Below are 576716 nucleotides of genomic sequence, written 5' to 3'. Positions count from 1 at the left end.
TGTTTTTGTTAGGAACACAAGATGTGAAGCTCTTATTCTTGTGTTACTGTTTTGTGGTGCTCTGCTCTGCCACTGGAGTACGATAACTAACTTACTCCAGACTTGTTAGCTGTCCACCTCTCACGTTTAATGACAGCTTAGCTTTCTGCTCATATTGCTGGTATTTTGAACACAGGATACTTTTTGGACACTTGAGTTGAGGTTTTCCATTTTTCATTGGACGTGATCAGAATTTGAGCAGCATTATGGAAAAACAACATTGTAACAACTTCTCCTGGAAATCACTTCCAGTTCTAAACCATCATATAACAGATACACTTGTAAAATGAAACTTGTTCATAAATTGGGAATTGTTAGTATTCCTTAGTGCTGCCTTGCCTTTCTTTAATTAGTTTATTAACCATATTTTCCAAAACATATTATCAGGAGGCTCACTTTGTCGTGTTATTTAGGTAAATACCTGTGTAGGGGACGTAAGACTTTAATATCCAAGAAAAAGAGTATTTATCAAAGTTCTTGTGAACTAAAATGTTTTAAGTAATTTTCTTTTCTTTTTGTATTTTCAAACAAAGGAGCCACGTGGTTCCTTAAACATTAGAATGCCAGGATGAAAAACGTTTGAGGGGAGTTTATTGAGGAAAAGTAGTATGATTGACCGGTGTTGGGAAGAGCAGCTAAGGAGGCTGTCGGCGTTGCCCAGTGGTGATAGATAGGGACCTGGTGTGGTGATAGCTTTAGGAATGAAAGGAATCTATAAAACCAAAAGATTTTGCAGGATAGAAAGGTGGTAAGCCTTGAAGAGTAAGGAAAGGTGGGAAAAAAATACGAGGGTTAACTAGTTTTGTCTCTTTGTGGGTAGGGGGCATTTTTCTTGTTCAAGAATGATCCCCTAGGTTCTTACTGATCTCTTGAGATCATTTCCTGGATTTGCTGGGTATAGTGGTGCGCGCCTGTAGTCCCAGCTACTCAGGAGGCTGAGGCATGCGAATCGCTTGAACCCAGGAGGCAGAGGTTGTAATAAGCTGAGACTGCGCCACTGCACTCTAGCCTGGGTGACAGTGAGACCCATGTCAAAAAAACAAAAATAAATTAAAAATAAATACGTTTTTTGTAGAGAAGGGGTTTCACTATGTTGCCCAGGCTGGTCTCGAACTATTGGCCTCAAGCTATCCTCCCACTTGGCCTCCCAAAGTGCTGGGATTACAGGCGTGAGCCACCAGGCCCAACCTAAATTTCTATGTTAATTGCCATATGTGGCTAGTGGCTACTGTATCAGACCTCACAGTTCTGTGCAGATAGCACACAGCACACAGTGCATACTATACATGCCCTACTACATCTTGCTTTGCCCCCTTAACAGCGCCTATGTATCTTGGAGATAGATTGTCCCAGTCTGCCTCATTTTTAAAAAACTGCTGCATAATATCCTCTTGTAATCCACAAAGGCAATCCCAGACCCAGCCTGGAGAGCCATGGGTCATCACTTTTTATAACAAGCTCTAAAATCTTCCACATATACCATAACCAAGGCACATCAAAACAACCCTAGGTTACTGACGCCTCCACTGAAGTCCCCAGGTCACCTCTGCTCCCTCCCTGCCCTCTCTGCAGTACCGCAGAGTGAACATAAAAGGGTTTAATATAGGCTTCGCTGGGCGCAGGGACTCCCGCCTGTAATCCCAGTGCTTTGGGAGACCAAAGTGGGAGGATCACTTAAGGCCAGGAATTCAAACCCAGCCTGGGCAACAAAGTAATCCCGTCTCTACAAAACAAAAAAATGAATAATAAAGGTTCCTTTTTCTGCGAGATTGGTGTAGGGGAGCGGGCCTGTGAGTTAGAAGGGAAGCATTGAGGATCAGCCATTTAAAGCAGCATCCAAGGATGTTCAAGGCTAGAGACCCACAGGTATATTTTCAGAAACTGAATTTCCTGTCGGTGCTCAGTGGCTCATGCCTGTAATCCCAGCACTTTGGGAGGCCAAGGTGAGCGTGGAACACTTGAGGTCAGGAGTTCAAGAGCAGCCTGGCCAACAAGGTGAAACTCTGTTTTTACAAAAAAAAAAAAATACAAAAATTAGCCAGGCATGGTGGTGCATGCCTTATAATCGCAGCTACTAGGGAAACTGAGGCAGGAGAATTGCTTGAACCCAGGAGGCAGAGGATGCAGTGAGCTGAGATCATGCCATTGCATGATCTCATGCAATGAGACTGGGCAACACGAGCGAAATTCCATCTCAAAACAAAAAGAAAAAAAAAAAACTCAAACCACCAAAACCCCTGAATTTCCCTGTGGACACCTTTTCTCTGGCAGCCTTTTTCAATGAGGGCTATGTTTCCTCCAATACTATATGGCCTGCAGACTGCTCAGCTTTCATTCCAGTGAAAACATTCCAGAACAAGCTCTGGGTCAATCCCAGGTCTTTCTCCAATCAACTCAGGGCATGATTGTATGTCACCTGCTGCCCAGCTAGAGTGACAGGACTCCACCATGTGACTCCACTGTAGACTCCCCACCTTCTTCTTTTGCAAAGCCTCAGACACCCAAATGCCTACCAAAAGTGGGTAGGGCGCCAGGACACCTCCAAGCATAAGTGGGCCTCCCCGGCATGCCTGGATGTGGAGGTGTGATGCAGACTGGTGGCTGCTCGTGACAATCTCACCCCTTTGTGTGCAGCTGCTGGAAGCCCAGGAAGCACACATCAAGGCTCCCTTGCCAGCGGGGTGCTGCCAATAAAATGGAGTCACGTGGGATTTGGAATGTGGAAAGGAGGTAGAAGTCATCATTTCCTCCCTCATAGCAGCAGGCGTGCAGGCTCTGGTCAGCTGGACTCCATATTCCCCCACTAGTCACCAGCCTGGGGACCGTGGGGCTGCAAGGACTCAGCAGCGGTTTCCCGAGTTTCCTGACATTTTCCACCCTCTGGAAATCAGCTGTGATCAAGCAGCCTGAAAGCCAGGGGTGCAACCTCCTCCTCCCCAACCTTCACCACCTCTAGCCCCTCCAGTGATAAGCACTAATTGCCTATATACAACCCTTTTTTGTTTGAAATAGCTAGGGTAATTTCTGTTTTCCTATCTGGGGTAGTGTAACATAAGAAGAAATATATATATGGTCTCTGCCCCCAGTTCCTAACACAAAGCTCCTAAGACCCTTGGAAATTCCTGAATGATGGGGGTGCTAGGAGCATTGTCTTCTTTTTTTAAAAAAATGTATCATTTTTCTTTTCTCCCAGGGTTTTTTTTCTTTAAAAAAAAAAAAAACTTTTAGGTTATGGGGACACATGTGCACGTTCGTTATATAGGTAAAATTGTGTCACAGCAGTTTATTGTACACGTTATTTCGTCACCCAGCTACTAAGCCTAGTCCCCAATAGTTTTTTCTGCTCCTCTCCCTCCTCCCACCCTCCACCCTCAGGTACAGCCTAGTGTGTGTTGGTCCCTTCTTTGTATTTGAGTTCTCATCATTTTGCTCCTACTTGTAAGAACATGCAGTGTTTGGTTTTCTGTTCCTGTCTTAATTTGCTGAGGATAATGGCCTCCAGCTCCATCCGTGTTCCTGCGAAAGACATGATCTCGCTGTTTTTTATGGTTGCACATCCTTTATTCTAACATTTGGTCCTTGAACCTGGTTCCTGACACAGAGCTCCTAAATCCCTTGGAATTTTCTGAGTGATGGGAGAGTCCTTTGTTCTCATGAGGTGACTCTTGGTGGGCTCTTTATTTGGGTCTGGTCACCAGAAAGACCTAACTATGGGTGGAAGCTTTGTGCTTTCAGCCCCATTTCCCAGCCTCTGAGGTAGGGAATGGAGCTGGAGCTCAATCACACCTGCGTGACAAAGCCTCCAGAATAATCCTTAAAAGACAGGCCTTGGAGAGCTTCCGGGTTGGCGAACGCATCCATGTGCCGGGAGGGTGGTGCACCCCAACTCCACAAGGACCTTTCCAGACCTCACCCTGTGTATCTCTTCATCTGGCTGTTCATTTGTGTCCTTTAAAATATCCTTTGTAATAAATCAGCAATAGTAAGTAAACTGTTTTCCTGGGTTCCATGAGCTGTTCTAGCAAATGTTCAAACCTGAGGAGGGAGCTGTTGGGACCTCCAGTTTATAGCCAGCTGGTCAGATGCATAGGTGATGCTTGGCTTTGCACCTGGTGTCTGATGTGGGGGTGGTCCTGTGTGACTGAGCCCTTAACCTGTGGAGTCTGGTGTTCACTCTGCTTAGGGCTTCTCTGCCTTGGTAGCGTCCTGTCTAGAAGGCCTTTCCTTCCTCTTGTCAGCTCAGAAAACTTTTCTTCCACTTCCCTTCTTCTAAGCCATCCCTTACATCTACTCCTTTCCAGCCGACCAAGAACAGAACCAGGGCTGGCTCCACTGCCACCGTGCCGTCCCACACTGTCTCCTCAGGATGTATTCAGATGTCCGGCCCTCCCCCGAGTCTAGGAGCCCTTTGAGGAAAGGGATGCTGTCCTAGTCAACTCTTTCCCAGCACCAGGCACAGCGTCTGGCACGTTCCATCTTTTTCATGGACTCTCCCCAGGTGGCCTGACCTTCCCTCCTCTGAACCGCTGCATTTCCTGTCTGCATCATGTTTGCTCTAATCAGATATCGCCTTATTTCATCCTCTTTTAAAAATGCTTTATTTCTCTGGCAGGTTTCATTGGAATCAGAATTTTAGTTCATTTAGTAGCTGCTGGCCTTGTGTCTACCTCTCTCTTGCACTCAGGTCTCACTTAAGACCTGGCTGACTGAGCTGTGATTTGCCATCAGTGAGATGGAGACAGAGGTAGCCCAGGCAGTCATGTTTTGTTCCACGAGACCCTGGGCGCCCCTCCCCCTCCCAGGCTACAGGCAGGGATGGGCACCAGCCTGGGAGAGACAGTTTATGCACAGGCTGGCCCAGCAGAAACTCTAGACTTACACAAAACTGCTCAATTGAGGACAAACTGGGGGCAAGGTAGAATCTTATTTTGGGAGTCTTTAGAAATATGGTGGGGTAGCATTTGGGAATAATAAGAATTGTAGCTGGCATGGTGGTACACGCCTGTAGACCCCCAGCTACTCTGGAGGCTGAGGTAGGATCTTTTGAGCCCAAGAGCTTGAGGCTGCAGTGAGCTATGAATGCACCACTACAGTCCAGCCTGGGTGACAGATCAAGACCCTCTCTGGAAAAAAAAAAAAATACATTTGAGATTCATAAATTTTTTTGATTATATAAAAAAATTATAAGCATCAAAGTGTGAAATTATGTAAATATGCCAAAATAGGAACCTGGAAGTGCTTGGAATCTAGACTTTGGGAGCCCAGCACTTCAAGGATCTCTAGTCTTGGCTTTTTTTTTTTTTTTTTTTTTTGAGATGGACTCTCGCTCTGTTACCCAGGCTGGTGTGCAGTGGCCCAATCTGAGCTCACTGCAACCTCTGCCTCCCAGATTCAAGCAATTCTCCCTCCCTCAGCTTCCTGAGTAACTGGGATTACAGGCGTGCATCACCACCTCCAGCTAATTTTTGTATTTTTTTAGTAGAGACAGGGTTTTTCCATGTTGTCCAGGGTGGTGTTGAACCCCTGACCTCAGGTGGTTCACCTGCCTCAGCCTCCCAAAGTGCTGGGATTACAGGCATGAGCCACTGCACCCGGCCTGTCAGATAATGAATTTTTTTTTTTTTTTTTGAGACAGTCTCGTTGTGTTGCCCAGGCTGGAAGTGCAGTGGCATGATCTTGGCTCACTGCAAGCTCTACCTCCCGGGTTCACGCCATTCTCCTGCCTCAGCCTCCCGAGTAGCTGGGACTACAGGCTCCCGCCACCATGCCCGGCTAAGTTTTTTTTGTATTTTTAGTAGAGACGGGGTTTCACCGTGTTAGCCAGGATGGTCTCCATCTCCTGACCTTGTGATCCGACCGACCACCTCGGCCTCCCCAAGTGTCAAGTGATTTAAAAACTATTCTTCCATGAATTGCTGGGCTAATTGATATGACTGTAAAATGCCTAACCCAGGGTTTAGCATCAAGTAAGCAAATTGTAACTGTTAGCTGCTGCTCTGCCTATGACTATTTAGTCTTGTGCTTTAAACTCAAATATTTGTTGGCCCACTGAAGTCACCACACAGAGAAAGATGCTTTTCATTCTCAGTAACGAACTTTGGGAGATAACTGGGGCAGGCAGCTAGACAACAGGTGTCTTTTGTCCAGCATCAGCAAACTCATTGGAACTGATGGGTGGCTCACTTTGCTTAGAACCCCTACCAGCACGCACATGGGGCTGCTTCCGTCACACTGCTCCTGGGAAGGTGGGGGGCAGCTGTTCTGCAGTTAGCGCCGTTCTTTACCTCCTGTTACCAACTGCCTGAGTTCATCTGTGTTCAGTTAGGTAGATTACCAATTCCTGTTCATTCAGATTTTCTTCTGCTCACTAATGTGTTTAATGTTCCCTAACCTACCAAATGTGATTAGTGACTTTTTCTTTGAAGGTGGACTGGAGGAATCCTTGCGCCTTCTGCAGCATTCTACTGCCATTATGGAACAGTTCGGCTATGGATGTGCATCAGCGGGGGATGGGGAGAGGCTGGGGCAGTACATGTGAATGGAGAGGTAGCCCCACCCAGTGTGTTTTCTGAAATACAGTCCCGCGGAGGGCAGTCTTGGGAAATTACTGCTCTCACATACTCTTCCTGACCCTACCCCTCCAGCATCTCCCTGCTATCCAAGGGTTGGGATTTTTAAAAAGAAAAACAAATTTTTAAAAAACCAAGTGAAACTTTTGCCATCTTGTAAGGGTGAAAAGCTCCCACCAAGTCTGGATGAACATTCATGCGTGGGCTTGAGGGCTTGGGAAAAAGATGGGGCTTGGCCCCACAGTGCAGGCAGGCCCAGTGATCCTATGAGAGAGGCCAGGAGGTGGGAGGTCGCCTGTGGGCAGGAGGTCAAGTATGTGGTATTTTATGACTGGTGCTTGATGAACCAAGGGAGAGGGCACCGAGAACAAGAGAACAACAGTATTTAATTGTAAAATCTCCACCCCTGAGGATATGTTTTCAGGTCTGGGTGACTAATAAGAGTGGGAAACAAGGGAGGGAACGACGGCGCTGTGCTTCCTCTGCCCGCTGCCTCTGTGGATGCGTGGACCGCTGGCTTCAGTCCTGCTTTTCTTTCTGATGGCCCTTGCTGTTTATGCTACGTACTTTTGCAGGAGGCCTGAGGCGGGCTGGGGTCACTCTTTCTCCTCCTATGACTGGGCTTCACTCTCCTCCCCCATCTCTGTTGGGGCTTCGCTGTCCCTGGGGTAAGAATAACAATGCCAAGGTTTTGATTCTTGAAAGGAGCAATTAAGCTTCTCACCCCCTCCTCATTTTAGTTGGGAACTGTGAGGGCCCCTCATTTACCCAGGTTCCCTGCTGAGGATCTCCTCCTCATTAGATGACTTCTTGTGCAGCTTCTCTGCCTGGTTATTTACTCTTGTGGCACTGAGAGGTTTGTACATATCTTTAAGCCACAGCGGCTGTCTGAATGAGAAAGCTCCATCCTAGAAGATGGAAAGGGAAGTATTAATTTTGCATGTCCTGTGCTTTCCCTGGCCACAGCAATGAATCCTCCAAAGTACCTGAGTCTCACTTGGCGAACAGCATCTCCTACATGGCAGAAATCTGAAAATGCCCCTGGGGAGACACATGCACAAGATAGTGAGTGATGCTGCCATTTCCCACGTCTCTCACAATGTACTTCTCTGGTCTTATTAGGACTAAATGAGTACCTCAGTCCATAATCACAGTGAGAAGAACCACCACAGACCACATACCTGGGGTCCTGAAAATAATCCCATACATGTGGGACTTTCAGAAACTCTCCATGTCTGTTCAGAAGGGCCCCACAATATACCGGGGGGACTTTGTATGCGGCTCAGCATGGAGCATTGGCAGGATGTTCAGTCCCAGTCACCCCCTTGGCCAAGTGCCCTTGTGCAGTGAATAAACTGCACAGCCATGCTGGGCAGAAGCATTTTATATCAGTCCCCTTCAGACTTAGTCTCACAGGCATCGTTTGATGGGGGGTGGGAGATGAAGTGGTTCTTTTCTTTCTAGATACTTTATTCTATAAGTTGATCACCTCAAGCAAATGCCTGAGTGCAGGTAGCCAAGTTATCTATCTCACAGTCCTCATATGGCTGGCTGTCGCTGGTGAGTGAGTGAGCTGTGAAATCAGTTTAAAGGACAACATATTCTTTTTGAATTTGAATAAAATAGAAAAAGCCAGAGTGCATTGTGTGACCATGGGGCAATTCTCCCTTTCTCTTTCTCAGTTTTCCTGTCATAAAACGATGAAATACTGTCTAAGGTCTCTCGTAGTTAAAATTCTTTGGTTTGTTGTTTTTTTATTTGAGACAGTTTTGCTCTTGTTCCCCAGGCTGGGTGCAATGGTGCGATCTTGGCTCACTGCAACCTCTACCACCTGGGTTCAAGCAATTCTCCTGCCTCAGCCTCCTGAGTAGCTGGGATTACAGGTCTGCGCCACCACGCCCAGCTAATTTTGTATTTTCAGTGGAGATTAGTAGAGATGGGGTTTCACCATGTTGATGAGGCTGGTCTCGAACTCCTAACCTCAAGTGATCCACCTCGGCCTCCCAAAGTGCTGGGATTACAGGTGTGAGCCATCCTGCCTGGCCTTTCTAGTTAAAATTCTGTGAGGTTTGCATAAAAGGAATAGAGTGGGGCCCAAAAATCAGTAAGATGAGAAAACAGTGTTTCCTCACTTCTAGGATCCAGGCAAAAAAAAAAAAAGAAATAAATAAAAAAGAGAAAGTAGTGTTTCCTGCCACTTTCGAGGAAGGACTCACATATTCTACCTTCCATCAGCTTTGAAGGAGACGAGTGCCCTCACTCCCACACCCGGTGGCCTTCCTTACCCCTTCCCCAGAGCCTCCAAGAAGACCCTGGCCTGGCCTGATGCCCACCGTCAGCAGGAACAGGCACCAAAACCTTTCCCCTTCCTGTCCCTCCCCACAGGGCTGGGGACAACAGATGTGTCCTTGTTAGTTCCATCCAGCTCAGCTTTTGGCTGGGGAGCTAATTTCACTGGAGCCAGGCTAAGCATGAGGATAACTAAGTATTTGTCCTGTCTTGGGCAGTTTCCTCACTGAAAAATGAGGGCAGAGTTCTAAGCTCTCCTCTAATTCTAAAATTCTAATTAAAATCACAAGACTAGTGACGGCGCATGCCTGTAATCCCAGCTACTCGGGAGGCTGAGGCAGGAGAATCGCTTGAACCTGGGAAGTGGAGGTTGTGGTGAGCTGAGATCGCGCCACTGCACTCCAGCCTGGCAACAAGAGGGAAACTCCGTCTCAAAAGAAAAAAAAAAAAATTACCAGACTAATATTTACCTTGAGACTCCTTCTTCATCTTCCTGTGATGACCTTCGGTGAGAATAAATCTGTTTTGGAAGAAAATGCAATTAAGATTATCCATCACAACAACCATCTCCAAATCTGTATTCATTCCTTTTATTCATTATAAGTCTCATCTACCTGAGGAGATAACTTGTTTGAAGACAGGAATTGTATGCTGTTCAACAGAGCTTTGATTCTTCCACAGTTCAGTCATCCTTGCTATCTTGCGGGGGACTGGTTCTAGGATACCGCCCCCACACCATACCAGAATCTGTGGATGCTCAATCCCTTACATATAATGGTGCAGTATTTGCATATAACCAACACACATGCCCCCATATTTACTTAGCGACAGGATTGCCCTCTGTTGCTCAGGCTGGAGTGCAGTGTCACAATCACAGCTCGCTGCAGCCTCAACCTCCTGGACTCCAGTGATCCGCACACCTCAGCCTCTTGAGTGGCTGGGACTACAGATGTATATCACCAAACCTATTTTTTTTTTTTTTTTTTAGTAAAGACAAGGTCTCACTATGCTGCCCAGGTTGGCCTCCCAATGTGCTGGGATTATAAGTGTGATCCACCATGCCTTGCCCCATGTACTTTAAGTCATCACTAATAAAATGTGTAGATATTGGACAGCGGTGACAGCTGTTATATTGTAGTTTCTATTTGTATTTTTTTTTTTCCTTCAGATATTCAGCCTCATCTAGTTGAATCTGAAGATGTAGACATGCTGATGAAGAGGCTGACTGTATCTAACTTAGGGTCTTGCAGGCAGCTAGCACTTAATACATTTTATTGACTGTTTTAGATAACATTCAACAGATAATTCCTAATAAAAACTCTTAAAAGTAGGAGAAAAAGAAAACTTCAGTCCTTCCTCTGAAGTGGCAGGAAAACCAGCCCGGGCAACATAGCAAGACCTTCTCTCTACAAACAAATTGTTTAAATTAGCTGCCTGCCTGTAGTCCTAGCCACTCAGGAAGCTGAGGCAGGAGGATCCCTTAAGCACAGGAGATTGAGGTTACAGTGAGATAGAGCACACCATTGCTGTCCAGCCAGGGTGACAACAAGGCCCTAAGAAGGGGGAAAAAAAAAAAAAAGGAAAAGAAAGGAAAAAGGAAAGGGGAAAGGAAGGAAAGAGTAGAAGTATTGGAAAGGAACAGACAAAACTATCATTATTTGCATATTAGATGATAAATGTTATTAGCTAAAGAAGCCTAAGAGAATCAACTAAGATTTTACTGGAAGTAATAAGAATTCAATAGGAAAGATCCCATTTACAATGGCAATACAAATGTATGAAGTATTTAGAAACAAAAATGCAAAGATCTTTTATCTAACAAAAGATGTGTAAGATCTATATATGGAAACACTAAAGTTCTTCTGAAAGACATTAACAAGAAATGAATACAGGACGTGAGATAGCACGTTCCTAGAATGTCGTACAGATGTCAATTCTCAAATTAATCTACAAATTTAATGTAATCCTGTTCAAATCCCAAGATAGTTTTTGGTGGCAGCTGTTTGTGAGACAGGGTCTCGCTGTTGCCCAGGCTAGAGTGCAGTGGTATGACCACAGTTCACTGCATCCTCAACCTCCCAGGCTCAAGCAATCCTCCCACTTCAGCCTCTGAAGTCTCTCATGTGGTGTCCAAGAAATGGTGACAAATCTCACAAAGGGACTAGGCTCAGGAGGGCTGGAATATTCAGGGAAGGTGTCAAGAAGAAAGATGAACCTGAGTTGGCTTTTGAGGGATTCATAGGATTCCCACAGGCAGAGTGAAATAAGGGCATTTTAGATGGACAAATGCACAAAAGCAGAAATGCGGATGGTGTGACTGGGGTATGGTGAGGGGCTGCTCTGGCTGGAATGGAGGGCTGCCACAATAATGGAAATGGTAAATGAGGCAAGTAAGGTTGGATTGGTAGCATAGTGTCAAGGTTGCCAGTTTATTAAATCACTCTTCCAATATGCTAGCAGTGGCCTCTTGGGGATCATGTAATCGAACAAAAGGCAAACAGAGGCAAGCTCCAGGAATGGGCACTGTGAACAGGACTCGCCCCAGAGTAGCCAGATGTAGGCTTTAGACATTTTAATGCAGGTTGAGCATCTCTGATCCAAGGGGGAATGTCTCACATGGTCTCCAAGAAATGGTGACACATCTCACAGAGGGCCTAGGCTCAGGAGGCCTGGAGTATGAAATGCTCCCCGTCCCCTGTGAACTTAAAAATGTGGCCATCAACTTTTTTAAAAGATGGCTACTCTGTAGTGCTTTAACTGGACCTATTTAGACAATGCCTTACACACTGGAAAAGGATGATACTGTGTGAACCTAATAAGTCTACAAGACAATACTTCTCTCTTTTGGCTGTCTCCTTCCTCTCCAGGGTGATGACAACTCCGTGAGGTGGAGATTATACGTCTCTCATCCTTTCAGCAACAAGGAAATAAATTAGTGGCAGAGTAAGGGGTGACTTGGTGAGTACATCTAATTGTTGACATCGTTTTACGTGGGAGAAATTTTGCTATTATATCAACTTCTTAAAATAGTCTAGTGGGATTAACTTGGTTTCAATTCACAGAGACCTCCTGGAAGCGAGGATCCTTTAAAATCCTGGAATATACACTGCAGTAAAAGAACAAAGCGTACGTCAGCCTTAACCGACTGAAGAATGTCAAGTAGCAGCAGGTGGGAAAGCAGCTTTGGTTTTGAGTTTGTGGGCTCTGAATCCACAAAAAGACAGGACTGCATTCTGAAAACCTGAATTAATTGTTGTCCTTACCTGAATGAGGCAGAAAATTATAATCAAAGTCGTTAGTATTTCGGTCACAAATAATGCCAAGATGAGTTTGTTGTTATAGCCATATCCTGGAACTTCTTTTGTGAGCTAAAAAAAAAAAAAAAAGAAAAGAAAAGAACAATTAAAAAAAAAAAAGAGAGAGCTAACTATTCAAAACCCCAGTATTTCAGGTGAGTAGCTTACAGGTTCTTTTTTTATTTTTTTGAGACAGAGTCTCACTCTGTCACCTAGTCTGGAGTACAGTGGTGTGAACACAGTTCACTAGACTCGACCTCCCTGGGCTCAGGTGATCCTCCCACCTCAACCTCCCGAGTAGCTGGGACTACAGGCACTTGTCATCACCCCAGCTAATTTTTTAATTTTTGTGGAGACAGGGTTTCACTGTGTTGGCCAAGCTGCTCTCAAACTGCTGACCTCAAGTGATCCACCCACCCTGGCTTCCAAAGTGCTGGGATTACAGGTGTGAGCCACCCCACCTTACCTACAATTCATCTTGTGCACTAATCTATTTCACCCTCTACATGAGCAAAGTGGGAGATCACCGTCATGGCCGAAGTTACATGACCAGGACAAGCTATGGCCTGGGAGTCCCAGGTTCTCCTGTGTGGGCACTTTCCTGGCATACACTAAATGATGACAAATCTGGGTCTCATGTTTCTGTGTGGTCCTCACCTCACTCAACCTCTGCTCTTTCTGTTCACTCTGGGCTTCCGTGCTCTCATTGATATAGTTCTCAGTTTTCCATTGTTCCGTATCCCATTCAGCCTTGGACGCCTTTACTTCCTGCTGCTCACTGAGAAGCTTCATCAGGAGGCCTGTCCTGGAGATGAGCTTGGCACAGGTCACTTGCACACGGGTGTCAGAGCAGTCTGTCTTCAAGGTCCGGATAACATGAGAAATGAGCTTTCTCACATTGTTGTTGGGGATGAGGGAACGTAGCTGCTCGGTTAGCTGATTTTCAAACTGATCACCTGCAGACGAGAGCAACGGGTAATTGAAGCTTTTGGGCTCGGAGGACAGGTCAGTGCCCATGTTGTTGTATTCCCATTGTGTCTGATTAGTTCGTTTAACAGCTGGCCCTAAGTTGAACGCAGTCCCAGCGGAATCTGCCTCAGGAGGAGGATTGTAGGTTGTGTTTTCAGAGATGGTGCCTTCCGGCATAGTAGTGTTTTCCATAGAAACGTTTTCTTCAAAGGCATTTCTTGCAGTTGTGTCTTTTACATTAGTGTTTTCTGTAAAACGTTCTGAAGGAGCAAATCCTTCCAGAAAAGGATTTTCCTGAGGACTTGGGTCTCCTAATGATGAAAAAGCCCCTTGTGAAGGGGAATTTATGAGGCTGTTCACTGCAGAGAATGGCGGCCTGTTTGCGAGCATCAGTCTATCGAGGTAACTTTTCTTTCTGAACTTTTGACTCTTTTTGGCCTTGAGTGTTCTGTGGGCCACGCGGGAGCGAGTTTTATGATAGCGGTATTTTTTTCGGGAATGTACGATTGGTTTGGCAGCCTTCATACTTTTAACTCTAGCCTTTGCGTTTTCTAAAATGAAAATGGCGTGGGTTAAGTCTTTCGATCTGTCTCTGACCTCAGGTAGGGCTTTTGCAGGGGTGGAGGCAGAAGGCTCGCCCATGGAGAAGGGTTTCAGCACAGAAGACACTGCTGCGTTAAGCTCTTGGGTGAATGAAGGCTTGGTGTAGACGGTGTTTCCCACTAACTTCTCACGCCCCTGCTCTGTGTGAGGCTGTTCCAGCTCCCTTGAGACCGGGCTCCCGAGCCTTTTTTCTTGGGCAGCGCTCTCCACAAATGCCTGCGCACCCTCTTCCCTCCTGGTGCTCTGCTTTCCCACCTCTTTGAAGTGCCTTTTCTGGATGCTCCTTGGGCCCGTGAGGACTCTGTTCACTCTCTGCAGGTTGTTGCCTACACTTTGAATCTTTGCCAGGCTGTTTTCCTGTGGTTGGACAGTTTCTAATTTCTTTTCAAATATTTGGCGTTTAAATTTGTTACCTAGAAGGCTGGTCTGCATAAGCATGGCAGTTTTTTCTTCCCTTTTAACTTCATCGATTTTTTCCTGTATTTCTGCATCTAACATATTTTCCAGCAAGTACAGCTTTCTCAATTTATTTTCATAAATTTTGTAAGTTGAGTTGTCCGATGCAGGTTGAAGAGAGGGGCTCTTTATATTGTTTTTCAAAATACCCAGGGGCCTATCTCCATCTTGCACATTTGAAGAAAGCTGTTTAATGAACGGTAACAACATTGATTTCACATCTAGATTTACCACTGAGAAATAAGGCAAGATGTAACTTAGTGCACTGATAACTTCACTCTCGTCATTGGTGTCTAGCTGCTCACTCCCAAAGCCTGACAAGTTGATGTCACTGCTGTCTGAGGGCACCTCCGGCTCAATAGTCAGCTCAGTGCTCGTGTGCTTCTTCCGGGCCTGTAACACCTTCATGAACGCTCCTTCTGGATTCCCTACGGATGCTTCTTCAGCTGTGAAAAAAGAAGAGACTGCTTTGATCATGAAAGATGACGGGACGGCATGCATCAGTCCACAGCTGTATGTACCCAGTCACACAGAGTAGGAGTCAGCAAACATTCGAGTGCCATTCAGAGAGGAGAAACACACACCCAATCCTAAACCTACGAAATGGCAACAACAAAAGGAGAAAAGACATCTTTTGAAAACATGGCCACTGGCCGGGCGCGGTGGCTCAAGCCTGTAATCCCAGCACTTTGGGAGGCCGAGACGGGTGGATCACGAGGTCAGGAGATCGAGACCATCCTGGCTAACACGGTGAAACCCCGTCTCTACTAAAAAAATACAAAAAAATAGCCGGGCGAGGTGGTGGGCGCCTGTAGTCCCAGCTACTCGGGAGGCTGAGGCAGGAGAATGGCGTGAACCCGGGAGGCGGAGCTTGCAGTGAGCTGAGATCCGGCCACTGCACTCCAGCCTGGGCTACAGAGCGAGACTCCGTCTCAAAAAAAAAAAAAAAAAAAAAAAAAAAAAAAAAAAGAAAACATGGCCACCTACTTGGAACATTCCATAGTGTGACGTAGAGTAAGTCTGCTTAGGATTATTCCATTGATCCACAAGGGCCAGTTAAAAATGCTCAGTCTAAGCCCAAGATGGAAGACAACTGCTTCCCTGATGAGCTGGCCTCTCTGCAGACTGCTCCATACCCTGTGCTGTCCTGCCTCACATGCAGAGAGAGTACAAGGCTCCCTCTCTCCTTGTCCTCGGTGTGCCTGTGTTCTTGCTACCATCACAGCTGAATGCAGTGAAAGGCGGTCCTCTGAGAGGAGCAGGGTGGAGATGCTAACGTGGAGAGCCCCTCCCACTGCTGATAGATCCTCATCTGGCATGTGCTCCACCCACCCACCCCATTCTTTGCTCCCACATACTGTAGCCCCATCACAGAAAATGTGACATGGGAAAAAAAACTGTGTCCACCCTAGTTCTTAAATTTGGGCAGTGATTCAGGGGGTAGGTTAAGGGATTTTTAATTTGCCAGATTATATGCCTATGTTGTTGAATGTACAATGAATCTATGGTATGACAGCAGTTTCTGGATAAACATTACTTGAGATCCTATAATGCAGAAGGGAAAAAGCAACTTTTATCAGTTGCCTACTTTGCTTTCATTTTATCTCTAATATTCTGGATTGGGAACCATCCAAAGCTTCTGACTGCATGAAGGTCAAGTGTGCCCGTGTGCAGCTGGCTTTCTTTTCCAGAATTAAAAGTATTTTGGGTGGTGCTGAGGGTCAGAGGAAGAAGTAAAGATTGTAAGAAAGGAGAAACATGGGTTTGGGGAGAACCCAGAATTGGGGACAGAAGACCTGGCACTAGGCTACAGCACTTAGCACCTCTGATCTTGTTTTTCCTCATCTGTAAAAGGAGATTACCAATGCTTTTCTGCCCACCTCTTCAGGAGAAGGGAATAATTGGTTTAAAAAAAAAAAGTTTTTAAAAATAAGCACCACTGACTTTGTGTAGCCAAGCATTATTAATTATCCACCCCGTATCACTGGTAGATACCTGTATTCAAGCTATCTGGACATGAAAGCAGTCACATTTTAGAAGTCATGAATTTGGTGCTAATAAACCTAATCTACAGAAAAACTCCTGAAAGCACTTGAGCATTTGTTCTGTGAAGAGAAAGGTTTGAATTCAGAGCAAGTTCAGCGTTGGATGGTCTAAGCATGGAAAAGCCCTCCATTCCATTAGAAGAGCCAGGCAGCAATTTCTGGTTATGGAACCAGAAGCTCTCAGGCTTCAAATAAAACAGCATCACTTGTATTCTTATAAAACTATAAAAACAAAAACCAAAACCAGACCTACATCTGTCCTACAAGGCCGAGAGTACTCGAGACCTCATGGATATAAAACCACCTTACAGGGCCGGGCGCGGTGGCTCAAGCCTGTAATCCCAGCACTTTGAGAGGCCAAGACGGGTGGATCACGAGGTTGGGAGATCGAGACCATTCTGGCTAACCGGGTGAAACCCCGTTTCTACTAAAGGATACAAAAAACTAGCCGGGCGTGGTGGCGGGCGCCTGTAGTCCCAGCTACTCGGGAGGCTGAGGCAGGAGAATGGCATGGACCTGGGAGGTGGAGCTTGCAGCGAGCTGAGATCCGGCCACTGCACTCCAGCCTGGGTGACAAAGCGAGACTCCGTCTCAAAAAAAAAAAAAAACCAGCTTACAAACTACATTGCACTGTATGAAGAAATTATCACTGGGGGCAAAGCACCAAGCAGACAGCACAGTACCCAGTGTGTGGATGTTAATGTTACTCCCTAGCCTTCCCATTCCTTTGTTTTGGTCCTTTGTGCATATGGAACAGTTCTGTTATTAAATTTTGTAATCATAACTGAGAACCTGACTCTCAGCAAGGGAATAGTTCAGAAATTGAGGGAGTTTAACTCTGAATGAGTAAATAAAAATAAAGCAATTATATCATTAGCTTAAAATTTTATCATTATAAATAAAAAGTTTAAAAACAAATACTTAAAATAATGTAATAATTGATCTCCAGGCAATTTGGACTCACGACAATGTATGGTGTTTGTCAGACATGCACTGTTGCAATGCAGCTTGACTGTCTTGCAGACAGCCTCAATGCTGTTTTTAAATTGGCAGAGGCAGCAGGCCATATGGCTAGGTAAGATCCTATAGATGAAAACAAAGAACAATAAATTAGTGGTAAAGAGGTTACTTGAGTAGGTAAAGGAGGCAGGCCAACACTACCACAGGGGTGGGCAAAAAGGTGTTATTGAAGCTTATGGATGGACAGTTGGGTAGGAACCAGAAGGCCAATAGGAAGGAGGACAAAGGTGCCCAACCGAAGGGTAAGCATGGCAGTGAGTATGGTATGCCTAGAATAAAGGTGGTTGGGATTAGAATTGGGTGACTAGTTTAATTCAGAAGTATCTCTTCCCAACTCAAAAGTCTCACTTTGGGCTGAAAGTACGCAGGAAGAAGGTAGACTTCTAAGAAGAGTCTGAGTAAGTCCCCAACTTCTGGAGGCCCTTTCTCAATTCCTGTTGGGAGTGGGAAATATAAATTACTCTGGGCATTAAAAATAGTTTAACCTGGATTGTGGGGTTAAAAAATAACAGATAGCATTGGTCAAATCTGGATAATTCCATCATTCAAAAGAATAATAACAATAAGTTACAACATAGTTAATATAAAGAAGAATCCATGAAGAGTGATATTCAAAAAGAAAGAGAGGGAGTTTTTCTTTAACAAAATAGTGCCAGCTAGTAAATGTAGAAGGAATGACAGAATTTTTAAAAGTGTCACTTTGCAACCACCAATGTAATAAAAATTCGTTCAGACAAGGATTATCATTGATGCACATTTGGGTGAAAAGACATTTGAGAACAGGATCTTCACTGAACTCAAAGTACCAACCCACAGATTATTTATTACCAAGGAGAAAATTAGTATTTTTTATGAGACAAGGTCTCACTCTGTCACCCAGGCTGAAATACAGTGGCAAAATTATAGCTCATTGAAACCTCACCCCCACTGGGTTCAAGTGATCCTCCAAATTCAGCCCCCTGAGTAGTTGGGAGTATAGGCTTGCACCAGCATGACCAGCTAATTTTTTTTTTTTTTCATTTTTGTATTTTTAGTAGTGACAGGGTTTCACCATGTTGCTCAGGCTGGTGTAGAACTCCTGGACTCAAGCAATCCTCCCATCTAGGCCTTCCGAAGTGCTGGGATTACAAGTGTGAGCCACTGCACCCAGCAAAATAATTACAATGGAGAGATCTGGAAGATCACCTTAATCAAGTGATCAAACGTAGTATTACAGGCCACCTGCGGTTACGAGGCAGGAAGGATACATCACCTATGCAGTATTTTTCCAAAAAACCTGAACTTGAATCTCATCATGAGGAAACCGACAAATATACATTGTGGGACAATTTACAAGACAACTATCTTTGACTCTTAAAAAATCCCAATGTCATGAAAGATCAAAGAAAGTAGAGGAATGTTTTAGATGAAAGGAAACGAAGACATGACATGCAGTGCCTGATCTTCGATTAGTTTCTGTACTATTCTTTCATCTTTCTGGCATGTTTGAATTTTTATTCAAAATGTAAATTTGGGAAGAAGAGATAACCAAGACAATTGATTAGTTTATTGTTATGGCTTATTGGGGGCAGTTTCAGAGAGATAAAGACAATCCCTGTAACTGGAGTAAAAGGTTAATCTCAGGGAGTATAGCATGGTCATTAAGAATACAGATTCCACAGCCAGACCAGGCTTAAATCCCAGCTCTGCTAATAATGTAAATTTGAGCAAATTGCTTAATCTCTGTTTCTCGGCCTTGTCATTATAACAGTACCTACCTCTAATGAATTTTGAGGATTAAATAAATCAATACCTGAAAAATGCCTGGCACACAGTGAGTGCTCAGTAGCAGTTAACTACTATAATTTTTTTTTTTTTTTTTTTTTTGAGACGGAGTCTCGCTGTGTCTCCCAGACTGGAGTGCAGTGGCGCAATCTCGGCTCACTGCAAGCTCCACCTCCCAGGTTCACGCCATTCTCCTGCCTCAGCCTCCCGAGTAGCTGGGACTACAGGCGCCCGCCACCACGCCCGGCTAATTTTTTTTTGTATTTTTAGTAGAGACAGGGTTTCACTGTGTTAGCCAGGATGGTCTCGACCTCGTGACCCACCCGCCTTGGCCTCCCAAAGTGCTGGGATTACAGGCATGAGCCACTATGCCTGGCCAACTACTATAATTATTATGTTGCAGAGGTTGTGGGGGGCCTTTTCTGAGTCCTCCAAAAGGATGGCTTTATTAGGGCCACATTAAGACTGTGGAGACAGAAGAGTGTTTCATGGATACATGAAGTCTATGAGTTGGGGGTACAATGTATATAGAGTTTTAGATTAAAACTGCATCCAATAAGTTGGCCTGACACATCTTTCAAACCTACAGAGGAATAATCACAAGGGACTAGTATTATTCCTTTGGGTCCAGTGGAAGCCTCTGATCTTCATGTGGAATGGACCCAGAACCGTACCCCAGCATTTTATTATACAGCAACCTTAACTCTGACACAAAGGTGTTTCTTTTGTTTGTTTTGAGGCCGGGTCTCGCTCTGTTACACAGGCTGAGTGCAGCGGTGCAATCTCGGCTCACTGCAGCCCCTGCCTCCTGTGCTCAAGTGATCCTCCCACCTCAGCCTCCTGAGTAGCTAGAACTACAGGTGTGTGCCACCACGCCTGGCTAATGTTTGTATATTTTGTAGAGATGGGGTTTCACCATGTAGTCCAGGCTGGTCTTGAACTCCTGAGCTCAAGCAACCCTCTCTCCTTGGCCTCCCAAAGTGCTGGGATTACAGGCACGAGCCCAGAGGTTTTGTGTTATTTTCCTGCCCCCAACTTTTTATTTTAAACATTTTGTTTTTTTTCCTTTAAGCCTTAGGATGGCTGGAAAGCATTTTTGAATGGTATAATGAACACCTGTATAACTTTCATCTAGAATCAACAGTTGCTAATACTTTACCACATTTGCTTTCCACGTGTTCTGGACAAGCCATTTGAGAGTCAGTTGCAGACATAATGACCCTTCATTAAATACTTCAGTGTGCAGCCCCTAAGAACCAAGGCATTCTCCTACATAACCAGAATACTATCATCACCCAATGGAACTTAATATTATCATTGTTTACTATGTAGTCCATATACACATTTTTACAATGTCCCAGTCATAACATGGCTTAAACAAATTCAGAATCCAATCAAACATCAGACATTGCACTTAGTGCATGATTCTTTAGTCTCCTTCAATCTAGAACTGTTCCCAGGATTGTTTTAAAGTATACTGACAAACCTTTGAGACTGTAAATGACCTGAGGTGTATGTTATCCTTACTTGAGAATAATTTTTCAACACGCATTAAAGATCATTACACATGAGCCAAGACTCAAATGCACTGGCCTACTTACTTTGTATATCAATGTGTAAACTGAAGACTTCCAATAACGAACTCCCATAAGGCAGTTAGTTCAATGTCTTTATGGCCTTGGTGACAAATGGTTACAGAGAATGAGAGCTTTTTTCCTATCCACTAATGGTCAAGAAAAAAGCAGACAGATCCTCACTGTCTTAGAGAACCAAGTGAGAAAGCTGGTCGATGAAGAGGACTTCATCCAGAGAGGAAGGGATCTAGCTGACAGGGAAGATGCTGCAGGAGGCTGAGGGAAGTGAGGCTAGAGCAGTAAAACAGATCTGACAATGTGGTGAAGATAAGAAAGTGACCTGACAAAAATGAATGGAGCAGAGTGCGAAATGAAGGGCCCTTTCCATGCTAATCTTCTATAATGCCCTCAACCAGCCTTAGCATAAATGAGTTTCTATTTAGCTTGCCATATGGTGGGGTGGTGGCACTATTTAAGTTGCAGTAATTGTGTAACAAATTCACAATAGGGCCCTGCAGGCATACACACACACACACACACACACACACACACACACACTTTTTTTAAAAAAAACAGGGTCTCGCTTTGTCACCCAGGCTGGAGTGCAGTGGTGCCATCTTGGCTCACTGCAACCTCCATCTCCTGGTTCAAGTGATCCTCCTGACTCAGGTTCCCTAGTAGCTGGGACTACAGGCGTGTGCCACCACACCTGGCTGACATATATATATATATATATATATATATATATATATATATATATAAAACCTGCAGAGAAGGCCAGGCACAGTGCCTCATGCCTGTAATCTCAGCACTCTGGGAGGGTGAGGCAGGAGGATCACTTGATACCAGGAGTTCGAGACCAGCCTGGGCAACATTAGTGAGACCTCGTTTCTACAAAAAAAATAAAAAATAAAAATAAAATTGCAAGAAAAAAGATACCTCACATCATATATGCAAATTAACTCAAAATGGATCATAGACTTAAATGTATATAATTTCTGGGAGAAGACATAGGAGAAAATCATTTCGTTGTTGGATTAAACAACAGGTTCTTAAAGATTTCTTAGGTAAAAACCAAAAAATTACAAGCCATTTAAGAAAAAATTGGTAACTTCAAGCTGATCAAAATTAAAAACTTCTCTTCAGAAAACATTTTTATTTTTTACTTTTTTTTTTGAGACAGAGTCCCACTCTGTTGCCCAGGCTGGAGTGCAGTGGTGCAATCTCGGCTCATTGCAACCTCCACCTCCCAGGTTCAAGCACTTCTCGTGCCTCAGCCTCCAGAGTAGCTGGGATTACAGGCGTGGGCCACCACACCTGGCTAATTTGTGTATTTTTAGTAGAGATGGGGTTTCCACACAACTGGAACACTACTCAGCAATAAAAAGGAGTGAACAGCTGTCCCTTGGTGTCTGTAGGGGATTGGCTCCAGGACCCCCTGCAGATACCAAAGTCCACAGATGCTGAAGTCTTTTATATGAAATGACGTAATGTTTGTATATAGCCTCAAGTATACTTTAAATACCTAATACAGGGTAAATGGTATGTAAATAATTATACTGTATTTTAACTTTTCTACTGTTTTTATTGTTGTATTGTTGTTTTATATATTTTATTTTTTCCAAATATTCTCCATCCATGGTTAGTAGAATCCATGGATGAGCAACCTGCAGATATGGAGGGCCAGCTGTAGTGATGAGTGCAACAACGTGGATGGTAGCAGAATCTCAAAAAAACTTATGATGAGTGAGACCAGGCGAGGTGGATCACATCTGTAATCCTACCACTTTGGGAGGCTGAGGCGGGCGGATCACTTGAGGTCAAGAGCTCGAAACCAACCTGGCCAACATGGTGAAACCTTGTCTCTACTAAAAATACAAAAATTAGCCGGGCGTGGTGGCATGCGCCTGTAATCCCAGCTACTTAGGAGGCTGAGGCAGGAGAATCACTTGAACCTGGGAGGCGGAGGTTGCAGTGAGTCTAGGTCGTGCCGCTGCACTGCAGCCTGGGTGACAGAGTGAGACTCTATGTCTCAAAAAAAAAAAAAAAAAATGCTATGTGAAAGAAGCCAAACACAAGAGGCGACATGCTGTATGATTTCATTTATAAGACATTCTGGAAAAGGCAAAAGTATAGGAACAGAAATCAGATTAGTAGCTAACAGGGGCTAATGGTGGGAGGAGGGGCCTTTTTGAGGCATCAGAAATGCTTTATATTGGGAATGTGGTGGTGGTTATATAACTATACATTTGTCAAAACTCATCAAACTGTACCCTTAAAAAGGGTGAATGTTAGTATATGAAAATTACAACTCAATAAACCTGACTTAAGAAAATAATAAAACAAACCTAAAGAACCAACTAAGTGAAAATAAATCTAAGAAGAGAATAACTTACAGTTTTTCCAGTTCAACAGTCATCGTGAGAATGTTCTTAAGTGTTGTAAGTGGAACTTGCGTTTTTCCCATGTCTCTGAAGAAGAAAGTCGAAACATTCATGATATGAACCCCAATAAAAAATTCTGTACTTAAAAAGGCATTTCAAGGACATGTGATTACTTCAATTTTAGTTTCTCTATAAAACAAGCCAGCTCAAGAGTTTATTTGCTGTAGAATTCCGGGGAGCTCTTATTAGAGAAATTTAAGTTGATTTGCATCATCAAATTCATGATATTCAAGAGCAGAACTTACACCTTTTTCTTTTTTAACCATTATCTTCTCATTTTCAAATTGCATTCACCATTTTATTTACTCTTTTTTTCATTTTTAGAATAATGAACACCTTTTCCCCTTTGCTTTCTTGGTAAATTAATATTCTTCCATGTGTCTACATGTTCCAAATCTATATGGGTTCTTCAACACTGTTCTTTTCCCTTGCTGGCTTAACAATTATACATCCTCTTTAATTTTTTTCTTTGCCAATAATTATGACCTTTTAGCCTAAATGCAAAATACTTAAGCTTTGATAAAAATTTAAAAAGCATAAATCATCTCATGACTCGTGAGAGTACTATAGTACTTACAGATATTTTAATGCTGGCAATTTAAAGAGATACGGATCTTCAACAGTTGTCAGAGGATTGCGATTGAGAATTCTGAAAAATGGAATGGAATTAAAATAACCTGAATTTTCAATGTGAAAGAAACTGCATGAAAAGTTTATATTCATTTTTTGCTATAGAACTTGTAGGTAAAAAAGAAAAAAATGTTTTCTGTTTATACCTAATAAATCACCATTAGACTCTGTAAAGCACTATTCCTCAGGGAACTACCCAGGTCTCTAGAAGTAGAGGAGAGAACGAGGGGAAGAACTACAAGGGAAAAAAAAGTGGATAGCAAAGAAAAACTATGCCACAGAACTTTTCAGGTCAAAAAACCTACAAGTGACTATGTTAGTAGGAAGCCCTGACTGTGTAGGAAACAGTATTTCTAGTGTCCTCCATAATTCAAGTTGTTCATCTTTTTTTTTTTTTTTTTTTTGGGGGGGATGGAGTCAAGCTCTTGTTGCCCAGGCTGGAGTGCAATGGTTCCATCTCAGCTCGCTGCAACCTCCGCCTCCGAGGTTCAAGCGATTCTCCTGTCCTGCCTCAGCCTTCCGAGTAGCTGGGATTACAGGCGCCCGCCACCACGCCCAGCTAATTTTTGTATTTTTAATAGAGACGGGGTTTCACCATATTGGACAGGCTGGTTTTGAACTCCTGACCTCAGGTGATCTACCTGCCTCAGCCTCCCAAACTGTTAGGATTACAGGCGTGAGTCACTGCAGCTGGCTGCTTGTCTTTTATCTTTATAAAGTTTTTAAAATTTATGGTTTAATTTGCACAGTTAAAAAAACATAGGACCAATTCTTTTGCTTTATAGCCAAAGAAAAAGGAACAAATCCAACAGGAGGAACTGGTCAAAACCCTACTCCCACTTTCTTCTTTTATGACATCACAGCCTTTCTTACATTGCGTGTAATCACCTGTCCACTTGTCGGTCTCCCGGACTATGAGCTCCTTGAGGACAGAGACCACTTTTTTTTTTTTTTTTTTTTTTTTTTTTTTTTTTGATACGGAGTCTCACTATGTCGCTCAGGCTGGAGTGCAGTGGCGCAATCTCGGCTTACTGCAATCTCCACCTCCCGGGTTCAAGCAATTCTCCTGCCTCAGCCTCCCGAGTAGCTGGGATTACAGGTGCCCGCCACCATGCCCTCTCATCCCTGTGCCTGGCATGATGTCTGAAATGTATTAGGCATTTAACAAATGTTTATTGAATAAACAAATGACATTTTGTTTATATGTCAATAAAATGAATAAATTGATTTTGATGCAAATTATTATTCCAAAATGCTGGAATCGATTTTCTGTTTAATTCTTTAAAGTGAACAAGAAAAAGAAAAGAAACAGGAATAAAAGAAAATCTGCCTTTAAGAATCATCATTGTACTTCTGCAGAAATTATACAGATAATAATTATTACAGTGAGTATCTACTGGGTTGCCAGGTATTTGGGATCAGCATTTCACATTTAATCCTCACGATAACCTTATGTGGTAGACATTATTATTGCCCTATTTTTAAATGAGGAAACTGAGGCACAGAGAGGTTATATAACTTGTCCTAGGTCACCCAGCTATTAAGCAGCAAAGCTGTAATTTGAACTCATGTGTTTAATCTGTATGAGAAAAGGGTTTACTTTAACCTTACTTTTTTTCTAATTTTTATTTTCGTTCTTCATTCTTTCTTTTTCATTCTCTCTCTTTTTCCTTCCCTCCTCCTTAATTATTTCTATTTTCTTTCCTTCCTTTCTCCTCTCCCCTCCCCTCCTCACCCAAACAGGGTCTCGCTCCATTGACCAGGCTGGAGTGCAGCGGCATGATCTTGGCTCACTGCAACCTCCACTTCCCAAGCTCAGGTAATCCTCCTTCCTCAGTCTCCCAAACAGCTGGGACTATAGGCACGCACCACCATGCCTGACTAATTTTTGTGTTTTTAGTAGAGATGGGAGTTTCATCATGTTGGCCAGGCTGGTCTTGAACTCCTGATCTCAAGTGATCCGCCTGCCTTGGCCTCCCAAAGTGCTGGTGTGAGCCACTGGCCCAGCCTTAATGTTGAGAAGACTAAATACAGAAATGCCTTTCAACCTTCTTCTACTCCTCTGGGAGGACCTCTATGAGAATTACAATTTCTCATTAGCAGTTCACCGCCACGCTTGCCTGTAGTTCCAGCTGTTCGGGAGGCTGAGGCAGGAGAATTGCTTGAACCCGGGAGGCGGAAGTTGCAGTGAGCCGAGATCAAGCCACTGCACTCCAGCCTGCGTGATAGAGCAAAAAAAAGAGAATTACAGTTTCTCTTTTTATGTCTTTCCCCTAATCATTTCCCATGATTAAATAGTTAATTAGTCTATGGTCAATTAGACTTTTTTTTAAGGGACACATTCTCACTCACTGTGTTACCCAGGCTGGAGAGCAGTGGTTATTCACAGGCACGATCCCACTAGTGATCAGCATGGGAGTTCCAACCTGCTCCATTCCCGAACGGGGCTGGTACACCCCTTTTTAGGCAACCCGGTGGTCTCCTGTTCCCGGGAGGTCACCATACTGATGCTGAACTTAGTGAGGACACTCAATCAGCATAGCATGCTACAGCCCAGAATTCCTGGACTCAAAGGATCCTTCTTCCTTTGCCTCCTGAGATCTGGGAATACAGGCACGTGCCCTGTGAGCCTTTAGAGATTTAAAACCATGCTGTAAGTGACAGGTCGGGGAAGACCTACTAAGTTCATAAACTCTCACCCCTGGCTGATCTTGAGGTTCTGCAAAAGCAAGAAGTGAAAGCTAAGGCATGGCTGTAAACTATCTGGCTGAGTGCTGAAGGTATGCCCCAACATGTACACAGAGCCCCTTGGCAAAAACTAGGAGACTTATCAGTTCCAAGAATTTAAGTAAACCTCCATTTAATCATTAGCTGATCGGTAAGCTAACCAAGAAGAGACTTCAGTGGCCACACATGATATATAACGCAAGACTTTACCGAAGAAGTTCAGAAAAGTCACTAAATAAATAGCAACTACTAGCACAAGCAGCAGTAACACCAAACCCTGGGAGCATGGATCTGATTTTCAGAATTGCTACATTATATTATTTAAAATACTCAATTTTCAACAAAAATTTATGAAAGATGCAAGAAAACAAAGTATGGTCCATACACATGGTGGGGGCGAGAAATAAGCAGAAATTGTTCCTGAGAAAGACCAGATGTTAGACTTACTAGACAGAAAAAAATTTTTTTTTGTAGAGGTGGGGACTTGCTAAGTTGCCCAGGCTGGTCTTGCACTCCTGGCCTCAACCTCAGCCTCCCAAAGTGCTGGGATTATAGGCACAAGCCACCATGCCTGGCCTAGAGAAAGATTTAATTCAGCTATTTAAAATATGTTCAAAGAGATAAGAGAAACCTTTCAGTTCTGTAGACTAGAGAACTAAAGGAAAGTATGAAAGCAAGGTCTCATCAAATACAGAATATCAATAAAGAGATAGAAACCATAAAAAGAAGCCAAATAGAAATTCTAGAGTTGGAAAGTATGGTAACTGAGATGGAAAAATTACCAGAGGTTCTCAATGGCACGTTACATCAGGCAGAAGAAAGAATTGGGAACTTGAAGGTCAATTTAGATATTTACTCTGAGGAACAGAAACAAAAATGAATGAAAGTGAATGGAATCTCAGAGACCTGTTTGTGGAACACAGCATCAAGCTAACTAACATACACATAATGAGAATCCCACAAGGAGAAGAAAAACAGAAAAAAGGAGAAAGAACATTTGAAGAAATAATGGCCCCAAACTTCCCAAACGGTATGAAAGACAATCTGCGTATTCAAGAAGCTCAAGAAAGTACAAGTAGGAAGAACTCAGGGATCCACATCTTAACATACTATAATCAAACTGACAGAAGCCAAAGACAGAATATCTTGAAAGCAGCAAGAGAAAAGCAACTCATCACATACAAGGGATCCTCAGTAAGATTAACAGATGATTTCTCTTCAAAAACAATGGAGGTGCTGGGCATGGTTGCTCACACCTGTAATCCCAGTACTTTGGGAGGCTGAAGGCTCAAGAATTGCTTGAAGTCAGGAGTTGGATACCAGCACAGGCAATATAGTAAAACCCTGTCTCTACAAAAAATTTTTAAAAAGCTGGCTGTGGTGGCGCATGCCTGTAGTCCCAGCTACCCAGGAGGCTGAGGTGACAGGATTGCTTGAGCCTGGGAGGTGGAAGCTGGGAGGTGGAAGCGGTGAGTGGCTGCACCACTGCACTCCAGCCTGGGTAACAGAGGAAGACCCTGTCTGAAAACAAAACAAAACAACCACACACAACAGTGGAGGACAAAAGGCAATGAAATGGCATATTCAAAGTGCTGAAGAAACTGTCAACCAATAATTCTATACCCGGCAAAACTACCTTTGAAATAAAAGAGAAATTAAGATATTCTAGATAAATAAAAAGTGAGAAAGACTTTGTTGCCAAAAGACCTGCCCTATAAGAAGTACTAACGTGAAAAAGAAATAAAAAGCACTGGCCGGGCGCAGTGGCTCAGCCTGTAATCCCAGCACTTTGGGAGGCTGAGGCTGGAGGATCACTTGAGGTCAAGAGTTTGAGACCAGCCTGGGAAACATGGTGAAACCCTGTCTCTACTGAAAATACAAAAATTAGCCAGGCATGGTGTTACGTGCCTGCAGTCCCAGCTACTCAGGAGGCTGAGGCACTAGAATCGCTTGAACCTGGGAGGCAGAGGTTGCAGTGGGTCAAAACTGTGCCACTGCACTCCAGCCTGGGCAACAGAGCAAGACTCTGTCCCAAAATAAAGAAAAAAAATAAGAAAAAGATACTTACATAATGCAATAATTATAAATCTAGTTGATGAACATAAAGTGTATAAAGATGTAATGTGTGACAATAACAGGATAAAGCAGGGGGTGAGAGTGGAGCCTTAGAGAAGCAAAGTTTTTATATACTATTGAAACAAAGTTGGTATTAATCTGAACTACAATGTTATAAAATTAAGATGTAGCTGAGACCACAGGTGCGCACCACCACACTCGGCTAATTGTAAAAAAAATTTTAGAGATAGGGTCTCACTATGTTGCCCAGGCTGGTCTCAAACTCCTGGTCTCAAGCAATCCTCCTTCCTTGGCCTTCCAAAGTACTGGGATTATAGGTATGCACCACTGCATCTGGCCACAAACATTTTGTTTTTTTATTTTGCATTTTTCAAGACAGGGTTTCACTCTGTTTCCCAGGCTGGAGTGCAGTGGCACAATCATGGCTCACTGCAGCCCCGACCTCACGGCCTCAAGTGATCCTCCTGCCTTAGCCACCTGAGTAGTTGTGACTACAGGCGTGTGCCACCACGCTCAGCTAATTTTTAAATTTTTTTGTAGAGATGAGGTCTCAGTATGTTGCCCCGGCTGGCCTTCAACCTAGGCTGAAGCAATCCTCCCACCACAGCCTCCCAAAGTGCTAGGATGACAGGCGTGAGCCACTGTACTGCACAAATACAGAAGACCAAATTATTAAAATTAGGAATGAAAGAGGGAACATTACTATTGTTCTTAGAGACATAACAAGGATTATAATATGAATAAAAAGGATTATATATATAAATAATATATGCTAATAATTAGATAATCTGGATGAAATAGACACATTACCATAAAGATATAAACTACTGAAACTGACTTTAGAAAAAACAGAAAATCTGAATAGACAGACCTACGTCAAGTAAAGAGATTGAGGTAGTAATCAAAAAACCTTCCACAAAGAAAAGCTGAAGACCAGCAGGCAGCTTCACTGGTGAATCTACCAAATACTTAAAGAAGAATTAACACGGATCCTTCATAAAGTCTTTCAAAATATAGATGAGAAGAGAACATTTCCTAACTTATTCTATGAGGGTGATAGTACCCTGGTATCTAAACTAAAGACATCACACACAAAAAATTACAGACCAGTATTTCTTATGAATATAGATGGAAAAATGCTTGACAAAATCTGGCAAACCAAATTCAACAGAGTATTCTGTATTCATGGATCAGATAATAATACCGCAATTCTCCAAATTAACCTATGGTTTCACTACAATTTTTTTTTTACTTAAAGTTTTCATTTATTGGCCAGGCATGCTGACTCACACCCGTAATCCCAGCACTTTGGGAGGCTGAAGCAAGCAGATCATCTGAGGTCAAGAGTTTGAGACCAGCCTGATCAACATGCTGAAACCCGTCTCCATTGGAGTCTCGCTCTATCGCCCAGGCTTGAGTGCAGTGGCGTGACCTTGGCTTACTGCAACCTCCACCTCCCGGGTTCAAGCGATTCTCCTGCCTCAGCCTCCCGAGTAGCTGGGATTATGGGCACCCACCACCAGACCCGTTAATTTTTGTACTTTTAGTAGACACAGCGTTTCACCATGTTGGCCAGGCTGGTCTCTAACTCCTGACCTCAGGCCATCCGCCTGCCTCGGCCTCCCAAAGTGCTGGTATTACAGGCGTGAACCACTGCGCCCTGCTAACACATCCTCTTTCTAAAAAGCTGCATATATTGCAAAGTATTGGAATAGGAATAACATAGCATTTAGGTTGGACATTTAGGTTGATTACATGTCTTTGCTATTGACAGCACAATTCTTATCAAAATCCTAGCTGGCTTCTTTCCAGAAAGTGACAAGCTAGTTCTAAAATTCTATGGCAATTTAAGGCACCCAAAATAGCAAAATAATCTTGCAAAATAACAAAGTGGGAAGACTCAAATGTCCCAATTTCAAAACCCAAATCAAATCTACAGCAATCACAGTGTGATACTGGAATGTGGACAGACAAATAAATCAACAGAATAGAATTGACAACCCAGAAATAAACCCTCGCATTTATGGCAAATTGATTTTTGACAAGGGTGCTAAAACAATTCAATGTGGATAATTTTTTTTTTAAATGGTGGTGGAACAACTGAACATCTATGTGGCAAAATAATGAAGGTAGACCCCCTACACCTCACACGATTATAAAAATTAATGCAAAATATGTCAAATACCTAAATGTAAGAGCCAAAATGATAAGACTCTTAGACGAAAACATGGGAGTAAATCTCATGACCCTAAATTAGACAACAGTTTTTTCTTCTCCAAACTGATTTTTTTTTCTTTTAAAACAATTTTGTCTTTTGAATTTAATGAACTATTACTAGCTGAAGGCAGCCTGACATGGTGAAAGGAATGTCAGACTCATGAAAGGTACACAGCCTGATTTAAAACCAAACCCTGAACCTTCTTAAAGAAGAATAAGACATTTCATACACAAACATGACACCAAAAGTACAAACAACCAAAAGAAAAATAAATTAGATTTTATGAAAATTAAAAACTTTTGTGCATCAAAGGACACTGTCAAGAAAGTCACAGAACTCACAGGATGAGAGAAAATACAGGCAAATTATCTGTTAAGGTCTAATATCCAGAGTGTCCCGAAGATATACCGAATTCCTGTAATTCAATAAAAAGACAAACAGGGAGAGGATTTGAATATTTCTTCAAAGAAGATATATAAATGGCCCATATGCACATAAAAAATGTTCAATGTCTTAAATCATTAGGGAAATATCCATCAAAAACCACAGCGAGATACTAGATACTACTTTACACTCACTGGGATGGCTATAATTTGAAGAGATAGAAAATGACAGTGTTGACAAAGACATGGAGAAACTGAAACCCTCAAACATTGCAGGTGGAAGTGTAAAACTGAGCAGCCACTGTGGAAAACAGTTTGACAGGTCCTCAAAAAGTTAAACGTAAGAGTTGCCCTGTGATCTAGCAATTCTGCTAGGGATGCACCCTAGAATTAAAAACATGTCCACACAAAAACGAGTACATGCATGTCCACAGCAGCATTATTCATAAATGCCAGAATAAAGTAGAAACAACCCAAATGTCCACTAAGTGATGAATGGATGAACTGATACAGTGATGGCTCCATACAATGGAATATCACTCAGCCTTGCAAAGGAATGATACATGCTGCAGCATGGGAGGACCTTAGAAACAACATGCTTTGTGAAAAGAAACCAGACACAGAAGGCCACATACTGTATGATTCATTTATATGAAAGATCTAGAAGAGGCAAATCCACAGGGACTCAAAGTAGATTAGTACTTACCTGGACCTGAGGGAAGACAGCAATGGGGAGTGATGGCTAATGGGTACCATGTTTCTTTTCAGAATGATGAAAATGCTCTGGGGTTAGATAATGGTGGTTGTTTGCCATACAACCTTGTGAATATACTAACCACCACTGAATTGTCCACTTTATAATACTGCGTTGATGGTATGTGGATCATGTCTCAATTTAACACAAAGAAGCATGTTGTATCGTATAGAACACCAGGTGCCAGGAGAACAAACATGCTGGCAGATGAAAAAAGAGGAGTGAAGACTCACTCTCCCTTGACCACGGTCAGAGTGAGTCAGTGGCGAGGCCGGGAGCCACACAGTCGTCCTGCCTTGTGATCCCCCTCCTCTTCCTATTTCAGATGGTTTTTCAGTGCCATTAACTTGTTCTGTAACACTAATATTCAATAAGATGATGTTACAAAGAGAAAGAAAGAATGTGAGTGCCACATGACTGGTTAAGTATGGATTCTCAAACTAGGGCTTTAAATACCCTTCGTACTTTTTTTTGGCATGAAAACCTGTAAGACCACTGGTGGGCTTTGTTCAAGTCGGCTGCCCCCTCTTTCTCTATCTTCCCCTGCCCACTTTCCTCCCAGCTATTAAAAATGAATGTAGGCTGGGCACAGCAACTCAAGCCTGTAATCTCAGCACTTTGGGAGGCCGAAGTAGAAGGAGAGCTTGAGCCCAGGAGTTTGAGACTAGCCTGAATAACATAGTGAGACCCTGTTTCTATTAAAAAATAATAATAATAATGACTACAAAGCAATATGTAGCCAAAACAACTTAGCCAAGTTTGTTATCTTTCCACCAAAATTATCTCACTCTCCAACCTTCCATCTTTCTTGACAGCTCATCCATAGCCTTAAGCTCAGCATTACCTCTGAAGTAGGAAGCTCTTCTCCAACTGACATTAGGATGTTTGCATTTGTCCCTAATGAAATTAAAATATAGGGCCACTCGATATTCTCCTATATTTCTCCTGTTCTAAGGCATTCTTTTCTTGACTAAGGTGGTGCCTGGGCCATGGAGAGACTGAGTGGGAACTTGCTCAACGGCTGAAGTTTGAGGACTCTACAGCAACTCTTTTCCACAAACCAAACGATATGAATGTTTTTATTTATTTATATTTATGTTTCCACTTTTAAAAAGTCTTTAGTAGAGATCGGGGTCTCACTTTGTTACCCAGGCTGATCTTGAACTCCTGGGGCTCAAGCAATCTGCCCATCTTGGCCTCCTAAAATGCTGGGATTACCGGCGTGAGCCACAGCGCCTTAACTGTTTTTAGATTCACAGTAGATGATCATTTCCATTTCCGGTTCAAGTCTTTCATTTTACACATTAAACTAAGGTGCACTGACTCCCAGTCCATCGCCTTTTTGGTATCTTTATGGGAGTAAAATGTGGCAAGCTTTTTTTGGTCTCAAAGACAGTCTGAGAGTCAAAGTTTAAGAAGTATTGCTCTAAATAATTTTTTTAAATATGCCTTATTAGATTAGGAAAACTGAAATATTTTTGTACAAGCCTTTTACTGTAGAACAATGGGACAGAATAAAGGTAGCTCACAAAATAAGGGAACATTTCTTGCCTGTTTTTTATTTTTATTTTTTTCTCCAACTTCTGTTCAGGTCCAGATAGATGGGCTATGTTTCCTTTCTATTAACTGAGGAGACAGAGATGAAAGGACTGGTGCATGTCATCACTGTCTTAAATGTACTGAAACCCTAACAGCGTTAGCTGAAAAAATGTCCAAAGCGGCCATGAAACCAAATTTAAATGACAAACTCCAAAATGATCTATGCTAGAATCCCAAGGCAGTCAGGGAAAACTGGTTCCATGGAGGAAGGTAGTCAAAGAAATAAGCAGATGACCTAGACCCTCATCCAATATGTGTGATGTACTTGGGGAGAAAGTAACCTCTTTACTCATCTATATAGGTTCATGGGTCATGAAAACACATGTCCCCACACCAGGCTGGTCAATACAAGACCTCGAACTGCATCACGTAAACCCTTTCTCAGGAGCAAAGTCTAGAGAATCTGAAATGGTGAGCTTTTTTTTTTTTTTTTTTTTTTTTGAGACGAAGTCTCACTCTGTTGCCCAGGCTGGAGTGCAATGGTGTGATCTTGGCTCACTGCCACCTCCACCTCCTGGATTCAAGTGATTCTCCTGCCTCAGCCTTCAGAGTAGCTGGGATTATAGTTGCCCGTCCCCATGCCCAGTTAGTTTTTGTATTTTTAGTAGAGACGGGCTTTTACCATGTTGGCCAGGCTGGTCTTGAACTCCTGAGCTCAAGTGATCCACCCACCTCGGCCTCCCAAAGTGCTGGGATTACAGGCATGAGCCACCATGCCGAGCTGTGAGCCTATATCTTAATCAAAGTCCTGAGAATAACCTTGAAGAAGACTCCCTGAAAATGAGGAACAACAGGAGAAGCAAGGGACCTGGAATCTGCAGACCTGGGTTGGAATTCTGGCTCTGTCACTTTCTGGTGAAGTGACTTGAGTAATGAACATGAGCCTTTCTGGGTAGCATTTACAGCACAAGGCAGTTTGAGGAAGCAATGAAAGAGCATGTGTATAGTGCCTAGCAATGCGCTGGACACAGTGCTGGTGCTCAGCCGTCATGTCACACCAGCACTGACTAGTGAGCATGAACCCTGGGGATGCCCAGAGCTGGTACGGCCAGGAGCTCCAGAAGCATGGGATTCTCAGAGGGAAACGGAGCTCACTGCTCTAAAAGTCCTATTCAAGTTCGAAAGTAAGATACAATGCACACAAAGCCAAATTGTCATAATTCAGCTCCTATTACAGGGGAACTAAGAGCTGCATCGAAAATTACTTGCAAAGTTTGTAAGTGGTTCTGCCATTTATTAGCCATGTGAACCTCAGCAAATTACCTAGCGTCTCTGAGTTTCAACTTCCTCATCTGCAAAATAGAAATGATGATAATAACCGCATTGCAAGAGTTGTTGGAAAAATGAAAGTGAGATATCATAGGAGGTAACACGTATGGAACATTTACCATATGCCAAGCACTGTTCTAAGAACTTCGGACATGTTATCTCACTTGTATAAGTACTTAGGTGCCTACAACCTAAACAGGACCTAGTAAATGTAAGTACTGAAAAAATGCTATGGGGCAGAGGAAGAAATGCTGAGCTTCTGTGAGAAGAGAAGACAGCTTGTTACACAGGTGAGAAGAATAAGCTGCAGCTGAGAAGAAAAGTATAAGAGTTGCTACGTGTGACAATCTCAAGACTTTTCAACCATTACAAATTTAAACAGCCACCCTAAATCACCCCAAAGGACAGACGCCAGTTGTTCTTTTCATCTGTAATGTTTACGCCTCTCTGAATCCGAGAAGCAGCTGCCAGGGTTCCAATACATACCAAAGCATGATGACAACATCCTCGACTGCGCACACTTCTGTGCATCTACCGCCGTGTAAAGGAAGCTGATGTCAGTAGACTGGGGGGCACAACAAGGCATGTTTGTGAACGAAGCTCAATTTGCCATCACAGGGTGGCCACACCTACCTCACTAATATTCTAATAGTGGGATAAATAATTCAATAGGGATAAAGCCTGGATTTTGCTCTGATTCTCTCTTAGTGCTTACATTCTTGGCATGATATTGATGCGCCACAGACAAGCCAATATGTGAGTGTGCTCTATCGGAATAAAGTATAGCCTTTCTACACTGCAAAGTCATCCAGTTTCTAAAATTATTGTTAGAACCAATGAAGTGACTAAGAGAATTTTAAAAAATAAGCCATCAGTCTGGACCTGTGTATGGGAATGAAGAAGCACTTTAAACTCAAGGAAAAAATATAAACTTACTTAACATTTAGAATTATCAACCATTGCTGCTTTTCCATAAACCATTTCATTCATGATTTCATCTGTAAGAGATAAGATTACTGCCCCCATTCAGAGGGGGACTTTGATAGCTGCCTGGTCCTTCTTGCTTGGATGCCCTGCAAATAAATGTCCTCCTTTCCCCAATGCAGAACCTCGATATGGGTGTTTGGCTTTACTGCGCTTGGGCCAGCAGAACCCAGTTAAGTCCACTAATAAGCTCTTGGTATGTCTTTGAGATGGATTTCAGATTCAAAATGGACTGACCCTATCACACTGCTAACCTGGCCAGTCAGTATCAATAACATAGAGGCTTTATTCAAGAGATTTACTATGCTGTAACTATTGGAACCCAGGGATGATTTCAGGATTTTGTGGGGCCTGAACCTTATCTAGTAAAAACATAAATTATGAATACAAAAATTTCCAGGGGCCCTCCCAGGACCTTGGAAGGGCCTGTGCAAGTGAGAAGCTCTGAAGCTTAGGCTCTATTCAATTCATCATCCAGCAACCACAGCTGGGGCCTCTTTTTGTTGTTTGTTTTTTACAAACTTATGTAATGCCGGGAAATATATTGTTTCAACTTACAAACACCACAAAATGGTGTCATACTGGTCATAAAATTACTGGCACCTTCCCTTGGCAACTTGCCTTTGGAAAGAAATGCAATGGGCCTATAGGTCACATGTGCCAAATATGACTCTGCAGTGTAGCTTTGTTTACCAGAAAGATTTGACCCAAACAAAGGAGCCCAGCCCCTAACACACTTGGTGTGTTGAGACCCTTGTGCCAATCTCTGAAAGTAACTGTGACTTAGTTTGAAGGGTTCAGCTCTATTCTGTTTATATGAAATGAGTATTAATTTCCAGTATCAGCTGGCTCTGATTTTTTCATCACCATGAAGCAAATGCCCTTTTCTGTTAAGACGAACACAGAAACTCGAGATAAGCAAGTTAGTGTCTCCTCAAGTCTTTCTTACCCACCACCCATTCCTGCCTTGTCCTCTCCTGGTCACCCTGCTGTACAGATCCCCACATGACTCTCGTATGTTTCCCATCAGCAGCCGCTTCCTCCTTGAGGAATGAAAGTCCCTTGGGGACAAAGTCCTCATCTTGGTGTGTCTTTGAGATGGATTTTCTACCCCTGGCGCTTAGTAGAGTACCTGGCACAAACGGACATGGCAGTCAGTGAATGTTTTTGAGTGAATTCATTAATTTTTATCAACTGTGATTCCAGTGTTTTCCTGGTGTTTCCTACATAATTGTAGTGAAGCTGGCTAGATGATGACGATGATGATGATGATGATGATGATGATTTGAGACAGAGTCTCACTCTGTCGCCCCAGCTGCAGTGCAATAGTGCGATCTCGGCTACTGCAACCTCTGCCTCCTGGGTTCAAGTGATTCTCCTGCCTCAGCCTCCTGAGTAGCTGGGATTACAGGTGCCCAACAACATGCACAGCTAATTTTTGTATTTTTAGTAGAGACAGGGTTTCACCATGTTGGTCAGGCTGGTCTTGAACCCCTGACCTCAGGTGATCCACCCACCTCAGCCTTCCAAAGTGCTGGAATTACAGGCATGAGCCACCGCTCCTGGCCACCAGATTCTTATGAGGGACTCCCAGTGTTATAAAGTGCTTAGTAAAGGCGGTGAGTTTAAGCCATTTGTATTGATGCTCCCTAAACCTGTTGGTGGAGGGACCTAATGAGCCTGTTCTCTGGTGTGAGGGCAAAAGAGAAACAGACCCTCAGTGTCCTTTCCCTAAGTCAGGCATCAGCAAATTAATGAGGACAGAGAGGAGCATCTGCAGAAACTGCTGCTCTAGTTTAGATACATCCTGAATGCCTCCCTCTACCTCAAAATGAACTGTGTGAAACTAGATTTCTGAACCACAAGAGAGGTGGAAAGTCTTTTCTAAAGTCAGATGTCGAGGAGAATCTTCACCTTGAGTCTAAAGTCCCCTTCAGGCCATTGAATATACCCACTCTGATTTGCTGGGTATGTTCTACAGAGAAATCATAGAATTTTTGCACTTATGGTAGAAGAGTAGTCAAGAACGTATATGGGATTAAGATAAAGTGATGTATTTTCTTTACAAAAAAATTTTTTTTGCACGATAGCTTAACATAAAAAGCATCTTGGCCAGACATGGTGGCTCACACCTATAACCCCAGTACTTTGGGAGGCTGAGGTGGGCGGATCACCTGAGATCACCGGAGTTCAAGACCAGCCTGGTGGGCAGGTTGGAGTGCAGTGGCACAATCTCGGCTCACTGCAACTTTCACCTCCCAGGTTCAAGTCATTCTTGTGCCTTGGACTCCCGATAGCTGGGATCACAGGCGCCTGCCACCAAGACCTGCTAATTTTTGTATTTTCAGTAGAGACGGGGTTTTGCCATGTTGGCCAGGCTGGTCTCAAACTCCTGACCTCAAGTGATCCTCCCACCTTGGCCTCCGAAGGTACTGGGATTACAGGTGTGAGCTGCCACGCCCGGCCCTACACTTTGGATTTAACTTTGATTCCTGCTCATATGCAGAGTTTCTAACTGCTTAAATGTCTGCAACATTTAGCTGCAAGGAAGGAAGCTTACACAAAGTCCTCCAGGGAGCAAAAAACTGCACCACCACACCCGGCTAATTTTCTTGTATTTTTAGTAGTTACAGGGTTTCACTATGTTGGCCAGGCTGGTGTTGAATTCCTGACCTCAGGTGATCTGCCTGCCTTGGCTCCTGAAGTTCTAGGATTACAGGCCTGAGCCCAGCAACAAGACTAAGTTGAAGGTCACTTCTTTGAAGCCTTTTCTTGCCCATGCATAGGTCAGAACTAGGACAAACAGAGCAGGTCATAAATAAGCTATGTACGTCTCTTGGCCTCTTTGTACCTTAGTTTCCCCATTTGAGAAAAATGAATGGATCTTAAGACATACTTTTCAGAGTTCATAATGTGCTTATACAGAGCTAACCAATAATTGTATGAGTTTTTATACATAAATAGTTCTTTACATGTATTCATCTTCTATTTCACTTACAACTTGTATAAAAACTGCATTCCATGCCAGGCCTGAAATGTTCCAAAGCTCAGTTCTGTGAGTAAATTGCAACCAAGATTTCTAAAACAAACAAACAAACAAACAAACAAACAAAAACACACACAAGCCAAAGGAAAAAAAAAATTATTTCAGAACATTTATCATTTGCCATGATTCTAATTTATATAGGATGGAGCATAACCTCAATACTTCCTGTACGCACTAAGGAAATCTCACTGTGGAAGATTCTGGCTTATGATTTATACTTTAATATTGCACATGTGGTGCATTAGCTACAAAACAGTGAATGCTCAGTAAATACCTGTGTGAAGTGATCTTTATTTCTCTAGAACAGGATTTCACAACTTCAGTACCATCGACATTTTTGGACTCTATAACTTTGCCATGGGGGTTTGTTTTATACCTTGGAGGATGTTGAGCAGCATCTCTGGCTTTTGCCCACCAGATGCCAGGAGCACACCCACAGTTTTGTCAACCAAAACTGTCTCTGGACATTACCAAATGTCACCTGAGTAGAGACAGTTGAGAACCACTGCTCTCTGATGATTCACTATGATCTGTGTAACAATTCTCACAAGAATCCTTGCTAGAGACAAAAAGGATTTGCTCTATAATTTTAGTACCTTTCTACTTGTAAAACTTTAATCATATTTCAAAATGAATAGCAAAGAGGTTTATAATTAAGTTTTATAAAAATTCCAAATGTAATAAAGTTATATTTGTAACTTACATAAACTGCAAAAATGGTAGTGGTTCAAATGTACGTCTTTCAATAGACTGTATTTTATTGCAGGATAAATCTCTAGGAAAAGCAAAAGGAAAATATTGCCTTGATTAGTTATTAAATGTCGACTAGTATGAATAATAGCAATAGTGTAGAATAACATTGAATACACATTTTTCATCTCAACTCTAAACGTTTGGACTTGTATTTGAACTTTCCAGAGCCCCTAACCCTGCCCATACCTCTCCTAGAGTCTCACATTCATGGTTTTAATAAATATACAACTTAATAGATTTTGGAACTAATTTTTCCTGAGAGCAGTAGACTTGATTAGATGCCCTTTAGTAGTCTCATCAAATCCTAGATTATGAGCTCAAAGTTTTTATCTCTATATATAATTTCTAATATTAAAAAAAATAGTCGGGCCGGGCATGGTGGCTCACGTCTGTAATCCCAGCACTTTGGGAGGCCAAGGCTGGCGGATCCTGAGGTCAGGAGATTGAAACCATCCTGGCTAACATGGTGAAACCCCGTCCCTACTAAAAAATACAAAAAATTAGCTGGGTCTGATGGCAGGCACCTGTAGTACCAGCTGCTCGGGAGGCTGAGGCAGGAAAAAGGCATAAACCCGGGAGCTGGAGCTTGCAGTGAGCCGAGACTGCACCACTGCACTCCAGCCTGGGCAGCAGAGCGAGACTCCATATCAAAAAAAAAATAGCCTCACATTTATACACCTTCCTAGTTTAGGTCTGTTTTCCTAAGCCAGTTCAATATCAGAAGAAATAAAAGACATCCTTTCACATCATTTGAAAGGAAATTACCCCTTTACCTAATACATAACTTTGAACTAATTCAAATCATATTAATAGAATTTCTATCATAATAGAAATTCATTTTTGGTTTTATATTGCTTTAATATTTCATGAAAGCAATTTCTGCAGTTACACAGTGATGGGACTGGTCCCTCCCTCTTTACCTGGATGGTGTAACGCTGTCTGGCTGATGTCTCCATCTCTAGTCTCTCCCTTCCTAAACTATCCTGCACACAGTCATCAGATAAACTCTCCACAAGTGGTTTGCAAAGACCAGCATTTCCTGGGAAATTATTGAAGATGCAAATTCTTGGTTCCACTCTAGACCAACTGAATCAGTAACCATGAGGGCGGAGTCCGGAACTGAGTTCTAACGCACCCTCTCAGGGATCGTGATGCAGATCTATCTACAGCACTGCTAAGGTAACACGGTTCCCCATGATGGCTCCTCAGCAGGGCATTCAAAGCCCTAGAAGATCTGGCTCCAATTTCCTACTCTCCCTCCTTGTACTCTACAGGTACTCATGGTATTCCTGGAATACTTTCCTGTGTTTTGCCCTTCTCCCATTTTCCTTTTGCAAGTTGAGATTATTTTCCCCAAGATGTCTGTCTGATATTACACAATGGCCCTTCAAAGTCCTATTCAAATGGCATTGTTCTAGTAACATCCTCCTGGGTCCAGATTGAAGGCATTTTCCCCTCTTCTGTGCTCCAGAAATAATTTATCCCTCCTATGCTGCAGAAACAATATATCCCTCCTAGTGCCCACATCCATTTGTTCTTTTTAATGTAGTTATTTTTTTATCCCATTTCTTCTGAGCATAAACTCCTTGCAAGCATGGACTAGGTCTTGCTCATCTGCATCACCCACCATGTTTAAAACTGACACTTGGAAATAAAGCAAATTCAAATATTTGTAAAATAAATGAATAGCTGGGGGAGTGAGTAGAAGGAAAATGACTATTTTAAAGGAAATGTAGTTTTATCATTTCATGGCCTCTGTAGCACTGTGGCATCCACTTGAGGGTCTTTACACTCACTTTCCTTAATCCTTCTACGTTGAAAGAATCTGTTTGCACAAAGCGCATCACTAATGAGCTTAACAAAGATTAATGACATACACACTTCTCTGACTGTGTGCAGGATAGTTTAGGAAGGGAGACAAAGGATAGGAATCAAGCTTTCATAGCAATGAACATAGTATCTTCTTGTCTCTAAACAGACAGAAATACTATGCGGGTATCCCTTTCTTGGTAACACGGCTGGGGAGATAGTTATTTTGTAATTAGTGAAGAGTTAGGGGCATTTCTGGTATACTTCTGAGTGTAAACATTTCTAGCTCTACCACTTAACCACCATTTTAAACATCTGTTTTCATATAACAATTCCTGAAATGAAATCCTTAATACCAGTCTATTCTCTTGGGGGCTTAATATTCTTGATAATATTATCTATATAATTCAGCTGATTTTTAATATTTAAATATTAATTTAATTCCCCTTAAATTACCAAAAAATTCTGGATTAATGATGTACAAATGAATGTAGATGGTCTGTATCTTCTCCTTTAGGCAACAATCTGAAGTTAACTTTAATTCCTTTCATCCTACTAAACCAACTTTTTCAAATCTCTTTTTTGTGAAGGTCAGACAGTAAATATTTTAGGCTTTCTGGGCCACATGTGATCTCTCTCACATATTTCTCTTTGGTTCTTTTCTTTTTCTTTCACAGTCCTTTAAAAATGCAAAAATCTTAACTTAATGGGCTATTTAAAAATAGACCATACATTAGATTTTATCTATTGGTTGTAGACTGAATAGAAGAAGATGGTGTGTGAACCCTTATAAAACAAGGTTCATACGGGTGTCAGTCACTGCTCAGATCTTCTTACCATGTGAAATTTTTTTCTGTCTGTATTTTGTCTATGGAATTAAAAAACTAAAAATGCATAGGAGGTAACTAATGCTAGAGATGGGCTGAGACTCTATACAAACTTACAGAATTGCAGAATTTTGTTGCTGGAAGAAATCTTAGAGATTATCTAATTTGAACCCCTTATTCGTTTTACAGATTATATGACTAAAAACTCATAAATGTGATTAACTAACTTACAAATACTGGAGGGATAGCAGGCCTTCAAATGAATCCTTATGTAATTCAGTCAAATAATTTTCATTGAGAATTCTGGAAAATGAACAAGTTATTTCTAGATTAAAATGCAAAGTACAACTATTTGCCGCACAGGACTATGTCCTGCATGTGGGGGAAAGCTGGGTCATGATCATTTTAAGACGGTGGTATCTGCTCTGCTTTCATTTCATTTCATTTCATTTTCATTTCAAAACTAAATAAAGCAATTCTCCTGCCTCAGCTTCCCAAGTAGATGGGATTACAGGCACCCACCACCAAGCTTGGCTAATTTTTGTATTTTTAGTAGAGACGGGGTTTTGCCCCATAGGCCAGGCTGGTCTCAAACTCCTGACCTAAGGTGATCCGCCGACCTCGGCCTCCCAAGGTGCTGGGATTACAGGCATGACCCACCGCGCCTAGTATGTGTTTTATTTTTAATTTAGAACTCATGCATGACTTGTCTATATACGTTGAACTAATGATGTGACACACAAACTGTTGTGAAAAATGCCAGTTACTTCGAATGTAAGCATTTTTTCCAAAATCATTTGTGTCTAAACCAGTTCTTTCTACAAATCAGTAAGAAAATTATAAAACGATTCAAAAGGAGAATGAACAAAGGCCAGAAAACTCAGAGAAGAAACACAAATGCTCTATAAACATATAAAGACATTTAATTAAATTCATGAGTAATCAGAAAAATTCAAATTTAGATGGAATCCCTTTTATTCATGCATAACTTCAACAAAAAGTTGGAGAATACCCAGTGGTGAAAGGTGTGGGGATATGAATGCTGTCATCTTCTCCTGACAATAGAGTAAGTTGGGACATTTTTGAGGGCAATTAAAATTTTATATCTACATAGTCTTCACCCCAACAATTCCATTTCTAGATATCTATTCTACAGGAATACTTGCCCATGTTGACAAAGAAGCATGTACAGGGATTTCATTTCAGCAATGTATGTAACAATAAAACTAAACTAAACATTCATCAATGGGGGAATTATTAAATAAACTAGGATGCATCCAGACTATGGATGATGCAGGAGTTTAAATGAATGGGGTGACCCTCTGAGTACTGGGAAGGAAACAAATCTAAGGCATATTATGAAGTGAAAGAATCAAGTTGCAAGATGTTACCATTTATGTAAATAAAAAAAAATTTTAAAACCACACAACAAATCTATTTTGCTTTCTGTAAATATGTATGTAGGCAAATGGGAAAAAGTCTGGAAGGATGTACACTAAATGCAGAGTAGCATTGCCTCAGGGATGAGGGAGTAGGGCACAAGGAGGGTTTTTGTTATACCTGTTACTACATTTTTATACATTAAAAATAGAATCATGGACCAGGGGTGGTGGCTCACGCCTGTAATATGAGCACTTTAAGAGGTCAAGTGGGAGGATCACTTGAGCCAAGGAGTTCAAGATCAGACTAAGCAACATAGGAAGACCCTGTCTCTACAAAAAAAATACAAAATTAGGTGGGCGTGGTGGCATGCACCTGTGGTCCCAGCTACTTGGGAGGCTGAGGTGGGAGGATCACTTGAGCCTGGGAGGTGAAGGCTGCAGTGAGATGTGATTGTGCCACTGCACTCCAGCCCGGGGACAAATTAAAACCCTGTCTCTGAAAAAAAAAAAAAAAAAAAAGAGGACAAAAAGGAATATAACCATGTATTATTTGTGTGATAGAAAATAAATTTAAATTGCCTCTTATTTTAAAGAGAGCCTACCAAATTTAATTTTTAAATAATCATAGGATTGCCATCAACAGTGGCTGATTTCGGGTATGAAGGAGAAATTTCTCAGACCTCAAAATTCTGGACCAAGAAGGATCTTACAATGCAGTTAGTTTTTTGTCAAATTTGGAGAGAATATACTCACAGTTTCTCGGTCCAAATGTATGCTTTCCATACATTTCCATCAATGTACGAAATATAGTTTCCTTGGAAATTTCTGTGAAGAAACACAGTTTATATCCTTGAATAGGTAGGACAAAAATGAACAGGATAAATAAAAGAATCATGGCAACCTTGTTGGGGATATTCAGTTACAGAAAATAACACCTGCTTTCTTATTTCCAGAGCTATCAGCTTCCCAGTTTGCACAATTCATCAAGAAACAATGCGGGGCCACTGGCACAAATGATGAGGCATCTCCTGGAAGCTTAACTTCCTATCCGTCCCATCTCTTGGACAAACAGTGCCAGTTAATTACTTTGAATGTAAGTATTTTATCCAAAAGCACTTATGTGTTTAAACAAACTCCTACAAATCAACACAAAAATGGTAAATAATTCAACAGAAAAATGGGCAAAAGCTTATCACTATCAATAAATAAGCAGAAAGAAACCCTATGCCAGGTAGCACCAAAGCTTTGCCCTCTGCTGAAACATCCTAGGCTTTTTCTTTCCACTCTTATTACAACCGACCTCATTTGGCCCCTTCACACTTTACTCCTACATTTTGTGAGACCTTTCTATTCTGTCTCCCTGAAATAAGCTTTTCCTTTTGGGCACTCTACATATGGATTCTAAAATAATCCTTTGCATGTCTACACTTGAACGTAAAGCAAAAAAAAATAATAAAATAAAATAATCCTCCTATTTTAATCATTTAATCTCTCTTGCTTGGAAACTTTCAATGGCTTTCCATACCTCACTGTGTAACTTTCAAACTCCTATAGCTGATAGTCAAGGTTTTACATAATCATATCTTCACTGTTCCCTCATCTAATTCTTTGCAGCCAGAATGGTCTACTAAATTCCAACCATACCTGTAGCCATGCCTTTGCCTAGACTGTACTCCTATTTTTTTTCTATTTAACAAATTATAGTTACTCTTTAAGACCCAAGTAAAATTTTAGCTTATCCATGTAGCTTTCCCTGATCTCCACACCTCAAGGATCACAGATTCTGGCAAATTCTAGCACCCATGGTCTGCATTATCTTTTAGTACTTAATTATATATACCTCCCTTTTTATGCCTATTCTCTTTCTTCCCTCCTATCATTTTCATGTTCTGGAGACAGTAGCATACTTGACCCTGGGTTTGACACACAACGAGTGCTACATATAGAAACCTAGGGACAACGATGAGTTCTGCACAAAACTAAAGGACTCTCAAGTAATCATGTTAACAGCCAACACTCCTACATATGCTAGGCACTGATGAAGTGTTTCATATATTCACTCACCTACATTTCACAACAATCCTATGAAATGGGAACTGGCATAACCCCCAGTTGAAAGGTGAGGAAATTGAGTCACAGAGCAGAATAACTTGCTCTGGGTCTCCAACCTAATAAACAGACCTGGGTTCAACCCCAGGCAGCCTGGCTCCGGAATCAACTCTTAACCACTTAGAGCCTCATCACTGAGATCGGGAGAGGGACAGGCTGCTGTAAAGAGGGTGAAGCAAAAATGGGAGGAGCGCGGCGGTTAAGCAATGATGTGATGGAGCTAAATAAAAATGGATGAGAAAACGAGTAAAAGGCTAGAGTAAAAGTTAAAGACTGGAGAAGGGGCCTAACATTAAAGGAGAATGAGGAGAAAGGAGAATTGACAAGCATAGGTGAAAGCAGAAAGTCAGTTGTCAGGATGGCTTGGGGAGATAAAGAAAGCCAGGAAGGCCTCCAGGAAAAGGCTGCCACGTCAGGCAGGACACAGAGGACAATTGGGGAAAGGTGATCCTTACAAGATGGTGAAGGTGCCATTGTAGGTGTTGGGCTCTGGCACAGGCACTTGGCGGAGCCTCTGCTTTGGGCTGAGATCAATACATGACAGTGTCTCATCTCCGCAGGTACAGAGCTCACATATGTTGGTGCTTGTGGAGGCCTTCTGTTCCTCTGGTGCAGTTAAAGTCTTATTTTGGGCATAACTTACAGACTGCACCAATGAATTTTGAGTAGGTTCTAGTTCAGTACGTGGAACTGTGACTTCAGTCAGTTTTCGATGCAGAGTCTGAACCTGGTCTGGATGAGCAGCTGTAGTCGTCTCCAGGGCTGTAGAATGTCCAGTCTCTGTAGTGGGCTCTGGAGTTACAGCAAGCCCCGGGTCTGGAGGCTGAGTTGAGGTCTCCTCTGTGGTTGGAGATGGTTTAACCTCTGTAGTAGGTTCTGTAGTTATGGTAAGCTCCAGGGCCAGAGGTTGAACTGTGACTTGAGTCAGGTGTGAATGCTGAGCCTGACCCTTGTCTGAAGGTGAAAGTGTCACCTCAGGGTGTTCTGGAGGAGGAGCTGTAGTCGTCAGGGTTGTTGAGGGTTCAACCTCTGTCGTGGATTCTGGAGTGCTGGTAAACCCTAGGTCCAAAGGTTGAACTGTGGCTTCAGTCAGGTGTGAATGCTGAGTCTGAACCTGGTCTGGATGTGAAAGTGTCACCTTAGGATGCTTTGGAGGAACTAGAGTCAGCTTCAGGGGTGTAGAATGTCCAACTTCCGTAGTGGGTTCTGAAGTGATGGTAAGTCCCAGGTCCAAAGGTTGAAATGTGGCTTGAGTCAGGTGTGAATGCTGAGCCTGACCTTTGCCTGAAGGTGAAAGTGTCACCTCAGGGTGTTCTGGAGGAGGAGCTGTAGTCGTCAGGGCTGTAGAAGGTTCAACCTCTGTCGTGGATTCTGGAGTGCTGGTAAACCCCAGATCCAAGGGTGGAACTGTGGCTTGAGTCAGGTGTGAATACTGAGTCTGAACCTGGTCTGGATGTGGAAGTGTCACCTTAGGATGCTCTGGAGGAACTAGAGTCTTCTTCAGGGCTGTAGAAGGTACAACCTCCGTAGTGGGTTCTGGAGTGATGGTAAGTCTCAGGTCCAAAGGTTGAACTGTGACGCTGGGTGACATTGGATGCTGAGCTTCATCCAGACCTACTGTTGGAATTGCTACCTCTTGATATACTCGAAGTTGGGGTACAACTTTCTTAGGAGGCTGAGTTGGGGTCTCCTGCATGGTTGGAGAAAGTTCAACCTCTGTCGTGGATTCTGGAGTGCTGGTAAACTCCAGGTCCAAAGGTTGAACTGTGGCTTGAGTCAGGTGTGAATACTGAGTCTGAACCTGGTCTGGATGTGGAAGTGTCACCTTAAGTTGCTTTGGAGGAACGAAAGTCATCTTCAGAGGTGTAGAATGTCCAACCTCCGTAATGGGTTCTGGAGTGATGGTAATCCCCAGGTCCAAAGGTTGAACTGTGGCTTGAGTCAGGTTTGAATGCTCTGGAGGTTGAGCTACAACTACATTAGGGAGCTCTGGAGTCTGAGCTGGGGCCTCCTGCTGGGTTAGAGAAGACTCACCCTCCTCAGCGGTCTGTGGATGCTCAGCTGCAGCCTCCTGCTGGGTTGGAGAGGGGTTCTCACTATTAACAGGTTCCGGAGATTGAACTGAAGTCTCCTGTTGAATTGCTGAAGGTCCAGCCTCTTCCAGTGACTCTGGAGGCAGAGGTGGGCCCCCGTGCTGGATGGCGAGAGGTTCTGCATCATTACCTGGCCCTGAGAGCTGAGCTGTAGCCTCCTGGAGGACTGGAGAAGTTCCCACCTCTGCACTAGGCTCTGTTGCTATGGTGAGCTGCACATCTGGAGGCTTAACAGAGACACTGGACAAATCTGAATGCTGAGTCTGATGGTGACCAGGAGGTGAAACTGTGACTTCATGATGTTCTGGAGGCTGAGCTGGGGCCTCCTGCTGGGCTGGAGAAGATGCAACCTCCCCAGAAGACTCAGAAGGCTGAGCTGGCTGCTCCTGCTCACTGGGGGAAAGTTCAGCCTCTATAGGAGGACCTGGAAGCTCAGTTGGGGCCTCCTCTTGGATTGCAGATGGCTCCATCTCTTCTGGAGGCTGAGCTGGGGTCTCCTGCTGAGTCTGAGAAGATTCAACCTCCCCAGAAGACTCCGAAGGCTGAGCTGGCTGCTCCTGCTCACTGGGGGAAAGTTCAGCCTCTATAGGAGGACCTGGAGGCTCAGTTGGGGGCTCCTGTTGGGTTGCAGAAGGTTCCGCCTCCTCTGGAAACTGAACTGGGGCCTCCTGCTGGGCTTGGGAAGATTCTGTCTCGTTTTCAGCCTCTGAAGTTATGGTAACCTCCACATCTGCAGGTTTAACTGTAATGTTGGGCAAGTTATAATGAGCTTGATCCTCACCTAGAGGCTGAACTGTCACCTCACGATTCGGTAGAGTTAGACTCTCCATAGAGGATGCTGGAGGCAGAGCTGGGGCCTCCTGCTGGGTGGAAGAAGGTTCTTCCTCCTCAGGGAGCTGTGGAAGCTGCCCTGGGGCTTCTTGCCGGAGTAAAGAGGATTGGATGCCTTCAAGTGTCTCTGGATTTTGAGTTTCCGGCTCTAGATGGAATTGAGAAAGTCCAACTTGCTCAGGGGGCCCTGGAGGCTCATCTGAGTTCACCCGGAGTTCTGGAGGCAGGCTGCCAGGATACAGTGTGTCCATACTCGAATATTCATCCTGCAAAGTCTGTTTCTCACGCTGAGGTTTGGATAATCGGTGTGGAATTCCAACAATCTCAGCAAGGCTCCAACGCTCAGCTAGATCTTTCTTCAGGTTCTTGGGCGAAACAATAAATGTGGTTGGTTTTGAAATCTTACTGTCTAGCGGAACAAGTATTTCATCTGCCTGATGACCTGCAGCCCGATCTAGATCTGCAGTTGGAACCTTACTTTTGAGGCGAGGAAGCTGAACTAGGGTCTGGTTCTGATCCCCGTCCAGCAGTGGGACCACCTCTGGGAGCCTTTCTTCCGGAGTCAGCTTGTCATTTAAATCCTGGTGTGCAGCGGAGAACTGCTCTGGCCCCAGGGGCAGCTCTTCAGCTGAATCTGTGTCCAGGAATGGAACCAAATTTTCAGTCGATTCCCGGGGTGGGGCCGACATCTGCGAGGAAGCAGAGGGCCCCAGGTAATCAAAGTCCCCGGGGTCTGCCGGGGGAGTGGGCGCATGGGGAGATTCCCATGGGAGATGGGAGGAGCGGGAAGACCGGGGCTCAGGCAGCCCCAGGGGGTTAGAAGTCGGCTGGAGCGGGTCCTTGACCCACTCCAGAGGCTGAGCCTCCTTGACTAGTAGACACAATAGTTGCCACGTGAGGAGGGGCCATGGGCCCCAGAAACGCAGCTGGGACATGATACAGGCTGGCGCCGCGCACTGAGCGGGAGCCATTCTGGCAGCCCTGAGAGGCTCCTGCCCCTTATAAGCGTGCGCCCCGCCCTGTGTTTATGACACCTTTATTTATGCCACAGATCTGTTCCATGTCACCAGGGCACTCTTATGTCACAATCCCACCCAAGCAGCCTTCCCACCCTGCCCGGCCGGAACACCCCTCCCCTCCCCTTAGTGAGGAAGGATTTGGTCCATAGACCCAGGTGGTCCCACGACTCCAGCGGCCTGCTGTGGTGTTGTGGGGTGGGGTGGTGTGGGGTGGGGGCGCGGCAGAGCTTCCCAAGGAAGAAGTGCTAGTCCAGTTCTGGTAGCCTGAATTCTTCCTCCTTCAAGGTGAAATTCGAGAATACTCTTCCTTCCAGGGAGAGCAAATGACCTGCAAAATGGGTGCCAGTTAGGGTGGCAGGCACCACGCACATGACAGTCATTTAGGCTGAACTGTCATCCTGCCTTGACTCAACACAGCCATTACCCTAGAAGTTACAGCGCCACCTTTCAGAGATCTACCCTGTGTGCACACATGGAGAAGAGGCTTAGGTTGTTAAAGTCAACATGTTAAATAATTTCCTGAAATGCGACTGTAACTAGAACACAGCTGACTTCCCCCACAGCCATTCTTACCTATTTTATTACTGTCTGGCACAATTACCAGCATGTAAACTCCAAGATGCTTCATCTTATTCCAGTGCCTAGCAGAGGCATAGGGTGCATAGTGATGGTTTTTAAATTGAAGGGGGGCCGTACACAGTGGCTCACACCCATAATCCCAGAGCTCTGGGAGGCCAAGGTGAGTGGATCACTGAGGTCAGAAGTTTGAGACCAGACTGACTAACATGGTGAAACTCCATCTGTACTAAAAATACAAAATTAGCCAGGTGTGGTGGTGCATACCTGTAATCTCAGCTACTCGGGAGGCTGAAGCAGGACAATCGCTTGAACCTGGGAGGCAGAGGTTGCAGTGAGCCGAGATCACAACATTGCATTCCAGCCTTGGCAACAGGAGAGAAACTCCGTCTCAAAAAACTAAACTAAAATTGAAGAGATTCCAAGATTCGCCTCATTTAGGCATGGATCTATTGTTATAATCAGATTCCTGAAATCAGTGCTGACTTCCTCTAATATTTCACAGGAAGCTAGACTTCTTAAAGCTTAAAGCTTCCTTGGTGGGTTTTATTTAAATTGAATTAAAATAATTATTTTACAGGGAAAAACTTCAAAACACTTCACAACTTTGGGGTGAAAGTTAAATAAAACACTGTAGCCTCAAGTTAAGTTCCCACTGAAATGATACTTTTGCTTTTTTTTTTTAATAAAGAAACATTCCATATGTAGTAAATTACTGTTTTGAGATTTAGACAATCCCTATTTAAGAGCTTTCATATGCAGTCATGCGTTGCTTGCCATGTGAGGAGCTTGAGAAATGTGTCATTGGGTGATTTCACCATTGTGCTAACATCATGGCGTATACTTATACAAACCTAGGTGGTATAACCCACAGCACACCTAGGCTATGTGGTATGGCCTACGACTCCTAGGCTACAAACCTGTACTGTTTGTTACTGTACTGAATACTAAAGGCAACTGTCACACAATGGCAGGTATTTGTGTATGTAAACCTGGAAAAGGTACAGTTAAAATACTGTATAAAAGATAAAAATGGGGGCCGGTGCAGTGGCTCACGCCTGTAATCCCAGCAGTTTGGGACACTGAGGTAGGTGGATCACCTGAGGTCAGAAGTTTGAGACCAGCCTGGCCAACATGGCAAAAAACAGTCTCTACTAAAAATACAAAAATTAGCTGAGTGTGGTGGTGCGTGCCTATAATCCTAGCTACTCAGGAGGCTGAGGTAGGAGAATTATTTGAACCCGGGAAGTGGAGGTTGCAGTAAGCTGAGATTGCACCACTGCACTCCAGCCTGGGCAACAGAGTGAGACTCCATCTCAAAAAATAATAATAATAATAATAATAAAATAAAAAAGGATAAAAATGGTATACCTGTATAGGGATAGCTCCATTATACTCTTATAGAACCACCATCATATATGTGGTCTATTGTTGACCTAAACTTCGCTTTGCAGCACACGATTGTAAATGATTCACAGAAAGATCTTCAGCAAAATATTCCACCCAAGGTACATGGGAGATACTGAGATCCAGGTAATAAGCCATATTTGAAAGGCATTATCGTTTTCAAAAGCTGTAGTACAATCAGTCTTAAGGCCACTTACATCTCCCCACATCTCTGGGATTCTGTTTGAAGGGAGTTCTAAAAAGGCCTGTGTTCAAGCAGCCCAGCTTCCCTTACTCCTGGGGCCGGGGGAGACTAACCCCTCTCCTATGTCCACAGCTGTAGTAACACAGTCCTCAGTTCTGTCTCCAAACTCCAAATAAGGGGAAAGAGCCAAGGGTCAAGACTTTAGGAAAAGCCCCAGAAATACCCTGCACTCAAAAAGCAGTTTCGGAGTTTCACATTTTCCTGAGAATGAAGGAAATTATCCTCCAAATTCTGCTGCTTATTTTGAATTATGGTTATACTGGATATGTTATCTGACCCTTGAGTTGTTTTTATTTATTTATTTATTTTCTTTCTCAAAACGGAGTCTTGCTCTGTCACCCAGACAGGAGTGCAGTGGAATGATCTCGGCTCACTGCAACCTCTGCCTCATGGGTTCAAGTGATTTTCCTGCCTCAGCTTCCCAAGTAGCGGTGATTACAGGGGCCTGCCACCACACCTGGCAAATTTTTGTATTTTTAGTAGAGACAGGGTTTCACCATGTTGGCCGGGCTGGTCTTGAACTCCTGACCTCATGATCCGCCCACCTCTGCCTCCCAAAGTGCCAGGATTACAGGTGTGAGCCACCGCGCCCAGCCTGTTTGTTTTTTGAGATGGAGTTTCACTCTTGTTGCCCAGGCTGGAGTGCAATGGCGTGATCTCGACTCACTGCAACCTCCGCTTCCCGGGTTCAAGCGATTCTCCTGCCTCAGCCTCCTGAGTAGCTGGGATTATATGCATGCGCCACCATTTCTCCATGTTGGTTAGGCTGGTCTTGAACTCCCGACCTCAGGTGATCCTCCCGCCTTGGCCTCCCAAAGCACTGACATTACAGGTGTGAGCCACTGCACCCGGCCCTGTTACTCCTGAGTTTTTATCTCCACATACTTGAATTAAACCGTGTAGTTCTTCTTCCCATCTGACATCTACAATCTCTTCACTGGGTCTGTATGCCACAACTATTTTACTACTTTCTGAAATAAAGTTAGCAAAGATCAATTCAGAATCTTTTTCATTCTAAAATGTCCCGCATATAATGGTAGCAGCCCACAATGAGACATTCTTTTGGTTTCTAAAAGCAGAAAATAAGAGCATTTTCCTGGGTTTCCTCATCTCCTCATCATGCACTTCGATTTTTTTTTCTTTCTTCTTTTTTTTTTTTCTTTCTTTGGAGACAGGGTCTCACTCTGTCACCCAGGCTGGAGTACAGTGGCACTATTGTAGCTCACTGTAGCCTGGAATTCCTGGGCTCAAGTCATCCTCCTGCTTCATCCTCCAGAATATCAGGGACTACACCACTGTGCCCAGCTAATTCTCTTTTTTAGAGACATGATCCCACTTTGTTTTCCAGGCTGGTCTCGAACTCCTGGCTTGAAGTGATCCTTCTGTCTTGGCCTCCCAGAGTACTGAGATTTCAGGTGTGAGTCACCATGTCCAGTCTCACACCTCAGTTTTTAACATATGTGTGAAATATTAACTGTTTTTGGGTCAAAGTACTTTACGATGTTACAGATAGGAACTAAGGAATAATAACATAGGAAATAAGAAATGTGGAAACAAAAATGTTGAATCGCAATATGATTAAATGGTAAGGCATCAGGTGGGGGGCTGAAGTAAGTTCAAATCCAAAACAGAGACCACGGGGCTAGTAGACACTTCACGTTAGAAGCACAGCTAGGTGTCTACTCCCTGAGAACCAAAATGCCACCAGATACAATGAACAAACCCTCAGAGAGAGAGAACATTCGAACATTTTATGGGAAGAAAATGGCCCACGTACTCTATAGACAATACAATTTCCTTCAAGGAAAACTACAGCTATAAGGGCTTTTGGTCTAAGAAGTTTTGAGTGTGTGCAAAGGATACCTCTGCATACTAGGGAGAGGGGGACAACCCACACATTTAGCTTCGTTATTAAAGGTTGTTACTCAGACTTGACAGTTGATAACCAAGGAAGTAACACTTCCACTAGAAGGGCTGCCCAGGTTGGAAAGCTGAGAGCAATCATGGCCACCTCTTACAAGCAAATAAAAGTCTGTAGTAACTTAATCAGGATCTCTCAGTCTCTAATCCTTCAGGGCTGTGAAGCAGAAGAGCAACTCCGTTCAGGGACTCTTTGCTAAACACCATGTTTCCTTCGGGCACAGGCTATGACATCTGCACCACTGTAGAACGGAACAGGGAATACAAGCAATGCCATACAACAGCACGACCACTTCCAAGGCTCACAGCAAAGCAGCTGATTATTGTATAAGAATCATATTTGGCCAATATGTCAGTGCCAGAAATGAAAGCGGGAAGAGAATTCTCGATTCAGAAAACATAATCTAATAAACTCTTCAGCTGAGAGTGTATTTATTCAGAGAGAAAACAGCAATGACAATAACAGCATATTCTATCTGCTTACCTTGTAAGTACAGTTCTGAGTTTTGACATTTGTCATCTCATTTTGTCTTACAATATCCCCCAGAAGCTTGACTGGCTTACTAACCCCAGTTTGCAGATAAAGATTGCAGCTTAGAGATATTAAATATCTTCAAATCTCTCTGGCCATAAGATCTAAAATTGCATTAAAAAATCTAAGAGACAGAGTTAGGACTCAAATCCATGTGTCCGAGGCTTATAATCACTATTCTGTATGATGGGCATGCAATTAAAGTAGACCTGCCTCAAACATTTTCTGTATGAACTGAGGCAAGTCCTTTCACATCTATAAACTAGGGACAATATTTGCTGTCATTTTTCCTACAAATGTCACAAAGAACAAATTTGAGCCTGTTGCTGTGAAATAATTTAGCAAATGAAAGCATACTAGGGAGTATTTTATCCATCGATATTTTTATCCATTGATATTTTTATCCAATTAACTTTTCAAAATGCATTTATGTGCTCATTGAAACTGAAGTACTTCAATGACGATTGAGAAAGTTTTACCTAGAACCATAATCAACAGTCTCTGGAATGCATCTGACACAGCCTTCTGAATAGCAATCTGGACTATCTTCCTTTTCATAAAGAATGACAACGGTCTTAAATCCAACCAAAACAAATAGATTTAAGATGCCTATCTGAGTGATAATTGCTACATGTTTAAAAAATAAAAATGCATCCACATTCTTAGCTCATAATCTTCGTGATTAAAGGCAGACAGCACAAGGGTATGGCTGAATGGCTCTGTTACAGGTACATCCTGGCAGAGCCCATTTTTACTGCCTCCATCTAGTTGGGAAGTTCCTGAAGTACTAGAGGCAGATACAAGCCAGGAACCTGGCACATGCTCACATCACCCAGAGCTTTCAGATTCATCAGTTAAGGCTACACTCCTACAGACCCCACCCTCCTATGCATCAAGGGCTGGAATCACTCACCGAAAAAAGTTTTATTGGCTAGACACGATGACCCATGCCTGTAATCCCAGCACTTTAGGAGGCCAAGGCAGGTGGAGGCCAGGGGTTCAAGAACAGCCTGGCCAACGTGGTGAAACCCCATCTCTACTAAAAATACAAAATTAGCCAAGTGTGGTGGCACACACCTGTGATCCCAGCTACTTGGGAGTCTCAGGCACAAGAATAGCTTGAACTGGGAGGCAGAGGTTGCAGTGAGCCAAGATCATTCTACTGCACTCCAGCCTGGGCGACAAAGTAAGACTATTCTCAAAAAGAGGCCGGGCACAGTGGCTCACATCTGTAATCCCAGTACTTTGAGAGGCCAAGATGGGCAGATCACTTGAGGTCAGGAGTTTGAGACCAGCCTGGGCAACATGGTGAAACCCTGTCTCTACTAAAAATTTTTTTTAAAATTAAAAAAAAAACAACAACTAAAAATTGGCTGTGTGTGGTGGTAGGCAGGAGGCAGGCGAACTGCTTGAACCTCAGAGGTGGAGGTTGCAGTGAGCCAAGATCATACCGGTGCATTCCATCCTGGGTGACAGAGTCAGACTCCATCTCAAAAAAAATAAATAAATAAAAAACAAAAGAAGAAAAACACATAAGCACAGACTAGGGAAGGTTTAAAAACAAACAGATGCTGAGAGTATAATCTGGTTCAGTCTTCTAAATGGCACAGACTGTAACCCAACAATCCAGTCCCACTCCTAGAAACCTACTCCACAGAAACACCAGCTTAAGTGACTAAAGATACTTCTCTAGCACATTTAGGACAGCGCTGTCTGTAACAGCAAAAAGGGCCTGAATTCTAGGCAAATAGATATCAGCAAATGCAGTTATGTGTTAATAAAGAAGGGGGCACTTCATGTCTTTACCTTACAGAGGGTCCTAACCTTCTGAGCATGTAAATTTGTGACCCTTGCCATAAACAATCTCCACTGTTAGGTTTCTTCCGACACAGAGAAGATTCACAACTCATGCCATTAAGGCAGTAAAGGACAACCAGCATACCTGGAAGAAGGTAATCTTCCCAGTTTACAGAGGATCAGAGATCCAATGCATTTCACCTGGATAATTCAGACTCAAAAGTTCAAATACGTATCTGAAATTACAGCAAAGTCACTTTAAAACTTTTTATTCTTTGCACAGCACTTTGAAAGCACAGTACAGTCATAAGGTGGAGACATGAGTAACTTACTGAATGAGACTTTCAGAAGTGTGTGAAATAATTTTGATGTCTACAAAAACACGGAAAAGTGCACTTTCTTTCTGTCTACTTGTTCTCTTGATTACTGTGAGAAGAGTGTTGAAGTCTACAATATTGTTAAGGATGTGTCTGGTTCTCCTTGGAGTTCTGAGTCCTCATGTATTTTGAGGCTCTGTTATTAAGTTCATAAACCTTTAGGAAGGATTGTTTTAGGATGGGCTAAGATGTTATTCACTGTTTTAAGTGTTGGACCACTTCTTGGTCCGGGGACAAAATAAATTCCACACAGATTAATATATGCATTTCTGAAATACTTTTTAACGTCTATAAATAAAATATACACACAGACCTCAAAAGAGGCACTATGAACATTCTGAAATCGAGCAGGAAGCCATATTTCTAGTAAAATACATAAACTGCACCTACTGAATGTTGACATTGGGTATGAATCACATGGCCATGCCGTTTCCCAAGTGTGTGAATTACAGAACATATCCATGAGTAGAGAGGAGTCTAAGCATAACTTTCTTAGCAAATCTCTTTCTTAGCGTTCCATAGATAATTTGGCCGAGACTCCTGAGAAAGAGGTTTTATATAGGAGAATCCAGACACACTAGGACATACTAACATCTCACAATTCAGTTTGTGTATCAACATTTACACTTTTATAACACTGAAATTCTCTTTGAGTTATCAAATTTAATTTCTCAACCAAAAGTCTCTGAATCCTAATCCTTCCTTCCCTTCTGGCCTATATATATGACTCTTAGCTTAATTTTACCAGGACTGTGGCAGATTTTCTAATTATGTGTTAACTGCCTGCCTCTTCACCCTACCACAAAGAACAACAAATAATGGAAAGTCAACTCACACATGACCCCAAATCTTATTGCAGAAATGCGGTACCATCACATACACAAATAATGCAGGGCCCAGAGTCTCCACAAAGGAGGACCTCACTCAGCCAGATCGCTGGGGCTACCCAAGCTGTGCAGGATTTAGGGCAAATACAAGGCTAGAAAAAAAAGAGATGTTAGGTAAATTCTCACTAGTCTAACAGAGGCAGACTGCCTACAATGAGTCCAGGGGAACTTTCTGCAATGATGTGAAATGCCCCAAATGCTCTACATTTGTGTGGTGCAATACACGTGAATACAGAGCACTTGAAATGAACGTATAATAGCTGGTGCCACTGGAGAAACTGAAGTTTTCATTTTACTTAATTTTTTTTTTTAAGAGATGGGTTCTCACCCTGTCATCCAGGCTGGAGTGTGGTGGCACAGTTCATAGATGACTAGAGCCTCAAATTCCTGGCCTCAAGCAATCCTCCCACCTCAGCCTCCCAAATAGGTAGGACTACAGGCACGCCATCCTATGCCCAACTATTTTAATTCTTTTGTGAAAACAGGGTTTTTACAAAACCTTGTTGCTCAGGCTCACCTTGAACTGCTGCCTCAAGTGATTTCCCACCTCAGCCTCCCAAAGTATTGAGACTACAGGTGTGAGCCACCAGGCCTGGCCTAGTTTCAATTAATTTAACTCTCCACATGTGGCTAGCAGCTACCATACTGGACAGTACAGAGGGTGAAAACAATCCTCAGGCTTTGACTCAACATTCAGTTCCACAATTACCTGTGCTGCCTACTGCATTCAAGAGATTTAACCAGGCACTACAGAGACTGAATGGGACATTCCCTGCCCAAAGTAGGGTGTAATGAAGGAAGGGCCAGATCATTAACAGGCCATTTCAGTTCCACGTCTTAACAGATAAAGATATAGATACAGAGGTTAAATAAGTAAGAGGATAAAACAATCCTTCCTAAAGGTATATGGACTTTAGGAAGAAGCCTCAAAATACATGAATACAGAGCCTCAAAATACATGAAGATTGCGAGAACTTCAAGGAGAAACAGACAAATCCTTCATAATAGCTGTCGACTTCAACACTTCTCTCAGTGATCAACAGAACAAGTAGAAAGACAGATCTTAATAACACTATCAACAAACTTGACCTAACTGATATTCATGCAATACTCCACCTAACAAAAGCAGAATACAAAATTCTTTTCAACTACATATGGAACATTCCTTAGACTGATAAAATTTTGGGGTACAAAACAAACCTCTAAAAATGTTTTGCAAAATTAAAGTCATACAAAGTATGCTCTCTGAACAAAATGAAATGAAATTAGAAATCAGTAACAGAAAGATATCTAAAAAATCCCCAAATATTTGGAAACTGAAATAATTAATGCACATGGTCCTGGAGGTTAAGGGGGTGGGAACCAAAGGAACTCAGCCCCACCTGGGGGTACAGGGAATGGTGATCAGAGACGGCAGGCTGGAGAAGGTGATGGATGGGTGACTAGGAGTTATGTGTGTGGGAACTACAAAGAAATCTAGATCAATTTGAGATGAAGAGAAGAAATAAGGAGTGAATAAGGAAAAGAGAAATAAGAGAGATGTAAAAAGTAAAGGTTCCTCTCCAAAGACTTTCCTCCCTAATTAGGAATAAATAGTAACTTCTCTTAGAAGCAAAATTTATTCAAAGACCTGTGCTAACATTCTTAAATATCTGCTAGCCATAATAAAGAAATAAATGTGCTTTATGTTCTTAGCTCCCACAATGTAGCCTAAATATTTGCCCTGGCTTGCTTATACTGGTCCAAGCAAGCATTAGGTCATAGCCTGTTCCTCTTCCTTATTTAAAAGTGTTTTTACCTTTCTCATCATTCCACAAGTTACTTCCTCCTTCCTTTGTTTCCCTCTACCTTTGCCTCTTTTAAAAAGTTCTAAGTTACTAAGTTACCTTTGCCCCTTTTAAAAAGTTCTAAGTTACTAGCCGATCGGGACAAATACAGAATGTGAGGTCCCGTTCCAGCCAATGGAAACAGGACACAGCAGTAGGGTAGACGTGTCAGGTTATAAATGACCCTGTCTTCTTTGTTCAGTGTACTCTTGTGGCAAAACTGCTGGCGAGTGTACCCTTTCTACAGGAAGTAAAAATGGCCTTACTAAATAAATTAATGTTCACGTGCTATTTCTTTATGGCACCGGGGAACAAACATTTCAAACAGGAGATTCAGAAGTCAGTTCATCCTTGACTCCTTTTCTCCCCCTCACCACATCCCAGCCTAACCAATCTATCATTAAGGATTCATTCTAACTGCTGAATTATTTTCTGCCAGGTGCAGTGGCTCACACCTGTAATCCCAGCACTTTGGGAGGCCAAGGCAGGTGGATCACTTGAGGTCAGAAGTTCGAGACCAGCCTGGCCAACACGGTGAAACCCCCTTCTACTAAAAATACAAAAATTAGCCAAGCATGGTGGCACACACCTGTAGTCCCAGCTATTCAGGAGACTGAGGCAGGAGAATCGCTTGAACCCAGGAGGCAGAGGTTGCAGTGAGCCATGGTCATGCCACTGTACTCTGGCCTGGGTGACAGAGTGAGACTGTGTCAAAAAAAAAAAAAAAATTAAAATTGAATTTGCAATAATCCAGCAAATAATCCTAGTTATATACCTAAGAGAAATGAAAACATATGTATAGATAAAAACATGCACACAAATGTACTCAGCAGCATTATTCATAATAGCCAGAAAGTGGAAACAGTTCAGATGTTCATGAACTTATGAAATGGATAAGCAAAACATGGTCTCTGGGCACAGAGGTGTGTGCCTGTAACCCTAGCTACTCTGGAGGCTGGAAGGCTGAGGCAGGAAGCCTGAGCCCAGGAGTTTGAGCACTGCAAGACCCTGTCTCCATGAGGAAAAAAAAAAAAAAAGTGGTATAGCCATACAATGAAGTGTTATTCAAATATAGTACTGAAACATGCTACGATATGCATAAACCTTGAAAACATTAGGCTAAATGACAGAAGCCATACATTATATGGTTCCACTTAATAAGAAATGTCCATAAGAGGCAAATCAACAGAGAATGAAAGTAGATTAGTGGCTGCCAGGGGGTGAGCAGGAGGGAGGTGAAGAACAGGGAGTGACTGCTATAGGTATGGGCTTCTTTTGCAGGGGCATAAAAACTTGCTGGAATTAGGTAGTGTTAATGGTTGCACAACTCTGTCAATAAGCTAAAAAAAACACTAAAGTATATACTTTACAAGGGTACATTTTACAATATGTAAATTACATCTCCATGAAGCTGTTACCTTTTAAAAATTGAATTTTCATAAATATTGCTTGAAAATCATTCAGCAATTTAAAAGATGTTCAATAAATGTTAACTATTACTGTCAATGTTTTTAAAATGTGACAATAGCAAAATAATATTTGAATATATCTAGAAAAATATAAAAAATTTAGATATATACCAGCAGACAAAACAATTAAAACATTATAATTATATTTAATTATGTGCATTTTAATTCTTTCTATATGGTCACTTTCAATCTTTTAAAGTGCATTTTAATGTGTAAATTTTTTTTTTTAAGTTAAGAAACATGCTGCCTCCCATGCTTATCTTGTTAAAGAACCAAAAGCATGAAAAAAATTAGAGGCCGGGCGCGGTGGCTCCTGCCTATAATCCCAGCGCTTCGGGAAGCCGAGGCAGGTGGATCACTAGGTCAGGAGTTCAAGAGCCACCTGGTCAATATGGTAAAACCCTGTCTCTGTTAAAAAGTACAAAAATTAGCCAGGTGTGGTGGTAGGCGCTTGTAGTACCAGCCACTCAGAGGGCTGAGGCAGGAGAATCACTTGAACCCGGGAGGCGGAGGTTGCAGTGAGCTGAGATTGTGTCACTACACTCCAGCCTTGGCGACAGAGTGAGACTCCATCTCAAAAGAAAAAAAAAAATTAGAATAATTAGTGTCAGTGTTAAGCTAGTGCTGAGATCATAGCCACTGTCAACAGGCACTCAAAGAAAAGGAAGAACAAGGTGCGCAACAGGACTCAGGGAAGATCTCCCAGGAGGAGGGATTCAAGCCTGGCTAAGGAGCAGGAAGAGAAAAGGGCATCAGCTAGGATTTGCTCCTGGGTTACCCAGATTACCACTTGCCCACCATGACTACCACTCTCTCACCCCCATGTCTCCACCATTACGGGTCTTTAGTCAAAGAGAAGACACGGGGTCTTGAGGGCTGAGGAGAGGAGGACCTAACAGAAGAGACCAGAGCTCCTGGTCTTAACATCCCCAGTCCTGTTATACACGTTTCAATACAAACTTCCAAACACGCCCCTGGGTGAGCACAATAGAAAAGCACAAACTGGCCGGGCGCGGTGGCTCACGCCTGTAATCCCAGCACTTAGGGAGGCCAAGGTGGGCGGATCAGGTGAGGTCCGAAGTTTGAGACCAGCCTGACCAACATGGAGAAACCCCATCTCTACTAGAAATACAAAATTAGTCGGGCATGGTGGCACATGCCTGTCATCCCAGCTACTCCGGAGGCTGAGGCAGAAGAATGGCTTGAACCCGGGAGGCGGAGGTTGCGGTGAGCCGAGATCTCGCCATTGCACTCCAGCCTGGGCAACAAGAGCGAAACTCCGCCTCGGAAAAAAAAAGAAAAAGAAAAAAGGCCAGGCACAGTGGCTCACGCCTGTAATCCCAGCACTCTGGGAGGCCGAGGTGGGCAGATAACATGGTCAGGAGATCAAGACCATCCGGGCTAACATGGTGAAACCCCGTCTCTACTAAAAATACAAAAAAAAAATATTAGCCAGGCATGGTGGCAGGGCCTATAGTCCCAGCTACTCGGGAGGCTGAGGCAGAAGAATGGCGTGAACCCGGAAGGCGGAGCTTGCAGTGAGCCGAGATCGTGCCACTGTACTCCAGCCTCCACCACAGGGCGAGACTCCGTCTTAAAAAAAAAAAAAAGAAAGAAAGAAAAGCAAAGCACGAACTGTATGCAAGACTATTTATTACTGCATAACTAGGACACGCCTCTCGACTACTCACAAATCATGTTGCCCAACTTTTTCAAAACCCTTTTGGCTCTCATTTTAATTCTCATGTTTAACCTCTTGAGGTACTGATACCTGAAAACAGATGTCATTAATTTCCCTTATAATCTTGACCTCCCTATTGTTACTGAAAGTACTATCATTCTTAGGGAGAAACAGGTGATGCATTCCTCTCTCTACACTCTATGTGTCAAGGCCTGAAGAACTCTAAAGTACCTCCTGGACTGATCTTCCATTCAGAACTACAAAACCCACCAGCTATCTTGTCCTTGTCAATCCATCCTGCAGAACAGAAGCTATGCTAAACTTCGTGGCATGCCCCTGAAATTACACCCCACTCTTTCAAGATCTTCCGATCATCCCATACCCAAAATTAAACAGATATGAAATAGATTTGAGAGAGAGCTTCAGGCCACTGCCCCAGTAATTCTCTCAATTTGGGAGAAAGGGCTACACCAGTGGTTCAACAGCAACTCTGTGATTTGATGTGGTTCTGTTTCATGTTTGCGTATGGTGCTGCTGGGAATACAGCATATCCCCTCGGGGTGTTCAGGAGGGAAAAGGTCTGAGGATCACAGTCTAGCCCCATCCTTATTCTACAGATGAGGGGGAAAGTACAGTTGCTATAGCCTGATCCTCTAGGTACTGCCCAACACAGCATACAAGGAAGCATTCGTTTATTTCCTATTCACATACTCAGGCTCTTGTTAAACCGAGTTACTTGAGACTGTCCACACTTTACTATCAGTGCCTACCACTCCCTCCCGCTCCCTCCCTCCATCTGCCTGTCCTTACTCTCCACAAGCCCATCCAGGAAGCCTATACCCACACCAATCCCCTTAAACAGGGTATATAATCTCGCCTTCCTTTAAATGCCCACTGTACTTTGTACCTCGCCTGTAGCAATCAGAAATTATACTGAAAAGATATTAAGTTGACACTGGTGGAAAAATATTGTCAAACCAGTGAGAAATTCTATTTGAGGTAAATCTATGGTTCACTCATGGCATCTCTGCCACTGATCTCCACCGTCACAATCCTTAGAGGACATAAATCACTAACTCTCCCAGGATAACACCAGGGCTTTTGTTTTATGAAGTCATTAGAGGTTCCAAGTTTTAAAATTCCAGGTAAGTATTCTCAGAAGTCTCACACAAGACTGAGACTGAAACACAAGAACAATTCTGTTTTACATATAATTTCTTAAAGTTAGCAAATGCTTAATTTCAAAGTGCTGTCAGAACTTTACCAAATGGCTATTGAAAACACTTCCTATACAATCCTTCTCATCATATTGGCAACGTCATAAAACCTACAGGCTGAAATAATCCTAAATTTTAAAAGTCAAAATAAATTAATCAAAGCATTATTCAGCCATATGCCTTCAGCTTAAGCAAAACTAGGTGATTTCAATTTTATACTAAAAAGTTGTCATCCTTGAATTTTTTCCATAAAAGGAAAACAATCTTCAATAAATAAACCTTTCATGACTTTAGTAATATCAACTAATGTCTTTGTAGTAAGTTATATTAACCACAAAATACTGAGTTATTTCTTATATTAGGAGTGAGTTATTTCTCATGTTAGGAATGTCACATGTCAGTAATTTAGCCAAGGCTGTAAACTATAAAAATTAATCAAATTACTCTAAATTGCCAATAAAGTAAATTCCTCTTTCAGCCTTCGCAGTACAACAGGATTCAAATTCATCAGTCATACTTTTTAATGTGTTAAAATTTTTTCTAAAATTTTTTTCTTCCATCTACACATTTACCTGACAGCCCTCCACCCAGGAAGTACAGACTATAAAACCAATGAAACTAGTACTGAGCCTAAACAACTCACTGTCACGCGCTGTTACTCATTCGAGACAAGTGGGCATGTTCTAAAAGTTTAGAACTCAAAATGACATTCATATCCGGGGGAGGAGGGGTCGAGGGGAGGCAACTTAGAGGGCGGGTCAATAGGTGCAGCAATCCACCATGGGACACGTACACCTATGGAACAAACCTGAACGTTCTGCACATGTACCCCCTTTTGTTTTTAGAAGAAATAAGGAAAAAAAAGGTCACATCCATTTTACCATAATCTTAACAAATAATGTGCTGCAAAAGGTAAAAACATCTGAATTAATATCACAGCCAACAAACGACAATGCCTGGCAAGCAATATGAAATAGCAACTCAAAAACAAAGTAACTCTTGCAATGAAAAACATGCACTGGGCTGGGCGAGGTGACTCACGCCTGTAATCCTAGCACTTTGGAGACCGAGGCAGGCAGATTGCCTGAGTTCAGGAGTTCGAGAACAGCCTGGGCAACATGGTGAAACTCTGTCTCTACTAAAATACAAAAAATTAGCTGGGTGTGGCAGCGTGCACCTGTAGTCCCAGCTACTCGGGAGGAGGCAGGAGAACTGGTTGAATCCAGGAGGCAGAGGTTGCAGTGAGCCAAGATCATGCGAGCCATTGTACTCCAACCTGGGCGACAGAGCAAGACTCTGTCTCAAAAAAATAAATAAATAATAAAATAAAAACATTCACTGATCAAATTGTCCATCAAAACCCAATTAGAAAAGAACAACAACAACAACAAAAAAAAAAAACAATTAGGACAATTTTTAGTTTCCTAAATCCAAAATATTTAGGGGTTATGACACCCGCTGTAGAATTATCAAAACTTCATCTATTACAAGTTCTCATCTACTAACAATAATTTATCCAACCAACCTTTGATGAGCAGCGGCTATGAGCGAAACACTGTTACAGGAGCTGCAGGGGAATAAGCTCAATACTGTCTCTACAGAGTTAATCATTTCAAATACGGACAGGACAAGTAGACACACAGTAGGCTCCAAGTGTCATTAAAAAAAAACAAAATAGGGCCGGGCGCAGTGGCTCAAGCCTGTAATCCCAGCACTTTGGGTGGCCAAGGTAGACAGATCAATCCACCTGAGGTCGGGAGTTCGAGACCAGCCTGACCAATGTGGAGAAACCAGGTCTCTACTAAAAACACAAAATTAGCCAGGCGTGGTGGCGCATGCCTATAATCCCAGCTACTCGGGAGGGTGAGGCAGGAGAACTGCTTGAACTTGGGAGGCGGAGGTTGCAGTGAGCCGAGATCGTACCATTGCACTCCAGCCTGGGCACCAAGAGCAAAACTCCTCCAAAAAAAGAAAAACAAAATGTCACAAAAGTATCAAAAGTAAACACATTTTTTTAAAGGACCCCTAGCTACAAATTGTAATTTAAGTCAGCATAGGCACAACCATCAATCCTAAATATTACTTGCGAGGCCTTCAAATAGGACTTAAAGTTAGCTGAACTGCCCTGCCAAAATGTCTCAGCTCTGTCTAACCAGAAAAAACTTCCTCCAGGGGTGTATGCAATCCAGTCTCCATGTTTCAATTACCGGCTCTGGGTACAAAGACCAACATGTGATTTCTTAAGGTAAAAAGTATTACTATAAAACACGTACTAGGCCTGGTGCGGTGGCTCACGCCTGTAGTCCCAGCACTTTGGAAGGCCGAGGTGGGCGGATCACGAGGTCAGGAGATCAAGACCAGCCTGGCCAACATGGTGAAACGCCATCTCGACTAAAAATACAAACATTAGCCAGGCGTGCTGGTGAGCGCCTGTAATCCCAGCTGCTTGGGAGGCTGAGGCAGGAGAATCACTTGAGCCCGGGAGGTGGAGGTTGCAGTGAGACAAGATTGCACCATTGCACTCCAGCCTAGGTGACAGAGCAAGAATCTGTCTCAAAAAAAAAAAAAAAAAAAGTACTAAAATTAAGTTGGCAAGAATTGATGTGTATTCCTTTCTACATATAAGACATAAATACCTGACACTTGATTCATTCCCTTCATTCTTCAGCCAGCCTCCCAGGACAAGTCTGGCAACGATTCTGACCATCGGGCAAAAGTAATTACCTTTTTCAGTTTATGTTAGGGCAGCCTACGTGGGTTTACATTTGGCTTAATATAATACTACCCTACTTCTCCAATAAGTAAGCATTCATAGAAAAACGGAAACTTTTCAATGTAACCACTTGTACTACCCTAGTCTGAGAAAGACATGACACACCTCACTTCAAGGAAAAAAGCGTCCTTTTTCCTCACAAATATTTCCTCATAAAGTTTATTTTTTAAATGCTTTTAAACCAGATTCTAATTTAACTAATCTAGATTTGCAAAATTATAAAGGAAAAGTCTTGCCAGTTGTTGCTTCGGTTACGTTAATTTCACAATTTATTACACTGCAACTAGGTATTAAATGCAAAGCAGCCTTTGGGGGGCGGGGCGTGTTTAACAAAATGCATCTCAGCACCAGCCTAGAGAAACTTTTCTATGTGAAAACAGAAGGGGGGTTACCAAGGAGAAATTCATTACGCATTTCAGGAGGGCTTTTTCCTCAGAAATAGAGTGAAAAGAAAAAGTCGCTGTGTAAGAAATCTGATACTGACGCTGTGTGACAGAAGTTGGTCCAAAAGTTCATCTTCGGCAATTATGTCTAGATGATCAACTACACATCTTTTGCAACAGGTGACACGAAACTGCATTTCCCAAGCAAGGCAAAGCGATCAAATGAGTTATGACGCGCGTTCCTGCGGTCTTGTGCTTTTATTTTCGATTTAACCAAAACAATTTTGAATCGGATGAATTACCAAATTTGGTTGGGTCTTGTTTGGCTTTCTGCTTTGCTTTTTAATCATTTACCAGCAACTGTTGCACGGGCCCATTAGCACTCGAAGAATAAAAACAAACACACAGGACCAGATAAGGTTCCCCTACTAACCCAAAGGATCCGTTTCCTTAACACAATTTTAAAACCACAGCTAGGGGTGTGAAAACAGGCATGTTTTTGTGTGTGTTTGTGTGCCACAATCTGTCCAAATCCTTAACTCCCTTTTAAGGAACAGATATATAATAAAAATCCGAAAAGAACGACATTAGAAATGCAAAGAGGTTTGCAAAACAAGAGGCTTCTTTCATTCCGGAAAACCACACCAAAACAAGAGGAGAAAAATGAAAGCAACGGATATGTGTTTGCCAAAGTTTCAATCTTGCCCGGTGGAGACACTACACTGGCACAAATTCTGAGGAGAAAAAAGAAAAAAAGAGGAGGTTGGCGGAGGAGACAAAGAGCGAGCGAGTGTGGCTTGCAAACTACAACAATGCAATCTCCACTTTTAACAATGCGTCTCTTTCCTCTTACAAATCTAGTTTTTTGCCACTTTGATGTGCCCTCACGTTTCCCCTCTGGGGGTCGGCGGGGTTGGGGGGAGATCGGAACAGGATGCACAGCACAAGAGGGAGCAAGGGGGGTAGGGCAGAGGAGGTGGGGAAGGAGTCTGCAGCAACTGCGCTGGGTGGGTACCTGGAGTGCTGCTGCAGGTTCTATGGCTCCCGAATCTGCTTTCCGTGGAGTAACTGACGTCCTCCTTGCTGACTTCCAGCTCCTCCGGATAATCGGTCATCGTCCTCCTTCTCCATGTCATCCTCCTAGTTGTCTTCAGACTCCCGGGTCTCCTCGGCGTCGCCTTCGTCCTCCTTTTCCTTGCTGTCGTGGTCATTGTACACCACTTTGTCGCCGACCCTCCGGGCCGCGGTGGTCCCGGCCAAATGATCCGGGCTGCCCCCGCCTCCTCGTCCCCGCCCCCCACTGGCCCGGGCCGCTGGTGCTGGGGGTTGCCGGTGGCTGCGGCTGCCTCTGGCTACTGCTGCCTACCCTGGGCGAGCTACGTCGCGTCTTGGGCGCCACCTCAGCCTGGCCCGGCTGCTAACGCGTTGCCGCGAGCTGAGTCCCCGGACGCGTCCGGACATGGGCGGCGGCGGCGGCGGCGGCGGTGGCGGGGCCGGGGCGTAGCGCTCTGCAGCGGGAGCCGCGGGCTGCTTGGTCAGCCTGCCCCGCCGTCCCCTAGTTGGAGCCGAGGCGTTAGGTAGAAGGGAAAGCGGATAGGGAGGGGCGAGCGCAGTGCGGGAGGTGGGGAGCGCCGGGCCCAGGGGGGAGGCCGGAGGGGCCCGGCTGGCAGAAGCGGTTAGAGGGAGACGGCTCAATCCGAATGTCTGGGGCCACACTGCGAACCGCCTTCAGCCGCCATTTTGTTTCTTCAGTCTACCGGAGCGTGGTCACGTGAGCTGCACCTTCCACGAGCCTGGGAGGACCGAGGTGGCGCGGCGGCCTCTAGGGGGAGCACGAGAGCACTGAGTCGTGAGCGGAGAGCCCGCGGCGCTTGGGCTCGGCGCAGCCCTGCGCGGTGGCGCGGCTGAGAGAGACGCGCAGCTCGCGAAATGCCCGGGGTCTAAGGCCTTCGGAGACCAGTCTCCGCGGAGCGCTGACTGGAGCCCGAAGCCGACCGAACTACCTCCCCGCATCTCACCTTCCGCGGCTCGGAGAGGAAGGTAGGAAAGCCCCCAAATATCATTCCCCTCCCGCCCCCTAGGGAAACTGAGGCTGAAAGAGCCAGCGAGAGATAGGAAAAAAAAAAAAAGTCGGGGAGAGGGGCGGCGCCAGCGACCGAGAGAAATTAGTCGGGTTCGGGGGACAGGGAGACAAGCCTCCAGAATTTAGGAAACTCCAAAGCTTGTAGCTGGAGTCCTGAAATTTACTCAGATGACAACTGCTCTAGATCTGTGTCTGAGCCACGCCCCCGGATGCCCCGCCCGGAGGGAGGGGGGCCCTAAAACCTGTTGCGCGGAATCCCCACTCGGAAAGCCTCAGTAAACTCCAGAACGCAACTACTGCATGTTCCAATCTCCCGCCACCTTCCCAGTGTCTCAGGTAGGATCTCGGCCACTTCAGCAAGAACTTACCTCTCCTTTGCAGTGGAAAAGACGGAATCTTGCCTAAAACCTACTTCACGGTGTTACATGTTTGTATTATCGGGAAATAACCTTAATTTATTGACCCGACAAGTCACTAGGTTTCAGCTTAGCCCAGGGGACGAATCATGATGACATTTCAGGCGCCCTGAAACCTTATCACAGGGACTCAACCCTGAGTGGTTGAGGTCAGCCCTTCAGATAAGAGAAAGGTTTTATAAACATATATTTATTGAGATAAGTGACAACCAAAAAGTAATTTAAAGAAAAATAGTTGGCCGGGCGCGATAGCTCACACCTGCAGTCCCAGCCCTTTGAGAGGCCAAGGCTGGACGATAGGTTGAGGTCACGAGTTCGAGACCAGCCTGGGCAACATAGCAGGACTTTGCCTCTAGAAGAAATTTGAAAAAGTAGCCGGGCATGGTGGTGTGCACCTGTGGTCCCAGCTATGCGAGAGGGGTAGGGGGAAGGATTGCTTGAGCCTGGGAGGTGGGTGTTGCACAGAGCCATGATTGCACCACTGCACTCCAGCCTGAGTGACAGAGCAAGACCGTGTCTCAAAAAAGAAAAATACTTAACAGGATTCTGTACATCAAAGGGCTTATTTCAATCTAGTTAGGAAAATGGAACACATACATGAAATGAAAATTAAACTACAAGGACTAATTGCCAAATAAATGCATTCAATACAATTTGATTGAGCCCTAAGGGTGGCAAATGTGTATATGTCTCCAGGGACTAGGTAAGTAATGTGTCAATAAAGTAGACAAGGTGAAGACCTAGGCAATGGAAATGCCCATATTTTGTTTGAAGAGGGTAGCCAGGCGGGGTGGCTCAGGCCTGTAATCCCAGCACTTTTTAGGAAGCCAGATGGGCGGATCACTTGAGCCCAGAAGTTCGAGATTAGCCTGGCCAACATAGTGAAACCCCATCTCCACTAAAAACACAAAAATTAGCTGGGCATGGTGGCATGTGCCTGTCATCCTAGCTACTCAGGAGGCTGAGGCAGGAGAATCGCTTGAACCTGGGAGGCGGAGGTTACGGTGAGCCAAGATTGCACCACTGCACTCCAGCCTGGGCAACAGAGTGAGACTCCGTCACCACCACCCCCACCAAAAAAAGAGAAAGATTAAACAAAACAAAACAGATCCCCCACCCCCCAAAAAAAAAAAACTTTTCTTTGAATGGACTAGCGTGGTGTTTGCTGTTTTGCTGCTTTATGCTTTAATGAATTTATCTTTCCGTGGCTTCAAGAAGAAAAATGATAAGTCAGTGAATACTGTGTAGATTGAGCATCCCTTATCTAAGATGCTTTGGATGAGAAGTGTTATGGGCTTTCAAATATTTGTATTATACTTACCAGTTGATCATTCCTAATCTGAAAATCTGAAATGCTCCAATGAGCATTTCCTTTGAACAGATGTTGGCACTCAAAAACTTTTAGATCTTGGAGCATTTTGGATTTCAGATTTTCAGAATCAGGGTACTCCACCAGTATCCTTTTATTTATCTATGATTTAATATAGCACTTCTTTCTTCAGAATTACTGAGTGACTCATTCCTGGTATGCTGCTAAATTTTTATTCATTTATTACCTTAATATTTAACATTTATTGATCACTGATGTGCCCAGGCACTATGGTAGATGCCTTATCATTATACCTGTAAGTCCTATAGTGGCCTGCAGGCAGGTTTTATTATATCCTCATTTTACATGTGAGGTAAATAAAATGTCTTAGAGACTCAGAGAGCTTGTGTTTTCTCCATGTCCACATATCTTATAAGCAAATGAGCCTATTTAAAGCCAGATCTCTCCTAAAGCCCAGTTCTTGCAGTTCCCTCAGTTTGCCATTGAGGAAACGGGAAAATCAGACTCACTCTCATCAATTGCCTCACACATACTCTAGAATTCCTTTTGAGTGGGAACAGAAACACCATTATATGCATTCCTTTATGTCTAGTCTTAGACATTAATTTGCCTTGTTTCTTTTAAGTTAGTGACCATCTCTGTTGAAGTCTTTAAATCCATTAAAAGTGAATGAAACCTTAGGAGAGTTTTAGGCAGGAGAGGAAGCTCCTCTTCTCTCCAGTTTGGGCTTCGATTGTCCAGAAGTAAAGAAGAGGGATGAGATATTATTTGAGAAAACTCCTTCAAGAACCAGAACTTAGCAAACATTTACACCATTTTGATGGAAATATTTCTAAACTATATTATAAAGTTAGCGGGGTATGGCGGCACATGTCTGTAGTCCTAGCTACTTGGGAGGCTGAGTCAGGAGAATTGCTTGAACCTAGGAGTCTGAGTACGCAGTGAGCCATGATGGTGCCTGGGTGACAAAGTGAGACTCTGTCTCTAAAATAAATTTGTTTTATTCTAAAATAATTATAGGCAGGGTGCGGTGACTCATGCCTGTAATCCCAGCACTTTGGTAGGCCAAGGTGGGCGGATAACAAAGTCAGGAAAGGTAGAACATATTGGCCAACATGATGAAACTCCATCTCTACTAAAAGTACAAAAATTAGCCGGGCGTGGTGGCACATGCCTGCAGTCCCAGCTATTCTGGAGGCTGAGGCAGGAGAATCGCTTGAACCCGGGAGGCAGAGGTTGCAGTGAGCTGAGATCGCGCCGCTGCACTCCAGCCTGGACAACGAGCAAAATTCTGTCTCAATAAATAAATAAAATAAAATAATTCTAAATACATTCTGCTCATTGTTACATTGATGATCTTAAAGTTGATTGAGATGTAGCTGAAACTGGCTTCCACAGAGTACTCTCACGTGGTTCTGAATTTTGAGGTCATCTTTCTTTGTGTCATGTTTTTTAGATGTCCTTTCTCAGAGTCAATCTAGTTTGAGTAAGACCTGCAGGGATCTCTTGTGAGCACATATATTGAGTTTTAGTGCATAAGCTTTGTTTTAACTTTTCACTGGGTAGATGAAACTGTCAGATAAGCGGCATTATGTCAACCATATAAAGTATTTCCCCCCATTTTTAAATAGAGAAGAAGATACAGAAATGAAAATGAAAAGAAAATATGGTACTACAGCACAAAGGTCCAGCTTGCAGAATTAATTGACTGTCTGAACAAAGATTATTGGGAAGCAGAGATCTGCAAAATTCTGGAAGAAATGCATGAAGAAATCCACCGACACATGGATATAACCGAAGGCCTGACCGATAAGGCTCGGGGCAGTAACAAATCCTTTCTGGCGGCAGCTAATGGTGAGAGGGCATTTTCTCATTTTATTTTTGTTAAGTCTGAGCTAAACTGTTGTATGAAATCACTGCAAAATTTGAAAATAGATTAAAATTTTCAAGTACAGTCTTGCATTGCTTAATGATGGGGATACATTCTGAAAAATGTGTCATTTGGCAATGTCATGATTGTGTGAACATCATAGAGTACACTTATACAAACCTAGATGGTAGGGTTTCCTGTACACCTAGGTTATACAGCATAGCCTATTGCTGCTAGGCTGCAAACCTGTACGTCATGTGACTGTACTGAATCCCATAAGCAGTTGTAGCACAACAGTAGGTATTTGTGTATCTAACCATATCTAAACGTTTAAAAAGGTAATACATAAAATCTTATGGGATCACCATCATGTACATGGTTCATGGTTGACCAAAACATTATGCAGTGCGTGGCTGTGTGTATATTTTACTTTGGTTCTCCGTATTTCATTTTCCCAAGAGAACTTTGTTCATTCCCACGTAAATTAGGGATGCTATACATTTTAGTGTTTTATTTCTGCCTTGGGTCATCACTAATATTCCCCAATATGTTAGTTTGTTTCTTTAATTCAAGTATCTTTTTAAACTTTTTTGGCATTCCAGCTTTTAATTTTTTTGTTGTTGTTTTTGAGACAGAGTCTCTGACTCTCGCCTAGGCTGGAGTGGCATGATCTCAACTCACTGCAAGCTCCGCCTCCCGGATTCAAGCCATTCTCCTGCCTCAGCCTCCTGAGTAGCTGGGACTACAGGCGCCCGCCACCACACCCGGCTAATTTTTTGTATTTTTAGTAGATACGGGGTTTCATTGTGTTAGCCAAGATGGTGTCGATCTCCTGACTTCGTCATCCTCCCACCTCGGCCTCCCAAAGTGCTGGGATTACAGGCGTGAGCCACCACGCCCAGCCTCCAACTTTTAATTTTAAGAAATAATATTCTTTTTGAACGTTTTGCCTTTTGTAAAAAATAAAAATTTTAAATTTAGAGTAAATTAGATTTATGCAAAAGTTCCAGAGATAATAGAGGGTTTCCATATATCCTGTACTTGGTTGCCCCTGTTATTAACGTCTTAGTTTAGTGTGGGATATTTGTTACAACTAATGGACCAGTATTGATACACTGTTATTAACTCAAGTCCATACTTCATTCAGATTTCCTTAGTTTTGACCTGATGCCCTTTTTCTGCCTCATCATCCTATACCACATGATATTTAGTCATCATGTTTTCCTCTGGATTGTCGGTTTCTCAGACGTTCCTTGTTTTTGATGGCCTTGACAGTTTGGAGGAGTACTGGTTAGGTATTTTGTAGAAAGCCGTCATTATGGGTTTTTCTCATGGTCAGCCTAGGTTTTTGCATTTTGGGGAGGAAGACCACAGAGGTGAAGTGCAGTTCTCATCTTCTTATCAAGAGTGCATGCTGTCCTCGTGACTTATCACTGATGATGTTAACCTTGGTCCCGTGGGTGAGGCAGTGTTTGTCAGGTTTCCCCACATCCTCCCCCATCTCCTCAAACCCCCAATACTGTAAGTCACTGTAAACAGCCACACTTGGTGGGTGGGGAGTTACGTTCTACCTTCTTGAAGGGGCAATATCTACATCAATTATTTGGGATTTTTCTACACAGAAGATTTATTTATTTTTTTCAGACATTTATTTCTATGAGTATAGATTCATGGATATTTACACTTATTGGGTTATAATTGGATATTTATTAGGATATAATACAATGTCACCTTATTTATTTTGTTACTCAACTCTGCTTTTCTTTTTATTTTTCTAAGTTATAAATACATATATATCTTAAAAGTTTAAATAGTATAAAAGGGTATGCTGTGAAAAATGAATCTTTCTCCTTCATAATCTCCAATCTGACCTTCCTTGCCCCAGAGGCAATCGTTATTGCTATATTTTTTTTTATCCTGCCAGATGTATTCTGTGCATGTTTAATAAATACTACCTGTGCTTTCCTTTTTTCCTTTTTTTTTTTTTTTTTTGAGATTGAGTCTTGCTCTGTCTCCCAAGCTGGAGTGCAGTGGCGTAGTCTTGGCTCCGCAAACTCTGCCTCCCAAGTTCATGCCATTCTCCTGCCTCAGCCTCCCCAGTAGCTGGGACTACAGGCGCCCGCCACCTCGCCCGGCTAATTTTTTGTATTTTTAGTAAAGATGGGGTTTCACCGTGTTAGCCAGGATGGTCTCGGTCTCCTGACCTCGTGATCTGCCCGCCTCGGCCTCCCTCCCAAAGTGCTGGGATTACAGGTGTGAGCCACCGAGCCTGGCCCCTGTGTTTTCTAATATAGCTATCCCTCAGTATTCTCAGGGATTGCTTCCAGAACCCTCTGCAAATAGCAAAATCCGTGGATGCTCAAGTCCTGCAGCCGGCCCTGTGGAACCTGCTGATATGAAAAGGTGACATTCCATATCCAAGGGTTCTGCATCCTGAGAATACTGTATTTTCAATTTGAGGTTGGTTGAATCCAAGGATGCAGACCCTTTGGCCACGGAGGGCCGACTGTAGTGCCTTTTCAGTTTTAACTTGGATAAAATGATTAGGTAAGATTCTGCAAGTACACTTTCAAGTGCCTGGTTCTGAGTTCTGCTCTTCTGCATACATTATCTGCTATACGTATAATCCTATTAATTTTCCCCATTCTCCATTTGCTTAAAAATATGTTTATATTTAATAAAGATACCCAGATAGCCATATCCAAGCTTGTTCTCACATGTTCTACATCAATATTCCTGTGAATTCATGCATATTTTTGGAGAATGATAGGCTCTCATATATAAATACTGTTGGGCACAAATATATTTTGTCTTCAGAAAAAAGCATTTTTAGTTACTGTGAATTATGTTTATTCATATTTGTTAGTTAGAAGTATTCCTCTTTTAGATCTGTTTAGAAAAATGTGTAATTTTTTTATTAGAAAAGTTTCAGTGTTCAGAAGTCTCTGGGGGATCAGTAATTACAATAACACAATCTCCATCTTACTCTCCCCTCCCTATAGATCAAATCATAGGATATTGTATTAATTTCAGCCAGCTTACTTTCCCCCTTAATTTCCTTGTATGAGTCATGACATTAAAATAGATAAATCCCTTTTTGCTCTCCTGTGTTTTAGTACAATAACAGAGAACAATCTTCAGACCCCTAAAAGGCAATGTGAGATATGATTTTATAAAGTATGTTGAATTAGAAATATTTCCCGGAATAAAAAATAAAAACAAAAACAGAAAACAAAAACAAAAAAGATATTTTCCAGGGTGAGCTTGTCTGTGTATAAAATTATATATGCAGTGTAATCCTAATTAAAGAACAAAATCAAAACAGGAATGGATAATCAAAAGTGTTAAGTGGTCTGATTTGGGGGAATGTAAAAAACTAAAAATGTTCATATAGGGCAATTGGTAATTGTCATCATGGAGAATTAAGTAAAGTACCATGCAAAAACTGTGCCTGGGTCGTTGGGATACTTAAATTCTCTTCCTCTAAATAACCAACTGGATCAGCTTTTATCATTGACAAATGACCAGTCAGCATAGTAGAATTGTAGTTGGTTTCCTTTTCATATTTTTTGCATTTCCTACAATGAGCATGTTCTATCTCAGTATAATTCATGTAATGTACTTTTAAAAAGTAGTTAAACCTTTTGTAGTAATCGAGAACAACAAAGAGAGCATTGAGCTTTAGGCCACAATATGTTCTTAGAAAGTTAGATGACTAAAATTTGTGTGCTATGAGATTGACTTGCAACCTGCAGTTATCCTCTTAGTACTACAAGGAGTACATGGAAGTAAGATGAGTTGCACCTTGGATTTAATGGTGAGATCTGGACCCCAAAAATGACATAAATATATTTTTCTTTCTTTTTTTTTTTTTTTTTTTTTGTTAAGGCACAACATCAACGTGGTACTAGAAGAGGAGAGATTCACAAGAATTGAAAATTGATGGGGAAGAGAAGGGGTAACTAACATTTTTGAGTGCCTACTGTGGGCCAGGTGCTCAGCGAGGTATTTTACAATTCTTTAATCCCCTCAGCATCTTTTTAAGGAGTGTATTGTCAGTGAATTGAACATTCAGATAGAAGAATCCCCCATTAAAACACCAGTCCCCCACCGTTATCTTTATTTGTTCTCTCTGGTAACCAAAATCTTGGCTATGATAGTTTAGGACCACCCAGTCCAGGTAAATACCCAAAATAATATCTAATAGTGTTCTTTAACTTGGAGGTTCTTTTTTTTTTTTTTTTTTTTCGTGAGATGGAGTCTGGCTCTGCCGCCAGGCTGGAGTACAGTGGCATGATCTTGGCTCACTGCAGCCTCTGCCTTCCTGGTTCAAGCGATTCTGCCTCAGCCTCTCGAATAGCTGAGACTATAGGCATGCACCACCACACCCAGCTAATTTTTGTATTTTTAGTAGAGAAGGGGTTTCACCATGTTGGCCAGGATGGTCTTGATCTCTCGACCTCATGATTTTTCCACCTACAGCCTCCCAAAGTGCTGGGATTACAGGCGTGATCCACTGCGCCCAGCTAATTTGGAGTTTTGTCAGATGAAAACAATGGAATCTACGGGTGTTCTGATAATAGCCAAGAATAATTTGCAGCATGATAATAAGAATTTCAGAATCGTAGCCTGTCCTGATGACTTGGACTTGATGTTAACCTCTCAAACAAAATACTTCATTTCTAATGTATAGCTCTCTGGTTTTTATATACATGCATGTCTAGGAGAGTTTAATTCTATTTTTGATAGTTAAATTTTTTTCTCCATTTTTCCTCAATATTTTATAAAAAATTTCAAATGTACAGAAAGGTTGAAAGAAGTATACAGTTACTAGCCTGACCAACATGGTGAAACACCGTATCTAGTAAAAATATAAAAATTAGCCAGGCATGGTATTGCAGGCCTGTAATCCCAGCTACTTGGGAGGCTGAGGCAGGAGAATTGCTTGAACCTGGGAGGCAGAGGTTGCAGTGAGCCCAGATCGTGAACTGCACTCCAGCCTGGGCAACAGAGCAAGAGTTTGTCTCAAAAGAAAAAAAAAAGAATGAATTATACAGTAAATACTCATATATTCATTATCTAGATCTGTACTTTACTATATATTTGTAACTATACAGCTCACTATATCCTATGCCTGTATGGTAATTAAGTTTTATAATGCTTTATTTTGCTTATTTGAAAGAAGTTTATTTATTTATTTTTTTATTTTTTTATTTTTTGAGACGGAGTCTTGCTCTGTCACCCAGGCTGGAGTGCAGTGGCCGGATCTCGGCTCACTGCAAGCTCCGCCTCCCGGGTTTACACCATTCTCCTGCCTCAGCCTCCCGAGCAGCTGGGACTACAGGCGCCCACCACCTCGCCCGGCTAGTTTTTTGTATTTTTTAGTAGAGACGGGGTTTCACTGTGTTAGCCAGGATGGTCTCGCTCTCCTGACCTCGTGATCTGCCCGTCTCGGCCTCCCAAAGTGCTGGGATTACAGGCTTGAGCCACCGCGCCCGGCCAGAAGTTTATTTTTAGAAGAAATTTTTCTAAGTAGAGATGGTTTCTAAAACCTGGTAGGTTAATTCTTTGTTTAGTTTTGAAATATTCATGCAAAGTGTAGAATATACATGTTTATAGAATATGCATATTTAGTATAGATCAGATCCATAATAAGTTTTCACTCTTTAATGTTTTTCTCTCTGCTGAACACTTTGGGTCTATTTTTCTTGTTTTTGTTGTTGTTGTTGTTTGTTTTGTTTTTGTTTCTTGAAACAGAGTCTCGCTCTGTCACCCATGCTGGAGTGGCATGATCTCAGCTCACTGCAGCCTCCGCCTCCCGGGTTCAAGCAATTCTCATGTCTCAGCCTCCCAAGTAGCTGGGATTATAGGCGTGCACCATCTTGCCTGGCTAATTTTTGTATTATTGGTGGAGATGAGGTTTCACCACGTTGGCCAGGCTGGTCTCAAACTTCTAGCCTCAAGTGATTCACCTGCCTCGGCCTCGTGAAGTGCTGGGATTACAGGTGTCAGCCATTGTGCCTGGGTCATATTTTTGGTCTGTTTTCCTTATGGCTATGATTGCCATAGTTTTTTGGACCTAAAACCGGTATGAATGTGTGTATATATATGTGTATGTGTGTATATACATATACACATATATATAAGAGAGTTTAGCAAGATAGACTCTTTGAAATTAGAATCTTCATAGAAAATCAGAGAACTATGGTCATCCAACCTGTGCTTTTCAACCAATTTAAATGGTCTAAACTTAGTAGGCAATTAAAAAAATTTTTTTGTTTGATTTTCATTAAATGGTGTTGGGAAAGTAGGGAGGATATACAATGATTTGGTTGAGAAAAGCTATAGGATATAGCTATGTTTGAAAGACAGCTGGACATGGTGGCTCACACGTGTAATCCTTGTACTTTGAGATGGTTGGATCCCTTGAGGTCAGGAGTTTGAGACCAGCCTGGCCAACATGGTGAAACCCCACCTCAACTAAAAATGCAAAAATTAGCTGGGCCTGGTGGCATAAGCCTGTAATCCCAGGTACTGGGGAGTCTGAAACAGGAGAATCACTTGAACTCGGGAAGTAGAGGTTGCAGTGAGCTGAGATCATGCCATTGCACTCCAGCCTGGGCAACAAGAGTGAAACCCCATCTCAAAACAAAACAAATAATCTTATGGGACTATTGTCATACATGTGATCTGTCCTTGAACAGAATGTCATGTGGCACTGAACTATATGTGTATTATTATTTTAAGATAAAATCATTAATAAAGTTTTTTTTTAAAGTTGCAGTTAAATCAGTTCCTCAGAAAGGTATGTGTGTGTATGTATACATATATGTAAAGAAGGAAGTTTTTTTTTCTTCTTCTTCAGAGGACTATGGATGGGTTCTTTTATATTTTTCTGATTTTGGTAGATATGGGGTCTCCCTATGTTGCCCAGGCTGGTCTTAAGCTCCTGGGCTCAAGCAGTCCTAGCACCTCAGCCTCCCAAAACACTGGGATTACAGGCATGAGCCACAACACCCGGCCAAGGGTTATTTTTATTCATCATCAAGATTTAAAGATTGAGTATCAAAAGTGGAACAACCCTACCCCAATCCTGGCTTTTCATGTTAGCCATTATATACCAGAATTGCACCTAGTAATCTATACATATATATGTGGTTTTGTAGCTAAGGTGTATTAGGTTTTCTTTTCTATCTCCAGGATAAACATTTTTTAGTCTTTTTGTCTATTATAGCACATGAGACTTCTATGTTTAGGATACAATTGATACTAAGTCTGATTCCTAAATTAACCTATTTCTTCCCAATACCACTTAAATAATATTTTTTACGCCAGTTCTTTAGGAAACTTCTGGCTAGGTTTTGTGTGTATCATTCAATTTTAATAAAAACTTTGATCTAAATTTCGAGTACCCCAGCAGTTTACTTTTCTTACATCTTTGTCCCCTTTCATCTCTCTATTGAATAATTAGCGACCATGTGCTGTGGCTCACACCTGTAATCCCAACACTTTGGGAGGCTGTGGCGGGCGGATCACTTGAGTCCAGGACTTCGAGAACAGCCTGGCCAACATGGTGAAATCCTGTCTCCACTAAAATATATAAATTAGCCAGCATGGTGGTGTGCACCTGTAATCTCACCTACTCGGGAGGCTGAGGCATGAGAATCACTTGAACCCAGGAGGTGGAGGTTGCAGTGAGTTGAGATTGTTGTCCAGCCTGGGCAACAGAGCCAGATTCTTAAAAAAAAAAAAAAAAAAAAAAATCTAAAGAGGCAGCAATACTGTTCTGATAATCCCCAGATTTTTCCAAGTATAAATTTTCCCAGGAATATTGTCCAGATTCCATATGTAAGCGTTTACACACCTGATTTACAAAGAAACATAAAATTTCCTTTTCATTAAGGAAACAGATCCTCCACAAACAGATCTTGAGTGGGGAGGGGAGGAAAAAGACCTACCACCTCTACTTTGTTTTTAAAAAAAGAAAAAACTCTCATCTGAGAACACACCAAATGGTGAATGATGCCAGTGTAGCCGGGGGTGGGGGGTCCGGGGACCCTGGGATGGGGAACCACAGTGGCTTCTGCAGAGGTTTCAGCAGTGGCATCCGGGGCCGGGGTCGCAGCCGTGGATGGGGCCGGGGTTGAGGCCACGGAGCTCATGGAGGCAAGGCTGAGGATAAGGAGTAGATTCCCATCACCAAGCTGGACCACCTGGTCGAGGACATGAAGATCAAGTCCCTGGAAGAGATCTGTCTCTTCTCCCCGCCCATCAAGGAATCTGAGATCGTTGACTTTTTCCTGGGGGCCTCTCTCAAGGACAAGGTTTTGAAGATTATGCAGAAGCAGACCCGCGCCGGCCAGGGCACCAGGTTCGAGGTGTTTGTTGCCATCGAGGACTACAATGGCCACATCGGTCTGGGTGTTAAATGCTCGGAGGAGGTGGCCACTGCCATCTATGGGGCCATCATCATCCTGGCCAAGCTCTCCATTGTCCCCATGCGGAGAGGTTACTGGGGAATGAGATTGGCAAGCCCCACACCGTCACTTGCAAGGTGACAGGCCACTGCGGCTCTGTGCTGGTGCGCCTCATCCCTGCCCCCACGGGCAATGGCATTTTCTCGGCACCAGTGCCCAAGAAGCTGCTCATGATGGCTGCTATCAATGACGGTTATACCCCAGCCAGGGGCTGCACTGCCACCCTGGGCAACTTCGCCAAGGCCACCTTTGATGCCATCTCTAAGACCTACAACTACCTGACCCCGGACCTCTGGAAGGAGACTATTCACCAAGTCTCCCTGTCAGGAATTCACTAACGACCTCCTCAAGACCCACACCAGAGTCTGTGCAGAGGATCCAGGCTCCGGCTGTGGCTACAACATAGCGTATTTATACAAGAAAAATAAAGTGAATTAAGCCTGAAAAAAAACAACAACTGATCATTTATGCTATATTTAAAGCATTTAAATCACTTTCAGAATTACCACTGGGAATGTTACGTTAAAAATTAAGGCCAAGTGTGGTGGGTCACGTCTGTAATTCCAGCATTTTGGGAGGCTGTGGTGGGCAGATCACTTGAGCTTATGAGTTCGAGACCTGCCTGGGCAACATGGCAAAACCCCATCTCTACAAAAAATACAAAAAGGCCAGGTGTGGTGGCTCACACCTGTAATCCCAGCGTTTTGGAAGGCCAAGACAGGTAAATCACCTGAGCTCATGAGTTCAAGACCCACCTGGGCATCATGGCAAAACCTGGTCTCTAAAAGCAAAAATTAGCTGGATGTGGTAGTATACACATGTAGTCCCAGCTGCTCAGGAGGCTGAAGTCGGAGGATGGCTTTAGCCTGGGAAATACGGGTTGCAGTAAGCCAGCCTGTATGATAGAGCCAGACCTTGTTCCAAGAAGAGAAAATAATAATAATACTGAAGAATTTGAATGTTTTTCATATCTCCCTTAATAACTAATATCTGACAGGAAGTTTAAAGTAATAGTAATATTCAAGAAGGCAACGATAGTTTATTTTGTAAGCATTTCTTTTGATTCATGTTCTATTTGCTTTCACTTGATTTGGAGATTAGTAGATAGGAGAAATTGGTAATTTAGAGAAGCATCACGAAGAGTGCTCTCCAAACTTCTGTAACTTTTACCTAATTTTTTATACTAAAAGTTTATGATAAAAGTTTTGAGGTTTGTAGCTTATTTAATCTACTTGTTTCTCTCCACAGCAAGACAGATCGGCTTGCCAAAGGATCAGAATGTTATCAAAAGAGCCTTAGTTTAAATCCTTTCCTCTGGTCTCCTTTTGAATCATTATGTGAAATAGGTAGGTGGGTGGGGTTTTTTCCCGCTACTTAATTTTTGGAGAGCAATACAGATCATCTACCCCCAAGAAAAATATTTTTCCAAGTTAAAATTGAAAATAAAAAATAAGTTAGAATCATAGGTATGTTTCAAGAATCATATAGCTGAAAATTACACAAAGATTAAATGCAGTAGATTTCCTGTTTAGCCCATCTACTTTCAAGTATCTGGTGTCCTCTAGAATGGGTTATATTGTGTGTTTAACACTAGCAAAAATAGCTTTCTGAATAAGATAATTAATAGAATTTCTAATGCAATTAATAGAATGCCTGGAGCAGAAACTTACAAGACCTGAACAGTATAGGGAGAGAATTTCTCAGTACATTTGAGATACATGAAGGACCATTTTTCAACATTGTTGTATTTATATTTATATATTTATATATATATATATATATATATAGAAGGGCTTCAACCTTCACTGTAAAATGTAATGGGTTTTAATTCTTCAACTTCATCTCCTACTTTGAGAAAAATGAGATCTACTTATTTTCAGCTTTAAAACAAACACAGAAATCTGCATTTTTCTGTGATTTGTTATGTTTAAAATTAGGGTTCTTGTAGTTTATTTTCTAAATTTACAGCTTTATCTTACTAGTAAACTTTTATGATACATTGATAGATGGGCTTTTAGGGAGTAAATTTGATTAGCAGAAGTGGACAGGAGAATTTAAAATTTTGGATAAGGCCTATTTCCTGACTTATGCATACCTGAAAAAAACGTAATCCTCACTTCTTCAGAGACAAACTTTTTTTTTTTTGTCTTCACAGGTGAAAAGCCAGATCTTGACCAAACATTTAAATTCACATCTTTACAGAACTTTAGCAACTGTCTGCCCAACTCTTGCACAACACAAGTACCTAATCATAGTTTATCTCACAGACAGCCTGAGACAGTTCTTACGGAAACACCCCAGGACACAATTGTAAGTGTCTTATATTCTAGTGTTCAAAATGTTATGAAAACTACAAAGAATGATCTGAACTAAATAATATATTGTGAATGACTTGGTAGAAATTTTCTGTTTCAGGAATTAAACAGATTGAATTTAGCCTCCCAAGTGGCTGGGATTACAGGCACTGGCCATCATGCCCAGCTAATTTTTGTATTTTTGGTAGAGACGGGGTTTCACCATGTTGGCCAGGATGATCTCGATCTCTTGACCTCGTGATTCGCCTGCCCCGGCCTGCCAAAGTGCTGGGATTACATGTGTGAGCCACCACGCCCGGCCACATGACTGACCTTTACAGCGTGGCCAGCCCCCGTCCAGAAATTACCTAGGAGTTACTTCGTTAGCATAAATTCAGGCTGGGTCCCAGGAGCTCGCAATGAATAACAAAGACTTCCCTGTCACTTGAGGAATTCCAAGAACTTAGTAGATCTCAGGAGCCTGGGGCGTGGACCAGACAGATTCTTTATTATATAACACTCAAACACCTACACTGAGCAGTTTCAACTGAAGAGTCCAGGGAAGCCCTCTGCAGATCTTTGTAGGTCCCCTCTTTGTAGCTCGTTCTTCTCTCTGGTGCTCTGCCTTCAAATTCTGGCTGCTTTGACTTTTCTCAAATCCTCAACATTTTCTTTTCAACACACTGGGACCACCGAGCTCTATTTGCATTCTTTTTTCCTGCACGGTGGCCCTAGAGCTGTCCTCAGAAATGTTTTGCCTATTGTCCAGTGTCTGAAAACCATTGTTCCATATATTTGGTTCAGTTTGTAGTTATCTGAAATGGGAGAATAAATGTATTCCATGTTACTCTGTCATGACTGGCAGAAGTCTGTTCTTTCTGTTTAGAAAGTTTTTTTAGAGATGATTAGAATGGCATAGTACTTTTAGCTAAATCATCCAAGAAAGCTTGTGTGTCATTTTCTCCATATAAAGGGAAATCTAATTTTGAACTTTGGAAGCCTTTCATTATCAAACTCCTAGCTTATCAGATGCAGATTAAAAGGATTCTTGTGTATGTGAGACATAGACACACATGCATATATAGAGGTATATATGCATATTATATATGTACATATCATAAAAGATGAAAATATATATCTCTTTTTATTTTCTGAAATTCTTTGACCCAGACTCAGGTAGCTAGTAGGATTTCCCATAAATTATAAAGTTTAGATACTTTAGTCCATAAGTTTACCCACTGTCAATTCTCGATTGTTTCAGATTTTAGGTTTGCTTGCTCCTAAGACTGCTTTGTATCTCGGGGTTTGCCTTTAAAGTGAAAATGTACAGAGGCTCCTTTTGCTCTGAACAGAATAAACCTTTGATGTAGCTATTTGAATTTACAGGGAGATAACTTCTCAAGTATCAATTGTTCTAGTGGTATTTATTTGTTGACAAATACCCCACATTTAGACTGTCTTTGCCCAACTGTCTTTTCTTTTTTCTCCAACCTGTTATAGTTGCAAATGAAGGGTAAAAATAATTGATTTATAGATGTGTTTATCATTTATTGATCCAGAATTTTATGAGGATTATTTTTAGTTCAAATTAACAATTTCAGAGAGAGTGAAGATCTGTGTTATATTCTTTACTATTTTGTAGTAACAAGTCATTTTATTTTTATTTTTTATATGAAGGAAAGTTTATTAAGGAGTACTGACTTATGATCATAAGCTGAAGTCCCACAAGAGGCCGTCTGCAAGCTGAGAAGCAGGAAAGCCAGTCTGAGTTCCTCATTTTTAAATACTGTGTTTTCATGGAGAAACCACGAAAAGAACTGATGTAGAGTACTTACATAATTAATGTATGTTTTAAAAATATACCCAAATTGAGACAATGGTTAATGGTCATAAATCAAGTAAAATATTAATGTCTTCCTTTATAATTTTTTTTAGTACACCACCTCAGGTATTGAGCCCGACTATTACATCTCCCCCAAGCGCACTGCCTCGAAGAAGTTTCACGACTCTTTACTAGTGACAGCTCCACAACCAAGGTAAAGACTTCTGTATGTCACGTTTTCTTAATGCTTCCCCTGCTGAAATTTCTGTTCATTGATGACTCCATTCCTAATAAGTTAATAAAGAGACTATTTTGAATTTAAAATGTTTTAATTTAAAGGGCCATCTATTTTTGTGAAGTTAATTAGTCCTTTAGTAAATATTATATAATATTCTTTTCTAATTAAATTTTTTTTCTCCAGCTAAAAATGACATAGGAATAATCTTGAAATGGCAAAATTATAGTAATGGACAACAGATCAGTGGTTATTAGGAGTTAGGCCTCTAGGGAGGATGTTACTATTAAATCATGGCACAAAAGAATTTCGTTGTGGTGGTACAACAGTGATTGTGGTGGCTGATTACACAGATCCATTCACGTGATAAAATTTTATACAACTATGCGCATACACACACGGATTTATATAAAAACTGATGAAATCCATATAAGGTCTTTAGTTGATAATATCGTACTAATTTCGGTTTTCTGGATATGATGATATACTATGGTTGTGTCAGATGTTATTTGCGGAAGAGTGAGTCTAAAATTATTTGAAAATAAAAGTTAAAAAAAACCAGACCTGGTAGACACAGTGGCTCACGCCTGTAATCCTATCACTTTGGGAGGCCAAGGTCGGCTGATCACTTGAGGTTAGGAGTTCGAGACCAGCCTGGTCAACATAGCAAGACCACAGATCTAAAAAAAAAAAATTTGGTATGTGTAAAGGAGGTAGAAGTCATCATTTCCTCCCTCATAGCAGCAGGCGTGCAGGCTCTGGTAGTCAGCTGGACTCCATACTCCCCCACCAGTCACCAGCCTGGGGACCGTGGGGCTGCGAGGACCTCAGCAGCGGTTTCCCAAGTTTCCTGACTTCTTCCATCCTCTGGAAATCAGCTGTGATCAAGCAGCCTGAAAGCCAGTGGTGCAACCTCCTCCTCCCCAACCTTCACCACCTCTAGCCCCTCCAGTGATAAGCACTAATTGCCTATATACAACCCTTTTTTGTTTGAAATAGCTAGGGTAATTTCTGTTTTCCTATCTGGGGTAGTGTAACATAAGAAGAAATATATATATGGTCTCTGCCCCCAGTTCCTAACACAAAGCTCCTAAAACCCTTGGACATTCCTGAATGATGGGGGTGCTAGGAGCATTGTCTTTTTTTTTTTTTTAATTTATCATTTTTCTTTTCTCCCAGGTGTTTTTCCTTTTTTTTTTTAAACTTTTATTTTCGGTTATGGGATACATGTGCACGTTCGTTATATAGGTAAACTTGTGTCACAGCAGTTTGTTATACAGATTATTTCGTTACCCAGGTACTAAGACTAGTACCCAGTAGTTTTCTCTGCTCCTCTCCCTCCTCCCACCCTCCACCCTCAGGTACGGCCTAGTGTGTGTTGGTCCCTTCTTTGTATTTGAGTTCTCATCATTTTGTTCCCACTTGTAAGAACATGCAGTGTTTGGTTTTCTGTTCCTGTCTTAGTTTGCTGAGGATAATGGCCTCCAGCTCCATCCGTGTTCCTGTGAAAGACATGATCTCGCTGTTTTATATGGTTGCACATCTTTTATTCTAACATTTGGTCCTTGAACCTGGTTCCTCACAGAGAGCTCCTAAATCCCTTGGAATATTCTGGGTGATAGAAGCATCCTTTGTTCTCATGAGGTGACTCTTGGTGGGCTCTTTATTTGGGTCTGGTCACCAGAAAGATCTAACTATGGGTGGAAGCTTTGTGCTTTCAGCCCCATTCCCCAGCCTCTGGGGTAGGGAATGGAGCTGGAGCTCAATCATGACTATGTGATAAAGTCTCCAGAAAATTCTTTGAAAGGCAGGCCTTGGAGAGCTTCCGGGTTGGCGAACGCATCCATGTGCCGGGAGGGTGGTGCACCCCAACTCCACAAGGACCTTTCCAGACCTCACCCTGTGTATCTCTTCATCTGGCTGTTCATTCGTATCCTTTAAAATATCCTTTGTAATAAATCAGCAATAGTAAGTAAACTGTTTTCCTGGGTTCTGTGAGCTGTTCTAGCAAATGTTCAAACCTGAGGAGGGAGCTGTTGGGACCTCCAGTTTATAGCCAGCTGGTCAGATGCATAGGTGATGCTTGGCCTTGCACCTGGGGTCTGATGTGGGGGCGGTCCTGTGTGACTGAGCCCTTAACCTGTGGAGTCTGGTGTTCACTCTGCTTAGGGCTTCTCTGCCTTTGTAGTGTCCTGTCTAGAAGGCCTTTCCTTCCTCTTGTCAGCTCAGAAAACTTTTCTTCCACTTCCCTTCTTCTAAGCCATCCCTTACATCTACTCCTTTCCAGCCAACCAAGAGAAGAACCAGGGCTGGCTCCACTGCCACCGTGCCGTCCCACACTGTCTCCTCAGGATGTATTCAGATGTCCGGCCCTCCCCCGAGTCTAGGAGCCCTTTGAGGAAAGGGATGCTGTCCTAGTCAACTCTTTCCCAGCACCAGGCACAGCGTCTGGCACGTTCCATCTTTTTCATGGACTCTCCCCAGGTGGCCTGACCTTCCCTTCTCTGAACCGCTGCATTTCCTGTCTGCATCATGTTTGCTCTAATCAGATATCGCCTTATTTCATCATCTTTTAAAAAATATTTTATTTTTCTAGTAGGTTTCATTGGAATCTGAATTTTCATTCATTTAGTAGCTGTTGGCCTTGTGTCTACCTCTCTGGCACTCAGGTCTCATTTAAGACCTGGCTGACTGAGCTGTGATTTGCCATCAGTGAGATGGAGACAGAGGTAGCCCAGGCAGTCATGTTTTCTTCAACCCCGGCGCCCCTCCCCCTCCCAGGCTACAGGCAGGGATGGGCACCAGCCTGGGAGAGACAGTTTATGCATAGTCTGGTCCAGCAGAAAACTCTGGACATAGACAAAACTGCTCAATAGAGTAAAAACTGGGTAAAGTAGAATCTTATTTTGGGAGTCTTTAGAAATATGGTGGGGTAGCATTTGGGAATAATAAGAATTGTAGCTGGCATGGTGGTACACGCCTGTAGACCCCCAGCTACTCTGGAGGCTGAGGTAGGATCTTTTGAGCCCAAGAGCTTGAGGCTGCAGTGAGCTATGAATGCACCACTACAGTCCAGCCTGGGTGACAGATCAAGACCCTCTCTGAAAAAAAAAAATACATTTGAGATTCATAAATTTTTTTGGTTATATAAAAAAATTATAAGCATCAAAGTGTGAAATTATGTAAATATGCCAAAATAGGAAACTGGAAGTGCTTGGAATCTAGACTTCGGGAGCCCAGCACTGCAAGGATCTCTAGTCTTGGCTTTTTTTTTTTTTTTTTTTTTTTTGAGATGAACTCTCATTCTGTTACCCAGGCTGGTGTGCAGTGGCCCAATCTGAGCTCACTGCAACCTCTGCCTCCCAGATTCAAGCAATTCTCCCTCCCTCAGCTTCCTGAGTAACTGGGATTACAGGCGTGCATCAACACCTCCAGCTAATTTTTGTATTTTTTTAGTAGAGACAGGGTTTTTCCATGTTGTCCAGGGTGGTGTTGAACCCCTGACCTCAGGTGGTTCACCTGCCTCAGCCTCCCAAAGTGCTGGGATTACAGGCATGAGCCACTGCACCCGGCCTGTCAGATGATGATTTTTTTTTTTTTTTTTTTTTTTGGAGACAGTCTCGCTGTGTTGCCCAGGCTGGAGTGCAGTGGCGTGATCTTGGCTCACTGCAAGCTCTACCTCCCGGGTTCACGCCATTCTCCTGCCTCAGCCTCCCGAGTAGCTGGGACTACAGGCTCCCGCCACCATGCCCGGCTAAGTTTTTTTTTTGTATTTTTAGTAGAGACGGGGTTTCACCGTGTTAGCCAGGATGGTCTCCATCTCCTGACCCTGTGATCCGACCGCCTCAGCCTCCCCAAGTGTCAGGTGATTTAAAAACTATTCTTCCATGAATTGCTGGGCTAATTGATATGACTGTAAAATGCCTAACCCAGGGTTTAGCATCAAGTAAGCAAATTGTAACTGTTAGCTGCTGCTCTGCCTATGACTATTTAGTCTTGTGCTTTAAACTCAAATATTTGTTGGCCCACTGAAGTCACTACACAGAGAAAGATGCTTTTCATTCTCAGTAAAGAACTTTGGGAGATAACTGGGGCAGGCAGCTAGACAACAGGTGTCTTTTGTCCAGCATCAGCAAACTCATTGGAACTGATGGGTGGCTCACTTTGCTTAGAACCCCTACCAGCACGCACATGGGGCTGCTTCCGTCACACTGCTCCTGGGAAGGTGGGGGGCAGCTGTTCTGCAGTTAGCGCCGTTCTTTACCTCCTGTTACCAACTGCCTGAGTTCATCTGTGTTCAGTTAGGTAGATTACCAATTCCTGTTCATTCAGATTTTCTTCTGCTCACTAATGTGTTTAATGTTCCCTAACCTACCAAATGTGATTAGTGACTTTTTCTTTGAAGGTGGACTGGAGGAATCCTTGCGCCTTCTGCAGCATTCTACTGCCATTATGGAACAGTTCGGCTATGGATGTGCATCAGCGGGGGATGGGGAGAGGCTGGGGCAGTACATGTGAATGGAGAGGTAGCCCCACCCAGTGTGTTTTCTGAAATACAGTCCCGCAGAGGGCAGTCTTGGGAAATTACTGCTCTCACATACTCTTCCTGACCCTACCCCTCCAGCATCTCCCTGCTATCCAAGGGTTGGGATTTTTAAAAAGAAAAACAAATTTTTAAAAAACCAAGTGAATCTTTTGCCATCTTGTAAGGGTGAAAAGCTCCCACCAAGTCTGGATGAACATTCATGCGTGGGCTTGAGGGCTTGGGAAAAAGACGGGGCTTGGCCCCACAGTGCAGGCAGGCCCTGTGATCCCATGAGAGAGGCCAGGAGGTGGGAGGTTGCCTGTGGGCAGGAGGTCAAGTATGTGGTATTTTATGACTGGTGCTTGATGAACCAAGGGAGAGGGCACCGAGAACAAGAGAACAACAGTATTTAATTGTAAAATCTCCACCCCTGAGGATATGTTTTCAGGTCTGGGTGACTAGTAAGACTGGGAAACAAGGGAGGGAACGACGGCGCTGTGCTTCCTCTGCCCGCTGCCTCTGTGGATGCGTGGACCGCTGGCTTCAGTCCTGCTTTTCTTTCTGATGGCCCTTGTTGTTTATGCTACGTATTTTTGTAGGAGGCCTGAGGCGGGCTGGGGTCACTCTTTCTTCTCCTATGACTGGGCTTCACTCTCCTCCCCCATCTCTGTTGGGGCTTCGCTGTCCCTGTGGTAAGAGTAACAATGCCAAGGTTTTGATTCTTGAAAGGAGCAATTAAGCTTCTCACCCCCTCCTCATTTTAGTTGGGAACTGTGAGGGCCCCTCATTTACCCAGGTTCCCTGCTGAGGATCTCCTCCTCATTAGATGACTTCTTGTGCAGCTTCTCTGCCTGGTTATTTACTCTTGTGGCACTGAGAGGTTTGCACATATCTTTAAGCCACAGCGGCTGTCTGAATGAGAAAGATCCATCCTAGAAGATAGAAAGGGAAGTATTAATTTTGCATGTCCTTTGCTTTCCCTGGCCACAGCAATGAATCCTCCAAAGTACCTGAGTCTCACTTGGCGAACAGCATCTCCTACATGGCAGAAATCTGAAAATGCCCCTGGGGAGACACATGCACAAGATAGTGAGTGATGCTGCCCACGTCTCTCACAATGTACTTCTCTGGTCTTATTAGGACTAAATGAGTACCTCAGTCCATAATCACAGTGAGAAGAACCACCGCAGACCACATACCTGGGGTCCTGAAAATAATCCCATGTATGTGGGACTTTCAGAAACTCTCCATGTCTGTTCAGAAGGGCCCCACAATATACTGGGAGGACTTTGTATGCGGCTCAGCATGGAGCATCGGCAGGATGTTCAGTCCCAGTCACCCCCTTGGCCAACTGCCCTCGTGCAGAGAACAAATTGCACAGCCATGCTGGGCAGAAGCATTTTATATCAGTCCCCTTCAGACTTAGTCTCACAGGCATCGTTTGATGGGGGGTGGGAGATGAAGTGGTTCTTTTCTTTCTAGATACTTTATTCTATAAGTTGATCACCTCAAGCAAATGCCTGAGTGCAGGTAGCCAAGTTATCTATCTCACAGTCTTCATATGGCTGGCTGTCGCTGGTGAGTGAGTGAGCTGTGAAATCAGTTTAAAGGACAACATATTCTTTTTGAATCTGAATAAAATAGGAAAAGCCAGAGTGCATTGTGTGACCATGGGGCAACTCTCCCTTTCTCTTTCTCAGTTTTCCTGTCATAATATGACGAAATACTGTCTAAGGTCTCTCGTAGTTAAAATTCCTTTTTTTTTGTTTTTTTGCTTGAGACAGTTTTGCTCTTGTTCCCCAGGCTGGGTGCAATGGTGCGATCTTGGCTCACTGCAACCTCCGCCTCCTGGGTTCAAGCAATTCTCCTGCCTCAGCCTCCTGAGTAGCTGGGATTACAGGTCTGCGCCACCACACCCAGCTAATTTGTATTTTCAGTGGAGATTAGTAGAGATGGGGTTTCACCATGTTGATGAGGCTGGTCTCGAACTCCTAACCTCAAGTGATCCACCTCGGCCTCCCAAAGTGCTGGGATTACAGGTGTGAGCCATCCTGCCTGGCCTTTCTAGTTAAAATTCTGTGAGGTTTGCATAAAAGGAATAGAGTGGGGCCCAAAAATCAGTAAGATGAGAAAACAGTGTTTCCTCACTTCTAGGATCCAGGCAAAAAAAAAAAAAGAAATAAATAAAAAAGAGAAAGTAGTGTTTCCTGCCACTTTCGAGGAAGGACTCACATATTCTACCTTCCATCAGCTTTGAAGGAGACGAGTGCCCTCACTCCCACACCCGGTGGCCTTCCTTACCCCTTCCCCAGAGCCTCCAAGAAGACCCTGGCCTGATGCCCACCGTCAGCAGGAACAGGCACCAAAACCTTTCCCCTTCCTGTCCCTCCCCACAGGGCTGGGGACAACAGATGTGTCCTTGTTAGTTCCATCCAGCTCAGCTTTTGGCTGGGGAGCTAATTTCACTGGAGCCAGGCTAAGCATGAGGGTAACTAAGTATTTGTCCTGTCTTGGGCAGTTTCCTCACTGAAAAATGAGGGCAGAGTTCTAAGCTCTCCTCTAATTCTAAAATTCTAATTAAAACGTCGTGAGACTAGTGACGGCGCATGCCTGTAATCCCAGCTACTCGGGAGGCTGAGGCAGGAGAATCGCTTGAACCTGAGAAGTGGAGGTTGTGGTGAGCTGAGATCGCACCACTGCACTCCAGCCTGGCAACAAGAGGGAAACTCCGTCTCAAAAGAAAAAAAAAAATCACCTAACTAATATTTACCTTGAGAATCCTTCTTCATCTTCTTGTGATGACTTTCGGTGAGAATAAATCTGTTTTGGAAGAAAACGCAATAAAGATTATCTATCACAACAACCATCATCTCCAAATCTGTATTCATTCCTTTTATTCATTTTAAGTCTCATCTGCCTGAGGAGATAACTTGTTTGAAGAGAGGAATTGTATGCTGTTTAACAGAGCTTTGATTCTTCCACAGTTCAGTCATCCTTGCTATCTTGCGGTGGACTGGTTCTAGGATACCGCCGCCACACCATACCAGAATCTGTGCATGCTCAATCCCTTATAATGGTGCAGTATTTGCATGTAACCAACACACATCCCCACATATACTTTATTTACTTAGCAACAGGATTGCCCTCTGTTGCTCAGGCTGGAGTGCAGTGTCACGACCGCAGCTCACTGCAGCCTTAATCTCCTAGGCTCCAGTGATCCGCACACCTCAGCCACTTGAGTAGCTGGGACTACAGATGCATACCACCACACCTGGTTTTTTTTTTATTTATTTTTTATTCTTAATAAAGACAAGGTCTCACTGTGCTTCCCAGGTTGGCCTCCCAAAGTGTTGGGATTACAAGTGTGATCCACCATGCCTTGCCCCACGTACTTTAAGTCATCACTAATAAAATGTATAGATACTGTACAGTGGTGACAGTTGTTATATTGTAGTTTCTATTTGTATTTGTTTTTGTTTTTTTTCTTCTTCAAATATTCAGCCTCATCTAGTTGAATCTGAAGACTGTGGACCTGCTGATGAAGACAGCTGACTGTATCTAACTTAGGGTCTTGCATTCAGCTGACACTTAATACATTCTATTGACTGTTTTAGATAACATTCAACAGATAATTCCTAATAAAAACTCTTAAAAGTAGGAGAAAAAGGAAACCTGAGTCCTTTCTCTCTCTGAAGTGGCAGGAAAACTAGCCTGGGCAACACAGCAAGACCTTGTCTCTACAGACACATTTTTTAAATTAGCTGCCTGACTATAGTCCCAGCCACTCAGAGGACAAGGATTCCTTAAGTCCAGGAGTTTGAGGTTACAGTGAGCTAGATCCCACCACCGCTTTCCACCCTGGGTGACAACAAGGTCCTGAGAAGGAAAAAAAGAAAAAAGGAAAAGAAAAAGGAAAGGGGAAAGGAAGGAGAGAGTAGAAGCATTGGAAAGGAAGAGACAACACTATCATAATTATTTGCATATTAAATGATAAATATTAGCCAAAGAAGCCTAAGAGAGTGAACTAAGATTTTACTGGAAGTAGTGAGAATTCAGTACAGTGGCTAAATACAAAATCAAGAGAGCAGCACACAAACCTCAAACACTTTTCCCATATACCACCAATAACTAATTAGAAAATGGAAGAAAGATCCCACTTACAATGGCAATACAAATGTCTGAAGTATTTAGGAACAAAAACACAAAAGATGTGTAAGATCTGTATATGGAAACACTAAAGCTCTTCTGAAAGACATTAACAAGAAATGAATACAAGACATGAGATAGCATGTTCCTAGAATGTCGTACAGTTGTCAATTCTCAAATTAATCTACAAATTTAATGTTATCCTATTCAAATCCCAAGATAGTTTTTGGTGGCAGCTGTTTGTGAGACAGGGTCTCGCTGTTGCCCAGGCTAGAGTGCAGTGGTATGACCACAGTTCACTGCATCCTCAACCTCCCTGGCTCAAGCAATCCTCCCACTTCAGCCTCTGAAGTCTCTCATGTGGTGTCCAAGAAATGGGGACAAATCTCACAAAGGGACTAGGCTCAGGAGGGCTGGAATATTCAGGGAAGATGTCAAGAAGAAAGATGAACCTGAGTTGGCTTTTGAGAGATTCATAGGATTCCCACAGGCAGAGTGAAATAAGGGCATTTTAGATGGACAAACGCACAAAAGCAGAAATGCGGATGGTGTGACTGGAGTATGGTGAGGGGCTGCTCTGGCTGGAATGGAGGGCTGCCACAATAATGGAAATGGTAAATGAGGCAAGTAAGGTTGGATTGGTAGCATAGTGTCAAGGTTGCCAGTTTATTAAATCACTTCCAATATGCTAGCACTGGCCTGTTGGGAAAAGTAATACATCATGTAATCGAACAAAAGGCGAACAGAGGCAAACTCCAGGAATGGGCACTGTGAACAGGACTCGCCCCAGAGTAGCCAGATGTAGGCTTTAGATACGTTGATGCAGGTTGAGCATCTCTGATCCAAGGGGGAATGTCTCACATGGTCTCCAAGAAATGGTGACACATCTCACAGAGGGCCTAGGCTCAGGAGGGCTCGAGTATGAGACATTCCCCCTCCCCTGTGAACTTAAAAATGTGGCCAACAATTTTTTTAAAAGATGGCTACCCTGTAGTGCTTTAACTGGACCTATTTAGACAACACGTTACACACTGGAAAAGGATGATACTGTGTGAACCTAATAAGTCTACAAGACAATACTTCTCTCTTTTGGCTGTCTCCTTCCTCTCCAGGGTGATGACAACTGCGTGAGATGGAGATTATACGTCTCTCATCATTTCAACAACAAGGAAATAAATTAGTGGCAGAGTAAGGGTGACTTGGTGAGACATCGTTTTGGGTGGGAGAAATTTTGCTATTATACCAACTTCTTTTTTTTTTTTGAGACGGAGTCTTGCTCTGTCGCCCAGGCTGGAGTGCAGTGGCACGATCTCAGCTCACTGCAAGCTCCGCCTCCCGGGTCTACGCCATTCTCCTGCCTCAGCTTCCTGCCTAGCTGGGACTACAGGCGTCCGCCACCTCGCCCGGCTAGTTTTTTGTATTTTTTTGATAGAGACGGGGTTTCACCCTGTTAGCCAGGCTGGTCTCGATTTCCTGACCTCATCCGCCCGTCTCGGCCTCCCAAAGTGCTGGGATTACAGGCTTGAGCCACCGCGCCAGGCCATACGAACTTCTTAAAATAGTCTAGTGGGATTAACTTGGTTTCAATTCACAGAGATCTCCTGGAAGCGAGGATCCTTTAAACTCCTGGAATATACACTACAGTAAAAGAACAAAGCAGGCCGGGCATGGTGGATCACGCCTGTAATCCCAACACTTTGGGAGGCCGAGGCGGGTGGATCACGAGGTCAGGAGATCGACACCATCCGGGCTAACACGGTGAAACCCCATCTCTACTAAAAATGCAAAAAAAAATTAGCCGGGCGAGGTGGCGGGCACCTGTAGTCCCAGCTACTCGGGAGGCTGAGGCAGGAGAATGGCATGAACCCGGGAGGCGGAGCTTGCAGTGTGCCGAGATCGCGCCACTGCACTCCAGCCTGGGCAACTGAGCGAGACTCCGTCTCAAAAAAAAAAAAAAAAAAAAAAAGAACAAAGCGTACCTCAGCCTTAACTGACTGAAGAAGAATGTCAAGTAGCAGCAGGTGGGAAAGTGGCTTTGGTTTTGAGTTTGTGGGCTCTGAATCCACACAAAGACAAGACTGCATTCTGAAAACCTGAATTAATTGTTGTCCTCACCTCAATGAGGCAGAAAATTATAATCAAAGTTGTGAGTATTTCGGTCACAAATAATGCCAAGATGAGTTTGTTGTTATAGCCATATCCTGGAACTTCTTTTGTGAGCTAAAAAAAAAAAAAGAAAGAACAATTAAAAAACAAAAAACAAAACAAAACAGAATGAGAGCTAACTATTCAAAACGCCAGTATTCCAGGTGAGTAGCTTAGTTTCTTTTCTTATTTTTTTGAGAGTCTCACTCTGTCACCTAGTCTGGAGTACAGTGGTGCGAACACAGTTCACTAGACTCGACCTCCCTGGGCTCAGGTGATCCTCCCACCTCAACCTCCCGAGTAGCTGGGACTACAGGCACTTGTCATCACCCCAGCTAATTTTTTAATTTTTGTGGAGACAGGGTTTCACTGTGTTGGCCAACCTGGTCTCAAACTCCTGACCTCAAGTGATCCACCAACCCTGGCCTCCCAAAGTGCTGGGATTACAGGCGTGAGCCACCCCACCTCACCTACAATTCATCTTGTGCACTAATCTATTTCACCCTCTACATGAGCAAAGTAGGAGATCACCGTCATGGCCGAAGTTACATGACCAGGACAAGCTATGGCCTGGGAGTCCCAGGTTCTCCTGTGTGGGCACTTTACTGGCATACACTAAATGATGGCAAATCTGGGTCTCATGTTTCTGTGTGGTCCTCACCTCACTCAACCTCTGCTCTTTCTGCTCATTCTGGGCTTCCGTGCTCTCATTGATATAGTTCTCAGTTTTCCACTGTTCCGTATCCCATTCTTCCTTGGATGCCTTTACTTCCTGCTGCTCACTGAGAAGCTTCATCAGGAGGCCTGTCCTGGAGATGAGCTTGGCACAGGTCACTTGCACACGGGTGTCAGAGCAGTCCATTTTCAAGGTCCGGATAACGTGAGAAATAAGCCTTCTCACATTGTTGTTGGGGATGAGGGACTGTAGCTGCTCGGTTAGCTGATTTTCAAACTGATCACCTGGAGACGAGAGCAACGGGTAATTGAAGCTTTTGGGCTCGGAGGACAGGTCAGTGCCCACGTTGTTGTATTCCCATTGTGTCTGATTAGTTCGTTTAACAGCTGGCCCTAAGTTGAACGCAGTCCCAGCGGAATCTGCCTCAGGAGGAGGATTGTAGGTTGTGTTTTCAGAGATGGTGCCTTCTGGCATAGTAGTGTTTTCCATAAAAACGTTTTCTTCAAAGGCATTTCTTGCAGTTGTGTCTTTTACATTAGTGTTTTCTGTAAAACGTTCTGAAGGAGCAAATCCTTCCAGAAAAGGATTTTCCTGAGGACTCCAGTCTCCTAATGATGAAAAAGCCCCGTGTGAAGGGGAATTTATGAGGCTGTTCACTGCAGAGAATGGCGGCCTGTTTGCGAGCATCAGTCTATCGAGATAACTTTTCTTTCTGAACTTTTGACTCTTTTTGGCCTTGAGTGTTCTGTGGGCCACGCGGGAGCGAGTTTTATGATAGCGGTATTTTTTTCGGGAATGTACGATTGGTTTGGCAGCCTTCATACTTTTAACTCTAGCCTTTGCGTTTTCTAAAATGAAAATGGCGTGGGTTAAGTCTTTCGATCTGTCTCTGACCTCAGGTAGGGCTTTTGCAGGGGTGGAGGCAGAAGGCTCGCCCATGGAGAAGGGTTTCAGCACAGAAGACACTGCTGTGTTAAGCTCTTGGGTGAACGAAGGCTTGGTGTAGACGGTGTTTCCCACTAACTTCTCACGCCCCTGCTCTGTGTGAGGCTGTTCCAGCTCCCTTGAGACCGGGCTCCCGAGCCTTTTTTCTTGGGCAGCGCTCTCCACAAATGCCTGCGCACCCTCTTCCCTCCTGGTGCTCTGCTTTCCCACCTCTTTGAAGTGCCTTTTCTGGATGCTCCTTGGGCCCGTGAGGACTCTGTTCACTCTCTGCAGGTTGTTGCCTACACTTTGAATCTTTGCCAGGCTGTTTTCCTGTGGTTGGACAGTTTCTAATTTCTTTTCAAATATTTGGCGTTTAAATTTGTTACCTAGAAGGCTGGTCTGCATAAGCATGGCAGTTTTTTCTTCCCTTTTAACTTCATCGATTTTTTCCTGTATTTCTGCATCTAACATATTTTCCAGCAAGTACAGCTTTCTCAATTTATTTTCATAAATTTTGTAAGTTGAGTTGTCCGATGCAGGTTGAAGAGAGGGGCTCTTTATATTGTTTTTCAAAATACCCAGGGGCCTATCTCCATCTTGCACATTTGAAGAAAGCTGTTTAATGAACGGTAACAACATTGATTTCACATCTAGATTCACCGCTGAGAAATAAGGCAAGATGTAACTTAGTGCACTGATAACTTCATTCTCGTCATTGGTGTCTAGCTGCTCACTCCCAAAGCCTGACAAGTTGATGCCACTGCTGTCTGAGGGCGCCTCCGGCTCAATAGTCAGTTCAGTGCTCGTGTGCTTCCACCGGGCTTGTAACACCTTCATGAACGCTCCTTCTGGATTCCCTACAGACAGTTCTTCAGCTGTGAAAAAAGAAGAGACTGTTTTGATCATGAAAGATGATGGGACAGCATGCATCAGTCCACAGCTGTATGTCCCCAGTCACACGGAGTAGGAATCAGCAAACATTCGAGTGCCATTCAGAGAGGAGAAACACACACCCAATCCTAAACCTACAAAATGGCAACAACAAAAGGAGAAAAGACATCTTTTGAAAACATGGCCACCTACTTGGAACATTCCATAGTGTGACATAGAGTAAGTCTGCTTAGGATTATTCCGTTGATCCCCAGGGGCCAGTTGCCCTGTGCTCAGTCAAAGCCCAAGGTGGAAGACAAGTGCTTCCCTGATGAGCTGGCCTCTCTGCAGACTGCTCCGTGCCCTGTGCTGTCCTGCCTCACATGCAGAGAGAGTACAAGGCTCCCTCTCTCCTCGTGCTCAGTGTGCCTGTGTTCTTGCTACCATCACAGCTGAATGCAATGAAAGGCGGTCCTCTGAGAGGAGCAGGGTGGAGATGCTAAAGCGGAGGATCCCTCCCATTGCTGATAGATCCTCATCTGGCACGTGCTCCACTCACCCACCCCATTCTCTGCTCCCACATATCGCAGCCCCATCACAGAAGATGCGGCATGGAAAAAACACTGTGTCCACCCTAGTTCTTAAATTTGGACACGGATTCAGGGGGTAGGTTAAGAGTTTTTTTAATTTGCCAGATTATATGCCTATGTTGTTGAATGTACAATGAATCTATGGTATGAGAGCAGTTTCTGGATAAACATTACTTGAGGTCCTATAATGCAGAAGGGAAAAAGAAACTGTTATCAGATGCCTACTTTGATTTCATTTCATCTCTAATATTCTGGATGGGGAACCATCCAAAGCTTCTGACTGCATGAAGGTCAAGTGTGCCCGTGTGCAGCTGGCTTTCTTTTCCAGAATTAAAAGTATTTTGGGTGGTGATGGTCAGAGGAAGACAATTGTGAGAAAGGAGAAACACAGGCTTGAGGAGAACCCAGAATTGGGGGGAGAACCCAGAATTGGGGACAGAAGACCTGGCACTAGGCTACAGCACTCAGCACCTCTGATCTTGTTTTTCCTCAGCTGTAAAAGGAGATTACCAATGCTTTTCTGCCCATCTCTTCAGGAGAAGGGAATAATATAATTGTTTAAAAAAAAAAAAAGTTTTGAAAAATAAACAACACTGACTTTATGTAGCCAAGCATTATTAATCATCCACCTCACATCACTGGTAGATACCTATATTCAAGCTATCTGGACATGAAAGCAGTCACATTTTAGAAGTCATGAAGTTGGTGCTAATAAACCTAATCTACAGAAACACTCCTGAAAGCACTTGCGCATTTGTTCTGTGAATGGAAAGGTTTGAGATTCAGAGCAAGTTCAGCGTTGGATGGTCTAAGCATGGAAAAGCCCTCCATTCCATTAGAAGAGCTAGGCAGCAATTTCTGGTTATGGAACCAGAAGCTCTCAGGCTTCAAATAAAACAGCATCACTTGTACTCTTATGAAATTGTAAAAACAAAAAACCAAAACCGGATCTACATCTGTCCTACAAGGCCGAGAGTACTCGAGACCTCATGGATATAAAACCAGCTTACAAACTACATTGCACTGTATGAAGAAATTATCACTGGGGGCAAAGCACCAAGCAGACAGCACAGTACACAGTGTGTGGATGTTACTGTTACTCCCTAGTCTTCCCATTCCTTTGTTTTGGTCCTTTGTGCATATGGAACAGTTCTGTTATTAAATTTTGTAATCATAACTGAGAACCTGACTCTCAGCAAGGGAATAGTTCAGAAATTGAGGGAGTTTAACTCTGAATGAGTAAATAAAAAAGCAATAATATCATAAAATTTTATCATCATTAAACATAAAAAGTTTAAAAACAAATACTTAAAATAATGTAACAATTGATCACCAGGCAATTTGGACTCACAACAACGTATGGTGTTTGTCAGACATGCACTGTTGCAATGCAGCTTGACTGTCTTGCCGACAGCCTCAATGCTGTTTTTAAATTGGCAGAGGCAGCAGGCCATATGGCTAGGTAAGATCCTATAGATGAAAACAGAGAACAAAAAATTAGTGGTAAAGCAGTTACTTGAGAAGGTAAAGGAGGCAGGCCAACACTACCACAGGGGTGGGCAAAAATGTGTTACTGAAGCCTATGGACTGGACAGTTGGGTAGGAACCAGAAGGCCAATAGGAAGGAGGGCAAAGGTGCCCAGCCGAACAGTAACCATGGCAGTGAGTACGGTATGCCTAGAATAAAGGTGGTTGGGATTAGAATTGGGTGACACTGATCAGTAGTTTAATTCAGAAGTATCTCTTCCCAACTCAAAAGTCTCACTTTGGGCTGAAAGTATATAGGAAGAAGGTAGACTTCTAAGAAGAATCTGAGTAAGTCCCCAACTTCTGGAGGCCCTTTCTCAATTCCTGTTGGGAGTGGGAAATACTATAAATTACTCTGGGCATTAAAAATAGCTTAGTTTAACCTGGATTGTGGGGTTAAAAAATAACAGAGATAGCATTGGCCAAATCTGGACAATCTGACCATTCAAAAGAATAACAACATTAGAAAGTTACAACATCGTTAATATAAAGAAGAATCCATGAAGGGTGATATTCAAAAAGAAAAAGGGGGAGTTCTTCAATGAAATAATGCCAGCTAGTATATGTAGAAGGAATGACAGAATTTTACAAAGTGTCACTTTGCAACCACCAATCTAATAAAAATTCTTTCAGACAAGGATTATCCTTGATGCACATTTGGGTGAAAAGACATTTGAGAACAGGATCTTCACTGAACTCAAAGTACCAACCCACAGATTATTTATTACCAAGGGGGAAATTAGTATTATTTTTTTTTTTTAATGAGACAAGGTCTCACTCTTTTGCCCAGGCTAAAATACAGTGGCAAAATTATAACTCATTGAAACCTCAATCCCCCTTGACTTGGGCTCAAGTCATCCTCCAAATTCAGCCCCCTCAGTAGCTGGGAGTATAGGCTTGCACCACCATGCCCAGCTAATTTTTTTTTTTTTTTTGTAGTTTTAGTAGTGACAGGGTTTCACCATGTTGCTCAGGCTGGTGTAGAACTCCTGGACTCAAGCAATCCTCCCACCTTGGCCTTCCGCAGTGCTAGGATTACAAGTGTGAGCCACTGCAGCCAGCAAAATAATTACAATGGAGAGATCTGGAAGATCACCTTAGTATTACAGGCCACCTGCGGTTACGAGGCAGGAAGGATACATATGCAGTATTTTTCCCAAAAATGCTGAACTTGAATCTCATCATGAGGAAACCGACAAATCCAGATAGTGGGATAATTTACAGGACAACGATCTTTGACTCTTAAAAAATGCCAATGTCATGAAAGATCAAAGAAAGTAGAGGAATGTTTTAGATGAAAGGAAACGAAGACATGACATGCAGTGCCTGATCTTCAATTGGATTCTGTACTATTCTTTCATCTTTCTGGCATGTTTGAATTTTCTTCAAAATGTAAATTTGGGAAGAAGAGATAACCAAGACAATTGATTAATTTATTGCTATGGCTTATTGGGGGCAGTTTCAGAGAGATAAAGACAATCCCTGTAACTGGAGTAAAAGGTTAATCTCAGGGAGTATAGCATGGTCATTAAGAATACAGATTTCACAGCCAGACTAGGCTTAAATCCCAGCTCCGCTAATAATGTGAATTTGGGCAAATTGCTTAATCTCTGTTCCTCGACCTTGTCATTATAATAGTACCTACCTCTAATGAGTTTTGAGGATTAAATGAATCAATACCTGAAAAATGCCTGGCACACAGTGAGTGCTCAATAGCAGTTAACTACTATAATTATTATGTTGCAGAGGTTGTGGGGGGCCTTTTCTGAGTCCTCCAAAAGGATGGCTTTATTAGGGCCACATTAAGACTGTGGAGACAGAAGAGTGTTTCATGGATACATGAAGTCTATGAGTTGGGGGTAAAATGTATATAGAGTTTTAGATTAAAACTGCATCCAATAAGTTGGCCTGACACATCTTTCAAACCTACAGAGGAATAATCACAAGGGACTGGTATTATTCCTTTGGGTCCAGTGGAAGCCTCTGATCTTCATGTGGAATGGACCCAGAACCGTACCCCAGCATTTTATTATACAGCAACCTTAACTCTGACACAAAGATGTTTCTTTTGTTTGTTTTGAGGCCGGGTCTCGCTCTGTTACACAGGCTGAGTGCAGCGGTGCAATCTCGGCTCACTGCAGCCCCTGCCTCCTGTGCTCAAGTGATCCTCCCACCTCAGCCTCCTGAGTAGCTAGAACTACAGGTGTGTGCCACCATGCCTGGCTAATGTTTGCATATTTTGTAGAGATGGGGTTTCACCATGTAGTCCAGCCTGGTCTGGAACTCCTGAGCTCAAGCAACCCTCTCTCCTTGGCCTCCCAAAGTGCTGGGATTACAGGCACGAGCCCAGAGGTTTTGTGTTATTTTCCTGCCCCCAACTTTTTATTTTAAACATTTTGTTTTTTTCCTTTAAGCCTTAGGATGGCTGGGAAGCCTTTTTGAATGGTATAATGAACACCTGTATAACTTTCATCTAGAATCAACAGTTGCTAATACTTTGCCACATTTGCTTTCCATGTGTGTATCTCTATACATTTTCTGGACAAGCCATTTGAGAGTCAGTTGCAGACATAATGACCCTTCACCATTAAATACTTCAGTGTGCAGCCCCTAAGAACCAAGGCATTCTCCTACATAACCAGAATACTATTATCACCCAATGGAACTTAATATTATCATTGTCTACTATGTAGCCCATATATACATTTTCACAATGTCCCAGTCATAACATGGCTTAAACAAATTCAGAATCCAGTCAAACATCAGACATTGCACTTACTGCATGATTCTTTAGTCTCCTTCAATCTAGAACTGTTCCCAGGAATGTTTTAAGTATATTGACAAACCTTTGAGACTGTAAATGACCTGAGGTATATGTTATCCTTACTTGAGAATAATTTTTCAATATGCATTAAAGATCATTACACATGAGCCAAGACTCAAATGCGCTGGCCTACTTACTTTGTATATCAATGTGTAAACTCCTGAAGACTTCCAGTAATGAACTCCCATAAGGCAGTTAGTTCAATGTCTTTATGGCCTCGGTGACAAATGGTTACAGAGAATGAGAGCTTTTTTCTATCCACTAATGGTCAAGAAAAAAGCAGACAGATCCTCACTGTCTTAGAGAATAAGTGAGAAAGCTGGTCGATGAAGAGGACTTCATCCAGAGAGGAAGGGATCTAGCTGACAGGAAAGATGCTGCAAGAGGCTGAGGGAAGTGCGGCTAGAGCAGTAAAACAGATCTGACAGCCTGGAGAAGATAAGAAAGTGACCTGACAAAAATGAATGGAGCAGTGCTAAATGAAGGGCCCTTTCCATGCTAATCTTGCATACTGCCCTCAACCAGCCTTAGCATAAGAGAGTTTCTATTTAGCTTGCTATATGGTGGGGTGGTGGCACTATTTGAGTTGCAGTAAAATGTGTAACAAACTCACAATAGGGCCCTGCAGGCATACATATATATACACACACACACACATATCCTGCAAAGAAGGCCAGGCACGGTGCCCCATGCCTGTAATCTCAGCTCTCTGGGAGGGTGAGGCAGGAAGTTCACTTGATACCAGGAGTTCGAGACCAGCCTGGGCAACAATGAGACCTCGTTTCTACAGAAAAAAAATAAAAACAAAAATAAAATTGCAAAAAAGAAGATACCTCACATCATGTATGCAAATTAACTCAAAATGGATCATAGACCTAAATGGATACAATTTCTGGGAGAAGACGTAGGAGAAATATTTTCAACATTGGATTAGACAACAGTTTCTTAAAGATTTCTTAGGTAAGAAACAAAAAATCACAAGCCATTTAAGAAAAAATTGGTAACTTAAAGCTGATCAAAATTAAAAACTTCTGCTCTTCAGAAAACATTTTTATTTTTTACTTTTTTTTTTTTGAGACAGAGTCCCACTCTGTCGCCCAGGCTGGAGTGCAGTGGTGCAATCTCGGCTCATTGCAACCTCCACCTCCCAGGTTCAAGCACTTCTCGTGCCTCAGCCTCCAGAGTAGCTGGGATTACAGGCGTGGGCCACCACACCTGGCTAATTTGTGTATTTTTAGTAGAGATGGGGTTTCCACACAACTGGAACACTACTCAGCAATAAAAAGGAGTGAACAGCTGTCCCTTGGTGTCTGCAGGGGATTGGCTCCAGGACCCCCTGCAGATACCAAAGTCCACAGATGCTGAAGTCTTTTATATGAAATGACATAATGTTTGTATATAGCCTCAGGTATACTTTAAATATCTAATACAGGGTAAAGGATATGTAAATAATTATACTGTATTTTAACTTCTACTGTTTTTATTGTTGTTTTATGCATTTTATTTTTTCCAAATATTCTCCATTCATGGTTAGTTGAATCCATGAATGAGGAACCTGCAGATACAGAGGGCCAGCTGTAGTGATGGGTGCAACAACGTGGATGGTAGCAGAATCTCAAAACAAATTATGCTGAGCGAGGCCAGGCGAGTGGATCACATCTGTAATCCTACCACTTTGGGAGGCCGAGGTGGGCGGATCACTTAAGGTCAGGAGTTAGAAACCAGCCTGGCCAACATGGTGAAATCTCGTCTCTACAAAAAATACAAAAATTAGCCGGGCGTGGTGGCATGCGCCTGTAATCCCAGCTACTCAGGAGGCTGAGGCAGGAGAATCACTTGAACCCGGGAGGCGGAGGTTGCAGTGAGCCTAGGTCATGCAGCCTGGGTGACAGAGTGAGACTTTATGTCTCAAAAAAAAAAAAAAAAAAGTGAAGTGAAAGAAGCCAAACACAAGAGGCAACATGCTGTATGATTTCATTTATAAGACATTCTGGAAAAGGCAAAAGTATAGGAACAGAAATCAGATTAGTAGTTAATAGGGGCTGATGCTGGGAGGAGGGGATTGACTACAAAGGGACATGGAGGGCCTTTTTGAGGTGTCAGAAATGCTTTATATTGGGAATGTGGTGGTGGTTATGTAACTATACATTTGTCAAAACTCATCAAACTGTACCCTTAAAAAGGGTGAATGTTAGTATATGAAAATTACACCTCAATAAACCTGATATAAGAAAATAATAAAACAAACCTAAAGAACCAACTAAGTGAAAATAAATCTAAGAAGAGAATAACTTACAGTTTTTCCAGTTCAACAGTCATCGTGAGAATGTTCTTAAGTGTTGTAAGTGGAACTTGCGTTTTTCCCATGTCTCTGAAGAAGAAAGTCGAAACATTCATGATATGAACCCCAATAAAAAATTCTGTACTTAAAAAGATATTTCAAGGACATGTGATTACTTCAATTTTGGCTTCTCTATAAAACAAGCCAGCTCAAGAGTTTATTTGCTGTAGAATTCCAGGGAGCTCTTATTAGAGAAATTTAAGTTGATTTGCATCATCAAATTCATGATATTCAAGAGCAGAACTTACACCTTTTTTTTTAACCATTATCTTCTCATTTTCATATTGCATTTACCATCTTATTTACTCTTTTCTTCATTTTTACAATAATGAATACCTTTGCCCCTTTGCTTTCTTAGTTAAATAATATTCTTCCATGTGTCTACATGTTCCAAATCTATATAGGTTCTTCAACACTGTTCTCTTCCTCTGCTGGCTGTCTTGACCATTATACATCCTCTTTAATTTTTTTCTTTGTCAATAACCCAGTTAAAATTTAAATTATGAAATTTTAGCCTAAATACAAAATACTTAAGTTTGATGAAAAATTTAAAAAGCATAAATCATCTCATGACTCGTGAGAGTACTATAGTACTTACAGATATTTTAATGCTGGCAATTTAAAGAGATACGGATCTTCAACAGTTGTCAGAGGATTGCGATTGAGAATTCTGAAAAATGGAATGGAATTAACCTGAATTTTCAGTATATGAAACTGCAACTAAAATTTATATTCATTTTTTGGTACAGAACTTGTAGGTAAAAAAGAAAAAAATGTTTTCTGTTTTTACCTAATCAATCACCATTAGACTCTGTAAAGCACTATTCCTCTGGGAATTACCCAGGTCTCTAGAAGATAAAGTAGAGGAGAGAACAAGGGGAAGAACTACCAGGGAAAAAAAGTGGATAGCAAAGAAAAAATACGCCACAGAACTTTTCAGGTCAAAAACCCTACAAGTGACTATGTTGGTAGGAAGTGCTGACTGTGTAGCAAACACTATTTCTAGCGTCCTCCATAATTCAAGTTGCTCATCACAATTCAAGTTGTGTTTTTTGTTTTTTGTATTTTTTTGTTTGAGATGGAGTCTCACTCTTGTTGCCCAGGCTGGAGTGCAACGGCTCAATCTAGGCTCACTGCAACCTCCACCTGCCAGGTTCAACTGATTCTCCTGTCCTGCCTCAGCCTTCCGAGTAGCTGGGATTACAGGCACCCACCATCACGCCCCGTTAATTTTTGTATATTTAATAGAGACGGGGTTTCACCATGTTGGCCAGGCTGGTTCTGAACTCCTGACCTCAGGTGATCTACCTGCCTCAGCCTCCCAAACTGTTAGGATTACAGGCGTGAGCCACTGCAGCTAGCTGCTTGTCTTTTATCTTTATAAAGCTTTTTAAATTTATGATTTAATTTGCACAGTTAAAAAAAAATAGGACCAATTACTTTGCTTTATAGCCAAAGAAAAAGGAATAAATCTAAGAGGAGGAACTGGTCAAAACCATACTCTCACTTTCTTCTTGTATGACATCACAGCCTTTCTTACACTGCATGTAATCACCTGTCCACCTGTCAGTCTCCTGGACTAGGAGCTCCTTGAGGGTAGAGATCACATTTTTTTTTTCTTTTTGAGACGGAGTCTCACTGTGTCACCCAGGTTAGAGTGCAGTGGCACAATCTCGGCTCACTGCAGTCTCCGCCTCCTGGGTTCAAGCAATTCTCCTGCCTCAGCCTCCCGAGTAGCTGGGATTACAGGTGCCCGCCACCATGCCCTGTCTTCCCTGTGCCTGGCATGATGTCTGAAATGTATTAGGCATTTAACAAATGTTTATTGAATAAACAAACGGCATTTTGTTTATATGTCAATAAAATGAATAAATTGGTTTTGATGCAAATTTTTATTCCAAAATGTTGGAATCCATTTTCTTTTTAATCCTTTAAAGCGAACAAGAAAAAGAAAAGAAACATGAAGAAATAAAAGAAAATCTGCTTTTAGGTTAACCAAAGAATCATCATTGTACTTCTGCAGAAATTATACAAATAATAATTATCATAGTGAGTATCTACTGGTTTGCAACATATTTGTGATTAGAATTTCACCTTTAATCCTCACAACAACCTTATGTGGTAGATATTATTGCCCTATTTTATTTTTTTATTTTTTTATTATTGCCCTATTTTTAAATGAGGAAACTGGGGCACAGAGAGGTTATATACCTTGTCCTAGGCCACTAAGCTATTAAACAGTAAAGCTGTAATTTGAACTCGTGTTTAATCTGTATGAAGAAAAAGGGTTTAATTTAACCTTACTTTTTTTTTTAATTTTTATTTTTGTTCATTCTTTTTCTTTTTCCTTCTTTCCTTCCCTACCCCTTCCTTCTTTCTATTTTATTCCCTTCCTTTCTCCTCTCCCCTCCCCTCCCTTCCCCTCCCCTTCCCTCCCCTCCCCTTCCCTCCCCACCCCAACAGGGTCTCGCTGCATTGACCAGGCTGGAGTGCAGTGGCGTGATCTTTGCTCACTGCAACCTCTGCTTCCCAAGCTCAGGTAATCCTCCTTCCTCAGTCTCCCATGTAGCTGGACTATAGGCACGCACCACCACGCCTGGCTAATTTTTGTGTTTTTAGTAGAGATGGGAGTTTCACCATGTTGGCCAGGCTGGTCTTGAACTCCTGAGCTCAAGTGATCTGCCTGCCTTGGCCTCCCAAAGCCAGCCTTAATGTTGAGAAGACTAAATACAGAAATGCCTTTCAACCTTCTTCTACTCCTCTGGGAGGGCCTCTATGAGAATTACAATTTCTCATTAGCAGTTCACGGCCACGCTTGCCTATAGTTCCAGCTGTTCGGGAGGCTGAGGCAGGAGAATTGCTTGAACCCAGGAGGCGGAGGTTGCAGTGAGCCGAGATCAAGCCACTGCACTCCAGTCTGGGTGATAGAACAAAATACAGAGGATTACAGATTCTCTTTTTATGTCTTTCCCCTAATCATTTCCCATGATTAAATAGTTAATTAGTCTATGGTCAATTAGACTTTTTTTTTAAGGGACACATTCTCAGTCACTGTGTTGCCCAGGCTGGAGAGCAGTGGCTATTCACAGGCACGATCCCACTAGTGATCAGCATGGGAGTTCCAACCTGCTCCATTCCCGAACGGGGCTGGTACACCCCTTTTTAGGCAACCCGGTGGTCTCCTGTTCCCGGGAGGTCACCATACTGATGCTGAACTTAGTGAGGACACTCAATCAGCATAGCATGCTACAGCCCAGAATTCCTGGACTCAAAGGATCCTTCTTCCTTTGCCTCCCGAGCGTCTGGGAATACAGGCACGTGCCCTGTGAGCCTTTAGAGATTTAAAACCATGCTGTAAGTGACATCAGTGAAAATGGTGGAATAAAGACATCCGAAAATTCGTCCTTTCCTAAAAACAACCACTACCAAAAAAATTGTACAAAAATAAACGACCAGAATAAACTTTTTCAGAACTCTAGAAATTTAACCAAAGTCTTGCAGTGACCCCAGGAGCATTTATTCAAGAAAAATGTCTGTAAGAAAAGTGAGATTTGTGTTAACTTGCCTTAGACCATTCCTCACTCTCTAGCTCAGTAGTCGCCTTGAAAAACAGCCCACATCCCCAACCAGAGGGAGCAGAATGGAACTGGAGCTGCTTCAAAGCCTTATTCTCAGTTAACTGTCATGATGTCATCTGTCTGGTGGTTCCCTGGAAGACCTCATTTGAAAGATTTGTCTTTATTTGACCAGAATAAAAGATGTCTAGTGCTAAAGCCTCTCCATAGAGGGTGTTTTTGGAAAACAATTACAGTGTTTTAACATGGCAACTATATTAGGCAACGAATAACAGTTTGGGGGAAAAAAGCCTAATCAAAAAGCTTAATAGGAAGAGCTGAGGAGAGATGTCCACGGGAATTTTGAACCAGTCTGATATATCCTTGGGAAACTAGAAGTCCATAAGACATATTCCTGGCAATTTGGAATGTCGTGCACATGCATAGGGCGGGCTGTCAGCATGGTCAGGAAAGACCTACTAAGTTCTTTCTACTACTTGTGACCTACTACTAAGTTCACAAACTCTCACCCCTGGCTGATCTTGAGGTTCTGCACAAGCAAGAAGTGAAAGCTAAGGCATGGCTGTAAACTGTCTGGCTGAGTGCTAAAGGTATGCCCCAACATGTACACAGAGCCCCTTGGCAAAAACTACATTTATCAGTTTCAAGAATTTAAGTAAACCTCCATTTAATCATTAGCTGATCAGTAAGCTAACCAAGGAGAGACTTCAGTGGGCACACATGATATATAACGCAAGACTTTACCGAAGAAGTTCAGAAAAGTCACTAAATAAATAGCAACTACTAGCACAAGCAGCAGTAACACCAAACCCTGGGAGCATGGATCTGATTTTCAGAATTGCTACATTATATTATTTAAAATACTCAATTTTCAACAAAAATTTATGAAAGATGCAAGAAAACAAAGTATGGTCCATACATGTGGTGGGGGCGAGAAATAAGCAGAAATTGTTCCTGAGAAAGACCAGATGTTAGACTTACTAGACAAAAAAAAAATTTTTTTTTGTAGAAGTGGGGACTTTCTAAGTTGCCCAGGCTGGTCTTGCACTCCTGGCCTCAACCTCAGCCTCCCAAAGTGCTGGGATTATAGGCACAAGCCACTACGCCTTCCCTAGAGAAAGATTTAATTCAGCTATTTAAAATATGTTCAAAGAGATAAACCATTCAGTTCTGTAGACTAGAGAACTAAAGCAAGTATGAAAGCAATGTCTCATCAAATAGAGAATATCAATAAAGAGATAGAAACCATAAAAAGAAGCCAAATAGAAATTCTAGAGTTGAAAAGTATGGTAACTGAGATGGAAAAATTACCAGAGGTTCTCAATGGCACGTTACATCAGGCAGAAGAAAGAATTGGGAACTTGAAGGTCAATTTAGATATTTACTCGGAGGAACAGAAACAAAAATGAATGAAAGTGAATGGAATCTCAGAGACCTGTTTGTGGAACACAGCATCAAGCTAACTAACATATACATAATGAGAGTCCCAGAAGGAGAAGAAGAACAGAAAAAAGGAGAAAGAACATTTGAAGAAATAATGGCCCCAAACTTCCCAAACGTGATGAAAAACAATCTGCATATTCAGGAAGCTCAAGGAACTACAAGTAGGAAGAATTCAGGGATCCACATCTTAACATACTATAATCAAACTGACAGAAGCCAAAGACAGAATATCTTGAAAGCAGCAAGAGAAAAGCAACTCGTCATATACAAGGGATCCTCAGTAAGATTAATAGATGATTTCTCTTCAAAAACAATGGAAGTGCTGGGCATGGTTGCTCACACCTGTAATCCCAGTACTTTGGGAGGCTGAAGGCTCAAGAATTGCTTGGAGTCAGGAGTTGGATACAGCACGGGCAATGTAGTAAAATCCTGTCTCTACAAAAAATTTTTAAAAAGCTGGCTGTGGTGGCGCATGCCTGTAGTCCCAGCTACCCAGGAGGCTGAGGTGACAGGATTGCTTGAGCCTGGGAGGTGGAAGCTGGGAGGTGGAAGTGGTGAGTGGCTGCACCACTGCACTCCAGCCTGGGTAACAGAGGAAGACCCTGTCTGAAAACAAAACAAAACAACCAGACACAATAGTGAAGGCCAAAAGGCAATGAAATGGCATATTCAAAGTGCTGAAGAAACTGTCAACCAATAATTCTATACCCGGCAAAACTACCTTTGAAATAAAAGAGAAATTAAGATATTCTAGATAAATAAAAACTGGCAGACTTTGATGCTAAAAGACCTGCCCTATAAGAAGTACTAATGTGAATCTGCACAAAGAAATAAAAAGCACTGGCCAGGTGCAGTGGCTCAGCCTGTAATCCCAGCACTTTGGGAGGCTGAGGCTGGAGGATCACTTGAGGTCGAGTTTGAGACCAGCCTGGGAAACATGGTGAAACCCTGTCTCTACTAAAAATATAAAAATTAGGCCGGGCGCGGTGGCTCAAGCCTGTAATCCCAGCACTTTGGGAGGCCGAGACGGGCGGATCACGAGGTCAGGAGATCGAGACCATCCTGGCTAACATGGTGAAACCCCGTCTCTACTAAAAAATACAAAAAACCAGCCGGGCGAGGTGGCAGGCGCCTGTAGTCCCAGCTACTCGGGAGGCTGAGGCAGGAGAATGGCGTAAACCCGGGAGGCGGAGCTTGCAGTGAGCTGAGATCCGGCCACTGCACCCCAGCCTGGGCGACAGAGCAAGACTCTGTCTCAAAAAAAAAAAAAAAAAAAATATATATATATATATATATAAAAATTAGCCAGGCATGGTGGTGTGTGCCTGCAGTCCCAGCTACTCAAGAGACTGAGGCACTAGCATTGCTTGAATCTGGGAGGCAGAGGTTGCAGCGGGTCAAGACTGTGCCACTGCACTCCAGCCTGGGCCACAGAGCGAGACTGTGTCCCAAAATAAAGAAAAACACTAAGAAAAAGACACTTACACAATGCAATAATTATAAATCTAGTTGATGAATATAAAGAATATAAAGATGTAATGTGTGACAATAACAGGATAAAAGAGGGGGTGAGAGTGGAGCCTTAGAGAAGCAAAGTTTTTATATACTATTGAAACAAAGTTGGTATTAATCTGAACTACAATGTTATAAAATTAAGATGTAGCTGAGACCACAGGTGCGCACCACCACACTCGGCTAATTGTAAAAAAAATTTTAGAGATAGGGTCTCACTATGTTGCCCAGGCTGGTCTCAAACTCCTGGTCTCAAGCAATCCTCCTTCCTTGGCCTATCAAAGTACTGGGATTATAGGTACGCACCACTGCATCTGGCCACAAACATTTTGTTTTTTTATTTTGCATTTTTCAAGACAGGGTTTCACTCTGTTTCCCAGGCTGGAGTGCAGTGGCACAATCATGGCTCACTGCAGCCCCGACCTCCCGGCCTCAAGTGATCCTCCTGCCTTAGCCACCTGAGTAGCTGTAACTACAGGCGTGTGCCACCACGCTTGCTAATTTTTAAATTTTTTTGTAGAGATGAGGTCTCAGTATGTTGCCCCGGCTGGCCTTCAACCTAGGCTGAAGCAATCCTCCCACCACAGCCTCCCAAAGTGCTAGGATGACAGGCGTGAGCCACTGCACTGCACAAATACAGAAGACCAAATTATTAAAATTAGGAATGAAAGAGGGAACATTACTATTGTTCTTAGAGACATAACAAGGATTATAATATGAATAAAAAGGATTGTATATATAAAGAATATATGCTAATAATTAGATAACCTGGATGAAACAGACACATTACCATAAAGATATAAACTACTGAAACTGACTTTAGAAAAAACAGAAAATCTGAATAGACAGACCTACGTCAAGTAAAGAGATTGAGGTAGTAATCAAAAAACCTTCCACAAAGAAAAGCTGAAGACCAGCAGGAAGCTTCACCGGTGAATCTACCAAATACTTAAAGAAGAATTAACACGGATCCTTCATAAAGTCTTTCAAAATATAGATGAGGAGAGAACATTTCCTAACTTATTCTATGAGGGTGATATTACCCTGGTATCCAAATTAAACACATCACACACAAAAAATTACAGACCAGTATTTCTCACGAATGCAGATGGAAAACTGCTTAACAAAATCTGGCAAAACAAATTCAACAGAGCATTCTGTAAACATGGATCACATAATAATAGCGCGATTCTCCAAATTGAGCTATGGTTTCACTACAATTTTTTTTTAAGTAAAAGTTTTCATTTATTGGCCAGGCATGGTGGTTCATGCCTGTAATCCCAGCACTTCGGGAGGCTGAAGCAGGCAGATGATCTGAGGTCAGGAGTTCGAGACCAGCCTGATCAACATGCTGAAACCCCGTCTCCATTGGAGTCTCACTGTCGCCCAGGCTTGAGTGCAGTGGTGTGACCTGGGCTTACTGCAACCTCTGCCTCCCAGGTTCAAGTGATTCTCCTGCCTCAGCCTCCCAAGTAGCTAGGATTACAGGCGCCCGCCACCACGCCCTGCTTATTTTTGTACTTTTAGTAGACACGCATTTCACCGTGTTGGCCAGGCTGGTCTCTAACTCCCGACCTCAGGCCATCCGCCTGCCTCAGCCCCTCAAAGTGCTGGTATTACAGGCGTGAACCACTGCACCCTGCTAACATATCCTCTTTCTAAAAAGCTGCATATATTGCAAAGTATTGGAATAGGAATAACATAGCATTTAGGTTGGGCATTTAGGTTGATTACGTGTCTGCTATTGTCAGCACAATTCTTATCAAAATCCCAGCTGGCTTCTTTCCAGAAAGTGACAAGCTAGTTCTAAAATTCTATGGCAATTTAAGGCACCCAAAATAGCAAAATAATCTTGCAAAATAACAAAGTGGGAAGACTCAAATGTCCCAATTTCAAAACCCAAATCAAATCTACAGCAATCACAGTGTGATACTGGAATGTGGACAGACAAATAAATCAATAGAATAGAATTGACAACCCAGAAATAAACCCTCGTATTTACGGCAAATTGATTTTTGACAAGGGTGCTAAAACACTTCAGTGTGGAAAAAATGGTTTTTGTTTTTTTTAAATGGTGGTGGAACAACTGAATATCTTTGTGCAAAATAATGAAGGTGGAACCCCTACACCTCACACGATTATAAAAATTAATGCAAAATACATCAAATACCTAAATGTAAGAGCCAAAATGATAAGACTCTTAGAAGAAAGCATGGGAGTAAATCTCGTGACCTTAAATTAGACAAGAGTTTTTTTCTTCTCCAAACTGGATTTTTTTCTTTTAAATCAATTTTTGTCTTTTGAATTTAATGAACTATTACTAGCTGAAGGCAGCCTGACATGGTGAAAGGAATATCAGACTAATGAAAGGTACACAGCCTGATTTAAAACCAAACCCTGAACCTTCTTAAAGAAGAATAAGACATTTTATACACAAACATGACACCAAAAGTACAAACAACCAAAGGAAAAATAGATAAATTAGATTTTATGAAAATTAAAAACTTTTGTGCATCAAAGGACACTGTCAAGAAAGTCACAGAACTCACAGGATGAGAGAAAATACAGGCAAATTATCTGTTAAGGTCTAATATCCAGAGTATCCAGAAGATATACCGAATACTTGTAATTCAATAAAAAGACAAATCAATTTTTTAAATGGGGAGAGGATTTGAATAAATATTTCTTTAAAGAAGCCATATAAATGGCCCATATGCACATAAAAATGTTCAATGTCTTAAATCATTAGGGAAATGTCCATCAAAAACCACAGCGAGATACTAGATACTACTTTACACTAACTGGAATGGCTACAATGAGAAGAGATAGACAACGACAGTGTTGACAAAGACATGGAGAAATTGAAACCCTCAAACATTGCAGGTGGAAGTGTAAAATGGAGCAGCCACTGTGGAAAACAGTTTGACAGGTCCTCAAAAAGTTAAACGTAAGAGTTGCCCTATGATCTAGCAATTCTGCTAGGGATGTACCCTAGAATTAAAAACATGTCCACACGAAAACGAGTACATGCATGTCCACAGCAGCATTATTCATAAATGCCAGAATAAAGTAGAAACAACCCAAATGTCCACTAAGTGATGAATGGATGAACTGATACAGTGATGGCTCCATACAATGGAATATCACTCAGCCTTGAAAAGGAATGACACATGCTGCAGCATGGGAGGACCTTAGAAACAACATGCTTTGTGAAAAGAAACCAGACACAGAAGGCCACATACTGTATGATTCATTTATATGAAAGATCTAGAATAGGCAAATCCACAGGGACTCAAAGTAGATTAGCAGTTACCTGGGGCTGAGGGAAGATAGCAATGGGGTGACTGATTCTCCTCCCTCAGCTTTCAGAGTAGCTGGGATTATAGGTGCCCATCTCCATGCCTGGTTAATTTTTCTATTTTTAGTAGAGACGGGGTTTCACCATGTTGGCCAGGCTGGTCTTGAACTCCTGAGCTCAAGTGATCCACCCATCTAGGCCTCTCAAAGTGCTGGGATTACAGGCATGAGCCACCATGCCGAGCTGTGAGCCTATATCTTAATCAAAGTCCTGAAAATAACCTTGAAGAAGACTCCCTGAAAATGAGGAACAACAGGAGAAGCAAGGGACCTGGAATCTGCAGACCTGGGTTGGAATTCTGGCTCTGTCACTTTCTGGTGAAGTGACTTGAGTAATGAACATGAGCCTTTCTGGGTAGCATTTACAGCACAAGGCAGTTTGAGGAAGCAATGAAAGAGCATGTGTATAGTGCCTAGCAATGCGCTGGACACAGTGCCGATGCTCAGCCGTCATGTCACACCAGCACTGACTAGTGAGCATGAACCCTGGGGATGCCCAGAGCTGGTACGGCCAGGAGCTCCGGAAGCATGGGATTCTCAGAGGGAAACGGAGCTCACTGCTCTAAAAGTCCTATTCAAGTTCGAAAATAAGATACAATGCACACAAAGCCAAACTGACATCATTTAGCTCCTATTACAGGGGAACTAAGAGCTGCATCGAAAATTACTTGCATGGCCGGGCGCGGTGGCTCACGTCTGTAATCCCAGCACTTTGGGAGGCCGAGGCGGGCGGATCACAAGGTCAGGAGATCGAGACCACGGTGAAACCCCGTCTCTACTAAAAATACAAAAAATTAGCCGGGCGCGGTTGTGGGCGCCTGTAGTCCCAGCTACTCGGGAGGCTGAGGCAGGAGAATGGCGTGAACCCGGGAGGTGGAGCTTGCAGTGAGCCGAGATTGCGCCACTGCACTCCAGCCTGGGCTGGGCGACAGAGCGAGACTCCGTCTCAAAAAAAAAAAAAAAAAAATTACTTGCAAAGCTGGTAAGTGGTTCTGCCACTTATTAGCCATGTGAACCTCAGCAAATTACCTAGCGTCTCTGAGTTTCAGCTTCCTCATCTGCAAAATAGAAATGATAATAATAACCGCATCGCAAGAGTTGCTGGAAAAACGAAAATGAGATATCATAGGAGGTAACATGTATAGAGCATTTACCATATGGCAAGTTCTGTTCTAAGAACTTCGGACATGTTATCTCACTTGTATAAGTACTTAGGTGCCTACAACCTAAACAGGACCTAGTAAATGTAAGTACTGAAAAAATGCTATGGGGCAGAGAAGAAATGCTGAGCTTCTGTGAGAGGAGAAGACAGCTTGTTACACAGGTGAGAAGAATAAGCTGCAGCTGAGAAGAAAAGTGTAACTTGCTACGTGTGACAATCTCAAGACTTTTCAACCATTACAAATTTAAACAGCCACCCTAAATCACCCCAAGGACAGACCCCAGTTGTTCTTTTCATCTGTAATGTTTACGCCTCTCTGAATCCGAGAAGCAGCTGCCAGGGTTCCAATACATACCAAAGCATGATGACAACATCCTCGACTGCGCACACTTCTGTGCATCTACCGCCGTGTAAAGGAAGCTGATGTCAGTAGACTGGGGGGCACAACAAGGCATGTTTGTGAACGAAGCTCAATTTGCCATCACGGGGTGGCCACACCTACCTCACTAATATTCTAATAGTGGGATAAATAATTCAATAGGGATAAAGCCTGGATTTTGCTCTGATTCTCTCTTAGGGCTTACATTCTTGGCATGATACTGATGCGCCGTGCTCTATCGGAATAAAGTACAGCCGTTCTACACTGCAAAGTCATCCAGTTTCTAAAATTATTGTTAGAACCAATGAAGTGACTAAAAGAATTTTAAAAAATAAGCCATCAGTCTGGACCTGTGCATGGGAATGAAGAAGCACTTTAAAGTCAGGGAAAAAATATAAACTTACTTAACATTTAGGATTATCAACCACTGCTACTTTTCCATAAACCATTTCATTCATCATTTCATCTGTAAGAGGTAAGATTACTGCCCCCATTTAGAGGGGGACTTTGATAGTTAGCTGCCTGGTCCTTCTTGCTTGGATGCCCTGCAAATAAATGTCCTCCTTTCCCCAATGCAAAACCTCGATATGGGTGTTTGGCTTTACTGCGCTTGGGCCAGCAGAACCCAGTTAAGTCCACTAATAAGCTCTTGGTTTGTCTTTGAGATGGATTTCAGATTCAAAATGGACTGACCCTATCACACTGCTAACTTGGCCAGTCAGTATTTGTCAATAACATAGAGGCTTTATTCAAGAGATGCACTGGGTTGTAACTATTGGAACCCAGGGGTGATTTCAGGATTTTGTGGGGCCTGAACCTTATCTAGTAAAAACATTTTTAAAAAAGTATGAATACAAAAATTTCCAGGGGCCCTCCCAGGACCTTGGAAGGGCCTGTGCAAGTGAGAAGCCCTGAAGCTTAGGCTCTATTCAATTCATCATCCAGCAACCACAGCTGGGGCCTCTTTTTGTTGTTTGTTTTTTACAAACTTATGTAATGCCGGGAAATATATTGTTTCAACTTACAAACACCACAAAATGGTGTCATAAAATTACTGGCACCTTCCCTTGGCAACTTGCCTTTGGAAAGAAATGCAATGGGCCTATAGGTCACATGTGCCAAATATGACTCTGCAGTGTAGCTTTGTTTACCAGAAAGATTTGACCCAAACAAAGGAGCCCAGCCCCTAACACACTTGGTGTGTTGAGACCCTTGTGCCAATCTCTGAAAGTAACTGTGACTTAGTTTGAAGGGTTCAGCTCTATTCTGTTTATATGAAATGAGTATTAATTTCCAGTATCAGCTGGCTCTGATTTTTTCATCACCATGAAGCAAATGCCCTTTTCTGTTAAGATGAACACAGAAACTGGAGATAAGCAAGTTAGTGTCTCCTCAAGTCTTTCTTACCACCACCCATTCCTGCTTTGTCCTCTCCTGGTCACCCTGCTGTACAGATCCCCACATGGCTCTCGTATGTTTCCCATCAGCAGCCGCTTCCTCCTTGAGGAATGAAAGTCCCTTGGGGACAAAGTCCTCATCTTGGTGTGTCTTTGAGATGGATTTTTTTACCCCTGGCGCTTAGTAGAGTACCTGGCACAAACGGACATGGCACTCAGTGAATGTTTTTGAGTGAATTCATCAATTTTTATCAACCGTGATTCCAGTGTTTTCCTGGCGTTTCCTACATAATTGTAGTGAAGCTGGCTAGATGATGATGATGATGATGATTATCCACTTCCCGGGTTCCAGCCATTCTCATGCCTCAGCCTCCTGACAGCTGGGATCACAGGCACCTGCTACCACGACCTACTAATTGTTGTATTTTTACTAGAGACGGGGTTTCGCCATGTTGGCCAGGCTGGTCTCAAATTCCTGACCTCAACTGATTCTCCCACCTCGGCCTCCCAAGGTACTGGGATTACAGGTGTGAGCTGCCATGCCCGGCCCTATACTTTGGATTTAACTTTGATTCCTGCTCATATGCAGAGTTTCTAATTGCTTAAATGTCTGCAACATTTAGCTGCAAGTAAGGAAGAGCTTAACACAGATTCCTGCAGGGGCAAAAAACTGCACCACTAAGCCCAGCCAGTTTTTTTGTATTTTTAGTAGGGACGGGGTTTCACTATGTTGCCCAGGCTGGTGTTGAATTCCTGACCTCAGGTGATCTGCCTACCTCAGCTCCCAAAGTTCTGGGATTACAGGCCTAAGCCACCCAGACCAGCAACAAGGCTAAGTTGAGGGTCACTTCTTTGATACCTTTTCTTGCCGATGCACAGGTCAGAACTAGCACAAGCAGAGCAGGTCATATATAAGCTATGTACGTCTCTTGGCCTCTTTGTACCTTAGTTTCCCCATTTGAGAAAAACGAATGGATCTTAAGATATACTTTTCAGAATTCATAAAGGGCTTATACCCAGCAAACTAATAATTGTATGAGTTTTTATACATAAATAGTTCTTTACATGTATTCATCTTCTATTTCACTTACAACTTGTATAAAAACTGCATTCCGTGCCAGGCCTGAAATGTTCCAAAGCTCAGTTCTGTGAGTAAATTGCAACCAAGATTTCTACAAAAAAAAAAAAGACACAAGCCAAAGGAAAAAAAAAATTGTTTCAGAACATTCATCATTTGCCATGATTCTAATTTATATAGGATGGAATATAACCTCAATCCTTCCTGTATGCACTAAGGAAATCTCACTGTGGAAGATACTGGCTTATGATTTATTCTTTAACATTGCACATGTGGTGCATTAGCTACAAAACAGTGAATGCTCAGTAAATACCTGTGTGAAGTGTGAAGTGATCTTTATTTCTCTAGAACAGGATTTCACAACTTCAGTACCATCGACATTTTGGACTCTATAACTGTTTGCTGTGGGCATTTGTCTTGTACCTTGGAGGATGTTTAGCAGCATCTCTGGCCTTTGCCCACCAGATGCCAGGAGCACACCCACAGTTTTGTCAATCAATACTGTATCCAGACATTACCAAATGCCACCTGAGTAGAAAATCACACCAGCTGAGAACCACTGCTCTCTATGATTCACTAAGATCTGTGTAATAATTCTCACAAGAATCCTTGCTAGAGACAAAAAGGATTTGCTCTATAATTTTAGTACCTTTCTACTGGTAAAATTTTAACCATATTTCAAAATGAATAGCAAAGAAGTTTATAATTAAGTTTTATAAAAATGCCAAATACAATATAGTTATATGTGTAACTTACATAAACTGCAAAAATGGTAGTGGTTCAAATGTACGTCTTTCAATAGACTGTATTTTATTGCAGGATAAATCTCTAGAAAAAACAAAAGGAAAATATCGCCTTGGTTAGTTATTAAATGTCGATTAGTATGAATAATAGCAAGAGTTTAGAATAATATTGAATACACATTTTTCATCTCAACTCTAAACGTTTGGACTTGTATTTGAACTTTCCAGAGCCCCTAACCCTGCCCATACCTCTCCTAGAGTCTCACCTTCGTGTTTTTAATAAATATACAACTTAACAAACTTTGGAATCAATTTCTCCTGAGAGGAGTAGACTTGATTAGATGCCCTTTAGTAGTCTCACCAAATTGTAGATTATGAGCTCAAAGTTTTTATCTCTATATATAATTTCTAATATTAAAAAAATAGTCGGGCCATGCGTGGTGGCTCACGCTTGTAATCACAGCACTTTGGGAGGCCGAGGCTGGCAGATCCTGAGTTAAGGATATCGAGACCATCCTGGCTAACACGGTGAAACCCCGTCTCTACTTAAAAAAACAAAAAATTAGCTGGGCGTGTTGGCGGGCGCCTGTAGTACCAGCTGCTTGGGAAGCTGAGGCAGAAGAATGGCGTGAACCTGGGAGGTGGAGCTTGCAGTGAGCCGAGACTGCACCACTGCACTCCAGCCTGGGCAGCAGAGCGAGACTCCATATCAAAAAAAAAATAGCCTCACATTTATACACCTTCCTAGTTTAGGTCTGTTTTCCTAAGCCAGTTCAATATCAGAAGAAATAAAAGACATCCTTTCACATCATCTGAAAGGAAATTACCCCTTTACCTAACACATAACTTTGAACTGAATTCAAATATGATTTGAATTAAATCATATTAATAGAATTTCTATCATATTATTAGAAATTCATTTTTGGTTTTATATTGCTTTAATATTTTATGAAAGCAATTTCTTCAGTTATACAGCGATGGGGCTTCTCCCTCCCTCTTTACCTGGATGGTGTAACGCTGTCTGGCTGATGTCTCCATCTCTAGTCTCTCCCTTCCTAAACTATCCTGCACACAGTCATCAGATAAACTCTCCATAAGTGGTTTGCAAAGACCAGCATTTCCTGGGAAATTATTGAAGATGCAAATTCTTGGTTCCACTCTAGACCAACTGAATCAGTAACCACGAGGGCGGAGTCCGGAACTGAGTTCTAACGCGCCCTTCTCAGGGATTGTGATGCAGATCTATCTACAGCACTGCTGCGGTAACACGGTTCCCCATGATGGCTCCTCAGCTTGGCATTCAAAGCCCTAGAAGATCTGGCTCCAATTTCCTACTCTCCCTCCTTGTACTCTACAGGTACTCATGGTATTCCTCGAACACTTTCCTGCGCTTTGCCCTTCTCCCATTTTCCTTTTGCAAGTTTAGAATATATTCCCCAAGATGTCTGTCCGATGTTACACAATGGCCCTTCAAAGTCCTATTCAAACGGCATTGTTCTAGTAACATCCTCCTGGGTCCAAATTGAAGACATTTTCTCCTCTTCTGTGCTCCAGAAATAATTTATCCCTCCTATGCTGCAGAAACAATGTATCCCTCCTAGTGCCCACATCCATTTATTCTTTTTAATGTAGTTATTTTCCATCCAATTTCTTCTGAGCATAAATTCCTTGCAAGCATGGACTAGGTCTTGCTCATCTGCATTGCCCACCATGTTTAAAACTGACACATGGAAAAAAAGTAAATTCAAATATTTGTAAAATAAATGAATAGCTGGGGGAGTGAGTAGAAGGAAAATGACTATTTTAAAGGAAATGTAGTTTTATTACTTCATGGCCACTGTGGCACTTTGGCATCCACTTGAGGGTCTTTACACCCACTTTCCTTAATTCCTCTACATTTGAAAGAATCTGTTTGCAAAACAGCGTCACTAATGAGCTTAGTAAGGATTAATGACATACACACCTCTATGGACAAAGGATAAGAATCAAACTTTCATAACAATGAACATAGTATCTTCTTGTCTCTAAACAGACAGAAATACTATGCAGGTATCACTTTCTTGGTAACAGAGTTGGGGAGATAGTATTTTGTAATTGGTGAAGAGTTAGGGGCATTTCTGATATGCTTCTTAGTGTAAACATTTCTAGCTCTGTCACTTAACCATCATTTTAAACATCTCTTTTCATATAACAATTCCTGAACTGAAATCTTTAATACCAGTCTATTCTCCTGGGAGCTTAATATTCTTGATAATATTATTTATATAATTCAGCTGATTTTTTTTTTTTTTTTTTTTTTTTTTTTGAGACAGAGCCTCACTCTGTCGCCCAGGCTGGAGTGCGGTGGCTCACTGCAAGCTCCGCCTCCCAGGTTCACGCCATTCTCCTACCTCAGCCTCCCGAGTAGCTGGGACTATAGGCGCCTGCCACCTCGCCTGGCTAATTTTTTGTATTTTTTAGTAGAGACGGGGTTTCACCGTGTTAACCAGGATGCTCTTGATCTCCTGACCTCGTGATCCGCCAGCCTCGGCCTCCCAGAGTGCTGGGATTACAGGCATGAGCCACTGCGCCCGGCCAATTCAGCTGATTTTTAATAAATGTTAATTTAATTTCCATTAAATTACCAAAACATTCTGGATTAATGACGTTCAAATGAATGTAGATGGTCTATATCTTCTCCTTTAGGCAACAATCTGAAGTTAACTTTAATTCCTTTCATCCTACTAAACCAACTTTTTCAAATCTTTTTTTTGTGAAGTCAGACAGTAAATACTTTAGGCTTTGTGGGCCACATGTGATCTCTCTCACATATTTGTCTTTGTTTCTTTTCTTTTTCTTTCACAGTCCTTTAAAAATGCAAAAATCTTAATGTGCTATTTATCTATTAGTTGTAGACTGAATAGAAGAAGATGGTGTGTGAACACTTATAAAACAAGGTTCATACAGGTGTCAGTCACTGCTCAGATCTTCTTACCATGTGAAATTTTTTTCTGTCTGTATTTCGTCTATGGAATTAAAAAACTAAAAATGCATAGGAGGTAGCTAATACTAGAGATGGGCAAACCTATACAAACTTACAGAATTGCAGAATTTTGTTGCTGGAAGAAATCTTAGAGATTATCTAATTTGAACCCCTTATTCGTTTTACAGATTATATGACTAAAAACTCATAAATGTGATTAACTAACTTACAAATACTGGAGGGATAGCAGGCCTTCAAATGAATCCTTATGTAATTCAGTCAAATAATTTTCATTGAGAATTCTGGAAAATGAACAAGTTATTTCTAGATTAAAATGCAAAGTACAACTATTTGCCGCACAGGACTATGTCCTGCATGTGGGGGAAAGCTGGGTCATGGTCGTTTCAAGACGGTGGTATCTGCTCTGCTTTCATTCAAACCTTTTCTTACATTTTCCTTTTTGTGTCCATCTCTCTCCACCACCACCACCACCACCACCACACACACACACACACACACACACACACGACACCCCTGGCCACTCTTCCCACCAAATTGTATATTTCATGCCTCCTCTCTAGATCACAAAATCCCTTTCAGAATCCACCTCTGGGTGGCACCAAGATCAGCAGAACCTCCATTTCCTCCTCTTTCCCTAAACCTTATTATGAAAGCCCCACATGGAACCATTTCGGGGCTGCAAGTGAAGCCATTCAACCTTTTTCCCCATCAAAAGTATGTGAGAACTACAATGTGCATAAAGTACACAGGAGATCAATGTTCCTTATATTTAATTTAATTTAATTTCTGAGACAGGGTCTCACTCTGTTGCCCAGACTGGTCTCAAACTCCTGGCTCAAGTGATCCTCCTGTCTCTGCCTCCCAAAGTGTTGTCATTGCAGACATGAGCCACCTCACCTGGCCAAATATTCAGTTTAATAATTATAAAGCAGATACCCATGTAAACATTGTTACGAAAGATCATTGCTAGCATCCCAGAAGCCCCAGTGTGCCCCTTCCCATCATATCCCTCTCTCTAACCCTAATAGGTAACCACTATCCTGACCTTTGTAATAATTTTCTTGTTTTTAAAATGTAGTTCTGGCCTGGCAGCTCACACCTGTAATCCCAGCACTCTGGAAAGCCAAGGCGGGTGAATCACCTGAGGTCATGAGTTTGAGACTAGCCTGGCCAACATAGTGAAACCCTGTCTCTACTAAAAATATAAAAATTAGCTGGGCATGATGGCGGGCACCTGTAATTCCAGCTACTCGGGAGGCTGGGGCAGGAGAATTGCTTGATCCCGGGAGGTGGAACTTGCAGTGAGCCAAGATTAAGCCATTATACTCCATCCTGGGCAACAAGAACAAAATTCCATCTGAAAAAATAAAGCAATTCTCCTGCCTCAGCTTCCCAAGAAGATGGGATTAAAGGCATCCACCACCACACCTGAAAAATTTTCATATGAAAATTTTCATATTTTTAGTAGAGATGGAGTTTCGCCCTATCGGCCAGGCTGGTCTCAAACTCCTGACTTCAGGTGATCCGCCCACCTTGGCCTCCCAACATGTTGGGATTACAGGCATGAGCCACTGCGCCTAGCATGTGTTTTATTTTTAATTTAGAACTCATGCATGACTTGTCTATATATGTTGAACTAATGATGTGACACACAAACTGTTATGAAAAATGTCCGTTACTTCGAATGTAAGCATTTTTTCCAAAATCATTTATGTGTCTAAACCAATTCCTTCTATAAATCAGTAAGAAAATGATAAAACAATTCAATAGGAAAATGAACAAAGGCCAGAAAACTCAGAGAAGAAACACAAATGTTCAATAAACATATAAAGACATTTAGTTAAATTCATGAGTAATCAGAAAAATTCAACTTTAGATGGAATCCCTTTTATTCATCTATAACTTCAACAAAAAGTTGGAGAATACCCACTGGTGAAAGGTGTGGGGATATGAATGCTGTCATCTTCTCCTGACAATAGAGTAAGTTGGGACATTTTTGAGGGCCATTAAAATTTTACATCTACATAATCTTCACCCTAACAATTCCATTTCTAGGTATCTATTCTACAGGAATACTTGCCCATGTTCACAAAGAAGCATGTACAGGGATTTCATTGCAGCAATGTATGTAACAATAAAACTAAGCATAATCTAAACATTCATCAATGGGGGAATAATTAAATAAACTATGATGCATCCAGACTATGGATGATGCAGGAGTTTAAATGAATGGGGTGACCCTCTGAGTACTGGGAAGGAAACAAATCTAAGGCATGTCATGAAGTCAAAGAATCAAGTTGCAAGATGTTACCACTTATGTAAAGAAAAAAATTTAAAGACCACACAACAAATCTATTTTGCTTTATGTAAATATGTATGTAGGCAAATGGGAAAAAGTCTGGAAGCATGTACACTAAATGCAGAGTAGCATTACCTCAGGGATGCGGGAGTAGGGCACAAGGGGCGTTTTTGTTATATCTGTTATTGCATTTTTACACATTAAAAATAGAATCATGGGCTGGGGATGGTGGCTCATGCCTGTAATATTAGCACTTTAAGAGGCCAAGGTGGGAGGATCACTTGCGTCCATGAGTTCAAGACCAGCCTAAGCAACATAGGAAGACCCTGTCTCTACAAGAAATACAAAATTAGGTGGGCGTGGTGGCATGCACCTGTGGTCCCAGCTAATTGGGAGGCTGAGATGGGAGGATTACTTGTGGCTGGGAAGTGAGATGTGATTGTGCCACTACACTCCAGCCCAGGGGACAAAGTAAGACCCTATCTCTGAAAAAAAAAAAGAGGACAAAAAAGAATATAACCATGTATTATTTTTATGATAAAAAATAAATTTAAATTGCCTCTTAAAGAGAGCGTACCACATTTAATTTTAAAATAACCATAGAATTGCCATCAACAGAGGTTGATTTGGGGTATGAGGGGAAGTATCTTTTCTCAGAGGTACCGACCTCAAAATTCTGGACCGAGAAGGATCTTACAATGCAGTTAGTTTTTTGTCATATTTGGAGAGAATATACTCACAGTTTCTCGGTCCAAATGTATGCTTTCCATACATTTCCATCAATGTACGAAATATAGTTTCCTTGGAAATTTCTGTGAAGAAACACAGTTTATATCCTTGAATAGGTAGGAAAAGAATGAACAGGATAAATAAAGGAATGATGGCAACCTTGTCGAGGATATTCAGAAACAGAAAATAACACCTGCTTTCTCATTTCCAGAGCAATCAGCTTCCCAGTTTGCACAATTCATCAAGAAACAATGCGGGGCCACTGGCACAAATGATGAGGCATCTCCCGGAAGCTTAACTTCCTATGCATCCCATCTCTTGGACAGACAGTGCCAGTTAATTATTTTGAATGTAAGTATTTTATCCAAAAGCACTTATGTGTTTAAACAAACTCCTACAAATCAACACAAAAATGGTAAATAATTCAACAGAAAAATAGGCAAAAGCCTATCACTATCAATAAATAAGCAGAAAGAAACCCTATGCCAGGTAGCACCAAAGCTTTGCCCTCTGCTGAAACATCCTAGGCTTTTTCTTTCCACTGTTATTACAACCATCTGATTTGGCCCCTTCACACTTTACTCCTACGTTTTGCGAGACCTTTCTATGTTGTCTCCCTGGAAATAAGCTTTTCCTTTTGGGCGCTCTACATACGGATTCTAAAATAATCCTTTGCATGTCTGCATTTGAACATAAAGCAAAAAACAAAATAAAATAAAATAATCCTCCTGTTTTAATCATTTAATCTCTCTTGCTTGGAAACTTTCAATGGCTTTCCATACCTCACTGTGTAACTTTCAAACTCCTATAGCTGACAGTCAAGGTTTTACATAATCATATCTTCACTGCTCCCTCACCTAATTCTTTGCAGCCAGATTGATCTACTAAATTCCAACCATACCTGTAGCCATGCCTTTGCCTAGACTGTACTCCCATTTTTTTTTTTTTTTTTTTTTTGAGACGGAGTGTCACTCTGTCGCCCAGGCTGGAGTGCAGTGGCCGGATCTCAGCTCACTGCAAGCTCCACCTCCCGGGTTCACGCCATTCTCCTGCCTCAGCCTCCTGAGCAGATGGGACTACAGGCGCCCGCCACCTCGCCCGGCTAGTTTTTTGTATTTTTAGTAGAGACGGGGTTTCACCATGTTAGCCAGGATGGTCTCGATCTCCTGACTTCGTGATCCGCCCGTCTCGGCCTCCCAAAGTGCTGGGATTACAGGCTTGAGCCACCGCGCCCAGCCCCATTTTTTTTCTATTTAACAAATTATAGTTACTCTTTAAGACCCAAATAAAGTTTTAGTTTATCCATGTAGCTTTCCTTGATCTCCACACCTCAAGGATCACAGATTCTGGTAAATTCTAGCACCAACGGTCTGCAATATCTTTTAGTCATTAATTATATATACCTCCCTTTTTATGCCTATTCTCTTTCTTCCCTCCTATCATTTTCATGTTCTGGAGACAGTAGCATACTTGGAACGAGTGTTACATATAGAAAGTCAGGGACAAAGATGAGTTGTGGACATAACTAAAGGACTGAGTAATCATGTTAACAGCCAACACTCCTACATATGCTAGGCACTGATGAAGTGTTTCATATATTCACTCACCTAAATTTCACAACAATCCTATGAAATGGGAACTGGCATAATCCCCAGTTGAAAGGTGAGGAAATTGAGTCACAGAGCGGAATAACTTGCTCTGGGTCACCAAGCTAATAAACAGAACTGGGTTCAACCCCAGGCAGCCTGGCTCCAGAATCAACTCTTAACCACTTAGAGCCTCATCACTGAGATTGGGAGAGGGACAGGCTGCTGTAAAGAGGGTGAAGCAAAAATGGGAGGAGAGCAGCAGTTAAGCAATGATGTGATGTGGCTAAATAAAAATGGGTAAGAAAACAAGTAAGAGTAAAAGCTGGAGTAAAAGTAGAAGACTGGAGAATGGGTCTAACATTAAAGGAGAATAAGGAGAAGGAAGAGCTGACAAGCAAAGGTGAAAGCAGAAAGTCAGTTGTCAGGATGGCTTGGGGAGACAAAGAAAGCCCAGGAAGGCCTCCAGGAAAAGGCTGCCACGTCAGGCAGGACACAGAGGACAATTGGGGAAAGGTGATCCTTACAAGATGGTGAAGGTGCCATTGTAGGTGTTGGGCTCTGGCACAGGCACTTGGCGGAGCCTCTGCTTTGGGCTGAGATCAATACACGACAGTGTCTCATCTCCGCAGGTACAGAGTTCACATATGTTGGTGCTTGTGGAGGCCTTCTGTTCCTCTGGTGCAGTTAAAGCCTTACTTTGGGCGTAACTTTCAGGCTGCACCAATGAATTTTGAGTAGGTTCTAGTTCAGTACGTGGACCTGTGACTTCAGTCAGTTTTCGATGCAGAGTCTGAACCTGGTCTGGATGAGCAGCTGTAGTCTTCTCCAGGGCTGTGGAATGTCCAATCTCTGTAGTGGGTTCTAGAGTTACGGTAAGTCCTGCGTCTGGAGGCTGAGTTGAGGTCTCCTCCATGGTTGGAGACGGTTTAACCTCTGTAGTGGGTTCTGTAGTTACGGTAAGTTCCAGGTATAAAGGTTGAATTGTGACTTGAGTCAGGTGTGAATGCTGAGCCTGACCCTTGTCTGAAGGTAGAAGTGTCACCTCAGGGTGTTTTGGAGGAGGAGCTGTAGTTGTCAGGGCTGTAGAAGGTACAACCTCTGTAGTAGGTTCTGGAGTGATGGTAAGTCCCAGGTCCAAAGGTTGAACTGTGACGCTGGGTGACATTGGATGCTGAGCTTCATCCTGACCTGGTGTTAGAATTGCTACCTCTTGATATACTAGAAGTTGGGGTACAACTTTCTTAGGAGGCTGAGTTGGGGTCTCCTGCACAGTTGGAGAAAGTTCAACCTCTGTCGTGGATTCTGGAGTGATGGTAAACCCTAGGTCCAAAGGTTGAACTGTGGCTTGAGTCAGGTGTGAATGCTGAGTCTGAACCTGGTCTGGATGTGGAAGTGTCACCTTAAGGTGCTTTGCAGGAACGATAGTCTTCTTCAGGGGTGTAGAATATTCAACCTCCATAGTGGGTTCTGGAATGATGGTAAGTCCCAGGTCCGAAGGTTGAACTATGACACTGGGCAATGTTGAATGCTGAGCTTGATCCTGACCTGGTGTTGGGCCTGTCACCTCATCATGAGCTGGAGGTTGAGCTGCAACCTCCTTAGGCGGCTCTGAAAGCTGCACTGGGATCATCTGCTGCCTTGAAGTTTCTACCTCCTTAGGGGGCTCTGGAGCCTGAACTGTGGCCTCCTGCTGGGTCAGAGAAGGTTCTGCCTCCACAGGGGGCTCTGGAATCTGAGCTGGAACCTCCTGCTGAGTTAGAGATGGTTCCACCTCCTGAGGGAACTCTGGAGATAAAGACGGGGCCATCTGCTGGGTCAGAGAGGGTTCTATCACCATAGGGGGGTCTGAAGACTGAGCAGGGACTGCCTGCTGTACTGGAGAGGATTCTACCTCTTTAGGTCGCTCTAAAAGTTGAGTTGGGGCCTGCTGTAGGACTGGAGATAGCTCGACCATCTCAGGTGGCTCTGATGGCTGAACTGGTATCTCCTGCTGCAGTGGAGGACTGATCTCTTCAGTGGACTTCAGAGGAGGACCTGAGGCTTCCTGCTGGGTTGCAGATGGGTCAACCTCCTTAGGGGGCTTTGGTGGCTCAGCTGGGAACTCTTGCTGGACTGGAGAAGGTTCTGCCTCCTTAGGGGAATCTGGAATCTGAGCTGTGGCCTCTTGCTGGACTGGAGATTCAGTCTTTTCAGGAGGATGCAGAAGTGGGGAAGGGAGGTCAGGCTGGGCTAGAGAAAAGTCAGCCTGCTCAGTGGGAACAGGAGGGCTGTCCTGCTGGACTGGAGAAGGTTGTACCCGCATAGTGACTGCTGTAGGTCTGGTAAACCCCATATCTACATCTGTATATGACATATAGAGAGGTGAACCTATTGCTTCATCATTCAGTGAACTTTCAAACTCTGAGGAGAGCTGAGTTGGAGGCTGAGTTGTGGGCTCTTTATGGACTGGAGGAAGTTCATAATTTTCAGGTCTATTTAGCTGCTGGTCTTTCAAATGTTGAAACTGCTCAGGGGACATTGAAGGCTGAGCTGGGGCCCCCTGTTGAGTTAACAGTTCAACCTGATTAGTGAAATCTGGAGTCATGGTAACCACGTGATCCACAGGATTAACAGTGACATTGTGCAATGTTGGAAGCTGAACTTGATCATGACTTAGAGGGGAAACTGTTACCTCATGATGCTCTGGAGGTTGAGCTACAACTACATTAGGGAGCTCTGGAGTCTGAGCTGGGGCCTCCTGCTGGGTTAGAGAAGACTCACCCTCCTCAGCGGTCTGTGGATGCTCAGCTGCAGCCTCCTGCTGGGTTGGAGAGGGGTTCTCATTATTAACAGGTTCCGGAGATTGAACTGAAGTCTGTTGAATTGCTGAAGGTCCAGCCTCTTCCAGTGACTCTGGAGGCAGAGGTGGGCCCCCGTGCTGGATGGCAGGAGGTTCTACATCATTACCTGGCCCTGAGAGCTGAGCTGTAGCCTCCTGGAGGACTGGAGAAGTTCCCACCTCTGCACTAGGCTCTGTTGCTATGGTGAGCTGCACATCTGGAGGCTTAACAGAGACACTGGGCAAATCTGAATGCTGAGTCTGATGGTGACCAGGAGGTGAAACTGTGACTTCATGATGTTCTGGAGGCTGAGCTGGGGTCTCCTGCAGGGCTGGAGAAGATTCGACCTCCCCAGAAGACTCAGAAGGCTGAGCTGGCTGCTCCTGCTCACTGGGGGAAAGCTCATGCTCCATAGGAGGACCTGCAAGCTCAGTTGGGGGCTCCTGTTGGGTTGCAGAAGGTTCCGCCTCCTCTGGAAACTGAATCGGGGCCTCCTGCTGGGCTTGGGAAGATTCTGTCTCCTTGGTAGGCTCTGAAGTTATGGTAACCTCCACGTCTGCAGGTTTAACTGTAATGTTGGGCAAGTTATAATGAGCTTGATCCTCACCTGGAGGCTGAACTGTCACCTCACGATTCGGTAGAGTTAGACTCTCCATAGAGGATGCTGGAGGCAGAGCTGGGGCCTCCTGCTGGGTGGAAGAAGGTTCTTCCTCCTCAGGGAGCTGTGGAAACTGCCCTGGGGCTTCTTGCTGGAATGAAGAGGACTGGATGCCTTCAAGGGTCTCTGGATTTTGAGTTTCAGGTTCTAAATGGAATTGAGAAAGTCCAACTTGCTCAGGGGGCCCTGGAGGCTCATCTGAGTTCACCCGGAGTTCTGGAGGCAGGCTGCCAGAATACAGTGTGTCCATACTCGAATATTCATCCTGCAAAGTCTGTTTCTCACGCTGAGGTTTGGATAATCGGTGTGGAATTCCAACAATCTCAGCAAGGCTCCAACGCTCAGCTAGATCTCTCTTCAGGTTCTTGGGCGAAACAATAAATGTGGTTGGTTTTGAAATCTTACTGTCTAGCGGAACAAGTATTTCATCTGCCTGATGACCTGCAGCCCGATCTAGATCTGCAGTTGGAACCTTACTTTTGAAGCGAGGAAGCTGAACTAGGGTCTGGTTCTGATCCCCGTCCAGCAGTGGGACCACCTCTGGGAGCCTTTCTTCCGGAGTCAGCTTGTCATTTAAATCCTGGTGTGCAGCGGAGAACTGCTCTGGCCCCAGGGGCAGCTCTTCAGCTGAATCCGTGTCCAGGAATGGAACCAAATTTTCAGTCGATTCCTGGGGTGGGGCTGACATCTGCGAGGAAGCAGAGGGCCCCAGGTAATCAAAGTCCCCCAGGTCTGCTGGGGGAGTGGGCGCATGGGGAGATTCCCATGGGAGATGGGAGGAGCGGGAAGACCGGGGCTCAGGCGGCCCCAGGGGGTTAGAGGTCAGCTGGAGCGGGTCCTTGACCCACTCCAGAGGCTGAGCCTCCTTGACTAGTAGACACAATAGTTGCCACGTGAGGAGGGGCCATAGGCCCCAGAAACGCAGCCGGGACATGAGGCACGCTGGCACCGCGCACTGAGCGGGAGCCATTCTGGCAGCCCTGAGACACTCATGCCTCTTATAAGCGTGCGCCCCGCCCTGTGTTTATGACACCTTTATTTATGCCACAGATCTGTTCCATGTCACCAGAGCATTCTTATGTCACAATCCTGCCCAGGCACCTCTTCCCACCCTGCCCGGCCGGAACACCCCTCCCCTTCCCTTAGTGAGGAAGGATTTGGTCCATAGACCCAGGTGGTCCCACGACTCCAGCGGCCTGCTGTGGTGGGGTGGGGTGGGGTGGGGTGGGGGCGCGGCAGAGCTTCCCAAGGAAGTCACAGGACCTCGCCTCAGGATCTTCAGAAGTGCTAGTCCAGTTCTGGCAGCCTGAACTCTTCCTCCTCCAAGGCGAAATCCGAGCATACTCTTCCTTCCAGGGAGAGCAACTGAGCTGCAAAATGGGCGCCAGTTCGGGTGGCAGGCACGAGGCACATTACAGTCATTTATTCCAAAATTTGCCATTTTCGCTAAACTTTCGGTATCTTTTGTTGCATGTTTTGCATGTTTGATAATGAATTCACCACCCTACTAGGTAGGGGCTGCCAGGGAACAAGCCAAGACTCCACATTTTCTGTAGGAGGGGTGTTGGGGGTGGGCAATTCAGTCTGGGAGAGAAGGCTTTAATCCCAGTGAAGAGCCCTTTGCACTAGCCTAGGAGGAGGCTGAACTGTCATCCTGCCTTGACTCAACACAGCCATTACCCTAGAAGTTACAGCGCCACCCTTCAGAGATCTACCCTGTGTGCACACATGGAGAAGAGGCTTAGGCTGTTGAAGTCAGCATGTTAAATAATTTCCTGAAATTCGACTATAACTAGGACCCAGCTGACTTCCCCCACAGCCATTCTTACCTATTTTATTACTGTCTGGCACAATTATCAGCATGTAAACTCCAAGAAGGTGCTTCATCTTATTCCAGTGCCTAGCAGAGGCACAGGGTGCATAGTGATGGTTTTAAAATGGAAGGGGAGCCAGGTGCGGTGGCTCACACCCGTAATCCTAGAACTCTGGGAGGCCGAGGTGAGTAGATCACTGAGGTCAGAAGTTCGAGACCAGCCTGACCAACATGGTGAAACTCCATCTGTACTAAAAATACAAAATTAGCCAAGTGTGGTGGTGCATACCTGTAATCTCAGCTACTCAGGAGGCTGAAGCAGGACAATTGCTTGAACCTGGGAGGCAGAGGTTGCAGTGAGCCAAGATCGCAACATTGCATTCCAGCCTGGGCAACAGGAGAGAAACTCTGTCTCAAAAAACTAAACTAAAATTGAAGAGATTCCAAGATTCGCCTCATTTAGGCATGGATCTATTGTTATAATCAGATTCCTGAAATCAGTGCTGACTTCCTCTCACATTTCACAGGAAGCTAGACTTCTTAAAGCTTGAGGTATCCTTGGTGGGTTTTATTTAAATTGAATTAAAATAATTATTTTACAGGGAAAAACTTCAAAACACTTTCCAACTTTGGGGTGAAAGTTAAATAAAACACTGTAGCCCCAAGTTAAGTTCCCACTGAAATGATACTTTTGCTCCATTTAAAAAAAAAAAAAAAATTCCATATGTAGTAAATAATGACTGTTTTGAGATTAATTTAGAAACTTATTCCCTATTTAAGAGCTTTCATATGCAGTCATGCGTTGCTTGCCATGTGAGGAGCTTGAGAAATGTGTCACTAGGTGATTTCACCACTGTGCTAACATCATGGCGTATACTTACACAAACCTAGGTGGTGTAACCTACAGCACAACTAGGCTATATGGTACGGCCTAGCACTCCTAGGCTACAAACCTGTACTGTATGTTACTGTACTGAATACTAAAGGCAACTGTCACACCATGGCAGGTATTTGTGTACATATACATGGAAAAGGTACAGTTAAAATACTGTATAAAATATAAAAATGGGCCCGGATGCAGTGGCTCAGGCCTGTAATCCCAGCACTTTGGGACGCCAAGGTGGGTGGTCACCTGAGTTCAGGAGTTTGAGACCAGCCTGGCCAACAAAATCAGTCTCTACTAAAAATACAAAAATTAGCTGAGTGTGGTGGCGTGTGCTTATAATCCCAGCTTCTCAGGAGGCTGAGGTAGGAGAATCAGTTGAACCCAGAAGGTGGAGATTGCAGTGAGCTGAGATCGCACCACTGCACTCACTCCAGCCTGGGCAACAGAGTGACTCCATCTCAAAAAAAAAAAAAGATAAAAATAGTATACCTGTATAGGGATAGCTCCATTATACTCTTATAGAACCACCATCATATATGTGGTCTATTGTTGACCTAAACTTCGTTTTGCAGCACATGATTGTGAATGATCGACAGAAAGATCTTCAGCAAAATATTCCACCCAAGGTACATGGGAGATACTGAGATCCAAGTAATAAGCCATATTTGAAAGGCATTATCGTTTTCGAAAGCTGTAGCACAATCAGTCTTAAGGCCACTTACATTCTCCCCACATCTCTGGGATCCTGTTTGAAGGGAGTTCTAAAAAGGCCTGTGTTCAAGCAGCCCAGCATCCCTTACTCCTGGGGCCGGAGGAGACTAACCCCTCTCCTGTGTCCACAGCTGTAGTAACACAGTCCTCAGTTCTGTCTCCAAACTCCAAATAAGGGGAAAGAGCCAAGGGTCAAGACTTTAGGAAAAGCCCCAGAAATACCCTGCACTCAAAAAGCAGTTTCGGAGTTTCACATTTTCCTGAGAATGAAGGAAATTATCCTCCAAATTCTGCTGCTTATTTTGAATTATGGTTATACTGGATATGTTATCTGACCCCTGAGTTGTTTTTATTTATTTATTTATTTTCTTTCTCAAAACGAGTCTTGCTCTGTCACCCAGACAGGAGTGCAGTGGAATGATCTCGGCTCACTGCAACCTCTGCCTCCTGGGTTCAAGTGATTTTCCTGCCTCAGCTTCCCAAGTAGCGGTGATTACAGGGGCCTGCCACCACACCTGGCAAATTTTTGTATTTTTAGTAGAGACAGGGTTTCACCATGTTGGCCGGGCTGGTCTTGAACTCCTGACCTCATGATCCGCCCACCTCTGCCTCCCAAAGTGCCAGGATTACAGGTGTGAGCCACCGCGCCCAGCCTGTTTGTTTTTTGAGATGGAGTTTCACTCTTGTTGCCCAGGCTGGAGTGCAATGGCGTGATCTCGACTCACTGCAACCTCCGCCTCCCGGGTTCAAGCGATTCTCCTGCCTCAGCTTCCCGAGTAGCTGGGATTACAGGCGTGCGCCACCGTTTCTCCACGTTGGTCAGGCTGGTCTTGAACTCTCAACCTCAGGTGATCCTCCCGCCTCGGCCTCCCAAAGCACTGGCATTACAGGTGTGAGCCACTGCACCTGGCCCTGTTACTCCTGAGTTTTTATCTCCACATACTTGAATTAAACCGTGTAGTTCTTCTTCCCATCTGACATCTACAATCTCTTCACTGGGTCTGTATGCCACAACTATTTTACTACTTTCTGAAATAAAGTTAGCAAAGATCAATTCAGAATCTTTTTCATTCTAAAATGTCCTGCATATAATGGTAGCAGCCCACAATGAGACATTCTTTTGGTTTCTAAAAGCAGAAAATAAGAGCATTTTCCTGGAAGTTTCCTCATCTCCTCATCATACACTTCGATTTTTTTTTCTTTTTTTTTTTTTTTTTTTTTTTTTTTTTTGGAGACAGGGTCTCATTCTGTCACCCAGGCTGGAGTACAGTGGCACTACTGTAGCTCACTGCAGCCTAGAATTCCTGGGCTCAAGTCATCCTCCTGCTTCATCCTCCAGAATATCAGGGACTACACCACTTTGCCCAGCTAATTCTCTTTTTTAGAGACATGATCCCACTTTGTTTTCCAGGCTGGTCTCGAACTCCTGGCTTGAAGTGATCCTTCTGTCTTGGCCTCCCAGAGTGCTGAGATTTCAGGTATGAGTCACCATGTCCGGTCTCACACCTCAGTTTTTAACATATGTGTGAAATATTAACTGTGTTTGGGTCAAAGTACTTTACGATGTTACAGATAGGAACTAAGGAATAATAACATAGGAAATAAGAAATGTGGAAACAAAAATGTTGAATCACAATATTATTAAATGGTAAGGCATCAGGTGGGGGGCTGAAGTAAGTTCAAATCCAAAACAGAGACCACGGGGCTAGTAGACACTTCACGTTAGAAGCACAGCTAGGTGTCTACTCCCTGAGAACCAAAATGCCACCAGATACAATGAACAAACCCTCAGAGATAGAACATTCGAACATTTTATGGGAAGAAAATGGCCCACGTACTCTATAGACAATACAATTTCCTTCAAGGAAAACTACAGCTATAAGGGCTTTTGGTCTAAGAAGTTTTGAGTGTGTGCAAAGGATACCTCTGCATACTAGGGAGAGGGGGACAACCCACACATTTAGCTTCGTTATTAAAGGTTGTTACTCAGACTTGACAGTTGATGACCAAGGAAGTAACACTTCCACTAGAAGGGCTGCCCAGGTTGGAAAGCTGAGAGCAATCATGGCCACCTCTTACAAGCAAATAAAAGTCTGTAGTAACTTAATTAGGATCTCTCAGTCTCTAATCCTTCAGGGCTGTGAAGCAGAAGAGCAACTCCGTTCAGGGACTCTTTGCTAAACACCATGTTTCCTTTGGGCACAGGCTATGACATCTGCACCACTGTAGAACTGAACAGGGAATACAAGCAATGCCATACAACAGCATGACCACTTCCAAGGCTCACAGCAAAGCAGCTGATTATTGTATGAGAATCATATTTGGCCAATATGTCAGTGCCAGAAATGAAAGCGGGAAGAGAATTCTCGATTCAGAAAACATAATCTAATAAACTCTTCAGCTGAGAGTGTATTTATTCAGAGAGAAAACAGCAATGACAATAACAGCATATTCTATCTGCTTACCTTGTAAGTACAGTTCTGAGTTTTGACATTTGTCGTCTCATTTTGTCTTACAATATCCCCCAGAAGCTTGACTGGCTTACTAACCCCAGTTTGCAGATAAAGATTGCAGCTTAGAGATATTAAATATCTTCAAATCTCTCTGGCCATAAGATCTAAAATTGCATTTAAAAATCTAAGAGACAGAGTTAGGACTCAAATCCATGTGTCCGAGGCTTATAATCACTATTCTGTATGATGGGTATGCAATTAAAGAAGACCTGCCTCAAACATTTTCTGTATGAACTGAGGCAAGTCCTTTCACATCTATAAACTAGGGACAATATTTGCTGTCATTTTTTCTACAAATGTCACAAAAAACAAATTTGAGTCTGTTGCTGTGAAATAATTTAGCAAATGAAAGCATACTAGGGAGTGTTTTATCCATCAATATTTTTATCCATCGATATTTTTATACAATTAACTTTTCAAAATGCGTTTATGTGCTCATTGAAACTGAAGTACTTCAACGACGATTGAGAAAGTTTTACCTAGAACCACAATCAACAGTCTCTGGAATGCATCTGACACAGCCTTCTGAATAGCAATCTGGACTATCTTTCCTTTCATAAATCCAACCAAAACAAATTAGTCTTAATTTTGTTTTGCTTGGTCTTAAATCCAACCAAAACAAATGGATTTAAGATGGCTAAGTGATAATTGCTACATGTTTAAAAAATAAAAATGCATCCACATTCTTAGCTCATAATCTTCGTGATTAAAGGCAGACAGCACAAGGGTATGGCTGAATGGCTCTGTTACAGGTACATCCTGGCAGGGCCCATTTTTACTGCCTCCATCTAGTTGGGAAGTTCCTGAAGTACTAGAGGCAGATACAAGCCAGGAACCTGGCACATGCTCACATCACCCAGAGCTTTCAGATTCATCAGTTAAGGCTACACTCCTACAGACCCTACCCTCCTATGCATCAAGGGCTGGAATCACTCACCGAAAAGTTTTATTGGCTAGACACGATGGCCCATGCCTGTAATCCCAGCACTTTAGAAGGCCAAGGCCGGTGGAGGCCAGGGGTTCAAGAACAGCCTGGCCAACATGGTGAAACCCCATCTCTACTAAAAATACAAAAATTAGCCAAGTGTGGTGGCATGCACCTGTGATCCCAGCTACTTGGGAGTCTGAGGCACAAGAATAGCTTGAACCGGGAAACGGAGGTTGCAGTGAGCTGCGATCATTCCACTGCACGCCAGCCTGGGCGACCGAGTAAGACTATTCTCAAAAAGAGACCGGGCGCAGTGGCTCACATATGTAATCCCAGTACTTTGAGAGGCCAAGATGGGCAGATCACTTGAGGACAGGAGTTTGAGACCAGCCTGGACAACGTGGTGAAACCCTGTCTCTACTAAACATTTTTTTAAAAATTTAAAAAAAAAAAAAATTGGCTGGGTGTGGTGGTGGGCAGGAGGCAGGTAAACTGCTTGAACCTGGGAGGTGGAGGTTGCAGTGAGCTGAAATCACACCAGTGCACTGCAGCCTGGGCGACAGAGCGAGACTCCATCTCAAAACAACAAAAAAGGTTTGGTACAGACAATCTGGCTCCTCCCTGGGCATCATCCATGAAAGCCTACAGCCCTGCCTCTGACTTCAAACCCTAAGCCTGAGGGTCATGAATACCTGAAAAAAATCTCAATGTCAGTATCAATTGGGTACCCTTTCTAGGTATCTATAGTAGACTCTTTTTCTGCAGAAGCCCTTCTATGAGTTAAAAAAAGACTGAATGGGCCGGGCGCAGTCGCTCACACCCGTAATCCCACCACTTACAGAGGCCGAGGGGGGTGGATCATGAGGTCAGGAGTTTGAGACCAGCCTGACCAACACAGTGAAACCCGATCTCTACTAAAAATACAAAAATTAGCCAGGCATGGTGGCATGTGCCTGTAATCCCAGCTACCCAGGAGTCTCAGGCAGGAGAATCACTTGAACCTAGGAGGTGGAGGTTGCAGTGAGCTGAGGTCACACCACTGCACTCCAGCCTGGGCGACAGGGTGAGACTCTGTAAATCTTTAGATGATGACTTGGCATGGGGGTGGCTCATGCCTATAATTCCAGCACCTTGGGATCCTGAAGCAAGAGGATCGCTTGAGGCCAGGAGGTTGAGCCCAGGCAGGACAACACAGCAAGACCCCATCCCTAGAAAAGATAATTAGCCACATGTGGTGGTGCATGCCTGTAGTCCTGGCTACTCAGAAGGCTGAGGTGGGAGGATCCCTTGAGCCCAGGAGTTTGAGGTTACAGTGAGCTATGATCATGCTACTGCACTCTAGCCTGGGCAACAGAGCCAGACCCTGTCTCTAAAATATAATAATAAATAGATAAATAAATCTTTAGATAATTTTGTTGGGATAACTAAGGCTGTAAGAGATACATATTTGAAGGACTATTTTAGTACAAAGCAAGTTCTTAATCAAAAACTGGAAAAACATTACTTCCTTCTTCCTCCTAAGCTTCTTGTCAGGAAGTACACTATACAATTTTAAATTTAAAGGTTCTAGCCGGGCACGGTGGCTCACACCTGTAATCCTAGCACTTTGGGAGGCCAAGGCAGGCAGATCACGAGGTCAGGAGATCGAGACCATCCTGCCCAACATGGTGAAACCCCAGCTCTACTAAAAATGTAAGAATTAGCTGGGTGTGGTGGTGGGCACCTGTAATTCCAGTTACTCAGGAGGTTGAGGCCGGAGAATGGCTTGAACCCAGGAGGCGGAGGTTGCAATGAGCCAAGATCATGCCACTGCACTCCAGCCTGGTGAAAGAGCAAGACTCTGTCTCTAAATAAATAAATAAATAAATTTATTTATTTATTGAAAGGTTCTGTCAGGTATTGCCTAGGGTAAAAATCTATATTTTAAGACAGAAAAACTCTGCCCAGGACTTCAGTAGCTCAAAGAGGGAAGGGCTTGATACGTGTCTGAAAAGATGAGTTTTAGAAAGCAAGAAAAAGAGATCCTTCCCACTTCAACTCCTTACCCTCCTCCACCCCCAATGAAAACAGACCTTTCCTCCACCTTATCCACAGGGTCCCCCACCAAGCCAACGCCAGAATCCTGCAATCATAGGATGGCAACACCACCTCTAAAACACAGAACTTCAGGCTTTGCTTTGGAAGTGGCGCCATGGTCTCTTCATTTTCCCTTTCTTCAAGGTCAGAAAACTGAAGCTGTTAGGAGGTTTACTGTAAGTTCCTTCCGAGGATATTAATTAGGCTTCAAACTGTTTTATTCTGAGAAATAAAAACTAAACTCCAGTCATTCAAGCTGACAGTTGAGGTATCCTATGGCTTCAAAATCAAGTAAGATTTGCAAATGAATTGCTAGATATGACAATGTTTTATTATATGCCACACAAACAGCAGAGAAAATTGTGGATACCACCATCCAAGTGATTGAGGTTATTAATTTTAGGTAGTAGGCCAATTTAGATATGTCCACTTATCCTCGATGGCAGGAGGCTTCTCACATCTCCCTATAACCCAGTTCAATACTTCTGTCTAAAGTCTAGAATTTCAGTGTTGAAAAGAGAGCATGATTAGTGAGAGAAAATCTACAGTTTATCCTGATGATCCTTTCTGACCATCCATTGAAACCAAAGGAGTAATTCACCAGTTCTTGGCATCAGGAGCTGTTTAAGGCAAGGGCCTGATGTGGAACTGCCTTATGTCTGGTGCCAAGATGAACCTAAAGTCACAAGAGATAGTGCCATAAATATCACAGCCTGCCAGAGATTTTATTTAGATACACCTGAGATTTATCAATACCAGCTGTGCAAAGAAAAGAAATTATTTCTATCTTCCCATTCAGTAGCTCCTTCTTGAGAACACGACCTGAAGAATAGATATGAACCCACCCATCCCCCGCCCCAAGTCACTAACACCCGTTTAAAGAGGAAATACACATACCTCTATAAATTTTACCAGCAACTAAAACTAGAGGTTCATCTGCATTTATAAGCTTTAGAATGCAAATATCTACTGAGTATTAATTCTTGAAATATTTTACACATTTCTGTGAATTTCTTACATCACCAGTTATTTCTTATATGTCTATTTCATTGTTAAGTGTAGAATATGATTATATTCATGAAATTCAAATGATATAAAGTCAAATTTATTGTATTAGCAATTAATAAGAATTAACTTTACAGTAAAGTTAATTCTTTGTTGATTTGTTTATGCACCTTCCTCTGTCACTGGTTTCTAAGCTCCAAAAGTGCCAGAGGAAACCATATCTTATTCTTTTATCATTCCCAGGGCCAAGCACAGTTCTTGGCATATAATACAGGATGGATGATCTGTTGATTCAGTGAGTGAATAAAACAATGAGCAAGTAAAAAATGAAATTACTTTTTCCAACTGAAGAGAAAGAGAAATGCTTGTTGGAAAGGAGAAATGAAAACTAATTTTTTTTTTTTTTTTTGAGATGGAGTCTCACTCTGTCGTCCAGGCTGGAGTGCAATGGCGTGATATCCGCTCACTGCAAGCTCCACCTCCCGGGTTCATGCCATTCTCCTGCCTCAGCCTCCTGAGTAGCTGGGATTATAGGCGCCCGCCACCACGCCTGGCTAGTTTTTTGTATTTTTAGTAGAGACGGGGTATCACCATGTTAGCCAGGATGGTCTCGATCTCCCAACCTCGGGATCCGCCCGCTTCAGCCTCCCAAACTGCTCCCAACTGCTGCGCCTGGCAATGAAGACTAATTTTTAAATGTTGAGTGCTACCAGGGAGACCAGCCTGTATCATGAGTAACAGTGGAGCCTTTCAGGACAACTAGGAAACTTCAGAGGGACTCTGAGACCCTGGGTGGTACAGACAGTTGTCACCCTGGATAACGCTGCCACACTTCTTGCTGGCAACCATTTCCCTTCAATTCACTTAAACAAAAACAAAAACAAAAAACCCTCTCAGGTGCCTCAGGCCTTTTCTTGATTTTAAAACATTATTCTCTTTTCTATATTTATAAAAAGCAAAAAAGACAGGAACTAGGTGTATGTGCTAAAGTAGAAAAGAACACTTAAGGCCAGGCGTGGTGGCTCACACCTGTAATCCCAGCACTTTGGGAGGCTGAGGCAGGCAGACTGCCTGAGGTCGGGAGTTCAAGACCAGCCTGACCAGTATGGTGAAACCCTGTCTCTACTAAAAATACAAAAACTAGCCGGGCATGGTGGTGGGTGCCTGTAATCCCAGCTACTTGGGAGGCTGAGACAGGAGAATCCGGGAGGAGGAGATTGCAGTGAGCGGAGACCAGGACGTTGCACTCCAGCCTGGGGAACAAGAGTGAAACTCCATCTCATAAAAACAAAAAAGAAAAAGAAAAGGACACTTAAACTAGATAACAGTGGAGGGTCAAGTAGTAACCCCAAGGCTCTGAGTTCAGTAAGGAAATAAATCTAACATGAATGCCCTCTCCTCTCAACAATCTATTGACTTGGAGAACATTTCCTTCATTGCTGCATCAGCGATGAGCTTTATGCTGTGAAATTCTCAAAACCTAAAGCTTATGAAATGGTCTCAATGTCCAAAGAGCACTAAGAACTCATTACCTACAAAATGATACCAAGTAACTGTTTCATCATCTTTACTGCACCTTTACAATATTTGAGTGGCTATGTGAAATAGTCACAGGTTAGAAACACATCATAGTCCAAAAGTTAAATAATATCTCACAGGTAATCATTTCAGTCACAGGAAGTGGAACCAGGATTGAAGAGGGTGTTGAACAAGCTACGGAAGTGGATATAGTATACCTGTAGTCATTACTAAGCAGAGTTCTCAGATTTGATCAAGGTTAATTCAGTGAGGAATGGAATATAGACAAGAATAGGCAGCAAGATTAGCAGGAAGCAGTCAGATCAAGTAGCCAATCAGGAATTCAAGTGGTCCTTGAAAATGGAAAGGTGATTGAATTGAGGCATACAGTGAGATATCATTCTGTGGCTCTGGGAAAGTAAAATTGGTTGGCGTGTTAATATGGAATAGGGTTTCTACAAGGCTGCTTAAAGAATGTTCCCATCCTCTGAGAACTGAAGGGAGTTCCAAATAGGCAGTTTGTGACTGATGATGAGCATGATGAGCATGTTTATATAACAGCCGGCAGAAGAGTTGGTCACACCCACACATTTTACATAAAGGTAAATATATGGCTGGGCGTGCAGGCTCATACCTGTAGTCTCAGCACTTTGGGAGGTCAAGGCGGGTGGATAATTTGAGGTCAGGAGTTCGAGACCAGTCTGGCCAACATGGTGAAACTCCATCTCTACTAAAACACAAAAATTAGCCAGGCATGGTGGTACATGACTGTAGTCCCAGCTACTCAGGAGGCTGAGGCAGGAGAACAGCTTGAACCCGGGAGGTGGAGATTGCAGTGAGCCAAGATTGCACCACTGCACTCCAGCCTAGGCCACAGAGACTCCGTCTCAAAAATAAGTAAATGTAGCTGGACATGGTGGCTTATACCTAGCTACTTAAGAGGCTGAGGCAGGAGGATTGCTTGAGGTCAGGATTTAGAGACCAGCCTGGGCAACACAGGGATACTCTGTCTCTAAAAAAATTTTTAAAGTACCACCACCATGCCCGGCTAATATTTTTTGTATTTTTAGTAGAGATGGGGTCTCACCATGTTAGCCAGGCTGGTCTCAAACTCCTCACCTCAGGTGATCCACCCGCCTCAGCCTCCCAAAGTGCTGGGATTATAGGTGTGAGCCACTGTGCCCAGCCAATAACTTGCATTTCTAACAATTCCCAGGTTGTGCTGTCTGGGGAACCCTATTTTAAGAAACATCTCCCTATAACCTGATAGGTTATTTCCCCTAAGACCCAGATGAGTAAAAATTCATACACATTCGATGAAATTCCAGAAGTTACCTTCAAACTTTGCTACTCACTGAATGTCATGAAGATAGTGGAAAAAAAAAGAAAAAAACAAAAAACAACCTTGCAACTCAACAAGGGATTTGGTATTATCACATTTGAGAGCACTTCAGAATCTCAGGCCTGAACCCAGGGCTGCTAAATTAGGATCTGCAGTTTCTCACAATCTTCAGGTGATTTATATGGTCATCAAAGTTTGAAAAGCTGCCTTGAAACAGTCCTTCCTAAAACTGAAGTGGAGGAGAAGCAAAAATCATCTGGTAAATTGTTAAAAGTTATCTCAAATGCAACTCAAATTTACAGAATCCCAGGTGAGGCTCAGTAATCTGTATTTTTATCCTTCTCGCCAAATAATTCTGATGTGCAGGCAAGTTTGAAAACCACTGCTTTAAATGGATACTCCCCTTACCAAGCAGAAAGTAGGGTTTTGGAAACTCATGCAAGGGAAGCAAAAAGATGCCTCAGGAGGCATGAATACAGCAGGATTGATGCAAAAGGAAGCCGAAGTTTAACCAAAGACATTAATATATGCCTACAAAATATATGCCTACAAAAGAAAAAATTAATATATGCCTAGAAGTCAAGTGGTCTGCATGAATTCTGAAGACAAATGGAGAAACAAAGAACAAAATTTGTCAATGAATTTCCAGCACAGTCTAGGTTAAGGGAGTGACTTTCTTGACTGAATGACACAGACTCTGGACCACCTGATCGGTTATTACCTTAATGGAGGAATTATATTACAATGTACAGGTACTTTAATTAGAATGACCTGGCAGTTACTGAGGCAAAATTTTCTGCTCCTTTGTATCCTGTAATACAAGAAGGATCTACATGGATGTTCTCTTCTCTGAACTGTTTGGATGAACTGGTCAACGGCACTCATCATGCCAAAATCTGCACTGTGGTCATAATCTGTTATTTAATTAATTTCTCATATTTTTAATAAAAAGTTTGCCTGTATATTTTAGACAGAAATTACCTTACTGTGCTGAAATTCTGAGAAATCGTAGACAGTTTTCAAGGCCGGGCTCAAATGTCACCTCTACTACCCTTTGCTGTGCCTCCTGGCACTGTGCTTCTGATACTCTGTATGGTCCTCCATGACAGCGCGAGCACGATTATATTACCGGCAATTACTGATGCCCCCCTGGCTCATTTGTTGACTTCTTTAGAGCACAGATCATGTTTTATTTATTGTAGCAACTAAAACAATATTTGTTCAACCAATGACACCCATAAACAAAACTACCTGCCGAGGGCAGAGATGCAGGGGTAAAGTCATGCCAAGATTAAATCTCAGAAACCATTGTAGATTTTTCAGAGTTGACCAATGCATTTATTGTATTAATTCTAAAAAAAATGTTTACAATGTTTTCAGACTTCTAGACTTCAAAAGACAACTCTCCATATAATGTGTGTTTCTAGAAGGAAAAAATGTAACACTGTCCCCTTATTCCCTTATTTCTTTTTTTTTTTTTTTTTTTGAGACGGAGTCTCGCTCTGTCACCCAGGCTGCAGTGCAGTAGCGCGATCTCGGACCACTGCAAGCTCCGCCTCCCGGGTTCAGGCCATTCTCCTGCCTCAGCCTCCGGAGTAGCTAGGACTACAGGTGCCTGTCACCACGCCCAGCTAATTTTTTGTATTTTTAGTGGAGACAGGGTTTCACCGTGTTAGCCAGGATGGTCTCGATCTCCTGACCTCGTGATCCACCTGCCTCAGCCTCCCAACGTGCTGGGATTACAGGCATGAGCCACCACACCCAGCCCCATTGTCCCCTTATTTCTAACTGGTATCTGAGAAAAAGAGGCCTCACTCAGTATTGGTATAGGGAAGGGGGAAGTTCATTTCCAGCAGAAGTTAATACTCCAGAACTAATAAAATCTAATTATTTAATCTGCTATTACATACCTATAAACCATGAATGGCATATCAAGAAGAAATAATCTGTGACACATTTAAAGCTTTTTAAAATGATGAAACGTATTTGTCAAATGTAACAAGGATTCACCTTCTGATGTAGAATAGTGTCCCAGTCTAGCATTAACATTATTAGTGAACAAGGCTATGCTCTTCGAGTACATTCCATTTGCCCCCAATCCCTATCTTCTGTGTCAGTAATAATATAAAAATCACCAGCTGGCTTTTATAGGTGCCTTCTTTTTTTTTTGAGACGGAGTCTCGCTCTGTCGCCCAGGCTGGAGTGCAGTGGCGCAATCTTGGCTCACTGCAACCTCTACCTCCCAAGTTCAAGCCACTCGCCTGCCTCACTCCCAAGTAGCTGGGATTACAAGAGCCCACCACCACCCCCGGCTAATTTTTATATTTTTAGTAGAGATAGGGTCTCACCATGTTGGCCAGGCTGGTCTCAAATTCCTGACCTCAAGTGATCCACTTGCCTAGGCCTCTCAAAGTGCTGGGATTACAGGCGTGAGCCACCATGCCTGGCCTATACAGTGCTTTCTATTTGCCAGACATTGTGCTAAGCACTTTAAAGCACATTATCTCATTTTATCCTCAGATCGGCTCCATAAAATAGCTACCATTATTACCTCTACATGTATATAGATATACGTGTGTGTGTGTATATATACATATATATATACACACATACATTGAAAGTCTTACCAGTGTTTTAACTTTTTCCTTCAACCACTATACATATTTTAAAGAGCTTAAGAGGAGAAACAACCGTTTGTGTTTTTACATTTTCCCAGATACCATTTCAGCTCCTTTTTATTTATCTCTGAAGTTCTAGTATTACCACTGGTATAATTTTCCTTTGGCCTAAAGACCTTCTTATATATTTATTTTAGAGCAGAACTTCTGACAACACATTCTCTTAGATCCTCTTCATCTGAAATGTCTCTTTTTTCTTTTTGCCTTAATTGCTGAAGGATATTTTTGCTGGATATAGAATTCTGGATGGACATTTCTCTCAGTACTTTAAAGATGTTCTGCAATTACTTGAATCACTGAAAGGCTTAAAGTTGGGGACCGGCTCTATCACATACATGTTTTACAGAAAGGTTCATTACTTTTATATCTTCATTGTGGACCATAGCCTTTATCATCACTAAATCTTTGTCTCATTTATGAGTTTTTAAATTTTGCTTCGAACCTAAACTTTTGTAACTCCTTTTTATTTCCTACAATGTGGAGTTTATCGGGGACAGCATAGGCAATTGGAAATATATAACTGGAGTTTAGAAGAGAAGTCTAGGTAGGAAAATGGATCTAGAAGTCATTGATATTTTGGTGGTAATTGAGTCAACTGATAATTAGGGGAAAGTTGGGGAAACTAAATGCTGAGGACTATCATATGGAAGAGGGATGTTTGAAGGAGGAATAACTGTTCAAGGAAATTGGGTCATGAGTGGCAACAGGAAATTTAGGAAGGATGTAGTGGCCAAAGGTATCATATAGGCATTGTATATGTATGTAGATATATATATTTCAATGTAGATATATGTCTACATATATATACAATGTATGCATGTAGATATAACATACATTGAAAGTATAAATACATATCTATATATCTACATACATTGAAAGTGTATACAGATATATATACACATACACACACACATATATACAATTACAAGGGAGGGGGGCTAGAATAAAGAAACCTATATGGGTTGCAATACTTTTATGTTTTATTTAGAGGTAAAATCCTAACTCTAAGTAGGCAGGTTAGGTATATATTTTGTAATTCCTACAGCAAAAACATAGCACAGATATGACCAAAAGCCAATTAATAAAACATAACACTGAAAAATATTCAATTAATCCAAAAGTAGGCAGAAAAAAGAAACAGAAGCAGCCCCCCAAAAAAGAGATAATCAGAAAATAAACAAATAGGAAACCTAGATCCAATCATTATCAATCATATTAAATATAAATGGTCCAAAACACATTAATTAAAAGACGCTGTCAGTTTACATTTAAAAGAAAAACAAAAAAACAATAAACCATTTGAAAATATAATGATATAGCCTTTGGAAGGCCGAGGCGGATAAATCACCTGAGGTCAGGAGTTCGAGATCAGCCTGGCTAAGATGGTGAAACCCCATCTCTACTAAAAATACAAAAATAAGCCAGGCGTGGTGGCAGGCGCCTGTAATCCCAACTACCTGGGAGGCTGAGGCAGGAGAACTGCTTGAAGCCCGGAGGCAGAGGTCGCAGTGAGGGGAGATTGTGCCACCGCACTCTAACCTTGGTAACAGAGCAAGACTCCGTCTCGAAAAAAATTAAAAATTAAAAAAATAGGCCAGGCGCGGTGGCTCATGCCTGTAATCCAAGCACTTTGGGAGGCTGAGGCAGGCAGATCACGAGGTCAGTAGATCGAGACCATCCCGGCTAACACGGTGAAACCCCGTCTCTACTAAAAATACAAAAAAATTAGCCGGGCATGGTGGCGGGCGCCTATAGTCCCAACTACTCGGGAGGCTGAGGCAGGAGAACGGCGTGAACCTGGGAGGCGGGGCCTGCAGTGAGCCGAGATCGCACCACTGCACTCCAGCCTGGGCGACAGAGCAAGACTCCGTCTCAAAAAAAAATTAATTAATTAATTAAATTTTTAAAAAACCATTTAATACTAATATAAAATTAGTGTTTTATATTAGTAATATAATACTGTTTTTGACTAGTGTTAGAATGACATATCTTTACCCTTTTGCTTTTAATCTATATATCATGATATTCATTTATTTTTTAATTTGTAAAAATAGAGATGGGGTTTCTCCATGTTGCCCAGGCCGGTCTTGAATTCCTGGGCTCAAGCCACTTGCCCACTTCAGCCTCCCAAAATGCTGGGATTATAGACGTGAGCCACTGCACCTGGCCTGTTCTTTTTTATTTATTCATTTTATTTATTTCTTTATTTTGAGATTGAGTCTTGCTCTGTTTCCCAGGCTGGGGTGCAGTGGCATGATCTCGGCTCACTGCAGTATCCAACTCCTGGATTCAAGTGATTCTCTTGCCTCAACCTTCTGAGTAGCTGGGACTACAGACGTGCGCCACCACGCCAGGCTATTTTTCTCTTTTTAGTAGAGATGGGGTTTCACCATGTTGTTCAGTCTGGACTCGAACTCCTAACCTCAGGTGATCCACCCGCCTCGGCCTCCCAAAGTGCTGGGATTACAGGCGTGAGCCACCATGCCTGGCCAAATAATGGTTTTTAATATAATGATTATTACCTGAAATAAAGGTTATTTCAGAATGATAAAGGGGTCAAATAATCAAGAGGACAAAACTTTAAATGTTCCTGCATCTAATAACAGGGCCTCAAAATACAGGACTCATAAACAGAATTTCAAGGAGAAAGAGAACAAACCCATAACAATCATTGTAGAATTCAACATTCCTTTCTCAGTAATCACTAGAACAAGCAGACAGGAAATCAGCAAGGATACAGAAGACCTTAACACGATCAACCAACTTGACCTAATTATTATTTATGAAACACTTTACCTAATAGCAGCGTCTTTCCTATTACAAACTGAACATTTACCTAAACAAACCATGTTTCAGGCCATACACAAACCTCTAAATTTTTTTTTTTTAATTCATCATACCAAGTATGTTCTCTAACCATAATGGAATTAAATTAGAAACCAACAACAAAGATGTCTGGGAAATCCCTAAATGTTTGAAAATTAAACAATATGTTTTAAAATAAATCATGGGTCAAAGAGTAAGTCATAACAGAAATTTTATAATATTGTGAACCAAATGAAAATGAAAATAAAACACATATCACAAATTCTAAGATATGTTTTTAAAAGTGCACAAAGTGGCTGGGTGCAGTGGCTCATGCCTGTAATCCCAGCACTTTGGGAGGCTGAGGCAGGTGAATCACCTGAGGTCAGGAATTCGAGACCAGCCTGGCCAACATGGTGAAACCCCATCTCTACCAAAAATACAAAAATTAGCTAGGTGTGGTGGTGGGCACCTGTAATCCCAGCTACTTGGGAGGCTGAGGCACGAGAATAATTTCAACCTGGGAGGTGGAGGCTGCAGTGAGCCAAGATTGCACCACTGCACTCCAGCCTGGGCAACAGAGCAAGATTTTGTCTTTTAAAAAAAAAAAAAAAAAAAAGCATAAAGGAGGACAGTGGTTTAGCCTGGAATCCCAGCACTTTGGGAGGCCAAGGCAGGAGGATTGCTTAAGCCCAAAAGTTCAAGACCAGCCTGGGCAATATAGTGAGATCTTGTCTCTATTTAAAAAGAAAGAAAAAAAAATCAAAGAAAATGAGGTATATATGCACAATAGGATATTATTCAGCCATTTAAAAAGTGAAATCTATAAAGTTTGAGGTTTGGAAAATAAAACCTGTTTGCAGCAACACAGAAAGAACTGGAGGACATTATGTTAAGTGAAAGAGGCCAAGGACAGATAGACAAGTATCACATATTCTCATTCATATATGAGATATTAAGAAGTTGATCTCATGAAGATAGGCAGTAGAATGATGGTTACCAGAGGCTGGGAAGCGGGTAGAAATGAAGACAAGTTGATTCATGGGCATAAAAACTCGGTCAGATAGAAGGAATAAGTTTCAGTTTTTGTTTGCACAGTAGGGTGACTATGGTCAGCAATAACTTAGTGTATATTTTTAAAATAGCTAGAACATTTGTTATGCTCCCAATACAAAAAAAAAGGATAAACATCTGAGATGATGGATAGCCTAATTAACCTGATTTGATCATTACACATTGCATGAATCTATCAAAATATTACATGTACTCTTATAAATATATACACTTCACCTTAAGGAAACAGTGAAAAAAAAAAGGTGTGAAACAACCACCACCACAACAAAATCAAAGAGGAAAATCTTTGTGAACTTCGGTTATTCAGGCCTGGAATCAGCAAACCATGGCCAATCCACTACCTGTTTTTGTAATAATCAAAAGAATCAAAAACTATCTGACCTTTTACAGAAGAAGTCTGGCAAGCTCTGGGTTAGGCAGAGTTGTCAGATGAACACCAAATGTGTAAAAGAAAAAATGTGGTAAATCAGACTTCATCAAAATTTAAAACTTATGCTCTGGGAAAAAGACACTGCTAAGAGAATGAAACGCAAGGCACAGATGGGGAGAAAATACATGAACATCACACAGCCTAACAAAGCACTTATATCCAAAATATATAAAGAACTCTTACTATCCAATAATAAGAAATTGGCTGGGCATGGTGGCTCATGCCTGTAATCCCAGCACTTTGGGAGGTGGAGGCAGGCAGATTGCCTGAGCTCAGAAATTCAAGACCAGCCTGGGCAACATAGTGAAACCCCATCTCTATTAAAAATACAAAAATCAGCCAGACATAGTGGCATGTACCTGTGGTTCCCAACTACTTGGGAGGCTGAGGTGGGAGGATCACCTTGAGCCCAGGGTCGAAGGGAATGACAGGCTGCAGCGAGCCAAGATCATGCCACTGCACTCCAGCGTGGGTGAAAGGGCGAGACTCTAAAAAAATAAAATAAAAGAAGAATAACAATAAAGAAAGCAACTCAATTAAACATCTTAAATAAAGATTTTGGTATCTTGGCCAGGCATGGTGGCTCATGCCTGTAATCTCTGCACTTTTGGAGGCCGAGGCAGGCGGATTGCTTAAGCCCAGGAGTTCGAAATCAGTCTGGGCAATATATTAAAACCCCATCACTATAAAAAAATACAAAAACTAGCCAGGTGTGGTGGTGCGCACTTGCAGTCTCAGCTACTTGGGAGGCTGAGAGGTGGGAGGATGGCTTGAGCCCAGAAGGTGGAGGCTGCAGTGAGTGGTGACTGTGCCACTGCTCTCCAGCCTGAGCAACAGAGCAAGACTCTATCTCAAAAAAAAAATCAGTATTTTTCCAAAAACAATGATATACAGATGGCAAATAAAAAGATGCACATAAAAAGAGGCTCAGAACCATTAGTCATTAGGGACAAGCAAATTAAAACCAGAAGGAGCCACCACCATATACTTATTAAGGTGGCTAAAAAAAAAAACAACTACAAAACTGACAATGTCAAGTGCCAGGGAGGACACAGGGCAACTAGAACTCTTCACACATTTGCAGGTAAAAATGCAAAATGGTACAGCTACTTTGGAAGACAGTTTTGGCAGTTTCTTATAAACATACGACCCAGAAATCATACTCCTAGGTATTTACTCAAAAGAAATGAGTATTGCGTTCATACAAAAAACATTATGGAAATGTTTAGGGCAGCTTTATTCATAGCTCCCAAAAACTAGAAATAACTGAAATATTCAACTATTGAGCACATAAATGCACTGTGATACACTCATGTAAGGGACTGCTACTCAGCAATAAAGAAACTACTGACACAACAACATAGATGAATCACAAATACATTATGCACTGTACATGCATAAACTATTTAAAAAATTAAAATACCTTTTTAAAAATCAAACAGGCCAGGTGTGGTGGCTCACGCCTGTAATCCCAGCACTTTGGGAGGCCGAGGCCAGCAGATTACCTGAGGTCAGGAGTTCAAGACCAGCCTGGCCAACATGGTGAAACCCTGTCTCTACTAAAAATATCAAAAGTGAGCCAGGAGTAGTGGCGGGCGCCTGTAATCCCAGCCACTCAGGAGGCTGAGACAGAAGAATCGCTTGAACCCAGGAGGCAGAGGTTGTGGTGAGCTGAGATCGCGCCATTGCGCTCCACCACGGGCAACAAGAGCAAAACTCCGTCTCAAAAATAAATAAATAAATAAATAAAAGTCAAATAGTACATGAAAAAATTATGTGATCAAGAGAGGTTCGCTGCAAGAATGTTAGGGTGAATCAATATAAGATCTACTAATATGATTCTATGAATATACACTACTGTAATATGTAGCAAGCAGGAGGAAAACTATATGATCATCTTAAAAGATGCTAAGGTGACATTTGACAAAATATAATAGCCGTATCTGATTTAAAAAAAAAACTTCAACAGAAAAACAATTGAAACAGGCAAATACACTCAAACATTAAAGGCCTCAAACCAACAGCTAACCATTATACATCTGCATCAGTTCCACTGAATATACTAGATGCCCATCATTATAACTAACATGTGACACTGTGGTGGAGGTGGTGGTAGGGAATGTAATTTTTTTTTTCTTTTTTTATTACCCAGGTTCCCATCAATGGTAGAGGCAGTGTAATTTGAAGAGAAAAAGGAGATATAAGAAAATCAGATGTGTACATTATTCATGTTTGCAAATGATACAACTTTATTCCTAGATAAAGTTATTCTGATCAAAGGAAAAGCTACAAGAAACAATTAGAAAAAAGAACAGGTGGCTGAATTCAAAATTTTTAAGTTAATGAGTTTTCAACTAGAATCCCCCTAGGAGAGCAGGTATTTTTATAGACAAATTATAGATAAAATAAGATTTCATGGCATAAGTGAAAATATTTAGCAAATAAATTATAGTTCATCCAATTTTGTAAAAAGTATGTACATACACATGTGCCAGGTGCAGTGGCTCACGCCCGTAATCCCAACATTTTGGGAGGCTGAGGCGGGCAGATCGCCTGAGCTCAGGAGTTCGACATCGCCTGAACAACATGGTGAAACCCCATCTCTACTAAAAAATACAAAAAATTAGCTGGGCGTGGCAGTGAGCACTATAGTTCCAGCTACTTGGGAGGCTGAGGCAGGAGAATCGCTTGAACCTGGGAGGTGGAGGTTGCAGTGAGCCGAGATCGTGCCACTGTACTCCAGCCTGGATGACAGAAGAAAAAAAAAAGAAGTATGTACTTTTTTGCTCAAAAGAAAAAAAAAAGTATATACGTAATGTACGTATACATGTTCACCTAAAGATGGTTACCTAACGAGAGGAACCAAAATATTAATGTTCTGGGTTTTCTAAATTTTCTACATTACTTTCCTGATAAAGAGAAAAAGCAAAAAATAAAATTTAAAGGTTTTACTAGATTTCCAGAAGCATTATTTATGAAAGTCAAAGCTTTTTTCCTAAACTAATTATCAAAATCACAGACTAATGAATAAATGAATGTCAAGAGCTCAAAAATGGGGTGAAAAAACTATGGCCAGCCACAACCTGTTTCTGTAAATACAGCTTTATTAGAACACAGCCACACTCATTTGTTTACTTATTGTCTATGGCTGCTTTCATTCTACAAGGGCAGAGCTGAGCAGCTGTGACAGAGCCAGGTGGCCTACAAAACCTAAAATATTTACCAATTGGTGCCCTAAGAACAAGTTTGCCAATTCCCTGATCATTAGATCATCTAGTCCATCTATACTGCACAGGTGAGTAAACTGAGGTCTACAGAAGAATGACTTCTCTATGGTCCAAAGTCAAGTTAAGAAAGAAGCAATGAAGACTCCATTTCCATGGTACTTTCCACCACCTGACCAAGAAACTCTCAAAACAGACATCCTGCTGTTTGGGAGGTAAACCTCAGAGTCTCCTATCACATCGCAAGTGAGTATATTTACCAATAAATTGATGAGAAGAGGACCTTGGGCCTAGTCAGTATCCAAGAACACCTGCTAAAGGTCTGAGTAAACCTTAGTACATTCTAGAAAAAGTTAATTTAAAAACCACATAGGCGGGGCACAGTGGCTCATGCCTGTAATCCCAGCACTTTGGGAGGCCCAGGCGGGCGGACTGCCTGAGGTTAGGAGTTTGAGACCAGTCTGGTCAACATGGTGAAACCTCGACTCTACTAAAAATACAAAAAAATAAGCCGGGCATGGTGGCATGCACCTGTAATCCAAGTTACTCAGGAAGCTGAGGCAGGAGAACTGCTTGAACCAGGGAGGTGGAGGTTGCAGTGAGCCGAGACCACACCACTGTATTCCAGCCTGGGTGACAGAGTGAGACTCCATCAAAAAAAAAAAAAACATAAGCACAGACTAGGGGAGGTTTAAAAACAAACATGCTAGGCGCCATGTCCGGCCACGAAGTTGGTAAGAAGAAGTCACTGAAACAGCCCAAGAACCAGGCCAAGGAGATGGACGAGGAAGATAAGGCTTTCAAGCAGAAACAAAAAGAGGAGCAGAAGAAACTCGAGGAGCTAAAAGCGAAGGCCGCGAGGAAGGAGCCCTTGGCCACAGGTGGAATTTAAAAATCTGGAAAAAAGTAAGCTGTTCCTTGTGCCTGAGGAGATGGTGACCCTTTATTTCATCCGTATTTAAACATCTGTATTCCCTGCCATAACTTCTTTTGCCACCTATAGCTGGAATTAAGTGTTGTCTTGGAGCTGTTGTACATTTATGAATAAACTTTTGTAAAAAAAAAAAAAAAAAAAAAACAAACTTAGAGTGACTCATCATCTCTTTAGTTGTTTTCACTAAGTCATTCCTACCAAAACTGTGAATTCAAAGTAAAACCAGCTCAGAATCTTGCCAGAGTCTGTTGTTTGGTCCTTGTTCTCCCCTAAACTTTGTATCATCTGAAATTAAACAAACTCGTTTGAAAGGAAAAAAAAAAAAACAGATGCTGAGAGTATAATCTGGTTCAGTCTTCTAAATGGCACACACTGTAACCCAACAATCCAGTCCCACTCCTAGGAACCTACTCCACAGAAACACCAGCTTAAGTGACTAAAGATACTTCTCTAGCACATTTAGGACAGCGCTGTCTGTAACAGCAAAAAGGGCCTGAATTCTAGGCAAATAAATATCAGCAAATGCAGTTATATGTTAATAAAGAAGGGGGCACTTCATGTCTTTACCTTACAGAGGGTCCTAACCTTCTGAGCATGTAAATTTGTGACTCTTGCCATAAACAATCTCCACTGTTAGGTTTCTTCCGAGACACAGAAGATTCACAACTCATGCCATTAAGGCAGTTAAGGACAACCGCATACCTGGAAGAAGGTAATCTTCCCAGTTTACAGAGGATCAGAGATCCAATGCATTTCACCTGGATAATTCAGACTCAAAAGTTCAAATACATATCTGAAATTACAGCAAAGTCACTTTAAAACTTTTTATTCTTTGCACAGCACTTTGAAAGCACAGTACAGTCATAAAGTGGAGAAATGAGTAACTTACTGAATGAGACTTTCAGAAGTGTGTGAAATAATTTTGATGTCTACAGAAACAGGGAAAAGTGCACTTTCTTTCTGTCTACTTGTTCTCTTGATTACCGTGAGAAGAGTGTTGAAGTCTACAATATTGTTAAGGATGTGTCTGGTTCTCCTTGGAGTTCTACGAGTCCTCATGTATTTTGAGGCTCTGTTATTAAGTTCATAAACCTTTAGGAAGGATTGTTTTAGGATGGGCTAAGATGTTATTCACTGTTTTAAATGTTGGACCACTTCTTGGTCCAAGGACAAGAGAAATTCCACACAGATTAATATACGCATTTCTGAAATACTTTTTTTTTTTTTTTTGAGACGGAGTCTCACTCTGTTGCCCAGGCTGGAGTGCAGTGGCCGGATCTCTCGGCTCACTGCAAGCTCCGCCTCCCAGGTTTACGTCATTCTCCTGCCTCAGCCTCCCGAGTAGCTGGGACTACAGGCGCCCGCTACATCGCCCGGCTAGTTTTTTTGTATTTTTTAGTAGAGACGGGGTTTCACCGTGTTAGCCAAGATGGTCTCGATCTCCTGACCTCGTGATCCGCCCGCCTGGGCCTCCCAAAGTGCTGGGATTACAGGCTTGAGCCACCGTGCCCGGCCTCTGAAATACTTTTTAACTCCCACAAATAGAATATACACAAAGACCTCAAAAGAGGCACTATGAACATTCTGAAATCGAGCAGGAAGCCATATTTCTAGTAAAATATATAAACTGCACCTACTGAATGTTGACATTGGGTATGAATCACATGGCCATGCCGTTTCCCAAGTGTGTGAATTACAGAACATATCCATGAGTAGAGAGGAGTCTAAGCATAACTTTCTTAGCAAATCTCAGGGGGTTCCATAGATAAATAATTTGGCCAGTGACTCCTGAGAAAGAGGTTTTATATAGGAGAATCCAGACACACTAGGACATACTAACATCTCACAATTCAGTTTGCATATCAACATTTACACTTTTATAACACTGAAATTCTCTGAGTTATCAAATTTAATTTCTCAACCAAAAGTCTCTGAATCCTAATCCTTCCTTCCCTTCTGGCCTATATATATGACTCTTAGTTTAATTTTACCAGGACTGTGGCAGATTTTCTAATTATGTGTTAACTGACTGCCTCTTCACCCTACCACAAAGAACAACAAATAATGGAAAGTCATCTCACACATGACCCCAAATCTTATTGCAGAAATGCGATACCATCACATACACAAATACCGCGGGGCCCAGAGTCTCCACAAAGGAGGACCTCACTCAGCCAGATCGCTGGGGCTACCCAAGCTGTGCAGGATTTAGGGCAAATACAAGGCCAGAAAAAAAAGAGATGTTAGGTAAATTCTCACTGGTCTAACAGAGGCAGACTGCCTACAATGAGTCCAGGGGAGCTTTCTGCAATGATGTGAAATGCCCCAAATGCTCTACATTTGTGTGGTGCAATACACGTGAATACAGAGCACTTGGAATGAATGTATAATAGCTGGTGCCACTGGAGAAACTGAAGTTTTCATTTTACTTAATTTTTTTTTAAGAGATGGGTTCTCACTCTGTCACCCAGGCTGGAGAGTGGTGGCACAGTCCACAGCTGACTAGAGCCTCAAACTCCTGGCCTCAAGCAATCCTCAGGCTGGTCTTGAACTATTGCCTCAAGTGATTTCCCACCTCAGCCTCCCAAAGTATTGAGACTACAGGTGTGAGCCACCACGCCTGGCCTAGTTTCAATTAATTTAACTCTCCACATGTGGCTAGCAGCTACCATACTGGACAGTACAGAGGGTGAAAACAATCCACAGGCTTTGACTCAACATTCAGTTCCACAATTACCTGTCCTGGCTACTGCATTCAAGAGATTTAACCAGGCACTACAGAGACTGAATGGGACATTCCCTGCCCAAAGTAGGGTGTAATGAAGGAAGGGCCAGATCATTAACAGGCCATTTCAGTTCCAAGTCTTAACAGATAAAGATATAAAGGGGTTAAATAAGTAAGAGGATAAAACAATTCTTCCTAAAGGTGTATGGACTTTAGGAAGGAGCCTCAAAATACATGAATACAGAGCCTCAAAATACATGAAGATTGCGAGAACTTCAAGGAGAAACAGACAAATCCTTCACAATAGCTGTCAACTTCAACATTTCTCTCAGTGATCAACAGAACAAGTAGAAAGACAGATCTTAATAACACTATCAACAAACTTGACCTAATTGATATTCATGCAATACTCCACCTAACAAAAGCAGAATACAAAATTCTTTTCAACTACATATGGAACATTCCTTAGACTGATAAAATTTTGGGGTGCAAAACAAACCTCTAAAAATGTTTTGCAAAATTAAAGTCATACAAAGTATGCTCTCTGAACAAAATGAAATGAAATTAGAAATCAGTAACAGAAAGATACCTAAAAAAATCCCCAAATATTTGGAAACTAAAACAATTAATACACATGGTCCTGGAGGTTAAGGGGGTGGGAACCAAAGGAACTCAGCCCCACCTGGGGGTACAGGGAATGGTGATCAGAGAAGGCAGGCTGGAGAAGGTGATGGATGGGTGACTAGGAGTTATGTGTGTGGGAACTACAAAGAAATCAATATTACTAGATCAATTTGAGATGAAGAGAAGAAATAAGGAGTGAATAAGGAAAAGAGAAATAAGAGAGATGTAAAAAGTAAAGTAGAGGTTCCTCTCCAAAGACTTTCCTCCCTAATTAGGAATAAATAGTAACTTCTCTTAGAAGCAAAATTTATTCAAAGACCTGTGCTAACATTCTTAAATATCTGCTAGCCGTAATAAAGAAATAAATGTGCTTTATGTTCTTAGCTCCCACAATGTAGCCTAAATATTTGCCCTGGCATGCTTTTAGTGGTCCAAGCAAGCATTAGGTCATAGCCTGTTCCTCTTCCTTATTTAAAAGTGTTTTACCTTTCTCAACATTCCACAAGTTACTTCTTCCTTCCTTTGTTCCCCTCTACCTTTGCCTCTTTAAAAAAGTTCTAAGTTACTAGCCAATCAGGACAAATACAGAATGTGAGGTCCCGTTCCAGCCAATGGAAACGGGACACAGCAGTAGGATAGACGCATCAGGTTAAAAATGACCCTGTCTTCTTTGTTCGGTGTACTCTCGTGGCAAAACTGCTGGCGAGTGTACCCTTTCTGCAGGAAGTAAAAATGGCCTTACTAAATCAATTACATTTATGTTCAAGTGCTATTTATTTATGGAACCGGAGAACAAGCATTTCAAACAGGAGATTCAGAAGTCAGTTCATGCTTGACTCCTTGTCTCCCCCTCACCACATCCCAGCCTAACCAATCTATCATTAAGGATTCATTCTAACTGCTGAATTATTTTCTACCAGGTGCGGTGGCTCACACCTGTAATCCCAGCACTTTGGGAGGTCAAGGCAGGTGGATCACTTGAGGTCAGAAGTTTGAGACCAGCCTGACCAACATGGTGAAACCCCCTTCTACTAAAAATACAAAAATTAGCCATGCATGGTGGCACACACCTGTAGTCCCAGCTATTCAGGAGGCTGAGGCAGGAGACTCCTTGAACCCAGGAGGCAGAGGTTGCAGTGGGCCAAGGTCATGCCACTGTACTCCGGCCTGGGCAACAGAGTGAGACTCTGTGTCAAAAAGTAATAATAATAAAATAAAATAAAATTGAATTTGCAATAATCCAGGAAATAATCCTAGTTATATACCTAAGAGAAATGAAAACATATGTATAGATAAAAACATGTACACCAATGTGCTTAGCAGCATTATTCATAATAGCCAAAAAGTGGAAACAGTTCCAATGTCCATGAACTTACAAAATGAATAAGCAAACCATGGTCTCTGGGCACAGAGGTGTGTGCCTGTAACCCTAGCTACTCTGGAGGCTGGAAGGCTGAGGCAGGAAGCCTGAGCCCAGGAGTTTGAGCATTGCAAGACCCTGTTTCCATGGGGAAAAAAAAAAAAAGTGGTATAACCATACAATGAAGTGTTATTCAAATACAGTACTGATACATGCTAAGATATGCATAAACCTTGAAAACATTAGGCTAAATGACAGAAGTCATACATTATATGATTACATTTAACAAGAAAACTCCCTAAGAGACAAATCAACAGAGAATGAAAGTAGATTAGTGGCTGCCAGGGGATGAGCAGGAGGGAGGTGAAGAACAGCCTGGGCAACACAGTGAGACTCCGTCTCAAAAGGAAAAAAAGAATTAGAATAATTAGTGTCAGTGTTAAGCTAGTGCTGAGATCATAGCCACTGTCAACAGGCACTCAAAGAGAAGGAAGAACAAGGTGCGCAACAGGACTCAGGGAAGATCTCCCAGGAAGCGGGATTCGAGCCTGGCTAAGGAGCAGGAAGGGAAAAGGGCATCAGCTAGGATTTGCTCCTGCCTTACCCAGATTACCACCTGCCCACCCTGACTACTACTCTCACCCCCATGTCTCCACCATTACGGGTCTTTAGTCAAAGAGAAGACACGGGGTCTTGAGGGCTGAGGAGAGGAGGACCTAACAGAAGAGACCAGAGCTCCTGGTCTTAACATCCCCAGTCCTGTTATACACGTTTCAATACAAACTTCCAAACACGCCCCTGGGTGAGCACAATAGAAAAGCACAAACTGGCCGGGCGCGGCGGCTCACACCTGTAATCCCAGCACTTTGGGAGGCCAAGGCAGGCGAATCACCTGAGGTCCGAAGTTCGAGACCAGCCTGACCAACATGGAGAAACCCCCGTCTCTACTAGAAATACAAATTAGCCAGGCGTGGTGGCACATGCCTGTAATCCCAGCTACTCTGGAGGCTGAGGCAGGAGAATGGCATGAACCCGGGAGGCGGAGCTTGCAGTGAGCCGAGATCGTGCCACTACACTCCAGCCTCCACCACAGGGCGAAACTCCGTCTCAAAAAAAAAAAAAAAAAAAGCACGAACTGTATGCAAGACTATTTATTACTGCATAACTAGGACACGCCTCTCGACTACTCACAAATCATGCTGTCCAGCTTTTTCAAAACCCTTTTGGCTCTCATTTAAATTCCCATGTTTAACCTCTTGAGGTACTGATACCTGAAAACAGATGTCATTAATTTCCCTTATAATCTTGACCTCCCTATTGTTCCTGAAAGTACTATCATTCTTAGGGAGGAACAGGTGATGCATTCCTCCCTCTACACTCTATGTGTCAAGGCCTGAAGAACTCTAAAGTACCTCCTGGACTGATCTTCCATTCAGGACTACAAAACCCACCAGCTATCTTGTCCTTGTCAATCCATCCTGCAGAACAGAAGCTATGCTAAACTTCGTGGCATGCCCCTGAAATTACACCCCACTCTTTCAAGATCTTCCGATCATCCCATACCCAAAATTAAAGATTTGAAATAGATTTGAGAGAGAGCTTCAGGCCACTTCCCCAGTAATTCTCTCAATTTTGGAGAAAGGGCTACACCAGTGGTTCAACAGCATCTCTGTGATGTGATGTGGTTATGTTTCATGTTTGTGCATGGTGCTGCTGGGAATACAGCATATCCCCTCGGGGTGTTCAGGAGTGAAAAAGGTCTTGAGGATCACAGTCTAGCCCCATCCTTATTCTACAGATGAGGGGGAAAGTACAGTTGCTATAGCCTGATCCTCTAGGTACTGCCCAACACAGCATACAAGGGAGCTTTGGTTTATTTCCTATTCACACACTGAGGCTCTTGTTAAACCGAGTTACTTGAGACTGCCCACACTTTACAACAAGTGCCTGCCACTCTTCCTGCTCCTTCCCCCTTCCTCCTTCAATCTGCCTGTCCTTACTCTCCACAAGCCCATCCAGGAAGCCTACACCCACACCAATCCCCTTAAACAGGGTATATAATCTCACCCTCCTTTAAATGCCCACTGCACTTTGTACCTCGCCTGTAGCAATCAGAAATTATACTGAAAAGATATTAAGTTGACACTGGTGGGAATAATATTATCAAACCAGTGACAAATTCTGTTTGAGGTAAATCTATGGTTCACGCATGGCATCTCTGCCACTGATCTCCACTGTCACAATTCTTAGAGGACATAAATCACTAACTCTCCCAGGATAACACCAGGGCTTTTGTTTTATGAAGTCATCAGAGGTTCCAAGTTTTAAAATTCCAGGTAAGTATTCTCAGAAGTATCACACAAGACTGAGACTGAAACACAAGAACAATTCTGTTTTACACATAATTTCTTAAAATTAGCAAATGCTTAATTTCAAAGTGCTGTCAGAACTTTACCAAATGGCTATTGAAAACACTTCCTATACAATCCTTCTCATCATATTGGCAATGTCATAAAACCTATAGGCTGAAGTAATTCTGAATTTAAAAAGTCAAAATAAATTAAAGCATTATTCAGCCATATGGCTTCAGCTTAAGCAAAACTCGGTGATTACAATTTTATACTAAAAAGTTGCCATCCTTACATTTTTTCCATATTTATCTTCAATAAATAAACCTTTCATGACTTTAGTAATATCAACTAATGTCTTTGCATTAAGTTATATTAGCTACAAAATACTGAGTTATTTCTTATATTAGGAGTGAGTTATTTTTCTTGTTAGGAATGTCACATGTCAGTAATTTAGCCAACACTGTAAACTATAAAAATTAATCAAATTACTCTAAATTACCAATAAAGTAAATTCCTCTTTCAGCCTTAGCAGTACAACAGGATTCAAATTCATCAGTCATACTTTTTTATGTGTTATTCGGATATCTTAAACCAGTTCTAAAATTTTTTTCTTCCATCTACACATTTACCTGATAGCCCTCCACCCAGGAAGTACAGACTATAAAACCGATGAAACTAGTACTGAGCCTAAACAACTCACTGTCATGTGCTGTTACTCATTCGAGGCAAGCGGGCATGTTCTAAAAGTTTAGAACTCAAAATGTCACTCATATCCGCGGGGGCCGGGGGTCGAGGGGAGGCAACTTAAGGGGAGGCAACTTAAGAAGGCGGGTCAATAGGTAATAGGTGCAGCAATCCACCATGGCACACGTATACCTATGCAACAAACCTGAACGTTCTGCACATGTACCCCGTTTTGTTTTTAGAAGAAATAAGGAAAAAAAAAGTCACATCCATTTTACCATAATCTTAAGAAATAATGTGTTGCAAAAGGTAAAACATTCAAATTAACATCGCAGCCAATAAACGAAAATGCCTGGCAAGCAATATGAAATAGCAATTCAAAAACAAAGTAACTCTTGCAATGAAAAACATTCACTGGGCCAGGTGAGGCGGCTCACGCCTATAATCCTAGCACTTTGGGAGGCGGTGGAGGGCAGATTGCCTGAGCTCGGGAGTTCGAGAACAGTCTGGACAACATGGTGAAACCCCGCCTCTACTAAAATACAAAAAATTAGCTGGGCGTCGTGGCGTGCACCTGTAGTCCCAACTACTCGGGAGGAGGCAGGAGAACTGCTTGAACCCAGGAGGCGGAGGTTGCAGTGAGCCAAGATCATGTGTGCCATTGCACTCCACCCTGGGCGACAGAGCGAGACTCTGTCTCAAAAAAATAAATAAAAAATAAAAATAAAAACATTCAGTGATCAAATTGTCCATCAAAACCCAATTAGAAAAGAACAACAACAACCAAAAAAAACAATTAGGACAATTTTTAGTTTCCTAAATCCAAAATATTTAGGGGTTATGACACCCGCTGTAGAATTATCAAAACTTATCTATTCCAAGTTCTCATCTACTAACAATAATTTATCCAACCAACTTTTGATGAGCACGGGCTATGTGCGAAACACTGTTACAGGAGCTGCAGGGGAATAAGCTCAATACTGTCTCTACAGAGTTAATCATTTCATATACGGATAGGACAAGTAGACACACAGTAGGCTCCAAGTGTCATTAAGAAAAACAAAATGTCAGGCCAGGCATGGTGGCTCACGCCTGTAATCCCAGCACTTTGGGAGGCTGAAGCAGACGAATCACCTGAGGTCAGGAGTTCGAGACCAGCCTGACCAACGTGGAGAAACCACGTCTCTACTAAAAATTCCAAATTAGCCAGGCATGGTGGTGCATGCCTGTAATCCCAGCTACTCGGGAGGCTGAGGCAGGAGAACTGCTTGAACTTCGGAGAGGCTGCAGTGAGCTGAGATCTTACCATTGCACTCCAGCTTGGGCACCAAGAGCAAAACTCCTCCTCAAAAAAAGAAAAACAAAATGTCACAAAAGTATCAAAGTAAACACTTTTTTTTAAAGGACACCTAGCTATAAATTGTAATTTAAGTCAGCATATGCAGAGCCATCAATCCTAAATATTATTTGCTAGGCCTTTAAGTAGGACTTAAAATTAGCTGAACTGCCCTGCCAAAATGTCTCAGCTCTAACCAGAAAAAACTTCCTCCAGGGGTGTATGCAATCCGGTCTCCATGTTTCAATTACCGGCTCTGGGTACAAAGACCAACATGTGATTTCTTAAGGTAAAAATTGTTACTATAAAACACGTACTAGGCCTGGCGAGGTGGCTTGCGCCTGTAGTCCCAGCACTTTGGGAGGCCCAGGTGGGCGGATCACGAAGTCAGGAGTTCGAGACCAGCCTGGCCAACATGGTGAAACCCCATCTCTACTAAAAATACAAACATTAGCCAGGTGTGCTGGTGGGCGCCTGCAATCCCAGCTGCTTAGGAGGCTGAGGCAGGAGAATCACTTGAGCCCGGGAGGTGGAGGTTGCAGTGAGCCAAGACTGCGCCATTGCACTCCGGCCAAGGTGACAGAGCAAGACTCCGTCTCAAAAAAAAAAAAAAAGTACTAAAATTAAGTTGGCAAGAATTTACATGTACTCTTTTCTACTTTTCTATAAGACATAAATACCTGACACTTGATTCATTCCCTTCATTATTCAGCCAGCCTCCCAGGACAAGTCTGACAACGATTCTGACCATCGGGCAAAAGTAATTACCTTTTTCAGTTTATGTTAGGACAGCCTACGTGGGTTTACATTTGGCTTAATATAATACTACCCTACTTCTCCAATAAGTAAGCATTTATAAAAAAACAGAAAGTTTTCAATTTAACCACTTCTACTACCCTAGCCTCTCTGAGAAAGCCATGACACACCTCACTTCAAGGAAAAAGGGTCCTTTTTCCTCACAAATATTTCCTCATAAACTTTTTATTTTAAATGCTTTTAAAACCAGATTTTGGCCGGGTGCGGTGGCTCAAGCCTGTAATCCCAGCACTTTGGGAGGCCGAGACGGCGGATCACGAGGTCAGGAGATCGAGACCATCCTGGCTAACACGGTGAAACCCTGTCTCTACTAAAAAATGCAAAAAACTAGCCCGGCGAGGTGGCGGGCGCCTATAGCCCCAGCTACTCGGGAGGCTGAGGCAGGAGAATGGCGTGAACCCGGGAGGCGGAGCTTGCAGTGAGCTGAGATCCGGCCACTGCACTCCAGCCTGGGCGACAGAACGAGACTCCGTCTCGAAAAAATATATATATATAATAAAAATAAAACCAGATTCTACGCCGGGTACCGTGGCTCACGCCTGTAATCCCAGCACTTTGGGAGGCCAAGGCAGCTGGATCACCTGAAGTCAGGAGTTTGAGACCATCTTGACCAACATGGAGAAACCCCGTCTCTACTAAAAATACAAAAAATTAGCCAGGCGTGGTGACGGTCGCCTATAGTCCCAGCTACTCGAGAGGCTGAGACAGGAGGACAGGGTGAACCCAGGAGGAGGAGCTTGCAGTAAGCCGAGATCCTGCCACTGCACTCCGGCCTGGGCGCCAGTGCGAGACTCCGAGTCAAAAAAAAAAAAAGAAAAGAAAAACAGATTCTAATTTAATTAATCTAGATTTCCAAAATTATAAAGGAAAAGTCTTGCCGGTTGTTGCTTCGGTTATGTTAATTTCACAATTTAGCACATTGCAACTACGTATTTAATACAAAGCAGCCTTTGGGGGGCGGGGCGTGTTTAACAAAATATATCTCACTACCAGCCTAAAGAAACTTTTCTGTGTGAAAACAGAAGAGGGGTTACCATGGAGAAATTCATTGCGGATTTCGGGAGGGCTTTTTCCTCAGAAATAGAGTGAAAAGAAAAAGTCGTTGTGTAAGAAATCTGATACTGACGCTGTGTGACTCAGAAGTTGGTCCAAAAGTTCATCTTCAGCAATTATGTCCAGATGATCAACTACACATCTTCTACAACAGGTTACACGAAACCGCATTCCCAAGCAAGGCAAAGCGATCAAATGAGTTAAGACGCGCGTTCCTGCGGTCTTGTGCTTTTATTTTTGATTTAACCAAAACAATTTTGAATCGGATGAATTACCAAATTTGGTTGGGTCTTGTTTGGCTTTCTGCTTTGCTTTTTAATCAGCCATTTACCAGCAACTGTAGCACGGGCCCATTAGCACTCGAAGAATAAAAACAAGCACACAGGACCAGATGAGGTTCCCCTATTAACCCAAATGATCCGTTTCCTTAACACAATTTTGAAACCACAGCTAGGGGTGTGAAAACAGGCATGTTTTTGTGTGTGTTTGTGTGCCACAATCTGTCCAAATCCTTAATTCCCTTTTAAGGAACAGATAATAAAAATCCGAAAGGAGCCACATTAGAAATGCAAAGAAGTTTGCAAAACAAGAGGCTTCTTTCATTCCAGAAAATCACACCAAAACAAGGGGAGAAAAATGAAAGCAATGGATATGTGTTTGCCAAAGTTTCAATCTTGCCTGGTGGAGACACTGCACCGGCACAAAGTCTAAGGAGGAAAAAGAGGGGGCTGGCGGGGGAAGTGGAGAGAGAGCAAGCAAGTGTGGCCTGCAAACCGCAACAATGTAATCTCTATTTTGAACAATGCGCCTCTTTCCTCTTATAAATCTAGTTTTTTGCCACTTGATGTGCCCTCGCACTACCCCTCTGGGGGTCGGCGGGGTTGGGGGGGAGATCGGAGCAGGATGCACAGCACAGGAGTGAGCAAGGGGGGAGGGCAGAGGAGGTGAGGAAGGAGTCTGCAGCAACTGGGCTGGGTGGGTACCTGGAGTGCTGCTGTAGGTTCTATGGTTCCTGAAGCTGCTTTCCGTGGAGTAACTGGCGTCCTCGTGGTTGTCTTCCAGCTCCTCCGTATAATCGGTCATCGTCGTCCTCCTCCATCCCCTCCTCCTAGTTGTCCTCAGACTCCTGGGTCTCCTCGGCGTCGCCGTCCTTCTCCTCTGCCTCCTCCTCGCTCTCGTGGTCATCCTAAACGACTTTGTTGACCGCCCTCTCGGCCGCGGTGGTCCGGGCCAGGTGGCTGCCCCCGCCTCCTCGCCAGCCCCGGGCGCTGGTGCTGGGCCGGGCCGGCAGCGGCGGCTTCCTTTGGCTACTGCAGCCCACCCTGGGCGAGATCAGCCGCATCTTGGGCGCCACTTCAGCCTGGCGGCGACCCACCTGCCCCGGTTGCTACCGCGTTGCCGCGAGCGGAGCCCCCGAATGGGTCCGGACCTGGGCGGCGGCGGCGACCGGCCGGGGCTCAGCGCTCCGCAGCGGGAGCCGCGGGCTGCTTGGTCAGCCTGCCCCGCCGGCCCCTCACGTTGGAGCCGAGGCCGAGGGAGAAGGGAAAGCGGGCCGGGAGGGCCCGGCGCAGTGGGGGCGGTGGGGAGCGCCGGGGCCGGATGGGGGAGCCCAAGGGGCCGGGCACTAGGGTCCCGACCGGTGGTTGGAGGGAGAAGGCTCAATCCGAGCGGCTGGGGCCCCAGTCCGGATAGCCTTCAACCGCCATCCTGTTTCTTCCGTCTACTGGAGCACGGTCACGTGAGCTGCGCCGCCGACGAGCCTGGGACGTGGCGAGGTGGCGCGGCGGCCGCTAGGGGGAGCACGGGAGCATTGAGTCCGTAGCTGAAAGCCCGCGGCGCCTGGGCTCGGCGCAGCGCTCGGTGCAGCTGGACTCCCGGCGCACTGGCGCGGCTTAGAGAGACGCACAGCTCACGAAATGCTCGGCGTCTAAGACCTTCGGAGACCACAGTCTCCGCGGACCCCTGGCTGGAGCCCAAAGCCGGCCGGACCTCCTCCCGCGTCTCCCCTTCCGCGGCTCGGAGAGGAAGGCAGGAGAACCCCCAGATATCATTCCCCTCTCGCCCCCTAGGGAAACTGTGGCTGAAAGAGCCAGCCAGAGAAAGAAAAAAAAAGTCTCGGAGGGGGGCGGCCCGAGCGACCTAAGGGACCGGGCAGCGCCAGCGACGGAGGGTAATTGGTCGGGTTGAGGGGACAAAGAGACAAGCCCCCAGAATTTGGGAGACTCCGAAGCTTGGAGCTTGGAGTCCTGAAATTGACTCAGATGACAACTGCTCCGAATCTGTGCCAGGAGCCACGCCCCGGGCTGCTCGCCCGGAGGGAGGGGGGCCCTAACACCTGTTGCGCGGAATCCCCACTGGGAAAACCTCAGTAAACTCCAGAACGCAACTACTGCATGTTCCAATCTCCCGCCACCTTCCCAGTGTCTCAGGTAGGATCTCGACCACCTCAATAAGAACTTACCTCTCCTGGCCGGGCGCGGTGGCTCAAGCCTGTAATCCCAGCACTTTGGGAGGCCGAGGCGGGCGGATCACAAGGTCAGGAGATCGATACCACAGTGAAACCCCGTCTCTACTAAAAATACAAAAAATTAGCCGGGCGCGGTGGCGGGCGCCTGTAGTCCCAGCTACTCAGGAGGCTGAGGCAGGAGAATGGCGGGAACCCGGGAGGCGGAGCTTGCAGTGAGCCGAGATCGCGCCACTGCACTCCAGCCTGGGCAACAGCGTGAGACTCCGTCTCAAAAAAAAAAAGAACTTACCTCTCCTTTGCTGTGGAAAAGACGGAATCTTGCCTAAAGCCTACTTCACGGTGTTACATGTTTGTATTATCGGGAAATAACCTTAATTCATTGACCCGACAAGTCACTAGGTCTCAGCTTAGCCCAGGGGACGAATCATGATATTTCAGGCACTCTGAAACCTTATCACAGGGACTCAACCCTGAGTGGTTGAGGTCAGCTCTTCAGATAAGAGAAAGGTTTTATAAACATATATTAATAGTTATTGAGATAACTGACAACCAAAAAGTAATTTAAAGAAAAATAGTTGGCCGGGCGCGATAGCTCACACCTGCAGTCCCAGCCCTTTGAGAGGCCAAGGCTGGATGATGGGTTGAGGTCACGAGTTCGAGACCAGCCTGGGCAATATAGCAGGACCTTGTCTCTAGAAAAAAATTGAAAAATTAGCCGGGCATAGTGGTGCGCACCTGTGGTCCCAGCTACGCGAAAAGGGGAGGGAGGAGGATCGCTTGAGCCTGGGAGGTGGGTGTTGCACTAAGCTGTGGTTGCAGCACTGCACTCCAACCTGAGTGACAGAGCAAGACCCTGTCTCAAAATTTTTAAAAAATAAAGAAAGAAAAATGGCTTATTTCAATCTAGTTAGGAAAATGGAACACATATGTGAAATGAAAATTAAACTACAAGCACTAATTGTCAAATAAATACATTCAATACAATATTGAATTGTTGAGCTCCAAGGGTGGCAAACGTGTATATGTCTCCAGGGACTAGGTAAGTAATGCAAGTCAGTAAAGTAGACAAGGTGAAGACCTAGGCAATGGAAATGCCCATATTTTGTTTGAAAAGGGTAGGCAGGCTCGTGGCTCAGGCCTATAATACCAGCACTTTAGGAAGCCAGATGGGTGGATCACTTGAGCCCAGAAGTTCGAGATTACCTGGCCAACATAGTGAAACCCCATCTCTACTAAAAACACAAAAATTAGCTGGGCATGGTGGCCTGTGCCTGTCGTCCTAGCTACTCAGGAGGCTGAGGCAGGAGAATCGCTTGAACCTGGGAGGTGGAAGTTACGGTGAGCCAAGATTGCACCACTGCACTCCAGCCTGGGCAACAGAATGAGACTCCGTCATCACCATCCCCACCAAAAAAAGAGAAAGATTAAACAAAACAAAACAGATCCCCCCCCCAAAAAAAAAAAAAAAACTTTTATTTGAATGGATTAGCAGGTGTTTGCTAATCATGGGTATCTATTTTATACTTATTGGGTTATAATTGGATATTTATTAGGTTATAATACAGTGTTACCTTATTTATTTTATTACGCAACTCTGCTTTTCTTTCTTTTTTTTTTTTTTTGAGACAGTCTTGCTCTGTCACCGAGGTTGGAGTACAGTGACACCATCTTGGCTCACCGCAACCTCTGCCTTCTGGGTTCAAGCGATTCTTCTGCCCCAGCCTCCCAAGTAACTGGGACTGCAGGTATCAGCTACCACACCCAGCTAATTTTTGTATTTTTAGTAGAGGCAGCGTGTCACCATATTGGCCAGACTGGTCTTGAACACCTAAACCTCGTGATACGCCCACCTTGGCCTCCCAAAGTGCTGGGATTACAGGAGTGAGCCACCGCACCCGGCCTTCTTTTTATTTTTTTAAGTTATAAATACTATATATCTTAAAAGTTTAAATAGTATAAAAGGGTATGCTGTGAAAAAATGAATCTCTCTCCTTCATAAGCTCCAATCTGACCTTCCTTTCTCCAGAGGCAATCATTATTGCTATATTTTTTTATCCTGCCAGATGTATTCTTGCATGTTTAATAAATACCACCTGTGCTTTCTTTTCTTTTTCCCTTTTTTTTTTTTTTTTTTTTTTTTGAGGCAGAGTCTCACCCTGTTGCCCAGGCTGGAGTGCAGTAGTGCGATCTGGGCTCACCGCAAGCTCTGCCTCCCAAGTTCACGCAATTCTCCTGCCTCAGCCTCCCCAGTAGCTGGGACTACAGGCATCCACCACCATGCCCAGCTAATTTTTTGTATTTTTAGTAGAGACAGGGTTTCGCCGTGTTAGCCAGGATGGTCTCGATCTCCTGACCTCGTGATCTGCCCACCTCGGCCTCCCAAAGTGCTGGGATTACAGGCATGAGCCACCGAGCCCAGCCCCTGTGTTTTCTAATATAGCCGTCCCTCAGTATTCTCAGGGGTTGCTTCCAGAACCCTCTGCGATAGCAAAATATGTGGATGCTCAAGTCCTGCAGTCGGCCCTGTGGAACCTGCTGATATGAAAAGGTGACATTCCATATCCAAGGGTTCTGCATCCTGAGAATACTGTATTTTCAATTTGAGGTTGGTTGAATCCAAGGATGCAGACCCTTTGGCCACGGAGGGCCGACTGTAGTGCCTTTTCAGTTTTAACTTGGATAAAATGATTAGGTAAGATTCTGCAAGTACACTTTCAAGTGCCTGGTTCTGAGTTCTGCTCTTCTGCATACATTATCTGCTATACGTATAATCCTATTAATTTTCCCCATTCTCCATTTGCTTAAAAATATGTTTATATTTAATAAAGATACCCAGATAGCCATATCCAAGCTTGTTCTCACATGTTCTACATCAATATTCCTGTGAATTCATGCATATTTTTGGAGAATGATAGGCTCTCATATATAAATACTGTTGGGCACAAATATACTTCGTCTTCAGAAAAAAGCATTCTTAGTTATCATGAATTATATTTATTCATATCTGTTAGAAGTATTCCTCTTTTAGATCTGTTTAGAAAAATGTGTAATTTTTTTATTAGAAAAGTTTCAGTATTCAGAAGTCTCTGGGGGATCAGTAATTGCAATAACACAATCTCCATCTTACTCTCCCCTCCCTATAGATCAAATCAGAGGAAATTTTATTAATTTCAGCCAGCTTACTTCCCCCCTTAATTTCCTTTTATGAATCGTGGCGTTAAAACAGATAAATCCCTTTTTGCTCTCCTGTGTTTTAGTACAATAACAGAGAACAATCTTCAGACCCCTAAAAGGCAATGTGAGATATGATTTTTTATAAAGTATGTTGAATTAGAAATATTTCCCGGAATAGGCCGGGCGCGGTGGCTCAAGCCTGTAATCCCAGCACTTTGGGAGGCCGAGGCAGGCGCATCACGAGGTCAGGAGATCAAGACCATCCTGGCTAACACGGTGAAACCCCATCTCTACTAAAAAATACAAAAAAAAACTAGCCGGGCGAGGTGGCTGGCGCCTGTAGTCCCAGCTACTCGGGAGGCTGAGGCAGGAGAATGGCGTAAACCCGGGAGGCGGAGCTTGCAGTGAGCTGAGATCCGGCCACTGCACTCCAGCCTGGGCGACAGAGCCAGACTCCCTCTCAAAAAAAAAAAAAAAAAAAAAAAAAAAAAGAAATATTTCCCGGAATAAAAAATAAAAATAGAAAAACAAAAACAAAAACAAAAAAGATATTTTCCAGGGTGAGCTTGTCTGTGTATAAAATTATATATACAGTGTAATCCTAATTAAATAAAGAACAAAATCAAAACAGGAATGGATAATCAAAAGTGTTAAGTGGTCTGATTTGGGGGAATGTAAAAAACTAAAAATGTTCATATAGGGCAATTGGTAAATGTCATTATGAATTATCATGTGATAGAACACTACATACTGGAGAATTAAGTAAAGTACCATGCAAAAACTGTGCCTGGGTCATTGGGATACTTAAATTCTCTTCCTCTAAATAACCAACTGGATCAGCTTTTATCATTGACAAATGACCAGTCAGCATAGTAGAATTGTAGTTGGTTTCCTTTTCATATGTTTTGCATTTCCTACAATGAGCATGTTCTATTTCAGTATAATTCAGCATGTAATGTACTTTTAAAAAGTAGTTAAACCTTTTGTAGTAATCAAGAACAACAAAGCACATTGAGCTTTAGGCCACAATATGTTCTTAGAAAGTTAGATGACTAAAATTTGTGTTTGTGAGATTGCCTTGCAACCTGCAGTTATCCTCTTAGTATTACACGGAGTACATGGAAGTAAGATGAGTTGCACCTTGGATTTAATGGTGAGATCTGGACCCCAAAAATGACATAAATATTTTTTTCTTTCTTTCCTTTTTTTTTTTTGGTTAAGGCACAACGTCAACGTGGTACTAGAAGAGGAGAGATTCACAAGAATTGAAAATTGATGGGGAAGAGAAGGGGTAACTAACATTTTTGAGTGCCTACTGTGGGCCAGGTGCTCAGCGAGGTATTTTACAATTCTTTAATCCCCTCAGCATCTTTTTAAGGAGTGTATTGTCAGTGAATTGAACATTCAGATAGAAGAATCCCCCATTAAAACACCAGTCCCCCACTGTTACCTTTATTTGTTCTCTCTGGTAACCAAAATCTTGGCTATGATAGTCAGTTTAGGACCACCCAGTCCAGGTAAATACCCAAAATAATATCTAATAGTGTTCTGTAACTTGGAGTTTTATGAAGTGAAAACAATGGAAACTACTGGGGTTCTGATAATAGCCAAGAATAATTTGCAGCATGATAATAAGAATTTCAGAATCATAGCCTGTCCTGATGACTTTGACTTGATGTTAACCTCAAACAAAATACTTCATTTCTAATGTATAGCTCTCTGGTTTTTATATACGTGCATGTCTACTTTAGGAGAGTTTAATTCTATTTTTGATAGTTAAATTTTTCTTCTCCATTTTTCCTCAATATTTTATGAAAAATTTCAAATGTACAGAAAGGTTGAAAGAAGTATACAGTTACCAGCCTGACCAACATGGCAAAACCCCGTCTCTACTAAAAATAGAAAAATTAGCCAGGGCTGGTAGCACAGGCCTGTAATCCCAGCTACTAGGGAGGCTGAGGCAGGAGAATGGCGTGAACCCGGGAGGCGGAGCTTGCAGTGAGCCGAGATCACGCCACTGCACTCCAGCCTGGGCGACAGAGTGAGACTCCGTCTCAAAAAAAAAAAAAAAAAAAGAAATTATCTTTTCAAAAAAGAAAATAGTGTGTTATGTTGCCCAACTCTCCCTGCAGTCTGAAATTCTAGACATAGGAGCATCATCATAAACAAGGCAAATCTGCCTCTTTTCTGCTTTCTGCTGATCAGACCACATTTTGAGTCTCCAGGTCAGTTCATGTCCAGCCTCACTGTAAGGACAGAGAGCAAAAGCAACTAGAAGAAAGCAGCTAGTGGATGAGGACACTTGAAATCACCTTCTGAGCCACCACAGAAAGAGCCCAGGTGGGACAGGGGCAAGCCAGGAGCGATGCTTTTTCTAGCCACTTGGCTCATCTTTCAGTCAGCTCTCCTTTGAAGATAACTAGCAGCTTTCTAGTTGTTTTTATGTAATCTTTGTTTTCTGTTTCTAATTGTCTTAAGATATAGGAAAACTCTCTCATATTAGGCTGAACTGTGGAGCTACTTCGACAGTTCAGCCCAATGTTGTTTGCAACTAAAACTCTCTCACATTAGGCTGAACTGTGGAGCTACTTCGACAAGAGTGGGTAATGTACCATCTTCTGGCCAGATCATGCATTTACATGACTCTAATGATAGTCTTGTATTGTCTTTAATTGACAACAGGAAGAGCTGAAGAGAGACCTGAAAATTAAGGACAAAAAAGACCTGATGCAGGTGGCTCAGGCCACAGCAGTAGCTGCACCTTGCCCCACCAGTGACGGCAGCTCCTCCAGCCCCTCCACCTTCACCTCCCGCTCCACCTGCTGTGCAACACCCTGTCCTGTCCACACCCACCGTACCTGCTGCTTCCCAGAAGAGGAAGGGGGAAGAGGAAAAAGACTCAAGCTCAAAGTCCAACAAGGAGAAAATGATCTCTGCTAAGGACAAAAAGCTTTACTGTATCTGTAAAGTGCCTTATGATGAATCTACGTGGGTAGATCTTTTTGAGCTCTAGTTTTTTGTCTTGAAAGTTTAGCTATGAAATTGAAAGTTTTGAAGAAAATGAATATTTTGGGAGTGATATAAATGAAAATATTAAATTTAAGAGTAATGTTTCATCTATGGTTTTGCATGCGATATTCTTACCCTTGACACTAGTGAAGTAAAATTTGCTATTTCATGTGTTTGTGATTGTCCTTTGTTATCTTCTTTTCTGTCAAAAACAAGCTTTCTGTTGCTCCTTTGCTTTCTCCTCTTCCCTCTGAATTAACTCCAAATCAACGACTAATTGATGTCTGGAGAAGGAGATGTGTTACTGTTGCCCAAAATGGGGAGCATCCTTTCTGAGATCTGTTCAAAGCCCTGTGAATACATGAAATCCTGGAAACCATTTGAACATGAATGGTCAGAGTTTTTGAATTTGAGTGGTTCGGTTTCTTAATTATTTTAAGCAGTTCTGTTTTTTGTATTAAAATACTGAAACTCAATATTTTGTCAAAGTTTCCACTTTCTTACCAGAGACAAAAACCAGAAAAATACAAAAGGTGTTCCTTTTCCCCATTCCTCAAGCATAACATCCAACAATTTGGCAGCTGGAAGCTGTTTTTGACAGTTGTTACTTGTATTTGGTGATATAAACAAGATTATAGAGGCACTAAACCATAAATGTAGTTTCTTTTTTTGGGGGGGGAGGGGTCATTACTATCATTTTACGAAATATTTAACTTCTACTTTGAACATTAAAATGTAGGCCAGCTTTTTAAAGCCACAATTAACCACATTTTTTACAAAACCAAAAAGTTTGATTGTGCTTTAAAAAATGATCATTTAGGGCCGGGCGCGGTGGCTCAAGCCTGTAATCCCAGCACTTTGGGAGGCCGAGACGGGCGGATCACGAGGTCAGGAGATGGAGACCATCCTGGCTAACACGGTGAAACCCTGTCTCTACTAAAAAATACAAAAAACTAGCCGGGCGAGGTGGCTGGCGCCTGTAGTCCCAGCTACTCGGGAGGCTGAGGCAGGAGAACAGCGTAAACCCGGGAGGCGGAGCTTGCAGTGAGCTGAGATCCGGCCACTGCACTCCAGTCTGGGCGACAGAGCGAGACTCCGTCTCAAAAAAAAAAAAAAAAAAAAAAAAAAATGATCATTTAGAATCAATTAATTAGAATTAGGAATGCTTAATGGAATACCTTAAGTGGATACCTAATTGATTCCTGAAATAAAATTGTGGTCTCCTTAGTGATGTTCAGGTTGCAACACTGAAGCTGATTTGGTGGTGCTATCTAAGTGATCATCTGTTTGCAAATGCCAAATGAAAACTCTTTGTTGGTAGATCGAGCTGTGTGTTGAATTAAACACAAATCAGTTTAGGCATCTTCACTTTTCATTATCTTATCTCTTTGGAAATTATACATAATGTAAACAGTAGAACCCAATTCACTGATTTTTTTCCTTAGTTTAATACCAGTGTGCCTCACTTTAAGCACAATATACTAAATGATTTCTGAAACAGGAGTTTCCTTACTTTTTCAGTTAAAAAGATTTGCCTACAGAATTTCTTTAAATAACAAGGCTTCTTTGGCCTGTTTAGAATATTCAGCTCACAGAAATTCATTTCACACACTTCTTTGAAATACCTACATTGCATAAAATGAGGCACACAGGTACATGTGCCCATTCCATCGAGACTGCCTCATTATTTTGTGGTTATTTTATATTCTTCAGTTTGTCATTATTAACACTTTAGTATGCTAGGTTCATTCACTCCCTATTTTAGTTGAGATGAGTTAGTGTCTCTAAGGAGTGTTTTGTAATCTCTTGTCCCAAATTAGGCTGGTTTGATAATCCAGTGACAGTGACTAAAAATTGAAATTCAAGTCCTGAACATCCTTCCAGAACACAGCCTATCACCTTGTGGAGATAACACACAAACTACCTCAGAGGACCCCCACCTGTGGCAGTGAAAATCATGTTAGAGTCATAATTCAAAAGAAAAAAGTGCTGGGCACCGTGGCTCATGCCTGTAATCTCAGTACTTTGGGAGGCTGAGGCAGGAAAATCACCTGAGCCCAGGTGTTTGAGACCAGTCTGGGCAACATAGGGAGACCCTGTCTCTACAAAAAATTGGCCAGACACGGTGGCTCACTCCTATAATCCCAGCCCTTCACGAGGCCGATGTGGACAGATCACCTGAGGTCAGGATTTCAAGACCAGCCTGGCCAATATGGCGATATCAAAAATGCAAAAATTAGCCAGATGTGGTGGCACACACCTGTAATCCCTGCTACTTGGGAGGCCAAGGCAGGAGAATTGCTTGAAGCCAGGAGACAGAGGTTGCACTGAGCCGAGATCATACCACTGTACTCCAGCCTGGGAGACAGAGCAAGGCTCCATTAAAAAAAAAAAATAATAAATAAATAAATAAATAACTGGGCATGGTGGTGCACACCTGTAGTCCCAGCTACTCGGGAGGCTGAGGTGGGAGGATCATGTGAGCCTGGGAGGTCCAGGCTGCAGGAGGCCATGATCCTGCCTCTGCCCTGCAGCCTGGGCTATGCAGCAAGACAAAAGAAAAAAGTTAGTGGTAACAGGATAAACTACATAACCATATATTATTCCTTCACATTCATGAAGCAGGTCAATTTGAAGCTTGAGGACGACTTCCATTCCTCTAGGTAAATCTACCAAGAAATGCCTTGGTAGATTATGACTATGACTTTGCCATGGTGTTCCTACACAGTGCCTATCAACGCTTGTAGACACACTGTGTAAGCGTTTCTTACATTTACTTTTCCTTTTGTCATTAGGTCTTTTATTACAGAGGCCACTCTGCACTCCACAATCACACACTTATACAGCTCCGCCTTGCCAAGCAGTGTAGACCCTCACAGATTTGGGATAACTATCCTTGCATCATTCCCCACTCCATGTCCCCGGTGTTGAACTGAAGCAGCTCCTTCCACTTTCCCTGCCCATTAGCCAGGCCACTGTCCACATTGTCACAAACATTATATTAACCGAAAAACTGGCCCATGCCTTATTCTATTATGAGAGGTTATTTTTAATTTGATTAAATTCGAATGTTTATTCAGATAACCTGGTAGAGATTGAATTGCTCTATGTACCTTTCTTAGTTTTCTTCTTCATCTCATATTTTGACCATTTATCTTCTACACCTGGCTGACCTGCATGTTCCTTGTAGTGTAACTTCTACCTGGTGTTTGCACGTTGCTTTGTTTTCAAATTTAAATTGTGAGATACATTTTCAAACCTATCTAAGAAATAGCCCTGATATTGAAATGGCTTCTGTAGAATAGGTTTGACAGATGTAAGTCTTTGATTTTTTGGCTTTGGTTTTTGTGCCTGTTACAGTTTTACACACATTCATTCACATGAAGACATTACCATCAGTGTGTGGTTTATTTTTCAAATTCCAGTATGTTTTAAAGACCCATATTTCACTAAGCAGTGTACTTGTTGAAACCGATGTGAGTGACTTTCTTTCCACACATGATAGAGCATCAGATACTGGAGTCTGCCAGGGGTAGAATGGTTGGATTCAGGAATGTTTAGCTGATTCATTGCAGGAAGTTATCCTGTAAAAAAAAAAGTGAAGCAAGACAGGGAAGACAGATTTAAGTACCAGGCAGCTTAAAATGACAATTACATTGTTATTTTCATTGTGAATACTTTCAGGTTCTATATTGGTTATGATCTTTGTACTAACTGGTATCATGGAGAATGTGTTGGCATCTCAGAAAAGGCGGCTAAGAAAATGGTTGTGTACATCTGTAATGATTGTAAATGGGCACAAGAGGGCAGCAGTGAGGAATTGTACTGTATCTGCAGAACACCTTATGATGAGTCACAGTGAGTTCTGATAAGAGCATCATATTTAATAATTTACGAAGCCAAATTGCTCTGACTGGTTACTTATTTATTTTAAAATAAAAAGCAGATTTTTTATATGTTTGATATACACTTCCTTTTCATTTACAAATTCATATTACAAATTCCTTTTCATTTTTCTCTTTTTCTCTTTTTACCTACCCTTCAAAATTTATCTTGCTTCATGGTGAATGTTTGAGACACATTGGGGAAAATGTGGTTTAATGGTAGATTTGATTCTTCAACATGTAACATAGAAATTAATGAGGTTAAAATAGCCTGACTTGTTTGGATTTTATCAGTGTTTAAAATGGTGATTTATTATAGGTTAGAAAAACACTAATTTGGGCCGGGCGCAGTGGCTCAAGCCTGTAATCCCAGCACTTTGGGAGGCCGAGACGGGCGGATCACGAGGTCAGGAGATCGAGACCATCCTGGCTAACATGGTGAAACCCCGTCTCTACTAAAAAATACAAAAAACTAGCCGGGCGAGGTGGCTGGCGCCTGTAGTCCCAGCTACTGGGGAGGCTGAGGCAGGAGAATGGCGTAAACCTGGGAGGCGGAGCTTGCAGTGAGCTGAGATCCGGCCACTGCACTCCAGCCTGGGCGGCAGAGCGAGACTCCGTCTCAAAAAAAAAAAGAAAAACACTAATTTGGGTACAAGCTCTGGGACTCTGTTATTAGCTTACAGGGTTTTGAACTCCCATATGGTACAGTACTAGTTGAAAGATTTTTGACTTTGTTTTCAGCTTTAAAATCAATTAAATGTTTCATATTTATCTTTAAATTGGCTCTCCAATATTACAGTGTTCTTACACATTTTTTTCCACTGCTTGTTCTTAACATCAAAAAATACTAAATTAATGTACTGGAATGTCAATCTAGAAAGTATTAAAACCATAAAACTAAAACTATTTTATATCCCAGGGTTTAGCAAATTTTCAGGTGCATGATTTATTATAAGTAACATCATCCCATCTGTTTTGAACTCACATTTCTGTTTCGGATCTTGCAGATTTTTTATTGGCCATGATCAGTGTCAGAATTGGTACCATGGGTGCTGCGCTGGCATCTTGCAAAGTGAGGCCGAGCTCATTGATAAGTATGTCTGTCCACAGTGCCAGTCAACAGAGGATGCCATGAGAGTGCTCACACCACTAACAGAGAAGGATTATGAGGGGTTGAAGAGGGTTCTCTGTCCTTACAGGTGAGGCCCCTCTGTGTGCAGCATTTGAAAATGAAATCAGCCAGCATAATTTTGGAAGCATTTCTAGGATTTCAAGTTTCCAATCTTAGAGTGATTATTTACTGACTCTCAGCTAGTCTAGTGAAGTGCTTGACAAACTTCAGTCCTTCACGTACCAGTGTCATGAGCTTTACCATATCCCCACACCACCTCAGCTTATCCAACACTCAGATAATCTAACATGACTCACTTTTTTATACATTTTATTTTTAAAGAAACTTCCTCTCACTCCCATGGATTGAGAAACAGTATGATTAGATAATAGTTATTATTTTCCTTATGAAAGACAGAAAGGGGGCTGGGCGTGGGGGCTCACGCCTGTAATCCCAGCATTTTGGGAGGCTGAGGCAGGCAGATCATGAGGTCAGGAGTTTGAGACCAGACTGGCTAACATGGTGAAACCCCATCTCTACTAAAAATACAAAAAATTAGCCAGGTGTGGTGGTGTGAGCCTGTAATCCCAGCTACGAGGGAGGCTGAGGCAGGAGAATCACTTGAACCCGGGAGGCAGAGGTTGCAGTGAGCCAAGATTGAGCCACAGCACTCCAGCTCGGGTGACAGTGCAAGACTCCATCTCAAAAAAAAAAAAAAAAAAAAAAAACAGGATAGGGATGGTTTGCAGGATTAGCAAGTGATACCGATGTACTGAAGACGTAGAAGGCCAGTGTGGCTGCTCACACCTATAATCCCAGCACTTTGGGAGGCCAAGGCAGGAGGATTACTTGAATCAATTAGTTAGAGACCAATCTGGGCAACAAAGTGAAACCCCACCTCTACAAAAAATAAAAATAAAAAATTAGCTGGGCATGTTGGCACACACTTGTTTATCCAGCTACTCAGGAGGCTGAGGTGAGAGGATCACTTGAGCACAGGAGGCTACAGTGAGCTATGATCATGCCACTCCACTCCAGCCTGGGTGACAGAGCAGGACCCTGTCTCAAAAAAATGGGGGGAAATAAAAGGATATAGTGCATTGGATTGAAACTTTCTCCTATTGTTATCACAATCACAAGAATTGAAGTAACTAAAAAGGGAATCATAGTCTTAATGTGTGGTTGAATGTTATTTAACATCACATCTCTGCCACCTCATCATTAACCAGCTGTGGTAATGACTCCACACTTTGGACCCATCCCACCCGTTTACAGAAGCGATTGCAATGCCAGCACCACTCAGTGACAGCTCATCATGTAGGGCCCAGAATACTGATTTTGAGACTTCTAAGCTTGTGTTCCACCCCCCACACCAAGGTCTTCTGACCAGCTTTTAAGTACCATTATTGTAGAGGAAGCTCATCTTAGGTAATTTATTACTAGAGCAGAAATCACCCAATATAAAGTATTTCATGTATCACATTTAAAACTGACTTTTGGGTTCATTGATGTAGTAACTCAACTGGCAAACTTAAATGGAATTAGCATTTTCACTGACAGTAAGAATGCCTACTTTTTCATTATAGGCCCATAAGACGGCCTGGCCTTCCCTTGAACCAGTAGATCCTAATGATGCACCAGATTATTGTGGTGTTATTAAGGAACCTATGGGTACACATGAGTTGAATTTGAAGTTTTTTCAGAAGTCTCAGTGGATATTTTATTATCCGTAAAATGAATATCTTAAATATTTTTAGCAAGGCTGGTGGGGGTATAAATTAGTATGGTCACTTTGGAGAGTAAATTGGTAGTATCCATTACAGTTGAATTGTGCATACTCGTTTGTTTGTTTGTTTGTTTGTTTGTTTGTTTTTTTTTGATATGGAATCTCACCCTGTTGCCCAGGCTGGAGTGCAGTGGCGCGATCTCACCTCAATACAACCTCCGCCTCCCAGGTTCAAGTGATTCTCCTGCCTCAGCCTCCCGAGTGGTTGGGACTACAGGCACATGCCAACACATCTGACTAATTTTTGTATTTTTAGTAAAGACAGGGTTTCACCATGTTAGCCAGACTGGTGTCAAACTGCTGACCTCAGGTGATCTGGCTGCCTCCGCCTCCCAAAGTGCTGGGATTATAGGCATGAGCCACCGCACCTGGCCCCGCAGTGATCTTTCTTTGAGGAAAAGCCATGGGGTGCTTTCTCTCTTCTGTAGCAAGGAAGATGGTTACTAACAGGGTATTTTAAAGGAAGTTTATCTAAAATAAAAGGGAAAGGCCAGGCAAGCTGACTCATGCCTGTAATCCCAGTACTTTGGGAAGCCAAGTGGAGAAAATCGCTTGAAGCCAGGAGTTCAAGACCAGCCTGGGCCACAATATGAGACCTTGTCTGTACTACAAAAAAAAAAAAAAAAAATTAACCAGGTTAGGTGATGAGTACCTATAGTTTCAGCTACTTGGGGGGCTGAGGCAGGAGAATCACTTGAGTATAGGAGTTTGAGGCTGCAGTGAACTATGATTGAGCCACTCCACCCCAGCCTGGGTGACACAGCAAGACCTTGCCTCTTTAAAAAAAAAAAAAAAAAAACTGAGGCCGGACACGGTGGCTCACGCCTGTAATCCCAGCACTTTGGGAGACCGAGGAGGGCGGATCAAAAGGTCAGGAGATCAAAACCATCCTGGCTAACATGGTGAAACCCCATCTCTACTAAAAAATACAAAAAATTAGCCGAGCGTGGTGGCGGGCACCTGTAGTCCCAGCTACTTGGGAGGCTGAGGCAGGGGAATGGAGTGAACCTAGGAAGTGGAGCTTGCAGTGAACTGAGAACATGCCACTGTACCCCAGCCTGGGCGACAAAGAGAGACTCCATCTCAAAAACAAAACAAAACAAAACAAAAAACAAAAAACAACTGAAGGACAAGCCCAGCTAAAGTATCCAATTTTTATTCTCAGCAAAGGAATTAAAAAATAAATGAATATATAAATATATATATATATAGGCATGGAAGCAAGAAAAGTAGGCAGCAGGGTATAGACCAAAAACCAAAAAACTACAAAATCTGTAAAACTGGGCCAGGCGTGATGGCTCATGCCTGTAATCCTAGCACTTTGGGAGGCTGAGACGTGTGGATCACCTGAGGTCAGGAGTTTGAGACCAGCCTGGCCAACGTGGCAAAACCCCATCTCTACTAAAAATACAAAAATTAGCCAGGTGTGGTGATGCACACCTGTAATCTCAGCTATTCAGGAGGCTGAGGCACGAGAATTGCTTGAACTTGGGAGGTGGAGGTTGCAATGTGCCAAGATCACACCACTGCACTCCAGCCTGGGTGACAGTGAGACTCTCATAGAAGAAGAAAAAAAAAATCCCAACCTTATCAACATAATGAGACCGTGTCTCTACGAAAATTTTAAAAATTAACCAGGCATAGCGGCGTGCACCCGTAGTCCTAGCTACTCAGGAGGCTATGACAGGAAGATCACTTGTGCCCAGGAGTTCAAGGCTGCAGTGAGCTGTGATTACACCACTGCTCTCCAGCCTGAGTGACAGAGTGAGACCCTGTCTCAAAAAAAAAAAAGACAAGAATAAAATAAAAATGTTCTGAGCTGATGTGAGTCACAAGACTTTAAATTCTAGCAGAGTAAATTCATTCACTCAGCACACGACTATTGAGAACCTGATGTGCGCCAGATACAGGGACTTTAGCAGTGAATAAATTAAAGCCCCTGCACTCTATGAGGGGTGGGTGGAGCAAGGGTCAGTTGATAAACATTATAAACCAGGTGGACGAATGGAAAAAGCCTCATTCCTACATACATCACTGTAAAATTTCCAGACACTAAGAATAAAATAAACTTTTAGATAAAACAGACAATCTATAAAACAAGAATTAGATTGGTGTCAGATTTTTCTGCTACAACATTTAGTGCTAGAAGATTATGGAAGAATACATCTAAAAGTTTAAGAAAAAATTATTTTCCACCTAGAAGTCTATGTGCAGCCAAACGGTGAAGTGTAGAGTCAGAATAAATACATTTTCAGTCATGTAAGGACTCAGGGCATCCTTTCTTGGCTGGTATTTTTTAAAAGCATGTGCTATTGGCCAGGCACGAAGTGGCTTATGCCTGTAATCCTAAGCACTTTGGGAGGCGAAGACGGGTGGATCACTTGAGGTCAGCATTTCGAGACCATCCTGGTCAACATGGCAAAACCTCGTCTCTACTAAAAACACAAAAATTAGACGGGCATGGTGGCGCAGGCCTGTAGTCCCAGCTATACAGGAGGCTAAGGTATGAGAATCGCTTGAAACCGGGAGGCAGAGGCTGCAGTGAGCCGAGATCCCACCACTACACACTACCCTGGGTGTCAGAGTGAGACTCTGCTCAGAAAAAAAAAAAAAAAAAAAAAAGTGAGCTATAAAAAATAAGGAAACAAATTTTTTCCTTTTTAATAATATATATTTTTAATTAGGGACGGGGTCTTGCTGTATGACCCAAGCTAATCTTGAACTCCTGAGCTCAAGTGATCCTCCTGCCAGCCTTGGCCTCCCAAAGTGCTGGGATTACAGCCGTGAGCCACTGCACTGGGCTAGAAATTTTTTTGTTGTTTTGGTTTTTTGAGACAGAGTCTCACTCTGTTGCCCAGGCTGGAGTGCAGTGGTGTGATCTCGCCTCACTGCAACCTCTGCCTCCCTGGTTCAAGCAATTCTCCTGCCTCAGTCTCCCAAGTAGCTGGGATTACAGACACCCACCATCATGCCTGGCTAATTTTTGTATTTTTAGTAGGGATGGGGTTTTGCCATGTTGGCCAAGCTGGTCTCAAGCTGCTGATCTCTCAGGTGATCCTCCTGCCCCGGCCTCCCAAAGTGCTGGGATTACAGATGTGAGCCACCGCACCTGGCCAGAAATTTTTATTTATTTGCATTCAGAAAACAAGAGGTTCAGGAAAGCAATGAGAATTACTCTGACCCAAGGTGACATTTGTACAGCAGGCTGTGTGGTAAGCAGTCCAATTCCTGGCAGGAGAATGGAGCACTCCCCAGAGGGTCAATAGAGCAAGAAAAGGACTCATACATTAGATAATTTGTTTAAGACAGAAAAAGATAAGGCTATGATTAAGCCAAAGAATGTCAGGGATAAAAATGAAAGGCAATTAGAAACGCTACTAAAAACAGAAAGTTGATTTTCACCTTTTAGAATCAGCCTACAGACAAAGCATGGAATGATATAATTTTTAAATTATAGGGAAATAAAACTTGGACTCAGCCAGGTGCGATGGCTCACACCTGTAATCCCAGCACTTTGGGAGGCCGAGGTGGGCGGATCAACTGAGGTCAGGAGTTTGAGACCAGCCTAGCCAACATGGTGAAACCTCGTCTCTACTAAAAGTACAAAAATTATCCAGGTATGGTGGCAGGCACCTGTAATCCCAGCTACTCGGGAGGCTGAGGCAGGAGAATCCCTTGAACCCGGGAGGCGGAGCTTGCAGTGAGCCGAGATCACACCACTGCACTCCACCCTAGGGACAAGAGCGAGACTCCGTCAAAAAAAAGAAAAAAAAAAAGAAAGAAAGTGTGACTAAAACTGTGAAACTAGAAGGGAGACCTTCTGGACTTTAATAGAAAAATGTGTGATTTTAAGATTGCTTTGTATTTTGTTTTGGCATAATTTTTCCCTTTCTTTCTTTTTTTTTTTTTTTTTTTTTTTTTTGAGACGGAGTCTCACTCTGTCGCCCAGACTGGAGTGCAGTGGCGCGATCTCGGCTCACCGTGTTAGCCAGGATGGTCTCGATCTCCTGACCTCGTGATCTGCCTGCCTCCACCTCCCAAAGGGCTGGGATTATAGGCCAGGAGTTCAAGACCAGCCTGGCCAACACAGTGAAATCCCATCTCTACTAAAAATACAAAAATTAGCTGGGCATGGTGGCAGGCGCCTGGTAACCCCCCAGCTATTCAGGAGGCTGAGGCACAAGAATCACTTGAACCCAGGAGGTGGAGTTTGCAGTGAACGGAGATCATGCCACTGCATTCCAGCCTGGGCGACAGAGCTAGACTCATCCTCGAGAAAAAAAAAAAGAAAGGTGATTCTTCTTGACTTTTTGCCTCACCTGGCATTACCTGTCCTCTACTGCCTCCCACGTGTACCTCTACACCCACTGCTGTTCTACTGCATTCAAGCCTCATTAGTCTTTCCTTATAGACCTGGTATTGAATGAAGACCTTAATGTTTATCCAGAAGGTTTCTAAGAACCTGGCCTGCATGTGTTTGCCAAATTGTGCATGTTAACTATGTGACCTCCAATATCACAGGTATCACAGTTCTGGCCTTTTTTTGCTTTGTTTCCAGAATTTCCCAGAAACGGACTATTATCTAATCAATCCAAGTCAAACCCTAAGCCTAAGCCTCAGGATTATGTAAAAGTGATTTTTTTCTTTTATTTTTCTTTTATTTGTTATTATTATTTTTTTGAAACTAGGTCTCGCTGTGTTCCCCAGGCAGTGGCACAGCTCACAGCAGCCTTGACCTCCCGGGCACAAGCCATTCTCCTGTAATCCCAGCACTGTAATCCCAGCACCTTGGGAGGCCAAGGTGGGTGTATCACCTGAGGTCGGGAGTTCGAAACCAGCCTGACCAACATGGAGAAACCCCATCTCTACTAAAAATACAAAGTTAGGCGGGAGTGGTGGCTCATGCTTGTAATCCCACCTACTCTGGAGGCTGAGGCAGGAGAATCGCTTGAACCCGGGAGGCAGAAGTTGCGGTGAGCTGAGATCGTGCCATTGTATTCCAGCCTGGGCAATAGGAATGAAACTCCGTCTCAAAAAAAAAAAAAAAAAAGACATTAGGCTGGCACAGTGGTTCACGCCTCTAATTCCAGCACTTAGAGAGGCCGAGGCCAGTGGATCACTCGAGGTCAGTAGTTCAAGACCAGCCTGGCCAACATGGTGAAATTCTGTCTCTACTAAAAATACAAAATTAGCTGGGCATGTTAATCCCCAGCTACTAGGGAGGCTGAGGCAGAAAACTCTCTTGAACCCGGGAGGTGGAGGTTGCAGTGAGACGAGATCACACCACTGCACTACAGCCTGGGCGACAGAGCAGGACTCCATCTCAAAAAATAAATAAACCAGACTTATTTATTTATTTATTTATTTATTTTTTTTTTTGAGACGGAGTCTCGCTCTGTCACCCAGGCTGGAGTGCAGTGGCCGGATCTCAGCTCACTGCAAGCTCCGCCTCCCGGGTTCACGCCATTCTCCTGCCTCAGCCTCCCGAGTAGCTGGGACTACAGGCGCCTGCCACCTCGCCCGGCTAAGTTTTTGTATTTTTAGTAGAGACGGGGTTTCACTGTGTTAGCCAGGATGGTCTCGATCTCCTGACCTCGTGATCCGCCCGTCTCGGCCTCCCAAAGTGCTGGGATTACAGGCTTGAGCCACCTCGCCCGGCCTTATTTATTTATTTATTGAGATGGAGTTTCACTCATTTCCCAGGCTGGAGTGCAATGGTGCAATCTCAGCTCACTGCAACCTCTGCCTCCCAGGTTCAAGCGATTCTCCTGCCCCACTCCTGAGCAGCTGGGATTACAGGCATCTGCCCCTACGCCTGGCTAATTTTTGTATTTTTAGTAGAGACAGAGTTTCACCATGTTAGCCAGGCTGCTCTCGAACTCCTGACCTTGTGATCCACCTGCCTCGGTCTCCCAAAGTGCTGGGATTACAGGCGTGAGCCACAGCTCCCAGCCTAGCCTTTTGACATTTAAAAATTCAAATTTGATTTGACTGGCCTGAGTTATGCCTGAGTTAATGTTTTTTATCTTAAAACTAGCTCAGAAGCTCTTCATTAGCTATATACTCTATCATGTAATAATGCATCTGACTCCCAAAAAGCAATTCTAGTAAAATTTATAATAAGTTTGGACAAAACTCATTTTTGGAAAATAGTCTAGAAATCCCTCAGTAGTGCTTTACCATAGAACACTCAGAACCTCTCAACTCTGTATTACCTGTCTGCCCCATCACTGGAACAAATAATAGTATCAGATATTGTAATGTTAGGCTGTTGCTTCTTGGCTCCTGTGATTCCCTAGCGTCCCACCCTGGATGTCCTTTATGTGTACAGTGCTACTACTGGGTGCCATGGACAGTGTCAGGACACATTCTGACCTTCCTGGGTGCATCACCGTGAGGCCAATAGGTTGCTCTCTCTCCAGTGAAATTCCTTCCTGTCTCGCTTTAGGCAGTCATCTTCATCTATGCGTTAGTGGTGTCTCTGTTCACCGTGCTTCTTATAAACTGAAGTACAGCCTGGTCTTCGGAAAAAATACTCTCATGTCTTTGTGGACTCAAGTATAAAATCAATATTTAATTTAGCTAGTGATTAAACCTTTTTAAAACCAACTGAAAAATGTTGAAAATTCACTTGCTTGTGAGCTGTCATTGGTTAATATTGGTTCCAAGGTTTGAGGAATGAATTTGAGAAAGGCTTTTTCTCAAACCTTTAGGACTCAAAGGCTAAAAAACAAGACAAAAACAAACAGGTGCATCCAAGACCTGATTTCAAGGCAAGATTTATCGCTTTACAAGCAAACATTATACTTGGTCTTAATAGAAAAATGACATCAGATACACCCAGAATACATTTCACATTGAGATAGCTGCCAATTCAGCACAAAACATACATTATTAGGAGCAGGCATGAAAATAAACTATATCTTACTTTTTGGTACATCAGGAACACTTTTGCCTGAAGTAAGCCCTTTAGTACTTTTTTTTAATTTTTATATATATATATATTTTTTTTTTTTGAGGCGGAGTCTCGCTCTGTCGCCCAGGCTGGAGTGCAGTGGCGCGATCTCGGCTCACTGCAAGCTCCGCCTCCCGGGTTCACGCCATTCTCCTGCCTCAGCCTCCCGAGCAGCTGGGACTACAGGCGCCCGCCACCTCGCCCGGCTAGATTTTTGTATTTTTTAGTAGAGACGGGGTTTCACAGTGTTAGCCAGGATGGTCTCGATCTCCTGACCTCGTGATCCGCCCGTCTCGGCCTCCCAAAGTGCTGGGATTACAGGCTTGAGCCACCGCGCCCGGCCTTAATTTATATTTTTAAGCCACCCATCTGCACACTGGCCGTTTAGTACTCTTTGTTTGTTTGTTTTTGAGACGGAGTTTTGCTCTTGTTGCCCAGGCTGGTGAGACCTCAGCTCACCTCAACCTCTGCCTCCTGGGTTCAAGCGATTCTCCTGCCTCAGCCTCCCTCAGCTGGGATTACAGGCATGTGCCACCACACCCGACGAATTTTTGTATTTTTAGTGGAGACAGGGTTTCTCCATGTTGATCAGGCTGGTGGGAGAGGGGAAGCAGTGAGGGAAGACGGTCAGGGTAAGCTGAGGAGGCCGAAAAGGGAGAAGAGGGAAGGGGAGTCTGAGACGGGAGGCGGGGAGGTCAGTAGTGGGGCAGGGGCGCTGCAGAAGAAGGGCTCTGGGAGGGGGAGAGGAGATAGGGGACAACGGAGGCTTCACAGGCACCTGCAAGCGGAGAGATGGGAGGGAGGCCCAGAGGCCTGGAAGTGAAGGAGTGAGAACCCGGACGCAGCCTCGCAGCCAAGCGGCACGGGCTTCCCAGGCCCCAAAGGAAGAAGGATATGAGGGTCTTGCCGTCTTAAGATTATAGCTTTTAAAATTACAACCCCCTGCCACTAAACGTGTCTGACAACACTGTTTACCCTTGTTACAAACTTGTTTACCCTTCCTTTAATATGTACGTATATGTGTGTATGTGTGCATGTGTGTGTATATATATATAATATACATATAAACATCCACCTCTTTGCTGTTTATAGTTTGTAGAGAAAGAACCAAGAGCAAACCCCAGGGGGAGAGGTCTCATATGACAGGTTCTTCTAATTGTTTAAGCACCCCTGACAACAGAACTATGTGGTTTTCCCATCCATGCTTACACCGTCATCTCGGTCCCTGCAGAATCACACATTTGTGAGTGGATTTTTATCGGGCTTCTTGGACACCACTTGTAAACCACAGCTAAGCAAGGTTTTAAAAGCTTGGCTGGGAGACAGAGGCCCCTGGTTAAGTATAAAAGCACACATCGCTTACATTTTTTTCCCCCTTAGATGGTGGAGGAAAGACTCCTAAATGGTATGGCATGAAAACACATTTTTAAAATTATTGATGATTTTCCCTAGTTCTGCAGACAGGTTGGTGGGTAAACTTCAGCCAGCTTGGGAGCTGGGCAACTTTCCATTGCAGGTTACACAATATCACCTCCTTGCTTGCCTGGCTCCCAGTGCCCTCCAAACAGGCAAGAACCGCAAGAACTCGACTTTATTTTTCTCTCCCCTTGCATTAAAGAGCTGGATCTGCCCCTTTGCAGCTCTGGCAACACTTCACTTACAGTGACTGGTCTTGCCAAATCGATAATCTGCTTTAAAATCAGCTTTCACCCAGCAATAATAGCTGGTTAGAGTTCATGTTTTTGCAAAGAGGTTGATTGTGACTCATTATGTTGTTAAACGGTTGTGCCATCCACAGCTGAATAAAGTTCTGTTGGATATCCAATTCCTGACTGTCAGCTGTTGACCTCACAACTGCTTCCCCATTGATCTCACTATCTGTTGTCATGGGAAAGATTGGTATTTGGGTTAAATGCCACTGAAGTCATTCAATTTCCATATGGCAAAATAACCCAGAGTAAATTGCCCTGTGAGGTTCAGAAGCTGTTTTTCCCAGAGATAGCGAAGCCGACAGAACATCCAAATAAAAGCAAGACAAAAACACGATCCCCCAGACAACCTCTCATTTCTTCATGGGCGGAGTAACTTAATTTCATTTCGTGCATGAAGTATAAGTGTGTGCGTGTGCCGGGCGCAGTGGCTCACGCCTGTAATCCCAGCACTTTGGGAGGCTGAGGCGGGCGGATCACGAGGTCAGGAGATCGAGACCATCCTGGCTAACACAGTGAAACCCCGTCTCTACTAAAAATACAAAAGATTAGCCTGGCGTGGTGGGGGGTGCCTGTAGTCCCAGTTACTCGGGTGGCTGTGGCAGGAGAATGGCGTGAACCTGGGAGGCGGAGCTTGCAGTGAGCCGAGATGGCGCCACTGCACTCCAGCCTGGGCGACAGAGCAAGACTCCGTTTCAAAAAGAAAAAAAAAGTGTGTGCGTGTTAAACCCCGGCTCAGGTGTTCCAAGGCTGTGCACTGGGGCTGCGGGGAGAGCAGAGAAGTGCCCGGGGCTGCCGGATTTCGGCCCGACTTCCCCCAAGCCCTCCCCAGCGCCCTCCTCAGCCCCTGTTCACCCAGCCTAGCCGGGCGGACCCTGCAGCGTCCTGCGAGCCCGGGCAGGGCACGGCTCCCGAAAGGCGCGCCACGACCCCTTTTGACACTTTCCCTCCTCTGTGATGGAGCAACTACTTAACATGCAAAGTTTGCCCCAGCCTGCCTGGCTCGCTGGGGATCATTTCAGTAGCTGAATTGGCTTCGTTCCGAAAAGGCTGCCAAGACACACAAAATCTTGGGGACACACTTTGCTCCTTCCTAAGACACACGCAGACCCGGGGTGTCCTCTCTTGAGAACTCTGACACCGGCCCTCCCCGCCCCCTATCCTGCGTTTCACTGCGCCCCCTCCCCAGCTCCCCCTCAGATCCCTGCTCCGCTGCTCCCAGGGCTCCGCACTACACCCATCTTACTTTTTCTCTCCACCGGGGCTTCGACGATCAAACAGAGGAGCCAGAAAACTCTAGTTGTCATTTTTGCAGAGTTCCCAGGCTCTAAAAGTGAGCCTGGGCTTTTGCTTGCTTTCTCTCCCCCAACCCCTTCTCCACACCCCACCCCCGTTCAGGCTAATGAGGGGCAGCCTTTGGGGAAATGGGAATCACTCGCTGAGCAGACCATTGGAACAAAACCGAGCCGCAGGGATTTCTCCCTCTTTCTTCCTGAGGGGGACGAGCACAGGGTCTCGCAAAGGTGCCCCCGAGAATGTCTGTCCTGTGATCTGCGGGCGAGGATAACATCACAGACTAAACTTTAAACCTGTGTGCGTTTGCGCTCTGCTGTCGGGGCAGCAGAGGGTGGGGTGACAAGTGCGGAGAATAAGGGTGTTTGGGAACTAAGGGACTGAGTCGGGGAGAACGAGTGACGGAAGCTTTTTTCTAGATTAGGTCAACAACAAATAGGAAAATCGTGCTTAAGGCAGCCTGGGTTTGTGGAAGGGAGGAGATTCCAGATGACAGAGAATGTATCCTGGAATGTGTGTGTTAGGCAGTTTCTAGAGAAACCAAGTCACTGCTTCCTAAGTTAGTAAAACTGTTTCATTATATATGACAGCTCACTGTAACCTCTGCCTCCCAGGTTCAAGCAATTCTCGTGCCTCAGCCTCCCAGGTAGCTGGGATTACAGGCATACACCACCATGCCAGGCTAATTTTTGTATTTTTAGCAGAGATGGGGTTTCACCGGGTTGGCCAGGCTGGTCTCAAACTCCTGACCTCAAGTGATCCACCCGCCTTGGCCTTCCAAAGTGCCGGGATTACAGGCATGAGCCACCATGGCCGGCCCAGAGGTCTAATTAATAATCAGAAGGTTGCCTGTTGAGGTTGGGCATGGTGGCTCATGCCTGTAATCCCAGTACTTTGGGAGCCAGAGACAGGAGGATCTCTTGAGCTCAGGAGTTCAAGACCAGCCTGAGCAACAAGGAGAGACCGGGTCTCTACAAAAAAATACAAAAATTAGCCAGGCATGGTGGCTCACGCCTGTGGTTCCAGCCACTTGGAGGCTGAGGTGGGAGGATGGCTTGAGCCTAGTAGGTGGAGGTTGCAATGAGCTGAGATTGTGCCAGTGTACACCAGCCTGGGTGACAGAGACTCTGTCTCAAAAACAAACAAACAAACAAACAAAAAGAAGGAGGATGAGGAAGAGGAGAAGGAGGAGAAGAAAAAGAAGAAAAGAAGTTTGTCTGTTGAGCATTAAATCAAATAAGAGAAATTTGCTGTTGAGTATCAAATTGCAGCTGAAGGAGGTGGGCTAAGCTTCCCTCATTCAGGTGTTGGAGGAGTGAATTATCTTCTCCCTCCAAAAGAGTAAACCTGGCCGGGCGCGGTGGCTCACGCCTGTAATCCCAGCACTTTGGGAGGCCGAGACGGGCGGATCACGAGGTCAGGAGATCGAGATCATCCTGGTGAACACGGTGAAACCCCGTCTCTACTAAAAAATACAAAAAAACTAGCCGGGCGAGGTGGCGGGCGCCTGTAGTCCCAGCTACTCGGGAGGCTGAGGCAGGAGAATGGCGTAAACCCGGGAAGCGGAGCTTGCAGTGAGCTGAGATCCGGCCACTGCACTCCAGCCTGGGCGACAGAGCGAGACTCCGTCTCAAAAAAAAAAAAAAAAAGAGTAAACCTCTGCAGCCACTGCAAAGCTTGAGTACACCAGAGTCAGATAAACACTAGTAAGTTCATGCCCTCGGGCCCTGTTTATAGATGTCCTCAGATCCCCTTCTTTCACATGCTCTTTCTTTAAGTCAAGTGGAATGAAATTCACTAGGCTTAAGATTTCTCAGTTACAACCACATCTCTGACATACCTTCTTAAGATTACGTTTAAATCACCCAGATCCTACTAGGGGTGTTCCCAAAACTCTTCTGTTGCAGGTATGTTGAGAATGCCCTGACACCCACACCCTGAAATGTAGAGGCAGGGAGCAGGCTGGATGGCTCCCAGGGGTTCCCAGAGGCTCTGGGGGTGGCACCAGCTGGAAGAACTCACCAGAGTCCGGTGCTGGGTCATGGGCAGTGTCTGGCTGGCAGCCTGAGAAATCACACTAATGGTGGAAGGTACAAAGAGTTCAAAGAGACTGATCTATGTAGCCAGAATGCCAGTTTATTAATTTACAATGAGAAGTCAACTCAGAAATGCAAACTCATGTCAGCCTGGGTAGCATTCTCTTTCTATAAACAATCCACACAGGAAGCCAAGTTATCCTCAGGGTACTTGGTAACATAAAACCAGAGCTCGGGGAGTTTGTCACCCGACTGGAATGTTTAACAGTATTGGTTTCTCACAGCCTAATGTGTTCTTTACAATAGGTGTGTACACCTGTCAGGAGGAAGAACCCAACAGACCAACTGGCAACTTCCTTGATAATTTGTGGTATTCTGAGTGTATGTTTCTGCTTAGCAAATATTTATTGAGCATCTACTGTGTGTTGTATAATAAAGAATTTGAAGGCCAGGTGCAGTGGTTCACACATGTAATCCTGGCACTTTGGGAGGCTGAGGCGAGCGGATCACTTGAACTCAATAATTCAAGACCAGCCTGGTCTCTACAAAAAAAAATAGCCAGCTGAGGTGGTAATTCTAGAGAATTCGAATTATCTAGAATGACTCACAGAACTCAGGATAGCATTTTACCTACAATGAGTTGTATTATTCTTTTGTTGGTTCATTATTTTATGTTTATCTTATTTTAATAGAGATGGGGGGAGTCAGATGCAGTGGCTCACACCAGTAATCCCAGCACTTTGGGAAACTGAGGCAGGCAGATCACTTGAGGTCAGGAGTCCAAGACCAGCCTGGCCAACCTGGTGAAAACCTGTCTCTTTTGTGTGTGTGTGTGTGTGTGTGTGTGTGTGTGTGTTTTTTTGAGACAGAGTCTCACTCTTGTTGCCCAGTCTGGAGTGCAATGGCACAATCTCGGCTCACTGCAACCTCCACCTCCCAGGTTCAAGCAATTCTCCTGCCTCAGCCTCCCAATAGCTGGGATTACTGGCATGCACCACCACAACATTCTTTTTTTTTTTTGAGACGGAGTCTCGCGCTGTGTCACCCAGGCTGGAGTACAGTGGCGCGATCTCGGCTCACTGCAAGCTCCGCCTCCCAGGTTCACGCCATTCTCCTGCCTCAGCCTCCGAGTAGCTGGGACTACAGGCGCCCGCCACCGCGCCCGGCTAGTTTTTTGTATTTTTAATAGAGACGGGGTTTCACCATGTTAGCCAGGATGGTCTCGATCTCCTGACCTCGTGATCCACCCGCCTCGGCCTCCCAAAGTGCTGGGATTACAGGCTTGAGCCACCGCGCCAGGCCACAACCTTCTAATATTGTATTTTTAGTAGAGATGGGGTTTCTCCACGTTGGTCAGGCTGGTCTTGAACTCCCGACCTCAGGTGATCTGCCCAGCTCAACCTCCCAAAGTGCTGGGGTTACAGGTGTGAGCCACTGTACTCAGTCGGGGTTTTTTTTTTTTTTTTTTTTTTTTTTTTTTTTAAGACAGAGTCTGGCTCTGTCACCCAGGCTGGAGTGCAGTAGTGTGATCTCAGCTCATTGCAACCTCCACCTCCTGGGTTCAATAGATTCTCCTGTCTCAGCCTCTCGAGTAGCTGGGATTATAGGCACACACCACCACACCTGGCTAATTCTTGTACTTTTAGTAGAGATGGGGTTTCACCATGTTGGACATGCTGGTCTCAAACTCCTGGGCAAAAGTAATCTGCCCACCTCGGCCTCCCAAAGTTCTGGGATTACAGGCATGAGCCACCACACCCAGCCCCATTTTATCTTCTATCTCTACCATTATTTATTTATTTGTTTGTTTGTTTGTTTGTTTATTGAGATAGGGTCTCACTGTTGCTTAGGGTGGAGTGCAGTGGCAAAACTCGATCAAGACTCACTGTGGCCTTGATTTCCCGGGACTCAGGTGATCCTCCCACCTTCGCCTCCAGAGTAGCTGGGACTACAGGTACCCGCCACCAAACCCAGCTAACTTTTGTATCTTTTGTAGAGATGGGGTTTCACCATGTTGGCCAGACTGGTCTCCAACTCCTGGGCTCAATCTAACTAACCTCCTCGGCCTCCCAAAGTGCTGGGATTATAGGCATAAACTACCACACCCAGATTTCTTTCTTACTCTAGGAGACATTCTGGAATGTATACATTATCACTGATTTCTTTTTTTTTTTTTTTTTTTTTTTGAGATGGAGTCTCTGTCTGTCACCCAGGCTGGAGTGCAGTGGCCAGATCTCAGCTCACTGCAAGCTCCGCCTCCCGGGTTTACGCCATTCTCTTGCCTCAGCCTCCCGTGTAGCTGGGACTACAGGCACCCGCCACCTCGCCCGGCTAGTTTTTTTGTATTTTTTAGTAGAGACGGGGTTTCACGTGTTAGCCAGGATGGTCTCGATCTCCTGACCTCATGATCCGCCCATCTCGGCCTCCCAAAGTGCTGGGATTACAGGCTTGAGCCACCGCACCCGGCAAGACAAGAGCCAATTAACATAAAACATAGCTACAAATGGCCAGGAAGTCTAAGTTGATAATCATAGCTGCCTTCTTCCACCACTTCTTCCAATCCCCTTTTTTAAGGGTTCTGTGCCTTATAGGGACACTGAATACTTTATTCCCATAGGACCTGACTTCTTGGTGGTCTTGTTTTTATTGGGTTGCTCTACTTTTCCATTAACCAGGTCTTAGGGTCAAGGGCCTGCTAAGATGTGTCCCCAGTGAATTTTTGGCTTTCAGACATAGCCTCCTTCCTCTATTAAGTAACAGAGCCATTTTCCTCTTGCTAGTTGTATATACAGACACTAGTTCAGTGATGGTTTTAGTCAGCTCAGGCTGCTGTTACATACTGGGTGGTTTAAACAACAGACATTGATTTCTCGCAGTTCTGGAGGCTAGGAAGTCCCACATTGGGGTGATAGCATGATTGGGTGCTGGCAAGGGCTCTTTTCCTAGCTTGCAGATGGCTGCCTTCTTGCTATATCCTCACTTGGTGGACAAAGAGAAGAAAGGATCTCTGAGGATCTCTGATCTCGTCTATTTTTTTTTTTTTTTTTTTTTTTTTTTTTTTTTGAGACGGAGACTCTCAGATGCTCTCTCTCTGTCCAGGCTGGAGGTGGGAGTGCAATGGCATGATCTGGGCTCACTGCAACTTCCACCTCCTGGGTTCAAGCGATTCTCCCACCTCAGCCTCCCAAGTAGCTGGGATTACAGATTTGCGCCACGACACCCAGCTAATTTTTGTATTTTTAATAGAGATGGCGTTTCACTATATTGCCCAGGCTGGTCTCAAACTCCTGACTTCAAGTGATCCACCCGCCTTGGTCTTCCAAAGTGCTGAGATTATAAGCGTGAACCACTAGCCCAATCACTTCATCTCTTCTTTTCTTTTTTTTTTTTTTTTTTTTTTGAGACGGAGTCTCAGGCTGTTGCCCAGGCTGGAGTGCAGTGGCGCGATCTCGGCTCACTGCAAGCTCCGCCTCCCGGGTTCCCGCCATTCTCCTGCCTCAGCCTCCTGAGTAGCTGGGACTACAGGCGCCCGCCACCGCGCCCGGCTAATTTTTTGTATTTTTAGTAGAGACGGGGTTTCACTGTGGTCTCGATCTCCTGACCTTGTGATCCGCCCGCCTCGGCCTCCCAAAGTGCTGGGATTACAGGCTTGAGCCACCGCGCCCGGCCCATCTCTTCTTTTCAAGACACTCATCCCATCGTGGGGCACTGTCTGCACGATCTTCTCTAAGCCTAATTACGTCCCAAAGGCCCCACCTTCTAATACCATCACACGGGGGTGAGGGCTTCAACATAAGAATCTGGGGGCCGAGGCCGGGCGCGGTGGCTCACGTCTGTAATCCCAGCACTTTGGGAGGCCGAGGCCGGCAGATCACCTGCGGTCGGGAGTTTGAGACCAGCCTGACCAACATGGAGAAACCCCATCTCTACTAAAAATACAAAATTAGCCGGGCGTAGTGGCGCATGCTTGTAATTCCAGCTACTCGGGAGTTTGAGGCGGGAGAATCACTTGAACCAGGGAGGCGGAGGTTGCATGAGCAGAGATTGCGCCACTGCACTCTAGCCTGGGCAATAAGAGCAAAACTCCGTCTCAAAAAAAAAAAAAAAAAAAAAAAAAAAAAAAAAAATGGAGGATGCAAACACTTAGCCCATAATGGTGGCTGCCTTCAATCCTTATTGATTCAGCAGCATGAGGAACTTTAAATGGCCAGCCTCAGCTGGGCAAGGTGGCTCATGCTTGTAATCCAAGCACATGGGGAGGCCGAGGAACATCACTTGAGCCCAGGAGTTCCAGAGCACCCTTGGGCAACATACTTGCCCATAGTATAAAAATTACCTGGGCAGGGCTGGGCATGATGGTTCACACCTATAATCCCAGCACTTTGGGAGGCCGAGGTGGGCGGATCTCCTGAGGTCAGGAGTTTGAGACCAGCCTGGCCAACATGGTGAAACCCCATCTCTACTAAAAATACAAAAAACAGCTGGGCATAGTGGCGTGCGCCTATAATCCAGCTACTTGGAAGGCTGAGGCAGGAGAATCGCTTGAACCCAGGAGGCAGAGGTTGCAGTGAGTCGAGATCACACCACTGCACTCCAGCCTGGGTGACAGAGCGAGACTCCATCTCAAAAAAAAAGAAGACCGGGCGAGGTAGCTCATGTCTGCAATCCCAGCGCTTTGGGAGGCCGAGACGGGCAGATCACAGGGTCAGGAGTTGAGACCAGCCTGGCCAACATGGTGAAACCCCGTCTCTACTAAAAATACAAAAAATTTGCCAAGCGTGGTGGCACATGCCTGTAATCCCAGCTACTCCGGAGGCTGAGGCGGGAGCATTGCTTCAACCCAGGAGGCGGAGGTTGCAGTGAGCTAAGACCGCGCCACTGCACTCTAGTCTGGGCAACAAAGTGAGACTCCGTCTCAAAAAAAAAAAAAAAAAAAATTAGCTGGGCAAGGTGGCATGAACCTGTAGTACCAGCTACTCAGGAGGCTAAGGTAGGAGGATCACTCGAGCCTGGGAAACAAGAGTGAGATTCTGTCTCAAAATAAGTAAATAAATACATAAAAATACAATAAAATAAATGGCCAGCCTCGGCTTCCAGTTGAATAAAACCATAATAGTATTTCCTGGTCTACACATTCCTTCCTTTGGCACTGGGACCTCTGGACCCACTGAGTCCAGGGTCCCTGGCAAGGAAAGCAAAAATTCTTCATGTGGATTATTAGGGGCCACAGTGGGAGGAGCTACTCCCACCTCCTCTCCTCGGTTCCTGGACTCATTCTAGCATTGTCTAAGTCTAGGAACGGCAGTGCTAGCAGAAGTCCCGCAGGCAAGGGAGGAAAATCCACACCCAAACCACGAGTCTGTCGTTGTGAGGGTGAGGCACTGTCCCCACACCCCAGTCTGGTCACTGCAAAAAAGAATGGCCTCGCAGGGTGCCACCTTCACCTTAGAGCGGCGCCCTCTGCTGGCCACCTCTAAGATCTGTGGCCACTTGCATCCGCCTTTTAATCCTCCCCTACCTCTGTTGGTTCTAATCATTTCTCAGTTTATTAATACTTGGAAGAATGACATAGCAGTTATTCACAGCTTGTAAATTACAATAGAAATGTTCCTTTCAAATAGTAAAGTTTCACCTAAAGAGGAAATTGGATTTATAAGAAAATGGAGGCAAAGATCTTAAGTTTTAAGAAAAAGTGCTTCAAAACAGAAGGGCAAATGGAAAAGGGGGATATAAACCAATAAAAACACCATCTGGGCCGGGCGCGGTGGCTCAAGCCTGTAATCCCAGCACTTTGGGAGGCCGAGACGGGCGGATCACGAGGTCAGGAGATCGAGAGACGATCCCGGCTAACACGGTGAAACCCCGTCTCTACTAAAAAATACAAAAAAATAGCCGGGCGAGGTGGCGGGCGCCTGTAGTCCCAGCTACTCGGGAGGCTGAGGCAGGGGAATGGCGTAAACCCGGGAGGCGGAGCTTGCAGTGAGCTGAGATCCGGCCACTGCACTCCAGCCTGGGTGACAGAGCAAGACTCCGTCTCAAAAAAAAACAAAAAAACAAAAAAAACAAAAAAACAAAACACCATCTGAGGGTGTTACTATCCAAAAATAAAGAATAAGATGCATCACTAAGCCCTTTGCACTCGTTATGACCTTGTAAGTAAAAATTATTACTTAGAATGATAATAAGGGGTGCACACTACATTCCTTGTCTCTCTTCTATACTTTTTTTTGTAGAAGAATCAGAAAACAATTTACTAACCTCCCTGTTTGATATTAAAAACTAAATAGGAAGGTTTTTAATATTTTCTGTCAGTACAAGTTGAACTTGATTGTGCCAACGGAAACCCTAGAGGTTAGTATATCAGTAGAATGCAAGAACATTGTTAAAGGTGCTTACAATCTTTTTTGTTTTCCTTTCCACTCCATTGTATCAATTTTTTGAGTAACTTTTAAATGGCTAGAAAATGGTCTTTTTGCTTTGCCCTTTTATAGCTGAAATAACCAGCTCCATTCTTTTCATGAATAGAAAGTTGATATATTTATTTATCAGGTATCTTTCAGTTGTCAGCAAATACTGTAGTTTTCTTATGTTGTATGGAAATTATAGTTCAATTATTCTAATGTGATGGAGAGCAACAAGTCATTGTAGAACTTTTCACCTGTTAATATTGAAGTTCTACCTCTGAACTTCTGCTGTGGATATCAAGGAAATAATAAATTAGAAACCCTAAGAAATTTGGGGGAAAAAAAAAAACCCAGCCTGGGAAACATGATGAAATCCCATCTCTACAAAAAATACAAAAATTAGCCGAGCATCGTGGCACACACATGTAGTTCCAGCTACTTGGGAGGCTGAGGTGAGAGAATCACTTAAGCCCAGGAAGTGGAGGTTGCAGTGAACTGAGATTACACCACTGCACTCCAATGTGGGTGACAGAGCAAGATCCTGTCTGGAAAAAAAAAAAAAAAAAAAATCAATCAATCAGTGAATGGTGACCCTAGTAAACACCTGATACTTTATTTATTTGGCTCAATGAAAATAAAAAAGAGAATTTTATGCAAAAGTTTCAGACAGCTGAATTTTGGCAAATGATTCCATTTACTAAGGATTCCATCTTTGGTTCTAGTATAATATATATTCCCTGAGGAGGAAATGGATTTCTCCAAATAACCGGATCCATAGTCATGTAATGCTAATGGGGACAATCACCCCAGTTTAGATACCATCAAATGAATTCCAACATATGTGGGCTCTCCCATTATTTGTCTTCTCACCTGCCAGCCTGCCTCTTTTGGCAATGCTAGGGTTCCAGAATCAGGCCCTAAGCTCAGCAAGGGCCTCCATGAGGGCCATATTACACCCTAAGATTCCCAGATGTCTATTTGGAACCACCTTTGACTTACTCCCTTATTTTGCCCCTGAAACTGCATGGGGCCAAAGAAGAAATCATAAAAACAGGGATAATGGATATGGCCCTCAGTATTTTAATGTGGCCTATCAATAATGTCGTCATGCCATCCCTGCTTTACGGCAGTTTCTTCACTTTGACCCTGTTGACATTTGGGGCTGGATCATCATTTTTTTGTGGGGGAACTGTGTGTTTTAAGATGTTAAGCAAGCTGGGCGAGGTGGCTCATACCTGTAATCCCAGCACTTTGGGAGGCCGAGGCAGGCTGATCAACTGAGGTTGGGAGTTCGAGACCAGCCTGACCAACGTTGAGAAACCTGTCTCTACTAAAAATACAAAATTAGCCAGGCATGGTGGCGCATGCCTGTAATCCCAGCTACTCAGGAGGCTGAGGCAGGAGAATCGCTTGAACCCGGCAGACATAGGTTACAGTGAGCCAAGATCATGCCATTGCATTCCAGCCTGGGCAACAAGAGCAAAACTCTGTCTCAAAAACAAAAAAAGATGTTAAGCAGCATTCTTGACCTCTGCCCACTAGATGTTAATAGCAACCCCCTCCAATTCCATTGTGACAATTACAAATCTCCAGATATTGCCAAATGTCGCTTGGGGAGCAAAATCGGCCCAGTTGAGAACCACGGGACTAAAGTAAGCAGAATTATCAGGATAAAACAGACAATTCACTTCTACCATACCAGAATTTTTTGTTAGTTTGTTTTTTGAGACAGGGTCTTGCTCTGTCACCCAGGCAGGAGTGTGGTGGTGTGATCATAGCTCACTGCAGCTTCAAACTCCTGGATTCTCAGAAGGCTGAGAAACAGTGAGTCATGATTGTGCCACTACAGTCCAGCCTTGGCAACAGAGTGAGAAGCTGTCTCAAACAAACAAGAGGAAGAAGAGGAAGAGGAGGAAGAGGCAGAGAAGGAAGAGGAAGAGGAGGAAGGGGAAAGACAAGGAGAAGGAGAAGACTCTGGGGCTCAAGCCATCCTCCTGCCTGAGCCTCCCAAAGTACTGGGATTACAGGTGTGAGTCACTGAGGGTATTAGTCAGGGTTCTCTGGAGGGACAGAATTAATGGAATATATATATAGGAGTTTATTAAGTATTAAATACTTAATAAATACACAGGATCACAAGGTCCCACAATAGGCCGTCTGCAGGCTGAGGAGCAAGGATAGCCAGTCTGAGTTCCAAAACTGAAGAACTTGGAGTCCGATGTTGGAGGGTAGGAAGCATCCAGCACCGGAGAAAGATGTTGGCTGGAAGGCAAGGCCAGTCTTTCACATTTTTCTGCCTGGAAGCTTTCTTGCTGGAAGCTGATTAGCTTGTGCCCACCCAGATTAAGGGTGGGTCTGCCTTTCCCACCCACTGACTCAAATGTTAATCTCCTTTGGGAACACCCTCACAGACACACCCAAGATCAATACTTTGTATCCTTCAATCCAATCAAGTTGACACTCAGTATTAGCCATCACACTGAACCTGGCCAAAGCTGGACTAACTGTAAGCTTTTGCCTGAAACCTTGATTTGGGAGCAAGTGGCCCGAGGACGATGAAAACTATCACAGGTGGCTGGGCACAGTGGTTCACGCCTGTAATCCCAGCACTTTGGGAGGCGGAGGTGGATGGGTCACTTGAGGTCAGGAGTTTGAGACCAGCCTGGCCAACATGGCAAAACCAGTCTCTACTAAATATACAAAAACTGGCCAGGCATGGTGGCTCACGCCTGTAATCCCAGCACTTTGGGAGGCCAAGGCAAGTGGATCACCTAGGGTCAGAAGTTCAAGACCACCCTGACCAACATGGTGAAACCACATCTCTATTAAAAATATAAAGAACTAGTCAGGTATGGTGGCGGGCGCCTGTAGTCCCAGTTACTCGGGAGGCTGAGGCAGGAGAATTGCTTGAACCCGGGAGGTAGAGGTTGCAGTGAGCCGAGATCGTGCCACTGCACTCCAGCCTGGGCAACAGAGTAAGAGTCCATCTCAAACAAACAAACAAACAAGCAATCAGAGGCGCTGACACTTGCTGTGCTTCCAGCTTCTTGCTATTTCAGGGGCTCTGGTCTTGATTCTTGCAGATTCCCAAACCTGGTCCTACAGCTCCCCACCTCCTGTCTCTAGTGGTTTAGTGGGCGCCTCCTCCCCTGTATCTTTCCAATGAGTTTTAATGTGCTTTGGTTAGGTAGGGCTGGTTTGTTTCCATTGTTGGCAATAAGAAGGAATTGGTCAAGGAGTCTAAGAAGTTGTCTGGAGAACCAAGAAAAAGATTTCCTGGAAGCATAGAAAGAGTGCATTTCCAGAAGAAGGATTCATCAAGAATTTCAAACATCAGGGCCAAGTCAAGCAAGACAAGGACTGAAAGGTGCTCCTTAAATTTGCCTATGAAGAGGCCAGTGCTGGGAAGGAGTGTGCCAGGTGGCAGTGGAGGGAGGACAGCAAGTGTAGAGGAGACTCTGCAACCTTCACCTCCCAGATTCAAGCACGTCTCGTGTCTCAGCCTCCAGAGAAGCTAGGATTATAGGCGTGGGCCACCACACCTGGCTAATTTGCGTATTTTTAGTAGAGATGGGATTTCCACACAACTGGAACACTACTCAGCAATAAAAAGGAGTGAACAGCTGTCCCTCGGTGTCTGCAGGGGATTGGCTCCAGGAACCCCTGCAGATACCAAAGTCCACAGATGCTGAAGTCTTTTATATGAAATGACATAATGTTTATATATAGCCTCAGGTAAACTTTAAATACGTAATACAGCGTAAATGGTATGTAAATAGTTATACTGTATTTTAAATTTTCTACTGTTTTTATTGTCATATTATTATTTTATATATTTTATTTTTTCCAAATATTCTCCATCCATGGTTAGTTGAATCCATAGATGAGGAACCTGCAGATATGGAGGGCCAGCTGTAGTGATAGGTGCAACAACATGGATGGTAGCAGAATTTCAAAAATTAATATGCTGAGCAAGGCCAGGCGAGGTGGATCACATCTGTAATCGTACCACTTTGGGAGGCCGAGGCGGGCAGATCACTTGAGATCAGGAGTTCGAAACCAGCCTGGCCAACATGGTGAAATCTCGTCTCTACTAAAAGTACAAAAATTAGCTGGGCGTGGTGGCATGCGCCTGTAATCCCAGCTACTCCGGAGGCTGAGGCAGGAGAATCACTTGAACCTGGGAGGCGGAGGTTGCAGTGAGCCTAGGTCGTGCCGCTGCACTGCAGTCTGGGTGACAGAGTGAGACTCCATCTCAAAAAAAAAAAAAAAAAAAAAGCTAAGTGAAATAAGCTAAACACAAGAGGCGACATGCTGTATGATTTCATTTATAAGACATTCTGTAAAAGGCAAAAGTATAGGAACAGAAATCAGATTAGTAGCTAACAGGGGCTGATGGTGAGGGGAGGAGATTGACTACAAAGGGACACGAGGATCCTTTTTGAGGTGACAGAAATGCTTTATATTGGGAATGTGGTGGTGGTTATGTAACTATACATTTCATCAAACTGTACACTTAAAAAGGGTGAATGTTAGTATATGAAAATTAAATCTCAATAAACCTGACTTAAGAAAATAATAAAACAAACCTAAAGATGCAACTACATGAAAATGAATCTAAGAAAAAAGTAACTTACAGTTTTTCCAGTTCAACAGTCATCATGAGAACGTTCTTAAGTGTTGTAAGTGGAATTTGTGTTGCTCCCATGTCTCTGAAGAAGAAAGCCGAAACATTCATGATATAAACTCCAGTAAAAAATTCTGTACTTAAGAAGATATTTCAAGGACATGTGATTACTTCAATTTTGGCTTCCCTATAAAACAAGCCAGTTCAACAGTTTATTTGCTGCAAAATTTCAGAGAGCTCTTATTAAAGAAATTTAAGTTGATTTCCATCATCAAATTAATGATATTCAAGAGTAGATCTTACACTGGTTTTTTTTTTTTTTTTTTTTTTTTTTTGAGGCGGAGTCTCGCTCTGTCGCCCAGGCTGGAGTGCAGTGGTGCGATCTCGGCTCACTGCAAGCTCCGCCTCCCGGGTTCCCGCCATTCTCCTGCCTCAGCCTCCCGAGTAGCTGGGACTACAGGCGCCGCCACCACGCCCGGCTAGTTTTTTTGTATTTTTAGTGGAGACGGGGTTTCATTGTGTTAGCCAGGATGGTCTCGATCTCCTGACCTCGTGATCCGCCCGTCTCGGCCTCCCAAAGTGCTGGGATTACAGGCTTGAGCCACCGCGCCCGGCCTTTTTTTTTACTATTATCTTAATTCTCATTTTCATATTGCACTCACTCATCTTGATTATTTACTCTTTTCTTCCTTTTTAGAATAATGAACACCTATTCCTCTTTACTTTCTTGGTTAAGTAATATTCCTCCATGTGTCTACATGTTCCAAATCTATACAGGTTCTTCAACACTGTTCTCTTCCCCTACTGGCTGTCTTGACCATTACACATCCTTTCTTAATACTTTTCTTTGCCAATAACATTTTTCAATAACTCAGTTAAAATTTACATTATGACATTTTAGCCTAAATGCAAAATACTTAATCTTTGATGAAAAATTTTAAAAGAGCATAAATCATCTCATGACTCATGAAAGTACTATAGTACTTACAGATATTTTAATGCCGGCAATTTAAAGAGATACGGATCTTCAACAGTTGTCAGAGGATTGCGATTGAGAATTCTGAAAAATGCAATGGAATTAAAATAACCTGCATTTTCAATGTGTGAAACTGCATAAAAAGTTTATATTCATTTTTTGGTATGCAACTTGTAGGTTAAAAAAAAAATCATTTTCTGTTTTTACCTAATAAATCACCATTAGACTCTGCAAAGCATTATTTCTTTGGGAACTACCTAGGTCTCTAGAAGATAAAGTAGAGGAGAGAAAGAGGTGAAAAAATAGAAAAAAAAAAAAAAAAAGTGGATAGCAAAGAAAAAATATGCCACAGAACTTTTCAGGTCAAAAACCCTAGAAGTGACTATGTTGGTAGGAAGCCCTGACTGTGTAGGAAACACTGTTTCTAGTGTCCTCCATAATTCAAGTTGCTCGTCCACAATTCAAGTTCCTCATCTTTTTTTTTGTTTTTGTTTTTGTTTTTGTTTTGAGACAGTCTTACTCTGTAGCCCAGGCTGGAGAGTAATGGCTCTATCTCAGCTCAATGCAACCTCCGCCTCCCAGGTTCAAGTGATTCTCCTGCCTCAGCCTCCTGAGTAGCTGGGATTACAGGTGCCCGCCACCACACCCAGCTAATTTTTGTATTTTTAGTAGAGACGGGGTTTCGTGATGTTGGCCAGGCTGGTCTCGAACTCCTGACCTCAGGTTATCCACCCGCCTTGGCCCCCCAAAGTGTTAGGATTATAGGCGTGAGCCACTGCATCTGACCGCTTGCCTTTTATCTTTATAAAGTTGTTAGAATTTATGGTTTAATTTGCACAGTTAAGAAAAAAACAGGACCAATTCTTTTGCTTTATAGCCAAAGAAAAAGGGTTAAATCTAAGAAGAGGAACTAGTCAAAACCATACTCCCATCACATACTCCCACTTGTCTTCTTATATGACATCACAGCCTTTGTTACATTGCATGTAATCACCTGTCTATTGTCAGTCTCCTGGACTATCAGCTCCTTGAGGGCAGAGACCACATCTTATTGTCATTGTCATCCCTGTGCCTGGCATGATGTTTGAAATTTACTAGACATTTAATAAATGACATTTTATTTGTATGTCAATAAAATGAATAAATTCATTTTGATGGAAATTTTTATTCCAAAATGTTGGACTTGATTTTCTTTTTAATTCTTTAAAGTGAACAAGAAAAAGAAAGGAAACAGGAAGAAATAAAAGTAAATAAAAGAAAATCTGCCTTAGGTTAACTCAATAATCATCACCCTACTTTTGCAGAAATTATAAAAATAATAATTATTACAATGAGTATCTATTGGGCTGCTAGGTATTTGTGATCAGCATTTCACATTTAATCCTCACAATAACCTTATGTGGTAGATATTATTATTGCCCTATTTTATAAATGAGGAAACTGAGGCACAGAGGGGTTACACAACTTGTCCTACATCACCAAGCTATTAAGAAGCAAAGCTGTAATTTGAAGTCGTGTGTTTAATCTGTATGAAGAAAAAGGGTTTACTTTAACCTTATGGTTTTTAAATTTTTATTTTCTTTATTTTCTTTCTTTCTTTCATTTCCCTCCCTCCCTCCTTCTTTCCCTTTCTTCCTCCCTTGCCTCCCTCCCTCTCTTCCTTCTTTCCTGCCTGCTTGCCTGCCTCCCTCCCTCCCTCTCTTTTCTTTTCTTCCTTCTTTCTTTCTTTCTTTTCTTTCTTCTTTCTTCTTCATTCCTTTCTTCCTTCCTCCCTCCCTCCCTCTCTTTTCTTTCTTTCTTTCCTTCCTTCCTTCCTCCCTCCCTCCCTCTCTTTTCTTTCTTTCTTTCCTTCCTTCCTTCCTTCTTTCATGTCCCTCCCTCCCCTTTTCCCTTTCTTCCTTCCTTCTCTCCCTCCTTTCCTCCCTCCTTTTCTTCTTTCTTTCTTCCCTTCATTTCCCTCCCTCCCTCCTTCTTTCCCTTTCTTCCCTCCTTCCCTCCCTCCTTCCTCCCTCCTTTTCTTTTCTTCTCTTTCTTTCTTTCTTTCTTTCTTTCCTTCCTTCCTTCTTTCTTCTTTCTTTTCTTCCCTTCCCTTCCTCCCTTCCTCTTTTCCTTCCTTCCCTCTCCCTTCCTTCTTTCTCTCTCTTTTTCTTTCTTTTCTGTCTTTCCTTTCTCTCTTTTCTCCTTCCTTCCTTCCTTCCTTCCTTCCTTCCTTCCCTCCCTCCTTCCTTCCTTCCTTCCTTCCCTCCCTCCCTCCCTCCTCTTTCTCCCTCTCCTCTTGCAAAAAAGAGTAAGCAAATACATAATATCAATATATTCATTTACCTTAAGGACTGAGAATAATGAATTTAGTTCATGCAACTATGATTCTTCTTGTCATTTAGTCAAGAAACTTTGAGATTCATTCCCATTATAGCTACACACCCTTGACACTGGGAATATAAAGATAAATAACTCACAGTCCCCACCCTCAAAGGTTTATAATCCAGTAGGAGAAGGGAAACAGTAAACAAAAGTGTGTAAGTGTGATACAGTGAAATATATACATTTGGTCTTTGACCTCATTTCTTCATATACACTCAGAAATTCCAAAGTGATATATTTTTGTATGCAAACAAATTGACTGGTAGCCAGCATTCCCTAGGTAGCTTCAGGATGCAGGCTGGCAGCCCAAGAGCAAGGCAGGATTAGAGGGTTGGGACTTTTCTTCCCCACCCCCTACCCTCCCAAGAGGTGAGAGGAGCTGAAGATTAAGTTCGGGGAAAGAAAAAACTGTACTTGAAAATTCAAGGCCTTGAAAATGCAGAATTAAGTTTGAATACAAAAGGGAATAATAGACCCAGTGCTTTGGGAGGCTGAAGCAGGAGGATCCTTTGAAGCCAGGAGTTCAAGACCAGCCTGGGCAAGGTAGGGGTGCCCTGTCTCACTTGATCTTAGCCAAAAGGCTGAGAAGCGATAAGGGGTGCCCCGTCTCTACAAAAAATATAGAAAAATTAGCTGGGCATGGTGGCACGTGCCTTTAATGCCAGCTAATTGGGAGGCTAAGGTGGGAGAATCATCTGAGCCTGGGGAGGTTGAGGCTGCAGTGAGCTGTGATTGCACCATTGCACTCCAGCCTGAGTGACAGATCCAGCACTTTAGGAGGCCAAGGCGGGTAGAATGCGAGGTCAGGAGTTCAAGACCAGCCTGGCCAAGATGGTGAAACCCTATCTCTACTAAAAATACAAAAATTAGCCAGGCTTGGTGGCAGGCACCTGTAATCCCAGCTACTCGGGAGGCTGAGGCAGAGAATTGCTTGAACCCGGGCGACAGAAGTTGCAGTGAGCCAAGATCATGCCGCTGCACTCCAACCTGGGCGACAGAGAGAGACTTCGTCTCAAAAAAAAAAAAAAAAAAAAAGAGTAAAAAAAAAGAATAGGTTTGCTGTGACCAATTTCGATATTATTTATTTTTAGCCAAACTTACTGACCCAGAATGACCAGTTTAGATAAATCATGGTCCTGGGATGGAACACAAAGAAACTGGAATTTTATTAGCAAAGGAGATGGGGAATGGCTATTGACTGTTGATGTCATGTACAATTTAGTGAGGATTTTTTATTTTGTTTTTTGAGACAGGGTCTCAGGGTCTTGCTCTGTCTCCCAGGCTGGAGTGCAATGCAGTGGCATGATCATAACACTGTAGCCTTGAATTCTTCAGGCTCAAGTGACCTTCCCACCTCAGCCTCCCAAATAGCTAGGACTACAGGCATGCACCACCACATCCGGCTCATTTTTAAATTTTTTGTAGAGACGGGATCTCATTATGTTGCCTCAGCTTGTCTCAAACTCCTGGGCTCAAGCAATCCTCCGACCTTAGCCTCCCAAAGCACTGGGATTACAGGCACAAGCCACTACACCTGGCCTGAACTTCCTTATTCTAAGGATTTGCAGAGTTTCTGTTTAAGCCATTATCTTCAAATAATGGTTTTAATTTCATTCCAATCCTTATGTAAAATACCTTATTTCTTTCTTTCTTTTCTTTTCTTTTTTTTTTTTTTTGAGATGGAGGTTCGCTCTTGTTGCCCAGGCTGGAGTGCAATGGTATAATCTCGGCTCACCACAACCTCCACCTCCCAGGTTCAAGCAATTCTCCTGCCTCAGCCTCCCAAGTAGCTGGTATTACAGGTAGGCGCCACCACGACCTGCTAATATTGTATTTTTAGTAGAGACGGGGTTTCTCCATGTTAGTCAGGCTGGTTGCAAACTCCCAGCCTCAGCTGATCCGTCCACTCCGACCTCCCAAAGAGCTGGGATTACAGGTGTGAGCCACAGCGCCTGGTCAAATACTTTATTTCTTACTTCTTTATTGCCATGCCAGGATCACCAATACTATATTGAGCAGTAGCAGCATAAAAACTAGTATTTATTGTCTTACTCTCCATCCTTAAAAAGATGCTTCTCAATTTTCTCAAATTTGACATTGACTTTCAACTTGATGACACAATCTAAAGCCACTAATGTACAGTATGTTACTCTGTCACCCAGGCTGGAGTGCAGTGGCGTAATCTTGGCTCACTGCAGCCTCTATCTCTCCGACTCAAGCAACCTTCCCACCTCAGCCTCCCGAGTAACTGGGACCACAGGTGCGCACCATCCTGCCTGGCTAATGTTGTTTATTTTTTGTGAGACAAAGTCACACTTTGTTGCCCAGGCTGGTCTCGAATTTCTGGGCTCAACGGATCCTCCTGCCTCAGCCTCCCAAAGTGCAGGAATTACAGGCATGAACCACCACACCTGACCCAATACATTACCTTTGCTAATCTTGTGGCCATTCTCAACACTCAACTCCAATGTCCTTTCTATTGCTAGTTTTCAATGGTTTTCATCATGACTAGATACTGAAACGTATCTGTGTATTAAGAAAAGCATATAGGCCAGACATGGTGGCTCATGCCTGTAATCCTAGCACTTTGGGAGGCCAATGCAAGCAGATCACCTGAGGTCAGGGGTTCGAAACCAGCCTGGCCAACATGGTTTCACCCCCATCTCTACTAAAAATACAAAAATTAGCCAAGAACAGCTGTAATCCCAGCTGCTTGGGAGGCTGAGGCGGAGAATTGCTTGAACCCGGGAGGCGGAGGTTGCAGTAAGCTGGCATCATGCCATTGAACTCCAGCCTGGGTGACAGAGTGAGACTCTGTCTCAAAAAAAAAAAAAAAAAAAAAAAAAAAGCGTGGTACCAGGAGTGGCAGCCTCATAGAAAGTGTTTCTGGGAGAGAAATAGTTATAAGGAGGGGTGGTGAAAGGAAAAGGAGGATTGAAAAAAAAGAGAAACGAGAAAACGCCAAGATTTTCCCTCACCCCATCAACAAACATCTTTAAATTGCACAAAAGAGGGCACAACTGACAAGGCCACTCAAATTAAGAATTTTATGAATTGAATGATTTGGAATAAAGTAGCCAACATCCATACAAAATTGCAAAAGTCAGGAAATTAAAGGTTTTCTGCTATTGAAAAGTCTCCCCAAAAACCTACAAAGCTAAAGGAAAAGAAAATATCTTTCAAAAAGCATGTGAGAAAGTGAAAAGTCACCTTAAATTAGAAAAAAAAACAAAAAACAGAATGGCTAAATGAGGCTGGACCTAGTGACTCACGCCTTGTAATCTTAGCACTTTGGGAGGCAGGAAGATCGCCGAAGCCCAGGAGTTCAAGACCAGCCTGGCCAACATGGCAAAACCCTGTCTCTACTGAAAGTAGAAAAATTAGCCAGGCAAGGTAGTGTGCGCCTGTAATCTCAGCTACTCAGGAGGCTGAGGTGGAAGGATGGCTTGAGCTCAGGAGGTGGATGTTGCAGTGAACCGAGACTGTGCCACTGCACTGCAGCCTGGGCAACAGAATGAGACTCCATCTCAGAAGCAAAACAACAAAACAACCAAACAAAAAACCCCCCACATATATATCTACTCTTCTATTGAGCAATCCTACTTCTAGGAATTGACCCTGAACATACATATACCTCAACAACAGGAGAATACATATGTGTAGGTTGATTCATTACTGATTATCTGTAATTGCAAAATCTTGTAAACGACTCAAATGTCCAAGCAAAGGAGATTGGTTGGATAGACTGTGGTAAACGCATGCGTGTGGTTACTACACAGCCAGAACATTTACTAGGGGAACTGTGGGACTTCAGAAACCAAGGTCTTAGCATAGCCTTTTTTTCTGTTGTTTTCTTTTTCTTTTCTTTTCTTTCTTTTTTTAAGACAGTCTCACTCTGAAGTGCAGTGGCGCGATCTTGGCTCACTGCAACCGCAACCTTCGCCTCTTCAAGCGATTCTCCTGCTTCAGCCTCCTGAATAGTAGAGATCACAGGCGCCCAACACCACACTTGGAGAATTTTTGTATTTCTAGTAGAGATGGGTTTTTGCCACGTTGGCCAAGCTGGTCTCGAACTCCTGACCTCAGGTGATCCACCCACCTCAGCCTCCCGAGGTGCTGGGATTACAGGTGTGAGCCACTGTGTCCTGCCACCATAGATTTTTATAAGACATTCCATAGACTTTCTTACAAATACAAATAACTTGTTTACTCAATTTCCAGGTAAAAACATTTTTTATCTTTTAGAAACATTTTTTTTTTTTTTTTTTTTTTTTTTTTTTTTTTTTTTTTTTTTTTTTGAGACGGAGTCTTGCTCTGTCACCCAGGCTGGAGTGCAGTGGCCGGATCTCAGCTCACTGCAAGCTCCGCCTCCCGGGTTTTACGCCATTCTCCTGCCTCAGCCTCCCGAGTAGCTGGGACTACAGGCGCCTGCCACCGCGCCCGGCTAGTTTTTGTATTTTTAGTAGAGACGGGGTTTCACCGTGTTAGCCAGGATGGTCTCGATCTCCTGACCTCGTGATCCGCCCGCCTCGGCCTCCCAAAGTGCTGGGATTACAGGCTTGAGCCACCGCGCCCGGCCTAGAAACATTTTTTAAAAATAAATTAAACAAGTTTTACAGCTCTCTTGAACCCGGGAGGTAGAGGTTGCAGTGAGTCAAAGTCGCACTGTTGCACTCCAACCTGGGCAACAAAGCAGGACTCCATGTCAAATAAAAACAAAAAACAATATATATCACTATTTGTCAACCGCCAAAGTTATAATTGTTTCAGGCCGGAATAATCAATTGTTACTAAAATTAATAAGCAAAAATTTGATTAAAAACAGGAGTTGTATCTAGTCTCAAAAGTGCCTCCCCACAAAATGGTTATTATTTTTCCTGGTAATATATATGGAGAAGTACACAGCATCACTTCTGGATATTCCTGGCAAAAATGCATGACCTGAATCTAATTGAGAGGAAATACTATGCAAACTCATACTGAGGGACATTGTACATAATAAGTGGCCTGTAACCTTCAAAAGTGTCATCAAGGTTATGAAAATCAGACAGACCAAAAAACTATTGCATATTAAAGGTGACTACATTGACAAGTAAATGCAATGTGTGATGCTGAATTAGATCTTGAGACAGAAATTTAAAAAATTTTTTCTTCGGCTGCGCGCGGTGGCTCAAGCCTGTAATCCCAGCACTTTGGGAGGCCGAAACGGGCGGATCACGAGGTCAGGAGATCGAGACCATCCTGGCTAACACGGTGAAACCCCGTCTCTACTAAAAAATACAAAAAAACTAGCCGGACGAGGTGGCAGGCGCCTGTAGTCCCAGCTACTCGGGAGGCTGAGGCAGGAGAATGTCCTAAACTCGGGAGGCGGAGCTTGCAGTGAGCTGAGATCCGGCCACTGCACTCTAGCCTGGGTGACAGAGCGAGACTCCATCTCAAAAAAAAAAAAAAAAAAAAAAAACGATTCTCTGGGCAGTGGTGGTGCATGCCTGTAGTCCCAGCTACTCAGGAGGCTGAGGTGGGAGGATCACTTGAGCCCAGGAGGTTGAGGTTGCAGTGAGCCATGGTCATGCCACAGCCCTCCAGCATGGGTGCCAGAACCAGACACTGTCTCAAAAAAAAAAAAAAATGTTATCCAAGGAGTGGAAAGGGTGTTATGATCTAGAAAGAAGAGAGTCAAAGGACTTAGTGTGAGTACTGATGCTAATGGAACAGATGTTTGCTTCATAACCATTTGCTAAACTGTATGTATAATAATACTTTTCTGAATATATATTTCAAATAAATTAAAGAAGGGAATAACCTTGGGGGGAAAATCATAATATACTTTTCCTGTCCCCAAAATTTTCCTGTTTCAAAATACTTTGAACATTTGGCAGCCTCAGCAAAACATGAAGTGCTTTAAACTTTGTAAGTTGTTAATAAAAAGATGTTGGTGAATTGATGACTTGGTTAATTGATAAGTCAGCTCATTGCTCGTCGAGAGAGTTAACCTGGAACCAGGCCTGAGTGGGGATAAAAGTCATGGCTATCCAGAAGACCAAAGTGGAAGGGCAATTGTGTGTTAAAGGCATTCTTTACCTTTATGAGGAAGGGGCCTAAAGAGTAAACCTGGGTAAAGGACAGCTGAAACAAGACCCTCTTGCCTGACACTGCTGAGTTCTACAGAACCTGTACCTCCTTGTATACTCCAGATCTCTGAAACTATACCTACTCTACCTGGTTCCTATTCCATGAACAACTTCCTTCCTTTATCTCTGGCTTCTTGTTTTGGAGACGAGGTCCAGCTCTGTCACCAAGGCTGGAGTGCAGTGACACAATCTTGGCTCACTGCAACCTCTGATTCCCGGGTTCGAGCGATTCTTGTGCCTCAGCCTCCCAAGTACCTGGGACCACAGGTGCGCATCACCACATCCAGCTGATTTTTGTGTTTTTTGTAGAGATGGGTTTTCACCATGGTGGCCAGGCTAGCTCTGGCCTCTTTTTATTTTTATTTTTTTAGGCAGTATCTTGCTCTGTCACCCAGGCTGGAGTACAGGGCTGTGAACATGGCTCACTGCAGCCTCGACTTCCTGGGTTCAAGAGATTCTCCTGCCTCAGCCTCCCATGTAGCTAGGAACAAGGTGCATGCCACCACACTTGGCTAATTTTTGTATTTTATGTAAAGATGGGGTTTTTGCCATATTTCCCAGGCTGGTCTCAAACTCCTGAGTTAAAGTGATTCTCCCCCTCAGCCTCCCGAAGTGATGGGATTATACAAGTGAGCCACTGCACCTGGCCTGGCCTGACTCTTTTAACTTAACTCCCCTGAAAATCCAACCTGCTCTGCGGGTAGACTCATTCATTCTGGCTATTAGTCTTTATTTTCTGACTTCATTTTGAATAACTACATGTTTAATGCTGACGAACTCTCTTTAAGAATGAGCTATCTTGGGACCGGGTATGGTGGTTCCCATCTGCAACCCCAGCACTTTGGGAAACCCAGGTGGGTGGATCACCTGAGGTCAGGCGTTTGAGACCAACCTGGCCAGCATGGCGAAACCCCTCCTCTACTAAAAATACAAAAATTAGCAGGGCTTGGTGGTGCATACCTGTAATCTCAGCTACTTGGGAGGCTGAGGCAGGAGAATTGCTTGAACCTGAGAGGCAAAGGTCACAGTGAGCCGAGATCGTGCCTTTGCACTCCAGCCTAGCCAACAGAGCAAGACTTCACCTCAAAAAAAAAAAAAAAAAAAAAAAAAAAAAAAAAAAAAAAAAAAGTCGGCCGGGCGCGGTGGCTCGAGCCAGTAATCCCAGCACTTTGGGAGGCCGAAACGGGTGGATCACGAGGTCAGGAGATCGAGACCATCCTGGCTGACACAGTGAAACCCCGTCTCTACTAAAAAAATACAAAAAACTAGCTGGGCGAGGTGGCGGGCGCCTGTAGTCCCAGCTACTCGGGAGGCTGAGGCAGGAGAATGGCGTGAACCCGGGAGGCGGAGCTTGCAGTGAGCTGAGATCCGGCCACTGCACTCCAGCCTGGGCGACAGAGCAAGACTCCGTCTCAAAAAAAAAACAAAAGTTAAAAGACGATGGGCTGATGCACAGCCCCACCCTTTTTTTCCCCCACAGGGTTCTGCTCCTTGCTGCTCCCATCTTAAGCATGTCTCAGCCTGCCTGAGGCCCCGCTTAGCCACTTATGAGTGATAGAAACGTTCGATTGGGAAAGGCATACCGGATTGCTCTTTGGGAACTCTAGAGATTCTAATTCAAAGTTTAAAAACATAATATCCATCCCCAGTGGGTCACTCCTTGGAGCTGTTATGAAAATAATAACCAGGCCAGGCGTGGTGGCTCATGCCTGTAATCTCAGCACTTTGGGAGGCCGAGGTGGGTGGGCCACCTGTGGTCAGGAGGTCAAGACCAGCCTGACCAACATGGAGAAATCCCGTCTCTACTAAAAGTACAAAAATTAGCTGAGTGTGGTGGTGCATGCCTGTAATCCCAGCTATTCGGGAGGCTGTGGCAGGAGAATCACTTGAACCCAGAAGGCAGAGGTTGCAGTGAGCTGAGTTTCTGCCATTATACTCCAGCCTGGGTGACAGAGTGAGACTCTGTCTCAAAACAAACAAACAAACAAAACCATATACTGCAAACCAAAAATCCAGGACATATTACCTAATATGCATTTTTAAATTTTAATTATATTAATAATTTTTGTAGAGACAGGCCTCACCATGTTCCCCAGGCTGGTCTCCAACTCCTGGGCTCAAGTGATCCTTCCACCTCTGCCTCCCAACGTGCAGGGATTATAAGCATGACTCACCACCCCAGCTTATTTTTTAAATTTTATTTATTTATTTTTTAAATTTGTATTTGTTTCAGATGGAGTCTTGCTCTGTCTCCCAGGCTGGAGTGCAGTGGTGTGATCTCAGCTCACTGCAACCTCCCCCTCCCAGCTCAATCTCCTGAGTAGCTGGGATTACAGGTGTGCGCCACCGCGCCTGGCTAATTTTTGTATTTTTAGTAAAGATGGAGTTTCACCATGTTGGTTAGGCTGATATCGAACTCCTGACCTCATGATCTGCCCTCCTCAGCCTCCCAAAGTGTTAGGATTACAGGCATGACCCACCGCACCTGTCCATTTTTTTTTTTGAAATAAGTTCTCCCTCTCTCATCCAGGCTGGAGTGCAATGGTGTAATCATAGCTCACTGCAGCCTTCACCACCTGGGCTCAAGTGATCCTCTTGCCTCAGCTTCCTGAGTAACTGGGATTACAGGTGTGCACCACCACACCTGGCTAATTTATTTTTGGTAGAGATGGAGTGTCGCTCTGTTGCCCAGGCTGATCTCAAACTCCTGGCCTCAAGCAATCCTCCTGCCTTTACCTTCCTAAGTGCTGGGATTATAGGTGTGAACCATTGCGCCCCGCCCAAAGTTTTAATAAAGGTACTGAATGCCTGAAATACGGACTGTTCTTAAATATCTGGGATATTTGATTGTCACAGTTGTAAAAAGTCACATTTATTCCCTGCCTCATTCCTTTCCCCTTGTGTGCAAATTAAAGAACAATAAAAGAAATGATGAAACATATTGTTAGATAAAGACTTTGTGATTAGCAATGTAGTTAAAAATGCACAAAAAAGAACAGAACAGAATTGTCCGGCCGGGCGCGGTGGCTCAAGCCTGTAATCCCAGCACTTTGGGAGGCCGAGGCGGGCGGATCACAAGGTCAGGAGATCGAGACCACAGTGAAACCCCGTCTCTACTAAAAATACAAAAAATTAGCCGGGCGCGGTGGCGGGCGCCTGTAGTCCCAGCTACTCAGGAGGCTGAGGCAGGAGAATGGCGGGAACCCGGGAGGCGGAGCTTGTAGTGAGCCGAGATCGCGCCACTGCACTCCAGCCTGGGCGACAGCGTGAGACTCCGTCTCAAAAAAAAAAAAAAAAAAAAACAGAATTGTCCTTGCCTTAGGGGACACTATCTCTAGGGAAGAGGGTCACTGAATTAGGAGGTTTGGGTGGTTACAGTGCTGAAAAAAGGAGGGTGGAGTTCTCACAGCTCCCACGCTGCTCCCACATTTGTGCTCCTCCAACCTTATACACAATCTTTTTCTTTTGAGGCCCATGTCATCAAGCTGTGAGACCCCATTGTCCACCTCAACTCCATCATCCCCCAACTTTCCATCCATTCCTCCATGTTCATTTATGGTTTGGGCATCTAGGTTTGTATCTTCCTTTCCATCATCCTGAAGATGCAGTTAACATCTAAGCTGCATCTTCCTTCAATCTCTTCAACTCCAGTGACCTTTCCGTCTATAGCAGCCTCCACCCATGACCATGCAAAGGAGCTTCCCAGACCCTGGACCAGTTGCATGACTGAAATCCTAGCTCCCAGGCTTCAACTCTCTGACCTATAACCTTAGCCTTAGCCCCTCTCAACTTTCTTGCTTCCTTACTCCAATTTCCTCTGTTCTTTCATCTTCAGAGGCAAGATCTTTTTTTTTTTGGTTTTTTTTTTTTTTTACAGAGTTTCACCCTTGTTGCCCAGGCTGGAGTGCAATGGCACAATCTTGGCTCACTGCAACCTCCGCCTTCTGGGTTCAAGCGATTCTCCTGCCTCGGCCTCCCGAGTAGTTGGGATTACAGGCACCACCACCATGCCCAGCTAATTTTTTGTATTTTTAGGAGAGATGGGGTTTCTCCATATTGGTCAGGCTGATCTCGAACTCCCGGCCTCAAGTGATACACTGCCTCAGCCTCCCAAAGTGCTGCAAAGTGCTGGGATTACAGGCATGAGCCATCATGCCCAGCCCTATTATTCTGTTTTTAAATTTTTTTTTTTTTACTGAGATGTGATCTTGCCATGTTACCTAGGCAGGTCTCAAACTCCTGTGCTCAAGCAATCCTGTTGCCTCTTTCTCTCGAAGTGTGGGATTACAGGTGTGAGCCAGCATGCTCGGGTCTTTTATTTATTTTATTTTATCTTATTTTATTCTATTTTATTTTATTTTTTGAGGGAGATTCTTGCTCTGTTGCCCCGGCTGGAGTGCGGTGGTATGATCTAGGCTCACTGCAACCTCCACCTCCCAGGTTCAAGCGATTCTCCTGCCTCAGCCTCCTGAGTAGCTGGGATTACAGGCGCCCACCACCACGCCTGGCTAATTTTTGTAGTTTTAGTAGAGATGTGGTTTCACCATGTTGGCCAGGCTGGTCTTGAACTCCTGACCTCAGGTGATCTGCCCACCTTGGCCTCCCAAAGTGCTGGGATTATAGGCATGAGCCACGGTGCTCAGCATTTTTTTTTTTTTTTTTTTTTAAATCTGTCTTGAGTTTGCTTCCTTCCTAAATGGTTTTGGCTTCATGATCACATACACCAAGAGTTACAAACTGAAATACCATGAAGGGGCCAAGCAGGTAACAAAATTCGAGTGATACAGGCTCAATGTCTTAGTCGCCTCAGGCTACAACAGAATACCATAGACTGGGTATCCTAATAATACAGATGATTTTCTCATGGTTCTAGAGGCTAGAAAGTCCAAGATCAAGGTTCCCAAAGGGTTAAGTTTCTGGTGTTGATGCAGGGCAGGCAAGCCCCAAAACAGGCTTAGCCTAAGCAGGTCCTTGGCTTCACCTAGGAAATAATTCAAGGGCAAACCGAAGGTGTTAGAGGCCAGCTTTTTTTTTTTTTTGAGACAGGGTGTCACTCTGTCACCTAGGCTGGAGTGCAGTGGCTTACTGCAGACTCTGCCTCCTGGGTTCAAGTGGTTCTCCTACCTCAACTTCCTGAGTAGCTGGGAGTACAGGTGCGTGTCAAAACACCCAGCTAATTTTTTTGTATTTTTAGTAGAGGTGGGTTTTCACCATGGTGGCCAGGCTGGTCTCGAACTCTTGGTCTCAAGTGATCTGCCCACCTCAGCCTCCCAGAGTGCTAGAATTATAGGCATGAGCCACCACACCTGGCCTAGATGCCAACTTTTATTGTAAGCAGTGGCCTACAGCAACAGCAGAGGGACTGCTCCTTGCAGAGCAGGGCTACCCTATAGGCAGTGTGACCAGAGTAGCAGCTCAGGGCAGTTCTGCAGTTATATTTACATTGACCTTTAATTATATGCAAATTAAGGAGCGGACTATACAGATGTTCCTAGAAAAAGGCTGATAACTTCTGAGTTGCCAAGTTCTTGCCATTGAAAGGGGTGGTAAGCTGGGCACGGTGGCTCACGCCTGTAATCCCAGCACTTTGGGAGGCTGAGGCAGGTGGATCATGAGGTCAAGAGTTCAAGACCAGCCTGGCCAAGATGGTGAAACACTGTCTCTGCTAAAAATACAAAAATTAGTTTGGCATGTTGGCAGGTGCCTGTAATCCCAGCTACTCAGGAGGCTGAGGCAGGAGAATCACTTGAACCCGGGGGGCAGAGTTTGCAGTGAGCCAAGATCGTGCCACTGCACTGCAGCCTGGATGACAGAGTGAGACTCTATCTCAAAAAAAAATAAATAAATAAAATAAAATAAAATAAGGGGGGGTGGTAACTCTGGGTGCTGCCATGGAAATAGTAAACTGACATGGCGCACTGGTGAGTGTGTCTTATGGAAAGCTGCTTTCACCCTGTCCCTGTTTCAGCTAGTCGTCAATTTAGTCTGGTGTCCAAGCCCCACTCTGGAGTCCAGTCCACCTCCTACCTCAGCGTGGGCTTTATTACCCGACTTGCCTTCTTGAAGTGGCCTCATATGGCAGAGAGAAAGCTAGAGAGCTCTCTGGGTTCTCGTCTCATAAAGACACTAATTCTATTAGATCAGGGCCCAGATTTATGACCTCATTTGACCTTAATTACTTCCCATAAATCCCCCCCCCCTTTTTTTTTTAATCTCTCTCTTTTTTTTTTTTTTTTTTGAAACAGAGTTTACTCTGTCACCCTGGCTGGAGTGCAGTGGCATGATCTCGACTTACTGCAACCTTCGCCTCCCAGGTTCAAGCAATTCTCCTTCCTCAGCCTCTTGAGTAGCTGGGACTACAGGTGCACACCACCATGCCTGGCTAATTTTCGTTTGTTTATTTTTTTGAGATGGAGTCTTGCTCTGTCGCCCAGGCTGGAGTGCAGTGGTGCAATCTTGGCTCACTGCAAACTCCGTCTCCCGGGTTCAAGCGATTCTTCTGCCTCAGCCTCCCGAGTAGTTGGGATTACAGGCGTACACCTCCACACTCTGCTAATTTTTGTATTTTTAGTAGAGATAGGGTTTTACCATATTGGTCAGTCTGGTCTCGAACTCCTGACCTCAGATGATCTGCCTCCCAAAGTGCTGGGATTACAGGCATGAGCCACCACGCCCAGACCAAATTTCTTCTTGAAAAAACATTTTTTTTTTTTTTTTTGAGGCGGAGTCTCGCTCTGTCGCCCAGGCTGGAGTGCAGTGGCGCGATCTCAGCTCACTGCAAGCTCCGCCTCCCGGGTTCCCGCCATTCTCCTGCCTCAGCCTCCCGAGTAGCTGGGACTACAGGCACCGCCACCACGCCCGGCTAATTTGTTTGTATTTTTAGTGGAGACGGGGTTTCATTGTGTTAGCCAGGATGGTCTCGATCTCCTGACCTCGTGATCCGCCCGTCTCGGCCTCCCAAAGTGCTGGGATTACAGGCTTGAGCCACCGCGCCCGGCCGAAAAAACATTTTAAATGAATAAAATAAAGGATGTATACTCAACAAATTAGGAACAGAAGGAAGCTTCCTCAACCTAAATAAAGAGCATCTATTTACAACTCACGGCTAATAGTTCTTTTTTATGAGACAGGGTCTCACTCTGTCGCCCAGATTGGAGTGCAGTGGTATAATGTCTACTCACCACAATCTCTGCTCCCCAGGCTTAAGTGATTCTTCTGCCTCAGTCTCCAAAGTACCTGGGATTATAGGCTCACGCCACTAGCACCAGCTAATTATTGTATTTTGTTTGTTTGTTTTGAGATGGAGTCTCGCTCTGTCGCCCAGGCTGTAGTGCAGTGGTGTGATCTCAGCTCACTGCAACCTTGCCTCCCAGGTTCAAGTGATTCTCCTGCCTCAGCCTCCCAAGTACCTGGGACTACAGGCACGTGCCACCACGCCTGGCTGATTTTTTTTTGTATTTTTTTTTTTTTTTTTTTTTTTTTTTTTGAGACGGAGTCTCACGCTGTTGCCCAGGCTGGAGTGCAGTGGCGCGATCTCGGCTCACTGCAAGCTCCGCCTCCTGGGTTCACGCCATTCTCCTGCCTCAGCCTCCTGAGTAGCTAGGACTACAGGCGCCCGCCACCGCGCCCGGCTAATTTTTTGTATTTTTAGTAGAGACGGGGTTTCACTGTGGTCTCGATCTCCTGACCTTGTGATCCGCCCGCCTCGGCCTCCCAAAGTGCTGGGATTACAGGCTTGAGCCACCGCGCCCGGCCTTTTTTTGTATTTTTAGTAGAGATGGGGTTTCACTGTGTTAACCAGGATGGTCTTGATCTCCTGACCTCGTGATCTGCCTGCCTTGGCCTCTCAAAGTGCTGGGATTACAGGCGTAAGCCACTGTGCCCGGCCTAATTTTTATATTTTTAGAAGAAATGTTTTTAGCAGAGATGGGGTTTCACCATGTTGTCCAGGCTAGTCTTGACCTCCTGATCTCAAATGATCCATCCGCCTTTGCCTCCCAAAGTTCTGGGATTACAGGCTTGAGCCATCACACCTGGCCCCACAGCTAATACTTAATGATGAAAGACTATAAGTTTTTCTCCTAAGATCAGGAAGAAGACAAGGATATTTACTATTGCCACCTCTATTCAACATTATACTTAAATTTCTAGCCAGGAAATTAGCAAGAAAAAGAAATAAAAGCCATACACATTGGAAAGGAAGAAATAAAACCATCTGTATTTGCATATGACAAGATCTTGTTTGTAGGAAATTCTAAGGAATCCACAAAACCGTCAGAACAAGTAAACAAATTCGGGAAAGTTGCAGGTGTAAGAGTGATATAAAAAAAATTGGCCTGGCGCAGTGGCTCACGCCTGTAATCCCAACACTTTGGGAGGTTGAGGTGGGCAGATCACGAGGTCAGGAGTTCGAGACCAGCCTGACCAACATGGTGAAACCCCCATCTCTACTAAAAATACAAAAATTAGCTGGGTGTGGTGGCACGCACCTGTAATCACAGCTATTCGGGAGACTGAGGCAAAAGAATTGTTTGAACCTGGGAGGTGGAGGTTGCAGTGAGCCAAGATCGCACCACTGCACTCCAGCCTGGGTGACGGAGAGAGACTCTGTCTCAAAAAAATAAAATAAATAAAAAATAAAATAAATTTTATTTCTATACAGTAACAATTAGGAAGCTGAAAATGAAACTAAGAAAATTCTTTTACAATATCGTTTACAAACGTACATTTAGGAATAAATTTGACCAAAGTGCTAGATCTTTTTCTTATTTATTTATCTTTTGGTTCCTAAAGACTCACGCCAAAAACAAAATAAAGCAAAATCTTAATAGTAATAAATTAATTTTGCAAAGTTGGAGGATACAAGATCAACGTACAAAAATCAGTTGTTTACTTATTTATTTTTTAAGAGACAAGGCCGCACTATGTTGCTGAGGCTAGAATGCAGTGATCATTTACAGGCACAGTTACAATGCACTATAGCCTCAAACTTATGGCCTCAAGCAATCCTCCTGACTCAGGCTCCCAAGTAGCTGAGACTGCAGGTGGTGCACCACTACACCTGGCTCAGTTCAAGTTCTATACACTAGAAATGAACAATCCAAAAATGAAATTAGTAAAACAATTCCATTTGTAATAGCCCCCCAAAAATCTTAGGAATAAATTTAATCAAGGAAGTGCAAACTACAAAACATTATTGAAAGAAATTAAAACAAACTTAAATACATGAAAATACATTGTGTGTTCATGGATTGAAAGACTTACTACTCTTCACATAGCAATGCTTCCCAAATTGATCTACAGACTCAACACAATCTCTATCAAAATCCCAACCACCTTTTTTGCAAAAATGGACAAGCCAATTCTAAAATTCACATTAAATTGTAAGGAACGTCAAATAGACAAAACAATCTTTGAAAAATAAGAACAAAATTGGAAGACTCACACTTCCTGATTCAAAATCTAATTCAAAGTACCAGTCATTGAGCCCCTGGGCACTGGCGTAAGGATTGACACATAGATCAATGGAATAGAACTGAAAGTCCAGAAATGAGTCTCACGTTATGGTCAACTGATTTTTTTTTTCTTTTTGAGACAGGGTCTCACTCTGTCACCCAGGCTATAGTGCAGTGATCAAGGCTCACTGCAGCCTCCGCCTCCTGATCCCCCTGCCTCAGCCTCCCAAGTCACTGTGACCACAGGCATGTGTCACCACGCCCAGCTAATTTTTTTTTTTTTTTTTTTTTAAGACAGAGTCTCTGCTCTTGTTGCCCAGGCTGGAGTGCAAAGGCACAATCTCGGCTCACCACAACCTCCGCCTCCTGGGTTCAAGCGATTCTTCTGCCTCAGCATCCCTAGTAGCTGGGATTACAGGCATGCGTCACCACACCAGGCTTATTTTGTATTTTTAGTAGAAAGAGGGTTTCTCCATGTTGGTCAGGCTGGTCTCAAACTCCCGACCTCAGGTGATCTGCCCGCCTCGGCCTCCCAAAGTGCTGGGTTACAGGCGTGACCCACCGCGCCTGGCCCGCCCAGCTAATCTTTTTAATTATTATTTTAGAAATAGAGTCTCCCTGTATTGCCCAGTCTGGTTTTGAACTCCTGGGCTCAAATGATCCTCTTGCCTTGGGCTCCCAAAGTACTGGGATTAGAGGCGTGAACCACGGTGCCCAGCCAAAGTCATCTGATTTTTAATAAATATGCCAAGACAATTCAGTGAGGGAAAGTGTAGAAAAAATCTTTTCAAACAATGGTCCTGGGACAACTAGATACCCACACACAACAGAATGAAGTTGAACCCTCACCTCATATTACCTACAAAAATTAACTCAAAACATAACAGAGCCCTTGTTCATAAAACATTTGTTAGACTGAAAAGTAGAAAATTCTTTTTTTTAAGATGGAGTCTTGCTCTGTTACTCTGTCACCAGGCTGGAGCGCAGTGGCATGATCTCAGCTCACTGCAACCTCTACCTCCCGGGTTCAAGTCATTCCCCTGCCTCAGCCTCCGGAGTAGCATGCCTGTAATCCCAGCTACAGACTGAGGAAGGTGGATCATTTGAGGTCAGGAGTTTGAGATCAGCCTGGACAACATGGTGAAACCCCATCTCTACTAAAAATACAAAAATTAGCTGGGTGTGGTGGCGCATGCCTGTAATCCCAGCTACTCGGGAGGCTGAGGCGGGAGAATCTCTTGAACCCAGGAGGTGGAGCTTGCGGTGAGCCGAGATCACACCACTGCACTCCAGCCTGGGCAACAGAGACTCTATCTCAAAAAAAAAAAAAAAAAAAAGGAAAGAAAGAAAAATTAGCTGGGCATGGTGACAGGCGCCTGTAATCCCAGCTACTCGGGAGATTGAGGTGGGAGGATCAGTTGAACCTGGGAAGCAGAGGTTGCAGCGAGCCGGGATCGCGCCACTGCACTCCAGCACGGGCGACAGAGTGAGACTCCGTATCAAAAACTGAAACTAAAAATAATACACACACACATATACACATACACCTCTTTATTTCTTCAGTGAGACCTGAAGATATATATCCATAATTTGAGAACAGGATGGGCCGGTCTCGGTGGTTCATGCCTGTAATCCCAGCACTTTGGGAGGCTGAGGCAGGTGGATCACCTGAGGTCAGGAGTTTGAGACCAGCCTGACCAACATGGAGAAACCCTGTCTCTACTAAAAATACAACATTAGCTGGGCGCATGCCTGTAATCCCCGCCATTGCACTCCAGTCTGGGCAACAAGATTGAAACTCCACCTAAAAAAAAAAAAAAAGAAGAAGAATAGGATGCTATAAAAAATGAACAATAAGAAAACAAGAAAAACTATCGTAAATTAGAAATATGATAGCCAAGGCTGGGTGTGGTGGCTCACACCTGTAATCTCAGCACCTTCGGAGGCTGAGACGTGTGGATCATTTGAGGCCAGGAGTTCGAGACCAGCCTGGCCAATATGGTGAAACCCTGTCTCTACTTAAAATACAAAAATAAGCCGTGTATGGTGGCCCATGCCTGTAATCCCAGCTACTCAGGAGGCTGAGGCAGGAGAATTACTTGAACCCAGGAGGCGGAGGTTGTGGTGAGCTGAGATCAAGCCACTGCATTCCAACCTGGGTGACAGTGAGAACCTGTCTAAAAAAAAAAAAAAAAAAAAAGCCAAAATTTAAAATTCAATAGAAAATTTGAAGGTTGAAGAAATCTCCTAGAATGTAGTATTTAAATTATTTCTTTTTCTTTTGAGACAAGGTCTTGCTCTGTCTCCCAAGCCACCGTGCCGTGGCACCATTCTAGCTCACTGCAAGCCTCAAACTCCTAGCCTCAAGCAATTCTCATATCTCCGCCTCCCAAAGTGCTGGATTACAGGCATGAGCCACTGCAGCTGGCCAGAATGTAGAATTTAAAAGGTGTTGAAAAATAGAAAAAATAAGAAAATTGGAGGATAGAGGCTGGTTGAAGGCAGAGGCAGGAGAATAGCTTGAGCCCGGGAGCTTGAGTATAGTCTGGGAAACACAGAAACCCCATCTCTACCAAAAAAAAAAAAAAAAAATTTTTTTTTCAACAGAGAGTCTTGCTCTGTCATCCAGGTTGGAGTGCAGTGGCATGATCTTGGCTCATTGCAACCTCCACCTCCCGGGTTCAAGCAATTCTCTTGCCTCAGCCTCCCATGTAGCTGAGATTATAGGTGTGTGCCACCACACCCGGCTAATTTTTGTATTTTTTTTGTATTTTTTTTTTTTGAGACAGAGTCTTGCTGTGTCTCCCATACTGGAGTGCAGTGGCGCGATCTCGACTCACTGCAAGCTCTACCTCCCGGGTTCACACCATTCTCCTGCCTCAGCCTCCCAAGTAGCTGGGACTACAGGCGCCCGCCACCATGCCCGGGTAATTTTTTTTTTTTTTTTTTGAGACGGAGTCTCGCTCTGTCTCCCAGGCTGGAGTGCAGTGGCCGGATCTCAGCTCACTGCAACCTCCGCCTCCCAGGTTCCCGCCATTCTCCTGCCTCAGCCTCCCGAGTAGCTGGGACTACAGGCGCCCGCCACCTCGCCCAGCTAGTTTTTTGTATTTTTTTTAGTAGAGACGGGGTTTCACCGTGTTAGCCAGGATGGTCTCGATCTCCCGACCTCGTGATCCGCCCGTCTCGGCCTCCCAAAGTGCTGGGATTACAGGCTTGAGCCACTGCGCCCGGCCAGCCCGGATAATTTTTTTGTATTTTTAGTAGAGACAGGGTTTCACCGGGTTAGCCAGGATGGTCTCGATCTCCTGACCTCGTGATCCACCCGCCCTGGCCTCCCAAAGTGCTGGGATTACAGGCGTGAGCCACCATGCCTGGCCTAATTTTTGTATTTTTAGTGGAGACAGAGTTGGGGGGTGTTGGGGGAGATGGGGCATGGCAGGGAGGGGGCAGCAGGTTTCACAATGTTGGCCAGGCTGGTGTTGAACTCCTGGCTTCAGGTGATCTGCCCGCCTCAGCCTCCCAAAGTGGGATTACAGATGTGAGCTGCTGCGCCCAGCCTTTTTTTTTTTTTTTTTTGAGACAGTGTTGCTGTGTTGCCCAGGCTGGAGTACAGTGGCACAATCTCGGCTCACTGCAACCTCTGCCTCCTGGGTTCCAGTGATTGTCGTGCCTCAACCCCCCAAGTAGCTGGGATTACAGGTGCACACCATCATGCCTGGCTAATTGTATTTTTAGTAGAGATGGGGTTTCACCATGTTGGCCAGGCTCCTCTCAAACTTCGGGCCTCAAGCGATCCACCTGCCTCAGCCTCCCACAGTGCTGAGATTACAGGCCTGAGCCACTGCACCAAGCCCCAGCTCCAGATTGTGAGTTTCAGAGCCAGGCTAGGATTCAGACTCAGATCTGTGAGATTTCTGCTGCTCAGGCTGTTAATCAGTGACTCGTGGTCTTTTTTCTTTTAGACAGAGTTTTACTCTCATTGCCCAGGCTGGAGTGCAATGGCTTGATCTCGGCTCATTGCAACCTCCGCCTCTCAGGGTCAAATGATTCTCCTGCCTCAGCCTCCCAAGTAGCTGGGATTACAGGCACCCACCACCATGCCCAGCTAATTTTTGTATTTTTAGTAGAGACAGGGTTTCACCATGTTGGTCAGGCTGGTCTCAAACTCCTGACCTCGTGATCCGCCCACCTCGGCCTCCCAAAGTGCTGGCATTACAAGCGTGAGCCACTGCACCCAGCCTGACTCGTGGTCATCTTTTGAGATTATTTCTGATATCCCATAGACATTTCAAAAGCAAAATGTCAAAAACTACACTTGCCTCTCAAACCTTCATTCTCTCGGTGTGATAGGCACCCTCCTTCCCATCTTCCTTTGCTTCCATGGGTCACTCAAAGCTGAAGACCTGCAAGTCATCTCAGGATCCTGTCCTGTATCCCATCAGCAGTCATCACAGCCTCTCAATTCTGGCTCCTAAATACCCCTTGGATTTGGCCTCTCCTCCCCGTTCCCCACTGGCATTGTTTCATTTCAGGACTTTATGGTTTCTTGCCTGGGTTTCTGCAGCAGCCTCCTAACTGCTCTCCTGACTCCAGTCTTGCCCTCTCTGTTCCATTTTTCATACTGCACACAGGGTGATTTTTCTAAAATGTAAATGTGACCATATCTCTTGCAGGCTTAAAACCCCTCGAAGGTTCTTCACCCACTCAAGGGTGCAGCACACACCTCCCAGCACAGCTCTGCAAGTTGACCCCGCCCTTCTTCTCCATCAGTGGTTCTCAGTGTGTGGCCCTCTGAGCAGCAGCAGTCTGACCTGCTACATCAAGATCTCTAGGCATGGAGCTTTCGAGACTGTGTAAACAAGGCCAGTTGATTTTTTTATTTTTATTTTTGAGACAGAGTCTTGCTGTGTCACCCAGGCTGGAGCGCAGTGGCTTGATCTTGGCTTACTCAATCTCCACCTTCCAGGTTCAAGTGATTCTCCCGCCTCAGCCTCTTGAGCAGCTGGGACTATAGGTGTGTGCCACCACACCCAGCTAATTTTTGCATTTTTAGTAGAAATGGGGTTTCACCACATTGGCCAGGCTAGTTTCGAACTCCTGACCTCAAGTGATCCACCCGCCTCGGCCTCCCAAAGTGCTTGGATTACAGGCGTGAGCCACCATGCCCAGCCAACAAGGCCAGTTTTTATGCACACTTAAGTTTGAGAACCACGTTGCAGTTAATCTCATCTGGTTTCCTTTCTTGAACTCCATGCTTTAGCCTCATTGAACCATTAGTTTCTGGAAAGTGGTATATTATCCCTCACCTTCTAGAATTTGTACATGCTATTCTCTGTCCTTATCCCATGGCAATGGCTTTGTCTGCTTTTATCCATATTCCCCATCTCTGTGGAAACTGGAAGGCAGGGGCACCACCTTAATCATTTTTACAACTTTAGGGTCTTGGACCTGACATACAGTAGGTGCTCAATAACTATTTTATTTCTCTCTCTCTCTCTTTTTTTTTTTTTTTCAGAGACAGGGTCTCAGTCTGTCACCCAGGCTGGAGTGCAGTGGCTCAATCATGGCTCACTTCCCCTTCAACCTCCTGGGCTCAAGCAATCCTCCTGCCTCAGCCTACCAAGTAGCTGAGACTACAGGCACTCGCCATCATGGCCAGCTAATTTTTAATTTTTTGTAGAGATGGGGTCTTGTTATGTTGTCCCAGCTGGTCTCCAAATATTGGCCTTAAGTGATCCTTCCACCTCAACCTCCCAAAGTGCTGGGATTACAGGCATGAGCCAGTGAGCCTGGACATTCAATAGCTATTTTCTTTTTTTTTTGTTTGTTTGTTTTTTGTTGTTTTTTTTTTTTTTTTGAGACGGAGTCTGGCTCTGTCACCCAGGCTGGAGTGCAGTGGCGTGATCTCGGCTCACTGCAAGCTCCGCCTCCCGGGTTTACGCCATTCTCCTGCCTCAGCCTCCCGAGTAGCTGGGACTACAGGCGCCCGCCACCTCGCCTGGCTAGTTTTTTGTATTTTTTAGTAGAGACGGGGTTTCACCGTGTTAGCCAGGATGGTCTCGATCTCCTGACCTCGTGATCCGCCCGTCTCGGCCTCCCAAAGTGCTGGGATTACAGGCTTGAGCCACCGCGCCCGGCCCAATAGCTATTTTCTTAATGAACACTGAGGTTAAGATGAGCAGAAACCTAACTGCTAAAAGCAGGCAACATTCAGCTACCAGGATTTATGAGGGAGAACACAGTAACCTGTGCGATTACTTAGGAATACCTAGAGTCAATGCACATTTATTTTCATTTTACTCCAGCCCCACTGGTGATCTCTGTCCAGTAATCTAACTAAATTGATGACAGTGGCAATGAAAGGAAATCATAGATATGTATTATTGTAAAGGAAAAGAAATGCAAATGAATGGGTATGGGGACAGTCTGTACAATTCAAGATCTCATCTCTTCATATATATATTATGTAATATATATATTTATATATATATAGATTTTTTTTTCAAGAGAGGATCTTACTTTGTCACCCAGGGTGGAGTGCAGTGGCATAATCTCATCTCACTGCAACCTCCATCTCCCAGGTTCAAGTGATCCCCCCACCTCAGCCTGTCAAGTAGCTGGAACTACAGGCACGTGCCACCACGCCTGGCTAATTTTTGTATTTTTAGTAGAGATGGGGTTTCACCATGTTGGTCAGGTTGGTCTCGAACTGCTGACCTCAAGTGATCTGCCTGCCTCAGCCTCCCAAAGTGCTGGGATTACAGGCATGAGCCGCCATGCCCTGCCTCTTACATTTTAATCCAGAAGGGCAGAATCCTAAAGGCTGAACAATGACACCATTAGCCAATGTTTACTGGGCACGTACTATATGCAAGACTCCCCCTATGTTAACCTTTACAGCAACCCTGGGAGGGAGGTATTATTATTGAGAGAACTGAGAGACAGAGTCATTAAATATTTGTCCAAGATCCTACAGCTGCAACATGGTAAATCCACTGCTATTGGAATTTCCTGTTAAGTGAGTTCCATGGCTGCAAACTGCATCCCCACCCCTGCTGCTCATAGATTGGTCACAATGTGGCTCATAGTCATAGGCACAGGTGAATGGATCAACTATTATTTTTGATAATGATTCTGGGGTATCATCTTTGACTCAAAAACACAAACTGTTATTATTATCTATGCAGTTTACAGCCCTCTGCTCTACCAGCGAGCTATCGAAGAGTGCACAAGCTGTTATTATAGGACAAGATTTTTTGTTGTTGTTGTTGTTGAGACAGGGTCTTATTCTGTGGCCCAGGCTGAAGTAAAGTGACTCTATGGTGGCTCACTGCAGTCTTGAACTCCTGGGGTCAAGCGATCCTCCTACCTCAGCCTCCCAAGTAGCTGAAACTACAGGCATGCACCACCATGCCTGGCTGATTTTTGTATTTTTTTGTAGAGATGGGGTTTCGCCATGTTGCCAGGTTGATCTGCAACTCCTAGGCTCAAGCAGTCTGCCCACTTCACCCTCCCAAAGTGCTGGGATTTCAGGCTTGAGCCACCGTGCCCAGCCCACAAAATCTAAATGCTACTGTTGAAGCAAGAAAACTTGAAGACAGAATTTGCCCTCCTAATATAAGCCCATGGTAACCTGAACCTCCATCACCCTAACTCTCATCACAGTGTATTGTAATTACTTGTTGAAGATGAAATTTGATTTTCCTTTTTGATGTTAATTCTCCAGTACAGTACCTGGTATGTGGAAGGCACTCAAACTAGGGCCAACCTGGGGCTAGCTGCCTGGGACTAGTGCAAGCTCCTGAAATTCACCTGGTCAAGGGACACATGTTCACAGGTTCTCCTGGGGTTGTGTCACCAAAAAAAAAAAAAAAAATTAATCTTTGCAACAACACTAAGGGGTAGGAACTATTTTTTTTGCCCCATTTTACAGATATGAAATACGGCACTGTGTTGAAGGTGTTTTCTGGGGTTGATTTAAATGGAATTAATACACTCAGAAAAAAGATTCTTTTTTTTTTTTTTTTTGAGATGGAGTCTCGCTCTTTCACCCAGGCTGGAGTGCAGTGACCGGATCTCAGCTCACTACAAGCTCCGCCCCCGGGTTTACGCCATTCTCCTGCCTCAGCCTCCCAAGTAGCTGGGACTACAGGCGCCCACCACCGCGCCCGGCTAATTTTTTGGATTTTTTTTTTTTTAGTAGAGACGGGGTTTCACCGTGTTAGCCAGGATGGTCTCGATCTCCTGACCTCGTGATCCGCCCGTCTCGGCCTCCCAAAGTGCTGGGATTACAGGCTTGAGCCACTGCGCCTGGCGAGAAAAAAGATTCTTAATTGATAAAGGTTTTCTTTTCTTTTTTTTTTTTTTTGAGACAGAGTCTTGCTCTGTTGCCCAGGCTGGAGTGCAATGGCAGGTTCTCCACTCACTGCAACCTCCGCCTCCCGGGTTCAAGCGATTCTTCTGCCTCAGCCTCCTGAGCAGCTGGGATTATAGGTGTGCCCCACCACGCCTGGCTAATTTTTTAGTAGAGACGGGGTTTCTCCGTGTTGGTCATGCTGGTCTTGAACTCCTGACCTCGTGATCCGCCCGCCTTGACCTCTCAAAGTGCTAGGATTATAGGAGTGAGCCATCGTGCCCGGCCAAAGGTTTTCTTTTTATAATTTGTTTCCCTTCTTGGGAATCAATGATACTCCATCCTGGGCTTCTTTTCCTCATCATCTTAGATCTTCAATATACCTCAACCTTTCTCTTTTTTTTTTTTTTTTGGAGACAGTCTTACTCCATCACCCAGGCTGGAGGGCAGTGGTGCAGTCTCGACTCACTGCAACCTTCACCTCCCAGGCTCAAGCGATTCTTGTGCCTCAGCCTCCCTGGTAGCTGAGATTACAGTAGCCAGCCCCCAGGCCTGGCTAATTTTTAATTTTGTTGTAGAGACGGAGTTTTGCCATGTTGCGCAGGCTGGTCTCGAACTCCTGGCCTCAAGTGATCCGCCTGCCTCAGCCTGCCAAAGTGGTGGGATTACAGGCATAAGCCCGTCCTTTTCTCTTTTTTTCTTTGAAGAAAGACAAGATGTACGTATCTTCCTTCCAATTCTCACTCATGTTCCCTTGTTTTTTGTGTCCTAGGGATGTCAGACACGTGTAGGCAGGATTGAGAAGTGGAGTGTTTGGAGTTTGCTGAAGGGAAGAGAGAGATAGGGATGAGGGGTAAAGGCAGAGTCACGGCCCATGTGCGGAGGATGGGAAGGATGATTTCTTCAGGGCAGAGTTTCTTTTTTCTTTCTTCTTTTTTTTCTTTAATTTTTAAAATTCTCTCCTTCCCCGGTTTTTATTGTTGTTGTTGTTTATTTAGGTCTCCACCTATCACCCACACTGGAGCGCAGTGCTGCAATCATAGCTCACTACAGCCTCGAATTCCGAGGCTCAAACCATCTTCCTGCCGCAGCCTAGGATAGGGTTCCTTAACCTGTGGTCCACAGACTAGGAAACCTGTGAACTTGGAATAGAAAAAATAACCTGCCTTTATTTTTGTGAAAGTTCAACAGGAAATTGACATTTCCTTCATTTATGAATGGAAACAACAAACCACAGTAGTAACAGCAGTACCTGTGACATTGTCATGAACAGAAATCACAGGTATTTTGTTTTTGTTTTTCTTTTTTTGAGATGGAGTCTCGATTTGTCCCCCAGGCTGGAGTGCAGTGGTGCCATCTCGGCTCATTGCAAGCTCCGCCTCCCGGGTTCACGCCATTCTCCTGCCCCAGCCTCCTCGGGTAGCTGGGACTACAGGCGCCCACCAACACACCTGGCTAATTTTTTGTATTTTTAGTAGAGACGGGGTTTCACCGTGTTAGCCAGGATGGTCTCCATCTCGTGACCTCGTGATCCACCCTCCTCGGCCTCCCAAAGTGCTGGGATTACAGGAGTGAGCCACCGTGCCCAGCCCATCACAGGTATTTTCATATACTACAGTTGATCACTTCTCAGCCTATTGTCTAAGATCAATGCACATTATAGTTGTTGCAGGCATCATAAAATAATACTTATGCTTATTTATGTATGACCTCAGAATTATGGTGGTCATTAGGCCTGCCATTAGATTATCTAATACATTAATAAAAAGTATATATATCGCTATATTACACTTATAAAAATATTTTGAAAACCATATTTTAGTATAGTTGGTTTTCTTTCAATTTCTGTGTATGTTTGTTATATTTCTTTTTTTCTTTCTTTTTTTTTTTGAGTCGGAGTCTCGCTCTGTGCTCCAGGCTGGAGTGCAGTGGCCTGATCTCAGCTCACTGGAACCTCTGACTCCTTCGTTCAAGCAATTCTCTTGCTTCAGCCTCCCGAGTAGCTGGGATTACAGACATGCACCACCATGCCTGTGGTTTCACCATGTTGGCCAGGATGGTCTTGATCTCCTGACCTTGTGATCTGCCTGCCTTGGCCTCCCAAAATGCTGGGATTACAGGCGTGAGCCACCATGCCTGGCCTTGGCTTTCATTTTTGTTGTCCCATGGTTACCAGAGCCTAAAGAGGTAAGACCTATGAGGCTCTCATAGGTTTTATTTTTTATTTTTTTGAAACAGGGTCTTGCTCTGTTGTCCAGGCTGGAGTGCAGTGGCGTGATCTTGGCTCACTGCAGCCTCCACCTCCCAGTTCAAGCAATTCTCCCACTTCAGCCTTCCCAGTAGCTGGGATTACAGAGGTGTGCCACTACACTTGGCTAATTTTTTTTGCATTTCTATTAGAGATGGGGTTTCACCATGCTGCCCAGGCTGGTCTGGAACTCCTGACCTCAGGTGATCCACCTGCCTTGGCCTCCCAAAGTGCTGTGATTACAAACGTGAGCCACCGCGCGCGTCCTCTCTCATAGTTTTATTGTTCTATTTTCCACAGACCCTTCCTTCCTTAATTTTCATGCCTCTTTAATATTCTGTTTCTTTTACCTCACTGACCTTCTTTTTCGTTCTCCTACTTTTTACCGTGGGTGTCTTATTACCCTGCTTAGGGAGTTTAACATGTCACAGACCACTATCTTCAGGCAGAGGACCCCACATAGTCTCTAGTCCTGATTGTCTACCCTCTCTCAAGTTCTGTAACTTCAGTTGCCTCTAGGACACCTTCACTGGGTTTTACAAAACCCTGTTACCTGGAACTGAATATATTAAAAGCTAAGATTCCTCCCCAAACCTGCATGTTGTGCCAATTTTCCTGGCCAACTATCTTACCTGTCCCCTGGTTTTGGGACCTTATTTAAACCTTTAAATCAATTTTTAAAAAATTGGAATCTTGATGAATGGTGCAAAAATCAATGGATACAAAGGATACGCCGAGATATGTAAGTCTTCCGCCCACTGGTTCCCTAGGCACTCAGTTCCCCTCCCAGGAGGTAACCACTGTTGCCAGCTCTTAAGAGTGATTTTTGATTCCTTCTTCTGCCGGCTCTATCTCAAGTCCTTCCCTGTCTGTGAGATGTGTGCCCTTTCCTTTCCAGGCCCTAGTGAACTGATATCTGGTTGAATTTATATATAAATACTTATATGTGTATATTTTCTATACATATATAACATCTCTCCCTATGGCCTTCCGGCCTGGAGTTTTCATCACGTCGCTTCCTGGATGAAGGAACCTCGAGGGGTGAGGGGCAGGGGTTGGGGGTGATGGAGAAGAGAACCTAAAGGGGACTTAGGTAGGGGGTTCAGAGTGGCCAACTGGCGTGACGCTCTGGCAGGATTCCTATTCCTATTCCTCCCACCTCAGGCCCGCTTCTAGTCCTCTCATCCAAAAGCCTCTCGTTTCCAAGGGCCGAGACAGAGACAGAGACAGCGAGATACACAGAGACAGAGACGCCGAGGCACCAGCATCCCTCTCCCCCTTCGGTCCCGCCCCATCTCTCTGACGGACACTATCGCTCAGCCAATGGCGCTCACGATATGCCCCTGAAGGGCCAATGAACGCCAGAGGAGGGCGGAAGATTCCCCGCCCCCACTTCTAGGCTTGGTTGAACCGTGCAGGTAGGTCCGGGGCTGGGGGAGCTGTCTTTGGCACTGGTGCCCCTGGGGGTGAGGGCACGAGTGGACAGGGGTGATGGTGAGGTAGAGGCGGCGGCCCCGACACGACGAGCTCGAGGGAGCGGCCCGGCTGGGAGGCGGGGGGCCGCGGGGCCCGGGGAGCGGGCGCCGCCGAGGGCCCTGGAAGCGGCGGGGCTCGGGGAGAGGGACGCGTGTGTGGGGCACGGGGACCCCCGCCCAGCGCCCACTCGTAGGCCTGGGCCGCAGGCTGCCGACCGAGTGGCCGGGGGGCCTGGCTGCCCCGGGGGCGGGCCGGGGCCGCGGCCGGGGGCGCGGAGCAGAGCTCGGGGCGCCAGGCCGAGCCGAGGTGGGACGGACCGACGCGGAGAGGAAGGGAAGCCGCATCCCGCGGGCCGCCCCTCCTGAAGCGAGCCGGGCAACGGCCGCGGGCGCCCCTGCCCTGAGCCCACCCCGCGCTCTCCCCTCCCTAACAATGGGAATGGGGCAGAAGGAGGCGCCCCACTGCGGAGGGGTGAGGGGTAGGTTTGGGACTGGGGTCCGCGGTGGGGGGAGGTGCGATCTCGGGCTCTCGCCTCTCCGCTCCCTCTGGCTCTGGAGTTGGGGGCCCTGGTGGGGCTTTGAAGCCTGCCTGAGACTTGGGTCAGGAGTCAAACTGCCGCCCCCCGCTCCTCCCCCAAAATCCGGTGAGCGGTAAGGAAAGTGATGCCAAGTCTTCGAAGCCTCAGTGACAAACGCATAGCAAGAACACATCCACTCCAGAGGTGTTTATTTTTTATTTTTATTTAAATAAGGGTACTTTTCGACATTTGTTTTTAACGAAGTGGGTGCTGTTATTTTTGTCCCTACGCGGGCAAGCCTCCATTTTAAGCGAAGCAGTAACTGGTTAAGCTGGAATTGTATTCAGGCCCAGGACTTGAACGAGGATCCTACTAGAGGTCATTTAGTCCATCCTCCAGCCTCCAGGCAAATTTACCTTCCTCCTACCCTCAAAATTAAGTTGCTCGGTCTGCTTTTAACGATCTCTGGGGAAGAAGGGTATTTTATTTGTTTCTAGTACTTCAGTCAAGAATAGGTTTTACTTTTCATGTGGAATTGACTCTGAAACTTAAGCATAATCTTGGGACAGTCGGGATGATTAGAGAGGTTTTACTTTACTAAATATAATTAAATGTAGCAAGGGTCTTTTTTTAGATGGTTAGTTAACAAATCACGTTTAGTGTTTATGAGGTACCCTGGAAACTTTATTCTCTCTGGGATTTTGGCTGTTTGATAAGCAATTTTACATTATCTAAAGTAAGTGTTACATATTTATTTCTCTTTTTATATAACGTATGTTTCTACACATATGTACGGAGACACACACACATTTGCCGTTTTCTAAAGGGGACTGTATTTTCTATACTTTTTTAGTGCGATGAGGCAAATAGTACTTCAAAATCCCTGCCCATGTAGCTTAAACTATTTGCATTTTCTTGATTATTTTTTAGTCTAAATGAAAATCCTCTCTTTCAGATACCTTATCGAAACAAAAGATTTTCCTACCTGCTCATACTTGGTAACCGAGGGAATTACTAAGACTTCTTGCTCATTTCTGAGTATTGTCTTTATATCCTGACACTATGAATGCTATTTGGATGCCTCTTAAGGTAAGATGTGTTATTTTTTCATTACCAGCCTCATTTTATTCGTTTTTCTTTAGAACTTTGTAATGCTTGTAATTCTTGAATTTGCTATTCTTCAGTTCCTTTACCTGCCATTTCTCTTGCCTCTTGTGTTTGCTTCCTAGGATTGATTGGCTGTACCTTACTTTGCATTGCTACTGTTCTTTGATTATCGGTGTGAACGTTTTAATGAAGTTCTCAAATTAACTTCCATTATAATGAAAGGCAGTGATCTTTTTAACTTTAAATTATGGCAACTTACATAGTTATAAAATTCTGTTCCAATTTTAGGATAGGTTGGCAATTCAGACATCTAGGTCCACTTTTCAAACAGGTACTTTAGAGTCATAGGTACTAGGGTGTGTCCCACTCTTGCAAATCAGTAGCTGATTCATGTGTTACAAAAGATGTGTCATTAACCATTTGTTTACTCTGAAACTGCATATAGTATATTAGAACATTCTAAGACCTGCTGGTTTACACGTATGACTTTTTCAGAGTCCTCCTGCTGCACCCCAGTCCTTTGCGTGACATTTCACACTGTTTTTCTCAACAGGTAGCACTTATGCCAAGTTTATTTCACAGGGTAAACCTCATTTGGACAGTGTGGACAGATGACCTTTAGATGAAAAAGCTCCCATTGATGTGGTGGTTCTCCAGTCTCTTTGGCTTCTCTCATCTTTTATACATAGATGGCCAAAGAACCCTCCATTAGGACTAGGCAAAGGGCAGAGCTTAAGACTGAAATGGGTGGCTTCTTTGATTTTCTTGTGACTAAAAATACATTTAAAAAAATTAAATATTTTTAAATTTTACAAACAAAAAACAAAAAAGACATAAGGAGGGTATGGGAGGAAGGACAGAGAAGGATAAGCAGTCTTGGAAACCCTCCACCAGCTTCGCCTTCCTTCAGAGTTGGATACTAGCTTAGTTAAGATTGTTGTGTGCTAATCTGTTCTGTAGACTTCCAGATTAATGCAGAGGAGAAATCGGACAATAATGCAGTCTGCGTAACCTAAATATCTGGACTTGTGGGAAATCTTAGGTCATGTAGACTGAGTTCTCATCTTCATTTACGTTTCAGCTGCTATTGCTGGATAATGAGTGCTTATATTAATATACAGGAAGCCAAAGTGACACAGTTTTTCCAGCATTCTCCCTGTAGAGTTGGAGGGGTTGCATGGGGAATGCAACCAGAAGTTCTGAACCCGTCAAGAATCGGAGGACCCGTGTAAGAGTGTTTCGACTTAGCAAGTGTTGAGCACCAGGACCTGCTGGCCTCTGTCCTTTTTAGGAAGCAGGCAAGGGGATTGAGATGAATATATTGGATTTCGTTTTATAGTTTCCTAGGTTTTAACGAATGTATTTGGTACACAAAGCCCTACTTTTAAAGATATTTCCAATGTTTAAGGTTTTACCTCTAAATGTGTCTGAACCTGGGTTACCATACAGTAACCTCAGAAGTTCTACCAGAGGTCTCTGGCATGGCAGGAATAGAGAAAGGAAATCAGCTCCATACTGTGAGTTACCACCTGTTACTACTTGAGAATGTAATTACGTGGCTGCCTTAGTTTTGTGTTCCTTACCAATCCTTTGCTCAGTGCGAAACATCTAAGTGTAAACCAATTTTTTGGGGGTAATGTTTTCTTATTTTTATTATTTAGAAACCTTAAAAATTACAGTGTTCGTCTGGTCAGAAAAAAAGGTACTTTTTGCGGGGAGGATAGCATTGAGTTTGTGGGCTGGAAAATAAAAGCAGGGAGAGAGAACTTTACTCTTTTTCATTGGTGAATAGCCTTAAAACATTTCTAAGATGTAGTTTCAGATTGGAGCTACTTAATTTAAGTAAAAAGACATGATAGGTTAATTAAAGTGCATATTTTGGAGCCCAAATGTTAATTTTATATAGCTCTTATATTTTGTTTCCAATTATCTTATTGTAAAATGAACTCTGTCGTTCTGTCAGGCATTGCTTAAATGTTAGACTGAGTATGTGCTTGTTTCCATGCATATAGAAAGTAGTGTCATACTTACTCACTCTTCACAAACCAAAATGCGAGAGGAGGCAAGTAACAAGGAAGAATAACTCCAGACCAAAACTCTTCAATTTAAGGCACTCTCGTTAATTAGAAGTTCTCATGGAAATTATTATTTATCCCTTTTTCTCTATGTTGGGGGTCTGTACCTTTTTAAAGCCTGAATATTTCTAGCCACGACTAAGCAATGTCAGTGATGTTGCTAGGTCTAATTGTCAGGGTTAGGGGCTAAGGAGTGGGTGAGATGGGAGAGGTATAGGGAAAGGAAGGAGAATTGAGTGAGTTGGAGAAAAAAGTGAAATGAAAATGAGGAGGAGAGAAAAGATACAGGGTCTTTAGTGTGTGGCATGGAGCCATCATCAGTTGTCTCAGGTAGTTCTTAGGGGCTGCTGGGTGCCTTGTGTGCTAGACTGAACTATGGTGAAATTACGTAAAAACTGTTCTTGACAAGCAAAATGAGAGAATTAAGACATAATATGATATGGAAAGATCTGCAAGGCAGACAGTTAAGTGATAAAAGCAAGATGCAGAACAGTATGTATGATTTGATACACTTTGTGTTTTTTAGGGAAAAAAAACAGGAGAAAAAGATAATTTGCATTGGTGTATATATGCAAAAAAAAAAAAAAAATCTTTAGGGCTGGGCGTGGTGGCTCACAAGTGTAATCCCAGGACTTTGGGAGGCCAAGGCGGGAGGATTGCCTGAGGTCAGGAGTTTGAGACCAGCCTGGCCAATATGGTGAAACCCCGTCTCTACTAAAAATACAAAAACTAGCCTGGGTATAGTGGCACACGCCTGTAATCCCAGCTTCTCGGAGGGCTGAGGCAGGAGAATTGCTTGAGCCCAGGAGACAGAGGTTGTCATGAGCCAAGATCATGCCACTGCACTCCAGCCTGACCGACCAAGCAAGACTCTGTCTCAAAAAGCAACAACAACAACAACAACAACACAAACCTTTAGAAGAATAAATAAGAAAATCGTGGCATTGGTTACCTGTTAGGTCTAGGAATTGTGCAGGTAGAGGAGAGAGTGGGAAGGAGACTTCTCATTGCATTATATCTTTTTACACTTTCTGATGTTTGTATCAGATTTTAAAAATTAAATAGAAAATTGAAAAATATTTTAAAGAACAGCATCTCAGTCCTTCCTTTTCTTCTCTTTCTGTGTCTGGAAGTCAGAGAAATGGCAAGGGTTCTAACTGAGAGAGAATAGTTCTTGAATAGTGGTTGAGAGGATACACATGCAAAAGGTCCCATAATCTAGGACACGTGTTCTCTTGAGATCTTCAAGAATTTTGAATTTGGAGATGTATATTTCTAGTATTGAACTGCAAAGTCGAGCATTAAAAAATTTAACTTGGCCAGGCACAATGGCTCATGCCTGTAATCCTAGCACTTTGGGAGGCTGAATAGGCAGATCGCTGGAGCACACGAGTTTGAGACCAGCCTGGGCAACATGGCAAAACCCCATCTCTACTAAAAATGCAGAAGAAAATTAGCCAGGCATGGTGGTGTGCACCTGTAGTCACAACTACTTGAGAGGCTGAGGCGGGAGGCCTGGGAGGTGGAGGTTTTTTTTTTTTTTTTTTTTTTTTTTTTTTTTTTGAGACGGAGTCTCGCTGTGTCGCCCAGGCTGGAGTGCAGTGGCCGGATCTCAGCTCACTGCAAGCTCTGCCTCCCGGGTTTTTACGCCATTCTCCTGCCTCAGCCTCCCGAGTAGCCGGGACTACAGGCGCCCGCCCCCTCGCCCGGCTAGTTTTTTGTATTTTTTTTAGTAGAGACGGGGTTTCACCGTGTTAGCCAGGATGGTCTCGAACTCCTGACCTCGTGATCCGCCCGTCTCGGCCTCCCAAAGTGCTGGGATTACAGGCTTGAGCCACCGCGCCCGGCCAGGGGAGGTGGAGGTTGCAGTGAGCTGCAATTGCGCCCCTGCAGTCCAGCCTGGGCGATAGAGCCAGACCTTGTCTCTTGTCTCATTAAAGAAAAAAGCGCACACACACACACACACACACACTTGCTTTTAAAGTTTTAGTAAAAAATGTTTTCATTGTATATCCCCTTAAGTTAGCAAATAGATATAATCTCAGCATTCTTCCTTTTTTTTTTTTTTTTTTGAGACAGTCTTAAACTTTGTTGTCGGGTGATCTTGGCTCACTGCAACCTCCACTTCCTGGGTTCAAGTGATTCTTCTGCTTCAGCCTCCCAAGTAACTGGGATTACAGGTGCCTGTCACCATGGCCAGCTAATTTTTGTTTGTTTTACTTTTTAGTAGAGATGGGGTTTCACCAGCTTGGCCAGGCTGGTCTTGAACTCCTGACCTCAGGTGATCCACCCGCCTCGGCCTCCCAAAGTGCTGGGATTACAGGCATGAGCCACCATGCCTGGCCTAATCTCAGCACTCTTAACTGTGTGACTTTGGGCGATTTTCTTCATCTCTCTGAGATTCAGGTTCCTCCTTCATACCGGAAATAATAACACTTACTTCAGAGGACTTTTGTATTATATCTGTAAATGACATAGGGCAGTGTTTGGCTTAGTGAATTACTACTGTTCTTATTGTAATTACTAATTTTTTTTTTTTTTTGAGATGGAGTCTTGCTCTGTTGCCCTGGCTGGAGTGCAGTGGTGCAATCTCGGCTCACTGCAACCTCTGTCTCCCGAGTTCAAGCAATTCTCCTGCCTTAGCCTCCTGAGTAGCTGGGATTACAGGCGCATGCCAGCATGCCTGGTTAATTTTTGTATTTTTAGTAGAGACGGGGTTTCACTATATTGGCCAGGCTAGTCTTGAACTCCTGGCCTCAAGTGATCCACCCACCTTGGCCTCCCCAAGTGCTGGGATTACAGGCGTGAGCCACTGTGCCAGCACTTATTATAATTACTATTTTTTTTTTTTTTTTTTTTTTGAGACGGAGTCTCGCTTTGCGCCCAGGCTGGAGTGCAGTGGCCGGATCTCAGCTCACTGCAAGCTCCGCCTCCCGGGTTTACGCCATTCTCCTGCCTCAGCCTCCCGAGTAGCTGGGACTACAGGCGCCCGCCACCTCGCCCGGCTAGTTTTTGTATTTTTAGTAGAGATGGGGTTTCACCGTGTTAGCCAGGATGGTCTCGATCTCCTGACCTCATGATCCGCCCGTCTCGGCCTCCCAAAGTGCTGGGATTACAGGCTTGAGCCACCGCGCCCGGCCTATAATTACTATTAATAATAGCTCCTCATAGCCTAGAGGTGAGAGAGAGGGCTCTGGCTATGTGATATTGGGTAAGTTCATTAACCTTTTAGAACCTCGGCGTTAACACTGTTAAAAGGGTTGTTAAAAGGTAATGGGCTGGGCGCGGTAGCTCACGCCTGTAATCCCAGCACTTTGGGAGGCCGAGGCGGGCAGATCACGAGTTCAGGAGATCAAGACCATCCTGGCTAACACGGTGAAACCCCGTCTCTACTAAAAATACAAAAAATTAGCTGGGCAGGGTGGCGGGCGCCTGTAGTCCCAGCTACTCCGGAGGCTGAGTCAGGAGAATGGTGTGAACCCGGGAAGTGGAGCTTGCAGTGAGCCGAGATCGCGCCACTGCGCTCCAGCCTGGGTGACAGGGCGAGACTCTGTCTCCAGAAAAAAAAGAAAAGGGTGTAATGATAGTACCTAGATCCTGGAGGGGACTTTATAAGGATTAAATGAGTTTATTGATGTAGAGTGTTTAGAACAGCACCTGGTAGGTAATCAGTAAACCTGAGCTGTGAATTTTCTTCATGACATCTGTTTGCTCAGGCTGCTGCCACAGAGTGACATAGGCTGAGTGGCTTAAAGAACAGAAATTTATTGTCTCACTGTTCTGGAGGCTAGAAATCTAAGGGCAGAGGCATACTTCCTCTGAAGCAACTGGGGCAGGATCTGTTTCAAGCCTCTCTTCCAGCTTCTGGTGGCAGTATAACTCCAGTCCTTATGTAGAGTTCTCCCTGTGTGTATTTCTTTTTTCTTTTTTAGACAGAGTCTTGCCCTGTTGCCCAGGCTGGAGTGCAGTGGCATAATAGCGGTTCACTGCAACCTCTGCCTCTCAGGTTCAGGTGATTCTCCTTTCTCAGCCTCCTGGTTAGCTGGAATTACAGGCACGTGTCACCATGCCTGGCTAATTTTTTGTATTTTATGTAGAGACAGGGTTTCACCATGTTGCCCAGGCCGGTCTAGAACTCCTGACCTCAGGTGATCTGCCTGCCTTGGCCTCCCAAAGTGCTGGGATTACAGGCATGAACCACACCACTCAGCCTAAATTTTGTATTTTTTGTAGAGACAGGGCTGGACCTTGTTGCCCAGGCTGGTCTCAAACTCCTGACCTTAAGTGATCTGCCCGCCTCAGCCTCCCAAAGTGCTGGGATTACAGGTGTCAGCCACTGCGCCCAGCCTCTCTGTGTGTGTTTCTTTGTGTCCACAATTTCCCCTTTTTTATAAGGACAACAGTCATATTGGGATTAGAGTCCTCCCTGATGACCTCATTTTAACTTTATGACCTCTTTGAAGATCCTATCTCTTTTTTTTTTTTCCCAGAGTCTCTCTTTGTTGCCCAGGCTGGAGTGCAGTGGTGTTAGCTCACTGCAACCTCCTCCTCCTAGGTTCAAGTGATTCTTCTGCCTCAGCCTCCCAAGTAGCTGGAGTTACAGGTGCTCGCCAGCACGCCTAGCTAATTTTTACATTTTTGGTAGAGACAGAGTTTCACCACATTGGTCTGGCTGGTCTCGAACTCTTGACCTCAAGTGATCCACCCACCTCGGCCTCTTAAAGTGCTGAGATTACAGGCATAAGCCACCGCACCTGGTCTGAAGATCCTGTCTCTAAGATCGCATTCTGAGGTGCTGAATGTTAGGAGTACTACATATCTTTTTTTTTTTTTTGAGACAGGGTCCCCCTTTGTCATTCAGGCTGGAGTGCAGTGGCACTTGGATCACTTTAACCTCTAGCCCCCTCACCCCCAGGCTCAAGCAATCCTCCCACCTCAGCTTCCTGAGTAGCTGGGACTACAGGTGCACACCACCACGCCTGGCTATTTTTTAATATTTTTAGTAGAGACGGGGTCTTGCCACGTTGCCCAGGCTGATCTTGAACTCCTGAGCTCAAGCGATCCTGTGGCCTTGACCTCCCAAAGTGCTGGGATTATAGGCATGCGCCACTGTGCCCAGCCCCCTGGAGTACTACATATCTCTTTTAGGGAACCCAGTTCAGCCCAGAACAGGTGTATATCATTTAACATGGGTACTAGACTCTCGACACCTACACATAGGAAATGAAAATTTTGGTGCAAATTGATAGCATGACTTAAAGAAGTAGATTATTTCTTTAGCTTGTCATTATTTATCTTTAACAAGATTTTTGTTTTATCTTTGAAACTATTTTTTTTTTTTTGAGACGGAGTCTTGCTCTTTTGCCCAGACTGGAGTGCAGTGGCACGATCTTGGCTCACTGCAACCTCCATCTCCTGGGTTTAAGCTATTCTCCTGCCTCAGTTTCCCCAGTAGCTGGGATTACAGGTGCCTGCTACCGTATCTGGCTAATTTTTGTAGTTTTAGTAGAGACGGGCTTCACCATGTTGGCCAGGCTGGTCTGGAACTCCTGACCTCAAGGTGATCCACCCGCCTTGGCCTCCCGAAGTGCGTGAGTCACCGAGCCTGGCCCATACGCTTGGTTTTCTTTGCAGATGTTTTTCTTCTTTTGCTCCTAAAAACATTCGTATTTGCCTTCCCTTTACCCTTTCTCCTCTCACCCTGTGCGGTTTCTGAGGAATGCCTTAGATAAACTTGTGCCTCACTTGCCGTCCACATGCTGATGATTTGCAAACGTGTTTTTTTCCAGCTCTAACTAGTTTTCTGATCTCCAATCCCATATACACAGTTGCTTCCTGGACATCTCTACTTGGATGTCCTGTGGGCATTTTATTTTATTTTATCATTATTATTATTGAGACGGAGTCTCGCTCTATCATCCAGGCTAGAGTGCAGTGGCACGGTCTCGGGTCATGGCAGCCTCTGCCTCCCAGGTTCCAGTGATTCTCCTGCTTCAGCCTCTGGGGTAGCTGGGATTACAGGTGTGCGCCACCACGTCCGGCCAATTTTTGTATTTTTAGTAGAGACGGGGTTTCACCATGTTGGCCAGGCTGGTCTTGAATTCCTGACCTCAGGTGATCCACCTGCCTCAGCCTCCCAAAGTACTGGGATTACAGGAATGAGCCACCATGTCCGGCCATCCTATGGGCATTTTAAAATGATCTTATCCACTTCCCCAAGTCCAACCTCTTCCTATCTTCTTATCCTGGTGAGTGGTAGTGTCATCCAGCCAGTCACTCAAATCAGGGATTTGAGAGGCCTCTGGGTTCCTTCTTATGCCATTCTAGTCACCACATTCTTGAGATCCTAGCTCATAATGTTTTCCTAGTCATCCTACTTCTCCTTTTTGAGTCCAGACCTTCATCGCCCTTTTGGCTGCCTGACCTTCTCTTGCCTTGTAATCATTCTCCTTGACTGCTTTCTCTCTTCCAAGTCACTGCCAACACGATCCTTGTAAACTGCACGTCCAAGCGTGTGATCATATCCCTCTTCCACCATAACTCTCCTAGCTTTGAAGGTAGAGTTGAAATGTTTTGCCAGATCATCTCTTCACTTCTTCCTGAGCATCCTGTATGCAGTAGTACAGACTGCTTGTGCCCAGTGCCTGCTGTATACCCTGTTGTTCCTTGCCTCTGGGTCTTCACACAAGCAGTTACCTCTGCTTAAGAAGGACTCTACCCTGTTCTGGAAACTTACTTCCCCTAGTCTTTATTTTATTTATTTATTTATTTATTTATTTTTTTTTTTTGAGACGGAGTCTTGCTCTGTTGCCCAGGCTGGACTGCAGTGGCCGGATCTCAGCTCACTGCAAGCTCCGCCTCCCGGGTTTACGCCATTCTCCTGCCTCAGCCTCCTGAGCAGCTGGGACTACAGGCGCCCGCCACCTCGCCCGGCTAGATTTTTTTTTGTATTTTTTAGTAGAGACGGGGTTTCACCGTGTTAGCCAGGATGGTCTCGATCTCCTGACCTCGTGATCCACCCGTCTCAGCCTCCCAAAGTGCTGGGATTACAGGCTTGAGCCACCGCGCCCGGCCTAGTCTTTAATAACAGTAGTGACTGGTCGAAGTATAGTGGTGTTTACTATTAGTTGATCACAACCAGTTACAGATTTCTTTGTTCCTTCTCCACTCCCACTGCTTCACTTGATTAGCCTTAAAAAAAAAAAAAAAGTAGTGATAATATTAATAACAGCAGTGATAATAGTAATAATAGTAGCCGACACTGAGTGCTTCCTCTGGACCCAGGTATTATCACTTTATGATCAGAGTTCATAAAGAAGAAATACAAATGACCAAGAAGCATATGAGAAACATTTTTATTCTGATAAGTTATCACAGGAATGCAGATTAAATGACATACTGTTTTTTACCTATCAGATTTGCAGTTGACTGTGCTGTCAAAGGTGGTGAGGGGACAATCTCTGAAACGGCTAGTGTGTGTGCGTGTGTGTGCATATGCAGACCTGGCACTTCTATTGTACTGATTGCCGGTTTGCTCCACTTTGATCCCAGCTAGTCTCTAGGTTCTTTGAGAGTGAGGGCTGGCTCTTGTCTTTTATCCTCACTGCGTGCTGTTTTTATTTTTGTTTTTTTTGAGACGAAGTTTCGCTCTTTGTTGCCCAGGCTGGAGCACACTGGCATGATCTCAGCTCACTGCAACCTCTGCCTGGAGCACAATGGCATGATCTCGGCTCACTGCAACCTCCGCCTCCCGGGTTCAAGCGATTCTCCCGCCTCAGCCTCCCAAGTAGCTGGGATTATAGGCACCTGCCACCACGCCCTGCTATGCTTTGTATTTTTAGTAGAGATGGAGTTTCACCATGTTGGTCAGGCTGGTTGCAAACTCCTGACCTCAGGTGATCCACCTCCCATCGGCTTCCCAAAGTGCTAGGATTACAGGCGTGAGCCACCATGCCCAGCCATCATTGTTTGCTCTTGATGGCACTTAGTAAATGCATATTAAAGACTGCATTGCTGGCCTTGGGATGTGCCTCTTTAGGAGAGTATCAGTGGAAAAGCTGAGAGTCACATGCATTTGCCAATCTTGGCCTTACCCTTTGGCTCTATTGGTCCCAGTCTAATAAGTGCGAGGAGCTTTGGAATAAGGATTGCCAAGAATTACGATTTTTAATAGTCTTCCTTTGAATGCTAAAGGGCAGAAGTGTTTTTGTTGTTTTTGCTTTTGGAAAAAGAGAATTAATTTGCTGACCACCCAGTGTCGTTTGGTAACTAGAATGTTTTCACATAGTTGCAGTATAGGGAAATGAATATTTAGGTCTGTGGTGTTTATATATTTAGGCCTGTGATGTTTATCATATGCCAGGTAGTATATTTGGCAGGGAATTGATTTTTAGAATTGTGACATTAGTTCTTGCTTATTAGTTTTTTTTTTTAGATGGAGTCTCACTCTATTGGCCAGGCTGGGGTGCAGTGGCGCAATCGCGGCTCACCACAACCTCCACCTCCCAGGTTCAAGCAATCCTCCTTCCTCAGCCTCCTGAGTAGCTGGGATTACAGGCAAGTGCCACCACACCTGGCTAATTTTTATATTTTTAGTAGAGACGCATGTTGGCCAGGCTGGTCTTGAACTTCTGACCTCAGGTGATCCAACCGCCTCGGCCTCCACAAAGTGCTGGGATTACAGGTGTGAGCCGCTGCGCCTTGCCTAGTTCCTGCACATTAGAAAACATTTGGGCCGGACGCTGTGGCCCACGCCTGTAATTCCAGCACTTTGGGAGGCCGAGGTGGGCTGATCACGAGGTCAGGAGATCGAGACCATCCTGGCTAACACGGTGAAACCCCGTCTCTACTAAAAATACAAAAAAAAAACAACAACCCCAAAAAACATTAGCTGGGCGTGGTGGCCGGCACCTGTAGTCCCAGCTACTCGGGAGGCTGAGGCAGGAGAATGGCGTGAACCCCGGAGGCGGAGCTTGCAGTGAGTCGAGATGCGCCGCTGCACTCCAGCCTGGGCGACAGAGCGAGACTCCGTATCAAAAAAAAAAAAAAAAAAAAAAAAAAAGCTAACATGGTGAAACCCCGTCTCTACTAAAAAATACAAAAAAAAAAAAAAAAAAAAAAAAAAAAAAAAAAACTAGCTGGGCGAGGTGGCGGGCGCCCCTAGTCCCAGCTACTCGGGAGGCTGAGGCAGGAGAATGGCGTAAACCCGGGAGGCGGAGCTTGCAGTGAGCTGAGATCCGGCCACTGCACTCCAGCCTGGGCGACAGAGCGAGACTCCGTCTCAAAAAAAAAAAAAAGAAAAGTAGACGTTTGTCGCCCTTGCCTTCTCCATCACAGCTCTGTTAAGTATGACTTTAGATACACAGTATTTTCTTTTTTATTACCGTGTATAATTTGTATTTGTAGCAGCCGCCCAGAAGATGGGCAAGTGCATAGTTACAGCGCACAGTTTATTTTTACTGGGCACTTGGTGGTGGTGGTAATTTACTGGTCAGCAGGGGGAGCTGCAGTTGCTGATACTTAGATGATTCCATCTTAACTGGTTTTCCACAGAAAGTTTGTCGGCCAAGAGAAAGAAAAGTTTTGCTGGCAAAGAACATGATCAGAGTTCATAAGGAAAAAATACAAATGACCAACAAGCATATGAGAAACATTTTTTTTCTGATAAGTAATCAAAGGAATGCAGATTAAATGACATACTATTTTTTTAACCTATCAGATTTGCAGTTGACTGTGCTGTCAAAGGTGGTAAGGGGACAATCTCTGAAACTGCTAGTGGAGTGTGCATTGGGCCTAGTTTTTTGGAAGATATTTTGGCAACGTATATTGGCAAAATTAAAAACGTTCTTTAATTCAGTAATTGCACTGAATTTATCCTAAGGGGGAAAAATTTATATAGAAAGATTTGTGAACAATGGTATTCATTGTAGCATTATTCATACTAGTGAGAATTGAGAATAAAGCTAAATGAGCAGCAAGATTTATAAGAAAATAAATTATGGTATATTTAAGGATGCATATTTACAACCATGAAATAGTATTTAAAAGAATTTTTCCTGCTGGGTGTGGTGGCTCATGCCTGTAATCCCAGCACTTTGGGAGGCCGAGGCAGGCGGATTATGAGGTCAGGAGATCGAGACCATCCTGGCCAACGTGGTGAAACCCCGTCTCTACTGAAAATACAAAAATTAGCTGGGCATGGTGGCACGTGCCTGAAATCCCAGCTACTCAGGAGGCTGAGGCAGGAGAACTGCTTGAACCAGGGAGTTGGAGGTTGCAGTGAGCTGAGATGGTGCCACTACACTCCAGCCTGGTGACAGAGCAAGTCTCCGTCTTAAAAAAAAAAAAAAGAATTTTTAATGTCTTAGGATGTTGAGTAAATGATAAATGAAAAATTCAGGGTGCAGAGCTATGTAAGGAACATTCTAAGTGTATAAAAGATAAGGAATGTATATATATTCTTGTATAATATGTATGTATATATTATACACACATACATACCGAGGTAAAAGAATGGAAGGAAGTTTGTACCAACCAGCCTCCTTGAGTCTGTCTCTCAGGGGTCCATCCAACCAATTGTTCTGTCTAAATTGGCACCAACTGATGTTTTCAGGTGAAGCATTGTTATCTATTAAGATGTTAACCTCAGAAATTGAGGGCCTCACATCTGATAGCACTTCTATCCTACAGGACCCGAATGGACCTAATAATATACATGTACATACATTTATCCAAGCACTTGAATCTATTTTTAACTTGTAGAATGTGATAACACAATCCACAAGGTTCTTTATCTGTTATAGAAAGAAATACTTTTCAAGCATAAAAGCTTACTATATTGAGATTTGATGAATAAGTTAGTATTTACCATATTGATACGTTTTCTGATTTTGATCACATTGCCCCTTTGCTTTCATGTTTCTCAATTGAAGATGCTTGACTTTTTAACTTAATCTCCAGTGAAACCTCCTTCCTGGATCTTTGTCAGTATTGCTTTCCCTTTCTGGATTTATGATAACTACTCAAAATTGCATTTTAGTTATAACTACACTGTGATTTGGTAGAAGGATAAGAAAATATGTTCTATTTACAGCAAACTTGTCCAACCCATGGCCCGCAGGCTGCATGTGGCCCAGGACAGCTTTGAATGTGGCCCAACACAAATCCGTAAACTTCCTTAAAACATTATGAGATTTTTTTTGTGATTTTGTTTTTTAGCTCATCAGCTATTGTTAGATTAGTGTATTTTATGTGTGGCCCAAGACAGCTCTTCTTCCAGTGTGTCTCAGGGAAGCCAAAAGATTGGACACCCTTGATTTACAGTTTTTTCCTAATAGAATTTGGTCCTCCCTGCCTCCCTCCCTTTTCTTTTTCTTTCCTTTTTTTTTTTTTTTCTCTTTTGCATAGAACATCACATTGTCTTTAGGGAATATTCTATAATTATTCAAAAATTACTTTTTTGACTGGAAGGCATGAAGTCTTTTAAGTATAGCTTAGATTTTTTTCCTGTAAATGCCTTACTTTTCATTTGTCCATGCTGTAGCATACCTGCCATTTCCTTGCATGTAATGTTTTAACTCTCATATCTCAGTGGGCTCTTAGAGGTAATCCAAGGTAAGAACCACCTTTTAGTTAGGTCTGATGGTTAGAAAGCTTGAGCTGAAGTGTGCCTTTCTGGAATTACCACTTAGAATTTTGTCTACATAGGAACTGCTTAGAGCAAGTCTGGTTTGTCTTCTGCTAGATAACCCTTCACATTTAGACAGCTTTTATACTTGCCAAAGCATTCTCTCAGCTGAATATAAATCTTAGTTTTTGCAAATGTTTCTCATTTAATACATTTAGAAACCCTTTCCATCTCTCCGTTCCCTTATTTTTCCAACTCGTGTGGTATTTCATTATCCCATCTGCAAAATGGGGAATTCTCTGTATACTTTTGTACAATATATTAAAATGTTAAATACAGCATTTCTAAAAAAAATTTAGAAAAAAATTTCAATCTTCTGTTTATACCTTCATTTGGGGAAGTACCTCAGCATCTACCTATAATTTTCTGTGTCTCAGTTATGTCTAGTCTACAGTAAATGTTCTCATCCTGTGGCCACTCAAGTCTTTAAAAAAATAATCTTTAATTTAGAATCTTATCAAGAGTTTGTGAAAGCTCACATAAATTATATTCACATATTTCTTTTCTTTTTTTTTTTTTGAGACAGAGTCTTGCTCTGTCGCCCAGGCTGGAGTACAGTGGTGTGATCTCGGCTCACTACAACCTCCGCCTCCCGGGTTCAAGCGATTCTCTTGCCTCAGCCTCCTGAGTAGCTGGGACTACAGGCGCACACCACCACACCCGGCTAATTTTTGTATTTTTAATAGAGACAGGGTTTCATCATGTTGGCTAGGATGGTCTCGATCTCCTGACTTCATGATCCACCCGCCTCGGCCTCCCAAAGTACTGGGATTACAGGCATGAGCCACCGTGCCCGGCCGCACATATTTATTTTCTCAGAGAATTTGGGTGAACTGGTGTGGTGTGAGTTCCACTTTTAGAATCCATGTTGTCTTTTCCTCAGAAGGTTATTCATGCTGATATGTCTTCTGATCCCATCTTCTATTAGAGATTTGCTAGTTTGGGCAGTTTGAAATTGCAGCCTACTTGAGTAGATGGGAGTTACTTTGATGACAGCGTTTTTTTGTTCATTTTGGTTCAGCACATACTTATTGAGTACCTAATATGCCAGAAGTTGAGCAAGGAAAATATTGATAAAGGAAAAGTGGATTCTATCCTTTTGGCATTTAGAGAAGGTCACTCATATGACCGTCAACTAATATGTTCTGTCCTGCAGTTCAATAATTTATACTTAAATGCCTTTAAAACACAGTGAAGGGGCTGGTTGTGGTGGCTCACACCTGAAATCCCAGCACTTTGGGAGGCCGAGTTGGGCGGATCACTTGAGGTCAGGAGTTTGAGAACAGCCTGGGTAACATAGTGAAACCCTGTCTCTACTGAAAATACAAAAATTAGCCAGATGTGGTGGCGCACGCCTGTAATCCCAGATACTTGGGAGGCTGAGGTGGGAGAATGGCTTGAACCTGGGAGACAGAGGTTGCAGTGAGCTGAGATGGTGCCACTGCACTCCAGCCTGGGCAACAGAGCGAGACTCTGTCTCAAAAAAACAACAACAAAAAACCCATAGAGGCTGGGTGCGGTGGCTCAAGTCTGTAATCCCAGCACTTTGGGAGGCCGAGATGGGCGGATCACGAGGTCAGGAGATCAAGACCATCCTGGCTAACACGGTGAAACCCCGTCTCTACTAAAAAAAAAATACAAAAAACTAGCCGGGCGAGGTGGCGGGCACCTGTAGTTCCAGCTACTCGGGAGGCTGAGGCAGGAGAATGGCGTGAACCCGGGAGGCGGAGCTTGCAGTGAGCTGAGATCACACCACTGCACTCCAGCCTGGGCGACAGAGCGAGACTCCATCTCAAAAAAAAAAAAAAAAAAAAACCCGTAGAGACTATTTTGGGTCTTCATGACTACCTGACATCTGACATACCAGTTTGAGGAATTTAATGATGCATTTGATTCACTATTAGAGATTTGTATGCTTTAAAGAGTAATTTAGATAGCTTTTCCCCTCTATCTTCCCCAGTAAATATTGAAGCAAATAAGAATTATATAATGTCAGCTGTCTTGCTTTTTATCAATCCTGTTTATCAAGTTACCCATCTAGTTTTATTTGGCATCTAGCTTTTTATATATTTAAACTGTCTCTTAGGTGGCTTTGCATTTTCTTTTTTTTGAGATGGAGTTTTGCTCTTGTCGCTCAGGCTGGAGTGCGATGGCACAATCTTGGCTCACTGCAACCTCCGACTCCCGGGTTCAAGTGAGTCTCCTGCCTCAGCTTCCTAAGCAGCTGAGCCTACAGGCATGTGCCATTGTGCCTGGCTAATTTCTGTATTTTTTTTTTTTTTTTAGTAGAGATAGGATTTCACCATGTTGGCCAGGCTGGGATTGAACTCCTGACCTTCAATGATCCACCCCACTCGGCCTCCCAAAATGCTGGGATTACAGGCGTGAGCCACTGTGCCCAGCCTGCATCATTTTCTTGTAAGGTTTTTTTTTTTTTTTTTGAGATGGAGTCTTGCTGTATCGCCCAGGCTGGAGTGCAGTCGCAGGATCTTGGCTTCCTGCACCCTCCACCTCCAGGTTCCTGCACCCTCTGCCTCCGGTGGGCCGAGCCGAGGTGGGACAGACTGACACAGAGAGGAAGGGAAGCTGCCTGGCCTGAAGATCCCATCTCTAAGATCACATTCTGAGGTACTGAATGTTAGGAGTACTACATGTCTGTCTTTTTTTTTTTTTTGAGGCAGGGCCTCCCTCTGTCATCCAGGCTGGAGTATAGTGGCACTTGGATCACTGCAACCTCTAGCCCCTTCACCCCCGGACTCAAGCAATCTCCTACCTCAGCTTCCCGAGTAGCCAGGACTACAGTTGTGCACTACCACACCTGGCTATTTTTTAATATTTTTAGTAGAGACGGGGTCTTGTCATGTTGCCCAGGCTGATCTTGAACTCCTGAGCTCAAGCGATCCTGTGGCCTTGGCCTCCCAAAGTGCTGGTGCCACTGTGCCCAGCCCCCTGGAGTACTACATATCTCTTTTGGGGAACAAAAGTTAGCACAGAACAGGTGTATATATATCATTTATAATGGCTACAAGACCCTCGACACCTACACATAGGAAATGAAAATTTCGATGCAAATTGATAGCATGACTTAAAGAAATAGATTATTTCTTTAGCATCTCATGTATTTATCTTTAACAAGATTTTTGTTTTATCTTTGAAACTTTTTTTTTCTTTTGAGATGGAGTCTTGCTCTTTCACCCAGGTTGGAGTGCAGTGGTGCGATCTCCGCCTCCTGAGTTCAAGCGATTCTCCTGTCTCAGCTTCCCCAGTAGCTGGGATTACAGGCGCCTGCCACCACACCTAGCTAATTTTTGTATTTTTAGTAGAGACGGGGTTTCACCATTTTGGCCAGGCTGGTCTCAAACTCTAGACATCAGGTGATCTGCCCACCTCAGCCTGCCAAAGTGCTGGGATTAAAGGCATGAACCACTGTACCTGACCTTTTTTGTATTTTTTGTAGAGATGGGGTTTTGCCATGTTGCCCAGGCTGGTCTCAAACTCGTGAGCTCAAGCTGTCCCCCCACCTTGGCCTCCCAAAGTGTTGGGGTTACAGGCCTGAACCGTTGCTGAACCTGATGAGATCTTTTCATGTGCTTATTGGCCATTCATATATCTTTGGAGAAATGTCTATTTAAATTCTCTGCACATTTTAATTTTATTTTTATACATCTATTGTTTTTTAGACAAGGTCTTGCTCTGTCACTGTGGCTAGAGTGCAGTGGCCAATCGTCATTTTCTTTTTTTTTTTTTTTTTGAGATGGAGTCTCTCACTCTGTCACCCAGGCTGGAGTTCAGTGGCGCCATCTCTGCTCACTGCAAGCTCCGCCTCCCAGGTTCAAGTGATTCCCTGCCTCAGCCTCCCGAGTAGCTGAGATTACAGGCACCCGCCACCACGCCCGGCTAATTTTTGTATTTTTAGTAGAGACAGGGTTTCACCATCTTGGCCAGGTTGGTCTTGAACTCCTGACTTCGTGATCCACCCGCCTTGGACTCCCAAAGTGCTGGGATTATAGTTGTGAGCCACCTCACCCGGCCCAATCATAGTTTTCTATAACCTCAAACTCCTGGACTCAAGGTTTCCTTCTACCTCCAGCTCCTGAGTAGCTAGGACTACAGGTGTGTGCCACCATGCCTGGCTAATTTTTTTTTTTTTTTTTTTTTTTTTTTTTGAGACGGAGTCTTGCTCTGTCACCCAGGCTGGAGTGCAGTGGCCGGATCTCAGCTCACTACAAGCTCTGCCTCCCGGGTTCACACCATTCTCCTGCCTCAGCCTCCCGAGTAGCTGGGACTACAGGCGCCCGCCACCTCGCCCAGCTAATTTTTTGTATTTTTTAGTAGAGACGGGGTTTCACCGTGTTAGCCAGGATGGTCTCGATCTCCTGACCTTGTGATCCGCCCGTCTCGGCCTCCCAAAGTGCTGGGATTACAGGCTTGAGCCATCGCGCCCGGCCTTTTTTTTTTTTTTTTTTTTAATTTATTTTGTAGAGATAGGGTCTTGCTATATTGCTCTGGCAGGTCTCAAAATCCTTGCCTCAGCTGATCTTCTCCTTCTGGTGTAAGCCACCGTGCTTAGCCTTTGCCCGTTTTAAAATTGGATTTTTTTTTATTGTTGAGTTGTAAGAGTTCTTTAAATATACGAGATACAAATACCTTGTGAGATACATGATTTGCAAGTATCTTCTCCCATCTGTGGGTTGTGTTTTCAATTTCTTGATGATGTCCTTTAATGTACAAAATATTATAATTTTGGTGAAGTCCAATTTACTTGTTTTTTCCTTTGTTGCATGTGGTTTTGATGTCAAGTCACCAAATGAAATGAAGATTAGCTTTTGTTTTCTTCTAGGAATTGTATTGTTTTAGCTTTTACATTTAGGTCTATAATCCATGTTTAAATTTAATTAGAATTAATTTTTGTGTATGGTATGAGATACAGTGGTCCAACTGCATTCTACTGCATGTCCATATTCAGTTGTCCCAGCATGGTTTGTTGAAAAGACCATTGTTTGTTTCTTGTAGAAATGGGGTCTGGCATTGTTGCCCAGGCTAGTCTCGAACTCCTGGCCTGAAGCTATCCTCCTGCCTCGGCTTCCCAAAGTCCTGGGATTACAGGTGTCAATCACAGCACTTGGCTTAAAAAGACCATTCTTTCCTCCACTGAATTGTCTTGGCATTCTTGTCAAAAAGTCAATTGACTGTCAGTGTAAGGGTTTATTTCTGAACCCACAATTATATTCCATAGATCTGTATGTTTATCCTTATGCCACTACCACACTGTCTTGATTTCTGTAGCTTTGAATTATGTTTTCAAATCAGGAAGTGTGAGTCCTACAACTTTGTTTTTCCTATTCAAATTTATTTTGGGTATACTGGGATTGCATTGATTCTGTAGATCAATTTAGGGAATATTGCCATTTTAACAGTGTTATATCTTCTGATCCATTCTCATCTATGAACATGGGATGTCTTTCCTTTTTTTTTTTCTTTGGAGACGCAGTCTTGCTCTGTCATCCAGGCTGGAATGAAGTACAGTAGTGCAATCATGGCTCACTGCAGCCTTAACCTACTAGGCTCAAGTGATCTTCCCTCCTCAGCCCTCCAAGCAGCTGGGACTACAGGTGCATGCCACCACACCTAGCTCATTTTTGTATTTTTGTAGAGATGAGGTTTTGCCGTATTGCCTAGTCTGATCTTGAACTTCTGGGCTCAAGCAGTCCACCCACTTCAGTCTACCAAAGTGCTGGGATTACAGGTGTGAGCCATCACACCTGGCCTTTCTGTTTAGTTAGGATTTCTTTAACTTCTTTTGGCAATTTTTATATATCTCAGAGTATAAGATTGTCGCTGCTTTTGTTAGATTTATTTCTAAGTCTTTTTTTTTTTTTTTAAGACAGATTCTCATTCTGTCACCCAGGCTAGAGTGCAGTGGTGCAATCTTGGCTCACCACAACCTCCGCCGCCTGGGTTCAAGCGATTCTGCTGCCTCAGCCTCCTGAGTAGCTGGGATTACAGGCACCCACCACCACACCCAGCTAATTTTTGTATTTTAGTAGAGATGGGGTTTCACGATGTTGGCTAGGCTAGTCTTGAACTCCTGACCCCAAGTGATCCGCCCACCTCGGCCTCCCAAAGTGCTGGGATTACAGGTGACAGGTGTGAGCCATCATGCCCGGCTTTCTAAGTCTTTTTTTTTTTTTTTTGGGTGCTATTGTAATTGGAATTTTTAAAAACTTTTAATGTTCAGATTGCTTATTGCTTGTGTATAGAAATACAATTACTACTTAAATATTGAGCTTATATCCTGTAACTGTGTTGGATGTGTTTATTGGCTCTAATAGTTTATTTGTGAGATTTTCTTTGGATTTTCTATATACAAGATTATATCATCTACAAATAAAGGTAGTTTCACTTCTTTTTTTTAGCCTGAGTGATTTTTATTTCTTTTTCTTGCCTATTTGCCCTGGCTAGAACCTTCAGTGCAGTATTGAACAGAGTGGTGAGAGTGGATATCCTCGTTTTGTTCTTGATCTTAGGGAGAAAGCGTTCAGGCTCTCTCCATAAAGTATGATTTTAGCTGTGGGGTTTTTGTAGGCGTTCTTTTTATTCCCCACATAGGTATTCTTTATCAGGTTGAAGATGTTTTCTTCAGTTCCTACTTTGTTGAGTGTTTTGATCATGTAAGCATGTTGGATTTTGTCAAGTGCTTTTTCTGCATCTATTCAAATGATCATGTGGTTTGTATCCTTTATTAATACCATGTATTACATTAATTGATTTTCAGTGTTAAACCAACCTTGAATCCCTGGGATTAAATCATACTTAGCAATGGCGTATAAGCCTTTATATGTTGCTGGATTCATTTTGCTTTGTTGAGGACTTTTACATCTGTATTCATAAGATATATTGGTCTGTAGTTGTCTTGTGATATCCGTGTCTGGTTTTGACATCAGAGTAATAATGGCTTTATTGAATGAGTTGAGATGTGTTCTTGGCTTCATCTTGAACTAATTTTGTTTAACTTTGAACATTCATTTAGCAATAGTAAATTCTAATTGCCTAACTACTGAAGGAGGATAACAATTAAAGGTATAACTTTTTTTTTTTTTTGAGATGGAGTGTTGCTCTGTTGCCCAGACTGGAGTGCAGTGGTGTGATCGCTGCTCACTGCAGCCTCCGCTTCCCAGGTTCAAATGATTCTCATGCCTCAGCCTCCCAAGTAGCTAGGATTATAGGCCTGCCACCACACTCAGCTAATTTTTTTTTTTTTTTTTTTTTTTTTGAGACGGAGTCTTGCTCTGCCGCCCAGGCTGGGGTGCAGTGGCCGGATCTCAGCTCACTGCAAGCTCCGCCTCCCAGGTTTACGCCATTCTCCTGCCTCAGCCTCCCGAGTAGCTGGGACTACAGGCGCCCGCCACCTCACCCGGCTACTTTTTTGTATTTTTTAGTAGAGACGGGGTTTCACCGTGTTAGCCAGGATGGTCTCGATCTCCTGACCTCGTGATCCGCCCGTCTCCGCCTCCCAAAGTGCTGGGATTACAGGCTTGAGCCACCGCGCCCGGCCTAATTTTTGTTTTTAGTAGAGACTAAAAATACAAAAATTTTATCATGTTGGCCAGGCTGGTCTTGAACTCCTGAGCTCAAGTGATCCTCCCACCTCAGCTGCCTCAAGTGCTGGGATTACAGGTGTGAGCCACCATGCCCGGCCTTTTTGTTTGTTTATGTTTATTTGTTTTAGAGATAGGGTCTTCCTATGGTGCCTAGGCTGGAGTACAGTGGCCTATGGTTTCAAGCACTCCTCCTACCTCAGCCTCCCAAGTAGTTAGGACTAGAGGCACATGGCACACCCAGCTTGGTTGCCTTCCCCCTGCCCGCCCCCACCTGTGAGACAGGGTCTTGCTATTTGTTCAGACTAGTCTAGAACTCCTAGGGTCAAGCAGTCTCTCCACCTCAGCCTCCCAAGTAGCTAGGATTACAGGCACAGGCCACCACACTTGGCAGTCAACTGTTTAAAAACCATCTATTATTTAACATTCAGGGTATAGGTTCCAAGTATAGAACTTTAGATCCTTACTGCCTGCTTGGTTCCCTGGATTTTTTCTCCTAGTTTTATTTGGGGTACTTACTTTGTTATTTCATTTTGGTTATGCCATAAATAACACCCAATTTTAGCATTCCTGGGATGATTTAGGCAAGCTTCAGAAAAGAGGCCAGAAGAAAATGGAATTGGAAGCATAAAGCCACTAAAATTTTTTCATTGTTCTCTGATGATTTTTTAGCTTTGGATTTTTTGATCATTTAACATATCAAGGAGTAGAAAGGATTTCTCTTGACTACCACATAGCTTATAAAGTGACCGAGTATTCTTTCCTTAGAGATTCTACAGTGTTTAACTAAATTCATTAGATACTCAGCATGTTTATGAATGAATATATATTAATGATAGGGTTTAATAGGGTCTTACTGAAAATTGAAGATAATCATTCACATTTGGATTACAAGTGTTTGTATTATGTTATAAATATTTAATGCCCTGGCCTAAATATTAACAAGCATGGTCATATTTTGGTATTGCCATGGTAGGTATTCTGGGAAGTGTGAGTAGTTGTTTTTTTCTACCTTCTGTGCTGAAGGATTTCTTTCTCTTTTTTTGAGACGGAGTCTTGCTCTTTCGTTCAGGCTGGAGTACAGTGGCGCGATCTCAGCTCACTGACACTGCAACCTCTACCTCCCGCCAGGTTCAAGCAATTCTCCTGGTTCAGCCTCCCGAGTAACTGGGACTACAGGTGCATGCCGCCACACCTGGCTAATTTTTTGTATTTTAGTTGAGACAGGTTTTCACCATGTTGCCCAGGCTGGTCTCGAACTCCTGAACTCAGGCAATCCACCGGCCTCAACCTCCCAAAGTGCTAGTATTAGAGGTGTGAGCCACCACATCTGGCCTGAAGGACTTCCTATACCAAAGAAGTTTCATTTAACTATTTTATTTTATTTTTTCTGCTGCTGGTTAAAATTGGTTCATTTGGGATACATTTCATTAGATAAATTTGTGTCTAAATGTGATTGTGAGAATATGGAATATGGTGGAAAATATTAAATATTAGATTCTATAATTTTTGTCAGTCTAATTCAGAAACAAAAAAGATTGTGGTTGAGAAAATCATACATGATTTCTTAGTAAATGAATTACAGAGATAAGACAGGACCTTTAGCATTTCCTGAATTCCAATCATGTTCTCGGTAGCTTATGGTCTCTTTTATAGTATTGTACCCATGACAATTTATGCGTTAGATTTCAGGTTTTATCTTCTGCATGGAAGGATTACATTCAGGGGTTTTGGCCATGCTTATTTATCTATAAATGGTCTAAACCAGTGCCTCTTTATCTTTCCTTAAAGTACTTTTCAGGGTCTAGGGCTGTTTGGAGCAGTTTGTTATAAGCAGGACGTATCTCTCTGAAGACTTCTTTTCTATCTTGAAACAGTGAGAATTTTGCATTTTGCCCTGTATACGTTGAATATCCCTTATCCGAAATTCTTGGGACCAGAAGTTTTTTGGATTTCAGATTTTTGAGATTTTGGGATATCTGCATTTACATAATGTACTATCTTGGAGATGGGACCCAAATCTAAACATGAAATTTTATGTTTCATGTACACATTATGCACATAGCTTGAAGATAATTTTTTTTTTTTACCTTTTTCTTTAAGAGATGATGTCTCATACTGTTGCCTAGGCTGGAGTGCAGTGGTGTGATCCTAGCTCACAGCAGCCTAGAACTCCTGGGCTCAAGTCATTCTCCTGCCTCAGCCTCCCAGGTAGCTGGTGCTAGCTGGTAGAGATGCACGGTGCCAAGCCCAGCCAATTTTTTGTTGTTGTTGTTTGAGACAGGGTCTGATTCTGTTACCCAGGTTGGAGTACAGTAGCGCCATCTCTGCTCGCTGTAGCCTCCACCTTCCAGGCTCAAGTGATTCTCCCATCTTGGCTTCCTGTGAAGCTAGGACCACAGGCGCATGCCACCACACCTGGCTAATTTTTTGTATTTTTAGTAGAGAGAGGTTTTGCCACATTGCCTAGGCTGGTCTTGAACTCTAGAGCTCAAGCGATTCACCTGCCATGGCCTTCCAAAGTGTTGGGATTACAGGCCTGAGTCACTGCACCTGGCCTTAATTTTTTTTTTTTTTCCAGAGATAGGGTCTTACTATGTTGCCCAGGCTGGTCTTGAACTCCAGGGCTCAAGTGATCCTCCCATCTCGGTCTCCCAAAGTGTTAGGATTACAAGCATGAGCTACCACAACCGAACAGTTTTTTTTTTTTTTTTTTTTTTTTGAGACGGAGTCTTGCTCTGTAGCCCGGGCTGGAGTGCAGTGGCCGGATCTCAGCTCACTGCAAGCTCCGCCTCCCGGGTTTAGGCCATTCTCCTGCCTCAGCCTCCGGAGTAGCTGGGACTACAGGCGCCCGCCACCTCGCCCGGCTAGTTTTTTGTATTTTTAGTAGAGACGGGGTTTCACGGTGTTAGCCAGGATGGTCTCGATCTCCTGACCTCGTGATCCGCCCGTCTCGGCCTCCCAAAGTGCTGGGATTACAGGCTTGAGCCACCGCGCCCGGCCCCGAACAGTTTTATACACTATTTTAAATAATTTTGTTCATGAAATAAACAATGTTTCTGATGAGAACCATCAGAAGCAAAGGTGTCACGTGTGGAATTTTCCATTTGAGGTGTCATGTTGGCACTCAAAGAGTTTCAGATTTTGGATTTTCAGATTAGGGATGCTCAACCTGTAATATATTTGTGTTTATTTTAACAAAAGTACATCTGATTTTACTACAATCCTTGATTAAATTGATACTCCAAAAATGTTGCTCCTGTATATATTCAGTGGCTTTGGTTACTCCCTTGTTTGTAGGTGTATGTTCATGAGTGTACATAGAACCAAGTTCAGGAATCCAAGAATTAGTGGGTTAAAAGTAACGTTCTAAGCCGGGTGTGGTGGCTCACACCTGTAATCCCAGCACTTTGGGAGGCTGAGGTGGGTGGATCACCTGAGGTCAGGATTTTGAGACCAGTCTGGCCAACATGGCGAAACTCCATCTCTACTAAAAATACAAAAATTATCCGGACATGGTGGTATGCGCCTGTAGTCCCACCTACTTGGGTGGCTGAAGTAGGAGAATCGCTTGAACCCGGGAGGCGGAGGTTGCAGTGAGCCCAGATTGTGCAGTGCACACCAGCCTGGCAGCCTGGGCAACAGAGCGAGACTGTCTCACAAAAAAAAAAAAAAAAGTAATTCCCTTTCTGAGAATGGTATGCCGCTTCATTGGAGGAAACAGGTCTGCCATCTTCCAAAATCCCTAGGTTTGCCATGCCGTTAGAACAAGATTTTACATGTTGCATCATAACTTAGAATCAGTAACTGACGTTATATATATACATACACACACATCGTTCATGCCATTCTGCTGCCTCAGCCTCCCAAGTAGCTGGGACTACAAGTGCCCCCCACCATGCCCGGCTAATTTTTTGTGTTTTTAGTAGAGACGGGGTTTCACCATGGTCTCAATTTCCTGACCTTGTGATCCACCTGCCTCAGCCTCCCAAAGTGCTGGGATTACAGGTGTGAGCCATTGCACCTGGCCTGTAAAAACATTATTTAAGGTGTGTTTTGCCTTGTACACCTGCTGTCTCCTTTTCTCTTTGAATATTTTTCCTTTGGACTCACTTTTATCAGGCCCTCCACAACTTGGCTGCTCACAGCTGCCTTGAAGTTCTGCATATTTACCTTTATGTTTCCTTTGGAAAAGAACTCAGGTAGTTTCTTGGCACGTTTTGGGCAAATTCTGACATTCAACTTCATTACCTGATAAAACATTTGGGTCCTGCGTAGATTGCTTCATCTGCAAAATCAGTATATTAGAATGCTCCTTCTATGTTTGGTCATTGAACTTTCAGGGTTAACCACACATTGTAGTTATTTGAGAATTTTAAAATATTCTAAACTAAAGTTAGAAGCATTAGCATTAACTAAAATTCACCAAAATAATCAGGGTGTGTGTGTGTGTATGTGTGTGTGTGTAAACTCATTGAGGAACTTTATTAAAATGTTCGTATAAAATCCTGGTTAAACTTCTTGCACTAGAAATGAGTGCTGGTAGCTGCTATTAAATCCACCACTGTGGAGAAGACCAACAACCTTGGGTGTTAGATTTTAACAATAGCTGATGGCCTGAGAGAACCTGACTTGTTTCTTTTAGTGATATAATTGTATTCAGTTGAGCTTTAATGCTGTCTTCCGAATTATCCCAAAATAAATTATTTCTAGATTTACTAGTACATTTAGGTTTAACCTATAACAGTAGTGTTCTCATTACTAACACAGTTAAATCAGGAGGCTGCCTAATAATTAGTTTTTCTTTTGTATGAATTATTGGGTCAGTTCTGTGGTGAGATGGTAAAATAATATCTTTATGTAAATCTTGCAATTTATATCAGTAGTATGAGGAGGAAAATATCTTGTTAGGTTGGATTGAAATGAAAGAATGCTATGCATTTTTGTAATACTTTGCCATTTATGAAATGCTTTTGTTTAATCTTACTGAAAGTTTGTTTCTACTGGATTCAGTACATAAAAATACTGTATGATATTTTGAATCAGTTATGGCCTCCATTTAATGAAAAAAAAATCTTGATTTCTGAGCTTTGTAGTCATTATAATCAGTATGAGGATTTTCTTCTACTTGGATTTGGCCAAATCTTTATACTTGTGAAACTGTGAAATAGGTAGTATTGTTTAGGTTTAATGTCTTTAGCATGTTTGCACTTCCAGTTCACCAAGTGAGTAGCACTGGTGAATTAGAAGTGGGAAAAGTGAGAATTGAAGACTGAGAGACCCTGATCCCAGCTTTGAGGCTTTGGCAGTCTCTTAACTGGCTTCTGTTGGCCTCATTTTCACACTAATAAAATGTGGTGGCTGAACATATTCCTTCTACATCCTAAATTTTTTGACTTAAATTTCTTCACTTTGGTTCAGTTTACTCTGGTTTTCTATTTAATATTTAGCTGGTTAAATATTAATGTGAGAACATGCCTCAGTTTCAGCTTAAAGATGTTTCTTTCATAATTTTAATATTGGTTTTTACATAGGCTTATATGTTCATTTCTGTGATATCTAGAATAAATTCTTGAGCTTAATAGGTACTCACTAGATTTTTGTTGAATTAAATGTATTTTAAGTATTTAATGTGGCATTAATTAGATTTATGATTGTAAGTAATTGTTCTCAGAATTAGAATGTTTTTAGGGAGCTAAAAGTATTTTTATGTATAGTGTTATCTAAGTTCATGAATGAAAACATTGTTTGCTAGACTCTAGACCGGGATTTTTTTTTTCTTTTTTTTGAAACAGAGTCCCGCTCTGTCACTCAGGTTGGAGTGCAGTGGCGTGATCTTGGCTCACTGCATCCTCCACCTCCTGGGTTAAGCAATTCTCCTGTCTCAGCCTCCCAAGTAGCTAGGACTATAGGCATGTGCCACAATGCCGGGCTAATTTTTGTATTTTTAGTTGAGACGGGGTTTCGCCATGTTGCCCAGGCTGGTCTCAGACTCCAGGCCTCAGGTGATCCACTTGCTTTGGTCTCCTGAATTACAGGCACGAGTCACCACGTCCAAGCTTTTTTTCTTCTTTTTTTTTAAATTAGGTCCAAGTCCTAAGAAGATAGGTATTTGAAGTTTGAATTAGGAAAGAGGTGCTGATTTTTGCTTAACTCAGATTTTAACCTTTAAAGTTTAGAACTGTGGAAAACAGCTTCTTTCACTAATAAAAATAGTTAAACTTAAGAGGTAGGTGGTATTACTATCTCCATTTTACAGAGCAGAATAAGTACTTTGCCCAAAGTAACACAAATAACAAGTGAGGGAGACAGGATTAGAATCTGGGGCTACCCTGGGTCCTGTGTGCTTAAGTACTACACTCTACCTTTTTCATTTATTCAGTCAGTTCTTTTTTTTTTTTTTTTTTTTTTGAGACGGAGTCTCGCTCTGTCGCCCAGGCTGGAGTGCAGTGGCGCGATCTCGGCTCACTGCAAGCTCCGCCTCCCGGGTTCACGCCATTCTCCTGCCTCAGCCTCCCAAGTAGCTGGGACTACAGGCGCCCACAACTGCGCCCGGCTAATTTTTTGTATTTTTAGTAGAGACGGGGTTTCACCGTGGTCTCGATCTCCTGACCTTGTGATCCGCCCGCCTCGGCCTCCCAAAGTGCTGGGATTACAGGCGTGAGCCACCGCGCCCGGCCTTATTCAGTTTTTTTTTTTTTTTTTTTTTTTTTTTTTTTTTTTTTGAGACGGAGTCTGGCTCTGTCGCCCAGGCTGGAGTGCAGTGGCTGGATCTCAGCTCACTGCAAGCTCCGCCTCCCGGGTTTACGCCATTCTCCTGCCTCAGCCTCCCGAGTAGCTGGGACTACAGGCGCCTGTCACCTCGCCCGGCTGGTTTTTTTTGTATTTTTTAGTAGAGACGGGGTTTCACGGTGTTCGCCAGGATGGTCTCGATCTCCTGACCTCGTGATCCGCCCGTCTCGGCCTCCCAAAGTGCTGGGATTACAGGCTTGAGCCACCGCGCCCGGCCAGTCAGTTCTTATGATGTGTCTCTTTTGTGCCAGGCCCTGGGCTAGGTCCTAGGTAAGTAACAAAAAAAAAAAAAATGGGTCCCTGTGCTTTTGAAACCAAATGGTCTAGGCTTTAGGACTTGTCCCGAGTTAATATATAATAATTGCTTTTTTTTTAAGTACAAAAAATGTTATTCATTGTTCTTTTGAGATTAGTTTGGACATACGAGGTACTGAATTTGTGAGAGATTATTCTGTTTAGGAATTTCTGGCTTGTTTAGAAGGCCTGTGGTAGGGAAGGTAGAAAGTGCCTTTTTGGAATACATTTATTATCTATAGATGAGAGTTATAGATCTTAATTAGAACAACCACAGTTCCTGCCTGCAAGGGCTTTCAGGATGGCTTGAGGTGGCAAGACTGGTATATGAAAACAACCTCAGAGGAATTACAGAGAGCATTTAACCAAGGGTAATGTAGTGCCAACTCTGTACATTATTGGTTCTTTTTTTGAGACAGAGTCTCCTTCTGTCGCCTAGGCTGGAGTGCAGTGATATGGTCTTGGCTCACTGCAACCTCTGCCTTCCGGGCTCAAGTGATTCTCGTGTCTCAACCTCCCGAGTAGCTGGAACTACAAGTGTGGACCACCATGCTTGGCTGATTTTTATATTTTTAGTAGAGATGGGGTTTCACCATGTTGGCTAGGCTGGTTTTGAATTCCTGGCCTCAGGTGATCTGCCCACCTTGGCCTTCCGGAGTGCTGGGATTACAGGCGTGAGCCACCGCGCCTGGCCTACATTATTGTCAAGTGAAATAAGTAGATGATAACAGTGGTGTGGTGGAATATAAGAGGATAATATGAGTTGTAGGTGGATTGGAGAGAGGAATGAACAAGGAATGGTGGTAACAAGGGATGGTCCTCTTTTTCTAGGTAGAGAAAACACAGACAAAGATGGATGGGTACAGAGTTGTGTATAAGAGGGAATACCTTTTCTTTTTTCTTTCTTTCCTTTCTCCCTTCCTTTTTCTTTTCTTTTTTTGAGACAGGGTGTTGCTCTGTTGCCCAGGCTGGAGTGCAGTGGCGTGATCATGGTTCACTGCAGCCTTGACCTCCTGGGCTCAAGTGATCCTCCTGCCTCAGCCTCTGAGTAGCTTGGACTACAGGCGTATGCCACCACCCCCGGCTACATTTTTTTTTTTTTTTTGAAGAGATGAGTGAGGTCTTGCTGTTTTGCCCGGGCTGTTCTCAAACTCCTGGGCTCAAGCAATACTCTCACATTGGCTCAAAGTGCTGGGATTATAGGTGTGAGCCACCGTGCCTGGCCATGGAATGTCTTTTCTGAGGAAGAAATAATAAGATTAGTTATATAAAATACTGTAATCATAAAGTAACATACAAATACTAAAAAACATTGGAACTTAATCATTGTTTTTTGACTTCATTTATAAGGAACCTAACTCAAATTGGCTTAAACAATTAATAAATGTTTATTGTTACATTGTTCTAATGTGGCTGGAAATCCAGAAGTCATGCAGATTTTCAGGATTGGTTGATACAGTGGCTTAATGCTATCACAACGGACCAAGTTCCTTGCCAAGTCTCTATTCCCTTTGATGTTGGTGGCATCTTCAGGCTTGCTGCAAAGGTGACTGTAGCAGTTTTGAGGTGTCACTGTCTGAGGAAGAGGGACTTTTTCCTTCATCATTTTTAGGATTGAAGAACCTTTTCTCACAGTTCTCTTTTGGAGGCTGTCCAGGGGACTTCTTCTCATATCTTATGGCCATTCCTAACCAATCATTGGCAAAGAGAATGGGTTAAAACTAATCAGAATAGAGTGGATATTGGAGAGTCAACATGACTATTCCAAGAGTGATTTGAAATGTGTTGGGTTTTTTTTTTTTAAATCACTTTTCATTTTGAGACGAGGTCTCGCTCTGTTGCCCAGGCTGGACTACAATGGCATGATCATGACTCATTGCAGCCTTAACCTCCCAGGCTCAAGCAGTCCTCTCAGCCTCTGGAGTAGCTGGGACTGTAGGCACATGCTACCACACTTGGATAATTAAAAAATTTTTTTGTAGAGATAGGGTCTCACTATGTTGCCCAGGCTGGTCTCCAACTCTTGAGCTCAAGTGATCCTCCCACCTCACCCTCCCAAAGTGCTGGGATTACAGGAGTGAGCTACTGCACCAGGCCTTTTTCTTTAAATCTTTTTTTGTTTTATGTTGTGTGTAGGTGTTTTCAATCAGCCTTTTGGACATCCACTATTTTTTTGGGGGGAAATTTAAGAAAATTTATTTCTCTTCATAAGATTTTTGTGTAGTGGCTCATGCCTGTAATGCCAGCACTGGAGTCCAGGAGTTCGAGACCAGCCTGGGCAAACATAGGGAGACTCTGTATCTACCAAAAAAAAAAAAAGAGAGAGATGGAAAAAAAAATAGCTGGGCATAGTGGCATATGCCTGTGGTGCCAGCTACTCAAGAGGCTGAGGTAGGATTGCCTGAGCCTGGGAGGCTGCAGTGAGTTGTGATTGCACCACTGCACTCCAGCCTGGGCAATAGAGCAGGATCCTGTCAGAAAAAGAAAAGTAAAAGTTTGTGCCTAGGAAGAAAGATGTCTGATTTTAGATAAGAATATACAACAGGTTGACTGATTTAAGTGCCGTAAACCCTGTGAACTCTTGACTTTTGCACTAAGCAATGAGAGAAAGGGGAAGCTGGAATTGATATTTCCCCCAAATGCATGGTTTTAAAAATGAGCATTTTCCACTTTTCAACTAATCCATTAGAAAAATTTATTTCATATAATCTTGCTTATTTGGTTGCCTAATTAAATCTGACACTTGAGTCTTAAAAATTTGGAGCACTAGTAGGATTATTTTGTTATGGTGTGTCTGAATTTAATATTTAAGTATACGCTGCAAAGGGCTTTGCCTTATTTGGTGTTTTTCATTCTGCTAATTTAGATTTCAGAAGCCTCAGATTGGGGCTCTAGTTCGCCATCTATTGGTCCAATACCCTTCTGCTGTATTTTGTGGAATTACTATTTATATGTGTATGTGTGTACATTTAAAAAGTCAATTAAAGTTTTTCCCCAGGGTTGTAAGTTAAAAATCCAAGACTAAAGACCTCTTTTGGATGTGTATACAAATATGTTTACATATATTAGTTTATTGTTTGTATAAATTTGACCCTATGACTCTAAACTGCCTGCTTTTGATATTTGAGAACCATGACTATGCTTGAGAGTGTGATTTTAAGAGTACAAATGGAAACTCGCAGAAACCTAGGTGCAGATGTTGCAGGGGCAGGTGAGTTAGTGTAACTTTGTGGGAAGACTAAAACCGTTCTATAACGACTGTGAGGGTGTTTTTTGATAAGCAGAAGTGATGTATAATGCCGGATATTGGTTCTGGTAAGCCACAAAAGTCTTCCTTTTTGGTAGTAGAGCATACATACCCTTCTTATCTGCCGAATTTGATGATTTAATGATTCGAACGATTTTTTTTCTTCAGTCATTTAAGCTAGTTTTGATGAATCCTAGATTAGTCTTTTAAATCTCAAGATACTGCACTCATCTTTTGGCAACTTTTTCTTTAAAGGGTGGTAGAATTACACTTTGTATTACATTATGTTTCTGAATTCTTTAAGTCTAGGAAAGGTTCCATTATTTTAAGGCCCTATTTTGGGGACAATATAAAGTTCTGTACTGATAAACTGGTCATGAGAAATGATAAGGTGCCACCACTTTAAATCAACTCTGGTAACGAGGTGGGAAGTTAGCTTTTTGTTGTGAGATTTGTGTTTCTCTATGGAGTTCTTTGTTAAACTTTTAGCATGGCAGTGAACTTCCTTTTGGTGGCGGCAGGAAGCATAAATACTCATTGTGTAATGCCATTTGCCTGTTTTGGCGGATCTGCCAAGCCATGACACCCAAAACAAGACGCTTGTTTCTTCACGAAAACTACAGTTCCCAGCGGGCCCGGCGCCGGCGGGGCCATCACTTCCCCTCTGGCTCCCGGCTGCCCCTTCCCGGGCTGGCCCGGCGCGGGCCCTGGCTTGGGCCTGCGCAGTGACTACGTGCGCCCCCCCAAGCCTGCTCCACCCCGCCCAACTCTGGTGGCTGCGGAGCGCGGTGCTGGGGCTAGTGCCCAGCCGTGCTGCAGTGTACGGAGGCTGGCTGCTAGGGACAAAGGGCGGGCGGCGGAAGCCGCTTCACTGGTCAGGGAGCTTTCTGCAGGGTTAGCCCTTGGAATAGTGTGGCGCCGACGGCCTTAGCCTCTTTACTACACAGTGCAAACAGTTCCTCGCTCACGTCCTCTCGCTCCGCGGCGCCGGCCCGCCCTGCCCCTCAACCGGCGAGCCGCACCGCCGGCCCCAGCACGGAGGGAATGTGACGGCGTCAGTGCCTCAGGTTAGACTCACCTCGGCCGCAGCGAGGGCTGGCTTCCCCCTGCCGCAGTGCTGCGTGCCGTCGCCGCACGTCCGGGGCAGCTGGGGCCGGGCGCCGCGGCCTCCGCAGATGGAGGTACAAAAACATCGGCCACGGCGAGGAGCCATGACTGAGGCGGCGGCGGCCGCGCCTCCTGGCGGCCCGCGGGGGCGGCGCGGCGGGCGCCCCCTGGCGGCGCGCCGGGGTGGAGCGGCCCTTCGCCGCCGCAGCCGCAGCCGGCGGAGGCGCTGCTGTCCCTCCTCCCCGTGTCCCCGGCGCTCGCCCGCTCGCTCGCTCGCTCCATTCTCCCTCCGCTTCAGATTAAAGGGGGGGAGGGAAAAGGAGCTCGGCCGCCATTTTCCCAGTGCCGCCACCACCGCCGCCACCGCTCGCGGAGCCGGCGGGAGAACCGAGCACCGTAGCGAAGCCGACTCATCTCGCCGCGGCGGCGCGGGGGGCGGCTGAAGCGCGCTCCCCGGCTGGAAAGAGGCGGCCGAGGGTGGCGGTCTGGGTGCGGGTTCGGGCTGCAGACGGCGGTGCTTGTTTGTGCGGGGCGGGGGGGCGGCTTCACCCTCTGCCCCCGCCCGCCCGCCCTCCCGGCCGGGCTGCGGTCCCCGGCCGTGCTCGGGCCCTGTCGGTGCGGAGGAAGGCCGAGAAAGGGCCCGAAAGAGAAGAAAAAGCAGCCGCTCCCCGCCGCCGCCTTCCCCTCCCCCTCCGCCTCGCCCCCCCGCCCGGAAAGTCAGGGCGGCTCCGGGCGCCGGGGGGAGGAGAGCGGCGGGCCCGGGCCGGAGCCGCCGCCGCGCGCCCCCGCCCGCCGCTGGCCCTCGGCGCCCAGGCCGGGGGGCTGTTTGCAAACTGCGCCCATTTTGTGGGGCTGAATCCGCCCGGGCTACGCTCCTCCATCACGTGGTAGGTGCTGCTGCTGCTCCTCTCCTCCTCCTCCTGCTGCCCTTTCTCCTTCTCCTCGCTCTCCCTGTGGCTCCCATTTCTCTCTCTCTTTGTTAGTTGTAACTAGAAAGGCAGGGCAGGGTAGAAAAAACCCCCGGAACTTTAAATGGCCTCTCCGGGCTTCCCCGCTGCGGGTCCGGGCTGGGAGTCGCCCCAAGGGCGGGGGTGTGCGGGGGCCCTTCCCCAGCAGCTGCCGCCTCGTTCGCCAGCTTTTCCTTTGGCGTTCTATTTAAAAAGGCGGCCTGGAGAACATGATTTATTCCCGTAAAAGAACCCCCCAAACAAACTCTGGCTCTCGCTTTGAACTTCTCTTGACTGCAAAAGGCCTTTCTCTGCTCGAAACACACGTCTTGGCGCGTTGCACGGTTTGTATCACAACTCTGATTGTTTCATTTATTATTTTTGTTGCCTGTAAATTCAGGTCACTTACGTTTTCAGATGTAGTCTCCCTCAGGCGGACTTTTTTTTTTTTTTTTTTTAAACTAAAGAGGAAGAGGCATTTATTTGCTTTTAAGTGAGTTAGAATCTTTCTGCCTTTTGGGGGGCCTGTTTTCCGGCTGACGGTCTTTTGATTCTTAGCAAATAGTTTGATTTTTTTCCATACGATAAACAACCCTACTCCCGTGTTTTACTTAAAAATCCTCTTGTTTTCCACTGTTGGAATCCCAAAGTGGATTTGTAGAGAAACGTGTTACTTAACTATTGCTTATTGATTGCTTTAGGGGAGAAGGAGTGAGTGACATGATGGCGCCACTTTAAATTGCTCTTTCCTCTTCCTCGGTCCCCCCCACCCCCCTTTATCCTGGAGGTCACTGGAGCATTTTCTGTGACCTATTAATAAAATTGTACTTGAGGGTGTTAGAAGCACAACTCGTAGGGGCTGGAGTTTAGTGCCCTAGGGTCGACAGACCAACTCCCGCGGTCTCCAAAGTTCCGAGAAATCTCTCTTCCTCCAGCCTCGCCTCCCTCCCCTCCATTCACAATCCTGGTGTTGCCATCTCCTTTGTCACGTGGCTAGCAATCATTGTGTTTTTTTGTTTGTTTTGAGGTGTGTGTTTATATTTTTAAATTGCAGCTCAGAGGAACCTTTCCTCTTCGCTTTGGAGAGATCAAAACGTTTTACTTGTTTTAGTTTTAGAGTCGTAGAACGTTTTAAAATAAACGATAAAATTACATAATCTTTGCCTTGCATAATCATGATATAGTTATAGATTGCTACTGAACTTCGTCTTGAAAGTCCTTTGAAGTATGGAAACTAGTACGTTAGAATATGTTTTCCGTTTGTCAGGGTGGTCTGTAATTTCTATTTTCTCTGCTTTTTGGGTCAGTTAAAGGACCACTATTTACAAAGGCTTAAGTGGGTGTGTTTTCCCTTTCCTCTTTTCTATAGGCTCTACTTGGTTCCTTTTCTAGCATACCGTCTGACCAATTTAGAAAATTTCAATTGTCTACAGGCGTTGTCAGTTAAAACTGTTTTTTAAACCTTCTATCAACAGTGAATACTTTTGAGTAGTAATTGTTTTCTGTCTAATACTAAGTGTATTTATTAGCATTTCGGTTTTGATCTAGAAAATTTTTACTTTTAATCCTGTAGTTTTAGAAGTATATTATTCCTTTATCTGTTTCTTTATATCAGTTTTTCCCATAATTGGGTAAATTTCTACTTTATAAAATACAAAGTACGTTTCTGTTTTTTCTACATAGTTTAGAAGACATTTTTTCCAATTAAAAAAATCTATTGTGAATTAAGAAACTTATTTTTTTTAAAAAAGTAAATATGAAATGTGATTCTTGAGTATGCATTGATCCTGATTTACCGTGTACATTGTCAATGGTTTGGACCATTTTCTTTGCTAACAGTTACATCATGTCATGTGATATGTGCAGTGTGATGTGTAGTTCTAAAAATAAGGCAAGGTAAAAATGCTCATCCCTTGGGAATTTAAAAAATGTATTATAAATGTGGAATAACTACCTTCAGTCGTGAAATTCTGAATTGGGTTTCCACTAGGTTTATGCAACAAAGTGTGCCGTACCTTTGACCTTTAGCATATTTGGTGTATTTGTTAGTACCTCATAATTTGAGGTGATTGACTTTATTTTTTGAACTACTTGGAGGGAAACATTAAATGTTACAAAGGTTCTTAATGTCTGTATTATGATGAAGATGGTTGTCTCTGATGACCACCTCATTTGAGTATATACAAGTGTCTTTGATTGTGATTGTGACTAGTTAAAAGAATGATCAGTTAATTATTAGAGCTTTGTGGTAGGGTGGGATTTTCGGTCTTTCCATCTATATGAATCTACTGAAGTGAAGTATTTTAGAAGTTTTCTTGCATCATTTCTGAAAGTCACATTCAGAACATTCGTATTTGACTTTGGTGCTTTTACCAGCGTGAGATGTTAAATTTTTGTCTGATTTTCTTTCCTTCTGCCTACACATGTTATTTCTCTGGTTAAACCTGCAGAGCACTCTTTGTTAGGTGAGTGTTTCCTGGTGAGGAAAATTCTGGAAGTTAAAAAATGAGTAGGCCTTTAGTTCACTTGTGAACTTATATCAAGGTAAGAAGAAAGTGAAATAACTGTACTAAACTTTTTTCTTCACTGCCACTAAGGCTGCTCTTGCATCTCTAGTAACGCTACATTGTAACCATTGTCTCTGCATCTTCTGAAGAGTATTGAGTTGACCGCAGATTTTAATTGCATTTTAAAGTGAGTAAGTTTTAGGTTCCTTCTGTTTGTTACGACCTGATTTGTGTAGTCTCTAAACGTAGGGGTGTTGTGGTTGTTTGAGAAGGCATTTTAGTATTGAGTGGTTCTAATTAGGCCCCTCTGTGATTAAAGCTTAGCTCCTTGTTATATCAGACAAGCAAATTTTTTTTTTTTTTTTTTTTTTTTGGAGACAGGGTCTCGTTCTGTTGCCCATGCTGGAGTGCAGTGGTGCCATCTCAACGCATTGCAGCCTCCGCCTCCCAGGTCCAAGCGATTCTTGTGCCTCAGCCTCCTGAGTAACAGGGACTACAGGCGTGTGCCACCACGCCCAGCTACGTTTTGTGTTTTTAGTAGAGATGGGGGTTTCACCATGTTGACCGGGCTGGTCTCGAACTCCTGACCTCAGATGATCCACCTGCCTCGGCCTCCCAAAAGTGCTGGAATTACAGGCATGGACCACCACGCCTAGCCTAGACAAGCAATTTTTAAAGTGTGCTTAAAAACACCAAACTAATCCACACTGGATTTTCTGAACAATAGTAATAGTAAACGCCATGTTTAAAGAGTAATGCTTATTCCTTTTATATTTTTTCAGCTGGTGGGGAGATGGGTAGGGGCTATTTTTTTATTCTTGGCGAGTCCATTAAGACAGAGATAAGCGACTTTCTTTCTAGATAGATGTATATAGTTTTACGTTTTATTGTCCCTCTCCACCCCCCAACAAAGACCTCTCCGTTTCATCCCTTGAGTTTAGAGGGGAGGGACTAGGGCAAACTAAGTATGTGGTTGTCTGTTAATTGCCCCAGAGTAAATCTTACTGAGTGGTTTAGAGATTGTTTCTTTTTCATTTTAGAGATGAGGTCTCCGGGTCTGGCTGTGATTCCCAGGCTGGCATGCATAGATGTAATCATGTGCGCTACAGTTTAGAGTGCCTGAACTCCAGGGCTCAAGTGATCCTCCTGCTTTAGCCTCCTGAGCAACAGGAGCATTCAATCTTGTCTTTTTTTTTTTGAAACAGAATCTTTGCTCTGTTGCCCAGGCTGGAGTGCAATGGCACGTTCTGGGCTCACTGCAACCTCCGCCCCTAGGGTTCTAGCAATTCTTCTACCTCAGCCTCCCGAGTAGCTGGCATTACAGGTGCCCACCACCATGCCTGGCTAATTTTTTTCTATTTTTAGTAGAGATGGGGTTTCACCATGTTGGCCAGGCTGGTCTTGAACTCCTGACCTCAGGTGATCCACTTGCCTCAGCCTCCCAAAGTGCTAGGATTACATGCAGGAGCCATCCGGCCCGGCCCCTTGCTTGTCTTACTTAGAGTTTTAAAGCAGCTTTTCGTTCGTACTCTTCATTTTAAATGTTTCTTCTTGATTGATTTGATTATTCTACGTCTTGGGAAGCATATTTAACCTTAGTGCCTCTTTATTTACTTACCTTAAGAAAGGAGTACAGGGCAGGTTCTTAAGTAAAATGGCCCCAAACAACCTGGCTTGCCTACTGTGTTAGTGCAAAGAACACTTGGACCATGTCTTTTTCCTAAAATTGGACTTTATAACTGTTTCTTGGAAGTCTGTTTTAAGACTTTTTTTAGTTCTCATGTTGCTTCTGAAGATGTATGTTTAAATTATAGTTTTTATGCTGATAAGCCTCTGGGCATGCTAAAAGTTGTGCAGAACAATAGTTTATAACACAAGATTCCCTCATCAGTACTTCCCATTCCCTGAAATGTGAGATCAAAACTCAGTTGAACCACACTATGGCTGTAGAAGACAGTGTGAATTAGAAAAGAGAAATATCCACTGTACTAGCATTCACCAGCGTTTGAAGGCTATCAGAAGATATAGGAGGTAAGTGATATCCTTGGGTGTCACTTGCAGATTGAGGGGAGAATTGTGGGTCATAGGAGAGGACTAGTATGGCAGGGGGTAACTGTTATTTGTTTCTTTGCTAAGCCTTGTGCCTTTTAGGATGTAGAACAAAATACCTAGGAGAAAGTAAGCCAAAAGGTGGGATTTGCCAAAATACCTGGGCTCCAAAAAGAGCTGCAATATATATTTTTCTTTATTAAGCATTTTCTTGTCTTTGGTAGAATAAAGGTAAAGCTAAAATAGAGTGCGGAAACTGACTTGACCAAAGTAGAAAACACAGCTCATGTTTATGAATGAAAAACAAATGAGTTTGGGCAGTCTGAAAGAAAGAAATCAGACATTTTATATAAAGATTTTAAACCTTTATGCAAAGAGTCCCTTTAAGGTGGAGGAGACCTTTTAAATACTTGTTTCCCCATTTAGTAGCACAGTGTGGCAAAATAGTTGTTTAATAATTGTTACTTTCTGCAAGCCTTGCTTTTCCAAGATTTTAAGCCGCTTCCACAGAGTGTTAACATTTGAAAGCCCTTTACCAGGAAATTATTTAGTTATGTATTTTATCGTTGTTGACTGTGAACTTGCCCTTTTTTTATTTTCCTGGCTGTAATTTTTTTACAATTAAAGTTTCTTTCCAAGATTTTGAGAGTCAGGAAATGTAAAGTGGAGGTAGATTGAATGCAGTTTTATCTAAATGTTATTTTAAAAACTCTGGTTCTTGTAACTTGAACCGGGAATCCAAAATGAGATCTTACTCTGAATTTTAATTACAGCAGATTCTGCTCTTATTTGGAAAAAGTTGCTTGAGTGACATCAAACTTAATGGAGTCCCTCACCTTTTAATTCCTTTTTAAAAAGGGAACAGCTTAAGGTTTGACTTGGTTAAAGTATTAGGGAATAAAAAAGATGAATAACAATTTTGTTGTTAGGACGTTAAACCAAAAATTGCTAACAACTCATATCCAGACTTTCCTCTTGCTACTTGTTATTTGGCCTTTGTGACTGTTTGTTAGCACCTCCACCAGAGGGTGTGAAGGGAAAGAGGCTCAATGCCTCTTTACTGTAGCTAGTTTCTGGTTTGCTAGTCTAGGAGAGACACTTCATAGAAATACCAGTCTGGGCTGGGCGCGGTGGCTCACGCCTGTAATTCCAGCACCTTGGGAGGCCGAGGCGGATCCCCTGAGGTCAGGAGTTTGAGACCAGCCTGGCTAACACGGTGAAACCCTGTCTCTACTTAAAAAAAAAAAAAAAATTACAGAAAAAATTAGCTGGACATGGTGGTGCATGCCCGTAGTCCCAGCTACTCAAGAGGCTGAGGCAGGAGAATTGCTTGAACCTGGGAGGTGGAGGTTGTAGTGAGCTGAGATCACATCACTGCACTCCAGCCTGGGCAACAGAGAGAGACTCCGTCTCAAAAAAAAAGAAAATAAATACTAGCCTAATAAGTTGAACTGTCAGGAAAATTTCATTAAACTCTCCATTTGTTACCATGGAGAACTGAAGCTCTTTGAAGACCTTAAGCATGTCTCCAAAAAATTGGACTGTATTTTTTTTGCACTTAGTGATTTACTCCTTACCCCTTGCCTCCCAAGAGAATGAAAAATGGATATAAGTATTAACATTAACATATAAGACTTAACATGTTATTGGCATCGGAAAAATGTACTTTTAAAAGTCATTAATTGACTTTTCTCTAAAGGGATAAAGTAGGTTTCAGTGGGAACTCAGGAATTTGGCCATGGACCTTTAGAATTCTTTTTTTTTTTTTTTGAGACGGAGTCTCGCTCTGTCCCCCAGGCTGGAGTGCAGTGGTGCCATCTCAGCTCACTACAAGCTCTGCCTTCCAGGTTCACGCCATTTTCCTGCCTCAGCCTCCTGAGTAGCTGGGAGTACAGGCGTCTGCCACCACACCCAGCTAATTTTTTTTTTTTTTTGTATTTTTAGTAGAGACGAGGTTTCACCGTGTTAGCCAGGATGGTCTCGATCTCCTGACCTTGTGATCCGCCCGCCTCGGCCTCCCAAAGTGCTGGGATTACAGGTGTCAGCCACCGTGCCCAGCCTCCTTTAGAATTCTTAAAATCTTCAAGAAGTCGCTGATTTTAGGATTGTTCAGGAGCACTTACACCAACTATTAGGGCTTGTTGGAAAGAGATATGATAAAAAGTATAATTTTTTTTTCTCTTTGTCTTTTGTGAGCTAAAGACTGGTAGGAAATTTGAATTCAGTCATAGCACAAAAATAGGATAAACACCATTAATAGTTTGATATATAGACATCCTTCAGAAAAAAATGTTTTCTTGAGATAGTATCTTGCTGTGTTGCCCAGGCTGGTCTTGAACTCCTGGACCCAGGCAGTCCTCCCACCTTGGCTTCTAGAGTAGCTGGTATTACAGGCATGAGCCATGGTGCCCAGCCTATCCATGTATATATATTTAATGGGATCATAGTTGTTATATGGCTTGATCTTTTTAATTAGTTTTTTTTTTTTTTTTGTATTACAGTTCTTGAGTGAAAGCATTGTGTATACATCTTTGAGTACCTATGAGAATATTTCTGTTGGATAGATTTCTAGAAGTGCAGTTGCTGGGTAAAAGTTTGAGCATTTACATTTGTGATTTTGATGGCTATTACCTTTATAATACTATGTAACCAACTTTAATAATAGCTTAAAAAGTGTAATTAAAAAGTTTCCCAGTCTGAGTACAGGTGCTTGGTCAAGTAAATAACTGGAACTTGTGGTGGGTGAAGTCTATCCTAGGTTCAGCTGATGCCTGTTCTTGTTAGGTGGTTGATCACTTCAGACATCTCCATTAACATCCTAATGGATCTTCATCTGATGGATTTAGCATAGAATGCTCAGGTTGCTTAGTGTGTGTTGGTCCGCTGTTTGCCAGGCATTGTGCTGCATGTAGGGGACAGAGATAAAACAAGCTATAACCCTCCTTTTTAAGAAGTACATAGTCGGGGCCGGGCGCGGTGGCTCAAGCCTGTAATCCCAGCACTTTGGGAGGCCGAGACGGGCGGATCACGAGGTCAGGAGATCGAGACCATCCTGGCTAACACAATGAAACCCCGTCTCCACTAAAAATACAAAAAAATTAGCCGGGCGTGGTGGCGGTGCCTGTAGTCCCAGCTACTCGGGAGGCTGAGGCAGGAGAATGGCGGGAACCCGGGAGGCGAAGCTTGCAGTGAGCCGAGATCGCGCCACTGCACTCCAGCCTGGGCGACAGAGCGAGACTCCGCCTCAAAAAAAAAAAAAAAAAAGAAGTACATAGTCGGACAGGCACGGTGGCTCATGCCTGTAATCCCAGCACTTTGGGAGGCCGAGGCTGGCGAATCACGAGGTCAGGACTTTGAGACCAGCCCGGCCAACATGGTGAAACCCTGTTTCTACTGAAAAATACAAAAATTTAGCTGGATGTGGTGGTGGGTGCCTGTAATCCTAGCTACTCGGGAGGCTGAGGCAGAAGAATTGCTTAAACTCAGGAGGCGGAGGTTGCAGTGAGCCGAGATTGTGCCACTGCACTCCAGCCGTGGTGACAATGAGAGGCTGTGTCTCAAAAAAAAAAAAAAAAAAAAAAAAAAAAAGTACATAGTCTAGGGAAGAAAGAGATGGCAAATTTGTGAGTTTATATCGTACCATGAGCAATAGCCAGGGTGTCATGGGAGTGCAGTAAGAGCCTAGAGGGAGGGACCCCACCTCAACCTGGGAGTAATGGGGAATACTTGAAAGAGCATGTATGTAACCTTGAGCTGAACCTTGAAAGAGTAGCATGAGTAAAGGCGCAGGGGCGTAGAAGAGCCAGGGAAAGTACGTTTCACGTGGCTGTAGTGAGGACAGGCTGGAGATGAGGTCGATTGTAAAAAGGGGGCAGATAATGGTGTGGGGGGAATTTGGCCTCATCCTTACTCTAGAGTCAGTGAACGATTTTAAACGGTTAGATTTAGGTTTACCCCCTCCTTTCATTTTTTCTTCCCTTTCTAATAATCATTTTGGGTAGTGTACGCTAGATTAGATAGGCTTGCTGAGACAGGAAGAAGGAAGAATAGTTGGGAGATTATTACTGCCTGAATTACTGTAGTACACAATGAGGCTCTGCACTAGGGCAGTGGCACTAAGGATGGAATGAATGTGCCTATGATTCTGTGTGTTGCCAACTCTCACCCTCTGTGCACCAACTAACCCTTCAAAATTCAGTTAGTATGTTATCTTTTCTAGAAGCCTTCCTTGACCCCTTCAGGTGAAATACAGTACTGTATCATTCAAGGCTACCTTCACACCTATTTTTTTTTTTTTTGGAGACAGTCTCATTCTGTCACCCAAGCTGGAGTGCAGTGGTGTGATCTCAGCTCACTGCAGCCTCTGCCTCCCGGATTCAAGTGATTCTCGTACCTCAGCCTTCTGAATAGCTGGGATTACAGGCATGCACTACCACACCCGGCTAATTGTTTCTATTTTTATTATAGTAGAGATGGGGTTTCGCTGTGTTGGCCTGGCTGTTCTCGAACTCCTGACCTCAAGTAATCTGCCTGCCTTGGCCTCCCAAAGTGCTGGAATTACAGGCGTGAGCCACCTTTCCCGGCCCTACTCCCTCCCTTCCTATACTCCTTCCCTCCCTCCCTCCCTCTTCCTTTCCCTCCTTTTCTTCTCTCCCCTCCTCTCCTCTCCCCTCCCTTCTCTCTCCCCCTCCCCTCTCTCTCTTCTCTCCCCTCCCGTCTCCTCTTTTCCTTCTTTTGAGACAGAATCTCGCTCTGTAACCCAGGCTGGAGTGCGGTGGTGTAATCACAGCTCACTGCAACCTCCACCTGCCAGGCTCAAGTGACCCTCCCACTGTGCCCAGCTAATTATTATTTTGTTAGAGACTGGGTCTCAGTGTGTTGTCTAGACTGGTCTCAGACTACTCCTCCTGGGCTCAGGCAATCCTCCTGCCTTGGCCTCCCAAGTGTGAGCCACCATGCTTGGCCATCATTTACTTTAAAAAAAGAAGTGTTTTTGTTTGGGTGGCTTTTTTGATGGGGGCTATGTTGCCTAGGCTGGCCTTGAACTCCTTGGCTGAAGCCATCCTCCTGCCTCCTGAGTAACTGGGAATACAGGCGCCTGCCACTGCACCCAACTCCTACTCATTCTTTAGGTTTCAGCCTAGATGTTCTTTTTTCTGAAAAGCCTTTTCTGACTCCGCCTACTTCTCAGCCTGTATGAGGATTGTCCCCCCGCCCCCAAATCACACAGTAGTGTCTGTCTTTACTTCTGCTTGTCATCCTTGTATGTACTTACTGTGGTGCTTTGAATACTCTAGGCATTTTAATATTTATTGGAGATACTCAATAGGTAGTTGGTGTTCTTTGACTTTCCTCTAAAGACTAAAATTCAGAATTTACTCTCAGGCAGTTGGGACCCTTTCAGTTTAAGCCTTAAACTATCTAGTGTAGTAGTTAAAAGCGTTAACTACTTTAGCATTATGGATCCTGCCCCTGCAACTTCGTAGTTGTGTGATCATGGTCAAATTACTTAACTTCTTTGAGCATCTATAAAATGAGGACAGTAGTACTTACCTTACATTGTTATTGTGAAGATTAAATAAGAGAGTATATGTAAGGTATTAGCATAGTAGTTGACATAGTAAAAGGCTAATTAATGTTGGTGAACAACATTTGTAATAACCTATCCTGCACTCAGGAATTACTCCTTTAGTAATATAAAGCTTTTTCAGTTAAGAAGTCCTATTGGCCAAGGAGATTGATGATGGTCTTGTGGGGTGACACACATTATCTCTTTGTTTTATAGTAAAATTTTTGTCTCTCCTTCCCCATTGTATTCCACAACAAATCTACTTTTCTTTATGTGTAAAATAAATACTTTGTAGTACATTCCATAATGTAGCTTGCAGTACTTCATCACAGATCAGTGTGTAGCTGTTCTTTTCCTCTCTTTCTCTTCAGAAGCTGTACGTATACCACCCGATTCATACAAGTTGTTCTATGGATCATGCCTCACGTCTTTCCCATTATTTTGATTGTGTCAATTTTTTGATTCGTGTTTCCTCCTCTTTCTCTTCTTAGTAAAATTTTACACTTGAGGGAAACCCCCACGAGGCCTTTTTGACTTCTCTAGTCCAGTCATTTAGGGCTTACAATGCTTACTATGTACCAAGCTCTAGATAAAGTTAGCATGCTAAAGAAGGGTGCTGTTAAGGAACTTTGTCTTGGAAATAGAATTAGTTAACAATTAGGGAAAATTCAGATAATTTGAACTGAATGATAGTGACTTTAAGTGCATTATACAATTCAAGCAGGAAGAAAGTGATATGAATTGAAAGAGTCTAAGAAGTTTGTGGAGATGCTATGTATTGAAAAATTAGTAAGTTTGGGGACAAAAAAAAAAAAAATAGAAGGAGCTTCCAGGTAGAGGTAGCAACATAGGCAAAGATATGGAGTTGGGAATCTGTGGGGAGTTCTGGGTCTGTATCAATTGATGTACTTGCTCTGACGTTATTATAAGTCTCATCTTGAAGAATGTGAACTCATTAAAAAGGTGTGAGGGGCTGGGTATGGTGGCTCACGCCTGTAATCCCATCACTTTGGGAGGCTGAGGCAGGTGGATCACCTGAGGTCAGGAGTTGGAAACCAGCCTGGCCAATGTGGTGAAACTCCGTCTCTACTAAAAATACAAAAAAGTTAGCTGAATGTGGTGGCGGGCACCTGTATAATCCCAGCTGCTTAGGAGGCTGGGGTAGGAGAATCGCTTGAACCTGGGAGGCAGAGGTTGCAGTGAGCTGAGGTCGTGCCATGGCACTCCAGCCTGGGGGACAAGAGAGGGACTTCGTCTCCAAAAAAAAAAAAAAAAAAAAAAAAAAAAAAAGTGTGAGGAACTCATTCAGAGTAGGAAAGTGAGATGATAAAAAGGTAAAGGAAAGTTTGGGGCACTGAGGCACTAGTCAGGAAGCTGTTGTGATAATCTAGACAGGAGCTGATGGATTGGATTGATAGTGTTAGAAATACGAAGATGATATACCAAACCTGAAAAGCTTTGTGAGAAACGAAGAAGTGAAAAACGAAGGATTTCATCACAAAGGAGATGAAGTTATGAAGGAAAAGAGAGGTTTCTTTCCGTTCTTTATAAGCCATCACATTTTTGTTTGTCATGTATTTGGCCTTTTTGTTAGACTTTGGCCCCTTCACATTTCTGGATTTAAGCTTTGGTAGAGAATTTGACTATTATGTTCTGGTTGAAGTTCTCATTGCATCTTATCTGGATTATTGTGGTAGCTTCTTTATTGGTCTTTGCCGTCTGTAGATGCTTTTTTACTTTTAATCCATCCTACCCAACTGGTCTCTCTAAAGCACAGTCTGACGTTTCACTCCCATTTAAAAAAATGTTTAATGATGTTCTGCTGTCATTATATATATACACGCACACACATATATATGTATATGTGTGTGTATATATGTGTAATTTTTATTTTTCAGAGACTCGATCTTGCTATGTTGACCAGGCTCGTCTCAAACTCCTGGCCTCAAGCAATCCTCTTGACTTGGCCTCCCAGAGTGCTGGGATTACATACCTGAGCCACTGCACCTGGCCTCTGCTGTCCTTTTTTGTTTGTTTGTTTTTGAGACAGAGCCTCTCTTTGTCGCCCTGGCTGAAGTGCAGAGGTTCAGTTTCAGCTCATTGCAGCCTCCCCCTCCCGGGTTCAGGTGGTTCTCGTGCCTTAGCCTCCCTAGTAGCTGGGACTACAGGCACCTGCCACCATGCCCGGCTAATTTATTTTATTTTTATTTTTATTGTTTATTTTTTTGAGATGGAGTCTCACTTTTGTCACCCAGGCTGGAGTGCCATAGCGCGATCTTGGCTTACTGCAACCTCCACCTCCTGGGTTCAAGCGATTCTCCTACCACAGCCTCCCGAGCAGCTGGGATTACAGGTGCCCACCACCACACCCAGTTAATTTTTTTGTATTTTTAGTAGAGACAGGGTTTCACCATGTTGGCCAGTCTGGTTTCGACCTTCTGACCTCAGGGGATCCACCTGCCTCGACCTCCCAAAGTGCTGGGATTGCAGGTGTGAGCCACTGCACCTGGCCCCTCTACTGTCTTTAAGTCTGAATTAAGGCTATTTAAGGCGGTCCATTAAGGATCTGGCTTCAAACTGCCTTTCCACCTTCTTTCTGCTGCTTCCTCTATTAAAATATGCTTTATATTTTAAGCAAATTGATAATTTTTTTATTTTTATTTTTTGAGATGGAGTCTCACTCTTGTTACCCAGGCTGGAGCGCAGTGGCGCGATCTCGGCTCACTGCAACCTCCGCCTCCTGGCTTCAAGCAATTCTCCTGCCTCAGCCTTCCAAGTAGCTGGGAGTACAGGTGCCCACCACCACACTTGGCTAATTTTTGGTAATTTTAGTAGAGACGGGGTTTCGCCATGTTGGCCAGGCTGGTCTCCTGATCTCAGGTAATCTACCTGCCTCGGCCTCCCGAAGTCCTGGGATTACAGGCATGAGCCGCTGCGCCTGGCCCAAATTGTTCTTTTAACCTTCAGAATGTTGCCTTTTCCCACACAGCCTTGCCTTTTCTTATGCCATTTCCTTTCCCTAGAATACCACATTACCATTCTCCTGTCCTAGCCTATTACATAATGACATTTTAGCTAATTTTCAAGTCTCAGCTAAAATTGCGGCAACTTCATGGACACTTCCCTAATCATCCTTACTCCTGTTTCTTTCCTTCCTTTGTGTAGAGTAATGAGGTAATGGTGAAGGAAGAGGTTAGTAGAAGCCACATTATGGGCACACTTTTCTTCCCCGTCTGATTTTTGCTTTTGTTTTCAGTGCACGTGCGGTTGTAACACTTGTCTTTTTGGCCACCCAGATGACCTATCCCTTCCCCTTTGTTCTCTGCAGCTTAATATTTTTGCAAGGTGGATGCTTCCAGGTTATTCTTGTGTATCTGGAGTCTTGTCTTGGGAATTTACCAGGAATAAATGAGGTTTTCATTTGTGGGTGTGGAGTTAGTTCTGACTTAGAGTATTTGAAGCAGCTGGATACGTTTTGCTTTTGAAAGAGTATATAGATGTGTGTGTATGATCTTTATCTCTAGGATATGGTTCTCTATTGGGATGTGTGATGTTGAGCCCCCCCCAACTCCCGTATTTGACATGTCTGGAGACATTTTTAATTGTCATAATTTTTAGAAGGGTACTACTAGCATCTAGCAGGTGGAAACCAGAGATGTTGCTAAACATGCTACTGCCAGGATAGCCCCCGTAATAGATTACTCGTCGTGAGATGTCAGTAGTGCTGAGGTTGAGAAACTCTATCCTAGAAGAATGTTTTTGCTTCACAAGTGCCACTTGTGTTAGGTAGAAGTTTGTCCTTGGACCGATAGTGCAATTTAGAATAATAAAATTAACATAGGAAGGGATCCTAGAGGTCACATATTTGAACTTTATCCCAACTTGTATTTCTCACAATGATGTTTTGCATGATATTAATAGATGTAATGGGAAAAAGTGCTTGTTAAATAAGTTTGGTAAAGGTAAACATTTGCATATTCAGTATGATGCAGTACATTGTGAGTCTCCATCTGGGAAGTTTTTCTGAAATGTGTTTGCTTGCTGAGTGCATTTAACATCTTCCAGACCCTAAAATACTTCCTTGAAAGTGAGAGAAACTATTGATTATCTAGCCCAACCTTTTATGGCTAAATGACCTTAAATAGATAGCCTTTTCTTTTATCTGTACAAGCTTACTGCAGAATCTCAATTTGTGTGAGTGACAGCAGGTGTAGCAGCTCCATCTGTATTTGTCAGATTATAGTTTACTTACTGAATGAACTAAAAATTGGGATATTTGGGGCTTGAAATTTTATTCTGAATGTACAGTCTGACTTTATCCCCACTGGTAAATTAGAAATTACAATCTCAGCCCTAGTTCTACTGCCCAGGTCGTTATGAGGATTAATCAGTTAATTATAGCTTTTAATGCTTTGTATTCTTTGGAGAAAGGTGATTTATCAAATAGGCTGTTGTGCTGTTTGTGTAGAACTGCTTCCTTTTTTTTGGTGTTTTTTTTGTGTGTGTGTTTTTTTTCCTTTAGCCCTGAACTTGCTTCTGTAAGAACTGCTTAAATTTGACAGTCTTTACCTGCTTTACATTGTCGATGATTGAAGCTTTTTGGATTTTGTAGGGGTCAAGTGGGATAGAAATTATTGTTTTGCTCTGTATATTAAATTTAAGAATGTTACTATGGGCTGGGCGCGGTGGCTCATGCCTATAATCCCAGCACTTTGGGAGGCCGAGGTGGGCAGATCAGGAGGTCAGGAGATCGAGACCATCCTGGCTAACACAGTGAAACCCTGTCTCTACTAAAAATACAAAAAATTAGCCGGGCATGGTGGCGGGCACCTGTAGTTCCAGCTACTCAGGAGGCTGAGGCAGGAGAATGGTGTGAACCCGGGAGGTGGAGCTTGGCAGTGAGCTGAGATTGTGCCACTGCACTACAGCCTGGGTGACAGAGCAAGACTCCGTCTCAAAAAAAAAAAAGAATGTTACTGTGATTTTGTTTTACTTGGAATTTTTAGCTCTTTAAGCATTTCCATTATTTTCTTTTTGTTTCTCTCCATTTTATTGTACAAGTTAATACATGTTTATGGTGGAGACTTTACATAAGCCAAGAAACAAAAGGCAAGAATCTTACCAATGACTTTTTAAAGCAAAATTGAGATGATACTGTGTTTTGTTTTATAACTTTTTTCATTTAATAATGAAGCAAGCACTTTTCCATGTTAGTAAATATAGCTCTGCAACACTTATGGTTGCACAGTATTCCATTGTATGGATATTTGATAATTTAACTGAGTTTTTGGTATTCAGTTTTCTTTTTATTATAAACAACATTATGAAATATTAAAAGTAAGTCTAGACATAACAGGGAAAAGAGTAAAGTACTAAACTTAGGTAGTGGTTTATGGCAATTGTAGCTAATTGCAAACTAGGTGCATTTTTCCTGTGCATTAAAAAGCCATGGAAATTTATTCCTTCTATGTTAGCTTTTTGTTTCCAGTGTAATAACGGTGCAAATAATACTGGGTGGTTGCACCCGGTACATGGCCAAGTAATTGAAAGTATTTTATTTCATCATGATGGCATCCTTGTGGGAAAGGCTGTGTTACTTGTAGATGAGGAAACTTAAAGAACAAAATAGTTAAGTAACCTACAGGAGGTGGAGCCAGGATGGGAACTGAGATATCGCTCACTTGAGCTGGTGCTCCTCTTATAAATATCTTTGGGGGTAATGTTGAATCTCAGCTAGTATTTCAAGTCAATAAAGGGAGAGGGATCTGGAGTTGTCTTCTTTTTTTTTTTTTTTTTTTTTTTTTTTCCTTTCACAGTGGTATTTCTTTGGTATAGAAATCCCAAGATTTAGGAGTTAGGAATGGGAATTTCTTCTGAAAAAGTAGTAACTTTTTCCTCTGCTCTGCACTCTCTTCCCTCCCCCACCCCCTTATTTAGATGATTGTTTTAGTAACTATACTATGCTGTGTATCCTATGGTGATATTGAAACCAAGTAGAAGGTGCAAATCAAACTATTGCCTTTGAAGTGTATATGTTAATGTCAAGTTCATAGACATCATTTCAGAGAAGTCTTGGAGTAGATGGGATTTATATTTATTTATTTATTTAAGATGGAGTCTTGCTCTTGTTGCCCTGGCTGGAGTGCAGTGGTGCAGTCTTGACTCATTGCAACCTCTGCCGCTTGGGTTCAAGCGATTCTGATGTCTCAGCTTCCTGAGAAGCTGGGATTACAGGTGCTGGCCACCACACTCAGCTAATTTTTGTGTTTTTAGTAGAGACAGGGTTTCACCATGTTGACCAGGCTGGTCTTGAACTCCTGACCTCAGGTGATCTGCCTGCCTTGGCCTCCCAAAATGCTGGGGTTACAGGTGTGAGCCACTGCGCCCAGCCAGATTAGATGGGATTTAAGCCGGCATTTTTCTTAAAGTTGTAAGCTTTAAAGAATTGAATAATTTCAGAATAACTTTGATAAGTTTACTACTTAAGCACCGTCTGTGGTGTGATGTTAATTATGACCTTCTTTTTCATTTGTGCTGGAGTAAGACTGGGTTTTCCTAAGTTTTATATAAGTCATAAAGCATATCTGAGCCCTTGCCTGGATCCTCAGAGGGAAGCTGTTTCCTGCGCTTGCTAAGTCTTACTGTATTGCTCTCAGGCAGTAGGGTACAACTACTCTTCAAATGTTGTATTAATCATCTGGCACCAATAATATGCCTCCTTGCATTGCTCATATCAGCTATATATTGACATTCAAAAGAGGAGGAGATTGAAAGCAAATATCTGATAGTGATTTTTGTTTGTCTATGGGAAAAACCCTTTGCATATTATAAAACTGACTCAGAATATTTTGAACAACTATCTTGGTCTAGCTTGACTGGTCTATAACACAGTGTTTAATAATATATTAGGAATTAGTATTATATTTAAAATTAGAAATGAGAAAAGAGAACATAGAATAATTTGTGCCACACAGAATGCCATATGCCAGAAAGCACACAGGAGAAAACTCCATAAGCCCTGAAAATCTAGTTCTTTTATAGAATGTTGGTTAAAATACAACCCTGGGACAAGAAACTTATGGTATTAGTAATTATATGAGGCCAGGCACAGTGGCTCACACCTGTAATCCTAGCATTTTGGGATGCTGAGGCAAGTGGATCACTTGAGGTCAGGAGTTCGAGACCCGCCTGACCAACATGGTGAAACTCCATCTCCACTAAAAATACAAAAATTATCCGGGCATGGTGACACATGCCCGAAGTGCCTGAAGTCCCAGCTACTCGGGAGGCTGAAGCAGGAGAATCACTCGAACCCAGGAGGCGGAGGCTGCAGTGATCGGAGATTGCGCCGCTGCACTCCAGCCTGGGCAACAGAGCGAGACTACATCTCAAAAAAACAAAAAAACACAGCAATAGACAGATTTGACCCATACGTGTATTGGTGCTTTTATGAATAATGTTTTCTCATTTATTTGAGTATTTTTATGTTAATGATTCGAATTGTCATACTATAAAGGAGCTTACTATAGTGCTGTAGGGCCTACCGTCCCATGTTGGTATTGCTCCAAAGATAAACTTTTTTGACTAAATTGGAGATTGCCCTCATTTGGGGTAGGGAATGGGGGTGCTTAGTCCAGTGATTTAACAAGCATTTTGGTCTCAGGACCCTTTTTTCACTTAAAATTTGTTGAGAACAGCATGTAACTTGTTTTTCTTAGCAACTTGGAGAAATTTTAAAAAATACTTAATAAGTAATTCAGGCTGGGCATGGCGGCTCATGCCTATAATCCCAGGAGTTTGGGAGGCTGAAGCTGGGAGTTTGATACCAGCCTGGGCAACAGAGTGAGACTCCATCTCTACAAAAATTCAAAACATTAGCTGGGCATGGTGGCAAGCACCTATAGTCCCAGCTACTGGGAGGCTGAAGCAGGAGGATCACTTGAGCCCAGGAGGTTGAGGTTTCAGTGAGTCATGATTGTGCCCCTGCACTCTAGTCTGGGTGACAGAGCTAGACCCTGTTTGAAAATAACAGCAACAAATAAATGATCTGTCTTGCACTTAAACATTCACTGGACATTTTATTGTTCACTGGGTCACGCAGATCTTCCAAATGTTACACATTACATTATGTGGAATCAAAAATTCACATTCATTAATATCGTCACAAGTCTGTCAAATCAGAAATGGCTTTTAAAATATTGGGAAAGTCCAAGTGCAGCAGCTCACACCTATAATCCCAGCACTTTGGAAGGCCGAGGTGGGCGGATCACGAGGTCAAGAGATTACGACCATCCTGGCCAAAATGGTGAAACCCCGTCTCTGCTGAAAATACAAAAAATAGCCGGGCGTGGTGGCGCACACCTGTAGTCCCAGCTACTCGGGAGGCTGAGGCAGGAGAATCATTTGAACCCAGGAGGCAGAGGTTGCAGTGAGCTGAGATTGCACCACTGCACTCCAGCGTGGCGGCAGAGCGAGACTCCGTCACACACACACACACCCCAAATAAAATCTTGGGAAAATGTTTAAGTTCATGATTGTTGATACAGTTTTCAAAAACACTAATATTTGCTTTAAAAAATCAGATTTTATTATTGGCAGCAAATATATCATCATTGGTTTTCCTTGAAGTGACAAGTTCACTTTGTTCATTTGCAAGAAAATGTCTGCTGGTGAAGCAGGTTTCAGATAATCAGTTTGTCAGTAGTTCTGCCAAGTAAAAATAGTGTTCCATGAGCAAAGCTCTAGTTCATTTTGCAACTCAGTTGTACTGTGCTTTTTCCTGAGAATTCATAAAGCAGCAGAGTGCTTTATGCATACTTTCCCTTTCATCACAAAAAATACTTTTTAAAAATGCACTAAAGGCTCAAGATAATTAATAATTTTTGCTGCTTCATCAAGGACATCTTAAGTGGAACTCCCTTAAAAAAAAAAAACTGAGTGGAGAGTGTAATGACTATTGGTATAGTTTGGTGCCTCTGCCTTGATTTGTGCTAATAATGTGCCAGCAGTTTTGTTCACCTTTGTTTTTGTATTCTGATTGCAAATATCAACACAGTGAAAAAGGCAGATAATATTCTAGTATTGCTATGAAAATACCTTTGATTTCACGAACCTCCAAAATAGTCTGTGAGATCCCCAGAAGTCCAGAGACTACACTTTAAAGAAAACTGGCTTAGTTGTTTACGTATGTTTCCTTTGACTCCCAGACCACATAGATCAAGGGGGGGGGGATCAAACAGAGGCAAATGACTGGGGTTTTTAGCTTGGTTACTAAATAAAAGCAGTGCCATCACCTAAGATAATGAAACAGGATGCGGAATAGTGTGCTGGAAGGAGGAAGTGAATTCCGAGCTTCAGGTGGCTTGAGGAACATAGAGGTATGGGAATCTTAATATTAGTGCAGCTCAGAAGTTTTTTCTTAGGGTTAGGTAACCTCACCATACTAGTGGTTTTTGAGAGAGAAGAGGGCAGAAGAGACCTTGTGCAGCACCAACATTTACGGGTCCAGGAGGAAGAGAAGAGGATGATAGTACAAGGACATCAGGAAAGAATTAGAAGGATATCGGTATTGTCCAGTGCTTCAGAGAAGTCAGATAGAATGGGGACTAAGCCTTGACCATTGGATTTGGTAATAAGATTACTGGTAACCTTTGCCAGAGCAGTAGGGGATGAAATCCAGATTATGGAAGAGTGAAGAGTGCAGAGACAGTTATTTATACTATTCTTTTTTTTTTTTTTTTTTTTTGAGACAGAGTCTCACTCTGTCGCCCAGGCTGGAGTGCAGTGGCCGGATCTCAGCTCACTGCAAGCTCCGCCTCCCGGGTTCACGCCATTCTCCTGCCTCAGCCTCCCGAGTAGCTGGGACTACAGGCGCCCGCCACCTCGCCCGGCTAGTTTTTTTTTGTATTTTTTAGTGGAGACGGGGTTTCACCGTGTTATCCAGGATGGTCTCGATCTCCTGACCTCGTGATCCACCCGTCTCGGCCTCCCAAAGTGCTGGGATTACAGGCTTGAGCCACCGCGCCCGGCCCCCTATACTATTCTTTAAAAGTTTTGGGGTAAAGGGAAAGAGAGATGTTGGGCAATTAAATATGAGAGAGAGGCTGTACTGAGGACAGAAGATACTTAAGTAAATTCCTAGGCTGAAAGGAAGAAGCTAGTAGAGAAGATACTGATGAGCACTTTGATCTGAAAGAAAAGAAAACTGATGAAACAAGTTGGTATTACAGATGAGGTACAGTTAGCTCTGTAGTATAATCTGTACTTCTAGTGAAGTGAGAAGCTGATGAAAACTGGATTCCCTGGCCAGAGAAATGCACAGACCTGTGATATTTGGCATACTTTTTTTTGTGAACACGGGAATTCCATACTAATTTTTTCTGTTTAATTATTGTTTAGTTTGATGTGTCTTGCTTTAAATCCATTTCTTTCAACAAAAAGACTTTTTTTTAATGCAGATGATTTAATTTTAACAATCTGTGATTTTCTCCGAATCGAACTTGTGTTTTGGCAACTTTCAGTCTGTAGTAACAAATGACAAGAAGAAGGGTGCAATTCTTTCTCTTGTGCAGGGATTTTGCCTCCCCCTTTCTTTCAGTTGAAAGATACTTGGGTCTCTCGAATAACTGGTACAATTAGCTCCAGAGTGCTTTCTTTCTGGAGGCAGTTTAGACAACAGCACTCAAGTAGTGCTTTTGTTAAAAATATATGTGTTTTTAAATGTGCTTGTATTTCTAACATTCTTTTCTCCTTTCTCTTCTAGTCTGTTCTCTGGGGAGGCAGTAAGGGGCCGTGGAGCTGGCCTCGGCCTCGGCCTCGGCATCGGGAGAGGCTGGACTTCCTGTCTCTCTGTGCTGAATGGCTGCGATGGCGCCCGCTCTCACTGACGCAGCAGCTGAAGCACACCATATCCGGTTCAAACTGGCTCCCCCGTCCTCTACCTTGTCCCCTGGCAGTGCCGAAAATAACGGCAACGCCAACATCCTTATTGCTGCCAACGGAACCAAAAGAAAAGCCATTGCTGCAGAGGATCCCAGCCTAGATTTCCGAAATAATTCTACCAAGGAAGACTTGGGAAAGCTGCAACCACTGGTGGCATCTTATCTCTGCTCTGATGTAACATCTGTTCCCTCAAAGGAGTCTTTGAAGTTGCAAGGGGTCTTCAGCAAGCAGACAGTCCTTAAATCTCATCCTCTCTTATCTCAGTCCTATGAACTCCGAGCTGAGCTGTTGGGGAGACAGCCAGTTTTGGAGTTTTCCTTAGAAAATCTTAGAACCATGAATACGAGTGGTCAAACAGCTCTGCCACAAGCACCTGTAAATGGGTTGGCTAAGAAATTGACTAAAAGTTCAACACATTCTGATCATGACAATTCCACTTCCCTCAATGGGGGAAAACGGGCTCTCACTTCATCTGCTCTTCATGGGGGTGAAGTGGGAGGATCTGAATCTGGGGACTTGAAGGGGGGTATGACCAATTGCACTCTTCCACATAGAAGCCTTGATGTAGAACACACAACTTTATATAGCAATAATAGCACTGCAAACAAATCTTCTGTCAATTCCATGGAACAGCCGGCACTTCAAGGAAGCAGTAGGTTATCACCTGGTACAGACTCCAGCTCTAACTTGGGGGGTGTCAAATTAGAGGGTAAAAAGTCTCCCCTGTCTTCCATTCTTTTCAGTGCTTTAGATTCTGACACAAGGATAACAGCTTTACTGCGGCGACAGGCTGACATTGAGAGCCGTGCCCGCAGATTACAAAAGCGCTTACAGGTTGTGCAAGCCAAGCAGGTTGAGAGGCATATACAACATCAGCTGGGTGGATTTTTGGAGAAGACTTTGAGCAAACTGCCAAACTTGGAATCCTTGAGACCACGGAGCCAGTTGATGCTGACTCGAAAGGCTGAAGCTGCCTTGAGAAAAGCTGCCAGTGAGACCACCACTTCAGAGGGACTTAGCAACTTTCTGAAAAGCGATTCAATTTCAGAAGAGCTGGAGAGATTTACAGCTAGTGGCATAGCCAACTTGAGGTGCAGTGAACAAGCATTTGATTCAGATGTCACTGACAGTAGTTCAGGAGGGGAGTCTGATATTGAAGAGGAAGAACTGACCAGAGCTGATCCCGAGCAGCGCCATGTACCCCTGTGAGTAGACCTCATGCATGATAGCATTCTTGAGAAATGTTGGCGCAGGGAAGAATGAATGAATCCCTACCATGGAGAGAATGTGATTCTTTGTACATAGGTGTCTAGGTTCCATTTGTTTTTTTCCCTGGTGTTAGGTAGGTGAGTGCATATACATGTTAGTGAAGAAATGGAAGATATTTTTGCTGTAGTGTTGTGGTGGTGTAGTCTAAATGGTGGTGATTTCCTTTTGAAGTCTTATTAAGAAAAAAAACTAGGAGACATCTTACGTGTAAAATTGTACTAGTACCTCTTTAAGAGTGAATAATTAGATTTCTTTTGAAACTATATATAGGACATGACAAGTTAATGGCCTGATTGTTCAGATTTTGTTGTTTCCAGTAAGCAGGGACAAATGTTGAGTTGACCTAGTTACCTTTGTAGGAAATTACAGTTGATTTTGATTGAACTTTGAGCAGAGAGCATATCCAGTCTTCAATTTTAACACTTGAGGTTTTCTTACATTTTAAGGACTGACAATTAGAAAATGCTTCAGAATATTTAATACATTGCCTCCAAGCACAGTCCACTTTCACAACCTGACTGTCTTCCTATTTAAAAAAAAAAAAGCCCATTTTAATTAGATTTGTTAAGCTGAGTTAAATGTATTAATGTATGTGGAATAAATTCTTACCTTTTTTTTTTTTTTTTTTTTTTGGGGAGACTGAGTTCCGCTCTGTCACCCAGGCTGGAGTGCAGTAGTGTGATCTCAGCTCACTGAAGCCTCTGGCTCCCGGGTTCAGGTGATTCTTGGGCCTCAGTGTCCTGAGTAGCTGAAATTACAGGCACCCGCCATCACGTCAGGCTAATCTTTTTCTTTTCTTTCTTTCTTTCTTTCTTTCTTTTTTTTTTTTTTCTAAGTAGAGACAGAGTTTCACCATGTCGACTAGGCTGGCTTCGAACTCCTGACCTCATGATCTGCCCACCTCGTCTTACTGGTTTTTCTAAATCTGTTGATTTGAGAAAATTTTACATAAGCTTAAAGGGTGGCGCTCCAAATTGGCATGGTGGAGACAGAGATGTTTCACTCTTGTCACTCCCGATTCAGCATCTATGTACTTAGATAAAGCAGTACTATATTATAACATACTTAAATGTTAAATAAGTGCATTTATCTACTTAGGAATCTCAGACTTGAGAGGTAGCATGAGGAGTTGGAAAAGAGGGGCAGGATAGTTGACTAGTAGATCCTCTTTCATTTCCTCTTTGCTAGAGGCTGACTTACTAGAAAAGGCTGAAAAGGATGAATATGCGGGAAGAATTGGTGTTTCCTTGACTGTATTAAAAGATGACTACGATTTTCACTGGAGTGTTTGGTTGTTGAGACAGCCGTGATTTTTTAAAGTAAATTTTCTGGTTCCCCAATTTTGTTTATATTATCTGCATGGATAACATATTGTATCTGAAATGAAACTTTTTTTTTTTTCTATTTTGAGGGAAGAAATGGATAATTTTTGCTGAATTTCTTCCTTGTAGACCTAGTTCCATTATCATTTGTTAGTTCACTGTGCTCAAGTTCACTTCTGTGTTTAGATTTAAAGCAAATATGTTTCAGAGGCTTGCTTCTTCTGTAACCCACCTTTCTTTGAATGGATTAGTAGCTTAATTCAGCTTGCTAATATTCATGGCATTATCCCCCCTAACTTTGCTGTTTAAATCACTGCTTTAAAAATATCTTGGTTAATGTTAAATATTTTGTGCTGAGAAGTATAATAAACACTGTAGTTAAAGGATTTTAAATTGCATGTACTTATTTTGAGTATTTAACAGAAAAACATCTAGATTCTATAAGCTTATTGTTCTCAGGATACATTGCATTGAAAACATTTCTGAGTTTTGGTACTGTTGTAGGTAAGTGTTACAAACCAATGAAATAAAAATAGCTGAGAGAATTGTTCTTATTCTATAGGATAATTTAGTGACTTGAAAAAACCTTAAGTCTATTCATTTACTACTTAGTTCTACACATTCTTCTCACATAATGGTTTATGGTTTGGAAGGGTGTGAAGTGTATAAGAACAGCCAAAGGATGGCTTTTAGGAAACATTTTGGGATCAGTTGAATCCTCTTGCAATTAAATCAACTGAATGATACTTTAAAAAGTAGAATTTTCATGCATTAGATCATATTAAAGAAAATTTGGGTACTGAAAGTACTCCGAAGTAAATGCTCTTTTCGCATATTGTAATTGTATTTAGGGCCTGACATGGTGGCTCATGCCTGTAATCCCAGCAGTTTGGGAAGCTGAGGTGGGTGGATCACTTGAGGTCGGGAGTTCGAGACCAGCTTGACCAACATGAAGAAACCCCGTCTACTAAAAATACAAAATTAGCTGGGCCTGGTGGCACACGCCTGTAATCCCAGCTACTCGGGAGGCTGAGGCAGGAGAATCGCTTGAACCTGAGAGGCGGAGGTTGTGGTGAGCTGAGATTGTGCCATTGCACTCCAGCCTGGGCAACAAGAGCGAAACTCCATCTCAAAAAAAAAAAAAAAAAAAAAGTTTTTTTTGTGGAAACCAAAACCACCAGTAAAGCATAAATACTTTAAAGTTCTTGTTGAGCAGGATCACCGGGTTGACTTTTAAGGCTGGTATTTGTTTAGCCAAGTGTTTGTTGATCTTCTGAGTATTTTAAAAGTTTTCAGCAGTTGGCCAGACAATGAGAATGGAGGCATTGCTTTAATTTAAAAAGAAGAAGAAAAAGTTGTTCTTTGATGCTGAGAAATGAATCCTAGAATGTAGTTAGTTAATTCTTCAGGAACTTGACCCAGCTGATGAATTTCAGCTCCCCGCGCTCCCTTTCAGCAGCCGGTGTATTTTACTCTTTTGCCCAAGATATAATATGGTAGGCTAGGTTTCATCTAGGCAGCCCTAATGAAAATATTTAATAGAGGAGACTGTTGGAATGAGCTGTTTTTAAATGATGTTGCTTAAATTGCAAGTGGATAGTTCTGTGGAAATTACAATCCCTTTCTTCACTAAGAATTCAATTGTTTTTTCTTTCCCACTTCCCAGAGGAGAAACAGTGATCCATTCTATGTCGTTGGTACATGCTAGCTGTAGAATGATTAATTTTTCTATGTTGTTGAATGTTTAGCAGATTGTATGTTCATCATTGTATTACTTGACAGTAAACTATATTGCTAAATGAGACTTTAGAGAGGGTTTCTTTTTTATTAATTTTTATGGTTGACTGATTTTATGTTTGGTTTAAAACTCTTGCTCTTTTTGTTTTAAACTGTTTTTGGAAAATCTTCATGAAATATTTCACATACCTTCCTTCCTTGGTACAGTGGACATATAACTGCTTCTTTGAAAATTCTGCAGTATCTTGGGTTTGATATGATGTCACTAAACAATGATATAAGTCATCACTGTGGAAGGTACAGGAATTTAAACTTTATCTCCTTGAATATGGAATTAAGGAAGCTGCATGCTTCCATAAATATCTTAATGTTTAATTCTTAATTGTAGATGTAGAAATAAAAGCATTTAATTATCATATGTATGTAATGTATTTGCTGAGTTGTGCTTGCTGTTCTTTCTTTTTTATATTCTTTGTTTTTCCCTCTTAGAGTTGTCTCTTTTTTTTCCCCTGCAATTTTGTTTACTTTCTGGACCCATTCCATATTTTGCTAAATTTGGTTTTCGTTTTCTGGGCCCTGTGCTTATAAACTTCTATATAGTAAGTACTTGTTGTTAAAATAGTATTTTTTTTTCTAGAAATTCTCTTTATTGTGCTCTTAAATCAGCAGTGTTCTGGGTACCTGGACCACATTATGTAGGTCTCTCTCTCCTAAGGTGTGTGTGTTTTTTCTTTTTTTTTTTCCCCTCTTTTTTCTCTCTCCCCAAAGTTGTTTTTTTTTTTTTTTTTTTTTTCTCCCAAGTGTTACTCTAGGCTTATCTTGAAGTTCAGTATAAAAATAACCTCATAAACCATTTCATTGTGATTACTGAAATATTGTTGAGGATATTCTCTGTATTCTGTAATGCCTTCTGTATAAGGACCTCAGGGAGAAAGTTGTGCAGCCAAGAATAATTGTATGTTTGTCTAAGCTTTTAGTCTGTTTTTATTACCTGGGTGCTGTAATTGTTCACTAGGTTTCTGTTTTCCTATTGACATCTGGAAGTTTAGAGCTAAACTTGTGGATCTTTTTGTTGTACCTTTTTAATAGCTTCATTTTGTTTCCCTGTTTTCATGTTTTTATTTCTGGTTGAATGTATGCTAACCTGTGTTTTGACTAATAGTCTCCTGAAGTCTGTTTCAGATCAAGATTGGGTAAAAATAAACTATAGATGCAGTTCAGTGACACTAAAGCGCTTATTTTAATTTTTGATGGTCTTGATTGCAGTGAGTTTTCTCACCCTGGGGAAATTTTTTTTTTTTTTTTTTTTTTTTTTTTTTTTTTTGATAACAAGTCTTGCTCTTGTTGCCCAGGCTGGAGTGCAGTGGCGTGATCTTGGCTCACTGCAGTCTCTGCCTCCCGGGTTCAGGCGATTCTGCTGCCTCAGCCTCCTGAGTAGCTAGGATTACCAGGCCGAGATGGGTGGATGACGAGGTCAGGAGATCGAGACCATCCTGGCTAACACGGTGAAACCCCGTCTCCACTAAAAATACAAAAAATTAGCCAGGCGTGGTGGCGGTTGCCTGTAGTCCCAGCTACTGCAATAAGCTGAGATCGCGCCACTGCATTCCAGCATGGATAACAGCGAGACTCTGTCTCAAAAATAAATAAATAAATAAATAAAATAAATAACAAATTGTAACTCTTACTTGAATTTGTTAAGAATACACAGATGATGTTGCCAAAGTGGCAATCAAATTGGTTTGTCATTTTTTACTTTTTATGTGTGTTTGTATGTATGTATATGTTTGAGAGACAGTCTCGTTCTGTCACCTGGGCTGGAGTTCAGAGGTGTGATCTCAGCTTATTGCAGTCTCTGCTTCCCAGGTTCAAGTGGTCTTCCTGCCTCAGCCTCCGGAGTTGCTGGAGGTGTGCACCGAACACCTGGCTATCATTTTTCTACTCTTTAGCATTTCATAGAGTGGTGGGTTGAGAGGAACATCACCCAGGGTACCCAAGTCTTCTCAGCTAAACCCTTCTCTGCTAAAAACTAGCTGTAGGACTAATGTAACCATTTTTCTAATTAAAGTGAGGGAGCTGACCCTATGTGACCTTTAAGTCTCAAACTACTTTGAAATGTGACTATTTATCTTTAACATGAATGGAACTGTTCTCATTACCATTTTTTGCATGGGGGAAGCTGAGGCAAAGGACTTAGCAAAGCACTGGTATAACTTGAAACAAAACAGATTTCTTGACTTGTGACTTAAAGCTTTGGTTCTTTTAATACCTTCATTTCTTTGGTTTATTTACTTTTCATAGTCCATTAAAGTGATTATCGTATTTCTTGATGTATGGGATAGAAATGTGGGAATAATTTCATTGTATTCTTACAGAATTTACTTCAGAGCTGAGTAAACTTTCATTTGTTGAACACCTTTGATTTAGTGCCCCTTGGCTTTTCTCCTAATCTGCACATGACATCAGGTGGCAGAAATAGGAACTTGTGTTTTTTTCTTCTATTCCCTTCTCATTTTTTTTCCTGAGAAGATACGTAGGTAGTGAAAATTATTCTTAGTGCTTGTTGTGGGATTCTGAAGAAAGGAACTTAGGCATCAGGGATTTGGGGGTTACCCATTTACCACAGATACAGTTGCTGTAGTGTTTTCTGCTACCTTGTGATTGTTGTTTTTGTTCTTTGAAGTGAACATACTCTTTTATGGTAGTGTTAGTCATATAATAAGTACTTAGTAAATGTGTAAGACACAAGAGATAACAGATGAATAAGCTAAGTTTCTATCCTCAAGAAGTTTAAAGAGTGAAGGGAGTGAAGAACTTAGTAAGACAAAGATGAATGTTTAGAACAGTGCCTGGTACTAGGTAATGTTAGAAATGAGTCTTGAAGGATGGCAAATATTTTGATAGACAGTTTTCTTTTGGTTGTGACCTTCTGAGAGGTCAGTATAGGCAGATGGCACAAGGCACACAGAGAAGACAAGTTGAAAGTTACAGGGCTTTGGTGGCTCCGTGGGAATGGGATATGTTGAAGACATAGTAGTATAGGTACAGATGATAAATGTAATGTGAGAAGACAAAGAGATAATTGCAGAAATGATGTAGAGGTAAACTGAATGGGACTTAATAACTGTAATGTGTGGGGTCAGTTACGGGAGGGATCATCATAGGTGATTGAAGTTTCAAGCCTGGCTGACTATAGCAATAGATAAAGGTTACCAGAAGCATTTCAGTACTGTTTGCAAAATAACCTTAATAGCTCGTGAGAATCCAGGTTCTTTACTAGAGTCTTAAGAATGAAGTTTTCCATATTCCTTACAAGTTCCAGCAAGTGTTAAAAATGAGGAAATGGCTGGGTGCAGTGGCTTGAGCCTGTAAACCCAGCTCTCAGGAGGCTGAGACAGGAAGATGGGTTGAGCCTAGGAGTTCAAGTCTTGGGTAAGCTGTGATCGTGCCACTAAACTCCAGCATGGGCGACAAAGTGAGACCCTGTCTCTCAAAAAATAAAAATGAGGAAATCAGCTTCCAAATAATCTTCTATAAACAGGGGGAGGAACTGATCTGTACAGAAACCTGAAAACTTTCATTGGAGGAGTTTGGATTTGATTAATTCATTCATTAAATCTACATTGAATGCCTGCTACACATGCTGGGATGCTAGGCATACAGTGGTGAGTAAGAAAGATACAATCCTTGTCTTGCGCTCATGGGGAATATAGACTAGAGAGAGATTAATATTTAAGCAGGTAATTACATGGATGATGATATATTTATGATTGTTGTGGGTGCTACAGGGACAAAGTTCAGAGTGATCTCTGAGGGTGCATATTGGATATATCTAGTCAGCATGTGGTGGGGATGTGATGGTGAGTCTTCTGAAGGAAATGACATGTAAGCTGAGACCCGAAGGATAAGAGGGAATGGGGTTTTGCTGCTGATTTAAGGAAACAGGACATGCTGAGGTCCTGGAAATGGAAGGTGCTTGACTCTCAAAGAACAGAGCAAAGTTTAGTGTATTTTACGAGTAGCGAGAAATGAGACCAGAGAGGTAGCTAGTTGCCAGATCATACAGATGGCCTTGTTGATTACATAAAGTTAAAATTTTTATTGTAAAGCCATTGACATGGCTTACATGATTTGTATTTTTTCAGACCCCGTTTGTGTGGAGAAGGGGAATAGAGGTGAATTTAGGCTAACCAGTTAGCTGAATAGTGGACTCAGCTTTTGGCAGGAAAGATTTAAGGTAATTGGTTATTGGAGATAGGGGTGATGAGGGCTTGTGACTGATTGCATGTGGTGAGCAAAAGGGAAGAGGTGCCATGGGTGATTCCCAGATTTTTGTTTGGCAGGGGTAACTACATTGGATGGATATGTCAAGATGGAGAAGGAGCAGATGAGGTAGGCATTCATTAATTTTTATTTAAATATTTTAATCTGTTGGGTATACCTGGAGTGTCCTGTGCAGAGCCCCCGATTAGGCTCTGTCAGTGTGATAAAACAAATAGATTTAACTAGAAAAGGGAAAGCATGGGGCCACATTCTATTTTAAATGGATGGTACTTTAATTCATTTCCCTGCCTCCCTAAACATGGACCAAAGTGGACTAGAGTATTTTGCAAGCTGGGTAGAAATTTGTGCCTAAGGCCATGTCCTTTCATGTTTACCAACGAATTATCTTTTTCCAATTTTCTGTTGTGCATCTGGGAAAATTATGCTTAAATATCCAATGTAAAGAAAACATTGAGTTTATATAGATTTGAAACCAAGGGGGTTTAGTATATAGTAAACATAAGAAGAAATCTTAACCAGTTTTGATTCTTATTAGTTAAGGCTTTGTGACAACTGTATCCTGTTTGATATTATATTTCTATAAGTGTGAAAAAAGGTTTCTTGCACCATGGTAGACAAAATTGCTTTGAAATTATTTTAAGTCTGATGAAAGTTTCTGTAGGGTCTGCTCCGCAAACAGAATATACTGAAAATTTGCTGTTAAATTGTGAATATTGTGGTTTGTTCTGGCAGCCTATTTAGTAGCAGTGTAGTAATCATGTAGATTATATTCAGAACTCAGGTAAGAAGAATTGTAGAGAAAATTGTTTTGGGGGCGGGGGAAATGGGGAGATTGGGGAATGGCAACCAGAGAGAGGTGTCATAGTTCGTTTGAAATCATGTTCTTATAAGTTGTTTTACTTAGGCCTAATAGAATAGAGGGCATGTGCCAGGGAATTGAACACCCTTGTATGTGTAGTGCCATTTTCTTGCTCTCCCTTTAATTGCAGTTTCAACACTGTTTGTTTCTCTGGTACTTGCCAGAGATGTATCCTGGGAAGAAACAGGGTGGCAGAGTTTAGAGCCTTTGGGACTGAATTAATCTGAAACCTGAGAACCCAGGAGGATTTTGACTGAACAACTGATTTGGGTGAGCTAGGAAACGACGTTTTTTGGTTTTTTTTTTTTTTTTTTTTGAGACAAGAGTCTCGCTCTGTCGCCCAGGCTGGAGTGCAGTGGCATGATCTGGGCTCACTGCAAGCTCTGACTTCCGGGTTCACACCATTCTCCTGCTTCAGCCTCCCAAGTAGCTGGGACTACAGACGTCCGCCACCACGCCTGGCTAATTTTTTTTTTTTTTTTTTAAGTAGAAATGGGGTTTCATCATATTAGCCAGGATGGTCTCAATCTCCTGACCTCGTGATCTGCCCGCCTCGGCCTCCCAAAGTGCTGGGATTACAGGCTTGAGCCACCGCGCCCTGCCGGAAACAACGTTTTTAACCAACTTTGCCTAATCAGACAACAGTTGAGACATCCTGGTAGAGAAATAATAGCCTACATATGTTGAATTGTTTTTAGCTCTTTAGTTATAAAGAGCTTTTTACAAATTTAGTTTATGTAATCCTCCAACAGTACAATGAGATAGATAATTTTCATTTTACAGACTCAAACTGTGGAATGGAAAGTTTAAGTAACTTAATGTCACACAGCTAATAAGAGATCAAGATAATAAGCTAGGCTCTTTACCTATCTCCTGGGCATAAGCACTAGCTTTTTTAGTGGAAACAGAATCAAATTGTTCATTAGATTTGATTGATGAAAAGAGGTCTACCAACTATCATGTAAAATACGGCGTTTATGTTTATATTCAAAAGACTATTATAAATTAATTTGGTAATACGTATTTTTTGAGGAAAGGTATAATGGCCATGTGTATCTTAACCAAATACATCCTTAAGCCTACAATACCCTATTACTCTTTTTCTTTTGTGGAGTAGAAGTTGGATGGGTTATATGGGTGTGGTGCCTCTCTCCTGTAATCCTAGCACTTTGGGAGGCCGAAGCGTGCAGATCCCTTGAGCCCAGGCGCTCTAGAGCAGCCTAGGTAACATGGCGAAACCCCTTCTCTACAAAAAAAAAAAAAGTAGCCAGGTGTGGTGGCATGCGCCTATAGTCCCACCTTACTTGGGGGGCTGAGGTAGGAGGATTGCTTTGAGCCTAGGAGGTGGAGGTTGCAGTGAGCCGAGATTGTGCCACTGCACTCCAGCGTGAGCAGCAGAGACCTTGTCTTAAGAAAAGTTGGATGGGTAGAGGAGGGACATTTTGCTAGGGCAGACATAACATCTAGGAAGTGGTTGGAGTTATTTTTTTAAAAAGGGAAGAAAAGAAAGGAATTAGTATTTATTGATCACACTTTTGTGTATGTTAGGTGGTTTAGGTTTGGTGTCTTTAAATCTTCCTTATGATGATGATACCCCATTTTACAGTTGAGACCCAAGACTATAGATATGTTAAATAATTTGCTTGTGGTCATACACGTTCTATCTTCTGAATGGAAGATAACTCCTGGAACTGATTGGTAGAGGACAGAAAAAAGATTCTGTTTTGAGAAACGGAGCAGCCTGAAGGCACATACCTTTGCTGTTTGCTGTAACTCCTTTAGAAGCTCTCTGACCACACAGTACGTGGGTGGACACCAGCATTGACCAGGAGGGACGGTGGGAAGTTTAAATAGTTTTCCTTTACATAATAAACAGTCCAGTGAATTGAACTATTTAAGTTTTTTCCCCATCAAATGGCTAAATTAAACATTTTTGACATTCAAAAGGGATGATTTATATCTTATGTGGAAAAGCCCCAAACAGCTATTTCCCCAGTTGCTGGAAAAAGAGCTCTTTTGAGATATGAAGGTATTTTATATTCTTTCTCCATTATTCTTACCTTGTGCTTACAGGTGAATTGTAAGCATGTACTTTGTGTTTAGTATTTTCCTCAAGAAAACTCTTGCTGGTAAATCTAGTTACCATAGAACTTAAAAGGATATTGAAAAAATAGTTGAGGACTATCCTGATTGGTTTTCATCATTAGTCTGCTTTTGTCATTTCAGTGTCTGAGTAGGTGATTTGTGATTAACATTTCACATGTTATTTTTATTGATTTTGTGAGTACCAGAAAACTTGAAGGATGAACTAGAAGTTATTTTTCTTAGCATTTGTGGTATTAGTACTAAAGGGGGAGTAATAGAATAGGAAGAATTCTGGACAACTGTTGAGAATTGTTACATTTTGTCTTCCTAGGCTTGAAAAATTAGGATTGTACCTTTTGGAAAAATCCTGCTTGTTGTTTTGTGGTGGGACCAGGCTGTGATGGGAAAGGCTGTCGTCATAGGCATAGGCAGGCCTTTTGCTTTGCTGAGGTATAGTGAGCAGCCCAGTGACCCTCCTCCATGTAGCCTGCATTGCATGCAATTTCCACAGAGTCCATAGAGTTAGTGCAAAGCTCCAGCAGGCCCACTCACCTGCTTTTCTCATGAGGCAACCTGGGACCAGTGTGTCCCTGTAGTAACTGTAATTTTTTGTTGTGTTCACTTACTGTAGTGGAAAAAAAATCTGAGCGTAAGGTTCTGAGTGGACCTGGAAAGGGGTGGGTGTTGTGAGAGACTGAAGACAAAGGCCTGTAACAGATGGGTATCTTTTTAGCTTAATCAAGCTGTTGCTGGAGTGTTATGCTTCAGAAATAAGTCTCCTGGCCGGGTGTGGTGGCTCATGCCTGTAATCCCAGCACTTCGGGAGGCCAAGGCAGGTGGATCACTTGAGGTCAGGAGTTTGAAACCAGCCTGGCCAACATGACGAAACCTTGTCTCTACTAAAAATACAAAAATGAACTGGGTGTGGTGGTGGGTGCCTGTAATCCCAGCCACTCGGGATGCTGAGGGACGAGAATTGCTCGAACCTGGGTGGTGGAGGTTGCAGTGAGCTGAGATTGCGCCACTGCACTCCAGCCTCGGCGATAGAGCGGACTCAGTCTCAAAAACAAACAAAACAAAAAATACAAAAATTAGCCTGGTGTGGTGACACATGCCCGTAATCCCAGCTACCTGAAAGGCTTGAGGCATAAGAATCTCTTGAACCTGGGAGGCAGAGGTTGCAGTGAGCCGAGATCGATCGTGCCACTGCACTTCAGCTGGACCACTGAGTGAGACTGTCTCAAAAAAAAAAAAGTCTCTAGTGGAAAACAAAATTTTAACCCGATTCCTCCAACCCCTCCCCACCCAAAAAAGCAAAACAATAAAAAATTTTTGTTATTCTTGCTCTTTTAAAAAGCGAAATAAAATTCTTTCATTATTTCCCAGAAACAGTTGATTTAAAAACTATTGCAGATTATAAAGTTCATTTATGTAGAACAAATAAGGTACTTAGTGCCTTTTGCACTGTCAAATGTCAAAGGCAGAATTTCAGTTACTGCTTTTTAGGTGCATAAAGTTAACATAGTTGAATACTTCATTGATTCATTTAGTTGCCTTTCATAGAATTTTACTCCAAGAACAAAAAGATCTGGGGTTTTTCTAAAATTTTCTTCAGATCTTGAGAGTTTTCAGCTGAATTGCTGCAACTATTCTTTCTCTAGATTTCCAACTGGGTGAAAATGTTTTTCTTTTTAAATTGGCACTCTCCCAGCAGATTTTTCCACCAAGTATTCTTTGGGCACACCCTGTGCATAGTGAATTTTTCAAGATGCTTATTCAAAAGGGTTGGAGGACAGGCCAGTCTTCTCTTTTTAAGATGGAGACAGAATGAAGCTTGCTTAAGACTCATTTTGCTTCTGCCCAGCTGTATATGAACTTGATCTCATGCAAATACTCTCAAGCATTACCAGAAGTAGTTTGACTTAATAGTGTAAGTAGAAAGGCTAATTTTGTATTTGCAGGCAGTTTGCTTAGTGCAATAGGTGACTTCCCAATTGAGAATTCTTAATTTGTTCTCAATGATAACTTGATAGTAAGCAGGTCTCAGGTCCAAGAGTTGAGAAATGTGAGGTGACTTTGAAATTTTCAAGGTAAGTGTACATTCAAGACCATTGACGTGATATGTATATATTTGGCTTTACATTTTATTAGGTGCTGAGGTTGTCATTTCCATAATGTCCAAAGCAATGTTAGATTATTTAAGCTTCCATGGTTTACTGATGGTATTACTAGATGAGATAAATGCCTTTAATTTCATCTTTGAATGGTAAGATTGGCTGACTAATTTATGGAAGGATAAGGTACAGAATTGCTCTTGGGTGTTTCCTAGCAGGCCAGCCTTCCAAGAGCAATAGCTTATGTTTGTTCCTTTAATAAATAGTACTTAAACAGTGATCAGAGGAGTTACCATAGTTGGTAATCTGAATGGAAACTAAAATGTGTCATCATTGAGGGTAGTCAAAAGTGTTCTTGTGGCAGTCCTAGAAAAGGAGTTCCAGAATTTTCCGAGCAGAGAAAAATATAAACATTTTCAAGGTTCTAATTATTTGGAGACTAGCCTTTCAGGATCATTTATCATCAAGATTAACCTTGCCACCAAAGGGCAAGGAAACACTTCTCTGGTGGTTAGATCAGGAATGATGAAAACGCTTAAGAAGAATTGAAGACTTGGTTCTTGTCTTCAATTAGTAATTTATGTGACTGTTTTTTTTTTTTTTTTTTTTTTTTTGAGATAGAATCTCACTCTGTCGCCCAGGCTGGAGTGCAGTGGTGTGATCTCAGCCCCGGTTCAAGCGATTCTCCTGCCTCAGCTTCCTGAGTAGCTGGGATTTCAGGTGTGAGCCACTGCTCCCAGCTTTCCCCTCCACTTTCCAGTAGAAAAGGAAGCATTAAAATTGGATATTGTGGGCCGAGCTCCTTGCGAGGATCCCTTGAGCCCAGGAGTTCTAGACAAGAATAGGCATCATAGCGAGACCCTGTCTCTGTTTCATTTTAGTATTTTAAATAAAAAACAAGAATTAGGCGTTGTGTACTAAGTATTAGATACATGGTACAGCCATTAAATGCTGAAATCTTAGAAGGAAGGAGTGGTTGGAAGGACTATCACCTTAGTGGTTGCGCTAAGGTGATAGGGAGACCTGAGAAGAGATGGATCTAGAGTTAGGAGTTTACATTCCGGTGTGGGAGTTCTCCATATAAACACTATCAGATACTGACTTTCTGGATGATCTGGAATATTCTTTCTTAATGTTTTTTTGAGACAGAATCTCGGTCTGTTGCCCAGACTGGAGTACAGTGGTGCCATCTCAGCTTACTGCAACCTCTGCCTCCTGGGTTCATGGGATTCTCCTGCCTCAGCCTTCCAAGTGGCTGGAATTACAGGCATGAGCTACCACGCCTGGCTAATTTTGTATTTTTAGTAGAGATGGGATTTCACTGTGTTGGTCAGGCTGGTCTCGAACTTTTGACCTCAAGTGATCCACCCACCTTGGCCTCCCGAAAGTGTTGGGATTACAAGTGTGAGCCACTGTGCCCGGCTATCTGCATATTTTTAAACTGCTTAGGAGGAGAAGCTTTTTTATGATATTTACAAGATTTTCCCCTGAACTTTTGTCATTTGAATAATAGCTATCACAAGAAAGGATTGTTCTTAGACTATCTTTTCTTTTTAGAGACAGAGTTTCACTCTGTCACCCAGTTTGGGGTGCAGTGGCGTGATAGTAGCTTACTGCAGCCTAAGACTCCTGGACTTAAGTGATCCTCCTGCGTCGGCCTCCTGAAGTGTTGATATTATAGGTGTGAGCCACTGTACTTAGCCTATAATATCTTTTAAATGGTTTTTTTTTTTCCCAATAGATTGTAGGAACTAGAGTGTGTTATTCTCCTTTTCTATGTTTATGTGGTTTTTCCAAAAATGAATTTTTTAAGGCAGGTTTTCTTAACAGAGGCACCATTAACCTTTTGGGTCTAATAATTATTTGTCATGGGAAGCTATTCTGTGCACTGTAAGGATGTCTGGTGGCATCTCTGGTCTCTATTCCCTAAATGCCAGTAGGACCATCCCTCACCCTAGTTGAGACAACAAAATTTTTCCAGACTTTATTATATGTGCTCTTTTGGGGGTTGGGCTAAGGTCAAAATAATCCCCAATGCTGGGAGCAGCTTTTCACACCTGTAATCCCAGCACTTTGGGAGACCGAGGTGGGCGAATCACTTGAGGCCAGGAGTTCGAGACCAACCTGGCCAACATGGCGAAATCCTGTCTCTACTAAAAGTACAAAAATTAGCCGGGCATGGTCGCACACACCTGTAGTCCCGGCTACTTGGGAAGTTGAGGCAGGAGAATCACTTGAACCTGGGAGGTGGAGGATGTTGTGAGCCGAGATCGCGACACTACAGCCTGGGCGAAAGAGCCAGACTCCGTCTCAGGAAAAAAAAAAAAAAAAAAAAAAATCCCTGGCTGAGAACTATTGGATTAGGGTCTCCAGTACCTATCTTTGAGGGGGAAAGGATCAACTTTTCTGAATGCCAGGAATGCCTTTTTGTATAGTTATTCCATTTAATATTTTATAGCATATTTTAATTGTATAGTAAGCATTGTGTCTCTTATGGTAAAGAAACTAAAATTGAGGGATTAGGCTGCTTGTGGTGGCTTATATCTGTAATCCCAGTACTTTAGGAGGCCAGGACTTTGAGATCAGTGTGGTCAACATAGCAAGACCCCATCTCCATTAAAATAATCATAAAGTAATAAAAGGGAAAGATTAAACCTGGAGATGGCATCGTATAAACCATGTACAATATGGGTTACTTCTGCGCTGATTGTTTACTCCTTCCCCCACCACACCCTCTCATTTCTTTGTCCCAGCTCTAAGAAAAGCATACAATACCCTTTTCCTGTATTCTGGTACTGTTTAAGGCTTTGCAGTGAAGATGGTTTGGTGAGTCAGACCACCTTTAAAGAGGAAATTCTACCCTTCCCTTCATTCTCTCTCCTTTTATAAATTGTGGTGAGAGCCCGGGCACGGTGGCTTAGGCCTGTAATCTCAGTGCTTTGGGAGGCTGAGGCATGGGGAATCGCTTGAACTCAAGGAGTTCGAGACCAGCCTGGGCAACGTAGTGACGCCCATCTGTACAATAAACCACAAGAAATGAGCTAGATGTTGCGGTTGATGCCTGTAGTCCCAGCTACTCGGGAAACTGAGATGGGAAGGTCACTTCAGCCTGGGAGGTCGAGGCTGAAGTGAGCATTACAACTGGAAATTCTTCAAGGGCAACCCTGACGGGGGAATATCCTCCTAAGGGACAAATCAGAATGTTAGCATTTCCCCACCTCCCTCATTTCCAGTAACGTATAATTTAAGTATGTGGATATGCCAGTCAGCTTTCCACAGCTTAGCTGGGGTAGAGTGAGGTGTGTGAGCCACTGCTTTTGTTCTTACTTGTCTTTTTCCCCTTACTTTTGTACTCCCACTCCTGCCAAACTAGACATAGTTTTATCCTGGTGTGTTCATTAACCTCTACTCCAAAAGTTAAGTGTGGTTAAGGGAGTGAGGTCGATTTCAAAATGCTACATCTGATTTAGAGGAGGGTATAGTTGAGTGAAGAACTAGGCACTGAAGCAGCAGCTCATGAGGGGAGTATTTTCTCTTTAAAGCCCTTACATATCAAGGCATCTGGTGTTCATGAAATAGTCTCTTGTGCTGTTCAACTTTTTTGCTCTTATATTACCTGACTTAGACAACTCCTAGGGCTGCGTTTTCTCTCCACGTTACAATTCCTTCAGGGTCAGATTGTCTTACTTTCTCTCTCTTCTTTGTATTGATACTTTGTTTTTTTGGTGATTCTCAATTCTCCAAATGTAATGGAGTGAGGGGACTCAGACTTTTTCTGGTTTGGTAATCTAGTGTATAAATGACCTGGTCTCTTGATGGGTCGTGAAATCTTTAACTCCTTCACCTCCAAGTAGCCAAGTAGCCTTCCATGTAGTCTTCATTTCCTCTATACTAGTATTCTGTTCCTGTTACATAAAAGTCATGTACGTGAAAACATTTTGTAAACAGCCCGTGGGCTTTTGTATCCCGTGCTATTCTGTTCATCTCTAGCCCACATTTTGGGAATATGTTTCTGTGGCTTTTTTAAAATTCACTGGTTAATCCCAGAACATTTATTTCCACAGGCATTTGATAAAAGATAAAGTTACTAATAAGAGTGTATATTTTACCAAGTAAAACGACATAGAAAGCTAAAGCTTTTCTTGTGCCCATCTTTCTAGAAGGGAAGTTTTAAAGAGGGCTTTTCCAACTCTTAATAGTTTTATACTTATTCCTGTGTCCTAAACCTGATCTCTCCCCACAACTAAAATGCGTTGATGAACTGTGTACCTGCGTGTATTTCTTTGTTTGCACTTTTCTTACTAAATTAACTTACTCAACAAAGAAACTGAATAATACTTCAAAAAAATATCCTTGCAATATTTCCAGGAAGTCAAGCCACAGAGGCTTCATAGCTAGGAGTGTGGCTTTCTTCCCCAAGCCCTTTAGATTTTAAAAAATAATGCTTTAAGTTTGTAATGTTTTATGTCAGATGTGCTTATGACCTGGTGCTTCTGTTTCAGCAGATATCTCCATACAGCCAAGAATAAAGAAAGAAAGGGATAGATGGAATGAGTTCCATGGTGATTCTAAGTATCCAGGAATAATTTAAAATTATTTATCACTATGGATTTAAGCATCTGGATTTATTTATTTTACAGATACTTAGTATTTTGTTTTGCTCTCTATCTTGCTAATCACTTTTTTAAAAGGGCTACTTGGATGAAGGTATAAAAACCAGTAACTTATGAAACCCTAGGTTAGTATCAGTGAATTGGCTTATTACTCAGTGTTTGCTTGTTTGACTTCAAAAAGAAAACAATTTGCCACCTGTGTCAGTCTGACACCTGCTCTTTTCAAACCCTTTTGGCATGATCTAAATAAATCTCTGAAATTCCCCCTCCCTCTTTCTCTCTCCTTTGTGTCTGTTGTCAGTATTAGTTTCACCTAAATTCAGGGCCTGTCATCCTGTGTAACAGTTGAGGCTAAATGAGGACATTAATTGGTGGAAATGTGTTGCTTCAAAGGCATTTTTAGCAATAAAACTACAAAGAGCTTCATAGTTGTAATATAGCTCTTGGTTCATCTTCAAAAAGTATTGTTTTCTTGATAGTTTTAGGTTTTTATAAGTAACGTATTAAGAAGTGAATGTTTGTCTGAAATACGTTGTTTTAAGTGAAAGATGTTATTTGTGTTCTGGGAGTAAGCTCTAAAATCTCAATGTCAGGTTAGTATTTAAGTGGAGGTAGAGCTACTAGTTTTTGTTTAAAATGTTTTTATGATATAGAATTACTCAGGAACTTGTATATTGATCTGTTTGCCAGCAATGCCAATTCCTTCAAAATTCGTAGTTTTCAATTTTTGTTTTCTCTCACTGTAAGGACCTTTGAGGACTTTCAGCCAGTTAACATTTGTTGTGTTCAAATTGCATGGTTCTCAACTTTTGCTATACACTAGAATCACCTGGGTAATTTTTTAGACGTCCTTGGTTGTACCACAGATGAGAAAAAATATACCCCCGGGGATGAGATCTAAGCATCTGTATGTCTAAAATTCACCAGGAGATTCCATGGTATAGCCAAAGTCATAAATCACTGGTCTAGGATGTTTTTGAGATTAGGGACCATTTAAAGAAAAGCTGTAGACTTTCCTTCCAGAAACTTGGAGCCCCAAATTAAGAACCTCTGTTCTAGGAGTAGCCTCAACGTGCTAGATTTAATTGGAAGCAGCTGATTTAAGAAATTATGTAAGTTGCAATGATGAATATTTCTCGTCACTCACAAATATGTTATTCATCAGTTTAAAAATTAATATGTATCAAGTACTCAGTGTGTTCCAGGCATGATTTTAGTTACAAGGTGTACAGCAGCCAGTGAGATATTACTGTTTTCAGGGAGTTTTATCCTAACAGGAAAGACAGATAACAAGTGAATAATGACCGAAGGCTAATTAACAAGTGCTATAAAGAGATACAAAACGAAAGAGCCTAAGGAGATTGAAAGTGATGGTTATGGGAGAGAGATGTCTATATTAAATAGGGTGGTCAGGGAAAGCCTCTCTGAGGAGGTGATAGTTTGAACGAGATCTATATGAAGTGTGTGAGCAAGACCTGTGAAGATCTTGAAAAAGAGCATTCAAGGTATGGAGAACACTTGCAAAGGCCTTAAGATAGAACTGAGCCCAGTTTGTTGGATTTTCATCAGGAAGCCCAGGGTGGCAGGAGCATGCATGGTGATCCAGGTATAGAATGAGTGGTAGGAGATGAGATCAGGAAGCCCTGTAGGCTGTTGTAAGCCTCAATGTTTTAATTTTAATTTGGTAGAAACTTAGTTATAACTCATTCTTAAATATTTAGCTTTATGCTTAAAATAATTTAGAAATAACCTTGGACTTCCATCTTTTTAGAGATAGCTGGAAGGTTAGCACTCAGTATGTTGTGTTACTTCTCTGTGAAAGGATCTACAGTATACTGAACTTGTCTGTGTTACGAGACCATTCATGTCTTTATTCTTTATATTCATAATGCTGAACAAAGGATGCACAACAGTTTTTTTTTTTTTTTGTGGCAGAATAGGGATCTTGCAGTTAACGTAGCTGTTCTTAAATTTCTATTTATAAAAACCATAATGCATAATAATTTGCTGTAGTAGTTATTCCTAGTTTTCCCAGGTAGTCAGTGGTTACATCTATTTTACAAGATAAGGAAGGAAGCAGAAATTTAACAACAATGGCTGAATCAGGATGTCAATCTTGTCCTTTTTTCCTTTTCTCACTTTGCCATGCTGCCCTCTGGGTAATAAGATGGAGACTAATTTTTGAAGGCTTAATTTGTTGAGCCAGTGTCATTAGTTTTTAGATAACATTTTAATACAGAATAAGTTTGTCTTGGGAATATTTTCTTTGAAACAATAATACCTGTTTTTTAATCTCTTGATTGTAAAGTGCTGTGGGAAATACAGAGAAGACTTGTAAATAGATTCTGCCCACAGGCTTAGGGGATCTAAGATATAATTCACTGTGGTAAAAGATAAAAAGCAATCATCGTCACAAAAGATACAGATTAAGTGCCATAGAAGTTCTGCTGAAGAAGAATTTCTGGGTAAAGGGAAGGAGACTTCTTAGAGGATAGATGGAATTTAGTTCTAGATGGTAGTGTGGGAAGCAAGGGAGATGTAGATGTTTAGAGGGAAAGAAGGAAGGACATTCTGTATACACATTGAGCAAAGGTTTGGAATTAGAGCAGTATAAGGAGCCACAATCATGTAATACAATTTGGAATCTAGTATGGGAAAAAGGAAATGACCAAGGATAATGAAGATTATACTCATGGAGGAAGCCTTTGAGTATCAGGCCAAGGAATGTTGAGTTCTATTTTTTTTTGGTAAGGAAAGGTGACTTTTATTTTTATTTATTTTATTTTTTATTTTTTGAGACAGAGTCTTGTACTGTCGTCCAGGCTGGAGTGCAGTGGTGCCATCTCAGCTCACTGCAAGCTCCACCTCCCGGGTTCACGTCATTCTCCTGCCTCAGCCTCCCGAGTAGCTGGGACTACAGGCGCCCGCCACCACGCCTTTTTTTTTTTTTGTATTTTTGGTGGAAACGGGGTTTCACCGTGTTAGCCAGGATGGTCTCAATCTCCTGACCTCGTGATCCACCTGCCTTGGCCTCCCAAAGTGCTGGGATTACAGGCATGAGCCACTACACCCGGCCAAGGAAAGTGACTTTAAAATCATAAATCACATGATCTGTGATGGAATTTAGCAAAGTTGATGTTAGTTGGTTGCATTAGCGCCATCAACAGACTATGCCCTGTAGGCCAAATGCAGTCTAAGGCAAGTTTTTGTAAGTAAAGTTTTATCGGAACACAGTCATACTCATTCGCTTGAATATTGTCTGGCTGCTTTAGTACTATAATGGCAAGAGTTGTGTAGTTGAGACGGACACTGTGTTGCCTGCAAAGCCTAAATATTTGCCATCTGGCCCTTTACAGAAAAAGTTTGGCAGCCCCTGGGTAGAGGAGTGGAGGCAGAAATCCTGTTCTTTGTTGTTCTGGTTAGGGTATAAATCCGTGCCTTCCTGTCAGATGAAATGAAGGCCAGAGTTGTGATAGCCCTAGTAGAAAAAAAAAAGGCAAGAATGGATGAGATAAAATAATTTTCTGAATCTGGTAACCTGAATAGGTTAGGAGTCTAGGGAGGGGGAGGAATTTTTTTTTTTTAAGTGTAAGCAGTGGGCCAGGTGCAGTGGTTCATGCCTATAATCCTAGCACTTTGGGAAGCTGAGGTGGGCAGATTACTTGAGATCAGGAGTTTGAGACCAACCTGGCCAACATGGTAAAACCCCTTCACTACTAAAAATACAAAAAAAATTAACAAGACATGGTGGGTGCTTGTATAGTCCCAGCTGCTCAGGAGGCTGAGGCAGGAGAATCAGTTGAACCCGGGAGGTAGAGGTTGCAGTGAGCCGAGATTGTGCCACTACATTTCAGCCTGGGTGACAGAGGGAGACTCCCATCTCAAAAAAAAAAAAAAAAAAAAGAAAAAAGGTAAGTGAAGGAGGGTGGTGATTTGGGTTAAAAGAGGCTTTTAATTGTAAGCCATTCAGTGTGTTAACTCTTAAAAAAGACCTCATGTTAAATAATTGGTTTAGAGCGCTGATCTTCAGAGATAGGAACGTTTCCTGATTTTGATAAATGATAAATTACCCTTGTTTATAGTTAAGGGTGGGTTTTTGTCATGGTCCAACCAGGTGTTAGTTATGTATGTGAACATATTAAAATTGTTTTTAATGTTTAAATTCTTTTTTTTTTTTTGAGACGGAGTCTCGCTCTGTTGCCCAGGCTGGAGTACAGTGGCCGGATCTCAGCTCACTGCAAGCTCCGCCTCCCGGGTTCACGCCATTCTCCTGCCTCAGCCTCCCGAGTAGCTGGGACTACAGGTGCCCGCCACCACGCCTGGCTAATTTTTTGTATTTTTTAGTAGAGACGGGGTTTCACCGTGTTAGCCAGGATGGTTTCGATCTCCTGACCTCGAGATCTGCCCATCTCGGCCTCCCAAAGTGCGGGGATTATAGGCTTGAGCCACCGCGCCCGGCCTTAATGTTTAAATTCTAATCCTTAAGATGTGACACAACTGATTTATGTTCGTCCTCTCCTAGTTCTCTTTAAATCATGGGAGTGGCGGTCTTAAAAACTGCTTTCTTTTGAGGGAACAGTTGTTGAGAAGAATCGTGTAACGATGTATTAGCTTGTCTGTTTGGTACACTATTTGCTAATGTCAGAACTGTTAAATAGAAATAAAATTTCCACCACAGTGGAATAAAAATAAGCTGTTTATTGCTTACTGTGTGTCCAAACTGTGTTAATCACTTTTCATAAACCATCATCTTTAAAGTCTTATAACTTTTCTATGAAGTAGGATGTTTGTGTCCCTACCTCCTCTGTTTTACCATTGGGAAAACCAGGGCCCAGAGCAAGTAACCACACAAGTTCCACAGCTACCAAGGCCAAGGTTATTTCTACCTTTAACACACATCTTTAAATTTTATATTCATCAGCAACCTAGTACTTAAAAATTCAGATTCCTAGGCCTTTCTCTCTTTTTGATCTTTGTACCAAACTTGGAGAAAATATCGTCACATAGTCTTCTATTAATAGCAGTTGTCTCATGTGGAGAACACCTAAATTTTACTTACAGCTTCTTCCAATGCTGACCCATTTTGATTTTTATAAACATTTTGAAATATTTGTTAAGTTGGTCAAGCAAGAGATAATGTGATTACGTAGTATCTTATCAGTTGAGATCTTTCTCTCTCTCTTGTTTTTTGTTAAGATAGAGTCTCACTCTGTCACTCAGGCTAGAGGGGTTAGTGGTATGATCTCTGCCCACTACACCCTCCACTTCCTGGTCTCAAGCAATTCTTCTGTCTCAGCCTCCCAAGTAGCTGGGACTACAGGTGCATGCTACCACGTCTGGCTAATTTTTCTGTTTTTTGTAGAGACAGGATCTTGCCACCTTGCCCACACTGGTTGCGAACTCCTGAACTCAAGTGATCCGCCCACCTTGGCCTTCCAAAGTGCTGGGATTATAGGCATGAGCCACCACGCCCAGTCTAGTTGACATTTTTCACCTCTTTCTCTTTACAGCATATTCAGAAATTTTAAACCAGTAATATGAAATACATATATTGATTGATTTTTCTGTTGTGTTTTAAGCATATTCACTTTTTAAATCGGATCATATTTTTGCATGCAAGTACTGTGGTTTTTCAAGGTCATTCTGATTTGCAACAACACATTTCTTAGTCAATTCATTGGACCCTTACCCTTTTTAAAATTTTTAATTTTTTATATGATTTATTTATTTTCTTATTTTTAGTGATGGAGTCTCACTGTGTTGCTCAGGCTGGGCTCAAGCAGTTCTCCTGCCTCAGCTTCCTGTGTAGCTAGGACTACCTAAGTATGTGCACCACTGTGCCCAGCCAGATCTTCACCTTTTTCAAAAAAAAGAAACATCTAAATATGAAACCTTTTAGGCCTGTCCACTTCTTGTGATAGAGAGATACAGAAGTTTTCAGCTACTCTCTGCCAATGGGGTAGCCCTACACTGCAGGAGCAGTCCAAAAAAAGTTTTTTTTTTTTCAATTTAGGATCAGTGTAGAGGAAAGAGCCCTGGACTGTCGTAAGACTGGGTACCAGCTTGGCCAATTAGTCACTTTGTGACCTTGATTAAGCTATGTAACCTTTTCAAATTGATTTCCCTCTCTGTAAATAGAGCTGATAACATGGCTTGTCCTGTTTCCTGTGGTTTTTAAAGAGGATCAAATGAGTGCATGAAAGTTCTCATGATAACTAGACACCTATTCAAATATGAGGTGGTGGTATTCTCAGAAGGTCATAGATGAATGATGCATTTATTTTAGTGCTTTTCACAGTTTAGTCTTTTTTTTTTTTTTTTTTTTTTGAGACGGAGTCTCGCTGTGTCGCCCAGGGTGGAGTGCAGTGGCCGGATCTCAGCTCACCGCAAGCTCTGCCTCCCGGGTTTTTACGCCATTCTCCTGCCTCAGCCTCCCTAGTAGCCAGGACTACAGGCGCCCGCCACCTCGCCCGGCTAGTTTTTTGTATTTTTTAGTAGAGACGGGGTTTCACCGTGTTAGCCAGGATGGTCTCGAACTCCTGACCTCGTGATCCGCCCGTCTTGGCCTCCCAAAGTGCTGGGATTACAGGCTTGAGCCACCGCGCCCGGCCCACAGTTTAGTCTTAATACCAAGTGCTTACTGAGGCACACTAGTTGTCTCTTTAGGAGATGTCTTTAGCTGCTAGAGTAGAGAACAAAAGAATGAGTAAAGAGGCTTCAGAAAAGCTAGTATGGCCTGGCGCGGTGGCTCACGCCTGTAATTCCAGCACTTTGAGGGGGCCAAGGTGGGAGGATCACTTGAGGTCAGGAGTTTGAGACCAGCCTAGCCAACATGGGGAAACCCTTTCTCTACTAAAAATACAAAAAATAGCTGAGTGTCATGGTGGGCGCCTGTAGTCCCAGCTACTCGGGAGGCTGAGGCAGGAGAATCCCTTGAACTCAGGAGGTAGAGGTTGCAGTGAATCGGGATTGCGTCACTATACTCCAGCCTGGGTGACAGGGAGTCACTTGTCTCAGGAAGAAAAAGGGAAAGCTAGTATGGATGGAGACTTCCACGCTCATTTCTTCGAGCTTATGTTCGTTTAGACACACTTCACGTGAGTTTTGTTGTCTGATTTCCTAGTTCATAACAGAAGGGGTTTTGTAAGCTGTTCTAGCTTGACAGTTCTTTCTGGGATTTTTTGTTTTAAAAAATGATCTTATAAAACTATTTAGTGCATGAAAACGTAGCTGCTTAGCTCCTGAGAAAAAGCTGTGTTTCAGTTTAGCACAACAGTGTTTTCAGGAAGATAACTTTTCTAGATAGCTCTTTTTTCCAAAATTCTTGATGAAGAAGTTTTGGGAAATTTACAATTATCTCCAGATACTAAATTATCAAATTGGTTAAGTAGAGATAGAAGGTTTATTGTATAAATCAGTAGATTTTTCTTCCAAAGAAGCTTATGAAATAGAAAGGGCCAGGAGGTATACCTGTAGTTGAAATATGGGATGGGCGCATAGAGAGCGAGTTGGAAAATGACAATAAGTGGTTGAACAAGGACTTAAAAGCATGGGATGCTCTGAAGTCATATTAGAAAAGTCCTTTGCTTTCATGCAAAACCAGTCTCCTTGACTTTTCATTGTGTAGATTGGGTTAAAAGCAGAATATAAGAAGCAAGTTTTTGGATGAGATGATAGAACTTGCATAGTACTTGTCTGTCAATCCTAAAAGAATTATTTGTGGCCAAATCTCCTCTTACCACCAAATAAGGAGCTTGACTTCATTCTCACTGATAAGAATCAGAAACCCAGTTTAGAATATCCAACTCCTGGTGAACTTTTAAAAATTAATATATATCTTGATACTTTATCATCTTATTGTGTGGCATCCAAGTAATGTGAGGTAATCTGGGGAGTTAGAAGTGCCTTCCATTTTGTGTGGAAAAGGTGTAGTCATAAGTTTGGCCTGGGAAGGTTAATACTCTCTTTGCACATAGAAAGCTAAGGGCAGTGTCATTATCATTATTTGTGAGGAGGGGGCTGTAAAAGCAAGATCATCACCACTAGCCTATTCTAAAGGATCTTAATCCCATTCCATTTTTCAGATTTTTTTTTTTTAAATTGTGTAGTATCCCCTGGATATAATCTTTTTGGTGAAGGGAGATGTCTCTAATTTCCACATGGTACCCCCTGTCATATACAAGTTATGTACCTGGCGGTCTACACCTGCAATTCATGGCTGTTTATAAAATTTCACCAGAACTTGTCCTGATGTCCTTTTACTTTTGTAAATGATTAGAAAAAATGCTGAGTCTGAGTATGTGTTTTTGTATTAAGAGTTCATTTAGAGAGTCCCAGAAATTGGCAGAGTTGGTTCAACTTTCTGTGGCTGAAATTTGAATATGTAATTAGTAGACTACTGGTATTTCAGAAGTTTGTTGTTACAGGCATCTTGTACTCAGGAGGAAATCTGGACTTACTTTTTCTATTTTAAATTAGCATTTGTTCATTCAACAAACATTTTTTGATTATCCCTAGAGTTTTGGCACACGGTAGGAAGTCTAAAAGTGTGCAGTCTCACCTGGTCTCGCAAGTAATGGGAATTTTGAAACTACGCAGGACTTAGAAGGTATACCTTCCCTTCCTTCAAAATGATATAAGTAGCATAGTTATATCCTTCCTTGACCTAATTAAAATTTTTCATTTTTTTCCCCTATGACAAAGTAATAAAAACTCCTTGTAAAAAACAAAGAGCCACAGACATATAAAACGTGTTTTACCTCTAATGTTACTTGGTCTGTTGTAATGCCACTGTAGAAAATATTCCCTTTTTTTGGGGTAGCATAGGAAGCATGTGATTTGGAATCAGACTTCGAGTTCTAGCTCCATAATTTTACTAGCTCTGTGGTCCTGGGATATCACTCAACCAATCTGGACCTCAAATGTTTTCATCTCTTCTACTGGGAAGATAATGACTTTTTTTTTTTTTTTTTTTTTTTTTTGAGACTAAGTTTTGCTCTTGTTACTCAGGCTGGAGCGCAATGGCGCCATCTCAGCTCACTGCAACCTCCGCCTCCCGGGTTCAAGTGATTCTTCTGCCTCAGCCTCCTGAGTAGCTGGGATTACAGGTGCCTGCCACCACGCCTGGCTGATTTTTGTATATTTAGTAGAGAGGGGATTTCACCATGTTGACCAGGGTGGTCTTGAACTCCTGACTTCAGGTGATCCACTTGCCTCGGCCTTCCAAAGAAGATAATGACTTCTACAGAACTGTTGTATGGGTACATATATGTAAATATTCTCACCTGACTTCTGCTTTTCCCTTTATTTCACTGGGAGGTATTATATTTTTAGTGTATCTTACGGCCTTTGAGGACTTCTTAGTTTGGGTATATTTTAGCTGTGTGCATAAATGTCTTTACAGTGTACTTAAAGAGTTGGATTTTTAGAAACTTGCCATATTTAGAAATCTATTGGATTGAACATAGTATGAAAAGCAAAGTATAAGTTAATTCCTTTACTATATACTTGTACTATTCTTTTCATGGACTTTCTGATGCTTGCTGTTTGTGCACATAGGCTTTGCTTTTTGTATTTGTAATTGTATGAATCTAAGAATAAAAGAGAGTGCGAACAATTCAGAATATTACAGATATATCTTGTTAGGTTGCTTTCCAAAAGATTCCCAGTTGTAGTCATACCAGTATTGTAATAGGTTTTTTGTTTAACCACACTCCAGTTAGCATGGAGGATCCTTTAAAAATATTTGCTAAACTGATAAATAAAAAATACTATCGTTACTTAAATTTGCATTGGGAAAATATTAGTGAAGTTGAACATTCTCATATGTTGTAATGTTTTGTTTTGTCTTGTTTTGATACAGTCTTGCTCTGTTGCCCAGGCTGGAGTGCAGTGGCACCGTCATAGCTCACTGCAGCTTCAACTTCCAGGACTCAAGTGGTCCTCCCAAGTAGCTGGGGGGACCACAGGAGTGCGCCCCCATGCCCACCTTATTAAAAAAAATTTTTTTCTTTGTAGAGATGGGGTTTTGCTGTGTTGCCCAGGCTGATCTCAAACTCCTGGGCTCAAGCAATCCTCCTGCCTTGGCCTCCCAAAGTGCTGTGATTACAGGCGTGAGCCGCTGTGCCAGACTATTGTAATGTTTTTAAAAGTAATGTTTTTATGATTCTTTGAAGCAGAAATATTTATCCTTTGGTGAAAATATTGGAGTCAAACTTGGTTAAGATAGAAATTATAAATTGTTTAAATTTTTGTATGTTGATCTTTTGCTTTTGGCTTTATTTCTCAACCTAAAATAGTAGAAATTCTTCATCCTTCCACACACTAATAGGAGAATTTTAAATTTCCTTGTACATATTTTTATTTTTAGAAACTACCCTTTTACCAATATAGTGTAAACCTTGTCTCTACTAAAATACAAAAAAAATTAGCCAGGTTTGATGGCGCACACCTGTAATTCCAGCTGCTCGGGAGGCTGAGGCAAGAGAATCACTTTCCTGGGAAGTGGAGGATGCAGTGAGCCAAGGTCATGCCACTGTACTCCAGCCTGGGCACACAGAGTGAGACTTTTCTCAAAAAAAGAGAAAGGAAGAAAGAAAGAAACTACCCTTTTCATTCATCAGAGCATTTTTTTGTTTCATGATATAAGGAAGTAAGTTAGTTCTCTCTAACCCTCTTTCCTGAAAAGCTGACTAGTATCTCAAAACCACTTATTTTTGTATTACTTTCTTTGGGACTTTGGAAGTTGCGTAAAACATACAGGTTAATTTGTAAAGAGTATCTCTTCAGAATACGGGTTGCCCAAGTTTTACTGTATTCATTTAGGATTTTTTTTTTTGGTGAGGATATTGCATTCTTGGGCATTTTGTGAGGATATTGCATTCTTGGGCATAATTCCTTTTATGAGTGTACGCTCTCTCATTTTCTTATTTCGCACCCAGATTTTCTGCAGTACCTTAGTGGAATATTTTGAATTTAGTGTAAGGTAGACCCTTTGTAAATAAATGTAAAGTATTGCATAGAAGAATTTATTTGTCTTAGACCCTTAAGGCAGCCCCTATGGTCCACCAGTGAAGTTGATTTAGATGTGTAGACAATCTTGAGGAAAGAGAAGCGTTCTTCAGCTGCTCTCCTGTCTCCAAGTTTATCTAAGTCTAGGGTTCTGTGAAATGATTCAGTCTTCAGGATGGATTTTGCTCTGTGGGATAACCTCTGAGTGTAAATGCTTCTCCTATCCTAAGACCTACTGAGTTTAGTGCATTTGCTTCACCTTGTTGTGTACACTCACAGGTGGGAATATAAAAGGATTTTCAATTCAAAGAACCAGATAAACAATTTTCAATTTAAAATGTTTAGTTCTTACATAACTTAGTTTTGTAAAGAGAAATACAAGTACTTTAGTTAATTGAGTACATTGTCTATTTTTTTTTTTTTTTTATAACACTCAGGATCAATCACTGTTCTGAGAGTGCTTTATCTGAATTTGTGATCCCTTATGCATCCTCAACATTTAACACAGAGTAGCCCTGTGTTCAACTTTTTGAGGAACTGCCTGTTTCCCAAAGAGGCTGAACCATTTTATATTACCATGAGCAATATATGCAGGTTCCACTGTCTCCACAGTCTTCCAATACTTCTGATTGTCTTTTTAATTATAGCCATGCTAGTCAGTGTGAAGTGATATCTCATTGTGGTTTTGATTTTAATTTCTCTAATGGCTAATGATGCCGATAATTGTTTCAGGTGCTTAATTGGTCATTTGTATATCTTTGGAGAAATAGCTATTTAGATCTTTTGCTCGTTTCTAAAGTTATTTGGTTTTTAAAAATTGTTGAATTGTATTTTTTGTATATATTCTGGAGACCAGTCTTTTGTCAAATAGATGATTTTCAGATATTTTCTTCCATTCTGAGGATTGTATTTTCATTTTCTTGATTATTATTTACAGAAGTTTTAAATTTTGATATAGTCCAATTTATGTTTTTTTGTTTGTTTTGCTTTTTGTGTGTCACAGCATAAGAAATCATTGCCTAACCCAAGTTCATGAAGAAATTACTCCTATGCTTCTTTCCAGGAGTTTTATAGTTTCAGTGCTTACATTTAAGTAGGGCTTTGATCCACTTTAATTTTCTGTGTGGTGTGAGGTAGGAATCCAATTTTATTTTGCATGTGGATAGTGGATATTCAGTTGTCCTTGTACCATATTTATTGCAAAGACCTTTTTTTCTCCATCATGTGGTTTACAATGTAAATTTAGTTGTGGAAACTTATTTGTGGCTTAAAATTTTTGACGGTTGTATAGGTTATATATTTTTCTTCTTTATGCTACTCTTTATTTTCCAAATATCTGCAGCAAAATTTTGGCAACAAAAATATATATGTATGTATGTATATGTATATATGTGCACACCAGAGTACTAACAACGATTATTTCTGAGGGATGGGATGGGATGGAGGAAGGGGAAGGGATTACTTTCATTTATTATTTAATACTTTTAAATTTTATTATGAGCTTTTTTGGTGTAGTAAAAAATAGAAAAAGTTCTCGTCTCTCTGGATTATGCTAATTTACTTGAATTATTGTGGTGACTTTTAGACCAGGACCCAAAGTATTCTAAAAATTTTTTGCCTTTTCTCTTCCCTCTCTCCTTTTTCTTCTCTTTCTTTTTCCTTCATTCCTTCCTCTTTTTTTAAGGACAGTATATTCTGAGAATGCTTTCAGTTGCTGGAGGGTTAGTTTCCAAAGTCAGGGTACTACTGTAGGAGAGGGAAGGAAACTAACAATCACTTAGTGCCTGTTTTTGGTATTATGCTTTTATGTACGCAATAATCCTTCACATTTTTGCAGTTAGGAAACAGGAGTACTAGACATAATGATTGACTTCCCAAGGTCACAAGGCTTAGTAATTGGTTAAAAGCAAGGAGTCAGGTTCATATCACTCCGAAGGCTGGGTTTCATCTGCTTCTCCATGCTTACTAGTACATAATAAGCAATTCATTGAATGCTTGAGTACACATGTGCACATTTAGATGGGTGAGTAGTGGCACAGGTGGAGGAAATCTGGTGTAGAAATTGATGTTAAAGAGAAATAATGGAAACTGGAAAAAGAGTAACTTCACCTTGAGGGGACTAGAGATTTTGAATTCAGTGAGAGCAGGTATTTATTTATATTTAAATGGTATTTAAAGCATGTTATTATATACTTTTTTTTTTTTTGCCTATGAAAGATTTTAAACTTGGTTCCAAAATGTGGTCAAATGCCCTACGAGGATAATGAGAAAATAATGTCAGTACTATGAGTTCACTTTAATAAACACCAAGAGGTTTTCATAGCCTTTACTAGTAAATAGACATTGGTTTCCTGTGATGTCCCAGGTATTTGTTCTAGGTTACGGGGATAGAGCAGCAATGAAAGACTTGTGGTTTTCCATTTTTCTGCCTTCCTTTTTAATGAATTGGCACTAGTTTCTTCCTCAAAACTCAAGACTTCTTAGCAGATTAGAAATTTGTAATTGTGATAGTCTTGTGTCTGATGCCTTTAGGATTGATTCATAAGCCACTGGGGACAGTTGAGTGAGAATAGGTTTAATGAATTCTATCACAGGATTCCTGGTTAGAGGTGAAATTTGTGTGTGTCCTGTATGTATGTTACTTCATGACTTCTCCTAATACTGTGAACTGTACCTATGTTGATGGGTTACAGTGATGATCCTTTGACTCCAGTTCTTGCTGTCAGGTGTGACCCTTGGATCAGGTTGTACTATCTCATCTTTGTCTTGGACTTAATACTTTTAAAGTACTTTGAACCTTAGCCACATATGTATTCACACAACTAGGTGTGCTGTTGATTTATAGAACTGAAAGCTATTACAGGTGGAGTCTCTCTGATCTGAAATGTTTGAGACCAGAAGTGTTTTGGATTTTGGAATCTTTGCATTATACAGTTATCCCTCAGTATTCTTGGATGCCTTGTTCCACGAACTTCCGCGGATACCAAATCTGACATTGCTCAAATCCCTGATGTAAGATGGGGTAGTATTTGTGTGTAACCTATGCATATCCTCCTATATACTTTGTCATCTCTAGATTATTTATAACACCTAATATAGTGTAAATTTTATGTAAATAGTTATACTGTATTGCTTAGGGAATAATGAGAACAAAAAGTCTGTACATATTCAGTACAGACTTTTAAAAAATATTTTTGCTGTTTGATTGATTGAATCCACGGATATAGAGGATCAGCTGTACTTACCAGTTGAAAATCCCAAATCTGGAAACCCAAAATGCTCCAATAAACATTCCCTTTGAGTGTCATGTTGACACCCAGAAAGTTTCCGATTTTGGAAACTTTTTGGATCTTGGATTTGGGATGCTGAACTTGTATTTGCATGTGTGGAAAGAGATTCCAAGAGTCAAGGCAGGAATCAGGAAATGTGACTTCTATTCTTGGCTAACTTGACTGGTGTAGGGCAGATCACTTCACTAGCCTAAGCTGCAGTTTGCTACAGTTCACTCCTCAGGGCAGCTCGAGTGGCTTGAGAACAAATTTTAACACACTACTTACTGCAGACACCTTTTCGTCTGAATTTTTCCTTTGAAGGATGAGTCATTTTTATGAAACATTTTTCAAAACAGAAAGATGGAAGAGACGTTACCAAATTAAGTGCACACTGAAAACTTTTATGACAGTTGTATCAAGGGGGTACAGGTATTTTTCAATAAATATTGATTGCCTTCAGTAGTAAGGATTTTTGCTGGGCTCTGAGAATCATTTTCTAAGTTTGAGGATGCTAACTAAATCATATGTAAGTTGTATGTGATAAATATGGGGCAGAAATAGATATGCACTCAAAGTAGTAATACCTTCTGGTTTAAAGAAGTAGGAGATCATAGCAAGTTGGAATATCTGGAAATATTTAAGAAAATGCTTTAGCATGAAAGTATTATTTTGACTATCATTTCAGAGAATTAGGATGAATAGAGAATAAGTGAGTAGGGTAGAAACAGGCCAAGAGGCAGAATTAAAATTAAGCCAGGAGAATAAGTGTTAATAGGAGTCTGGAAGAGATAAACAATTTTGGGGAGAAGGGTTTGATGGCTCTTAGTGTACTTGCTGTTTCTGTGTTATACTCTACTCCAGCTCTGCCCTACCCTCACCCCAAAGAACAGCAGAAACATGTGTTCAAGAGAAATGTTTTTAATCTAGAAATAATTAGGGAATTACGATTTTTTTGAGGTTTAGCTGCTGCTTGTGGGATTCAGTTCCCAACCCTGAAAGTAAAAGTAATCGTGAACATTTTGTTTTGTTTTTTAATTTATACACATTCCAGGAAATACTATTTTAGTATAAGTTGGTTCATAATGGCAGTTAAATTGGCCTTGTGTTTTGCCTCCTTGGACAAAAGTGCTTTTGTCTTTCTGGTTTTCTTCTTTTGGTTTTATTTAATTTTGAACCCTGAGAAGAAGGATGCTATATAAATTTAATGAAATGAGTTTTCCTCCCTTTTTGTTTTTTCCTGAATCTTCATGGAACTTTTGTGGAAACGTGGAACCTAGGTGGGGTGGGTGACGGGAAAGGCCTGAGAAATGCCAGGAGGACATGAGGACAGATTGGCCTTTGGGCATCCAGTCTACCTAATGTGTTTATGTCATGTATGTTACTGTTGAGGAAGTCAGTGCTGATTATGCCAAATTTCTACTTTTTGTGGATCATTTTACTCCTTAGCATTTGTAGGGGAAAACATTTATTTGAGCAGAAGAGGGTAACGATGTGGTTCGTTTCTATATACTACTAAGAAGGATGATTATGGTTATGTGAACATGTGCATGTGTATGTAAAACGAAACTTAATGGAAGTCTTGTGGTGAAAATACTGACAGGCTTCAGAGAAGTAAGAGTTTTGATCAAGGAAGATACATCAGCCTATATACCCTATATTTTTAAAAAAATGTGTAGATTAGGAATTCTTATTTTAAAATTAAGGTCCTTTTGTGACTTTTACCATGGATTATTATTTTCCCAAATACATGACCCTGTTTGATTAGCATATAGAGTTTTGACCCAGGGAGAGCTAGCAATGCCCAGCTTCTCAGTGGTTAACAGCTGTTCAGCCTAGTGCATATCATAAAATGTATGTGGGTGTTGAATGATTTTTTTAAACTAGTGTAGGAACACTTGATACCTTCTCAGTAGTTATGTGGATGTTTCTGTAGTTTCCCAGGCTAATGTGAGAGATCTTCAAAATGATGAAATTTTATTCAAATCAAATAGATGTGTTAAGAAATGGAAATGCTGGCCGGGCGCGGTGGCTCAAGCCTGTAATCCCAGCACTTTGGGAGGCCAAGACGGGCGGATCACGAGGTCGGGAGATCGAGACCATCCTGGCTAACACGGTGAAACCCCGTGTCTACTAAAAAAATACAAAAAACTAGCCGGGCGAGGTGGCGGGCGCCTATAGTCCCAGCTACTCGGGAGGCTGAGGCAGGAGAATGGCGTGAACCCGGGAGGTGGAGCTTGCAGTGAGCTGAGATCCGGCCACTGCACTCCAGCCTGGGCGACAGAGCGAGACTCCGTCTCAAAAAAAAAAAGAAAGAAATGGAAATGCTGAATAGAGCCTAGTTTGCTCTACATGCTCTTTGACGAATTGTTGGGTCACTGAGACATTTTAAGATAATATAGGCCAGGTGCAGTGGCTCACACCTATAATCCAGCACTTTGGGAGGCTGAGGCTTGAGCCCAGGAGGTCGAGACCAGCCTGGGCAACATAGCAGGCCCATGTCGCTACGGGAAAAAAAAAAAAAAAAAAAGGGCCAGGCGTGGTGGGGCATGCCTGTAGTCCCATCTACTTGGGAGGCTCGCTTGAGCCAGTGAAGTCAAGGCTGAAATGAGCCATGATGTGGCTCTGTACTGCAGTCTGAGCAACAGAGTTGACTGTCTCAAAAAATAAATAAATAAATAATAATAATGTATAGTTGAGGGGAAAAAAATCTTTCACCTTTAAAGTCTTGGTATAATTGAATGTTTTAGAATGTCTGCATCAAACCTGTGGATTCGTGGTTGTATCTATTGTTAATCTGGATAAGATGGAGAGGTTTCTCATGGACTAGTGTTTGCCAGCCTTCCATACTATGTTTTATGTTTTATTGTGGAATATTCAAACTTACAATAAGTGGAGAGACCAGTGCAATGAACCTTCCCATGGGTGCATTGCCCAACTGTAACAGGTGTCTACTCAGACCTGTTCTGTTTTTATCTAGACCACTCCTTACTTTGATTATTTTGAAGCCAGTTCTGTACAACGTATTATTTCATCTGTAAATATTTCAGAATCTGTTTCTAAAATATAGGCCCTTTTTTCCCCCCCAAGCATTTCTCCCTGTGCTTCTTCAAAAATGATTTGTAGTAGAGGCTGTGTAGAGGGCACAAAGAGTGGAAATTGATCACAACGGATACCAACTTCCAGAAGAGACTGTCAGGTAGACCCAGATCCATAAGGGGACAGCAGCGAGTATTCATAATTGGAAGATGTCATACTTCAACCCCTACTGGTCTCTACAAGATTTCCAGACTCTCTTACACTTTGAATGTTAAAAGTACCTCAGGGTTTAGTTCTCACCATCCTCTTCTTTTTTTATCTCTACTCTTCCTTCCCCATCTTCCACTCTGTATTTTTTTTTTTTTTTTTTTTTTTTTTTTTGGAGACCGTCTCTGTCACCCAGACTGGAGTGCAGTGGCGCCATCTTAGCTCACTACAGCTTCCGTCTCCCAGATTGAAGTGATTCTCCTGCCTCAGCCTCACGAGTAGCTGGGCTGAAAGATGTATGCCACCATGCCCTACTAATTTTTGTATGTTTTAAGTAGAGGTGGGGTTTCACCATGTTGGCCAGGCTGGTCTTGAACTCCTGACCTCAAGTGATCCGCCCACCTCAGCCTCCCAAAATGCTGGGATTACAGGCATGAGCCACCACACCTTCCCCACTCCCCGTCTTTTAAGTAACATCCATATACCAGTAGTTCGTAATTTATGTTTTCAGGCCAGCTCTATCTCCTTTCTGAAGTTCAGATTTATATCTGATTGTTAGTCTTGTAAATACATTATAAACGTTTAGTGTGTTTATTTCTTGTTTATTTTATGAGGCCGGAGTTTTGTTCTTATTGCCCAGGCTATAGTGCAGTGGCGCAATCTCGGCTCACTGCAACCTCCACCTCCAAGGTCCAGGTGATTCTCCCGCCTCAGCCTCCCGAATAGCTGGGATTACAGGCACCTGCCAGCATGCTCAACTAGTTTTGTCTTTTTAGTAGAGACAAGATTCTCAGTGTTGGTCAGGCTGGTCTTGAACTCCCAACCTTAGGTGATCCGCCCTCCTCAGCCTCCCAAAGTGCTGGGAGTACAGGCATGAGCCACCGTGCCTGGCCATTTAATGTGTTTATAATGGAGCTCTTGATTCCTTCTGCTAAAACCCAGCTTATTCCACTGTACCCTTCCATCCTCATCCTTCCTCGTGACAGTGTGCAGTAAGTCTAGAAGTCTTCCTTCCTATCTGGTCACTCCCACTCCTAGCCTTGTACAATACTCTAAAATATATCTTGGATCTGTTGATTTCACTCATCTCCACAGCCACCGTCATCTGTCCTTGAACCAATATAGTAACCTAATAATTGATAATTGATATCCTTGTATTGACATTTTCCTCCAAAATCTGTTATTTTATATTGCAACTGAAGTGGTCATTTAAAAATGTATGTCATTTCTTTGGTTTAATTCCTTCATGAGTCGCCCCCCTGTCATCCATTTTCAGTTACCTGAAAGGTTTCCTTAAAATTTTTAGAATCAAACTTTTAACAACTATTTTATAATGAAGATACCTTGTTACTGTCACTGAGCTTTTATAAATCTGGAGCCACCTTACTGAGCTGAAAACTATACAAAAGCATTAGGCTCTTGGGAGTAGAGAACAGGAAGATTGGATAGCAAATTGTTTTCTTTCACTTATATGGTTGCAAAATTACCTAGTTTATATCCATATCTCCATGCCTTCACCTGTGCTTTTTCCTGCCTCATAGCTTTTTCATAGTATGTTGTCATTTTTTCCTTTCTAGTTGGAGTGAAGAATAGTTTACCACCTGTCTTCTGGGAGTTGCTTTAAAGTGCTAATTTCTGGTTATGTTTCATAGTAAAATCATCGCAGCTAAGGTGGTATGATAGAATGAAAAGAACGATGCCCTTGGGTAGGGAAGTCTTGGCCTGTTCTTGGTATTGTTCCCTCAGAACACTCAGTGGTCGTGATTTCAGTAAGGGTTTGGGATCACATATTACTTGGATTTGAATGTTGATTTTGCCCATTAAAAATTGAGCAGCCTTTGACAGATTACTCCATCCATCCCACACCCGAACCCCAGTTTTTCTTCTGTTAATTGGGGCCCAGCTGGGCTGTTGTGAGGACCTGATACTCGGGAGGCTGAGGCAGGAGAATGGCATGAACCCGGGAGGCGGAGCTTGCAGTGAGCTGAGATCCGGCCACTGCACTCCAGCCTGCGCCACACAGCGAGACTCCGTCTCAAAAAAAAAAAAAAAAAAAAAAGTAAAAAGTGGTCACCGTGGTACTTGGCATATAATGGACCCTAAACAGTCTCCATGATTGTGGTTTTGAGCAGGTCATTTTATCTCTTCAGGTTTCTATCTGCTTACTTTTAGTTGTTGTTGTTGTTGTTGTTTTGGGACACGATCTTGTTGCTGTTTCGCGCAAGCTGGAAGTCCAGCGGGTATGATCGTGGCTCACTGCAGCCTCGACCTCCCAGGCTCAAGTGATCCTTCTGCCTCGGACTCCCGAGCAGCTAGGACTACAGGCACATGCCACCATGCCCAGCTAATTCTTGTATTCTTTACAGAGACAGGGTCTTAGTATATTACCTGGTCTCAAACTCCTGGACTCAAGTGGTCCTCCCACCTCGGCCTCCCAAAATGCCGGGATTGCAGGCAAGAGCCACTGAACCTGGGCTCCATTTTCTTTATATGTAAAATTAGAGTGTTTAATTAGGGTCACAGTTCTCTAATATTAATGGTCATCACAATCACTTGGAGTGCTGTTAAAACACAGATTACTGGGCCCAGACTTGATAATTTATGATTCAGTGGGTCTGGAGTGGAGCCCTGGAATGTGGGCTTGTAACAGTTTCCCAAATGATACTGATGGTAACTGTACTCTGACAACCACTGGACTGGAAAATTGGATTATTGAAAGGCCCCTGCCAACACTAGGATTTTAGTGTTTTCTAACAGTAATGGTAATAGGCCAGTATTTGAGACTATGTGCCAGGCATTGTGCAAAGTGCATTATACACACTATCTCATTTGGTTCTCATGGTAATTAGTAGGTGTTCCTTTAAAGGGTTAGGTAGATTGTTGAAAGTCACACAGCTAAATAAATGGGAAGGCTGAAACTGCCCTGATCTTTCTCTTGACCAAATGAATTGCTCTCTTTGGTCTCTCAAGCTTTTTTTTTTTTTTTTTTTTTTTGAGATGAAGTTCCGCTCTTTTGGCCCAGGCAGGAGTGCAATGGCACAATCTGGACTCCCTGCAACCTGCGCCTTCCAGGTTCCAGTGATTCTCCTACCTCAGCCTCCTGAGTAGCTGGGATTACAGGCATGCGCCGTCATGCCCAGCTAATTTTTGTATTACTAGTAGAGATGGAGTTTCACTATGTTGTCCAGAATGGTCTCAATCTCTTGACCTGGAGATCTGCCCACCTCGGCCTCCCAAAGTGCTGGGATTACAGACAGCCACCGTGCCCAGCCTACTCATTTTACTTTTTACTTATTTGGCTTGCCAATGGTGGTGTTGTTTTTGCTGTCTATGTCTGAGACTGCAAGCTGGGAACTGGTATTCAAAACTTAGTTTGTACTGCCTGATTTAGGCCCTTGTTATGTGTTTTTTTGCTACCTTGCCTATCACCCATATCTCGTCAAATTTATAAGCTTCTTGAGGATGCAGAGCTTGTCTTTTGATTACTGTATAATGCTAAGCAGAATACTCTTCACATTGCAATAATTCCTGTGATGAAGTTGATGGGTTATCATTGTAATCATTTTGACAGGTTCACATTAGACACTAAGGTTTCAGGCATAGGGTGTACCAGTTATTTTCGAATAATCATGCCATGGTGTTCAAATTCTTTACCAGTTTGCAGCTTTTGCACAATTAAGGTATGACAAACAGTAATTTTAATGAGGGAAATGCTTAATCAGTGAGCTGAACTTTAATATAAATTTGAAATGAAAAATTCCTATGTTCTGATTTCAGATTTTCAGAAACTGGATGTTTAATGGAAAGTCTATAGATCATGTTAGCCTTAATACTATGCCTTAAAATGCTACCCATATTTTATTTGTATTCCCATTCAATGGTTTGAACAACCATTTTTATTCATTGTAGAAAGGACTTAAATAAGTGTAAAAACCAGGCAAAATTTATTCTCTTTTATAATATATCCTTGGTCGTAGATAGAAATTTTGTCACTTCTCTGATATTTAAAAATAGGACGGGTGGCAGTTTGAATATCTATAATGAGGTGAAGATCAGCTGGTGCTTGAAAACCAGAACAGAGGGTTTCAGAGTGTAATTGAAAAAGACTGTGGCAGTCTTCTTCATGTGTTGGGAGAATGGGAACATTTGTCAGTTTACTAAGGTTTTATTTTACTCTTGTGCTTTATAGAATTTCTTAAGAAGTGTGTTTGTTTTGCAGTGAGGACTGGTAATTTCATTCCTCCGTACCCCTGTAAGTAGTACAGTGAACCATAGATGTGTTCAAAGTTTGCTGTTGATATGTGATGAGGGAGGGGAAAGAGGAGGGACAAACTGGGGTATTATTTTTCTATCTTTTATGTAGAGATTTCCTTGGCTGGAGATGTATTTAGCTGTGCAGCAGTAACTGCTGTTCTGTAGAGTTCTAAGGCAACATTACAGGGAGAAGCCGTCTTGAACTGACTCTCTAGGTTTGTTGCTGTTGTAGTGTTAGGTTAAGAAATTCAAGCCCTTGGAAAAGAATGTGGTGGGGTTAATCAAGGTTTTTTTGTTTTGTTTTCATTCTATCCTTGCCTGAGCTGTTTGAGTATGTATGAAACAACCTTTTACAATTCCAAACCAAGTCCTTTTATCTGTGCTCCAAAATGCCCACTGTGACCCGCATGTGTTAACATGAAGCCTTAAGTTTGTTGACTCTGAAAATGTTGTTTCTTCAAAAGATTTTTATTTAAATCCTCTACTTTAAACTATATTGCTGTAAGTTGATGATTCTCAACTTGGGCTGCACATTCAAATCACCTGGGAAACACTTAAAGGGAAAAATCCCAGGACCCACCCCTGATTAAATTTTGATTTAATTTATCTGGTGTGGGTCTCCAGCATTCATGTTTTAAAAGCCTCCCTAGTTGATCTTGGGTTTTTTTTTTTTTTTAAAGACAGGATCTCATTCTTTAGCCCAGGCTTGAGGTCAGTGCACCATCTCAGCTCACTGCATCCTCTACCTTTTCTGGGCACAAGCGATTCTCCCATCTCAGCCTCCTGAGTATCTGGGACTATAGGCACACGCCACCGTACCTGGCTAATTTTTGTATTTTTAGTAGAGATGGGATTTCACCATGTTGCCCAGGCTGGTCTTGATGTCCTGGGCTCAAATGATCTGCCTACGTTGGCCTCCCAAAGTGCTAGAATTACAGGTGTGAGCCACTATGCCCAGCCCTCCCTAGATGATTCTAAGGTATGGTTACTATTAAGGAGTACTGCCCTAAGTTCTGTTTTTGGAGAGTCCTATAAATTTCTTAGTAGAAAACAGGTCCACCCCACCCCCATCCTCTCCCACAGGGGAGAGTTGAGACTGTCCAATCTGAATCTTATTGAAAAGCACAGAAATATAATCTTATAATTTTGCAAATACTTAGAGTAGGCTTTGAGTTATTTTAAAAGTGATCTCCAATCTTCCCTTTAACAGACTTTGCTTGGTAAATATATTTTGTCTGTGTTTAAAAACACTCCACACACTGTATGACTGATTTACCATATTCCTGATAGCAGTACCACAAGGACCCAAGGACCTCTAGCTGTGTTTGGTGAGGCAGGTCTTTGTCAATTTAAGTAATCCTGTCAGATGGTGTAGCCAATCTTGTAACTCACGACAAAGCACTGTTGCTCAGATACCATGATTTATTTTCCTTAATGAGCAGTTTTTTATATATATACATGTTCCATTTTCAGACAGGTGGTGCTTTGAGTTGAATTTGCAAGTTCAGTGAAACATGGATCTCTTTTTTTTCTTAACTCCCTTTTATTCTCCTAAGGTTCTTAATTTCCATGCTTGACATCATACCAGTATTTGCCAATCAAAATAAATGCCAATATTGTGATTCTGTAGGGAAAGAAGTAGGTCATTTATTAATTCAACTAGAACATATTGCACTGTTGCTTTGTTGAAGGACCTGAATAGGACAAACATGGCCCTTGCTTTCGTGGTGGTCAGATACATTCTTTGAGGGGACACACAATGATTAGATTTTTTTCTTTTCATCTCTACGTTTTATTCCATTGGCAAATCTTGGCTCCACCTTCATTCAGATTACATTCTGAAAATGAATAACATTCCTCATTTGACTGCTATCATCACCCTAGTCCAAGCTATTATCCTTTGCCTGGACAACCTTTGCAGCCTCCCTGTTGGTCTTCTTGCTTCTGAAGTTATTGGTCATTTATAGTGTGTTGATAACACATCCATGTCCCTCCTCAAATTTCTTCAAAGGCTTCCTGTCACATGCAGACTAAAATTCAAACTCCATATCATGAGCTGCAGGTTCTAGAGAATCCAAGTTCTGTCTGCTTTTATTTACCTCTTTGGTGTTGTCTTTATCACCTCTCTTCTGGCTCTCTGTGCTCCAGCCATACTGTTTGCCTTGCTCAACAAGCTAAGTATATTCCTGCCTGTCTATTTTCGATTCCCTCTGCCTAGAAAGCTTTAATCCAGATCTCCTGTCAACTTGGCTCTGTTCTTCACGCTGTTCAGGTCTCTACTACTGTTAAAAGAGGTGTTATTGACTATCATCTGTACAAGGACAACTTCACTCGCTCTCCTCTTACTGTGCCTTTTTTTCTTTATAACACTTGTCACAGTGACATTTCTTATGCACACATATATGCACGCACACACCTTTTTTTGACTTTTTAATTCTCTTTTTACCTCTGGAATGTGAATTTCCTCCTGTTAGGGGCTTTGCCTTGTTCATTGCTATAACAAAGGTACCTTGAAACATATGAGGCATCCAAAAAATGCTTGAATCAAGTGAATAAAATTGTAACTGACAAGTACGGCAAGGCACAAGGTTCTGTGAGAGGCCTATCACTGAACTCTCCTTTGGTCTCTGCCAGTGTGGCTAGAGCCACAGAGAAAGCAGAGGCTTTGAGTCTGTTTACTGGAGATACTGGTGATACAGCAGGGGCCAAGATCAAGCAGAAATTTTTGTTGGACATGTTAAGAATTAAGGAAGCGACCGGGCACAGTGGTTTCACGCCTGTAACCCCAGCTCTTTCGAGAGCCCAGGCAGGAGCGCATCACTTGAGCCCAGGAGTTTGAGATCCACCTGAGCAATATAGCCAGACCTTGTTTGTACAAAAAAAAAAAAAAATAGGGAAGGGGTTTTTGGGTATCTTCATAGTTATTGTGATGTTCTATTTTAAATTCATACGTATATGAAGGTGAAGTATTAAGTTGCTCTCAAGTCTTACTAGGTGCTGCCACTGGTAACTGCTGTGCAAAATGCTTTACATGGTGAAGAATTTGCAGAAAATTGCATTCTGTTCAGTCATCAGCATTTAACTTTCTATTTTTTTAAACAGGGTCTCGCTCTGTTGCCTAGGCTGGAGTGCATTGGTGGGATCTCGGCTCACTACACCCTTGCTGTCCTGGGCTCAAGCAATCCTCCCACCTCAGCCTCCCAAGTAGCTGGGACTACAGGAGTGTGCCACCACCATGCCCGGCATTTTTTAGTATTTTTTTGTAGAGGTGAAGTTTTACCATGTTGCCCAGGCTGGTCTCAGACTCCTGTGCTCAAAAGCCATCCATCTGCCCGCAGTGGCCTCCCAAAGTGTTGGGATTGCAGGTGTGAGCCACCACTCCCATAAAACTGTTTAAAACTGTTTCTTTTGTTGTTGTTGTTGCAGAGCGGGATCTGGTAAAAACCAGAAAACCTGCCAGATTCTAAAGGAGTTGTAATATTACTTTAAAACTGTTTCTAATTTAATGTTGTTTTGAAGATGATGAATGTAGATTTTCCAGCTTATTTTTTATTCTTCTTTTTTTCCCTTTCAGTTTGATTTATAAGTGAAATTTAATATCCCCATTATTGGGAAAGGAAGATCCTGAAGAGAACACGGAATTCAGTTCCTTTTCAGAAAATTTTGCTGCTTCAAGCTGTACTTGGCTTCTTATCTTTACTGTAATTGTGAGGGATGAAAATAGTCCTTTGAACTTTTTATGAGGAAAGTGGTGGTGTTCTGTAGAGGATATTTGTTTAAATATGATTGTTATTGGCTTCCATAATCCCCCATGTCATCTGACCTCCAATTAGACCCAGTCTGTCAGTCTGATGAGAGCCAGTTATAAATTACCTTTGAATTTCCTGTGGATTCCCTCTGTTGTTCTTTATTAGCTCCATAATCCAGCTGGATGTTACTGGTTACAGTTTGGCTAATGATCATGACCAATTTTTGAAGAAGGGATTCCTTATTGGCAGGCAAATTTTGTTGAGTTGGTACAGCCAGAAACATTTTCACATTTTTTTTTTCCTACTTTAGGAGCTAAACATGCGGGCTGTTTATGTATTTGTTTTTGGGGTAATCAAATTTTTTCTTTATAACACTTGTCACAGTGACATTTCTTATGCACACATAAAGAGTAACCGGATATTACACTGTATGTTTTGGAGGAAAGTGTTCTGGAAGACCTAGGCCTAAAACTCATTTAATAATGAAGTTGGGGAAATAGATTACACTTCTTAAGAAAAAATTCAGGTTTTAAAGCCCCCCTTTATTTGCCAAAATACTCCAAAGTAGTATATCTCCTTGACATATTATCCAGAACCCAGTATGCCTTACATGTTTGTCATAAAGATTGAGAAAAGCAGTGTGGTCTAGTGGAAAGATACAGACTTTTACTCTTTTTGAGACGTAGTTTTACTGTTGTCACCCAGGCTGGAGTACAATGGCATGATCTCAACTCACTGCAACCTCCGCCTCCTGGGTTCAAGTGATTCTCCTGCCTCAGCCTCTCCAGTAGCTGGGATTATAGGCACCCATCACCACGCCCAGCTAATTTTTGTGTTTTTAATAGAGATCGGGTTTCACCATGTTGGCCAGGCTGGTCTTGAACTCCTGACCTCAGGTGATCTGCCCAAGTTGGCCTCCCAAAATGCTGGGATTACACTGCTCCCGGCTGACTTTTACTTTTTCAACAGCTTTATTGAGGTATATTTTAGAATACAGACTGTTGAGTCAGACCTGAGTTTGAATTCCTACTGGTACTGATAAGCTGTGTGACTTTGTCCAGATTGCTTGGTCCCTAATATGTAATAGTGTTGAAATAACAATATTTGCTTTATTGAGTTCATATAAAGATTAGAAAATGATATACGTCAAGTACCAGGTCCTTCAGGTTTCAGTAAGAGGTAACTATTTTTAGTATTACTGATACTAGCCTGTAGTATCTTTCTGTCCTTTTGGGGTTTTAAAGCTTGAGAGTGGAAATGAAATGGACAACAATGATGGTGGAATCTGTTACGACTGAACATAAGCACGTTAATTGATCGAAAGGGCACTCTGACATAAGAGTTGGCTTTGTTTTATTAATGAGCAAGGAGTCCTTATTCTGCCCATTTTATGTTTCCTTTAAATGTAGCTGTCCTGAATAAACAGTAACCAGATATTACACTGTATATATGATTTGGTATGGCTGGAGATGGGAGCCATTCACCCCTTTGGTCTTGGGAGTGGTACCCTCTGTGTGGACAGATGTATTTGGGATCTAGACTTTAGATTAAGGGGGAGTGCCTTTATTTGTATGAAAATACAGCCATACCTCAGAGATATCACAGGTTCAGTTCTGGATGACCACAGGATTGCGGTAAAGTGAATATCACACTAAAGTGAGAGACATGGGCTTTTTCTGTTTCCTATTGCATATAAAAGTTACATTTACACTGTACTGTAGTATGTTAAGTATGCAGTAGGCGTATGTCATAATAAACAGTGAACTACCTTAATTTTAAAATATTTATTGCTAAAAGAAATACCAGCGATCATCTGAACCTTCATGAAGTGAGTCATAATCCTTTTTGCTGGTGGAAGGTCTTATCTCCATGTTGATGGCTGCTAACTGGCCAGGGTAGTGGTTGTGGAAGGTTAGGGTAGCTGTGGCAATTTCTTTCTTCCTTTCCTTTTTCTTTTCCCTTTCCTTTCCTTTCCTTTCCTTTCCTTTCCTTTCCTTTCCCTTCCCTTCCCTTCCCTTCCCTTTCCCTTCCCTTCCCTTCCCTTCCCTTCCCCGTCCCCGTCCCCGTTCCCCCGTTCCCCCCTTCCCCCCTTCCCTTCCCTTTCCCTTCCCCTTTCCCCTTTCCCCTTTCCCCCTTTCCCCCCTTTCCCCCTTTCCCCCTTTCCCCCTTTCCCCCTTTCCCCCTTTCCCCCTTTTCCCCCTTTCCCCCTTTCCCCCTTTTCCCCTTTCCCCTTTCCCCCTTTCCCCCTTTCCCCCTTTCCCCCTTTCCCCCTTCCCCCTTTCCCCCTTTCCCCCTTTCCCCCTTTCCCCCCCCCTTCCCCCTTTCCCCCTTCCCCCTTTCCTTTCCCCTTTCCTTTCCTTCTTTTTTTTTGGGGGGGGGGGGGAGACGGAATCTTGCTCTGTTGCCAGGCTGGAGTGCAGTGGCGCCATCTCAGCTCACTGCAACCTCTGCCTCCTGGGTTCAAGCAATTCTCTTGCCTCAGCCTCCCAAGTAGCTGGGACTACAGGCGCATACCACCACACCCAGCTAATTTTTGTATTTTTAGTAGAGATAGGGTTTCACCACGTTGGCCAGGATGATCTTGATCTCTTGATTTCGTGGTCTACCCACCTCGGCCTCCCAAAGTGCTGGGATTACAGGTGTGAGCCACTGTGCCCAGCAGCAATTTCTTAAAATGAGACAACAGTGAAGTTTGTCATATTGATTGACTCATTAACTATTTCTCTGCACCATGCAATGTTGTTTGGTAGTGTTTTGATCACTGTAGAACTTATTTCAAAGTTGAAGTCATTCCTCTCAAACCCTGTTGCTGCTTTATCAACTAAGTTTATGTAATCTTCTAGATTCCTTATTGTTATTTCCACAGTGTTCACAGCATCTTCACCAGAAATAGATAGCACCACTGTCTTTGTTCATCCATAAGAAGCAACTCTGCATCTGTTTCAGTTTTATCACGAGATTGTAGTTCAGTCACATCTTCAGGCTCGATTTCTAATTCTAGTTATCTTGCTATTTCTTCCACATCTGCAGGACTTTTTCGACCTATGTCTTGAACCTCTCAGTTATCTGTGAAATTCAGAGTCATTCTTCCAAACTCCTGTTGGGGTTGATATTTTGAACTCCTCCCATGAATCACGAGTGACTCAGTAGAATGATGAATCCTTTCCAGAATATTTTCAATTTACTTTGCCCAGATTCATCAGAAGAATCACTGTCTGGCAGCTATAGCCTTACAGAATGTATTTTTTAAATTTTAAGGCTTAAAAGTGGAAATTACTACTTGATCTGTGGGCTGCACAATGGATGTTGTGTTAGCAGGCATAAGAGGATTAATACCCTTGTACATCTCTTTCAGACCTCTCGGGCGATGGTGCATTGTCAGTGAGCAGTAATACTTTGAAAGGAATCTGAGTATGAGGTCTCATTAGTGGACTTAAAATACTCAGTAAACCGTGCTGTCAACAGATGTGCTGACATATCCTGGCTTTGTTGTTTCATTTATAGAGCATAGGCAGAATAAATGTAGCCTAATTTGTTTTTATTTTTGTTTTGCTTTGTGTTAATGTTGTGTTATGTTATGTTACGTTACGTTACGTTACAGAGACGGGGTCTTGCCGTGTTGCCCAGCCTGGTCTCCAACTACTGAGCTCAAGCAATTCTCCCTTCTTGGCCTCCCAAAGTGCTGGGATTACAGGCACGAGCCACTGCACCTGGCTGAGGTAGTGTAATTCTTAAGGGCCTTAGGTTTTCAGAATGGTCAAAGAGCATTCACCTTCACCTTAAAAATCACCAGCTGCATTAGCTCCTAACAAGAGAGGCTGTCCTTTGAAGCTTTGAAGTCAAGCATTCTCCCTTTGATGCCGGGATTTCTCCTTTCTCCTCTCTAGCCACAAAAGTTTTGGATTGCGTCTTCCAATAGAAGGCTGTTTTTTCTACATTGCTAACATGTTTAATGGAGCCATCTTCATTGATGATCTTAGCTACATCTTCTGGATAACTTGCCACAGCTTCTCCAAGAAGCAACAACAGCACTTGTTGTTGCTTCACTTTGCACTTTAAGGAAATAAGTCATCTCCATAACCTAAAACTTTGTAAACCGGCCTCCGTCAGCTTCAAACTTTGCTTCTGCAGCTTCCTCACCTCTCTCAGTCTTCATGGAATTGAAGAGAATTAGGGTCTTGCTCTGGATTAGGCTTTCAGTTTATTGGAATGTTGTGGTTGGTTTGATCTATCCAGACCACTAAAATTTTTGTCCATATCAGCAATAAAGCTGCTTCTCTTTCTTACCATTTGTATGTTCACTGGAGTAGCACTTTTTAAATTTTCTCCAAGAACTTTTGCATTTACATGTTGGCTAACTGGTGCAAGAGACCTCACTTTCAGCCTGCGTTGGCTTTCAACATACCTTTCTCACAAGCTTAATCACTTCTAGCTTAAAATTTTATATATATATATATATATATATTTTTTTTTTTTTTTTTTTGAGATGGAGTGTCTCTCTGCCGCCCAGACTGGAGTGCCGTGGCATGATCTTGGCTCATTGCAACCTCTGCCTCCTGGGCTCAAGTGATTCTCCTGCCTCAGCCTTCTGAGTAGCTGGGAGTACAAGTGCACGACACCACACCTGGATAATGTTTGTATTTTTAGTAGGGACGGGGTTTCGCCATGTTGGCCAGGCTGGTCTCGAACTCAACCTCAGGTGATCTGCCTGCCTCTGCCTCCCAAAAGGGCTGGGATTACAAGCGTGAACCACTGTGCCTGCTCTCTAAAAAAAATATTCTTTTCTTTGAGCTATTTTACCAGAAAACATCTGCAAGTGTGTATTTCTGGCTTTTGATTTAAAGCGAGAGCTGTGGACTCTTCTTCCACTTGAACACTTAAAGGCCATTGTGGAGTTACTAATTGGCCTAATTTCAGTATTGTTTTGTTTCAGGGAATAAGGAAACAAGAGGGGAGGGAGAGAGACAGGGGAATGGCCAGTCAGTGGAGTAGTGAGAACACACATTTTTTTCAGTGAAGTTTTCCATCTTTTGTGGGCACGGTTCATGGTACCTCCAGAAATTACAATGGCAGTGTCAAAGATCACTGATGACAGATCATCATAACAGATAATAAAAGCATTTGAAATATTGTGAGAATTGCCCAGATGTGTCACATGGACATGAAGGGAGTGCATGATGTTGGAAGAATGACGCTGACAGACTTGCTTGATGAAGGGTTGCCATCAACATTGAATTTTTTTGTTGTTGTTGTTAAACAGCATCTGCAAAGTGCAGTAAAGTGAAGCTTTACCTGCTTGATAAGGGTAGATTAGTTCAGTTTCTAACCTACTTTTATAGTTGATAGACCACCCCCAGTATTTCTCAGCCAGTTAATCTCGTGGTACTTTTGTTATGAATGTGATTAAAAGTGTTTTATATTTCCAGTATGAATACTTGTTTATTTATGGCTGAATGCATCTTTGTCTTTATGATAGCAGCCTAAATATGCTTGTGTCCTCCCCATAGATCTGTTCCTAAGTGTGGCATACTTTGTGGCTGTGTTAGGGGTTAGAAAATAGATGGGGACATCCCAAAGGCAGCAGGCTAGTCTCCTCAAACTGTAGACTTTTTTTCTGATAGACGGGCTTTTGAAGCCTTTAAGAGAGTCAAAGGAGGCCAGGCGCGGTGGCTCACGCCTGTAATCCCAGCACTTTGGGAGGCCGAGGCAGGCGGATCACGAGGTCAGAAGATCAGGACCATCCTGGCGAACACTGTGAAACCCCGTCTCTACTAAAAATACAAAAAAAATTAGCCAGGTGTGGTGGGGGGCACCTGTAGTCCCAGCTACTCAAGAGGATGAGGCAGGAGAATGACTGAACCCGGGGGGCGGAGCTTGCAGTGAGCTGAGATCACGCCACTGCACTCCAGCCTGGGCAACAGAGGGAGACTCTGTCTCGAATAAATAAATAAATAAATAAATAAATAAATAAAGTTAAAGGAACTTCTGTGTTTCCAGAATCAGTTAATGATTTGTTGAGATTTGGGGCTTTATTATTTTAGACTGTAGATAGTAGCACGTGTATGTCACCTTTAGGAACCTTGACAGATGGTTCCCAACTTATTATAGTTCAAATTATGGTTTTTCAGCTTTATTGTGTGAAAACTGGAAACTGTTCTTTGAGTACCCACAACCATTGTTTTCACTTTCAGTAGTCTTCAGTAAATGAGGTATCCATGCTTTGTTATAAAATAGGCTTTGTGTTAGATGATTTTGCCCAACCATAAGATAATGTATGTGTTCTGAGCACGTTAAGGTAGGCCCAGCTAAGGTCTGATGTTCGCTAGGTTAGGTGTGTTAAATGCATTTTCAACTTAACGATATTTTCAAATTATGATGGGTTTATTAGGACAAAATCCCCATTTTAGTTGAGGAGAATGTGTACACCATAGTTGATTCATTCAACAAATAATTACTAAGTGCTTGTTAAGGCCAGAAACTTCAGTTGCTGCATTTATTTTCTAGTGTATGTGGGGGGGGGGTGTCAATAAAATAACAAAGTGTAGAATATATATTATATTTGGTTGCAGCAAATGCTATGCAGAAAAAAATAAAGCAGGTAAGAAGGATAAGGATTGCAGGGGAAAACAATGCAGTGATAAATAGGGTCATCAGGGAAGGCCTAAGTATGAAAGTGATATTTGTGTCAGGATGTGAAGTCAGCTGTGTGAACATTTGTGGAAGATATTTTGGACAAAAAGAACAGCCAGTGCCAAAACTTTAAGGACAGAGACTGCCTGGAGTAATCCAGCAAGCAAGCCAGTGTAGCTTCAACAGTAAGTGGTGAAGAGGACACAAGAGGTGAAGCCATAGAAGTAAAAGGGAACTGAGGTAGGTGGAGACAGGTTGTGTGGAACCTAGTAGGCCTGTTGGGAGGATTGTAGCTCTTGCTCTAAGGTAGAAAGCCAGTTCCTACTTTGAGTAGAAGAGTGACATGATCTGATTAGTTTGTGGACAGAAGCAGGAAAAAGAGTTAGGGGGCTACTATGGTAACCTAGTGAAAGAGAATGGTGGCTTGGGTGCCATTGGTGGTGGTAGAGTTTGTGAGAATTAAGGTTCAGTTCTGAATATATTTTGAAGTTAGAGCAGGTAGGATGGTGCAGATGGGCTGGATGTATGGGTTATAAAGGAGGAAGGAATTTTTGGTCTAAGCAAGTGGATGGAAGGTACTGATCTTTACTGAGATGGGAACACTGGGAAGACTAGGTGGGAGCAGGGGAGAAGATTGGAATTCAGTTTATGTTACTATGATAAAGATAATGAGATGCTTAAAAATTCTGTCTTTGAATCTAGCTGTATTTTTTGGTATTGCATATTTTAAAATTTCATGGTGAGTACATGTTTTTACATTTGTCAAAATTCAAAACAAAGTGAACCTTGATGTAAATGGACTTTGGTTAATAAGAATATGTAAGTATTGGCTCATTAAATATAATAAATGTGCAAAGAAAATGGAAGGGAGTGTATATGGGTACTCTACTGTCTACTCAGTTCGTTAAACCTCAAATTACTTTAAAATAATAGTCTATTAATTTAAAAAATGAATCATGTTAACTTACACTATCATGTTTTCTTTGATCGTTGAGGTCATTTCTGGGTGTCTGTCTTTTCTTATTTAGTGACAGCATGTTGACTTGCCCCTCCCTCCCACTTGTTTCTAATATAATTTCATACCACGTATATATCCACAGTAGACTTTTCATTCATGGAAATGCACAGCTTATATAAATATATTGTAGAAAATAGTGCTGCTTTTACTTAGACTAAAAGACACAAGAGTCCCCTGTAATAAACAGCTTGACGTTCTTTCATTTCACTGAGGTTTGTACAGGGTTCCTGAAACTCTGTCCTGTTTTAAGAGCTGCAGATAACCTGATCCTAGAGTGAAACTCACTTTGGCATTCAGATTTTGTCTATGTTGGTATCCCTCAACAGTTTAAGATTCTTTTTTAACTTACATGGCTCCATGAAAGAGGGATTTGATGTTTTAGTATTTGGTTTTGGTAACTATTAATTATCTCTTGTAGCCTTCCACTTAAAGGTGATACTTTCAGATTGAACATTGTTTCTTAAGTTTTTTCCTTGCCACCCCTCTCTCTTCCTCCTTCAGAAATAAAGAAAGCTCTGCATGTATGTTGGTGTGTTTTAAGTATAATTTTTAATCTGTTTGTGGAACCACAGAAATGGATCCAAGAGGTAGGTAAGGTCTTAAATTGAATTTGGTGTTAAATAAGCTGGCCTTTGACCTATAGGCAGTGAGTGAGGAGCACTGTTGGGTGTAAGACTAAAAGCAGAAATACTAGGTATTTTAGAGGCCAGGTGAAGGGTGAATAAGGACATTTAGGTCAATTGAAATAAAAAGAAAAAGACAGATGTGAGATGTGAAAGGACTTAATTATGGTAGGAACTTAGTGATCTTGAGCCTGACAGCCTGAATAGGAAGGTGAGAACATTGACAATAGGCAAGTTTAGAGGAAGAACTAGTTTTAGATGAAAGATTGGAATTTGTATAAGTTGAATTTTAGATGATGAAGCGTAGTGGATAAAATTGAGGACTCTGGGCCAGGTGGGGTGGCTCACGCCTGTAATCCCAGCACTTTGGGAGGCTAAGGTGGGCAGCTCTCTTGAGGTCAGGAGTTGGAGACCAGCCTGGCCAACATGGTAAAACCTCGTCTCTACTAAAAATACAAAAATTAGCCATAGGTGGTGGCGTGCACCTGTAATTCCAGGTACTCGGTAGACTGAGGTACAAGATCACTTGGGCCTGGGGAACTGAGCGAGACTCCCCATCTCCAAAAACAAAAACGAAAAAATTGAGGACTCTGGAGCCAGATTACCTGTATACAGATGTAGATTTTACCTGTGCTTGCTTCTCTGACAAATGACCTAACCCCTTAGTGCCTCTTTTCCTCCATCTGTAGTATGCGGATAGTAGGCACTGCTTCAAAGAGTTGTTATGATGATGAAATGATGAAAAGTCATGTAATGTTGTAGCACAGTGCCCAGAACAAAGGAAGCATTCAGCAAAAGCTACTATATATAGGATCCAGCTGGAGAAAGCAAATTCAGTAGAAAGTATTAAGGCTGGTGATACACATTTGTTCGTCATAAAATATTGGAGCTATATGGGATCTTTTACCATAATTTTTGTTTACCTCTATTATTTTATCCATGAAGTGTAGAAAAGATCATTAAACCTTGAGAAATGGATAAGGCCCATGAGAAAGAATGTAGGATAGAAAATTTGTACTAGCAGCTTAATGTAGGATTATTCTTAAATTTGGTGTGGGGCAATGGTTTTCCACCTCTGATAGAGGGAATCAGTGCACTGACTATTGGTTGTTTATCTATCGGCTTTTCTACTCTTCCTTCCCTCCCTCCTCCATTAATGGAATCCCCAATATTGTTTAAGTATCCTGTAATTGTGTAATTCAAAGGCTGCTAGGCCTCTCTCTGGCTTCAGCAAGGAAACTTCATCGAAATGTGGTCTCTAGACCACCAAAGTGTAGTCTTTGGACTATCACCTAGAAATCTGTTAGAAATGTAAATTCTGGGACCCCATTTCTGAGTCGGAAACTCTGGGAGTGGGGCCCACCAATCAGTGTTTAGCAAGCCCTGTGTGCTTAAAGTTTGATGTCTAGTGTAGGGCTTCCAACTGAGATAACTTTAGAAGATAAAGCATCTAATGTAAATGAACTAAGCTTTCAGATTAGGGGTGATTTTGAACTGTGGATCATGTGCCACATCTAAAGGGATTGGCTGCTGTTTAGCTGATAGTCATTAAGAGGCTTGGGTGCTGGCAGATCTTGTGTTTGTGTGCAATAGATTTTAAAATGCTGGCAACTTACTGAATTTTTTTTTTTTTAACACACTTTTGAAGGCCAAAGAAAACCCAACTACAAGCAAATAAAACTAACTTGGGGAACATGACCCTAAGTTAGTGCTCTTTTATGTAAGAGTTTAAAAACATTGTGTGTAAAGCTTGCTTCATATCACAGATTATTATCTTAGGTTAAATTTCTAGATGTGGAGGTTTTTTTTGGGGGGTGGTCAAGGGATAATGACAATTTTAAGGCTTTTGATAAATGTTGTGTTCTCCAGAATGAAACTGTTGTTTTGTCAGCAGTGTTCTGAAGCCTAGCAGATAGTAGTTTTTCAAGAATTTCCAATTTAATAGACAAAAAAGACATCCTTGGAATATTTTATTTGGTTTGATTTAGTACTGTATTTCTTTTGTATTTATTTGCCACTTACATTTTTTATATAAAGAAATCTAATTCTTTGTGTCTTTTTATTTGAAAGGTTTTTTTTTTTGCATTTAAAAAGCATAGTTTATTAAAATGCAAATTGTTTTCCCTGGCTTTTTATTTACCTTTTAATTTTTATGGTTTTTGAATGATAGAAGTGTTAAATTTCTTTAGTTAGGTCCATCAGTCTTTGTAAAATACCCTTTTAAAAGCCTGGGCTTTTCATTGGAATTAGATGGACTCTGAAGATCTTTGGATGCTTTGCCAGGCATGCACATGGTTACTGCTGTGAACCCCTCCTCCACCTACCACTGCCACCATCACCAGTATCAAGCAGACGTTTATTGAATATTTACTGCATACATAAAAGGAAACTATTAAAATGGTGTGGATACATCAGTGAATAAAACAAAGATGAATTCCTACTGTCTTGGAATTTACGTTACTGGAAGGAGAGTCAATACACAAATTTCTAAGATAGTTTCTTCATCCAGAAGTCTGGCAGCTTTTAAGGAATGGCTAGAAAGCTTTGCTTGGCTTGGTTGCTTTGTCAAGTGCTGTGTGCACATGGCTCTTCGAAGTCTCAGGGTTATAATATCTCTTACATGAAGTCTCTGTGCTCAGTTGAAGCTGCACGCCCATTTATAACCTGGCCTGAAAAGTCATCTAGTACCTCATCCACCATATTCTGTTGACCGAAGCGGTCACAAGCTCCCTCAGATTCAAGGGGGAATTGACAGAAATCTGCCTCTCAGTGGGAGAAGTGTCAAAGAATTTGCAGCCCTTTTAAAAAACATTCCCTCATATAAATTGTATTTTTTTTCTTCACTTGTAATAAATGTAACTTTATACTTTCTAAAAATGTAATTTTCAAACATTACTTCAGTATAACTGTTGATTACTGTGATTATTTTGTCAATTAAAACATATTTTCAAATACTCTTTTGGAAGCTACAGATTTATAGATTTTTGTTGTATGTTTAAAATAATTCCCTGCCAACAAACTGTAAAAGGGAAAAGTGATGCAACTTTTATTCACTGTTGGAAAAGTTCTTGAGCTGTATTGGAAAACTGATAAGAAATTGGAGGACTCTAAATGAGGATTTTTTAGAGTTAAGGTTAAAGATTGCATTGCACTTAAAAGTAAAGGGAGCCACTGGAAGAGGCTGGACAGAAGAGTCACAGGGTTGATAATGAATTGACTTACTGTTCCTTCCTGATCTACTTTTAATGTTTTGTGTCTTGATAGAAAACATTATTATAGTTTAATTTTTTTTGTTGTTGTTGGGTTTTTTTTGTTTTTGTTTTTCTTTGTTTTTCGAGATGGAGTCTTGCTCTTGTCGCCCAGGCTGGAGTGCAGTGGCACGATCTCAGCTCGCTGCAAGCCCCGCCTCCTGAGTTCACACCATTCTCCTGCCTCAGCCTCCCAGGTAGCTGGGAATAGAGGCACGCACCACCATGCCTGGCTAATTTTTTGTGTTTTTAGTAGAGTTAGGGTTTCACCATGTTAGCCAGGATGGTCTTGATCTCCTGACCTCTTGATCCACCCTCCTCGGCCTCCCAAAGTGCTGGGATTACAGGCGTGAGCTACTGCGCCTGGCAGTAATGGTTTTTTTGACTGTGTGTCTTTTTCCTTTGAGGACTTTATGTGCTGAGCTATTTCTAATAAAATCTAAATTACTAACTTTAATTTTTGTAAAGTATAAAATCCTATCTCAGTTAGAAGTTGGGTCTAGTTTTCACTCCGCTGTAAGTCTTTCAGGTCAGTTGCCTTATTTATAAGAGGCTTGGTTCTGGGGATTCTTCTCATCTATGATTCTATAGTTAGTAACATGAGTTACAAAACCAATCAGAAAATGTGCCATAAATGAAAACGTTTCCATCGTAGTTTCCAACTCTGAATGCTCCTTATCAAACTCTGCTTTGTCACATTGGTAGCTACTGTTGTGATAACTTACTCTCCAGCAGTTATGTGGCATTTGCCTGGTATGTCAGCTTAAGCATTTTGTGGTCACCCTCTGTGATGACCCTAGGGATTCCAGGGGTAAATGTTAAAAGCGGTCTGTGTATGTTTTGCAAATGCCTTAGTATTTCTGCCTGATTGCAAAGATTGTATCTGTTGGCTTCCCTAAAGTTGTTGGATTGTTTAAGCATACTTTTTGAGGAGAGTCAAAGTAGTCTGTAAATAAGCTGTTTTTCATTCATAATGTCATAGTAATGCCTTGTTTTTAATTTAGTTTGAAATCACATATAGTTTGCTGAAAACCCATGTATGCATCATGTAATACATATCTAAAGTTATCTTTACTCCTAGAATGTGTACTTTCCTTGGGATTTCTGTTCAGCTTTCAGTGGGGGCGGGGGCGGGAACGGGGGTAATATAGAACTGTTGACACTCTTGATAGCTTTATACTATTTTCTCATCTATAGTGAGGAGACAGAAAATGTGCTGTACTTCCTTTTTGCTCTTTAAAAATTCTTACTTTACAGGCCGGGGGTGGTGGCTCACATCTGTAATCCCAGTGCTTTGGGAGGCCGAGACGGGTGGATCACTTGAGGTCAGCAGTTTGAGACCAACCTGGCCAACATGGCGAAACCCCATCTCTACTAAAAATACAAAAATTAGCTGGGCGTGGTGGCGGGCGCCTGTAATCCCAGCTCCTCAGGAGGCTGAGGGAGGAGAATCACTTGAACCCGGGAGGCGGAGGTTGCAGTGAGCCGAGATTGCTCATTGCCCTCCTGCCTGCATGACGAGCAAAACTCCATCTCAGAATAAATAAATAAATAAATAAAAGTTTTGGCTTTACAAAAATACCTGTTTGCAAAAGAAAAAATGAAAAAAAAAATTCATGGTCTTTAGTACAAAATTTCAGTGAAATAGACATAAATCTAGACAGATCTTTAGAGAGTATCTAAATCAAAAGGAGATACTGTAAAAAAGAAATATTGTTCTAAACCTCATCTAAACAGAATCTGTGTGATATAATTCATAACCTCCTTCTGAGAAGAAATGAACATTTCTGTTATACAGTTGTCTGATAAACCTTAATGGGATTAAGGCTTCTGCTGGGGAGCTAGTTACCTCCCCACTCAGATGACTGTCATAGTCTAATAACTTTTAACAAGATATTGTCATTTTTTAAAATGTGGTTTAACAATTAGCCATTGCCATTTCCTCATATAGCTCTATAAAGAGTGTATGTGTCTTTAAATTAGTATATCAGAGACTTTCTTTCTTGCTTAAAAGATTGTAATAAAATACATGTGATCCTAACTAAACTGGGAAAAATATTGTAAGCTGTTATTAGCAATGTAGAACTCCTAGAGAGAATTTGATGGTAGTCTAAGAATATTAGAATAAAATTTTTCTAGTTTTAGTTCCGCATGTTAGGGAATCTTTATCCTTCTTCCTCTTCAGATATTTAAGAATAAGATTATTTTGATACTTAAGCAGCCTGATTCAGTTAGATGTTTTAGTTTTTTTATTTTTGTTTTTGTTTGAGAGGGAGTCTCACTCTGTTGCCCCGGCTGGAGTGCAGTGGTGTGATCTCGGCTCACTGCAATTTCCGCCTCCTGGGTTCAAGCGATTCTTCTGCCTCAGCCTCCTGAGTAGCTGGGATTACAGGTGCCTGCCACCACGCCCAGCTAATTTTTGTATTTTTAGTAGAGATGGCATTTCACCATGTTGGTCAGGCTGGTCTTGAACTCCTGACCTCAGGTAATCCATCCACCTTGGTCTCTCAAAGCGCTGGGATTACAGGTGTGAGCCACCACGCCTGGCCAGATGTTCTAGTTTTAAATGTTGAGTTACTTAGTGTCTTTTTTTTTTTTTTTTTTTTTTGAGACTGAGTCTCGCTCTGTCGCCCAGCGCCCAGGCTGGAGTGCAGTGGCTGGATCTCAGCTCACTGCAAGCTCCGCCTCCCGGGTTTACGCCATTCTCCTGCCTCAGCCTCCCGAGTAGCTGAGACTACAGGCGCCCGCCACCTCGCCCGGCTAGTTTTTTGTATTTTTTAGTAGAGACGAGTTTCACCAGGTTAGCCAGGATGGTCTCGATCTCCTGACCTAGTGATCCACCTGTCTCGGCCTCCCAAAGTGCTGGGATTACAGGCTTGAGCCACCGCGCCCGGGCTAATTCTGGTTTCAGGGCTCTTAACAGAAGACAAATTGATAAGTCCATAGTTTATAGTTCAGGAACTCATTGGTTTGAAGATAAGTAACTTCACAAAGCTAATTAGAGAGACAGCCCACTTTGACACCAGTTCTTTTGATCTCCTGTTTATAATGTGATGCTTAGGCACAAAGATAGGCAGAATTTTAGAGGTGAAAGGAGCCTAGTGATAAAAATTCAGTTTCGCAAGCAAGAACACTTGAGGGCTGTGGAAGTATGGAATAGATTAGTGGCTTAATTTTAAATGGTGGATTCTTCATTAGTTCATTGTAGATGTTGCTGGTGTATGTTTTCCTATTACATGGTTCCTACTTTTTATTCCTAAGAATAGATCTTTAGGCATAATTATATATTTTTTTTATTAGAGGGAAACTGTCAAACATGGTAGTAGTGATAGAACAGTCTTAATTTCTGAGTTAGGAAAATAGTCAATAAACTTTTGTGAGATAACTTTTGAGTCACAACTACATTAAATTTTTAAGAGAGGACTTTTAAGTCACAACTACCTGTGCTAATTTGTTAAAGCCCCAAAGCAGTTTTAACAATCACAGTGTAGCTTTTCAGCTCATGTCTACATGCCTGACTCTTCTGAGCATCTTTTTCTTTTTCTTTTTTTTTTTTTTTTCTTGAGACGGAGTCTGGCTCTGTTGCCCAGGCTGGAGTTCAGTGGTGCGATCCACCTCCCGGGTTCAAGCAATTCTCCTGCCTCAGCCTCTCGAGTAGCTGGGACTACAGGTGCCTGCCACCATGCCCAGCTAATTTTTGTATTTTTAGTAGAGATGGGGTTTCATCGTATTGGCCAGGTTGGTCTGGAACTCCTGACCTTGTGATCTGCCCTGCTTGGCCTCCCATATTGCTGGGATTACAGGCGTGAACCAACACGCCTGGCCCTGAGCATCTTTTTCTTATCAGTTTGCTTTAACGGTTTGACAGTCTGACTTGGCTTATGACTCTGGGCAAATCATTTAATCCTTTGTGCCCCATTTTGGGCTCATTTTACTCATTTAAAAATTAAGATGCTTAGAGATAGATAATCTCTAATTTTCGGTTTTAAGGTTTTTGGCACTTTTTGAGTAGATGATTTAGTTTTGGATTTGGCCTCATGCTTAATCAAGATCTTACAAAGTCTATGTGAGTGTTACTGACTAAGGAATTTTCTTGAAACATCTAAAGTGATTGAGCCTTTCAGGTGTCTGCCTATAGGGACTATACCCCCTCCCATGTAGGTTACATCTTTACATACAAGATATACTTCATTCAGATGATCATAAATTCATTAACATTTTATAAATAAAGTGCCTTGTAGTTTTTTTTTTTTTTAGTCCCACTCATGAGTTTTTTGGATGAGAGTACTAATCTTGAATGACTTTCTTTGAGCATGATCTGCAGTGAGATAAACAGTTTGCCCCAGTTCTTATACCTGCAGGTAAATTCGAGAGACACACAGGCTTGCATATGCCTAACTTTAACTAAAGTTTCTTTTCTTACATACTCTGCATACTACATACTCTTAATTAGTTTTCTATTGTATTCTTTTTCATTATTTTTTAAATGTTGGGTCACAGCTTAAACTTCTCCCTTGCCTTCATTTGATTGTTAACAGACCATAACAGCTGTTTGGTGGCTTAGGCAAACAACTTGAAAACACGTGGGGCCATGATGGGGCTAGAAGGAAAGATTGACCTTGGAAAGCTAAGATTTTATTCTTATCAGTGGTTCATATACAGCAGGGTTTCTTAATGTCAGCTTTACTGACATTTTCTTGTAGGAAACTGTCCTGTATGTAGTATGGTTAGTGGCATCTCTGACCTCTATCAAGTACCATCCCTCCATGGAGCCCCAGTTGTGACAACGAAAAATGTCTTCAGGCATTGCTAGTTTCTTTGTATTCTTTGTAGTCTTTTCCCACGTAAATTGATGTCTAAAATTATCTGTCCCAGCTGGTGGCTCACGCCTGTGATCCCGGCACTTTGGGAGGCCAAGGTAGGCAGATCACCTGAGGTCGGGAGTTCAAGACCACCCTGACTAACATGGAGAAACCCTGTCTCTACTAAAAATACAAAATTAGCCCGGCCTGATGGTGCATGCCTGTAATCCCAGCTACTCGGGAGGCTAAGGCAGGAGAATCACTTGAACTTGGGAGGCAGAGGTTGTGGTGAGCCAAGATCGTGCCATTGCATTCCAGCCGGGCAACAAGAGTGACACTCCATCTCCAAAAAAAAAAAAAAAAAAAAAAAAAGAAAAGAAAAGAAAAAGAAAATCTGCCCAGTTTACGTTTTTTTTTTTGGTTTGTTTGTTTGTTTTTAGCCAATGTCTCATTCTCACCCAGGATGGAGTGCAGTAGTGCAGTCTTGGCTCACTGCAACCTCTGCCTCCTGGGTTCAAGTGATTCTCCCACCTCAGTCTCCTGAGTAGCTGATACTACAGGCACACACCACCACGCCCGGCTAATTTTTGTATTTTTAGTAGAGATGGGGTTTTGCCACGTTGGCCAGGCTGGTCTCGAACTCCTGACCTAAGGTGATCCACTCACCTTAGCCTCCCAAAGTGCTGGGATTACAGGTGTGAGCCACTGCGCCTGGCTTCATTCTTAATGATTATATAGCACTCCCTATAGAGGTGTACAATAATATACTCAGCCGTTCCCCTTTGGGATATATAATTGCTTTCAGTTACCTTGATAGTAAACATTATTGTATTGGTGCTCTTGTTTCTGTGGGATCGAACCTTGAAAAGTGGATCAGAGAGCATGAGAATTTTTAATTAGATAATTTTCCAAAAAAATAAACTTTTCTGGTTTCTGCTTTTCTTCTATTCTTTAAGAATGCCTCCCAATGCAGTGATCATGCTAAAGTCTTTAACACACTTCAGATTTATTTTTGTGTGTAGTGCGAGATAGGAATTGCCTCTCCCTCCCAAATGCATAGTTGGTTGTATCAGTATCAGTAATTGAATACAACATTCTTTCCTCTGAGAATTGAGATGTCATCTTTGCGTATTACATTGCTGTGTATACGTGGATGTATATGTTGTATTTTGTGGTCTGCTGATCTCTTTGTCTAGTCTGGTTCAAATACCATCCGTATCTATTGATTATACTTGTTGTATAATGGCAATTTTAATAATTGGTTGGGCAGAGTCTTCCTTAATATTCTCTTTCGGTTGGGCATGGTGGCTCATGCCTGTAATCCCAGCACTTTGGGAGGTGGAGGCAGGTGGATCATCTGAGGTCATGTGTTCGAGACCAACCTGGCCAACATGGTGAAATCCCATCTCTAGTAAAAATACAAAAAATTAGCTGGGCTTGGCAGCACATGCCTGTAGTCCCAGCTACTTGCAAGGCTGAAGCAGGAGAATGACTTGAACCCGGGAGGTGGAGGTTGCAGTGAGCCGAGATCACGCCACCGCACTCCAGCCTGGACAACAGAGCGAGACTGTCTCTAAAAATTATCTTTTAGTGTTTTCTTGGCAGTGTTGGAACACTAATTCACATGAACTCAAATTACTTTGTCAAACTTATAAATCACATATTCTATACCCTTCTTTAAAACCACTTAAGAAATGCATCAGACGTAAAATAACTGCTCCAAATTAAATTAATAATTTAAGGGAAAAAAACTACAGTTATGATACGTAGTTATCACAATTGAGAATATGACGTGTTCTTTGTATTTCCATCTTGTTGTTTCACTGTAGTTTTAATTATTTTCATGTTCTCTTCAGTTATGCATTGAGTGCTGATAAGCTAGTGGCACTGCTGTTTTTGTAGTGCTTTTTCTACCTATTACTACAGCTTCGTGTCTAGGACATAGCTTTTTACTTCCTGACTGTGCACTTTTATTCATGCTCTATTCGCTGCTTGACCTGCTTTCCCCACCTCCCACCCCAACCATATTGCTCTCCTTCTTTCACAACTCAGCACAAATACTTGTGTTTCTTTTCTTGTCCACAGTATTCTTTACCAGTAGTATTTCTGAATAGTGTATATTTGACAATCAGATACTCTTTTTATGTGTTTCAGCGTCTTTTCACAGAACCTTAGTGAATTCAGAGTGTCATCTCCCACCTTCCTCCACTTTGACATATTTTTGAGAAAATTGATTTGGCAGTAACACTTGTAAATTTGTATATTCCAACTGTTAACAGAAACTCTGGCCCAGAGCACCTATGTCAAGTCTTGGCTCTGCTTTTTAGTAGTGTGACCTTAGACAAGTTACTTAGCCTTATTGTCTTAGTTTTCCTATTATAAGATGGGGCAGTGATGATCCTAATATGCACTTGACAGGGTTTTAATGAGGATTTAATGTGAATTAATATCTGTAATGTGCCAGAGCAGTGTTGTGCATGGAGTAAGCACTTCATTTGTAATTCCTGTAATTTCTGTTACTTGATTCTCGTGAGCAAACACTAGTAAAATGAGGTAAAACATAAACCTTATTATATGACCACTGTGCTTTCTCTCATTAGACCACTTAAAAATCAAAACTGTTAGCATAACTATATTACCCTTATTTAAGCACATAAAAGATTTTTCCTACATGCTAGGTGTTTTTGAAGGCGAGTATTGCCAGAAAGCTTTTTAACAACTTAAGATGAACTGTTACTGTGGTCACTTGCTCCTGTCAGTAGTCCTAAATTTAGGATGAGTTTATCATCATCACTGTTCTGCGTTTGAGGCACTACCACAGAATAATCTCCCATTGAAACAGTCTCCCTAGTCACCCTCCCATCTTTCCACATGCACTTTGCTGTGCGTGCTGGAACTTGATTCAGAACAAAAAGTACTTAGGTCTCCAGTTCCTGTTTGTCAAGTGTGTTTAAGGAGTAAGCATTTTTCAAAACAAATATTTGTCATTAGATGTAAGGGCATAGAGTACCTTGTGGTAACTGAGTTAGTTCATCCAGGTATAGTAGTCAGAAGCTGGCTGGTATTACTGAGCACTTATAATGGAATGCTAGACTTTAAAAATGTTATGTCATTGAAATCAAACAGCAACCCTGGGAGTGATATCTTTCAGTTTTTAGGATGGTAAAAATGTCCACCTTTGTGCTCTCAGTCATTCTTTACCGCAAACTAGCTCAACCTTTGAGGTCTATGTCATTAAAAATTATTTCTTAAAGGTTTTTTTTTTGGCGCGGCGGAGTGGGGGGAGTTGTTGAGGGAGGCAAATTTATGTAATATATAGTGATGAAAATGACAGAATATTTTTCAATTTGATGTGGCTGAATCGAAATCTGTCAGTAAAACTTATCTTACATGTATCATATAATTCACGATTCTGTTAGTAAGTGGTTTGCAAAAGCATAGAAATTGAGATGTGAGAATTTTGTGTTTTACCATGTGTAAAAGCGGAAATGTTTTTACTCTGGAACATCTATAGTACCCTCAGCAAGTTTCCATTCAAGTTGTGTATGGTTGGGATTAGACTGGGTACAGTGGCTCATGCCTGTAATGCCAGCACTTTGGAAGGCTGAGGCAGGAGAATCACTTAAGCCTAGGAGTTTGAGACCAGCCTGAGCAACATTGTGAGACTCCATTTCTATGAAAAATAAAATTAGCTGGGCGTGGTGACACACGTCTGAAGTCACAGCTACTGCAGAGACTGAGGGTGAGAGTGGTTGCTTGAGCTCAGGTGATTGAGGCTGTAGTGAGCTGTGATTGCACCACTGCCCTTTAGCCCGGGTGACAGTGCAAGATCCTATCTCCAAAGAAAGAAAAATGCTCAAATACCTTGTTGGTAGTTTTCACTTTGTAATATAGCTTTATTTTCCCTGGTTTGTGTATACTTGGACTAAGAGTGTGGACTATAATTTCTTGACTCCCGTTTTCAGCATTAGAGGCCAGAGTTAGTTTATGAGGTCTCTTGGCACCAAATGAGAAAAGGGGTTAGCTTCAGTCTGGAATTACTTTGGTTTTAATCTTTTGCAAGGAAAAGTTAGAATCATAGTTCCAGCTTATTCTCATTCCCTCTCTCTTCCTGCTTCCTTCCTTCCCTTTGAACAAATGTTTGAGTACCTGCCATTTGCTAGGCATTGTTCCAAGCACCCAGAGATATTATGGTGAACAAGACAAAAATCTCTGTTTTCCAGAGATGGTTCTAGTGGGGGAAACAGACAATAAGAAAGATAAATAATTAAAAACAATTTTCACGAAGGTTCTATTAATAAAGCCAGGAAGCGGGAAAGAAAGGTGTGTAGGGGGTGTTTGGAGAGGGGTTGCAATTTTATAGGATAGTTAAGGGAAGGCCTTAATAAAGTGTCATGTAAGGAAATGACCTGAAGAAAGTGAAGATAGTTGCCTTAATAAAAGGTCCTGTGGGTGACAGCTTGCCTAACATGTTCAGCAAACAACAGTGATGGGATTGGAATGAGCCAGGAGAACAGGAGATGAGGCCAGAGAGGTAGCAGGGATTGGGTGATAGAGGCTCTCTGAGGCCTTATAGGGTCATTGTCAGGACTTGGGTTTTTAGGATGGTAAACAGCTAGACTAGGTTTTGGGTAGAGGAGAGACATGATTGAACTTATCCTTTTATACAATATTAGGCTGGTTGTTATGTTCATGAAAATATCCTGAAAGTGGTCGAGGGTGAGAGCTAGAAGCCTGTTTAGGAGGCTCTTGGACTCATCTAGAAAGATTCAACCAAAGTACTAACAATGAAGTGGCAAGAAGTGGTTGAATACTGGATATATTTGAAGACAGTGCCAATAAGATTTGCCGATTGATTGAATGTCAGGTGTGTGTGTTTCTGTGTCTGTGTTTATGAGAGAGAGAGGTGGTAGGAGGTTGAAATTAAGGATTACGTAGAGTTTTTTGACCTGAACAGATCCATTCTAGTTGAAGCAGGTTTGGGATGGCATATAGGAGTTGGGGAGGAGAAAGTATCAGCTTCATTTTGGTCATGTAAAGTTTGAGACATTTTTTAGACATTCAAATAGAAGTGTTGAGTAGGCAGGTAGAAATAGGAATCTGGAGTTGAGGGGAGTGATTTCAGCTAGAGAGGAATATGGGAGTCAGAAACATAGTTGGATACTTTAAGCCATGAGTTCGTGTAAGATCACCTAGGAAGGAAGTGTAAGAAAGAAGATTTAGTGATTTCACGCATGCAGTCTTACAAGGAATTCAAAAAGACAATAGAAAAGCCAGGTTAGTATGTCTTGAAAGAGAAGTGAAGAAAGTATTTGAAGGAGGGAGTAACCACCTGTATTAGATACTGCTTATGGATCAAGCAAGGGTGGTAAGGACTGAAACGTGGACATTGGATTTAGTATAGTGGAGGTCATTGGTGACCTTGACTAGCAGTTTTGGTGCAACAGTGGATCCCTGTGTTGAAGAAATAATGAGAAGAGACAAATTAGACATAATGAGTATTTGCTGTCCAAGGAAATTGAGAAATGGGACAATAACATTTCCTCTGGCTTCCTATTATTAGCAGACCTCCCGATCCATCTTTGCTGTTGCTGCAGTGCTTCCCTGGTATTGAAGGAAATACTTCCCTTCCATATAGGCAGGGAATGAGCCTGTCTGAGATGCTCTTTATTGCTCTCTTGGAAGCCAGGAAATGCCAGACTTGGGTCACCTTCTTTCGGTTGGATAGTGTTTATTAGATGCCTTTGTCACTATGTTGTTCCTTTAGTCCTGGGACCCTTAACTAGTTTGCCTTCCCTTTTCTACCTTTCAGAGTTTTCCTTTGATCGCCTCTTGTGTTATTTGCAGGATTTATAATTGTGCTTAGAACAGGGATGAGCTGGGAGAAAGAATGGCGTCTACACCACCTGGCCTGTACCAGGGCTGCTTCTATTTGTTCACTTTTTTGTTTGTTTTGTTCCCATATCTCCTCAATTCCTTTTTACCACATTTATTTTCAAGAACTAATGAGTTTATTAACAAATGAATTTTTGGTTTAACTCATTTTCTTGAAGATGTATTCTGTTGCTAAACCTCAGTGTCTTTAAGGACTATTTCTGAAAATATGGTCTCGGCCGGGCACATTGGCTCACACCTGTATTCCCAGTACTTTGGGAGACCGAGGTGGGTGGATCACCTGAGGTCAGGAGTTTGAGACCAGCCTGGCCAACATAGTGCAACCCCATCTCTACTAAAAACACAAAAAACTAGGCATGGTAGTGGGCACCTGTAATCCCCGCTACTCGAGAGGCTGAGGCAAGAGAATCGCTTGAACTTGGGAGGTGGAGGTTGCAGTGAGCCGAGATCGCGCCACTGTACTCCAGCCTGGGTGAAAGAGCGAGACTCCGTCTCAAAAACAAAAAACAACAAAAAAAAGTATGGTCTCGTACATATCTTACATAAGAACTAAGAGACTTTTTCTTCATACAGGTACATGAGACTGAACTCTCTCAGGCAATTCTTACACTTACTAAAGTTGGAGCATTATTCCTGGAGATTGTGCATTGGAACTTTTTGATTCCTCAATAGCTGACTGGGGACTCAATGATAATAGCTAGCTAAGTGGTGGGGCCAGGATTTGGAACTCAGTGTTCACTGACTCCGAACACCATACTGTTTTCCAATAAACCGTATTTTCAAAGTGAGAAAGAAGATGTTTTTCTATTGATTTAGTATTAAAATTCTCTCGTTCTTCTAGAGATAGCCAGAGGCAAGTTCTTGCTATGGAATATGTGGGGCTGGGTAGGGATGAAAGGGAGACTTTGTCTAAATACATTGTACTTTTCTAATCCTTCACTCTTCTGGTTGTTGTTGTTGTTTTGGTGACAACGTCTTGTTGTGCTACCCAGGCTGGAGTGCAGTGGCACGATCTCGACTTACTGCAGCCTTGACCTCCCAGGCTCAAGCAATCCTCCCTCCTCAGCCTACTGAGTAGCTGGAGCCCTAGGCTTGCACTACCATTCCTGGCTAATTTTTGTATTTTTTTTGTAGAGATGAGGTTTCACCTGTTGCCCAGATTGGTCTCGAACTCCTGAGCTCAAGCGATCTTTTTGGGTTTTTGTTTTGTTTTGTTTTGTCTGTTTGTTTGTTTTGAGACAGGGTTTCGCTCTTATCACCCAGGCTGGAGTGCAATGGCGTGATCTTGCTCACTGCAGCCTCTGCCTCCTGGGTTCAAGCAATTCTCCTGCCTCAGCCTCCTAAGTAGCTGGAATTACAGGCACCCACCACCATTCCTTACTAATTTTCATATTTTTATTAGAGGTGGGGTTTCACCATGTTGGTCAGGCTGGTCTTGAACTCCTGACCTCAAGTCATCTGCCTGCCTCAGCCTCCCAGAGTGCTGGGATTACAGGTATGAGCCACCATGCCTGGCCTTAAGCGGTCTTTTTGAAAGAGAAATTAGTATCACATATAGAATTTGAACATTCTAACCTCAGTTTGACTTCTGAAAGGAAGAAAAGTAGACAGAAAATTAATTCACTCTGGAGGAGCTACTCTGGAATGGCAGTACTTTGAATAACTGAGAGCCTTTCACTATTTGTCATTTGCTTTATTCTTGAAACATAACAGTCTTATTCTCTAAAAAAGACACAGTAGGCTATGCGCAGTTGCTCACACCTGTAATTCCAACACTTTGGGAAGCCGAGGCAGGTGGATCACCTGAGGTCAGGAGTTTGAGACCAGCCTGTCCAAGTGAAACCTCATTTCTACTAAAAATACAAAGATTAGTGAGGCGTGGTGGCGGGCATCTGTAAGTAATCCCAGCTACTTGGAAGGCTGAGGCAGTAGAATCGCTTGAACCAGGGAGGCGGAGGTTGCAGTGAGCCGAGATCGTGCCATTGCACTCCAGCCTGGGCGACAAGAGCAAAACTTTGTCTAAAAAAAAAAAATTAAAAAATTAAAAAGACATAAAAATAAAATAAAAATAAAAAAGTAACTAACCTAGTATTTTGCTCAAAATTTTCGTGCTCAAATTCCATGTTCAGTCCTACAGCCAGTCAAGAACTGTAAGCCATTTCCATACTTCTTTGTCATGCCATTTTGTTCTCCGTTAGAACACTTCAGTTAAGTGTTTTTAAAAATACAAACATTTGAGAATTAAACAGGATAAGGCATCAGCTAAATCTCTCTAATTTTGTTTATATTTTTTGCAAATTTACTTGTAAACTACGTGTGCGCAGACATCTTTAAAACTTGTTGTACAGTTAAAACACATGGTAGTTCCTGTAAGGAGGCATGGATAATCTAGTTGGAGACCAGTTATATATATGACATGACTTGGAAGTAATAGCACATACAAATAACAAAATGAGAGGATCCAACTAAGCTTGAAGAGGGCAAACAGTGAATTGTGATGCACGATGCACAAGGAAAAACTTCCCTGGAGAGACGTGGGTTTTAGTGTTATAAGATGCTTCTGGGTATTTTCAGGTTGGAAATTTGCATAGGGTATGACAAACAATTACATTTCTTTCATCGTGCTAGGCAGGGTATATAATATGTATATGTTTACAATGTTTGATGAAAAATCTGACTGATGGGTATTGAAAGGAGTTTAAAGTACCTTAAATGATTTTTAAGAGATTGAGTGTATTTTAAAACATATCTCAGTCTTAATCTTAAACATGTAAAAATTTAATGTACAAAAAATAATTTATCATCTGACCTACAGAAAATGAAATGTATCAGACTACTAAAGGTTGTTTGTTTGTTTATTTATTTTTGAGACAGAGTCTCACTCTGTCGCCTAGGCTAGAGTGCAGTGGTGTGATCTTGGCTCACTACAGCCTCCGCCTCCTGGGTTCAAGCAATTCTCCTGCCTCAGCCTCTCATGTAGCTGGAAGTGCAAGCCCATGCCACCACGCCTGGCCAATTTTTTTGTATTTTTAGTAGAGACAGGGTTTCACCATGTTGGTCAGGCTGGTCTCGAACTCCTGACCTCAAATGATCTACCCACCTCAGCCTCCCAAAGTGCTGAGATTACAGACATGGGCCACCACGCCCAGCCTCGAGGTGTCAATTTATCAAGTTCAAAAGTATGGGCTTGGTGTTAAAGGCACAGTCAGTAAAATCCACAATGTAGGAAATTCTAGAGGACAGATAGTGCTGTCTCTTCCACAAATTGTGAGGAAAGAAAAGGAGGAGGAAGAGCGTGTTAAAAGCTTGAGATGTGTTAACCACATGAATTTTGTGGATCTTGTTTGACTCTGATTTGCAGAAAAATGAGACATTACAGGAAATTTAACCAGTAACTGGATATTTAACCATAAGGAGTTATTGTTTTTTAGATTATAAAATATTTCTGTGTATATTCTTAAAGACCTTACATTTTAGAAACACATACTGAAATATTTAGAGGTAATGATGTGATGTTGGGAATTGGCTTAAAAATAATTCATAGAGGTGGGAGATAGATGTTATAGATGAGGTGGGATTTGCCAGAAGTTGATAGTTGAAATTAGTTGATGGTTGTGTGGGAGTTTATTATCTTTTAGCTTGTATTTGTAAATTTTCATTTGAACAGGGTCTGAGATAAATAAAAGAGCATGAGGGAAGATGAGGATTACTTATATTGTTTTATGATTAACATGGATTGCCAGGTTCTGTGTGACCTGGCCCTGCCTACCTGTATCCATTGTCAAGTTGAGTGCATTCTTGTTGTTGTTCACTGTTGGAGCTCTAACCACATAACCATTGTATACATGTCGTTTCTTCTTTGTGACACCCCACAGTTCCACCTAATATCTTCTGCTCCACATCCCCAACCCCTATCAGTTTGTGCATCCAAGTCCTAATTTATGCTTTGGAGGTCTGTTTAAATGTTTATATCACAAGTCTTTCTAGATCCCCCAGTCCAAATCTGATATAGTTAGGATCTCTTATCTTATATTTTATATGATTATTTGAGTATTAACGTCTATCTGCCCCATTAAATTGTGAACTTGAGCCACAGTTCTTGTTTTTGCGTCTCTAACCTAGTCTAATTCTTGGTAACTAATAGTTGCTTAAGTATTTGTTAAATGGAAGGAAGAAGTGAGTTCATGGTGGGCTAAATGCTTGGCTGAAATAAACTACCAAAAATACACAAATTTCATTTCTATATTAGAGATAATCTGGTTGAAGCAGTAAGACAAAAGTGCTGTGTTCAATTTCAAAGGTCTGTCAGGATGAATTGGAAGTTTAGATAGAATTGGCTCTGGGGCTGGGTGGGGTGGCTCACACCTGTAATCCCAGCACTTTGGGAGGCTGAGGCTGGTGGATCACTGGAGGTTAGGAGTTCGAGACCAGCCCGGCCAACGTGGCAAAACCCCGTCTCTACTAAAAATACAAAAATTAGCCAGGCGTGGTGACAGGCACCTGTAATCCCAGCTATTCAGGAGGCTGAGGCAGGAGAATCACTTGAACACGAAAGGCAGAGGTTGCAGTGAGCCGAGATCGTGCCCCTGCACTCCAGCCTGAGCGACAGAGCGAGACTCCATCTCAAAAAAAAAAAAGTATTGGCTCAGGTACATCTGTTCCACATTATTGCAGATATCCGTAGAAAGTTGATACAACTTAAGTCATGTGACAGATAAGAATGGGTTAGACGAAGTGTGTATCTGAGTTTTTTCCTGGGTTTTACTTTACAACTAAATTGTGGGATATTTAACTCTGGACAGTTCGGTTCTCTTCTTTTTTCCTCCTTGTGCTTTATTAAATTTGGGGGTAATGTCACTGATAATGCAATGTCTATTCTAATAGACTACATTGATTTTTCTGTTTAGAGTGGAACTTTTAGAAAAAGTTCAAAGCTCAAGAAACTCTCAGAATATGGCTTGTTGTTTCAGTTACCAAACTGAAAACAGTTCTGTTTCCTGAATTTATCTCTGAGAGATTTTTCTTTAATCTTACTGTTTTTCTTCCTTTTTTGTACCTTTTTGATATGGAATTTAAATCCATAGTTATAATAACTAAATTTTTTTTTTTTTTTTTTTTTTTGAGACAGTCTTGCTCTGTCCCCCAGGCTGGAGTGCAGTGGCACGATCTCCACTCACTGCAACCTCTGCCTCCCGGGTTCAAGCGATTCTCCTGCCTCAGCCTCCTGAGTAACTGGGTACCTGAGTAGCATGCTACCAGGCCCGGCTAATTTTTATTTTTATTGTTTTTGTATTTTTAGTAGAGACGGGGTTTCACTATGTTGGTCAAGCTGGTCTAGAACTCCTTACTTCGTGATCCGCCCACCTCGGCCTCCCAAAGTGCTGGGATTACAGGCCTGAGCTACCATGCCCGGCTGACAAAATTGTTATTCTTTTATTTATTTATTTATTTATTTATTTATTTTTTAATTTTTTATTTTTAAAATTTATTTATTATTATACTTTAAGTTGTAGGGTACATGTGCATAATGTGCAGGTTTGTTACATATGTATACTTGTGCCATGTTGGTGTCAAAATTGTTGTTATTATCTAATATACACATTTTAGGTTGTAGTTAGGATTACATCATTGTATGGCTATCACAACTTTGTGAAGCAGATATTGTTCTTATTTCCAGAGATCAGTTTACATGTTTAGAATCATATAAAGTAAGTAAAAGTGAGAACTTGTCTTCTGATCTTTCCTCTGTTTCACACTGTTTTGAGCTAGGTAGTGAGTATTTGTGAGTGGTTTTTTGTTGTTTTTTCATGTGACTCAGCAATTTCAAGATTTCTGATTGCTGTCCCACAGTGACCCTAACTCTTACACTGCAAACTGTTAATCTGGCAATTGTATGCTCTGGGATGATCTCAGTTTTATTTGAATCTTTTGGTTTTTAAAAGTTATCTAAATAACCTGGAGATTTCAGAACTTAGATGTCTCAGGATTTCCTGCACACTTGGAAGTAGCAAATAAATCCTTTGTCAATTTATCTACCAGTTTGAATGTAGCACTGTGTAGCTCACTGTGAACCGTCATTTTACTTTAGTTGGCTAATAGAACCTTTGTTTCATTAAAAGGAAAGAATCCAGATGGGACTGAAATCAGAATCAAAGTTGAAGTTTCCACCATTCTTATTTTTCTGGCATATTTGTTGCCTTAATGAGATTTTTTAAAAATTTATATTAATACATCAGGGAAGAGAAGCATAATCCACCAGCCCTGTTCTATTGGATTTACATACAAATTTCCCATCTTGGAAATTAGATGACTTAGTTAGAGGCACTAGGCCTGGTAGTCAACATGTGGTGTTCCATGTGGTTCAGTGTCTAGCTTTTGGTGTCACTTTTAGATAATAAGTACAAAAGAGTTGATCTATTGATAATCCCTTTAAAACCCATTGATTATTAATAGCTTTAAATAACTAAAAACAAAAATTAATTTTTAGCCAACATGTCAGTTGAACCCTGAATTTGTAAGGGCGGTGAAAAAAGGACTTTTACTGTATGGTTTCAGTGTGTGTTTATAAAGGGGTTTTTTTTTTTTTTTTCCTTTTTGGTGGGGGTGGAGAGATGGAGTCTTGCTCTGTTGCACAGGCTGGAGAGCAGGAGCTTGTGATCTCGGCCCATGGCAGCCTCCACCTCCTGGGTTCAAGCAATTCTCCTGCCTCAGCCTCCCATGTAGCTGGGATTACAGGCGTGCGCCACCATGCGTGGCTAATTTCTGTTTTTTTCATAGAGATAGGGTTTCACTATAGATTTCACCAATGAGAAATCTTAAAATTGCTGAGTCACACACACACAAAAACACTCACAAGTACTCACTACGTAGCTCAAAAGCAGTGTGAAACAAACACAGGAATGATCTATATTCTTTAGAGTCAACAGAGCATTTTAAATTCTCTGTGGTAATAGTCTGTGTAAAAAGAACTATTAAAGTATAAGTTCATAGCTAATGAAATATTTTTATACAACATATATTTCTTATGTAAACCAATACTAGCACATAACTGGTTAACATTAAGATGTACTATTCATGTGGTATCACAAAAGCAAATATTGATACTGCAAAAGTAATTCATCGTGTAACATTTTAATGAATTTTTGTATAGCACATGCAGTCAAAGCCACTTTTACCAGTAAAAAGTTTATAAAAGCAGGGAGCAAAATATGAGTTGAAAAGAATTCCCACGCAGGTGATAACTACAGTACATACAGTGCATATTTTTGTGTGGACTGGGATAAAGCACACAGGAAAGTCAAACGTTCTAAGGCATTCTAGTGGCCTACTCAGACACATAGTTAAAACAGTTACTTCACTAATAGCACAGAAACAAGCAACAGGAATGAGTTGACTCATCAATGTTAGAATCCACTTGATTTTCTTCATTATTGATAGTGACTGTATTAGAAACCAAGTCCTCATTGTATTGAAAGTTATCATTCTACAGCCTTAGTCCTGTGTTCTTTCCTGCAGTCTGTACGGTATAACATTAAACATGTCCCTGATATTCAATGAGTGTCCCTTGTTTTAAGCTGTAAATTGTCAGAGTGAAAAATGTACACTTTGAATGTTGAGGAGGAGGTCTATCTTTACCTCTGATAAGCTGAGTTTGTATGGCTTGTTTTTGTTAGGAACACAAGATGTGAAGCTCTTATTCTTGTGTTACTGTTTTGTGGTGCTCTGCTCTGCCACTGGAGTACGATAACTAACTTACTCCAGACTTGTTAGCTGTCCACCTCTCACGTTTAATGACAGCTTAGCTTTCTGCTCATATTGCTGGTATTTTGAACACAGGATACTTTTTGGACACTTGAGTTGAGGTTTTCCATTTTTCATTGGACGTGATCAGAATTTGAGCAGCATTATGGAAAAACAACATTGTAACAACTTCTCCTGGAAATCACTTCCAGTTCTAAACCATCATATAACAGATACACTTGTAAAATGAAACTTGTTCATAAATTGGGAATTGTTAGTATTCCTTAGTGCTGCCTTGCCTTTCTTTAATTAGTTTATTAACCATATTTTCCAAAACATATTATCAGGAGGCTCACTTTGTAGTGTTATTTAGGTAAATACCCGTGTAGGGGACTTTAATATCCAAGAAAAAGAGTATTTATCAAAGTTCTTGTGAACTAAAATGTTTTAAGTAATTTTCTTTTCCTTTTGTATTTTCAAACAAAGGAGCCGCGTGGTTCCTTAAACATTAGAATGCCAGGATGAAAAAGGTTTGAGGGGAGTTTATTGAGGAAAAGTAGTATGATTGATGTTGGGAAGAGCAGCTAAGGAGGCTGTCGGGGTTGCCCAGTGGTGATAGATGGGGACCTGGTGTGGTGATAGCTTTAGGAATGAAAGGAATCTATAAAACCAACAGATTTTGGAGGATAGAAAGGTGGTAAGCCTTGAAGAGTAAGGAAAGTTGGGAATAAAATACTAGGGTTAACTAGTTTTGTCTCTTTGTGGGTAGGGGGCATTTTTCTTGTTCAAGAATGATCCCGTAGGTTCTTACTGATCTCTTGAGATCATTTCCTGGATTTGGGGTAGAGCTAGACCTACAGCCAACATTGAAGCAGATAACTGTACTTTAAAAGTATCTTTTTATCTTGAAATGGTTCCATCAAAATTAGGGAACTGTAAAATGTCTTCTTTCTAAAAGAAGAGAAATAATTGATAATACTTTATCACAGTGGTTGATTTGAATGGTTTATGTTTGGTCCATACAAAAGTTAAAATACCATTGCTGTCCTTGGTCTTAATTATTATGGTATGATTAAGTATTAATTTATGTCTTACCCTATCGTGGTCAGATTTGATAATTATTGACATTTTGTATTTTGTACCTATGGGAGACTGTGTTCAAGTTCACCTATAGTTGCAAGTTTTAGTAGTGAGTGCGTGTATCCTGATGGGAAGTGGGACTGAGGGCAGTGTGACTGCTGCTGCTGTTTGGGAAAATAGTTTTGTGGTAGATTATGAAGTATTAGAGAATATAGTAGACACCATGTAACCCCAGTCTTAATATTTAAAGAATGTTAATGTCACATTTCTATCCTGTTTTTACATCAGAAAGACATTACATTAAAGGTAGGGCTAAAATCCAATTTCTCCATCCCCTTTCCAGAGACAATGAGCTTGATTGTAAATTTGTTGTATATCAGTTCTATGCATTTTAAAATATATTCATCACTTATCTGTATTGGTAACAATCCTTATTGTTTGTTTATTATTTTTGTTTTCATACAGCTTTTGCATTCCCCATTGTTGGGATTAAGTCACGTTGATACATACAGTAAATAAATTGCTAGATAGTATTTCATCAGATTCATTTACTACTTGTGTGTACTTAATCTCGTTTAGTTTTTTTTATAGTTGTTTCATTCAACATTATGTTCTGAGATTTAATCATGTTGACACATACAGGTGTAAATTTTATTTTTATTCCTATAGAACTATTAAATGAATAAATTATAGTTTATTTACCAATTTCAGCAGAATTGGAATATAATTAGTTTTATCTATTACAGACTCTACTCCAGCGAACCTGTTTCCTCATACAGAGGAATGTGTAGTTTATGTTCTCAGAAACAGAGTTTCATGACTGGGCATAGTGGCTTGTGTCTGTGGGAAGCCAAAGGTCAGGAGTTTGAGAACAACCTGAATACCATAGCAAGACCCCATCTCTACAACACTTTTTATTAAAAATTAGCCAGTGGGGTAGGCTCGGTGGCTCACACCTGTAATCCCAGCACTTTGGGAGGCCGAGGCAGGTGAATCACAAGGTCAGGAGATCGAGACCATCCTGGCTAACACAGTGAAATCCCATCTCTACTAAAAATACAAAAATTAGCCAGGCGTGCTGATGGGCGCCTGTAGTCCCAGTTATTCGGGAGGCTGAGGCAGGAGAATGGCGTAAACCCGGGAGGCGGAGTTTGCTGTGAGCTGAGATTGCGCCACTGCACTCCAGCCTGAACAACAGAGCCAGGCTCCATCTCAAAAAAAAAAAAAAAGTTAGAGCTGGGTGCCGCGGCTCATGCCTGTCTGTAGTCCCAGCACTTTGGGTAGGTCGAGGTGGGTGGTTCACCTGAGGTCAGGAGTTTGAGACCAGCCTGACCAACATGGAGAAACCCTGTCTCTACTAAAAATACAAAATTAACTGGGTGTGGTGGCGCATTCCTGTAATCCCAGCTACTCAGGAGGCTGAGGCAGGAGAATGGCTTGAACCCGGGAGGTGGAGGTTGTGGTGAGCCGAGATTGCGCCATTGCACTCCAGCCTGGACAAGAGCAAAACTCGGTCTCCAAAAAAAAAATAAAATGCCAGGTATGGTAGTATGCTCCTGATCCCAGCTGCTTGGGAGACTGGGGTGGGAGGATAGCTTAAGCAAAGGAGCTCTAGGTTACAGTGAGCTATGACTGCACCACCGTAATCCAGCCTCAGTGACAGAGTATGAGACCCCCCCATTCAGGGAAAAAAAAATTAAATACAATATCGTGATGGTTGGGTATGCACATTTTACACCTAACCAAGCATTTCTGAATTATTTTTCAAAAATGTTGGTTCCAGTTTTAACTGTTGCCAGCAATGTATTAATTGTTCTTTTCCATTTCTCACCACCTGTTCGCTTTATCAGACTATGCGTTTTCCTATCCAGATTTCAAACATCTTAATGTTTTACCTAATATTTATATTTTAACCAAATTTTAATGAGATGACACATTTTTATATATTATTTGCCTTTTATGTGAATTTATTTCTATTAAGATTGTCTTTTTTTCTTTTAATCTGTTTCTGAGAGTTCTGTTACATATTCTGATGTTTAATCGTCAGTTATATGTCTTAGATATCTTCTACCAAAATGTAGTTTGCCTTTTAACTTTATTGGATTTTCTATTGTATGTTGAAAAGTGGGTGATACATCTGTGTCTTATCTAAGAAATGCTTCCTGCTCTAAATCCCAAAGATGTTCTTGTAAGTTTGGCTGTTCATGTTTAGCAATTTGAAATGCCAAAATTTTGTAATTATATCTGAAGGGAACTAATTTTACTTTTTCCTTCTAAAGAACTGGCCATTTTAGTACTATTTATTGAATAGTTTAATCTTTTACCCACTGAACTGATTTTTAAAAAATTACTCTGTATCTTTTATGTATCTAGTTCTACGTTTTGAGGCTCTGTATAGTTTTGCAGCACATCTGGCTATCTGGTAATGTGAATTTGCATCATGCCTTCTTCTTCCAAATTTTTTGCTGTTGGTCCTGTATTCCATGTGAACTTTTGGATCTGTTTCTCAGCTTTCATTAAAAATACTGTAGGCAATTGGATTGGAATTTCTTTGAATTTATAGATGTTCATGAGAATCGCCATCCTAAAAAAATGTATCCTACCGTTTATATAGATCGTTATGCTTTCAGGCATTATTTTCTCTATAAAGATATTTAATGTATCATTAGTTTTGTTGGTGTTATAAATGGTACTGAAAAAGTGAATGTTTTCTACTTTATTAGTTTTTAAATATTCTTTACTGAACACTTTTGCCGATTTCTTTATTAGTTTTGATAATTCTTAGTGTCAGTTGGATTTCCTGTATGGATTATTCCATACAGGAATATGGATATATATAAAATATATATATATTAATATATATTTTATTTTGGCAGGGACAATACTTTTATCTCCGAAGAAATCAGTGGGATTTCAGAGAAACTGTGTGTCACAGTATCAAGATGCTAGAAGGCAGTTCCACTCAATTTGGGAAATACCTATTTGAAAGTTTATATCCATGTGCATCCTGAGGAGTCGGGGGTGTCTGTTCCTGTCTGTCTTGGGTTTTTCTTGACACTAGAGTTAGTCTCTGCAAGGGACTTTAGAAGTTAAATTCCACCCCCCACCCCACCCTCCAATCTGGTATAGATATTATTGTTGCTCTTGGATTTCACTCAATTTATTTCCTTTTAGGAGACGCAGGTCAGAATGGAGATGGGCTGCAGACCGGGCAGCTATTGTCAGCCGCTGGAACTGGCTTCAGGCTCATGTTTCTGACTTGGAATATCGAATTCGTCAGCAAACAGACATTTACAAACAGATACGTGCTAATAAGGTAAGGGATAAGTATCTGGTGTTTTTAAATAGAGCCAAAAACTATCAATATTGCTTTTCTCTCATCCCCTCCCACCTCATAACCCCCATAACCCCCGTCTTAACTATTGTAAAGTAAATGGTTTAATGACCTGATATGGTGGTTTAATTTGTTTAAGAACCTGATTTAGCTGTGCGTAGTGGCTCACTCTTGTGAGCCCAGCACTTTTGGAGGCCAAGGCAGGAGGATCATTTGAGCTCAGGAGTTCGAGGCCAGCCCGGGCAACATAGGGAGACCTTGTCTTTACAAAAAATAAAAAAAATTAGCTGAGTATGATGGCATGTGCCTGTAGTCCCAGCTACTTAGGAGGCTGAAGTGGGAGGATCACTTGAGCTCATGAAGTGGAGGTTGCAGTGAGCCAAGATTCTGCCACCACACTCCAGCCTGGGCAGCTAAGACCCTGTCTCATAAGAAGGAAAACACTATTAGAATATAATGGTTAATTGAACATGTATTTAGAACAAAATAGTGTGGGTATCTGAGTTAATAGGAAACAAAACAGACTGAATAATGCAAGCCATTGATGTAACTGTCATATTTGTTAGATTTGTGAAAAAGTGCCTATTATGTATCAGCAGTGTTCCCCATAGTAGGGTCAAAATAGTGAACAAAAATCCTACCTTCATGAAGCTTACATCCTTGCAAAGTATTTTTTATATTAGCTTGGTATGACTGAGCTCTTTCTTTATCTAGACCCACGTCTAGAAAAAGTCTATTGCTGCTAAAACTAAGGGTCAAAATGCCTTGACCTTAGTACTAGACAAAGCCTTAAGAATTAAGAAAATGGCTTTACTGTGAACAGTATCCATTAAATTAATTAGTAGGCCAAAAGTTAAAGGTTGATCAACTGATAAAATGAACAAAATGATCAGGGTTTGAAGTGAAAGTTCTGTGGGCTTACTTAATCATTCGAACTTTTATTCTAAAAATTTCACTGCAGACTTCTAGCTTCTTTCCAGATTGAAGATATGTATATCGTGTATGTGTATGTGTATATGTATATGTATATGTATATGTATATGTATATGTATTTGTGTGTGTATATTCCACCCCCCAAAAAAATTCAACAGAGCATACTTTGAGGATACAGTCCAGAGGGCTCACTTTTTTATTCTTTTTAATTTGTTCCCTTAGGGTAGCATACAAATTAAATCCTGATTTACTTGTTTAAAAATTAGCTAGAACAAAACTAATAAACATTCTAGATTTGGTGAATATTTTGCTTTCCCAACTCTTCACAAAGGAAATTTTAAAGTGAGATTTGTAGAACATGAACTGGAATGGTGACTAAGAATAACGAGGAGGTGACTGGATATGCCTATACTGAGGAGAAAAACACAGTCTTTCTCTATCAGGGACACCTCTTCAGTGTCTGTTTCTAGGTTTTTATAGCCAGTAGTTAAGTGGGAATTTCTATATTTGAGAACTAGAGTCTCTTAGTAACAACTGAGATTAGTACAATAGTAGTCATAAGTGTTGCTTCATCTTTTTATATACATTCATAAATATATATGTGGGTTTATATATGTGTATATGTTGTGTTATTTTAGCTGCCTGTTATAAAACTGCCACATTTCATAGAACTTAAGATGCTATTGATTGTAAGATGTACCATTATTTTAAGTACAACAAAGAAATTATTTCAGTTAAACTAGGGCATAACAGCAATTGTAAAATGCATCTTGATTTAAAAGTTGTTGACATGTGGGGAAAGTACCTGTTAGAACTGATGAAATACTGTGTATCAATTCTCAGGAAACTTTGAGATTACACAGAAGTATAAAAAACACCCCCCCACCCCAAAACAAAATCAAAAAACACAACAGCTCAAAATTATCTCACTACCAACATTATGGTACATTTTCCTAGCACATAAGTAATTTGTTCAAACACAGTCATGTTACATATGTGCCCTGAATATTTCCCAGTTGGTTTTTGGAAAACGTTTTTATTGGCTGCATGCTATTGCCTTTCATTGTTGACTATTTAAGTTACGCTTATTATTAATATTAAGTATGCCATGACAGGTATCTTTATCTTAGTCAAAGATATGAATGCTCTTTTATGTTCTTAATGCATACTTTAGAGAAGTATTTTGGCAGTGTCAGTTTATAGTCTCACTAGTTGTGTATAAGAAGATACCTCGGCCGGGCGCGGTGGCTCACGCCTGTAATCCCAGCACTGTGGGAGGCCGAGGCGGGCAGATCACGAGGTCAGGAGATTGAGACCATCCTGGCGAACACAGTGAAACCCCATCTCTACTGAAAATACAAAAAAATTAGCTGGGCATGGTGGCAGGCGCCTGTAGTCCCAGCTTCTAGGGAGGCTGAGGCAGGAGAATGGCGTTAACCTGGGAGGCGGCGGAGATCGTGCCACTGCCCTCCAGCCTGGGTGACAGAGCGAGACTCCAAAGAAAAAAAAGAAGATACCTCATTTGTTTTTGGCAGGGTCAGTTTGTAGTCTCACTAGTTGTGTATAAGAAGATATTCACCTCATTTGTTTCATGCTTTATTCTTCAGCTCATCACTCAGAAGCAATGACAGAGCAGTTTTCAGAAACTTTCCAAATATCAGAAAAGTATTTATAAATATCTGGAAAATAATCTGGAGTTTTGTGTATCCCGTCACACGTTGCTTAATGAAAGGGAAACAGAAATGTGTTGGTGATTTCATTGGTGTGTGAACATCATAGAGTGCACTTAAATATAAGCTGAGGGCTGGGCGCGGTGGCTCGTGCCTGTAATCTCAGCACTTTGGGAGGCAAGGAGTGGGAGGCCAAGGTGGGTGGATCACCTGAGGTCAGGAGTTCGAGACTAGCCTGGCCAACATGGTGAAACCCCTGTCTCTATTAAAAATACAAAAAAAAATTAGCCAGGCGTGGTGTCAGGTACCTGTAACCCCAGCTACTCAGTAGGCTGAGACAGGAAAATCACTGGAACCCAGGAGATGGAGGGTCCAGTGAGCTGAGATTGCAACACTGCACTCCAGCCTGGGCAAGGCGGAGCGAGTCTCCATCTCATGTACGTACATGCATACATACATACATACATACATACATACATACATACAAGCTGAGGTGGTATGACCTACTATACACTTAGACAATATGGTATAGCCTATTGCTTCTAGGCTATAAACCAGTACATCATGCTACTATACTGAATACTGTAGGCAATTAGTGGTAAAGATTTATGTATTTAAACATATCTAAACATAGAAAAACACAGTAAAAATATAATAGAAAAGATAAAAATGATACACCTGTATAGGGCACTTAAACCATGAATGGAGCTTGCAGGACTGCAAGTTGCTCTGGGTGAGTCAGTGGGTGAAAGGTGACTGAATGTGAAAGGCCTAGGACATGATTGTACATTACTATAAACTTTATAAACACGGTACACCGAGGCTACACTACATTTATTCTAAAGATTTTTTCAGTAATAAATTAACCTTAGCTTACTGTAACTTTTTGCTTTATAAACTTTTAAGTTTTTAAAACTTTTTGACTCTTTTGTAATAACACTTAGCCTAAAACACAAACACCTTGTCATTGTACAAAAATATCTTCTTCACACCTTATTCTACAAGTTTTTTTCTATCTTTAAAAGTTTTCATTTTAAAATGAAAAGTTTCATTATTTTAAACTGTTTTGCTAAAAACTAAGACAGAAACACACACATGAACATAGGCCCACACAGGGTCAGGTTTGTCGGTATTACTGTCTTCCACCTTCACATCTTGTTCCACTGTTAGGTCTTCAGGGCCAACAACACACACGGAGCTTTCCATTGCCTGTGACAGTGCTAACAGAAGGATCTGCCGGAGGCTGTTTCACAGTTCACTTTTTTTAATGAGTAGAAGTACACTCTGATGATTAAAAGTGTAGTATAGTAAATACATAACACTTTTTATTATAAGAAATAAGTGTTTTTAACAGTAACATAGTTGTTTATTATCAACTATTATATTCTTACTGTACATAATTATATGTGGTATACTTTTAATAGCAGCACTGTAGGTTTCTTTACACCAGCATCACCACAAACACATGAGTAGTGCTTTGTGTTATGACAGGAAATCTTCAGCTGTACTAAAATCTTCTAAGACCATCATTGTATATGTGGTCTGTCATTGACCATAATGTTATTTGGCACATAAATATATGTTGATTATCCAAGAGTTTCATCATTCAAAGCAAATTGTATTAAGCACCATACTTGGACTTGGTAAATTTTTGCTTCGAGTTGTGACTTTGCTACCAGATGCTTACATGAACCTTGAGAAGAAAAGTCACTTAACTTTTCTGAGCTTCAGTTTCTTGGTCTGTAAAATACAACATCATAATCAATCTTTAACTTCTTTGTTTGCAGTCTAAATATACGGTGTCTATTACAGAGTTCTAATAGGAAGAATAACACTGGGTTGATAGTTCAGTAAGTAATGCATCAAGAAAACTCACAGCTTTACCTGTTGTATTTATACATTTATTTTTCAACAAATGGATTAGTTTCCTAGACTGCCGTAACAAACTATCACAAATGGGATGGCTTAAATCAGAAATTTGTTCTCTCACCGTTCTGGAGGCCTGAAGTCTGAAATCATGGTGTCAGCAGGGCCATGCTCTCTGTGGAGGCTCTAGGGAAGAATCCTTCCTTGTCTTTTTCCAGTTTATGATGTTGTGCTAGTCCTTGGTGTTCTTGGCCTGTAGCTACATCACTCCAGTTGCTGCCTCCATCTTCACATGACTGTCTTTCTCTTTGCATCTGTGTCCAGATTTCCATGTTAGGAGGACACCAGGCATATTGAATTTAGGGCCCACACTAAAGGTCTCATAACTTGATTACAACTGCAAAGACCCTTTTTCCAAACAAGGTAATATTCACAGGTTCTGGGTGAACATAAATTTGGAAGAGACAATATTCAACTTGTTCTAACAAGCCATGGAATTTTCCCCCAATGATATATTCACATGCATTTAGTCTTTATGTAACACTGTAATTAACAGTTTTTGAGCACTTGTGATATATCAGGCACTGTGCTAAGCATTTTACTCTCATTCATGATTTTCGAGATAAACAATGGAAAGTCAGTCAAGTAGTTTGTTCATGGTTACACATCCAAGTGAGTGCAGAGCTGAGATATGAGTATCAAGCTGCAGAGCTGTTGCTCAAGTTAGTAATCACTTTAAGTGCTTGGGGTTTTTTTTTTTTTTTTAAAAGTTATTGAAATGGAAGAAATTTTTTCCTATTTGTTTTGGTTAAGTGAGTTGGTGTTCACGTTTTCCATGCTGCACCAAGATTTGCCAGAGCTGCCTGGGTTGTACAGACCTTTTTTTTTTTTTTTTTTTGGGAGATGAACCTAGGTGATAGGTTGAATCTTGGTGATAGGCTGTTGAGTTGTAATTTGTCTTTCGGTGGGAGATTGGAGGGATGGTGGGGCTTTTCTTTTTCTTTTTAAGGATTTACTTTGTTGCTTGTTAACATTAATTTTATTTAAGTGGCGTATTACCAAAAAAAAAAAAAAAAAAAGGTATTTGTGACTACTGCTAGGTGATTCTAGGATGCAGACACCAGTTTCTGTTCTGTCAGAAGGTAGGTATTACCTTCCAAGCTGTGGAGTGAGTCCCTTTTGGGGATAATGTTACTCTCTGGAGAAAGAATACAATTTCTGGGAACCCTTCTGTACTACTTCTCCATGCTTTTGTGCTCTTTTAATTTTCATAGTTTGTCAGCTTGTTTTTTAAAAAGAAACTCTTCCATGCTTTAGAAGGGGAAAGGAAAACAATATATGTACCTTGAGTATATACTAATTAAAAGTTTATTCATGTATGTTTGTTTAATGATCAGAGTAAATCTTCAGAAGCTTGTAAAAGGCAGAGCTAAATTTAAACTCAGGATTTTTTATCTGATTCAAAAGCATTTTTTTTTTCCTAACATATTTTACTGTTTTGTCCTTTTCATCATTTCACTGAAACATATTTATTGAAATTTCACACCTGATAAATAAGGGGAAAGAATAGGGACTAAGCAGGTTTTAAGAGGCAGGGTCTTGCTCTGTTGCCCAGGCTGAGGTGCAATGGCCAGATCATATAGTTCACTGTAACCTGAAACTCTTGGGCTCAAGCTATCCTTCTACCTTAGCCTTGCAAGTACAAGTAGCTGGGACCGTAGGCGAGTCCCACCATGCCTGACTAATTGTTAAAGGTTTTTTTCTTTTTTTAAAGGATGGTGTCTCACTGTGTTATCCAGGTGATCACCTCAAGTGATCCTCCTTGCCTTGGCCTCCCAGAAGCACTGGCTTGACTCTTATGTTGTTTTTTAAAATCCCCTCTTCTGACTACTCTTTGAGATTGCACAGCTGTAGCTGAGGATGGAAATGTTAAGAAGATGGAAGGTGGAAGAGTATTGAAACTTTTGAATAGGGAAAGAGCTGAATGGGAACTGCAGAAGCTTAGAACACCTTTCTCTTCAAAATTTTCGTAAAGCTCTTGAGGTTCTCATCTTAATAGGGTTTTTAAAGCATTGTAGACAACTTATCTTTTCAAGGTAGCCCAGGGTTATTCTTGTGGAACTGGTCTGCAGTGGGGTCACTGGTTTATCTTGAGATGCATAGGGAAGATTGACCTGATAGAGTGATGTAAGGAAGTATGTGAAATTGCCTGTTAGCTGTATTGCAAATACAGTTAAGAGAGGGTCCATCCACAGAGGAATCATTTAGGAGGTATTAAGGCTGCATGTAACTGTGACCTATTCCAATTCCTTTGGTCCTTGTGTAAAGCAGAAGCTTGCTTCAGCCTTGGAGTTTTCTAGGCCTGTGCAATCTAAGCATGATCCTGGCTCTGACTCGGGACATGGTGAAGGAAAAGGAGACTCTTGACCTTTTTCTTCGGCTTCTGTAAGTTGCTATTTCATAGTACAGTGGCTCTAAGTTCACTGCCCCCAGGCTAATGCCACAGCTATTCAACATTGACCCAGTTTAAACCTGGATTGTTAGGAAAGCCCACGTTGGGGGAGCCATGAGAGGTGTGGAGTCAAACGTTACGAAGTTTTCTCAGCTAATACTAACCTTTCTTTTCATGGTTATTAAACGTGAGTAAACTTTATCCCAAATAAATGTTATTGTGGCATAATGAAACATTGTATACAGAAAAGGGCAAAGTTATTAAGTGCATAATTAATGAATAACTATAGCTCAAAATATATTAAGTATATTTGGGGGATTGTTAAGTAATTATGTAGACCTCCTCTGTAAAGCCTCACTTTCATCAGTCTCTTCAGTTAGGTTCTTTTCTGCTCTGATATCACCTTCTCTCAACTTCTGTTATAGTACTGTCGTAATACTTTGTCTCCTTGTCTGTTCAAAGCTAGATGAACATAAACTCCTTATGGTAGACTCTGTTTTTATTTTATTATTGTGTTTTCACACTACCTTGCACAGGGTAGCCACTCAATAGATGCTACCTGCATGAATGACTCTTACCTACTTGGATGCTTTTTATTTGTTCAGCCTCTTTTTAGCTGTTTTCATCCTTTTTGGTATGAGGTACCGATTAAATTAGAGGATCCAGTGTTTGGTTTTGAACGCCACAGTGAACTTAGATATCTTGGGGGCAATGGACAGTGTACGGATGACTGTTGGTTGCATCATTGTAACACTTGAGCACATATTTTCAAAAATAGGTTTAATTAAAACTAATGTGTATTCAAATGTCCTCTGAACAAATTAAGAGGAGTTCCATTCTTCTGGTTGTGGAAGCTAGAAACCTTGGCAGTGTCTCTGACTATTTTCCCTCCTATCTTGTAAGCACATTGGCATAGCTGGTTGATTCTGTCTTCAAATAAACATTCAGGCAGGGCACAGTGGCTCATGCCTGCAACCTGGCACTTTGGGAGGCCAGGGAGGGTAGATCTCTTGGCCCCAAGAGTTTACAACCAGCCTGGGCAACATGGTAAAACCCCTTCTCTACTAAAAATATAAAAAACTATATTTTTTGGTGGTGGCATACGCCTGTAGTATCCCCTTGCACTTGTATCTCTCTTTCTCTCCTGGGCTTAAGTGATCCTCCTGAATATCTGGAACTACAAGTGTGACATTACACCGGCTAATTTTTATTATTTTTGTGTGTGTGTGTTGGAGATAGGGTTTTGCCATGTTGCCCAGGCTGGTCCTGAACTCCTGGCCTCAAGTAATCCTCCTGCATTGGCTTCTCAAAGTGCTGGAATTATAGGCATGAGCCGTCACGACCTCCTTCACCATTTCCACTTCTTAATCCCCTCACTATCCTGTATTTTGTTCTCTTTAACATTTAATACCTTCTAATATAGTACATAACATTTATCTATTTACATTGTTTTTCTTTGCCCCCAGTATTAGAATGTAATAAGCACTTTGAAGGATGGGTTAGGGGAGAGGGATAGGTCTCTTATTTTTTCTTGTATCCTTAGCACCTAACAAATGCTGATGAGTGGATAAATGACTGATTTAAATGAACACAAAAGAAGTGAAGTATTAGTTAGATCCAGCCTTTTGCCCCAGTTCTGCCATGTGTTGGCCTGTAGAGACATAAGCTTTGACCTACATCCTCTGTGGGTCTATAAAATGATGTCGATGAATAGATGGTTCCTACCAAGTTTTATTATACTCTTTTAGGAGAAGGTGTCTCCATCGTCTCTCTGAGGGTTGTATTTCGAAATTATTCTGTAGTTTAAGGAAAAATTCTTCCCTTTGGAAAATACTGTATCCTTTCATATAACTGAAAAAAATTGAAGGAGTAATTTTATATCTAATTGTTGGATTTATCTTCTGGCTATAATTATTATAAACTTAATATTTTCCTGTTAGAAGAAAATTTATACAACTCGACAAATATTTGCTATGCATTTATTTTCTTGGTGTATGACTCTGCTAGGAGACATGGGGCATTTAAATATATTTGTATTTTGTCCACATCTTCAAGAAACTAACATAAGTTAACAATTAAAGGCTGGGTGCAACGGCTTGCACGTGTAATTCAGCACTTTGAAAGGCCGAGGGCCGGGCGCAGTGGCTCAAACCTGTAATTCCAGCACTTTGGGAGGCCGAGACGGGCGGATCACGAGGTTAGGAGATCGAGACCATCCTGGCTAACACAGTGAAACCCCGTCTCTACTAAAAAATACAAAAAACTAGCCGGGTGAGGTGGCGGGCGCCTGTAGTCCCAGCTACTCGGGAGGCTGAGGCAGGAGAATGGCGTAAACCCGGGAGGCGGAGCTTGCAGTGAGCTGAGATCCGGCCACTGCACTCCAGCCTGGGCGACAGAGCGAGACTCCGTCTCAAAAAAAAAAAAAAGAAAGGCCGAGGCAGGTGGATTGCTTGAGTCCAGGAGTTTGAGATGAGCCTGGGCAACGTGGTGAAATTCCATCTCTACCAAAAAATAGAATAATTAGCTGGGTGTGGTGGCTTGCACCTGTTATCCCAGCACTTTGGGAGCTCGAGGCAAGTGCATTACTTGAGTCCAAGAGTTCGAGACCAGCCTGAGCAACTTGGTGAAACCCCATCTCTACCAAAAAAAAAAAAATTTAAAAATTAGCTGGATATGGTGGCATGCACCTGTTATCCCAGCTATTTATGGGATTGAGGTGGGAGGATCACTTGATCCCGGGAGAGGGAGATTACAGTGATTCGTGACCATGCCACTGCACTCCAGCCTGGGTGACAGAGCTTGACCCTGTCTCAACAAACAAGAAACTGAGGCAATAGTAAGTGAAATAAATAATGTGGCATAAGATTATGAATGCTGTGGAAATGAGATTTAAATACACAGAATGTAAGATAAAATCACCATGCTTTAGGTCGTCTGGCAGTATGGATAAAGCAAGTAGGAACTCATTAACCAGGGCATTTTCTTGGAAGGAGGTGGGACTTGTTGAAAATCTCTTTGGAAGGATGAACGGCAATTTGGACTGATAAAATATAAAAATCAGTATGAATAAAGATGAACAGCTTATGTTTTAACCGTTAATTCAGTTTTTTTTTAAACCTTTAACTGACTAATAACCCCTACCTCCAGCAGCAGCAACAGCTTCACATACATTGAAACATTTGTCTAGGAGATGATGCAATTGGTATAACACTAACAGAGATATTTGGGGAAAGTAGTTGGAAATCGATCTTAAAAAAAGGAACTGGTTATGGGAAAATTTGAATACTAAAATGATTTTTGACTTGCTTTATACAGGAAACAGGAAGGCAGTTTGGGCCCTTAAGCAGGGAGTGTCTGTTGAATACAACATTTTTAGAAGGCAGTGATGTACAAGATAGCTGTCTTTTGCAAATAGTTTTTACTTGGACATGATAGTTTGTAAGGTGTATTTTATGCTTTTGTTTAGGGAAGAAAGTATTTTGAAGCAGAAGTTCTTTTAACCAGAGAAACCTCATTTTAAAGGCTAGGGTAAATGTTTCTTGCTTACTAGTTAATGACCTTTCTCTTGTTTCTGAGGAGACTCCAGTTCTTTTTTTTTTTTTTTTTTTTTTTTTTTTTAATTTTTTAAATTTTGAGTTGGAGTTTCACTCTTATTGCCCAGACTGGAGTGCAGTGGCGCAGTCTTGGCTCACTGCAATCTATGCCTTCCAGGTTCAAGCGATTCTCCTGCCTCAGCCTCCCAAGTAGCTGGGATTACAGGGGCTCGCCACCACGCCTGGCTAATTTTTTGTGTTTTTGCTGGAGACGGGGTTTCACTGTGTTGGCCAGGCTGGTCTCCCACTCCTGGCCTCAGCCTCCCAAAGTGCTAAGTTTACAGGTGTAAGCTACCGTACCCAGCCTCCAATTCATTTTTGTTGTTGTTGGAGATAGAGCCTTGGTCTGTCGCCCAGGCTGGAGAGCAATGGTGCGATCTCGACTCACTGCGACCTCTGCCTCCTGAGTTCAAGCGATTCTCCTTCTTCAGCCTCCCGAGTAGCTGGGACTACAGGCATGTGCCACGACACCTGGGCAATTTTTGTATTTTTAGTAGAGATGGGGTTTCACCATGTTGGCCAGGGAACTCCTGATGACCTCATGTGATCCACCTGCCTCAGCCTCCCAAAGTGCTGGGATTACAGGTGTGAGCCACCATGCCGGGCCTCTCATTTTTGGTATAGGCTAAGTGTAGTCATATTCCAGAATAGGTAGGCAGTGCTTCTTTTGCTTTCAAAAGAAAAAGAGATACATATTTCTTCTTAAAAAGCTGAAATAAGTCTGGGCGCGATGGCTCACGCCTATAATCCCAGCACTTTGGGAGGCGGAGGCGGGCGGATCACCTGAGGTCAGGAGTTCGAGACCAGCCTCGACATAGAGAAACCCGTCTCTACTAAAAATACAGAATTAGCCGGGCATGGTAGTACATGCCTGTAATCCCAGTTACTCAGGAGACTGAGGCAGGAGAATTGCCTGAACCTGGGAGGTGGATGTTGCAGTGAGCCAAAGACCGTGCCATTGCACTCTAGCCTGGGCAACAAGAGCAAAACTCCGTCTAAAAAAAAATAAAATTCTATTTTTCTTTCTTAATGTTTTCCCCCCTTTTCTGCAGCTCATATTTCATATTGGTTTTTTAGTTACAAGGACCCCAGGGATGGATCATCTGGTTTAGTGGCTCGTAAGAGTCTGTTGTATGGCCTAGAGAGCTCAGACTAATACAGTCACAATCTCTGGTCCCCTAAATCTATACTTTAGGATGTTCTTTGAGTCCAAACTAATCAAGTCTGGTGTTTTTCAACTTTACAAGTTTAGGACTTACCGGGGAGCTTTTAAAGAATAGTAGAATATCCTGCTCTGGGCATGGTGGTAGGCACATGTAATCCCACATACTCCAGAGGCTGAAGTGGGAGGATTGCTGGAGCCCAGGATCAGCCTGGGTAACATAGCAGGGAAGAGAGAGAGAGAGACACAGACACAGACACCCACCTCCATGTACCCACCATGCCCTGCCCCCCTCCTGCACTCTTCCCCCATGAAAAGGTAGACTACCTGGCCCCACCCCCAGAGGTACTGAGTAGATGTTGGACTTAAGCCAGTATAGTTTGATAAGGTTCACCAGGTGATTCTGATACAAAATTTCCATTAAGAGCTTCTTAATCTAGTTAGATCTCTATTTTTTTCGACCAGAGAAAGAGTTTGGGAGCCCTGATCGCTTGCATCCCAGTCTTTCGGTTATATAGTGTCATAGCCTTGTTTTTGTCACCTCTTCTTGCATCCTGCATCCGTGGTGGGATTCATGTGTAGTATTTTTTTTTCCTTAATAAGATAACTTCTGCCTTTACCCATCCTGGCTCATTATACCTACTGTGAGGAGAACTTGTGGGTTCATTTTTAATTTCTTTTTATGTAAATTGTTTCCTGGAATGACTTCCAAAGGTCTGAATTTGAAATTGTCAAGCAGGAACTTAATCTGAAGTAATATTTATGCTTATGAAAAACAGGTGCCTTTGGGCCAGCTTTTAAGAAAGCTCTTGGTTTCTGATAACTTGTAGGGGACTGTTCCACATTTGTTTCATTGAGTTTTGTTTGTGCAGGTATAGTTGATGGAGTACATGATTGATAATAGTAGCATTTTCAGCTTAGTAATTCATAAACTGCATTTGTTGTCTAGAAAAACTGCATTGCTGCTGTTAATCTAGTGGAGTCTAGTAATATGGTATAAAATGCCATAATCTGGTAAAGAGTTTCAGATCTGAAAGATATGAATAAATATGCTAAATGGCTGATGAGCCATGTAGGTCAGATTTTAGTCAAGTGGCAGAGAGGGGAGCCTGGGTCTGCTTCTTGTTGAAATAACTCTTTGGGAAAACAAAGCTGCCGCTGGTATAGTTTGTTTCTGAACCATAGGATAAGGAAGAGGGGGGCCTCTAGTACACCAGCAGTCCTTTTGAGACTAACTCCTAAATTAAATTTGAAATTTATACTGCTCACTTATGTTATTTTTCTCCTCTCTATCCTGCAGGGGTTGATAGTTCTTGGGGAGGTACCTCCCCCAGAGCATACAACAGACTTATTTCTTCCACTTAGTTCTGAGGTGAAGACAGATCATGGGACTGATAAATTGGTAAGTATAAAAGATAGAAAGGGTGAAATGCGTAAGAATTAAGGGTGTTGTCTTGGCACACCATTTCTTCTCTGTAACTAGGATCCTTGCATTGGCCGAAGGAGGGGAACTGTATCTACTTTTATCACTTATGGCATTTTAAGATCTGAATTTCTGAATAGGTAACCTAGGGCCCCTCCTGCAGCTGTGTAGCTGACCAATAGGATTAAAAGCAGCTCCAACTCTCAAGACACTACAGCCAGAGCAAGTAAGGCATTAGGGAGTATCATTGGGAATCAGGAGACCTGGGTGTGGCTCTGACACCTGAGACATAAGGTCACCTTTCTGGGCCACTCTAATATATTACAGCCTTTTCATTAAAAGGTTAGACTAGAGGTTAAATTCGCAAGAACACTGAAAATGGTCTCTATGGGTGACTCACTCTTATTCTGTAATGAGCATTAAACTGTCATTTTCTGTTTCCTTCTGTATCCTAGCTCTGCTTTGATTCCTTCTCTTTCTTGGTTTCTCTCAATACCATAGTTAATTTTCTTTCTGAATTCCAAGAGCATTTGTTTATTTCTTTCACTTTTTTACTTTGCCTAAAAGGTTACTGGGTTTTATGAATATTCATATTTCTTCATTTAAGTCTCCATAACTTAATTAGAAATTCCAAAGTCCTACAACAGTAGTTTATTATTTTGATTATGCTTCAGATAATAAGGCTAGTATGAAGTGCTGGCTTTTTAAGCCGGTGAGTTAAGCAAGCTGTTCTTGTATCTGCAAATAAACCAACCTTATAGTTCTTTTATTTATTTTAATGATTGTTAGCAAGAACGCATGATGTGGTGGAAACTAAATTTTCTCTGAGGCAGATATTGGAGATGTTCAGATCTTGGAAAGATCTTTCACCTAGTTTTGAAAGCCAGCCACTGTTTCTAGAGATAAATGTGAATATACACTAGAAGATTGATAGTTCTTAACTGGAAAGTAGTTTTGAATAAATTAAAGAGCAGAACGCCAAGTTTTGCCACTATATAAGTCTATAATATAAGTTCATGGCATGCTGTTTACAGAATTTTTTTAAGTTATTAATAAAACTTTTAGCGAATGGTCTATTCAGGATAAAAATTGTTAAGGGAGAAAGAAAACAGATAAATTGATGGTATGAGTACAAGAAACATGAAACAGGCATATGTGATAGGGGAGTAGGTTCTGTGTAGATATTTACGTATTTGTATATAGAATTTAAGGATTCCAAACTTTTTTGAGTAATTTCCCTATAGTCATGTTTCTCTCACCTCAGCACTTCTGAAGGACAGGGCATAACAGTCCCTTATTGTGTTACTGATTCTCATTATCTTAAAAAGTCCACAGTGATTGTGAGATAGTTTATACAGATTCACTTGTAACACACACACACTCTTCAGGAGCTTGTTCCTTTCCCTGCCCTTCATTTATTCGCTTGTGTGTTAAATTGTAAGATTCCTGTATGTGTATTAAATTGTAAGGTTCTTGAAGGTCAAGACCATCTTTCCCTTTGTGTTGGCCATTCTAGTGTCTATGTTGTGCAATAGAATGCTTTTTGGATTGAGTAAAATAAATAATGAAAACAACTAAGTATACATTGTCAGTTTTTTGTCAAGGAGAGATTACCCTGTCCCTGTTTTTGTCAATTAACTACCCTTTATGAATATATCCATGCTTTCCGAAAAGCGTTCAGAAAGTGTTAGAGAAGACGGGCTGGGTGGGGCAGGGACAATACATTTCCATTGTTTATTATTAGTAGAATGGGCTGCAGAGCATATGTTTCTTAAAAGCTATTAAGTGACTTAAATTTTTAAAATGCCAAATATTTGCAAAGCCATGCCTACGTCAATTGCCACAAAGTTTTTCTGTATAAGAAGGCAGTATTTAACTTTGCTTGTTTGTTCTCCAGATTTTTTTGTTTTGTTTTGTTTTAAATTTTAGGAAAGCGGTTTTTCTCAGTTTTGCTTAAAATAAATAAATAAATTAGTTTACCCGGGACAGAGGACCACTGTAAATTTTCATACCCACATGTACCCATCCTGTGTTCCATTTTATTAAATTTTTCCCCAAATGGAGGTAGGTGTATTTATTCTTTTTTTTTTTTTTTTTTTTTTTTTTTTTTTGGTTAAGACAGGTTCTTGCTCTGTCACCCAGGCTGGAGTGCAGTGGCACACTGTAGCTCACTGCAACCTCAAACTCCTGGACTGCACTTGTTTATTACCCAGAAATATATTTGAAGACTTGTGGTTTAAAAATAATAATGTCAGAGATATTTTCTATTATGTTTAATTTTTGTATTCTCATTTCTGAAACTAAGCTGGAATTAACAAAAAAAATCAGTATCTTTAGAATTGTCAAAATATAGTTTCAAAACATTAGACATAATTCCTCCCCTCCCTCCCTCCCTCCCTCCCTCCCTCCCTCCCTCCCTCCCTCCCTTCCTTCCTTCCTTCCTTCCTTCCTTCCTTCCTTCCTTCCTTCCTTCCTTCCCTCTCTTTCTCTCTCTCTCTGTCTCTTTGTCTCTTTGTCTCTTTTTCTCATTCGTTCATTTGTTCTTTCGTTTGTTCATTCGTTCTTGACCGGGTCTTACTCTGTCACCCAAGCTGGAGTGCAGTGGCGTGACCTTGGCTCACTGCAGCCTCTACCTCCCAGGTTCAAGCCATCCTCCCACCTCAGCTTCCAAAGTAGCTGGGACTACAGGCATGCGCCACCATGTCCGGCTAATATTTGTATTTTTTTGTAGAGATGGGGTTTTACCATGTTTCCCAGGCTGGTCTCAAACTCCTGAGAACAAGCAGTCTGCTGGCCTTGGCCTCCAAAAGTGCTGGGATTACTGGCGTGAACCACTGCACCAGCCTAGACATAATTCCTAAATATATAGTGATTTACTGAATAACGAGGGAATCATGATGGTGACCAAACTGTTAACAGTATTTTAATACCAAATAAAAAGGAAGAATGCAGGAATATGATTACTCAGTAGCATACAAAAATTGTTAATGAACAATAAAGCTGTAATTTTGGACATTGTTTTCAACAAGATGCACACCAACTTTAACTTGTCAGCGTTCTAAAATAAACATCCAGTAAGACTTCTGGGCCCTAATCAATTATAGATAGTAGGTAAAACAAAGTTAAATAATTTATGGAGAGTCAGATGATTCCTAGGTGGGCTTGTTAGGTAATGTCCCAGTGCTACACTGCAAGGATACATAGTCTTTTTGCTTTATTTCCAAACAGGATGATTGTTTATTGACAGAACCAGTATGTATCTGCTTGGGTCTTGAATACAGTACAGATATTATTGAACTAAGTTGTTCTAAAAGAACCCAACCTATGAGCAAAAGAACTGGAGACTGAATGCATGGGTGAACCTTTTTTGAGTCATGGAGCAAATCAAGGAATATTTTCTGGGTTGGGGAAGTGGGTACTGTTTTTATACCACAGAGCAGTGGGTTAGAGGAAGGGAAGACCTAAGGAGGAATGCCTAGAAAAATGCCTCTTTTTTTTTTTTTTTTAACCTCCTCTTATTTCTGACTCAAAGGCAGTTTTAAAGGTGTAAGGCTAGCTGAGGGAGAGAAAACTTACGGGCCTCTAGCTTGGTAGCTGCCGATAAGTCATGTGTGTACAGATAAATGCTTCTGTGAAATTTAAGACTCCTTTTGAACAAAGAGGGTGTGCCCTTGGAAAGAGAGAATGTAAAAAGCGGTTGAGAGTTGTTCTCTAGTGTTCTGAAACATGCCTTTTATCTTCCCCACCTTCTCATTCTCTCTCTTCAACAAATAGAAGCCTGCTTTCCCCTGCCTAAGAAAAAGTAATGAGCAAAGAAGGACAGACTTGGAGCCTGTACATGTTACTAGGTAAATTACTCAACAATTTGTCAGCAAAATTTCAGACAGAAAGTATTGCCAGGAAGAGAAGAGAGCATTCTCAGTCCATGTGCCCCAGAGCTTCTAGAATTCAATAGTCACTGCCTCATGGGCTTGTATGTTATCAGAGGATGGAGTTCAGGGCTACCAAGTAGGTAGAAATTGAAGGAGGGAGTAGTGGCAAAGAGGGAGCTATGGGACATGGGGAGGGGCATAGGCCCACAATCTATTTGAACCCCTTTCAGATCTTTGTGCTTACCCCTGAACTGCACACATTTAGGGAAGATTTTATAGGACATAGTGGAAAGCAACATTGGAAGGCTAAAAGAGCTGAGCAGAGAAGATCATCATTGCCTAATGCAGGGAAGGCAGAATTTGGAGTTTGAATTCCAGCTATACTTGGCAAAAACCAGAGGACTTTGATTGAAACCAGTAAAAGCTCACACTTAAAAGAGTTAAAGAATGTTTCCCAGGACTAAGGCTTTCACCATAGGATTAAGGAGGGAACCAAAATAGACTCCAAACACTCTTTAGGAAAAGCTAACTAAATTCAGAGTCTCTATAATGTATTGCATACATTGTATACAATAGAAAATTATTATACATATGAATAAACACGAGAATATTCTAGTCATGAGGAAAAAGGGGAAAAAATAAGATGGAAAAAGTTGAGGAACTTAATGGCTGGATTTTTGAATTTGAAAAGTCAGTTTACAAATGTATGAAACTTTAGGCCGAGCACGGTGGCTCACGCCTGTAATCCCAGCACTTTGGGAGGCCGAGGTGGGTGGATCACCTGAGGGCAGAAGTTTCAGAAGTTTCCCCAGTCTGGCCAACATGGGGAAACCCAATCTCTACAAAAAATACAAAAATTATCCAGGTGTGGTGGCAGACGCCTGTAATCCCAGCTACTCAGGAGGCTGAAGCAAGAGAATCTCTTGAACTCAGGAGACAGAGATTGCAGTGAGCCGAGATCATGGCCCTGCACTGCAGCCTGGGCAACAGAGTGAGACTCTGTCTCAAAATAAATAAATAAGTAAATCATTAAACTTTGAGACTAATAGCCATGAGAATCACAACTTTGTAGTCAAAATCGTGAAAATCAAAAGGTGAAGACAACCTGATTCCTGAGCTGTGATGCTGTTTAAAAATTAGGAAAAAACAAACAGTGCCTAACTAACTCACACTACTTGGTGAAAGTGCTTTTTTTGTTGGCCTACAATTAGGAAAAAAATACATCCTAAAAACATTGTAGGCTGGGCACAGTGGCTCATGCCTATAATCCCAGCACTCTGGGAGGCCAAGGTGGGCGGATCGCTTGAGCCTCGGAGTTCAAGACCAGCTCAGGCAACATGACGAAACCCCACCTCTACAAAAGATACAAAAATGAGCCTGGTGTGGGGGCATGCACCTGTAGTTCTCATTACTCTGGAAGCTGAGGTGGGAGAATTGCTCTTAAGCCCAGGTAGTGGAGGTTGCACTGAGCTGAGATCACTTGAGCCTGGGCAACAGAGTGAGAACCTGCCTCAAACAAACAAAAACATTGTACTCTGTCTTGGCTAATGCAATACAGCAAGAAAAAAGCAATGAAAGGCATGGAAATTGGAAAAGATAGGGCCAAACTGCTTGTATTTGAAGTTACAATACATAGAAACCCCATGGAATTGCCTAAACCTATGAGAATTATAAATTTAGTCAGGGTCTCCATATACAGGGTCAATATATAAAAGTCAATTCTGTTTTTATTTATTAGAGCAAACAATTGAAAAATGACCCAGAGAAACAGTTCCATTTGCAGTAGCATCAAGAAACATAAAATACTTAGGAATAAGTCTAACAAAAGACATTAATGACTTTATTGCTGAAACCATAAAACTCCTGAAAAAGATTACATAAGTGAATGGAGATGTATGCTATAGTTGTGCGTTAGAAGAGTCAATGTTAGACACACAGATTCAATGCAAAGCCAGTGAAAAATCCCAGCAAGATTTTTTGGTTTATGTTGTGCTGTTTTTGTTTTTGTTTTTGTTTTTGTTTTTTGAGATGGAATCTCACTCTGTCACCCAGGCTGGAGTGCAGTGGCGCGATCTCAGCTCACTGCAAGCTCCGCCTCCCGGGTTCACGCCATTCTCCTGCCTCAGCCTCCTGAGTAGCTGGGACTACAGGCGCCCACCACCGTGCCCGGCTAGTTTTTTGTATTTTTAGTAGAGACGGGGTTTCACCGTGGTCTCGATTTCCTGACCTTGTGATCCACCTGCCTCGGCCTCCCAAAGTGCTGGGATTACAGGCGTGAGCCACCGTGCCCGGCCTTGTTGTGCTGTTTTTGGTAACAGTTGAACATTGATTTTCAAATGTGTATGGAAACATAAAGTACTTTCAATAGCCAAAACAATTTTTTTTTTTTTTTTTTTTTTTTTTTTTTTTTTTTTTTTTTGGAGATAAAGTCTCACCCTGTCACTCAGGCTGGAGTGCTGGGGTGTAATCTGGGCTCACTCACTGCAACCTCCACCTCCCGGGTTCAAGTGATTCTTCTGCCTCAGCCTTCCGAGTAGCTGGGATTACAGGCATGTGCCACCACACCCAGCTAGTTTTTGTATTTTTAGTAGAGATGGGGTTTCACCATGTTGGCCAGGCTGCTCTTGAACTCCTGACCTCAAGTGATCCACCTGCCTCGGCCTTCCAGAGTGCTGGGATTACAGGCGTGAGCCACTGTACCTGGCCAATAGCCAAAACAATTTTTAAAAACAAGAACCAAATTGGAGGAGTCCCACTCTCCTCCCACTACCTGATTTCCAGCCTTCTTACAAAGTTAAAATGTATGATTTGCTTTTAGCAATGTTTGATAGATAATGAAAGTTAGTAAAAACTTGTTGTTATTGTTCCAGACTGCACTTTGTGTCTGAAAAACTCTGTAAGTAGAATCAGGTGTCTTATCTTTTCTTGAGTGCTTCTTGTTGGTCCAGTAAGCATATAGTGGGAGTGCTGGAGGGAATCAGCAAAGGTAGCTTCCTAGGGAATGATGTACTTGTTTCTGAGCCTTATGGACTTGCTGAAGGATGGTGTAGGGAGTGAGTTCCAGCAGGGAGTAATGTGTAATGCAGCATAGACTTGAAAGAGCCTAGCATTATCAGGGAACTGCAAATACTTTTCTGTGATGGAGTGTTGGATGTTTCGGCCAGTTCAGAATGGATTCTATATTTATCTTGAGTACTTTATCCTGTAACTGATAGGAACCTGTAGACTGTACAGATTTACATATGAATGAAGTTTTTTTTTTAATGCTAGATATATTTTTTCTTCGTTCTTTTAAAATACAATTTTAGGCTGGGCATGGTGACCTAAAATCCCAGCACTTTGGGAGGCAGAGGCGGGCGGATCACCTGAGGCCAGAAGTTTGAGACCAGCCTGGCCAACATGGTGAAACCCCGTCTCTACTAAAAATACAAAAATTAGCCAGGTGTGGTGGTGTGTGCCTGTAATCCCAGCTACTTGGGAGGCTGAGGCACAAGAACCACTTGAACCCAGGTGGCAGAGGTTTGCTGTGAGCCAAGATCATGCCACTGCACTCCAGCCTGGCCAACAGAGCGAGATTGTGTCAGAAAGAAAGAGAGAGTGTGTGTGTGTGTTCAAATAGTAGTACAGAGTCTCTATATAATTTTCACCCAGCTTTCCCTAATGTTAACACATCTTGCCACAATAATCGTTATCAGAACCACAAAATTAACATTGATTAACATTGAAATTAACATTGAATTTATGCAGAGTAATAGACAATTTATTTGAATTTCTGTATTATTAGTTTTCTTATTAATGTCCTTTCTGTTGTCCAGAATCTGTCATTGCTTTTAGTTTTTGTGTCTCTAAGGGTCCTTCAGTATGTGAGAGTTCTCAGTTTTTGTCTTCCGTTACTTGGATACAAAATTTCTGGTCAGTTATTTTGTATAGCGTTCCACAAATTGGTGTTTTTTGGTGTTTTCTCATTACTAGAGGTTACGCATTGTTTTACAGGAATGCCACAGAAGACACTGTACTCTTCACTACACTACAGAGGGTTCATGATGTTGACTTGTGTTTCTAATAGTGATGATAGGTTTGTTCCCTTGGTTAAGGTGGTGCCTGACAGGTTTCTCCTCTGTAAAATCAGCGTTTTCCCCTTTGTAATAAACGACAATAGATTTATTTATTTAGAGATAGGGTCTTACTCTGTCACCCAGGCTGGAGTGCAATGTCATGGTCACCACTCCAGCCTTCACCTCCCTGGCTCAGCTGTCCTCCCATCTCTCAGCCTCCCAAGTAACTGGGATCACAGGCATGTGCCACCATGGCAAATTTTTATGTTTTTTGTTGTGACAGGGTTTTGCCATTTTGCCCAGCTGGAATAAATGACTGCCTTATAGGGAGACACTATGTAAATATTCTGTTGCTCATTATATTTTCACCCATAATTTTATTGTTCACTGATGACTTTTTCCTATAGCAGTTATTGCTGTGTTGTTTACTGAAGGGTGATTGTTCTATTTCCTACCTGTATTAAATGGAATTCTGTTTGGAAGAGGTGTCTTCCCCCCTCATTTATTTACTCATTCATTCACTCAGTTGTTAATATCAGGATGCACCCATGGATATTAATTTTATTTAATAGATTATAACCTATTACTGTTATACAGTCACTCCAGTTACCTCAATTTTGGGTACTGGGCGCTCTTTCAGATTGGCTTCTGTGTCCTTTTAGCATGTACTGCTTATATTTTGAAATACTTTCTGCTACTAGATGTTCCAGGTTACTCTTGTATTTTGCCTACTCCAGCTCAGGTTCCTTTTATTATAAACTAAAATCTGAGTACTAGTGGTGCTCATTGTTACTTTGTAAGTGTCACTGCTTCTAGGATGACTCAAAAGGCAAAGCAAGGAAACGTGTATCTATGCTCACACATGCATACACACACATCTATATTTCTGTATCTACTTGCCTATATATATATATTAAAAACCAAAAGTTCATACCAGTTCAACACAGCAGCCTTCCCCCCTTCCTTATTGATGCTCGTTTAATCCTAGTACCCATATAGTCTCACAATTGTCATCTAATACCCCTGTGAAAAACACATTTACTGACTAGAGTACAATATTTTTGTGCAGTATGTTAACTGTTACGCAGTCAAAATACAGTTTTTTGAAGTTACATAGGTTATTTCCTTCCACCAAATTTTTCAGTATGGTTATGTTGTTTTGTAATACAGTTAGGTTCGTTTGTTACTACAATATTCCAATTCTAGCCTTCCCTGGTTCCCCCACCTCCTACTGTTAATTTTTATTTTTGTATGTGAAACATTATTGTGGTTCTAAAAGTTATACATTCTCTCTTTATATCCTTTTCTCATTCAACCTCCTGTAGGTTAGCAATTTCAGTACGTTTTGGATTATCTTTCCTGTATTTTTTTGCACCTATGAGCAGACACATGCATATATTTTTTAAAATCTCCTTCTTGGGTAAATATTTTTTAAAATACTAGATTTGAAGTTAAGGAGGGTTTTGTTTAGCAAAAGCATTGCTTCTATGGCAATTAACAAGTAACACATTATTTGTGTGTTAGTTTCTGTTTGTAAAATGATCCTGCTCCTTTACCCTTTCCTTACTCATCCTACTTTACTGAAGTGATGAGAAAAACAAGTGTACTATTAAGTGAAGAGCTAATGCTTTCTCAGAAGAAAGGCATGCTAAAAATGTAAGCTATTGCTGTTTCTTTTTACACAGTCCAAGCTACATCTTCATTCCATTGGTTTAAGCAGGAATACTCTTCCCTTCTTTGAAGTTTTGCAGTCACTAGGGACAGTGAGTGGTTCATTGGCCTGACAAGGGTTTTGGGGTAGAAGGTAAAGGGATAGATATTGACCGAGAAATATTTGACCCACGGTGTTAGAAAACACTGACAGGTTAGGTCTTTTACAGTAAATTGGACTATGGATAAATAAGTTGAACAATAAGAATTTAAGATGCATTTTTGCATTTGCTATATTTCTTTAAATTCTAGATAGGTATTTTCATGTGTTGGTAAACATGAATCTTAGGTTTAGGAACCATTGGATTTGTAACAGCATTATGCTAATTAAAACTTTTAAAAAATGGTTCAAAATTGTTCTCATGTGATCATACAGATTTTCTTTTATCCTCAACCTGCAGAAGCAGGGAGGTGAGGCACATAGCCCCACGTATGCAGAAATTAAAGCCTCGGCAATAACTTGGTGAAAATGGAATTTTCAGAACTTTCCACTCCTTGTTTAGTACAATTTTATGGCCATGGTGCTAGCTAATGGAAATGGCTAGTATACTATTTATAGGCCAGCAGTATTTTGGTGAATTTAAGCAAAACTATGCTCAGTATCATTGAAATGGGGGCTGGGTGGGCTTGAGACATGAAATCAGTCATACAAAGTCAAAAACTATTTTAAACCAGGAATAAAAGTTAAATTCCTGTCACCCAGTTAGCATTTTCTTCCCATTTTAATGTTTGTCGGGAAGGGAATAACTAACCAAAACTGAACTGTTGACTTTTCTAGCCAAATGAATGTGATGTATTTAAAAAAATGACATTGCAAGCAGGTGTGACATGGCATTAATTGAATAAAGTAAAAATACATACATACTTGCAGGTAGAGTTTAATTTCATTGTGTGTTTTTAAGTGTGTGACTCTCTGTTTTTACCCTTTAACCCTCTCTCTACTTTTTGGTAAAACAAATCTAGTAGACACTGGTTCTTAAACCCTAGAAAAAACCACCCCCATAAAAACTATTTAGTCTTAGCTTTTCATTCAAGGCCTCTTTGTCACACGTACTTGATCTGGCCCAGAAAGTGGAGTAATGAATCAGATGCCTGCTTTGTGTGAATAACAAATTTGAATCTCATTGCTGTGTTAGTAATTTTATGCTGTACACCTGGCCGTTTCAATCAGGGGTAAAACAATTCAGCAACCCTCCTTGCTACCTGTAACTGTAAGATTACGCCAAAAGATAATCCCCTAGGGCCCTGCTTTGGAGAGGAGGGGATTACAGAGGCACTCTGTCTACCACTTTAGCTTTTCTACTCTTTTCTTTCTGGCTGTGGGATGCGTAAACCCTGAGTTCATCTGAACATCAAATAAAATTCAAATGGAAGTTTCAATGATAATCCCTATTTTCTAGGTAGTAGAGTCTTAAGTTCTTTCATCCTTTTTGCAGTTGCCTATTGGATAGCAGATATCTGAGTCATGCTTTAGTTTTCTAAAAACACTAATGATGTAAACCACTGCAGTAGTAATAATGAAGCTGAAATTATTATGCGGATTTAATATTTCTGAAGTGTTTGTTAATGTGTCTCTACCCTCTGTGTTTGCAGCCTTTTAGACTGCAGGATAGGAAGTGTTCATTTTGTCTCAAGGGAGAGCGCCGGCATTTAAGGAGCTAGGTGAAATTGTGTGTGTTTATGTTTTTCTTTTTCCAAATGGAACACTATGATTGGGATTAATATTTTAATCTCTTTGCATTGATGATGGGTTGCAGGACGTGTCCAAATGCCTGCTTTTCGATATTAGCTTGATTACAGAATTTCCCAAGATCTTAAGTAGATCCTTCCTGAATATCCAGTGCTTCCTTTTGTGCGGCTGGGAATGCAGGCCAGCCACAGTCCCTTTCTGATGTTTATGCTGTTGATCTCTGTATACTTCATGTTCTTGACAACATTTTCATGTTAATAATGTGCTGCCTGTTGACTTCGATTTTGATTTGGGAGCTGAATTATTCCAGGAAGATTCAGGTTTTTATAAGAAAATCAATAACATTCATATTAAAGCTGAATAGTATTTAAATATATACACCTGCAGGCATGAGAAACAAGACAGGCTGTTATAGCAGTAGTAGTTAGCTATATGGATGGTGACATTACTGGTGATTTTAGTTTACATATTCTTCTTCAGACTTTCTATAAGAAAGATAAATGTTTTGAATTGAGATTTTGTTAGAGAGTGGAAACATTTTATCTTGACAAGTGTCCTTGCAGTTAAATCTCATAATCCCTACGAGAAAACTTAATCAAATGGAGAGTCAGTCAACCCATTTCTTAAACGTAGTGCCTTCTAGAACATGTGGGTATATAAATCAAATCACTGCCATAATTTAATGCTGAAAGCTATATTTTAAGTGAATATAAAATTAACAGAAGTAAGGATTGGTATTTCAGCAAAAAACTCTTTGAGTTTTTTTTTTTTTTTAAACAACATTTTTCTATTGAAAGGAAACTTTTTCATCTAAACCAGAACTTCTGAAATCTAGAAAACCTATAACATGCCTGAAGTGATACATCTGTTAGTTAATGCCAACCTGAATTTTAAATTCTTTTGATTTTTCTTGTTCTTTGTCATACCATATTTGTTTAGTCTTTTTGAGGTTTCCCCTGTGCAGTAAAATCCTTACTAGCATTCAGGGGGGTATTTGGTTTTATGGGGGTTTCTTTTTAATATAAAAATATTACCTAAAATGTAAAGAAAATTTCAGAATAGTTTTACAAGTGTAACACTCTTTGTCTTGTTATCTATGTATGTATATTTTTAGTCACTACAACTGTATTAAACTATTATTTTTGTCTCTTGAAATCTCTTCTTGCATAAGAGAAGAAATATCCTTTATGGTTCTTTTTAATATTTTGATTTGGTGTACCACAACTGATAACTATAGTTAAAATGCTTATAACTATTGAGTGTATTTAGATTATTGATAAATATCATTGCAGTGACCACCTTTGTGAATAAGATTTTTGGGGGTGTGTTTGTTGAGTTACTCCTTTAGGGTAGATTTTTAAAAATTGGTTAGAATATTTTGTCAGAAGATAAGAATATCCTTATAGGTCTTGCTACTTAATACCGTGTTGCTTTCCAAGGGAAATCTGTGTAGAGCTTAAGGCAATGTGTCTATGCCAGATTTACTATAATTTTGATAGTATTGACAGTTGTTCAAGATGTTTGTGATATCTTAGTAGATGTACAGGATATCCAACAAAAGACAGCCTTTTCTCAGTGTTCACTCATTGTAGCATACTTCTGTGACTTAATCTGTGTATATAGTTTCATCTGTATTTTTGGATAATTTGTATTAAAACTTTACCTCCCCAATCTGCTTTTTTGTGTGTGTTTTGTTTTGTTTTGGAGACAGAGTCTCTCTCTGTCTCCCAGGCTGCAGTGCAGTGGCGTGATTTTGACTCACTGCAACCTCCACCTCCTGGGTTCAAGTGATTCTCATGCCTCAGCCTCCCGGAGGAGCCAGGATTATAGACATGTGCCACCATGCCCAGCTAATTTTGTATTTTGAGTAGAGACAGGATTTTACGATGTTGGCCAGGTTGGTCTCAAACTCTTGACCTCAGGTGATCTGTCTGCTTCAGCCTCCCAAAGTGCTGGGATTACAGGCATGAGCCACCACACCCAGCCTCAATCTGTTCTTTTTTGATGCTTGTCTAGGACTACTTTCAGGTTCAGTCCTTTGGTGTTTTCTCCTTGTGGGTATAAAGACCAAAAAAAAAAAAAAAAATCAGCAGTATTGAAAAATAGAATTTCAGCCTCAAAATATTTACCCTGAAAGCATTTATAGGAAGCATTTATAGGAATTTTCTTTTTTTTTTTTTTTTTTTTTTTTTTTTTTGAGACTGAGTCTGGCTCTGTCGCCCAGGCTGGAGTGCAGTGGCCGGATCTCAGCTCACTGCAAGCTCCACCTCCAGGGTTTACGCCATTCTCCTGCCTCAGCCTCCCGAGTAGCTGGGACCACAGGCGCCCGCCACTTCGCCCGGCTAGTTTTTTGTATTTTTTAGTAGAGATGGGGTTTCACCATGTTAGCCAGGATGGTCTCGATCTCGTTGATCCGCCCATCTCGGCCTCCCAAAATGCTGGGATTACAGGCTTGAGCCACCGCGCCCGGCCTGGAATATTTACCTTGAAAGCTTTTATAGGAAAGAGAACTTCAACATGCCCCAGAGTCAGTTCAAGTGTAAGGAGACAGGTTAGGTGTGGTGGACACCTGTAATCCCAGCATTTTGGGAGGCCAAGGAGGGCGGATCACTTGAGGTGAGAAGTTCAAGACCAGCCTGGCCAACATGGCAAAACCCCGTGTCTACTAAAAATACAAAAATTACATGGGCATGGTAGCGTGTGCCTGTAATCCCAGCTACTCAGGGAGGCCAAAGCAGGAGAATCGCTTGAACCAGGGAGGCAGAGGCTACAGTGAGCTGATATCATGCCACTGCACTGCAGCTTGGGTGGGAGAGCAAGACTTCATCTCAAAAAAATAAAGTAAGGAGTCAAAGACCCACAGCCTTTCTGGGATATTTCAACACTTGCTAGAACTGAGGGATAGCTGCATCTGTTGCTTTATTGCATATACCTCAGAGGTGCCATATGACTGGCATTCAAACTATTCCTATCCCTTTGGAGCCTAGTAAATATATAATTTGTTTTGAATACTGCAAATCAAACTTTTTATATTCTTTCTCATCTGTTGTTTCATTTTATATTCTAAACATATATTTGAATACTCTGAAGACAATAGTATCTGATACCATCAGATAATTAAATTCATTGAGATTTTATTAACTTTGTTTTCTGTCAGGGAAAAATGTGTGTGTGTGTGTTTATTTGTTTATTCATTCATTCATTGAGACAGGGTCTCACTCTGTCACCCAGGCTGGAGTACAGTGGCATGATCATGGCTCACAGCAGCCTCTGCCTCCTGGCTCAGGTGATCCTCTTCCCACCTCAGGCTCCTGAGTAGCTGGGACTATATGCATGCACCACCATGCCCGGCTAATTTTTTATTTTTTTGTAGAGTTGGGGTTTTGTCATGTTGCCCAGACTGGTCTTAAACTCCTGGACTCAAGAGATCCTCCTACCTTGGCCTCTCAAAATGCCAGGATTACAGTCATGAACCACCATCCCCGGTCTGTGTGTGTATTTTTAAACAAAACATGGTTTTTAGAAAACAAGCTTCTAGTATACTTTGTTAGAGTTAAGCAGATACTGACTACATTTAAATTTCCTCTTAGTCATCTTGATACTGATATTAGTATATCCTTCTTGATCATTAGTTGAAGGCTTATGTTACTATGTAATTGTTTTGCTAAGCTTCCGTTCCATAGAATTGTTGAGGTCATTTTCCTGTCAATAGGTACTTACTTTTAGTCTGTACATTTGGATTCTTCATCCCTTTTTCCCCCAAAGCAAAGCTAATGTCATATTCTCCTTCTCTCTCTCTCTCTCTCTCGTCTTTCTCTGTCTCTGTCTCTGTCTCTCTCTCGTCTCTCTCTGTCTCTCACTGTGTTGCCCAGGCTGGTCTCAAAACTCCTGGTCTCAAGCAATCCTCCTGCCTTGGCCTCCCAAAGTGCTGCAATTATAGTTGTGAGCCACCATACCTGGCCACTGATTCTCTTATTTTCTTTTTCCTCAGTCATTCAAGTTTTGGTTTTCAAATTGGTCATCAGAAGTTTTAGGTGCTTTGTGCAAATGAAGTGGTGGTGCTTTTCAAGCAGGGGTGCTGTTGGGTTCATGTTAATTTTTTTTTTTCCTTTTTCTTACTCAGATTGAGTCTTTTTCTCAGCCATTGGAAAACCATGGTCCCCCTATTATTGGTCATGTTTCAGAGTCACTGTCTACCAAATCATGTGGAGCACTCAGACCTGTCAATGGAGTTATTAACACGTAAGTTTTAGCTCTTCTACTTCCTACTCTTAGACTTGTAAAGGTGTTTTGGAGCTCTTAGTTTTCTTTAGCTAGCCAGGACTGACCCTGGTTTAAAGAAGCGGAAGCCTTATCACTTAGTAACATTTTTAATCTTCACTATATAATGAAGCAATGTGTTTTAATTAATTGTGTATTTTCCTTTTACCTACTAAAATGGAATGGGCATGGAGTAAAATAAAAGACACTACAGTTATTGTGAATTATTATTGTTTTAATCTTACAGGAATTCCTCGGAAGTGTTTATATTAACCTCCTCTGCTCTAGGACAGATTAGATCTCCAAAGGCTATATTTGTAAATCTATATTTATTAAGATTCAAGGGAGAAAAAAAAAATATTCAGGGAGATCCTATACAAGTGAATGATGTGTACAACACCCCTAAAATTCAAGATTCATAGAACTGATCCTAAGGAAGCCCATTAACATTTGCAAAATTCATCATTTTCTAACCAGTTGTAGTTCTCTAGACTTTATTTACTCATGTGTTTGTTGTAGAGGAGAACTCAATCACTAGAACTTGAGTTTATTTACTGACTTTTTTTGCCTTTCATACATGATGTAGTTAATGTGCACCAAGAGCCTTACACATAAGCGCACACAGGTAGATTAGCAGACATCAGGAGGAGACCTGCTTCTGCTCTAGAATGCTTCTTTGTGTCTGAACATTAGCAAATAGAGGTTGAACCAGTATAAGAGGCTTTGTTTGTGTTTTCTTGTTGTTGTTGTTTATTTATTTTGTTTATTTGTGTGTTCTGAGAATACTCTTCCTTCCCCTTGTATAGTCTTCAGCCTGTCTTGGCAGACCACATTCCAGGTGACAGCTCTGATGCTGAGGAACAATTACATAAAAAGCAACGACTGAATCTAGTCTCTTCATCATCTGATGGCACCTGTGTGGCAGCCCGGACACGTCCTGTACTGAGCTGTAAGAAACGGAGGCTTGTTCGACCCAACAGCATTGTTCCTCTTTCCAAGAAGGTCGGTACAGATGAGAGAGTTGGTCATTGTCAAGCAGTGAGCCAGATGCTCAGATAGAGAGTTAGTCTCTTGCCAACTTTGGTGTTTTCTAAACTTGACTAACCACCAAGGTCTTCTGGGGAGCTTTATAAAATGCTGGGTTTCTGGGCCCTGTTTGCTCTGGAGTTGGGTGTTGGAATCTTGTTTTCAGAAAACACAAAGCTCCTAGGTGACTCTGCAGCTAGTTTTGAAAACCACTGTCTTGAGCTTTTTAATAGAAGTGGGAGAGATTGAAAGTTTAAGAACTGCCATTAACACTTTGAAGGAGAATAGTGTGCCCTCTCACCTTCATTGTTGCCACTGAAAATGGCAATATAGAATCCTTTGCCCTAAAAAAGAATCTTGGCCATGTGCAGCGGCTCATGCCTGTGATCCCAGCACTTTGGGAGGATCACTTGAGCCTAGGAATTGAATACCAGCCTGGGCAATATAGTGAGACCTTCATCTCTACAAAATATTTAAAAATTAAGCATGGTGGTGCACATCTGTAGTCCCAGCTACTCAGGAGGCTGAGGCAGAAGGATTGCTTGAACCCATAAGGTTGAGGCTGCTTTGAACTGTATTTGTGCCACTGTACTTAAGCTTGGGTGACAGAGTGAGACCCTGCTTCAGAAAAAAAAAGGAATCTTCACTAAAGTTTTTAAATTGATGTTACTAAAAAAAAGTTTGTCTTCACAAAGGAAATGGAGATTAATTCACAACTGCAGGGAATTTTAGATTGCTGACTCTTCAAATAGCAGTTGACTTTATTCCACAACTAATGAAATAATAATACTCAGTAAAATGGTACTGTGCAGGAATTAAGAGCATTATCTTTGAAGATGATAAACTTGGGTTTGAATCATGGTACTACCACTTAGTAGTTTGGTAATTTGGTGCATGTTAGCCACCCCGATTTCCACTCCTCTCCAAAGCCTCAGAGATCTCATAAGGTTGTTTGAGGATTAAGTGAAATGTATGTAACGTGCTTATTGGAATGTCTGGTTGGTAAGTTCCTAGTACAAAGTGGTTGTTACTGTTACCATTTTTGTTGTTCATTCATTCTTTCAACAAATATTTATTGGCTTCCTGCAACGAGCTAAATCTGTCTAGTCACTGGGTATACAACACTAAACAAAACAGGCAAAACTGCTTACCCTGTGAAATGTTCTCGTTGTTAAGAGAAAGAAAATAATACATTAACTCTGCAGTGTGTCCTATAGCATTAAATCTTGGAGAGAGGCTAGACACAGTGGCTCCTACCTGTAATCCTGGCACTTTGGAAGGCCGAGGAAGGAGGATCACTTGAGTTCAGGAGTTTGAGACCAGTCTGGGCAACATAATGAGACCCCATGTCTAAAAAAACAAAAAGCCAGCTGTGGTAGCGAGTGCCTGTAGTCCACATGCTCAGGAGGCTGAGGCGGGAGGATCATTTGAGCCCACCAGGTTGACACTGCAGTGAGCCATGGTCGCGCCACTGCACTCCAGCCTGGATGATAAAGTGAGACTCCATCTGAAAAAAAAAAAATCCTGGAGAGAGAAATGCAGTAGAGGGGGATAGAGAGTGCTGGAGAGCTCAGATAGAGAAGAAGTATACAGATTAGTCCTTTGAGGTATTCCAGAGCTTAGGTATTCCTCCTCATTCCTGTGAAAGATGAAGAAAGGATTGGGAAGGGAGTGACCAATAAAGTAGAAGAAAAACCAAGAGAGTGTGGCATGAAGAGAGTGTGGTATGTGAAAGGCAAGTGGAGAAAGCGTTTCGGAGAAGGAGGAGGAGGGATTGGATTGTGTGTGACAGTTGCTACAGACAGGACCAGTAAGATGAAGACTGAGAATTGAGACCATTGAATTTAGTGGGGCGGGGTTGTTGCAGACATTGGTGAGCAGTTTTGGTAGAGGGAGAAGGGTGAATGAAAGCTTGGTTGGAGTGGATTCAGGAGAGAAAGCCACAGAAGGAATTGAGGGAACGATTGTAGATAACACTTTCAAAGAACGTTGCTGTAAAAGAGAACAGAGAATGGGAATTTTTCTTAAGGGAGCCACTAGCAACGTATTTGCTAATGACAAGGGAGATGAGAGAATTGCTGAACAATTAGTATTTGCGTGGTGAATTTTCAGTACTTTCCTTGTTTGGTTCTCGTATGCAGTTGTACTGTGTAAGTTTGCCATGTTCTCCTTAAAGGAAAGAATTGTTAGAATTGACTGTCAGGCGATACCATTTCTTCCTGTCTATTCCTTGGACTCTACTTGAAATATCAAAATGGCAGAAATAGAAAAGAGTAAAGGATTTGGCAGGGTTTTCATGTTGGCATTTCAGTCTCAGTTTTTTTTTTTTTTAACTAATAGTCGTATATGTCTAAATGATTTTCAGAGGAATTGATAACAGGAATGTCAGAAAACATATTACTGTCAAGTGTAGGAAAGTAGCTTTTTGTCAATTCCTTGATGAATTTAACACAGAATGCTTTTACATTAAAAACAAAAAACAAAAAACAAAACACCACATGAAAATAAAGCACCCTTCCTCTGTTTTGGCAGTTTACCAGCCACTGTGGCATGACATCTAGGAGTCGTATAAAAATTTTCTGAAGTATGTGGTGCCCTCCTGGATTTCGTTTTTTAATATGTGAAGTAGCAAACCTTCTTTTGATCGATGCCTAAGAACAAATGTAGCTTTGAATGTACTTATAAAAGGTAGCTTAGGCAAGGGATAGGCATAAAACTAAATATCCTTTTGTTCCAATGCCAGTTTCTAAAACAGAATCATCCTGACACAAAATTAAGCTGCATGAAAAATAAGACAGAGAAATTAGTTTACTTTGGGAAATAGACCATGTACTAGATCTAGCAGAAAGCTGGAGTTCTGCCAGAATTGGAGACACACACCATTCCTTCTGACTAGGTTGCTTTCTGTGTCTCACATGGCTCCTTGCTCACTACATGACCTCAGTGGTATTTGCTGATGAGCAACCATCTTGCCTTCTGTCACCTTGAGTTGCTCGGTTTTCCAGGCAGATTTATTCAAGAGCATTTTTGAGTGCCCACCGTATTGTTCAGGGCAGCCAGGTTGCGTTAGTAAGCAAAACAAAGCCCTTACCTTCATGGAGCTTACTTTCTAATGACAGAGCAAAGAAGTTAACATGTAAATTATGTTCTAATACTGTTACATGACAGTTCACATTTATTGTGAGTACAGAACACACAAAACAAGTGATTAATATTTTTTCCTTACCTACATCTTAAATGATCTCTACTGCATTCCAGAACCAAATATAAAACACACTTGAGGGAACTCATTCAGTTTTTTTTGTTTCTTCTTTGAGGTGGAGTCTTGCTCTGTTGCTTAGGCCGGAGTGCAATGGCGCGATCTCGGCTCACTGCAACCTCCTTCTCCCGGATTCAAGCGATTCTCCTGCCTCATTCTCCCTAGTAGCTGGGGTTACAGGCATACACCACCATGCCCAGCTATATTTTGCATTTTTAGTAGAGACGAGGTTTCACCATGTTGGCCAGGCTGGTCTTGAACTCCTGACCTCAAGTGATCCACCTGCCTCGGCCTCCCAAAGTGCTGGGATTATAGGCATGAGCCACTGCACCCGGCCCAGTTACTGTGTTTTGTGTGTGTGTGTTTTGGTGGAGTCTCCCTGTTGCTCAGGCTAGAGTGCAGTGGCGCGATCTTGGCTCACTGCAACCTCCACCTCCCAGGTTCAAGCAATTCTCCTGCCTCAGCCTCCTGAGTAGCTGAGATTACAGACAGGCATGCACCACCACACTTGGCTAATTGTTGTATTTTTAGTAGCGACAGGGTTTCACCACGTTGGCCAGGCTGGTCTCAAACTCCTGACCTCAGGGGATTTCGCCCGCCTCGGCCTCCCAAAGTGCTGGGATTACAGGCGTGAGCCACTGCACCCAGCCCAATTACTATGTTTTTAAAGGGCTGTCAGCTTAGTTGAATTATGGCTGGAATATATCTTAAAATTGAGATGCACATTTACTGCAGTAACTCTTTTGCCCTTAAAAAGGTTGGCCAGGCGCGGTGGCTCATGCCTGTAATCCCAGCACTTTGGGAGGCCAAGGTGGGCGGATCGCGAGGTCAGAAGATTGAGACCACCCTGGCCAACATGATGAAACCCCATCTCTACTAAAAATACAAAAATTAGCTGGGCATAGTGGCACGTGCCTGTAATCCCAGCTACTCGAGAGGCTGAGGCTTGAACGAAGAAGTTGGAGGTTGCAGTGAGCTGAGATCTTGCCACAGCATTCCAGCCTGGTGACAGAGCAAGACTCCCTCTTTTTTTAAAAAAAAAAAAAAAAAGGAGGGGGGGCTGCTATGTTGTATCACTTGTACTTCTTAAAATCAATGACTAAAACAAAGAGTTCAGTAAGTTAAACTTGTTGGGAATAAACAGAAATGAGATCTATCAGTAAATAATAGGAAGCCTTGAATTCCCAAACTGTTGATTTGGGTTTCAGTCTATAAGTTTTAATGTTTTGAATGGAGAAGTGTCATAAGCTATTTTGGGGGAGGTAAATCTGTAACTTTTTTTTTTTTTAAGTCGGAGTCTTGCTGTGTCACTCAGCCTGGAGTGCGATGGCACGATCTCAGCTCACCGCAGCCTCCGCCTCCTGGGTTCAAGGAATTTTCCTGCCTCAGCCTTCTGAGTAGCTGGGATTACAGGCATCCACCACCACGCCTGGCTAATACTTGTATTTTTAGTAGAGACAAGGTTTCACCATGTTGGCCAGGCTGGTCTCTTTGGCCAGACTGGTCTCGAACTCCTGACTTCAGCTGATCTGCCCACCCTGGCCTCCCAAAGTGCTGGGATTACAGGCATGAGCTACCACGCCCGGCCAATCAGTAACTATTATGTTTGGGATGGATTGGCACAAGAGACTGGAGGTGGAAAGACAGACTAACAGTAGTAATGCTGGAGGATATAATAGTGTAAGGCCTCTACAACTCTGAAGGTGGAATATTTTAAATGTAATCTAAGGAATAATCACTAGGGTGTGGCAAGTGAATATCAGAGTAAGGCTCATCGAGAACATGGAGTACTTCCTAAATCATAATTTTATTATAAAATGATGGAATTACTAGTTGTAATTACTGAATCGCCTATATTGCTATTTACTGGGGGTCTAGTATGGTAGACGTTAGTAATTAAGTGAATGAAGAAGCACTCCAGTAGAAAGTTCTTATAATATATGCCATTATGTTCTTTTCCTGGCCCAGTGCCTAAGTGAAGTAGGTGTTTATAACTTAACCTAAGTGTACTAAGATTTCAGATCAATAAAGTTATTAAAATAGGTACCAGCCAATTTTAAAATAGGGTTGCTTTTTATTTGTTAAGTGAAATTATGTTTATAATTAAACCATAAGACAAATAGTATTGTTTTTAAAAAAGGAAAGGAATGTAGTTTTATTAATAATTTACTGTATTCTCATTCTCAATATACTGTGGACCATTAGACACCTGTGTATAGTCTGGCAGTGGAAACCATCAGTGTTTGGAAATGAATGGTTGAAAAGGCTGGGTTTTTTTGTACTAATAACCAGTAGAATAAATAATGGCTACATGTATTACTAACATACCCTTGAAATTTTTTTATTGCCCTCAATAGCATTTCTTTTCAATTTTTTAAAAAGTAGCATTTCCTAACAAATTGGCAATGTTATGGCATCATTTTAGAATTTTGTAGTCCATGTTATCTTAGGGGGATTGCTGTGAGCTAAATTTTAAAGCTGGCTTCCGTAGAATTCTGAGTAATCCTCCTCTTCTTCCCATTGTATCACACTTGAAGAGTGGCGTTTTTGTACAGGGCATTCTCTTATGGCTATGACCAGGTTTTCTGTAGACATCAGGGTAGATAAAGGTGTTAATATATAATTCTAGGCTTCCTAATTTTGATTCCACCTATTTAAATCCAGTTTCATGACACCATGGTTGAGGACTAATGAACTAGAGTTAGTATGAGTCAGTATTAAAAGTTAATAATTTGATAAGTTCTTCCTTGACAGAGTGCAATAGACCTTGGAGGCCCAACTTTTTAATACTAGTTAGACATTTGGAAGGGAGCAAGCATGCCATGTAGAAAATTGTAGTACCTTAGGACATAAAGCTACTAAAAGAATACTCAAATCACTCTGTGCTTAGAATAGTTACCTCTTAACAGTTATGAGGATGTTTTATATATACGTTATAAGACACATACAAAATAAATTTTGAAAGACTGAGATAAAATAGAAGCTTACATGTTTTGTTTCTTCACTCTGATGGATCTTCAAGAGCCAGTTGTGGGATACGCTTGATTTTGATAGAGTTGCCAGACCTATGAAAATCTTTCCAAATGTTAACAGTGGATGAGTTAAATAACAAATATCAAATGCAAAGCAAAATCAAATGATTATAACTTGTCCTTGAGCCAAAAGGATTTTTTTAGTGTTTTGGACAAATATGCTATGATTAACAGAAAATGGTGAATATTTTACTTTGGTATTAATTCCTTCATAAGTATTAAATTGAGTATTTCTTGGGAGTCCCTTCAAAGAGAATTGATAGCATTACAGTATTAATTAAGGGAACACAGGAATTTTTTCATGTATCAAAGTCTTTTATCTATTTTATTATTTTATTGAGATGGAGGTCTCACTGTTGCACAGGCTGATTTTTTGTTTTTTGTTGTTGTTTGTTTTTTGTTCCCTCCCCCGTCCCCCTCCCCCCCCCGCCCCACTAAGATGGAGTCTCGCTCTGTCACCAGGCTGGAGTGCAGTGGCGCAATCTCTTCATCTCAAAAAAAAAAAAAAAAAAAAATTAACTAGCTGTGTTGGCAGCTACACAGGTGGTGAGGCAGGAGAATGGTTTGAATCTGGGAGGTGGAGGTTGCACTGAGCCAAGATCAAGTTACTGAGTACATCCAGTCTGGGTGACAGAACTAGACTCTGTCTCAAAACAATAACTTTTTTTTTTTTTCCTGTTTCTCTCTTAGTTCCAGCTGAGAACAAGTGTTGATCAGTTTCCTTCTCTCTCTCTCTCTCTCTCTCTCTCTCTCTCTGTTTTTGAGTCGGAGCCTCGCCTTGCTTTGTCGCCCAGGCTGCAGTGCGGTGGCATGACCTCGGCTCACTGCAACGTCTGCTTCCCGGGCTCATATGATTCTCCTTCCTGCCTCAGCTTCCCAAGTAGCTGGGACTACAGGCACATGCTTCCATGCCCAGCTAATTATTGTAGTTTTGGTAGAGACGGGGTTTCACCATGTTGGCCAGGCTGGTTTCGAACTCCTGACCTTAGGTGATCTGCCTGCCTTGGCCTCCCAAAGTGCTGGGATTACAGGCATCAGCCACCAAGCCCAGCCTCCTTTCCTCCTCTTAGCATTTCCTGAAATCTAATTCTAGTCTCCTCAACAACAAGACTGCCAGAAGCTCTCTGTCCTTTTCAGAGACTTTCCACTTAGCTTCATAGCCTCCTACCATTCACAGCTTCAGCGTTTTCTTTGGGAGAGTGGGTACTTGTCATGCTTAGTTCCCTGTCCTCTCTTTTTATTGATAATTTGACATTTCAAGTCTCTAGTGTTATCCATTCAGCCCTGTAAGACCACCAAAAGCTCTGCTCGTTTTTTTTTCTTTTTTCTTTTTTTTTCAAGATGGAGTCTCGCTCTGTTGCCCAGGCTGGAGTGCAGTGGCACAATCCTTGGCTTACTGAAACCTCCGTCTCCCAGGTTCAAGTGATTCTTCTGCCTCAGCAAGTAGCTGAGATTACAGACACTGCCACCATGCCCAGCTAATTTTTGTATTTTTAGTAGAGACGGGTTTTCACTATGTTGGCCAGCTTCTTTTCCTCTCTGGAATCTTGGCTCTCAATATTGTCATTATGTCAGCATTTTTCTTACGTTTTGAGAGAGAGAGAGAGTGTGTGTGTGTGTTTTAAATCTGGCTTTTCCAGTTAGAGTGTTGGTTTGATATAAGCTATCCATACTATGTGATTTATTTGTTGAGAAAACTTTATTTATCCCTTAGTTTCCCACAGCCTACTTTCTTTTAAAAATTGTATACCTATAGTATTATTTTCTTGCCTCTTGGCATATCTAACAATGTTTTATTTATGTTTTAAGCCAAAAATCCAATTAATAATTTTCCCTGCTTGTAGCATGTGGATTGTGCTATCTTCCTTTAAAGAGGCTTTGTTTTGCTGGCAAGTAAATTCCTTGTCATTTGTTAGGTCGGTGAGGAGTTGGCTGACTTAGTAGTTTGACTGCACAACTAAAGTAGGATCTTCTCTCTTGAATTCTCTATGCAACTTTGACTGGTCACAGTTTAAAAGCCTCCCAGACTTGTGTTAGCTGTGGAAACCATTTCAGTTCACAGCTGCCTAGTTGCTCTTGCCTGGCCTGATAGTTTCACCCTATACGTGCACCTTTTAATATTTAGCAAACACTCGGGGATCTAATGAAGATTTCTGGGGCTCTTTCTGTAAAGCTTCCTCCTCTCAAGAATTCTGCCTTGCAATTTTCAGTTTCCTTAGTCTCTGAATTCTGATCTAGGGAGAATTTGCTTCCTCAATTCAGTGAAGCTATTGTGCTCTGCTTCAGATCCTTCTCCCTGCCCTGCAGTCTAGAATGTACTTCCAGGCAGAAAACCAGGGCAGTCTTAGAGACCACCCCATTTGTTTCTCAGTCGTATACTGCCTGTTGTCCAGTTTTCTAGTTTATGACTGAAAGGTAAATCTGATCACTATTACTCTGCTAAAAGCAGAAGTCCTGTGGTGTCACTGTTTTCTTCTCCAAATTTTGTTACGAAATTACTCAGATACGAAGTTGAATGAATTTTACAGTGAACACCTGTGTAGCTACTCCCTAGGTTCTGCCACTAACATTTTAGCATACAATCATCCTTCCATTTATTAATCCATCTTATTTTTAGTGCATTTGAAAAACACTGGTGTTTTTCTGTCCCTTGTGTTTCTTGAAAACTAGTAGAGACTTGAATAAATCCGGTTTTGAGTTTTGTGAGAAAACACAAGGTGGCCTTATTATGCTTGTATCAGAAGACACGTAATGACTAAACTGTTTGTGTTATCAACCACTGGTGATAATTGCCTGGACCCATTGTTACATTGGAAGTTGAAGAATGGTGATATTCTACTTGTATCATTTCTGTTTTTCTTTTATTAGCTAGAATATGTTTATAAGGGTAAACTTGTCCTTTTCAACTATTTGTTTACCCTGAGGTACAGTTTTTATAGAAGAAAGGATGATTTGTTGTTGTTTTTTATTTACCAATTTTCAAAATAACATTAGTTTTCTACCATCCTCTAAAGACAGTCACTGAAGTTTTTCATGAAGGGGCTGTGAGTCATTGATTGAAACATATTTGAGGTATTTCAAGCCATTGTAGTCTTTTCTTTATGATGCTAATGTTACCTGATCTTTGGCTAGTGGAAGCTCTCTTCAAGCTTGTTCTTGAGTCCTTTTCCTTTGACTGCAGTAGTCTTTGTTCTCACTATTAATTTCTGTTTTGTTTTTTGTTTTCCTTTTTTACTGAGTCTTATGTTTACTGTGACTCACCACTAATATTTAATGAGAGCCTGTGCTTTGAATTTTCCTAGAAGGGATGACCGTAATTTGAACCTCATAGTTCTCAATGATTTTGTCCTCACAGGAGACATTTGGCAATGTCTGTAGTAATTATTGATTTTCACAAATTGGGGGAGTAGGGAGGCACATGCACCATGAGGACAGAGATGCTGCTTGATATCTGCAGTGCACAGGACAGTCCCCCACAACAAAGAAGTGCCAGCTGTTGAGAAATCATGCAGTACACTAATTTAGTTACAAAGTCATTTGATCTTTCCTACAATCCCATGAAATTGGTATTGTCAGTCCTTTTTAACAAGTGAGAAAATTTAAGGATGTCATGTGACTTATCAATGATCATATTATACAGTGTTAAGCTAGAATTTTGAAATCAAGATCTCTGATGGTAAATGTTCTATCAGGTTCTCCCCTTAAATATAAATAGCCATACTTATGGTTTTATAAAAGTGATTAAGTGTCGAGAGCCAGATACTGTTGTGAGTTATTTGTGTTTAAAATAACTCTATCAGGTACTCTCCTGTTAGTAAAGATGAAGACACAGTAACTTGTCTAAGGCCACACAGCTAGTAAGTGGCAGAGTCAGGGTTCAAACCCAGGCAGTCTGGCTCCATAGCTCATACTGTTAACCACTGTGTATTGCTTCACAATTTTTTTTTTTTTAGATTCGAGTATAATATTTGTTTTTATATTTAAATCTCTATTTGGGGCCAGGCGCGGTGGCTCACGTCTGTAATCCCAGCACTTTGGGAGGCCGAGGCGGGTGGATTACGAGGTCAGGAGATCGAGACCATCCTGGCTAACGCAGTGAAACTGCTTCTCTACTAAAAATACAAAAAAATTAGCCGGGTGTTGTGGCGGGCGCCTGTAGTCCCAGCTACTCGAGAAGCTGAGGCAGGAGAATGGCGTGAACCCGAGAGGCAGAGCTTGCAGTGAGCTGAAATCCGTGCCACTGCACTCCAGCCTGGGCGACAGAGCGAGACTCCGTCTCAAAAAAAAAAACCAAAACAAAACAAAAGTTACTTTGAAGACTGACATTTAAAGAAAAAGACATGATGTGAGAGAATGACCATGGAATTAGTGGTTGAAGAGCCAAGTGCAGAGACTTATGATGTGGAAGGTTGCCTGCTATCTTGGAGAAATATAGCAAGGAAATCAGAGTAACTGATGGTGTCAGCTAGGAGAGTAACAAAAAATGAAGTGAAGTCAGAGAGAGGATAGAGGCGACAAATGCTGTAGGACCTTGTGGAAACCATGCAAGAAGTTTGGTTTCTATTCGTCATGAGATGAGAAGTCATTTGGAAGATTATGAGGTTCGTATGATATGATTGAGATTTTAAAACAAGGTTTACACTGATTACTGTGTTGATTGATTTGGAAGAGCCAGTAGGCAGAGGATCAGTTAGGAGGGTTGAAGAAACCATTTGAGAAAAGATAGTGACTTGGACTAGATTGAGTGTAGTTAAGGTGGTATGAAGTGGTTGGATTCTGCCAATAGGATTTCATGACTGGGGCTGGTCACGGTGGCTCACGCCCATAATCCCAACACTTTGGGAAGCTAACGTGGGTGGATTATCTGAGGTCAGGAGTTCGAGACCAGCCTGGCCAACAAGGTGAAACCCTGTCTCTACTAAAAATACAAAAAATTAGCTGGGCGTGGTGGTGCACGCCTGTAATCCCAGCTGCTCGGCAGGCTAAGGCAGAAGAATCTCTTGAACCCAGGAGGCAGAGGTTGCAGTGAGCCAAGATCACGCCATTGCACTCCAGCCTGGGCGACAAGCAAAACTCCATCTTAAAAAAAAAAAAAAAGAATTTCGTGATTGGATATGAGGTGTGATAAAAAGAAAGGAGTTTAACGCATGAGTCTGAGAGTCTGAGGATTTAGGACTTAGGAGATAGGGAAAGAGCAGGACTCAGTTTTGAACATGTTAACTCTGAGATGCCTGTTGAGTCTAGGCTAGGCACAGTGGCCCAGGCCTGAAATCCCAGCATTTTGGGAGGCCAAATTAGGAGTATTGCTTGAAGCCAAAAGTTTGAGATTCAGCCTGGACAGTACAGTGAGAGTCTTCTGTCTCTACAAAGAGTTAGCACAATTTTTTAAAAAAAACAGAAGTCTGAGATGTTGAGTGAGCAGTTAAATGTGCAAGTCTGAAATGATGTTGCTTGATTTCTTAATATTGAATGATTTTGATATTCAGAAATAAATCCCTAGTGCTCATGATATGTTTATATTTGTTGTTAATTTTGTGTTTGTTTGTTTCTTTTTGAGATGGAGTCTCACTCTGTCCCCCAGGCTAGAGTACAGTGGCGCGATCTCGGTTCACTGCAACCGCCGCCTCCCGGGTTCAAGCGATTCTCCTGCCTCAGCCGCCTGAGTAGCTGGGACTACAGGTGCCCTTCACCATGCCCGGCTAATTTTTGTATTTTTAGTCTTAGAGACAGGGTTTCACCATATTGGCCAGGCTGGTCTCAAACTCCTGACCTTGTGATTCGCCCGCCTCAGCCTCCCAAAGTGCTGGAATTACAGGCATGAGCCACCACACCCAGCCTTGTTTTTTTTCTTTTAAGAGAGTGATTCACTCTGTCTCCCAGGCTGGAATGCAGTGGACATGATCACTGTAGCTCTTCACTCCTGGGCTCAAGTGAGCCACCTCAGCCTCCCAAATAGCTAGGGCTGCACGTGCACACCACCTGTTGTGATACTTTTTAAAATTTGTTTTCTTACTTTAATATACAATATTGTGTGTGTTCTTACTGTTTTTAACTTAAATGAATTCATGCAGATGATTTGGCATCTTGTTTCAGTGAAAGAATGTGTGTGTGTGTACACTTAAGTTTGTCTACAGGATAGATTCTTAGTGTGGATTTGTGCAACATGGGTATGAATTCAAGTTTTCTTTCAAAAATTTTCTAAAGTGTATACTTTAATAAGTATTAAATATATTTTTGGCCGGGTGCGGTGGCTCATGCCTGTAATCCCAGCACTTTGGAAGGCCGAGGTGGGCAGATCACGAGGTCAGGAGATCGAGACCATTCTGGCTAACAATGGTGAAACCCTGTCTCTACTGAAAAAACAAAAAACAGAAAAAGTAGCTGGGCGTGGTGGTGGGTGCCTGTAGTCCCAGCTGCTTGGGAGGCTGAGGCAGGAGAATGGTGTGAACCTGGAAGGCGGACCCGTGCCACTGCACTCCAGCTTGGGTGACAAAGTGAGACTCCGTCTCAAAAATAAATAATAAGTATTAAATATATTTTTATATACTCCTCGGGTTCTATTAATACTTTACAGTTTTTAATTAAAAAATGAGATTACTGTTTAAGTTGCATGTGTACATATACCCTTTTGTCAAGTTACAAGTAGGATTCTACCCTTTATTCTATTTTTTTTATTTTTAAATTTTTTTGGAGTTGGAGTTTTGCTCTTGTCGCCCAGGCTGGAGTGTGGTGGTGCAGTCTCGACTCACTGCAACCTCTGCCTCCCAGGTTCAAGCGATTCTCTTGCCTCAGCCTTTCAAGTAGCTGGGATTACAGGTGCCCACTACCACGCCCAGTTTTTTGTGTTTTTAGTAGAGACCGGGTTTCACCATGTTGGCCAGGCTGGTCTTGAACTCCTGACCTCAGGTTATCCACCCACCTTGGCCTCCCAAAGTGCTGAGATTACAGGCATGAGCCACCATGCCTGGCCTGTTTTTTTTTATTTTTTTGAGACAGGATGTTAGTCTTTTTCCCGGGCTACAGTGCAGTGGTTATAGTGGCTCACTATAACCTGAACTCCTAGGCTTAAGTGATTGTTCTCCGTCAGCCTCCTGAGTAGCTGGGACTAAAGGCATGCAATACCATACTGGGCTAAGTTTTTTTCTTTCTTTTTTTTTTTTTTAAAGAGATGGAGTCTTACTGTGTTGCCCAGGCTAGTCTCTGACTCTTGGCTTCAAGCAATTCTCTCTCCTACCTCAAAGTTTTGGGATTACAGTTGTGAGCCACCACGCCGAGCCACATCTGTTGAGTTTTGTTGTTGTTGTTGTTTTGAGATTTAGTCTCATTCCGTCGCCCAAGCTGGAGTGCAGTGGTGTGATCTCGGCTCACTGCATCCTCTGCCTCCCAGATTCAAGCGATTCTCCTGCCTCAGCCTTCCGAGTAGCTGAGATGACAGGTTCCCACCACCACGCCCAGCTAATGTTTGTATTTTCGGTAGAGTTGAGGTTTCACACATGTTGGCCAGGCTAGTCTCAAACTCCTGACCTCAAGTGATCCACCTGCCTTGGCGTCCCAGTATTGACTTTGACTTAAGTGATACACTCTAGCCGTAAAATGGAATGTTAAATGTCCCATATGGAGAGCTAGTTGACGTCATGGGTCAGTTTCTAGTCTCTCTCTTCTATTTGCTGTACCTACTGGAGTGAGTTAATCTCTTTTGAATATTGAAAGTGTCAGTATAATTTTTAGATCCTAACCAATTTTCCTGAATCCTCCCACTCACCTACTCTGTGATCTCATTTTCATTTCTACCTACTTATTTCTCTTTACCTCAAAATGTCATCCTCTCCAGAAAACCAGTTCTTATTACACAGATACAGGGATTTTTTTCCCCCAAAACAATACCAGTTAATGTTGTCTATACAAAAGTAGCATGCCTAGTTGGTATCACTCCCTTTCAGTGGTCTCTACCTCTGTGTGATTTGCCCAGTCTAACCTTTAAAAGACCTTATTTGCGTGCCACCTCTCTGTGGTTGCAATAGAATGTTGGGGGAATGTTGATAAAGACCACATTGTTCTTATATATATCTTTCTCTTACACAAATCCATAAAAGGCTTTCGAGATGTCTCTGCTGAAAATAAATGGAGCTCTAGTAAATGTTAAGAGTTTTTGCTAGCAGAGTTTTGATGCTTTTTGTCTTTGTTCTACTACTGAGCTTGCTCCTTGGATGCCTTCTTATAGTGCCATTCAACATGCAAGTATTTTTTTTCCGGGCCTGTGTGTCCAGGTGACTTTATGAGTTAGGCTTTGGCAAATGCCATACTTGTTCATCCTAACACTAGAATGTAGGGATCCTGCATTCAGCATGACCTGAAGTTTGCTCAAAGCATAAAATTGTAGATGTTCGGTTTTTTTTTTACAGAATTCAATCTTTTGAAGACTTAAATTAGTTCATATTTAACTCTGGACTTAATGTGGAGAAGTTATCAATTATTCTGCCCACATGTGCACAAAGGAAGTTTAATGGAAATAATTTCTATCCCTTTGGAATTAATCTAACATGAAGACTATGAAAGTGAGCATTTGCTATACAAAATGTTATTTCGTTACTTAGGGATGAGCTTTGTAACAGTGGATTTTAGGCCAGGTTAAAGAGTAGTTAATAAGTTACTTACAAGTTACAAGCTTCAGGGAAGCTTGCCACCTGGCTTGAGACCACCTGAAAGTCTTTTGAAGAGGAGGTGTGAAAAGAAGAGAAGAGGTGTGGTTGGTAATTGAAGGCTCCCAGGTGGATACATTTGCTGAAGAAGGCGAGTAATGTCCCACCTGGGAATCGGGAGCCAACTATTCGCCTTAGCAGACCATGAAGGTCGTGAAAGCATGCAGATTTTATAAAGTGTTCTCAAAAAGCACAGTTTTAATATCTTTTTAAGCTGTCAGAAGTTTGATACCTAGATAAGCACTTAGAGCTTCAAGTAGTTAGATTTCATCAATGAAAAGGAAGCAAGTTTCCTTACCCACTTTTGAAGGTCAGTGTGTTAGACAAATGGAAATATTTTAACAAACTAATCAAACATCCTTTTAGTAGTATCATATAAGTATCTAGAAAGGTCTTCTCAATCTTTGGAATAACAAATGGGGAGCTGGCTTTTTATCAGATGCTGAATTGTCAGTTTTGTTTGACTTTTTCACAGGTTCACCGGAACAGCACAATCCGCCCTGGCTGTGATGTGAATCCCTCCTGTGCATTGTGTGGTTCAGGCAGCATCAACACTATGCCTCCCGAAATTCACTATGAAGCCCCTCTGTTGGAACGTCTTTCCCAGTTGGACTCTTGTGTTCACCCTGTTCTAGCATTTCCAGATGGTAAGAAAGACCACAGACTAGAAAGTCTAATAAGAGAGACTTGAGAGAGTTCTAGGTGAAAGAAAATCAGCCAAGGTCCAGTTACAACTCAGATACTTTCAAGGTACAACTTTCATCAACCAAGTCTTCTCTTAGAATTTTACCAAAAGGCTGCAACAGATCCACCAAACCAGAAGGTGCCACTAAAAGATTGCAACTTAATATGAGATTTCCTTGTAACTCTCCAAGTAGCTAGGAGAGATCTGGGCTCAGTTGCCTCTAGCCACAGTCATCTGGTCCAAAATACGCTTAGTATATCTTTAAAAATGTTTTGTCTAGGCCAGGCGTGGTGGCTCACGCCTGTAATCCCGGCACTTTGGGAGGCTGAGGCGGGCGGATCACCTGAGGTCAGGAATTCTAGGTTAGTCTCTACTAAATACGAAAAATTAGCCAGTAGTGGTTGTGCCTGCCTGTAATCCCAGCTACTTGGGAAGCTAAGGCAGGAAAATTGCTTGAACCTGGGAGGCAGAGGTTACAGTGAGCCAAGATTGCGCCATTGCACTCCAGCCTGGATAACAGAGCAAGACTCCATCTCAGAAAAAAAAAGTTTTGTCTGTGTGTGCCATGATATAAAGTAGGATAGCAGTGTTCTAGGAGAATATCTTCATACTGGCATTTATGTGGTAACATGACAGCTTTGCAGGGTGTAGATAAGCACAACTCTTCATTGTTAGCTTGTACTGGCTTTAGAAAGTTTGCCTACCTGTTAAATCTGTGTCTGACAACCCTCCTTTCCCACCTCCCTTCCCATACCTGTACCTCTCCCACTTGACAAAAGAAGAGCATTCCTCTTGGCCATATTGAATCTCACTATGGGTCTTGCCCCAGATTGTAAAAATCTTGAGGCTAGGTGTTGTGGCCCACATCTTTAATCCTGTCACTTTGGGAGACCGAGGCAGGCAGATCACTTGAGGTCAGGAGTTCGAGACCAGATGCGGTAGCTCACGCTTGTAATCCCAACTTTGGGAGGCCAAGACGGGCAGATCACAAGGTCAGAAGTTCGAGACCAGCCTGGCCAACATGGTGAAACCCCATCTCTACTAAAAATACAAAAATTAGCTGGGCGTGGTGGCACATGTCTGTAATCCCAGTTATTCGGGAGGAGAATCGCTTGAACCTGGAGGCAGAGGTTGCAGTGAGCCAAGATCACGCCATTGCACTCCAGCCTGGAGACAGAGCAAGACTGTCTCAAAAAAAAAACAAAAAACAAAAAACAAAGAGATCATTTCTAAGAGTTCTCAGCACCTGAAGGAGAATCTCCCAGGTATTAAGTAAAAAGGTTTTGAGTTTTAAAAATAAAATGAAGATAGAGATAACTCAGGAGTTCTATCAACCAAGTTTTCTCTTAGAATTCTCCAAAAAGACTGCAACGGATCTACCAAACCAGAGGGTGCCACTAAACGATTGCAACTAATTGACAGTTGATCAAACATTAGATAATTGTAATCCCCTGTTGTGCATCTGTTCTTCAAATGATTGCATTTCTGGCCACCTAAATCCAGTAGATACCGGGATTTTTGGCTTTTGTTACCAACGCCCCCTCTGACTGTGATAAGGATGTGGTGTAATATTCCTGCGGCTGTGTGATTTCTTGTAAGAGAAAGGAAACAGAAAACCTGGAACACATGGATAGTCAGCAGTTGGTGGAACGGTAAATAAACTTAAACACAATGAGTGGAAAACACTAAAACATTTTCCTCTGTGTTTCAGATTCCAGAGTCACTGACTTTTACCTTCCCCTGCCATTGGATTTATATAGCCCATGTAACTGCAGTTACTATGTGTATAGCATTTTACAGTTTATAGTACTCTTCTCATACTTGTCTCATTTGCTGCTTTCAATTTTTTTTTTTTTTTTTGAGACCGTTTCGCTGTGTTGCCCAGGCTGGAGTGCAATGGTGCAATCTCGGCTCACTGCAACCTCCGCCTCCCAGGTTCAAGCAATTCTCCTGCCTCAGCCTCCTGAGTAGCTGGGACTACAGGCACATGCCACCACACCCAGCTAATTTTTGTACTTTTAGTAGAGACGGGATTTCATCATATTGGCCAGGAGGGTCTCGAACTCCTGACCTCATGATCCACCCATCTTAGCCTCCCAAAGTGCTGGGATTACAAGCATGAGCCACCGCACCTGGCTTTTTTTTTTTGGGACAGAGTCTCACTCTGTCATTCAGGCTAGAATGCAGTGGTGTGGTTTTTGGCTCATTGCAGCATTGGCCTCCCAGGATCAGGTGATGGTCCCACTTCAGTGGGTAGCTGGGACTGCAGGTGCATACCACGATGCCTGGCTAATTTTTTGCATTTTTAGTAGAGAAGAGGTTTCCCCGTGTTGCCCATGCTAGTCTCAAACTCTTGGGCTCAAACAGTCCACCTATCTTGGCTTCCTAAATTACTGGGATTATAGGCATGAGCCACCATGCCCGGCCCAGAAATTTTGTAAGGTGTTACTTCAGTTTTAGTGCTCAAGGAACAGGCTTGGTAAGGTTGTGGCTTACCTAAAACTAAATGGCTGATGAGTTTGAATGCCGTCACAGTTCAGACCCAGATATCTGATGCCTGTCCTTCCTTTGGCTATATTTCAAGTTCCTTTCCAGACAGATTATTAAGAGAAGTCAGATTTTTACCCTTTTCGGGATTCTGGCTACAGACAGCACCACCAGGAAGACTTAGGAACATTTGTTGGGTTACTCTCTGAAATACGGTGTTGAACTGTACAGTCTCATACTTGAAGGACAGGAAACCCTGACACTTAAGCGCACTCATTGGATATCACCTGCTAAACACAACAGTCATTTCTTTATCAACAGTATTACCACATACAGTTGCAAATAATCTCCCCCACCCTCAAATATACCCAGACCGTGTGTCTCTCAGCTCCTATTCCATTATTTAGCATCTCTACTAAGAGGTTCTATTTCCTTTGAACACTTTCTGTCTTGCTGACTGCAGGACACTATAGATCTGACGTCATTGCTGCCCTACCGCATACCTTAGACGTCCCACACTATCATTCCAGGCAACTACAGGCAGCAATGAGGGGGAATGGAAAGAAGGATAGGGAACACTCCCCCTTTTCTGGTCTTTATGATTTTTATTTTCCTTCATCTAATCCTATTTGTTTTTCTGTCTATGTCTCACACACATACAAAGAGCTTCTAACTATGGCCCTGGGGTTTGGATGAAAAAGTTCGTCATTAAATTTTCCTTATGAGACTATGGTGACAGAGAGAGATTTTTTTTTTTACATGTAGGCTCTATTGACTACTGTATTTGCCTGTGGATTAACTACACCTCAGTTGGTTGACCTGAAGACCTGATTACCATATCTAATATTGTTCCTGTTGGAATAATTCTGCTTTGATCCAGACAACTGTCACATTCAGAATGCAATCCATTTGGAAATCAGAAGATTCCCATGGTTGCAGAGATAGCCAACTCCAAAGGGCACCATTCACATAATATCCTGTGTAAATAACACACCCCCTAAAGTATTGGGATTCCTTGTACATCATTGTATAGCAGTGAGTAACAGTGAAGGCTAGCAGCTTGGCATACTACTGTGTGGGTCAAACATTTGTGTGGTAGATTTTACTACTGGGTCACCCTTTATAACCTCTTCTCTAGAAGATGTTTAAAAGTGGCAGGATTTCCCACCTTTTTTTTTTTTTTTTCCATAAGAAGATTAAAAATTATTTTGACTCAATTCCTGTGGATGGTTAGTTACATTTATACCAAACATAAATGCGGGAAATTGTTTGAATGTGATACTTAGCTATTCACAGATTTTTTTAAAAGTAGTTTTAATGCTTTTTCCTAACCAGTTTGTGTAGTTTGTTAGAATGACAACAACCAACTGCTGCTCTTCATCATGGAGTTGTGCCTTGCACCTTGACTGTACCCCAGCCACTTTTCATTAAGTATGTGTAGGTGATAGAAGCTGAGGGACTGTGTTACAGCCAACTCTACGCCTGGCTGTGGAAGGTGGAGAGACTAGGATGTAATAACCTATTAGTATTCCAGCAGGAAGGGGGCTTTGTTTTACCACCTCAAGTAATCAAGTCCAGTTAATCCTTAGTTGGAAATGTAGAGGATATATAACCTTGGAGAACAGCTTGTTAACTTTGTAAAAGGGGCTTAATAAGAGCACCACCTGCTGGCCATGAAGATCTATGGTATTTTGAGAGAACTTGCCAAACCCTGCATATGAGGCTACGGCAACTTCCCAGCAGGAGGAAGAAGTGAGCATTACAAAACACCCAGAAAAAGTGCGCCTGAGAAAATGGTGGAAAGTAAGGAGCCAGACAGCCAGGTGAATCATGGAATGTCAGACCCTAGTCATCCTGAAGTCAGGGTCTTCTCATTCATCTTTCATTTTGTTTGAGGAAACAATAACTTAAGTAATTTACTAATGACATTAGTAATTCATCTTATTTTCCTGTTACTTACCTGACAAGGATCTGTACCCTGTTCTCTGAAAATAGCAGTTTACATATGTGGGTATGGAATGTAGGAGAATGGATGTAGGAGAATGGGTATGGAATGTAGCTGAATGGATCTCTGGTGGGTTCTCTTCCATTTCATATCCCTTTCTTTGCTTACTTTCAGGTCCCGTATCCAGTCTATTTTAGATTTTTAACTCTTTACAAAACCTACGTATTATCACTTATTAGTATGTGAATTCGACCAGCAATTCCTAAGAGATCTTTTTTTTTTTAACTGACTGGAGGATTTAACTGGGTTCCTGTTCACTCTTAACATGGAAGCAATTAAAGGCAACACAGCAAACATCTAACAAAGTCTACCAGCTGGAGTTCCTTAAACTATTTATACTGGGTTTAAAGAGGAATTGCTCTTGATTCTGCTTAATACGTCAACTCAAGAGCGCAAGGTAGTGTTCCATGACTTGAGTTCTACAGTGTGCCAACTTGCACTTAAGAGCATTTAGCTAAGAGGAAGGGTTTAGGAGTAAAGTTCCAGTTGAAGAGTCATTGACTCAACATGTTAGAGTTGAGAGACTCATAGCAGTCATATAATCTAGCAGTAACAAATAGATGTCCTTTCTTGTGCCTACTTAAATGAATTGATAGTAACTGTCTGGAGTTATTTAATGTATTGTTTGGGAAGAATCTGAGGTCTCCAGTACAACAGGAAAGACAGCTGTGTTTGGAGCAGAGGGTTAGAGAATGAATGCTAGAATGTTGCCAGCCCTGATCTAGCCCCACCGCCTCATTTCACAAGTAGAACGAAAGTCCGGCCGAATGATTTGTTGTTGCTTTCTCCTTCTACTCAGAGATAGAACCAGGACCTGAATCCAGGCCTACTTGTTTCTAGTCATTGCTGTTTTCACTATAAATCCATGCTCTTGGAGTCCCATTACATATATACACAGCCGTTGCCAAGTGGGAGTAGCTCTTCTGCTGACAAAAGGGTATTGTGGGATGGACAGGAAGTGACCTCCTCTCCTTTCTTGAGCCTCTTTTATACATTCCAGCTCAGCCCAGCTTTCAGATTGTTCTACAGGGCTGAGTGCTTCTAGACAATGCTTTATTTCCTAGGATTTGGTATAGCTGAGTTTGTTTTTAAGTGTGGAAAAGAGTGATTATGAGAAACATTTGAGAAGACAGCACTGTCCTCAGAGACTGTGTCCTTACACTTGGACAGGTGGCAAATGTTTGTTTTGATTAAAACTTTAATAGTTTTCCTAATTTGTTTCACTGTCATAAGGCCCAGTAGTCTATTCTTAGAGAAACCATGGAGCTGAGGCTGCTTACCCTCGGGGAAAAATCATCCCTGAGAATATTAGCTTTTTTAAGTTTTGTTTTTTTCCAACTCAGATTTTTATTCCAGTCCTGGAAGGCCTAACATTCAGTGTCATGAAATTCGTCATCTATACCATAGGCAGGAGTGGCTAAATTTCTTTTACTCTGCAGAACTGACTTGGAAAATATTTTGTACTCTCTGTTTGTTGGGAGTAATTTGAGAAATAATTGACTTTACCACAGAATCCCCCCCATCCTCTGGGTCAGTGAAGTAGCCTCAGGGTATATTGTCTAAGAGTATGGGCTTTAGGGTTGTATAATCCTGAGTTTGAAAGTTGGTTGTTACTCGTCAAACTGTGTAACCTTGGACATAGTTAATGCGCCTTTCTGCATCTGTTCCCTATCTTTAAGTATAATGGTGCTTGCCTCATGGAACTGTTACGAAGATTAAGTGGCACACACATGATATATACACAGTGCCTGGCAGATAATAATGGGTTCAGTAATGTTAATTTAGACGTTTCTTCCCTGCCTTTTTACCCCCAGTTCAGATTGAGCGTATCCTCTATGCTCTATGGGAGCCAAAACCCCATAAGCTTTTAGAAAATATATTAAACAGTATAAATTTCTAGTAGTTCTAGAAGACATGCTGTCAGTGACTGGAATTTGTACTTATTTTTGAAAGATGGATAAAGACAAGATGACTGTGGAGAAATAAATAGAAAAATAGCCCAAATCGCATGCCAGGAGTAAGTTGCTGTGAGGTGGGAACTGCTTAGAAGGAGATTTTTGACCCAGAAGTAGTGATAGGACCTGGGCATTTGGGTGATAAATTTGGACTCATTTTGGAATAGCTGAGTTAGATTGTCCTCTCCTGTCCTCTTAACGCCACCAGAGCCGCCTTCCTTCAAGTAGTGGTGTTTCATTCTATTCTGTAGCAGTGGATAGGGACTCTAGTGGGAACTTCTGAGCATGCCCCAGGTGGTCACTGATTCCCAGGAGGAACTGGGAGGTGAGGAAAAATGTGCTGGCCTTTAGATTTAAATATTCCTGGAAAGCTTTGTAGAAGCCTGAAAATAGACTCACACCGCTATCCATTGTGGTGAAATGTCAGAATATTGAAAACATAAAAAGGAAAATCTAAAAGTTATACACCAGCACCAGAGGTTCCAGTCAGAGTAATAGGCAAGAAGTAAACAAAGGAATACAGATTGGAAAGAAAAGGTAAAACAGTCTCCATTTGTAGATGACGTACTTATGTCTATAGAAAATCCTACTGAATAAACAAGAAAAAACCTATAACGAAGTAGTTTCACAGGCTACAAGGTCATTATATAGCAGTTTATTGTGTTTCTATATACTAGTAATGAAGAACTGGAAATTAAAATTTTAAAAGGTACTATCTTTAATCATTTCCATCTGAGACTGTCAGCCTGGCCTTCGCTGTCCATATTTCTATCAGTATTTTGGTCAAAACCATTTAACAAGTCTCTTAAGAAGTTCTGAACTTTCCCTCATCTTCCTGTCGTCTTCTGAACCCCTGCAAACTCTTCCAACTTCTGCCCATCAGAAAACATTAATTCTTAGGAATAAACTTAACAAATTGTATTTAAGAGTGGTATGTCAAAAATAACTAAATACTGCCAAGAGAAAATCAAGACAAACCTAAATAAATGGAGAGAGAGATGCCACGTCAGTAATAGATTGAAAGATTCAGTGTTGGTGGTGGAACAGATGGAAGTTCTCCCGAAATTGATCTGTAGAGTCAGTGTAATACCACAAGTTTTTTTGTTGTTGTTTTTTGCAAAAGCTTAAAAGGCAAAAACCAGACCACCTACAAGTAAGAAAGAAACCGATTCCGAATCTCTTAAATACAGCACTGGATATTAGAATACATGGAAGAATAGCTTTAAATGTTTGAGAGGAAAATGGTTTAAATCTAGAAATTCCTTTCCTAAAGGAATTACTCAAGGATATATTCTTGGAAAAAATCTAAGAAAATGGAAAGATAAGAAACAGCATAAAAAATTCAGTCCAAAAGATGCTGATTTGTGATATTGAACATTAACTAGTCAGCTGAAAATCCCTGGGAATCTCATGATGGGAATTGGCGGAGCTGCAGAGGAAGGAAGGAGAATGGTATGTAGTTCTTATTTGGAGAGAGGCTGTAGTACTCAGTACAGTGCCTTTTAACGTAGATAATGAATATTGTTGAATAATTGCCTCCAGATTAACTCTATATTGATAGAAAAGAAGTAGGCTTAAATATGTTTTTAAATCTCTAGAATAGAAACAGGATGTTTTCAAACAAACAAGGACACAAGAACAAAAACTCCATCAACCAAAACAAAAAGGTGTTTTGTTTTTTTCCCCCTTGGGACTTGAAAGTAAAAAGCAAAAGTGACCTGCTTGCAAATAGAATGAATGACCTTCAGTAATGTTCACATAAACAGATCTTTCGTATGACAGCACTTGCCCTGCCAAGTGTCAGGCCACTGGGCAAATAAAAGGAGGGTGGAGTGTAGGTCTTGAACACTAGAGAGGCCAGGTGTTTGGACTAACCTGTAGCATTTTATGTTTCTTGCAGATGTTCCCACAAGCCTGCATTTCCAGAGCATGCTGAAATCTCAGTGGCAGAACAAGCCTTTTGACAAAATCAAACCTCCCAAAAAGTTATCGCTTAAGCACAGAGCACCCATGCCGGGCAGTCTGCCAGATCCAGCTCGTAAGGACAGGCACAAATTGGTCAGCTCCTTCCTAACAACAGCCAGTAAGTGTCAGGGAGTCAGGAAGTCCCCCAGAGTATCAGTGACTTTTCATTCCTTTTATATTCTCAAATTTGTAGTTTGCATGCATGTTGGGGGTGGGAGAGGCAGTTGACTGACACAAATTCAGCTCACAGTGACTGCTTCTGCTTGTCTTGGATGCTCTCAGATGGACTTCGGGAGCTATTCTAGACACCATGGATCTTGGAGCAAGACCCAAAATGCTCAGTGAACAGCCAGCAATGGCATAGCATTGGGTTCATGTACGGTCAGGTGTCTTCTGTATCCTGGTGACATGTTTCTCTGGTTCTGGGCTCCCTGTGCCTATCCTAGCCATTGTGCAAATTACTAGAAACTTCAGTCCTGAAGGACTGTCCTGCTGCCCTGGGTATACAACATTGGCCTAGAGAGAACTCGAGAGCTTGGAACTCAAATAAGAAAATATTTGAGAGGACATATTTCACAGCTCTTTTTCTGTTCCCCTCTTCAGAGCTGTCCCATCACCAAACCCGGCCTGACAGGACCCACAGGCAGCACTTAGACGATGTGGGGGCCGTGCCCATGGTGGAGCGAGTGACAGCGCCAAAAGCAGAGCGCTTGCTCAACCCACCGCCACCCGTGCATGACCCAAACCACAGCAAAATGAGATTGCGAGACCATTCATCTGAGAGAAGTGAAGGTAGGGCCAGGCCCGTGGCACCTCTACCTGCAACTGCACCTGCTCAGGGCTTTCTGGGGCAGCCTAGGCTTCTCTTAATTGCCCCCAGCTTTGTCCTTCACTTTCTAGGAAGGCAGAGTAGAGGGACGCTACTGCTTCTAAATGCAGGTCACTTCTTAACTGCTACAGCAACCTCTGCCCTGCCGCTACTTCCCACAACTAGTGTGCTTCACCTTTTTATCCTCTAGGCATAGAAAACATTTTTGCCTTTAGTATGTATTGCTGCCATTCCAAGCTTGTGTTAGAAGTAACGCTGGTTAAGATAGCCATGTATTTCTCTTTCTGTTGACTTCTGCAGTGTTGAAACATCACACAGACATGAGCAGTTCGAGCTACTTGGCAGCCACCCACCATCCTCCACACAGTCCCTTGGTGCGACAGCTCTCCACCTCCTCAGACTCCCCTGCACCCGCCAGCTCTAACTCACAGGTTACAGCCAGCACATCGGTAAGTACCTGTGTGCAGTTGGCCGGACACCCCCTCTGCAGGTCACAGCTCACTCAAGTGGCTCCAGAGGACAGTGTGAGGGTGGGTTGTAAAGCCCAGGGCATTTATAGGAACTCAGCTCATCATGATGTATATATGTATGTCTGTACCATTTTTAAGTCAAAGTCATGGTACTTGACCTTCTGTTGTTTTTCTTGAGTTTTTCATAGTAGAGATGGATTTATACTGAGCCATCCATAGAAAGCTTGATGCAGGGACAAACTCTTAAGGTGATCTGTGACTATTCAAGATCTGTTGGACTAAGTTTCACAGAGGACTCAACAATTCCATGGCCCTAATCCTGTTGGCCCAAGAAGTGAACATGAGAGGAGGGGTAGAGGGGAGATTTCCATGGGCATTGGAAGCAGTGTTTGATTTCCTTGGTTTTACTTTCCGGGTGAGTGGAGGTGAAGTACTGAGAATAAACACTAGGCTTGAGGGTACCAGAAGAGAAGGGAAGGGAGAAGGCAGAGTCCATGCTTTTTAGGTATACAGAGCAGAATTACAGATCCAGCAGGCCCCCATGGCAGGACATTTGGCGTGCACACACCAGATTTTACAATAGCACACTCCATTTGGAAGCAGTTTGCACAGCTATTCCAGAGACATTTCCTTTTATTTCATTCTAATATTCCTCAAGTGTGCCCTCTTTGAACATACATACCTGTAGCTGCTCTGTACCTACTCAAAAGGTCCTTTTTGTATAATAATAATAATGTAATGGTAAATGTAAAACTCTAAAACTATAATGTTTATTGAACACTTAGTACATGCCAGTGATCAGTGATTTACATGTGTTACATGTTACAGTGCCTTTTGAGATGTAGGTTAGTACTGTGGATTTCATTTTGTATGAGTGAAAACTGTGAAGGCAGCTTGTGAGGGTTATAATTATGATTCAAACTCAGGCAGCCTGACTGTAGAGCCAGCTCTTTTAACATTACACTACACAGGCTAAACCTGGGTGAGGGTATTGCAGAGGCAACTTAGGAAGTTCCTTCACAGCCTAGATCAGGAAACTTCCAAGCTCATAAAATGGACTCACTAGGCTCCTGTGATCAGGTAGGAATTCACATTGTTCTCTCTTTGCTGTTAAAAATCAGTCTTTTCCAAATGGTCTCTTTGCTCTTCCCCTTTCTTTATCCCCCTCACCCACAAATTTTATCTAAATAGGTGTGTAGTGTCCCTCACATACTCAGTTATCCAGCAGCAAAGAGTTTCAGTATTTATAAAAGAGAGTCTAAACTAATTCTGATAGAAAATCTGAAGTCAGAGATTCAGGACTTAGTGAGCACTTCAATATTTCTGTGTCTGGAGAATGTTAAATTAGGCCTGGATCACTTGAAATTTTTACTATTTATTGAGTAAAAATTTTGTGTATAGCCCTATGCTAACCCCTGAGGCTCTCAAAGACACTAGATTTCTGTAAAAGAAGATAGGCCAGGCGCAGTGGCTCACGCCTATAATCCCAGCACTTGGGGAGGCGGCTGAGGCGGGTGGATCACTTGAGGTCAGGAGTTCAAGACCATCCTGGCCAATAAGGTGAAACCCCATCCCTACTAAAAATACAAAAATTAACTGGGCATGGTGGCATGTGCCTGTAGTTCCAGCTACTGTAGAGGCTGAGGCAGGAGAATCACTTGAACCGGGAAGTGGAGGTTCCAGTGAGCGGAGATCAAGCCATTGCACTCAAGCCTGGGTGTCGCAGTGAGACTCTGTCTCAAAAAAAGAAAATTGGTTCTGGACCTCCCGTAGATAGCAAAATCTATAGTTGCTCATGTCCCTAATATAAAATGGCACAGTATTTGCATATAATGTATGCATATGCTTTAAATCCCATATACTTAAAATCGTCTCCAGATTACTGATAATACCTAATGCAGTGTAAATGTTATATAAATAGTATGCTGTATTGTTTAAGGAATAATGACAAGAAAAATCTGTACCTGTTCAGTACAGACACAATTTTTCCCCCCCAAATATTTTCAATCCACAATTGGTTGAACCCATGGATACAGAGGGCCAGCTGTCCTTGAAATCAGGGAAAGAAGCCAGAGGCCACTGGAGAAAGGTAGGGAGGAGGGGGAGTGTTTGAGTGCTTCCCAAAAGCCAGTAGCTGCATCAGAATCACCTCAGCAGCTTTAAAAAACAAAACAAACCAACCAAACACTTCTAAAGATCTGATTTGTTGCTGGGTGTGATCTTGCATGCTTATAGCTCCAGCTACTCAGGAAGATCTCTTCGGCCCAGGAGATTGAGTCCAGCCTGGGCAATACAGTGAGACCTCATCTCTTAAACAAACAAACAAAAAGATTCTGATTTTATAAAAGAGCAGGGGGAGTCCTAGAACCTTTTTTTTTTTTTTTTTTTTTTTATAAATACTCCTTAATCTTGCTTCTGATATACAACCAAGTTTGGGAATCAGTTTTATTCTCATCACCTGCTCTCTATCTCTGGCTCTAAATAGGAGATACTAGTTAATTTACACCAAATGAGTAGCTGACAGAATTGGGGGTGTGTCTAGGCGGAGGATGACATACAGAGCCAATTGAACCATCCCACAACCTGCTCCACTCTCTTTTTCTGGAAGGTTCTAACAACAAGCCCAGGAAGTTTCAGGGAAAGTATATACCTGTTTCTGCCAGCAGTTTCACATTTATTCACATTTATACTGGGAAGGCTCTCTCTCTTGAGGCTTTCTTAAGATGCATTTCTTGTAGTGGGATGTATAATTGCAGCAGAGATCTGGCAGTGGCAGAGGTCTCTGGGTATGAGATCATTAATCCTCAGCTACAGAACTCAGGCAAGATTCCCAAAAGTCTGTTTAACCATTTTGGTTAACCAGATATCCTAAATTTCTGAGGTCACTGACAGTCATCTAATTTGATAGAGAAAGAAATTGAAGTGAAAAGGGCATTGTGGTCATCTGAAATTATAAATGACAGTGACTGAAACTCTGGCCCAGGAAGTGCTGACTTTCAACATTCTCTGAGAATGTCCTAAGATGATAGGATGAATAAATTGTATCTCACCCTCCAGGAACAGAGGATAGAGTGGTTAGTTGTAGGGGACTTCTTCCTCCACCAACCCCTTCCCTGTGGGCTGACCACACTTAGTGGTTTAGGTGTAAATGCAGCCTCTTAGGTGTTTTCCAGCTGTTTTGTTGCCATGACAGCGTGTTTGTTATGCCACTGTTTCACTCTGGCCTCTCACAGCTCAGTTGCTCGTTTGTTTCAGGATAGGGTATTAACTATCTGGGCAGCAGCAGATAGTAGACTTTTTCTTCCATCCAAGAGACTTAAGCCATTTAGTTCCCTGGTCTCCCAGCTACTGTAGATGCCTACCTCTGCCTCTGATATTCGATCCTTGGAAGTCTTATTTTTCTTAAGAGTTTGGTCTTCTCAACTTCCTATAGAAGCAAATTTCCTTTCACCAGGAATGTGAAGTATAGTCAGGTTCTCCTCTTCAGTTTCCCTCCATTCATCTCCTTTGATACAGCTAGAAAGCTCTCAGATGTTTCCCCAAGAATCACCAAAAGAGGGGAAATCACATAAAGACTGAGCAGATGGTGGGTGCAGATTTAGCTGAAGAGTTCAGATCTTCGAGAAGGAGGTGCATTCATGACAACCAAGGTTAGATGATCTATTGAGATTGGCCTACCCTTTGGGCATCTTTCAGGATAAGCTTTCAAGCATTGCTTTTTGGGGAGGGGCCACTATGAGTCTCAAGTCATAAATGGGGATAAAGGAGGGCAATGAGGATTGTAAAAGGAGAGGTGGTTAATAGAGGTGTATATGGAGTAGAAACCCCAACAGTTAAGATCCCAGGTACCCACCCCTATGAAATTTACACATGAGCCCTTGAAGGAAGAGGGTGACCAGTGGGACTTATGAATAGGAATAACTCCTCACAACCACCTAGTATTTCTCCGCAAGGTTTTTGCTGTTGAAGACTGACTCCTAGGTGGGGGCAGCTCCTATGGTCACTGCTCAGCTTCAACCCAAGGACCCAGATGCCTGGTTATTGGTGATCCTGCTTTAAGTCTTAGATGAATGATTTGATGTCTGTAAAATTGTACCTCCCTTTTAAACTTAATTTTTATCTTACAGCAGCAGCCAGTTAGGAGGAGAAGGGGAGAGAGCTCATTTGATATTAACAACATTGTCATCCCAATGTCTGTTGCTGCAACAACTCGCGTAGAGAAACTGCAATACAAGGAAATCCTTACTCCCAGGTAGAAGCTCAGAATAGTTGGTCCCTCTCCCCATTCTTCCTGCTATTGCCCTTTTTCCCTGTTCTCTTCTGACCTAGACTTGGGCCCTTGTCTTTGGTTCTGTCTTCTCATTAAGAGAAATTCTTATCTGATAAGAACAAAATTATTTATGTATATAGTTTTCTCTCATTCCATTATAGGAATACACCAAACAAGCCAGCAGTCACAGCCTGGTAGGCCACTCACTCACTGGTCTAGAGACAGGTTTTGTCAACACATACAGTATGTTTTAAAATACTGAATTTGGCCGGGTGCGGGGACTCACGCCTGTAATCCCAGCACTTTGGGAGGCCGAGGCGGGTGGATTACAAGGTCAGAAGATCCAGACCATCCTGGCTAACATGGTGAAATCCCGTCTCTACTAAAAAAAACACAAAAAATTAGCTGGGCATGGTGGTGGGTGCCTATAGTCCCAGCTACTTGGGAAAATGGCGTGAACCTGGGAGGCAGAGCTTGCAGTGAGCAGAGACCGTGGACCACTGTGCTCCACCCTGGGCGACAGAGCGAGACTCCGTCTCAAAAAAAAAAAAAAAAAATGCTGAATTTGTTGTCAACATCAAAGCAGGATTTCACATAAAAATTTTTGTTTCCGGCTTTTGTTGCCAAACAGAAGATTAGGCAACCCTGGATGTGCATTTCCAGATGGGAGCAATCAGCTGGTCCTGAACAGTGGTGGTCCCCTTTAAACAGGTTTCTTTTCTTGAGTTTGTCACAGTCTCTCAGCCTCAGCCCTACCCTAAGCCGCTTCTCTCATTTCTGGCCTTTGCGGGCATTTGAGTAGGTGGCCAATTTCACAGGCCTTGATGGGGTAAGGAGACTGAGCTGTGATAGAGCAGAGTCTACCTGGCAGAGAGCAGTGTCACCCACGGGTGCAGGATTCTCATCCTTGCATGGACACTTTGACCCTGCCCCCGGTTGTAGCCTGCTTGCCGTCTCATGATTGTCTACTCTTGGTTTTGCAGCTGGCGGGAGGTTGATCTTCAGTCTCTGAAGGGGAGTCCTGATGAGGAGAATGAGGAGGTAATGGCCTGGTTCTTCTGTTAAAAGAACACGTGTGTACACATGCGCACGCACACACACGAGTGCACACACACTAAATGGCCTCAAGACCTGTGGATGTCAAGTGCAAGCTCCTTGTATTCTCTTGTGACCGGGAAGAACCTAGAATGGGGTGGGACTGGTTCTTAACTCCTGGAGAAAAGACGAGATCGATCAAGCTGCTCTATTGCAGATTGAAGACCTATCTGACGCAGCTTTCGCCGCCCTGCATGCCAAATGTGAGGAGATGGAGAGGGCACGGTGGCTGTGGACCACGAGTGTGCCACCCCAGCGGCGGGGCAGCAGGTGATGGGGCAGGCATGGGTCCCCGGGGCCTGTGGAGAGAGGGTGGACAGGGAGTTTGGGCCCTACTTGAGTCTGTGGAATTGCTACTGCCTCTTGGTTGCTCATCATACTCATCTACTGGCAGTGGCAAAGAGCTCAGAAGTTTCTTGGTGTTTGTTGGAACTGGTGGAGATACAAGGAGCCAAGTGCTGGATCCTTGCTGAGGAGTCACTGTTCAATTCTGATGAATTCCCATGATCTGTGGCATTTGGAAGACAGTTGGGGGGTCTTAGTGATTCAACCAGGGGAGCTTGGAAGGCCTCACTACAAGTTAACCTTCCTTTGGACAGTGGCTTTGTGATGTCACTTGAAGAAACTGCCCCCCTTAACGTCCATCACTACCCTGTCTCCATTTATTGTTAACAGTGGCAGAAACCCTTGGGATTCTCAAGTAGAAAGTTTTGCAAACTCTTGTTTTACTTTTTTTTCTTAGACTACAGTTTTCAAAGCCTACACGAATCTCCCTAACTTCCTGAATTCACTAGGCACTTTGCTATGGACTCGCCCGTTGCACTGTTCAGCCGTGCTTTTTTCTTGGGATGGTAGATGTTGTATACCTACCCCTCCAGAGAGTAGTGGAAAGAAATGAGAGTTGCTGGATCCTAAGGAAAATCTGTTGGTCTTTGTTTGCCTCAACTCCTCCAGTCCAGTGGGGATGCTTTTTTCATGCCCTTTACCCCCATAAGTAAACATTTCCCAGGCACTCAGATTTGCATTCCTTGGTGTACAGGTCCTACAGGTCATCAGACGGCCGGACAACCCCTCAGCTGGGCAGTGCCAACCCCTCCACCCCCCAGCCTGCCTCCCCTGATGTCAGCAGTAGCCACTCTTTGTCAGAATACTCTCATGGTCAGTCCCCTAGGAGCCCCATTAGCCCAGAACTGCACTCAGCGCCCCTCACCCCTGTGGCTCGGGACACTCCGCGACACTTAGCCAGTGAGGATACCCGTTGTTCCACGCCAGAGCTGGGTCTGGATGAACAGGTAAGGGACATAGCCCTTGGGTGGGGTTGGCATGGTTGGGGGATGGAACCAGGAAGGGACAGCATCTGCTGAAGAGACCTACATCATAAGCCATCCCCTCCCCTTTTGAAGGGACAAAGGGCCGCACTTAAATTGACCTCCTCAACATTCAGTGGAACTATATTTATCTTTGCTAAATGGTCAGTATGGTTGTCTGGGTACACCCTAGGAGGGGTGTTCCTGGACTGTCCCAGGAACGCTAGATAGACTGGTCCTAGTCTCCGGCCACAAGGTTTGTGGCAGGGCCTTGGAGCAGGAAGCAGGCTGGCTGGGTCTGGGTCCTCACAGAGCAACTTGTCTGCCTACAGTCTGTCCAGCCCTGGGAGCGGCGGACCTTCCCCCTGGCGCACAGTCCCCAGGCGGAGTGTGAGGACCAGCTGGATGCACAGGAGCGAGCAGCCCGCTGCACTCGACGCACCTCAGGCAGCAAGACTGGCCGGGAGACAGAGGCGGCACCCACCTCGCCTCCCACTGTCCCCCTCAAGAGTCGGCATCTGGTGGCAGCAGCCACAGCTCAGCGCCCAACTCACAGATGAGCGGGAGACAAGAATCTAAACAGACTCACTAACTATTGGCATTAAAGCTTCAGAAATCTCTGCGTTTGATATTCAAACATCATATGCCGGAAATTTTCACAGTTTTTAGTGAACTTAAGGAATTTAGATCCTACTTTGGTATTTTTTTCTCTCGTTTTAATTTTTGTTTTTTGTTTCCATGTTTTCTTGTCACACACCTGAGCACTTCCTCCCGTTGGCAAACAGAAGTTCAGGATGAGACCCTGCTGGCCTGGTCCTGGCACATCCTCTGCACTGTTGAATCACTGGACTTACCAATCTTAGATGACCACCCCCTCCCTCACACCTGTGGGCAGGGCAGAACAGCCTGGCGGGCAGAGGGCTCCAGTTGAGCATGGCCTTCTCGGGCTAGGGTGGAATGGGGCAGGGTGCTCTGGGCTCTTACCCCTTCCCCTCCCATGTGTGGCTGGGCTCAGCTGTGGCCCTCCTGGCTGGGTCCCCCCTTGGTTTTTCGTGCTGGAACATCCCCACCAGAGCCTCTCTGCCGTAACTGCCAGCTGCTCTCACCAAGTGCTCAGCCGGCAGAACAGCTTTCCCTTCTCACCCAGAACTTAGAGACCTATTTTTTGTTTCATCTGCATTTGGTCTTCTCTGTTTTGACTCTTTAACTGCAGTAACCTGGCTGTGGCTGCTCAGGTTCCCCTCATCATGCCCCTTGGTACCCTTCCCTGTCCGTTCTTCAATGCCACATACACACCCACAACCCGTCCTTCCACTCGGAATGTTTTTTTTACCACCTATCCTGATCTCTGAAGGTAGGGTTAGGACTACTTAACCTCTGTTCCCACTCCCCTGCAAACGGGGTTGTGGGAAGTGAGCAGCCATCTCCCTGTGTGATTTTTTTTTTTTCTCTGATTCGCTTTGCCATGTTTCCTTCACATCCAGATCCCTGTCGGTGTTAGTTCCACTCTTGGTCTTTCACGCTCCCCTTGCCTGTGGAACATTGTCTGGTCCTAGCTGTGGTTCCCATTGTTCCCCCTTCACCCTTCTCTGTTAACCTTGTGCCTGTCTCCTGTATGATCACATCACCAAAAAGGGGGAGGGGGGAGAAGACTTTTTTTTTGGCCATTTTGTAATCGTATAAAAATAGTAGACAACTGCTTAATGGTTGGGGTTTTTTCACAATTTTCAACATTAGTGATTTTTTTTTTCTGTTTGCAAGTTAAAGGGTTTGTCATTGTTTCTTTAAAGAAAAAATACAATAATGCACCATATCCCTATGCATAAAGTGCTTCTTCTATTTATAAGGTTGAAAATTCTGAATAACCCTTTTAGCATTGAAAAAAAAAAAAACAAAAACAAAAAATGAAAAAAAAAAAAACTTGTATTTTGTAAATATTTTCTTTTCCTGCTTTGGAGCTGTGTAATGGCAGCGAAACATGTAGCTGTCTTTGTTCTATAGAAATGCTTTTCTTCAGAGAAGCTGATCTTTGTTAATGTCTTGATTCTGTTTGCAAAGCACAGACTAGTGCTTAAAAAAAAAAGAAGGAAAAATTGAAAAAAATAAAAAAAAAAAGTTACAGAATGCTGTGTACCAGGCCTTTCTTGACTTACTGAACTGTGTATGTATGGTAGTGTTGGCAGCTTCGGAGCTGGCTGGCTGGCGCCATTCTTTGAGGTACTCTAACTTGCTCTATACCTTGGGAGATCTCCATTCTGTCTTGTGGGAATGCCGCAGGTTCATCTGATGGCCACCAGAGAGAGAATGGTGGTGGCTTTTCACTGAGGGTAAGGGCTGCCAGGAGGTGAGGGGATCTGTATTGATCGTCTCCTTTTTCTTTTTGTTGAGTGAAAGCAGTTGATCCACTTTCTCTCTAGTGAAGTCAGCTGTATGATATTTTCTCTCCGTTCTACATTGCTCTTTAAAGGAGATTTTGCTTCTCACCGTTAAATTTTTCTGAGGTTTGGGGGGGGTCAGTGAGATAGATAATTTGCATAGAGCCTGAGTTGGTTCTTGCCTGCTGCCTGAGATTATAGCATCTTTTTTCTGAGGAGGTTACATGCTTTTATTTTTTGAGATGGGATCTTGCTCGATGGCCCAGGCTGGAGTGCAGTGGTGCAATCTTGGCTCACTGCAGCGTGGATCTCCTGGGCTCAAGAGATCCTCCCACCTGAGCCTCTCCAGTAACTGGGACTGTAGGCTTGTGCCACCATACCCAGCTAATTTTCCTGGGTTTTTTGTGGAGATAGTGCCTCACTATGTAGCCTAGGCTGCTGGTAGGTGCTTTTCTTTATACAAGATGAGTCAGTGGGTGGGGCTGGTTCTCCTTCTGCTCTCTTCTTTGCATGGCAGTCAAGCTGAAACAGCCAGTGAGGCTGTCTCTTGTGGCTCTGAAAGCCATGCTTTCTGAGATAGCACTTCTCTTTTGTGGGCCTGTTGCTGCTTCTGTAGCTGCAGTTAAAATCTGTTCTACTTAAACATCTGCCTGCAGTGGCAAACACATCAGGAAGATCAAAGAAAAGTAGTATTTTGAAACAATCTTAAGGATTCGGTGTCACGACCTCGGCGTAGTTACTAAGGAATAATAATGATGGATTGCTGTTTTGTTTTTGTTTTCCTTTGTGGCATTGCTAGGAGGACGCTATCTGGTATCCCTATCTTGGTTTAGCAGAAATGCTCCTCAATCTATAATAAGGTGCCAAAGGAAAGAAGAAGGCAGCTCTGTAAACCTAGCAGGAATGTAAGCCACTCATTAAGCTGATTGGCTTGGTGAAATTTAGGCCTCTGGACTAAATTTCCAGGGACGAAAGATCCCATATCCTCATCCCCAACCTTCTCAGGTTTGCATACACTGGCACCGGTCTTGCAAACTGAGTGTCGCATCGTGAGGTCAGCCACAAGGCTTTGTATTGCCCTTTGAATTGGACTAGGATGGTTTGCCAGCATCACAATGAGAGTATCAGCTGCAAATGATCAAGTCTGAGAACTCTCACCTTCAGGGCCCCAGAGAGAGCTGTTAATCCTGATGTCCAGCTTTTAATAATGTCATTTCCTGTTCTGGACTAAATTCTCTAAGGGTGAGTGGGAAAGAACTTTAAAAATAGACATTCTATATCACTTTCTTGTCCTTGGAATCCATGAATGGAGACCTTATATTTAATCAGAGTAATAACTTTATTTCCAAATTCACTTTTACGGCAACAGTCAGTGTAAATCATTTTTGTTAAAACACACAATACACTATATAGACATTCACAGACAGGAAGCTAAGCTAAGATGATTTCATGTCCCTCCCCCCACCCTCACAATTACCAAAGAAATCATGGGACTTGCAAGTGCCAGAAATTGTCCTGCTCAACATGGCAAACTCATGGGGGTAAGTCTATTAGGAGGTGAGACTCTAGGCCAGTGCCCAGGGTAACCCTTTTCAAAGCTGAAGAGAAATCAGAAGTCTTACGAAGCCACAGGTCTGTAGATGGGACACGCTGGTGACCACCTCTGCCCTCGCCCTGACCTCGTGGCTTGACTTGGAGCTCCAACAAAGATGAGGAGGGGGAAGTGAGTGATCTCAGCTGCCAGAAGCACAGGCTGTGTCTGGAGCCAGTGTGAGAGGTGGCACAGAGGTGCCAACGGCTTAAAAGGAAGGATGCCAGGGTCTTAGGGAGGCATGATTGTGGGCTTAGGACCCCTGAAAGAGGGCAGCAGGCCAAAGCAACCAGATGTCCATATTGCTACGCCTGCACCTGGCTGGGGAGGGAATGGGGAACTGGCCAGCTGCCTGGGAAAGGCTGTCAGTGGAAAAGAGAAACCCCAAGGGCCTCTAACCGCGTGGCTGCTCCCTCCCTTTAGCAAATGTGGTTGAAATGATGAAAAGGGTTACGAGGCAATTGAAGTGCTGCACCCCAAGATCTCCCTTTACCCATGTTAACTATCTTACACATTCCTCCCCCCTCCCCCCATAGCACAATAAGCAATAGCAAACAGGATACAGTCTCACCATTGAAGTCAATTTAAATGGAACTATTGATAAAGTGAGTCAACAGCTTGAAGGAGCCGGCATACAGTATATCCTATCTAGCCCACCCACGGACACTGGCTCTGCAGGTGGGAGAAGTGAGGGGAGGGGAGGAGTGCCCAGCCCTGGGGGGATTGTCATTTGAGGTCACAAGCCAGCGTGCCTTTGCAATTTATCTGCCAGCACTGATCACCCTAAACCATGATCTTAGGCTGGCCCCAAGAGCCTGCCCCACAAGGGGGAGATCCCAGAGCCTACCGGATAAGGCCCACGGTGCTGAAGAGCAGGGCACAAGAACTTCAGGAAGAGGAACCGAGGTACGTGAAAAATGCAGCCGAAACTGTTGGCAGTAATGAGGGGGGCATGTCTCTAACCACCACCAAATCTCTACCCCACATTTCCTCCTCATTCTCAGATCCCTTCACTTATGAGAATTGCTGGGACTTAGCGAACAGCAGGGAGCTTCCTGGTGGAGAGTTCTGGGCCCAGAAACTTCTTGCAGGGAAAGCTCTAGCTGCACACGAAGTTGCCAGCCCTAGGGGATGCCCTGGATTTCTACTGCCAAGTCCCTCAGGGTTGCCTTTAACTGTACCCAAACCAGAAGTGGCAGAATTGAGCCTGAGGCTGCTAAGTTGCTTTAGGCAGCAATTTTTTGCAAAGGCGGCTTCCCTTTTCTCATGGCAGCAGATGGAGTTTGTGCAAGGTCAGTGGGCTGAGGTGCTCTGGTCAAGGCTTTGGGAACGGTGTCTCCTGACTTATCCTTCCTCAGGCAGGTGGCTCGGGCCTCTGGAGCAGATCCAGGATAGGCAGTTCATCCCAATCCCTGCTGTGGTCGCAGGGCCCTTGGTGGGAGGCTGGCTGCCCCTCCAGAGGGCGAGCTTGGCGAGGAACCCAGTCTGCGGGGTGGCTGAGGCTCATGGAGCTTCTGGGAGCTGCAGATCCCCCCAGCTGGCACTGGCTTCCTTCTTCTTGTGATGCAGGAGTTGTAAGCCTCCTTTAGGACTGCTGTGGGACTTCGGGCTGTGACCAGAGAGAACCATCCTCGTGCCGCAAGCCAGACCAGCCACAAGACCTACTCTCTGCCCTGACACAGGGAGCCCCAAGGGGAAGTAGGGAAGGAGATGTCATCGCTTCAGTCCTAATCCTGTGCTTCAGGCCTTCTTCACAGCTGAACGGCCTCCTTAGATGCTAGAATCTGGTCTCTGTTGGGTCCCGGATGCTGAGGAAAGCCTTTCAAACCTTGGGAGGCCCCAGCAGGGCGGCGCCACACAGGCCACACGCGTCCCAGCGTGGGGGTGAGAGACACCTTGTGAGGGTGGGTTAGAAACCTCTTTACAAGCATTTCAAGATACATGCGTCCTTTTTTTTTTTTTTTTTTTTTTTTTTCACTATCATAGTCACTCTGGTGAATCCAAGCATAAACAGACAAATCCAACTACAACGCAACAGGGTGCAGATGGGGAGGGCAGGGCAACATCTATGTATATGTTCAGCTGCTCCAGCAGAACAGACAGCATGGCTTCCAGCTGGGACCGGGGAGAAAACCATTTCGAAGGGGGTGTGTTCCCCTTTTTGGGATGTGGAGGGCTGATTCTATGCATGTGGAGCTGAGCAGCGGGCTGGGCTGTCTGGGAGGCTGGCAGCCACAAGCTGGGGTGCAAGTGGGGGACAGCGGGACTGTGGGCCTGCCCTGGGTGCCTTGCCCGCCCATCCTGGTGCCGTCACCGACAACCAGGACACCCAGCCTCCTGCTGCGGGCTCAGCACAGGAAGGGGCCAGGCCTTCTCGGGGGGAAAGGGCTCTCTCTATGTCAACAAGGCAGAAACACCGAGGGTCACAGCTGAGCAGTGCCCTGGCTCACATCTGTGATGGGAGGAGGAGGCAGGGAACCGAATCAGGTCGTGAGATTCGTGGTGAGGGACCCAGTTGGATGAGTGGAACTGAGAGTGAGAGGCTGGGGTCCCACTCTTGTGCCTGGACTTTACCTTCCCTTAATTTCACCCTCAGTATGGAGTAGGTGCCTCCCACAGCCAACCAGGGTCCTTACTGAGAAGGGGGGTGGTGAGGCTGGGAATTTGGACATTGTGGCGTGATGAGGGGTATGGGCAGTGACTGGGTTCTCATGGCAGACGACAGCACAGTGGGGCAGACAGGGGTGACTGCAGTGGCCGTGGGAAGGACAGGGGGCTCGGGACCCGCCTCCCAGACCCCTGCACACTCCAGAGATGCCGGTGGCCCAGGCTTGGAAACGGGTGGACGTCTCCCAAGAGGCACAAGTCCTTACAAAGAGAACTGGTTAGCCCTAAAGTCCCAGGTCTGCAAAGTGGCCAAAATCATGGCTGCAGTTCCAACCTTCAGAAATCAATAAAACAGGGTTTCTGTGGAGCAGAGGGAAGCCCCTCGGCTCAGGCCCCCTACCCTGCAGGGAGGGAGGAAGAGGCCAGCGCCCTCCGACATCAAGGTCAGTCTTTTCCAAGGAGGTCATCCACGGGGTGCCACCCTCCCGCCAGCTTGCCTTCTCTTCTTACCCGCCACCCCTTCTCCCACAGGCTGCCCTGCAGAGGGTGGCACATCAACTCGCAGCAGACCCTGGCCACCAAGGACAGGCAGCCGCTCAGTCTGAGACACTGCAGGTGGCGGAGGCCTTGGCCCTCCCAGTGGCGCGGAGGAGGGCATCTCCTCTCCAGCATGTGGCTTCCTCTCCCACTCCCCCTTCTCGTCCTTCCTCTCCCCTCTGCCCAGCCCCTGCCTTGGCCTCCCCTATGGCCTCCCGCCCCACCCCCACCCGTCACACTCACACAAGGTTGACATCGTTTGCCTGTGGCTCCACGAACACACCAAGTTTCAAATCCTTTGTTGCTGCCGCTGCCTCTGTAACACCCCCACGACAGGGCCAGAGGCGGTGGGCACCCCCAGTCTCTTGAAATCCCCCCGAAGCAGCTTTCACAGCCTCTCCTTCTCCCTCTTCTACATGGAGGGGGAAAAAAAAAGAATCAAAAGGAATTGCCCGAGGAAATGTTGGGTGTGGCCATGTTTTTGAATGTTTTTTAAAAAATATTTTATTATTAGCCCACCGATCAATTTGGAAAGATGCAATTTGCTCTTATTCCCATCACTGATTTTGAAGTCCCGAGCCAAAGCCGAGCGATAAAAGCCGGTTAAGTGATGAACCGATTAACCGAACTGCGAGGAGCAGCTGGGGGCAGAGGGCGGGGCCGGGTCATTATTCTTTTTTTTTCCACACTCTCACTCTCTCTTCTCTCCACGATTATTGACCGCCCCGGGGGCCTGATCACAAACCCTGCTTGGCCAGGGAGGCAGACACCTCGTCGGCTAGCGTGGCGAGCTGGGGCGAGTCTACCATGTCGATGCTGCCGGTGGAGGAGACATTGCTGAGGTGCCGTGGAGACGTGTCCCCAGACACCACCGGTGACTTGTACACGATTTCCGCCCCGTGGTCTGTCTTGGCTTTGGCGTTCTCGCGGAAGGTCAGCTTGTGGGTTTCAATCTGCAAGGAGAAGAGGAAGGGAGGGAGGGTGAGATGAAGTGCCAGAGAAAGAGAGACCAGCCCTGCCAACTGCCCTGCCAGGCCTGGCCCACAGTGCCAGGGACTGTTGTTTGTTTGTTTTTGAGACAGGGTCTTGCTCTATCACCCAGGCTAGAGTGAGGTGGTGCAATCTCACCTCACTGCAGCCTCAACCTCCCAGGCTCAGGTGATTCTCCCACCTCAGCCTCCTGGGTAGCTGGGATTACAGGTGCATGCCACCACACCTGGCTAGTTTTTTGTATTTTTAATAGAAACGGGGTTTCACTATGTTGCCCAGGCTGGTCTCGAACTCTTGGGCGGAAGCAATCCGCCCGCCTCGGCCTCTCAGAGTGCTGCCATTACAGGCGTGAGCCACTGTGCCTGGCCAGAAGCTGTTGTTTTTATTGTCTTCCAATTCGTAATCCCTGTGCCCACTCCTCCCCTGACCTGCCTCCCAGGCACCCAGGTACCCTCCCCAGAGACAGTGATCATTTTAAGTTTCTTGTGTATCCTGCAGAGATATTCCACACATAAACAAACACATGTGTGAGTGTATATGTACACAGGCTGCTTAGTATTCCGTCACCACGGATGTATCCAAAGGCGTCTACTCCTCTGTGAATGGATGCCTAGGCTGCTCCCGCCTTTAGTGATTACAGGCAATGGTGTATATGAACAACCTCAGATAAATAACCCTGAATGAACATCATGTCACACACCTGTAAGTGTGTCCTAGAAGTGGAGTTCTTAGGTCAAAAGGCATGCGCATTTTATTTTGATAGATATTGCCAGATTGCAAAGGAAAATGTGGAAGGAGAAGCTGGAGAAGATCAAGGATGTCTCCCACAGCCACTGATGCCCAGACATGAGCCACACACATTCCTCCTGTTTGCCAGTGACTGATGAGTTTGGAGGGGCAGCAACTGTGGGCAGCACTGGCAGGTGGGCCACAAAACATGACATGACAAAGGCCTTTTTATGTGTGGGTGGGTGGATGGGTGATTTAGGATGGAGTCTGTCTAGCGACTTATATATCCATCTATTATACATCCATCCATCCATCCATCCATCCATCCATCCATCCATCCATCCATCCATCCATCCATCTATCTATCTATCTATCTATCTATCTATCTATCTATCTATCTATCTATCTATCTATCTATCTATCAATCAATCATCTACCTATCTATCTACTTGCCCAGGCTGGCCTCAAATTCCTGGGCTCAAGCAATCTTCCCACCTGAACCTCCCGGGCAGCTGGGACTACAGGCTCATGCCACCGTGCCTGGCTGAAGCCCTTTTGAAAGTAGAGAAACAGGCCGGGCGCGGTGGCTCAAGCCTGTAATCCCAGCACTTTGGGAGGCCGAGACGGGCGGATCACGAGGTCAGGAGATCAAGACCATCCTGGCTAACACGGTGAAACCCCATCTCTACTAAAAAAAAATACAAAAAACTAGCCGGGCGAGGTGGCGGGCGCCTGTAGTCCCAGCTACTCGGGAGGCTGAGGCAGGAGAATGGCGTGAACCCGGGAGGCGGAGCTTGCAGTGAGCTGAGATCCAGCCACTGCACTCCAGCCTGGGTGGCAGAGCGAGACTCCGTCTCAAAAAAAAAAAAAAAAAAAAGAAAGTAGAGGAACACATGACCTAGCCAGGAGCCCCGAAGGATACCAGGAAACGCGGAAGCAGAAGGCGCTCACTGGAGAAGTGAGCAGCGCACAGGAATTCCTGATGACCCTGAAGCGGCCGACAGGGTTATCCTCAGTCCTTGTTGGGTCCTAGGCTCTTTGAGCATCTGGTAAAGCCAAAAATATGTGTGCACATGTCCACCCACGCTCACACCCACACAGCCATTTTCCATATAATTTTAGGAGTCCATGGATCCAGGCTGAAGGGCCCCTATTGCAGCAGGCTTGAATGGGCATAGAGAAAACCATGCTCCCGTTTAAGCTAGATGCATATTTTGTTCATTTGCAGTCACTACTTTGAAAAACAGATTGTTCTCTATTAGTGTATTTTCTTTTTCTTTTTCTTTTTTTTTTTTTTTAGACAAAGTTTCACTCTTGTCACCCAGGCTGGAGTGCAGTGGCGCAATCTCAGCTCACTGCAACCTCCACCTCCCGGGATCAAGCAATTCTGCCTCGGCCTCCCGAGTAGCTGGGACTACAGGTGTGTGCCACCACACCCAGCTAATTTTTGTATTTTTTGTAGAGACGGGGTTCTGCTGCATTGGCCGGGCTGGTGTCGAACTCCTGATTTCAGGTGATCTGCCTGCCTTGGCCTCCCAAAGTGCTGGGGTTACAGGCGTGAGCCACCATGCCTGGCCTGTTACTGTATTTTCTTGAAAGACCATTTAATACAAGCTTTGATAAAAATATTTATGTTAATGTTTTTTGAAGTGTTTTTTAAGAGAAAGTTGACATTCCTGGGAATGTCCAAAAATCCCCAAACTGAAAGGAACCCAGGAGGCTGGTGGTGTGCCCCACTGCTTGTTAGCAATTTTTCTCAACACACGGAAAACGGGACTAACGCTGTGGGGATCCCTGGGACCAGGATGGTGTTTTCTGAGTAGGGGCAGGGCCCTGCCCACCTTCCTGAGCCATCACATGGACAAGTTGGAAACAGAAGGAGCCAAGAAGCTGAGACTCAGCATGGCTCTAACTCAGGTTCTTAGAGGACTGCAACGCACCAGGAACCTTCCAGAACATTGTTTTTTTTGGGGGGGGGTCTCACAACCACCCTGGGACGTAGGTACAGCATTTCCATTTCATCTTGCTGAAGGAGAAACTGAGGCTGAGGGGATTTGCAGATCTTGACTCTCCGAGCAGAGTCAAGCCCAGAGCTCTTCCTAACACAGAGAAGCCTCCAGAGACTGCAGCGGGCCTCCCTTCACCCAGGAAATCACCAATGCCCATGCCCCTATCCCGACCCACTCAGTCAGACTGTGGGGATGGGGCCAGGCCCAGGTATCTTTAAAGCGCCCCAAGGCTGGGAGGCCCTGCCTTAGACCAGGGGAGGCCTGGGTGGTGGAAACAGCAGAGAAGCTGACTGCTTCCTCAGATAACTGGGCCCGGCCCCCACATCCCTTGAGGCGGGCAGCCTCCTGGTCCCCCGCTGTTTTCTCACTTTGGATAGTGACCCAGGCACTGAAAAGTATCCCTGTGTCCTGCGTGGCACAACCTGAGAGCTCTCAGCCAGCTACTATGGGCCAGTGCCCTCGCCAGCCTCAGGGCCTGTCTGGAGGTGAGGTCTGCCCCAGGCCACAGTTTACAGCATCTGCGGCAAACACTTCTCACAAAACTACATGGTTAGACATTTATCACAAACACAAGATGAGGGTGCCCATCTGTTCAGAACCAGATGCAGTGGCAAGAGGGGAGGGCGGAGACTGACCAGGGCAGGGGTCTCTCAGCTGCCACCTGAGTGGCCTGGTGGAGAGACAGCCTGGTTGCCACTTCCACCCGACTGGGCCACCTCGAGAAGCAAACTTCCTCACGCCGAGCTGGGTCTCAGATCCCACACCCTTTCTGGGACACCCCGATACGGTTTGGCTGTGACCCCACCCAAATCTCATCTTGAATTATAGTTCCCACAATTCCTACACGTTGTGGGAGGGACCCGATGGGAGAGGATTGAATCGTAGGGGCGGGTTTTCCCTGCCCCTATGTTCTCATGATAGTGCTCTTCTCATGATAGTAAGTCTCCCGAGATCTGATGGCTTTATAAAGGGGAGTTCCCCTGCACAAGCTCTCTTCTCTTGTCTGCCACCATGTGAAACAAGCCTTTTACCTTCCGCCACGATTGTGAGGCCTCCCCAGCCACGTGGAACTATAACTCCATCAGACCTCTTTCTTTTGTAAATTGCCCAGTATCGGATAGGTCTTCATCGGCAGCATGAAAACAGACTAATACAATCCTTTTCCCTCTACCACTCCCCAGTCAGCTCCTGGGAGACCCTGAAGGTTGGAAAGTGAGCCACTCCCAGAACTTCAGGCTGGGTGTGGGCAGGAAACCCCAGAGGGTGCTTGGCTGCGCTTCTGCAGAAGAGAAGCAGCAGCTACCAGACCGCATCCTGTGCCAGCCCTAGACAGATCTCGCTTAGCGCCACACACACCCTCACTGCACAGACACCCACAGCAAGACCTGGAGACTAGAAACTGCTGGGGACACCAAGGCCCCAGGAGCCTCGTGTGGACACTTCCACAACAGGCAGGCAGAGGCTTTCCTGAAATCAGGATTTCAGCATCATTGTTTTGCTCTAAGTGCCTAGTAACCCATTTAGAAAATTAGGTTATGTTCCCATGTGTTCTTGGTGCGCCACAGGTGACTGGGGATGTCCACTTCCTTTTTTAGTTGTCTGCAAACATCAGGGCCTAGGACAGTGGTTCTCTTTTTTTTTTTTTTTTTTTTTTGAGATGGAGTCTCACTCTGTTCCCCAGACTGGAGTGCAGTGGCATGATCTTGGCTCACCACAACCTCTGCCACCTGGGTTAAAGCGATTCTCATGCCTCAGCCTCCCAAGTAGCTGGGATTACAGGCATGCACCACCACACCCAGCTAACTTTTGTAGTTTTAGTAGAGATCATCTCTACTAAACCATCTGCCCACCTTGGCCTCCCAAGGTGCTGGGATTACAGGCATGAGCCACCGCACCCAGCTAGTTCTCACTTTTGACTGCACTAAAGAATCACCTGGGAGCTTTAAAAACTGCAGCCACTTAGGCCAAGCACTGTGGCTCACACCTGTAATCCCAGCACCTTGGGAGGCTGAGGTGGGCATATTGCTTGACCTCAGGAGTTCAAGACCAGCCTGGGCAACATGGCAAAACCTCGTCTCCACAGGAAATACAAAATATTTAGCCGGGCATAGTGGCAGGTACCTGTAGTTCCAGCTACTTGGGAGGCTGAGGTGGGAGGATCACCTGACCCAGGGAGGTAGAGGCTGCAGTGAGCTGAGATCATGCTAATGCACTCCAGCCTGGATGACAGAGGGAGAATGATACAGGCTGGCTGTGTCCCCACCCAAACCTCATCTTGAATTGTAGTTCCCATAATTCCATGTATCATGGGAGGGACCCAGTGGGAGGTAACTGAATCATGGGGGCGGGTCTTTCCCATGCCGTTCTCATGATAGTGAATAAGTCTCATGAGGTCTGATGGTTTTATAAATGGGAGTTGCCCTGCACACGCTCTCTTGCCTCCTGCCATGTAAGACATGCCTTTGCTTCTCCTTTGCTTTCCACCATGATTTTGAGGCCTCCCCAGCCATGTGGAACTGTGAGTCCATTAAACCTCTTTCCTTTATAAATTACGCAGTCTTGGGTATGTCTTTATTAGCAGTGTGAGAACAGACTAATACGGAGACCCTGCCTCAAATACATAAAAATAAATAAAAACAAAAACTCCAGCAACTGAGCTGCACCTAAGACCGATCAGTCAGCCTCTCCAGGTTGGAGCCCAGCTGTGAAATGTGCTAAAGCTCCTGGTGAAGGTGATTGAGACAGGCAGTCGAGACCCACTGGATGCTGCTGAGGGCCCACATCCAGCCAGTCAACACAGAAGCCTCTGTTTTCCTCCTCTGGGAACTGGACCAGTCTTTGTCCACTCGACTTGATTAATGCCCATACCCAAGTGCAGCATCCAACCCGCCCCCTTTACCTTTTTATTTCCTCCGCCAGGGACATGGGTGATATTGTCCAGGGACCCGATCTTCGACTGCACTCTGTCCTTGAAGTCCAGCTTCTCAGATTTTACTTCCACCTGGCCACCTCCTAGAACACAACACACACAAGAGCATCTTGCCGTCATCTTCTGCAGTTCCGTGGACTTAGCACACATTACATGAGGTCTGTGGTCTACAGGGCAAAGTGCCAGGGGCTGCTGGGGCACAGCAAAAATTAGATCGGGAGCCACTGCTCTGCAGGGAAGAAGACAGTGACGGGACTTCCAGGTTTGCAGCAGGACTTGAACCAGGGCCAAGCAAGAGGTTTCAAGTAGAGACCAGCCTTTAGAAGTAGGTAAGACTTTCCTTTAGAATGCTGTTTGGATACAAGTAAGTCCTTGAAAAGTGCTTGAAAATAGTTTGCTTCATCTATCTAATCAAAGTATGCATCAATATTTACACAGTAAACTCTTCCTCTTGAGATACTGCAAAGGTAAGTGACAGCTCAACCCAGGAGAAATTATTCTAAATTATACATTGGTTGGCTTCCAGTAAGTCAAGTATTTTTTTATTTTATTTTTTCTTTGAGATGGAGTCTCACTCTGTCACCCAGGCTGGAGTGCAGTGGCGCGATCTCAGCTCACTGCAGCTCTGCCTCCCGGGTTCACGCCATTCTCCTGCCTCAGCCTCCCGAGTAGCTGGGACTACAGGCGCCCGCCACCACGCCCGGCTAGTTTTTTGTATTTTTAGTAGAGATGGGGTTTCACCGTGTTAGCCAGGATAGTCTCGATCTCCTGACCTCATGATCTGCCCACCTCAGCCTCCCAAAGTGCTGGAATTATAGGCGTGAGCCACCGCGGCCAGCCCAGAGCATCATTTTCTGTTTAAACAAAGTCACAGAGGGGACACGGCAGTGACCCAGGGTTCCTGTGCTGTAGCTGCTGCCGATAGTGAAGTGTCTCCATGTTGGCTGGGGACCAAGCTCACACATCCATATAGCTGCACCTCAAGCCTGAGAAGACCTGTGGACAGCTTGCTGGGAGAATCCCGGGTTAGGGCTTAAGGCCAGCATCTTGCCTCCCTCTTCACCTTGAAAAATTTTTTTTAAAAAAATGTTTATGGGTACATAGTAGGTATATATATTTATGGGGTTCATGAGATGTTTTGATGCAGAAACACAATGTGTAATAATCACATCATGGAAAATGGGGTATCCATCCCCGCAAACATTTGTCCTTTGTGTTACAAACAATCCATTTATATTCTTTTAGTTATTTTTATTTTTGAGACAGAGTTTCGCTCTGTCACCCAGGCTGGAGTGTAGTGGCAAGATCTTGGCTCACTGCAACCTCTGCCTCCAGGTTCAAGTGATTCTCCTGCCTCAGCCTCTCGAGTAGCTGGGATTACAGGTGCCCGCCACCACGCCCAGCTAATTTTTGTATTTTTAGTAGAGATGGGGTTTCACCATGTTGGCCAGGCTGGTCTCAAATGCCCACCTCGGCCTCCCAAAGTGCTGGGAGTACAGACGTAAGCCAGTGCATCTGGCTATCTTTTAGTTATTTTTAAATGTACAATTAAATTATTATTGACTATAGTCACCCTGTTGCACTATCAAATACTAGGTCTTATTCTATTTTTTTTTGTACCCATTAACCATCCCCCCACCATCCCCTCACTACCCTTCCCAGCCTCTGATAATCATCCTTCTATTATCTATCTCCTGGATCCCACAATAAGCGAGAACATGTGTGTGCGTTTTTTTTTTTTTTTTTTTGAGACAGAGTCTCGCTCCGTCACCCAGGCTGGAGTGCAGTGGCGCCATCTCGGCTCACTGCAAGCTCTGCCTCCTGGGTTCATGCTATTTTCCTGCCTCAGCCTTCTGAGTAGCTGGGACTACAGGTGCCCGCCACCATGCCCGGCTAATTTTTTGTAATTTTAGTAGAGATGGGGTTTCACCGTGTTAGCCAGGATGGTCTCAATCTCCTGACCTCGTGATCCGCCTGCCTTGGCCTCCCAAAGTGCTGGGATTACAGGCGTGAGCCACCGCGCCCAGCCAAGAACATGTGCTTTCTTTCTGTGCTTGCCTTATTTGACTTCACTCCCGCCTTACCTTGTCTTGGCCAGCATGGCCTGGGCAGGAGCGAGCTGGAGCCACCACGCCTCCTGGGCTCCCGCAAGTTCCACACTCAACTCTCCTTGATGGTCTACCCAGCAAATCCTTTCCAGCCCCTTTCGAAGTCTGGGGCAGTTCCAGCCTCGCCAGGACTCCTCCACCCCGTGCACCTTCCCATCCCAACCCTCGCCTTCCACAGGGCTACCTGGTTTATGATGGATGTTGCCTAATGAGCCACACTTGGAGGTCACCTTGCTCAGGTCAACTGGTTTGTAGACTATTTGCACCTGGAGATGAGAGAGGAGCGAGAAGAGGAGAGGCAGAGAGAGAAGAAGACAGAGAGACAAAGAGGATAAAATGGGATTATTTTATTAAGGGTGTGATGCAATGAGAAGCAGCTGTGTAAGCCCAGGCCCTGATTGGACAGTGGTTCCCAGCTGCCATGAGGAGCGCACCCTATTCAGGGTGGAAAAATGTGTTGTCGAAATTCTGCCAACCCTGCCCCAGGGGAGCTGGGGACTGTGGGATTGGAGTGTCTTCAATCCCTGCAGAACAAAAGAGCCTCTGGGAAAAACAGGGACCCGTTGTCATTGTGCAAGGCCCAGACATTTGCTCAGCAAAGGCTTAAGGGTAAAAAAGTCACTCCTTTTCCTAACATGAAATCGACAGATCACAATCAGACATGAAGAAAAAAGTGATCAATATGATGAGTATGCACAGCATCTGAAAAATCTTGCTGGAAAGGCTGGAGTGCGCTATCTGCTGGGCCTCAAAGAGGGGAGGCGCTGTGAGGGTTGATGGGTGGGCTTATTCCAGGAAAAGCTTCCACAGACAGCACTAGAGCAAAGACGGTCAGTAAGCAGGACCCAGCGGAGTTCAGCAGCTCGGACGTGAGAGCCAGCGGGCACCTGCACACTCAGGGTCCTGGGCATTCCTGTCTTTAGCAACAGGAGCAAAGCATCATCAACAGGGTGGGTAGGCGGCACAGCAGAAACCAACAGATTGAATGTCTCAGCAAGCTCGAACGGACACAGACACACATGGGGAGGCCTGTGGGATCCAGGGCACCGCTCCCTCGGGGAATGACAGTCCGGACTGCCAGCTGATCTCAGTCCAAGAGCCAGCTCCCCTGGGGGGGCACCCTGTGGGGACTCCGAGTGGCAGACAGACAGGTCCCCTGGAGGCTGGCATCTGTGAAACCGTGGCTGTGTGCGGCCTGGGGGCGGGTCATGACTGACATTCTGGAGTCCCCAGGGCCTCCGGCAGTGGCCTTGTGTGGGTCACCTGAGGGTGCAAGGGGGCAGCCACCTCCCACCTATCAGTCAGCTCCCCAGGAAGCCCTGCCCTGGAGCTGCCTGGGAGACAGCTGGCTTCATGGCTGAAGACGGTTTATCAAGGCCACCAAAAACCAAGGTGCAGTGGGGGCAGCGGTTCCCGCTTCTACTTAGGTCTACACTGGAACCATCCCAAATTATTTTAACGTCAGCTGGCGTGTGCTCTTTATGGATGGGGAGTTAACTGGGGCAGAGATGGCTGAGGCCAATGTGTGTCAGGGCGGACATGATCTGCGGCAAGGACGTGGGGGCAGGGAGGACGGACGGTGTGCGGCCTGGGTTGGAGAGAGCTGTGCTCTGAGGCCGGCGCCAAGGGGGTGGACCAGGGCTGAGGGAGGTGGAAGGACGTGCTGGTATGACCAGGGCCTCCTTCCCTCTTCCCTCTGGCCTTGGTGAGGAAACTCGTGAGAGGGGGAGGGGGGCTGGGACAGGGACCAGGGAACGGCCAGATAGGAGAGGAGTGGGTGGCAGTGGGAGCCAGGGCGGTGGTCAAGATACCTGGAGGCCAGGGAGGGGGACGGCAGGTCCTGCAGAACTTCCAGGGCCCAGCCAGGAGGAAGAAGGGTCCCAGGTGGAGAAGGAGCAGGGCCAACCTGCTGGGAAGGGGCCCCCAGGCTGGGGAGAGACTAGGGCCGCCTAGCCCTAGCCGCCGCCAGGGATCCAGTGCCCCCAGATGCCAGAGGCTGGCATCTCTTCTCACCAGGAGAAAGGCTTCCTGTGAAGGTGCTCAGAGGGCGGTGCTCAGCCCGGGACATCTGGTGGCTCTCTGCCAGGTCACAGGCTAGCCCACAGATGAGCACAGCGCGGGTCACAGGCTAGCCCACAGACGAGCACAGTGTAGGACACACAGGCGGGCCCCAGGGAGGTCCCGGATGTCCTGGGCACTGCAGCGTCTTTGGGCATCAGCTACCAGAGGGGTTGGCCACGCAGCCCGTGCGTGCTCTATCCCCAGTTCCGCCTCAGGAGCGCAGTCTCCACCAGGCCACCAGACTCGACTTTAACCAGAAAGCACATGGCCTTCCTCCTCTGGCCGAGCCCACTTTGAGGAAGCCAGAGAACCAGGATCAAAGCTCAAACAGCTGAACAGCAATCCCAGGAACAAGGACCTGGGCAGGGGTGGGGGCACACATCTCTTTTGTCCCCTCACAGCAGACAAACTGGGGCGACAGGAGAGCAGGGCGTGGGAGACAGAGGAGACACTTAGCAGACACTGGTGAGGAAGCGTTAGCCCCATGCAGCAGCCGCAGGCCAAGCGCTTGCTACTTGTGGGACTCCAGGGGCCTCAGGGCAGAAGCCAGGATCCAGGTGCTCAGTGCAGGAAGCAGCAGCACATTGCAAGAATAAACCCTCTGGGCTGGATGCGGGTGGCTGCCCCAGGCCAGGCATTTTCCGGAGACAGCCCGCCCCGGAGCCACAGCAGTGTCCTGGTACTGCCAGCCAGGGTCAGGTGATTGCTCTCAAAAATCAACGCCTCCCTTGGGGTGGACCTCGAGGGTCTCATACCTCCAGCTCCCCAGGGTGTTAACAGTTTGCTTTCAGCTCACCAAGACTGCTGGTGGGAGAGAAGCCTCCGGTGCCCCGTGGACATAGACCGGCCAGGGGATGATGAAGCCTCAGCTCATCGGGTGAGTCAGTGGGACTTGAGGATCTGAGCCCCGAATCTCACCAGGGACATTTACAGGAAGCCAAATCTATTTATTTTAAAATTATTATACCATTGTTTTTTGAGACAAAGTCTCGCTCTGTTGCCTCAGTTGAAGTGCAGTGGCGCGATCATGGCTCCTTACAACCTCTGCCTCCCGGACTCAGGTGATCCTCCCACCTCAGCCTCCCAAGTAGCTGGGACTACAGGTGCACACCACCACACCTGGGTAATTTAAATTTTTTTTGTAGAGACAGGGGTCTCACTGTTGCCCAGGCTGGACTTGAACTCCTGGGCTCAAGCAAACCTCCCGTCTTCGTCTCCCAAAGTGCTGGGATTACAGGCATGAGCCACCGCTTCTGGCCAGAGGCAGCCAAATCTAAAAGGGCCAAAAGCAGCATTTCTCTGCCACACCTCAACGCTGGGCAGAGGGACCTGTCACACTTTGGTTTGGCTCTTTGCATCTGGAGTCTCTGCCAGAGGGTGGTGCAGGCTAAGCATAAGTTGGAGGCTTAGGAATCCGCTCCTGCCTTGAACACATAGGAGGCACAGCTGAGCAGGAAGGTAAGACCTTGGTGTCCACTCATCAGAACAAACGGGTCACCTGTCCACAGTGGAGCCAGTCAACGTCAACCTGCCCAGGTGTCGGGGGTGGAGGCGGCAGCCCAGTCTCAGGTGCCACCACCTTCAGCCTAACTTTCAATGCGCTATGGGGCTCCTGGGGACAGGGCCGGGTGTGAGTGGAGGGAGACCTTGACGGGTATTCTCAGCTTCCCAGGCAGGGGCTGGAGAGAGGGTCCGTCAGACACCCTATTCTGTACACGCAGCCTGCACGGCCTGGGGACCCAGAAATGCTGGGACACTCCCTCCTAGAACATGAGGAGGGGGCTTCTGGGAACAGTTGACTGTGTGAGGGAATGTGGGGAGCCGGGCTACATTCACCCGGGGGGCGCAGCCAGATCCTCAGAGCCCAAGGAGGATTTATTCTATGCAGTGTCTCGCAAGTGTACGCACTCACGCCACTTCCTAAAAATTCAAGCCACAGCACGGCGCACGGGACGTGTGAAGGTACTCACACTGCCGCCTCCCGGGACGTGTTTGATATTATCCTTTGAGCCACACTTGGACTGGACGTTGCTAAGATCCAGCTTCTTATTAATTATCTGCACCTTTGATAGCCAGAAAAAAGGATGAGTGACACGTCACCCTGGACCCGCCTGCTTGCTCGCAAGGACGCCTCCACTTTCGATGAGTGACACACACCACCCTGGACCCGCCTGCTTGCTCACAAGGACGCCTCCACTTTCGATGAGTGACACGAGTCACCCTGGACCCGCCTGCTTGCTCGCAAGGATGCCTCCACTTTTGGACTTGGCAGAGGCAGTCTGGGGAGTGGCGGGAGATTGAGTCACACCCCAGGGGAGCTGAAGGGACAGGGACTCACTTCACAAAAGGATGGCATCGTCAGGCCCGAACCCCAGAGGGGAGCGTTCACCAGCCTGGGGTCAGTGAAAAACGTGTTAGGCCACACTGATGAGTGAGTAACAGGAAGTTCCCTGGCATCTCCACTCACCCCTAGCTAGACCCACCGGAACATTCCCAGAGAACTTCCTGTGGCTGTTCTCAAGCCTGTTGGGCATCGGAATCACCTGTGGATTTTTAAAATCTCAGCCCCCAGCCCTAACCTAGAATTCAAATCTGGAGGAGTCTTTCCAGTCCCTCTGGTTTTGAAAAGTTCCCCTGGTGATTCTGACACACAGCCAGGTTTAAGAAGCCCTGAGCCCGCAGGCAGGACACAGGCCGCTTTGTGGGGAAGACAAATGCGGGGTGTCCCCTCTGTAAGAGGGCTCTGTCCCTGCAAGGGGGCAGTGCCTTCTCCTTCCATCCACCCACCAGCCCCCTCCCACCCACAGTGCCACCAGGTGCGTAACGGAAGCTGAGCAAATGCGCCCGTGGGGCTTTTTCTCAGCTCTTCCATAAGCAGGGGTGGCCTGGATGGGTCTCCCGCGACTGCATTTCTGGAAGGTTCTTTCTGTAGACACCCGGGAGGTACGAAAAATCAGCGTTTTGATGAGAAATGATTTTTACCAATTTGCCTAAAAACTATGAAATAGAAAACCAGGGTTTAGGGAGTTGGAAAAACTTGACATTTTGTCTGCCAGATCAGTGAGAACGTCTTCCTCACCCGGTGACCTTCCCCTCAGGAACTCTGGAAACAGTGCTTTTTTTTTTTTCTTAGTGAGACAGGGTCTCACTTTGTCCCCCAGGCTGGAGTGCAGTGACATCTTCCCGGCACACTGCAGCCTCGACCTCCCTGGACTCAAGGGATTCTCCTACTTCAGCCTCCCAAGTAGCTGGGACCACAGGCACATGCCACCACACCTGGCAATTTTTTTGTATTTTTTGTAGAGATGAGGTCACGCTATGTTGTCCAGGATGGTCTGAAACTCCTGGGCTCAAGCAATCAGCCCACCTCAGCTTCCCAAAGTGCTGGGATTACAAGCCTGAGCCACTGCGCATGTAATCTCAGCACTTTGGTTTTTATTCGTCTCAGATGTAAATAATTGCCAAGTGGAGATCCCAGTGAAAGACCAGCCATGCCAAGGCAGTTTCTGAAATCTTGAAAATGGCAAGAGCTCAGTGGTTCTTTTGAGAATGCTGGGTGGAGACCACTGCCCTGGAGGCCCCATCAGCCTGGGCTGTCGGGTCTGGGACTGGGACTCCAGCCTGGCTTCTGGTTCATCCCGTTTTTTCCCCTTAATTTTACTCATCTGAATCTTCAATATGAATCAACATCTAACTCATCTCTTCATAATCTTTTATATTCCTTCAAACAGACTATGTATTTTTATTAGAAAATATAACAATTTTAAAAAACAGCTCATCAAAGCAAAAACAAAACCGTTTTCTTACCACCCTAACACAATCAGGATTGCATTTTTTGTATTTCCTTTAAGTCTCGTTTAGATGTAACCATCCCTGTGTACCTAAACTTGGGAGAATTACTGTGCACATGCAATTTTGTATCTTGCTCTAAGAAGTGATATCATATCCTAGGCTGGGCGCGGTGGCTCACACCGGTAATCCCAGCACTTTGGGAGGCCAAGGCAGGTGGATCACCGGAGGTCAGGAGTTCGAGAACAGCCTGGCCAACAAGGTGAAACCCTGTCTATAGTAAAAATACAAAAGTTAGCCGGGCATGGTGGCAAGCAACTGTAGTCCCAGCTACTTGGGAGGTTGAGGCAGGAGAACCTGGGAGATGGAAGTTGCAGTCAGCTCCAGCCCAGGTGACAGAATGAGATTTTGTCTCAAAAAACAAAAAAGAACAAAAGAAGTGATATCATATCCTAAGCATTCTGTATGGTCTACGGTCATCAGAAGCACTATGTTTAATAATATGTTCCATTCCATTTTGTGAATATTTTCCCCCTGCTAGCCAACATTTGTATTGATTCCATTTTGTACTCCAATAATACAAACAGTCCTGCAGGAGCTGGATTTGATGCAAAGAAAAAAAAATACAAACAGCCTCCCATGAACCTCTTTCTGAAAGGAGCTTTTTCCATATGATGGGTTATTTTCATAACACAGAGTCCTAGAATAGAATTTCTGGGTCAAAGTTATAAATATTCTAAAACCTCTCAGTACAACTCTCCACATGGCTTTCTAAAAGGGTTGCATGAGTTTCCCCTGTGAGCCCTGGTGAGAGAGCCAGCCTCATATTGCTGCCAGCACTGACTGGGTGTTTACAATATTGTTTTGCTTATTTCTTTGACCAAAATAAAAGAAACTGCATTGCTGGCTTATCCTGCATCTGATTATGACTGAAATCACTCCTTTACCCCTTTTGCTGATGGGTGTATTTTTTCTAACATACAAATACTTACATTTTAATTTATTTTTATTATTTATTCTTTTTATTATTTTTAAAATAGAGACAGGGTCTCACTCTGTCATCCAGGCTGGAATGCAGTGGTGCCATCGTAGCTCACTGCAGCCTTAAACTCCTGGGCTCAAGCGATCCTCCTGCCTCCGTCTCCCAAGTAGCTGGGACTACCGGTATGTGCCACAACACCCAGCTAATTTTAAAAAATTCTTTGTGGTGATGAGGTCTCAAACTCCTGGGCTCAAGTGATTCTCTCACCTCAGCCTCTCAAAGCACTGGGATTACAGGTGTGAACCACAGTGTCCAGCCTACATTTGAATGTACTTATTTATGTGTGTTTTATAAATTTTTAATTTTAAATTTATATGGGTACATAGTAGGTGTATATACTTGTGGGGTACATGAGATATTTAGAAACAGACATACATTGTGTAATAATCACATCAGGGTGATGGGGTATCCATCACCTCAAGCACTGATCATTTCTTGTGTTATGAACATTCCAATTACACTCTTTTAGTTGTTTTAAAATGTACTATAAATTCCTGTTGACTGTAGTCACGATGTTGTGCTATCCAATACTAGATCTATTCATGCTAACTATGTTTTTGTGCCCATTAACCATCCCCACTTTCTCCCCACTCCCCTCCACCCTTCTCAGCCTCTGGTAACCATCCTTCTACTTTCTGTCTCCATGAGTTTAATTTTTAGCTCCCACAAATGTGTGAGAACATGTGAAGTCTGTCCCTCTGTCTGGCTTATTTCACTTAACATGATGTCCTCCAGTTCCATCCATGTTGTTTCAAATGACAGAATCTTATTCTTTTTCATGGCTGAATACTCCATTGCATATATGAACCACATTTTCTTTCTCCATTCGTCTGCTGATGGACACTCGTGTTGCTTCCAAATCTTGGCTATTGTGAATAGTGCTGCAATCAATACAGGAGTGTCCGAACTACAGTTTTAGATACTCAAATTCTTCCTTTGTAATTCCTTCTCTGGTGTTTCAACGTACAATCCACTCCTCCCTTAGAGATGGATAAATCTCTAATGTCACATCACCTTTCTTGCCCACCATCCCCTCATTAAGGACAAGGAGGCCATGTGAGGCCCACAGAGGTTCTGCAACTTTCTCAGGTCAGAAGCAGCCACAGAAGAATCTAGATCTCAGAGTTCCTGTAGCCGCAGGCTACCTTTGTGACAACAAAGTTGTCCTGGGCTGTCCTCAAGGCTACAGCCTCATAAACCTAATAAAAACAATACTACTTTTTGGTGAACACTGAAATTCTCTCCTGCCAGCAAGGAGACACTGTGACAGTGCCTCAGCCCAGGCTGGAGCTGGGGGAGGAGGTGGGACAGGATTTCTCATACTGCTTCTCAAGGAGTTGCTGTCACCCTTTGCACAAGTCTTTGAATCAATTCATGTCACCCTCCGATTTTAAGGAACCCCACATAAACTCCTTTGCGGATTATTTTTTTAATAAAAAATAGTTTTAATGGAGATGGGGTCTTGCTATGTTGCCCAGCCCAGGTCTCAAATTCCTGGGCTCAAGTAGTCCTCTGGCCTCAGCCTCTGTAGTAGCCTCAGCACCTGTAGACTTGATGATCATTTTTTATTCATAACTTTTCACTGGATAAGTCTTAGAAGAAGATTTGCCTGCTTTCTTTTTTTTTTTTTTTTTGAGACAGAGTCTTGCTCTGTCGCGTAGGCTGGAGTGCAGTGGCCGGATCTCAGCTCACTGCAAGCTCCGCCTTCCGGGTTTATGCCATTCTCCTGCCTCAGCCTCCCTAGTAGCTGGGACTACAGGCGCCCGCCACCTTGCCCGGCTAGTTTTTTTGTACTTTTTAGTAGAGACGGGGTTTCACCGTGTTCGCCAGGATGGTCTCGATCTCCTGACCTCGTGATCCGCCCGTCTCAGCCTCCCAAAGTGCTGGGATTACAGGCTTGAGCCACCGCGCCCGGCCGATTTGCCTGCTTTCAAAAAGGAGTGGGAACAGCTTAGAATTAGAAAATACACACTCACAATAATAAAACAGGAAAACGTAAAGAGTAACATTAGAAGAAGGGGAGGGCATCAATACTGACAATTACAAGAGTGATCATTCCATTTAGCTTTGAGCTTCCTAGAAGCCAAGGCAAAAAGGGAAATGTCATGGGTTACATAACTCTCCTTATCTGACAAAGGAAACTTACCAGTTTTTCAAGGAAGAGAACTTTGTTTTCTGTACTAATCCATAAAAGAAATTAAGCAAATGAATCAAAGGACATTAAGCAATAACTCAGTGTCTGTCACATACATAGAAATGTTTTTTCCAGCTGGGCGCGGTGGCTCACGCCTGTAATCCCAGCACTTTGGGAAGCCAAGGCAGGCAGATCATGAGGTCATGAGATCGAGACCATCCTGGTTAACACGGTGAAACCCTGTCTCTACTAAAAAATACAAAAAAATTAGCCAGGTGTGATGGCAGGCGCCTGTAGTCCTAGCTACTCGGGAGGCTGAGGCAGGAGAATAGCATGACCCCAGGAGGCAGAACTTGCAGTGAGCCGAGATCGTGCCACTGCACTCCAGTCTGGGCGACAGAGTGAGACTCTGTTGCAAACAAACAAACAAACAAAAAACAAAAAAGAAATTTTTTTCCATGTGGCTTTTTCTTGTTCTAACCCCACAAAAAAGTCAACAAGCCTTTATGAGATTTTGCAATAGACACAAGGGTATTTACAAAGCAGACATGAACTACTGCCAATTGTCACATTAAGTCAACATCCTTTACAGAATCTTAGATTTACAGAAGGGAGAGAAAAGGGGAATGGCTGTCATTATGAAATCAGAATCCTGAAATTGAATTTCTCAGCTACAGAAACATATATATTACACTTCGGCTCTGGGGAGGCACTGACAAAAACCATCAAGGGAGAGAACAAAGCGTTGCAAGCTCCCAATTTGGATCCAGGGAACTCCCAGTCAGGGGAGAAATGTCTGAGTCAGAGTTTGACCCTGAAGGAGAGGCTGTGGTGAGGTGGGGCTGGGGGTGTGTGTCCACTTGGTTTAATCAATTTCCTGGAGCACCCAAAGCAGCCCTAAGCTCTCACTAGACCTCGATCTGGTTTTGTTTGGGTTCAGGTCTCTCAAGGCTACTCCAAAGAGCCCAGCCCTCTCTCCCTGGCCTCAAGCCTGCAGCCCCACAGCCCCGTGCCTCACAGTTGGCTCCCAGGCTGGCCCAGGCTTGGCCTGTCTCCAGCGCTGCCTGCTTGCTGAGCTGTGCTTTGCCTCACCAGGCTCAGCAGGGCCAGTGCAATGCTCTGCTGGGAATTTAACCCGGGGTGGACACTGGATGCCCACACAAGCCTTCTCTTCAAGTCCAAGGTGATCAGCTTGGGAACTGACACAGGAAAACCTGTCTATGTCCTGTCAAGTCAACCGGCCAAGGAAGAGATCAAATAACAGGGTAGAGTCACCTTCAGAATTATTTACACTGTCCTTTAAACAAGCTCCTTTAAAATGATTTGATTTACACAAGATTTTTCAGAAGCACTGATGTACAGGGAAAGATGCCTGGAGGGTCTCAGAGTTACAGATCTGTCCTAGAGGAGGGTCCCAGCCTGGCACTGCCCCCCACTCACTGTGGAGTCTGACATCTCAGCCCAAGCTCACCTGCATCCCTGGCCCTGATTGAGAAGGAGAGGCAAATGATCCCACGTACAAATTCACTGTATTTATTCCACATAAGTTCTACACAGATGCTTTTTTAAAGTGACAACTGGGGCTTTGATATTAAATATAATGTATTTTTAAGGCCAGGCACAGTGACTCAGGCCTGCAATCCCAGTACTTTGGGAGGCCAGGGCAGGCAGATCACCTGAGGCCAGGAGTTTGAGACCAGCTTGGCCAACATGGTGAAACCCTGTCTCTACTACAAATATAAAAATTAGCCAGGCGTGGTGGTGGGCGTCTGTAATCCCAGCTACTAGGGAGGCTGAGGCAGGAGAGTTGCTTGAACCTGGGAGGCGGAGGTTGCAGTGAGCCGAGATTGCACCATCGCACTCCAGCCTGGATGACAGAGTGAGACTCTGTCTCAAAATAAATAAAGAAAGTATTTTTAGAATACTCAGTTCTCTATAATTGTCAGTGGTGTATGAGAAGGGAGGAAAGAGGGGTAAAAGGAGAGAGAAATAGATCAGAGAGATGGGCAGAGGTGACTGGGTAGAGAGAGAGCAAGGCTGGGAGAAGGTGAAGACGAGTGTGTGCGCGCACACGTATGCGCACACATGCACGTACGCACACGCACACGTGCACACACACAGGCGCACGCACACGCACACACGCGCACACAGGCGCACACACAGACGCCCTTAAAAAAAAAAAAAAAAAAAAAAAAGAAGAGGGCCGGGCGTGGTGGCTCAAGCCTCTAATCCCAGCACTTTGGGAGGCCGAGACGGGCGGATCACGAGGTCAGGAGATCGAGACCATCCTGGCGAACACGGTGAAACCCCGTCTCTACTAAAAAAAAATACAAAAAACTAGCCGGGCGAGGTGGCGGGCGCCTGTAGTCCCAGCTACTCGGGAGGTTGAGGCAGGAGAATGGCGGGAACCCGGGAGGCGGAGCTTGCAGTGAGCTGAGATCCGGCCACTGCACTCCAGCCTGGGCGACAGAGCGAGACTGTCTCAAAAAAAAAAAGTGAAGGTCGGGCATGGTGGCTCACACCAGCAGTTTGGGAGGCTGAGGCAGGAGGATCACTTGAGCCCAGGCGTTCAAGACCATCCTGGGCAACACAGTGAAACCACATCTCTGCAAAAAATACAAGAAATTAGCTGGGCACTGTGGTGCAAGCCTGTGGTCCCAACTACTCAGGAGGCTGAGGTGGAAGGATCGCTTGAGCTCAGGACTTCAAGGTTGCAGTGAGCTACGATCGCACCACTGCACTCCAGCCTGGGCAACTCAGCAAGACCCTGTCTCAAAAAAGAGAAACAAATCAACACACACAGGGAAGGAAGCAAGCCACCCAGGCTGCGGCCCAGAACCAAGAAACAGTTACAGCATTCTATCGCCATCTTGTGGCCATCTTCAATATTGCACACTCAAGGCTTTCAAAGCCCCACTGCTCAGGTAGGTTTCTGTCCATCCCGGGCTTCCAGGCTCTGTGCTGCTTCAGGTCTTCACATCCCAACTACTGGCCTGGACATCCTCCAAGAAAGTGACTTCAGCTCCAACTTCTCGGAGCCAACCAGGCCCCCCATAGCCCCCGGGCCCTTTCCTGGCCATGATCCTGTACACTCCCTTCTCCCTGCTGGCAGCCACAGGGTCCCCAGTTCTCCTGATCCTGCAGCCTGGGCCCCATATGAGCAACTTCTCTCTTGCCCTGCATGGCCCCTGGGACTCCCTGCTTCTTCAGCTCTCCTCTTTGTTTCCCAGTGACCCCCCAAGAAGGGTTGCTGTTGCTGGGCCCTCACCCCCGCGTAACCCTCCCCAGCAGCTGCCCACAGCCCGCCCACTTCAGCACTCCCACGGCCACTGCAGCTGAACTGAGCCTCTCTTCAGGGACCCCCTCCACCACCCTCTGTCCTACTGGGCGATGTCCAGCGGCTCGCAGCAGCCGCAACCTCTCTTCTGCCAGTGTGAACTCTCCTAGCACCCAAGCTTCACACCCCTTAGCGCTGGACACACGCCCTCGGCTGCTCCAGCCGCCTCCAGTTCTAGCTTTATTTTGCTTTTGCTCTGAAGAGCTCCACGTTACCGTGTTCCACTATCCTCCCTCAGCTCCTGCACCCAGCAGTCTGGGTGGGGGCTGTCCTTTCAAAGGCCACTGAACAGGTCCCAAACAAGGGTCTGTCTGTCTTCTCTGGCTTGCTGACTTGTGCGGGTTGCTCCCCTTGCATGTCCTTCCCTGGCCAAGCTCTCCATCCTAATTCCTCCTGCTGCTGCAACTGGCCCTGTTTCTCTGCTCATCTGCCCCTGTCCCCTGGCCTGGGCCCTGGGGGCAAAAGCTCTTAGCACAGAGCCTGGTGTTCAGAGGTACCCCATAAATGTCTGAATGAATGAATAAAGGAATGAAATAAGGAAGGAACCAGCTTTTCTGTTCTTTCTTTCTTTTTTTTAAATAGGTCTCAGTCTCGCTCTATTGCCCAGGCTGGGGTGTAGTGGTGTGATCATAGCTCACTGCAACCTTGAACTCCTGGTCTCAAGCGATCCTCCAGCATCAGCCTCGCAAAGTGCTGGGATTACAGGCATGCACCACTGCGCCCAGCCAGGAGTCAGCTTTTGATGCTGTTATATGTTCTGTTTTACTGGTTGTGTTTTCTTCACTTTTTTTTTTTTTAAAGTTAGGAGTGCAAGGTTGTGTTTTTTGATTTATTTCTGCTCTTATCTTTGTTTCTAGATTCTTTTTTTTCCTTGTATTCTTTTCCCCCTCCATTAAGAACCTAATTTATATGCTGCAGTTATTTAATTTTTTAAATAACACAAGTATTTAAAACTATGAAATCCTTCTAAGTACAATTTGGGGTGCCTTAATGTAATGTACAGGATTCATTTTACTTTACTTTTTTGACACAGGGTCTCGCCCAGGCTGGCGTTCAGTGGCGTGAACATGGCTCATTGCAGCCTTGACCTCCCAGGCTCAAGCAGTCCTCCCACCTCAGCCTCTGGAGTAGCTGGAACTACAGGCGAGTGCCAACATGCCCAGCTAATTAAAAAAAAAAAAAAGTGTAAAGACAGGGTCTCCGTATGTTGCCCAGGCTGGTCCCGAACTCCTGGACTCAAGTGATCCTTCTGCCTTGGCCTCCCCAAGTGTTGGGATTAAGTGTGAGTCACCACACCTGGCTCCAACAAAATGTTTTAAAAGCTGGTCCTTTGTCTCTGTGTCTGGACATACCCCCACCCTCGCAGGCCAGACAGGGCGGGGACAACCTTGGCAAGGGGCATGTGGGACCCATGGGCTGGCCTGGCTGGGTCTGAGTTGACTGAGGAGCCAGGCGCTTGGAATCTGCAAATAGGAATAGAGTTGGGACTGAAAGTGGAAAATGAGTCACTGGAGATCAGGGTGCACAGGAGGCCACAGTGGTTGAGGTTGAGGGTAGGTGTCAGCAGTAAGAACCCAGGGTCACTGAGTCTCAGCCAGCTGCACACTGGAGTCACCCAGGGGAAGCCAACCCAAGATGACAACAGGTCCGGGGGGCTCGGGCACTGGAATGGTGTTTAAAAGAATCCCCTCTTCCCCCCAGGTGCTCCCTTTTGCAGTTAGGATGGAACACCGCTGCCCACGGCTCACCACAAGATCGGTGGGGGTCTATGGGCTTTTCCTGCCTGGCATCCCACCCAGCTCTTCCTCCTTCCCTGCAATCTCCACCCCTACCCAGCCAGTGCTCCAGTGTGGCCACCCGATCATCTGCATTTTCCTTTAAAAATGATTCCATGTGGGGCCCCCAAAGCAATACATGTTCACTGTAGCACATCCCGAAAACAGAGACAAGCACAAAGGGGAAAACAGACGTTTTCTGTTTTGTTCCCGAACGATTTACAGCGATCTGCGGTGGTTCCAGCCTCTACAGGCTCCCAAACCTGACTTGGCTCCTGCTCCTCTGTCTTCAGCGTGAGCATCTGTTCCGGCAGGACTGAGTGATTCTTCAGACTCCTCCAGCTTTGTCTCTTTTGTAGCCAAACATTTATTGAGCACTTACTGTATGCTGGGCACTACATGAGGCCACAGGGACCCAAAGGTCTCAGCAAAACCTCGTGGAGCCTTCAGGCCAGTCTAGGAGGAGGAGGAGGCCTGAGACCCTCCAGCGGGTCGTTTTAAAGGCCCTTGTGCGTGGACCCCGTATGACTTTTTTTTCTTCTTTCCTGGAGATTCATGTGTTGGTCTTTGTGATGGCTGAGGTTTCGTTTCAGACAATTTTTCTAGGCTTTCCTGGCATTTAAGGGAGGCTGTGACTGTGTCCTCTGCCACTTTTCCATACTTCGTCCCCCAAAATATCTCAAGAAAAGTAAAGTCACCCTTTCTCCTTTAACCCTTTAGTACATTTGGATGTGCCGTCTCCGCCCAGCGTGATGACGTCGTAACCTGGGACCCTGTCTGCCCCTTTCTTTTTTTTTTTTTTTGAGACGGAGTCTCGCTCTGTCGCCCAGGCTGCAGTGCAGTGACCGGATCGCAGCTCACTGCAAGCTCCGCCTCCCGGGTTCACGCCATTCTCCTGCCTCAGCCTCCCGAGTAGCTGGGACCACAGGCGCCTGCCACCTCGCCCGGCTAGTTTTTTGTATTTTTTAGTAGAGACGGGGTTTCACCATGTTCGCCAGGATGGTCTCGATCTCCTGACCTCGTGATCCGCCCGTCTCGGCCTCCTAAAGTGCTGGGATTACAGGCTTGAGCCACCGCGCCCGGCCGTGCCCCTTTCTATACTTGGCATGAGGTCGCCTGACTCTCACCCCTCATGGGCACAGGCAGGGCAGTCACAGAGTGGGAGGGACAGTTCTGGATGGAAAGCTGTCTTGGCTGCTCAGCCCCATTCCTGCTGCTCTCTTCAGAGCTGTAAGAACTGGGCCAAATGGTGCCCACACCTTCCAAGTCAACCTCAGATGAACTCAGGGTCAAGAGGGGAGCTACCTCCCATGCTAAGCTGAGGGTTCTGTCTCTGGCAACCTGAATCATCCACTCACACAGAGCCCGAGTTAAATTAACCCCGCATTCAGTGAGGGCCGGCCACCTGCGCAGTCTTGTGGGGGCTACAAAAACGCGTGAGACTCGGCCTTCACCCTCAGTCACGGCCCAGACTAGGGAGCAGCACACGCATGTTCAGTGTCGTCAGGGTTTTCAGGGGCTTTGAGAAGAGAGAGGGAAATCCAGGAAGACTTCCTGGAGGAGATGGCAACTGAACTTGGGTTTAAGGGAAGGGAAGAGATAAGGAGAGAATGACATTCCCTGCTGTGGGACACTGGGCAGGGCATGGCAGAACCCAGGGGCCCCCGGGGGTGCATGGGCGGGGAACCCCAGACAGCGAGCAGCAGATTCAGACTGGGGGGAAGGAAGCACTTTGAGGGTACTGCCTGTCATGTGACTTGAGGAGATCCTGGGTATGCGTGGATGGCAGTCTGGATGCTGGAGCAGGATGGGGGTACATGGGTGGGCAATGGGAGAAAAGGCAGGAAAGGCCAGTGAGGGCCCCTCTGGGTTCTTGGGCAGCACCAGGGCCAGGCACCCTGGAGAATGAAGGTCACAATGGTCCCGAGATGGGGCTTCTGGAGGCGACTTTCGAGAACCGAATGAGGACTGGAAAGTCTGGAGACGAGGGAGCGCATTGTCCCCAGTGGAAGCGCAGAACAGTTTCCCTCAGCTGTGGTACAGGACAGAGGCCCTGGGTCGCCTGTGAGTTATTTCCCCAAGGCCTCTAACCAGGCCATTGTGGTAGGTGAGGGTCCAGAGACCCTCTTCCACTACAAGCTCCACATGCCTAAGCAGGGAGAGGCCGGACTTTTAATTTAACCCAGATCATTTGCCATCAAGAGGGAGATCCTGAGATGTTCTCTTCCTTCCCTCCCTCCTGTGTTCCAGGGAGCTCTGCCCTTGTCCCCACGGCCACAGGGGAGCCACTGTCTGTCCTTTCCTCGATGAGAGGAGGTGCTCCGGGGCACAGCTGAGTCCTCTCCACCTCTGTGCTCGGTGTGGCACGCAGGGGCACTCAAAGGAGGCTTGATGCAGAGAGGCAGGGTCCACACATGCATCTCTTTTAACCTAACCGTTCACTTCCATCCTGACGGGATGCGATGCTGCACCCACAGGCTTGTTCAGGGGCAGGGGGGCTCCTGCATCGAAGCCTGGGCCAGGGTAGGTGGCAGGGTTTGAGGCAAGGTGCTCACATGCACTGGTGGCCACCCTCCCTCCACATGGCCCAGGCTCAGGCCCAAGTGATAAGAAATTCGGCCGGGCGCGGTGGCTCAAGCCTGTAATCCCAGCACTTTGGGAGGCCGAGACGGGTGGATCACGAGGTCAGGAGATCGAGACCATCCTGGCTAACATGGTGAAACCCCGTCTCTACTAAAAAATAACAAAAAACTAGCCGGGCGATGTGGTGGACACCTGTAGTCCCAGCTACTCGGGAGGCTGAGGCAGGAGAATGGTGTGAACCCGGGAGGCGGAGCTTGCAGTGAGCTGAGATCCGGCCACTGCACTCCAGCCTGGGCGACAGAGCAAGACTCCGTCTCAAAAAAAAAAAAAAAAAAAAAAAAAAATTCAACGGTGTGGAGAGCGCCTGCGTGGGGGCGGCAAGCTGACACACAGGCCCAGGGTTTCAGAAAGCCCCTTAGCTCCCCGAGGCCCAGTGCCCAGAAGGCCCAGCACATCTGCGGCCTCAGAGTGAGCCGTGGTCCTCTGCACCCCCAGCCTCCTCTTCACCCTTCCCCAGCTCTGCTGGGTGGTGGGAAGGGGGTCCTGGGCTGAACTGTGGTCCCCACAAATTCATATGTTGAAGCCCTAACCCCCCCGTACCTTAGAATGTGACTCTATTTGGAGACAGGGCCTTTAGAGAGGTGATTAAGTGAAATATGAGGTCATCAGGCTGGGCCCTAAGCAATGGCGTTCTTTTCTTTCTTTCTTTTTTCTTTTCTTGTTTTGAGATGGAGTCTCACTCTGTCGCGCAGACTGGAGTGCAATAGCACTATCTCAGCTCACGGCAACCTCTGCCTCCTGGGTTCAAGCGGTTCTCCTGCCTCAACCTCCTGAGTAGCTGGGATTACAGGCATGCGCTACCACCACGCCCAGCTAATTTTTGTATTTTTAGTAGAGACGAGGTTCCACTCTGTTGCTCAGGCTGGTCTCGAACTCCTGACCTCATGATCCGCCCCCCTCGGCCTCCCAAAATGTTGGGATTACAGGCATGAGCCATCACGCCCAGCCGCCATGGTGTTCTTATAAGATGAGCGTGTGCAGAGCCACCAGGAGCACACACAGAGAGAAGACCCTGGCGGCGCAGGGCGGAGGTGGCTACGCACCGCCACAGAGAGGCCTTGGAAGATACCCACCGCCCACATCTGGCTGGTGAGGAGGCACACTGCTGCTCTTTCACTGCGGTGCTTTGTATGTCAGCCTAACGCACCCAGATGAGGGGCACAGGGACAGGAGCAGAGAAAGGGGTCCAGGCCAGGCCCCTGGAAGTCCGTGCTTCTCCACCTTTAGGAAGCTGGAGAGCTGGCGAGCACCCACTTGCCCCCAGAAGAATCAGCTGATGAAAACAGAACCCCCAATCTTCCCAGAATCCAGAGGAACCCAACCTAAGCAGATGGCCCATAAGTGGAGATGCCCACCTACGGGTAGCAGCGTGTTCTACCCAGAAGGAAGGTGGGGAGCCCCTGTGGGTGCCCTATGAGAGCTTCCGGCCGTGGAGACACAGCCCTGCCATCTCTGTCCGATTAACAGGGGCTGAAGGGGCAAGAGAAGAGCCAGAACGTGCTCTCGCCTGAGGAGAGCACTCTCAGTGTAGTGGAGAGCCCAATAAAGAACTGAATTTCCTTGAAGAGGGTCTGGATGGGACCGGGGTGTTATGCGGGGGTGGTAGCCGAGCCCAGGTGCGGGGAGCCCCATACCTCCAGACGCAGCCGCGCACCTCCACGCGCAGCCCCATGTCTCCGTGCGCAGCCCCATGGCTCCACGCTCAGCCCCATGGCTCCACGTTCAGCCGCGTACCTCCACGTGCAGCCCTACCCCTCCAGGCGCAGCCCTACCCCTCCAGGCGCAGCCCTACCCTTCCAGGCGCAGCCCTACCCCTCCAGGCGCTGCCCCCCACATCTCCACGCGCATCCAGCCTCTCTTACCTTCCCGCCTCCCGGCTGGTGCTTCAGGTTCTCGGTGGAGCCGATCTTGGACTTGACGTTCTTCAGGTCTGGCATGGGCACGGGGGCTGTCTGCAGGCGGCTCTTGGCGGAAGACGGCGACTTAGGTGGAGTACGGACCACCGCCACCTTCTTGGGCTCCCGGGCTGGAGGGGTTGGAAGGGACGGGGTGCGGGAGCGGCTGCCGGGAGTGCCCGGGGAGCCGGGGCTGCTGTAGCCACTGCGATCCCCTGATTTTGGAGGTTCACCTGGGGAGGAAGGAAGGGAGTGAAGCCAGGACTCAGGTGGGGGTCAGAAAAGGCCCTGGGGGCTGCCCGTCCCGCAGGTCCATTCCCAGGCTCACCACTGGGTTAGGCAGGTGGAAGCCAGGTTGGAAGCGCAGCTACAGCAGCAGGAGGCGGCCGCCCTGGAGAAGCATCTCCTCCTCCCTGCCTTTTTGCTTAGGGACAGAGACACCCCTTTCCCAGGAAAGCAATGGAAAACCATCAACCACTATACAACACCAGCTCCCAGAGAGGTGGCCAACTCGGCCCCTCGGTCTTTGGGTCAAGAGATGGGCTCCAACAAGCTGTGTGGTCTCAGACAAGTCACTTCTCCTGTCTGAGCTCAGAGGCCTTAATTTGAAAATGGATATAATTATAATCCCTGCAGCCAGGGTGGCTCCAGGAGGTGGTAGATATGCTTTGCCAATCTCTAGTGCAATTCTTTAGGGCCTTTATCCTAAATAAGGGTGACACAGTGACGGGACCCAGCTGTGCCCTCAAGCCTGGACGCTTCTGACCCTTTCTCCACAGGGTGAATGTTCAGCTGTTCGGCTAGTTCAGGGCTCCTGCCAGCTCCCTGGCTCCTCTGTGGGATCTGGGCTCCAGAACAGGATGCCTGCTCCATACCTGCTTGTCCCTAACTGTCCACATGAGCCATGCCACTTCATGCTGCTGTGCCCTGCCATACAGTTCCCCACCTGCCATGCATAGCAGTAAGTGCACCTTTCCAACACCCCAGAAGCTGCTGGGGGGTCTCCTCTCCACGCAGATGCTGTCCCTTCCTCCTCTGGGTGTCCTTTACCCCCAAATTTGCTTCTGTTACTGCACTTCCCAGGTCCCTGTTACACTTCAACACTCTGCTATTCTGTCTCATGGGTCCATGTTTTCCGAAGTCTGGCCCACGGAACCCTGCATCAGAATCTCTGGAGCTTTCAAGGAGGAAAGTAGGACTTGTAAAGTGCACATTTCTGGGCCCCACTGAGAGTGGATAGAGCAGAATCTCTAGGGGTGGGGCCTGAAAAGCTCATTTTTCTCAAGCTCTCCAAAGACTGAAGTCTGAGAACTGCAGGCCTCACTCTGTGCCCAGGTGCGCTTTGCTCCCCTGCAGTCTGAGAACTTAGCTTTCCTGCTGGTCTGGAAGCTTCCCACAAGAATGCCCCTGCCGCTGCCCCTGGCATTGGCTGTAACACATACCTGCTGGCCAGAGCTGGAGAAGGGCAGCTCTTTGTTTGAAGCACCCATGTAGCCAATGGGCAGCTTGGTCAGCGACGAATAAGCACTAGTTTTGTTGTTGTTGTTGTTGTTGTTGTTGTTTTGTTTTGTTTTGAGATGGAGTCTCGCTCTGTCACCCAGGCTGGAGTGCAGTGGCGTGATCTCGGCTCACTGCAAGCTCCGCCTCCCGGGTTCAAGCGATTCTCCTGCCTCAGCCTCCCGTGGCTGGGAGGAGAATCCTGGGAATCCTGGGATTACAGGAATGCAGTGCCATGCCCGGCTAATTTTTGTATTTTTAGTAGAGACTTTAGTAGATACTGTATTTTTGTATTTTTAGTAGAGACTTCTTTTTTTTTGAGATGGAGTCTCACTTTGTTGCCCAGGCTGGAGTGCAGTGGCGCAATCTTGGCTCACTGCAAGCTCCGCCTCCTGGGTTTACACCATTCTCCTGCCTCAGCCTCCCGAGTAGCTGGGACTACAGGCGCCCGCCACAACGCCTGGATAATTTTTTGTATTTTTAGTAGAGACGGGGTTTCACCGTGTTAGCCAGGATGGTCTTGATCTCCTGATCTGCCCGCCTCCGCCTCCCAAACTGCTGGGATTACAGGCGTGAGCCACCACGCCGGGCCAGTAGAGACTTCTTTAGTAGAGGTTTTATCATGTTGGCCAGGCTGGTCTTGAACTCCTGACCTCAGGTGATCCACCTGCCTCAGCCTCCCAAAGTGCTGGGAATACAGGCGTGAGCTACCACGCCCAGCCAGCACCAGTTTTTAGGATTTAAAGAATTCCATGTCTCTTTTTTAAATAATTTTTTTTTTTTTTTTTTTTTTGAGACAGAGTCTGGCTCTGCCGCCCAGGCTGGAGTGCAGTGGTCGGATCTCAGCTCACTGCAAGCTCCGCCTCCCGGGTTTACGCCATTCTCCTGCCTCAGCCTCCCGAGTAGCTGGGACTACAGGCGCCCGCCACCTCGCCCGGCTAGTTTTTTGTATTTTTTAGTAGAGACAGGGTTTCACCGTGTTAGCCAGGATGGTCTCGATCTCCTGACCTCGTGATCCACCCGTCTCTGCCTCCCAAAGTGCTGGGATTACAGGCTTGAGCCACTGCGCCTGGCCTAAATAATGTTTTTTATAGAGACGGGGTCTGACTATGTTACGCAGGCTGGTCTTGAACTTCTGGCCTCAAGCAATTCTCCCACCTCAGCCTCCCAAAGTGCCAGGATTATAGACATTAGCCACCGTGCCCTGCTGATTTCCATGTCTTGGATGTTCCTGAAGTAGTCAAGCTTTGTGGCAATAGAACACACGAAGCCTCTTCTTTTCCACATAAGGAAACAACAGATGGGGCCTCGGCCTCCAGGGCCTCCAGGCTCAGCCTCTCTGCCTCCTGAGATCTCCCATCCTCCTGCTTCCCTGACTTCAGAGACCCAGGGTGACCAATGGGCTTGGTGGTGGTGGCTCCAAATCCTTTTCATGCCTCTTACTTGCAGAGAGGTCTTGGGCAAGTCACCTGACCTCCCTAAGCCTATGTCTTCAGCTGAAAAAAATAGGGAGACAGCCATGCATGGTGGTTCATGCCTGTAATGCCATTGTCCCTGAAGTCAAGGAGAGCACACAGGATTAGAAAGCCCATCGGACAAACACAGCTGCACAAAATCTGGGGAAGAGAATTCGGACTGCTCCATCTTCAAGCTGCGAACCCTGTGTGAACCCTGCATTGCAGAAAAGGGTCCTGTCGGCTCTAGGAACACAAGCCAGTGAACAGCCACACATGCAAAGGGAGGCTGCTCCCAGTGAAGCAGGCTCCTGAGTACCTCTCTCAGATGTGGGCTCTGCAGGGGGTGGTTTTCTCTGCACTTGCTTGGTCGCTTAAAGAGAAAAATCCACAAAAACCTTATTATCATCAGGTTTAAACGGGGCCTTAATGAGTCCTTCACATGGCAGGCACCCACGGCCGGCCCAGCAGAGGCCCCGTTCTGAAACAAGGTGGAGGAGGCCCAAGGGGGAGGGTCTCTCCACATGCAGGCAGCCACCGAAGAGCAGGTAAGACCCAAAGGGAAATGCATGACCTTGTTTCAGGTTGTTACAAAGTGTGAGTCCCCTGTAATTCCAGCACTTTGGGAGGCCGAGGTGGACGGATCACTTGAGGTCAGGAGTTCGAGACCAGCCTGGTCAACATGGTGAAACCCTGTCTTTACTAAAAATACAAAAATTAGCAGGGCTTGGTGGCCTGTGCTTATAGTCCTAGCTACTCAGGAGGCTGAGGCAGGAGAATTGCTTGAACCTGGGAAGAAGAGGTTGCAGTGAGCCAAGATCATGCCACTGCACTCCAGCCTGGGCGACACAGTGGGCGACACAAAAAAACAACAACAAAAAACAGCGTGTGAGTCAACTGGCCCCATGTTAAGTGAAAAAACAGCAGGATCCAAACCCTACCTAAAATCCTGTCAAAATTCTGGGAATTATCCCTGGATCACCACGTATATGAGAAAAACACCAGGCCAGAAAACACGAAGCGAAAAGACAAAAACAACGGGCCTTAGTGAACGGCCATCCTTGGGGCTGCCACCGCACCACGTGTGTGTGAAATGCCACTGCAAAGACAGGCAGCAGGTGACAGGCAGGCTCTGGGCAGCTCCCTCAGGCCAGGGAGAAGTAGAGTCACCAAGATCCAGGCCAGGCTTTGGCCACAGCCTGCAGCAAGAGCCACAGGCTGCCTGCACACTGCCAAGGAGCAAGTGCAGGTCAGACACCCCTACGTGGTGCGGGGTCTAAACCCAATGGTGGAACACTTCACTGGGGCAATGGGAGACAGAAGTGCTCAGGCAGGCTGTCCCTAATCCCCAAAGAGGATGACTGTTTTCTTCGTTTTTTTTTTTGTTTGTTTGTTTTGAGTCTCACTCTGTCTCACTCTGTTGCCCAGGCTGGAGTGCAGTGGTGCGATCTTGGCTCACTGCAAGCTCCGCCTCCCGGGTTCACGCCATTCTCCTGCCTCAGCCTCCTGAGTAGCTGGGACTACAGGTGCCCACCACCAAGCCTGGCTAATTTTTTGTATTTTTAGTAGACAGGGTTTCACTGAGTTAGCCAGGATGGTCTTGACCTCCTGACCTTGTGATCCGCCCGCCTCGGCCTCCCAAAGTGCTGGGATTACAGGCATGAGCCACTGTGCCCGGCCTGTTTGTTTTGTTTGTTTTCGAGAAAGAGTCTCACACTTTTGTTGCTCAGGCCTGAGTGCAATGGCATGATCTCGGCTCGCTGCAACCTCCGCCTCCCGGGTTCAAGCGATTCTCCTGCCTCAGCTTCCTGAGTAGTTGGGATTACAGGCATCTGCTACCACGCCCAGCTAACTTTTTTGTATTTTTAGTAGAGACAGGGTTTCGCCATGTTGGCCAGGCTGGTCTCGAACTCCTGACCTCAGGTGATCCACCCTCCTCAGCCTCCAAAGTGCTGGGATTATAGGCGTGAGCCACCATGCCCAGCCGTGACTGTTCTTAATAGCACCCCGGCTGCAAAATAACTAGATGGATGCCTTACTGGGTACTCAAAACTGACTGGGTTTTACTCACAGGAGCCCAGGGCAATGGGCCCAGCCTGCGACTGCTCAGCTAAGACCCTCAGGTTTTGCAGCAGACTCCTAACGTCCCCAGCAGGTTAAGCTGCCTGGGGGTTGAGCCCTAAGTGACGTCACCCATTGTGACCTATCCAGGCTGCTGCTCTGTCTCCAGAGACATTTGTCTCTGGTCGCATTTGGGGACTGCAAACACACCATGCTGGGGCTGCCTCTGTGGAACCCTGGACTTGGGGCCAGAGAGGCTCCAAGAGCTGCCATTTAGTAGCCATATGACCACATTTTCCTCAGGCTTAAAATGAGCTGGTTAGACTCAGTCAAGCAAACTCTCAGAGGCTCGATTTCTTTCTTTTTTTTTCCTTTTTCTATATATTTTTTTTATCATGCTGCAGAATCAGCCTCAATTTCTTCACTGATAAAAAGTGAGGATTCAGGCTGGCAGTGGTGGCTCACGCCTGTAATCCCAGCACTATGGGAGGTCAAGGCAAGTGGATCACCTGAGGTCAGGAGTTCGAGACCAGCCTGGCCAACATGGCGAAACCCCGTCTCTATTAAAAATACAAAAAATTAGCCGGGCGTGGTGGCAGGTGCCTGTAATGCCAGCTACTAGGGAGGCTGAGGTAGGAGAATTGCTTAAACCCAGGAGGTGGAGGTTGCAGTGAGCTGAGATTGCGCCACCACACTCCAGCCTGGGCAACAAGAGCGAAACTCCATCTCAAAAACAAAACAAAACAAACAAACAAAAACGTGGGGATTCAACATCTGCCTCAGAAATCAGAAGAACTGCGAAGGAAATGAAGACTCTGGTGCTTAGTGAACTGCAAGGTGCTGACCAGCTGCCAGGGGCCGTTCACTCTCAGTGGCCTAAGGCCTCCTAAAATGAAGGCTGTACCTCTGAGAGCTTCAGCTTCCTCTAAGATTCAAGAGAACATTCTTCTTACCAGAGCTGGGTGGTGTCTTTGGGGCGGGCGGGGTTTTTGCTGGAATCCTGGTGGCGTTGGCTTGGCCCTTCTGGCCTGGAGGGGCCGCTCCCCGGGGTGTGGCGATCTTCGTTTTCCCATCAGCCCCCTGTAAATGAAACAGGGTCGAGGGTTTTTTCACCATTGGGAAAAGTTGCTGCCACCGAGTCAACACCAGCCCCACTCCGCACCTTGACTCAAAACGCGGTTAAGACTGGGGTGACCCTTTGCCTTCTAGATGCCACAAGTGTCTGCTACAATCATGAGGGCTTGCTGGGCACACAAATCCACATCCCCACCCAAACTCCAAGTTCCCTGAGGACATTTCCTCTCAGAGGAACTATGTGCATTGGTTATCAGCATGAGTTGTGCCAAGGCCAGCAGAGCTTACAGCAATGATCAAGTCACTCTCCACTCCATGTCAATCAATCGGCAGGACATTAGTGCACTATGCATAGGCGGACATCCATTTTCTGACTCTAATTATGGATTTATTTGGCTGATGGTGGTTGGTTCCACCAGAGGCCCTTGGAGACAGTGTTGAACCTGGCCAAGGATGCTAAAGAGAGCTACGTTGTGTTCTTTCATTCTCTCCCATACAACCCTAAGGCGTCAGGAACTCCTTGGGTGTGCTCAGAGCAGGTGAGCACCCGAGGAGGGGAGCACCAGCATCACTGACAAAGCTGGCAGAGTCGGGCATGGCATAGTCTAGGGACTAGGGCAGTCCCTGGGTTCGGCTACCCAGCAGATGACCCTTAGACATAACACAAACTCAAAGAAGAAACTGACATTAACTAAGGACCACAAGCTAGTCCAGCGGGGAGTGGGCTCACAGGGCAGTGTTGCTGTGGCCTGATGCTGTCCTACCCAGATCAGGGCAATCTGGAAGCATTTCTGTTACCAAAATCAGGAATGGGCAAAGGAACCCAATGAGAGTAGCCATTTTGGGTTTGTTTTTAAAAAAAATTTTGCGACAGAGTCTTGCTCTGTCACCCAAGCTGGAGCCCAGTGGCACAATCTTGGCTCACTGCAACCTCTGCTACTGGAGTTCGAGCAATTCTTGTGCCTCAGCCTCCCGAGTAGCTGCAATTACAGGTGCACACCACCATGCTCGGCTAATTTTTGTATTTATAGTAGAGACAGGGTTTCACTATGTTGGCCAGGCTGGTCTCGAACTCCTGACCTCAGGTGATCCACCCTCCTCGGCTTCCCAAAGAGCTGGGATTACAGTGTGAGCCACCGCGCCCAGCCTTAGAGTAGCAATTTCGAAACCAAGGTCCCACCAGGTGTCTGAGGGGCTGCTGCTATGAGAGCCTGTGGGGTGCTGAAAGGTACGGCCCCCAGCTCTCTTTTCCTCTTTGCCCAGAATTCTAACTATTTACACGGTGCTTCTGTGTCAGAGCTCATTTGAAGAAAGGTCTTTGAGGCTAAAAAAACAAAAAACAAAAAACACCCCACATTTGCAAACCACAGCAGAGCAGCCTGGTTCTTTTCAAAGGTGGTTTCCTTACCTTGAGTTTCATCTCCTTTGCTCCAGAACTGCCAGTTCGGGGAGTGACAGAAGAGACGTATTTAGGAGAGGAAGGTGGCTCTGGGCACACGGCAGGGCTGGAGGGTTGGATCAGAGGGTCTGAGCTACCAGGAGTGGGGTGTTTGGGGCTAAGGCAAGGCCTATTTTTCAAGGTTTTAGCAGAGGAACGTGTGGATGTCTTAAACATAAACATAAATAAAATCAAAATAAAAGTCAGCACATGGAGGAGGAAAACAAACTGAAAAAAGGACAGTAACTAAAAATAAATAAGGCAGGTAATGGTTGAAAGCAGTGATCTCCAGGCTGTTTGAATCAGGTACCCTTAACATCCCATCTGATCAGTAAGAACAGGAAAGTGACCATCCTCCCCAGTCATACTTCTTATATGACCAACTTACTCAACTCACATCTGACAAAGCTTTTAGAAGAGGACATGACAAAGGAATGGAAGTTCTAGTATGTTCTTTCTCCAGCCTGTTAGATGTGATTGTGCCCCTGAATTTGGAGACCACTGGTGTAAGGGTGCTTCACATGAGTAAGTTGATGGAGATCATCAAGGTACATGAATCTTAGGATGTTACTCAAGAAAATGTCGCCAAGTGTGTCATGGGTCTGAAGGGCCTTACTTTCTACTCAATTCCAGGCAAGGGGCTTTTTTGCCTGCCCATTAACCCATGGCCTCTTCCACCACACTGATAGACTCAATCAGGAGTGTGCCCACCCCACGTTGGAAAGATTCTATCTTAGGTTATGCCCACCCCCACCACACATGTGCTTTCTGATTAAAGTCTCAAATCAAACTAATATTAACACTATTTGGTGAATCCTAATCTGGCCAATGTTAACTCTTTTTTTGTCATTGTTGGTTTTAGAGACAGGGTCTCCCTCTGTTGCCCTGGCTGGAGTGCAGTGGTGCCATCACGGCTCGCTGCAGCCTCTACCTTTTGGGCTCAAGTGATCCTCCCACCTCTGCCTGGTCAATTAAATTTTCGTTTTAGAGATGGGGTCTTGCTATGTTGCCCAGGCTGGTCTAGAACTCTTGGGCTCGGGAGGTCCTCCCACCTTAGCCTCCCAAAGTGCTGGGATTACAGGCATGAGCCACTGTGCCAAGCCTCCAATGTTTTCTCTTTTTCAGTTTGCCAGTGTAAACAACACTGATAACTTTTGAACCCATTCCACATGAGGAAGCAGCCAGAGACACGTGTCTGCATACCTGTCCCTGTGGAGGCGGCGGGGGGTGGGGGGACCTGGAACTGGGATGTGGGATAGATGGTGACTGACACCCACAGTTCATCCTACCCATGGGGGATTTTGATGGGTGGGCATGGCCCCAGAGGAGAAGGGGATGTTTGGAGGGGAAGAGGTAGCGCTCTCAGAAAACAAAGTGGGGAGGCTAAGCCTCAAAGTGTTTCCGAGAGCGAGTCAGCTCAGAGAAGGGTCCTGACCCAGACTTCGTTGGGCTTCTTGGGGATGTTATCTTATTGCTTTCCAATTCCCCATGGAAGCGGCCGAGACCCTCTGTGTGGCCAGGCTTGGTAAGGAGAACCCAGGAGATGAAGCAGTAGTGGGAGAGGAGGGACACAGGCTGGGGCCCTGGGGCTGATGACAAGAAAGCAAAGCTGGGGTGGGGGTATTGATGACCCCTCCTTCCTCGCTGCACATGGCCCCTCTCCACCAGCAGCACTCCCCACCTGGCCGAGGTCCACGGTAATAGATCTTTCCCCTCCCCAGAATCTAGGCAACTCCAGGGCAGGGATGTCGTACCCATGTGTGCTGCATGAATGAATGAATGAATGAATGCATGCATGCATGAGGCTGGTATTCCCTGACCCCTGCCCCCGGCACTAAATGTGCACCATGATTGACAAGCAGCTGTCACTATCACTTCAGGGACCCAAAGGGCAGCTCTCCAAATTCCCGCAGGCCCTTCCGCTGCCTCACTAGGTGAGGCTGGGGAGCCCTGACTCTGCAGGCACTTCCGGGAGCAGCCCCCAACACACCAACACACCACCGAATGCTCAGAGCTATGTGGCAACTGGAGATGCCCTCTGGGCTCCAGGACTGATTAAAATTCAGCTGTTTCAGACAGAATTTATGCTGGAAATTTTAGATACCTTTAAGAAAAATAGGTCTTATCTAGAGCCATGGTGGGATTTTCCAGGAAAAACGCCACTGTGCAATTACGGGAGCATTTTCCCAGACACCAAGTCATTGAGGGAGTAAACGATGGGTGAAGTGAAATACTGAGAAGGATGGGCAAAGATCAGGGTGCAGTTTATGCAGTGAGCAGATGGCTTCATTTACTGTCCTGGGGTTGGTTTTCAAACACAACTTCATTTACCGTCCTGGGGTTGGTTTTCAAACACACCTTCATTTACTGTCAGGGTCTCACTGAAACTACACTAAGAAAGCTGGAATTAGCAGCATGACTTCATGAACCTGCCAACTTCTCTTCCCTGGGGTAAGTATCAAAACTAATAAATGCTGGACTTTTAAAAAGCCTGCCCCAAAATACAAAGCACTTTAAATGACAGCTGTGCTTTAGTGACAAATGCTCCCCACATTATATATGAGAATGAATCAGACATAAAGCACAGCTTCTCTGTAAACTGGACCAGCTGCAGAGTTCCGTGGCATCGTCAGCTTACCTTGGCTTTTTTGTCATCGCTTCCAGTCCCGTCTTTGCTTTTACTGACCATGCGAGCTGATAAAATATAAAATAAGAATGCTTGTCACACTCCATTTTCACTGTTCACAGAAACAGCCAGCTGTGGTGAAGTTGCATTTCTCTGGGATAGGTCCGTGTTTTGTTTAGTTGGGTCTGGTGGAAACCAGTTGGTTCTCTTCTTCCTTGAATGTGCTAGGTCTCACATTGTTAGTATCAGCATAGCACACTGGGGTCACTGATTAGAGCAACCTGGCAAGAGGGGGCAGCAGGCTGGCTGAGGGTGGGACCATGCAGAAGGGACGCAGCAGAAACTGTCACAGGGACATGATGACACGGAGGCTATCTAAGGAAGGTGCAGTCTCCCTAACCCACAGGCTCCTGCCCTGTTTCTGCCAGGGTCAGCCTCACCCCACTGGGACCAGCCCCACTCCACGGACAGGTGTTTTAAAAGCCTCAGGGCCATGGATATTGGTAGCTCAGTGAGGACCCAGCCTCCTGCAAGATCCAAGGACGGGGGTGGGTGAGTTGTCTCCACACTGCAGCCAGGCTTGGCCCTGGTTCCCTGCGAGGTGCCTGCTCACCCTCTGGGCCTTGGAAACTGCCTGGAGTCACCCAGCTCCCTTGCCCATGCGGCTAGATTGCCAGCAGCCCTGATTCCCACCTTCCTGGCCATCTTATGCTGACCACCCCATCTCCATTCCTGGTCACCTGCCTCCAGAATAGGAGAGCCTGGCAGGCTTGTCTTTGTCCCCTAGTTGCTGGTTGTACCCCCAAAGCTTACCCCTCACTAATAGGGGCTTTGGCCACCAGCCCCAGCTGCTCTCAGACGAGCCAAGCCCGGCCTAGCGCTGAGCCAGGTCTGGTGGGTTTCTTGCCACTTGCTGGTCTTCGAAGGGCACAAATCCTCACCGCTTCCCCCAGTTAGCTACAAACCAGTTACCATCATACATCATCACAGATAACATCAGCCTTCATCACACTCCCTGGTGAAACCAACCCACTGACCTGTCTGCCAGCATCAGTGCTAACTCACCCTTCTCCTTCTCTTGACAGTCACTGCTGAAAACTGATGATAGATTTTTTTCTTTGGTTTTAATATCATATTCCCTCTACCCCACAGACAATCGGGTCTCTTGAAGCTTCTCGTTGGCTATTGTCACCTGGATTTCTAGAGGGACCAGCAATGAGTATGCCCAGAGGTTTTCCAACTATACTATATGGCAGAATCACCTGCTAAAAGACTCCCAGGCTTACCCCACAACTGGGTTTGTAGGCCGAAAGTGGCCCCGGTAACCTGCACTTTAATAAGAGCCCCAGGCAAATCTGACTCACGTGTTCTTTCCTTTGCCCATATCAGCCAGCACCATCCATGGCACAACAAAATCACCTGCTAAATCAACATTTCCCAAACTGCAGAAGCACTGAACAAGTCCTCCTCCAGGAAATGTTAGCAGGTAGAATCGAGTAAGTTTGGGAAACCCACTTGTGACCTTCTCAGAGGGTCACAATGACTGTTAGTACGTTAAAGGTTCTGACAAGTCCAGCAGCAGAAAAGCCTATTTAACTTAGTTTAGTCTGTTTTTTTTTTTTCCCCGCAGTCACTGGGCCATGGAACTCTTTTTTAACCCAGACACACCTCCAGTAGGCTGGTAGTCAAGAAAACATCATTTCAGGAAATATTGTAGTAACCTGTCAGGTCAGTTATTTGTCCCCTACTGTTATAGGATATAGGATATACTTTTTCTCTCTTAACTTTATTTTATTTTACTTCATTTCATTTTTTGAGACAGAGTCTTGCTCTGTCGCCCAGGCTTGGGGTACGGTGGTGTGATCTTGGCTCACTGTAACTGCTGCCTCCTGGGTTCAAGCACTTCTGCTTTAGCCTCCCCCGTAGTTGGGACTACAGGTGCCCGTCACCACGCCCAGCTAATTTTTTTGTATTTTTAGTAGAGACAGGGTCTCACCATGTTGGCCAGACTGGTCTCGAACTTCTAACCTCAAGTGATCCACCTGCCTCGGCCTCCCAAAGTGCTGAGATTACAGGCATGAGCCACCGTGCCTGGCCTCTGTCTTAACTTTTCAACACAGGCTTCTTTATCTATAGCATTTCAAAGTTTTCTCTAAAAGTAAAATCTAATAAAAATTTAACAGATGCTTGCAACTGTGAGCTTCAGTAACATCCATTTCTGGGCTTGGCAAATAACTGTGAAATTCCAAGGGCCCCAAATTTATGGACAAGCTTGCCTTGTGGCTATGAGGTCTCCCGCGGGACACCAACTCTCCTCTCCCTGATACTTGGGACTCTCCCCACACCAATCCCACCCTGTGGGGCTGCTGTGGTCATGCTCCTGAGGGCTCAAGATGGGCCCTGCTCAGCCCCCTGCAATGCCAGCATGCGGATCTCCTCGTCCTCTGCTGAGGGAGGTGGCGGCATGTGGACCAGGGAGATCTTGTGTCTGCTCCTCATCTTCCTGCCACAAGGCAGAGCGGGTGGGGGCAGGGTGCTGGGCCAAAGGCACAGTGTGGGCTCTGGGCCACCTCTGAATGCTGTGTGTGTCGCCTGCTGTGTGTACCCTGCCCATCTCCGTGTTAGGAGTCCACACTCCAGCACCTCCTGAGGCGCTGTGGGATGCAGGACAGGTATGTCTTTCAGAGCCAACCTACCTGGATCCCAAACCTGGCTCTGTCACTTACTACTCAGTGACCTTCGGCAAGTTACTGCACTTCTCTGGGCCTCCGTTTCCTCATCTGCAAAGTGGGGCTGCTTGTGCCTACATGGGAGGGTTGGCGAGTTCTAGACACCGTGAGGGAAGCTGCCACCCTGCCGGTGGAGGGCACCCACCAACCTCCTGTGGGCTGATGGGCCATTGTGGACACATCAAGTGGCCAGAGAGTCAAACAAGGTGGGGAGCACGCGGCGGGGGTGCTGGTGACATGCAGAGTGGCAGGCAAGCGTGAGGGGCGCGTGTGGCCACAGCCTGAGCACGGGAGGAGACCGAGGGAGTGGAGCAGCTGCACCCAGGAGTCGGTTTAGTGGCGTCCTAGGAATGTCGGAAGCAGCAGGAGTTGGGAGGGCCTGAAGCTCAGTGGCAGTAACCGCAGCCTGGGAGGCCCGGGAGGTCCCCAGGGAAGGAGCGAGGAAGCTCAAGACACAGACCTTTGAGTTGAGGGACCCGGCTGATGGGTTTTCCCCGCGGAGCAGCAGCAGGCTGCTTTTCAGTGGGCTCTGGAAGCTCAGCCTCTTTTGTGTCCTCTCCCAAAGAGGGGCCCCGGGCCTCTGGCTCCTCTCCAGGAGCCCCTGGAAATGCAGCCCTTCCCGAATCCTCCTCCGAGTGCGCCTGCTCCTTCTGCACGTTGGGTGTGATTTCCACGTGGAACGTGAACTCAGGGGGCATGTCCTGCCCTTCAGCCCACCCTGCACTGGGCCCCTCGGGCTCAGAGGCTGGGATCTCTGTGGAAACTCTGGAGAGGAAATCCACAGGGAGGGCAATGGCACCCTCCGCTGGGAAGCCTGGGACACTGGTGGCTTCTCTGGCTGTCTGGGGAGGCTGCCCATCTTGGACTGGGGAGACCCTGGATGGAGGGGAGTCTTGCGGGGAGGACTCATCGACGTCGCGGTCTTCATCCACCTCCTTCTTGCTCCCCAGCCTCTCTTTGCCCCCGGCTCCCTTCAGTGGCGGCCCCTCCTGGTGCAGGTCTCCCAGAAGCTGGTGCTTGAGCAGCTCAGGGGCGTGTTGGCCACCCTCTGTGTCCTCAGGTCCTGTCCCTGAAGGCTGGCGTGTGGCCTCTCTGGGGCCCTCAGGCAGGAGGGGAGCCCCAGGCATGCTGGACACGAGCTGGTGGCTCAGACCTGGGGGGCCTGGCTCTCCGAGGAAGACTTCCTGGACCACCTTACCACTTTCAGGCTCTGTGTGGAGATACGCAGGGGTGGCGGACTTCGGAAAGGTCGGACCCTTCTCGGCCCAGTCCCCACCTTTTGGTCCCCACTCCTGGGAGGGCTCTTGAGGGCCTCCTGTTGGAGGAGGCGCTGAGCAAATGGGACGGTGCTGAGGAAGGCTCGCGGTCAGTGGGATGGGAGCTTCTGGCTCTTTCTCCCCCAGGCACAGCCCAGAGACCCCAGAGGCCTCTCCGCAGGGTCCAGGCTGGACGTGAGCACTAATCTCATTGGCCAGGGGCCTTTCAGGTGCCTTCCTCTGCTGGCCCGGAACTCTCAACTCCTCTGGTTTGAAGAGGCAGCGATAGCAAAAGGTTAACAAGGGCGCATTAATTGCTTAAGAGAGGGAGCATCATCCTGGACAAAATGACATTGAGAGGGCATCCTAGGCCCCCTAACAAAGAGATGGGAGCACAGCTCTGGGCTCATCTCGTTGCCTTTGCTTGCTTGGAATGACAACTCTCCTGGTCTAGCTGCCACCAGCTCCCTGGGTCCTCCCCTCTCTGGGCCTCAGTTTCCTCATCTGTAAGGAGGGTTCCTGGACGTGGTGACCTCTGAGGGCCCTTCTGGTGTGGGTGTTATTCCTCTGCCTGTGATGGGCTCTGGTTGGGCACAGAGCATGTCACACATCTAGAGCCGCCTTGGGCTCATGGGCTTAATCTACTGGGAAAGCGGGAGGGCTAAGGAAGCTTCTCCTGCTTTCTAGGGAATTTGAGCTTCCCAAAGAGTCTAGCCTCTAGATGGTACCTGGCTTGGGTGTAGCGAGAATCCCCTTTCCTCTCCCTACCTCTCACTGTTCCCCCGCCTCCCTTTTTTTTGAGACAGAGTTTCACTCTGTTGCCGAGGCTGGAGTGCAGTAGCGCGATCTCGGCTCACTGCAACCTCCGGCTCCCTGGTTCAAGTGATTCTCCTGCCTCAGCCTCCTGAGTAGCTGGGATTATAGGCACACGCCACCGCACCCGGCTAATTTTTGTGTTTTTAGTAGAGATGGAGTTTCACCATGTTGGCCAGGATGGTCTCGATCTCCTGACCTTGTGATCCGCCCACCCCAGCCCCCCAAACTGCTGGGATTACAGGCATGAGTTTTTTTCTTTCTTTTTTCTTTTCTTTTCTTTTCTTTTTTTTTTTTTTTGAGACAGGGTCTCGCTCTGTCACCCAGGCTAGAGTGCAGTGGTGCAATCACAGCTCATTGCAACTTTAACTCCAGGGCTCAAACGATCCTCCCATCTCACTCTCCCGAGTAGCTGGGACCACAGAGGCACGCCACCACGTCTGACTAAGATATTATTTTTTATTTTTGTAGAGACAGGTCTCCTTATGTTGCTTAGGCTGGTCTAGAATTCCTGGGCTCAAGCAGTTCTCCTGCCTCTGGGATTACAGGCATGAGCCACCATACTTGACTTCTGCTCCCCTTTTTGGTAAATGAAACCAGTGAAACTAGTGTCTACAAACTCTGCCTCAAGCCCATCCTCTGATAGATTTGGAAAATCCAAAATGTGTGATCATCAAGAATAGAGTCTACTGATAGACCTGCCATAAGACTCCTCAAAAAATAAGCCCCATTCAGATCTATCCAGGTCACTGACCACAGACAAGCCCCTTGCACAGGTGAGGTAGGCTCCCGTGGGAGGAAGGGCTCTGCACAGCAGACAGTGACAGCCCTCAGGAGCACTGCTGTCCCTTGGTCACACAGCTTGCTGCACACCAACCCAGCTGATCAAGGGCACATTTCATGTTTTTCTGGTTCATTCATGTGACATTCATTAATCTGGCTGCATATTAAGAACAGGACAATTATACTCCTTGGTTCTCCTAATAAGCACCCTTTATGTTTTTTAACTCCCAACTCTTTGAACACCCCATCTAGTCGCAACACAACAACCCATGCAACTCACCAGCTCTGCTTTAAACAAAACCTGCAGCCCTGAAGGATTCGGGGGCTTGGAAAAGAAAGAAATTTGGATGAGGTGGGGGAGGAAGGTGTGGTCATGGACACACACAGGTAACATGTGGGCCCACCCCATCGGAGGCAGGGTGGTTGCCACGGGCTCATCCCCAAGAGGCCTGGTCACAGCGCAGCAGCACCTCCAGCAGCACCTTCAGTCTGATACTGGCCATGCTCATGGGCCCCTCCAATTCCTATTTCTGGCATCGACCACAATGCATGCCACACAGCAGGTAGTTTAATCAGTGGATCCTGAACGTATCAACTGGTGTCAGGAAACACTGACTTCTGCTTCTTACAGGGCCTGCAGGTGCCTTATGAGAGCCCTTGGTCAGTCTCTGGGAAGAGCAGCCTACAGGAAACCCTGAGCCTGAGCTCCAGAACTGACCAGAGACAGGGGCTGCCCCTATGCTGCCCCAACAGGACAGGTCTCCACTGCCTTCCAGAAGGCGCTTTCCTCCTAGAGCTTACTAGAGTGCTCTTGACTGTGATGTTACAGTACTCTGATATAATACAAGACTTTAAGAAACACTATTAAAAAAGAGACAAGGATCCCAAACATAAATAGTAAACGTACCTTGAAAAGTAATGGATACAGGATTGTACAGCGTGTGTAGGTGTGGGGGTGTGTGTGTATCAATGAGGAAACTGACATGATTAATTACACCCCTGGAGGAAGAAGCCAGGTTAGGAGAACGTTCTTTTTTTTTTTTTGAGACAGACTCTCACTCACTCTGTCGCCCAGGCTGGAGTGCAGTGGTACGATCTCGGCTCACAGCAACCTCCACCTCCCAGGTTCAAGCAATTCTCCTGCCTCAGTAGCAACTCTCTTGCCTCCTATTCCTCCCATGTAGCTGGGATTACAGGTGTGTACCACCATGCCCGGCTAACTTTTGTATTTTTAATAGAGATGGGATTTTACGATGTCAGCCAGGCTAGTCTCACACTTCTGGCCTCAAGAAATCTGCCTGCCTTGGCCTCCCAAAGTGCTGGGATTACAGACATGAGCCACGGCACCCAGCCTGGTTGGGAGAATGCTAGGAAGTACTCAGCAAATATTAAATGTAGCAATTCTCAGGGGTTAGGAGGAGTTCGAGATAAATGAGTATTGTAAACACAGTAGTCCAGGTAAGTTAAGCCCCCATGCCCTCTTCAGGAGGCCTGGTCTCTAGACACTTACAGAAGAAAAGCCCACCCATCGTATACAGGCCTTCCCATGGCTTACTCTCAAAAGACTGCAGCTCCATCCTGAAACACCTTTTTCCATCTTACTAATAGGTACTTTATCCCTCCATGATTCCAGGCTGCTGTCAGAAAGCTTAAAATTCAGTGAGCGCAAAAGTCAAGTTCCCAGCAAAGATGGTGGCCTGGGCTTTTTCTCTTGCATGGAATATGTTCTGTGGGCATGTAGACATAGCCTGCACTAAAAATCAGTAGAAAAAACTCAGATCCACTTCTGTTTATGGAAAGCAATGATTTCTAGAGGTCATACGTTATCAAAACCTCTAGTTTTACCTAAGTTGAAAAACATGACCTAAAAGAAACAGGAGCCAAGCTTCTAGTTTTTGAAGCTCTTTGTTAGCCTAAGAATGAAAATGTGCCTTTCTGTGCCATGTGAGATGAGAAACGTCAGCCTGCTATAGGCTGTGACCTCTCTGGGGGCAGGAATGTGTAGTTAGGCCTCAAAATTCCCTCAACGAGGCAGAGTCTTCTAGGATCAGACGGCCTCAGAGGCAGCTCTGAACACTGGACAGAGCCCATCACTCAGGAGAAAAGAACAGCATCTTCCCAGCCCTTTTGCAATCTAGAAGCTTCCACATTTTACAGTAGGCTTTCAAGTTCATTTATCTAGCAAATGACAGAAAACAAGCCCAGCCCACATTATATCAGTATCACAGGTCTCCCATTTCCTAAAGTTAGGAATCTCTAGGATTTTTAAAGTTCTTAAGATATTTATGATAAATGATTACACAAAGCTGTCTTTCTTGAACACAGCAGTCTGATACCTGAGAAGAAAATCATAAGGGTTGAAGGCTGCAGAGAAGAAAGTTTAAAAGCAATCGCTTGGGGGTGACATGGTTAAGGCCTTGCTCCTGGATCGGCCAGAGGGCAGCCTGCAGTGAGAATCGCTGTATTTGAGTTTCTTTTTTCTTTTTGAGACAGAGTTTCGCTCTTGTTGCCCAGGCTGGAGTGCAATGGCATGATCTCGGCTCCCTGCAATGTCCGCCTCTTGGGTTCGAGCGATTGTCCTGCCTCAGCCTCCTGAGTAGCTGGGATTACAGGCACCCACCACCACGCCCAGCTAATTTTTTTTTTTTTTTTTTTTTTTTTTTTTTTTTGAGATGGAGTCTCGCTCTGTCGCCCAGGCTGGAGTGCAGTGGCGCGACCTCGGCTCACTGTAAGCTCCGCCTCCCGGGTTCAGGCCATTCTCCTGCCTCAGCTTCCCGAGTAGCTGGGACAACAGGCACCCGCCACCACACCTGGCTAATTTTTTGTATTTTTAGTAGAGATGGGTTTCACCGTGTTAGCCAGCATGGACACCTGGCTAATTTTTTTATTTGTAGTGAGACAGGAATTCACCATGTTGGCCAGGCTGGTCTCAAACGCCTGACCTCAGGTGATCGGCCCGCCTGTGTTGGGATTAGTGGTGTGAGTCACCATACCCAGCCTAGAGTTCCTGTTAGACATTCATTTTCAGCTCCCAGGTCGGACTAGGTCTTTCAGAACTCTAAATGCCTTAGGAATTGCCCAGAAATGATATTAGAAAAAAATCACCAGGGCTCTTTCTATATCTGAGTAGCCAACCTTTGATAAGAACCAACTCCCTAAAATCTCCTGAATTTGTGAATTAGGGCTCGGGTCCATTTAAATGATCTTTTCAGGGCAGAGCCCACCCCATGTCCCTCCTCCCAACCCCAAAGTCACGGCAGGCAATTCCAGTTCACTGACCTTGGGTCACGTGACCAGCAGCTTCGTCTTCCAGGCTGGGGGTGTCTCCGATGCCTGCTTCCTCAGCTGGTGTATGTGTCAGCAAATGAAGGGGGGTAAAAGCAAAACAGTTATTGTTTGCTAGAAACCAAGCTCTCTGTGTCTTCTGGTATTTTCCCTAAAACATTCAGGAAAGTCACGTCCCAAGAATACTAAGGTGCCTCAGCTCTGGCTTCTCTGCAAATGTCATTGCTGAGGATGCTGGTGGTAAAAGTTCACTAAATAAAATGCACAGCACCCACATGCAGGTGTGGCTATGACCTAGTAGGAAAGACTTTCTCCACTGGGGCCCTGAATGCCCCACTCCACAAGGACACACAGGCTGAGTGAGGTCAGAGAAGCAGTTTGCTGCTGAGCCGTGGTCGTGGAGGCTGTGTCTAAGCAGTGGCTGCTGGGAAGTTCAAGGAAAGACTTTGCCTGGGTTGTGGAGTCAGGCAGACGGAGTTCGTATCCAGGCACCAGCATTCATTCAACCTCTCTGAGCCTCCATTTCCTCATCTAGAACCCCAGATGAAGATACTAGTTTGTCTTGTAGAAGGATGGTGAGGGTTAGTAAGAGAATTTGTGTGAACACGTTTAGCCTGGTGCCTGGCATATGGTAGGTGCCCCAAAATGTTACGTTTCCTTCCTCCCAACTTCTGGGTAAATGCCTTTCACAGAATGCCCTGAATGGGTGCTACTTGGTAAGAGGGAGGCTGGCAGTGCTACTGAGCAGTTTTTGGGGGTATCTTGGGTTCCTGTTTAGGAAGCCACAGCTCACCCCAAACAAGAAAGACTGAGAAAGTTCCTGACCACATCAATAGTACCAAAATCAACGTGCTTTAAAAACACCAATTTCTGCATCATAAACAACAGGACACTGTTACAGGACAATGCATGCAATTGTCCAGAAGAAGAGTTTATAAGGCAAGTTGGCCACGTTGACATGCATTGACCTCAGGCCACCAGAATCACCAGCATTTCCTGAGGGCAGTGATAGAGGTCACTGCCTCTGAGAAATGCATACATGTTGCTGGTCGGGCCATCAGTCTTATCTCCCAGGCCTGCAATGAGTCAGTCACTCTCTGAACCTAAGACAGGAATGCTGGATCCCCACCACTGGCCAGCACAGGCCTGTGTGAAGACTGTAGGCAAGGGAGAGAAAGGTTCTCGAGGTTCCTGGCAGCCATGTGGTAGCCTCAGAAACACCCAGGCCATTGGCTGTCCCCAGGCAGCTGCTAAGGGGATGGGAGGGTAGGCAATGGGCTCAGGGGGCTCCCATCACTAGCACTAGCATGACACAGACACCCTCCGGGTCCATCCAGCCGACACTGCGCTGCCCACGAGGCCCAGTGGTGACAGTGCCTTGTCATGCAACAACATCACTGAGCGAGTGTTGGCTCAACTGCCTGGGCACAGCTCTGAGTGCAGATTCGGCCTGAGTTTCTGACAAGGTGATGGCAATGGTAGAAAGGCTCAGGGCGACAGCAAATCCCACTAAATGCCAGAGTCCTTGAGACAGAGAGCATGTGGAGGCTTCCCTGGACACTGTCACTGCCACGGCACTGGGTGAGTCACCTTGCTGTCACACACCAGCGCAGAGCTGTGATAGCCGGGCCTGGCGTGAGTCAGAAATTGGAGGCTGTGCTGTCTTTGCCACCGCTTGACCCCAGCAAGGGAGCTGCTTGGAAACACCAAGGAGGGAGGGAGGGCACAGTGGAGGTTGGACCTCACATCACCAATGGCCTCTCTGTACCCTGCGGAATGTTTTACAAGAGCCAGGAGGGCCCTGTGCTCTCCAGCAAGGCAGGATCCTGCAAGGGGGTGGCCACTCTGCACCCTAACTGGATGGCCCATGGGGAGTTTCACTGGAGCGCCAAGAACAGCAAATAGGATGGTCCAGAGCGAGGTGCCAACTAAGGTCTGCATTGTCAGTAGCTGAAGACACATGCACCCAACTCTAGAACCACCCCACCACACGGAGGGTGTAAAGGGATCTTTAGGAGGATTTCCTTGGAGAGAGTGGCTTGGGGGTGGTGGGAGTGGCTACATGGCCACCCCCATCACAGTCCCAGTACAATGTTTCAAGTCAATACGTTGAGGACATGTGGTGCATGTCCCCTCTGGTTAGGGACCTGGTGGTCTATGATCAGGGCCCCACCAAGGAACACTGAGAATCTGCCCATTCTCAGATGGAAGATGGGCTGGCCTTGCTTTGGGGGCAGAGCAAAGGACAGATGCTACAGTCCTGAGAACTGTCCGCACACCCACAGTTTGCTTGCCAGCATGTTTCCCGTGGGCCCCATGTGGGCACAGGTCAGAGAGAGTGCATGGGAGCCTCAGATCATGTCTAAGAGGTGGCAACCAGCAGGACCTCAGAGGTGAGGCTGCAGCCAGATCTTCAGACTCCCACAGGGCCGAGGAGATGACATGGCCACCAGAATCCAGTGCAGAGGAAGGGCTCTTCAGGGGAGGATAGCTGGAGATGGCAGGCTGGGGGAAGAGTCTAGAAGAATTCAAATAAGGTCCCCATGGAGAGAGAGAGAAAGAGTATCTCCTTGAAACCTATGCAGGGAGTGTGACATGGCTCACACCAGGACCGACTCAGTAAGAACCTTCCTGTTTCTCCTACCCCTCCCTTCCCCGCCAGCCCCCAAGGGGAATGGCGGCAACTTTGAATGGAGTTAGAAGCTTTGACTGTCACATGGGACTGGCTGTTCTAATTATTTAGCATTTGCACACTGTGTTTTGCCACTGTGGAGACTAACGTACTTTCAATTACTTTGGAGTGATGGAAAAGTCAAGAGTTGGCTAGAGTTTTCATTCTGGGCAGGGGAGGGATTTCCCCCAGTGAAATAACTGAAGGGAGAGGAGGAGAGAAACTGAAGTTCCCCGTGATCGCATCCCGTGATCGTGCCACGGTCTTCAAACATCCTTCACGTTCAAGGATGAGGCTCTGCCCCAGCTTCGAGGACATCCCCTCTGCCCATCTCAGGGGACCTCACGGATCAAGTCACAAAGCAGAAATGCACTCAGAAGGGGCCAGGGTGGGGCTGGTCTCAACACACAGAGCCCTAGAGAACGCTGCAGGCTTCCCCAGTAGCTGCAGGGAGCACCATCTTTAGGAAGGAAAAGAAACTCTTTTCTGGGCACATCTTCCCTGCTCTCCATTGCTGATGAAATCCTGTCTAGGCCTCTTCTGCATTTCTTGTTGGGCAACCGGGCACCCTCCAAATCACCAAACCAATGGCTGGCATCTTTACGTAAGTGCAGTGAAGAGACGTGAAGGAAATGACTCCAGGAGCTCCAGGCTGTGCGGGCGTTTCCTAGGGCCTGGGGAGCTGAGCCACTCTTGGGTGACTGCAGCCTTGAGCCCAGCGCCCTGTCCGATCAATTCCCCATCACCCGTGTTGACAAGGCATTCTCGTCATGCCTGTCCTACACGAATATGTTTGAAAAGGAGACAGAGTCCCAGAACTGGATGCTAGATCACATGTCTCAGCTCCTCTGGGACCACCTCATTAAGATCACCAAAAGATGCGGTCCAGTCATCTGCACCCTCTGTGCGCTCAGGTGATCTTTGGGTCCACCCCTTGGGAGGTGGCCCTGTGCCGGACAGTCTGAGCAGGAGGGTGGCTGCCCTCAGGTGCCAAGAAGGCACGGGTCTGCCACCACCTGCCCCAGAAAATCCTGCAGAGAACTCCCTGGAACTGATGCGCTGACTGAGGCAAGATGAGGAGCGTCTAGAAGAAGTCCAGAAGGCCCTAAATGCTCTGAGAGGCTGGCAGGCAGCCAGGGAGGTAGCTGGGCACCAAGACATCAAGCTACTCACAACCCAAGATTCCCAGGAGCCAGAATCCACCCATGTTCCTGCCCCACAGGAGGATGAACACGCAAAGTGCCCTCACTTCTGTCGCAGGTCAGCTGGGGCACCGGGCAGGGCCTTGACTGCCTGGGGGTCTCTGGGGCTCACCCTCACCTGTGGTTCCTTCTGGGATCTCCATGTGGGGCTGGGCGGCAGCCTGCTCGCCGGGAGCTCTCTCATCCACTAAGGGCGCTGTCACATCTGGAAACCACCGAGAACCACCTTAGAGGAGCCAGGATGAGCCATGCCCATCACCTTTGCTTCTTGTGCAGGAGCAATGCAGGGAGGAGGAGTGAGGAGGGGATCAGCCATATGCAAGAAAGCAGCCCTGAAGCAGGGCCTGAGGCCCCTGCTGCCAGCTCCCCAGGAAGCACACTGACATGCTGCTGAGTGCTACTGGCTCATGAACTGCCCAGCTCATCCACCAGGAAAGCCCGGCAGCCCTGTCTAAACCCCAGTGAAAGGGACTGCTGGGCATGGCCCCAGGCATTTTAAAAGAATACTGAAAACCAGATGATTGCTCATAACTATTTGATCCTTAAGGCGAGAATTACAACTGAGACAGCACGGGGACTGGGGGGGTTAGGGCGGGGGCTATGGTTTTGCTGTGAGACTTTGGGCAAATCCTTGGTCCATTTTGATTGGACAGTTTCCTCATCTGCAAAATGGCAGTGTCTTCTCTAGGTGACTTCCAAGACTTCTCCCAGCTCTAACCCCTGTCTCCAAGCCCATGACCCATAATTCAAAAATGCAGAGTCCCTTGCATGGCAATAAATAGGTCCGGTCCTATCCAAAGTCAGGCATTTGACTGTCGCATGGGTCCACCTTCACAGCAGAGGCAGGAGGGAAAGCTCGGCTACCAGGAGCTGCTGTCAGTCTCTCATCAAGGTAAACGCTTCCAAATCAGTGTTCCTCTCAAGCAATGCCCTGGCACACTCCCAGGCCACTCCAGGTACACGTAAGGAGTTGTCAGCTTTGAAGGCTTTCCAAGTTCAATGAAGGACATTTTAATTATGGTTGTCTTGGGTGCAGGCAGAGCAACCAGGCAAGATCCCAGCCCCAGCAGGGCTCCCTCCACCAGGGGTGGGAGCCAGTGCTCTTGAGTCTCACGCCTGCACAGGGTCCAGAGGGCATTGAGACTTGTTTGGGAGATTCTTCCAGACTGTTGAGGGAGCACTGAGAGCCAAGGCTTGGGAAGCTGGCATGAGGTCTGGCATCGTTTTGTAGACTTTCTCAGGATGGCAGGCAACTTGCAAAACCATCCCGACAAGATGAACAGGAAGTGTCTTGCATCACTAGCTCTAAGAAGGAGCCAAGAGAATCTAACCTGGATATTCTTATGAGGCTAAGAACCTCAGCAGCAAGGCCCACGCCTGCTGCATCCTCTAAAGATGCAGCATTGTACCAAGCAAGGGGCAGGCACTTGACAGCCACTTTCCAAATTCATCCAAAGGTAGATGCTTGCAGAGACACTTGGGCAAGTTTTTCACCCCAAGACACAAGATCCAAATGAATGTGCAGAGCCTGAAGAAGTGCTAAGAAAGGAACCTTGAACCTCCAAGGGGAGGATGGAGAGACAGACGGGCAGATACTGCCAACTAGTCACTTGAAAGCCATTATTAACATTCTTCTCCCTTGATTTATTCTGCTAAAGAGGCTGGAAGGCAAAATGCTCAATGTCCTAGCCTTGCCTGCAGCAAGGGGTGGCCATAAGACCCAGCTCTGGCTGATGAGACATAAGTGGAAGACTGCCACTTGCAAGAAAACTCCTGTTTTCCTAAGGGGACGCATTTAGTTTCAGGGCCCTTTTGGCCACTTTACTTTGCAACTCATTCCTGCTTCAAAGGCAGATGTGATGCCTGGAAGTGCAGCAGCCACTTTGTAACCATGAGGCAACAATCCAACCACTAAAGATGACAGAAAATAAAGACGGGAGAGCATCAGTGACCCTTGAGGTGCTGGCCAAGTTCAGGCATCTGATACCTCTTCATGTAAATGCCACAGTTAGTTGGGGTTTCTGTTTCTTACAGCCAAATGCAGTCTTGACTGATACAGATGGGAAGCAAGAGAAGATGGTCAAAATCAGGACTGAGGAGCACGTCAGGAAGTATGTGAGTCCTAATAACCTAGATGCTGAGTGTCTGGAAAGGACAGGTTAGAAGGGCCGGAACAAACATCGTGGCCAAAGTCCAGAGGCCCAGGCCACACCCAGAGCCCCCAAAATGAAAGATACTAAACCAAGATCAGATGTGCACTGACCTGCCCCTTCCCTCAGCCAAATGGCTGCTCTGGGACCTGCTGGCCCCTGAAGAAAGAGAGAAGAGGGGGCTTTTGAAGGGGGTATGGGAGGACAATCGTATGGAGCGGGGTTTTGTGGAGCTGTGCGCGGGACTCTCCAAGGGTGGCTGCCTCCAGAGCACACATGGGATGAAGGTGCCCACGCTCAGCACCAGCAAGCAAGGCATCGAAGCAGGGCTCAGCTCCCGCCACACTGTCCTGCAAAGCACCGAATGAGTGAGCACATTTCTCAGCCAGGGGGAGCAGCAGATGCAGCCAGGAGGGAGGCTCAAAGCACAGCTAAGCACAGGCTGGAGGCATGGAGGGGGCGTCTGAAGCGGGGCCCACCTTCCGCCGTTGGAGTGCTCTTAGCATCAGAGGTTTCAGAGCCCAGTTCCTCAGATCCATCCTCAGCGGGGGTCTGCAGGGGAGATTCTGGAACACACATGGTGAGGCCTCAGAACGGTGGCCTCTCCCCAGCGCCCCCTTTTAATCTCAGGAGGAACTGGGGAGCAGTGTCTTGTGGAGCTGAAAATTGCTCCCCATGGAAACAGTTGGAACACGGCCTTGTGACAAACCCACAAAAGGGACCAACCCCACCTCCCTCCCTGCCAACACGACTGTGCCCCACACCAGGGCCATCAGACGAGGACACAGGTGATGTGCGTTTGCTCCTGGGTGACAGGAGAAAGTGCCTCTTAACCAGCTAGTGGTGCCACCTGAGGCAAAGGTTTATCTTTCATTGGTCAACGGGCAGCAAATACCAGAAAGCCCAGCTACGCATGAACCTTCTGCTTTGTTCATTGCTATTAATTAACAAGCAGACACCTAGGAAAACACTCAGAGATCCAACCCCTTCCTTGGAAAAGGAGTCAGCTCAGGGCAGACACGGTGCTTACTTCTAAGTGGACATTAGGTGGTGTTTGGATGCCATCAAGCGTCCACAGAAAGATCTCCAAGGACTGATGGACAAGCTGTGAGTTACATTTGAAATGGCAGCCATGGGTACCTACAAGAAAACTGTCCTTTCAGAATGGGAAGCTTGGGCAAGAGAGGCCCAAATGATCACAGTGGTTGACAGTCACACCCTCCACCAATAATGCCCTTAGTAAGGCAGCTTTTGTTGGCTTAATAGAAATTAGAAAACTACTTCCTCCTCCTAGAAGGACTGAATTGTCCCTTCCCTGTGGTACTTTGGCCACTGGGAGTCAATCTGCCCTGGTTATTTTATGGGCTTATCAATGCATCCTGCAGTATCCGGGGCAGAGCAGGTCAAGACCTTACCCTCTGGAAGGTTGAGACTTCTTGAGAGCCTGATGTATACAGAGCTGAGTGCTAGGTACTGGGAAGGGACAAAATGCTCAGAAGATACAGTCTGTGCTCTGGGAGTACACACTCTCCTGAGGGAGGAAGGATGGCCACACACAGCAAAAGACTCAAGGGCAGGCCCAGGGCCAGCCGATAGGGTCCTCCTGGAGGTGCCCTACCAGGAAGCGGGAGTTATAGGCTAGAGAGCACGGGACCAAGGGGCAAGATGGCTGGGTTCAAGTCCCAGTTCCACTTCTTTCTGGTCAGGTGGACTTGGACCTGCCTCTCAGGGCCTCTGTTTCCTCATTTGTAAAATGGGTGAGATGACCTCAACTCTACCTCCTAGAGCTGCTGGGAGAATCCCATGAGTGAATGTTGGTAAAAGCACCTTCAAATCATGAGGATTTATACATGTGGATCTAGTTCTCATCGATGTAAAGGAGCCAAATGTTTATGGGGGCAGCCCTGGGCTTCTCTTCAATTCAATCCCACCTGGGCTGTCCACAGTGGACCATGGTAGTAAATCATGGCTCAAACCATGATGGGTGGGTGGATGGATGGATGGATGAATGGGTGGATGGATGGATGGGTGGATGGATGGATGGATGATTGGATGAATGTATTATTGGATAGATGACTGGATGGATGGGTGAATTACTGAATGATTAGATGGATGTATAATTATAAGGATGGATATATGAATTAATAATTTATTAGTTGGATGTATGAATGTATAATTGGATAGAGGTATGATTGGATGTATAATTATATGGATGTGTATATGTATAATTGAATGATTAGATGCATGTATGAATGTATAATTGGATGGATGTGTAATTGAATATACGACTGGATGATTGGATGGATGGATGGATGGATGGATGGATGGATGGATGGATGGATGGGTGGGTGGATGGATGGATGGGTGATGTGTAGATGATTGGATGTATGTATGATTGATTGGATGAAGATATGGGTAGATGGATGGATGGATGAATGGATGGTTGGATGAATGGATGATGTATAGATGATGTATGTATGATCAAATGGATAATGGGATAGATACAGGAAGGAATAGATGGATAATTGGATGAATCGATGGAAGAATGAATGATGTAGAGATGTATGGTTGGATGTATGTATGATGGATGGATGATTGATGGATGAAAGAAAGGATGGATGGATAAATGGATAGATGGAGCTGGTGATGTACAGATATATGACTGGATATATGTATGATTGGATGGATGATGAGAAGGATGAAGGAAGGGATGGGTGGATGGATGGATGAATGGAGGGAAGAATGGATGATGTACAGATATATGATTGGATGTATGTATAATTGGATGGATGATGGGATGGATGAAGGAGTGGATGAATGGATGGATGGATGGATGGATGGATGGATGGATGGATGGATGGATGGGTGGGTGGTGTACAGATGACTGGATGTATGTATGATTGGGTGGATGGAGGAAGATATGGGTGGATGGATGGGTGGATAGATGGATGGATGTGATGGTAGCATGTAAAGCTTCCATCAGAATTTCTGAGTTCTTTGCCAGTACCTCTTAGTCATCTTCCCTCAGCTTCTCCTGTGCCTGGCAATGCATGCCCAGAAAAGCCTCTCCAGTCTTCCCAGTGGTGTCTCAGCCATCAGATCAGTGGCTCCTCAGCTCTCAGCTCAGTGAATTCACTCCCCTCTGTATGACAGAAATTCCTCACTCTCATGCACATGGTGGCTGAATGGGTTTCCTCTGCTTTCTAATTGCCCTATTCATGGCTTAGACTCAACTCTGGATAGATCAGAGCCTCTAGAGAGTCAGGCAGATGGGGCCCAAATCCTGGCTCCACCACCTATTGGTTGTGTGATGCTGACCGAATTACCTAACCTCCCTCTGCCTCAGTTTTCTCCCTTGTATAATGGGCATGGAAGTAGCTCCACTGGCTCACAGGGCTTCTGTCAGCATGAAACTGTTGAATGCTTATTTAAAGCACTTTGTACCATGCCTGGCAGATGAGAAGCCCCCAATAAGTGGCAGTGATTATTTTCAGTCCTTGTCACCTTGGTTGAAGGGCCCAATGTAGCACTGCTCATGCTCACCAGCAGGAACTTGAGTATTTTATTTAGTGCTGATGGTGGTGATGCAGATATAGAATCAACTGGGAATCCTGGAGGGCCCCTAGCAGGTAGCTGACCATTGCACCAGATGGACAAAGTGGCTCTGGTCATATGAGGAAAAGTCAAGCATCACGTTGTAGTCACAGATCCCGTCAAGCACATGGGGACTTTTAGTGTGGAAACTGCAAACACTCCCTCTGTGGCACAGACTGCTGAGGGTCCACCTGGTGTCCATTCTCTCTACCTTCCTTGGGAACAGAGCCCTGATATGATATAGAACAGAGCTGTGCCCAGTTAAAAGGCCACATCTGCCAGCTTCCTGGGCAGGCAGGGGTGGCTGATGAGAAGCTAAGGGAAGTCATTGGATAGGAAGTCCAGGAAAATGTCTGGATGGGAGGAGCTCAGCTGAGAGGATCTCCCTTTGTGCCCAGCTCATACCCTTCCTCCTTTTCCAGGGGCCTTTCTGAACATGAGACATCTTGAACATGGAAGTCACATACTCAGAATGGTGGGCTTTTTTTTTTTTTCTGGTTGTACGAAAAGATCATTGTCAGTTCACTGGCTGTGCAAAACAGGCTGGGTACCAGAATTGGCCTGTGGGTCATAGTTTGTGGAGCCCTGCTTTAAGGAATGGCTCTGGGGCCTTGGTGGGGGACAGGATGAAGGGAGGAGGGTGTAAAGGTCTCAGGGCTGCTGTTGCAAAACCAAGGTTTGTGGTGAGGAGGTCTGTGTCGGATGGAATGGAGGTGAGGTCCCTGGGTGCTGTGGAGGGTTGTGGGAGGAACTGGCCAGGGTCAAGATGGACAAGTTGATGGTGGTACCACCAACAGCAGTAGAGAAACCAGTAATGGCCCAGGATGGGGGAGCACAGAGTTTGGTTTTCATTTGTTAGGCCTGGGCATTCAGTGGAGTTGTCCCTTGGGCGACAGGAAGGCTCTGTTGAACTCTGAGAAAGGCACTCCACCTGGGGCAGGAGTAATTTAGAGTCACTTTCAGGATGGGGCTGGTTCTGTGCATGAAACAGAATGAGAAGATGAAAAAAAGGCAAGTGGAATTCAAGTGCACTGTGAGATCAGACACCTCACACGCTTTGTTAAAACACCATCCCTGGACACCTGGCCTTGGCTGCACCCATCCCACAAAGAACAGCTCGTCCTAAACAAGCTTCCAGCACGAACATAGCTCCTTGGTCCTGGAGCTCGCAAGAGCCTGCAAACTGCCTCAAGAAGGCTTTGGACAAATGATAAGGCAGCATCATGCAGACTTCTGGGTTTTGTTATTTTTCAGAAGCCTTGACTGCCAGGGCACAGGGGCATCTATATGGGCATGATGGTCCCCCTTTCCCCAATCTGTTCCCAGCTTGAGCCCTACAGTTCTTATCATTTGCATTGGTCTCCTTGTTAAATTCCTTGGAAGGAGGGAAGGAGGAAGAAGCCCCATTTGCATGTCTTATCTGGAAGGCATAACAAGTTAACTCATCAACACCTTTTAATTCATTAGGGTGCACTAGTTTATAGGTAACCAACTTTCATCTACTTTTCAGCTGTCTTGGGCAGGTATCTAGCCATATTTCAACTCTTAGCATCCACTTAGACACTCTTTGTTCTGGTATTTAACATGTAGTTTCTTGTCTTCTGTCACTTATTTAAAATGTTGTTAGTAAAGTGACACCTTCTGCCAAGTCAAACCTGTCACACCCGACATAAAAACAGCTCCTTGTAAGCTTTCAGTAGCAAGAATTAATTTGATGAGGACTATGAACACCTTAAGTATTACTTGCTTTCTTGGAAAGTATGTTCTTTGGGTAAGCAATTTATCTTCAAATGCTTTCCCTTCAGAGCAGTTTCAAAAAGGTTGGCAATTTAGATTTTGCATTTTTGCATACAGTATATATAGTACATATATATATACACACACATATGTTTTGGCGTAGAACTTCTGATCATGTTTTATGTGAAAGCATTGAATAGTTTTAGCAAACATATTTTAGGCAACTCAAACACTAACTTGGTGAACTTGTCCTCACTTTACACATTAAATTTAGTTTCTCTTCAGAAAATAAGAGTGGTAAAACCCACTTCTTTCCCAGACTTTATTTCATTTTTGTTTTTTGAGACAGGGTCTCACTCTGTTGCCCAGGTTGGAGTGCAGTGGTATAATCACAGCTCACTGCAGCCTCAAACTCCTGGGCTCAGATGATTCTCCCACCTCAGTCCCCCAAGTAGCTGGGACTACAGGAGTGCGCCACCACACCTGGCTAATTTTTGTATTTTTTGTAGAGATGGGATTTCACCACGTTGCCCAGGCTGGCCTCAAACTCCTGGGCTCAAGCAATCCACCTGCCTCAGCCTTCCAAAGTGCTGGGATTACAGGCATTAGCCACTGCATCTGGTCTCCTGGAGTTAATTTTAAAGGAACTTGTTATTTTGGAACAGTTTTAGATTTATAGAAAACTTGCGAAGTTAGTACAGAGAATATACCCCACATCCAGTTCCCCTGTTGTGAACATCTTACAGGATCATGGTACATTTGCTGCAGCATAACACATATTTTAAACTTACTCTAAGCCAGGCTGCCCTGCCTCTAAATAGAATGTCATTTTTCACTGGCACAATTCATATGAGGCATCTGTTGTGATTCTAACTTGAATTCCACCCAAGAGAGTTTAATAACTGAAGTTCCAAGGGGGCTTGGTGGAAACAGTGACAAGGGGGAAATATGGTCCATGTGGGGCTGCAGCCATGGACCTGCTCCGGCAGCCCACGGTCTGACCACGAGGCTCCTTTGTCATCTGTGAAGTGGATGTCATCCACCCTCACGGGCTGTTGTGAGCATCACCTATTGCCAATAGTAGAGTGCTACAAAAATGTCCCAATTAGCATTCTGAGGTAGTTCCCTTATAAGTAGGGTGGCATTTACTATCACCCAAATCAGGACACTTGAAAGAGAAAGCAGCACTATTTTTTTTTCTTTTGAGAAGGAGTTGATTGGGCGTAGTGGCTTGTGCGTGTAATCCCAGCACTTCGGGAGGCCGAGGTGGGCAGATCATGAGGTCAGGAGTCCGAGATCAGCCTGGCCAACATGGTAAAACCCTGTCTCTACTAAAAATACAAAAATTAGCTGGGCGTGGTGGCTGGCACCTGTAATCCTAGCTACTTGGGAGACTGAGGCAGGAGAATCGCTTGAACCCAGGAGGCGGAGGTTGCAGTGAGCCGAGATGGTGCCACTGCACTCCAGCCTTGGCGACAGAGCGAAACTCTGTCTTAAAAAAAAAAAAAAAAGAGAGAGAGAGAAGGAGTCTCTCCTTGACATGGTTTCACCATGTTAACCAGGCTCATCTTGGACTCCTGACCTCGTGATCCACCCACATCGGCCTCCCAAAGTGCTGGGATTGCAGGCATGAGCCACCGTGCCCAGGCTGAAAGCAGCACTATTTTTTTTTTCTCTTGAGATGGAGTTTTGCGCTTATTGCCCAGGCTGGAGTGCAGTGGCATGATCTAGGCTCACTGCAACCTCCACTTCTCAGGTTCAATTGATCCTCCTGCCTCAGCGTCCTGAGTAACTGGGACTACAGGCGCCCACCACCATACCCGGTTAGTTTTTGTATTTTTAGTAGAGACGGGATTTCACCATGTTGGCCAGGCTGGTCTTGAACTCCTGACCTCGTGATCCACCCACCTCAGCCTCCCAAAGTGCTGGGATTACAGGCGTGAGCCACCGCCCCCAGTTGAAAGTAGCACTATTAATCATGATGCAAACAGATGCGCTGGGATAGGCTGTGACACGCACACCTCAGTCCCAGGCACCTGGTGAGGGAACTCTTCATCTCTTTGTCAGGAAAAGAGGCTCCCAATCCCAGTTTCCCCCAACAGCACCAACTGCCGAGGGGCAGCTGGGAGAGTGGTTTCAACAGGCTAACCTTCGGGGTTGAGGTCTTGGAGGCTACCACCCTCACTTAACACATCCTGAGCACCAGGGTGGGGCGGGGACAGGGTAGGCAGTGTTGCAGGATGGAGAGGAGGAAGGGGTGGGAAACAGCAGAGAAAGAAAAAGATGGAGTGGGGAGAGAAGGAGAGGGAAAGCGGGAGCGAGGGAAGTGGGAGAGGTGGTGGAAAAGTTTAGTGGAGGGGGACACAGTGAGGAAGGGACTGAGAAAGATTTATTTATTATTATTATAATTGGACATGGGAGTCTCACTCTTTTGCCTAGGCTGGAGTGCAGTGATGGGATCTTGGCTCACTGCAACCTCTGCCTCCTGGGCTCAAGCGATCCTCCTGCCTCAGCCTCTTGAGTAGCTGGGACTATAGGTGCATGCCACTATGCCCAGGTAATTTTAAAAATTATTATCTGTAGAGACGAGGTCCCATTATGTTGCCCAGGCTGGTCTGGAACTCCTGGGCTCAAGCGATCCTCCCGCCACAGCCTCCCAAAGTGCTGGGATTACAGGCGTGAGCCACCATGCCCAGCCTCTAAGAAGGATTCAAAGGAGAAAACAGATCTCCTAGCTTGGAGCCGCTCAGCTGCCCTCCCTGGGGAGCTGAATCTGGCAGCACTGGCTGGAGCCGTCAGAAAGCACATTTCCCTCTTTCCATCACCACGTGATGGCTGACCTCAGGCAGGGAGGCTGCGCCAAGCTGCATTCCCCTCTCCCTCTCACCTCCTCACCCAGAGCTTCTCCGACACCTCTGAGCAGCCCCTGTTCCTGTAATGTGCCCATGTCTTCCTTCACCTCCCCCCAACCTACCTGCACCCACTTTCCTAATTCCCAAATTCCTCATAATCCAACACCTTCCCTGATTCAACAGATGGAAATCTGAAACGAGCGTCGAAACCAGTCCTGGAACCTCTCCAAGCTGGGATGGCCACTCCCTATGTGAGAAAGCTGGTGGTCCCAGCTTCCCACAATCAGGGGACCTCCCAGAGACCCCACCCACTCCAGTGATCTTCCTGAATAGACGCATCCAGTAGAGGTCACTTCCCACCTTGGAACTCCATGGCTTCCATCCACTACCCATACCCTGGGGGGCAGCATGTTTTCTTATTTTTAGCATTAAAAGAGAAAAGTAGAGTGTTTGCCATTTTGCTTGCTTAGAAATGGGTATGGAGGCAGGGACTGAGTCCACCCTGCCCTCGGGCTGCACCGTGGGCTGTTGCTGTGAGCACTCACTGCCACACCCGTGGAAAGAAGGGCTCCTTGTAGCACAAGCCAGCACTGAGACAGCCTGGACCAACCTTGAGACAACCTGAGAACTTGGTCCAACCCTTGGACCAACTCGGCACTCCAGCAGTGGGTGAAGGGCCAGCATGGGGAGACGGAGGGAAGGCTGTGTGCTCCGTGGGGTCCCGGACCATGTGGTCTGACAGTGAAATGAAACATTTCATTTGGAAAGAGAAAGGAAGAGGCGAAGTCAATTTGCCCAAAAGATGGTATTATAGAATATTTAGAAGTTGATGTCGTTTATTAATGTGGCTACAGTAAGAATCCCAGGGCTAACCAACTCTTGCTAAAGAGAGGCCAGTCAGGCCTGATCTAAGGAAGAGATAAAAAGCAACGTTTAAAGTCACATATTTTACATGCTAATCAATACTACTGATTTATAAGTCAACAGGTGTGGCTAACGCCTCAAAAAGTACCCTGTATTTGAAAGATTGTCAAGCCCCTGCAATCTTTGTCCGTACATTCACTCATGAGGGTAACTCAAGGTAAATTTCTTCCTTTTTTTTTTTTTCCAACAGGGTCTTGCTCTGTTGCTCAGGTTGGAGTGCAGTTTCATAATCACAGCTTACTGCAACCTTGAACTCCTGGGCTCAAGTGATTCTTCCGCCTCAGCATCCTGAGTAGCTAGGACTATAGACATGCACCACAACACCCAGCTAATTTTTAAATTTTTCTTAGAGACGGGGTCTTGCTATGTTGCCCAGGCTGGTCTCAAATTCGTGGCCTCAAGGGATTCTCCTGCCTGGGCCTTCCAAAGTGCTGGGATTATAGGCGTGAGCCACTGTGCCTGGCCATTATCTCACTGCTTGAGTTATCTTGGCCCACTCAAATTAATGAGGTTTCACTCTACTGACAATCTAAGACAATAATGTATTTAAAACGTCTTTACAATTCTGGATGCAAATTGTTCCTGCCACCCCTTGGCTTGCAGTGATCTGGGCCTGCTGTGCATGGCTGTCCACTAACCTTTCAGGCCAGCGTCCGTGTCACCCTCTTGGTCTTGGAGCATGGTGTAGCCCTCTTGATCTTTCCTGTCCCCCAACCCGTACGTCCCAGCGTGATCTTCCATCACATCGAACTCCTGGCGGGGCTCAGCCATCCTGGTTCAAGGCTCGCCTGGGGAAAGAAGAGGGGAGGATAAGTTCTAGGGAGTGTTGGGGGGCAGAGTGGGGGTGAAGAGAGAGAGGAGCCCCTCCTCCCAGTTCATGGCAGGCAGATCTCAGCCTCCCCATCACCCTCTCCAACAGCGGGGCACCCATCCTCATCCCTTGCTCCATATTCCTGCCCAAGTGTTATTTACGTCTATCCGCATGCTTAATTTACCAACACATTCAGTTCACATTCAAAACCACCAGGTGAGAGCGAGGCATGGTGGCTCATGCCTGTAATCCCAGCACTTTGGGAGGCCGAGGTGGGTGGATCACCTGAGGTCAGAAGATCGAGGCCAACCTGGCCAATAGGGTGAAACCCCATCTCTACTAAAAATACAAGAATTAGCTAGGCGTGTGGCAGGTGCCTATAATCCCAGCTACTCGGGAGACTGAGGCAGGAGAATCAATTGAACCTGGCAGGTGGAGATTGCAGTGAGCCGAGATTACACCACTGCACTCCAGCCTGGGTGACAGGGCGAAACTCAGTCTCAAAACAAAAACAAAACGAAACAAACAAACCCACCAGGTGAGGTAGGGGAGGTGAGCCTGACTTGTTATTCCCAGCTCTCTTTCCACTTCCTTAAAAAAATCAATGCTGCTGCCTAGCAGTTTGCTCTTTCTCTTCAATGGTGAAGGTAGGACTGAACAGGAGAGAATGGCATCAGCAGAGCACGTCTGGTAAGGAAAGTGAGGCACGGAGAAGTGAAGGGATGGTTCAATCAGATGCCAACTGGCAGCAAAACCAACTCTTGACCCATCGGGGGTGTCCTGACTCCTCCAGCTCTGAGCTCGCTGGCTTCCCTGGAGTCAGGCTGTGGCCCCCACTCACCGCACCGTCACCCACCAGGTCCCCCAGGTGTGCGTTCCAACGGTGGCTCTCCCAGTGTGCTGAGAAGCACCACACAGGGCCCAGTAGGGGCATGAGGCTTGGGATCTGAAGAACAACACATACCCTTTTTCCCCAAAAGTCCCAGCAGGGAGAGGCTGCTTCAGCTCAACAAAGCCGGACAGAAACCACCATTTGCTCACACTTTGTCCTCATCTTTATTGTGAATTATTATTATAATTATTATTATTTTAAAAATAACTCACAACTTTGAATTTCTGAACTTTGTTTTTTTTTTTTTTTTTTTTTTGAGACGGAGTCTCGCTCTGTCGCCCAGGCTGGAGTGCAGTGGCGCGATCTCGGCTCACTGCAAGCTCCGCCTCCCGGGTTCACGCCATTCTCCTGCCTCAGCCTCCCGAGTAGCTGGGACTACAGGCGCCCGCCACCTCGCCCGGCTAATTTTCTTGTATTTTTAGTAGAGACGGGGTTTCACCGTGTTAGCCAGGATGGTCTCGATCTCCTGACCTCGTGATCCGCCCATCTCGGCCTCCCAAAGTGCTGGGATTACAGGAACTTTGTTTTTTTTTTAAGAGAGAGTCTCGCTTTGTTGCCCAGGCTGGAGTGCAGTGGTGCTATCTCTGCTCCCTGCAGCCCAGGTGAGCCCAATTCGGGGTGTCCCATTCAACCTGCAGCTAAAGCTTTGTGAACACTAAGAAGTTTAATGAACACAGTAGTTTTGTTCTTTGGATTTGATCGATTCCTTTCAATGACCAAGTTTCTCCTCTTGGAATATGGTAGACAGAGGTGTGAAAGTAAAAGTAAAACTCAGATGTGCTGGCTTTTCTTTCACATTTGCATATTTTCATATTCATAGCTCATGGCTATAAGAGGCCTGAATTTTCTTTTTTTTTCTTTTTTTTTGGGCCCCTGTGAATAATCCAGGATAAATGCTTTGTAGATTTTTTTGGGGGGAGGAGGGACGGGGTCTCACTATGTTACCCAGGCTGGTCTCAAACTCCTGGGCTAAAGTGACCCTCCCATTTCCGCCTCGAAAAGTGTTGGGATTACTGACATAAGCTGCTAGCATGCCTGGCTCTATTCATATTTTGAGTAAAACAGTACTTTGCTATTTCTTCATGAGAAAAGTAATACAATCTTATTATAGAAAATGTATTTATACAAAGCAAGATGGGAAGAGAAAATCATCCCTCTGCCCAGAAATGATTACTGTTGACATCCTGCCATACCAGACTTTGACAGTCATGGATTCAGCTTTTGGAATTTTGGTCCATCATAAGTGACGTGAGATTCCAAGAGAGGGGGCACATGCCATCTGGCTGAGGAATAAATTTGAACCCCTCTTCCTCTATGGGGGCAGTACAGGAGTGAGGCACTTAGTAGGGAATGAGCCCAATCTTCCCAGCTGCCCTGTCCCATCCCAACACGGCTCTGCTGTTTTCAGTCCTCCAGGGCACACAGTGACTCTGATGAAGAGGCAAAAATGCCATTGCCTTGTGAAAAATGGCCTTGAAGCAAAAGAGAACATTTTGATCACATTTGAAAAGGCAGATACTGTGTGGTACAAGGGCTTGACTTCTAATGAATGTATAACAGAAAAGATCAGGCACTTGCGCAAACGTGTCTGTTTTCATGAATCTGTGGATTTACAAAGGTTTGGGAATGTATGTTAAGGATCTGTGATATTTCCCTCTAGCCTCTTAGTCTATGCATTAAAAAATATAGTTGCAATTTCCTGACCTCGTGATCCGCCTGCCTTGGCCTCCCAAAGTGCTGGGATTATAGGCGTGAGCCTCCGCGCTGACCCCCTCGCATTCTTTTTGCTTCTCTGTTCAGGTCTCAGTGCTCATTCTAACGACTTGTGTGGACTATTAATTTATGAATAACATTAACCCTTGATCATATTTGTGGCAACTGTCTTCTCCAGTTGGTTGCCTTTTATTTTGGTTTCTGATGGTTTTTGATAGGCAGGGTTTAATTTTTATATAGTCAAATCTGTTTTCCTTTGTGATTTATTCCATTGCTCTATGGTACAGAAAGATCATCCATTTTCTTCTAGGTTTTTAGTGGTCTAATTTTTCATATTTATTGATTCATCTGGAATATTTTTAGGTTTAAGATGGAGTGAGGTTGAAAACTTTCTCCCCAAACACAACAGCTAAAGCCAATGGACCCAGGCCTATTTGCAGACCAATCTGCCCTCTTTCCCAGGTCAATGCACCATGTACTCTGTCCCGTTTATCTGTCAGTTTTGGTGCTAGAGCCTCCTGATTTAAGCTTTGGATCTCAAGTCTTATTCTCTAGGTGGGCTCAGATATCATTTTCTTTTTCAAAATTATTTTTGAAACCTTCTTGTAAGTTTTGTCTTCCAGATATATTTTAGAATTTTTTTTTTCCTGCAAATTCTCAAAGCTCCATTGGGATTTCGGCTGGAATTGTATTATAGGCCAACACTATAAAAATTGCTCTCTTCATATTTAGTTTTCCCACCCAAGAGCACAGTATGCTTTTCCATTTTCTTCTGGTTTCTGAATCTCTCAGTTGGGGGTGGAACGTAGTCCCGCACCCTTCCTGCCATGGCCACATCGCCCTGGGCTTTACACCGCTTTCGTGAACGGGCCTCTCCCCGTCAACACACGGATGATTAATTAACCAGGGCTCACAGCAGAGACGTGGCTGGGGCACCAATCATGGCTGGGGTGCCAGTGCCGGGGCCGCCACAGTGGCAGTGGTTCCATCAGAGGTTTCCAGGGAATGAACAGGAGAGCCATTTCCCAAGCCTCGTTTGATCAGACAGATGTGATTCCCTCAGTGGAAAACCTCTCTCCATGAACTTGTGAAAAGAAGCTGCTAGAGTTCAAGATGAGTTTCACACGATGAGCCCCATCTACTCTGGTCTCTATGTTTGAGGTCAGTTGTCCCCATTGCAGTGGTTGCCTATATTCTAAATGTGTGGGTTCTAGAGAGAGCAGCTCTCTTTAGAGAGAGCCTCTGAAGGAGACCAGGAACTGTGAGAATCCAGGAGCCCACATGCTGGACAGCTCACTATGCTGTGTTCATCACCAAGTCCCAAAGCCCCCCTGCAGTGCCCTGAAAAGACAGGTTGGTGGTGAGGAAAGTTCTCTTCCCTTGGTCACTGAGTCCTGCCAGCCCCAGCCCACTGCCCACACACTGCGCCCCCATCCATCAGCTCATTCCTTTGCACAGAGCCATAGCAGGTCAAAGGCACCATTTGGCCAGCCAGGCTGGACCTGGGCCTGATCATGAGCACTAACTCTAAGTAGACCCTGGTCACCTAAAATGTGTCTCAACCATTCTCAATGGGCAGATTAGGCATACATTAAAATGGAAGGAGGCTAGGCCCCATGGCTCACACCTGTAATCCCAGCACTTTGGGAGGTCAAGGCAGGCAGATCACCTGAGGTCAGGAGCTAAGACCAGCCTGGCCAACATGGTGAAACCCCGTCTCTACCAAAAACACAAAAATTAGCCAGGTGTGGTGGGGCACCCCTGTAATCCCAGCTACTTGGAAGGCTGAGGCTGGAGAATCGCTTGAACCTGGGAGGCGGAGGTTGCGGTGAGCTGAGATTGTGCCACTGCACTCCTGCTTGGGCAATAGAGTGAGACTCCTCTCAAAAAGAAAAAAAACAAAACAAAAAGGAGTGTTTGTGCCGTGTGAGCCATTCTCCCCTCTGCCTTATGTTGGATTCTTAGAGGTGGCTTGCAGCATGTCCATCTTAGGTCCCACGTGGGGCAGGATTGCTTGTGTTGTGGCTGCGAACACCCCTTCTCTGCACATCAATACATCACCAAGTCTGCGGCGATGGGGTAAACCACTGGACACGCTGGCTGCTCCCCACTCATCTGTAGGTGGGTGAGGTGGCTGGCTTGGACTTTGTCCACAGGCAGGGGCAGCACCACAGAGGTGCCCTAGATGAATTTTGCAGCAGCAGGCGGGGCCGACTGGATGGGTAGGGAACGACTGTTGGTAGGGAGGTGACTGCAGTGGTCCAAGCTTGCAGTGAAAAGGCAGAGGTGATAGAAAGGAAGGAACAGAGCCAAGAAGTATAGTTGAGAAAATACTAGACTGGGCTTCAAAATTGGGATGGGGTCAGGGAGAGGGATTAGAAGCTCGTATTATGCTAGAGGTGGGCTTGGATGGCTGGGAAATAGGGGGTGGGGGTCACATGGTCAAAGGGAACACCCTCAGGAGGGAAGGCAGCTGGACAAGGGTGGGTTCTGTTTTTAGGAGAGCCGCTGCTTCAAAGAATCCTGCCCTCTCTTCCCCCTGACTGCGTTTTACTAACTGGTGACTCATTTGACTTAATGAGCGCTAGAAAATTTGTTCTACTATGCCCCTTGGCTTTCATTATAATTTTAAATTGATTCCTTTTTATATTATTTTATTTACTTTACTTTGTATTATTTATTTATTTGGAGACAAGGTCTTGCTCTGTCATCCAGGCTGAGGTGCAATGGCACTATCACAGCTCACTGCAGCTTCAACTTCCTGGGTTCAGGCTATCCTCCCGCCTCAGCCTCCCAAGTGGCTGGGACCACAGGTGTGCACCACCATGCCTGGCTAATGTTTTGTATTTTTTGTAGAGATGGAGTCTCACTAATATTGTCCAGGCTGGTCATGAACTCCAGGGCTCAAGCGATCCACCTGCCTCAGCCTCCCAAAGTGCTGAGGTCAAGGTCAAGAGTCAGCACATTTTTTCTGGAAAGGGCCAGATAGTAAATATTGTAAGACTTTGTGGGCCACGTGATCTCTGTTGTAACTGCTCAACGTGGTTGCAGTGGGAAAGCAGCCATCGAAGATGAATGAATAAGCATGACTGTGTTCTGATAAAACACTATTTATAGATATTGGAATTTGAATTTCACATAGCTTTCATGTGTCACAAAACATCATTCTTATTTTATTTTTCAATCATTTAAAAATGTGAAAATTATTCTTAGCTCAAGGACAATTTTGGCCCATGGGCCAGAGTTTTTAGACTCCTTCTTTAGGCTTCTCCAGTATTTCTTCAATCGAAAAAAAATAAAAACAGTGAATCAGTCTTAGCAAGAATCACTATATGTTCCGATCACCTCCTATATTCTCAGTGTGGAGTTCTGCTTTTCATGTTGGGTTTTCCTCAGCTGCTTCTACAGGTTTCCATGGGTTCCAAGTCAGGAGCAGGAGAATCAAGGGTCATTCCTAGGACTCGGGGCAGTGCCCCACTGTTCTGCAGGCTGGGGATGCTCGCTCACGGTGTTTCACTGCTGGGCCGCCTCATTCAGCGCCATGGAACAGATGACAGGGCAATGGATCTCACTATTCTGGTTTCTAATAAAGATCCCTCCTTCCCCTCCCCCTCCAACACCCCTGCAGAGCTAGAGAGAGTCAGATGCACCAATAGAAGGCTGATGACTTACAGGGGCTGATGCAGAAATCAATTCTTCCTTAAAATACAGGCTACTATTTACTATGCAAAAGAAATAAACTGTGTGCCTCTCGAGGGTCAATACTTTTCTTTGGGGAGAAATAGTGGAATGCATGGGAAGAATCTCTAAGCAGAGAGGCTCAGCCTTCACCCCAGTCCTGGACAGGAAATGCTCGTAGGTTCATGGACCTGATTAGACTCGGTTGCAAGAGTCACTGCACTGCATTGGCTGGGGGAGGTCAGCTGCCCCATGCTAATGCTTTGGGACCTACCTGCCATGTTAATAAAGACAAGCCCATTTTCAGGAGCATCCTTGAGGCTCTGCTTGACATAGGCAAAATATAGGACCCAGAAAGATGTTCCTGGAGAGCAAAATGAAGTGACTCCTCTTGGTCTTACAACCAACACTGACTGAGCACAAGAATGCCAGCCTCGCCAGGTAGGATTTGCAGGGTCACTCAGTGCCATAGCCTCAGGGCCTGGCAACAGGAGGTGCTTCCCTGGCACCTGCCAGAGAAGGGGCGCTTGCTCCATGCAGGTGCCTTGCAGGCATCTCTGTGACCCTTCAGGGCAGTCCTTCAGGTAGGTGTCATCATCATCATCATCATCATAGATATTATGATTCCCAGGAGTCTGGGAAGTTACCTGTCCAAGTCACACAGCCAGTACCAGGCAGACAGAAATGCAAAGTGACACTCCGCTGCCCCTCACTGCCTGTTCCTTCATCCTGGACCATAAAACATTCCCCAACTTTTTACCTGAGATGTCAGGGTGCAGGTCTAGGGTATGGAAGAAGCAGTGGCCAGGTCTCACAACCGACAGCTGGGTGACCAAGCCACTTCTCTCAACCTTCAAGTTCTTTGCCCCCCAAACCATTTGGTGACCCCAGGGCTCCCTTCTTATGCTGACATTGTATTCTATGTAGGTCCACAGGCTGAGTAGCTGGGACCACAGATGTGCACCACCATGCCTGGCTAATTTTTTGTATTTTTTGTAGAGATGGAGTTTCGCTATGTTGCCCAGGCTGGTCATGAACTCCAGGGCTCAAGCAATCCACCTGCCTTGGCTTCCCAAAGTGCTGGGATCACAGGTGTGAGCCACAGCACTTGGTCTAAATTTCTATTTTTTATGAACCTTTATTTTGTATGGGTTTTTCAATGGAGAGATAGTCTACTTTAGCCTGTGTCTTCTAACTCAGGAGCCTGGGGCGGGGTGGTGATCAGTGACAGGACAGCAGGAGGTCTCCAGCCCAGGCCAGGTGAGAGGCAGGGGACCCTGGTATCCTAGCCAGGGACCTGGCTCCTTCCTTTCCCTCCCCTCTCTGACCGCTACTGCCCACCTCCTCCAGAGCCAAGGGCAGGATGATTTCTCTGGAAGAACTGGATAAAGGATATCTAAACCAATAGACAAATGGCGCAGCTGTGCCTCTTGGCCTGGGACTCCCAAGCAAAGATAGTGAATTGAAAAACACATAAATAAGCATGCCCTTGAGGTGGCTACGCAGCCTGGACCAAACATGTTATCACCCACAGATCCCTGTAATCTAAGTGAGACACACAGACAGAAAAATACACCTGATCTTAGCCAAAAGGCCAAGAAGCGATACACAGACAGGAAAATAAACACACCAAGGCTGTTTTCCTCAGACCACTTGTTTTCTTGCTTTTCTAAGTCCATCAGCCTTCCTCCCTTTCTCTCTCTCCTCCTCCTCTCTCTCTCTTCCTTTCTCCTTTCCTCAATCCTGTTTTCTCAGGCAGTGACTTAGAGGCAGTGGGGTAGGAGGTAACGAACACATTTTAGGGGAAACGCTAAAGTTGAGTGAAACTGGACACTAAAATGGGACATTTTTTAGGGACCCTTGGAAAGGCACTGCCTCCTGAGTCCCTCCCTGTGGTTTTGTAGCTAAATTGAGGCCCTGGGAGGGGAAGGGGCTAGCTGAGTCACTCCTAGTGCCTTCTTCAGAATCATACCCTCCCAGCCTCAACTCATGCCTCATAGGGAGACAGAGAAATCTGGAGGGTGAAGGCAGACAAAGAAAGGGAAAAGTGTCTGCAGGGTTGAGAGAGAGAGAGATGGGAACAAAGATGACAGTGCAGAGTAAAAGAAGAAGACGCTGGAGGGTAAGGGGAGGGATAGCCATGGAATCGAATCATGAATCCAATCACTGCTGCCGCTACCCATAGGCTTTTCCCTTTTCAAACAATTGTTTTTGATTGACTTAAAATTCATGCAACATACAACGAACGATTTAAAATGAATGATTCAGTGGCATTTAGTACACTCACAATGTTGTACAACTATCACCTCTCTCTAGTTCCAAAACATTCTCACCAAACCCAGAAGAAAGGCTGGATCTCATAGACAGCTGCTCCCCCTTCTCCCCTCTGCCAGCCCCCAGCTGCTCATCTACTTTCTGTCACCATGGATGTATCTCTTCTGGATATTTCGTATAAGGGAAGTCACATAGCACGTGGCTTTTGGTGACTGGCTTCTTTCACTGTGAATCCACATCTTGGCAAAGTTCCGGCTTCATTCCTTGGGTAATGGGAGGGATAGTCCACATTGGTTTATCCATTCATCCACTGATGGACACCACAGTCTTTTAATAAGTGAAAAGTGTGGAGCCGGGTGCAGTGGCTGACGCCTGAAATCCCAGCACTTCGAGAGGCTGAGGCAGGCAGATCACTTGAGGCCAGGAGTTTGAGACCAGCCTGGAATTAGCTGGGCATGGTGGCACGTACCTGTAACCTCAGCTACTTGAGAGGCTGAGGCATGAGAATCACTTGAACCCAGGAGGCAGAGGTTGCAGTGAGCCTAGATTGTGCCACTGCACTCCAGCCTGGGTGACAGAGTGAGACTCTGTCTCAATAACTAACTAACTAACTAACTAACTAAATAAATAAATAAAATTAAAAAAATTAAAAGTGTGGGAACTAGATAATACGGACCTTTTTATTGTGACTTTTCTGACAACAGTGGAGACGCAGTGGAGGGAGAAGGGTATGTGTGCAGGAAGGGGAGTGCTTGGCTAAGGAAGGAGCCTGGCAGGGGCCTGGACAACCTTCACATTCTTCCTCATTTTGCCAAGGCTGGGCCTCCAAGAACCCCCAGGCCCTCAGGGACAGGGATGTGCAGGTGAGACCCTGGGTCCCTTTTGCTCCCAAAGAAGAGGGTCTTCCCAGCAGAGTTCACGTCTTCTGTGCAGCTTACCTGAAGGGACAGTTTTGGCTGTCCCCTGAGGTGTTGTGGGGTGGACAAGAAACCCCAGGCATCTTGCCCACCTCCGAGGTGACCCTGGACGTCACTGGGGAACACTGCTTGCTATTTGGAACATGTCTGCCATTTTCCTGGGCACCTGCCCATGACAGTGCATCCAGGCTCACTGTAACCTGTGAGGTGGACAGATGGAGTCCCTAGATGGGTAAAAGACCTGAGGGGTAGAAACTTGCCCAAGGCCACCGAGCCCCAGGGACCTAACTCCCCCCAACACACACCCCTGCCCTCAAGGCAGGATTCCCGACAGTTTTGTCCCTCTGCTCCCCACGTCCTCACTCCTCCCCAGCCAAATCTCTGCTTACAAAATCCAACTGGCTGCTCCCTCAGGAGAACCTCCCTGGGGATTCTTAACGCCCCAGCTTTTGCTCCTAGTCTGTCTGGCAGGTCTGTAGGTTTCCCACGATCTGGGGCTGTTTCTTGCTGCAAGGAGGCGAGGACCAATCTGCCTTCCTGCACCTGCCACCATCCTTCCTGTTCCTTCTATCGTTCTTACTCAAGGCAGCACAGTTTGGTAATGATAACTCAGGTTCTAGAAAGCTCCTTGGGGAACGGAGGGGGACCAGTCAACACCCCTTGCCAGTATTGGATTATTAATAACATGTTTACTTCAGCCCTGAGGATGAGCCACTCACAGGGGCTTCCCAGAGAGGATCTCTGTAATGCTCACAACCACCCCGTGAGAAGGAATGATGAGGAAACTGAAGCTCAGAGACGTTCAGAAATCTTTTCAGGGTCACACAGCTAGTAAGCAGAGAGCAAGCCTTGAATTCTGATATTTTGATGCTAAAACCCATCTCTACGCTACTGTATCAAATGGGTGCCTTCCCAACAGAGCATCGCTTTGGGAAAGGGGAGTTGATGGTCATAACCCAGGCCCTGCTGGAGTCAAGAATCCGGGCGCTCAGGGGAAGCCCGAGTGGGGCTGGTCTCCCATACCGCGGGCGCATCAAGCTGGGGACCTGGACCGAGCTTCCAGTCTAAATCCGACGGCCGTGGGGCGGCCCCGGCCGGTGTCTCAGGCCGCCCTGCGGCCCTCGCTAGGGGGCAGCCAAGGAAGGTCCCGGGCTCCGCCGCCGCGCACCCGCGCCCGCGGTGACTCAGCGGAATCGCCGCCTGGCCCGCGGTTCTGGTCTGGTCCCCCTTACCCGCTCGGTTAAAAACCCAGACTGGAATCAAGCACAGGGAAGCCTGCACAGCCTTGTGAATATACTGGAAACATTTTAAAAGAGTGACTTTTATGGCATATGAATTATATCTCAATAAAGCTATCGTTAAAAACAAACAAAAATCCCCTAAATGGATCTCTCGCAGGTAACTGAAGACCAAGCAGAGATAAACCTAGAATCCAAAATTAACCTTAACATGCGCTTTGTCCTCCAAGGTAATTTTTGGCTTCTGCACCCTGTCTTTCCTTTGCTCTGGTCTCCTGCTCTGCACCACCAGGAATTTTGCAGCACATTTAGGCAGAAAGCAGGATTTCTCCTAATAGGAACCATGTTTGAAGCATTTCCAGTTATTGCCTCATTTAATTCACACAACAAACTATTATGCCGACATCATACAGCTGAGGAAACTGAGGAACAGACAGGCTGAGTAAGTTGCCCAAGGTCACACAGGAAGTATGTAATGGAGCCAGGCTTAAAAACTCAGACATCCTGGCACCAGCAGCAGACCTGTCAGGCCAAGTGATAGCCGAGATTAAATCAAGCAGTGACTGGCAACAGCTAAGGAATATAAGGACACTGGCCCAACTGAAGTAAAGCTCTTGTTTCCTGGGAGAACTTTCTCCTTATTCACCATTTGTTCTCGAATGCTTATGGTCCAGCTATTTTGCTTTAATCTATAAAGATAAGTGATAGGGCAGGCATCCTAGTCCTGGGTTTAGGTGAAGGCTGGAGCCCACAGTCTCTAGGAAATCCCTCTACTCCAGGAACAGGGGAGTGTGTGCAACTAAAGGAAAAGAGAGCCCAGGAGGGCTGGGTGTGGTGGCTCATGCCTTAATCCCAGCACTTTGGGAGGCGAAGGTGGGCGGATAACTTGAGGCCAGGAGTTGGAGACCAGCTTGGCTAACGTGGAGAAACCTTGTCTCTACCAAAAGTACAAAAATTAGCCAGGTGTGGTGGCGGGCACCTGTAATCTCAGCTACTCAGGAGCAGAGGCAGGAGAATTGCTTGAACCTGGGAGGCGGAGGTGGCAGTGAGCGGAGATCACACCACTGCACTCCAGCCTGGGTGACAGAATGAGACTCTGTCTCTAAATAAATAAATAAATAAATAATAACAACAAAAAAACCTAGTAATTAAATGGTTAACTATGGTTAGCCCTATGTAATGGGAGTGAGGAAGGGTGGGATCCATTTTTTTTGCCTATTCTATGCTATTTTGATTTATTTCAATGAGTATAATTTGAAATTTAAAAGAAAAATGAAGAGTATTTTTTAGAACTGGGGTGATTTTTTTTTTTTTTTGAGACGGAGTCTCTCACTCTGTCGCCCAGGCTGGATTGCAGTGGCGCGATCTCGGCTCACTGCAAGCTCCGCCTCCTGGGTTCACGCCATTCTCCTGCCTCAGCCTCCCAGTAGCTGGGACTACAGGCGTCCACCACCACATCCGGCTAATTTTTTGTATTTTCAGTAGAGACGGGGTTCCACCGTGTTAGCCAGGATAGTCTCAATCTCCTGACCTCGTGATTCGCCCGCCTCAGCCTCCCAAAGTGCTGGGATTACAGGCATGAGCCACCGCACCCGGCCACAGAACTGGGGTGATTTTGAGAGAAATGTGGAGGGGTTAAGGGGAAAGGCGAGGAAAATGGAAATGGAAAGTTGGAGCTTAGATGAGAACCTCTGTCTAAGGTAACTGGAGGTCATCAAGTCAAACATACTTTTTGCTGAAGCAACAGCAAAGCCAGGCACAGTGGCTCACGCCTGTAATCCCAACACACTGGGAGGCCGAGGTGGGCAAATCATCTGAGGTCAGGAGTTCGAGACCAGCCTGACCAACATGGTGAAACCCTGTCTCTACTGAAAACACAAAAATTAGCTGGGTGTGGTGTTGGGCGCCTGTAATCTCAGCTACTGGGGAGGCTGAGGCAGAGAATCGCTTAAACCCGGGAGGTGGTGGTTGCATGCAGTGAGCCGAGATCTTCCCACTGCACTCTAGCCTGGGTGATAGAGTGAGACTCTGTCTGAAAAAAAAAAAAAAGAAAAAGAGCTGAGAAGGCTTAATAAACACCCTTGTAAGGCCAGATCTTGGTGTCTGGGATGCTAAAGATACTCTTCTGTGGCAGCTGGTCCCCCACTTTGAGCTTCTAAGAAGGAGCTGTGTCTCCTTTTGTGTCCCCTCCTCTCTCTTGCCCACCACAAGTAGCGCCCAGCACACAGGCAGCCACTGAGAGGTGCTCGGTAAGACTGGCCCCCGAAGAGCTCTGAAGTGTGAGCTTGTGGTCACATGGCATCACACCACAGAATGTTCTGGAACCAAACTGAACTATTACTAATGAAAGACCCAGATTTCAAGCAGAACTGCCAAATTAAAGAGAGAAGATAAGGAGCATACAGAAAGAAAAGATTCATGCTGGCAAGAAGAAACTGAAATAATTCTGGGCGTCAATCCAAAGACAATAATCAACGATTGTATGAGAGCATGGATGAAGGCCGCTTTTTGGGAGGAGGTGGTGCCACTGTGTGCACACGGATGATTGCGGCTGATGTCAGTTGGCTAATGCCCACTGTCATGAGAAAATTCGCAGATTGTGTCTGAGAGGACAATTTTGGTTTTGACCTAAGGTTTCTGGGTTTGTTGTGTTGTTTGTTTTAACTAAAAGCTTCTATCCTCCATTGTAACTACTGGAATAACCAAAGTGCTTGTAAATCTGTCATGCTTGGATGGCCTTTGTTTTTAGAACTACTATAGTTCTAAAAACTACCCCATTTTTGACATATATAATATATATATAAATTTTTTAGACAGAGTCTCCCTCGGTCGCCCAGGCTTAAGTGAGGTGGGGCCATCTCCACTCACTGCAACCTCTGCCTCTTGGGTTCAAGCAATTCTCCTGCCTCAGCCTCCCAAGTAGCTGGGACTATGCGCCCACTACCACACCCGGCTAATTTTTGTATTTTTAGTAGAGACGGGGTTTCACCATATTGGCCAGGATGATCTCGAACTCATGACCTCAAGTGATCCACTCACCTCAGCCTCCCAAAGTGGTGGTATTACAGGCGTGAGTCACCGTGCCTGGCCTGATACTTTTTTTGATCGGGCAACAGCCTTCAGTGAGGATGGCAGTGGTTGTGTGAGACAAACTGATGGTGCTCCCGTCCCTCCCTGTGTCCACAAATGTCCCTGGTCACCACTTTAATCTGCCTGAAATGAATCCCCTGAACCCAGAGCCCCAAGTAGATGAGAAGGAGTTTCCTCTGATGTCAGAATCAAGAAAACCAGAGCAAAAAAAACTGCCTTTCTTGGGCAAACCACTCTTATTCTTTAAAGGAGTAGTAGGGGCTGGAGAGAATGTATTTTATAAAAGTGATTCATGGTCCTTATTTAAAAGTCAAATACAAAATGATAAAAGAAAAAAGCAAACAAACCACTCTAACATCTTAGGACACATCCTTGCAGACTCTTCTCCTGTGTACACTTGTAATTTTCCCTACATGGCACCATATTACACTAGCTGTTCTGCAGCCTACTTTATTCCCTTAACAATATGCTGGTATTAACAAGCTTTGTCTTTTTTTCTTTTTTTGAGATTGAGTCTCCCTCTGTTGCCTAGGTTGGAGTACAGTAGTATGACCTTGGCTCACTGCAACCTCCACCTCCTGGATTCTAGTGATTCTCCTGCCTCAGCTTCCTGAGTAGCTGGGATTACAGGCGTGCACCACCACGCCCAGCTAATTTTTGTATTTTTAGTAGAGATGGGGTTTCACCATGTTAGCCAGGCTGGTCTCAAACTCCTGATCTCAAGTGATCCACCTGCCTTGGCCTCCCAAAGTGCTAGGATTACAGGCGTGAGCCACTGGGTCCAGCCAATAAGCTTTGTCTTTTGGTTGACCTCCAATGGGTATAATTTGTAGCATCGCTGTTGAGAGGGGGTCCCTACCTTCCGGCTCTAATAGGCAGCAAATGGTCCACAAACCAACTCAACATTACCCTTAAATATGCTAGAGGGGGACGGACTGGCTTTTACATCTTCCCTCCCTTTTTAGCCATGCATATTCTTCCCTTAATAACAGGAGTAAATATTTCTATAGCCAGGCACTGTTACACATTTATCTTGTTTAATCCTCATAGCCACATAGGTGCAAGCGGCTGTTATTATCTTATTACCCCCATTTTACACATGATGTGCAGCTGCCCAGGCTGAGGAAGGACACCTGTGGCATTGCATCTGCAGTCCCAGCCTTCAGTGGCACTGGGTGGGTTTGGAGACCTCCATCAACCAATCACAAAGCCCCACTCAAGGCCCTAATGTAGGAGGAGCTGCTCCAACCACACCTTTGGGGGTACACAGGCCCTCTTTGCTCCATTTTACAGCTGGGAAAACCAAGGCACAGAGAGGCTGAGGAACCTCCAGTGGACCCAGAGAGAGTCGGGGGAGAGTCTGGCGAGAGGTGATTTGCTGGAGAGTTCAGCTTTAGAGTGGGAAGTCTGTTGGGAGTGAGAGTTGGGAGGGATGGTGGGACTGTCGCAACAGCATCACGGCCGCTCTCTGAGGGTGAATGGTCCTCCTTACAGTCAGGGCGTTGCCTCAGCAGCACCTCCGGGTGCTGTGAAGCCTCTTGGAGGCACCTTTGGGCCACTGGCCAAAGAGCATTGTGGGTTCTTGGAAGCACCTGCTCTTCCATCAGCCGTAACCCGGACTGATGACCGGCTCTTAGGTTGTAGTTTCTGAATGTGCCCTGTGAACGATGCACTGCCTCGGCCTCATGGCAGGGGCTAGGGAGGCCTGCTCTATCCTGCACCCTGACCTGGGCCCAAAGCTGAGCTTGGAGGGCCCCCTACTTGGCTTCTCCATGGACCTGGAGCTAACCCACGAAGCCAGGCCTCATGATGTGGAGATGCCACGTGCGCATCTATCCCCATGGGTGCACGGAGAGGCCACTTGCCCCCAACCCCTCTCCTGGAATGCACCACATCCAGCCTTGTGAGTGGTTGGGTGCCTGGACTCCCTGGGCCCCTGAGTTTGGAGGTGGAGGCTTTGGCTTCACGTCTTCCTGAAGGACACCTGTTCTCGGCTCAGTTCCCTCCATGGATTTGGGTGGAAAGGGAACCCGGACTGCAGTCAGAAGCCCTGGGTTTAGTGGGGTCCACTGGCTGGCTGTTGAGGCTGGGCCAGTCACTTGCCCTCTCTGAACTGCAGATTCTTCATTTGAAACATGGAGATGATGACACTCCTGTCTCACAGGGTGGCTGTGAATGTCACTGGAAAAAATGCATGGGTAAGATACTTGAACAAGTAGTGATGTCCTGGACTGATGCGAGGTGCTGAAGTCATCACATGTGAGTGGAGAGGGAGACTCCTGAAGATGGAGAAGAGGAGGCTGGACCTGAGGGAGAATAGCAGGAGCCAGTAGGAGAGGCTTTGTCCCAACCTCTGCCCTGATGGCGGTGGGGTGACAGCAGGAAGAGGTGAGGGGCAGCTCTGGGTCAGCCCTGGAGGGGAGAGAAACAAGGGGCAACTTCTGGGAAGGTCTCAGAAGTGGTGGAGTGAAGGTAAACTTCAAAAGGAGAACCAGAGAGTCTGTTTCTCATTCCTTCCAGCGCTGGAACCCACACAATGTGACAGGCAAGCACAGGGAAGACAAGGAAGGCGATCTGGGGGGACAGAGGGCCTGGCACTTTCTGCGCCGAAGTCTCAGCTTTCAGGGAATGCGCCCAGAAGCAGTGGGGTAGGTGGGAGTTTGAAAGGCCACAGAAAATGGCCAGAAATGGGCTCTTTTTGCCATGATAGTTCATTAGATGGGGACAACAAGGAAGACAGGGAGGGGAGAGGAGGATTAGGAAGAAAAGGTGATAGTTTTTAAGATGTTTTCACTTCTGATTTTTGAGTCTGAGGTCACACTCTGAAAGTTGCAGGGGAGAAGAGGATGGCAATTCTGTTTGAAATCAGCAGTTGTCTGCCGTAATGAATGACCTGATCAGCACTGTCTTGGAAGGACAGAAGATAAACAGTGTCTGCTGAACACACGTAAAAAGTGCCACACGGCCAGGCGTGGTGGCTCATGCCTGTACTCCCAGCACTTTGGAAGCTGAGGTGGGCGGATCGCTTGAGGCCAGAAATTCGAGATCAGCTTGGCCAACACAGCAAAACAACATCTCTACTAACAATACAAAAAATTAGCTGGGCATGGTGGTGCACACCTGTAATTCCAGCTACTCAGGAGGCTGAGGTACAAGAATTGCTTGAACCTGGGAGGCGGAGGTTGCAGTGAGCCAGGGTGATAGAGTGAGATTCTGTCTCAAAAAAAGAGAAATGCCACACCAGGGCAAGCATACGCATCTCCGAATTCTCTCTTTGACAGAGACAAAGTGCCCCCAGACACTTCTGTATGGCGGCATTGGGGCCAGAGATAAGCACAGCGCAGTGCAGGGCGTCAGACCAGGCTGCCCGGAGTCCACTCCAAATCCTTCACTTAGGAGCTGTGCGACTTTGGGCAAGTCATTCAACCTCCCAGAGCCTCCTTTGTATTGTCTGTAAAATGTGGCGATTAGATGAGTTAATACATGTCAAGTATTCAGAACCATCTCTGGCGGTCGGTGAACCCTACTATGGTTACCATTGTTAAAACTTCATCCATTAATCTAGCCAAACCTTTCTGTCTCCTGTTTGTATTTTCAAACCAAACAGCTTTTTAGGGCAAAGGGCCCCACCCCATTCTGGATCCTGGTATTGGGAGGGCTTTGCCTAGATTTGCATTATAATAATGCCGCAGCCTCCGTCTGAGTTTGGAGAGGCGCCTGGAGCTAGTTCTAGATTCAGAGTCCACCAGCGGGGAAGCAATGCTGGGAAGCAAAAGAAAGACCGTGGAAAGCTCTAAAGGCTCTTGTTTGACAGTGTCCACGACACGTGGTGCCCCTTGGCCCTCTCGATGCAGCCTCCAGCCAGGCAGGGCAGATGGCAGACCCTGTGAGATCATCTCCTGGTCCCGTGACACCCTGGGGACAGAGCCAAAACTGTGTCCTGGTGCACCCTGGGCGAAGCCAACTGCTTTGTAAGGAGGAAGAAATGTACACGCTGGTCTAGAGAGGTCTATGTATCATCAAGTGAAATAGTAGTTGCAGAAATGTACATGTACAGAATTTTTATAAATAAGAAAAGAGTACATATATGTGTAAACAAACAAACAAACTAGAGTATATATGCCCAACAAGGGCTTTCTCTGAGAATACAAATACAATTAGGGAGATTTTCTCTTATTAGTGTCTACATTTTTGTCTCATTATACTGTCTTATAGACATGTATTATGTTTACAATCAGATGAAAAGCAATAATATGTTCTCATCTTGACAAGACAAAACAAAACGCTCTCGTTACGGAGTCATGTTCCACTGAGGATCTGTCCCACAGTGTCCTGTGGGTCTACATCAATTTAAATGGACATATCAGAATTTGGATCGGGAAGAAAACAAAGCCAGAAGCACACACCTAGGTCCTGGGCCCCAAAACATGATTTCAGAAAAAGCAGCCTCTCTCAATGCCAATGTCCATCATCCAACAGAAAGGCCGAAGAACAGCCTGGACAACATCTATGTCCTGAAACAGAAATTAGTCACATACCAGGAAGGAAGGGAGGAAGGGAGGAAGGGAAGAAGGGAAGAAGGGAGGGAGGGTGGGCAAAGGAGAAAAAGCTGGCAAGAAAGAAGCACAAAGAGTGTAGACACAGAAGAGGAAATTAAGTTCTGCTTGGAAAGTGGCAAAGCTCTACAGCCCTGGGGTGGAAGCCAGCGGCAGGGGAAGGAGGGGTCTCTGAGAGTCATTAAAGGGGAGACCCAGGAAATGAGAAGTCTGCCTCTGTGCTATGCCCTCCACACCCACCTGTGTCTCAGAGGCTTCTGGATCTTCCAAGAGCCTTATGAAAAGACCATCACCATCATCAAGGAAGACTAAAACCACTGAATTGTAACTCAAAGTGGGGGAATTTTATAGAATGTGAATGATCATCTCAATAAAGATGATTTTTAGAAGTTGCAAAGGAGGCTCAAACTTAAATTTATTTTCTTTTGCTCAATCTAAAAATAGAGATGCCCTTCAGTTTTCCCGCAGGTGGGAGTTGTGGTCTCCCAGCTGGCCTGCAGAGGCTGGTTTGGTCAGGCCTCCGCCTCCCCGGTCTCCTGTTTTCCAACAGGAGCCCTCTGGCTGGCTAGAACAAGGAAAAAGCAATTGACCCGAGGAACTCCTTGTACACAAGCCTCCTCTCTGCTTGCCAGTCTGGCTTTGGCTCAAACCTCATCACTGGGGAGAGTTTGTGTTAAAGCACCAAGGTGGCTTCCTATTGTTTACGTACTCTCAGAACCTTTTGGAAAGGACTTTAAAGAAAAAAGCCCCTTGAGAGCACTACAGTGGTTACCTAGCTCTTCCGGAATCCTTCCAATGACAGGGAGCTCACTACCTCTTAACGGGGCTCATTCTATTTTCGCCCTCTTTGATTGACAGAAAATGTTTCTGTCTATAGCTAGAAACTGTGTCCCTGAGACTTTGGTAAATGGGTCCTGCTCAGGGCCCTGGAGCCACACAGAACATGCCAGTTCTTCATCCCAGGGGGCCCTTCGCAGATTCAACCATCCCACATTCCCTGTCATCTCCTCTTCAAGTTGAACATGCCCGACTCCTCCAACTGTTCCTTACCGGGGCCACATGGGCCACAGCCTTGAGTATCAGAATGAACTCTAGGCTCCAGTAACAGCAATCATGACAACGATGACATCAGTTGAATGCTTACTCTGTGTAGCCACTTGGGATAATTCAACAAGTCTTCACTATACCCTATGGGGGAGATTCTGTCCAGATTCCCCAACTCACAGATGAGGGCGCTGAAGCAGAGAGGTGAAGTAACTTGCCCAAGGACACACAGCTTGTCAGTGGTCAAGCCAGGATTCAGACAAGAATGGGCAGGTTCAGGATGGAGCGGCTGTAGACAAAGCTAGTGTTTAAGCCAAAGGCAGGGGGACATTTCACAGAAGACACCCAGATTAACACAGAAGACAGTTGCTTTCCAAAGCATCAAATCCATGCATTTGATATTGCAGGTCGACTCTGTTTACTTAGAAAATACCACAACGTCTCTGCTACAAAAATAGAAAGCTTGTAGTATATAGGCTGTCTTTGTCCCCTTTAATAGATTTTACTACTCTCTTTTCTCTTTGAGCCCCCAGTACAATTCTAGGGCATTGCATCTGTGCTTCCAAATAGCGGGGAGGGGGTAATATCTGATTCCTTCAAGCTACACAAATGATGAGCAAACATATGCTAAAGTGAGTTGGGTCACTGAGTACATGTCTCTCCACAGAAGGAAAATAAGAATGTCAGAATCTGTAACACACTCAGAGGGACACATTACATCCTCTTGATGCTCTCTTAGCCCCCCAGCCACTGCAGATCACATATGAAATCCCTGAGTTCTCCTCAGACGTGGCCCCATGGACACTGGGGAGTGGCTGTTCCTGCTCTGTGACTTGGTCCTCGAGGCTCAGGCTGAAGTAACATCACACACGTGATTATCTGTTATGGATCTGCCACTTACACTTCAACTCCTCAGTTCAAGAGAAAGAGCAGAGTAATTAGAAACCTCCTCGTAAAAGCCCATTTACAATTCAGGAGCACTGCAATTTCCTTTCCATTCTTGCAGCTTATTATTTGCATAGCACTTTCCAGGAGCCATAAAATATGGATTTGTAAGAAGCATCCAAGGGACAACAAACATCTAAACACCTCAATCCAGTGATTTACAGGCGTGTGCTATGCAAAAAAATACAAAATGAGATAAGATGCTGCCACACTGCTGCTAAAGGAGCTGATGAGGAAAATCTGATAAGATATCCAGTGCAAAGTGATCAAAGGTATTAGCAAATATGACCCTGGTTACTTGTATCCTAATTTAGTTACTCATCCTACCTCTTTACAATTAATATTGTAAAATATTAATTATTAAATCTTCTCTTAAGGCCGAGTGCAGTGGCTCATGCCTGTAATCCCAGCACTTTGGGAGACCAAGGTGAGAGGATTGCTTGAGTCCAGGAGTTCAAGACCAGCCTGGACAACATGACAAAACCCCATCTCCACAAAAAAATATTTAAAAATTAGCTGGGGCTGCGCACGGTGGCTCACGCCTGTAATCCCAGCAATATGAGAGGTGGGTGGATCACTTGAGGTCAGGAGTTTGAGACCAGCCTGGCCAACATGGTGAAACCCCATCTCTACTAAAAATATAAAAATTAGTCGGGCGTGGTGGTGCACAACTGTAGTCACAGCTACTCAGGAGGCTGAGGCACAAGAATCACTTGAACCCAGGAGGCAGAGGTTGCTGTGAGCTGAGATCGCACCACTGCACTCCGGCCTGGGTGACTGAGTGAGACTCTGTCTCAAAAAAAAAAAAAAGAAAAAAAAGTTAGCTGGGCGTGGTGGCTCACACCTATAGTTCCAGCTACTAGGGAAGCTGAGGTGGGAGGATCACCTGAGCCCAGAGACGTCGAGGCTACAGCGAGCTGTGATCCCTCCACTGCACTCCAGCCTGGACCATAGAGTGAGACCTTGTCTCAAGAGGAAAAAAAAAAAATCTTAATTAAAAAATGAATTTTCATGTAAAGTAGCCTTTCAGAGACAGGCTCGTCCTAATCCCCAGAACCTGTGAATATGTTACTATACATGGCAAAGAGGAATTGGGGTTGTAGATGGAATTAAGGTTCTGGGTTAGCTGACTTCCAAACAGAGAGATCATCCCAGATTATCAGAGTGAGCCCAAAGTAATCACGAGGGTCCTGACGTGTGGAAGAGGGAGGCGGAGAGCTGGTGTCAGAGCAAGGTGATGTGAGAAGGACTTATCCCGCCATGGCTGGCTTTGAAGATGATTGATGTAAATTTTTTTTTCTCTATAGCTATAGAAGATCATGAGCCAAGGAATGCATGAAACCTTTAGAAGCTGGAAAAAGGAAGAAAATGGACTCTTCCCTGGACCCTCCAGAAAGGACCACAACCTTGCCAACACCTTGATTTCAGCCCAGGGACACCTATGGAGGGTTTCTGGCCTCCAGAACTGTAAAGTAATACAATCGTGTTGGTTTAAGCCACTAAATTTCTGATGATTTGTTACAGCAGCAAATAGAAAACTAATACAGTTGGTGTCTACAGATTTCATTAATGTGGACTAGCACTTTAATGACAACTTGATTTTGGGGAAAGGAAGGAAATAAATGGATCTGGATGGCACACCTGCTGTGTGGCCGCATCATGCAAGACCCCGAGCCATTTACCACCCTTGGTCCCCCAAGCCTGCCCAATGAGGTGGGTATGACAGCACCCACTTGCAGCTGATGGCTCTGAGAATGTCCAAGGGTGCTTGTCTAAGTCCTCAGCTGGGAAAGTGGCAGGGCCAGGATTGGAGCCAGATTTCTTTGCCTCCAGAGTGCTTTCTATTTAGGGGCAGCCTTCCTTTCTTTATGCTCAAGCAAAATGGTGCAAAAGCCCACAGAGAATGTGTTATCTGGTAGTGCACACTGAGGGCCCCAGAATGACGGCCACCTCCTCTCCCCACACCTTCTACTCTTCTGGGCTTTCCCTTCCCTTCTCTCTCTCTCTCTCTTTTTTTTCTTTCTTTCCTTTCCTTTCTTTCCTCTCTCTCTTTCTTTCTATCTTTCTTTCTTTGTCTTGTCTTTCTTTCTTTTTTTTTTTTTTAGAGATAGGGTCTCAGCTCTGTTGCCCAGGCTGGAGTGCAGTGGTGCAATCACAGCTCACTGTAACCTCAAACTCCTGGGCTCAATCAATCCTGCCACCTCATCCTCCCGAGTAGCTAGGACTACCGGTGCCCACCACCACACCCAGCTAATTACATTTTTTCTTTTTGTAGAGATAGGGTCTTGCTACATTGCCCAGCCTGGTCTCAAACTCCTGGCCTCAAGTGATCCTCCTGCCTCAGCCTCCCAAAGTGCTAGGATTGCAGGCATAAGCCACTGTTCCTGGCCCCCTCCCCTCCCTTCTCTCCCATGTCAGCACCTACTAGCTTCCTAGAGAAAGTGGGGATGGAGACCAGGGCAGAGGTGAGAAGGGGCCTCTCCTTTCACAGCTCTGGTACTTCTATGACCCCAACTTCTGCACAATGCAACGGTGGAGGCACAAAGAAAGGAGTGCAGTGCACATTGGCCTGTGCTGGAGGGGAGTCAGACTCCTCAAATGTGTGCCACACTGATGACAGCTAACTGACGAGCTCTTGTATCACATACATATTTGCAGACTCTGAGTGGGCATGGCATGGGGAGGGGGGAGCTCCTTTACCACTTTGAGCCATGAATTAGGTGGAAGAACCATCCTCTCCCAAGTGGAGAGAGATGGAATGGGACTTCGCACACTGCTCTGTGTCCCCAGGCACGCACGTTGTGTGTATTTGGGAGGCATATGTGGCTCTTACAGCCTCCTGGGTGTTCAGGAACACACCTGTGATTGGCCTGAAACAGAAGAAGGCTTTGGAAGATGTCCAGATGTGGTTCATTAATGATGCCATTGGGGGAAAGCCTCTGCCTGCTTAAAGGATAGAATCCAGTTAATTAAGAGCAATACTTTGTGCTTAAAAGGCACAAATTCAGACCCATCCATTAGTCTCTTCAGTTAAGATCACTTTAAATCAAAATTGCCAAGCTGGGGCCATAGGAAGCATCTATTATTAATGAACAGAGAAAAGTGGACTCCCAAGTAATAGGCTTGCCAATTGCAAAACACTCATGGGTGGATTTGGGAGCTGCTTCAGACATGTCCGCTGTGTAATAAAGTTTAGAGCAGCTTTCCACGCTATAATGCACCGAATGCATTATTGATGCTGTGCTTGGAGGCTGCGTGAGTGTCCTGTGCCCAAGCATGTGCACATATGTCCTCTAATCCTACAGACAGTCCCAGGATACCTGTGGGCAGGAGAGTGGGCCAGGCAGGGAGAGAATGACATAAACAGGATGGAGCGACCCATTTTCCCAGCTCTAGCTGAGCAGCTGGGAAGACCTTGAGGACCAGGCCAGTGGGCAGATTATGAGGAAGGCATGAACTAACTCCACCAGGGACCTAGAAACAGGAGCAGAGGTGGGCCATGCCCTTGGATATATTCGGGCTGGCCAGGAAGCTATCTATGCAAATACTGAAGGACACAGGGGTAATTTCAGAGCAAAGTGACCCCTTGGTCAACACGAGTTATGCAACTCTGCCTACCTACCACACACAGGGCTTCATGCTGAGCAAAGGGACAGACAACATGCTCTCTGCCCTCTGGGGGTTGGGTTTGGGAGTGGAGACAAAGAGATACACATGGTCCAAAGCCATGGGTAAGAAGAGAGAAAGCAGATTGTCCTGAGCCTCAAGTGTCTGTGACTCTCTGAGCTAAGTAAGGAATCAGTGCCAGAGACAGAGGTTGCTGGAGCTGAGCGGAGACGTAGCCAAGAAGATTGGCGAAGGCTCTGTGAAGAAGGTGAACTTGAGCTAAGACTTGAAGGGAGGGCAGGCTTGAAGGGATGAAACGGCCTCCTCTGTGCTAGACAGAGGAGTGACAGGGCCATCATCAGGCAAAGGGGACATTACCAGGCAAAGACACCATTGGTCAAAGGGGATGGTGGAGACAAGACATTCTGGAGGAGCCCGGATCAGAGGGATTTGGGGCCAGGAGCCGGCATCAGGGAACCGGCTCCTAAGGAACCACAGTGCCACTGGCTCTCAGCTGGAAATTAGCAGCAGACGTAGAGCATGCATCCTGAAGTTTTGGCTCTGGTGACAGTGGTGGAGCTGTTAATTCTTGGAGTCCAAATTCCTGCACCACTTCTGAGTTCCGAGGGGGTGGGGAAGGTAAGTAAATGGACCCCAGCTGCGTGCCTACCTCTGACTGGCTTTCTGGGGTGATCCTTGGACCAGGAGTCTGTGGAAGGTTATGTAATGAGGCTGCGAAGAGGCCCTGGCCAGGACTGCATTAGGAAAGGTTGCTGTGGAACAAAGCCTTGTGAGAGAAATTAGGGAGCTGGGGAGGGAAGGAGGGAAGAGAGCAGTTGGGGTGGAGGCTGAGGGAAGAGCCAGCATCCCAGCCCCCAGGAGGGGCTGCCCAGACTCTCCCGAGGGAATGGAAAGGTGTCTTTGGAGGGACAATTCTCAGCACACCATTAGCTGTCAAAAGTCAGCAGGCCCTACTATGGTTGATTTTCAAATTCCGGTGAGGGGATCTTGGATACAGCAGCCCTCCCCAGAGAGGGCTACCCTGGGTAGGCACAGACCTTCCCAGTAGCTTGGACATCTTTCCAGCCAGAAAAAGACAAAAACATGCATATAATTATCTAAACAGAAGCGCTTCCTTTGCTTTTCCCAATTATTAACCCATGGGTGTTAAACTCAGTAGGATCAGAGGTCCTTCTAAGAGGGAGAAAAACTCAAAAAGCCCATAGGTCCAGGGTCCACCTTCTGTCCAGCAAGGAAAAGATGATTCCACTTTGCAGACAAGGTAACAGAGAGGCAAGCCCGGTGTGCAAAGTCACCTAGCTAGTCAAGGGCAAACAAAGACATGGAATTAGCTTCTGCTTCCTGGAGCAGAGCTCCATTGGCTGCACCACCATCTCAGACAGCAGGGTTCAGAATTTTTAAGAAGTGATGGCTTTGCATTGACCTGCTTACGTGCGCAAGTCCACGCCTGCTTCTGTGCTGACCACAGTCTCTAGCCAGTGGCTGTCAGCTAGCAAAACTCCAGTGACAGAAGAGCCTACAGGACATATGTTCTCAACCAAATGGCTGGTGATACCATTTGGGCAACAGTCCAGCCAAAATTTTTTTAAAGTTAAATTAAAATCCACATTATAAACAACTCTCTGGAAAAAAAAATACACACATGCATAACTTTGATTCAACAAATGTATTTAAATATCCTGATGACTGCTAATGATTGAAATTTAATTTATTTTTTACTTATTTTTTTTGAGGCAGGTCTCACTCTGTCACTGAGGCTGGAGGGCAGTGGCATGACAATAACTCACTGTAGCCTCAAAGTTCTGGCTCAAGCCATCCTCCCACCTCAGCCTCCCAAGTAGCTAGAACTACAGGTGAATGCTACCATGCCTGGCTAATTTTTAAAATGTACTGTAGAGACGAGGTCTCGAACTCCTGGCCTCAAGTGATCCTCCCTCCTCAGACTCCCAAGGTGCTGGGATTACAGGCGTGAGCTACTATACCTGGCCCAAGACCAAAATTTAAAGAAACATATCAAGAGTGCAAAATATAAACAACATATGGAAGCCTCTTTCTTAATTCAGAGTAGATCAATTGCAGGTGGCTGGAGATGATATCATTCTTCTAAGAAAAATCTGCTAGAATTTAACTCAAATCAATTCTCATTTCAACCTTCTCAAACCTAACATTTTATTGCTGGTTATTTTTTAAAAGTAAATATAACAGCAAAAAACCATCAGAAAACATTTCAATGTTTTTGGGACACTGAGAGAGTCAGGACTCAGACCCAGAGCAGCTTCTTCCTGTCTGGGAAGAAGGTCAAGTGACTGGGGACCTAGCAGGTGACCTAATGTTCCCTGAACAAATGGCATCGCGTGGCACTGGGCCTCAGTTTCCCCAGTCCCAAACGGATTGACAGAGATATTCTTCAGCACCACCAGGACAAGGGTCCGGAACACAATGCGGGGGCCCAGGTGAAGGGAGCAGCTGCCTCAGGACAAGTAATAAAGGGCTGGACTGTCTCTAGAGAGTTCAAAAACAGGGCCGGGCATGGTGGCTCACGCCTGTAATCCCAACACTTTGGGAGGTCAAGGTGGGCAGATCGCTTGAGGCCAGGAGTTTGAGACCAGCCTGGGTAAGATGACGAAACCCTGTCTCTACTAAAAATACAAAAACTTAGCCTGGCGTGGTGCCCTGTAATCCCAGCAACTCGGGAGACTGAGGCACAAGAATCACTTGAACTGAGGAGGCGGAGGCTGTAGCGAGCTGAGATCGTAGTCACTGTGCTCCAGCCTGGGCAACAGAGTGAGACTCTTTCTCAAAAAAAAAAAAAAAAAAAAAAAAAAAGTTCAAAAACAGTAATAAAACCAACTAATAGTCTGCTTTTTATTAGCATCATGTGCCAGCAATCCTAAACAACGCCAGTGATAAAATACTCCTCCCTTAAAAAAAATTTTCCTGGTCTAAGATTTTTTTTTTTTTTTTTTTTTTTTTTTTTTTGAGACAGAGTTTCACTCTTGTTGCTTGGGCTGGAGTGCAATGGCGCAATCTCGGCCCACTGTAATCTTCGCCTCTTGGGTTCAGGAGATTCTCCTGCCTCACCCTCCCCAGCAGCTGGGATTACAGGTGTGTACCACCATGCCTGGCTAATTTTTGTATTTTTAGTAGAGATGGGGTTTCATCATGCAGATTAGGCTGGTTTCGAATTCCTGACATCAGGTGATCCACCTGCCTCAGCCTCCCAAAGTGTTGGGATTATAGGCATGAGCCACTGTGCCCGGCCCTGGTCTAAGTTATAAACAATTGGTGCGATCTCTGAGTGTTAGTAATATATATGTAAAGTTCCAGATAGCACTTTTAAAAAGTTATCCTTTAATAAACTTTGTTTTCTCCACAGAAGTTATTTGGAGAACTTCTAGTTATACAGTTGGCCCTACCATATGTGGAGTCAGCCACACGTATTTGTTTTGAGAGTAGGTCTGTTTCTTTGTTTTGAGATGGGTCTTACTCTGTCTCCCAGGCTGGAGTGCAATGGTGCAGATTGATCTCAGATCACTGCAACCTCTGCATCTCAGGTTCAAGCGATTCTCCCACCTCAGTCTCCCGAGTAGCTGGGATTATAGGCACCCACCATCATGTCTGGCTAATTTTTGTATTTTTGTAGAGACGGGATTTCACCATGTTGGCCAGGCTGGTCTTGAACTCCTGACCTCAGATGATCTGCCTGCCTCATCTTCCCAAAGTCCTGGGATTACAGGCGTGAGCCACCGTGCCTCGTAGAGAGTAAATTCTTAATGGTTCAGAATTTCCAGCCTGCTTCGGGTGCCATTTGCATCTTCCACCTCTGTGAGAACACATGTTCCTGCATTAAGCAAGTAGATTCTAAGCACAGACAATGGTAGGACAGTGATTATAAAGACAGAAACTGGAGCTAAGTTACTTCAGTCCTGTCATTCTGTGCAACCACTTGGAGTTTTTGTTTCTTTTTTTTTTTTTTTTTTTTTTTTTTGAGACAGGGTCTCAGTCTGTCACCCAGGCTGGAGTACAGTGGTGCGATCTTGGCTCACTGCAACCTCTGTCCCCATCTCAGCCTCCTGAGTAGCTGGGACCGCAGATGTTCACTACCACACCCAGCTAATTATTTTCAGTAGAGACGGGATCTCATCATGTTGCCCAGGCAAATCTCGAATTCCTGAACTCAAGTGATACACCTGCCTCAGCCTCCCAAAATACTGGGATTACAGGTGTGAGCCACCACACCCAGCCTACTTGGAGTTTTTGTATTTAAAATTTAAAACAGTGAGACAGCATGTGAACCACAAAGTGTAATATTTTTGCTTAGTAATACAAAGTTTACTCATAGATTATATATTTTGCTGAGTTTAAATACCATTTTAAGTGGAAATTTATTATTTTAAAATTGTGAATTATATTGTTTAAAGAATTAATCAAGAAAATAAAGCTGTACATCAATGGTACAATACAGTAGTTACTAAATTATGGGCAACTTTTGCAGACATCTTACTTTTCTTAAAGTTCACTTAGTAACCAAACAATGATTTACATAAAATATTACATCAGTCTGCAATCAAAGGATTGAAGCTCAGAAAGATATAGAAAAGCTATTTAATAAATACTTGTGCTTTTTTCCTTTTTTGTAGTATATTTGCTTTTTATTTGAAAAAAATCCTGGTGCAATTATATGTACAGAGTTCAATAAGAGAAACATTTTATTATCTGCATTTCTTTTCTGGCCATTATTACAGTCATTTCATTACATGATTATTTCTGACAACTATTTTGTCATATATAGGTGAGGTTGTTAAACAAAGGTCAGCGCTGGGTGTCAAATGGCTGCCTACACCACTGTTCCATAATGTGGCACATCATGGCTGAGAAACCCCTTCAACATCAGCCAGTCTCAATCACTCATAGATCTGCAATAGAATGAGGATGACTTTTTCCCCAGACCATCAATTTCCCTGTTAATGCCAATGCCCATTTCTCCCAGGACCACTTCATGCAGCAGCCACAGTGACAGTGAATTCTAGGATGTGAAGCTCAACAATACAAAGGTTTGCAGTGACTTCTTGGGGCTGGGATGTGACATCCAGGCAGGACCCACAGAAGGTGGTGCTCCTGGCAGGTCTGACCCCCACTCAGCCCCAGAAACAGAGGCCAGCCCTTGCAGCAGCGACAGCGTGTGGTCCCCGCAGCCATGACCTACTTCCTGGTCTACCAGTGGGGACTGGGCAGCCGTGACAAAGCAAAAATAAGTGAATTGGGAGTGAGCTCAGGCTAGAAAAATTTCTGAACAGCGTTCACCCTTTTTGGGGGGATGACAGGTAGGCGTCATGGATAGATGAAGTAGGGTCTAATCTTAGAAATTAAAAAATTAAGCAGGAGGTAGTGAAAACACAATCTTTGGAGCTGGAAGATTTGGGTTCAAATTCTGTTTCTGTAATTTACTGGCTGTGTTGCCTGGGACAAGTGACTTAACCATTCTGAGTCTCAGTTTCCTTATTTGTAATGTGAGGATATAATCCCACCTCTTCTAGCTGTCCTGCCATGAAGCAAAATCATGTCTGTTTGTTCTCCAGGAACCTGATATCATTTTAGTCCCTTTCCTTTAGTTTTCCTTTTCTTTTTCTTTTTTTGGAGACAGAGTCTCTCACTCTGTTACCCAGGTTGGAATGCAGTAGTGCGATCTCGGCTCGCTGCAAACTCCACCTCCCAGGTTCAAGAGATTCTTGTGCCTCAGCCTCTTGAGTAGCTGGTACCACAGGTGCACACCACCATACCTGGCTAATTTTTGTTTTGTTTTTGTAGAGACAGGGTTTCACCATGTTGGCCAGGCTGGTCTTGAACTCCTGGCCTCAAGTGAGCCACCTGTCTTGGCCTCCCAAAGTGCTGGGATTACAGGCTTGAGCCACCGCACCCATCTTCCTTTAGTTTTCGATAACAACATAAAATATTCTATAGGGACAGAACCAAAGCATGGTGGGGCTTATGCACCTCTCCTCAGAGCTGGCTTGGTGGTCAGGCCCAGAAACTTCCCTGGGAATGCAGGGTAGGCAAAACCTTACCCAGGAAGTAACTTGGCTTGCCAGAGGGTAGATACTGCAGGAACTAGACACCCATTATCTGCTCCCCTGGGAGCCTGAACTTCAGGGATCCACTAACAGCAAACAAAGGTTAACAGCACACAATGGCCAGGCAATCCTGGCATTTTAAATAAACATGTGCAAGTTGTGGGTGATGAAGAATAAATCATCTGAACATTCTATACTTCAGAATTAGAAAACTGGATTACAGATGAAAGAGAATAACAAGGAAAGAAGGAAGGTCTAAGCTGTGATTTAAAACAACAATAACAACAACAACCCCAAAGGTTTTGTTTTTGCTTAGTGGTGGGGCCAGCATTTACTGAGTTCTTCTTGTATATTCCTAGTAAACAGGACACAAGCCTGATGATGATGGCCATTTTTATCATCACCTGGGCAAAGACTACTCAGAGCAAAGTAGAGTCAAGACACGGTACATTCCTGTCAAAGGGTTCATTGTGACATTATTTGAGTGACTGGATCCAGCTGTACCTAAGCTGGGTCTATTCCTGAATTTTTCAAATTTGGGAACCAATCAATTATATTATATGAATAACCAATTTCTTTGGGCTTCTATTACTTGCAATTGAAAGACAAACATATTCTAACTAACCCTGAAACCATTAACTGCCTATTTGTGCTCCATCACCTAATGTGACTTTTCCTTGCCTGAATAATGAGTATAATTACACCCTGCTCAGGCACTGGGCCTGCCCCATGTAAGGTGTATGACAGAGCTTGATTGAAATGAAACATGAAATTTCATGAAATATGAAATTAACATATTTTTACCTAGGAAAATATCCTTACCATCCTATCTTCTAGGGAGGCTTAGGGAGATTAATTTTTTCAGGGGTTTATTTATTCATTAGAAAAAAAGTTTTAAATGTGAAGCACAAGGCAGATCAGTGGTTCTCAAGCTGATGCAACAGAATTCCCTGCAGTACATTAAAAATATATCCACTGATGGCCAGGCATGGTGGCTCACGCCTGTAATTCCAGCACTTTGGGAGGCTGAGGCAGGTAGATCATGAGGCAAGGAGATCAAGACCATCCTTGCTTACGGTGAAACCCCATCTCTACTAAAAACACAAAAAAATTAGCTGGGTGTGGTGGTGAGCACCTGTAGTCCCAGCCAAACTCTGTCTCAAAAAAAAAAAAAAAAAAAAAAAAAAAATATATATATATATATATATATATATATATATATCTCCACTGATGGCTGGCCCTACCCCAGGGATTTGGATCCAATTGGCCTAGGGTGGAGTCTTACATTGTGGCTTTAAAAGCTCCTCAGGTGATTCTAATGTGTAGTTAAGGTAGGCAGCCAGAGTGCAGGTGACCACAGCAGTGAGTGAAATAGGTACAGTGGTACGGTCCTTGCCCTTGTAAAGGTGTCTTGTGGGGAAGGCAGTGGGAAATCAAGTGAGACAAGTGCCACAAAGTCATAGGAGTGTCGATGGGGCACCTGTGTAGTGTGGGTATTGGAGAAAACTTCCCCAAGAAAGTGATGTTTTTGCTGAGACCTGAAGGATGGGCACAAGTTAGCAAGGTGAAAGGGAGGGGATAGGAAAGAACATTTCCAGGGGAATAGCATATGACAAGGCCCCAAGAGGAAACTGCAGAGAGTTTTCAAGGAACTAAAAGATGACTCCTAAGGCTGGAAGATGAGGTAGTGCCAGATGTGTGAAGCCATAGGAATTTGGGTCTTGTTTGTCACTGCAGCATAAACCTGTCCTTGTTAACTGAGACAAGTGGTTAGAGTAGAAAGATTGGGGCTGAGTCCTGGCTGGATTCCAGTAATAGGGCATGCTGGGAGGAGATGGAGGTTGCCAAAGGGCTGAGGATGCTTTTAAAAAAATCTGGCTAGGAAAAGGAGAAGACAGCTAGGGTGGGTTACTGAAGGGGGTATGTTTTGTTTTGTTGTAAAGAGGGGAATTATTTAAACTTTCTAGATGCTGGCAAGGAAGACAGGAGAGGGAAAAGAAAAGCTAAGCACTGTTCCTGAGACAGTGGGAGAGTTGGAGGTATGGGATCCAGACATAGGGTCAGGGAGGCCTGACCTTAGTAGAGTCACCCAAGATTGCTGCCAGAGAGGTGCCCAGGGTGGACTTTGGCCATGAACAGAACCATGCTGAATTAGCACACTTGAAACGCTGACTCTGGGCCTCCCACACTTGGGTCAGAAGAGCAAAGCACCTTGACCCTGGGAGTCTTGACTTCTGCTTCTTCCATCCTAAGTCAACCACACCCCAGCAACTACCCGCTTCCCCAACATCTAAGGACTACTGGCCCACAACAGAAAAGAAATGAAATTGCCATTGTTTAGATTTCCAGCATTCCAGTGGAGGGCTTGGGGTAGACTGGCACGTCTTCTTCCTCCAATTTTTTGTTTTGAAAATTTTCAAACCTAAGAAAAGTTGCACAGATAATACAATAAATACCATATTCTCCTCACCTAGATTCACCAATCTTCAACTTGGCAACATTTGCACTCTCTGCATATATAATTACATAAAATATATGTATGTATGTGTATATATATATGTGTGTGTGTATACCACACACATACTTTTTTCCTGAGCTATTTGAGAATTTGCTGCAGACATCATGATACTGCACCCTTAAGAACTTTCTTGGAGGAAGTAATGTTTCTGCTGGAACCTGGATGATGATAAGTTAGCAAGGTAAAAGGGTGGGCATAGAAAAGCCTATCTTTAAAGAAAAAGTCCATTCCCTCCATAACCATCATACCACACACTCTGATACTATTATAAGTCCATATGCGAATTTCTCTAATTGTCCAATAATGTCCCTTATAGATTTTTTAAAATTTGAGGGCTGGGTACAGTGGCTCATGCTGGTAACCCCAGCACTTTGGGAGGCTGAGGTGGGAGGATAGCTTGAGCCCAGGAGTTTGAGACCAGCCTGGGCAACATAGTAAACACCATCTCTAAAAAAATAAAATAAAATAAATTAGCCAGGTGTGGTGGCATGCACCTGTGGTCCCATGTACTTGGCAGGCTAAGATGTGAGGATCGCTTGAGCCCAGGAGGTCAAGTCTGAAATGAGCCATGATCATGCCACTGTATTCCAGCCCAGGCAACAGAGTGAGACCCTGTCTAAAAATAATAAATGAATAAAATAAATACATAAATAAAAATTTGATCCAGGGCTTAGTATGGATTATATTTAGTTATGGCTGCTACTGTTTAAAAAGACTTGTCTTTTTTTTTTTTTTTTTTTTTTTTTGACATAAAGTCTTACTCTGTTGCCCAGACTGGAGTGCAGTGGCACGATCTTGGCTCACTGCAACCTCCACCTCCTGGGTTCAAGCAATTCTCATGCCTCTGCCTCCCAGGTAGCTGGGATTACAGGTGTGCGCCACCACACATGGCTAATTTTTAAATTTTTAGTAGAGATGGGGTTTCACCATGTCAGCCAGGCTGGTCTCAAACTCCTGGGCTCAAGTGATCTGACCACCTCAGCCTCCCAAAGTGCTGGTGTTACAGGTGTGAGCCACCTCGCCCAGCCTAAAAAGACTTTTCAACTCCAATTTTAAACTTAAAATTTTTCTTATTTTATAAACAACATATGCATGTATTATCAAACACAGGAAAATATGAAGACAGAAGCACTTACTGATCATAATCCTACCACCAGAGACATCACAATGAATATGTTTGTACATTTCTTTCTTCCTGTACATTCTAAAACATAGTTAAGATTATGTTAAATATATAATTATCATGCTCTTTTATGTCAGAAGTGTTTTCCCATGACATTTTAAACCCCATAGACATAAATTTCTAATAGCTACATACTATTCTGCATAACCATTTCCAGAGGTTGGATATTTAACCAGCTTCTGAGACTTCCTGTTATAAACAACACTTTGATGAACATCCTGGTATATAAATCTTTTGCATGTGACTATTTCCTTAGGACAGATTCCTAGAAGTGAAATTCTGGGTCAAAGAGTAGTAATATTTTTAAGGCTGTTTATGCATACTGACAAGCTGCTTCCTGGCAATTTGTCCAAACTTTTACTCTGACTAGCACCGTATGGGAGCTTCCCTGAGTGAATGCTGCCTTTGAAGTGGGGTTAGAGACTGAGGACCAAGGGGCACAGAGAAAGAAGACTGTGGTCCTTGATGGGAGAACCCATCCTAAATCATCTCGCACAGTACAAACCCAGGAGAGGGGCTGTAGAGACCACTGTATCCCGGGGCTGCCCATTCTACCTGGCCCATGGTAGGCACTCAAGAAATGGTTTGCTACGTGAATAAACAAATTCGCAAACATATATTTCTGAATTCCTATCATGTGTTGAACCCAAGAGATAGGGAGAGAGAAGGAAAAGAAAAGCAAGGGATCATGGGATAAAAAGGGACAGTAGCAGTGGGGTGGACAGAAGTCAGAACTAAATTTACCTCATGTTAAATTTGGCAAGTTTCCTTAGAATAGTCTGACCATTGCTTACGTTGAGGGTTTATAGTCCTCCCTTCCCCACAAGATAAAGTCCAATCTAATTCAGCACCAAGATCCAAGCAGCTCGGAAGATACAGGAGGGAAAAATTCGGTGTAGATTAAGTGCCAACCCCCAGCAATGCCCAGAGACAGCAGCAATGTTACCTAAGAAAGCAACTGTGCCTCTCGCTGATGAGCTAGAGATGAGGGCAGTGTCCCCCATCAGCGGTTTGCAGCGGACATGCTGTCAGGTCATTGGGATAGTTCCCATAAGCCACTCTTGGTTGTCACCGCAATTCCAAGTGGGCAGGAGCAGCCCTATTGACTGAGATGGGCGGCCATGGCTGCACACGGGTGTACATGTGCAATGGAAATGGGTGCTTGGGGCCCTGAGGGTCCCCAGGGGCTGCGTGGTCAGGGAGGGTGGGCATGATATCACAGCTACCCCAGGGGAGAAGCTGGCTTTCTTCCCACGCTCTTGGCACTGTTTTTTGTTTCGTTAGCCTTCAAGGAGCAAGTGATGGCTGGACAGCAAAGAGGAGTGGAGGCTGGGAGAAGGGGCAGCTGGCCCAGCACGCTCCAATATCTGGGAGCCGACTGTACTCCTGCACTCCCTGTCATCCCTGCTAATGGTGAGGAACTGAGCAAAAGAGCCTCCAGAGTGACAGGTGACTTAAAAGCGCACCTGGCTCTACACTTAAAATTGAAGTGGGTTTTGGAGATTGCAGATTCTGAACTCCTGCTGGGGTAGGGAGGAGGCTGTGTTCTGGTTTTGCCATCTTGGACAGGGAGTTGGGGACCTGGGGGGCTGCCTTCTCTCCTCTTCGTGCAGCTCTGCTGGGGCCTGTCTCACACTTGTGAGCAGAGTTATGGCTGGATTCCAGGGGAGACAGCTTGGTTGTGAAATGCAAAATGAGGCCGGGCGCAGTGGCTCATGCCTGTAATCCCAGCACTTTGGGAGGCTGAGACGGGAGGATCACGAGGTCAGGAGATCGAGACTATCCTGGCTAACACGGTGAAACCCCATCTCTACTGAAAATACAAAAAAATTAGCCAGGAGTGGCGGCGGGTGTCTATAGTCCCAGCTACTCGGGAGGCTGAGGCAGGAGAATAGCATAAACCCGGGAGGTGAAACCTGCAGTGAGCCGAGATCGTGCCACTGCACTCCAGCCTGGGTGATAGAGCAAGACCCCATCTCAAAAAAAAAAAAAAAAAAAAAAAAAAAAGAAATACAAAATGAAGGGCTTCTGAAATGCACAAAGAATGTATTTAAGGGTCTTTCATTTTAAATCAAACACTTACATAGCACTTACTACTTGCAACACTCCATTCTAAGCACTTTACCCATCTTAATTCATTTAATTCTCTTCTGAACCCTAAGAAGCAGGTATTACCACTGCTCCAATCTTACAGATGAGGAAACTCAAGCATGGAGAGGTTGAGTGACTTGCCCAAATTCATGCAGTTAGGACCTGGCAGAGCTGGGGTTTGAACCCAGGCTCCCTGGCTCTAGAGTGTGTGCACAAAACTTCACTGCCATATGAGCGAAACTGCAGGACAGATGTTCTCAAAGCAAATAACCCTCCCAGAGGTAAGAGTTAGGTTCTGTTTCCCCACTGGTTTGTGTTACTCAAGAGGGGAGCTATTACTAAAAGCTAAAGCGGGTAGGCCAAGGTTGCATGCAAAGCTGATAGTTGCTGAGTCAATGAATAGCTGCATGATGTGCAATGAGGTGGAGAAAGACATTAACGTGAAAGAATTTGATTACTTTTTACTGGAGGAACCCAGAACCACACAGAGCCCTGAGGGCATTCCCCCAGTGCCCACAGGTAAATCAGGGACAGCCAGACCCTTTCCACGGTGCCTTTCCTGGGGGTTGTCTCATGCCCTTGAGTTAGGAGTCAACCCTATGGGATCCTCTGGGCTACATCAGCCACTGAGGGGCTACAGTTGACCTAGAGATGTCCAGACTGGGGCTGGGTAGCCCTTTGCTCTATGAATCCCCAAAACTTCATCCAGACTCTGCATCCCTTTGTTCTGTAAATGGGTCTAGTTCTCTGATTCTCAAAGGCTCCTGGAGGGCAGGGGTTTTGTCTTATTCACATTGAAATCTTTAGGATCTGCAGCATCCAGCAGGTGGAGAGGAGGAGAGATTTAGCATTGATTATGCGTCTGTTCCTGGCCAGGAGTCCCACCCCTGCCACCTTACCTGATCTTCACAACACCCCTTAGAGGGCATTCCTTGAAGGGGAAGATATTACCAGCCCCCACTTAGAGGTAAGAACATGGGGTCCAACAGGTTAAGGGGCTTGGCTCAAGGTCACCCAGCTAATGAGTGGCAGGAGACACAAGATGAGTCCTATTCCAGAGTCCAGGCTCTGTCACTCGCCACAGGGCTCCTGGGAAGACGCTGGTGTCACTTGGTCTCTCTGACTTGCCCTTTGCTGACTCCTTTGATTATTTTGCTTGACCTGACTCCAATTCAGGATTTGGGACTGAGTTTAGTTAACATCATTTTTTTGTTTTGTTTTGTTTCTGGCTCCAGAGGCTTTTCCTGATGACTCCAGGGACCTGCCCTAGCCTGGTCTGACTTCCCAGAGGGGATCCAGTCCCAACATGGGCCCTATATTTAGACCACATTTCCATCCCATTCTCAATGAAAAACCCTGAGTCGTGACAGAAGACAACCAATGCTGGAGAGAGGAGGCTTCAGGTAATGCCTGTTCTAGGCATCCTCTCCTTTAAGAAAAACTTTTATGTCAAAGTACCTCAACATAATAATACCCTTATTGCATAGAGGTAGAATATAAAACTGACTTGTGAGACCACTGTGTGTGTGTGTGTGTGTGTGTTCTCTAGCTAGCCTCCAGGGATGGGACTCAGTTCCTCAGCAGCCCAGTGCCTGGCACAACAGACATTCAATTAGACATGCTGGACATTTTCAAACTTTAAAGTATAATTTGTTTAGATACTTTGGTTGGGTACTTTGATAAAACATCCCTAGTTAAAAGATGGCAACCAACAGGCATCAAACTAAAACCAACCTCAAAGAGCAAAATATAAGGCCTTTGTAACAAGAGTTACATAACAAGAGTTATGGCTGGACACGGTGGCTCATGCCTGTAATCCTAGCACTTTGGGCCATCAGTGCTAAAAACACAAAAATTAGCCAGATGTGGTGGTGCATGCTTGCAATCCCAGCTACTTGGGAGGCTGAGGTAGGAGAGTTGCTTGAACCTGGGAGACAGAGGTTGCAGTGAGCCAAGATTGCTCTATGGCACTCCAGCTCCACTGCACTCCAGCCTGGGTGACAGTGCAAGACTCTGTCTCCAAAAAAAAAAGACTCACAGAGTTACAGAATCAGCCATTCTATGGAGCCAGAGAGAGGCCTCAGGGAGAATCTGTGACTTAAGAACACCGCTGAGGGTCCCGGGTTTAGGTGCTTTGGACTTCACTAAGGGCAATCTTCTAGTTCCCTGTTCTTCCCTTCCAGGAGGACAACAGTCAGAATACCCCCAAGACGTCCCTGTTTCCCTAAGGTCTCAAAACCCTTGCCTCAAGAAGTTATTCCTGAAGTCTAGCTTGAATTCCTCCAGATAGAGTTTAAACCAGACAAACAGCCTAGGAGCATGTTACAAAATTCAACAACTTCTCATTTAGTCACCATCACTGGAAAATAGGGATATCTCACAGAAATATGATTTCTGATTTATCTTGAAAAGTCAAGGTGATCTGGCCACACTGGGCCCGCACTCCTGTGAGGTAGTATCATTGGCTTGGGGGTCTCACCAGTGCCACCCTGCATGGGGGCACCGGGTGACATGATGCTCGATTGAGCTTTCCCTCCAGGCTGGGTGACCAGAGGCCAGGCCCTGTGCATCCTCCAGGGGACGCTGTCCTGACCCAGGCTGGTGAGGCAAGGAGGGGCTGCGGCTTCCTGAGCTCTCCGAGCTGCTAGTGTGCATGGGGAATGCTAAGCAGCCTCCAGCTCTGACCAGGTTTGTCTTCTAGGACCCACTTGCCCAGTGGGTGCCAGGACACCGGGTCTGAGTCTGGAGAAGAGAATTCTTCTGCAAGGGATGTTGATGGTCCTTTCTGGAAGAGAAAGCTTCCCAGGGTCTGTCCTGCACCAGGCTTTCGCCAGTGAGAAACACCCCGAATTTACACCCAAACCTAAAAGGAGAAGCACAGAAGGGTTCTTGGCCCAATTATTTTAATTACGAGTCCTACTACCAGGACAACTAAGGGATTATCCCTGAACTTTCATTTAAAAGTCTGGGGAGGGAAGGAAGGAGTAAAAACTTTGGCAGTCAGATTTTTCTCACCTTCACATTTATTCCTTACTATTAATGACTTGCTCATCGTGCTGTATAACAACTGTGCAAAGATGCATACATTTGCCACTATAATTTGCTATTATTATATAATAATTAGTAAGTATACACAGCGTGCCAGGTGCTAAACAGCAGATGAGGGGCGAGGTGGGTGGAGGCTCCATGCCATGAGTTTGTGGCTAATGGAACCCCTCACGCTGCTGCTATCCTTCCTGGGCCCGGCAGTTGGATCCTGCAGAGGTGCCCCACTCTCTCAGGGACCTCAGAAATGTCCTCTATGTGTTAGGGATGGCTAAGGAGGGCGTATCTGCAGGATTCCCAGGCACTGGGAGGTGTATAGAGGTGACAGGACCCATGCAACCACCCCAGACCTTGCCAGAGTGCTCCAGCCTGGCATCTGCAGAGGGCCAGGGAAGGTCAAGGGGCAGTGCTGAGCCACTGAAAACAGCCATAGAGTTGGAGCTGCCAGGCAGAAGGTGCACAGTTCAGGAGAGGAGACCCCTTGAGGCAGCAAAGATGGGGCCAGAGAGTCAAGGCTGAGGAGGAGGCCACCTCAATGCCCTGTGTGGCCCTCATGAGCTGAGGGACTGTGGGAAGGTGGCCTAGCCACTCTGAACCTCAGTTTCCCTGGGAGATAAAAACAGAGACAGTATCTGCAAACTCAACAGGGCATTATGGTGAAGAAATGGGAGGACTCAGGAACATGTTAGCTCACAGCCTCAGCCACTGCCAACTCCAGCCAGGCAGCTGGTCAACATTGCCGAGCACCAGCCAGGTGACAGGAGGACAGAGGACTCAGGGGAAAACCAAATCCACCCCCCCAAACAAAAGAAAAACACAAACAAAAATATGCACTGGATCCGCTGGACGTGTACAAAGCCGGTGTACATACTGCCTGTGGACACAGCCCAGGAAGAGCACCCTGGCTCCTGTGCTCCACGCCTACAGCTCATCTGGAAGGTTCCCTGTCTATGGCAGCCAGGTACCCAGGCCAGCGTGCAAAGGCCTAGTAACAGAGCTTGTGTCTAAGACAGACCTTCATAGCTTTGTGCTGCCAGGCCCACCTGGAGTCCCCTTTAAGCCTTCTTTTTTTGTTTGTTTGTTTTGAGACAGGATCTCATTCTGTTACTCAGGCTGGAGTGCTGTGGTGCCAGCACAGCCCACTGCAGCCTCAAACTCCCGGGCACAAGTGATCCTCCCACCTCAGCCTTCTGAGTAGCAGGGACTGCAGGTGCATGCCACCATGCCAAGCTAATTTTTTTTATTTTATTTTTTGTAGAGACGCGGTCTCACTATGTTGCCCAGGCTGGTCTCGAACTGCTGGGCTCAAGTGATCCTCTGCCTTGGCCTCCCAAAGTGCTGGGATTACAGGCATGAGCCACTGCGCCCCACCCCCTTTAAGCCCTTCTGAGCTTTAAACCCAACCTGCCTCCACTCTGTGCCTAGCAGTGGGGGAAGGTAGCGAGGGGAAGGTAGAAACATGTAAAGGAGAAAGGGTCATCGGAGCCAGCTCTGGGTGTGAGCTCACCATCTTCCACAAGGCCGTTCATGGATCTGGCCTCAGGAACTGACCACAGTTCTCTGCAGGGTAGGGGCAGGTAAGGGGCCGGGATGAGGCTCTGACCTCTGCAGCGTGAGGATGCCAGGGAGGAGGGCGGGCGGGCGCCCTTTCCTCTGGTTCTCTGTAGTCCTGGATGCCTCGTGTAAATGAGAACACAACTGGTCCCAGGAGGACTGTCTCTAGAGGAGGCACCAGGGGCCCAGTGGAGGCAGGAGAGGCCAAGGGGAGGAAGGTAGGGAGCAGGCAGGGCTGAGCGGTGCTGCAGCAACAGGCAGGGTCAGGGAGACAAAAGACTCCCAGTACCACAACGAGGTACCACAGACCATATGGCTCACAAACAACAATTTATTTCTTGCAGTTCTTTTACTTTTCTTTTTTTCGAGACGGAGTCTCAGTCGGCTGCCCAGGCTGGAGTGCAGTGGGGCGATCTTGGCTCATTGCAACTTCCGCCTCCTGGGCTCAAGCAGTTCTCCCACCTCAGCCTCCCAAGTAGCTGGGATTCCAGGCACACACCACCATGCCCAGATAATTTTTGTATTTTATTTTAGAAGAGACAGAGTTTCACCATGTTGGCCAGGCTGGTCTCAAATTCCTGATCTCAAGAGATCCGCCGGCCTTGGTCTCCCAAAATGTTGGGATTACAGGCGTAAGCCACCGTGCCCAGCCAGTGTGAGCCAATTAAACCTCTTTTCTTTATAAATGATCCAGTCTCAGGTAGGTCTTTATAGTAATGTGAGAATGGACTAATACACTAAGAGTCCCTTTGTAACCTTGAAACCCATCTCTGGTTCTACGAACTGCCCTACAGGAAGCTTACTACAGCAGGCATTTCCCTTTTGCTTCACACACCACAATGGCAGCTTATCACAGTAAGTGCTCTGTAGTGTGGCTAGGGGCCAGGTGCTAGCTGTGCTCTCTGCTTTACACAAATCGCTGCTATTCCTTACAGCAGCCCTGAAAGAGAGGTGCTATGATTCCGAACCAGGCTCAGAGAGGTCCAGCTACTTACCCAAGGTCACACAGCTAGTAGGGAGCAGCCAAGATCCAACCCCAGCCAGCCCTCCTCCAAAGCCTGGGCCCTTTCCACCACATCTTACTGGCTCTGCAGAGTGGCAGAAAGAGACACATAAATGCATCTCATGTTCATTTCTTAAGTAAGGCATGATAACAAAATGATTAAAGCAACAGCTGGGGGAAACGCTTCAGTGCCTAAGAACAGACCAGCCAGGTGCAGGGAGAGATGACCAATGACGAGCGCTCTAGCAGTTTTTGTGCTAATAGTGAGATGGACTGACTTTGGAAATGGAAAAGGAAGACAGTGAGAGAGGAAAGGGCCAAAGTGGACAGAAAAATGAAAGATGCTGGCTGGGTGTGGTGGTTCATGCCTGTAATTCCATCACTTTGGGAGGCTGAGCTGGGTGGATCACCTGAGGTCAGGAGTTTGAGACCAGCCTGGCCAACATAATGAAACACCCCTCTACTAATAATACAAAAATTAGTCAGGCATGGTGGTGCGCACCTGTAATTTTAGCTACTCGGGAGGCTGAGACATGAGAATCGCTTGAACCCAGGAGGCGGGGGTTGCAGTGAACCGAGATCGTGCCACTGCACTCCCGCCTGGGTGACAGCAAGGCTCTGTTAAAAAAAAAAAAAAAAAAAAAAAAAAAGGCAGGGCACGGTGGCTCAAGCCTGTAATCCCAGCACTTTGGGAGGCCAAGACGGGCGGATCACGAGGTCAGGAGATCAAGACCATCCTAGCTAACACGGTGAAACCCCATCTCTACTAAAAAATACAAAAAACTAGCTGGGCGAGGTGGCAGGTGCCTGTAGTCCCAGCTACTCGGGAGGCTGAGGCAGGAGAATGGCATGAACCCGGGAGGCGGAGCTTGCAATGAGCTGAGATCCAGCCACTGCACTCCAGCCTGGGCAACAGAGCGAGACTCCGTCTAAAAAATAAAAATAAAAATAAAAAAAGATGCTGAAATCCTCCAGGATCCACAGGGTTCACCACATTATGGGTGGACGAAAGGGGCTGGCAGTTTTATGGCCCCTTCCCACACAGCATTTGTCATTGGGAACTGCTCCCTCACCCTGGGCAGGAGACACCTTATTAACCTCACTGATACTTTCCAGCAACAAATGTCGCTTCTGTTATTTAGCACACTGAGGGAAGAGCAAATGGTCCTCTCATGGGCATCAGGAATGCCCGTGCCCCCTCCAGGAATTAGTGGGCATTCTCTAGGAAAATTTGCATTAGTTTTTAAGCAGAGGCAAAGAGAATTCAAATTCAGCCTGGCTGCTTCAGTGGAAGGAAATTTACCTGGACTCAGAGCTTTCTTTGAGAGAGGCATGTTTGTTGTTTTTGCTTTTGTTTTGATTTTTTTTTTTTCCTTGAGGGCAAGTCCTAGTCCCCAGGCATGAGACAACCCTAGCTCTTATGAGGGGTGACCACTCGACCTTCGTATTGGTTACTCAACACAGGTGGATGCGAACCCTCCGAGGCAGAGCTCGCACTCTGCAAAACAGAATGATTTATCAAAGACACTGAAGCAAGGCTCTCCCAGGAGGAGATGGGCAGGAGGCTGCAGGGAAAGAGTTCTTCTCATTACAGAAGAAAGTGGGAATGTTCTGGAAGGCTGCTGCTGAGGGGACGTGTGTGTAAAACAGATCATGCGTCCCCATGACCGAAGTCTGTCATCTGACAGGCCAAGCCTTCATTTTTTGGGATCTCAAATATCGATGCTTCCTGGCCAAGCCTTTCCCACAAGATGGCACCTCTGGCCAGGCAAGTGTGAGGGCCTGTCTCCAGGTGGCCCACACACTGGAGGAAGATGATGTGGGGCACAGAAAGGGATCTGCAGGGGGAAGGACACCTTTGCTTTGCCATGAACCTGCTGTGTGACTCTGGGGAGGTAACTGTACCTCTCTGGGCTTAGTTACCACATTTCTCAAGTGGCTCTGGCATCTGTTAAAATGCCAAACTCGTGGTCCTTAACACCTTGTGATGCTGGCACCTCTGCGGACTTTTCTCAATGTAACCTCAGAAGTTGGGCAGGACTGAGGAGAAGGGAGGTCCTGCAGGGAGGAGAAAAGGGAAAGTGGGCAACTCTGCTGAAGGATGTCACACATTTGGGGGCTGCTCCCAACACTTTTACCTTTCTCTTTGGGCCCCTCCTTTCTCTTCCCTCTCAGTCCCCTTGTCAGATGATTGATGGGGATCACTGGGAGTTGGGGTGACTGTCAGGAAGGCAGAGAGGGGGTGTGGGCAGTAGGTGGGAAGCAGGGCCAGGTGGCCTCTCAGGGTTCTCCCACCTCACAGTTCTGGGGAGTTCAGGGTTCTGCAAGGAGAGTGATCCTGAATTAATAAACAGTGGGGCAGGCTCGGACTCCATGTCAGGAAAACTGCACTCAGCCACACTGGGCCACCCGCCCTCTGCAGAGCCCACGCAACAGCACGATCATTAAAGCAGAACTGAGCCCTCTGAGGACTGGTGGGAACACCTCTGAGCACTGAAGTTCTGCATCTGAAAGAGAAACCTAGGAATGCCTTGCTGCTTCTCTGGGTGTGGAGACTGCCCCCAAAGAGCAGGGCCTTGGGGGCTGTGCTCTCAGTCCCTCCGGGAATGTGGGGATGAGCTGAAAAGTGGGAATTCTGGAGGAACCAGAGACCACCATGGTGGGCCAACTGGGACAGGAGTGTGGGTAGGGTGTGAATCCGCCCACGGAAGTTACTCCAGGAGAGGCTTCCCTTTCAAACCAGCAGTGCCACCTGGCCCGGAGGGGCTGGGAGGATGAAATGTGGTCATCTGGGTGAAAGCACTAAGAGAAAACAGAGTGTTCCGGTTGTTTTTGATACAAAAGGATTTGGTATCAAGATCATCAAATGACACCAGTCAGCCTCACCTCAGAGAACGTGTCCACCGAGGTCTCATTGGAAATGCAGGGACCAGGGTGGCTCATGGGCTAATCTGGGTTGTCACAAACCATGACAAGGAGTAGACACTTCAGCACACTAGCCCACCTCCCTTCTCCTCCTGCCCACCCCCTCTGACTCCAGGAGAGCACTCTAAAGGTGCTGTGTTCAGTTTCATGCCTTATATATGTTGTATACACACTCACACACACTCACTCACACATGCTGACAGACACACTGCACACACATGTTCACAGACACATTGCACACACACACTCACATACTGCACACACCCACCACACACACACAACACACACGCTCACACACACCACATACAGACACATCACACACACACGCTCACATACCACACACACATATCACACCACACCACATATTCTCAAACATACACAATCACACATTCACACATGCTCACACACCACACACATCACACACACACCATACACACACACCACACACACCTCACACACCTCACACACGTCACACATACACACCATATAGCTCACACACACTACACACACACAGACTCACATACATGCTCACACAGCACACCCCCCACCACACACATACACATTCATGCTTACACACCACACACACTCACCCCCATCCTCCACACTTTGCACACACCACACACACACACTCTTTCCAGTCTCTAATATGAGAGGGTTAGGCCAGATCAGAGCTTTTGTGACCAGGGACATTCGTTATGCCTGCCAGCGTCACTTGAGGAGCCTTTTAAAAGAACCCTTCTTCCAGATATTCTCATCCTTTCCAAGTGTGCTGATGCCTGAGCATATACATGCATTTAATCTTTTTAAAAAAGTAATTGGCTGGTCAGGATGACTCACGTTGTAATCCCAGTCCTTTGGGAGGCCGAGGCAGGAGGACTGCTTGAGTCCAGGAGTTTGAGACCACCCTGGGCAACACAGAAAGCCTCCATCTCGATAAAAAAAAAATAGCTGGGTGTGGTGGCATGCGTGCCTGTAGTCTCAGCTACTCAAGAGGCTGAGGTGGGAGGATTGCTTGAGCCTAGGAAGTTGAGGCTGCACCACTGCATTCCTGCCTGGGCAACAGAAAGATACCCTGTCTCAAAAAAAAAAAAAAAAAAAAAAAAAAAAGGTAAAAAGTAATATTTAAGCATGGTAATAAAAAATTAATAGTAGAAAAATGGAAATGACATCTTCCTCCACCCAGTTTCTCCCCGCCAGAGGCCACCACTGAAACTGGATTCTTGTTCTTCCTTCCAGAGTTAGGCTGTGTCTGTGTGGACTCCGTCGCATGCACTGGCCTTCCTTGCACGCAGAGGACAGTGCACAGTATCCGCCTTGTTCCTCACTGCTTTTCTCACTGGCCCGCAGGATCTCAGGGGCACCCGAAGCAGCACAGAGGGACCGCTCCATTCCTTCAGAGGCCACCCTTATTTCGCCAGTTCCACCCTGATGTTTTCCAGACTTCTGCATAACAGATGATTCACCAGTGTGTCCCCCGCATGGATGCCTCTGCTCACACGGAAAGGGTTAATTCTTGGAAGCTGCGGTGCTGTCAAAGGACATCTGACAGATAGCTGCCCTTTGTTCCAGGGGTGTGGTCTTCCTCTCCCACTCATGATGTGCGGCAGCCTGGCTGCCCACACCCTCAGATCCCTGAGCAGCAGCATCTTGCTGTGGTTTTATCAGCAATCTTTTTAAACTAAAAATTTTTTTTTCTGTCACTTGCCTGGATGGAATCAGCAGTCTTTTTATTATGAGAGAGATCAAGCACCTTTTCATGTTAAATCCCTCTTCCTTTTTTTATCCGTTTCCTGTGAGCTACCTGTTTTTCTCTTTTATCAGGCCCGGATATTTTGGGGCAATGCTGGGCTGTCCTAGTATCCCCTGCCTGTTCCAGTTGACCCAGGTGCCTTAAAGCTCCAACAGTGTGGATTCCGTGAGCATCACAAAAGCCCAAGGGTGGGGGTCTCTCCAGGTGTCAGAGAGCCAATGGTGAGTGAGAGAACCCCCCCACTATGGCAGCAGAAAAGCCTCATGCCCACTGATGCCAACAGCCTGGCATGGGGGCAGCCCTCTTTGTACAGGAAAATGGGCCACATTTGTCTTTAACTTTTGCTCCTTGTCCAAAGCATTTTAGAGTGTGATGGACACAAAATGATGGAGACAGTGTGCATCTACTTCCCTTGAAAGCTCCGCCAGGGAATCCAGAGCCAGCACCTTCCTGTAGCATCTGCCCCTCCCTGCCTTTCAGGCCTGTGATAACATCTCCTCCTGCCTAACCTGGGCCCTGCCATCCTGCCATCGAAGTAGGGGGAGCCTGATGGGCTGTGAAATTCCCAGGGAAGGCTCAGGTATCAGAAATGCACTGAAGAACCACCTGAGCTCACTCTGTTAATGGTGATATTTCACGTGATTTATCTGGAACGGTTGGTAACTGACATGGTAACAAATCTCACCTTGAATTCCCACGTGTTGTGGGAGGGACCCAGTGGGAGGTAACTGAATCATGGGGGCAGGTCTTTTCTGTGCTGTTATCTTGATAGTGAATAAGTCTAACGAGATCTGATGGGTTTAAAAAGAGGAGTTCTCCTGCACAAGCGTGCGCTCTCTCTCTCTTTGCCTGCTGCCATCCATGTAAGATGTGACTTGCTCCTCCTTGCCTTCTACCATGTGAGGCTTCCCCAGTCACATGGAACTGTAAGTCCAATTAAACCTCTTTCTTCTGTAAATTGCCCAGTCTTGGGTATGTCTTTATCAGCAGCATGAAAATGGACTAATACAGTAACTTAGCCTGGAGGTCCTGATTAACAGCTAACACCTCCACCCTTACACATAGCTTCTGTTTTGTAGTAAGCACTCAAATGACTGTTGAAAGAATAAATCACGAAAAACTGTCTGACTGCCCTCTCTTTTGCCTAGAGGTAGTAAGGTTCAAATTGGTTCAGTGGTACTGTGTTTACAAAGTCCACTTTCTGACAGCTCCAACCAGCTTTCTTGCAAATTTCAAAAGCCTCTTTCTTTGGGCCTGGGGACTAGGTTGGCCAAATAAAATACAGGATGCCCAGTTAAATTTGAATTTCAGGTGAACAACAAGCAATATTTTTGGTGTGTGTCCCAAACATTGCATGGGGCATACTTATTGTTTTTGTTTCCTGTGGCTGCTGTAGGAAAGGACCATAAACTTGGTGTCTTAAAACAACAGATATTCATTCCCTCACACTTCTGAAGGCCAAAGTCCAAAATAAGGATCACTAGGTTGAAGTTAAGGTGTCAGCAGGGCCACACTCCCTCTGGAGGTCCAAGAGAAAATTGGTTCCTGGCCTTTCCTGGCTGCTGGTGGCTGCCAGCAGTCCTTGGCTTGTGGCCACATCACTCCAATCTCTGCCTCTATCACCACATCGTCTTCTCTTCTGTGTTTTCCATCTCCCTCTTCCTTCCTCTTACAAGGATGAGTGTGACTGCATTTAGGACCTGCCTAGATAATACAGGATAATTCCCCCATCTCAAAATCCTTAATTTAACCACATCTGCAAAGACCCCTTTTCCAAATCAGATCACATTTACAGGTTCTGGAGATTAGGACCTGATATCTTTGGGGGACATTATGCAGCCTATGCCAATTATTTGTTGTTATCTGAAATTCTAATTTACATAGATGCCCTATGTTTTAATTTGTTAATTCTGACAGCCCTACCTGGGACCACACCTATTAGGAGACAGTAAGGATTTAAGTGATTTGCCTTCAACTGGTCACCACCCTTCCTTGTTTGGCGGGGAGAGGCCCAGTCCACAGACCCAACCCTGTTCATCAAGATCTTTTATCTTTGAAGTGGGGCTCATAGCGTACAGTGGCATTCCAGTTTTCAGGAGAATCTAAGGCATTTGGCTTAACTTTTGAACAGATCATGGCAAACAGTGCATGATTCCCACTTTTAGCACTCAAAACTCCAAATGCAGACCGGTTCCCCTCTACCTTCCAGGAAGGTGGAAAGATGAACAAATAAATATATAAGTTATGCATCTGTTCCCCTTTCTGTTCTCAAGTCTCTTTAAGAAAGGCTGTACTTTTTTGTTGTTGTTTGTTTGTTTTTTGAGAACAGGTCTCATTCTGACGCCCAGGCTGCAGTGCAGTGGTGCCATCATGGCTCGCTGCAGCCTTAATTTCCTGGGCTCAAGTGATCTGCCTGCCTCAGCTTCCCGAGTATCTGGAACTACAAGTGCACGCCGCCATGCCCAGCTAATTTAAAAAAAAAAAAAAATTGTAGTGACAGGGTCTCCCTATGTTGCCCAGGCTGGTCTTGAACTCCTGGCCTCAAGTGATCCTCCCATCTTGGTCTCCTAAAGCGCTGGGATTCCAGGCGTAAGCCATTGCACCTGGCCCTGTTTTTGTCATTTGAGATAGGTTCTCGCTATATCGCCCAGGCTGGTTTCAAACTCCTGGGCTCAAGAGATCCTCCTGCCTCAGATTCCCGAGCAGCTGGGACTACAGGCGCAGCCACTCACTAGCATGTGGCCTTAGGGGTTTTGTAGTCGATATTGAACTCACCCACTCATCCATTTATTCATTCACGAATCAATTACTGAGTGCTTATTCAGTGCCATGTGCTATGCCCAGCTCAGAGGACACAAAGATAAATAAAGCATTTCCCCGCGACGGGCGAGTGAGGGAGTCTGGATCCCTGGGGAAGCCCAAAGAGTGGAATTAGACAACATTGTGGAAATTAAACACAAATAACGGGCACTAGTAATGTGAAGGCAGCGTGATTCCATTTGATGTGAAACTAGAAGGATAGAAACTCATTTACCAATTATCTTTAAATTCTAGCAACTATTTTTAGCCTTTAGATGTGGAAAAAATAACTTGTATTACAGGATGTGTTACCTAACTGTCTGCTTTAACATGATGGTGGTTTTCCTCCTTCTGTCTTCTGGATCCCTGGAAATGTGGGTACACATGAGGCTCCCTCTGCCTCCTCCCACGGCCATATGAACTGCCGCCTCCTAGGAGAACCTGGCAGGGCTGGCAGTGCCCCCAGCTCCCCAGTTCAGCCCAGAAGGGGGCTGCTTGGACTCTGAGATTTCTCCCTTCACCTGCGGCTGCCTCCTGCCCCCATGACTACAGTGTGGTGAGCACTTTTTGGCACAAATTATGCCTCCCTGCATATACATCTTAGAGTTTTTTTTTTTTTTTTTTTTTTTTTTTAAGGAAAAAGCCATCTGTTGATGATTTATTTATCATATGGTATAAGTTCTCAAGCTGAAATTCCAGGTCTCTGCCCTATGAAAAACAAAACAGAAACAAAAACACTTTTTTGTCTTTGGGCAAGAAAAGCAGGGAGGCACTGGCAGTTTAATAAAGGGTAAGAGCCCTAGGCTAAAGCAGTGAATGGGAAAGCTAGGGGGAAGACCATGCACTAGGAAGCAGAAACCCAGGCGTGAGAAGCACAAGTCCTGGGTTCGACTCTCCTACCAGCCTCAAATTAGCCGCGGGACTCCAGGTGCCACTTGACTTCCTGAATCCCGCTGAAGCTCCCTGAATCTCAATGTCCTAATCTGTAGAAGAGGGGAAGGAATTTTTCACTCACAGGCTCATGTCAAGAATCAAATAAGATCATATAAACTGCAAAGTACTATCCACTTGTTAGTAATTTAGGGAGTGGGGGGACCTCCCAGCACCCTGATATCGCATCATGTGGGCTTCCCAAGTGTGAGGTTACACCGTGCCCCCATGTCACTCCCCTGTCTCAAACACCTAGAGGTTGACATCCAAATAAGAATATTAAAGTGACTCAGATTTATTATTTTTTTGAAATGGAGTCTCACTCACTCTGTCACCCAGGCTGGATTCGGCTCACTGCAACCACTGCCTCCCGGGTTCAAGTGATTCTTGAGCCTCAGCCTCCAAATAGCTGGGATTACAGGTAGTGCACCACCAGGTCCAGCTTTTTTTTTTTTTTTTTTTTTTTTTTGAGACAGAGTCTTGCTCTATCACCCAGGCTGGAGTGTAATGGTCCAATCTCAGCCTCCTGGATTCAAATGATTCTCTCCTGTCTCAGCCTCCCTGGTAGCCAGGATTACAGGTGCATGCCATCACGCTTGGCTAATTTTTGTGTTTTTAGTACAGATGGGGTTTTGCTGTGTTGGCCAGGCTGGTCTCAAACTCCTGACCTCAGGTGTCTACCTGCCTCGGCCTCCCAAAGTGTTGGGATTATAGGCATGAGCCACCACACCCAGCCTAATTATTTGTATTTTTAGTAGAGACAGGGTTTTGCTATGTTGCCCAGGCTGGTCTTGAACTTCTGGCTTCAAATGATCTGCCTGCCTTGCCCTTTCAAAGTGCTGGGATTACAGGAGTGAGCCTCACACCCAGCTGACTTTGATTTTTTACTGGGACTGACCTTCTAATTAGCCCAGATTGGATCAATATTTGTGTATCCAGAAAGCCAGGTCGTCCCAAGTGTTCTCTGTACATTGTGGGCCCAGTAGGAGGCAGGGCTTATCCCACTGGAAGGTGGCAGTCTCGGGAGTCTTGGTAGTGGAGTCCCTGTGACACGGGGTCCAGGTGTCAATCTCTCTGTTGCCATTGGGCAGCCCAGGGCACACTGGTCGCATCTGTCCCCCGGGTGTAGGGTGCTCGTGGTCTACGGCTATGACCAGTGTGCCCTGGGCTTCCCAATGGCGACAGAGATGCCCTCTGCCCAGCTCCTAATTTTGCACTCAGGGCTGTGTGCCAAGGTGCCCACACTCTGCAGCTCCCGCCGGGATCCAGAGGGGCCTATGCAGGCTGTGCTCAGGGCCAGGACTGAGGCTACTGTCTCCAGGTGGCTCCACCCTTCAGTTTTGGGTGCTTCATAAAACTTTTCTTGAAGAATGACTCAGCACTCACGCTTAATACTTAATACAATGTACAGGCTGAAATGATCCCTCTGCCTGCTCCACCTGCTCCAAACCCTGATAAAACAGAAACTAGGGTGGGATCTCACATATGGTGTCTTCACTTTGCAGCCGGTGGATTTTTTAAAATGTGGAGGAGAAGGTGGGAGGCAAGACCAGAACTGAGAAATGACTCTTGCTTTTAGTTAGAGGGAGGGTGGCTGTGGGAAGTGTATTTCAATGCCATAAAAGTACCCTGTGAGGTTGCAAATTCTAAGTAATTCGATATGCATAACCCCAGCCTCAGCTGTGTGAGCTCCTCCCTTCTCTGTTCCCCATCACTCCCCCTTTTCCTTGTCCCAGAGTGTGAACCACACTGGTGTAGACATGGGGAAAGTAAAGTGGATTTTTGAGGAAGGGGGATCAGGCGTGTCGCCCAACAGACTGGAAAATACAGACTCAGTCTCTTCACCTTTCCTCTCACTGTGACCCTTTTTCTTAACCGTAAAGGGCTGACTTTGTCTGCCTTGCTCAGGGAACCCGCCCCACTTTTAATTAAATTTCTCCCTGTAGACACTGTCTGGGAAGCTGAATGTCATCTTCCCTGGGCTTACCCGCCAGGCTCCTCTCATCCACATCTTCCAGCCTCTAGCCACATGGACCCCTCCGGAAAGTGTGTGTGTGTGGGGTGTGTGTGTGAACATTTTTCATGCTTGATGTGAGCCAGAAGAAAAATGAGCTTCTCTTTCTGATAAGTGTGGACCTGCCCACAGCACTAAATTTGGTTCTGCCGTCACCGGCGCCATGAAGCAGCAGCCTGGTTTAGAGGCTTGCCTTCAGTTTCAAACAATTTCTCCAGGCTCAGGTTACATGTGACCCATTCACAGAGCCTGGAGGCCATGGCTTCTCCAGTCCTTAGCACTAGAGACGGGGCTTTTGGTTCCCGCACAACTAGCATAGCCAGTGGAACCAGATGGGGGATGCTCTGAGGTTGCAGAGGCAGGAAGGCAAGCGGAGGAGAGCTTGGGCCTGGACAGAAGCATGATCTGGCTCCCTCCCCAGCTGTGAAATCTCTGAGCCTCAGTTTGCTTCTCTGCAAAATGAGGATAATAATCCCCACCTCGTTGGGACTGAGGATTAACGAGGCAATGGTTTTAGTAGAATAATCCACTGCTGCTATTATTATCAGCATCTTCGTATGGCAAAACTCATTTGGACCAATGGGGAGTGTGTTAAGTCAGTCTGAAGTAGGGCAAAGGAACAATTATAGAATGTTTTAAAGGAAATGTGGTTTTTATTATTTCCAAGTATATACAGTACTGGAACTGAGTAACTAGGAGGTGGAGAACTGACTTGATTTAAATAAGGAGAGCTCATTTGACATCGCCTGTTTGATTTCTCAGCATCCACCTGTGTTAATCAAGAGGGTTTTGAGCTATATATGTGCCCAGCTCTGTGACTGGAGAAGGAAAGTCACGTAAGACACAGTCCTTGCCTTCATAAGACGTGCAACCTGTGGGCAGATGAGTCCTACACAGGAAGCGGGGGCAAGAGGGGAACTGTGAGCACTGAGGAGCGCGGCTCTGCCACAGGTAAGAGGAAACGCGCAGCCTCTGGACCTTGAGTGTCAAGGCTGGGGAAAGCTTCAGGGAGGATGGACACTGAGGAAGGTCAGGGCGATTTACATATGGGGTAGGGCAGGGAGAGAGGGGCAAAGCTGCCATGGGTGAGCAAGGGGCAGAAAGAGCACGGCGTCTATGAAGGAGCCACAGGGCAGGCTGGCAGGAAGCGGGAGGTGGGACTGGGCAGGGAGGTGAGCCAAGGTGTGGGGACCCAGGCAGGCAGCTCGAGGCCAGCTTGGCTTAGCAGGTGATGCTCATGGCAGGACCACACGTGGAGAGGGCCAGGGCAGGTGACGGGGTTGCTCTGGGAAGAATTTGGCAATGGCACGCAAAACGGATTGGATATGAATTTTGGAACTGAAACAGGGAACAACTCATTGTTTCCATAAGGATCCGAGGGTGAGGTGATAAGGCCTAAAATCATGTTATCGCTGGTGAGAGTGTGACTGGAAAGAGAGGGGCAAACTGAGGCAATGCCTGGAAGAAACTGGCGGGTCTGTTCCAGGATGTGGAGGGGGAAGAGCTTAAGTCTCCATGGCTTGCCACACTGGGGACTGGAAGACGGCAAATTCCAGTGACCGAAGTGGACAGACCAGGTGGTAATGGGGGCAGCATTTTACTAAAACGCAAGGCTATGGACACCCAGGACTGGCACTCAAACCTGGCCACACTGGAGAAAAGATGTGCCATTGCCAGGGTGGGGGTTACGCATACATCCTGAAATACCTCCCACCATCCACGCTCCGGAGAAACCCTCCATTCACAGGGTGAAGGCAAACTGACTTCAGCCCTGCTCTGGCTCAATTCAAATTCCAGGGGCAAGCAGTTCAATTAATGAGTCTGCCCCGTGCCTTTGCCACCAAACAGTCATCAGAATATTACACCATCCAAGTCAATGCCTGGCTTTAATTTAATCACTCATGCCTTAATCAATTCCTGTCACATGCTAAACGCTGTAAGTGGTGGGGAGAGGTTGCTCCTGGGCATAATTAGAATATGAGATTCTGTACCAAGTCCCTGTCTGGTTAGGAAGAAACTGAAAACTCCAGAAAAATGGAAAAGCTCCCAGGAAATTCTATGTAAGGGTCATGACTTGAGCTCAGAAGGAAGTCCCAGCCCTTCCCCAGAGAAGTCAGCACTGGCAGGGGCTGGAAATCACTTGAGGTCATGCTCAAGGCACCGCCACCCACTGTCTTGCATCCTGGTTTGGGTCTCCTTCCTTCTAAAGCAGGGGACAGACAAGATCAGTGCAGGCTGTTCTGTGGCCACCCATGCATCCCTCCTGGGCACAGACCTTGCTGGCTCAGCCCTCACCCCTAGGAACCAGCTGCACAGTCTGGCACTAAGGGAGCCAGGTGGCAGCAGCTATACTATTTCAGGTCAGGCTAAAGTCAGCCCACCAAAGACTTCAGATCAGCACCCGACTGCGGCTCCCGGGAGGCATCCCCTAGTCCTGCAGCACTTTTGAGAAGCTCAAAGGAATTCTCTTAAGTTGTTTTATTTCAGTTCTATGACTGAGAAGAGAAGAGAGACCACATTATCATCCATTCTGAGGGGGAAGACAGCATAATCTCCATTTCTCAGATGGAAATATGGAGGCATGGGAAACCTGAATCTTGGCCAAAAACCTCTTAGTTGACAAATGAATTCAGGGCTTGGCAACCCTAAGCAGCCAGTGATAACAGGGGCCCACAAAATGAGGGTGTGGCTCGCTTCTGGAATTCAGTCTTGCTGGTAACAAATGATAAGATCTTTCTTAAAGTCTTTTTATTTTTATTTTTTTAACCTGGCCCAGACTGTCAACTTATAACATGAATCCTACTGATTAAAAATTTTTTCTTGCATTTCTCATCCGCCATCAAACATTGGTTCATGATTATTTATAGCACTTTAGTGACATTGAAAGGGATTTATTTCAATTTATTCAGTCTTTATTAACACTCCACAGGGAACAGAGTGCAGCTACCGCTGGCCTTTTCTCAGGCACAGCTGAGATGCTAAGAAGGGAGGAACTTCACCACTAAAGGAAGAACTGAACCTGGTGGAGAGAAGCCCAGGAGGCAAGTTATCTCGATAGGATTATCCGGGAAAAATATTAAATAGGTTTTAAGAAGGTTCAGGTGAGTTTATGAATGATCACTCCTTTATTCAAGCGGATTTAGGGATGTTCTGCAAAATCCTCTGTTTCTAAGCTGGCCTCATGGAAAGCGGCGGCAGAGGCAGAGGCTGAGCCGCTGCACTGGGGATTGGGGCCAGTGGGGAATTTCCCCTGCTCATAGGGAAAAGACAAGACAGAAAACGGATGGTGGGAGGGCCGGTGACTCTTCCAAACGGCTATTCCTGATGTTTCCTGGCAGTGAGCAGCTATGAAAGGGACAGGTTCATATGTGTCTATACCATGATTTTTGCTGTGCTCCAATGTTACAGGAGGTTACAGACAACAGTTTTATTTGCCTATATAACCTTTGCTTGGCTTATTAACACGCTGATTTAAATTCTGATGCATTGTCAAGTAGAAAGCTGTTCAGGTTTTCAGCAAGCCCAATATAAAAAATCCAGGCATGCAACAAATAGGTAGTGAATATTCACATTTAAATACATGTAAATATAAATAGAATTTTAAAAAAATGTTTAGAGACAGGACCTTGCTGTGTTACCCAGGCTGGAGTGCAGTGGGACAATCATAGTTCACTGTAGCCTTGAACTTCGGGCTCAAGTGATCCTCCTGCTTCAGCCTCCCAAGTAGACAGGGCTACAGAAGCATGCCATCACGCCCAGCTAATTTTTAGTTTTCTTTTGTAAAGACAGGGTCTTGCTTTGTTGCCCAGGCTAGTCTCAGACTCCTGGCTTCAAGCGATCCTCCCACAATGCTGGGATTACAAGTGTGAGCTACCGAGCCTGGCCTCATTTATATACATATAAAACCAAAGAGAATCTTTTTTTTTTTTTGAGATGAAATCTTGCTCTGTCACCCAGGATAGAGTGCAGTGGCACAATCTCGGCTCACTGCAACCTCCGCCTCCCGGGTTCAAGCCATTCTCCCGCCTCAGCCTCCTGAGTAGCTGAGACTACAGGCGCCCGCCACCACGCTTGGCTAATTTTTTGTATTTTTAGTAGAGACGGGGTTTCACCGTGTTAACCAGGATGGTCTCAATCTCCTGACCTTGTGATCCACCCGCCTCCGCCTCCCAAAGTGCTGGGATTACAGGCGTGAGCCACCGCGCCCGGCCTGCCTGATGTTGCCGTGATTACCCAAGAAGTCTCTTTTTGAGGAATAGGCCACGGTAGAGGGATGAGGTAAGACAATGGTTTGCTGCCAGCATTCAATTAAGAACAACTGGAACAGGCACCCCTGAAATGACCTGCAAATCAATGGGAGAACTGGATCCGATCCAGGACAACTCTGTTGACACATGATTTAGAATGTTGGCTGCAATTCAGGAGGAGGAGCTGTCCTTTACGCTGGGGGAGGAGCACCGTCCCATGGTTCCATGAATTGGTCCTTCCCAGCACTTTGTTCTTGGCATTCTGTGGCGTCTGCAGATAACGTGACAAGCAATTATGGATCCAGGGGTCTTCTAATATCCTTGCTATCCCAGGGAGGCGGATACAAGGATGCAAGTGCATCCCTGGACTTTTTGTGGTACAACTGCAGATGTAGATCCCAAGCCAACATCACCAGCCTTCTCAGTAAAACGGAAAACTAGGCCATAGGCTGGAAGGAAAACCAGCAGCTGGGACCAGAGATAATTATGTCCCTCTTCTCTTTGATGCCTGGATTTAGCAGTAGGGTGGATGAGGCCAAAGGAGAGGAATGAATGAAACGTTATTATCAATGGTTTCAGATTTAATTCTCACTCGCTGATTTAAAACTGTTTTTAGTATTGGACATTGATCTAAGACTCTTTCCTCAGGGGAGTTAATATAAGAAAGGGAATTTAAACTTATTTTCAGTCTGATGGAGAGGATTTTGTAGTGCCCTCTTAAGTTGGGATTCCATGTGAATGACTTCAAAGTGCTGTGCTAGTCCTGGCAGACAGACGGAAGACAGGCGGGGAGGACGCCCACCCTTTACTTATTTAAAAGTTTCCCCAGTAGGTGTTCTTCTGATACCCTGTACGAATAAGACATGAAGGTCTGTCAACATGCAAGGCTGGGGTCCTCACAGCCTGATCTGCAGTTAGGACTGCCTCTTACCACAGCCCAGCACTTCCTAAAGGTCATCTGTGCCCATTCAAAATCTTCTACGGACACCAGACTTGCTATAATAATCACATACCCTAACTAAGGTGCAAGCTGGCCAGGCACGGTGGCTCCCGCCTGTAATCCCAGCACTTTGGGAGGCCGAGGTGGGTGGATCACCTGGGTCAGAAGTTCAGGACCAGCCTGGACAACATGGCATAACCCCATCTCTACAAAAATACAAAAATCAAACGAGCATTATGGTGTGTACTTGTAGTCCCAGCTACTGGGGAGGCTGAGGCAGAATTGCTTGAACCCAGGAGGTGGAGGTTGCAGTGAGCCGAGATCGCACCACTGCACTCGAGCCTGGGCGACACAGCGAGACTCTGTCTCAATAAATAAATAAATAAATAAATAAATAAATAAATAAGGTGCAAGCTGAGGGAGTACAAGTGCAGAGGGAAGGATAAGCTCTTCAAATCATTCAATGATTTTAAGAAAATTAAGTTGAATGTTTTAGAAAGACTTCACAAAGGTGAGTAATATTTACTATCAAACAGGATGGTAAAGACCATGCAAAAAAAGAAAAAAGTAAAATCCCTGAGGGATTCTGCATTCAGATGACTCCACAATATAAACCCAAAATCCAAACTGAAATCGGAAGACCCAGACAGTGCATTATTAATATGGCACAGGCAAGAGAGACACGAAATTTCAACTGGCTGATCAGACACCAAGAGAAGACCTGGGCCCTGTGTCAAAAGATGGGTGAACGAATTTACATTTATATAGTTTCAGTTAAAGTAAAATCTTGAAAATCTGTGTATCATTTACATTATTTTCTGATGTAATGACTTTTTAAAACTGATATATTGTTACTCAGTCTTGATTTAAGGGATAAGAAGGCTTCTTAGGCCTAATTTATTAATTCATAAATGACTATACTTATTGGATACATGGAATTCCTAAGATTCAGTACACCACAAGTTTGCTTTATTTAACCCTTTTCTACTCTACTCTCAACCGACCACCCTGAAACCTGTTCGCCAGTTTACCAACGTCAGCACTCCGTTGAATTACTTCATTTGTAAAATCTCTTCTTCACCTCCTTCGCCTTCCCTGACTGCCATTACTTTCTTAATCAGCCCTCACTTTTTATTCAACAAGTAAACTGGAAAGATCTCTGAACCCAATGTACTAAGCCAGGTCACCCTTCCCGGGATGACTGGAGGGAGGGCAGGTCGGTTTGGGCTGGTGGAGAGCATGCAGTTTATTCCTGGCATGGAGTGGATTTCAGAAAGAATATGAAGCAGGGACAGCAGATGACAAATCTCCGCTTGCCTGTGGCAAGAGTTCTGTGTGTACATTTAAACATGGGTGTGTGCAATTTTCAGAGGGTCCACGTCTGCCCAAAGTTTGGCTGCAGGGGAGCTGGGCAGTTACCCACTTTTCCTAACTTGATCCCTACTCAGTGTAACAATTTATCTGTACAACTGATTCCATCACCAGGGTCTTTAGACCCCTCTGCTCATTCAGCCAATCACAAGCACTTATCCATAGGACACTGCCAATGATGCGATTTACTGAGCAGTTACTATGTGTAGGGCCCTGGTGAGTACCAGGTTAGCTTGTTTGAACCCCATGGCAACCCGTGAGACAGGCACCATCATACTCCAAGTTATGGATGACAAAAAACTCTCCAAACAGCTAAACAACATGGCTTAGGTCCCACAGTGAGCAGGGAGCTGGGACTTATGTCCAGGAGGCCCAATCAGAGCCTGCCTCCTTAACCATTAGGCCAAACTGCCTCCACATGCAGGACACTGCCCTGCACTGGGGACCTGGGGGAAGGGTAACAGTGTCTGCCCTTGAGCTGCTCCCAAAACTTCCTTGAATAGCCTTGGCACAAAATGCATTTCTTGGGGACTCGCTGACATGGCGTTTGGATTTTTATCAGGTCCCTGATTGGGCTCAGCATGGAGCCTGATGAAATATGAAAAAAGCAAAGAAAATTAAGGGAATATACCTGGAAATTGTTCCAGTTTGTATTTTGCTGATGCCCATTGTATCTGCATGCTTACAGAAAGCTTCCTAACCGGAGAACCCAGAAAGCTCAAAACCTGTCCTGGGCCAGCCTCAAACTCCTCCTCATACTCAGGTGGGAGCCATCTGGGCAGGCAGGGAACCTGGCAGAGGTGGCAGGAGCATGACATCTGGAGACAGGAAAGGAATTCTTGGACAGCAACCTCTTTGGCAAGGCAACAGGGGCGAGACAGAGGATTCTCAGGTAGCCCCAAGGCACCATAGTATAATGGAATATTTATTGCAAAGCCTGGGCCCCAGGAAGTGAGAAAAGCCTCCCAGGCCTATCTTTGCCAAGGGATTCTTTTTTTTTTTTTTTTTTTTTTTTTTTTTTGAGACGGAGTCTCGCTCTGTCGCCCAGGCTGGAGTGCAGTGGCCGGATCTCAGCTCACTGCAAGCTCCGCCCCCCGGGTTTACGCCATTCTCCTGCCTCAGCCTCCCGAATAGCTGGGACTACAGGCGCCCGCCACCTCGCCCGGCTAGTTTTTTTTTGTATTTTTAGTAGAGACGGGGTTTCACCGTGTTAGCCAGGATGTTCTCGATCTCCTGACCTCGTGATCCGCCCGACTCGGCCTCCCAAAGTGCTGGGATTACAGGCTTGAGCCACCACGCCCGGCCTGCCAAGGGATTCTTACATGAGGACTTGCCTATGCCCACCCAACTCAACCCACACCCACAATCTCAGAGCTGGCCTCATCAGTGGGCACCAACGCTTTTACCTTGCCGAGGTACAGAACCTAAGCTGGGCATCTGATGTCCCTAAACCACAGAGACTTGACCTTGGCCACACTGAATCTACATCTTGATCCCCCAGTCTTGATTTCCAGCCTTCCCTGGGTCAATCAAACCAGCTGCCCCTTCATCTGGCAGATCAGTCCAGAAACCCTGCATTAGGGAGTAGAAGTTTAAGGACCTTGGGAAGAGATATTTGCTCTTTGTTTTATAAACAGAGCACCAAGGTAGAGTGAAATGCCTTGCTCTCTGTGTCGGGGCCAGATAAGAAATTGAGAGCTTTAAACTCCACATCTCCCTAAACTTATTCTGGGTCATGCTCCAATTACAGACTCTTGTAAAAGTTCATTTGTGAAACAGTGGTTTTAGAATCAATATCTACTGGGTCAATGTTATAGATCATATTTGGGTTCCCAGACTAGTCCACAATGGCCAAGTAAACCCACGTGTGGCTGAGAGGGGAGGGAGCTAGTGGCAGGCACCCACCACCCACTGGCTCTATGACCTTTAGCAAGTTACTAACCCTCTCTGTGCTTCAGTTTCCCCAGCATGGAGATAATAACAGCACCTGCTACATAGGGGAATTGTTGTGAGGATTAAATGAGATAATCTGAGACAAGCACTTAGAACAGGGCTCCTAGAAGACAATCAATGAATGTAATTAAGGTAGCAATGCCAGTGTCAGCCCCAGCAGTGGTAACACTGGGGTTGGGTCATATTTTGATGTAGGAGACTGTCCTGTGCCATGTAGGATGTTCAGCAGCATCCCTGGCCTCTATCTACGAGATGTCAGTAGCACCCTCCTCAAGTTGTGAAAATAAAAACATCTCTCTAGACATCTCAGTGGCCCCCAGGTGAGAAGCATGGTTTTACAGGCAAACAGCTGAGAGTCCCTGCTGGAACATGAGGGCTCCTCTCTCTGCTGCAGCCCAGCTGGTGAGGCTGCAGGCTTCTCTCCCCGTCACCTGCTGAGGTGCCCCCCAAACGCCAGCTCCCTGTCACTAGTGGAAGCGCCTAACTCCTGGGCATGGCAAGTTAGGAATGACCAGGGGGCTGTTTCTGGGAGTGTGAAGGGGCTTTGGGGGTCTCTGAACACGGTGATGAGGAAAGTGGTGGCAGAGGAAGGAGCAGAGTCAAATGTGGTTTCCCACCCGCTTCCCACCGACCTACTGCACCAAGTACCAAAAGGTGCCAGGGCAGGGTCTTCCTTCCCTAGGGTAGAGGGTGGTCTCTCTCCTTTCCTCTCATCTTCACCTCTGGCCAATAAGAGGGAAGTGGGCCATAGGGACCAGGCTATGGGAGTGCTGCAGTGGGGAGGGGGAGGGGGCGGGAGGAGGTGGCCCAAGAGCACAGGCAGCTGAGCATCACTGGGACACAGGGCTGGGATAGACTGAACTGAGTTTGTCCCCAAACCTTCCTTCTGCCGTGACCATAAATAAAGCCCCACCTTCTGTTTCTCTTAACCTGTGTTTCCCCATTTATCCTTCATGGATAAAATCCATTTGGTATGGACCGGATACCTCTTGTATGTCTAGCACTGTATTAGGCCCCTACGGTTGTTTTTACTTGTTTTTGAGTGAGTCTTTTTCAAGGAGGGAGTAAGGAAGATGCTACATAAATACATCAATAGAAGGCAAGGTCCAGTTGGAAAATTATAACATGTCCAATTGGAAAAATAACATGTGTTTGTACATGTAGCCACAGAGCCACTGAAGCCACACACATAAATGCTGAGGGAAAGTGGAATAAAACACGTTTCTTAAAATTTTCAACAAATGGACTGTATCAACGGATGTTAAAAAGGCAGAAGGAAAACCACAATCTTATCACATCTCCAGGCTGGCACTGACCTCCAAGGGCATGAGGGTCAAAGGGCCCCTTTAATAGAAAGGCCTCTTTTTCCAACCGGAATAAATCTAACGTTTCCTCAATCAAACCAATTCTAAGTTTTCTAGCAATTTATGGGCAGGTATCCATTTCTTTTGTTCCTCTCAGAGGAGCAGCGCCTGATATTAGAAACCACTTAAAAGCCACGCCCTTCCAGCAGGAACAGTCATGGACTGTCACTCATCCAAAAACCAGCAAAGCCAACAAGCCCCTTCCCCAAATCGTCTAAAGGTGAACCCAAGAGCCAAGCCGGGTTATTGCTGTATAAATATCTGTTAGGGAGGCAAACTTGGCCAAGGAATGGATGAGCTTCAAGGGTCACTCCAGACCTGCCTAGCGGGGGTGGGGGCGGGGGACACACTTATCTGTTTATCCATTTATTTATTTATGTAGAGGGAGGATTTGGAGATGGAAAATAAACAATTCTTATATAGTAAATATAAGCAGCCATCGCAAAACACAAAATGACACCCTAGAATCAACCGCGGTAGGAAAGACATTTCCCTGTCTCCTGTAGGATGGGTCAGTTAAGGGGGCAGGGAGGATCAGATATAACTCAAATTGGTCCTGCTGAGCCTGGAGCCTGAGCGCGCAGAGGGGTGAGCTGGGCAGTCGCTGTCCAAGCCCCCATCATCCCTTCCAACCCAGACCATTCTGAGACGGAGGTTTGGAGTTACAGGTGTGTGAGCGCCAGAGGGTGAGAGCAGTCGCTCGGAATGTAAGAGCTCCCGCCTGCTGGGGATGGGGAGGAGTCGTCGATGGCCCCGGGATCCGTGCCCAGACATTTCCAGAGGCAAGCACCCCACCGTCATCCGCGCCAAAGCTGCATCCCTCGAGGACCTGGAGCGAAGCCATCTCCTTAAAGCGCGCACAGAGTCAGGATGGAGTTTCCTAATTGTTGCACGAAGGACCGTCCCCCTGAGGTTTCTCCATTAACAGCAGCCCCCTCCTTCCCCGGCCTTGCCCACCGCAGTGGCCCAACCAAAGCGCCAACAGATTTCAAAATGGAGCGAAATCGCAGAAGCGCGGATTGTGCTTTGTTCCCAGCATTGGGCTAAATGCGCTCATCCCCACCGGGCTCCCTTTCCTCCAACGGCAGCAGGTGACATCTCTGCTCGAGATGGCAATAGGCAGCCTTGACCGTGGGCTCCCCTTTTCCAGGGCCGTCCCGAGACCCTCACTCCATCTGGAACCGGAATCCCGCGCCCAGCTCTGTCTGGGGGCGAGGGAGGAGAGAAGATGCTTGAACTGACCCCTGAGCTGCTCTGCAACCCCTCGCGGTGGCTCAGCCATGCGGGAAGCCTCGCAGCACTCAGGCTCCAGCCCTCGACGCCACCGTCGAGGAAGGTCAGCCTGGTCCCGGGCGGGCTCTAGTTCCCCAGTCAAGCCATTCCCCGGAAATTCAGATCAACCTGGGCAGCCCGCGTGGAGGATTCAGCTCCTAGATGCTCGTTCGTCTCAGAAGTGCGCCCCCCCGCACCTGTTTTCAGCGATAGAATTAACCAGAAAACGGCGCGTACCAGGTTCATCACAGGAGGGCGAGGCTCGGATGCCTTGGCCAGGAGTTCTCCTTGCAGCCCCAGACTCGGTTTTGGGGGTACGGTGAACTTGGATACGGGTGAAATCCCGCATTTACGATAAATAATATTAATCAGTACAGACATAATATTAATAAAAATACACCCAAGGGCTGCCTATCTGCGGCCGCCAGAGGCCAATTAGAGTCTCAGGTGCAGGGGTTGGGGGCTTCCTCCCGTGTCCTCCAGGAGGCCAACTGGGCGCGGCCCCGCCTACCCCAGGGTCCCCAATCTCCCCAGGGAAGGGGTGGGGCCAGCCCCAAGGTCCCCTCTCCGGACGCCTGTGGTTCCCATGGCAATTCCCCCTCTGTGCCCCCTCCAGTGGGCTCAGAAAAATGGGTGTGGCGGCAGCACCAGTAACCTTATGCCCCCTCCTCACATTCTCCCGCCAGGCGAAGCAACAGGGCGTAAAGCTGGAGAGGCCCCACCGGGGCTCCCCACCCATCCCCGAATGGGTAGCCAGCGTCCCTCGTTGGGCAACCTGGTGTGGCTTGGCCCTCAGGACACTCGGGGTGTTGGGAGGGGCGTGATCCCTCTGCCGCCGCCCGCAGCGCAGCACGGAGACTCGAATCCCATCCCTTCAGAAGCTTCCTGGCGCCCGCAGACTCCGAGACGAGGCTGCGCGCGGTCACGCCCGTTCCATGCGTGCCGGGGGTCGGGGGGTTGACTCGGGTTCGTCGACCCCAGCAAGCCTCGAGATCCAACAATGAGCTCGGAAATGAGGAACGAAAAAGGAAAGAGGTGCTTGGGGGTGGGGGGAGGTTGGCTAAACACCCTCAGAATAAAAGCCAGAAACCAGGGCTGGGAGCGCAGATCACGTAACCTCTACAGACAAAGCAAAGAGCCCCCGAAGAAGGTGCTGGGTGAACGCCCCCAGCGCTCATGCCCGCAGCAGCAAAAGGCCAAGATTTCAGCGCTGATTGTCCCCCTCCCTTTAATGCCAGGCCCCGCCCTGTCCTACGAAGCCCGGCCACCCGGTTTGGCATGGCACCGTAAAGACGTGACACGCCGAAAAAAGATGGCACCTCGCGTTCCGAGGGGGAAAAAGGGGGGGTGGTGGGGGCGGGAGTGGGAGGAGGCACAGCCTATCCTCCCCCCTCCTCGCCCACCAGGATCCACACCCACTGCCGCAGTGAGGGGCGAGCCCTGCGCGCCAGCCCCGCGCCTCCGGCAGGGAGCGCACACGCCGGGCGCCCTGCGCGCGGAGCGCTGAGAAAGAAACCCGCCCCGAGATGCACCTGCAGCCCCGCGCCCGTCAGTGCATGGCTGCTGCTGTGCCTGCCCGCGAGCGGGGACCGGCGGCCGCCGACTCCGTCCACATCGCCAGGCCAGGTGACCCCTGCCTTTGCGAGCGTGCACACTGGGATCCTCGCACTGTTCTCAGGCACGGCGCTGCTCGCGTCTCTGTGCCAGGCGTGCGCAGGGGGAAGGGCAACTAAAGTGACAGCGCCTGGACCCCTCCCCATCTCCTCGATTCCTCCCAGCCCCCAAATGTCCCCTACGGGTTTCTGAAGGAGGAAAAGGGGAGGGGGCCGGGCCCCGCCTAAAATCAGGGGCAGTGAAGGCCCTGTCGGAATCACTGCTCGGGAGGTAAAGGGAGGGGCGTGCAGGGAGTCAGTCATCTTTTCTAGAACCCGATCCACATCTTCCTTAGGGCTGATGGCGAACAGCGGCAGGGACAGCGGATTTCAGGTTCGGTTTCGGGGGTCGTTATCGGACCCCTCCCCCCCACGCACGCCCATTGCGGCAAAAGACTGCGGTCGAGAGTGAAGGGCAGCCCCCTCCCCCAAGTCACCGCCGCCGCGCCCCACCCTGCCGGCACGGCCTCCACCTGGGGTCGGCGCGAAGCGGGTGAAGACCCTCCAGCACACACACACGCGCGCACTCAGGCGTGCGTGCATCCCTTGCTCACGTCCCTTTCCAGGCCGCCCTGGCCCCAGCCCCCGAGCAGGGGAGGCAGGGAGGGGCCCTGCGGTCGCCCCGACCGATGCCCGGCGCACGAAGCCCCAGTCTGTGGAGGCTGAGGGCGAGGGGCGGCGGCGCAGGGGTGCACAGGGGCGGACGGCGAGGCAGATTTCGGAGCCGCGGCGCTTACCTGATAGTCGACAGAGGCGAGGACGGGAGAGGACAGCGGAGGAGGAGAAGGTGGCTGTGGTGGCGGCGGCAGAAGGTGGGCGGTGGCAGCGGCGCTGCTGTTGGTGCCGGAGCTGGTGGGTGGCGGTGACTGCGAGGGCGCGCGCCGGCGAAGAGGGCGCGTTCCCGAGGCCGGCAGGCGGCGCAGGCGCGAGCAGCGGGAGCGCGAGCCTCCCCAGGGGAGGGGGCGGGCAGCCCGGCCTCCGCGGGAGCCTTCTCCTCCGGCCACCAGTGGGCGCGCGCGAGCGCCCTGCCGCTCGGCTGTCCGGCGCCTCCCGGCTGGTTCCTCTCGGCGCTGCCCTTTCCCGGTGCCCCTCCCCCTACGCCTCAGGCCGCGGCGCTGACCGCAGCGCGCACGCGCGTTCCATGGCGCACGCGCACTCTCCGCCTCCCATAGCTGGAGCCTTTGTCTCGTTGGAGGGGTGGGTGTCTTCCTTCGGGCCCTGCGGGGTCGGGGCAAGGCCAGTGACTCCGCCAGTGGGTCCCCTGCCCCTTTCCTTTCAGTCAGCCTGAGGCGGTGTCCTCTCCTGGAGAGGTCCTGAGCGACCTTCCACGTGGCCAGCTCCCCAGTCCGTCCACCCCGACCCTCCGAGTCCCGAAATCGCCCCCCTGGCTAAGGTCGCTTTTCCCCAGGCTGCTTCCTTTCTCCTTGCTTTTTTCCCATCTTTTTTGTTACTGACCAAGGTGAATCCTTTCCTTAACAAATTCACTTAAAGCAAGCTAACTCAGTTACAATACAGTAGAACTGTACTTTAAAAAAAAGCATTTGGATCTATGATGTATGTAACCGTGACGCTAGAAAAGAAATCTTAAATTAGGCGAAATTGAAATAGTGCTTAACACATCGCAGAACATTTGCACACACAGTTATTTGTATCACGTCTTTTGAAACATCTTTATGCTGTAAGTAGAGTTTGAAGTCTGAATGTTTAAGGGCCAGCTGGAGATTGTCCCCTGGAAGAGGCATCTCAGCCTGAAACTGACCAGTGGTCCTCATTCTACTGGTCACCCAGGCCCCAAGCTTCGGCCTTAGCTTGGATTTTTCATTTCCCCAACGTCAAATTTAAGCCCTGGCAGTGGGCGGATTTCTATGTATGGGGGTTTAGGGCAGCTGTCTCCTCCTAGGGAGATGGGAAGTTGTCTTGAAGCTCCAATTTGCATGGTTCTTACATTATTTTTTAAAAACCAACATATGTTATAGATTAATAGAAAAAGCAAGTAAAATGCTTTATTCACACTGAGTTTCTGGAACTGACCTTTTTCTTTCTTTCTTTCTTTCTTTTATCCATATTAACTTTATTTTTAAACAGAGGGGCATATATCCAAAGAAGTAGAAGTGAGAACCACCGTGGGGGCTTGCTGAAAGCGATCTGCCCTAGCCTTCTGACTTCAGAATGTCTCATGAGCCAATGGCCTGGGGATGGAACTGCCCCTTGATGGTGTACACCTTAGAAAAGTCAATGGAATTGACCCTTTTTTTGGAGACAAGGTCTTGCTCAGGCTGGAGTGCAGTGGCACAGTCATAGCTCATGGCAACCTTGAACTCCTGGGGCTCAAGCAATCTTCCCAACTCAGCCTTCTGAGTTGCTGGGACTACAGGTGGGCACCACCACACCTGGCTAACTTTCTTTTCTTAGAGAGGAGGTCTTGCAATGTTGCCCAGGCTGCTGCTCTCTAACTCCTGGGCTCAAGGGATTCTCCCACCTCAGCCTCCCAAAGCATTGAGATTACAGGCATGAGCCACTGCACTCAGCCTGGAATTGACTTTTTGTTGTTGTTCTAACTGCCACCATCCTAGTTGAAGACCTCTATCTTTGTTCTGGACATGTAGGGACCTTAGTGATCTCCTTGCTCTCCAATTTCTCCCTATATTAGCCCACCCTGCAACCCCTAGTTAGATCAGTATTCAGAAGTGATCATTTTATTTATTTATTTATTTTTGGTTTTTTGTGTTTGTTTTGTTTTTTTGAGATGGGGTCTCGCTCTGTTGCCCAGGCTGGAGTGTAGTGGCACGATCTTAGCTCACTGCAAGCTCTGTTTCCCGGGTTCAAGCAATTTTCCTGTCTCAGCCTCCCAGCTACTGGGATTACAGGCACGTGTCACCACTCCTGGCTAAATTTTGTATTTTAGTAGGATGGGAATTCACCATGTTGGCCAGGCTGGTCTCGAACTCCTGACCTCAGGTGACCCAAGCATCTCAGCCTCCCAAAGTGCTGGGATTACAGGTGTGAGCCACCACGCCTGTCCCAGATCATTTTAATTATGGCAATCTCTTGCTCAAAAATATGTAAAAGCTTCTAACTGCCTCCTAAATGAGGTTCAACCCCTTAGTTTAGCTTCCAAGTGCCCCCCCGTTCCCCCAACCCCCATCATCTGAGCCATTGTCCTCCTCTTTTCTTTCCCACCTACTCTGTAGCCAGCTGAAGTGGCTTGACTAGAACTCTTTCCCACCTCTGTAATTCTGAGGTTTTCCTTTGCCTGCAAAGGTCCTTGTTCTTTCCTCACCCACCAGTAGTCTACCTAACCTTCAAACTCTAGCTCAAATTTTACCAAAGCCTTCCCTAATCACCCCAACTGGAAGGGACATTTCCAGTCTCTAGAAGGAGTTCAGCAAAGTTACTCTTCTTCTCTCTGAAAGTTGGGAGGGGGTGGAATCAATATCCACCTTGCAAGATTGAAATGTGGTCATTGTCCCCAGCAGTTTCCCCTTTTTTTAGTGTGAGGAATTATACATCCTTGTCCATGACCATTTACATGATGTAGACATTCCAAACAGGCACTTCAAGAGGCATTGCAAGGTTCTACCACTTTTACTCTTCCTTCCTACCACCAGAATGGCATGGCTCCAGAGAGCTGTTCCTTCAGCTTAGATCCCAGGATGGAAAAACTCAAGGAAGTACATGTCACACAAGCAAGAAATAAACATTTGGGTCTGGGCGCAGTGGCTCATGCCTGTAATCCCAGCACTTTGGGAGGCTGAGGCAGGTGGATTGCTTGAGGTCGGGAGTTCGAGGCCAGCCTGAGCAACATGGCAAAATCCCATCTCTACTAAAATCACAAAAATTAGTCAGACATGGTGGCGCATGCCTGTAATCCCAGCTACTCGAGAGGCTGAGGCAGGAGAATCACTTGAACTTGGGAGGCAGAAGTTGCAGTGAGCCAAGATCATTCTACTGCACTCCAGCCTGGGTGACAGAGCAAGACTTTGTCTCAAAAAAAAAAAAAAAAAAAAAAAAAAAAAAGAAAGAAAGAAAAAAAAAAAAGAAAGAAAGATTTGTTGTGCAAGCCACCAAGATTTGGGGAGTTGTTACCACAGCAAAGCTGATTGATACAGGAATTAAATGAGATGTGTGTGTGTATGTATAAAGTTTCTTACACAACGTCTGACAAATGGTAAACTATCATATTATTATAAATACTATACTATTATAAATACTGGTTATTTATTTCATTATCTTTGTAATAATGCTTTTGCTACATATTATTTTATTTCTGTATGTAAAATAAACTGTAGCAGTCAAATCAACACTCCTCTACATTCAAATTTCACATTTTTCCCCCTCTAAGATAACAGTATAATTGAGAACTGACAGGGACCTAGTGACACTGTGGTCCCCTCACACTGAATGGTCACATTTGCCTAAATTGAAATAATGCATGCTAGAAACAAATCTTAAGCAGATCTGTCATTTTAACTATATGTGATGTAGAGTTGAACGTTCATTCCAGATAATTTAGTCAATGTAGGTAGCTAATGGCTTACACTAATTTAGGCCAAGAAAATGCATTCCCTCTCTTTCTTCCTGTCTCTTTCTCTTGCTGAAAGAGAAATCTCATGGCCGCATATGTTACACAAAAGAGCCCACTTATGTAGGACCACAGAAGGCAGAATAGCAGAGGGGAAAGAAAACTGGAGAGTTGGGTCCTGATCCTAGCCATCTTGTGCGACCTTAGACAAATTCATTACCTTCTCTGGGCTTTCAGTTCCAGATGGGGTTAGGACTGAGATCAATATATCTATAGAATTTGGAGGCTCTGCTACTAAATCTATTCACAAAGCAAGCTAAACTGTTGTCATAAATAGACCCCAAAACGTAATGACATCCTGCTAAATGGGCCAGAGGAGCAAAAAGTGGCTAGCATGTTAAAGGCATTGGTAGGTTACACACACTCCAGAGGGTGGGAGATGAATACTACAGAAATTTAGGAGCCTGCACAGGGCACAATTTTAGAGGTCCTGTGGACAGGAGCGTGTCAGGACTGTCCATCCAAAGTCAAAATCAAATGATTGCATCTTCTATTTCCCACAGTGTAGAAGGAAGCACAAAACCTAGAAGTTCTCTTTGGCTTCTGAAGATAGCATATTCCATACCTGGGACACCACTTGACCAATAATAACCAGCTAACCCGAAAGGCTGCCGGCTTGAAGTGGGGCCCAGAACAGGAAAGGGCTCTGCAGCAGGTCCAGGCAGCAGTGCAAGTAGCCTTGCAATTGAGCCATCAACCCAGCAGACTCTATAGTACAAAAGGCACGAGTGATGAGGAGGATGCTGTGTAGAGCTTGTAGCCTGCCCCAGTGGGAGAGTCACAGTGCAGGATCCCAGCGTTCTGGAGCAAGGCCATGCCATCTGCAGTGAAGGATCATATGCCTTTGGCAAGACAACTCCTGGCACGCTACTGTGCCCTGGTAGAAATGGAGCGCCTGATGGTGGGATAGCAAGTGACCTTGCACCTGGAACTGCCCTTCATTAACTGGGTTACGTCAGCTGAGTTAAATTATAAGGTTAGGCAAGCCCAGCAACAATCCATTGTTAGATGGAAGTTGTACATCTGGGATTGAGCGTGGACAGGACCTGGGCCACGAGCAAGCTGCACGTACAGTCTGTTCAGACCCCCAAGCCACCTGCCGGAGTTGCCCCAGCACCCTCCCTCCACACACACCTAAGGTTATAGGAGGGATCCCTTCCCATCAGCTGATGGCAGAGGAAAGAGCAAGTTTGGTTTGTGAATGACTTGGCTTGGTATGTGGGTTTAGGCTGAAAATGACAGGAAATATACTACAATCTCACTCAAGGGTGGCTTTGAAAGACAGTGGCAAGGCAGAACCCTCCTAACGGGCAGGGATTTGGGTGGTGTAGCTGTTCACCCATTTTGTGTGGACAGAGCAGAGCTCAAGGTGAGAATGTATACAGACTTCTGGGTAGTGGTGAATGGCCTGGCCAGCTGATCATAGATGTGGAAAGAGAACAATTAGAACACTAGAGACAAGGAGATCTGGGCAGAGGCATGTGGATGACATAGGTAAGAGTGTACAAAGGGCCAGGCCTGGTGGCTGGCACCTGTAATCCCAGCACTTTGGGAGGCCGAGGCAGGTGGATCACCTGAGGTCAGGAGTTCGAGACCGGCCTGGCCAACATGGTGAAACCTCATTTCTAGTAAAAACACAAAATTAGTCGGGTGTGGTGGCCCGTGCCTATAATCCCAGCTACTTGGGAGGCTGAGGCAGGAGAATAGTTTGAACCTGGGAGGCAGAGGTTGCAGTAAGCCAAGATTGCACCACTGCATTCCAGCCTGGGCGACGGAGCAAGACTCTGTCTTCAGAAAAAAAAAAAAAAAAAAAAAAAAAAAGAGTGCACAAAGCTTGAAGATCTTTGTGCCACGTGTTAATGCCCACTAGAGATGACCTGCTACGGAAGAGATAATGGACAACCAAGTAGACAAGAGGACGAGAGCAGTGGATGTCAGTTGGCCTCTGCCATGGGCCATCCCAATGCTAACCTGATGGACACACGAATGAAGCAGCTGTGGTAACAGAGATAGACGCTATGTGCAGGATGGAGCCCATGTACCAAGGCTACTGCTGCCACCAAATGTCCAACCTCCCACAACAGAGACCAATACTAAGTTTTCAGAATGGACCATTTCTCAAAAAGATGAACCAGCAAGTTGACTTTGTTGGGGTCCTTCCACTCATAAGGCCCTGTAATTTGTTCTGATAGTAGACCCATGTTCTGAGTATGGGTTTGCCTTTCCTGCCTTTGGGGCCTAAGCCAGTATCCTTATCCAAGGGCTTACAGTATGTTTGATTCTCCACTACAGGGTCCCACATAGCATCACATGAGACCAAGGGAACTAACTGCTTTACTGCAGGGGAGGGATGGGACTGAACCCACAGCCACAGGATCCACTGGTTATATCGTAGGCTTCTCCATCTAGAAGCGGCTACCCTGAGAGAATTGGTCAAGCACAGCTTGGAAGGCACAGCTGAACCATCAATTCTTTACAAGGGAAGGAGACGTACTCCAGGATGTAGGATCCTCCTCTAGAGCCTCCCTGTCAACACCGTGATTTTAGCCTAGTGAGGTCTTTGTTGGACTTCTGACCTACAAAACTCTAAGATGATACATTTGCATTGTTTTAAGCCACTGAGTTTGTAGCACAGCCATACACCAGACAACCACAATAGACTGGATTTATGACGGCAGTCCCATAAGATTACAATGGAGCTGAAAAATCCCTACTGCCTAGTGACTTCATAGCTGTCATGATGTTGTAGCACAATACATTACTCCCATGTTTGTGATGATGCTGGTACACAAACCTACTTGCTGGCTGTTGTATAAAAGTCTGGCACATACAATTATGTACAGTACATAATATTGGATAATGATGGCTGGGCGCCATGACTCACACCTATAATCCCAGCACTCTGGGAAGCAGAGGTGGGTGGATCACCTGAGGTCAGGAATTTGAGACCACACTGGCCAACATGGTGAAACCTTATCTCTACTAAAAATACAAAAATTAGCCCGGCATGGTAGTGGGCACCTGTAGTCCCAGCTACTCAGGAGGCTGAGGCAGGAGAATCACTTGAACTTGGGAGGTGGAGGTTGCAGTGAGCAGAGGTGGCACCATTGCACTCCAGCCTGGGCAACAGAGTGAGACTCTATCTGGAAAAAAAAAAAAAAAGAAATTGGATAATGAAAATAAACGACTGTGTTACTGGTTTGGGTACTTACTATACTACATTTTTAATTATTATTCCAGAGTGCACTGCTTCTACTTATTAAAAAAAAAAAAGTTACTATAAAACAGCCTCAGGCAAGGCCTTTGGGAGGGATTCCAGAAGAAGGCATTGTTATAATAGGAGATGACAGCTTCGTGCATGTTACTGCCCCTGAAGACCTTCCAGTGGGACAAGATGGGGAGATGGAAGATGGTGGTCATACTGATGACCCTGACCCTTTTTAGGACTAGGCTAATATGTGTGTTCATGTCTTAGCTTTTACCAAGGAAAATGTAACAAGTGAAAAAAAAAAAAAAACAAAATAGAAAAAAGCTTATAGGATAAGGACATAAAGAAAGAATATTTTTGTACAGCTGAAAACATATTTGTATTTTAAGCTAAACGTTACTAGAAAACAGTCAAAAAGTTTTAAAAATTTAAGAGTTTATAAAGCAAAAACAGTTGCAGTGTGCTAAGTTTAATTTATTGTTGAAGAAAAATAATTTTAATAACTTTAGTGTGGCCTAAATGTACAGTGTTTATGAAGTTGACAGCAGGCCGAGTGCCGTGGCTCGCGCCTGTAATCCCAGCACTTTGGGAGGCTGAGGCAGGTGGATCACCTGAGGTCAAGAGTTCAAGACCAGCCTGACCGCCATGGAGAAACCCCATCCCTACTAAAAATCCAAAAAATTAGCCGGGTGTGGTGGTGCATGCCTGTAATGCCAGCTACTCAGGAGGCTGAGGTAGGAGAATCTCTTGAACCGAGGAGGTGGAGATTGCGGTAAGCCGAGATCCCGCCTTTGCACTCCAGCCTGGACAAGAAGAGTGAAATTCCATCTCAAGGGGAAAAAAAAAAAAAGTCAACAGCAGTGTACAGTGATGTCCTAGGCTTCACATTCACTCACCACTGACTCGCTAACTCACCCAGAGCAACTTCCAGTCCTACAAGTTCCATTCATGGTAAGTGTCCTAAACAGAGGTACTGTTTTTCAACATTTTATTTTATTCTATTCTATTTTAATTTCATTTTATTTTTTGAGGTGGAGTCTCACTGTGTCTCCCAGGGTAGAGTGCAGTGGTACAATCACGGCTCACTGCAACCTTGAACTCCTGGGCTCAAGCAATCCTCCCACCTCAGCCTCCTGGGTAGCTGAGATTGCAGGTACATGCCACCATACCTGGCTAATTTTTGATTTTTTGTAGAGACAAGGTCTCGCTGTGTTGCCTAGGCTGGTCTTGAACTCCTGCGCTCAAGTGATCTTCTGGGCTGGGCCTCCCAAGGTACTGGGATTACTGGCATGAGCCACTGCATTTATACTGTTTTATACTGTTTTTACTGTACATTTACTATGTTTAGACACATTTAGATACACAAATACTTACTATTGTGTTACCATTGCTGTAGTACTCAGTACAGTAACATGCTGTACAGGTTTGTAGCCTGGGAGCAAAAGGCTATACCATATAGCCCAGGCCTTTAGTAGTACCTAGTGCCATCTAGGCTGTGTAAGTGCACTCTATGACGCTCACCTAATGAAGCGTTTCTCATAACGTATCCCAGTCTTTTAATTCGTTGCAGCAACAATAGAAAACATATACAAATCCCAAAAGGAAAAAATACATGGGTTTGGGAACCAAAGGTGAAAACGGAAGTGGCCCCATTTACTGACACATCCTTACAACTCTTAAGTTCTTCAGGGTTACAGGTCCTGGTCTCCCAAAGGGAAAACTTCCACCAGGGGGCACAGCACAGTTTTATTGAACTATCATCTGTGGCTACTCCCTGAGCCCTTCTGGTTCCTTGTGTCCAGACATCAGCAGGCAAAAAGAAAAGTTACCATCTTGGAAAGGATAATTAACTTTAGTCATTAGCAGGAAGTAGGGCTGCAATTATACAGTGCAGCAGGGAGGAACACGTTTGTTACCTGGGCACCGGTTGCTACTGCCTTGTCCAACCGTGATTGCTAAAGGACAGCAATTTCTCTCTTATTTCTCTCTTACATAGAAGTCCAGAAGTAGGAGACAAAGGCTGTTTTAGAAGCTCCAAGACCATCAGGGAGCTCCTATCCAGCTATGTGGTTTCTCTACTATCCTTAGCATGCTGCCTCACAGTCCAAAACAGCTGCCTGAGCGCCAGTCATCACATCTGCGTTCTATCCCCCAGAAAGAAGGAAGAGATGAGGAAGAGAACAACTTTAAGGACATTTCCTGGAAGTCACATTTGACATCCTTGCTAACATCCTATTGGCCAGAATTTAGACATTACCACACGAAGTTGCCAGCGAGGCTGGAAAATATATTTTTATTACAGGGACTTGTGTCCAGCTAAATACCAGCTACAGGAGGAGAAGGGGACATTGGGGAACAGCCCCAATAATGCTAAGAGGCCATCGCACTTGGTAATTCTTCCCAGTTATGATGAGCAGCTTACTCTTTGAAATATTTTCATGAAAACACTTTCATAAAAAGGCATTTTCTACTGAAACAGATGACAGCCTTCAAGACTAACATTCCTTTTTTTTCTATTGTAAATTCAGACACCAAATTCAGGGCATA

General features: G+C 44.2%; 5 protein-coding genes and 4 long non-coding RNA genes across 81 annotated transcripts; 4 read left to right on the top strand and 5 right to left on the bottom strand.

Moving 5' to 3' along the window:
* Positions 1-6974: 6974 nt before the first annotated feature.
* On the bottom strand, positions 6975-204878 carry LOC126938910 (leucine-rich repeat-containing protein 37A2-like). Of its 38 annotated transcripts, XM_050763607.1 has the most exons (20): positions 128535-133139; positions 126433-126504; positions 123603-123674; positions 120424-120495; positions 119681-119761; positions 106363-106434; positions 105720-105794; positions 100424-100542; positions 96671-98487; positions 95980-96084; positions 92489-92538; positions 23646-23717; positions 23021-23095; positions 17231-17349; positions 12851-14667; positions 12161-12265; positions 9368-9417; positions 7595-7649; positions 7377-7516; positions 6975-7271 (listed from the first exon to the last, which is right to left on the bottom strand). In XM_050763607.1, the coding sequence occupies exons 1-20, from the start codon at positions 132455-132457 to the stop codon at positions 7220-7222; spliced, it is 8943 nt and encodes a 2980-aa protein (XP_050619564.1). In that variant the 5' UTR covers positions 132458-133139; the 3' UTR covers positions 6975-7219. The 38 variants fall into 38 exon arrangements, with proteins under 38 accessions (XP_050619564.1, XP_050619568.1, XP_050619565.1 ...); XM_050763611.1 differs by lacking the exons at positions 92489-92538; positions 95980-96084; positions 96671-98487; positions 100424-100542 and adding exons at positions 38707-38787; positions 39458-39529; positions 42375-42446; XM_050763608.1 differs by lacking the exon at positions 123603-123674.
* On the bottom strand, positions 24062-32567 carry LOC126938964 (uncharacterized). The gene is made up of 2 exons (XR_007720255.1): positions 29609-32567; positions 24062-29577 (listed from the first exon to the last, which is right to left on the bottom strand). It is a non-coding gene; the product is annotated as an uncharacterized LOC126938964 (long non-coding RNA).
* Positions 67636-89836, top strand: LOC126938961 (uncharacterized). The gene is made up of 8 exons (XR_007720236.1): positions 67636-67673; positions 68419-68706; positions 72127-72349; positions 76254-76323; positions 82091-82188; positions 82998-83152; positions 84814-85172; positions 89599-89836. It is a non-coding gene; the product is annotated as an uncharacterized LOC126938961 (long non-coding RNA).
* LOC126938971 (uncharacterized) lies at positions 168211-174871 on the top strand. Its single transcript, XR_007720268.1, has 3 exons — positions 168211-168802; positions 173236-173352; positions 174697-174871. It is a non-coding gene; the product is annotated as an uncharacterized LOC126938971 (long non-coding RNA).
* LOC126939468 (nucleosome-remodeling factor subunit NURF301-like) lies at positions 174875-182597 on the top strand (the record flags this gene model as incomplete). Its single annotated transcript, XM_050764821.1, is given in 5 exon segments — positions 174875-175002; positions 178708-178881; positions 179915-180096; positions 181579-181689; positions 182572-182597. Coding segments are annotated over 5 exon segments (621 nt in total), but the record flags the coding sequence as incomplete, so codon positions are not given.
* Positions 204879-235720: 30842 nt separating the features above from the next.
* KANSL1 (KAT8 regulatory NSL complex subunit 1) lies at positions 235721-434339 on the top strand. 18 transcript variants are annotated; one of them, XM_050763674.1, is made up of 16 exons: positions 235721-235770; positions 237301-237434; positions 292086-293469; positions 370286-370427; positions 383422-383523; positions 398995-399113; positions 399938-400133; positions 415623-415794; positions 424180-424362; positions 424848-425036; positions 425374-425522; positions 429674-429795; positions 430797-430854; positions 431066-431178; positions 431948-432200; positions 432548-434339. In XM_050763674.1, exons 3-16 carry the CDS (start codon positions 292181-292183, stop codon positions 432773-432775), a joined length of 3315 nt encoding a protein of 1104 aa, XP_050619631.1. In that variant the 5' UTR covers positions 235721-235770; positions 237301-237434; positions 292086-292180; the 3' UTR covers positions 432776-434339. The 18 variants fall into 18 exon arrangements, with proteins under 18 accessions (XP_050619631.1, XP_050619626.1, XP_050619636.1 ...); XM_050763669.1 differs by having other exon boundaries at positions 429671-429795; XM_050763668.1 differs by lacking the exon at positions 235721-235770 and adding an exon at positions 236213-236549 and having other exon boundaries at positions 429671-429795.
* A 1571-nt stretch (positions 434340-435910) lies between these two features.
* On the bottom strand, positions 435911-567276 carry MAPT (microtubule associated protein tau). Of its 19 annotated transcripts, none has more exons than XM_050763689.1 (15): positions 567117-567276; positions 501551-501700; positions 492285-492371; positions 489774-489860; positions 485777-485842; positions 480106-480855; positions 476929-476984; positions 474261-474458; positions 472732-472858; positions 470037-470090; positions 466734-466999; positions 452122-452214; positions 448275-448356; positions 445953-446065; positions 435911-440278 (listed from the first exon to the last, which is right to left on the bottom strand). In XM_050763689.1, exons 2-15 carry the CDS (start codon positions 501681-501683, stop codon positions 440063-440065), a joined length of 2328 nt encoding a protein of 775 aa, XP_050619646.1. In that variant the 5' UTR covers positions 501684-501700; positions 567117-567276; the 3' UTR covers positions 435911-440062. The 19 variants fall into 19 exon arrangements, with proteins under 19 accessions (XP_050619646.1, XP_050619649.1, XP_050619658.1 ...); XM_050763690.1 differs by lacking the exon at positions 567117-567276 and adding an exon at positions 566260-566402 and having other exon boundaries at positions 439822-440278; XM_050763692.1 differs by lacking the exon at positions 470037-470090.
* Positions 462990-463719, bottom strand: STH (saitohin; the record flags this gene model as incomplete). Its single annotated transcript, XM_050764820.1, has 1 exon — positions 462990-463719. A coding segment is annotated over one exon (396 nt), but the record flags the coding sequence as incomplete, so codon positions are not given.
* On the bottom strand, positions 475408-476920 carry LOC126938972 (uncharacterized). The gene is made up of 2 exons (XR_007720269.1): positions 476649-476920; positions 475408-476611 (listed from the first exon to the last, which is right to left on the bottom strand). It is a non-coding gene; the product is annotated as an uncharacterized LOC126938972 (long non-coding RNA).
* Positions 567277-576716: the final 9440 nt, after the last annotated feature.

The sequence above is a fragment of the Macaca thibetana genome, chromosome 16 (genome assembly GCF_024542745.1).
Source record: "Macaca thibetana thibetana isolate TM-01 chromosome 16, ASM2454274v1, whole genome shotgun sequence".
NCBI classification, from domain to species: domain Eukaryota; kingdom Metazoa; phylum Chordata; class Mammalia; order Primates; family Cercopithecidae; genus Macaca; species Macaca thibetana.
The sequence above is the reverse complement of the archived record's forward strand: the minus strand, read 5'-3'. Positions and strand labels throughout refer to the sequence as shown.

Excerpts from the sequence above, each read along its gene's own strand:
- LOC126938910 (XM_050763607.1), bottom strand. The coding sequence starts at position 132,457 with ATGGCTCCCGCTCAGTGCGCGGTGCCAGCGTGCCTCATGTCCCGGCTG. Across the intron at positions 100,543-105,719 it reads ACTGTTGAACTGGAAAAACT|GATCTTACCTAGCCATATGG; the intron begins GTAAGTTATTCT and ends TTTCATCTATAG. Across the intron at positions 7,517-7,594 it reads GTTCGCCAAGTGAGACTCAG|GATGGAGCTTTCTCATTCAG; the intron begins GTACTTTGGAGG and ends TCCATCTTCTAG.
- KANSL1 (XM_050763669.1), top strand. The coding sequence starts at position 292,181 with ATGGCTGCGATGGCGCCCGCTCTCACTGACGCAGCAGCTGAAGCACAC. Across the intron at positions 370,428-383,421 it reads AACAGATACGTGCTAATAAG|GGGTTGATAGTTCTTGGGGA; the intron begins GTAAGGGATAAG and ends TCTATCCTGCAG. Across the intron at positions 383,524-398,994 it reads ATCATGGGACTGATAAATTG|ATTGAGTCTTTTTCTCAGCC; the intron begins GTAAGTATAAAA and ends TTTCTTACTCAG.
- MAPT (XM_050763689.1), bottom strand. The coding sequence starts at position 501,683 with ATGGCTGAGCCCCGCCAGGAGTTCGATGTGATGGAAGATCACGCTGGG. Across the intron at positions 480,856-485,776 it reads TGCTGGTCACGTGACCCAAG|AGCCTGAAAGTGGTAAGGTG; the intron begins GTCAGTGAACTG and ends ATCTCCACACAG. Across the intron at positions 446,066-448,274 it reads CAACATCCATCATAAACCAG|GAGGTGGCCAGGTGGAAGTA; the intron begins GTAGCCCTGTGG and ends GTTGTGTTCTAG.